Source organism: Drosophila simulans, chromosome 2L (genome assembly GCF_016746395.2).
Source record: "Drosophila simulans strain w501 chromosome 2L, Prin_Dsim_3.1, whole genome shotgun sequence".
In the NCBI taxonomy this organism is placed as follows: Eukaryota; Metazoa; Arthropoda; class Insecta; order Diptera; family Drosophilidae; genus Drosophila; species Drosophila simulans.
The window spans coordinates 7,794,200-8,279,057 of record NC_052520.2 but is presented as its reverse complement, the minus strand read 5'-3'; the positions used below and the strand labels follow the sequence as shown (position 1 = coordinate 8,279,057).

The 484,858-nt window shown below is 42.6% G+C and overlaps 76 protein-coding genes, 3 long non-coding RNA genes, 2 other non-coding genes and 1 pseudogene across 182 annotated transcripts; 46 read left to right on the top strand and 36 right to left on the bottom strand.

The window, feature by feature from the left end:
* Nucleotides 1-2,021: 2,021 nt before the first annotated feature.
* On the bottom strand, nt 2,022-5,800 carry LOC6731481. Of its 2 annotated transcripts, none has more exons than XM_039291991.2 (3): nt 5,663-5,800; nt 5,046-5,157; nt 2,022-2,640 (listed from the first exon to the last, which is right to left on the bottom strand). In XM_039291991.2, exons 2-3 carry the CDS (start codon nt 5,104-5,106, stop codon nt 2,255-2,257), a joined length of 447 nt encoding a protein of 148 aa, XP_039147925.1. In that variant the 5' UTR covers nt 5,107-5,157; nt 5,663-5,800; the 3' UTR covers nt 2,022-2,254. The 2 variants fall into 2 exon arrangements, with proteins under 2 accessions (XP_039147925.1, XP_016024162.1); XM_016179780.3 differs by having other exon boundaries at nt 5,046-5,163; nt 5,663-5,799.
* Nucleotides 5,801-9,514: 3,714 nt separating this feature from the next.
* On the top strand, nt 9,515-12,831 carry LOC6731480. The gene is made up of 4 exons (XM_016178639.3): nt 9,515-9,816; nt 11,778-11,951; nt 12,010-12,401; nt 12,464-12,831. The coding sequence occupies exons 1-3, from the start codon at nt 9,762-9,764 to the stop codon at nt 12,222-12,224; spliced, it is 444 nt and encodes a 147-aa protein (XP_016024161.1). The 5' UTR covers nt 9,515-9,761; the 3' UTR covers nt 12,225-12,401; nt 12,464-12,831.
* Nucleotides 12,832-13,533: 702 nt separating this feature from the next.
* Nucleotides 13,534-14,374, bottom strand: LOC6731479 (guanine nucleotide exchange factor MSS4 homolog). The gene is made up of 2 exons (XM_002078592.4): nt 14,159-14,374; nt 13,534-14,101 (listed from the first exon to the last, which is right to left on the bottom strand). Exons 1-2 carry the CDS (start codon nt 14,279-14,281, stop codon nt 13,856-13,858), a joined length of 369 nt encoding a protein of 122 aa, XP_002078628.1. The 5' UTR covers nt 14,282-14,374; the 3' UTR covers nt 13,534-13,855.
* A 367-nt stretch (nt 14,375-14,741) lies between these two features.
* On the top strand, nt 14,742-17,889 carry LOC6731478 (protein mitoshell). 2 transcript variants are annotated; one of them, XM_016178640.3, is made up of 7 exons: nt 14,742-14,894; nt 14,996-15,328; nt 15,393-15,627; nt 15,729-16,836; nt 16,894-17,040; nt 17,124-17,150; nt 17,316-17,449. In XM_016178640.3, exons 2-6 carry the CDS (start codon nt 15,040-15,042, stop codon nt 17,133-17,135), a joined length of 1,791 nt encoding a protein of 596 aa, XP_016024159.1. In that variant the 5' UTR covers nt 14,742-14,894; nt 14,996-15,039; the 3' UTR covers nt 17,136-17,150; nt 17,316-17,449. The 2 variants fall into 2 exon arrangements, with proteins under 2 accessions (XP_016024159.1, XP_016024160.1); XM_016178641.3 differs by lacking the exon at nt 17,124-17,150 and having other exon boundaries at nt 14,743-14,894; nt 17,316-17,889.
* LOC6731477 (ATP-binding cassette sub-family C member 10) lies at nt 17,676-23,203 on the bottom strand. Its single transcript, XM_016179779.3, has 5 exons — nt 22,654-23,203; nt 20,362-22,311; nt 19,598-20,298; nt 18,568-19,537; nt 17,676-18,498 (listed from the first exon to the last, which is right to left on the bottom strand). Exons 1-5 carry the CDS (start codon nt 23,015-23,017, stop codon nt 18,020-18,022), a joined length of 4,464 nt encoding a protein of 1,487 aa, XP_016024158.1. The 5' UTR covers nt 23,018-23,203; the 3' UTR covers nt 17,676-18,019.
* A 110-nt stretch (nt 23,204-23,313) lies between these two features.
* Nucleotides 23,314-24,724, top strand: LOC6731476 (coiled-coil domain-containing protein 97). The gene has a single exon (XM_002078589.3). The coding sequence runs from the start codon at nt 23,474-23,476 to the stop codon at nt 24,566-24,568; it is 1,095 nt and encodes a 364-aa protein (XP_002078625.1). The 5' UTR covers nt 23,314-23,473; the 3' UTR covers nt 24,569-24,724.
* On the bottom strand, nt 24,632-26,178 carry LOC6731475 (N6-adenosine-methyltransferase non-catalytic subunit). The gene is made up of 3 exons (XM_002078588.4): nt 25,987-26,178; nt 25,398-25,914; nt 24,632-25,340 (listed from the first exon to the last, which is right to left on the bottom strand). Exons 1-3 carry the CDS (start codon nt 26,050-26,052, stop codon nt 24,730-24,732), a joined length of 1,194 nt encoding a protein of 397 aa, XP_002078624.1. The 5' UTR covers nt 26,053-26,178; the 3' UTR covers nt 24,632-24,729.
* Nucleotides 26,179-26,374: 196 nt separating this feature from the next.
* Nucleotides 26,375-27,898, top strand: LOC6731474 (tumor suppressor candidate 3). The gene is made up of 4 exons (XM_002078587.4): nt 26,375-26,617; nt 26,727-27,453; nt 27,534-27,696; nt 27,762-27,898. The coding sequence occupies exons 1-4, from the start codon at nt 26,531-26,533 to the stop codon at nt 27,775-27,777; spliced, it is 993 nt and encodes a 330-aa protein (XP_002078623.1). The 5' UTR covers nt 26,375-26,530; the 3' UTR covers nt 27,778-27,898.
* On the bottom strand, nt 27,852-28,999 carry LOC6731473 (polyprenol reductase). Its single transcript, XM_002078586.4, has one exon. It carries the CDS (start codon nt 28,914-28,916, stop codon nt 27,936-27,938), a length of 981 nt encoding a protein of 326 aa, XP_002078622.1. The 5' UTR covers nt 28,917-28,999; the 3' UTR covers nt 27,852-27,935.
* Nucleotides 29,000-29,223: 224 nt separating this feature from the next.
* Nucleotides 29,224-31,213, bottom strand: LOC6731472 (epsilon-sarcoglycan). Of its 2 annotated transcripts, XM_016179777.2 has the most exons (5): nt 30,528-31,213; nt 30,063-30,467; nt 29,861-29,971; nt 29,633-29,776; nt 29,224-29,568 (listed from the first exon to the last, which is right to left on the bottom strand). In XM_016179777.2, exons 1-5 carry the CDS (start codon nt 31,085-31,087, stop codon nt 29,457-29,459), a joined length of 1,332 nt encoding a protein of 443 aa, XP_016024155.1. In that variant the 5' UTR covers nt 31,088-31,213; the 3' UTR covers nt 29,224-29,456. The 2 variants fall into 2 exon arrangements, with proteins under 2 accessions (XP_016024155.1, XP_016024156.1); XM_016179778.2 differs by lacking the exon at nt 29,861-29,971 and having other exon boundaries at nt 30,528-31,212.
* Nucleotides 31,214-31,595: 382 nt separating this feature from the next.
* Nucleotides 31,596-33,253, top strand: LOC6731471 (dolichyl-phosphate beta-glucosyltransferase). Its single transcript, XM_002078584.4, has 4 exons — nt 31,596-31,842; nt 31,902-32,076; nt 32,261-32,657; nt 32,714-33,253. The coding sequence occupies exons 1-4, from the start codon at nt 31,777-31,779 to the stop codon at nt 33,054-33,056; spliced, it is 981 nt and encodes a 326-aa protein (XP_002078620.1). The 5' UTR covers nt 31,596-31,776; the 3' UTR covers nt 33,057-33,253.
* Nucleotides 33,254-33,478: 225 nt separating this feature from the next.
* LOC6731469 (tyrosine-protein kinase Btk29A) lies at nt 33,479-74,794 on the top strand. Of its 5 annotated transcripts, none has more exons than XM_016178645.3 (13): nt 33,479-33,755; nt 36,146-36,415; nt 50,112-50,207; nt 50,268-50,460; nt 50,775-50,921; nt 71,753-71,958; nt 72,024-72,140; nt 72,200-72,280; nt 72,346-72,476; nt 72,551-72,679; nt 72,738-73,510; nt 73,588-73,721; nt 73,783-74,794. In XM_016178645.3, exons 2-13 carry the CDS (start codon nt 36,164-36,166, stop codon nt 73,879-73,881), a joined length of 2,358 nt encoding a protein of 785 aa, XP_016024151.1. In that variant the 5' UTR covers nt 33,479-33,755; nt 36,146-36,163; the 3' UTR covers nt 73,882-74,794. The 5 variants fall into 5 exon arrangements, with proteins under 5 accessions (XP_016024151.1, XP_016024152.1, XP_016024154.1 ...); XM_016178646.3 differs by having other exon boundaries at nt 33,479-34,070; XM_016178648.3 differs by lacking the exons at nt 33,479-33,755; nt 36,146-36,415; nt 50,112-50,207; nt 50,268-50,460; nt 50,775-50,921 and adding exons at nt 56,569-56,929; nt 62,173-62,410.
* On the bottom strand, nt 42,809-43,603 carry LOC120284410. Its single transcript, XR_005543649.1, has 3 exons — nt 43,423-43,603; nt 43,050-43,344; nt 42,809-42,992 (listed from the first exon to the last, which is right to left on the bottom strand). It is a non-coding gene; the product is annotated as an uncharacterized LOC120284410 (long non-coding RNA).
* On the bottom strand, nt 43,675-43,747 carry Trnak-uuu. Its single transcript has one exon. It is a non-coding gene; the product is annotated as a tRNA-Lys (tRNA).
* Nucleotides 74,795-76,831: 2,037 nt separating the features above from the next.
* LOC6731467 (extensin) lies at nt 76,832-90,236 on the top strand. 21 transcript variants are annotated; one of them, XM_039291715.2, is made up of 15 exons: nt 81,291-81,510; nt 81,577-81,757; nt 81,817-82,122; nt 83,087-83,188; nt 83,436-83,540; nt 83,735-83,833; nt 83,914-84,012; nt 84,083-84,181; nt 84,281-84,541; nt 87,215-87,349; nt 87,465-87,563; nt 87,658-87,750; nt 87,936-88,001; nt 88,212-88,692; nt 89,164-89,371. In XM_039291715.2, the coding sequence occupies exons 1-15, from the start codon at nt 81,502-81,504 to the stop codon at nt 89,168-89,170; spliced, it is 2,142 nt and encodes a 713-aa protein (XP_039147649.1). In that variant the 5' UTR covers nt 81,291-81,501; the 3' UTR covers nt 89,171-89,371. The 21 variants fall into 21 exon arrangements, with proteins under 21 accessions (XP_016024146.1, XP_016024138.1, XP_016024139.1 ...); XM_016178664.3 differs by lacking the exon at nt 81,291-81,510 and adding an exon at nt 76,832-76,954 and having other exon boundaries at nt 84,281-87,349; XM_016178656.3 differs by lacking the exon at nt 81,291-81,510 and adding an exon at nt 76,832-77,315 and having other exon boundaries at nt 84,281-87,349.
* A 115-nt stretch (nt 90,237-90,351) lies between these two features.
* On the top strand, nt 90,352-90,964 carry LOC27208784. The gene is made up of 3 exons (XM_016184342.3): nt 90,352-90,464; nt 90,527-90,636; nt 90,691-90,964. The coding sequence occupies exons 1-3, from the start codon at nt 90,395-90,397 to the stop codon at nt 90,886-90,888; spliced, it is 378 nt and encodes a 125-aa protein (XP_016024130.1). The 5' UTR covers nt 90,352-90,394; the 3' UTR covers nt 90,889-90,964.
* Nucleotides 90,959-92,265, bottom strand: LOC6731466. Its single transcript, XM_002078581.4, has 3 exons — nt 91,658-92,265; nt 91,203-91,604; nt 90,959-91,139 (listed from the first exon to the last, which is right to left on the bottom strand). Exons 1-3 carry the CDS (start codon nt 91,718-91,720, stop codon nt 91,095-91,097), a joined length of 510 nt encoding a protein of 169 aa, XP_002078617.1. The 5' UTR covers nt 91,721-92,265; the 3' UTR covers nt 90,959-91,094.
* Nucleotides 92,266-92,579: 314 nt separating this feature from the next.
* On the top strand, nt 92,580-93,965 carry LOC6731465 (serine protease inhibitor 42Dd). Its single transcript, XM_002078580.3, has 4 exons — nt 92,580-92,633; nt 92,694-93,532; nt 93,591-93,729; nt 93,786-93,965. Exons 1-4 carry the CDS (start codon nt 92,621-92,623, stop codon nt 93,917-93,919), a joined length of 1,125 nt encoding a protein of 374 aa, XP_002078616.1. The 5' UTR covers nt 92,580-92,620; the 3' UTR covers nt 93,920-93,965.
* Nucleotides 93,966-94,478: 513 nt separating this feature from the next.
* Nucleotides 94,479-113,058, top strand: LOC6731463 (vascular endothelial growth factor receptor 1). Of its 17 annotated transcripts, none has more exons than XM_016178678.3 (19): nt 94,479-94,686; nt 103,900-104,105; nt 105,244-105,761; nt 106,392-106,548; nt 107,080-107,301; nt 107,623-107,771; nt 107,835-108,018; nt 108,084-108,553; nt 108,687-108,713; nt 108,784-109,093; nt 109,157-109,606; nt 109,668-110,147; nt 110,221-110,380; nt 110,749-110,975; nt 111,037-111,306; nt 111,368-111,617; nt 111,680-111,752; nt 111,811-111,961; nt 112,220-113,058. In XM_016178678.3, exons 2-19 carry the CDS (start codon nt 104,036-104,038, stop codon nt 112,636-112,638), a joined length of 4,587 nt encoding a protein of 1,528 aa, XP_016024126.1. In that variant the 5' UTR covers nt 94,479-94,686; nt 103,900-104,035; the 3' UTR covers nt 112,639-113,058. The 17 variants fall into 17 exon arrangements, with proteins under 17 accessions (XP_016024126.1, XP_016024119.1, XP_044779233.1 ...); XM_016178671.3 differs by having other exon boundaries at nt 112,073-113,058; XM_044923298.1 differs by having other exon boundaries at nt 107,548-107,771; nt 112,073-113,058.
* Nucleotides 113,059-113,432: 374 nt separating this feature from the next.
* On the top strand, nt 113,433-116,122 carry LOC6731462 (sorting nexin-32). Of its 2 annotated transcripts, XM_016178683.3 has the most exons (8): nt 113,433-113,580; nt 113,756-114,145; nt 114,199-114,320; nt 114,381-114,825; nt 114,889-115,071; nt 115,321-115,338; nt 115,512-115,621; nt 115,687-116,122. In XM_016178683.3, exons 1-8 carry the CDS (start codon nt 113,575-113,577, stop codon nt 115,778-115,780), a joined length of 1,368 nt encoding a protein of 455 aa, XP_016024114.1. In that variant the 5' UTR covers nt 113,433-113,574; the 3' UTR covers nt 115,781-116,122. The 2 variants fall into 2 exon arrangements, with proteins under 2 accessions (XP_016024114.1, XP_016024113.1); XM_016178682.3 differs by lacking the exon at nt 115,321-115,338 and having other exon boundaries at nt 113,434-113,580.
* Nucleotides 116,123-116,273: 151 nt separating this feature from the next.
* Nucleotides 116,274-117,205, top strand: LOC6731461. The gene is made up of 2 exons (XM_002078576.4): nt 116,274-116,494; nt 116,555-117,205. Exons 1-2 carry the CDS (start codon nt 116,282-116,284, stop codon nt 117,203-117,205), a joined length of 864 nt encoding a protein of 287 aa, XP_002078612.1. The 5' UTR covers nt 116,274-116,281.
* A 69-nt stretch (nt 117,206-117,274) lies between these two features.
* On the bottom strand, nt 117,275-118,282 carry LOC6731460 (cytidine deaminase). Its single transcript, XM_002078575.4, has 2 exons — nt 117,830-118,282; nt 117,275-117,771 (listed from the first exon to the last, which is right to left on the bottom strand). Exons 1-2 carry the CDS (start codon nt 118,185-118,187, stop codon nt 117,335-117,337), a joined length of 795 nt encoding a protein of 264 aa, XP_002078611.1. The 5' UTR covers nt 118,188-118,282; the 3' UTR covers nt 117,275-117,334.
* Nucleotides 118,283-118,915: 633 nt separating this feature from the next.
* LOC6731459 (cytidine deaminase) lies at nt 118,916-119,888 on the bottom strand. Its single transcript, XM_002078574.4, has 2 exons — nt 119,672-119,888; nt 118,916-119,500 (listed from the first exon to the last, which is right to left on the bottom strand). Exons 1-2 carry the CDS (start codon nt 119,739-119,741, stop codon nt 119,058-119,060), a joined length of 513 nt encoding a protein of 170 aa, XP_002078610.1. The 5' UTR covers nt 119,742-119,888; the 3' UTR covers nt 118,916-119,057.
* Nucleotides 119,889-120,026: 138 nt separating this feature from the next.
* Nucleotides 120,027-121,142, bottom strand: LOC6731458 (cytidine deaminase). 2 transcript variants are annotated; one of them, XM_044923656.1, is made up of 4 exons: nt 121,126-121,142; nt 120,870-121,041; nt 120,623-120,815; nt 120,027-120,387 (listed from the first exon to the last, which is right to left on the bottom strand). In XM_044923656.1, the coding sequence occupies exons 2-4, from the start codon at nt 120,931-120,933 to the stop codon at nt 120,168-120,170; spliced, it is 477 nt and encodes a 158-aa protein (XP_044779591.1). In that variant the 5' UTR covers nt 120,934-121,041; nt 121,126-121,142; the 3' UTR covers nt 120,027-120,167. The 2 variants fall into 2 exon arrangements, with proteins under 2 accessions (XP_044779591.1, XP_002078609.1); XM_002078573.3 differs by lacking the exon at nt 121,126-121,142 and having other exon boundaries at nt 120,870-121,060.
* Nucleotides 121,143-121,152: 10 nt separating this feature from the next.
* LOC6731457 (transmembrane protein 222) lies at nt 121,153-122,107 on the top strand. Of its 2 annotated transcripts, XM_016178684.3 has the most exons (3): nt 121,162-121,277; nt 121,344-121,378; nt 121,453-122,107. In XM_016178684.3, exon 3 carries the CDS (start codon nt 121,490-121,492, stop codon nt 122,024-122,026), a length of 537 nt encoding a protein of 178 aa, XP_016024110.1. In that variant the 5' UTR covers nt 121,162-121,277; nt 121,344-121,378; nt 121,453-121,489; the 3' UTR covers nt 122,027-122,107. The 2 variants fall into 2 exon arrangements, with proteins under 2 accessions (XP_016024111.1, XP_016024110.1); XM_016178685.3 differs by having other exon boundaries at nt 121,153-121,277; nt 121,344-122,107.
* A 104-nt stretch (nt 122,108-122,211) lies between these two features.
* LOC6731456 (RNA polymerase II transcriptional coactivator) lies at nt 122,212-122,818 on the bottom strand. The gene is made up of 2 exons (XM_002078571.3): nt 122,643-122,818; nt 122,212-122,586 (listed from the first exon to the last, which is right to left on the bottom strand). Exons 1-2 carry the CDS (start codon nt 122,697-122,699, stop codon nt 122,311-122,313), a joined length of 333 nt encoding a protein of 110 aa, XP_002078607.1. The 5' UTR covers nt 122,700-122,818; the 3' UTR covers nt 122,212-122,310.
* A 168-nt stretch (nt 122,819-122,986) lies between these two features.
* LOC6731455 (heterochromatin protein 1) lies at nt 122,987-124,536 on the top strand. Its single transcript, XM_016178686.3, has 5 exons — nt 122,987-123,154; nt 123,257-123,388; nt 123,452-123,568; nt 123,645-123,765; nt 124,057-124,536. Exons 2-5 carry the CDS (start codon nt 123,275-123,277, stop codon nt 124,323-124,325), a joined length of 621 nt encoding a protein of 206 aa, XP_016024109.1. The 5' UTR covers nt 122,987-123,154; nt 123,257-123,274; the 3' UTR covers nt 124,326-124,536.
* Nucleotides 124,249-128,943, bottom strand: LOC6731454 (tripartite motif-containing protein 45). Of its 2 annotated transcripts, none has more exons than XM_002078569.4 (5): nt 126,670-128,943; nt 126,364-126,612; nt 125,743-126,301; nt 125,541-125,689; nt 124,249-125,488 (listed from the first exon to the last, which is right to left on the bottom strand). In XM_002078569.4, the coding sequence occupies exons 1-5, from the start codon at nt 127,852-127,854 to the stop codon at nt 124,871-124,873; spliced, it is 2,760 nt and encodes a 919-aa protein (XP_002078605.1). In that variant the 5' UTR covers nt 127,855-128,943; the 3' UTR covers nt 124,249-124,870. The 2 variants fall into 2 exon arrangements, with proteins under 2 accessions (XP_002078605.1, XP_039147748.1); XM_039291814.2 differs by having other exon boundaries at nt 124,249-125,437.
* Nucleotides 128,944-129,389: 446 nt separating this feature from the next.
* On the top strand, nt 129,390-133,817 carry LOC6731453 (sodium-coupled monocarboxylate transporter 1). Its single transcript, XM_016178687.2, has 10 exons — nt 129,390-129,527; nt 130,617-130,726; nt 130,784-130,939; nt 131,007-131,166; nt 131,719-131,784; nt 131,843-131,894; nt 131,953-132,020; nt 132,079-132,492; nt 132,546-133,237; nt 133,294-133,817. Exons 1-10 carry the CDS (start codon nt 129,519-129,521, stop codon nt 133,367-133,369), a joined length of 1,803 nt encoding a protein of 600 aa, XP_016024107.1. The 5' UTR covers nt 129,390-129,518; the 3' UTR covers nt 133,370-133,817.
* LOC6731452 (metallophosphoesterase 1 homolog) lies at nt 133,629-135,329 on the bottom strand. 3 transcript variants are annotated; one of them, XM_016179774.3, is made up of 4 exons: nt 134,820-135,329; nt 134,248-134,752; nt 134,001-134,179; nt 133,629-133,935 (listed from the first exon to the last, which is right to left on the bottom strand). In XM_016179774.3, exons 1-4 carry the CDS (start codon nt 135,236-135,238, stop codon nt 133,926-133,928), a joined length of 1,113 nt encoding a protein of 370 aa, XP_016024106.1. In that variant the 5' UTR covers nt 135,239-135,329; the 3' UTR covers nt 133,629-133,925. The 3 variants fall into 3 exon arrangements, with proteins under 3 accessions (XP_016024106.1, XP_016024105.1, XP_002078603.1); XM_016179773.3 differs by having other exon boundaries at nt 133,629-133,930; XM_002078567.4 differs by having other exon boundaries at nt 133,629-134,179.
* Nucleotides 135,330-135,619: 290 nt separating this feature from the next.
* LOC6731451 (chitinase domain-containing protein 1) lies at nt 135,620-137,239 on the bottom strand. Its single transcript, XM_002078566.4, has 5 exons — nt 136,868-137,239; nt 136,615-136,804; nt 136,354-136,557; nt 135,883-136,282; nt 135,620-135,822 (listed from the first exon to the last, which is right to left on the bottom strand). Exons 1-5 carry the CDS (start codon nt 137,138-137,140, stop codon nt 135,681-135,683), a joined length of 1,209 nt encoding a protein of 402 aa, XP_002078602.1. The 5' UTR covers nt 137,141-137,239; the 3' UTR covers nt 135,620-135,680.
* Nucleotides 137,240-137,472: 233 nt separating this feature from the next.
* Nucleotides 137,473-143,518, top strand: LOC6731450 (probable phosphorylase b kinase regulatory subunit beta). 5 transcript variants are annotated; one of them, XM_039291793.2, is made up of 12 exons: nt 137,473-137,629; nt 137,690-137,841; nt 138,036-138,388; nt 138,449-138,796; nt 138,853-139,401; nt 139,894-139,920; nt 140,711-140,746; nt 141,221-141,325; nt 141,386-141,958; nt 142,021-142,637; nt 142,692-142,964; nt 143,040-143,518. In XM_039291793.2, the coding sequence occupies exons 1-12, from the start codon at nt 137,610-137,612 to the stop codon at nt 143,329-143,331; spliced, it is 3,345 nt and encodes a 1,114-aa protein (XP_039147727.1). In that variant the 5' UTR covers nt 137,473-137,609; the 3' UTR covers nt 143,332-143,518. The 5 variants fall into 5 exon arrangements, with proteins under 5 accessions (XP_039147727.1, XP_039147729.1, XP_016024104.1 ...); XM_039291795.2 differs by lacking the exon at nt 139,894-139,920; XM_016178688.3 differs by lacking the exons at nt 139,894-139,920; nt 140,711-140,746 and adding an exon at nt 140,362-140,376.
* A 145-nt stretch (nt 143,519-143,663) lies between these two features.
* Nucleotides 143,664-144,181, top strand: LOC6731449. Its single transcript, XM_002078564.4, has one exon. It carries the CDS (start codon nt 143,730-143,732, stop codon nt 144,087-144,089), a length of 360 nt encoding a protein of 119 aa, XP_002078600.2. The 5' UTR covers nt 143,664-143,729; the 3' UTR covers nt 144,090-144,181.
* An 83-nt stretch (nt 144,182-144,264) lies between these two features.
* Nucleotides 144,265-171,275, bottom strand: LOC6731448 (piezo-type mechanosensitive ion channel component). 22 transcript variants are annotated; one of them, XM_039291620.2, is made up of 31 exons: nt 170,812-171,275; nt 161,151-161,344; nt 160,807-161,071; nt 160,438-160,745; nt 160,089-160,215; nt 159,888-160,007; nt 159,658-159,820; nt 158,931-159,161; nt 158,295-158,351; nt 157,545-157,778; nt 157,282-157,479; nt 156,669-157,237; nt 155,975-156,593; nt 155,420-155,912; nt 154,556-155,360; nt 154,342-154,499; nt 152,314-152,379; nt 151,914-152,059; nt 150,810-151,232; nt 150,667-150,743; nt 149,999-150,247; nt 149,533-149,568; nt 149,120-149,272; nt 148,161-148,299; nt 147,738-148,099; nt 147,531-147,677; nt 147,327-147,471; nt 146,328-147,261; nt 145,755-146,262; nt 145,553-145,694; nt 144,265-145,498 (listed from the first exon to the last, which is right to left on the bottom strand). In XM_039291620.2, exons 2-31 carry the CDS (start codon nt 161,212-161,214, stop codon nt 145,301-145,303), a joined length of 8,136 nt encoding a protein of 2,711 aa, XP_039147554.1. In that variant the 5' UTR covers nt 161,215-161,344; nt 170,812-171,275; the 3' UTR covers nt 144,265-145,300. The 22 variants fall into 22 exon arrangements, with proteins under 22 accessions (XP_039147554.1, XP_039147556.1, XP_016024103.1 ...); XM_039291622.2 differs by having other exon boundaries at nt 150,810-151,184; XM_016179772.3 differs by having other exon boundaries at nt 156,669-157,228.
* A 556-nt stretch (nt 171,276-171,831) lies between these two features.
* Nucleotides 171,832-172,501, top strand: LOC6731447 (acyl-CoA-binding protein). Its single transcript, XM_002078562.4, has 3 exons — nt 171,832-171,982; nt 172,058-172,172; nt 172,232-172,501. Exons 1-3 carry the CDS (start codon nt 171,968-171,970, stop codon nt 172,372-172,374), a joined length of 273 nt encoding a protein of 90 aa, XP_002078598.1. The 5' UTR covers nt 171,832-171,967; the 3' UTR covers nt 172,375-172,501.
* On the bottom strand, nt 172,493-174,498 carry LOC6731446 (rabenosyn-5). The gene is made up of 3 exons (XM_002078561.4): nt 173,537-174,498; nt 172,868-173,478; nt 172,493-172,802 (listed from the first exon to the last, which is right to left on the bottom strand). The coding sequence occupies exons 1-3, from the start codon at nt 174,201-174,203 to the stop codon at nt 172,563-172,565; spliced, it is 1,518 nt and encodes a 505-aa protein (XP_002078597.1). The 5' UTR covers nt 174,204-174,498; the 3' UTR covers nt 172,493-172,562.
* A 131-nt stretch (nt 174,499-174,629) lies between these two features.
* LOC6731441 (nascent polypeptide-associated complex subunit alpha, muscle-specific form) lies at nt 174,630-200,393 on the top strand. 6 transcript variants are annotated; one of them, XM_044923251.1, is made up of 9 exons: nt 174,632-175,069; nt 193,864-195,246; nt 195,292-197,765; nt 197,826-197,940; nt 198,014-198,490; nt 198,553-198,971; nt 199,028-199,803; nt 199,872-200,012; nt 200,127-200,393. In XM_044923251.1, the coding sequence occupies exons 1-9, from the start codon at nt 174,856-174,858 to the stop codon at nt 200,215-200,217; spliced, it is 6,090 nt and encodes a 2,029-aa protein (XP_044779186.1). In that variant the 5' UTR covers nt 174,632-174,855; the 3' UTR covers nt 200,218-200,393. The 6 variants fall into 6 exon arrangements, with proteins under 6 accessions (XP_044779180.1, XP_039147580.1, XP_044779186.1 ...); XM_044923245.1 differs by having other exon boundaries at nt 174,630-175,069; nt 193,864-197,765; nt 199,031-199,803; XM_044923238.1 differs by having other exon boundaries at nt 193,864-197,765.
* On the bottom strand, nt 175,664-188,957 carry LOC6731445. 2 transcript variants are annotated; one of them, XM_016179754.3, is made up of 9 exons: nt 188,721-188,957; nt 180,690-181,842; nt 180,368-180,585; nt 180,127-180,279; nt 179,325-179,454; nt 177,193-177,387; nt 176,502-176,913; nt 176,271-176,433; nt 175,664-176,206 (listed from the first exon to the last, which is right to left on the bottom strand). In XM_016179754.3, exons 2-9 carry the CDS (start codon nt 181,792-181,794, stop codon nt 175,739-175,741), a joined length of 2,844 nt encoding a protein of 947 aa, XP_016024084.1. In that variant the 5' UTR covers nt 181,795-181,842; nt 188,721-188,957; the 3' UTR covers nt 175,664-175,738. The 2 variants fall into 2 exon arrangements, with proteins under 2 accessions (XP_016024084.1, XP_016024083.1); XM_016179753.3 differs by lacking the exon at nt 188,721-188,957 and adding an exon at nt 184,948-185,494.
* LOC27206545 lies at nt 186,048-186,802 on the bottom strand. The gene is made up of 2 exons (XM_016179752.3): nt 186,706-186,802; nt 186,048-186,649 (listed from the first exon to the last, which is right to left on the bottom strand). The coding sequence occupies exons 1-2, from the start codon at nt 186,742-186,744 to the stop codon at nt 186,095-186,097; spliced, it is 594 nt and encodes a 197-aa protein (XP_016024086.1). The 5' UTR covers nt 186,745-186,802; the 3' UTR covers nt 186,048-186,094.
* On the top strand, nt 189,541-190,310 carry LOC27209056. The gene is made up of 2 exons (XM_016184570.2): nt 189,541-189,658; nt 189,716-190,310. Exons 1-2 carry the CDS (start codon nt 189,608-189,610, stop codon nt 190,238-190,240), a joined length of 576 nt encoding a protein of 191 aa, XP_016024082.1. The 5' UTR covers nt 189,541-189,607; the 3' UTR covers nt 190,241-190,310.
* On the top strand, nt 190,595-191,313 carry LOC27207329. Its single transcript, XM_016183037.3, has 2 exons — nt 190,595-190,705; nt 190,760-191,313. The coding sequence occupies exons 1-2, from the start codon at nt 190,667-190,669 to the stop codon at nt 191,204-191,206; spliced, it is 486 nt and encodes a 161-aa protein (XP_016024081.1). The 5' UTR covers nt 190,595-190,666; the 3' UTR covers nt 191,207-191,313.
* A 316-nt stretch (nt 200,394-200,709) lies between the features above and the next one.
* On the bottom strand, nt 200,710-207,763 carry LOC6731440 (beta-1,3-galactosyltransferase 2). The gene is made up of 4 exons (XM_016179751.3): nt 207,084-207,763; nt 202,805-203,430; nt 202,525-202,746; nt 200,710-202,110 (listed from the first exon to the last, which is right to left on the bottom strand). Exons 2-4 carry the CDS (start codon nt 203,289-203,291, stop codon nt 201,056-201,058), a joined length of 1,764 nt encoding a protein of 587 aa, XP_016024071.1. The 5' UTR covers nt 203,292-203,430; nt 207,084-207,763; the 3' UTR covers nt 200,710-201,055.
* Nucleotides 207,764-207,816: 53 nt separating this feature from the next.
* On the top strand, nt 207,817-209,074 carry LOC6731439 (beta-lactamase-like protein 2 homolog). Its single transcript, XM_016178698.2, has 2 exons — nt 207,817-207,973; nt 208,041-209,074. Exon 2 carries the CDS (start codon nt 208,058-208,060, stop codon nt 208,934-208,936), a length of 879 nt encoding a protein of 292 aa, XP_016024070.1. The 5' UTR covers nt 207,817-207,973; nt 208,041-208,057; the 3' UTR covers nt 208,937-209,074.
* LOC6731438 (beta-1,3-galactosyltransferase 5) lies at nt 209,018-210,569 on the bottom strand. The gene is made up of 2 exons (XM_002078553.4): nt 210,002-210,569; nt 209,018-209,934 (listed from the first exon to the last, which is right to left on the bottom strand). Exons 1-2 carry the CDS (start codon nt 210,345-210,347, stop codon nt 209,018-209,020), a joined length of 1,263 nt encoding a protein of 420 aa, XP_002078589.2. The 5' UTR covers nt 210,348-210,569.
* A 154-nt stretch (nt 210,570-210,723) lies between these two features.
* LOC6731437 (protein MON2 homolog) lies at nt 210,724-217,819 on the top strand. The gene is made up of 13 exons (XM_016178699.3): nt 210,724-211,061; nt 211,316-211,447; nt 211,510-212,046; nt 212,254-212,825; nt 212,883-213,313; nt 213,376-214,091; nt 214,202-214,540; nt 214,620-215,273; nt 215,375-215,562; nt 215,728-215,890; nt 215,945-216,867; nt 216,933-217,015; nt 217,075-217,819. The coding sequence occupies exons 1-13, from the start codon at nt 210,939-210,941 to the stop codon at nt 217,266-217,268; spliced, it is 5,055 nt and encodes a 1,684-aa protein (XP_016024069.1). The 5' UTR covers nt 210,724-210,938; the 3' UTR covers nt 217,269-217,819.
* An 846-nt stretch (nt 217,820-218,665) lies between these two features.
* Nucleotides 218,666-251,327, bottom strand: LOC6731436 (neuroplastin). 13 transcript variants are annotated; one of them, XM_039291851.2, is made up of 10 exons: nt 251,260-251,327; nt 245,019-245,574; nt 232,173-232,391; nt 231,185-232,093; nt 228,895-229,012; nt 227,719-227,879; nt 227,547-227,654; nt 227,282-227,482; nt 226,857-226,989; nt 218,666-224,274 (listed from the first exon to the last, which is right to left on the bottom strand). In XM_039291851.2, the coding sequence occupies exons 2-10, from the start codon at nt 245,089-245,091 to the stop codon at nt 224,247-224,249; spliced, it is 1,950 nt and encodes a 649-aa protein (XP_039147785.1). In that variant the 5' UTR covers nt 245,092-245,574; nt 251,260-251,327; the 3' UTR covers nt 218,666-224,246. The 13 variants fall into 13 exon arrangements, with proteins under 13 accessions (XP_039147785.1, XP_016024064.1, XP_039147779.1 ...); XM_016179746.3 differs by having other exon boundaries at nt 251,196-251,317; XM_039291845.2 differs by having other exon boundaries at nt 251,081-251,316.
* Nucleotides 232,343-233,249, top strand: LOC27209459 (annotated as a pseudogene).
* Nucleotides 251,328-251,672: 345 nt separating the features above from the next.
* On the top strand, nt 251,673-260,499 carry LOC6731435 (CD109 antigen). Its single transcript, XM_016178700.3, has 7 exons — nt 251,673-251,880; nt 254,018-254,873; nt 254,960-258,707; nt 258,771-258,964; nt 259,025-259,199; nt 259,268-259,373; nt 259,447-260,499. The coding sequence occupies exons 2-7, from the start codon at nt 254,020-254,022 to the stop codon at nt 259,656-259,658; spliced, it is 5,289 nt and encodes a 1,762-aa protein (XP_016024056.1). The 5' UTR covers nt 251,673-251,880; nt 254,018-254,019; the 3' UTR covers nt 259,659-260,499.
* LOC6731434 (TBP-related factor) lies at nt 259,757-261,713 on the bottom strand. Its single transcript, XM_002078549.4, has 2 exons — nt 261,477-261,713; nt 259,757-261,405 (listed from the first exon to the last, which is right to left on the bottom strand). The coding sequence occupies exons 1-2, from the start codon at nt 261,629-261,631 to the stop codon at nt 260,886-260,888; spliced, it is 675 nt and encodes a 224-aa protein (XP_002078585.1). The 5' UTR covers nt 261,632-261,713; the 3' UTR covers nt 259,757-260,885.
* A 16-nt stretch (nt 261,714-261,729) lies between these two features.
* Nucleotides 261,730-262,728, top strand: LOC6731433 (mediator of RNA polymerase II transcription subunit 20). Its single transcript, XM_002078548.4, has one exon. The coding sequence runs from the start codon at nt 261,850-261,852 to the stop codon at nt 262,606-262,608; it is 759 nt and encodes a 252-aa protein (XP_002078584.1). The 5' UTR covers nt 261,730-261,849; the 3' UTR covers nt 262,609-262,728.
* Nucleotides 262,729-262,951: 223 nt separating this feature from the next.
* On the top strand, nt 262,952-280,249 carry LOC6731432 (protein purity of essence). Its single transcript, XM_016178701.2, has 13 exons — nt 262,952-263,159; nt 263,340-263,434; nt 263,557-263,969; nt 264,217-266,383; nt 266,449-266,976; nt 267,046-273,019; nt 273,077-273,281; nt 273,351-274,043; nt 274,105-275,768; nt 275,824-276,306; nt 276,364-278,308; nt 278,365-279,961; nt 280,025-280,249. The coding sequence occupies exons 1-13, from the start codon at nt 263,041-263,043 to the stop codon at nt 280,105-280,107; spliced, it is 15,966 nt and encodes a 5,321-aa protein (XP_016024055.1). The 5' UTR covers nt 262,952-263,040; the 3' UTR covers nt 280,108-280,249.
* Nucleotides 280,250-280,289: 40 nt separating this feature from the next.
* LOC6731431 (multiple epidermal growth factor-like domains protein 8) lies at nt 280,290-291,210 on the bottom strand. Its single transcript, XM_016179738.3, has 6 exons — nt 290,543-291,210; nt 289,840-290,256; nt 287,845-289,767; nt 285,384-287,777; nt 282,902-285,320; nt 280,290-282,753 (listed from the first exon to the last, which is right to left on the bottom strand). The coding sequence occupies exons 1-6, from the start codon at nt 290,906-290,908 to the stop codon at nt 281,585-281,587; spliced, it is 8,688 nt and encodes a 2,895-aa protein (XP_016024054.1). The 5' UTR covers nt 290,909-291,210; the 3' UTR covers nt 280,290-281,584.
* Nucleotides 291,211-291,639: 429 nt separating this feature from the next.
* Nucleotides 291,640-292,715, top strand: LOC27209178 (60S ribosomal protein L44). The gene is made up of 3 exons (XM_016184661.3): nt 291,640-291,770; nt 291,980-292,153; nt 292,469-292,715. The coding sequence occupies exons 1-3, from the start codon at nt 291,768-291,770 to the stop codon at nt 292,604-292,606; spliced, it is 315 nt and encodes a 104-aa protein (XP_016024053.1). The 5' UTR covers nt 291,640-291,767; the 3' UTR covers nt 292,607-292,715.
* Nucleotides 292,713-293,547, bottom strand: LOC6731429 (WASH complex subunit 3). Its single transcript, XM_002078545.4, has 3 exons — nt 293,389-293,547; nt 292,887-293,332; nt 292,713-292,832 (listed from the first exon to the last, which is right to left on the bottom strand). Exons 1-3 carry the CDS (start codon nt 293,431-293,433, stop codon nt 292,793-292,795), a joined length of 531 nt encoding a protein of 176 aa, XP_002078581.1. The 5' UTR covers nt 293,434-293,547; the 3' UTR covers nt 292,713-292,792.
* Nucleotides 293,548-293,720: 173 nt separating this feature from the next.
* LOC6731428 (striatin-3) lies at nt 293,721-303,683 on the bottom strand. Of its 6 annotated transcripts, none has more exons than XM_016179736.3 (6): nt 303,540-303,683; nt 301,737-302,317; nt 298,170-298,647; nt 297,894-298,112; nt 297,585-297,641; nt 293,721-297,378 (listed from the first exon to the last, which is right to left on the bottom strand). In XM_016179736.3, exons 2-6 carry the CDS (start codon nt 302,118-302,120, stop codon nt 296,267-296,269), a joined length of 2,250 nt encoding a protein of 749 aa, XP_016024051.1. In that variant the 5' UTR covers nt 302,121-302,317; nt 303,540-303,683; the 3' UTR covers nt 293,721-296,266. The 6 variants fall into 6 exon arrangements, with proteins under 6 accessions (XP_016024051.1, XP_016024048.1, XP_016024050.1 ...); XM_016179733.3 differs by having other exon boundaries at nt 297,894-298,088; XM_016179735.3 differs by lacking the exon at nt 303,540-303,683 and adding an exon at nt 303,071-303,506.
* On the top strand, nt 300,462-301,685 carry LOC120284409. The gene is made up of 3 exons (XR_006542104.1): nt 300,462-300,827; nt 300,922-301,090; nt 301,168-301,685. It is a non-coding gene; the product is annotated as an uncharacterized LOC120284409 (long non-coding RNA).
* Nucleotides 303,684-304,230: 547 nt separating the features above from the next.
* Nucleotides 304,231-304,885, bottom strand: LOC6731427 (barrier-to-autointegration factor). Its single transcript, XM_002078543.4, has 2 exons — nt 304,640-304,885; nt 304,231-304,557 (listed from the first exon to the last, which is right to left on the bottom strand). The coding sequence occupies exons 1-2, from the start codon at nt 304,763-304,765 to the stop codon at nt 304,411-304,413; spliced, it is 273 nt and encodes a 90-aa protein (XP_002078579.1). The 5' UTR covers nt 304,766-304,885; the 3' UTR covers nt 304,231-304,410.
* A 573-nt stretch (nt 304,886-305,458) lies between these two features.
* LOC6731426 (inactive pancreatic lipase-related protein 1) lies at nt 305,459-307,335 on the top strand. 2 transcript variants are annotated; one of them, XM_016178702.3, is made up of 4 exons: nt 305,459-305,627; nt 306,093-306,255; nt 306,321-306,952; nt 307,019-307,335. In XM_016178702.3, exons 1-4 carry the CDS (start codon nt 305,579-305,581, stop codon nt 307,249-307,251), a joined length of 1,077 nt encoding a protein of 358 aa, XP_016024043.1. In that variant the 5' UTR covers nt 305,459-305,578; the 3' UTR covers nt 307,252-307,335. The 2 variants fall into 2 exon arrangements, with proteins under 2 accessions (XP_016024043.1, XP_016024044.1); XM_016178703.3 differs by lacking the exon at nt 305,459-305,627 and adding an exon at nt 305,853-306,031.
* Nucleotides 307,336-307,343: 8 nt separating this feature from the next.
* LOC6731425 (annulin) lies at nt 307,344-313,000 on the bottom strand. 2 transcript variants are annotated; one of them, XM_002078541.4, is made up of 3 exons: nt 312,506-313,000; nt 307,779-309,745; nt 307,344-307,714 (listed from the first exon to the last, which is right to left on the bottom strand). In XM_002078541.4, the coding sequence occupies exons 1-3, from the start codon at nt 312,636-312,638 to the stop codon at nt 307,490-307,492; spliced, it is 2,325 nt and encodes a 774-aa protein (XP_002078577.2). In that variant the 5' UTR covers nt 312,639-313,000; the 3' UTR covers nt 307,344-307,489. The 2 variants fall into 2 exon arrangements, with proteins under 2 accessions (XP_002078577.2, XP_016024042.1); XM_016179729.3 differs by lacking the exon at nt 312,506-313,000 and adding an exon at nt 311,309-311,660.
* Nucleotides 313,001-313,729: 729 nt separating this feature from the next.
* On the top strand, nt 313,730-314,932 carry LOC6731424. The gene is made up of 4 exons (XM_016178704.3): nt 313,730-314,075; nt 314,139-314,383; nt 314,440-314,613; nt 314,676-314,932. The coding sequence occupies exons 1-4, from the start codon at nt 313,878-313,880 to the stop codon at nt 314,899-314,901; spliced, it is 843 nt and encodes a 280-aa protein (XP_016024041.1). The 5' UTR covers nt 313,730-313,877; the 3' UTR covers nt 314,902-314,932.
* A 77-nt stretch (nt 314,933-315,009) lies between these two features.
* On the top strand, nt 315,010-316,198 carry LOC6731423. The gene is made up of 4 exons (XM_002078539.4): nt 315,010-315,260; nt 315,318-315,565; nt 315,624-315,797; nt 315,865-316,198. The coding sequence occupies exons 1-4, from the start codon at nt 315,057-315,059 to the stop codon at nt 316,073-316,075; spliced, it is 837 nt and encodes a 278-aa protein (XP_002078575.1). The 5' UTR covers nt 315,010-315,056; the 3' UTR covers nt 316,076-316,198.
* A 1,331-nt stretch (nt 316,199-317,529) lies between these two features.
* LOC6731422 (serine protease inhibitor 28Dc) lies at nt 317,530-320,310 on the top strand. The gene is made up of 2 exons (XM_016178705.3): nt 317,530-318,375; nt 319,286-320,310. Exons 1-2 carry the CDS (start codon nt 317,678-317,680, stop codon nt 320,193-320,195), a joined length of 1,608 nt encoding a protein of 535 aa, XP_016024040.1. The 5' UTR covers nt 317,530-317,677; the 3' UTR covers nt 320,196-320,310.
* Nucleotides 320,311-320,530: 220 nt separating this feature from the next.
* On the top strand, nt 320,531-324,977 carry LOC6731420 (WW domain-containing oxidoreductase). Its single transcript, XM_002078536.4, has 6 exons — nt 320,531-320,747; nt 320,810-321,319; nt 321,381-321,560; nt 324,293-324,422; nt 324,494-324,622; nt 324,698-324,977. Exons 1-6 carry the CDS (start codon nt 320,656-320,658, stop codon nt 324,884-324,886), a joined length of 1,230 nt encoding a protein of 409 aa, XP_002078572.1. The 5' UTR covers nt 320,531-320,655; the 3' UTR covers nt 324,887-324,977.
* Nucleotides 324,978-324,989: 12 nt separating this feature from the next.
* On the bottom strand, nt 324,990-325,758 carry LOC6731419 (succinate dehydrogenase assembly factor 4, mitochondrial). The gene is made up of 2 exons (XM_002078535.4): nt 325,506-325,758; nt 324,990-325,408 (listed from the first exon to the last, which is right to left on the bottom strand). The coding sequence occupies exons 1-2, from the start codon at nt 325,558-325,560 to the stop codon at nt 325,107-325,109; spliced, it is 357 nt and encodes a 118-aa protein (XP_002078571.1). The 5' UTR covers nt 325,561-325,758; the 3' UTR covers nt 324,990-325,106.
* Nucleotides 325,759-327,892: 2,134 nt separating this feature from the next.
* LOC6731418 (protein peste) lies at nt 327,893-329,740 on the top strand. Its single transcript, XM_016178707.3, has 4 exons — nt 327,893-328,531; nt 328,592-328,889; nt 328,953-329,232; nt 329,298-329,740. Exons 1-4 carry the CDS (start codon nt 327,893-327,895, stop codon nt 329,635-329,637), a joined length of 1,557 nt encoding a protein of 518 aa, XP_016024039.1. The 3' UTR covers nt 329,638-329,740.
* A 679-nt stretch (nt 329,741-330,419) lies between these two features.
* LOC6739225 (protein peste) lies at nt 330,420-337,937 on the top strand. The gene is made up of 5 exons (XM_016168998.3): nt 330,420-330,794; nt 333,059-333,320; nt 335,167-335,475; nt 335,539-336,323; nt 336,389-337,937. Exons 2-5 carry the CDS (start codon nt 333,198-333,200, stop codon nt 336,837-336,839), a joined length of 1,668 nt encoding a protein of 555 aa, XP_016024035.1. The 5' UTR covers nt 330,420-330,794; nt 333,059-333,197; the 3' UTR covers nt 336,840-337,937.
* On the bottom strand, nt 337,927-339,979 carry LOC6731416 (protein FAM151B). 2 transcript variants are annotated; one of them, XM_002078532.4, is made up of 4 exons: nt 339,874-339,979; nt 338,944-339,159; nt 338,637-338,878; nt 337,927-338,574 (listed from the first exon to the last, which is right to left on the bottom strand). In XM_002078532.4, exons 1-4 carry the CDS (start codon nt 339,914-339,916, stop codon nt 338,008-338,010), a joined length of 1,068 nt encoding a protein of 355 aa, XP_002078568.1. In that variant the 5' UTR covers nt 339,917-339,979; the 3' UTR covers nt 337,927-338,007. The 2 variants fall into 2 exon arrangements, with proteins under 2 accessions (XP_002078568.1, XP_016024033.1); XM_016179728.2 differs by lacking the exon at nt 339,874-339,979 and adding an exon at nt 339,278-339,473.
* A 513-nt stretch (nt 339,980-340,492) lies between these two features.
* Nucleotides 340,493-430,651, top strand: LOC27206518 (protein split ends). The gene is made up of 2 exons (XM_016178708.3): nt 340,493-342,603; nt 426,171-430,651. The coding sequence occupies exons 1-2, from the start codon at nt 341,602-341,604 to the stop codon at nt 428,835-428,837; spliced, it is 3,669 nt and encodes a 1,222-aa protein (XP_016024032.1). The 5' UTR covers nt 340,493-341,601; the 3' UTR covers nt 428,838-430,651.
* Nucleotides 430,652-432,134: 1,483 nt separating this feature from the next.
* LOC6731412 (serine protease inhibitor 42Dd) lies at nt 432,135-433,660 on the top strand. 2 transcript variants are annotated; one of them, XM_016178710.2, is made up of 4 exons: nt 432,135-432,258; nt 432,328-433,145; nt 433,199-433,345; nt 433,427-433,660. In XM_016178710.2, the coding sequence occupies exons 1-4, from the start codon at nt 432,228-432,230 to the stop codon at nt 433,478-433,480; spliced, it is 1,050 nt and encodes a 349-aa protein (XP_016024031.1). In that variant the 5' UTR covers nt 432,135-432,227; the 3' UTR covers nt 433,481-433,660. The 2 variants fall into 2 exon arrangements, with proteins under 2 accessions (XP_016024031.1, XP_016024030.1); XM_016178709.2 differs by having other exon boundaries at nt 433,199-433,361.
* Nucleotides 433,661-433,764: 104 nt separating this feature from the next.
* Nucleotides 433,765-435,181, top strand: LOC6731411 (serine protease inhibitor 42Dd). The gene is made up of 4 exons (XM_016178711.3): nt 433,765-433,838; nt 433,895-434,733; nt 434,788-434,950; nt 435,008-435,181. The coding sequence occupies exons 1-4, from the start codon at nt 433,802-433,804 to the stop codon at nt 435,142-435,144; spliced, it is 1,176 nt and encodes a 391-aa protein (XP_016024029.1). The 5' UTR covers nt 433,765-433,801; the 3' UTR covers nt 435,145-435,181.
* A 151-nt stretch (nt 435,182-435,332) lies between these two features.
* LOC6731410 (BTB/POZ domain-containing protein 9) lies at nt 435,333-439,379 on the top strand. The gene is made up of 6 exons (XM_002078526.4): nt 435,333-435,934; nt 436,164-436,326; nt 436,391-436,553; nt 438,059-438,192; nt 438,266-438,936; nt 439,019-439,379. Exons 1-6 carry the CDS (start codon nt 435,810-435,812, stop codon nt 439,308-439,310), a joined length of 1,548 nt encoding a protein of 515 aa, XP_002078562.1. The 5' UTR covers nt 435,333-435,809; the 3' UTR covers nt 439,311-439,379.
* Nucleotides 436,747-437,324, bottom strand: LOC27208552 (mitochondrial import inner membrane translocase subunit Tim13). Its single transcript, XM_016184133.3, has 2 exons — nt 437,049-437,324; nt 436,747-436,981 (listed from the first exon to the last, which is right to left on the bottom strand). The coding sequence occupies exons 1-2, from the start codon at nt 437,202-437,204 to the stop codon at nt 436,883-436,885; spliced, it is 255 nt and encodes an 84-aa protein (XP_016024028.1). The 5' UTR covers nt 437,205-437,324; the 3' UTR covers nt 436,747-436,882.
* On the top strand, nt 437,401-437,918 carry LOC27208875 (probable small nuclear ribonucleoprotein E). Its single transcript, XM_016184426.3, has one exon. It carries the CDS (start codon nt 437,517-437,519, stop codon nt 437,799-437,801), a length of 285 nt encoding a protein of 94 aa, XP_016024027.1. The 5' UTR covers nt 437,401-437,516; the 3' UTR covers nt 437,802-437,918.
* Nucleotides 439,380-443,164: 3,785 nt separating the features above from the next.
* LOC6731409 (protein spaetzle 3) lies at nt 443,165-449,378 on the top strand. Its single transcript, XM_002078525.4, has 5 exons — nt 443,165-444,633; nt 446,714-446,847; nt 447,534-447,658; nt 448,361-448,840; nt 448,909-449,378. The coding sequence occupies exons 1-5, from the start codon at nt 443,694-443,696 to the stop codon at nt 449,063-449,065; spliced, it is 1,836 nt and encodes a 611-aa protein (XP_002078561.1). The 5' UTR covers nt 443,165-443,693; the 3' UTR covers nt 449,066-449,378.
* Nucleotides 449,379-450,012: 634 nt separating this feature from the next.
* Trnag-gcc lies at nt 450,013-450,083 on the bottom strand. The gene has a single exon. It is a non-coding gene; the product is annotated as a tRNA-Gly (tRNA).
* A 1,401-nt stretch (nt 450,084-451,484) lies between these two features.
* On the top strand, nt 451,485-458,246 carry LOC6731407. Its single transcript, XM_016178714.3, has 3 exons — nt 451,485-451,746; nt 452,455-452,662; nt 456,733-458,246. The coding sequence occupies exons 2-3, from the start codon at nt 452,486-452,488 to the stop codon at nt 456,970-456,972; spliced, it is 417 nt and encodes a 138-aa protein (XP_016024025.1). The 5' UTR covers nt 451,485-451,746; nt 452,455-452,485; the 3' UTR covers nt 456,973-458,246.
* On the bottom strand, nt 457,564-459,127 carry LOC27207887. Its single transcript, XR_001600617.3, has 2 exons — nt 458,869-459,127; nt 457,564-458,763 (listed from the first exon to the last, which is right to left on the bottom strand). It is a non-coding gene; the product is annotated as an uncharacterized LOC27207887 (long non-coding RNA).
* Nucleotides 459,128-461,891: 2,764 nt separating this feature from the next.
* LOC6731406 (extensin) lies at nt 461,892-464,735 on the top strand. The gene is made up of 3 exons (XM_002078523.4): nt 461,892-462,057; nt 462,129-462,349; nt 463,769-464,735. Exons 1-3 carry the CDS (start codon nt 462,040-462,042, stop codon nt 464,121-464,123), a joined length of 594 nt encoding a protein of 197 aa, XP_002078559.1. The 5' UTR covers nt 461,892-462,039; the 3' UTR covers nt 464,124-464,735.
* LOC6731405 (accessory gland protein Acp29AB) lies at nt 464,213-465,685 on the bottom strand. Its single transcript, XM_002078522.4, has one exon. The coding sequence runs from the start codon at nt 465,621-465,623 to the stop codon at nt 464,796-464,798; it is 828 nt and encodes a 275-aa protein (XP_002078558.1). The 5' UTR covers nt 465,624-465,685; the 3' UTR covers nt 464,213-464,795.
* Nucleotides 465,686-467,340: 1,655 nt separating this feature from the next.
* LOC6731404 (kinesin-like protein CG14535) lies at nt 467,341-477,768 on the top strand. The gene is made up of 7 exons (XM_016178716.2): nt 467,341-467,614; nt 469,278-469,687; nt 470,927-471,260; nt 472,118-472,342; nt 473,081-473,671; nt 473,818-474,862; nt 474,969-477,768. The coding sequence occupies exons 2-7, from the start codon at nt 469,343-469,345 to the stop codon at nt 475,813-475,815; spliced, it is 3,387 nt and encodes a 1,128-aa protein (XP_016024022.1). The 5' UTR covers nt 467,341-467,614; nt 469,278-469,342; the 3' UTR covers nt 475,816-477,768.
* Nucleotides 477,769-481,451: 3,683 nt separating this feature from the next.
* Nucleotides 481,452-482,258, bottom strand: LOC6731403. The gene has a single exon (XM_002078520.4). It carries the CDS (start codon nt 482,178-482,180, stop codon nt 481,569-481,571), a length of 612 nt encoding a protein of 203 aa, XP_002078556.1. The 5' UTR covers nt 482,181-482,258; the 3' UTR covers nt 481,452-481,568.
* Nucleotides 482,259-482,442: 184 nt separating this feature from the next.
* On the top strand, nt 482,443-483,035 carry LOC6731402. Its single transcript, XM_039296949.2, has one exon. The coding sequence runs from the start codon at nt 482,542-482,544 to the stop codon at nt 482,941-482,943; it is 402 nt and encodes a 133-aa protein (XP_039152883.1). The 5' UTR covers nt 482,443-482,541; the 3' UTR covers nt 482,944-483,035.
* The last annotated feature ends 1,823 nt before the right edge of the window (nt 483,036-484,858 follow it).

Here is a 484,858-nt window from a genome sequence, read left to right as displayed (position 1 = left end):
TCGTCACCATTACCATCATCCACAGCAATCAGCTTTTGAGAGGGCGTGACAAATACTAAATATCGTTGCATACTTCTATGTGGCTAGTGAAAATATTTACTCCGCATTGCGTATACGCCACGATGGCTGCGAAACGTGACTCAATGTGCGCTTTGAATAATAAAAACATATTTATGTGCCTTTGGCAAGAACAAATCCAAGTATAAATCATGCAGCTGATTAACATGCGGAATCTGCGAGTCGCTCTAAAATGCTAACAAATGGCAAAGACAAGGAAAACTTTGTTGAGATTTACCACTGGCAAAACAAACAAAGCTGGTTTAGTTCAAATAACCAGCATAATCAGCTTAAATGTGCACATAAAAGCAAGGAGAGCATTCAACTAGATTTTGTGACACCATCCACCGCAGAATAAAGAATTGCATTTTTAAAAACTTGAGCTTCCATTAATTATAAACCACATTTACCACTGCTATGTGAATGGAAATTCCAACCATAAAACAATGGACATTGCATTGCACACATATTTGCGCGATGGCTTGGAAAGAAAACAAAATGCCAGATTCCCCCAGACAATGACAACTTTATACCCTTGTGGGGTTTTTTGTTATTTTCCGAGCTGTGCCAACCCTGCGTATGCGCAATTTGGCGCGTAATGACATTTATTCCAGCTCGCTTTTATGATGCATAATGTAAAGTGGCTTTCAAGTGTGAAAAATTTATGAAAAATATTTGTAAGGTAAAATTCTAACTATGCTTATAAATTTAAGAAAATGTATAATATATATGTAGATATGAGTAAAATCAATCAAAACCTTTGAATTCGATGAATTCAAAGTTAAAGCGGAACTAACTTAGGGTTGTACTACTTTAATATATGTTTAACCAACACTGTCTACACATCAAACAATTAAAGATATTGGGAAACCGTGAAAAAGTCAGTAACAAGCAGAAATAACAGTAATGAATGATTTGGGGAACGTTTTTGGCGAGGGCGCTCATTGAATTCAAAATCAATGTTTTTTATGTTGGCGCCACGCTGTCCACGAAAATAAAAGGAAGCCAACGACTGAGCAGACAGGAAGAAAGGCTGCCGATGAGCCTGGGCAGGACGGCAGGCGGAGGGGGGCGTGGCCGAACCAGTGAGCTGATGGCTGGATGGGCGGTGGGGGCGGGGCGGATGCTGTTGCTGTGGCAGTGGCAACAAGGCGCCACTCGGGCGGCAGAACGCACCCATAGACAAAAGCTGCAGAGCCATTTGAGCAGTTGAGCATTTGAGTTGGCGACGACAGAACACAAATGCTAACGCATGTAGGTCGACCAGAAGTTGTATTTGTATTTGTATGTGTATCTCCTTGCGCGTATCTGTGTGAGCGTGTTTTCACATCTATGTGTGTGTGTCTGCGAAGAACAAACAACAACGCTCTGCGGCGCATTAAAGTCAAATAAATGGGCGACACACCAAGAAATCAATTTATATGAAATTTAAGTTCAATCATATAAATTTAAAAAATATTTTAAAATTTTTAAAATATTTTTCAACTAAAAAGATTTGAAAATGACTTTTATGAAAGCAAAAAATCCTTCCCTTAACTAAAATTAACTACATATTTTCTTAATATTTACATAGGTATTATCTCAATAGTTGTTTTATACATTTGGAAGAACGTCCTCGTTTTTCGTTTTCAGTGTAATCCTGTGTTTGACTTAATGGGCCAACATGTCAGGGTTTCATGCTCATCCTCAACAATAAAACTAACAAAGTTGCCCTATTATTTTTGGCCTGCGTAGACAGTGACTTTGACTCTGGGCCACAAAACAATTTCTGCAGACATTTTGGCAGCAAGTAACAGGACGAGAGACAGAGATGGAGCACATGAAGTGGGAGCGAGACGGAGTGCGTGGGCGGGTCCTTGGTCAATTTAAGCGTTCGTCCTCCTCATTTGCCATGAAAAATTCGATTTTATACGATTGGCGACAAGTTCAGAATAAAAGAATGCAAATAAATTAAACTCCATAGATTTCTTTTAAATACGATGCTTATATTTTTATAGTAATTAAATACAAATACAGAATACAAGACTAAACGCGAAATAGCTGCCACGTATACATATCTAAATATGGCAAACAGCAAAGAACTTAGTGCAAAATATTTAAGACTTAGCTTAACCAGTTAGGATAAGGTACGTTTTGGATGCAGGAAACAGGATGCAGGATGCAGAATGCAGGAGCTGAAGGTGAGCTAATCGATGACCTAATGCCTGAGCATACTAGCCAATACCAGACTGACCACAGATCCAACCAGACTGTAGCCCAACTGGCGGACACCCAGCAGGGAGCTGGCTCCATTGCATCCCTCGTCGGGACAGGTGCAGATGATCTGCTTATAGCCCTCGTTGTCGGCGGTGAAGCACGCGTTTTGGATCTTCTCTGGAATGAAGCCACAGCTCCGCTCGATCCTGCGCTCGTCGTTCTGCTCGAAATTGATCACCGTCTTGCGGCAGAAGGCCACCTCGCCGCTGGGCGGGACGCAGTCCGTCAGGTACTGGTTGTCCCGCTGGGCACGAGGAGTGTTCACCACCAGGCCACCGCAATCCTCGTTGTCGTGCGAGTTGCACTGATGGCACCGAATGGCATTCACTGCAAGGACAAACCAAACAGATACGTTGATTAATTGTTTTTAGTTCGTAATGGTGTAGTATATTTAAAAACAGTTCCATGAATTAGTATACAAATTAATTTACTAATTAACTACTTTAGAAACTTCCAAATGGATGCATTTTGTATTCCGATTAGGTAGACCTCCGCTTTAATTAAACTACTTTTACCCTCGTCGACAGTAATTGGATACGTGCAGCCACTAATGGCATTCAAATGCCTCGCGATTCGCCCTTTTCAAAGTCCTCGTCACACTGACAGAAATTGTTTTATTAGCTCCACCCACTGCCACCCCAAAAAATAATAGGAAAAAAACACTCTGACTGACAAAGCGAGTCCTTTTCAACTGCAGTAACCTGAATAATTGCATGTCAACTGCTTGGGGCCAACAAATAAATGCCGAAACATCCAGACTTTGGCACGCAAACCGTCAAGAACTCAACAAAAACTGGGCCTAAATTGATGCGAAGTGCAGTAACCCTAACTAAGGCATATGGAAAATGCATTAAGAGCAATAGAAATGTATTACACAATAAATAAAATAAACAAATTTATGATTGAGCTAATAATAAATCTTTTGTTTCAAGCGTTTCTTACAAGTTTGTAATATCAGAAATTTCATAACCCTTCTTTAATTTTATATAGATTAATATAAATATAACTTGGATAGATATTAGGCCAACTTGCCGTATTAAATAAATAATTAGTTCATTTAAAATCTAGTCAAATTAGAAAATTATCCTTTCCTTCTCCTTGGTACGATTGCTCCTATTACCATATCAATTTTCCTTTCAGCTGATTTGACAGTCTCCATCCACTTTGGTTTGGAATACGATGGGTAAACTTGAAGCCGTCACTCAGAGGAGAATTTTCCCATTGAAACCGATGAAAAGAAAAACTACATTTGCCAAAGGGCAAGGACATGCTAAGTTGAAGGAACAGTAACCTGAAACTCGTTCTTGTAAACTCGAAATATGTCTGAGCTTTTGTCAGGATTACTAATGTATAACGTGGCGTATGAGTAATATTATAACACTTTGGTTACTACTAACTAACTGGCGCAATCAAACAAATCCAGGGCAGTGCAAACAAAAATTCAGTAATAAAAAGTCACCTGCCATAAAAATCTGTAGTTGGAGTAGTAGTAGTGAAAACTGAACTGAATTTGCATTTCTAGCATTTGCCATTTGCATTTTACATTTGTTGCATATTCATGCGGTTTAACAGTGAACTTGTGGGAAATGCGGAAAATCGGAAAAGCGGGAGGAAATCTCAACTGTTGCAACTTTTCGCCTGACAATTGTTCGCTAATGAAACGCGCTCTTCAGTTTGCCATGGAAAAGGTCGAGTGCTATTCACTCGCCGCTGGAATGCCCATAAACGTGCATATTTGCCCAACCGATTAATGGATCGAGGGTATATATATATATTCAATATAAACACACATATGTTCGCGTGCAAATACATTCAATATTATTTAACGCCATTTAATGTTCCCTTAACGAGTGAGTGCGAGTCGCCGAATTGCTTGGACAATCAATTTACTCCAAGCGGTGGATTACAAACGGATTCGGGCAATTGTGTGTGCGTGTGCGCATCGCGCGGATAATTAGTTTAAACTCTCGGATTTTTTAAAACAATTAATAGTTAGCCAGAAGTGATACGTAGAATGATGAGGTAATTGTCGCAAACACTGTGGGCATCGCTTAATTATTGAACGTACAAGGAAAATCAAAAAAGTTATAGCAAATACAATTTAACAAATAATAAATAAAGAAATAAAACATTTTATGATTTAACATTAACATTCAGTTAAGCAAATATTATTTTTAAAAATATTTAATATTAATTCATCATATCTTAGTACGATAAATCCGAATATCTAGTGCTATTCATTTAAGAAATCAATAAGTGTGGCCATTTATCATCATTTTTGAAATTCCCCTCATTTATGAACTTAGTATAGTTTTCTTTGCTTTAGAAAATAAAAACTGATCGATTTTTTGACGCTCAATTCGGTTAAACACTATTAAAATTGGCGCATGAATGGGCAGCATCAATTTTCTTGACAAGTTTTGGTGAGTCACGAATCAGTTTCCACCCCGCTGATTATATGGCTTCATGTTTTGTGGTTGGTTTGAATGATTTCAACTAGGGAAAAATCAATCAATTGGCGAAAAACCAATTTTGACAATCTCTAAAGTGTTGGCCAAACCAATTGGCCTTTTGTACGAAAATACATTGAAAGTGATTTTCAATTGATTAGCAAAACAAAAGCTAGCTGATTACTTTGAAACATAGAACACCACTTACACTGCAAATAATTCTAGCTTAGTGGTTATTATTATATTCCCATATCCATTTAACTGATAGATATAAAAACTTACCTGATAACAAATTGGCGGCCAAAACAAGGCACATGGCATAGACGTAGGTTGTGATTGCCATTTTGTGGTTTTTGGTTGCAGCTACTAGATTTCCAATAGAATTTTTCCAACGCTAATGCTGTAAGTAGTATTAGATTTTTCCTTTTAATTTATCAGATTTTTCTCTGTTTTTTTTTGCATTGAGGTTTGTTTGTAATTTGATTAGCGCTAAAAGCGGCGCATTGTTTAATTAGCATTGCTCTGGTAATATTAATAATCTATAATTCTTTGTATACTACTCTTATTTACACTCGTAAACCGGTATCAGAACGTGGCTATTAAACGTGACAAGTGCAAGTACTGTGCTGATGCAACTTTTGGATCTTTTAAAGATTTGAATATTCAACGAGGCGGATTGCAACAAGTAGCTGCGAATATGCAAATTTAATTTAACTGTTTTGAATAAATTTTGTGTGCACTAAGTGAGTTGTGCACAGTTCAGGGGATTCTCGATTAAATTACAAATAAATTCAAATTTGCTTTCTACTCATTACGAATTACAATGAGTTATCGAAGTCATTGAAAACACTGGTTTTTCACAAAAAATTTAAATCCTTTCAAAATGTAATTTCAATCACCTTTGTTATTTTCAATTAAATGCCAAACAACTCTTTATGATCTTTAGAAGTTACAGCACACAATTAAATTATTGTTGATTAATGCGAACGGACAACTGGACGCGAGCACCGTCGAGATGAATCTGAAAACTCGTATTTGACTTTTCGAAAAACGTTGATTTTTCAAAAAGCCAGCTCAGTGCGAACTGAGAGCCGAGCGGAGTGGCTTCGGGAGAGCGAAGAGAGCGAGATCGGCCCTAAAGCCAGCAAATGGAAAATATGTGAAAACTTCCGTCAGTCGATCGTCGTATTATATCAACATATGTACTCACATACATAAGTTATATACATATAAGTGCGTCTATATAGGGGGATGCTACACAAGGTAGTTTCCACGCCGCATTGATAAGCTCCAGCTTCGGTTGGTTTCAGCTTGGTTCTTAACCCGAATGCAAAACACAGTCCAAATGGAATCCACCGGCTTGAACCAGTTAGGTCCGAATTGTGACGTCACTCGCAAACAGCTCCAAAAAAAAAAGTAAATAAACAATGTATGTACTTTACTAGACATTGACCTGGCTTTTGAATACCCAGTTATTATGCCTATTAACAAAAGATATCCCTTGTTTAAGTAAAATTCCAATATGCAGCATAATATTGGTAGTATAAGCCAATAAAATGCCATAATGGCTAAATTTTATGACTTTACTTTATAATGTGAATTGTATAAAAACTGAAGAACAAATTACTTGGTATTTTCATAAAAAATAATAGCTAATTCATTTGCTAGGCTGAATTTTAAGCTCGGAAGTTCCTAATGAAATCTCGAATTCGGGCCAAGATGTCATTGGCTCTGCAATGTTTTCCTATCGAGTGATCGTTTTGGTTCCGGTGAGCTGGGTTTTTGCGATAGGAGCACGTTCTGACCGCCATAACATGGACTGTACGAGCTCCCTAGAACGGCAGTTCCTTATCAACGACGCTGATTAGTTAAAACTGGTTCGCACCTCCAAAAACTCAGCTGTGGTGGTTCGGTCTAGTCCGCATCGGTGACGAAGTCAGACTTTCGGACTCATCTTAATTGGGAAAATCAGTGGATTCGTCTTATCTCTCTTCTAGTTCAAGGCGGTACCAATTTCTTGACTCATCATTATAAGTTATAAATGTTGCCTGATGTTCGTAGCTGTGTAGTGCATTCATTAGGTGTCCGATTCTGCAAACAATGCAACTAATTTTTAATTTCCACGCTGCATTGTGTGGAGCGCCAAGCTAAACTGAATATACAAATTCCGCGCTCAGTTGCCGGTTTTAGCCAGTTTGAAGTGGTTCGTGGTCGAAAACAGCTCTCCATGAAAAGTGGAAAATTTCCTTAACTTATAGTGATTGTGTGGAAAATTTGGGAAATTCATTTTCCTATGTTATGGTAAACTCTACTGCTCATAAATTATGAAAGAGAATTTCTTTTTGCTTTGAAAAGTAGCAGCTAACAAACAAACTATACAAACTGATCTAAAAAATTTCAATTCTTCCTATTAATTTTTATTATTTATATATTATTTATACCTTCTTTCTTTTAAAATTTTGTTGTTTGTTTTATTGCACTTCTATTGCTAGTTATTGTTTGTTTAACTTCAAGTGTTTATATTCCCACCGATTGTAGAACCAATCTACTGCAAATTCAACGTGTAACTGAGGTCTGTGAATATGAGATCTTTGTCTTCAGCCAAATGGCATTGGGTTCGTATCGAAGTCAGAAATCGGAAATCAGCTGATCTGCTAGCATTATTGGGAGGTCAGCCTGGGATTCGTTTGAAACCCAAAAACAAACTGAGGCAAATGAGCCGATTCTTGTTTGCTGGAACCGGTTTGTCGATTTCTTTTTCTAACAAGTGATTTCTGGAAATGTATCTCTCCTGCTCGCGATTTCAATCGCCAGACTTCTTGATTAATTGCGCATAAAACACGAAATTAATGCGAAGTCACAAAACAGAAAAAAGTAAATAAATTAAACCTATTTTTTGGGGCTAATGCTCTAATTGAAACAAGGGGAAATTCTCAGGTTAAATAACCCATATTTTGTTAGAAGAGCTTTTAGTCGGTTCTTCAACTTATTAGACGCTACAGCTTAAAAGCTTAAGATTTCAAAGCTTCGCGTTTTAGTCGGGCTCAATGTTATTTAAATTTAAACAATTTGTTGCTTAATATGTTAGTCAACATTTTGATTATTCGTACTTTAACCCCAATCCAAAGCCAAAACTCTTTTCTTACTATCGCTATTTATAGTCGCAAGCATTATTTAATGCAATCAATTGAGGGACATCACACAGAGAAATATTTCATTTAAATATAATTTATTCATAAATTTTAAAAATGAGTAAAATACATAAAAAATTATATAGATAATTAAAAATATCTACTATAGTAATAAGGATTTTAAGTCAATTTAACTGTGCCAAAATATTTGAAAAGAAATTATGCAATTAAGTAAAACATAGAAAAAAGGGTAAACTTCGAATTGTAAAGAATGTTATACAATTTTTTTCAAGTGTAAGTACAAACGAGACTGGGAGCCAGGGTAACACAAATCTCCCAAAGGGCAATCTGCCCCCACGGATTCCTCAATTTCGCGCACTGATTGGGGCACAAAAGCCAGGCAAACCGATCTGCAAAAATATATGTACATATATAGTGCATATAGTGAGTGAAAGAGAGACTTAATTCAATTGACCAGCGTCTTGGGGCAGCAATTTGTGCGACTTTGTGATAAGCAACGTGGCTGGAGCTCCAAGAGGAAGCCTGCGATTAAGCTTAATTAATCCACCGGGCTGATTTCTGCTTCTACTGTGCGACTTCTCCGGCTGTTCGTTCACGTGCTCACGTCCTCCTGATCTCCGGCTGCGGATTGAGTGTCTGGACGCCTAGTTGAAATGGCGCTCAGGGTTATGAGTGGATGAGGCGGATAGTCCAGTGCACTGCCATCGGCTAATTGCAGGTTGTAATTGCGGCTACTTAAAAATACATAAATAAAATGTGAGCTGCCCAAATTAGAAGAAACAGAAGAGTAAGTGATTAAGTGCACATTATTTTAATACAATATGTAAAAATGTATATATTTCAAAACATTTCAAATGAAAATACATTATCTGCCATTTTAGTGACCTGTCCAGGGAGCACGATTAGCTTTTTAATATATTTGTTGTAACAAACATTTTAATAAGCTTAGCTTAGCTCATTTTCGAACTGACCTTTAACAGGCAAACAATTGATAGGCAATGTGCTGATTATTTGAGTTCCTCTTTTAATTTTAATTTTAAATTAGTTATTAGATAAGTAAATCAACGAAAATTGCTTAATAAAAAAAATCGATTTAATATAAAAACTGTTAATAAGTTTGTATTTCCCCTATATTATACATATAAAGAATTATTATTAAAGAATTATTATAATAACAATCGAAATAATTTATATTTTAATTATATCTTTGCTTTATATGTTTTGTAAAAAAGTACCAAAATATAATACAAATCTTTTGAAACCCCATCCCTGCAGACCAGTGTTGTTTGAGATACTTTTGCGGCCACACATTCGCATCTCCTGACTGCAAAAACACACGCACACACACACACACACACACACTATGAAAATCGCAAAGAGGACGCACACTCGAAAGCTTGGCGGCCAAAAGCTCTCTGGCTGCAAGCTAAAAACTGAAACCGAGTTTCAGGCTGGGATTGGGTCTTCCTCCCAGCGACCACTAACCACCAACCACCGACCGCATCCCACCACCCACCGCCAGCCGATGCGATCCGATTCGACTCATCCGCCCCGTGGGCTGGCCGTCCGCAATTCGTGTTCCGTGGTACATTTGTCGAGTGCGGCTGCTGCTTCGCCCAGTCGTTTGCCGTTTGTCAACCGTTAGCCAGCGTTTGCCGTGAGCGCTAGTTTCTTGCAAGGAATTTATATATATATATTAATATATATATCAAGTAGAAGCAAGTGATAGCAACTGAAGCTGAATCCGCAAAATCGGTGTATAAAGTCGTCGCCAGAAACCCAAAATAGTTCAACTAATATTATTTAGTGTTCAGCTAAAAAGTGTTTCAAGCATATTTCAACAAAAATGCAGTACATCTATGTGATTAGTGCGCTGATTTTGGCCATCGCCGTGCAGCAAGGTAAAAGGATTTAAGTCAACGGACTTCCGACGCGACGCGCTTACACCGATTACATAACGGAAGATATGATATGGATGGGCGAAACGAGGAAGGGGAGGGGCTGTTTCCTGGGGGCGTTGGGCAAATTGGGAGAGCTCGTGGCGTCAGGACGGCGCCACAGTCAAAAGGCCAGAGTATCTGGAGTATCCAGAGTAGCCGGTCGTCGTGGCGCCTTTTTGTCCAACCCGCTGAGTAATATTTGCATTCAATAGATATGTGTGTATGTATGTATGTACATATACTTTGGGTGTTGTGAGCTCTCTCTCTTTTCGAGGAGCAAACTTTTTTCTCTACTTCAGTTGTTGGCTCTCTGCCACAGCTTTTTTCCTGAGCTGGGGAAAAAACGGAAATATGAGAAGGATGTGGAGGGGGAGCAGGAGGAGATTTCACTGGGTTCCTGGCACGTTGACATCTCTCAATTAAAACAGATAATAATTAGCACACAGTGTACTATGCTTTCGCAAAGGATAATTGCGAGAAACTGGATGTAGCTCCAAGTTTTTCCTTCCTCCTTTTAAGTTTTCCCACATATGTATGTGTGTGTGTGTGTATGTGCAAGGATTATGTAGGACATGCGCACTCTATTTGGTTAAAGGTCCTGGGGGCCAATTGCAGTTACCCGATATACCCAAAACCAAAATCCGCTCAGCGACTTATATAAAAATAAATTTAATTACTGTTTCATAAGGAAACTTAAAACTTTTAAGGAAAATTTTAACTTTCTGTCTGGAAATTCCTGTATATAAGTATGCATAACCATATTTTTCGCGTTCTATGCAATTCAATCAATGCAATTGACGACTATTTATAGACTTTAATAAACCTTAATTGGTCAAGACTAAGTGTAAACAGTGGAAAGCGTATGTATTTCTATGAAAACTTGTTGGAAAAAGGGTTGCAAGAGCATATGTCTCATATTTAATAAACACATCCAAAATATTAGTTAGTTTTGAAACTTTATAATTATATGTGATAACACTCCATATGTCTATGAATCATCTTCGTTACTTTCCTATAGAATATTGCAATCCTTTGTCGCCATGAGCTTCCAGCTCTTAGAGTATCTAGACCAGCCCCGTGGAGTGTTTCATCTTACAGAGGACCTTTTCCCATTGTTCTCAAGCATCTTCGCCCCGAAGTAGGCAGCACATTCTTTTCCGCCCTGCTTATGTAACCCAAATGGACGCAGAATAATAGACAGTAGTAGTGGGCGGTGGCGGCGAGGTGAGGCAAAGTTATTCGAGTCCATTAGCAATGTCGATGGCTCAATTAGCAAGGCACTCCTAAGAGCCTCGCAGTCTGGCACTAATGGAGGCGTCGATGGAACCGCTGGCATCACTAGCATCTCCATGATATTGTGCCACTTTTGGCACAGCGTGAGGCAAAAGCGCATCGCAGGTTGCACACATGTGTTTCCACGGCGGAGCAGGTGGCATACCCATTCTGGCGGACATTTCCAGTTCGTACATACATATGTACATATATTCGGAAAATTAAATAATGCGAATCTCGTGTCGCGCACGACCTTAAATTCAATTTAGCTGAACGGTACACAAGTAATCACTAGCCGCAGCGATCTCTTTATATCGCATTTGTTTACACGCTTGTTTCTTTCAGATTCGCTTGTTTTGTGAAACTATTAAGGTTAAGCATATGCTGCTGCCAATGGAAATTTTCTAATTGGCATTAACTATGGCTTTGTGTCCATTAGGCGAAAGATTGCAAGTGGGGTAAAAAAAAAAAGGAAGAAAAAGGAAACTAATGGAATGGAAATATGCACTCAAGATGCACAAATGCAATTACAATTAAGGAAACGCTTTGCAGGGACACTAAATAAGAACTAACTGGGGAAAATCTTAGATACTGAGATAGTTTTCTTGATACATTATTTAAATTTATCCTAAATAACTTCATCGTTTCAGGATATGCCATCAAGTGCTTTGTCTGCAACAGCCACAAAGACGCCAACTGTGCGCTGGACATACCGCCGGACAATCTGCTGAAGGACTGCGATGAGCAGTACTCGTCCCGCGGCAAGGGGATTCCCACGTACTGCCGCAAGATTACGCAGATCATCGAGTTCTCGGTGAACAGCCGTGAGTAGAACAATGTGATTGGATGATAGTCTAGATAATGACAACAATCGCATTGCAGTGCCTCCGGATAGCCGTGTGATTAGGACCTGTGCCTATCAGAACCAGACCTCCACCAACTATTGCTATCAGCGTGCCGGTTTTGGTGGTCGGCAGGTGGTCTGCTCCTGCGATACGGATAACTGCAACGGAGCCGGAGCGATGGGCGCATCGGCGGTGGGCGTGGCAGCCATGGTGGGCCTCCTGCTGAGCGCCCGTCAGTATCTGCAGCGTTAAGGACGAGAATCGAGGGTGTCCCTCAGTTGTTTTTGTTTGTTTTATCGATGCATCCACCCAGTTTTTCTTTCGTATTGCTGCTGCTGACTCTTTGACTTCTGTGACACTTTCACCGCTTTCTCCCGCCCCCCTTCACATCATTAACAAGGTCCACTCGCAGAGCTGCTCCAGAGCCAGGTAATACATGGAATCCAACGTAATCTAAATGAAATCTTATAGTTAATATTATATATTTTCAGCTCTGGCCCAGCCTGATTTTGTAACATTTTTTGAATGGAGAACCGTAAAAGCTTTATACAAAGTATTAAATAATAACATAATTCCCTAACTAGAAGTGTATATAAAAAACCAAAGAGAGCATGTAAACAATTGGCCAATATAATCGTTCAAATCTTTTTACATTAACAGGCATTTTGCAACTAACGTATTAAACGAAATCAAGGAAAATAACGAATAAATAAAACTAAACCCTACCGCAGTTGAAAGTATTAAACAAATCGAAAATAACGAATAAGTCAAAGATGGCCACAAAGCTAACGATGTTAAAATTTAAGGCTACCCACAAAATAAAAGTAGTACATAATAAATGTTAACACTCTTCGCCTAAGTTTGTCTATTTTTATTTAACACAAGACTCGAACTAAATTTCGGCAATAGCTAACATTAAAAAATTTAAACAATTTTAACCTAATGCTCAACGAGGCGAACACTTCATAGAATAATTAGCAAGCAATTGGGTTGAAGGTCGTCCCTGGATAACCCAAAATGATAGTTGTGACACGCTTAGGGGCGACGACCACGCCCAGCCCACATCTCCGCACTCCCGAGGGGAAAACACTCGTTGTTGTAACCAACTGCCAAAAAGGATAACTTTGAAGTCGTTTCATCTACCGCATAGGCACCACCACCCAGCAATGAGAAAATGAATACCAAACTATTGGGATTTCCAGTAGGGGAAACACCAATGAAACCTTTTGTCCAAAGTAGCAAATAATTGCAGATTGCAGTATCAATGAAATACATTAAAACGTTACACAAACCGAAGCAACAAATACATTGTTTTTAGTTCTTTTAGCAAAATAACAGTTTATAGTAAAAATTTTTTTAGTTAAGAATCTCCTCTTAAATGCAATATTTGTAATGCAATAAAATTGTAAAATGTTTAAAGTGAAAAACAATAAATATGAATACAAAAGAGCGATGTTTTTAATGACCAGGGGTCAGTGTGAAGAGGGTAAAGTTTTTTGGGATTTAAAAACGAAAGTTTTAACGATTAATTAAATAATTACTAATTTAAAATGCTTGCACAATCATTTGCTAACCAGGCACGCTAAAACGTTTTATTTCGCTTAAATCTAAACTCGACAAACTAGGCCTCCAATTTCACGGATTTTCAGCGAATTCGCTTGCCAAACTTTACTAAAAGCATAGATACTTGAGGTAACTAGAGGATGCTAGTGTACAAATAGTACATGTTCAAGGAAATACTCAATTACTTCACCCTAACTAAATACAAAAAAAATCGCTTCTATTCCGTAGCCAGGAAAACTGATTCATTAAAGATAAGCGGACAAGTGGCATGATAAAATGGATTGCAAGAGACTGGACACACGTTTTTAGCATCGCTGCAGCTAGTTGTCCTTGTGCACCACCCTCTTGAGGGCCAGGTAGCAGTGGCGGGTGCTCAGATCATGGTAGCCCACGGGTCCTCGCTCGCAGTCCGCGCAAACCAGGAACTTTCTGCCGTCCACCGTATTGGAGAAGCCGATGTTCTCGAACGTCATCATGTCCTTGACCAGCCAGAAGTCCTTCAGTGGCTCGCTGTTAAGGCTGTCCGCCGTTCGATCCTGCTTCTGCATCATCAGCGGCACATCCACCTGGCCGCAAAGAAACGTAAACAATTGGATTGCTTGCACAGTCAGAAGGGCACTTACCTCCTCCTGATTGTAGGTGCCCTCTTGGGCTTTCAGCATCAAGCTGTTGCAAAACTGGCAGCGCACATTTGATTTGTTTTTCCCATCGGTGATTTGCTCGCTAAAATCAGCTTCCTCTGTCATTTTTTGTGGAACTATCTTAAATTGGCACCAAATGCATAAAATGTAATCAGTTGATCCCCAAGCAGGCGCTTTACAACACTGTCTCGTTTAGTGGTCACATTGTCTCGTTATCGATAGACAATACTTATCGCCGCCGTTAAGACACAAAATTCAAAAAAGGGGTTTCCGTTCTTACCAACAATAGTGGGTAATATAAGTAAAAACACCAAAATGAGGAATATCTACTGTGTTAAACAGAATTTTACTTCATTAAAACGCTTTTAAACTTTAAAATTATCTTTATCTTCTCATTATTTTATCACAATCATCACAATGATTCGCCCAAATATAATAATAGAGCCTATAATCTATGTCAAACTATGAGATGGCTATCTTAATACCCTGTAAAAATATTGTCACTCAACTCCATCCCAGAGCTTTGGTCCTACTAAAAGCATGCGATAATAGAATTGAAAGGCGATAGCCTTTTCGATTGATTGGCAACTCTGATGAACGTTTTGAAAAGAATTTCCTTTTCTGTCCTGAATCCCTAGAGAGCAGACGTCTCTTACTTTTAGTGAAATATTCGGCACCTGCCACTGTGTAGTTAGGGAATACCAACACTTCAGACCGTGTAAGTTGCCACAGTGACTCGACAAAATCCACACGTGATTCGGATAGGATAACCTAAAAATCGAGAAACAAATTCTGAGCATTTTTGTTTGCTTTCGCCAGTTTTTTTTTTATTCAGATTTAGAACCCAACATCCAGGAAGGATCATGAACATACCCATTTACCAAGTGCCCTCGGTGACCATGCAGTCGCTGCACCAGCAATCTTTGTACCAGCAAACCTATTTGGATCGCAATCGCATGGTCACCGATGTATTTGTGCAGGAACACGTTTCGCAGAGCTCTTGGTCAATGGCCGGTTCATCGGCTGTTTTTATACCAGGCCCCATTATGACCGGTAGTACCCATGGACACTGCCATCATAGCGCGACTGTATGTCCTCCATTTGCGGCCTATATGCCCTTTCCGGGCATGCAGTACTATGCGGCAAGCTCAGGTGAGTACTGTTTACCACTATTGTTTTTGTCCGCTATTCATTGCGTACCACCACCTCCCTCCAGCCACGATGAACGCCTATGGCCATAATCAGGTGTATTCTTCTCGTGCTTCGGCCTCCGTCGGTTTCTATTTGCCACAGTACAATGCAAGCTGCAATCATGTACAGCCGAAAAAGACATTCTGTGCGGCTCAAACGCAGACCCAGGAGCCGGTTAGGACCAGTTGCGATGTGGGCACCCAGGTGGATTTGGATGCTGAAGAATTACGTTTGGAGGCTAGGAAGCCAAAACCAGAAAGGTAAGTCTAAATCCTCTTAAAAAACTATAATATACTAGCATTGTTTGCATTAATAGAGTAATTTTGTATTAAGACTTAAAAATAATAATAAAACGTTTCAGTGTTGTTCCTGAAGAATCGAGCATTAGTTCATTGGAAAGCGGCGCAGGCGATGGTTTGGGAGTCCAAAGAACGCTGCGCAACTCGGAGATAAAGCTGCTGGAGCAGCGCCTCCATGATATTACCAGAGTTTCACTGCATGGCAGTGAGATAGCCGAACGCCTGGCCAATGCCCATCACCATCGTCCGTGCTTCAAGAAGATCGATACACTGTGTGCCCGCCTGAAGCAGGATCTCCTGCGTCCGGATGGCGTGCTGCCAAATATAAACTCACAGGGCATTGCTTGGGCCGTTAAGGATTTCATATTCGTCTTCACCCGCATTGTAAATGCCTGGGTCATACTGAAGGGCTACGTGTATAACACTCCCGATGCTTTGAACAAGATTAAAGATGAGCTACCGATGGGCTTTATGGCTTCCTTTGATTCTTGGCAGGTCGCGACCCTGTCCATCGTTAAGATGATTATAAAATCCTTTGTAAATCTGGATGAGCTGCTGCAGAAGCAGAAAAACAGCTTTACCGGAAAGGATGGGGCTCCAATTAACCAAAGCAATAGCATCTCTCTAAGAAGTTTTATAGATAGCAACGATAGCAGCGGCTTGGGACAGAAGTGCCTGGGCACAACTACTGGACACGGCCCCAGTGCCTTTAGTACACCGCATACTCAAATACCGAATGCAGTTTCAAAAGGCCAAGAGCCCCCTTCATCTGCACTTTACAAACCGAAATGTGCATTAAATCTGAACTATCTGTACACCATGATTGAGGATTCGGAGGAAACTCAACGCCATGTAGATGCCAATGGTACTTATCTGAAGACCGGAACGTATCAACCACTGCAAAAGGAGTCGAAGCCACTGGAGATGCCGCCAGCAAAGCCAATGGAGCGGAATGCTACCCAAAAGGCTTTGCCATCTCAAGAGATTCCTAACGCTTCAACTCCGAAATCATCTCCACAGTCGGAGCGTCCGCAAGATGTGAGGGCGTACACGAATCCATTTAGCGCTATCGGAAAAGAGATTACCCGGCAGCTGTACGAGTTCAGTGACCGTGTCATGCAGCTGAAAAACTTGGAGCGCTTCTTTAAGAAGCAGTTCACTCGCAACTATGTCAGTTATCTTTGTTAAGTTCCCCACAGCTGCCCATTAATTGAACTACCATTTTAGTACCCAAATTTCTATCAGCATTGCCAGGATGATTTTATAGACGTGCGTGCCATTATTATGCGGTGCGAGAATTCCACGTACCATCACATTTATCAGGCTATCCATGATCTGCGCCGGATCATCTTTACGGTGCGCTGTTACCTTCAGGTATTGGCTTGATTCCATGCAACCGTCTGTTACACTCTATACAACTTTTTATTTTTGAATGCCATCCGCTGCTGCATTTATAGGTCAAGGAGTAAGGTATCCAATCCAAGGTATCAGTATGAGTGGGCCATTTAATGAACTAATGCACTAATCACTGGTCTCATTCGGGCACTAATCTCATATATAACCTATTAACCATATCACCAATTAACTATTCACCACTTGTGCACAACCAGCAAAGCGCATTACTAATAATGATTTTATGATTATCCCAGATGTACTCGGACGAGAACCTACTCTACTACATCGATCTCTACGAGCGCTCTGTGAACGACATGCTGTCCAAGCCGCCACACTATCCCAACCAGTATGATCACATCATGGGCAGGCCAGGCGAAAAGCTCTTCAACTTTGAAATCTAAGTGAAACAGTATTGACATTGTGATCATCAACTGAGATTTAAGCGAATTATCCCGCTTATTTAGCATTTACACGCGTGGGTGGGTTAAGTAGATTCATTTAATTTCGAAATCAATTAGACAGACCACAAAGAACTAAGCCAAATTTTGAAAAATCCATAATTTAATGTTAATTGACTGAAAATAGTTTTAAATCCGATTCATCAATACCATAACTCCCGTTCTTTGGTCGCAACATTTATTCAGCATGTAATTCATACAGGTCTTATATTTTATAATGTAGTATTTATAACATCTTTTTTTGTACACATTGTACGGATCTAACTGCATTTTGTTAAATTCACTACAAAAATGGCATGTCAATCAAATTTAAATTTGTACAATTAAATAAAAATCGCGAAGTGATGCTAGATCTCATCAAATTTCATAATTTCGAATGTAACTCAAAATGGAATCCTTAGTTAGGAACACAAGTATAATATAAATTAAACAGAACAATAAATAAAATTGCATAACAATTGACTTATATACAATTGGTAGTTAATAATCGTTACTTAGTGCTAATTCGATCTGATAAATTCCCCTGGATTGATGTCCTGCGCCAATAGCATGCCATAAAAAATAGTTGAGCTATCGGATGCCAGGCTTTGGGGATTGCCTTCCTCACAAATCCGTCCATCATCCAGCACTATTATGCGATCCATGGCGTGCAGTCCTCGCAGGCGGTGTGCGATGAAGAGGAGCGTGCAACTCTTGAAGGCATTTCTTAAAGCCTGCTGAATGCTCAGATCAGATTCGTCGTCTAAGTTCGAGGTGCCCTCGTCGATGGCCACCACCTTGGCGTTTTTCAGCAGGGCCCTGGCCAAACAAAGAAGTTGCCTTTGACCGGCGGATAGGTTGTTGCCACATGTCTCAACTTTTCCATCCAATCCGCCCAGCTGCTGAACGAGCAGTGTGGCCGCTGCAGAGTTCTTAATGGCATGCCAGATCTCCGAGTCGTAGAAACCATGACGCGGATCCAGATTTTCCCGCACGGTGCCTGAGGAATGGTGTAAATATGTTTTTTAGTTTCTACTACGAGTTCATATTCAAAAATCGTTATACTGACCTTCAAAGAGGAAGGGCTCCTGAGTGATAACTCCTATTCGTTCCCTGAGCACACTCAAAGGCAATGTTTTTAGATTCACCTGATCCAATCGAATCTCTCCGTGCGACAATGGTGCCACCCGCAGTAGTGCAGCCAAGACAGACGTTTTACCAGCTCCAGTGCGTCCAACGATGCCAATCCGCTCGAAGGCTTCGGTTTGAAAGGTTATACCTCTCAAAGCCGGCGCCAAGTGCTCTCTGTAGCTTAGTTGGACTTCCCGAAAACTTAGAACTCCTTGGGTAGGCCATCCAAAAGGAGGCTCAGCACTTCCGGATGCATTCTGCTCTTCCTCCAGCTGCAGATACTGATCTATACGCTCAACTGCGACCAATTCCTGCTCTGTTTCAGCCACAGCATGAAGTAGATCTCCCAATTGACCAGTTATGGACAGAGCATAGGAGATGCATAGACCCACCAAGCCAGGATTCGTTGTGTGAGAGGCTGTAATGGCAGCCAGAAGACCGGCTCCTCCGACAAGTAGCGTTCCCAGCAACTGAAGTCGCAGAGCTAGCCATTGTTGTGCAGCCGACTGTGTCAACTGGGCCTTTATGCTCTCCTCGAGTTTCACTTGGAAATCCCGTTGAAATCTCGGACTAGCTCGCATACTCCTTATTGTCGTCAAGCCCTGCAGAGTCTCCGTAAAATGAGTGTAAAGCGGTGACATTGCATTGCTCGATAATCGTTTGATGTCCCTGGAGGCGTGCCGATATCGCTGCTGTAAGCTTAGGTAAATGGGCACCATGGGTATAATCACCAATCCCAGCCAAGGCATCGCATATAGGCTGACACAGAGAGCTCCTACTAAGCCAGCAAGTTGCGCCAATAGAATATTCAAAATGAATGGCAGCGAATCGTCCACAGTGTTGGTGTCGGATGAGAAACGGTTCAGTATGCGTCCCACTGAGGTGATGTCAAAGAAGTTGAATTTGGCCTAAAATATGGGTTTGTATTAAACGTTTTCTTTAGATAATTAAGCTCAGTAGCTACTTACAAACATGACTTTCTTTAATAGCTTTTCGTGCATAAAGATGGCCGCTTTTATTCCAGCGTAGGCAAACAGAAACGCCCTGGCCAAAGTCACCAAGGAATTGCTCACAGCAATGGCGGTGAAAATGCTCAAATAGAACTTTGTTGTGTGTCCAGACTCTGTTTCATTGCCCACTGACGGTCGCATAAGAATGTGATCTAGGGATGTGTCGTTCTTGTGGGGATCCAAGGTTGTTTCGGTGACCCAATAAGCCAGCCAGGCATCACTTAAGTTCCGTGTCAATTGCATGAGGACTACTGATAGCAAAACAGTAAATGCCAGTGGGGAAGTCACTGCCTTCCAGTAGCATGTAAAAACGTTTCCAGAAAGATGCCCGAACTCCCTTGATTCTTCCAAAAGCAGACTATCCACACTCTTTTTGTCGTCCTGGTTGGATAACTCCACCGAACGTCGCCTGGCTGTTGGTTCCTGCTCATCGTCCGCATCTTCATCCAGGCTCAAGTCGATGCTCTGGGTCATGTATTCACTCGGAAGGAGTTGACCATCCTTCACCTGAAGAATCTGATTGGCGTGGAAAAACAATTGAATATTTCGTGTGACCACAATGCGCGTTTTGTGCTTAAGAAGTCGCAGGATACAGTGCTTAATGATATGCCTGGCCACATGGGCATCCAAGGAGGAGAGCACGTCGTCCAGGAGGTAAACTATGAATAGAATATGATATTAAATTAGTTGGAAACTAGAAAACATATCCAAGAAATACTAACCCTTTTTATCTTGATAAACCGCTCTTGCCAGTGCAACTCTGGCTCTCTGGCCTCCCGAAAGTGTTCTTCCATTCTCACCGACACCGACAAGATCACCTCCAAGGATTTGGAGATCCTCCTCCAAAGCGCAGGCATGCAAAACAGTTTTATACCACTGTTCGTCAAACTGGGCGCCCCAAACGATGTTATCCCTGATAGTGCCCCTTTGGAGCCATGGTGACTGGGGCACGTAACCAAATCCAGTGGTCAGTTCCTGGACGCACACCTCGCCATCGGTGCACTGCAGATTGGCCACAATGGCAGAAAGAAAGCTACTCTTACCACCACCCACAGGTCCTTCGATGCACACAAGCTGTCCCGCCTTTATGTCCACATTTATATCCTTCATGCGGAAAGGAGTTGGAGATGTCTGTTCTTCGCTATCATGACAGAAACTGGCGCACTTCATCTGCAGCACACTGGCTTTTGGAGCATCCAAAGGCGCATCATCTCCTGCTCCAGATCCCCCGCTTCCTCTCATTATGGGATTATAGTACGATGAATAATCCAAATTGGGCACATCCATCAATTGTTGAACTCTCTTAATGGAAACCCAGGCTTCAATTAAACCATTGAGCACCCATGGAAAGGCATTCAATGGTCCAATGAGCATATAGAGCAAGGCAACGCTGGTATACGTGGTAGAAGCTATCAACTGATTTCCCATTAGTACGGATACGCCAAAGGTGAGCAGGCACATAAGCACGGGAGTGGTGGCCCAAAAGTAAACGCACATGGCATCCAGATATTTCCTCTTCGATAAAAATCGCAGCTCCTCCTGGCGGAGTCCTCGTATCTTTGTTATGAATATGTCCTCCCAGGCATTGATCTTGATTTGCTTGGCTCCTTGCATTGTTTCCGTCGTGGCAGATAACCTTGCATCCTTGGCCGTCATCAGACCACTTGAAAATATGCCAATCCTCTTGGCCAGCCATCTATTAATTGGAATCAGAAGAGCAGCGAATATTACTCCCGCCAGAAAGGCTGCTCCTAGTTGAAGATACAGCAAGTACAATGTGGTAAACAGCTTGAAGGGAATGCTCCAGAAGAAGTGAAAACTTATGCAGGAGTTCACAATCCTATCCGTATCCGTTGACATAAGATTTAGCAAATCTGGCTTGGATTCCTTCAAGCCTCTCGCCTCCAGTGCTTTCCTGTATATGGAGTTGACCACTCCCACTCGCATTTTCATCGAAACCATGGCCATGCGCCAGTCGAAGTGTGTGGCACACACAGCCGACAGCAATGTGCTGCCGAATAGACCCAAGGCATAATAATAAACTTGATTGGGATCTGTGTGATCCTGTCGGAGTAGTCCTCCGAGCAGTAGAGGTCCAGCAAATCCACTCAAGTCGGCGATCAATCGAAGGATTCCAATAAGGTAAAACTCCACACCGAAGCATCTATGCAGTGCTCTCCATAAACTTTGCGATTGCGAAAGAGCCAAGTGCAATTTCTCGCTTAGTCGTGTAATGTTTAGGGCGTCTGGAAGATCAAATAGATCCTCAATCTTTCTCAGCTTTCCAGCCACTCCTTTCAAGATTAGGGGTTGAACCCAGTGGAAGAGGAAACGCGATCCCAAATTGGCTTCGTCCTGGGCATGACCCAAGTGGCTCTCATTCAGATCGAATTGAAAATAGGTATATCGCTGGGATAGCAGGGCCTCATCCTCTCTGGCAGAAGCTCCTGATCTGGGCAAATTGGAGTAAACAGCACTTCCTTTTGGTATTAAAGTGGCTCCAAACAGGAGATCGCAGACCAACGTGGCCAAGCTCCAGGGCCACCAGTTAAAGTGCCGACTTGTCCGCAGCCAGACTGCATCCAAAACCACTACTGTGAGCCAAACGACATTGATTAGCAGCGATCCCCGATGACTAAGCTCTCCATATTGACGGGCTGTCAGTAGGAAACCTGTGGGTGGGGGAGGAACAGGAAAACTGATTAGCGAAGGGGTCATAAATTATTGTTTGTAGACTTATCATTTTATTGCAGAATACTACTTTTCTGTAGTTTTCTACTTTTTTTCTCCTATTTAACAGACAACAGAAAACGCCTTTTGTGCAAATAAACGTGCCATAAAGTTAAAAAGTTTTAAGCATTAAACTGATAAGGAATTACATATTTGTATTTGATAAAAAGAAAGTCGGATATACAATCGCAGCCCCTAAAAGGGAAACCCGGAACGTGCCCGCATATGCACCTAAGATATTGAATCGATGTAAACCCCCGGAGAGAGGAAAACCGCACACTCACCGCTGTGAACCACCCACATAATGCATTCGGCACTGACAACCAGCAGATCCGCCGCAAACAGTTCAATGCCCTGCTGGTGGAAGGCGAACACCTTGGCTACCGGTAGCAGGGCCAGTACTATGGCCAGGAAGGTACGGATCCAAAGCATACGCAGTTGCAATCCATTGCGGACGACGGGTCGTGACTGATTGCCGAAATTGTAGGCGGATATGGCGGCGAAGACCGTGTACACGGGTAGCTGGAGCAGGATCTCCTGGAAACAGGGCAGCAGATCGTTGGTCTCGTTGGCGAACGGCTTCAGTCCCGTGGGACAGAACTGCGTCCAGTTCCAGGCAAAATCGCCCCAGTCCACCACCGACGACATCTCGATCGAAATCTTTGATGGATTCTTCGGTCTTCCGCTAGACTTGCTCAGTTAGTCATCGCTGCCTGCACATTTGCACCACTGAACCACCGAATGGCGTTAAACAAAGCGATAAACACAACAATTGGACCTCAGATAAAGTTCGTAATGAAAATACAGCCGCTATGTGTAGCCGCAGGGTTGCCAACTATCAAAAGGGTGATAAAATTCGTCGAACGGTTTTCTTTTTCGTCTTTTGTTTTGAATGGATTATTTTCATCGAATTATACATTATAAATTTTTTCAAGTATCGTAGTTTTCTTTTGCAACAGAGAAATTGTTTTATTTTCACAACCGCCAATTTGTTATCGAAAAATTTAATGACCTGGCAGCTCTATGTGAACGACATTGGCCAAGAAAGAAGAAGCATTTGTTTACGTTTTTATTTCACACTTTGTGCAATTTGTGTAAACAATTATGACAACTGGAAGTGAAGCTGACGGGGATGGCGAGCACCAGGGCAACAATGACATCGTCCCAAATCCAGAACATCCGCCGGAGATAATAGACATCTTTAAATCCCTGGCCGAAAACAATCAAATCGTCTTTAAGTCGCAGCAAATTGATGATCCGGAAATTCCGGTCGAAGAGAAGCAACAAATAGCACGAGATGCCTTCGATAAGAACCGTGAGAACTTTCTCATTCGATTTGGAGGCTTTCTGAATGTGAGACAACTGGGATCCTTCCAGGAGCTGGCTGTTAAGGAACCCATTAAGTCAGATGAAAGTCTAGAGGAGATGTGTCTGCTGCTGGAGGATTTTAGGAGGAAACTCAGCACTCGTGCGGTATCCATTAAAAACCGAAGATACCATGCCATGCAGCAGCTTCTTGACAAGGGAGAATACTTTAGCGAGCACGAGATGATGCAAAGGGCGCCGGATCTCTACCAGGAGCTAGTGGGTCAGTACCTATCGGAAGCGGAAAAGAAGGCTCGGGATAGTTACGATGTTCGGAATACGAGCTTCTCAGGAATACTAATGCATACGTTGGAAAAAAAGCAAAGAGATGAATTGCTAGAGGAAACTCAGCAGGAAGGAGAGCAGAGCGTGCAGGTCATAAGTGAATCCAATCCTCCTGCAGACTGTGAGGTTCCTGTCGCTTGTCGAAAGCAGTGGGGTGGATTTGAAGACGATGAACCAGTGGCCTGTTCAACGAGTCGAAATGCGGAAGTCCGAGCTCCAACGAATATAACTAAGATCTCCACACCGGAGTTTTATAATCCTGGAGAGCGGGAACTGCTACGCAATGAGTTCTTAAGTATGATGAAGGAACGCTTTCTTGGTGGGGAGGACAAGGATTTTGATTATACGGCCGTAGATGATAACACTTTGCTCGATGATCTGAAGCAAATCGAGCAGGACGAAGAAGATGCCTACTTCGAGGACAGCGAGGATGAGGAGGAAATGGAGGAGCATGCTGCGGATGAGAATGCTGTATCTAGCGAAGATGACTTGGATATCTACATGAGGCATCTAAGCAATCACCATAGTCTCCAGAATAGTCACGGATAATAAGAGAGCTGCTGGTCGCTCGGCATCCAAAGAAACCCCTGTAAATCGACAGGATACTCAGCATTCTGCAGCAATAGACTTTAATGTTAATCTTATTCTTAGCCTTAAAAACTTTTGATCTTAGACACTAGAATACACGCAGTTGTTGAGTATAAATGTTGTTATCTGGGCCTTCCACGACCACGTGGAAAGCCGCGTCCTCTTCCTCTTAAGACTTTGCTATTAGGCGGCGGACTCTTGGGCCTCAGTAGTTCAATCCTACTAGTGCAACCGGTGGCTGGAGCCTCAGCAAAGTAGGTCTGGTACAGCTCGGAGTTGAAGTTCGAGTTGGTCAGTTCCGGACCAACAGTTAGCCAACCTGGTCGGATACTCGAATCCCTGCCGAACAGATGCAAACGCCGACGACCCAAGCAGAAGTGTTCGATGATGTGAAAGATCTCGATGGGCTTCTCGAAGCTGCCAAACTCCTCTTCCTCTGAGATGATTAAATCAATGTCCACGTTGGCATGGATAAAATCGCCATCAGTGGAGCGGCGAACAGTTCCCTTGATTCCCATGAGGCAGTGTTCCTTTGTGCGTTGAAAGACCGCTTTCGGTTCGAGCTGCTTGGAGTGTCCGGGCTTGTTGATGTTGGTCCGTATCCAACAGATGTCTTCGCACCTCCGGAATCCCCACTTCTTTAGGCAGTTGCGGCCCATGTCCAACCCTTCCGAGGAGCCGCACCAAAGGAATACAAACGAACGATGAGCAGCGATCTCGCCCACATCCAAATCTGGCAGAGAATCAAAGTTATTTGGTTATATTAATGGATGCTTGACTGGGAACTTACTAAGTATATCATCCCAGTTCCAGAAGACCCGCGGTGCTCCACCTACAGTGGCTACCGAAGGTGCGGCCCTGGCATATTCCTCTAGCGGCGGTTCAATCAATATAACATCAAACTTGGCGCCGAGCGTCTTAACATCAAGCGATTTCAGATCCGCCTTTAAGTACATAGGTGCGGATGCGGTGTCTTGGATGAGTTTGTCCTTTAGTTTTATCAGTTCCCTCAACTTGGGATACTCCTCGAAGCGGTCAGCTAGTCCGACATCGCGAATGAAGTTCTGGGGACGCTGACCGGTGTCCACAAAGTGCTGGCAGTAGTCATTGTGCGGATTGGAAGACTGGGTTCCCTTCAGGAAGGTGGAGGAGTCCCTATAGATGATTTCATTGGGGGTTTTCTTGGAGGAAGAGGCGCCACCATCCTCCTCCTCGCGTTGCCCACCGGAATTCAGCTGACGACTGCTGTTAATGTCCTCGGCATTACCCAAAGCCTTTTTCAGATCGTCGACGCTCGACAAGCCCAACTGAGTTAGGAAATACATAAATTATGAGTTAAACTAGACGCCGACTGCTTTTCACATAGTATGAATACTTACACTTTGCGCTAAAAGCAAACGACGCTTGCGGGATCGCTCCTGGGAGCTCTTTAGCACATCGCTCATACTAATAAATGCAATAAAAACGTGCTAAACTATACTTTAAATCGCAATTCTAAGAAAACTTATAATAAAAGACAACAAAATTTGCCGTCTAGTGGCGGCATACTGATTATTGCGATATCGATAACATTACACCGGCGCAATAATATAACACTTATTAAACTAAATAAGAGGATAACTTATTTATATGAAAATACATTTTAAATAATACAATTAAAACGATTTACATATTGTTTTACGGACTGGCGCTCATAAGGTCAAATTTTAAATATATAAATACGTTTACTTTTTTATATCGATATTAGTATTTTTTCTTTCCTAGAGGAGGAACCAACCAAAGTTGCCATTCACAGTAAACGCGCACAGGTGTCGCTTGCCGTTCACAATCAGCTGCATGCGCCGGAAAAAATATTTTTGATTAAACGTTTTTTCTGTGATTTTGCGTTAAAGTAGTGAGGTTGTTAATTAAATCGCCTGCAGGATGAGACTGCTGCACAAGACGCTGCTCAGCGGTCTGCTGGTGGTGGCGATATTCGCTATTTACGCAGCCGCGCAATCAAAATCAAAGGTTTGTTTGTGGCCACGTCACTTTTCGGTGGACATTCTAGCTCCACATCCCAGAATGCCGGCTGATGGAAAATGCAGCATGTTATTAATGGGTATCTTATGCCTTTCAGACGGGACTCTCGCTGTCGGAAAAAGTACAAAACCTGGTGGACATGAACGCCAAGAAGCCGCTGCTCCGCTTCAATGGACCCAAGTTCCGGGAGTATGTGAAGAGTGCACCACGGAACTACTCGATGATTGTAATGCTCACCGCATTGGCTCCATCGAGACAATGCCAGATCTGTAGGCACGCCCACGACGAGTTCGCCATCGTGGCCAACTCGTACCGCTTCTCCTCGACTTACTCCAACAAACTCTTCTTTGCTATGGTGGATTTCGATGACGGCTCCGAAGTTTTCCAACTTCTGCGCCTGAACACCGCCCCCGTGTTCATGCATTTCCCGGCCAAGGGCAAGCCAAAGGGAGCTGATACCATGGATATCCATCGTGTCGGCTTCGCCGCCGATTCTATTGCGAAATTCGTGGCCGAGCGAACGGACATCACTATCCGCATTTTCCGTCCACCAAACTATTCTGGCACCGTGGCTATGATCACGTTGGTGGCCCTGGTTGGCAGTTTTCTCTACATTCGGCGAAATAACTTGGAGTTCTTATACAACAAGAATCTGTGGGGTGCCATCGCAGTATTCTTCTGCTTCGCCATGATCTCGGGTCAAATGTGGAACCATATCCGTGGACCGCCGCTGGTCCACAAGTCCCAAAATGGTGGCGTGGCCTACATCCATGGCTCCTCGCAGGGCCAGCTGGTGGTGGAGACCTATATCGTCATGTTCCTGAGTAAGTAGGGTGTTGCTTTAGTCTTCACCCTAGTTCAGTTGACCCCATTTGGAACATTTAACTAATAACTTTGATTACAGATGCCATGATTGTGCTGGGCATGATTCTGCTGATTGAATCGGGAACACCAAAGGCTCACAACAAGAACAGGATAATGGCGATGACTGGTTTGGTGCTCCTCACCGTGTTCTTCTCCTTCCTGTTGTCCGTTTTTCGTTCGAAGGCGCAGGGCTATCCCTATAGGTCAGTCATTACTACCCTGCAAGCAATTTATAACATATTTAAATTGGCTTCTCTTTTCCCCACAGTTTCTTGTTCAAATAGAATCGACTGCAGTCCTGTTCCAGTTCAAGTTCACCCTATATCGTTTTGTAGTTAAAATCACCAGCGAGCACACATTTTTCGTGCGTGTAAAACGACTTTAATAAATTCCACTACTAAATTATTTGTACAAAAATGCGAAATGTTTCCAGTCTTCGGACTCAGAGCAGGAACGGAATGATAGCACGTCGGTTCTTTGGATATTCTTTGAATGTTTCCCGGTACCACTTGTGGGTTAGCAGAGCATTGATCGTTTGATTGCTGGCCACCCAGAGGAAGATCAGTCGCCAAATCTTAACTGGCATGTAGAGATCGGCGATGCAGAAGTACATGACCACCTCGAGGAACATGTGCGGCGACGAAAGCAGATTGAAAAGCCCACCCTTGGGCAGAAGGTGCTTTTCCGTTTTGACATTTCCCGTCCGCGGATCCTTCCTCAGGTTGACCAATATCATGTTACTGGCGTACTGCTGCTGCCAGGCGAGAAAGAAGACGCCGAGGTAGAGTATTTGCTGGCCTGTCAGCTTGTCGAGGCTGAACTCCATGGGCTTCGAGCCGCGCACAAAGCCGGAGGTATTGGATAGTAAAGCTATAATGGCTCCAAAGTAGTGCACATAGCCCACGGCATAGTGCGACAGATTGATTTTGCTCTTCTTGGAGAAGATCTGCACAAAGTTGGTCTCGTAAAAACGCCGGGTGCACTGCAACGTGAGCATGAGTGCGCCCACACAGGCAGTCGTCGAGTCGATCTCCACTTTCCGGTGACTCCGTCCGCCGCCCATGATGTCCAGGAATCGGAGTACATATTCCGGCGCCTCCTTTTGCTCCCGAACGGTTGAAACGAGCACATAAAATGCAAGCCAGCTCCAGAATAGAGCAAAGACGTAGAAGTGCTTGAACCAGGACTTCGGAACTTCCAGCCAGGCCACCAAGGGATCCGTTTCACCTTTGAAACTGTGCTTGCCATACCGAAAGGACTGGCGTATGCTATTGGGCAGGTACTTCTCCACGAAAGTCATCAGTCCGCCAAAGAACACGATCGTGGCGATGAAGGTGCCGAACATCATTTGCAGCAGGTTGATTTTGTACCGGTCGAGTAGGTTTTCGAGGACCTCAAGGATCCCATTTTCGGGTGCCGCCATTGCGAAATGATTCGGCACGATGCAGCCCGCAAAAACTGTAAAAACTTTCTCCGAAAAACGAAAACTTGCGGAACATTCATTCTAGAGCTGGAAACAAGAACGATTTTACCACCGATACATCGATACATTGGCTCAAACTGAAATATCGATTTTATGCGTAAAAACCGGCTTAAATTGAATTTCAAATTAGGCGCGTTCATTTAGTACTTCCTTTTTATAAAAGAAAATTGTTTGAATTAGACATTAGCAGAGATGCGTAGACATGTTTTTATGACCCACTGGTCACAAAATAGTTAAAACGAAAGACTTCTAAAATATTATGCTTTATTTGATTGCCTTTATTCATAAATGGCAAACTAATTGGCTAGTTTCATGCTTGCATATCTATATAAAATGATAATTACGATATGGTTTGTCTAGTTCGGCAGGTGTGAGTATTTATGCAATTGATATAACGCTCCTCGATATTGCTTATTGAAATGTTATGCGCTCGAATCCAATCCGCTCCCTTCAGCAGTAGAGCACTCGGGGAGATGTTTGTCAAATGTCCACTCCATTTCGACCCAAAGTGCCGCCCTTGTATGGTGGTGGCTTGGGTCGAGCATAAATGCTGGAGTTTCCGCAGTCCAACTGGTAAAAGCTGTTGTTGGGACTGCAATAGATAAATAGATATTTAAATAAGAGAGTTCTGAATAGGCATATTTATACAGCACAACCTCTGAGATCTCATGCTAGTGTTGTCCAGTAGAAAATTGGGATCCTTGAGGCTTTTCAATGTGGTTATGGGCTGATTGGACTTGCTATCCGAACACTGAACCATCTGCACAGTGGATGCCATGGGATAGTCCGAGTTGGAAGAGCTGTAAGCGATACCAATCATATATTACCTTGCTTTCTATGAGTAATAAGAAAATAAGAAGAGCATATGTTCATTGGGAAATCACCTCTCAGAACCATCATCCGCCCCAGAATCGCTTGAACCGCTTGGCGGCGCACAGGACTCTTCGCAGATGTGGAAAATGTTGGCAAAGAAAAACTCAGAATGCGGATCGTAACTGAAGAGCAAGTAAACGAAAGATAACAACAACAATAAACAAAATATGAAATAAAGAAATTAATTTCGCAATTTCCCAGTTGGGAACTCACAACTTCTCGTGCTGGAAACACAAAACAGCGGATAGCATTCCGATTAAAATGGCAAAAATCATGCCCGGAATGGCGAAGGCAAAGGCGAATTCATCGATGTAATTGCGCTCGGGCACATCCTCCCTGGCGATTCCCATCCAGCGATCCTCTTGCCTCTGATTCAGATCCTCCGGCACCTGCTGCTCGTTCTGCTTGCCACTGTGGAAGAGAATTTCCGTGGGCGATTCCATGCCCACCATTCGAAAGGCGCACCAGTCCAGCTTGAAGCCCACATTCTCAAAGATTTTCTGCACGGATGTGCGCTTGTAGGTGCAAGAGGGCAGCTTGTACAGTGGTCTCACTTCCTCCTGGAGTTCCTGCAGCCGTGGCGAGAACTGGGCAAAGCTGCCCACATGGACAATGACTCTGTAATGGGTTGCAAATGAATATAATCAGATTAGAAATTGTTATGGATAACCAGATTACCCCTCGCGCTGCTGCGGTCGCAGTGGAAGTCGTCCGCCCATATTCACAGCCGACTCCATGAAGACCACACTCAAGTCCTCCTTGCTATTCGGCCACAGATCGTTGCGGAATATATTTCGTAGGTTCTCCCTTCTGCCGGGATCCATTAGGTGCACCCAATTCAGGTTGTTTATTTTCATCTGCACGACATTGGGTGTGGGAAACTTGTGGGCCACAAACATTGTGACAACAACGCGACGCGTTTCGTAATTCTGGCGATTAAGGGCGACCACATCCAGACTTAGATCCTTGCCAGCCGCCGATGCCGGAGGAGTTCCGTAGAGGAAGCCGGCATGGTATTCGTGGCTATACATATATCGCATCCAACTGGGCAAATCGGGGTAATTCTTCAGCGAGGGTCTGTAGCGAAACTGCTGGCTGATCACCTGGTGTGTCCAGTTAAAGAGTTGCGGCTCGATTTTGTATGTGAAGAGTTCCCCAACATTTGCCTGCAACTTTAGTCCCTTCACTTCGCTGCAGATTAAAGCTAATACGACCACTATCAAGTTTAAAAACTTCATTTTGTATTTTATGTAGTTTTTTTTACGATTCACAAGCACATTTTAATTGACTATAAACAAATTGTTGTTCCGCCCAGCGCAGAGGCGTTGAAAAATTCCAATGGTGTGTATCTGAATGGGAGAGGACTACGTATATTCTCAGAACTTGTTGTTTTTGAATTTCAAAGAGCGCGCATGCGCATTTCGATCCTAAAACAGAGAAATTTGTGACTTAGGTCAGTTTTGAATAGTATTTGAAAGTTACAATTAACTAAAAAATAAAGAGTAACTTATAAAGTAAGAAAACTCAATCCGATTTAAAGTTTTAGGAAAATATGTCATATAAAGTCATAGTATTGATTTATTATAATCATAATCATAGTATTAAATTGCATGCAAAGGAAAGTTTAGAACCATTAAAAAGGCAATTTACTTTTATAATATTTAAAAAAAAAATTCAAAAACAAAAAATTCTTACTGCGATAGACCATTAATCGATATAAGCAGTGACTGTGAATGAGTCACTGGTTAGTGGATAAGTGTCATCCCTAAATTGAGTGACAACCCTAATCAGCTGCGGCATTTCGGGCTAAAATTCTTGGAATTAAATACGTGGCTCTGTTTATCTCGCACAAATTGGAGAAGTAATGTCTGCTGACAGGTAGCAGGCGCACCTGTTCACACAAACCAGTAGCTTGAAAAGCCCTAAGATGTGGACCTGCCTGTGCCAGCTCTGTTTCTATCTACTCTCGGCACTTGTAGTCGCTGCGCTGTCGGTCAGATCTTGAATACATTCGCCTATCTATATTATTTTTACTGATAATCCATCGTTTAGATTGTGGCTCTGGTGCTATACAAGACGAAGCCCTATCCCAACATCAAGCGGCACAAGGATGAGGAGACCTTCCTGGACCCGCACACCATCAAAACAGTGACCTTCCCCAGTCTCGAGGACTCGCCAAGTTTGGAGCTCAGTGTCATCGTGCCAGCTTACAATGAGGAGCAGCGCTGTATGTTGGCTTTTTTGTTTTTGTTTTGGTGAATCACAATTTTATCTATGCCCATTTGTGATTGACTGACTGCACCCCAATTTATGTACTCCACTAACATTTTCCTTAAAGTTACTTTCCCCAGAAGCTTTTAGATTTATATTTCTTTGATTGATCTTATTTGTGTGTGTTTATACACTTTTAGTGCCTTCTATGCTGGACGAGTGCTTGGCTTTTCTGGAGCAGAAGTCTGCAGGCAGTCCCAATTTCACATACGAGGTCATCGTGGTGAGTGACGGCAGTCAGGATGCCACCGTATCCGTCGCTTTGGGTTACTCGAAAAAGCACGGAGCAGAGAAGGTACGCGTGCTGGAACTCATTGAAAATCGGGGGAAAGGAGGTGCCGTTCGCATGGGTATGCTAAGTGCACGGGGTCGTAATCTGCTCTTCGCTGATGCGGATGGAGCCACCAAGTTTCCCGACTACGATAAACTGGAGGTGGCCCTCAAGCAACTAGCTCCCGAGTGGCGAGACGATGGCATTGCCATTGGATCAAGAGCACATCTCGAGAACGATGCGATTGCAACAAGGAGTTTCTTCAGGTAAGATGGCATCCTACATTTATTAGCTGACCAAATACTGATCTTCGTTGCCACAGAACCATTTTGATGCACGGCTTTCATTTCCTCGTCTGGCTGTTTGCCGTGCGCTCCATTCGCGATACCCAGTGTGGCTTCAAGCTATTCACCCGAACGACGGCCAGGAAACTCTTCACCAGTCTGCATGTGGAGCGCTGGGCCTTCGATGTTGAGCTGCTGTACCTCGCCGAGAATTTGAAGCTACCAATGTCCGAGGTTGCCGTTCGATGGACGGAGATCGATGGCTCGAAACTGACACCATTTTGGTCGTGGCTGCAAATGGGCAGGGATTTGTTCATGATCTGGCTGCGATATTTGGTGGGCGCCTGGCGGATTGCCTCCATACAGAAGAAGGAGAAGTGATGTGGACTTGGAGGGCATCTCATTCCCAATATTAACTAGCATTTTGTGTCGAACTTACTCCGCTGTCGTGCATTACCAAAACTCGTTTAACTCTAAACTCTATTTTTGTAGGCCTGATAAAGTGTAACGAATTCTAGCTAGTTAAGTACTTAAGTACAGTATTTTTCAAATAAAAAAAATAATTGATTTGAATAAAATTGCGCGGCAATTGTTCTAAAATGTTAGTAATTTAAACAAAAGTAACTATATCAAGTCGTCTTCCTTTTATATAGTGCGCTTTAAATATATAAAGTTTCGTCAAATTGCTCTTAATGCTTGTTTAATTTTAGAACGAGAAAAATAATTAAAATTACTAGTTATAAATGAAAGGCAGTATGTGTGGTATTTTGTATACTCTTGGTATTTTAAGAGTAGTTATTTTCAAATCGGTATATCTCCCTACTCGAAGTGCGGTCACACTGCAAAGAAGTTGCGGCGGCGCGTTTAGTTTCGTATTAAATCGTTACTATTTAATTACAGTTAATTAGTGTAAACAAACCGATCAAACGTAGATACAGCTGCCACGTAAATAAACGGAAAAGATTCTAATTAAAGCGTAGGATCGCGAGTGCAACTGCCATGGGCGGCGCTAAGTAAGGAATTCCAGGAATCCTACGTTGCGCCTGTTGCTCCTCTCCCGCTCTCCAAAATTGCGTGCAGGTGTGTGCGGGTGTCCGCTCGTCTGTGTGAGCGTCTCAGCTGTGCCTGCTCCTATATTGTTTATAAAGTTTTTTTTCGCAGTATGCAAATGCTGAACAAGCCGGTCGGTTGATATTTCGTATTTACTCTCGTCGCCGCGCAAACGAAAGTGTTTTGTTATTGTTGCGTTACCCGTTGCGTCTGTCCCCTCCAATTGGAGAATTGTGATTTGTTAGTGGTGTGCTCTGCTGGTGTTGTTGTTCTTGTAGTGGCTGTTATTGTTGTTGCTATGCGGTCGGGTCATTGCTTCAAATTGCTCAATCAACGGCACTTGTGGTAAGCTGGTGAACTGGCACAGTTATCAATTTTATTCCTCCTTTCTGTCCCCTTTTTATCGCTATCGAATTACATACATACTTCTTTTGTTCTTTGTCTTATCAGCATTTATTCAATTGCCCAGCAAGCTGCGCTTGAAACTATTGGATTCTCGTTAGGTCTGATAAGAAAGGGGAACTCTGTGCTTAATGCATTCTAATCAGACGCCCTTGTGTTCGCATTCTCTGAATGCATTTCCTATGTCGCATTTTCAATTTTAAGGCATTATAATAATAAATCAATGTTCATTTAAATAATTTTTGTGCTCCACTGATTTTATTAATCAGCGTATGGCGACTGTAGCTTAAATTAGCAACAGAAACATCTTATTGAGATATAAAGTAACTCAAAAATGGATTTCAAAATAGACTGAAATTCTTGCTAAGGTCGCAGATTCTCCAGTCTTCTTCTTCCACTAGAAAAAGCGCGACAATAAACAAAAATTAAATGCAAAGTAGAATACAAACTAAGCGCGACCATTTGCGTGGCGAAATTCAAAGTCAAAAACGAGTTGCCAGGCCACGCCCGCTATATGTATATATATGTACATATATATACTATATGTATGCATACAGCCAAGGTCTTTGGGCCTCTCGCTCCACCAAAAAGATTTATGTACACATTGCGCCTTCTGCCTTTTTACCATCCTTTTTTCCTTTCTGTGCCTCGGTCCGTGTTTATTTTATTACTTATGGCCATGCGCGTTGCGCTCAAGATTCTGATTCTCTTGGCCCCTCTTTCTACGCTACGTTCCCCCGCACTCCGCTCCTGTTTTTGTAGCGGCTCTGCTTGATTAAAGCGCGAGGGGGGTGTGGCAGGGAGAAGGAAGAGTGGATCAGAAGATCCAGCCAGTTGTTGTTGTCGCACGAGCATTTGTCGCTTTGTTTCGCTCTTTTGCAGACGCGTCCGTTCATGTTCCTTGGAGATCAGGAGCGGATTTCTGAATCAGAGGAATAAAATAATATCTTCATAGGAAGATAACATAGATTATAGTTTAAAAAACAACTATTTTTTATTAAATAAAGATGTTGTAAAATCATCATTAGTAAGCTCTTTAAATATTCCCATTCCCGAATTTTAAGCACTTCGCTCCTGGAGCCTTTCCTGCCTCTTGTTAGCTTTTGTTGAAGTGTGATAATGCCAGAGATCGTATGGTGGCTGCTCCTCCGCTTGGAGCCTCCTTTTCAACGGCCCGTTTGTTTGCGTACACGCTTCTCGCTTTGCAACACGAAATGGAAGTTGTGGGGACATGGTGGCAAAGGGAAGCGGCCAGAGTTGTGGGGAATATGCCGCTCTGGGGGCTAATCCTTTAATCCGCTGTGCGCGACTTCAAGGTCAGCAAGTGATCTTAACTAGTGTATACATACGTATATGCATGTATGTATGTAGTATATATCTCCTGTCTGCTTGGGGGCTAATTAATTGTCCGTTTAATCGTTCGATTTGCTGCCTGCCCGACTCGTCTGTCCACTGGGCTTCCCCTTCCTTGGCTCCACACTTCTCCATTAATAGGATGTATATAGTATCTGTAAATGTATAACTATATTTTCCTCCACTTTTCGCCAGCCCATACTGATTGATGCCAAGCGGAACGCCCACGGCAATTAGTCAACCAGGTAACTCCCAGTGCTCCAATGTTTCGGTGGCCCCATGTTCCACGGTCAATGCCTCGAGGGGCGCTGCAAAAAAGATTCGCACGCCCACGCCCCCCAAAAATAGATTTATGGCCTTGCCTCTGCAGAGTGTGTTGTAACCAATCTTTTTCGGCGAGCGCTTCTAATTTTAACCCTCTGTTTGCCAATGCGACATCCATTCTGACGTCCCACTAAATGGGCAATAAACTATTTAAAAATTTTTATTTTGCCCATGGAATGATTAAATTTATCATTAAATATTGTCTGTATATGTTTATACGTATAAACACTTCTATGGGTTAATATAAATATGTCTTATATCGAAGGGTTAAAATCGCTTTGGCTTGCGTGTAAATATTAACATTAATTTTTGGTTCGCTAATATGTTTCTTTGCTTTTCAGACACTTTTTCTTGTCAAGATGATGGGCACAAAGCATCGAAACTCACATGTCAATGGCAGCATTAAGTCATCATCATCGCTGCGATCGAGCAGCAAATCCTTTCAGGCCAAAATGGATCTGATGTCCGAAAGGCTGTACGATGTCGTGAAAAGCGGATCGATGGTGAAAAGGGCTCAAAACAAGAAGCGTTTCACCCCCGTGAATTACAAACATCGATGGTTTGAGTTGACCAAGCGAACTTTCAGCTACTTCGATGTGGAAAATGTGGAGGTGAGTCATGCAAATGCGTACAGCATTTCGGCCAACAGGTTTTATTTGGCCAATATTAATTCAGACAAAATAATGAATCAACATAATTTAAGCTAAATTAGCGTACACAAAATGAGAATGTAGATAAGAGCGAAAAAACAAAAATATTATGAGAAGCTGCTACGTATTTTTATTTCAGTCTGATCGGTAGAATCAATAAACTAATAGAGCTTATGTATAAGTAGATAATATGATAATAATTCATGAATAATCTGCAAATGGTGTTAAACACCTCATACAAGTAATGGAACGGTGGATAAGTGCTATAGTATGTTAACTAATACTTCAAAAGATTCTTATCTGTATGCTACAACGTATTTTGATTATCTTGTAAAAATAATAGATGTATATAGATAGATATATAGATAATAATTTCCCTTCATTTTATGAATAAGCTTTCCAAAATGCACATCGGAGTTACCCAGTTGTGCCTCCGGGCTGACAATGACAGATCTCAGGATTCGAAGGACCGGGAACTGAGCCCGCTTTGAATTGGCCGAAATGGGTCCTTTCATTATGCATGTTCAAGTGGGCGTCTCATCTTCATCGTCGTGGCTTCGTCATTTATTGCGTCGCTATTACGGCACCTAGCGGCTCGCAAATTTCCACCATACGGCGCCCGGGAAACTCAGCTTACTCTGCTCCGGCGACCGGCAGCATTCGTTTCAAAACAAAGGTGGTTTTCAGTAGAAAAAAGTCTCCAATGCGCTCGGCTTGGAACGTACATATATGTACCATCGTTCAGTCCAGTCTCCGGCTGGAAAGTTAGCACTGTGGGGGTTGGAAAATACACACACAAAAGCAGCTGTTAGCCGGCACAATGTGTGTGAAACCCACCCTCGAAAGTCCTTGGGTGTAGACTACGGTGTCGTCCTATCCCGTTATGCCGTTCCAATTGGAAGCGGAGTTTCCCTTGAGTTTCCCACTGAATATCCTGGATGAAGTTCAGTAACCGTGGCAGGAGTTTCTATCCTGGCCTCGTCGCGTGTGGACGTGCGTTAGATTTTCGCATTTAATATTTAATCAAGCCCAAAGAATGTGTTTAAGTTGTTTTAAGAAAATATCTTACTGATTTGCATGACATTTACGAATAAATACAAGAGTGTGTTAAAGTCTCCCGTAACGTGTTTATTTGCATTACTTTTCAAATTACAAACATTTTTCTAATGCGCCGGCCGCTACCTTTGAAAATTCGGTTGGTTTTCAGCGGCTAAGTGAAACCACCCTTATTTACCCTGTTAATAACTGTATTTAAACAAACTTCTATCTCTACTAAATCACAAAAAAGATTCGAAAAGTGCAGTGCATCCTATATAGATAGCCGAAAACAGGAAAACAACCAAATAAAACATTTAAATCGCAAATCCTTTCCATGGCGTCGTTGGAAAATTTTTTGCGAATCTAACCGAAAGCCAACGAAAAAAAAGAGAGAAGAAAACGCCCCACCCAAGGCAAAAGTTTTTCAAGTGTATCCAAGCTGCCTTTGTGTGCGTGCGTGGTGCGTTTGTGTGTGTGCGTGAGTCCCCGTGTTGTTGTCGTTGTTGTTGTTGCTTTTGCTACTTTTGCCGCACCCCGAATTTCGAATTTCGTGTGCCTGTGCCTAAATTAAAAGGATTATCCTGACGCCCAAAAGGACGCATTGTTAGTCGTAGGTAAGCATTGAACTGGAAGGGAGAAATCCCCACGGGAGTTACTAGTTTTATGTGCCAAGTTTGAATATCGTAATTGAATTAGATGGGGTTTTTCCTTGTGGGGAATACGCCTAAAATTATGCAATAAATATATACATTTTATGCCGGATTGAAATTTATGGAAATTGAAAAGAAGTTGATTACATTATAGCAAATACTTCTCTTTATTCTTCTAATATCTTATATAAGATATCACTCCTTCATTAAAATCGAATAATAGATATATCATTTTAAGTATTTTCCATCTACTTGAACCTCAAAGGAACCTTCCTTTCCTTTCAAATTTCAGGAGACAACCGACAGTCGAGTGTCAATCACTCCTGTCACACGATCCCATCATTTTCCTATACATTTATTCATTTCGCTGGTTTTCCTTTGGCACTTTTCTTTTGTCCCTATTTTAAGGGCTGCTGCGGAGTTCGGGGGTTCGATGAACTCGTGTAGAAAATGTGCAATTAATTGATTGATTCGCGGTAGCTTCTTTGTGTGAGCTCCCACCCACCCCGATTTCAACTGAAGTTGATGAGTATGAATCCAGCTGCCTGGCACTCTTCAGTCTGCCCGTCTTCCTGCCTGCTTGTAATCCAATGTCCGAGCCTGTCATGTTTATTGGGGTCAAACCCTTGGACGCAGGGCGAGCTGATTAATGGCTAGCCAGCAACAAGCGCTCAGCCGGCCAACTCATCCGAGTAGCCACCCAGTCATTGCACCTATACACTAGCAAAAAATGAGCAAGTAAGTTATTTGCTTTAAAAGGGATCAATATCTAAGTCAAAAGGCAACGCTATAAAAGAACCAACTTTAAATAATATTAAGTGCATCACTTATGAATCAGCAACATCTTTTTCAACTTTGTTTTCCTTCTAAGCTTAAGTTTCCGATGACTTTCTTGCTACTTTCCTTGTTTGTTTAATGTTCTATTCATTGCTTAATTAAAAAGTAATGTACTAGAATTTTTTTTTTATTTTTCCTGATTGCACTCCCGCCTGGTCCTCATCATCATCATCAGCGGCAGCACCTTCATTGTCGTAGTTGTGTCATTAACCTGTCATAAAAATCGCAGCTTGGGCCAGGTCCCAGTTACAGTCGCAGTCCCACGAGTGCCAAAGGGGTGAAGTGAACTGAGGTGAAGAGATGGGGGGCTGGGGTCTGGGATCTGGGGGCTGTAGAGCCTAACCATCCTCTATGGCTCACCGCCGTGGTATGCTAATTGAAGCTGGACTTTTTGTTTGCCAACACTTTGCAGTTCTCTACGCTAGCCGCTCCATGGCAATGCGTTCGTTCTGCTCTCAAATACATTTCGCACAGATTAAGGCTGTAAATAACAATTTTCCAAAAGGAGGCGGGTCGCCACGCAATCCGCGTTAAATGGGGAAATGTGCTGGGGGCGAAGTGTGAATAACGAATGTGGGAATGCACTTTCCATCGGAGATGTAAAGAAAATTAGAAGCAAGCTAAGCATATTAGAACAATTTGCATAACAAACTAGCAGATGAATACGGAATTATTATAATATATATTATTAAATATTTTCAAGTGAACCCAAAGACATTTTCCCTGACTACCCAGGGATTGATGTATTTATAGCTTCGAGAGATGACTATATAATGTGCATATAATAATAATAATACCCTTTCCCCATATCTATTTTAGAGCCCATGGCCACTGCCCTTTGGCTAATGGAGGTGCCATGTGGCATATGGTTGGGCTGGAGTTCCTTGCCACCTTGGCTCGTAAATGGAAATGCCGTAAATGTAAATGCTTTCACCATTATTGATGTTCGCCTGTGAGAGTGTGCGAGGACTAATCCTGTCCGGTAGCCACAACGCAGCGAAAAACATTTTTTTTACGACTTTTCGGGCAGTTTTTATCTTTTTTTACGGCCTGCACTCAAAAGTATCTTTTGCAGGATGAGAACGCGGCCTAGAGCTGCTGATCAATCTACCCCACAATTGTGAGCCATGCCCAATTAGACATTCAAATTTATCACTTTTTTTTTTCATATTCTACCCCGTTTTTTAAGCCGCTTCGGTGAAAGAAAAATAAGTGCCTCTGTCGTTGGGGATTATTACTCATCGCATGCATTTTAAAATTCTTCACGAATTGACACCTTTGGGAGGCCTGCGCCGAATGGCTTAAAGCTGATTTCGTAGAATTACAAAACCCGCATCGCTCGTCTTCCCCATCCAACTCCTCCTCCTTCTCCTCCAATGCTGACAAATTAGCGAGCGAAGCTGAATATTTTTGAATATGTTGGGTGGTCCCGTTTCCAATCGCCGTCTTTATGCCTTTATAAATCTTCGCGTTGCATTTTATTTAACATGAAATTGGCGCCAAAGCCAAAATGTTTCTGATAAGCCACGTCTTCCGTTGGGGGGGCAACTTGACTCTGACATATGTTAGCCTTCATTTTAGATCCGAAAATGATCGGATGGCATGACTCTGTTCCTCCTGGACCTTGGAGCACAACCTGACTTCTCTTGCGGTTGCCAGTTGCAGTGGCACATGACCGCAGGCTAAATGACCGAGAAGTTTAAGCCTGATTACAGTTACTTGTTTAAGGATGCTACCGCTTGTTGTGCAGGGCATATAAGGATAACAACTCTTTTTGTAACCTTGAACGTAATATGATATGTGTAGACTCAAAAGCAAGCAATCAATTTTGGGGGGTATTAAAAATTCTTGGAAACAATAATCCCAAATTTGATTCCCCTTTCCAAGTGACAGCCCGACATATGCTGACTAATTACAAGCACTTTTGGAGCCATTTACATGTGCCCATATGCTCAATACATTTCAATTGTGCAGAGACCAAGCCCTTTTCGTAAGCACTTGTAACAATTATGAATCACAATCGAAAAGGTAACACTCCAGCTACGACGGACTCCGACTCGGATTCGAACTGGAACTCGAACCGAGCATGATGGTAATAAAATTATAAGGAAAACCTGTTGGACAATTGGTGCTCGGTTGGTACATGATTTGCCTATTAACGGATTTAAGACCGCGAGATGATGATTCATTCGATGAATGGTGGAGTTTTTTTTGGTGTTATCCCTCGTGTCTTGAATGCCAAATGAAGGTTTTGCAGCGTCTAATGAGTTGTAAATCCCAGAAGGAAGAGCCAGCAGCGGGCCTAGGAATATACACCTTTTGTGCCTGGACTCCAGACGTCGCATTGTCTGTTGAAGCTTAAGCTTTTCATGCTTCATTATGCTGCCTTGAATGAATCTCTCCTATTCGTCCTCCGGTGGCTCCCTTTGTTTTCCTTCGCCCACGAGCTGACATTGAGTTATTACATCCAGACAGGGCAGGCCGACCGACCGACGACCGACCCTCAAGTTGGCCGTAAACATAAAGCCCAGTTTCAAATCAGTTTGCTCCCACAGCAAGTGGGCCTAAGCCTAAACACCTTTTACGCCTTATTATCGGCGGCCAGAGACAATAAACCATCGTTTAATTGGAATTAAGTTCGAAAATAAACGCCTTTCTGTGGAAAAACTAAAAGTCTTAAGCGTTTTTATTGGCATTATCGCTTCAGCTATTTCCGCTGTTAATTTAAAGCTCACGAGCCATCGAATCAAATATCAAAAATAAGAAAAAACACAGCAGACCCCGAAAAAACAAACCGAACCCCAATAATTAGAAATCAAAGCCGGTTTCATCCAAATGTGTGAGCATGTGTGGTACAGTGCGGTTCGTTATCATAAATACTAAATAAGCAGGGTAATAATATCATAAATAAGTTAAGCTTAAACTTCACAGTTGTTTCAATGAATTAAGTCAGGATATTAATTATGTAGTTTTTTATTCCAAACCAAGTTCCATACTTTTTCGAAACGCACTGTATCTGAAAACGATTCCGAAAACTTGTCTACTTTCGTATTCAATAGTGTTATCATGAGAGATGGTCTGAATGGCCAGACGCAGACCGCAAACGCGACTTTGGTCGCCGAGTTCCAGATTGTCGAGAGCGAGCTCGTAGCTTCCCCCTTTCCACCTTTGTGGTTGTTGATGATTGATCTTATCGCGGCCCGCTCGCCCCGTGAGTCATCATAAAAAACACATATTTCTCTTCTTCAGCAGCCGCAGCAGCCTCAGCAGCGATCGCCATAAGTTGTTAGCTGTTTTGTACTTTATGGCCTTTTGGCGGCGAAATAGGGGCGGTGGATCGCATAAGGAGTGAGGGAGGGAGGGGTGGTGAGGGGGGCAGGGATGGGTTAGCTTCATAACTCAATGTGGGTTGTCGTTTCGGTTCTGTTTAAGCTGCGTGCGATACTTACTTTCCTCCGGTTATTTTTTTTTTATTTTGGCCCACACAAAGGCCGTTGCTAGAGTACTATGGAACGAAACGTAAACTCGGACAGTAAAAAAAAAAGTTTTCGACATGTGGGAAAAAATGTAATTACAGCGAATGTTCAAAATTACTTTTTCAACGCGATGAACATTTACGACTTGGCATAAATCATTAACACAAGGAGCTTACGTTTTCAATAGCTTTGTGCCATTTTGGCAAAGTAGGAAAGCTATTAAATGTACTTATTAACTTACAAAAATCGATTGCTATCTTAGGCAACCAGGATTGTAACAAAACAAAAAAAAAATATGCACAAATTTGTTTTCTGAGTTTTGTTGCATTTAAAATGAGCCATTTTTACCACTGTTCATCAAGCCATTCTTATTAAATGCGTAACTGTAAAATCATGCGAGCAATTGTCCAAGCAAAATATTCACACACCGCTTGAAAAATGTCCAAAATGATAAATGACTTTCGCCGTTTTGCCGCTTTTGACTCCGACTAATTTCCGCTTCCAGTGCAATTTCGCCAAATCAAAATTCCCTCGAATCTGTCGTGTAAAAGATCCCGATATGAAAATGCAGCCGACTCCACACTTTTTTTTTACCGACTGCAGCATAGGATCACATGCAGGCATGTCCAGTGATTCAATCTGCTTGGCATCCACCCCATTTCCGGTTTCCATTACAGTTTCCCAGGCAGCTCTTTCACCCGCCATGGCGGAGTGGTCACCGTCGTGGCTCTTTCTTTTTCCATTTTTAGTTTTGGGGGGCGTTTCGCAGTCATCGGTCAGGAATTGGCGCAGACACTGCGTTTCTGTCAGAAGGAGGAGGATTCCAGAGTTTCGACCCAGACAAATTGCCCCGGCGGCCGTTGCTTGTGTTCACTGCTCCAGCTACAGTCTTAACCAGATAAAATGAATTTTATGGCAAAACGTAACGAAAACGTAGTCTAACAACTTCGGTCTTGCTTAAACTTACTCAATTCCTTGATTATTGCAGTTCTCTCTTGCTCACTATTGTTATCCTTAGTGATTCGTTTTATCGAAGCTTCACTTTAAATCAAAGCTTAACGCCCTCTTCCTGGCCTAATTATGTTGTTGCACATGCACATTTTTATGAATGAATCACAGCCTCCAGCTCTTTCCCACACGAATGAAAAATATTTATAAAAATGAATTAGTCTGCGCTGAAAAAAGTTATGGAAGTTAAAAAGTGAACAAAAAGATTTTTCGCCCGAGCAGGGACTTGAACCCTGGACCCTTGGATTAAAAGTCCAATGCTCTACCGACTGAGCTACCCGGGCACATGGCAACAGGCTCGCGACAAGTGCAATAATAGCAAAGCTCGCCAAAATCAAGAGAACAATTCTGGCGCTCTGCCATTCCTGTACTCTCTTTTTAAGTTGGTTGTTGTTCCCCAGTCTATCATAAATTTTAATAAATATTACTTTTCTCTATATGTATTAAATATTGAATTTATTTAAATACTTTAGTATGTCCTTCATTAAGCTGGAATATTAAATGTATTAAATATTAAACTTATTTCCTCATATTCCTATTTAGCTGAAATATTATCAATACTTTATTTCGTTTCTATTTAAGAAATTGATGTTTTTACACTTGTATGCATATGCATAAATTGCACTGCTTTATTTTTAGATATATTCAACCAAGCGAATATTATAACCGAATAAAAATCTTATTACCTGCATCGAAACTCCGGTGTTCCTAATCAGTTAATATTATTCTAGGATTTTATGAAAAACCTAGACCATGAAATTTATAAATGCGCTACCGCTCAAAATCGAATTCGAAAATTAATCCGATTTGGTATTGATATCCCAATTAGAGTTCCCATTCAGGACAGATGGAAAAGCAGATGAAATGCAGTGAACGACCTCCTCAGCGATTCGCCGATGTCTGTGAATGGAAGGCGGCTGGAGAAATGCATTTATCAAAACATAAAAATAAACACGAATTGCTTCGGAAATAGACAAAGGGCGCAGCGACCAAATGTTGCCCACAAAATAACGAAAAGAAGGAATTTGTATGTGCATATATATGTACATATGTACATATATATTTAAACAGCTAACCAAGCAGAGGAAAATGCTTAAGAATGTCCGTGCGTAGGGGTACATATATGTATGTACATATGTACATGTGTACACTTTCGACTATGGCTTTTCCTTCGTTTTCCACAGCTGTCAGAGAAATACCCTTTTCTTTCCTTCTGCGTGTTGTAATTGCTTGATATTTGGTTAGATTTCGAGGGATAGGAATTTTTGGGATTGGGGGTTTTCTTTCGGATCCACTCGCCGCTGACCTTATGACTGACAATTTCCTCAGCACATTTATCTCTTTGGGTCCCCTGCTATCGCACTTTTTGTTCCCCACTCACTTTTCAATTATTCCTCTTTTCCTTTGTCTCAGCGGCAGACAAGTTTTCCATATGTGTGTGTTTGCTTAATACGTTTTAAGCGCTTTTTAAGCGTTCAAGTCACGATTTTCATATTTATAGAGTTTGTCGAGGAAAAGCGGCGGGGAGTGGGTTGGATCGCTGATTGATCAGCTGTATATATGTTTATGTGGATGTGCAAGCTCTTCTTGATGCCTATCTGGATTCGATTTTTCTTCTCCACTCTGTCGTTGTCTTTTCTTTTCTATAAATTTAATTATTAGGGTTGCCCGAAGGCAACTTTGAACTTTGTCTTATCCTTAATTACATCGCCAACGCTTTTTCGGTTTTTCCCAAGATTTCCATGGGTATTTCTCTCATTCTGCGACCCAATGATGGATCACTCCCATCTGCTGGGGAATTCCAGCGAAATGGCACTTCATGCTTTGGTGACTTTTCTCAGGACGAATATAACTCACTAAAGTATAACAAAACATATCAAAAATAAAAGTAATAAATATAATAATTTATTAGTGAAATTGTTCAAAGATAGGATATTAATACCTGTTTTTCAAAATATATAGAATATGATATGTAACACATATAATTATGAAAATTGCATATTAAACGAAATGTTTTTGTAACTCCTTATAACACTCTTTTAAATACCATATTTTCCACAATACTTAATCTGCATACAATTTTCTGATATCTGATATAATTCTCAATGTGATGTACGGCGTGGAGTTTAATGCAAATTTAGCGATAAAACCACGCAGAGGAAGTGAAGTTTTTCTGTTGACAGGAAGAGGCGAAGACAGCCGACATAGATGAACATGGAATGATTTAGCACAAATTACCCACACTAAAATTAATTACTTCGTCTTGACCAGAACAGAACAGAACAGAACAGAACATCCCGAGTCAACCAACCGTGTCCTTTTGATGGCTGGGAACGAGCACCGAAAGAGCAGCGAAACCAACTGAAACTATGGCATAGGAAAATTTTCGTTTTCATTGGAAAAATGCATAAATTTTCCACGAAACTGGGGAATGAGATGCAAGGCAAGGAAACAACTTGGCTGTCTTTGTTTACATACTTCTTTTAACTGAAATTTATCGCCCGTCGCCGCTCCTACGCGTGAAATTGTAATAATTAAGGAAAAAAAAACCGGGGAGGTTGGGGAAATTGAAAAACCATTACGCCGAAGCATTTTGTATGCCCGGTTTTCTCTTTATTACAGTTATAATTTATTTGAGGCGATTTTTCAATCGCACTCCACATGCGGTCAGTTTAAGAAGCGCTCCCTCGCAGTTGCAATCAATCATAGGAATTGTCAGGGGGTTCCCCCACTCTATAAACATATATATATCTGTATATACATGTAGTTTCCCTCGATCAATCGAAGGGAACATGTGTGTACACAGTACATATCTTGCCCGATTCGTTACGCGGCTCAAAGTCGAAACGAAATGGCATTTGAACATGCCACATGAGGCAGTTGGGTTTTCATTAATCAACATTGTAAAGTTACCACTTTTGAACCTCGAGGATGCACTTGAGTGGGCGATTTAGATACAGAGTGGGAGGGCATACACTTCACTCTGTCCAAATGTCCAGTGGAGTGCATCTAGCATTATAATCGGGGTTATATCATTCTAAACTTAAGAGCACTTCTAGTCGGCATCGTGGGAATATCAATTTTGGGGAGTGTTTCTAGCATAAAAATATATTAAAATCAGCAGTAAAATTCGAATTGATGTATATTAGCTTCTTATTTTAATTACATTTTCCACTTATACTCACCTCACCTCATTCTTCAATTATCGTTTCAGTTTCCACGCTCTCTCTTTCTGCTAACCCACTCCACTTTGACCCCCGGCAATGGCAATTTTCACTTAATCGTTTTTCTTTATGCTGCTGGTACTCAATTTTCCGGGACTTTGTTGCGTTTTCCTTCGCCGACTCCCCTATTTTTCATTATATTTCGTATTTTCTCCTAGTTTCTTTTTTTTCCATTTTTGTTTTTTTTTTGCCTACCTGAGGTGCATTTTGCTTTGACAGCTCTCTCAATTATGCACAGGTGATTGCCGTGCCATTAGGACGCTCTTTTCCCAACCCTCGCTGTTTTTCCCTTTAACAATAGAATTAAATAAGGATGCACACTGGTGCCTTTACAGGTGCGTTTCGTGTTTCAACCTGTTGTCCCTTTTGGCATATTGTGTTACATTTGGTGGTCCCTCGGCGACATTTTATTCACTTGCTTCCGGAAATTCCTTTGCCATTTTGAGAGTGTAGTAAATTATGCAAGAAAAACGCGTTTTTAACAAGCGGAGAATAATTAAATAAAATATTCCCATTTCTTAAAGAATAAGCCCGAAGGAAGTTGGTTTCTATCCCTCACTCTGTTTGTTTAACCAACTTTCGACGACGTAAACCAGGTTCAGACATAAACCATTTCCATTTCCATATTCATTCTGTGTTTTTACGACTTTATTTCTTGGCCTGAGGCAATTTCTGAAATGTTCAAGAGCCAAACTGCATTTTGTTAATCAATTTGATTAATGTTGCCCTAATTGACTTTCACTTGGCGGAGTTTCATTTTGTCTGGGCCTTTCCATTTCGTTAAAAGAGGGTATATATATTTTTCTTCTTTTTACCAGAATTTTGGCCAACCTGTTTTACAGGGTATTCCGCTTTATTTTTCGTTTTTAGCTAAAGGAAATTTCCATACGGGTTTGAAAGATCTCAATTTAATTGCCGGCAATTTTTAGCTCGTTTTCACTCGGAATCAGTAGCAGCTGCATCTCCATTTCGCTTATTGATGCCACATGTCGGAACACATGCTCAACATTTGCGCAACCTTTGGCAACAGCTCCAGATACAGATACAGATACATTTGTATTTGCCAGTGCATTGACCTTTTCACCAAAGGGAAATATCTCCAAGTCGCAACTTTGTTCGCTGATATCAAAGCAGAAAGCATAACTAGCAGTTATGTAGTAGTTCTACTTTTCATTTCTACATCCATTTCGGTTCAGTTCAGCGCAGCTCAGTTCAGTTAGTTGGCTATTCACGAGAAAGTGGCACGACATGCTCCTCCTTCTGCTCCAACTGCTACTCCTCTTACTCCTCCTTCATTTCCAACCAAGCTAACTTGGCGTGTTCAGGAAGCATCGTCTGGCCAACTATACTGAAACTGGGTTGAATTGGGCTGACAGACGCCGGATGTCATCTAGCTGTCGGACTATTTTCCTATTTTCCCCCCACCTCATCATTTCTGCTTCTTGCTCCTATTGATGATGTTACTTCGCCTCGCCCACTCCATTGACGTAGGATTTTTCAATTCACGGAAAGTTCTTTTTGGTTTCTAAGGGAAAAGGGGCACGAACTGCGTTAGCTAATAAGGCATTCTTGGTTGCATTATTACATATATAGATTGCATATATACATATATGTACATATATTACAGAATCTTGATTATATCATGATTTCAATATTACTTAACTACTAACTGCAATATACCATTTTTTTTTTTTTAAATTCCCTACTATCCATATCATTTCCGTGCGCTGACAGGCCCAATAAACCAAGTTAACTGGATGCCGAAAAATGTGCGCCATTTAAGCTCGTTTCGCTCCTTTTTTCGGCATCGTCTTGGCATTCCACTTGACGGCACTTGAGCAACGTCGTCAACGTCCTTTTTTTTTGCGCAAGGGGGAATTTTTGCACGTGTGCCGCCACTTGACGGCAACTTTGGAGGGGGGCGCGGAGGGGGGGGGGGAGTCCCGGCCAAGACGGTGCAACAATTGGGGAAGACCTTAAAGCGCTGCCAGCTCAATTAAGTCAACGTAATTGGCCTAATTGACTCCGACGGCCAACAAAGGCTGCCTTCTAAGACGCTCATAACTTTTGGGGCATCGTAAGGTGGAACACACAGGCAGTTTGGAGAGTGAAGATTTTGAGGACCGGCTGATAAGCACGTTGTTGGCTGTCGGGTTAGCTTTTGGCCCCTACTTATCGCAGCAACCCAGAAAAAAAATCTATCCAAACACAAAGTGAGGCAAGCAACAACGGCAGACGCAACATAAAAACCTCATCAACAACAGCGTTGACACAAAGACCTCAAATAAACAAGCAGCAATTTCAAAATAAGAAAAAAAATAAAAATAAAAACAAAAGCTATACAGAAAAAAAAAAACACAAACAAAGGGAGGGGGAGGGTAGTAAAAAACAAAATCTGAAATTCAACAAAGAAATTGAACTTCCTTCTTGGCTTTTTAAAACTTCAAGTTGTTAAGGAAGTGCAGAGCAAAAAAAAGAGTTTAAATTGTTTTTATATTTTGGCCAAGGTTGAGATATTGAAGCATACCTTATAAAATTACAATCCCTTAATACAACACTGAAAAAAAGTGATTATAAAAACCAGTTTAACGTTGATCCATTCGGTGGATATTTTAATCAATTTTTCTTTGTGTACATAAAACTTGTGCATAAAAAGTCAAAACCTATTTGGGTTAAGCCAAAAGCTAAAAGGTTGGAGGGGAAAAGAGGAGCGAGTGGGGAAGACGCAAACATGAGCCAGCAGAAAATCAAATTCAACTTCAAATTTGTAATGAAATTGAAAATGCGTATATGTGTGTATGTGTGTGTGTGGGGGGAGGGGGTCAGGAAAAGCCAACTTGGCGGGCAATTGAGAATTGAAATTGAAACTCGCACTCCACTCGAAAATGAGCAGGAAAATGCACAAGGCGATCCGTTAAATTGGCGCTGCTAATGTGTGAGTTTTGTGCGATGAGTGGCAAAGATGATAATGCCAATGAACATGGGGCTGCTAATGGGTCCGATGATGATGATTGAAGAAGCCAATTTATCGAGGGTATGCTGTAATGGAATGAAAGTCTGTTGCTCGAAGTGTTTCTTGTTTCTCGTTTGTTGAAAACGAAAACGAACTTCCGTGTTCGTGGTGGAATTTAATTAGAATGAATTGGAGCAGAACTATATTTTTAATCGATTCGTATAGTTCACAGCGAACTATTTATTAGGGAATTTGATACACTTGGAAGTAATTAAAGTTAATTTACTTTTAATTGGAAGAAAGTTTAATTCGGAATAGAATCTTAGAAGGGGTGGGTTTCTTCTATAGTACCTAAATAGGTTGAATTAGATATCACTATAATTTGTTTTACTAAGATATAAATGCTTATCTAGTTTATTTCAATAACTACAAATAATAACTACTTTTGCCATTCATTTGATTCACTTTCAGCGGAGACGCGAACGTGGTCGCATTCATTTGAAGGGCGTTCGCCTGGTGGAGGAGGCGACGGTCAGCGGCGAGGGCGGCGATCCCTTTGCACCGGATGTGAGTAGCCAGAAATGATTTGGGAAAATATGTTTCATTAACAAACGATGAAATCCCCAGGGTTATCCGTTCCAAGTGGGCTACTGTGAGATCTCTGCGTCGGCCAATTCGCATCAGCTGGAGAACGGCAGCGGCGGAGGCGTTGGTGGAATCGAGGGTCAGCAGAGTGGACGAGCGGTGCCACAGTACACACTCTACGTGATCGCCAACAGCGAAAAGGAGCGCAGCGAGTGGATCCGCGCCATCCGCCAAGGTGAGAGCCCCCAATTGACTCGATTGATGATGACCCAGTAATAAAGACAAAGGCAAGGGAGCCAGCCAAACTGCAGCTGTTTTTGGCCAGATCAATCGAAATCGATAAGAAGTAGTCGTGTTCAGTTCAAGAAGCGCCTGTAAATTAGGGAAAAAGTAACGTAAAGCAATCAAAAGGGTTTAAGTGGTTAAAGGCAGATGGGTTCATCAGTTTAGAAGACATGAAAATAAAATCATGGAAAATTATTGCGTATGCTTAAAAATTGGCAATATTTAATATTATAATCTTTATTACTTATATTGTCTTATTTTCAGTTTGTGAGGATAGTAATACTCCAAAATCGTACCGCTATCATCCGGGTTTGTGGTCTGGAAAGAAGTGGAGCTGCTGCAAGGGATTATCTCGAAGCACCTTTGGTTGCAGAGCAGCTGCCCATTGGCGTGAGGCAAACAATAATCCAAGTAAGTAAATATTATGTTATAATGCTTAATATGTTGTTAAAAAATATAGAAAAGAAATAGTAATACAGTTTAAGATCACATCAACCTTTTCGCGTAATTAACTTCTTTTCATTGTATTGTTAGGTTTCATTATTGAATATTATCTAAGTTTATAATAGCTATATTCTCTTAAAGAATATGCAAAGTTTTCCAAACGAGTTGTGATTTCTGAACTAGAATAATGTATATCTTCAATGCGAAGAGGAGCCCGACTCTCTGGCGCAGTTGAAGAACCTCTTGAGGCTAGCCTTGACTGGCGACTTCCTTTGCCGTGTCAGGCAAATGTCATTGTCAACTGTGGGAGTTCCCCCCACTGCCAGCCACTTTCCCTGACCCCCTCCCCAAATAGCCGCTGATATGCCCCGGGGGGGAAGTGTCTCGCCCCATTCGAAAATGCTCCTTTGTATCTGCACATTTTTTTCTCACTTATCGCCCCTCGTTTTTCACACACATGTTCTGCATTCGCAACGCTTTTCCTTTTTCCTGTCGTCAGGCCTTATTTGACACATTGTCTGCGGTGCCAACTGGCTCCCCATTTGGATTTTTCTCCATTGCATATTGTGTGTGCGTGTCTCAAGTGCAGCTCTTCTACTTTTCTAAGCCGTTAATGAGCAGGCTCGAAAGGAGTCTGGGTTTGGAGCGAAGTATCTGAGAGTTACGCAGATACTTGCACACACTTGCAGATACTTCTGTGTGGCCGGAACAAATACCTCAACAAAATGGTCATATTGCTGGGTATACAACTCTAATGCAAGTTGGCACCTGTCGGTAAGTTTTTTCTTTTTTATTGACTGGGTGTTAATTCCCTATAACGTGCCTGTGGTCAGCAAATAGTTGCTATTTGCCTGTGGATTGCAGGTAACTTTTACATTTGCTGCAGAAAAAAGCCACAAGTTTGAAAACAATAGCTAAAATGAAATGTAAATTATATTGGTTCTACTGCTTTCGTCACTAAAGTCTTGAGAAGATATCTTAACTCACGAGACTTACTGTTTGATCTCATAAGATTGTGTCACAGGTTTTGAGTCATCAAAACAAATCTTTGGGTTGGCATTAGATAAAAGAACATACAGGAAATTAACAAATAACAAGATGGTTAAAAAAGAGACACCTTTCTTCGTTATCTTCAATAAACCAAAGACAAAATGCCCAAAAGAAATGCTTCACAATAGATTTCTTCTTTTTGTTCACAATCTAATGTAAACACCATTTTGCCTGTCACTATATCCCAAATCCTTTGCTCTCATTATCGGCTGTCATAAATATTTTGATGTAGATTACCAATTGTGCCGGCACCTTCTGCCACCTTAACCCCTGACCGCCGGAGGCAGCTGAAATTATGGTCGAGAACTTTTCCCATTCGCCGACAGCCCGCAGATGTCAAGCTGATGTTCTGATTGCTCATTTGTGTCATCAGATTAGATTTGGAAATGGAAACGAAACTGGGAACTGGGAAGATCCCTTAAATGACATGTGTGGCCACATTGTGTCCCACTGTTTGACAGTTCCACCGCATTTTAGGGCACAACAAACTTCAGCTGCCCCATGGTGGCGATATCTTCATGAGGATTCTTCCCATCTTCCTTTTTTTTTTTTTTAAATTTTTGTACTTTAGGGGGACATCAATTAGAGGCGTCACTTTAAATTGCCGTTAAGTCTGCCAATTTCGGCGAGTCATTGGCTGGAATGAGCATCTCGAAGGGATGGAGGCAAGGCAAGGAGCCAAGCGGAAATAACAATAAAAATCAGGTCGCCTTCATCTTCATTTATCAGGCGAAGACAATGAAAGTGGAATGACTGGGCCCGCGATTGCGGCAGCGTGTCAGTTGCCGTTACAATAAATTAGCCTGTCAATTTTCTCCTTCGGTTATCGTTCACCCCAACCCACCCCTCCTCATGGCCCTACGCCCCCGCAAACCGCGAGGTCTTTGGAAATTAATTACACTACCCGAAATCCTTTTCCCTCCACATTTTGACTTTCGCCGCGTGCCATCGTTTGGTTTGGTATGATTGCATTTAAGATCCACTTCGCATGACTCTCGAAATGGCCAGCAAAATCGAGGGTGAGATGATTAAGAGGAAAAGTGTTGAGCTCCTGACAACGATAAAGATATATTGCCATAAATTTGTTGACTCGGAATGAAGTGCAAGCTAAAAACCCTTTTGAAAATGACAACTAACTAGCAAATTGTATAAAATGTTTAATGGAATCATCATTACCATTATGGTAATAAAAGTGTTAAATTTATAACTCTCAGTGGCGACAGAGAAAAGAATGTTGGAATCTTCCACGATTCATGCTAAAGATGAAAATAAATGAAGTAATAAACCCAACTAAGCTGAATAATAATCAGGCGATACGCAGAAAGTAGGGTCCGCTAGCTGCAATTTAACGATGTCGTTGCTCTTTCTCCAGATTTTTCTGTTGTGTCTCGGATTTTCGAGTTCTGTTCCACTATTCCCGAAAAAACAAAGATTTATGGGTCTCGTTTTAAGTGCTTCAAAAATAGTTTCATGTTGTGATTATTATCTGGGTTGCCCGTGAAAAGGAAGGAAGGGGGTACAATATCTAAGCCATAAAAAAGTGAACTCGAAAACAAAGAAGCGCGGGTTTGAAAGAAGTTTTTCTATTAAGTTTTAAACCTGACTTTTGTGGGTTGCACTTTTTTCGTATCTCCTTTTTTGTCTTCTTATTTTTATTATTTTGACAAACCGAAGCAGCGACGAACACCCCCACCAAGAGCAGGGAGGTTTCCTTTTGGCCAGTGGCCACATCTCCAAAACTGGTTTGGGTTTCTTTAGCCACCACGGATGTATCCGAAAAGGCAGCCAGTTGCCAGTTCGATATTTAAGAGCACAGGCCAAGAGAACAGCGGCAGCCAAACAAAGTCAGACCGACGAAAAGTAAAAAAAAAAGCTGAAACCCGAAGTACAAACTGGTTTTTATTTTGGCTCTGGCCTGGGCCAATTGTTTAAGCCTCGAATGGGAAAAGTAAACAACAACAAGAACAACAACTGGCCAGTATCTTGGTATCACCATTGTTGCGATTGTGTGTGTGTGTGAGTGTGCCTAGGCACGTGCATTGAACTTGGCTCGAAAAACTAGGATGTGTAAGCCAATAGACTTATGGAGGCGATGGATGCTGCTTCCTTTCTTTGAACGCCGCAGGCTATGAATTCTGCGGCTGGGGAGGATGGACTGGCTTGTCCATCTGTCAGTGTGTCGGCGGTGCGCCTGTCCCCCTGATGATTTGATTAATTTTGCTATTAACCGATCTTGGCCAGACTTGGTCCGCCTCCCGCCATTTGATTGTAATTAGGTGCCCCTTGTTGTCTCTCCTGCAGCTCGGAAAAGAACAACCAAAATGCGTCGGGTGAGTGACCATGAAAACGGACCTAAACTCCGCGTACGATAAAAGTCAAAGTACACTTCAATACATTTTAAAACATCTTACAAACATTTAAATAAACTTAACATATCATGTAATCATTCATGTACTTTTAATTTCATTTGTGACTTTATTGATGGCATAGAAACGTTTATCCTTGATTTTTCCTGGCTGTCTTTAGGTTGATTGTGAAGTTGCTTGTATTTTTTCTGAGTGCATGCAGTCTGAATCGCGTTGCTGTTCCCGTTCTTGAAAACCAATCCGCCAGACGAGAAACGCGCCTTTGCGCCTTGTGTTTGTTGTTGCTGCTGCTTTTTGTTCATGCATCTTCAGTGGCTGCTGGCTGCGATGCCTTCGACCTGCCCAATGTGCCTCGCATTTGGCTCCATTCGGTTGGATTCTGCTCTGCTCCGTTCTGGTTGGGTCGGATCTTTCAAAAAGTTTTAGGCCGGAGTGCGGCATCCCCGCCATCCCCCCGCCGCATACCCTGGCCATCCTGCCATGATTAATGATGCGTTCTGTTGTGATTCGTTCTAAACGTGGGAAATCGGCAGCAGAAGCCGAGCTTTCGAATGGTTTGAACCCTTCGTTTTTATTTATTTCGCTTTGGACCGTTCTCCTTTGTTAACTCACTCAGATCTCTTAACCTTTCCATCTCGCAAAAGACCACGCAATAATTATTTTTGGCCATACATAATATCTTGGCAAATTTCTCAACCAATTAATTTCTTTTCACGACCAACTGTGGCGTGTGACAAGTGTTTGATTTCCCATTATCATTTGGTTGGTATTATGTAAACGCTTAAAGCCTGGTCTTCGGACAGGATTTGTTATGCTAAGCCCGGTAATTACCTCATGTCTGCAAAAAGCCAGGAAAATTAAGAAAGAATTTCTATCATTCTTCAAGCAGGTTTGCGAGTTAATCAGAATCATTTAATCATGTGATATTGAGAGGTTTAAGTCGAATTCATTTGATGGATGGTATGATAATGATTTCTTTATACTTATGTTAATGCTTAAGCGGAATTTTTTATCCATTTCTCGAATACAAGCTAAAGAAAGTTGACAATTGCAAGTGAATTCTTAGGAAATTTAAAAAAAAATACCAGTACGTGCTTTTCGCGATTAAATCATTAATTTAATGGAAATATTTTGGCTAATGCTGCATTAGCGTAATTACAAAAAGTTGTTTTTCTCTTTTCTTAGATAAGAAATCAAGTAATTTTCTATTTCTATTCCATCGGAAACTTCCTTGTTTCGCTTTATTAAGAAAACAAAAATATTTCCCAAAATATTCTTTTGAAGTTGTTTCCCAAACTTTTCCTGTCGCCTTGTTTTTGTTTTCTTGCTTTGCTCCGAAAATGTTTTTCCTAATTGCGTCTTATAATTGATATTAGCCATGTCTGTTCTCTTTCTCTTTCTTTCTCTCCACTCCATTTTGGACATCAGCCGAAAGATGCAGCCACCTCACCCTCCCTTTCTCCATCTCTCACTCGCTCTCTTTTTCGTGTGTGTGTTGCATTACAAGTTGCCTTGCCCAAAAACAAAAATAAACAAAATCTTGCTCTTAAGCATTTTTGCCTCATTTCCTTAGGACTATAGAACTTTATTATAATTATTGGTTAGTGCTATACCCCCAACTCTCGTGCCGTCTCACTTCCACTTGCATTTACGCGTGTAACTAATATTTCACCGATTCTAACTGTAATTTTGACTGGCAAAGTGCACAAGTGCTCATTGATTTGCCTATGCTTCAAAAGCAGCAACAACGTTTGCGGTTAAATTCGCACTTCTCTTTGGCTCCGTTGCATTTTGCTGCTCCACTCTGCTCTCTTCTGATGCTTTATTATTCTCTATACCAGCTGTGCTCCACTCTGCTGGCTCCAGTGTTGTTATTTTACCCCCTACTTGGCAGCTCTCTTAAGATCTGCTGTCCCTCTTTCTCTGTATAGAGGATCGCTCCCCCACAATTGCTTTGCTGCTTACTCCATTTCCACTTGAAAAAAAATATATAAGCAAATTAATTATTATAAACTTTTTCTGAAATTGTGCAACCTTTATTTAAAAAATAGCTGTTTCGTTTTCTTGCTATAAAACCTCGTCACAAAATCAGTTATTTAAATATCAAATTTTTTATTTAAAATCAAATTGTCTTTCTTTGAGTGTAATGTTGACTGTGCTCTCCCATTCTTGCGCTCACTTCTTGAGCTGCTGAGAAGCGCTCGACGCCTGCGCGATCCGAATCCGATTGAGTTTCTTTTGAACCGTCGTCGAGTGCACAACGCAGAGCGGAAAGCGTAAATCGAAAAGCGGTTGCGGTTTCGAATTTAGCTGTTGTTTCGATTGTCGCGTGTGCCATTGAAAAACACAGTAGTTTGTTTTTAGTACCAACTGAATACCACGACGATAACCAAATTGCTAGATCACTCACTGGCTGCGTTAAGCCGCAAAAGTGCAATAAATTAGAAAATTTGTTTACGGCCAAAACGTGCGGCGCCGACAAAATGTAAATGCTCAGGCAAAAGTGAAGTTTGCTCAAAAGGCCAAAAAGTGTTCTCAGCCCCAAAAATAAAACCAAATGTAAATATCTACAAATTGAAAAATAAAAAAATAACTGAGAGGCAAAAGTGTTTGCAGCCAGGCGAAGCGAAGATATTGTGCCTTTCTTGACTTATTACCGCTGGAGATCTCACTCATCTCCAAAACTCATTTCTAACAGTAAAAGTTGCTTATGTCACGGCACACACACAAGTACAAACATCTGCGTTCAAACCCTATTTAGTGGACCAATCTGGCAACTCTGGGGAGCCGAGTAAAGTTGTTTAACTTGTTTCTTTTTGGCGTGCCACAGCAGTTTTTCTGCTTTTTGCTTTCGTGCTTATCTTTTGCGCATTTTCTAACAGTCCCCCCTGTCACCTGCCGCCCCCTCTCAGAAATTCATTATTTCTTCTGTCCATTTGCTTAATTAACTTGTCGAAAAAAACACACTTAATACAAAAAACTTACATGAGAAAGAACTTCTCAAAGGTTTATTTTTGGTTTATGGTCTTCTATTGTGTTCTTTTAGTTAGTATCTTCAACCAGTGGATCTAAATTCTTGATTTAGGCACGTGTAAAGATTTTGATTTTCGACGGGTAACTTTTCAGCATTATAGCTAGTTATTTTTATCAGGAAGTTACGAAAATAAATATTTCACAACGTCTAAAATAGTTCTTTAATTTTAGACCCAAGTAATTAACTTCTTATCATATTGATTGTTAATTTTTAAACGAATTCTTAAAAATATGACAAGTACCTTCTTTAAACAGTTTTTATTTTGGTTCTCTACCTGTCTCCCTTTATTTTGTTGCTCCCTTTCACACCAAACCAATTAGCAAAGTGAGGGGCGCCTCCGATCCTAACGAACTTCAATTTCAAAGTCGTTTACGGCTCTCAAAACCTGAGAAGTGTCCTAAGCAGGTAGCCCAAATAGCCGAAATATTCCACTGTTGTGTAATTCAATATTATTCTTGTGGATATTTGTATATTTCCCAAACAGGATCTTCAAACAGCTCTCTTTTCGTTTCTTTCCTCGTTTGCCTTTCGATTGAGTCTTGAGTTTTGAGTTTTAGGTCACTTTGCTTTAACGAGAATTTGTTAGCCGCTCGTCGTTTGTTTCATGTTTATTTTTCGTTGTTTTGTTGTCTCTTGTGAGGCCAGCACGTTCAGGCAAATGCTTAAATACTTAAGCCTGCTTATCACGTAACCCAGCTCAAAAGCAATCCGTGGAAAGCCATGGAATAACACACTACCGACTTAAAACCGAGTGTCCGAAGGCACTCAGTCTACAATAAAAGATGTATTGCCTGGGAGTGGTCGAAAAGGAAGTATCAATCTTCATCGAGTCTTATGTTTATATCATCAGCTGCATGTCTTTTATTATGATCCTGTAAAATGTTTTATCTGAAATATGGAATAAAATTGCCTCTTAAAAATGGAATTAATTTATTCACAATCCATTATGGTGTAGGTAACTCTCAAGGAATCGAAATATTAAAACTCCAAACCGCTTACTCATAGTATGCTCTAGAATCTTGAAAGACTGACTTCTGTAATGAAACCATCTCAAGTGGAATTTCGCAATGCTGCCCAGTAATCCCATTTCCTAAGTACACTATGCATTTCTCAACTTACACTGTGGTTGTGCCCCTACACATTTCTCTCAACTCTCGATTGGCTTATCAGTTTGGCCCTTATCGCATTGCATTCTGTTGATCCAGACAGGGCCATTAAAAAATTACAAAGGCAGCACTAAAAGTGCCGTTTCGAATTTCAATAGAAATCAATTCAAGTCTACTCGTGTTTTCTCAGCTTTCGTGAAGCTTTTGTTTATAGAAAATATTTTCTCCTCATCTCCGCTTCCATGGTGTTCTTTTCATGGAAAGAGGGTCCATAAAAAATAATAAAAATAACAAACCAAAATGCCATTAAAAGGTAGCTTGAAATTGTCATTAAAAACTGAGTAAAAAGCCGAACAAAGGGCCTGAAATGAGTGGGGAAAACAACGGGTGGAGTGAGTGAAAGATATAAAATCCCATACACACATGGCGAAGCATTAAATTTGTAACTCCAAAATGTAACTACCGAGTCATAAATGTTTGGATTACAAATATTTTGATGGCAGCGCCGATTAAACAAGGCGGGAGGTTTACTTTTAACTTCCTCTTGAGTGGTGTGGATAATTCCTGGTAAATGCGATTGGCATCTCTAACCTCTCCATAAACGTAAATAAAACAAACGAGGCGAAATGTTCTTAACAAATGAGCAAACAGTAAAAATCCTCCTGACCAAAGTACCGTCATACAGTTGCGTTCAAAATAATAGTGCAAACTAGAAGTGAAGGAATTAAAATAATTTTATTGTATTTTTATTTCATCAACTATGGGGAATACAAACATCTTATTAAATTGTTAAATCCATAATTTTGTGGACCTCCTTGAACTATTTTGTTGACCGCAGCTGTGCGGTATGTGCTTATGTGTGGCAGGTACCTAAGAGAGTTATTCATTGTCCATGTTAATTATCGGTAGGAAAAATGTATGTTTTCCACTCGCAAACAGGCCAAACCACTTGTGTGGCTGCTTGGCTCAATTTATAATGCAAACCAGGTTTAAAATCGAAGGATCCTCCGCCTAACGGTTATGCGGCACTTCACACACACACACATACACACGAGCTGGTTCAGATAGTCAGGCGCACACAGATACGAAAAGGTAGTTTTCGGATGCCTCTTCGAAGGTTGCAAATAAAAATCGGAAACAAGTTTTTCGCCCCATCTCTTTTTCTCTGCCTTTTTCCTTAGGCAGCTCTCTTTGGAACTGGTTAAAAACTCTTTTTTCGCGAATTGCGAAAGCCTGCACTTAGGATTTTTTTTTTTGCCCATTTTCCTTTGCGGTACCGTTAGCAATTTGCCAAAAGTAAATTGGCCCAAAGATTCAATTGCAATTTGCTGTTTTGCCTGTTGCGGCTGCTGCCAGCCTGTTCATAAAGATTGCATTTTATGGGAGCCCCAAAAGCAACGGGTCAAGGTCAGCTACGTGCCATTTAATTTGTGGAGCTTTTTAGCACCAACTCCGTCGAAAAGTCGAAAAACCCCAAAACAGATTAGGGGAGGGAAAGAAGACGAAGTAGGGACCACAACAGAGGAGGGAATAAAAATGTACAAAAAACATGACAAGCGAAAGCTATAGCCTCTTTCACTCCCTTTTTACCGCTGCCGCTTCTTGACCGCTTTAAATTATTTGGCGGATTTGCTTTGTTCACGCTCCTCAAGTTGCTGGATGTTTTTCGGCTTTAGCATTTACCTTTCGGAATCAGGTCAAAGCGGTTGCTTTCTTTCGCAGTGCCACGCCCCAAACGGTTTATTTTGTATTCGGTTTTTTAACTTGGCAGCGCTTTCCTTTCGCCCGCGGGCAGCATCTTAGCTCTTTTCGGGGATTTTTGCAGGGTCAGGCAAGGTCAATGAGAAGTTCATATATCACCGCTTTACATATTCATTTATTCATTTGTCTGGTTTTTTTTTTTCGTAGTTTACGACAAGTAAAAGTTGAACTGTTTTTTGGTCGTTTTTGTGTCAACACTCACATGTCATTAAAGTCGAAACTTTAATGCCAATTGTGTAAGGCGTGAAAATTTCACTTTTCCAATTCGACACGAGTTTCAAGCTGCAATCTGTAGCACTAATAACTGGCAAATCAACAACAAAGAGCCGTGGCTCAAAGCTGTGATTCAATCAAGTATAAATACTTCTATTGTTTTCGGATTTCCCACGACTTTTCATCAGGCTTTTAACTTTGAATTTTCTCAAATAAACTATTCTGCGCCCTTGGTATTTGAACTTAAGCGTGGAGCATTATAACTTAATGACATAGAGTAAGCATTTATAAGGGTAACCAACTAAACAACAAGTTCGATTTATTTCTTATACAATTTAAATCATGTTTTTTTAACCTTTATGTACTGCTACATGATTTATAAGATACAGCTGTGCACATTTCCAATTTAATTCCATCCACACCTGATCATTTCGATATCGATTTAACTGTTTACCAAGCTTCTACCAATCAGTTTGTAAATAGACCTTAATTTTGATACCGCACCTCGCCCATTTTGCGTAAACCGCACGCCGAGCATCGTTAATCATTTTGAAAGTTCATTAGATTTCGTTGGCTTGTTCCACTGAATTAAGGAACCAACTGGGTAGAAACGACTTGAAATTGATGTTAATTATGTTGCCAACAGTTGCTACTAAAATGAAAAAAAAAAACAAAAAATAATCGTATAAAGAAGAGACACCCAAGCGAGTGTGTGCGTTACAGTGGAGCTCAATGAACTGCGCCTAGGTCTCCTCTGCCCACGGCTATAGATTGTTGTCTCAGATGGCTATTGATGGCGTTTTTTCACTTGACTGGGTGCGTTTTGTTTGGTTCAAGGTTTTCACTTGCCTAATCTGTAGGGTAAATGAAAATTGTTCTACTTACTCCAAAGCCTCATAAATCAATTTTGGTTTTTAAGTTTGGGATACGTCATTAGCTTCTACCGCATGAAAATCGTTATTAATCTTCAGTTGCTGCTGCGACGATTGATTCACTCGAACAATTACAATGCGAAAATCAATGAAGCTGATGATGATTGTCGATAATGATGGGGGCAACCTCAACCGACTTTGGCTGCAGCATCATTAGCATTTGCAGCAGGCTAACCCCGATTCTTTGGCAGCATTGCTCATCTGCATTTTTAAGGAAATTCTCGAGTAATTCGCTATAAAAAACGAGACACGTTTGATGTTCTGCAAACAACAAAGCATAAATCAAATGCAGAATGTGTGTTTGATTTATGGGGGTTTCGTGTGTACATACGTGTGTGTAGTTAAAAGCATGCCTCCAATATTTATATTCAATTGCCAAAACAGGAATTGAAATTTCGTCGGCTTCCTCTGTGGGGTATTTTGTTGTTTTGATTGATTGTTTCAATGGTCAGGCATTTTTTTTTTTTTTTGTTATTTCGCCTTTTTGGCAATTAAAGCATCCATGAATTTGATGGACTTTAAGTAGTGTTGTAGTTTGCTTCCGCAAACGCGTCGTACTTGAGCAGAAGCTCGTTAAGTTGCCGCTGAACCTAATGTATTTATGTGTGACTTTAAGAAATCGCAATTACAAATCGCTGCAAAATAAGCACAAATCGCTTCGAATGGCCAAAAAAATAAAACCGCTTGCCCAACTCAACTTTAATGACCCACAATGCGTCAATGCTCAAACAAATCTATTTCTTCCCCTGTCAGCAGTAAAATTTCAATTAAAATAGTGGCAAAAAATAAGTCGAGTTTAAAAACGCGTGTGCAACGCCAGCGTTTTTGGTTAGCCATCTCAGCCGTGCCCAAATGATTCCCTGCGTGAGTTTGGCCGAAACGAGCGTCATTGGCAACATGAAGGAGCGGGTCAAGGAAATGAAGGTGTTCGGCTGCCGACTCAACTTCTGGAACCACATTGGTCACAGCCTGACCAGTTCCAAAACCAAAGAAGGTAAATATCAAGTCGTTCAATGGAGTTTACCAGTGTTTCACTTCGCGGTTCCTATATTATAAATGTAAATTATTTTGTGTTAAATCTAGCAAACATCAGAACAGAAAAATTTATAGTACTAATACCATTTATTTTGGGTGTGAACACATAACTCAGACAACAAATATACAGGTTCTGTCGCTTTGATTGTGAACTAAAATTAATGAATATAACCGGCTTAAAATTAATAGAATTGGCTTAAATACGATGTGCAAGTGAATTTCTTGTGATGCCTAAAATATTAAATATTTGGTAAATGTATCTGCAGTGTAATCTGGACATGAATGTAAGAAACGTAGAAAGTTCTCTCATTTTCTGTACACCCAAGTGCTGTACAAGCAAACAAATACAATATCTTAGTTTATATATCTTTTTTCTGATAAGAAGCCCCTTTATGGTTCGTTGTTTGTTTATATAAACCGGAAATTTTCGCAACGAAAGCAAATGATTTTAATCTTATGCAGACAATCCCCGCAAAGAGTGCATCAATTACGTAAATATATTGCAGCGTAAACATCTGTAGAGGCTTTGCCATGCCAATTGTAAACACGAATCCATCTGCAGTTGGGTATCGGGATCCATAAGCCAATTCTGAGATGTATTGCCGCATGGCATGCAAAGCGAAAGCTCAACAACTTCCATGGCAGATGAGGCCAAGTCATCCCGCAGAGGCGTCGCTGGCGATGATTGCCTACCAATGCAGCAGTCAGTCGAATCCTGCACTGAGCGAAATACTTTGTCGTTAGTTTAACTTTAAACGGGGAACTGCAAGTTGTTAAAACACTTAATGATATTACATTTATTACTTAAGTACATAGTTACAATGAATTGAATATGTTTCATTATATGAGTAACTATAGTTTTAGAGCCAGTATTTTTTTTGGAGTGCTTGAGCCAAGCCAGCATTTAGCGACAGTCTGTGGATGCGATCGGAGCTGGCCGCTCTTGGATCTCCGCTCCCTGACAATTATCATGATTATATGGCCATGGCTCGGATGGCAGGCGGTTATTAGATGATCGTCAGCAGTGCAGCCGGCGGAGGAGGAGGAGCATGCATCAGAACATATGACAGCAGCTGGGCGAGACGATGCCGGGCACACGATAAAGAAAGGCAGCGAGACAAAGGAGTAGACATGGCAATTGCATAATTGAAATCAATTAGCAGTCCGACCAAGCCCAGAAGAAAAACCTGAAGAGCAGATTCCAGCTATCTAGCTATCCAACCAGTCGTAATAAAACCGAAAGTGCCACGATGGGGAGGGTTAAATGATAGATTCTACGATTCTCTCCAGGCAGATGCATCAATGCCAATCGAAAAGTCGGTTTTTGCATAGTAATTTCATATGAGATACGACGAAGATTGAAAGCTGCTACATCATGCCTCCCCCCTCACCTGACCCCCCTTTTTTCATCCATTTTTTATAGCACGCCCCACTTGGAGCGTTTTGTGTGTAGCTAGACTTTCGGTTTTACTGTGTGCTCATTTCGCTTTGTTTTCTTTTCTTTCGGGCTGATTGGCATGCCAAAGTTGACAATAAAATTATTGCATTGTTGCTGTTTGTGTGTGTGTGTCTATTTATGGCCTTTACTTTACTTAACAATGACCACAAAAATTTGCAATTTGCATTTGCAATTTGAGCCAAAAGCACAAGCCATTGGCAGCCACTTGTTGAATGTCGGTGCTTTAAAGTTGACCGAATCAATTGACCAGAAACATTCAATTTATTTAGCAGTTGTACGGATTTTATGTGCATGTCAAGCTGCGTTTTCTGCTTGTAATATTGTGGATAATGCATAGAATTTGTATTCTATTAGGTGGTAATTTTAGGCTTAATGCAAAAATTAAATCAGAATATTGTTGCAGTGTAGCGCTAACTTTGTAATAATTAACTCACACTATTTTTTAACAACAGTAAAAAACGTGTGACTGCCATGACGTCACAGAGCTAAGTTCGTGTCGCAATGCGAAATCACCGCAAACTTGACGCAGATGCTAATTGTTGAGGCGGCACACCTGTCAAAAACTATACTCCAAATGTATATTACTATATTACTCGTGTTTAACTAGAATTTGTGCACCATATCGATGCGAGGAAACGCAATTGTAGCCCAGTGGCAAGTGATTTCCGATACCATTTCCAATTAACCACAAATAGCCTTCGCGGGATTTGCATTCGTTTAAATTTGTCTGAAACGAAACCGAAAACAGAAACTGAAACACAAACTGAAACGCCAGAAACGCAAATCTTTCGAACCGGCAATGGCACGTTCGACTCAACTCGAGCTAAACTTAACTCAATCCAAGTCGGGTTAAGTTAAGTTAAGTTAACTTGGGCAGTCGCCAAACCAGTTGGCGACTCAAAGCAGTTGCAAAAAGCGTATTTAAATATTATTGTAAATTGTCTTTTTGGCCCGACAAAGAGCAATCGTTGCGACTCTTCAGACCATGGGGCTTCATTTTGCTTCTGGGCACGAAGCTTCCATACGTGCAATTCTCTGCACCTGGGCAACTCACCCATCCGCGATTGCCATTCTTGGCTTTGGTAGTTTGGTTCTGTTGCCATGTCGTAGAAGCCAAGATCTTACCATCCGGTTGGCCACTTTTATTTATTGTAAATTCAATTTGCATCGTGATGCGAAACATTAAGTTATTGACAAGTCTGACAAGACTGTCTGAAAATGGAAAAATGTCTTTCAGGTTGGAACGATAATAATAAAAAAAAACCCGAAAAAAAAACAAACCATAAAACATCAAGGTCAGAGCGCAGCTCAAAAGTTGCTTATCAACTTTATGATTTTGAATTTTAAGGCAGATATGCGAAGGGATTTCCATCTGTTGCCGCTGGTCTCCTAAATGGTTTCATTAAAAATGCATAAAAATAAAACAAAAACCATAGTGCAAGCTGCGGGCAGAAATTAACAAAAAAAAAAACCAAAAAATATTTCACATTCAAAAACAAATCAAGCAGCAACGCCCGCTTCATTTTTGACGTCATTTTTCATATGCAAATTGCTTCGATTGATTTCGCTTTGTCCCCGACTATTTCTTTCTTTGTTCGGAGTTTGTTTTATATTGTGTTAATTGGGGACATAAAACCCCACGGGGGGCGTGGCAATCGCTTTGGGGCGGGTCTCTATTCCCAAAAGATTTGTTTGCAGTTTTCAAGTGATTTAAGGCTAGGGATATAGTTTTTCGGGGGAATTCACACTTGGGATTTACATATATGAGTTTGAAAGTTGCATAATGTGACTCCAAACACGATCAGATGGCCAAGAGACATTAATAAAAGTTGTGGAAATGTATACTCATTTTTAATATATCTTAAATACGCTACTAAATCCTCTTACTGCAGTTAAAACACAAAAATTATCATCAAAAGTATAGTATTTAATGAGTTTTCTATTTTGATAGAATCCCTGCAACTGCTAATTAAAGATTAATTTCATAATAAAATCTACAAGTTACATAAAGGTCATGCAATGCGACGTAACTTATTGAAGTATTTAATTCCAGTAGCTTCGCTGTCAGATTCTGTAACTATCTTCCTAAAGAAATTGACGGATTGTTTGTTGCAAACTTATTTACTGCCCACTCAAATGTCACTTCCGTCTGGCATTAATTGAATGCAATGCCATAATGCAAAACCAAATCGAATGCATAATTTGTTGCATTCTCTGGCCGTAAATTGGCTAAACAAATTACGGTTGTGGCAATTAATCAAGTCGTGTGTAAAGTTATTGGAGAAAGGAACACCCAGCAGCAATCCATGAGATACTCTCGCGAGAAACATTTCAATCAACTTGACAAACTATGTTCTGACAGCTGAATAAAAATTGCCGCAAAATGATTAGAATTCCATGGAGTTGCTTGCTTGCCGCACAGCTTTGCATTCATGGCGCATGCGTTAAAATGTTATTAACCCACATTTGCATAACAAATAACAAAACAAAAAACGGAGACGCGGCCACGATTTACAATTTGTTGTTTGTCTTTTTGCCGTTTCCTGTTTGATTGCCATTACTGCATTGTTGTTGTTGTTGTTGTTGTTTTTGTTATTGTTAATGTTTGTTGTCGCTGGTGTCGCTGACTGCACAATTTTTCAAACAATTTGCGTGTAATTATTTGTTTTCTTTGCCGCATGCAACTTGCCAATTAGTTAACAATTTTTCACACGCTTTTTTATGAGCCTCGGATGTAAACATTTAACCTTAATTTTTTCATGTGGTATTTTGTTTGTTTGTTTTTTTTTGTGCAGTGCGTTTCATGGCTGCAAGATGATTGAAATTTTTCAGTTACTTTGAACAAGAAAATAGTTAATTTTTACAAGTGCTAAGATTCTAGGCATTTTGTCATGCATATTTTCCTACATATTCCCAGCTCGTTTGTTGAAGGCGTTAAATGGTCTTTGAATAACTAATGTTAGGCATGTGGCAACTGCCTTTCTTCTTCTTTTTCTTTTTCTTTGTTGCCTTTATTACTATTTTTACTGTTTACCACACAACCGCATTGTTGCCACAATTGATAAAAGTCAAATACAACATTGTTGCCTACTTTCAGGCAGAGTGAAGCAGCGCAATAAAATGGGGGCAAAATAAATTATGTTTTGAATGCTAAATTTACTAGCCTATTATTGTTGTTGCTTAAAATAAACAGCTTTATTAATTTCTGCATTTAAATTCTGCATTTGCCCCAAGCAAGTTTATTATAAAGTAACGAAATAATTGGCTATGTGAAAAAATACTTTTTTAAAATTGTTGTCAAACAAAGTATAAATACTTTAAAAAAATGCTAAATTAATTAATAAAAAATATTTAAATTAACTAATTCATGCCTTATTATGTTAGCAACATGTTGCTGACACATTAGCAACTTGTGTTGCTACTGCCAACCGATTCATATTCATTAGCTACCGGTAAAACACACACACACACACAACTGCAAACACCTGTGCAGGTGTGCAGACATCACCTGTCTCGCTTTCGCTCGCTGAATTTCCCGCCTGTTGCTTCATCTTCGCAAAGCAGAAGAAGAAGAAGTAACAAAAGAAACTGCCTTTTTATTTCGTCTTGTCTTTTGCGGCTTTTTTCGTTTTTCCACACACTTTGCTATTATACAAGTGAGTTTTTCGTGCTTTTTGTTCTCCGAAAACTTTGGCGTACAGGCAAAGTTCAAAAGTTTTGTTTCGTTACATTGATGTAATTGTTGTAATCGCTTTTTGTTGTTGTTTTTTCCGGCGTATGAGCATAATGGTAACTTTACCGTTCAAAGAAAATTCATTTTACAGTTGAAGGCGCATCGCTTGGTGAATTCAACAAAAACTAATGGAAAATTTTGAAAATCATAGTTGCAGCTTCACAAGCCAAAAATCAGAAGCGCTGGATCTCAACTCTGCACCTTGATCGGTGATATATGTACATATACGCATGTGTTTCCCTAGTTACACAGAAAAAAATATCACATAATTAACATGATGTTCTAAAAAAGTATCTTAAATTTGTTCATATGTTTTTAGATCATAAATCTCTAGAAATTTAAAGATTTTTTGTTATATTTATTATTTATAATAGAGGTATAGTAGTTATCTGCCTCTTTGGCAGATTACTTTATATTAGCTTAGCTTCAAAGCTTAGATGTTTCAAAAGAAACAAATTACCAATATTATATAGATTAATCGAAGTGACACACAGTTATTCGCAGTGTTTGTTTATGTTGCTCAAGTTGTCGTCGTTTCGCTTGGCGGCTTCTGCTTTGTGGAGCCTGCTGCTTTGCTCTCCATTCTCTCCACTCTCCGCTCTCCACTGCTACAATTAAGTTTTACTTTATGTTTATGGCCTCCGTGTGTTGGAAGTTGTTTCTCTTGTTGTTGTTGTTTTTCTCCGAGCCAACTTGCTGCTGTCTGGCTAAAAAAAAATTTCAGTTGCCATTTCAGTCAGTTGGCTTTTAAACATTAACTGAAACAGTTCGCGTCGCGCATTAAAAATTGATTTTTTTTATAAAGCAGAAAGAAATTTGTCAGAGATAATAAATATATTCCAACTACTTGTTGTGATTCGATTTGCGTTGAAAATGAAATGAAATAACAAAGTTAATAACACATAACAAATGACAACGAATGGAAAAATAGTTACGGCCTATGGAAAATGTTTTCAAGATGGCGACGCCTTTGGCCATCGTGTGAAAGCAGACTTCAGATATTGCAAAAATAAATAATTATAAATGTGTAGCGCAAGTCGAGATCACAGGGAATAAAATCTTGAGCACAGGAAGCTCGGAGTTTTTTTTAAATTTTATTCGAGGGCCGCCGCCTTAACGGTAAAAGCCGCTCAGCATCGCTGAATGGGAAACGCTTAAAGGTCAACAGCAAAACAGCAAAGCAGCAAAAGCAACATCAACTACTATAATAACAAATAACAACTGCAGATTGCAAAAAGGAAGCAACTGAGAAACCAGTTTGCCAACAACCTGAAACTGTAGTTCAAAGAATTGCAAATCGAATCAAAAGAAGAAACGTAAAAAAACCGAACAAGCGATTTATGTGAAAGTGAATTGACACAATTACTGCAACATATCGCCGAGCAAACAGTGGAATTTTTTACCGAGTGGAGCCACCGAAGTCTTCACCGCAGATTTTCCCTGAAGCTGAACTATGATGCTATTATCGGCACTCAAGCTGGGTAAGCTGCGATCAGCGGGGTCTTTAAGCATATTGTAACTCCGATTATGGCTCCATTTTTTATTGAGAAGTTCGTCTACTTAGCGAGTACTAAGATAGTTAATTAGTCCGTTTTAGTGGTTAATATGTTGCAAGAAGCTCATACAGTATTATTTCAGTCTTTTCTAACTTATTAAATTTATAGAACTGCCATTTCTATATTACAACTAAACATATATATTTGCACAGATTATGGAGTTTTGTTTCATATAATTATCATAATTTTTTTCAGTGCCCTCCCTAAATATTTTGTAGACCCTGATCTTGTTTGTAACTTTTGTGGGCGTTTTCTTGCGCTGCTAGCTGTCTTTTGAGTCATCGCACAAGCATTTTGATTAGTTTCACCTGCTTGGAATAACTAATAGAGAACAGAGAGAACAAAGCAGCAAACAAACACGTGTTTGAAAGTCTTGCAGCCTTTGATTTCTACAAACACTCGGTTCGAGGCTGAGCACCACCAGGTGCAACAACAACACTACCTGCATTAGTAGCAATAACAAGAATAGCAATTTGCATAACAAATTGTTGGCAGAGGAGGGTTAAAAGGGGGCGGGGGCGGTAAAAGCGGGGCAAAGACAAAGCACAATTACACAATTAGCTATAAATACCCGTACAACGGTAATGACAAATGTTGCAAGTGGGCTTGGAAATGCAACGCACCTGTTGATGTGGCACTCAGTAAAATCGAAAATGTATGCTTAACTCTAGTATCTACGCTCTCCACTTATAGAAAATTCATAAAAGACCTGCTGCTTATGCGCATGCATAAAATATGTACTTCCGTTTGGCAATTTTCAAGTGTTTTGAAAATGATTTAAATACCCAAGTGGCTGGGCAACGGGAAAATCCAGTTGTGAACTTATGAATTTTAATACTCTGTCATTCAAAAAGTGGTTTACAATTTAAGCATTTCTTCCTACTCTTGCTAAAAGTAATATGAAATATATTTTTGAATATAATTAAAATACAAATCAATATATTTTCCCAACCCAGCAAAGCACAAAATACTTCAGCCTTTCGCAAGAAGTCCGACATCAAAGATAGCAATTTTCTTATTATAAGTATATGTAAGCAGAGAAAATGCTTGGAGCGCTTTTCATTTGCATGGAAAATGGCCAAACAAAAGCTTTAACAACCGGCAAGTGTGCGATTGTGTGCATTTGGCTGGGAAAGAAAGAAAACTTTCTATTTTCGGTTTCAATCTTGCATCAATGCAGGGGCACGAGTACGAGTACGAGTATCCAACTGGCGTATTGTGTACGTACTACGTAGTTTGGAGTGGTGGTGCCTTCGAGGCTTTTGTCATCTTTTGCCGGCACGTTTTCCTCGTAACGCTGTTGTTTGGCTTGTTTGTGAGAACGGGTGGAAACTGAAGGAGGGGCGGGCGGTGGGCGGTCCAGACGCAACAAGTTTTCACATGAAAAATGCGCGCACCGCTGCTTTGTTTGTGCTTCTGTGTGATATTGAGAAAATTGGCTTATCAATTGAAAGTCACTGGCTGCAGCCGGTTGCAAACTGCAGGGCAATTTTTCTCCAACCATACTTTGTATCAATTTATAGCAATACGTGTTGATTGCTGGTTGGGAAATCGCCAAAGCCGCTGGCAGTCACTTTCGCTTCGCGATTAACCTTCACTTTTGTTTTTAGCCGCTCGGCGCTCGCGATTCTCGAGCAGGCGCCTACCTGAAGCACTTCTCCATTTGCTCATCCGATGCAAAGTGGATTCCGAGTGGTGGCAGCGCACCGAAAATCCAAAAAAAAAAATCAAAATTAAGGCAGACAACAAAATGTGTATCATGAGCCGAAAAGTTGACTCATTTGCTGAGGGCGATTGCATAAGAGACGCCCACTCAAATGCCGAAACTCGACTGCTCTCGACTGGCATTTAAGTTTCATTTATTTATCTTTATTTATTTTCGCTTTAATTGGGGTTACACTTGGAGTTCACTTCGAGCCAACGTTAGTATTATTGACGGGCACTCGAGAAACCCCAGTTGGCAAACACTGAAATCGTATTAAGCCGAGCAAAGTCCGTGCAGCTCATCAAAAAAGCTTTCCAATGCCCGATGTCTTTGATTTATCTGCGAATTGTGGGCGACCGAGCGGGCGCCTTGAACCGTTGAAAATCTTGTCAATGTTCAGTGTCAGCGCTTGGCCAGCGTCTAATTAATTATCACCTTGACAAGAATCGCAAGCCACAAAAAAGAAAAAAAATCAGCCAGACAGCATAAGGCGATTTTGCGATATTTGTCGATGGCTAATTAATCGGACAGCCCTGGGGTCTGAAAATGTTTAAATTTAGATTTGTGTGTAGTACATGGCAGCACGCAAATGCAAAATACTCGTGTTATGTTTCAGATAAACTGCATAGTTTTTTAAGAGGGTCATGATTTTATTATTTATATATGTAAATAATATATAGGCCACCTAAGTTTTATTTGCTTTATTTAACGGCTACTGTAAAACGAAGACGAAAATCGTCTGGCAGCAAACGAATGACTTAAGCAACGAACTCGAGCAAACGAAAGACTTAAGCTACGAACTTGCAAAAGATATCTAATCAGTTTGGTTTTCTTTTTGCATTTTGCAGGCAACGGCAGTTCTCCAGCCCAGAATTCAACGCGCAGCATCAGTCCCAACAGCTCCACGACCAACAGTCAGTTCAGCTTGCAGCACAACAGCTCGGGGAGTCTCGGCGGAGGAGTGGGCGGCGGATTGGGAGGCGGAGGCAGCCTTGGCCTAGGCGGCGGAGGAGGAGGTGGCGGCAGTTGCACGCCCACATCGCTGCAGCCTCAGGTTAGTTTCGCGCATACATAACCCCGCAATTAAAGCCGCATCTAACCAACTTTCGATTCGAACAGTCCTCGCTGACAACTTTCAAGCAGTCCCCAACTCTATTGAACGGCAACGGAACACTATTGGATGCCAATATGCCTGGCGGTATACCCACTCCTGGAACACCAAATTCCAAAGCCAAGGTAGCAAAATGCTGAGTAAATTTATTTGCAATAGTTATTAATTTTTGTTTCTGCCACAGGACAATTCCCACTTTGTCAAGCTGGTGGTGGCTCTCTATCCATTCAAGGCCATCGAAGGTGGCGATTTATCGCTCGAAAAGGTAAAGCTTACGCAAACTTATTATCTCTGTAAACGAAAAACTAATACTACTAAATTAATTAACAGAATGCCGAATACGAAGTGATAGATGACTCACAAGAGCACTGGTGGAAGGTCAAAGATGCCTTGGGGAATGTCGGCTATATACCCAGCAACTATGTCAAGCCGAAGGCTCTTCTGGGCCTGGAGCGCTATGAGTGAGTAAAACTCATTTTTCAAATGATAAATAGTGTAAGATTACTAATGATTGTCCACCTGCTTACTTTTCTAGATGGTATGTGGGCGACATGTCACGACAGAGAGCCGAATCCCTGCTGAAGCAAGGTGACAAGGAGGGCTGCTTTGTGGTCAGGAAGTCATCGACCAAGGGTCTCTACACACTATCGCTGCATACCAAAGTGTAAGTTTGAGCAAAGCTAACAAAATAAATATGAATATTAATGTAATTTTATGCACAGTCCACAGTCGCATGTGAAGCACTACCACATCAAGCAAAATGCTCGCTGCGAGTATTATTTGAGTGAGAAGCACTGCTGTGAAACAATTCCGGATCTGATCAACTACCATCGCCACAACTCTGGGGGCTTGGCTTGCCGACTCAAATCCTCGCCCTGCGATCGCCCAGTTCCACCGACGGCGGGATTGTCCCACGACAAATGGGAGATCCATCCGATGGAGCTGATGCTGATGGAGGAGCTTGGATCGGGACAGTTTGGTGTTGTGCGGCGCGGCAAGTGGCGTGGGTCTATCGACACAGCGGTCAAGATGATGAAGGAGGGAACCATGTCCGAGGACGATTTCATTGAGGAGGCCAAGGTGATGACCAAGCTGCAGCATCCGAATCTTGTGCAGCTATATGGCGTCTGCTCCAAGCACCGGCCCATCTACATTGTGACCGAGTACATGAAGCACGGATCCTTGTTGAATTACTTGCGACGGCATGAGAAGACCCTGATTGGTAATATGGGTCTGCTCCTTGACATGTGCATACAGGTGAGCAAGGGCATGACCTATCTGGAGCGCCATAACTACATTCACCGGGATCTGGCTGCCCGCAACTGTCTCGTGGGCTCCGAGAATGTCGTTAAAGTGGCCGACTTTGGATTGGCCCGATACGTTCTCGACGATCAGTACACCAGCTCTGGCGGAACCAAGTTCCCCATCAAGTGGGCCCCGCCCGAAGTGCTCAACTACACGCGCTTCTCCTCTAAGAGCGATGTGTGGGCATACGGTGAGTATTTGTCCCGCACAACGGAAGCACTAACTCAATTGATTCTTCAATTAATATCTATTATATTGCCGTTTTAGGTGTGCTGATGTGGGAGATCTTCACTTGCGGCAAGATGCCATACGGTCGCCTAAAGAATACCGAGGTTGTGGAGCGTGTGCAGCGCGGAATTATCCTAGAGAAACCAAAGTCGTGTGCCAAGGAGATTTATGATGTGAGTGCATGGTTCATATAGATCCTTAAAGAGATTTCTTATTGTTCATCTTTGTCCTTAGGTCATGAAGTTGTGCTGGTCACATGGACCCGAGGAGCGTCCCGCGTTCCGTGTGCTCATGGATCAGCTGGCTCTTGTCGCCCAGACGCTAACCGACTAAGGAGCGGACCAGATTGCGGCACCCATCGCCTGAAATTAACACGCACTGAACACACTGAAGCATCTTAAGATATTGAAGAACGTTAAAGGCATTACATTTAAGGTTACAAAAGCGGCGAAAGAAAGATATATTTAGATTTATACATACATGTATATGAAGCATAAGATTTAGTTAAGCGCGAGCCAGTTTACATTACGGCACAAGCCCCATATGATTATGGTATATTTGGATTATATGATAGAGCTAGAGCTGAGCGAATGATATCATTATGTTTATGAACGCGTTAACTGTTAGTCGATGAGATACGAAGCGCAACAACTGACAGTCACATATAGTAACTATATTAAATGAGAAAACGGAAATGCATTAAAGTATAGAGAACTGTAGTTAATAGTCAAATTTTTGATACATTTCACATACCGAAAGCGATATAAAAAAATTATAACGATACATGCATATGATACGATATTTAAATGTGCTTTTTTAAATAGCGAGCCACTGTGCTAAGTAAAATATGATTATCTCTAAAGAATGATAGAAACAAACAAACAAGAAAACTGATTATGCATTAAATATTAAATGTAAGCCTCAAGTCGAAAGCGAAATGTTTGCACAACTGATAAAGGATGAAGGAACCGATGGATGATAAGAAAAGTTCGCCAAGAAACATAAACGATTTTTAGACTAGATTTGTACGTTGCGTAGTTTAAGTTTTGTGATTTATTGTTTAATTCTTGCAGACGATTTTTATTTTTATTTAATTTTGATCTTGCGATGGCTTCACCCACGCTCAAAGTATGAATCAAGTACGGTATAATTACGAGAAATTTATACGATATGCTTTATATTTTAACTGAATTCTTTCGTTTTTTTCAATGTCTATGCGATATAAATCTATATATCTATACACATATTTTACCGTATTTTTATGAACGTTTTACTTAATTAATTTTATCATTTGATTAAGCAACCAGAAATACAAAAGAGAAAAGAAAAACAGAAAATCAAATAAAATGTACGATAAACATTAATTATCATTTACCCTCTTATTTTGGTATTCATTTGCGAAATTTGGAGACTGCAAGCACAGAACTCGGTTTCACACCAAAATGTTTGCGAGCCAAGTTCAGCCGAGAAGAATTCGAAGCAATGAGAACAGAACCAAAATAGAAGCAACTCACATAGACTTATAGCCAGAGACTAAACAAGATACAAGCCAACACCAAACCGAATGCAAACCAAGCAGCAAAACAAGCCGAAACACCAACACCAAACGCAAACCAAAAGCGTATTTTGTAAAACTTTTGATACAGCATTTTGATACGAGATACGAACTATACACAGAAACCGCAAAGGTTTGTCTATGTTTATATATGAATGTGGTAGATAGTAAGCGTCCTTCGTACGACTATACATATGTGTAGCATTAGTCGCTCCACAAAACTGGTCATGTCATGTCCGTGATGATGATTCCTTTTGCTGAGCGGAGGGGCAGATCGGAGATAGAGTATCCGCAACATCCTTGCAGTAGCCACTATCCAGACTGCGGTCAACATATGCAATCTACAAACAAATTACACTACTAACTTATAATACGCGGCTTAGTTGATTTCTTGCGCCTATGCATATAGAGCTATATATAAATACATACGATAAACATACATATAAATACGAAATACGTCTATTGCCATGAAACCCACTCCCAGAAATATAAAAACAAAACCAAAAATCATCAACGTGATATTGCTAATAAAAGAACCGAAAATACTGCTGCTGTTTTATGCATAGTTGGGGCGTTTCGTGCAAATCAAAAGAACTGAAAACTTCAACTGTCTTCAAAGTGGCGGTGACATGTTGTCAACAATATTCATATCACAGCCAGCTTTGAGGAGCGTTGCGGTTTTTCACGCCCGACGACTTAAAAAAAACTTTCATTTATTTATGACATTTTATACGGAATTTAAAAAAAAGAAATCTCAAACAAGTTTCACGCTTAAATACATTTTTTATGACTTGCTTATAACATTGCTATTTAGCCTGAAAATATGCCACATAATTATGGAGGTTTGAAAAATAAACTTATCTTTCTACTGCATTTTGTTTTTTAAATAGTGGCTTATATGGCTTTATGGCCTACTATTAGGATATAAATGAATAAACAAACAAAAATTGGTTAAATCTAGATGTGTTGCTGTTCTTATGTAAATCCGATACCTGTATTTCATAAATATGAAAGTTAAGTATTAATAATTTTTCCACCAAAACTACTACTATTTCAATTTTGCAGTAAACGATTTTCCAATACAATTTAATCGTGGTTTCCCTGCCAATAATTTGTCATGCTCCATTAGGCACGTGTGTGGGTGAAGGCTGTCTGTGTGCCACCGCAGCAGTGGTCCATAGATTTTGGTGGGTCGGCGGGGCGGATTGATTTGCCGGGGGCAAGATCGACGTCTCGCATTACATAACCACAATCGAGCGGCATTATTTGCTGTGAGCACGGCCATAAATAGGCCTCTCGATGAGCGCAAACCCAGTCGAATTACAGATAGTCAATGAGCCATTAAGATACGATTGAACCGTGGGCAGGAGACCGGGGGCAATGTCTATCTAAGGCGACCTTCCCCTAGATACGACTTTCTTAAAATGCAAATGAGCCAATTAAATGGAAATCGATTTTAGGAAAGATGTTTTGGGCGGGGAAATTCTAGCCGACACCACTCCCAGAAAGTTAATTTGAATATTTTCTTAAAAGTATAAGTTCGCAATTGAAAATATTACGTACATAACAATAATAACAATATAGAGTTTGAAGTTTTCTATGAATGATTTCCCTATCAAAATCCTTTGCCAATTAACAGAGGAGACTTATGTTAACTCTTACGTAGACTGTTAACGCCAACGCGGTGGCTTACGTGACGTCTTGCATTCGTTACGTCGAAAATTTGAAACGAAAAGCGAGCGTTAGCGACTTGGTGCCGCAGTTTCTGTTCGACAGCTCTCGAGTGCGGTTCTAGCTAGCTCTCTTCTCTTTGCCTGAAACAAACTCAGCTCACAGCGGCCAATCCAATCGGTATAAATAAATCAGCGAAGTGTGTTTTGTTTTGGAAACCTCTAATAGACTTCAAACGCCAGTCGGAGACCGACACTCGAAAGCGGCTGTCACTTGAACCCAATCAACGAACGAATCAACGAAATAATAAATCAGCCACGAAACCAACTACAATAACAACGAATATAGCAATCACTTTCGGGTGAACAGATGTTTTGAATATCGCCCAAAAAACGCGACTAATCCTGGCAAGGACTGTATGCACTAAGCGCAATTAGCAACGCGATTAAGTGAAGTTTTTTACTGTGTAAAAGAAAGTTACGGAAATCAAACGATACAGCGGAAACAGGACGAGATACCCCAAATCGTAAAGTAGCCTGCGGTAAGGGTAAACTGGAGTAGGCGTTAACCAAGTCAGGTGGAGCCCGCCCGAAGCAGCCAGTGGATTGCGTGCTGACCCGAACCCAAAGTTCATTGACTGTCTGTCTGTCTAACTATTGGCATTTCCTGGTGGCATAGGGCTAGGTTCTAGGTTTCCCCACAGCCAGTCAGCTGTTCTGCTCCGCCCCCAAAAAACCACCCAGCTCCTCCCATTGTTTTGTCAATGACACTCGCGTTCCCGTATTGATGTCACTTGTTGGCATAGATGTAACCCTTCCGCGGTTCTTGATACCTTTACTTCACTTGCTCCACGAAGCCCATGACATCAGCTCTAATAACCGGTCGACCCGAGTCAGCTCATTTTTCAAAGTCACTGATTATGGCAGGCACAACACAAAAGCGCGTTGGCCAAAATAAAAAAAAAAATAATAACAAAGTAACGAATGGTAAAAGGTTAAATAGGAAAAAAAAAAAACTGCTAAGGGGAAATGCAATAATCGCTAAATAAATATTTATAAAATGACCCAATCGGGTATTCATGTATCCAAACATGCAAATTGTGTCAGCAGCAGCCAGTGATCTCAGGCTCTAGAATTTGGAAACGGATGTGATGGTACCATTCAATTTAGTAATTATCAACATTGGCCTTATGCCTTGAAAACGGAGTTTCAGAGAAGTTGTTGCCAATTTTTCCCGCCTCATTTCCCAGCTTTCTCTGGGTTTTCAAAGCCAAAACACGTTCGCTGCAAAGCACCGAGAATGTTGAGAAACTTAATTAGATTTGGACGATCGCAAACTAGTTCACACAGCTGACGTCAGTCGGTCTTGTCGTTTTTATCACAATCGAGAGTTCAGTTTGGCTTCTTGGCTCTCATGTTTTCATTTACCAGCTCTTTTCGGCCTTTTTGGCCTTTTACCGGCTGCTCTGCTCACTTGTTGTCGTTTTCTGTTTTTGGAAAGGAATCGCTCAACTTGTTCGTTGTTAATTAAACTTTTATACACAAAGTTACAAAAAACAGTCAATAGTTAATAGAGACAGCACACGAATTATGGCTATTTGGCTATATGTCTATATATCGCGGAGTCATGGAGTTTCTGCGTGGGTCGATCTGCCGTCTGGAAACCCAATTCCGAACTGGCTTTTTCGGACAACTCAATGTGGGCTAAAGGAAACGTCGGCCGCCGTATTTGGGCGTAAAAGCCGCCGAGTTGGCCGCCTGGAAATTGTCTAAATTTTGGGAATGAGCTCATATTTAATTCGCAGTTTTGGAGAGCGTGAAATGAAGTCGAAAGAACATAAAAACGTTTTCACTGAGTAATGATTGTTGATCATGTCAGAGATACAGATACCTCACAATCAGTACAAACGGGGGTATATCGATTCACAATGTAAATGAATAAAAACATGATTAAAAAATGATTTTTACATTCGGAATATTATTTCCATGTTAAGGAATCAATACAAGTAATTTTTTCACTTATTTCTAACCTACTTTATTATATTCAATCAAAGTGAATTAGTAAACACAACTTCACTTAACAGGGTATTTTAGTTTTATGACTGCAGTTTTTATTTATATTTTTAGAGTGAAAATCACAAATTAAAGCTGACGCGTTGTTTTCGTCACGGGTGCAGAGTCGTCGGGTCAACTGTGAGAATATCAATTTAAATCAAACAGAAACACATCATCATAAACAAATCACCGAAGGTCACAAAGATAATGCTGAAATATTTGCTGAAACACTCTGTAACTAATCATGAATGCCACTTTTTGTTACTCACAAAATGCATGCAAAATTTTATAGCTAGAAAGAGGGATCGAAAGTCGAGTGTGTGTGGGCGATTTTATTAAACTATATAGTTTAGCCGGTTTCTTTTCTCACTGACCCCCGTGCATAGATTATCGAGCATCACCATCTATAATTTGATTACTGAAATCTGATCGCCACATGCAAATTTATTGCATGAGCCAACGCTCTATTAACGTGATTAAATGCGACCTCCTGAACGGGCGAACCAAACATTATTCAATTGAAGTTGCACTCGGAAAAATAGCAAACACTATTTGGTGGTAATAACTTGGCTTATAAATTAAAGACATACATACATATTTTAAACATATATGATTTTGTATTTCAAATATCCTCTTTTAAAAAGCTGCAGTCCCTTATTATGTTTCAAAATTTCATTTGAAAGTCGAGCCATAAGCAACTTTACTATATTCTTGACAGTTTTGTTTTTATATATTAGATGACTATTATTCATTCACAATTTTCTTTCACGATTAAGCTTATTGTTTTTTAAAGATTTTTAATTGATCTCTTATCGATGCCATATGTGCATATTTAGACAGATTTCCTTCAATGCGAACAATGTGGGTGGTTGGCCAAGACTCTTTGTCTGACAGATGTCTGAGTTTGTTGGCTCAGCTGCCGGCTCTGATTCATCATAGATTTTCAGTTTTCTTCGCTGATCTTGGCCTCGAACAACAATTGAACAGGCAGTACGGTGTGTGGGCTTTCCAACCTCATGATGGTGATGTAAGAGTCGCCTTATAAGACTTATAAGCTGATGACTGACTGCCTTGCGAAGAGAACATTGTTTTTTGTACATATGTGAATTGCATGCGAGGTCAGGAGACGTATGTGGCAAGTAACAAGTGCGGCGGCTGGCGGGGAAAGTGAAGCCTTTCTTGGCAGGAGAACGACGGCTTTATTGGCCCTGTTAACAGCCAGGCCACGCCCCCTAACATTGTTGTAATTATTTACACAGGCTGGCGAATTTTCACGGCCAAAAGAAGTGGCACGCTTCGCATTTCCTTTGGGGTCTGGGTTTGTTTTTGTTTCGGTTTTAGTTTTAGTTCTAGCTTTTGCCTTCCTTGTCCGTCATGCAATTGTCGGCCATAAGTCATTAAAAGTAATCGTTTTGTTGGCTTACATGCCCCACAAAATGGGCAGCATTAGCACTTAGCATACACCCCTTCGTTTCGCTTCGATTCGGGGCACAACCTTGTTGACCAGGCCCCAAATCTCGGCGCCCGTCAAATCCGAATCCGTATCCAAATCCAGCCCCATATCGATTACACGCCCAGATGCCTGGTTCCTGGCGCTAAAAAGGTGGAAAGTTGGTAAGTTGGCAAGGTGGAGCGTGGATGGAACTCCTGATACCAGCCGGTACCGTCTGTTTTCCGATGTCTGCCCGCCTGTCGATGGGCAACACTTGGTGTCCCGTGTGCTGAGCTGTGAAAAGAAGGTCGTCACCCAGGGCAGCAGCAGGTTTTGGGGAATACGAATGTTGTTGAGGGGGGCTCTCATTAAAATATTTACTACATATATTCCTAACTAGCTGGAAACACTTTTATTGTGCACTTCTTTTGTTACGACTTAGTGGTAATCATATGTATAATAAACTTGTCTACCGTGGTAACTGCATTAAAATTCATTTGGTTTTCTCTTCGTATTTTATTGTTCCCTTTTTATAGGGAAATTTAATTTAAAGGTTGCAGCTTAAAATATGCTAGGCATCTTTGTAAACTTAAATTTATATTACTTATATAAATTAAGAGAACTTGAAGTTTATTGCCCTCTATTCAAAATCAAATACAACTGAAAGGCAAAGACCTAATAAGACTGTAATTTAAGTTCCTTAACTTTTTTTTGGTTGCACTGCAATCCCTGCAACTTGTGTCCCTGCCACTGACGCCCAAGAATTACGTGCCTACCGCAAAGTTATTGCCATTGTTTGTCTTTCGCGCGGCGCAACAAATTCGCGGCTCGAACAGAAATAACCTGCAACAAATGCCGAGCAACAGCAGAAGAAAAAGAGTGACAGCCGCCACACGACGCGCCCCCATCCACTGAATCCAAACGCCCATGGTATGGTATGGATATGTGGAGCCACACGCCCGGTTATTAGCCGCCCCATCGGAATTGGCCCAGAAAGTTCGAAACAACAGCCAGACGATTGATTTTTGTGTCATCGACTTGGCTGTTGGAGTAGGGCGGAATTTGGATTATTAGGTTACCCAAATTTAGGGGTCGAAGTATAGATTTCAGTAGTCAGCCCATCACCCACTCACAAGTGGAAATGTCATCGAAGGGAGTTCAGTAAATTTGGTCCTTAACTTTTTTTTTTACATTGGGGCACAGTTTTCAGACTTCGATACTACTAAGCCTAAGCCAACAAGATGAACAAGGTGGTTACTTGCAGATCTAAATAGCTAATGGCTTTCTTGATTTTGTTGTTTGGTTTCCTTCTCCAGGTCGAGTTCAAAAACAAGAACAAAGATCAGGGACCCTGCGCCCGCGTGCGTAAGATTCGTCCAATCAACATGGGCGGCAACGTGGAGCAGCGTCCTTGGACTCCAACCGTTAGGATCGGCAGGATCGCCGCCGAGACCACCAATCCGGGTCCAGCCACGGTTCAACTTCCAACCTTGATAGGTAAGCTTTTGGATTGGTTTAATGTTGCTGGATATATAACTTATTGAAAATCCCTTTAGGCAGCAAAGTTCCCGACTCCAAGAAGAAGGCCGCTCCCTCGTACTCCTTTGGCCACAAGTTGGGCGGAAAGTACGACACCTCCGGACCGGGTCCGGCGCAATACAATGTTACTGGTATGCGGGCCAAGGGTCGGGATTATCCTCGAGCTGCCACTCTGCAGAGCAGACCCAAGGAACTGACGCGCTTCTCGAATCCCGGACCTGGAGAGTACGATGTGGTGCCGGCGGCCAAGGCGGTGATCGATGCCACGCCCAAGTACACCTTTGGCCAACGGCCAGTCGCGTTGAAAACCTTCCAGATACCAGGTGAGTCTCGGGCTTCTTCCACTGGTGTTTGAATGGTGTTTTGGACTTGATGTTGGATTTTGGAGTTGGATCTGAAAATTGAATTTGAATTTGGCGTTGAATTCGGTGTTTGTTGCGGGCTGGTGCTGTTTTTTGTTGCATGCGCGGACTGAGGAGATCATCAATCAATTTCAATCATGGATCATCATTGTACATAGAAGCGAACTCATTAACTAATCCGAATCCATGCCAGTTGCATCCTCCTGCAAGCAGCGCGTAAGTTGCTACCGCCCCTTTCTTCCACTTTCTCCCACTTTCTATCTCTATCTCAGTAGCTAGTGTAGTGCGTAGCCGCATTTCGTAGATTATTCTGCTGTATCTTTGGGTATCCTTGCGATTGAATCGTAGTTATGTCACCCCGTAAAGTGCGTGAATGTTTTGCTTTTTCTATTCTATTCTATTATTTTTGGTGCAAATACCTTTATTAAAAAATACTTCATTATAATTTAAATCTTCAGTAAATGTCTGTCGTTGAGCATTTCTGTGAGCTTTTATAACAGATTTATTGGATTTCTTCATATCTCATTCTCTAAACTTTCTTTGTTTACCTAAAAAATATACAAATTAACGTAGGAGGAATTGCCAATGTCTTTATAAGGTCATCCATTTTGTGAAAGATTATCTGCAACTTGACTCAAAGTGATTCAGACAAATTAGTTATTTTTATTTATGAGTCAAACGGAAACGGAGATCAGATGTCTTAATTTCTCATAAATATTTCTATTTAAGCTTACACGTATTCTAATTCTCATTTATTATTTCCCATATTCTTAGATTTTTCTAGCTACACAGTGTTTTATGTATATGTGTTACTTTAGTGGTTCAGTAATTTGTGTGAATTTGTTTTTTGTGTTGCCTGATTTGATTTTAATTTGAAACGTTTTTCTCTTTCAATGAATGATTGCCGTGGCAAATCGAGACTCAGGTCCCAACCATTATCAAGTGGTGCCACTTGATGTCGTCAAGCGGCGAGCCCCACGATACTCCTTTCGCATTAAGGTTAACGTGTATTTGGTTAACAATCCAGGTAACCCAACTAACTGCCCATACTTCGTCCACGTTGCGTTTTAGTGTTGGTGTTGGTCTAGCTCCGCTCTCTAACTTCTAACCCGATCAATCAATCCCCACCTCATCACTAATTCCCGAAATAATGTATCTTTCTATGCGTATATCTGTATCTGTATTTCACCCACTCTTAGTCGTAGTTCACCTAGTGTAGACCTCTAGTTTTGATTCGAGTAGACTAAAATCGAATGTTTTATTAACACTAACAGCTCCGAATAGCTATTGCCCTGAAAAGGTCACGCAATCAAAAAAGAATGCGCCACGCTACACTTTCGGTAGACGAACTAAAATCGAACACGATCAGGGCACACCAGGTAATAAATCCCAGCTCCCCCAGTAACTGTATCTGTATCTGTAACTGCAACTGTAACTGTAACTGTATCCGTATCTACCCCAATCGAGGCACCACTTGCTCAAGCGAACCCAATTGGACAGTATCTATAGCGCTTTCCTTTTCAATTCCCGCAACTTCTGGCCAACTTAATACTGATATCCATCCCATTCGCAGCTCCTGGCGCATATTGTCCAGAGAAGGTGAAGCTCAACAAGACGCCAGAGTTCAGTTTCGGCATCAAGCACCATGAACAGCGACCAGATTACACTCCAGGTTTGTGAATAGTATGCCTCTTAGGTTTGAGCCACGTTAATAGCTGCTTCATGGTTTCACCACGACGACACTTTCATTAGCGCCAGGCACCTACAAGCCCGAGCAGGTTGTCCTCGAACACATTCCCGCCTACAGCTTCGGCTTGAAAACCAAACACATCCAGGTCAGCGACACTCCAGGTAAGGCTTCCCGCTCAGCTGCGAGTAGTAACTTGGCTTACAGCGCACACCTTTTTGTCCTTATGACCAGCACCCGGTGCCTACAGCCCCGAAAAGTCACGGTTGCACTCCACACCCGCTTACTCAATCGCCGGAAAGGCCTCGCAAGATGTGGTCGATTGCACACCTGGTGAGTTAAAGAATCGCACTTCAATGGATCTTAGTCTTAGCGTGCGACCCACACAACAAACCAAACTTTCACACCATATCTTCACCCAATCTCTTGCAGCACCCGGAGCATACGAACCCGAGAAGTGCGTCCTTAGCAGGACGCCTGCCTTCAGCTTTGGCCACCGCGCCGAGCTGACCAAGTCCAGTGACACACCGGCGCCGGGCACCTACAATCCGGAGAAGGTGCGGATGGACCACACGCCCGCATTCACCCTGTCCGGACGACCCGAGACGAGGTCCGTGAGCGAGACTCCGGCGCCCGGTTCGTATGCCCCGGAAAAGTATCGCAACGATCGAACGCCGGCCTTCACCTTCGGCGGTAAGCACGAGCAGCGACTCGAGAGCTTCACTCCGGCACCGGGCGACTACTGTCCCGAAAAAGTTCGGCACGATCACAATCCCGCTTTCTCATTCGCCGGTCGCCACGATCTGCACAAGCCAAGCGACACACCAGCACCCGGAGCCTACGACACTGAGAAAGTCCGGCAAGATCACAATCCGGCCTTCTCCTTTGCCGGTCGCCACGATCTGCACAAGCCCAGTGAAACGCCCGCTCCGGGCGCCTACTCAACGCAGAAGGTGCGACAAGATAACAATCCTGCCTTCTCGATGGCCGGGAAGTACAGTCAGAAGGTGGCCAGCGACAGTCCGGCTCCTGGAACCTACTGTCCCGAGAAGGTCCGCTTGGACCACACTCCCGCCTACAGCTTTGGCGTAAAGAGTGATCCCAAAGTAGAGAATAACACTCCAGCCCCGGGTGATTATCATCCCGAAAAGGTTAGGCAGGATCATAATCCCGCATTTTCGTTCGCCGGTCGTCACGACCTTCAGAAACCAGACCACACTCCCGCTCCTGGAGCCTACTTCCCGGAGAAAGTCAGACTGGATCACAATCCAGCATTCTCAATGGCCGGCAAGTATGATGCCAAGGTTACCAATGATACACCTGCTCCTGGTGATTACAGCCCCGAGAAAGTTAGGCAGGATACTAACCTAGCGTACTCCTTTGCTGGCCGCCATGATCTTCACAAGCCCAGCGAGACTCCCGCTCCAGGTGCTTACTCGCCGGAGAAGGTGAGGCTAGATCACAATCCAGCTTTCACGATGGCTGGCAAGCACGACCAGAAGATTTTAAATGGCACTCCGGCCCCAGGAGACTACAGTCCCGAAAAGTGTAGATTAGACCACACACCTGCTTACAGTTTTGGGGGAAAGAATGATCCTAAAATTGAAAACAACACCCCGGCTCCAGGAGATTACCATCCGGAGAAGGTGAGGCTGGACCACAATCCAGCTTACTCCTTTGCCGGTCGTCACGATCTTCATAAGCCAAGTGATACTCCTGCTCCAGGAGCATACTCGCCCGAGAAGGTACGTCAAGATCATAACCCAGCATTTTCAATGGCAGGCAAGCCAGTTGAAAAGCTAACTAATGGTACTCCGGCTCCCGGAGACTACAGCCCGGAGAAAGTACGTTTAGACCATACTCCGGCCTATACTTTCGGTGGCAAAAACGATCCGAAAGTAGAGAACAATACTCCCGCTCCAGGGGATTATCATCCCGAAAAGGTCAGGCAAGATCATAACCCAGCTTTCTCCTTTGCTGGTCGCCACGATCTTCACAAACCGAATGATACTCCCGCCCCTGGTGCCTACTGTCCGGAGAAGGTCCGTCAGGATCATAATCCCGCCTTCTCAATGGCGGGTAAGCATACCCAAAAGGTCGCCAGCGACACTCCAGCTCCGGGCGATTACAGTCCGGAAAAGGTGCGTCTAGATCACACACCTGCCTACACTTTTGGGGGAAAGAACGATCCCAAAGTTGAAAGCAACACCCCAGCTCCAGGTGACTATCATCCCGAGAAAGTTAGGCAAGATCATAACCCAGCATTCTCTTTCGCTGGCCGTCATGATCTTCAAAAACCTAGCGACACTCCCGCTCCTGGAGCCTATTTCCCTGAAAAAGTCAGACAGGATCATAATCCTGCTTTCACAATGGCCGGAAAGCATGATCCTAAAGTTTCTAACGACACTCCTGCCCCTGGCGACTACAGTCCCGAAAAGGTCCGTCTAGATTACACACCTTCCTTTACCTTTGCTGGTAAAAATAATCCCAAAGTTGAAAACAATACCCCAGCTCCAGGTGACTATCATCCCGAGAAAGTTAGACAAGATCACAATCCCGCCTTTTCCTTTGCCGGTCGACACGATCTTCATAAGCCCAGTGACACCCCTGCTCCAGGAGCATACTCGCCGGAGAAGGTAAGGCAAGATCACAATCCTGCATTCTCTATGGCTGGTAAATACATTGAGAAGATTACCAATGGCACCCCAGCTCCAGGTGACTACTGTCCCGAGAAGGTCCGCTTGGATCACACTCCAGCTTTCACATTCGGGGGCAAGAATGATCCCAAGGTTGAGAACAACACACCGGCACCAGGAGATTATCACCCTGAAAAGGTTAGGCAAGATCATGTCCCCGCATTTTCCTTCGCCGGCCGTCATGATCTCCATAAGCCCAGTGAGACTCCTGCCCCCGGAGCTTACTCCCCCGAGAAAGTTAGGCAGGACCACAATCCTGCCTTTTCAATGGCCGGCAAGCATGACCCAAAGGTGACCAATGACACTCCAGCTCCCGGGGACTACCACCCCGAGAAAGTTAGGCTAGATCACAATCCCGCCTTCTCCTTCGCCGGTCGCCATGACCTGCAGAAGCCCAGCGAAACGCCCGCACCCGGAGACTACTTCCCGGAGAAGGTCAGGCAGGACTTCAATCCGGCGTTCACCTTCGCCGGCAAACACGATCCGAGATCACTGAGTGAATCCCCCGCTCCCGGCGACTACAGCCCCGAGAAGGTGCGACTGGACCATGCACCCGCTTACAGCTTTGGCGGCAAGCACGACATCAAGACGGAGCACCTTCATCCCGCGCCATGCGACTACGCCCCCGAGAAAGTTCGTCTCGACCATACACCCGCCTACACCATTGCAGGTCGTCCAGCCGCCGATCACGTGAGCCAGACGCCGGCTCCCTGCGACTACCATCCGGAGCAGTGCCAGGTGGACAGCACACCAGCGTTCACCTTCGGCATGCGACTGGGAAGGGAACGCATCTCCGATACACCAGGCAAGTAACTTCCAAAGGAAGCCATTAAGCTAAAAAGCCGCATTAGGATGCGTTCCTTAAAGGATGTGTAGGGTTAGATCCTTAATTATCCTAACGAGCATCAGTACCATTGCAGCACCCTCCGCCTATGAGCCGGAGAAGCACTCACTGCACTCCACACCCGCCTACAGCTTTGGCACCAAGTCGGATATCCGCGTGACCACCGATGCTCCAGGTAAATAGTGGCCTCGATCGGTGTTGCATGTTTCTTTTGTGTGTATTGCATGTTTCCCGCTTCTTTGTTTGTTCTCCCACGTCCACCCATTTAGCCCCTGGTCACTATCATCCCGAGCAGTGCAAGCTGGACAGCTCGCCAGCCTATAGCTTTGGCCTGAAGACAGTGCCCACTGCATCGCTGCCAGGTAGGTGATACACGATTCCGCTTTTCTTGGTGCCGGATTCCGCAGACTCCGTCCGGATCCCTACGATCTTGTTTTGTTTTTGTGCTTATTTGTTTCTTGTTCCATGTTTGTTCGCACACATTTTTTGGTATTCTGGCCATGCTATCATCCGTTTCGAATCCCTGTAAATACACACAAATCACCAGAACCCAAAGGCGCGTACATAGAAGATCGCATTGTCCAGAGACGCGAACGCCGTCTGGCTAGTCCCGGTAAGAGTCCATTCAATCATTAAACTGCCAGCGTTTCAAGTGATGACCTTGATTTGATATAGATATAAAAACTGTTTCAAAATCTGATCTACTTGAATCGCTTTCTTCATGTAGAATAAAATGTGCTTTTTATATTCACAACCCCGCACCATCTCATTGTTGGAATTCTTTCTTGTCAATTTATGATTTTACACAAATACCAAAACTTAGTGCGCAACAATGCGGAATGCACCACCACAACCACCAACCACACCAACAACAATGCTGGTAGCAGCACCACCACAACAACCACCACCACCACGACAAAGACCTTCATAAACGGAGTGGAGCAGCCGCAGCTGCAGAAGAAGGAGACTACCAAGCAGGTGAATGGCACCCACAAGGAGCTTAAGTCCGCACCACAAACACAAGCACCGCTAAGCAATGGCAATATCGTTTCCAATGGCAACCACTCGAAGATGGTCAGCACCACCACCAGGATTCAGGAAGTTGCCCATGGCCAAAAGGAGATTGGCAACCTGAAGGTGGTGGCCAGCGGTAAGTCGGATGCCAGTGCCACCAAGGCGGCGGCTGTGAGCCACCAGACCGTGGTGCAGGCGGATGGCGCCATCGTGACCAGTGGCCAATCTTCGAGGATGCAGACGGTCAAGTACGCTGTGGAGGCGAGCAGCGTGCAGGAGAAGATTATCAGGTAACAGGAGTAAATTCACTCATACGCAACGTTGCATTTACTCATAAATCTTCAGCGTAAATATTCCTGATTTGTATTCATGAAAATAACAACAGAATTATTGACATAACATATATAAAAGTAGCTTTTTTCACAAGAAAACGATGTTTACCTTTTACGAAACACATGTCGTATGAGTAATATTTCAATATTTGACTTTTTTATTATGTTTTCTTAAGAACTACGATTTTATTGAACTCTTCCGAATGTTAACTGATATTAGTACTCCCAATTGTTTGGTGTCCGTTTCCGTTTCGTGTGTTTATTTGCAGGCACGTCATGTCAAGACCACGATCACCCAATCCAACCCGAAACTAACCCGAACCATTCAAACACCAGCCCAAGAGACAAGCCATTGAATTAACCCCCCGACCAGCAAATTAATTTACTATCCCAACTAACTAATTACACACATTTTGCCATCATTGACAGCTCCTAATGTCTACAAAATACCGACCGTCATGGGCAGCAGCAAGGAGGGCAAGATTCGCTCGGCTCCGGCTTACACGATTACGGGTCGCGAGAAGCCTCCGCTGATTCCGGTGATGATCTTCCCCGGACCCGGTTACTACGACGGCGAGTACACGGTGGTCAAGCCAAAGCCGCCAGTCTTCTCCATGCGCGGCAAGTACAAGATGGGCAGCGAGGACTCGAAGCCCGGACCCGGAGCGCACTGTCCGGAGAAGGTGAGTCAGATCTCGTCCTTAAGTCCTAGAAGAGTTCGTAAGATTATTGAGATTCAGAAACAAATTTTCCCTGAATTATTTTTTGTGGGTAAGGGTAATGTGCCGTTGGTGGTACATTGGAAAGGTCAGATGTAAATTATGTGAGTTCTTTGGAAACCCATGACCTTTGATAATTACCATAACCTGTGGGGGCAATCACTGCATGCAAATAGATTTCACCTCATCCTGATCCCTCCCACAGTACTGGGAGAAACGATCGCCTCCTGCCATATCCTTTGGCATCCTGCACTCCCCCTATATCAAGAAACCAATGCCAGTCAACGTTCCGCAGCGTTGTGTCCGCTCTTTGTTGGAGAATCGGGCGGACAAGCCCTACGACAATATTTGAGAATGTGCACACATGTATTTTGTCATTAAATTCCTTTGGTCAACACAGTATAATCAATGTGTTCTTTCTGCCTTCCAAATACTTTTCCTGATAGGTAAACCTCTCCCATGTGCCCGCCTACAGCTTTGGGATCAAGCACTCGCAGTATTTGGGTCGCCTGAACGAGAAGAACACCGAGTTTGACTACAGCTTTTCCGGGATCTGCTAGATGAAGCTGAAGCTGAAGCTGGAGCGCTTCCACTTACCAAATCCTCACTCTGCCCAAGACGGTCTTCGATGAACAGCTTCCTTACCTTAACTACACTACCTTCGCTACTCGTATCGGACTAACCATAAGTTTTAATTGTTTCTCAAACGTATTTGTAAGCCGAAAGTTTTGTGGAATGTTACAATTGTATACACTGATATATAAAGAGATATTACTAATATAATTAGCCAAGATGTTTTCTTGAGCCTTCATTTGGTGATCCACGCAAATATACCATTTACTTTTATGGCAAATTGCAAATTTCATGCTTGATGCGGTGTTAAGTATTAATGCTCTGCCAGTTGGATGACCACTTAGTCTCCAACCATCTGATGATCCGTCATGAAGCTATTGCTGTTGGCGGCGATTGTTGCCCTCGGTTGGCTTCTTATAGAGGCTGCCAAGAGCAGGAGTAAGATTGAACTTGATACTCAATGTGTAGGTCAGCCATTCACTCAGTTACCAATCTTCCAGCGAAGAACAGCTCCTGCCTGGTAAAAAACAAGTATCCCCCCGAATCCTCTTGTAGATCAACGCGTCGGGAATTCTTTGTCTTCCACCGGGTTCTATTCGACTGCATAAAGGTAGAACCGAGAAACGATCATAAGCATATCCTTAAAATCCTTCGACTATTCAAGGTGACCACAAATTGTCGCAGGATCTACAGGAGGAATGAGTTCGATAGTTTGGAATCTTGCAGAAATGCTTGTCACTACCACATGGCTGAACCAAGTCCGCCACCAGCCCGCAATGGTACGACTGCTGCACCTGGAGATGCCTCCGGAGCGCCAGGAGACGCTGCACCAGCAGATCCAGCTGCACCGCCAGCTGCATAGTGATCTTCAGGCTCAGACCCAAAAAAGAGAATTTAATTAAATTCTCTCAGATATTTGAAGTTTCTGATAATTTCAATTCGGTATTTTCTGTATATTTAATCACTGTGTGTGCACCGCATTACCAGTTTTGATTGCCCTCGTATTTACAACTACATGATTTGCAAGACTCATAACACAAACATAAGACCACCGATCGGATTCCGCCACTAGTTCTTGGTGATCTCGATTTCGGCATGCATGCAGGACTTGCCCTGAAGGAAAATACAACAAGTTGTCACCGAAATATCCGTCATATATATTGCAAACAAACTCACCGTGTCATGCTTGACCTCCGAATCGATGATGAGGTGACCGCGAGCCATGCCCAACATGGCCTTGTACTTGCTCAGATCCACGGAGTGATCGTTGGCGCACACCTTCTCCTCGGCCACTGGACAGGAGGATGGTGCTCCGAAGAGCTTCAGCATATCCTTGCCTTCGGTGGTGGCCTGGTCAATGGCGGCGCACAGATCGATCTTGCCCTCCTTCATCACGATGCCATCCTTCTGGACCTTGAACTTGGCCACGGCGGTGCCGAAGGGCTTGTTGATGATACAGCCCGAGGGTATCAGCTCACACTTCTTGTTCAGCTTCAGGCTGAAGTCACTGCCCACCGTCATAATGGCATCCTCGCCGGCACAGTTCTCCATCTTGACCAGCTTGGCTTTGTAGCCATTCTGGACATAAGATAGCTTATAGATCTGGTCTACTGGACACCTGCCATACTTACACAAGCCAAGGCTGCCTGGAAGCCCACGCAGCTGAGCAGGAACACGCAGATCAGACGCAACATTCTGTTCACTCCACGTTTTGGATGAGTTTGAAAACTCCTGGACGGCCTAACCCCTATTTATATGGAACTTTCGCTGGCCTCGTTTCCCCCGAAATCCACAATTATTTGCGCATTAAGCGGTATTTGGCTGCAGCGATCAGTGATCGTTCGGCTCAATTGATTGCTGAAACTCCACTGGCCAGACGGTCATCCATTAGACCGCTCTAAATGTCGGAAATATTATGGAACTTTATGGCCGTCCAATTTTAATTACACCCACGACATGGTATTGTTTGTGTTCCTAGCGTGTCACTGGAGTTTGATCTCTTGATCTCCCGGAATGTGAATGGGTTTGCATTCGAAACTATATGGACTCATCAGAAGTCCGTTGAAATCAGTTTTCTGTAATTGATAAGTGGCCATCACTCTTGTTACTTGTATGCCATGTCACTGCTTTGTTAGTCGCAGATATGATTGAATGCGAAGTTGGGGCTCAAAGCCACCCAGTGGGGCTTTAAATGGCATGCAACAGATTGAAATGTAGCAACACGGATGTTCGACAAATAATCAAGACCATTTTCGTGGCAAAAATGTAATGGGCTACGATCAGATGGTTTGTTTTTTAAAACAACCTTATTATTTATTAAGTTCATTATTACTGATCTTCAAATCGAAGTAGATTATTTATACTTAGTGTACTAATCACATTAGATCCGACAATTTACATATGTTGTTGTTGGAATTTATACATTTAAGTTTAATTGTGTAATGCCATCCATTTATATTCTTTAATAATGCTTTAATGAAATCCAACCGAAGCGCATAAATTTCATATTGCGATAGCGAGTCGAATTTGATTATCATGAGGACTATATATAATCCGTACTTTCTAATTTGTTCTTACTCTCTATCGACGTTAAAATGAAGTATTTGTGTAAGTAAACTAATAAAATACAAATTAATCACAGAGGAATAGGTAACAAATGCACCGCAGGTCTGCTGCTTTTGGCCACGTCGGTATCTTGTCGCTTTACCGACGATTTCTACCAAATTTTGGCCAAGGAAAATGTGGCCAATAATCTCATATCCTCTCCCCTTTCGGTGGAAATCGCACTGAGCATGGCCTACATGGGAGCCAGGGAAAAGACAGCCGAAGAAATGAGGAATGTTTTGAAACTGCCCGACGACAAAAAGGAAGTGGCAGCCAAATACAAGGACCTTCTGAGTAAAATCGAAGGACGCGAGAAGGTAGCCACTCTCAGTCTGGCTAATCGCATATACGTGAACGATAAGTTCAAGCTAGTACCGAAGTACAATCAGATGGTCAAGGATTCATTTAAGGCTGAAGCGGAGACAATCAGCGTTGTCGATCCCAATAGGGCTGCTTCAATTATCAATAATTGGGTAGATAATCAGACGCGTGGTAAAATCAGAGACCTAGTTTCAGCCAATGCCTTGTCGGATATGGTAGTGGTCGTCTTAAATGCCATATTCTTTAAAGGCCAGTGGGAGTACAAATTTAATCCCAAGCTCACAAAGAAGATGATTTTCCATGTTTCGGATCAAAAGAGTGTTCCGGTCGAGATGATGTCACAAATTGAATTATTTAGCGCCGCACATGATAGAGAACTGGGTGCCAAAATTATCGAGCTGCCCTACAGAAATTCGAGCCTGTCCATGCTCATTTTCCTACCGGACAAGGTCGATGGGCTACCAGAGTTGGAGAAAAAGATCGTAGGATTCACCCCGAAACTTTCCAAAATGGATGTAACTTTAAGGCTTCCCAAGTTCAAAATCGAATTCTCCACTCAACTAAACAGAGTTCTTAAGGCGGTGCGTATTCATAGATTATTCTTGGTACACCCATACAATTTATAAACTTCACCTATAGATGGGCATACAAGATGCGTTCAAAAAATTAGCTGACTTCAGTGATCTGGTCGAAGATAGTAAAGTTTATGTGAGTAAAGTCATTCATAAGGCGTTCATAGAGGTTAATGAAGAAGGTGCTGAGGCAGCGGCTGCAACAGGTATTTCATCGATTTTTCGCCTCTACTACAATGCTAATATGTTTTATTTTTGCCAGCTTTACTTACTGTGCGCTATAGTAAGCCTCGTCCGTCCTCACAAATGGTTTTTAATGCCGATCATCCATTTGCCTATGTCATTCGCGATGGGGAAACCATTTATTTTCAGGGCCACTATGTGAGCCCTAATTAATGAAATGTACTTTTTCTTATCAATAATAAATGGAAATTGTATTATATTTTATTGTAGAATAAAAGGGTTTCCTGAAAATATTTCATAGATGGAAATTAGTGAGAATGCTCTAGTCGAGCTCCTTTTAAATCAAAAACCCGTTACTCAGCTGACAAATCATTAGAAATTCATCATAAATACTAAATATTATTTAAAAATAAAGCAATTTTTATTTTAAACACTTTGATCTAAAACTAAAACCGTTAGGAAATTTAGTACGCCATGGCATCACTGGCCGCCTCTGACTCACGCCGTCTGGCCAACTGGAACTGTTTTCAAGCGGTCTGGCATCACCACAAACAGCGGTGATTTAGTACATTTATTTAGTACACTTCACCTTTCGAAATAGTAATGAAATAATAATAAAAAGAAACTAAATAGGAGATCAACTCTCTAACGAAGCAAGAAAATTAACATCAAGTTGACTAAGAATATAACAAAAATATTATTCCATCCATTCTATTCTAGATGATGCTCATCGATAGCACAAATTATTAATCGAATCCGATACCTCGATAGTACCGTCGATAGTGCCCCAGCTCTAGTTAACGTTAACTTTTCGAGCTGTTCGGACGTCAAAGCGGAAGAAAATTCGCGGGCTTTTCACTTTTGTTCGTTGCAAACTGTTCAAACTTTGCCGACGACGCAGTATTTATTGTCTTTCAAAAGCAAACGATACTGCTGAATACCGCCCCACGCAGAAAGTGTTAAGCACCGAAATCCACAACGTAAGCGTTAATTTTTGAAAGGCTCGAAGATACGTTCGATAATATAGATATAGAATCGTGTGCGATATGGAAACGAAACCAAATCGTGTCGTATATAAGTATAAGTGAAGCATCAAAGGTGCTAAGCAAATGAATCCGTACTCAAAAGTTTAGATATCGATGTGAGCGAACCCCCACACCTTCGCAAAAGTAAATAACAAACACAGATACGAATCGGAATTCGAATACAAATGCAAACTCAGCCACAGGTGGTTGACAAGAGTTCTAAGTGATTGTCAATCGTAAGCCCGAAAATCGAAATCGAATTCGGCGCTCGTGATGTTGCTCAATTCAATGCAATTACAAAAAACACCCAAAATAGTCATGGTCACTACGCTCCTATAGATGGTGTACATAATGATCTATTATCAGTGACCTTTTTCGAAGTGCGTGTGTGTGCGTGCGTGTGTGAGTGCTATTATCACTGGCTGGTATTATTCATTGATAAGTACATATAAGTGTTGGGTGTACGAAAAGTGTGCGTGTGTCTATGGTGAATACGTCAGCGGCATTCCAAGTAATCGAGACTGCAAACATCCACCGGTGCCAGGTATTCAAAATCGTGAATCATCGCCGATCGTGACTGTTGTACATTCAAGAGTTGTTGTTGTATCTTCAGTAGTTGTTATTGTTGTTGTTGCCAAGCTGCTGCGATCAAACGGTAGACTGCGTAAGACTATGAATATGAATAACACTACGATGGATTTCGAACTTACTCATACTCCTTTTCCAGAAACACCAAAATAAAGTTCGTTTATACATATATGTATGTATGAAGAAGAAAGGGTTCACCTTTCTTTTGTTTGCCTGGTCAACTAACTGAATGTGTCTATAGCGACTTTCTTAAACCGGTTCCACGCCATCCGTTTCTTGACCAAACGAACTGTTGATACATTTTCCCCCAATACGTGACTCAGGATCGAGAAGTTCTGATCGAATCAGATGCCCATAATTCATTGCCTCCAATTGCACACTGTGCCCAATTTGTTTATTGAATACAGATCTCCTTCAATTCGCCGACTGCTCCATTTATCTCTGGCCACTTCAAAAGGCCTCCCAGTCCAGGCTGTTGTTAATTGCCATCGTTCTCAATCACTTTTCCGGACTGCAGTCCGGAAAATGTGGTGGAAAACTGCTACGAATCGTTGGAGTTTCGAGTCATAAAAGAAGGTGTGGATGAAATATTTACTGGAATTAACCTGGCATCGAGCATTGAACAACTGTTGTGATAAGCCAGAATAATCAATGGATACTAGTAGTTCCTGGAAAATGTGCTTGCTCCCTCCAAATTGCCACTGGCCACTTGCACCTCTTTTTCACACCTACCCATTATGCACATGGCACATTAATCAGGTGGGGCTTATGGCCAAGTATCCACCAGATACGCACACCTGCCCCGCCCCCCGCAGTAGGTGTCAAATTAGAGATACTTTACTGTAGTTGATTGTGCTGAAGTAGAGAGCTCCATTACGAATAAATTACTTTGTATGCACTGGAGAAAATGGTTATAGTAGTTCTTTCACCTTAATAGAAACTAATTAAAAATACACACAACATATTTAAGCAAAACTCGCCGAAAATAGACTTCAAAATAATCAAAGAATGTGCGTGACAACGAATTTGTGTATTTCAAGCGATTGTAAAATCTCTAGAGATACAGATAGACGTATTTGGAATGCTGATATGTATTATTGCACAAGACATCTTTTAATCTCAAGAGGATTGGGTATGCACAGAAGATTGACTTCATCTTGTGGATAAGAGCACTAGAATGGAGTTTAGGCACATTTTGTAGAACCGCAGAGTAACATGGCTTGAAAGCGGAAAAACCATTTTCCGTTTCTCTATGGCAGTTCGGATAAGCTGTAGCATTTTTGAGAAACCCCTTAACTCTTTGGGCAATTGGCTCATAAATTTCCATTTAAGATAATATCTGTTTAATTGAATTTGCCGGTTACCAATAAGCCATAAATAAAACCGATTCGGTGGACAATCTCCATCTGTAGTCGCGGCCAACATTGAACACGTTTTCACATACTTTGTTGGTTTGGTTGTTTTGGCATTCTATGAATGGACACCTTCGCCTCTTTACATCCGCTGTGGTCTGAGTCAGAACATAAATAATAAATAACAAATAATAAATGGACAGCGGACAACAAATGTTTTGGCCAGGCCATTGGAGCTGTCTGCATGGAGAGGTGGAAATAACCTGGCCATAAATCTGCGAAAAAGGCTAAGCAGGCAATTGGCTTTCACCTGGGCCCTAGACTAAAACCCATTCATAAGCGTTGGAAAGTCGTTGGGAAACTTTATCTGCCCCATAAACTGCACGTAATCAAGTGCACTTCGGAGAATCAGGGAAATAAGTAAATATATATATACAAGAGCAATCTTATTTCCGACGGGAATAAAATGAAATGAAGGCAGCCAGCCAGTCAAAACAAAAAATGCATTGAGTAAACAAATCGCATAAAATTGAGCCATGTTTTGAGGTCACGGCGAGCCACGAAATGGGCTATATACGTTGGCCATATTTATTTGTTAATCGGGCGAAACCCAAAACAAACAAATTAAACACTTGTCGGCTATTAAGTGAACGCATATAACATTTCTATTTATTCGCCAGCAGCTGGCCAACAACTTGTTGTCGCCACGCGTTGTAGTTGTATAATATCTGGGCAGAATGCCAGCGATTCAGTTTCACTATAATTTTTTATTAAGTTCCCAGCTTATGGAAAACAAAAGAAATAACCTTTCCAAATCTCTCGAGCGACTTTTGGAGTGTTACACAACCGAAAGAAACCGTTTCCCAAATGACTCATCTGAAAGATACATTACCTGCTCCGGTAATTTCACTTTTATGTCATTTCACTTTCTTTGCGCGTTATGCAAAGGTTGTCCAAAAAAAAAGACATTAAATTATTTTCGCCGCTTCTGCTTGGTCATTACTTAAACTAACCAAAACCCGTATCTCTTTCCTGGCCTTATCGCAGCCCCATTGGTAGTAAAGATAGGCCGTTGCGAAATGCTGTTAAGAACTATTTGCCAGATAGTTTATCTTGCAGTGCGCCCGCAGTTTAGCTACAGTTCCTTAATCTTGCAGCTTCTCGGGTATCTGAGGCTGCGGCTGATTTCTGTAACCCATTATTCTGCGCTTCCAGTTGCCAATCCATCAAGGCGTCACTTTTCCTTTTTCTCGCAGCTCCTGTTGTTTGGGCATTTGTCTTGCAGCTATCGCTTCAAAATGCATTAGATCTGCGCACAGAAGCCCGTATTTCTATTCTCAGCTGGGAATTTGGCATGTGGAATGCCAAATGGGCGGGGACGTGGGCGTGGGCTCCAGTGGAGCTGAAATTGCAAAACTTGCTCTTGTTTGTGGGCGGAATTCACAGCGGGCGCTGTGCACTTGCCCAAAAAAAAAAAAAGAACAAAACTGTCAATTGAAACGGAACCATATATCAATTAATTAGAGTCGGACAAGTGACATTAAACCAGATGTTCCCGCTGATAGCAGCTCACCCACAAGTCAAGTGACCTCAATCGAAGGGTGCTAAAACGTCTGCTCAATTAATCAAGTCCAAGATCTATTAATTCTGCAGACTTTGGTATTGTCATTAGCTTTAGCTCGCCCAAAATTAATAGTCAGCTTTTATTAAAGCGATTTATGTGCCGAAAAATATTATTTTATATAGCACACTTGGATGTTAATGGAAACATATATGGCCAGTTTGAAGATTCTGTTTTTGTTGACAATTTAAATCAATAATTGCTGCTACAAGTCGCAAACAATTCAATTTTTTTTAATTAGGCGAGAAAAAACAACTTGACTCAGTGATAAATTTTGTGTGACACCAAAAACTTTGTTGAAACTTTCTTGGTGAAATAATTTGGGTGGCAAAAGCAATTCCATTATCTTTTGGCATTTAAGCGAACTAAATGCTTATCCCTATGACATCCTTGCGTTCATTAGCGTTTTTGGTTGGCTAACGCCCACTTGCGGACATTCGTTGTCCTGACGAAAGCCTATTGGTTAATGGAATTAGCTGGCATTCCATTACCATGTCACCATCCATCCACATACCCTTCATCATTAAGAGGCACGCGAACTGGGCCAAAAGTAGCGTCATTATGCAGAACGTTGGTTGAACGGTTTGCTTTGGGCCAACGAAACGAGAGTTGGCCAAAAGGCCCACACGCGCTTTTCTGGCCTGGGTGGGCGGGCAGATTGGGCCCAGATCTCTCGATACCGCTGTTAACCGATTGACAAATAGTTTGATTTACGAGCCAGCAAATCTCAGCTTGGCCCAAATTGCAAATTTCAATTTGGCTGCCTGGCGATTTTCTGAATTTTTAATGAAGCAAATGCTAGTCCACACCCCTTTTGTCCGCTTCCAGGCAATGCAGATGGATAAAAATATTTCCCGGTACAAGTATTTCTTTCGTATTTCTCCGTGGCGACTGCTCATTATTTTGGCCAGAAGCCAGCGGCATGTTTGCAATTGCAATCACAGAATTCGTGAACGATTCAACTTTCCATTAAGATGTGGTGCGCGAAATTTCAATTGTAATGGAAAAAACAAAGGAAAACACTTGACTTTCGCACAAACACAGAAACAACGCAACGCCAAAGGTCAGCGGGAAAATCAAATAAAAGCACGGAAAAACTCGGTCGAAAGAGTCGTAAATTTTCGTTGGCCCAAACAAAAGGTAGTCGGAACAATGAGACACACTTCTTTTACTCGACTCCGGATAATTGCAAAAATAAACACGAAGCTTGTGGCCCATATATATTCAATTTGTACAAGGGAGTTGCAAATTAAAATGGACAGAGGTGGAAAAGAGCTGCAGGAAAATTCGCCCGTGACGAGGGTCAACCGTTGAAGTCCAGGCACGTAGGCGGCGAAATTTTCGGAGTAAAAACCATTTTTCAGAAACACGTGAGGGAAAGCCACAAAAACCGCACTCAAACCTCGAAATGAATCTGTTGCACATGCAGCAAGTTTTCCGTTCATTGGCCATAAAGAATCAAATAACGTTGAAAGATTTTCCCGGCAAAGCGTTAAACTGTCAAAAGTTTCGGCGTAAAGAAAAGTGCTGGAATGGAATGCTATTTCTTTTTTTTTCTTTATTTTTTGTTGAAAAAACATGGAACTAATAAGAATGTTGGCCACTGATGTAGCCGAAACATGAAATGACCATCCTTTTTTTTTATGGCAAAAACGCATGAAAGAGTTCTCTTGTCTGCACATAAATACACATTGTATCATTGCATAAATTTGCTTCAAAAGTTTGCCTAAGTTTATAGCTTGGTTCTGGGTAAAAAGTGCTTATTAGATACTCGCATAAATATAGCTTGGGAAATTCACAAAAAATCAAGTGAATAACAAGCTTATCAACAATTTGGTTGTGTGTTTTTTAAGCTCTTGTGCTTGGTAAATATACAATTGTACCTGAATTGTGATTGTTATATTATATTATAAGTTCCTTAAACGATTTTCAATGACTGTTTATACATTATACATTCTGCTGCAAGATCACTCTTTGAAACAAAAGATTTCGCAATATGTGTTCAATCAATGCAATACAATCCAATGATGATGATGATGATATATGCAAGGAGACACTTGCTCTCAAGGAAAGTTCTCCCATTCGGTCAACCGGTTTGCGTGCTATACAGTTTTATTATAATAATATATACGTAAAAAACATATAAATGTGAGTGCTAGGCAGTTTAATTAGTACGCAAATATCGTCACTTATATAAACAGATTTACATGAAACGCAAACGTGAGTGCAAACGTCACACATGAATAAACCAAAAAGGTGGAAAGGGGAATCATTAAATGTGGGGGACATTGGTGAATGAATGAACGAATTAAGGCGGCGCCACTCGACCGTGGAATGACGTCATTCTTTATTATTTATACGACTCGATGGTGGTAAACAATTGTGTGTTAAACATATGTTGTATATCGATGTGGATTCTGATAGTCGCGAATTGATATGAAAGTTTCGGGGAGCACTTGATTAATCATATACATTTCGTATCTCACAGAAACACTCAAAACTTTTAGAAATCTAATAGATTACGCAGAAGAATGCAACCGCAAAAAGCGTAGAAGAGTGACTTTGGGAAATTGTATTTTCTTTCTTTGCACAAAAACAAGACAGCTGAAAAATGCCGAGCAAATTATTCATCTGGCTGTGTTTTGCTTCTTTCAACAAGATACATTTAAGCATTCACAGTTGAAAGTCATTATTCTGTTCGGATTAAAAAATATTTTAAACGAAATGATCATAACAATTCATAAATTCTTATTTCTGTGTATTTCCTTCTTAAAAGATAATCGATTGGCATTATTTTGCGATGACATTGTAAACAAGATTATAAACCAATATTAAGGATTGATAAGCAACTGGCTATAATTGCATTGCTGCCAATGAAAAAGCTCGAATTGGAGCAGATATTTTGAGCGTTCTGTTTGCCCACGACTGAAACTGACTAAGTGCAGAATTGTGTACTCCGCGATAGGGCGGATGAGGCAGAGATCCCCACCTCTTACCAACCAAACTGGCCTCATTATGCCCATGGCTAATTGCGATCCGAGGACTGTGTAAGAAGACAATCAGAGAGAAATATCAGAGCTGGGAAGAAAAGGGATTCGCCTGCAGCTGGGACTGCAATTAGGGCGCACCGTAATTTGCGTCACGGGCACGTGAGGCACTTAAAAGAGCAGCAAGAAAAACTGTTGCCCAGATATAAATAGACGCAATGGGGGCTAAAGGAAAATGCCACAGCACGGAGTCGCCCTTGAAAATGGCCAAAGTGGGCGTGTCGTCATGACAACTTGCATTCCAGCGACAACACAAACCAATGCACCGAAAAAAATCAGCTATACTTTAAATCGTAGTTTAAATATAAAAATAACTTCAAAACCATTTTGAACATTTTTTTAAAAACTTTTCTTGCTCATAGTATTGAAATGCTATCTATTTATGAGTTGGCTGCCTGCCAAAGTTTTTTTCTCACTGTGTGGCGAGTGACTGGCAGAAAACGGAGTTGCAAGTCTTAAGTTCTCCTTGTCAAAGTCCAAGATTTGCTTGGCGGCCAGCAACTTGCAACTTGCCACAAGCAGCCAGACACATTTGATGGCCTGTCTGCTACTGGTTATGGGCTTTACTCTCCTACATTCCTGATGCGATATTGGATTTGGAACATAGTGCCAGTTGCGGAAATAATACATACTCGAAGATTTGCATTTAATTTTGCATTCGCGCGGAAGTGGTCTACTATCGACTGATGAAAAACCCGGCATGATTCAAATGACCAACAAATTCGCCGATAAATATGAATTCTGTCGAATTTTTATTGAGCGAAACAATCTGAGGATTTGCTGAGTAAAATATTTAATACCGATTCAAAGCGTTTATCTATGTACATTGTATCATTTTCGAAATACTAAAATAGTTTTATTTTTGAAATAATAAAAAAAGAAAGAGTATTCAGCGGAGTTAAACTTCATGCCCCTTAGTTTTCCGCCTTTTTATCGTTCCATTAGCTGCTCCTCCTCTCAGGTGATTAGCGACCGAGTCAATATTTGCCAGCTGATTGCGTTTAATCCGCAATGCTACCTACCGGTGCGGATACGTGGGGCAGGTGAAACCAGAGCAAATTCAATTGGCCAACAAACGCTGCAAACGGACTGAGCACTGACCCCCGAGTTGTCCTGGGAGTGACAAAGATGAATGGCTCTGTGTTGGCTGACCACCTGGCAATTAGCCAGAGGGAGTCGCATAGGCCAAAATGTCATCACGAAGGCGCTGGAGGAGTGCCCTCAAAGTTGGCCAGCAAATTAAATGGCAGTTTATTGGTGTGTCCAGCGAGCAGCCGGGACACTTGTTGTCTGTGGCTCGGAGGGATTACATTTATACGACATGGCCACGGAAGTGGCCCATCAGCAGCCAGCTCGTTTGCTCTAATTGCCGGCAAACGGAGGCGCCGCTTGCACACACTGGAAAAGAAAGTCAATTCAATTCAACATCGTATTTAACAAAATATGTCATACTGAAACTAAAAGCAGCGGCTTATCCACACATGCTGTTTTTTTTTCGAAGCAAACTGACATGATAAGCAACTTTTGATAGTGAGCACAAAAAACATAAAAAAACCAAGCTCGCCACTGAAAGCATAAGTTTAAATCTACAAAAAACATAAAAAGCTCTCAAGTAAAGGCATAAGTTTAAATTTAAATTTAACGTACTGCTGGTGTGTGATAATATATACAATATGTATATAGGAACATCGTTATCTTATTCCTGTTTTGCAGAACATTTAATTAAAGCTATAAAAGCCTAAAAAAAATATGCCATGCTGACATCAAAATGCTGCTTCATTTAATTTCATATATGTATCTTTACAAATTTATCTTTTTGTGGCCGTGTGGGCAATAGTTAATCCGCTTGTTTAATTGTGCATGTCCCGTTGTCATTTAGAGACTTAGACTAGCTCAGTTCAGCTCAGCTTGTGTGACAGTGAGTTATGGCCACGTGGGTGACCTGTTGCCTCATCCGTCGGTGGGTGTGGCACACCGCCCTCCGCCCCAAAAAATATGTATATGTATATCGCCCGGAAACTTGCATTTCAAAATGCGGATATGACACCAAAAAAAACTGTGGAGCCCATTGTGTTGTTCTTGTTGTTTATGCGTGAGCACAATATCTGGAGAAGACTTACAAGATTTATTTTCTTGTATTTCCGCTTTATCGAATTTATCGGGCCTGAATGAAGTGTAGAAAACATATACAATTCCCTTATCGCATGGTTCCTCCGACCATCCAGCGAAAGCTTTATTCCTCCTCGGATGGCTATGCTGTTCACTTGTGCTCGAAAAGCGGAGTATAACCAAGTATATACCGAAATTCTATAAAAGAAATGTGTTTAACTAAAGTAAAGTTTGTGAAAAAAACTAAAAATGGAACACAACGTGCATAATATATGAACATATTTACTGATTAGCAAAATGTGCTGCATATGAAAAGAGACAAATAACAAATAGCAAATGCGAATTAAAAACTAATTATCTTAATATAAAAGAGACAAACAAACAATATCTATAATCGGTTTAATTCACAACTTCAACTCTAATCAACGAAAAATCCTTCGATTTTTTTCAGTGCAACGCTAAGTGAGCAAAGTGTCTTCCAGCGTGACCATGGCATTAAAGGGCCAAATGTGTTAAAATTGTGAATATTTATGAGTGTAAAATTAGCACAATATATAATCGCAGAGGAAACAAACTAACCAAGCCAAATGGCGATGCTTCCGCGGTGGATTCTGCTGCCCCTGCTCCTGATTTTGCGGATCTCGTGGAGCGATGCTGGTAAGTAGCCCTGCACAAATCTCATTCAAAAAAAAAAAAAAAAACAACAAAACATACTTTCCTACCATTTACTTAATTCCAAAGAATTTTATGGAACTGATAAGAGAAAGCCCTGAAAATACACGACGGCTAAGGCTTTCAATTTGCACAATTAAAAAAAAAAACAATACATATCTGCGAATATGCATTGATATTTATGTATGGCTTGCTTCCTGTCAACAATCGCACATTCTTTATTATTAAATGCACTGAGACAAAAAACAGAGTAATCCATGTCAGCGTTTAAATACAATCAAGGTTGATTCTTATTTATATATTTACAATTCCATTTTTAAGATGCGATATGATTGTGTTGAAGAGATTTCATTCAACTATTAGTTTTCGTTCACTTGCATTGAATTTTTCTCTGTGTAATGCCATAATCTATCCATCTCTACGCTTGAGCCACTCCAGACAGATCCGACAGCCACAGTTTATAGACACCGCTCTGAACTTTGAACTCTGGTTGATATATGCCCGAATTTCGGACTAGTGTCGTCGATTCAAGTGTCGTTTGTATTAGTTACGAGTTTGATATTGTTGTGCATTTATAAAGACTTTCCTTACTTACACTTATGTATGTACATATGTATGAGCGGAGAGCATATTATAATAGCTATCAACTCTATTGTTATCGCAGTAAACAAACAATTGATTCCGAGCCTAGAAGGCAAAACAAACTAGTTGAGCGGCCATCGCAGAGGCGTAGCTACGCGCAGCCTTTTGGGATACCATGATCAATTAAATATGAAGCATGGGATTGGGTAAAGGATTGTGCATCTGCGCCCATGACGCCCTCGACCGCAAATCACTGGAAGTCATTATTATTGTAGCGCCACCCAGTGGATGGTGATATTGTTGACCGTAGGGGAGGAGGCCTAAGGCAATAGATAAAGCGGCATGTGGAGTGCTCCGTTGTAGGGCATTCCAGCGATCAATGAACAACAATATAGGAGTGCAGATGACCTTCTATTTACCATGCACCGATGAAAGATGTGTACTGCTTATACGGACAGAAATACGGACAAATGGACAGATGCACTAATAAATATATTGTTTATTATAATACTTATATGTATGTTCTCTTCTACGATCTCAGTGCCTTTGCAGCAGTTCTCGCCGGATCCCGATGACAGCATCGAGAACTGCGGCGGCGAGAATGGAGCTCCCCTGATGACGCCCTGCAAGAGCGCCATAATCCTGGATGCCCAGACGAGCACCACGCTAAAGTGCGAGGGCGACGAGCCTATGAGCTGGTGGACCAGTCAATCGCAGTACGTGCATGTAAAGTCCTTCAATAATACGGAGGATCCGGCTCGACCATTCGGTACCAGCGTGGATCTCATCGAGGTGACGGCTGACTATGTGGCAGCCTACTATTGCGTGAAGAACTCAAAGTTTAGTCAAATCGCCAAGGAGGAGCAGTCGGATGAGGTGATGATCGAACTGGTTAATCAGGGATACGCCAGCTCCATCTACGTGTACGTGAATGATCCGGACACTAAGCTGGTCGATAGTCACAACGTGGTGACGGCACGCCAGTACACTGACGTAGTCATACCCTGCAAGCCAGCCATGCCGGACACAGAGGTGCTGCTGGAGACCAGTAATGGAGAAGTAAGTGGGCAGGATCTACAGCTTGAAAACACTTTCAAAAATATTCTTTCTAATGGGCCAAAAAAGGGCCTGCATGAAGAGATTTTACTATATATAATTAAATTAATTAATTTAAGAAATTAAGACCAGTCCAAGTTCTCTAATTTTATGAGATTCATGCAGGTCCTAAGTATGTACTTTTGGTGTTACCCCCGAACTTATGATCTTCTTTTCTCGGCGCGCAGAGCACGTGGAAAATCAGCTCGAAAGGTCAGATTCAGGGTAACCCCAAGTTCTTCGATAGTGTGAGGTACCATCCCAGATGGGGCTTTACCTTTCAAGTCATTGACTGTGTATCCGGTTACTTGTATTGCAAAACGTTGGACTATGAATTTATCATTGACGTTACCTATCCAGAAAGTATGTCTGTCTTTAATTGATTTCGTAGTTAGACCCCTATGCTCCATATATGTATATATACTCGAACTCTACTGTACAGACATAATAATATATTATTATAGCGTAGTATTAACCAATCAGCTCCAAGTTCGCAATAGTGTTGATAGGCAGCAGATAGCCAGTCCAAATGTAGGCTACCATTTCAATTGAATACCCACTTGATTGATATCTGACCAATATGCCTATGTGCAGATGCATTCCAGCAAATCTGTCGGTCGATACGATCCGCAACGGGGATTCACCATCGAAATTCGCAGCATCGTGGATGGCGGCGACTACTACTGCCGCCCCAATCCGCCATTCCCGCATAACGAAGAGGAGATGACCAGCATAGAAGTGCGCTTTATTGGTAACGGTCACATTGATAGTGAGTTTTTGCACCCCAAAGTTTGTGATTTGTGATTTCCGTCTATACATGTCGTAAATATTGCTTTCCACTATTCAATTATATTTGGAATCGATCATCGGAAGCGGTTTCGGGATCGGTTATGGTTATGGTCTATCCTGATGCCAAGGATCTAATCTATGCAAACTACATTCTCTTCCAAATTTATTGGCCTTAATCACACTCTACAGCCAATACACGAAACTACACTGCACGCATTTAGTTGTAGACTTTCGCACAAAGTTAAAAAAACTGACTTCAAATCAAATATGTTTTTTTTTACTCAGTTTTCGGTTTAAACTTCCATTAATTTCTTAAAATTGTACTTAAAAAATGAACTTAAAAACTGGCACACTACTCAAAATCACGGCTTGCTAGTAACATATTTAGGTGTGCTAACCAATGGTATTTTTGCCTTCCTTTGTCTTCCCGCCCTCAAAAAATATTGATTGACCTGCCGTACCCAATGTCATGTTAATCTGCTAACTCCTCCAGCAACCGGATTGGAAATCCCTCGTACCCAACCGACTAACATGGTGTACACAAATGCACCAGGTGTCACCGATGGCGATGACGAGGTCCTCACTGTTACTAACCAATCGACGGGTAATGTGGCACTAATCCGTGGTGGTGATGGAACTTTATCCAGGGAGCGGGCACGGCGAAGTCCAGCCCGCCTGGCTCCGATGAATGCGTCGCCCTCACCCAGACCAGGGCGTAAGTGTTGTCCTGGCTGTTGTTGATCTGTTCGTGTGTCCATTCTGTTAATGATTTTTTGTCCTGGTTGTGCGTTATAATTTCTTGCATCCTTTTGTGTTCGATTTATGTTGGTTATGGACTGATTTAACTGCTTTAGCAACCTTATTCGCTACTAATCAATGCTAACACCTACCGCCTAAGTACTGTAGAAACGTTAACCCATCTGTGTCCACGTCTATGTCTAACCCAACCATCTGCATGAAGCTGTAGCATTGCTGGCCAGTCCCAGTCCATTGCGAAGGGTATCTAATAAAGCTAAACTTTCTACCAACGCCACAGAAGACGGCAAGCCGCTGCCAAAGCCGGTGATCAGGTCCTCCGTGGAGCATCATGTCTTTACGGACACCAACTTCACCCTGGATTGCGAGCAGTCCGCCTACGTTGAATCAGTATACGGAATGGAATGGTTCACTCCATCCCGGGATGAGGTCAGTAAACCTCAATCTGCATGTGTTTTAAAAGAGCAGTACTAAGATAATGATTTCCCGCAGAATCGCATCTTTGCCTCCCAATCGAGAACCGATCCCAAGACCAGGAACAGCACCCACCAGACGGGCAGGAGCACCTTGACAGTGCTGAATGCACAACCCTCGGACACTGGTCTATACAAGTGTGTGACCACAGACAATTCCAACCAGAACGTACAACGTGCCACCTACAGGATTAAGGTCCTAAGTGAGTGTTAAATATATTGAGTATTATGAAGATATTTATCTATTTGTTTACCAAAACCAAAACAGAGCAAAACGAAAGTTACCTGAACGTGGGCGAACCATCGGGTCATTACAACGTGCAGGAATATGCCAATCGCACCATCCAGATGACCGCGAACTTTGAGGGATTTCCGACGCCCTCCTTCAGCTGGTTCAAGCCCGATGGCACCGAGGTGCGGCAGTCGGAGAATAACTTCAAGATTCTCTCCACGGAATTGAGCACAATGCTCCAGGTGCTGAACGCCCAATTGCAGGACAGCGGCACGTATGTCCTCCGAGGATCCAATTCCTTCGGCATCGTCCAGCGGGAGTACAATGTCAGTGTGATGGACGCTCCGGCGCTAAAGATGTCCGATGCCTATGTCCAGGTGGGATCTGTGGCGCGACTGGAGTGCACCGTACGCTCCTATCCGCCGGCTATCGTCACCTTCTTCTTCCGCCCCTGCAGCCTGGAACCACGGTGGCCCACTTGCTCCGTACTCAATCAGAACTTTAGCGTAAGTAGTACGATGTAAGGGTATATCTGATGGGTTCTTTAGTTAATGTTATGGATTATTTTGTAATCGTTTCGTCCTTATATTTGTATTGCTTTCTTGTGTCGTCCCATGCTTTGGTGTTGTCGTTCTGCAGTTGCCGAGTGAACAGGAGAAATACCAGGTATTTGTTTAAAACCATCTCCCCCTTACGTTTTGGGCACAATTACCAACACTTTGTATACCATCTCCAGTTCCAGACCCGACCGAGACCCGGAAAGCTGAGTGTGGAACGCATATACGAGGTATCGTTCCTGCCCACGGAGCCGGGAATCCTCACGTGCATTGCCCAAAATATCATTGATGGAAAGGAACGGAGGTCCCTGACGAAGGCGCACGTTCTGCTGGGCAACATTTCCGAGAACATGACCATATATGACTTCGATAAGGATCACAAAATCGCCAAGGAGGATAATGTGAACTTCACCTGCGAGGCGCTGGCCTATCACTTTGATGGAAATCTTAAATGGTTCATCAATGGAGAAAATTTGAAGGAGTCAGATTGTAAGAGTCTCTAAGTGCTTTCCGTGCGTGCTGTTATATAATTTAAAACAATTTTCCACACAGTGGTTCGCATTGAGACCAGCCATACCAAGTACTCCTACAAGAGCACTGTACACATCTCCACGATATCCGACAGGGATCGTGGAACCTACGAGTGCCGGGCCTACCACAACGACAACGACGCCGTTTACAGCAGCCGGGAGATAGACTTGTACGTCCACGATCCCTCTGCTCCTCAGTGGACAAACGCCGACCAGGCGGGACACTCGAAAATAAAGCGCAAACTTAGCCAAACGCTGGAGCTGGAGTGTGCCTCCACAGCGGTTCCCGTGGCCATTGTGCGTTGGTTTAAGGACGACAAGGAGGTGACCGAATCAAAGCTCAGGCACATTATTGAAAAGGAATCCAAGCTGCTGATCACTCACCTCTATCCCGGAGATGAAGGCGTCTACAAGTGTGTGGTCGAGAACCGACTGGACAGAATCGAACGCTCCTTCACGGTGGTGATATCAGGTGAGTTTCGAATTGTTATTGCTATTGAAAAGTATAGTTTCACATTGGATATACATTTTAGATCTGCCCGGCATTAGCATGGCCTGGGTGTGGTTCGGTGTGATACTATTCCTCATCCTGATCGGTCTGTGCCTCTTCCTGGCCGTGCGCTACCAGAAGGAGCACAAGCGGCATCTGGCCCTTAAGGCAGCCGGATTGGCCAACTTCGAGGAGGGCGCCGTGGGACACATTAATCCCGATCTGACCCTGGACGAGCAGGCGGAACTGCTGCCCTACAATCGGGAATTCGAGTTCCCGCGGGACAACCTGAAGCTGGGCAAGCAACTGGGAGCCGGAGCATTTGGCGTAGTGCTCAAGGGCGAGGCCAAGGGCATTCGGCGAGAGGAGCCCACCACCACGGTGGCCGTCAAAATGGTCAAGGCGACGGCTGACAACGAGGTGGTGCGGGCACTGGTCTCCGAGCTCAAGATCATGGTACATCTGGGACAGCACTTGAATGTGGTCAATCTCCTGGGTGCAGTTACAAAAAATATAGCAAAGCGTAAGTTTCGTTATTTACGGGAAAGACTTTGAGTATTCAGTGTTTTTAATATATTAATCTGTGAATCATTTAGGCGAACTCATGGTCATTGTGGAATACTGTCGCTTTGGCAACATTCAGAACTTCCTTCTGAGGAACAGGAAGTGCTTTATCAATCAAATCAATCCAGATACCGATCACATTGACCCCAGCATCATGACCCAGCGCATGTCCGACAACTATGAACTAAACCGGTAAGTAATCGGGGTCTTTTAAACTGTCTAACAAATTATTATGATTTATTAAATATATGTACGTAACTAACAATCTCAAAGCTGACTGACTTCAACTTAAGATAACCTTTGTGTTAACTAACTCTTCTAACGTTTTGTTTCATGGTTTTGGTACTACCACTATTATTTATCCACCACCAACTACTTGTACCTAACAACCAAACACGATACAATTAACTAAACTACACACACTCTAAACAAAAAACCCTGAATGTTCTTGCACTGGTGCTTGTGATCCTGCTCCTGGTTGTGGTCTCTTCTCCTGTGTGCTCCCCGCTCTGTGTGTCTATACTGTGTCCTTGTGGTGGCGACCTAACTCCAACTAACAGCGATACGAATGGTGGTGGCTTGAAGTACGCCAATGTCGGTTTCCCGATCCACTCTTACATTAATGAGCCGCACAACAATAACACGCAACCGCCAACTCATCGCAGAAACTCGGACAATGATCCCCGATCGGGCACCCGAGCCGGACGAACCGGATCCGGATCAGCCACCTACAGCTACGACCGTCAGATGGATACCTGTGCCACCGTGATGACCACCGTCCCAGAAGGTAGGTTCACGCCTAGGAGATTTTCACAATATGTTTGTGCTTATTATATCTTAATCAACAGACGATCAAATAATGTCCAATAACTCCGTACAACCCGCCTGGCGTTCCAATTACAAAACCGACTCCACGGAGGCGATGACAGTGACCACTGTGGATTTGATCAGTTGGGCATTCCAAGTGGCAAGGGGCATGGATTACTTGTCCTCCAAGAAGGTGTTGCACGGCGATCTGGCCGCCAGAAATATTCTCCTCTGCGAGGACAATGTGGTAAAGATTTGTGACTTTGGTCTGGCTCGATCCATGTATCGAGGGGATAACTACAAGAAGTCAGGTAATTCTAAATCTATTTGTTACTTAACTTTTTATTAACATAAATAAAACGAATTGAATAGAGAGTGGAAAGCTGCCCATCAAGTGGCTGGCGCTGGAATCGCTGAGCGATCATGTGTTCAGCACATATAGCGATGTTTGGTCCTATGGAATTGTTCTATGGGAGATGTTCTCGCTGGCCAAGGTGCCGTATCCGGGCATCGATCCCAACCAGGAGCTTTTTAACAAACTGAACGACGGCTACCGCATGGAGAAGCCGAAATTTGCCAACCAGGAGCTCTACGAGATTATGCTAGAGTGCTGGCGAAAGAAGTAAGTATCTAGATTCAACGTTTAATCCGAATCCATCGTCATATTAATCTCTATTCTTTCAGTCCCGAGAGCAGACCTTTGTTTGCTGAGCTGGAGAAGCGATTTGCAAACATGCTGGGCGAGGATGTAGCCAGCGTAAGTGGGAAAACATTTTTGAATATGAAACAGAATAATAAATTAGGAACAATTACAGCACTACTTGGACCTAAACAATCCGTACATGCAGAGCAACATTGAGTACATGAAGAAGCAGTCCACGGATTACCTGGCACTGATGGGCTCACCCGACGAGATGGCGCCTGCAGCTCCGCGCTACGTGAACGGGCACATAGTTCCCGATATACGTGAGTATTACTTCAGCCACGGCCATGTATCAGGTTACTAACTGCGCACAATCACCCACACACCCATCTGGCCATCCTAATGCACCCACTCTCGCTGGCACACTAACTCAGGCATCGAGGAGCTGCCGGATGACTACATGGAGATGAGCCGGGACTCTGATCCCGATGCCAGCACCGCCATATTCTCACCCAAACGCCTCGAGGGCGAGACCTCAGACTTTCCGGATTTCTCTAGCGAAACCACTTTCAATTTCCCAGGGGCGCGACAGTCGCCTACGCTGAGTAACAATCTCAACAGCGGATCGAGTAAGCCGCTCCGCAAGAAGAACGGCATGCCAACTGTCGATGTGGCGGATCAGGCGCCGGAGGAGATACCTATGCTGCATCGCCGCTCCACCGGATCGGATGGGAGTCCGGAGCAGGGAAGGCGCTTCAATCAGGCCATCATGCAGCAGTATGCCACGCCCACACCGTCCCCTCGCCATCATGTGGAAACCAAACTCAATGGGCAGTCCTCCGAAAACTATGTGAATATGAAGCCACCCAGGAAGAATATACCCGGCAAAACCACAACAGGTGGCGGGGGCGCTGGTGCTGGAGCCTCCACGGAGGCCTTCTCGAATCCCAGCTATCAGCCACTGTCCACCGTCAACGAGAAGGAGCAACGAAGGTATTAGGACGTCCCGGAGCCATTAGCTTAAGTTTAGGACCTCTTTGCAGCTCAGTTGGAGTTTTAAGTGAAATTTTAAATAGAAAATTTTAAATATAATCAACTTATGTAATGACTATTGTTGATCTTAGGAAAACAAATTGTTAACAGAAAGTAATCGTACGCGATAGAACCTTTTAAAAAATGTTAAAATTTCAACTTAATTGTTTAGGGGCCTTTAAGAAACAATACTACTTAGTGGCATTGTCAAGATTCTGATATAGCTTTAGGACCACACACTCACTCCATGTTATATACTATTAATGCCATTTCATGTTTTACATTTAGTGTAGCCTAAGTTTATTAAACTTATATATGTAAATGATTGTCTTAAAATGTGTATGCATGTACCTACGACTACTCAAATACAATGGGTATGATAACAATATCAATTGGCTTTTATTCAACTCCCTTTATTCTATTATAACTTGAGTTCCGAGGTTCTTTTCGTCTTCTCTAAATTTAGCATACACAAATACACGCTTAATAAATTTTATATTTGGTTCTTTATGGGCGAAAAAGGGGACTAAGAATTGGGAATATATTTGAAAAATTAACAAGTTTTAAAGATGACTGACTGACACACAGCTTTAGCAATCAAATATGTATATGAATTCTTGTGACAATTAATTGTGGTATTAATAGAATATTAGAAACAGAAAACCCATATTGTATTGGTAGAAATAAAACAACTTAATTTCGTTGGAGCTGTGAACCAATGAACCGACATTGGTTTTCGCATTTCAAATTCGATAGCAAGCTTTTTCGATATCGATGTCAGAGCTGCGTGTTATCGATTATTCGGTAGTCCGCCTGATGCCACCTCTAGTGGAAATTCGCTCTCTGTAATTTGTAATAAAAACTTGTTTTTAGCCCAATCATTTGTTATTTACTTGGCCGCAAGATGATGGTAAGTAGAAACGAAAAGACAAATAAATCGTTTTATATTGGAATTATTGGAAAAGTAGTACTTGATTTTCGTTGCTTCTAAAATGACGCCTCGCCCGCACACAAAGAAAGTCTTATCATTAAAAATGGGCGTAATTATAGTGTACTTAGGCTAATGGTTATTTTGACCCCCATAGGACGGCACGGATGACTCAAATCTGCTTAACAGCCCCTCCACCAACAATGGAGCCACAATGGAAATCGCCTCGCCCACAAATCCACTTGCCACTCCACCAGCAACAGGCGGTGCACCCGCACCAAGTGGAGCCACAAATGGCAGTGGATCCGCCACATCGCCGGATAGCTCCTCCTCAGCCCCGGCCACGCCGGCAGTTCTAGGCGAGAACGCCCTGCACGTTGAGATCTCCGATGCGCTCAGCGAAAAGGAGAAGGTCAAGTTCACAGTGCACACCCGCACCACACTGCCGGGATTCTCAAAAAAGGACAATAACGTAGTGCGTCAGCACGAGGAGTTCGTCTGGCTACATGACCGTATTGAGGAGAACGACGACTATGCTGGCTACATTGTAAGTGTTTGGTAAAAGCATTTCCAAACTGCTTACTAAAATATCTTTCTTAGATTCCGCCCTGTCCACCTCGTCCGGACTTCGATGCCTCCCGAGAGAAGCTGCAGCGCCTTGGCGAGGGCGAAGGCAACATGACCAAAGAGGAGTTCAAAAAAATGAAGTCAGAGCTGGAGGCGTAAGTATCAATTAGTCCAAATAGTCATTTTATATGCAAATGTACATCTTTACTTGCCAGTGAGTACCTAGCTACCTTCAAGAAGACTGTGGCCATGCACGAGGTTTTCCTGCGCCGCCTTGCTAGTCATCCCGTCTTTCGCGTCGATCAGCACTTGAAGGTTTTCCTGGAATACGACCAAGATCTGTGCGCTAAGCCACGCAAGAAGATGGCCATCTTTGGCGGCTTTGTCAAGTCCCTGGGCAAGACCACAGACGAGATCTTGTTGAGCGCCACTGTTCGAGATGTAAATGACTTCTTTGAGAACGAGCTGCAGTTCCTTACCGAGTACCACGGCCACTTGCGAGAGGCAGCACTCAGGACGGAGAAAATGACGCAACGCCACAAGGATGTAGGCGACTCGCACCAGAAGATTTCAAATGCGTTGACGCAGCTCTCGACTACGGAAAAGGGAAATGTGGAGACGTTTGTGGCCAAGACAGCGGAGATATTTGAAAGGATCAAGGTGCGGTAGGCTGCGTTTTCGCTATAATTATATTTTATAAATTTTTCTCCTGATATTTTAAAGAATCTGGAAACCCGAGTGGCCAGCGATCAAGATCTCAAGCTGGGCGACACTTTGCGCTACTATCAGCGGGATAGTGACGCTGCCAAAGCTCTACTAATCCGGCGACTGCGGTGCCTGGCTGCTTATGAGGCCGCCAATCGAAACCTGGAGAAGGCTCGCTCCAAAAACAAGGATGTTCATGCGGTAAGATTGAGGGATGATCACAAATAGTTCTTGCAGAACTATGTTTCATATCGTTTAAAGAGCAATTGTTTTCCCTACAACAAGTTTCCAGCGGGTCAATTAATTCTCACGCTTCACTAATTACAAATAACAAATTATTTGCGTTCTTGTATTTTATTTCTACCGTTCACAACCTCACAACTCTGCTCTCTGATCTGCCTGTCCCTCCCTCTTCACTTTTTGTGCGTGTTTGTGGTTCTGTTTCTGCAGCCGTTGGAGGTGCAAGAGGTATTTGGTATTTAACGTTTTAACCGTCGGTTCAGTAGATGTGTCGCCACCCCACGTAACTGCTGCATGCGCTCCACCGTTGCTCAACTGTTGTATTCACTTTAGCATGCCCTTGCTGTGGCCCACTTGTTGTGTTCCCTGTATATAATCGTTTTTGTTTATCCTCCAATTAGGCCGAGACTGCCCAAGCGGAGGCCTGCGAAAAGTTCGAATCTATGTCTGCATGTGGAAAGGAGGAGCTGATCGGTTTCCGCAACCGACGGGTAGCTGCTTTCAAGAAGAGGTGAGTCAGCAGCTGCTAAACCTTTTGCTATACTCTGCATTTTATTATCGCTTTTCTAAACACAGCCTCGTCGAGCTCTCAGAGCTGGAGATCAAGCATGCCAAGACGCAGTATGAATATCTGCGCCAATCGCTGCTAGCGCTCAAAGAGATTGCCTGAGACGGGGAGCTGGACGTGGACAAGGAATAGAAGGATGAGTCACCCGCACATTGTTTACACACCCCATTGAAACGCAAGCCTCATCGATTACACACATCCGGGAGACGAAGTAAATCAATTGTTTAATTGCTAAGCAAACAGTTTATTATTGCACAGGCCAAATCGAGTGCAACATTATTATCTTAGCCCACGTATTATATTAACGAATATTCATTTGTTTTGTGAACAGAGCGCTTTTATATTTGTCAAACAAGCATTCCTCTCTAAAGCATAAACTACAACTACATATATTGTAAACACTTGCATTTGAAGCTGAATATAAACAAGAAATATTGTACAGAAGGCTGGCTGTTTGTAAGCAGTCAATATACTAGCATTGTTTGGAGTCGATTCGGTAACTGGGCAACATCAAGGGTTTCCAAATTAAGCGTCCCAAGGGGTGCACTTTTCCATAGTCGCTGAAAATTGTGTTTGTTGTCAGAGTTAGATCATCCATACGCCATGGATGAGTTCGGCGTCTTCGATTACAAGCGCCCTGTCAGCGCTACAGATCCCGATTGGAGGACCTCGTACTATCGAGGGCATCGCCACATTACAGACTTGAGAATGGGTAACAAGCTGAACGCTAAGTTTGCCGATAAGGGTATTTATGTGAAAGATCCGCTGCTGTCTGAGAAACCGACTTCTGAGTGCATGGCCAATTATGTGTGGAAGGTGGGTTAATTGGTATTCTGATATGTTGCACCAAACTGAAACGAGACCACAATTTTCCAGTATAACGATCCCAACGCACTCAGGAATCCCTCGCTCAACATGAAAACGCAGTATATGAAACCATTTGAGGAGGGTTTCCTTCGCTTTGTCAAGCGAAAGATGAAGCCCATTTCTAGTGTCAGTCATGAGTCGTATGTGCTTAAGGAGCTGCCGGAGGAACAGGAAATATTGCCTGTAACAATGCCCACTCCGGTGGCAGCCACCAAGCTAGTCATCGACCGTTCGGAGGCGTCCTACAGCAAGTACCTTGATCCCTCCTCCACCACATACAATCTGTCGTACGTGCGCTGGGGTCCCGAGGACTTGTGTGGCGGAGTAGCTGCCCACGACAATATTACATACTGGAATTGGTCGGAGAAGATGCCGCCCATCCAGAAAGTATCCCGTGAAGAGGATCCTACAATGTGTGACGAGGGTAACACGCATAACTGCCCTAAGCGGCGCTGTGAGTTTCAAAACCTCACCAAACGAGTGCCGCATTCGGGAATGGTCACCGAGGTGCGCGCTAATTTCACGGATCCACAGTTCCGAAGGGTTGAATTCGATCCTGAAGTTAAGCCCATACTGGTGCACGAGGAAGTCACTCCGTTTGCGGAGAAAAGCGAATACGGCATCTACGGATCGGGGGAACCAGTTATCAAATACGTTTAGTTCTCTACACATCGTTTTGACTTTTTGTCAAGTTAATCAGCTGCTAACTTAAATTAATTGCAAAACTTATTGAAATTACCACGAATAATTTTATTGCATTAAATAAATTCTGGATATTAGAAGGAAATTTCATTCAAATGAGGTAAAGCTGTGGGGAAGCAAGTGGAAGGCGGACGTGACCAGCACTTCAGCTTCGTCCGGAATGGAAGGAATGCAGTTCTCTTGCTCCGGCGGCGGAGCCTTGGCAATGTAGATGGGAATGTCATTTTGGACGAACTCCAAAATGAACTGCCGGCAGACTCCACAAGGTGTGGTAAACCCATCTGGGTGGTAGGCTACCACAGCACCCGCCGTATACTTCTTCTCGCCTTCGCTGATACCTTTGGCTAGGGCACAACGTTCCGCACAATTGCCTGGAGTAAAAGCTACGTTCTCGATGTTGCAGCCCGCGTAGATCCTGCCGCACTTAGCACGGAAGGCTGCTCCCACTTTGAAGTTGCTGTACGGCGCATAGGCACATCGACGGGCACGAAGAGCCGCCTCTAGCAGTTCCCGTCCGTCCTCACCTGGAGATTACGGTTTAATGAACAATGCGGAGGATTCACCGTGATACCGAATCCTTACCAACAGCACAGAACGCGACTGTGTACTCCTCCAGCATCCGTGGATGTGGCAGGTTTTCGGATTCACTAGCTCGACCCCTGTCGCCATTTAGACGCGCCTCCCTGCGGGCCAGCTCGCATAGAAATCCCTCCAGGGTCATCATATACTTTCCCAGTACCTTTCGAAGTTTCTTTTGGCGCAAGTTCTTGATCTTACCGCCAGCGCATTTGGTGCCAGATTGCTCCTGGCGGCGAGCTAGCTTCGCCTGCAACATTTCCAGTTCCTTCATCTTCTTCTCCAGCTCTTTCCGCTTCAGCTCATCCTGTAGATTGTTCAGGTTCCGCATGTACTGCTGAAGGAGCTTTCGCTTTTCGGACATTTTGCAGAACTTCAAATTTTTAAAACGAAAACAATTTTTGAAAGCCAGAAACAAATGCCGAATCTGTTGGCAATTTGTAAAACACTAATGTCAACTCTACGATAAGGAAAAACAAATTATTTTCTTTTTGTGTTTTTTTTTTATAATAATGGTTCTATTATATTATTTATCGGCCATTTGAATTTGTATTATCTTTATTAGAGTTCATTAGGGCAAATTAAGAATGTCAGAAAAGCTTGCTTGTTTTCGACGTGGTTTGGGCGCGTTTTGAACGCGGTTTTTGTCGCGAGATCGGTCTTCGTAGTATGTCTTATTGTTTGTATGAACGTCAATATGTCAAAAACTAGAAGCCATTGAAATTGGAAACAAACCTTATAGGTTTGTTTTAAAATATTCCCACTACCACAACGATCTTTCTTGTTTTCACAACTGGCGAAATTTAATCTCACAATAATTTTGTGTTTATGAATCAATTGCAAGTTGAGTGCATATGCACGTCATCACAAATTGGGGCTTTCCCTACAATGAATTCAACACCATAACTTAGCGTTACCAGTTGTCAATCCAAAATTGATATCTCTAATTTATAACCTAAAATTAATTTGATATAATGCATTTAATCAAAAGCGGTTAATCACCGTTTTCTAGAATATTTCACTGTCTTAATCATTCCGTCATTTATATCCCCATTTCCTATTCGTTGATCGAAAAAAAACATTAAACGCTGCTAAGTAGTGTAATTTTCTTTATTGCAAGTGATTAGATTAAAATTATATTGATTAGATGATTCACCCGAGGCAGTAAGGGGTCGAGGAACAACCCTGAACTAGCTCCCTTCTGCCTCTTTTCGGTTCTTGCCTGCAATGGGCGTTACTTTCGATAGGTGCGAAAACTGCTCGGCAACAGATTAAAGATTGAGGTGCACAGGACGGGATCGTCACTCTGCAAAAGTTCCTGCTTTTCAGCAATCCTCGCATCGATCGCCTGGGCCACATAGATGGGTATATCCGCGTTGGCAAACTCGCGTATAAACTGACGACAAACGCCGCAAGGAGTGGTGAATACATCAGGTTCGTAGGCCAAAACAGCACCTGCGGAAAATTCGGTGGCTCCTTCGCTCACGGCCTTAGCAATCGCCGTTCTCTCGGCACAAGAGCACGGCGTAAAGGCGGCGTTTTCCACATTGCAGCCAGCGAAGATCTGTCCATCGACCTTGGCCCGAAAAGCTGCCCCCACTTTGAAGCCACTATATGGAACGTATGCCCGCTGACGCACTTGGAAGGCCGCAGTCAGAAGTTCTTGAATCGACGGATCTGGAAGTCGAAACAATGCACGCCACGCACAAGAATTAAACTTAGATTTTGTCAATGAGAGTATTAATTTTTAACATAATTATTTTTTATATCATAAAAAGAACTTTGAAAAATTGACAGTCGTAAATATTTAAGGATTGCTCTATGATCAATCCCCAGCAGGAATCTTACCCAGACTGCCGAAGGTCACAACCTCCTCATTCTTTTCCGGACGTGCGAAATTTTTTGTCAGATGTGTCATTATAGTTCAATTCTTTTGGTCAATGGAGGCACGCCTATTTTCTTAAATTTTGAATTATTTTTAGCAAGTTGAGTGCGTGGCTCTTTCTCCTTTGAAAGTCCGCTGGCAAATGGACGGTTTGTGGTGACGGCGACGCGCGAAGTTGGCTATGCTGATAGCCCTCTCCGCCGTGTGGTGGTGACAAAAATAAACATTTGGCCAACTCGGAGAGCGCGAGAGAGAACCAGGTATCAGCCTGATAAGCAACGATCGCGATCGCGGAGAGCAGTGAAAAACACAAACAGATGCGGTAGCTTGTATAAGCTATTCAATCAACAAATAACGAGGGGTGGGTTTACAGAACATTACAAACGGGATGTCACATAAACTATTGCACATGGATTGCACCCTGTCCGACTGGGTTGGGCTGGGTTGGGCTCTTCTTTCCTATTTTCCGTTGGCGAAGCTGAAGCCGTTGGGCAGCAGTTGGAGAACGCTGGTGCAGAGCACCCTCAATGGAAGATTGGTTGGCTTAGCGGCGTACAGGGGGATGTCCTTGCCGTTGACGAACTCCGAGAGGAACTGCCGGCAGACGCCACAGGGCGTGGTGAAGCCATTATCCTGCTGGGCCACCACTGCACAAGCCACAAAGTCGCGTTTGCCTTCACTGTAAAAATGTTTTATTTTAGTATGTTATTGGAGAGGATATTAAGGTATGTAAGAATTTAAATAAGAGGGTTCTCAGCGACTACGAAGCTTGGAAATAACAAAGCATTACAGATTTGCTGTCAAGGGTTATCCAATATAAGCTTTACTGTGACTAATGCTTTACTTTCAGTATTTCATATATACATAGATCTCAAGCCATGCGTATGTGACCCAGAGAATATTGACCCACTGACCTGATGGCCTTGACGGCTGCAGTGCGCTCTGCACAAATGCAGGTGGCATACGCCCCGTTTTCGATGTTGCAACCAGAGTATATGGTGCCATCGCTGGTCCTCAAGGCGGCTCCTACGGCAAAGTTACTGTACGGACAATAAGCCTGTTTCCTGGCTTCCGTGGCTGCTAGGATGAGCTCCTGAATCGAAGGATCTGCAGAAAGGACCACAAATTAGAGTGTCGTGGCAGTGTTTCACGACTTCGTACCCAGGCTCTGGAACTCCCGTACATTGAGATCGTCTCTGGCACCATTGATAAACACCTGTGTCATGGCCAAGCGATTGTTAATGAATATTTCGCAATAGAAGTAGCAGCTCAGCCAATAAACAGCACCAGTTCTCACTTCCAACGCAATGGCAACTACTGCAACAGCTGTTCGCTGCAGGGGCGTACACAGAAGTAAAGTTTATGGGGCCCTAACATTGCTGTTCCACAAATGCAGAAACGATTTCGAAATACATACCTAAATAAAATAAGCATTTGTCAGTTTTCGGAGTTAAAAATTTCGTGTGACTATGTATCTACGGTTTCTGGATCCCCTTTTCAGACGCCACTGCCATACAGCATTGCTTTCCAACACTGCCACTCTCTATGTGAATAAATGCTCAGGTAGATGTAAGTGTACTGCGACTGCTTTATTTTCTCCTTATCGTACAATTAAAGCCCAATTCGAATTATTAGCGACTGGTTTCGTTTGCATTACGACCGGAAATACCGTGAGTGACTGTTCTTGTGGCTTCCCCGCACAAATATCAACCTAATACAGTGTAATAATGTCGACAAAACCAAGTCCGCAGCGGCAACAGTCCGAGGACGTTCAGATCTCGATGGCCAGTTCCGGAGGAGGAGTCGGCAGTGACGTTCCGGACAGACTGCCTCCGATCAGCGTTAAGGACCAGCGCTTCCCCTACTGCATCGTTTGGACTCCAATTCCGGTTCTCACCTGGCTGTTGCCCATGATCGGACATATGGGTATTTGCACTTCGTCCGGTGTGATTCGTGACTTCGCCGGCCCCTACTTCGTATCAGAGGACAACATGGCGTTTGGAAGACCCACTCGGTACTTAAGGTTGCACCCCAAGCACATGGTGGGCGGCAATTACGCCTGGGACGAGGCGGTCTCCAAAGCATCTGTGCTCTACGGCACCCGCATGCACAATATCTTCTGTGACAACTGCCACTCGCATGTGGCCACGGCACTCATCTACATGCGCTACTACGACAGCACCGCATGGAACATGATTATCCTCAGCATGTGGCTCTTTGTCTGCGGCCGATACGTCGGAATAGGGGGTTTTATTAAGACCTGGCTGCCATTTGCCATTCTCCTGTCCATCTTCACCATTCTGGGCATCTATTTTTAATATCTATATCTATATCAAATGCTATCAATGTACAAATCTATGTATGTATGATGTCCAATAAAGGATTCATTAATTTATGTATATGTGTGCTTTTTGTAGTCCCACCACATAGGAGATAAGGAAAATACCTATCAGGCAATTAAGTTGGTCATTCATTAATGCTTCAACAACTGTGAAAATACAGATTTTCAATTTCTAGTGTTTAAGATAACGTTTATTCAGTGGATATGTCTATAGTTAGTACATATGGCTACGACTTAGTTTGGCATGTAGATGAACTTTAATTAATTCTCGATCGCGCGGGTGACTTCTTCAGCCACTTCAAGGAGTTTCTTCCATTGAATTAAAGATAGGGAAATGCCCTTCTTGCCGGGAAGAATTTTGCCGCCCTTATCGTAGAACTCTCGAATGTCCACCGATTTGCGTCCGCGGAACTCGTTAATTCGCACCTGGCGAAGACCTTCCAGGGTCCAAGTGGTAGCACCATTTTCGCCCGAATCATTGGGATCTGACTTTGGAGCATCCGATTCCTTCGCCTTCTTGCTTGCCGGCTTGATTCGCTGAAAGAGGTTTTAACTTGTTATACCTAGCTTTGGGGTATTTCTACTGAACTTACATCATCTGGACCGCTATCACTATCTGAAGACGAATCCTTCTTCTTTGTTTTGGGCATTTTTATAGAATTTCCGTAAAACAGAAGGAACAAAACGCAAATTGTCAAAAAATTCGTGAATATTCGCGCAAAATATGCAGTGCTGTGAAACGCGTCGATAATAGTTGTGGTACAACGGATTCCTTCATCGATACATCGACTTATTACAAAATCTTTAAAATCAGTTATTGGCGATCAGTTAGCTTAAAATTATAGTTACGTTGTAAAATTAACTTATTTTTTAGTGGCCAATGTTTTTCTAAACTTAAGATAAAATTAATAGGATGTGCAAATCTATCGATAAATTACAACTAGCAGCCCACGCGTACTTTCGTACACTGTTCGACCGGCGTCACTTTAGAACGCGCATTTTTTTGCAGATTTTTCATTTTGTGAAAAGTCTCCTGGCGACAACACACAGGCTTATGAAAACCAATTTCGCTGTGTTCATAAAGTGTAGATCTTATTTATTCTAGGTGAGCCATGAAAATAGAGTCAACTAAAAATCGTACTTGAAATTGTGTGTGTGTGTGCGGTTGTGCTAATTCTCTCCCTATTTTTTTTTTTGCCGTGTGCAGTATTATAATAAAAAGAAAATGGGCAAAAAGATCGACAACCCTGAGAGCTCGGCAAAGGCTTCCGATGCCGAGGAGGAGGAGGAGGAGTACGCCGTGGAGAAGATCATCGACAGGCGTGTGCGCAAGGGAAAGGTGAGTTTTCCGAACCAGACGTCCCATAATTTTTGGTCCTAAAACGCCATTTTCCACCTGCAGGTGGAGTACTATCTAAAATGGAAGGGCTATCCCGAAACTGAGAACACGTGGGAGCCGGAGAACAATCTCGACTGCCAGGATCTTATCCAGCAGTACGAGGCGAGCCGCAAGGACGAGGTGAGTTCAGTACAGTGCGATGCCAAGTACAGTTGTGATTGCTGGGATTCCGTTACATTCTCGTTTCGGTCCGTAGGAGAAGTCAGCGGCCTCAAAGAAGGATCGACCCAGCAGCAGCGCCAAGACCAAGGAAACTCCAGGACGCTCCAGCACTTCGGCGTCCACAGCAAGCAAGCGAAAGTCCGAAGAACCAACAGGTAAGAACGAAACCTATTCGGGAAAACATTCCTAGTTTACGGAGTAAGCTAGGGAATTGAGTGTACCTACAAATATTTTCTGTACACTAACTTTTCATTTTGCCGCGCAAATTAGTATAACAATAAGCATCGCCTACAGTATCCATTGGCATTTAATTGCCCTTGTCGATTAAACTGTAGTCACTTATCTCAAATTTCGTCCTGCGCAAGGAAAAGAGGGTCTAACTTTTGACAATCAAAAATACCAAAACGCACTGTATTAATTACTTTTTTGTTATTTTATTTATTTAGCGCCCGCTGCCAATAAATCAAAACGTACCACAGATGCGGAACAGGACACTATTCCCGTTTCAGGATCTACCGGATTCGATCGCGGCCTGGAAGCCGAAAAGATCTTGGGTGCCTCCGATAATAATGGCCGCCTGACATTCCTCATTCAGTTCAAAGGCGTGGACCAAGCAGAAATGGTGCCCTCCTCTGTGGCCAATGAAAAAATCCCACGAATGGTAATCCACTTCTACGAAGAACGCCTATCCTGGTACTCTGATAATGAGGATTAAACAGTTGGAGCATCGAGAGAGCGAATAAGAACGCTTATACATTTAACGAAAAATTACCTACTTAGAATTATAGCTCCTTGCAGGCGCTTTCAAAACCACTCAACAATTCTTGAAGCATCGGACTTATTTCCATTAATGTCCATCGTCAGTGTGTGTATTTATAATAATTATTTTCAATAAATAAACAAAACCCTTGTTCTGCCGGAGCCTATAGAAGTAACTTTTATTAGCCACTTTTTGGTCAACGGTCAGGATCTGACGCGCGCGCATATGGTAACCATATGGGAGAATTTAATTGGTAATTCTAGAGGAAGAAACACAGTAAAGGATGGATGTTGTAACCATAGCAATCTGGGATTATTGTGTCCACATTGTGAACGTTGGCTCGTTCTATTATATTAGCTGGAATGTATGTATTTTGCAGGTAGAAAAGCGATTATTTTGAAGTATCTTTGTTGTTTGAAATTTCACAAGATGAACAAACCAAATGACGAAACCATATGTTCATTTATTCGTTTTAAAGCTGTACATCTTAATCAATTAAATTATGAATTAAGCAGTTTGTTGGCCACATTGCATTCCGAGTTCTCAAGGACATTACCGCAGCAGGACCAGTGACGTCTCCCTGGATGTCCAGCATGCCCATGACCGCAGCCACTATATCCAGGCATGCGACCCTCACACGAGCACATCACGTTCCGGTTGCCCTTTCCGGAACAGAAGGAGCAGCAGTGGTAGATGCCCGTATGCGGACGAACTTGTCGCGCCTGAAAAGTGAAAGGACCTCCCTTGATGGGCCGGTCGTTAATGGTGATCGTGAGAATCAACGTGCCCTGGGCATCCGGGGTGAAGGAGATGTTGTAGGTGCCATCACGATTGTCCGACACCTCCACGGGTAGAAACTTGGAACTGGAGTCCTTATACTTCAGCATGCAGTTGATCTCCAGGCCACCGTGGCAGAGGGAAACCCCGTCGGCATCTCTAGAGTGAAGCAGAAGATCCGCTTTTTTGTGGAGGCGAAGCTGGGAAAATCCCTCCCACTCCAGGGTGCATAGACCAGGCTCCACTACCTGCATGGTGATGATGCCATATAGAGGGATATCGCGCTGGTCCTTTGTCGACGGAGCACGGATTTTTGGAAGGAAGTGAAGCGAGTCGGATATCTGGGTAAAATGGTTTACTTTATACAATAAAACAAAAAATGCGGTAAACTACCTTGGGATCCACCGGCGGCTTAAATTGCTGACAGTACTCCAAACGCCTTAGAAGTATAGTCACATAACTCAGAATCTCCACATCAGCACCAATCTCGCACAGCTCTTGGCTAAATCTAACCGCATCCATGGCCTGCTGAGTGCGTTTCTCTACGGGACTACGTCAGATAACTAGAGCTTTAACCAAATGGAAAATGTCTTACCCAAATCAAGTTGCTGCTTGAGCACGACCTCCACTTTGGACTCCCTGGCTCTGCTGATTTGCTGGAGCAGAGTCTTGCGATGTGCTGCCAGGGCCTCCATGTACTGCTGCATGTACCGCTCCACTTGAGTCTGGATGTCGTCACACCTGTCGTTGATTCCACGTGCTATGGCATTCAACCTTTCGATGGAGTGCTCCGCATATTGACAAAGGGGACGAGTTTGCTCCGTAGCTTCTTTGAGTAGCTTACCCTGATGTCCAATTGCCCGGGATATGGTCTCATGTCGATGGCCTTTATGAAGGAGCACCAAACAGTCGGTGCAGGCCAGCTGACGGCAGTTGGTGCAGAATGCCTTCAGCTCAAAGTTGGTATGGATTCCGCATCGTAGCACTAGTTTGCTACTATCTCCCAATCCCATCTGCTGTTGCTTTTGCTTCCTGGCGCGTCTAAGCTCCAGGATGCTTCTCATTCGATGGCTAGCGGTGCTCCTTTGCCTTTCGTGTGCCTCCTTGCACAAGGTGCAGAGGTTTAAAGTGCAGCTTATGCAGTGGTAGGTGGCCTGGAAAAGATTATACGCTTTTAGACAGCCTTCAAATCACTTAATGACTTCGTCCCCCTTACGCTGATCTCCTCTGTGCAAAGAGAACACCAGACCCTGGAGATTACATCCTCCCCAGCCTGTAGTCGCAAGACCTCTATGCGTCTCACTAGCAAGTAGTTCTGTGGAAGCTGACGTACTCCACCTAACGGAAGATCCGTGGGATAGTTACAGGTATGACACCGGATGCAGCGGGTGGATACCTCGCTCGCAAAGCTTCCGGTGAATCGGGTGCCGATGGAACTGGTCGATCGCTTTCCTTCACTCTTGGACTATTCGAATAAATCGGGTTTTATTGGATATAATCTCTTTGTGTCTTGCTATCTTACCCTGATCACTAGGCGATCCATGGACTTCTTTCTTCTCAAAGTAAAACTGGAACCTCGCTGCCTGGCGGATGATACTGTCGCAGTAAGTTCCGCACTAGATCCACCCATCTCCGATCTTAGGCTGTAGTTCGAGGGCTCCTCACTGCGAGCTTGATCCTGTTCCCACAAAGATTCGTCCTTAAAGTTCTCACTGACCAGACATTGGAGACAAAAGGAATGCAAGCAGTGCAGTGTCCTGGGATCAGTGTAAACATCCAGACAGATGCCGCACTTGAGATCATCTGTGAAGATTACGGTGCTCTCGGGAGGGGTACTCGGCCTCAAAGTAATGCTGGGTGATGGTGACACGGGGGGAGAGATTGCGGGAGATCGTGAGGGACTCCTGGTCAGTGGTGAGGGTGCATCGAAGATCTCTGGTCTTGGAGTCAGTGCAAGCAAAAGTTGAGGTGGCATCTGCACCTGGGGTAGAATAGTGTCTGGAGTTGGAGGAGATACTCTCAGCTCCGGAGAAGCCTTCAAGCTGAGTAGCCTCTTGGGATGCAGTTGCTCCTTTGCTTTTATGGGCTGTGCCACCGTAGCATTACTGGCCTGGCTGCTGCTACTACTTTGTACGGAAACGGAGGAGGCACCGCTAAGTATGTTATCCAACAGGGATTCAGGGGAAGTAGAGCTACCTCCTCCAGCCAAGCTGCTAGTAGGCTCACTGCCACTGTCCCTATCCTGCACACCGAGTTCGACATTTGATAGCCCTGATGACCCTGCAACCTGGGCAATATTCGACAAGCCCAAAGTCCTTGACCTTCGGATGGAGCTCTTTGGTGTCAAGCCCGGTAGCTTTGGCACTGAGGGGAGATGTATTTTCGAAGTCACTTCGCTCTTTGGGGCAATGGCGAAGCTAAAAAGCTGTGGTGCTGATTTGCGACGCACTGCGTCTGGTAAGGGAGCAGTCTGTAGATTATTTTGCGAAGTCTGCGAGTTTTTTCGTAGGGAAATTTTGGCAGAACTCAACTTTATCTTGAGTTTCCCTAAGGATGCACTGGGTGGCACAACTGGAGGAGGAGGTGGGCTCGGGACAACCACTTCCAGATCCCCTCGGATGCGTTCGTAATCCATTAATTGGCCACTCTTGTTTCCGTTACTCGTTTTTCGCTTGAAAGCGATTTTCGAGCGATTTTCCTTGCTCATGCTTCCAGATTATGCAATCCTGCAGCTCGGACTACGGATTCGAGGCAATCTGGAGCACTACCGCGTGTTCCCGTTGCAATTGGGACTGAAACTGAGACTGGGTCTCGGACTTGGTTGCTGCCTAATCCAATTACATTCCTCATTGGAAACCCACGGCGCAGTGCGAGTGCGAATGGTGGCAAAAGTCTGACACTGACAATTGTGCAATTATCTGTTGTGGTTGCTCATTCTAAATAGTTCTTTCATGACAACCTGTCACTTGCTATTGATTGAATTTCTGATTTTCTGAATCCAAAGAGGATTTCGTGGAGTGATGGGTGGGAGAAGATAAGGAACGTTTCAACTTCCCAGTAGCTCCTAAACCCATGAAGTGAAACTCTAGATGGACCCGATGTCGGTAGTGAATCAATTATTTGTTGGTAAATAAAAGTCTTTTTAATTTACCACCAAAAGGGAGTGTTCAAATTACTTTTATTTCTAAATGGGGCAATGGAAAACTTAGGTGTGTAGTTTACTACACTTTACTCGAGCAACTGATATGAAATCAATTAGAAATACTCTGGCATATAAAATAACAGAATGCATAATAATTTCAATATCACAGATACTAAAGTCTCTGCTTTGCTTGAAAACCATAATTTAATATTAACCTAACTATGTGATCTTAAAAGTATTCGTATAATAGTGGTTTAAAAACAGCGGATAACAACACTTGTGTATTTTTTCATCCGAATGCAACTCCCTGCTCCAAACATCCGTTAATAGCTCCATTAGCTGATCGAATGGTCAAGTAACCGCTTACATTGACATAACACATTGAGGTTTACAAAAGCAACAGAAGCTTTCTCTCCCATCTACTCTCGCCAAAACCCCCACACATTTACAACACTCGCTCTTTTACTCTCTCTATACGCAATGGGAAGATAAATGGGTGGGAGAGGGAGCTTTTCGAGCGCAGTATTAAGGGGTATATTATGTTCAAGTTACAGATAATACCTTTTATCCAGAAAATATCAGGTGTATTCCCAATACCTGAGAGTCATTTATACATCTATTATATATATACTATATATTTATTGGCTTCTTGTTCCGTTGTATCTATCTTAAATATCAAGTAATGGGTATACTTTGGTCGGTACTCTCCCTTCTAGCTGTCCCACTTGTTTTTGTCGAGCAGCTGGCCCAGTGGCTTTTATTTTCGACTCGCTCGCAGACATCAGTTGCAGTTCGGAAGCGGAATCGGTTGATGTTGTTGCTCCGATTCGGACGTGGAATATTTCGCTTTTGTACACTCGTATTTTCGACTTCAAAGAATCGGGCAAATCGGGCGCACAGAACAAACCTGAAAAACTTTCCCTTGCGTTTCTGAGTTTTGATTTAATGTGTTGTGCTCGGTTCCATGTGATTAACTTTGTACGTTTATAGAACCCTTTTTCAAAAACCAATGGAAAAACACGGAATCCGTTGAACCTTTGTGCCACAAGAAAATTTTCATTACGTTTCGCGAAATTTGTTGGTAGTTTGCTCTTTCTGGCCGTTTATCGTGCGTTGCTTTGCTGTTGATTTCCGTGAGGGACGCGCACTTTTCCATTCACCTCCGCTGCTCCAGTTCTGGAAACCACCCCCACCATTGTAAAGCCTAGCGTTTGCCGGTCCCCAACAATATGGAAGCGGTACGTATTTCGCACCTTTCGCCGGTTCCAAACATTCAGAGCTATTTAGGAACTTTCGAGCGGGGATGAGCGGGGGACCCGTCATCTGGGTTACAAAGTCCAAGTCCAGGGCGATAATGCTGCTGCTGCTCGAGATATTGCGTAAAAGGTTGAAGTCTCTTCTCTGAGATTCGATCGGCTCCAATTGATCATCCAGTCAATGAACCTAAATCGCAGACGAAAAATTACTAATTTATGCTAAACACCGTCTGCATCATTAGCTATGAACTTAGAAAGTAAAAGTAAGAAAGAAGAAGTTAGAAAAAAAAAAACATATTTTGCTAATAACAAAAGATTCATAATCTAGAAAACCAAAGCTGGATAATGTCAAAGTCTCTAGAACGAGTTATTTTGCCAAATATGCCTTTGATAATAATGCGAATACATATGTATTAATAAAATGTTTTGTAATTTTAAAGAGATTGCTAAACATGTTGAATAAATAATACATGGGGAAATGGGTTAAAGTCTGTGGCCCATCGAGATTGGCCAGACCGCTTTGATTTGATATTTGATGAATAATAAGCAGGCACCTGCTGATAAGACCTGGTTCCCATAACTCCACATGGAGAATTGTAGTTGTAGGGACTAAAGTCCCACTTTTAATAATATGATTAAGCTATGGCATTTTGGAAGAGCGAAACAAACTGTTTAAAAGCAGATAAAAATGTACTGTGGGGTAATACATAAATAAACAAAGCGAGATAATTGTTATTTGCATGGATTTGCTAACTTTTTATACCTAGCTTTTGAGAAAATCTCTTACCGTACACAGTTGGTACTTTAATAGCTAGAGTCTCATTTTCATTTTATGACCCATTTAAGACCAACTATAGCAATTACAAGTATATGACCAAAATCCCAGACGTGCGATGATTATACGAATTCTGAGTTCATTTCGCACACTTGTTCTTACAAAAGAAACAAATTAAGTTTCTGAACTTCAAAAACCACCTGATAGAGATTGTCACTGCCAAGGAGAATCACAACAAACTTAAACTAAATCATATAAAGATCATAAACTGACCCGAAATGCACTCTTCTCTTCAGGTGGCAAAGAAGGGCATGGAGGACTACAGATTTGGCAGTGTGGACTATGCCGTTTTCCTGGGCATGATCGTATTATCCACCAGCACGGGCATCTATTTCGGGTGCATCAAGTGAGTGACCTTTAAACAAATCCTCGGAATATTGCCAAACAATTGTTGTAATTACAGGAAGAGCAAGGTGAAGCTCGAGGAGGCGGAACCCACTCTGCCGGCGACCACGCCAGAAAGGCGGAAACACGATTTCGGATCGGAGAAGATGAGCGAGTATCTGCTCGGGTCACGCAATCTGAAAGTTTTCCCCGTTGCCATGAGCCTGATAGCCAGGTAGAGTTGGCGATGCGATACCATCCCCCCAAACATGCTTGTATAATCTGTTCCCTTTTATTTCCAGCTATATATCGGGCGTTACCATACTGGGCACTACCTCTGAAATCTACAATTATGGCACGCAATATTGGTTTATAGCCATCGCAATAGTGCTCCAAGGCATCGCCGTCTCCTACGTCTATATACCAGTGTTCTCGGCTCTTCAAGTAGGCTCTTCCTATGAGGTACGATACTCGTAAATTCTATAAACTGATTTATACATTTACAATGGGTCAATAAGCTTATGGTAACAGTATATATAGCTTAAACTTTTAATTGGGTTTAAACTGAAATATTCATTTAGATATAACTAGCTCCTCAACAGCAAAATACTCACCATTTCTTTCAATGACGAGTTGATTAAAATAAAAGATAGACAAGTTCGTCTGTAGTGGTTGTTGATAAGAATGACAAACTTTCTAAGATGTTTCCGTCTTCCCCCTTTCACTCCGTCACTTCTGTCCAATCAATGAACGGCGGACGTAGTGAACACTTTAATTAACTGGGAATCGGAGACCACCCTCCTCCTCAAGTGGAATTTCTTGGACTTTGCGCTCGCCCACTTGTTGCGACTTTTTTCTGGGTTCCAGCGGTTCGATATGATTAATTGCAATGTGGTTTTGCTGCCACTTGACAATTGTGTCGAGCAATTAGTTTTCGTTTTCGGTTTTTATGACGTTGGTTTTCGAATCCTAAACGCAAGTCATTTGAATTATGAAATATAATATTGCTTTCAGTACTTGGAGATGCGCTTTCACTCGGTTGTACGGAGTATTGCATCCTTTATGTTTATTCTGGATGAGGTAAGTCAAAGCTCAAGATTGAACTACAATGTTATATTAATTGCCGATCCAATTCTAGATTCTGTTTCTGCCTTTCATTGTGTATGTACCAGCTATAGCTCTGAATCAGGGTAAGCTGCATTTGTTAATTGTTTGAAACACACCTTTAATCTTTCGGTAATCTTGCAGTATCGGGCATTAATCTCCATGTGATTGCAGTGGTGATTGTGGTCGTGTGTGTTTTCTACACCTTTGTCGTATGTTTTAGAGAGTTTCATACCTATGTTTTTTTTTACTAATGGCGCCTTTTTCCAGGGTGGAATCAAAGCAGTGGTCCACACAGATGCTTGGCAGGTGCTGGTCATGTTCCTTTCCGTTCTGGCTGTCGCTATTTTGGCCACTGTCTATGCAAATGGCTTGAATGTCCTTTTCGATGATGCTGCCAAAGGTGGCCGATTGATCTTTAACAATACAAACCCATCGCCCTATGTACGGCACACTGTTTGGAGCGTTCTGATCGGGGGATTCTCCTACTGGACCTCATTCAATGCCGTCAACCAGACCATGGTCCAGCGATACATGTCCCTTCCATCGCTCAAGAAGGCTCGCGCTTCTATGGCCATTTTTACAATTGGCGTTGCTGCCTTCGTCTCTGTTTGTTGTTATGTGGGACTGCTAATCTATGAGATGTACAAAGATTGTGATCCTCTGAGTGCGGGACTAATTACGGTCAGTAAATAGTGAATTGTTTTTGAACTTTACTCACTTCTATATCTTTGCAGCACGACGATCAGCTACTGCCGCTCTTTGTCGTCCAGAGTGTGGGTCACATTTATGGTATGTCTGGTTTGTTTATAGCTGGAATATTTGGAGCTGCCTTGAGCTCCCTGTCTGTGGTTCTGAACTCAACGTCCTTGGTAATTCTGGAGGATATAGTTCGCGGCTGCTTCAAGATGCAACCAAGTGAAAGAGCCTCTACCATTCTGGTCAAGTCCACTGTTATAGTTCTTGGCTTGGTGGCCCTCTCACTGGTGTTTGTCCTGGAACAACTGAGTGGAATCCTCAGCATTTGCACTTCAATGACGGCCATCGCAGCTGGAACCACTTTTGGCCTATTTACGTTGGGAATGCTCGTTCCCTGGGCCAATACTGTAGGCACTGCTGTGGGCGGAATTGCAAGTGCTCTGCTCGCCGGGTGGATATCTTTTGGAACGCAGTTTACCATCGCAGCTGGCGAATTGAATTCCCAAAAGCTTCCCGTATCCGTGGACGGATGCGTGGGCAATGTAACGCTTCGGGAAAATATATGGGTAGATGAGGAGCAAGTTTTCCCACTGTACCGACTGTCCTACCACTGGATAAATCCCATTGGTGTGGCCACAGTCATAGTGGTAGGTGCACTAGTCTCCCTTGTGACCAAACCCACAAATATGAAAACACTAGATCCGGATCTAATATCACCAGTGATTCACAGGTAGTTTTTGTTACAATATGTTTAACCTCTGTTATTAAACCCATACTTTTTTCTAGATTCCTTCCAAAAGAATGCTTCAGTGGTCGCAATCTCCATGCGCAGGCGCACAAAAACCTCTTAAACGTATCCTAAAATAGACGAACCAGAACTTCCCGTGCCAAACTAAATGGAATTGATCGAGAAATCGTGGTCCTATACCTGTGGCATTGAATTCCACACCCTGTTTTGTTAGCATAGTTTGTAGTAGTAGTTGCTTTGTGGTAGTTACCTTATAGATAGCCTAGTCTAGTACAATGTGATCCAGATATTGGGAGACACAAATCGAAGTACAGGAACCTATGAATCTGCATCTCAGAATACAGAGTGCACAATCATTAACGTAATATAGTAATTGTATTATAATATAGCTTTATTTAATTGTTCTGTTTGTATCCGTTCTTTACTTTCCAGCCTTTGTTCAAGCATTATTTTTTTTGGCATTTTCGATTTGTAGTCAGCAGACTGTGTCTCATTATGTATTCCGTTTGACTTTACAAGCATAATGTCTGTGATAAATTCAATAAATAGATCATACATACTATCCGAATTTTGTACACCTAGAATATAGTTAAGCGATTGCAAAGCAGCAGGAATGATATGACCTCTGTCTGGATCTGGATCTGGGATCTGAGTCTGGAATCTGGCGTATCTAGTCTAAACTAAGCCCCAATCAGGCGTAAATCACAAAAGAGGATGTGCCTTGTATAGGCATGCTTATACATACTAATTAACCTTTCGATGATCTACAGCCGATGACTGTCTTCTTCTTTGGATGCACTTTCGTAGCTGGAATCCGATGACAATTAGGCAAAGGATGCCAGCACTCAGATAGCTATTGTAGACAAACTGCTGTGGTAGCATTTTACATTTGGAAACCACATAGTCATCGGGGGTTATAGTGGCCTAAAAGTTATAGCATTTTAGTACACGTTCGAAGGGCTAACAATCGTAAGAGCAAATATAATACCCACCAGCATAAAGCTGGGATTAACTTTGTTTCGCCAGCTGAACGAGGCCACCGTGTACTCATCGATGCCCAGCCGATTTACACTGTGACAGAAATGATGTGAATGGCCGGCGAATGCCAGCCTTGGCTTAAGCAGCTCTCCCAGCATATCCGTGGCATCCTTGGAGAGCACATGAAACCGCTCTCGGAACGCCTCGATGTACGGAGCATCGTGCTCCTCGCACATGGTATCCGAAATGCGGTAGGTGGGAAAGTGCTGCAATAGAATCGGCTGGCTGTACGGGTGCCGCCTGGTGCGGGCGCACTCCGCCTCTAGCGGATACTTCATGCAGTGCAAAGTCCGCGAAATGTTCTTCAACTGATCTTCGGCCTGGGTGCAAAACATGCAACCATCACCTTCCATAGCCATCGAATTTATCACCACAAAATGGATTTGCTTAATGGTGTACAAATTGACCGATGAGTTGTTCAGATAGCTCTCAAAACGTGACATAAAGAAGGGATGCATTCTGGAAAGCACACAAGAGCCCGGTTTAATAAATATCAGGGAGTATACATAGTCTCTTATTGACTTACTTGTAATGGAAGCCCACGTCATGATTTCCCGCGACACTGATGAGCGGAATTCCCGGTGGTAGGTGGAACATCTTCAGGTAGCGCCACACATATTCCTGGAACTGCTTGTCGCTGACCATGTCGCCCTCATCGAACAAATCGCCCAGGACGAAGACCACGTCGGGCTGGAACAGACGCGATGCCGCCTGAAAGGCCCGCGTCATGTGCCACTCCCGGTAGAGCTTGTCCAGCCAGTGTCCACGATGCGGTCCTAGCAGATGCGGATCCGCTAGAATCATTGCCCTAAGCGGATCGTCCACATACTTCTTTCGCTTTATCTCCGGCCACTTGCACTTTTGCAGCACCACAAAGTCCGCCACATACTCGCAGAAGATCAGGGCGCACAGCACGATCACAAAGCAGGCGTAAAGAAAGCGCATTTCAGGATTTCCCACCGGCTAAAAAAATAATAACAAATTTATTCTAGAGCTAAAAAACCATTAGCGATAGTATCGTTTTAAATATTCGATAAGTTAAACAGTGTTGTCAAGCGGCTGTCGGTTGACAAACAAATTGGCGCCTATTTCAAAGTGGGCTACTAAAATTGTACAGTGGAAAAATTTAATTTATTTTATATATGTATATAATTAATTTGTTGCTAAGCAAGCAACCACATTTCGAAAAATAATTATTTTGAGTTGCTACATGTTGAGCAGTAACACGTTTGAAGCTAAGTTTGCAGAATGACACATAGGTGGCGGTCAAACATTTTCCTTTTTTGTAATAAGTTACACAGTTTCATTGGTAAGAAGCATTATGGCTAATATATAATATCCTTTATTTGGAATAGGTATTGTGCATTGCATGCTGCTTACAGGCTAACTAAAAGAGATCGTAAAAATAGTTTAGGCCTTGGCCTAGTTCCCAGATTGAAATGCCAGTGCCCAGCTCCTGGGCGAGCTTTATTCGCTCGTTTATGGAATAGAGTGTGGGATAGAAGACAATGTGACGACCGTCATCGTTTCTGAAAGTAATGACAATCATCAATTTAAACACTTTGCACACGCTGCAGTAGAAAACTCACTTGATTTCAAAGAAATTTTCCACATCCCGCTCATCGAAAGTTAGGTGCTTCTTCACATGCCGGACCAGATCCAAGTACTGGGAGAAGGTGATGGGTCCGCCTCCATCGGGCGTGTAATCATTTCCGTACATATTCAGTCCCAACAGAATTTTAGCCCGCTTAGCCGTCATATCAGCGCAACCTTCTGGAGCTATTGTCTCCACAGCCTTACGTACGAAATATAATGGTGCATTTGCTCCAGGACGCTGCACGCTAGAGAAGTCGTAAGTCATCAGAGAGAAGGCGTATATGTGCTTGAACAGCTTGTCCATGTGCTTTTCTCCGAAAAGGTGGCCCGTCTCTTTGCGGAAGGGAGGAATGACCAAAATGAGACGCAGCTGTTGCTTTTGTAGTTCTTTGGCTAAGGGAAGTAAAATAAATTTAAATAACAAATAAATCTAATAAACAAAGGTTTTAAACTATTAGGCTCACCCATTTGCAGAACCAGAGTGTACAGAATTTTATCATCTATGCGTCCAGCTAGCTGGGACCACACCTCCAGGACGAGTCCATCGAAGCCATTATCCTTGCAGCACTTGATCAGCACGTCGTTGACTTTCGTCCTCTCCTGGGCGTCGCTAAGCAAAAGCTTAATGTCCCGATCAGTGAAGTGATCGAATATAAAACGGGGAAAAACTGAAATCCAAAGAACTTAAGTTTAGACTAACGCCAGCGGGAATCATTCCCCAATACCTTTAACCGTTCGCTGATTGTGCACCTGTTTACCCTTTCTCCGGACATCGGTCAGCCAACCCGCATCGATGTCATGGGTTCCGGCTACGGCATAACGATCTCCCTGCTTCACAATCTGCAGCCAAACCGGCGAGATAATGTCGAACTTCTTGGCAAAGATCTTGGCCACATCATAGCCATGCGAGTTCCACTACAAGCAAAGTAAGCAATAGATTACACATGCACAAAATGTGAGAGTATGTCCTCCGCTTACTGGAGTCACATAGCCCAAGGTGGTGCCATTGAAGCGTCGCAGTCCCGTCTCCTTGAAGTACCCGCGATGATTGCTCACGATATCCTTGGCCAGGGGCTCGGGACTAACCAATCCCAGATCGAAAACATCTTGGTCTTGCGGACCGCCACGCAGAGCACTCTCCTTGGTCTTGCTCTTCGATTTGTGGCTGTCCGGGGCGAGGGTTCCGCGTACAGAGGTCAGCAGGAGAAGCAGGAGAGCGAGGCGGAGCAGGAGCGCATCAGGCGCACGCATTTCGACAGAAGGACAATCAGGACCACAGCATAAATCGCACAAAAACAAATCGCATACAAAAAAAAAGCCGGCAGCAAAGTGACCATAGCGTACACTAAGCGGCAAACGGCATCAGAGAGTCTAAATGGTCACCCTAAATTGGTAATTAACAGTGCGCTTCTAAAATTATATCTATAACATGATTTAACATTAGATTTGATATATTTATATATAAGCTTAAAATTATATCACCGAATTATTTCAACTTCAAACCGAAAACAGAACATAATTTGTTTTTTAATTATACCCATCCGTTTTAAATCACCCGCTCTGATTTTAACGATTGGTCCACAACAATCGATTTTAGCTTACAGCATTGCCAGATCGCAATGAAAAGCTGCTCAGCTGTTAGAAGCGTTTGACTTTTTTTTGACTTTGATACATTTTCTTAAGCGCAATTGCAATATAATTTGCAATTGCTGAAGAAACAATGCGCGATGTGCCGAAATCGTAAGTAATGAAGCATCGAAATTAATCCCAGATTAATGGAGAGGATATTTCAACTTCCAGTCTCGGTCTCTCGGTCACAACTCCAGGCGGCAGTTCGGGTGCTCCGGACAGTGGACGCCACAACAGCTTGGAGGAAATCAATCTGGACCAGTTCCTGAAGACGTCTAACTACGAGGACACGGTGAAGCAGCTGGACATCTACTATGGCATCGGTGAGGATTTATATAACCTTGGAGTCGTCTTTGGGGCGGCCAATTAAGCACCAATTGACGGCGTCTATTAATAAGCATCGCACATCGCGAAATGTCGACGCCCCACACTTGATTGTAAACAGAATCGTTTGTTTATTTGCATAGCCAATTAAGAGGCGATAGCCGGGTGAATCTAATACTTTCTCTTCCCTTAGTCAAGCGTCAACTGCTGCGCTACCAGAGTCCCATCACCGGTTTGTTTCCGGTGATGAGCACCGACCAGTTGGTGGGATCCGTGCGAGACAGTGTGTATTGCGCATCCGCCGTGTGGAGCTTGTACCAGGCGTACAGAAGAATCGACGATGACCGCGGAAAGTCCTACGAACTGGGTCAGAGCACTGTGAAGTGCATGCGAGGCATTCTGGAGTGCTGGGTCAAGCAGGCATCGCGGGTGGAGCTCTTTAAGCAGCGCCAGTCCAATCAGCACGCACTGCACAGCAAGTTCCAGCTGCACACCGGAGAGAAGATCTATCCGGATGAGTTTTACAATCACCTGCAGATCGATTGCGTGAGTTCTAGGGGATTTCTTATCGAAGAGTTTTAAAATACATTAAATCTCGTTCCCTAGGTTTCTCTCTATCTGTTGTTCCTCGTCCAGATGATAACCTCTGGCCTGCAGATCATTTACACCCACGACGAGGTGGCCTTTGTCCAGAATCTAGTGTACTATGTGGAGCGCGCTTATCGTACACCCGACTTTGGCATGTGGGAGCGGGGCTCTAAATATAACAATGGCACCCCGGAGATCCATGCCTCCTCCATTGGCATGGCCAAGTCCGCCTTGGAGGCCATTAACGGATGCAATCTGTTCGGCGAGAAAGGAGCTTCATGGAGTGTTGTCTATGTGGACATTGATGCCCACAACCGGAATCGCAGTATTTTCGAAACCATGCTGCCCAGGGAATCAAGTTCAAAGGTTGTGGATAATTTTATTTGTAATTTGCATCATTTAATTTAAGTTTGTACTTTTAGGGAGTTGATGCGTCACTGCTGCTCACACTTTCCTTCCCAGCCTTTGCCTCGCATGAAGATCGCCTGGTGGAGCAGACCAAACAAAATGTTGTAAATCGTTTGCGCTGCAAAATGGGTTTCAAGCGCTTCACCCGTGATGGATTCCTTAGCAAAAACGAGGACAAATCACGACGCTATTATCACTCTGGCGAGCTAAAGGAATTCGAAGGCCTGGAATGTGAATGGCCGCTCTTTTTCATAGCCATGATTATCGATGGCGTGTTCAAGAATAACAATGAACAAATTGAAGAGTTCCAAAACGATCTGAGGCGCTGTTTGCGTACTGATGTCAATGGAGATCCCGTGGTGACAATGTACTATGCGCCGGATGGAGATGGCTCCTACATGCGTGCTCCATCGCAATCGCTGTTCCTGTGGGGACAGTCCTTCTTTATCATAGCCCAGCTGCTGACCGCAGGACTCCTACACATCAATGAATTGGATCCAATCCGCCGCTACTTGCCAAGCTATAATCGGCCCAGAAGGGCTGGTCGTTATTCGGCTTTCCAGGTGAGTTGGGATCGGGATTCTTGCAGGGCACTAAGCGCTATGAAGTGTTTTCTTAAATTGTGAACCAATGGCAAAGCATTTTGGATCCGAAAAGGTTAAACATCGTTTTATCTGAAAGATTACAGAAGTAACGAAACTATGATTTCTCCTTTTGCCATTGGAAAGACATTTCATAGCGTCGGTTTAAAAGGGTTCCTACTTGCCTATCTGGGAGTTTCCGCTTCTGCCGCCGCTGCCGCTGATGAGTTTTGTGTGTCTGCCGTGTGTGTCTGCGTTCGATCTCAATTGGAATACTTTACACATAAGTTGTTTTTTGCCTAAGTACATTAGATGGGTTTAGTTTATAATTGGCTCTTGATACTTAATTCTATCTACATCTATTCATTCTCTACTACCAACCACTACCAAATACTACTGCTACCACACGTCTATATATCCAAAATGATCAAAATCAAATCCCAAATTGTATTATAATTGGTTTCGTAAAAACAGGGCAAAGCTATTGACGAAAAACACAAAGTAAGTAGATGCCCTGCTGTACCAGCATATTTTATTGATTTCAAAATTCAAAATTATCTAAAACCTAAATTATGCGTATGTGTACAAACTAAATTTTGCTTTTTAGACCACAGACACATTAGCACAAAAGATCACCACCTAGCTTACATTGTGGCTATTCATGTTCGGCAAGACACACTGATCGAAAATATATAACTATGACACACTTTACGATCAAATCAAATCACACACACCTACACTATAGAAATGATTATTTGCCTATTTTCAGTATGAATTATTATTTCTGTATTACCGTTTTATTTGTATATAGTGAACAAATTCTTTTTGGTATCTAAATCAAAAGTTTTCTCTCTACTCTTTTCGGTTTCTTTTCCTCCTTATATACCTATCAATATACTGCATATTTTGTTTAAAAAATGAACATAAACACACGCTCTATAGGCTAAACCGGGCACTGTAAGTAATTGTCACCAGACGTTGGGTTTATTTACGTAGTTTGCAGTTCCTAATTTATGTAATTAACTCAATGACAGCATAAGCTTGATTTGGCTTGATGTTTCAAAAAGGTGCTAACACTGGGAATTCGCATTAAAATGTTCTAAACAACGATCACGCCTTCCAAAGTGCAATGCATTCTTAATTTCAAATGTTTTTCGGGGCAGCGATTACAAATAAAATGCCAAGAGACAGCAGCTTTGCTTGAGCCCATAGAAAATGTTAACAACTAATTAACTGCAATTGCTAAATATCCATATGCTCCTCTACTAAAAATTCCGCATTGTGCATAAAGAAACCACGCATACCTATAATATTGGATGACAAAAAGGTAATTTTTGGGTCGAAATTTTTGGTTTTTTGAGAGAGGCTCTTAATTTTGATTAGGAACTCTAATCGGCAAAGATATATCAATTGGAAATATCCTAAGCAACCACGATTATCTATTCAAATTAGTACTTGATCATGTATGATAAATTTTTCCAAATTCAATACCAAATTTACTAATTGGGGTTTCAAAGTGTAAGATATTATAAAATTCTAATACTAGTTTGGCATGTTAATATCCTCAAACTGTTACTTAAACTCTCCCAAATCCCGCACTTTTACCCCTCTGCTAGTATTCCCCTGATCCTTTACTCAATTTATGTTTACCTTTGTGTGTTTTTGCATTTTGGCATCTGGCTAGTCCAAATTTTCTTGTCATGTGATTAAAACCCAAGAATATTGAATTGGCCTCATGCATCCTAACATATGATATTGTTAGAAAATGCATCTTCTAATAATACCTTGGTAATCCTTACAGGGCACAGCCACTGATCTTGTGGTGCAGATTGTCCTGATTGCCGAGTCCATGCGACTGCAGGCTATGATGGCCACCTATGGCATTCAAACACAAACCCCACACGAGGTAAGTCGAGTCATAAATTGCTTATTTTCAAAGTACTAATTAAACCTTTTTTTTAATTAGGTGGAACCTGTCCAAATCTGGAGCTCTACAGAGCTCATTAAAGTATATCAACATCTCGGAGTTAACAACAAGGTTGGCCTGTCCGGTCGTCCATCCAGACCGGTGGGTTCTTTGGGCACCAGCAAGGTGTATCGCATCTGCGGCATGACCGTCCTTTGCTACCCACTAATCTTTGAGGTCTCCGACTTTTATCTCTACCGGGACATGGCTCTACTAATTGATGACATCAAGACAGAGCTACAGTTTGTGGGCAAATACTGGCGGCTGTCGGGCAGACCGACAGTTTGTCTGCTTATTCGGGAGGAGCACATGCGTGATCCGCAATTCAAGGAGATGCTTGACCTGCTGGCCATGCTAAAAAAGGGCTACTGCGATGGCATGAAAGTTCGCATTGGTCGTCTACAGAATCTGATTAGCAGCTCGTGCATCGAGCATCTTGACTTTATGAACCAAAGTGATCTGACCGACAACGAGAATGCGTTCTCGCAGATCAACCATGAGTACATTGGCTACCAATCGCTAACAGATGTTCCCAAAGCTCTGACATATGTGGAGGAAAAGATTTCGGTTGCGGTAAGTATGCTAGTTGAAACAATATTTAAGATCAATAATTTACATATTTATAAATTTTTCAGCACTTCGATACCAAACCCACGCCGGATATCATCAACGCACTACGCAGTACGGATTCCATTTACTGTTTGTGCCAATTGTGGGGTATTATTCTCAACCGCGAGGGTCCTCATTTCGAGGTAAACGGTCTGAATGTAAACACGGCCTTGACGCAGCTATACCACCGCGCTGGTTCCTTGCGCTACTGGCGTGCCGTGCGCTACTGCTCTTCTCTTCTTCACCACATTGTGGACTCCATTAGTCCATTTATCACCACTGTGTTAGTGAATGGCAAGGAGCTCACAGTGGGCATCATTGGCCAGAAGGAGACGGTTTTCGACAAGCCCATGACGCCGGCGGAAATTCAAAATGTCATGTACACGAGTGTCCAACCCTACGACGTCATCCAGGCGGTGTTGCAGCAGGAAGTGGTTCTGTATTGTGGCCGTTTAATAGCCACCAATCCATCCATGTTCCGTGGCATATTAAAAATTCGCATTGGCTGGGTGCTGGAGGCCATGCGAATCTATTTACAAATCTCAGGACAACAGAGCATTGATGTGGACAATCTTTCGCCCTTCCAAGTCCGCATACTTCTTCAGAAAGTTTTAACCGTCAGCGAATGGGCTGTAGAAGAAAAGTAAGTAATACAATTATATGTTCTTAGAGCAACATTTAAATATATTTTTATTAGGCTTACTACCCTACAACGTCGTCAACTGGAGGGATGCTTGTGCCGTGTGCCAAAACATTTCTATAACAAAATCTGGGAAATCCTTCAGCGAACCCCACAAGGCATTCTGACCCAGGGTCATCATTTGCCAGCCACGCCCACACTAACCAACATGAGCCGCGGCGAGTTGACCTTTAATCTGCTGGTCGAGGAAACTCTGATTTGCATTGACCGCCCGGAAAGGCGTCAGATAACCGTGGAGCTTTTGTGCATTGTGGCCACCATTCTTAATCGGTAAAAAATACACAATTAGTCAGGATGTTTGAGTTTGATTTGATCCATCAAATGATTATCTTTTGTTTCTTTCAGTAACCCCGAGCTGCACTTTAAGCAAGCTCTAGACTTGGACGGCATCTTGGCGGAAGCGTTCGCAATGTACTGCAAGGACAATAACATACAGCATCAACCAAAAGCAGAGCATGAGCAGACCAAAAATGAGGATCTCAAGGCTTTCTATTCGTTGCCATATTCCGAGACTACGGGCTATTTGGCTCGCGCCGCGGTCAACAAGGTTTTGCAGGGTGGCATCTTCTCCACCACTGAAGAGGATGTTCAGCTCGATGGCGATCGTTTGCACGACGACAACTGTAAGGTATCCTAAGCCGAGGAAATCCGGATCTAGATTATGTATATAGCACAGTTTGACATATCTTCGTTGCACTGACCCACCATTAGCTCGAATGTTGTAGCTATTTTATTCTGTTATTCTTATTTAACTTGTCTCTCTGTGTGTCCCTCGCCGTTCGCCTAGTTCTAAATTAAATGTTATGTATATTTTGTTGCAATAATCGAAGGTGTTACATGGCCGAGTGTTTGATTAGTTAATAGGTCAATAACACTGGGGGTGGAAACCCGAGCAACTGAGCCCTAACCTCGCTTAAGGCAAGCCGTATTGATTTTCGCCTCGACTTATGTCACTTGTCCACGGCTATAAAAGCTCTTCGCCGATTCCTCACTCGGTTTACTTGACCAGCAGTCGTCGCACTTGAATACCACACCATGCGCGCTCCAGAGTGGATGAGCAATGAAGTGGCGCGCCTCACATCAAGGCTCGAGCGCTACAAGCCAACGGGCAGTGGATACAACCGCATCCAGTCGATTCGACTGTCCAAAAGCGTCACCCAAATGCTGAACAATCCAATGCCTTCGGCACCAGCCGCTGCCACCGCCAGATCGCAGCCAGAAAGCACCTTCACAACGCCGCGACGGCGCGGTGTCCTCAGTCGCACTCAATCGGAGTGGGAGGAGGTGTATCCTGTCGTCAAGTTCAATCGCCAAGGGAGCAGCGAGAGCGACATGAGTGAGGATAACGAGCTGCGGTTCACCCACTATAGAAACTGTGCCACGCGTATTCCCTGAGTGGATATACCATCTTTAATCTTTTTTGATAATCTCTAAATTTGTATAAGAATTAAGTGAAAACAATAAAACGACAAATACTCCAAAATCAATATACTTAGTTTTTGATTGGTATAGTTTTATGGAATAATTTCACGATTCACGATTAAACTCAAATGTGATAAGACTGAAACAATTAATTTTTATTACAATCAATTTGAATTCTTTATTTTATTTCGCAAGTATTCCACGCAGTTAATAAGCTAGTTTTGGAAATGAATCGCTAAAAAAATAGATACATTTTATATTTACGTTTTAAGTTGTTCGATTCTTAGTATAAAAATTCATTATTTTTACAATTATCATTTTAGTTTCGTTTTGCTATATAAAAAAAGAACATACCGAGCTAGTTGGCGTTTACTAATTTTAAGAGATTGCAAAAGGGAGAAATTTCCATTCGAAGCCAACGCACTGTATATTATTTAATTTTTTCATTTTGATATGAATTTGCCTAGAAAGGAGTCGTTTAAGCAAATGATATTTGCATTCAATACAAAAATATGTCAAGTGATATGCCTAAAACTAAAGTCAACGCTCTATATATGCAATATGTATCGATTTAGTTATATAGTAAACAGTATAACATAGACGTAATATCTTTAATCAGTTGTAAAGGGCACAATTAGGCAAACAGCATAGAAACGTATGCGAATCGAAGCAATGGCTAATTTTACATGATATTGTTTTTGTTGTATAAATATAAAACATTTATTATTTAATCGCTATTTTTACCTAATAACTCGGATGCTTTAGGTTAGTTATTATATTTACGGTTTCTGTAAAATGCTAAATTCCCTGAATATGAGTTTTCATCATTATTATTAGTATTTTCGCACTTAATCTTCAATTTTTACACTTATTTAGAAGTAACTTAAATAAATTATTTCCTTGATTAGGCAATTACAATTCACTATTATTTGCAATTATTCGTATTAACAAACATCAACACTTTTCGCTTAGTTACTAAATACACAGTTTTACACATGGGCAGTACTTTTGACAAAAAATCGAAGGACTGTATAAATGGGTGATGCGTACTTTTGTGTTTCGATTTGTGTTCTCTTTCTCCTTATAAAAACTTTTAAAAAAGACTATGAAACCTACGATAACGCAATACGTACTAAATACGTAAACAAACTCTACTTTAGTAAAGCGATTGGATTAGGCCTATGTTATTGCGGTTGCTGTGGCTGCAGTTGCTCCGGCCGGCGCACGCTCATTCGACTGGGAATCGAGTCGGTGTCGCCATCATCGTCCACGTACTCCTCCTTGGGACGGGTCCACTTAATTAGCGTTTCGGGCGATCGGTATAGGAAGAGTAATTTGGCAAACAGGTCCTCTTCCAAAGCGAATTCCAATGCCTCCCGTACCTGGAAAACGCAAAGAGGTCATCGAGGGCTCAAAACAAATATTGTTTGATTTACCAGATAAATGTCCAGACAAAGTTGCAGCACTCTATCAACATAGGGCAGATCCTCAAACATAATCTTTCTGTTTTGTCCGCCAATGAAGGACTTCATAAAGCGCGAGGCCAATAACACAAAGGTGGTGTACAGACCAATGATGCTACAGGAGTAAATGGAATAATTTATATATGAATTTTTAAGGATTTATTTGCCCACTTACCCTCCCGCTGTGAGGAAGCTGAACGTGGATGGGAACTTTTTATCGTTGAACGTGTACATCACAATTCCCGAAGTGCAGTTGCTGTATGCAAACTTCGATAGAGTTTCGTTGTAGAAGGTGTCGTTGCAATAGTCCCGAATCTCCCACCATAACCCATTGGTCTCGTTATCTCGATGCATTTTGATAACCAACGGTCGGTAGTCGTAGTGTTTTGGGCTCAAAACACTTACCACCGCAGCGTCGCCCGAATTGAGAACCTTGATAAACTTGGGTATCATACCGGGTATCACCACCACTTCTTCAACTTCCGGAGTGGTACCATTTGTGGTGCCATTGCTGTGAATTGGCTCCACATCGTGGGTTTCGCTAAGCATATGAATGAGTGCTGCTCGTCCCTCAAAAGACTCGTCCAGCGATATGGCATGCTCGTCGCCCACATTTTCCTTTAGCCCCTTCGCAGGAGCCTTTCGGGTGAGGGAATAGGAAAACCGGGCCTTCAGTGTGTGATCTGAAATTAAAAGGAGGCTCATCAATGATACTTGAATATTAGGTAATCGAATAACAATATCATACTGTTTCTCAAATCATTTAGTAGTCGCTGCCTATCCGGCGGTGCTATGTTCCACAGAGAAGGCGAGTTGCCAGCTAGTCTAACCGCCGCTACATCCGTTGCATCATAGCCAGCAATAAACGTCAAAGCCTGTTTCTCCTTTATGTATGCGTTAGTCATCTGAGAGTACATCTCAGGATTGATCTCGAAGATACTGTCGTAGTTGTTCGTTGTGTAGATGGGATCATAGGGTCCAATTCGTATTGATAGCGACACATGGAAGGGCACATTCGAGGTGCCCACCGCGTTGCCAAGAGCAAACAGACACAGTGGTCCCCAAATGCAAATCACTATCAGCAGGACGACGGTGCCACCCATTATCAGCTTGGAAAGTGAGGCCTTCTTCTGAGCTCTCATGGCCGGAAAATCAGTCTCTGACTGCCGGGTGCAGCGGATAAGATATATATTCGAGAAAATGTCCTCCATCTTCAGCCAGTCGAAAATGGTCATGGTGCTGTCAATGCACACCCAATCTAATATGGTTCGCAGCTCGTACAGGAATGGAATCTGCATGTACACCTTGAAGGCAATCATATTGACCATCGAGAATCCCTTGGTGAAGAAGTTTCCCAGAATGCGCTTGGGGTAACCAGATTTGATTTGATAAGAGCTGAGCAGCATGTAAAAGCACTTGATAACGTAGAATATTATTGGAGGTGCGAGGGAGTTGAATGTGCGCTCTGTAACTGCAGGCACAACGAAGAACATCCAGATGTGTATACCGATAACCGAGAAGAAGTGGAAGATGATCTTGTTCACCAGAGCTTTGCGCAGATACAAAGCGCGATCAATGACGATGAGCAGGAACTGAACCAGTAGCATAATCAGGAATGGTATGGGCACTTTGTTCTCCGCAAGATATGTCTGAACACCTTCATCACTTTCCGTTTGCTGAGTCTAAAAGCAGAAAATATAATGATTATAATCTCTGGAAGTTTATAAATTATATAAATTTAACTCACTCCAAATGCAGTGAAGCCAAAAAGAAGCACAAAGAAGTTCACAAAATCGCAGAGGAACATCAGAGCATAAACATCTGTGGCTAGACGGGATTTGTGGACCAAACTGAAGAAGAATTTGTACAGCGATGAAGTGTACTTGGTGCGCCTGAAATAAAAACGATTATTTTTATTAAGAATTTTTTTGTTCGTCACTCCTCTACTTACTCTAGCTGATTAATGCCCGTCTTGCTGAAGTCTGGCGATCCTGGCAAGGAAGCCTGGCTCACTTGAAGACTCAGCTTCTGAGCAGCGTCATCGTTTAGCTGGCGGGAGTCCGGTTGGGACAGGTTGTCGCTATCGTCGCGTTCATCACTAAAATAAGAGCAAAGGTTAAATAAAGTGGTCTGTTTTTGAAGATATTCTACAACTTACATGCTAGCGGTGGGCTTGGTAAACTGGTTATCCGTGTCCTTGTAGCCCGATTTCCACAGGCCTTGTGATTTAAGCAGATAGCGATGCAGGAATAGAACCAGCAATAGGATCAGGTCGTAAATCGCATAGTGGGCCTTGTTCTCAACGCCGAATATTTTGGCAGGTGTCAGCGGCTGATTGGGCAGTTGGTGGTAATTGGACCAGATCAGCTTAAACTGGAAGATGCACTTGATCAGGACGATGGCCTGGGTGTAGGCAATCAGCGTGACCCAGAAGGTTTTAGTGGGACGCGGCAGAGACAGTGTACCCCACAAAAAGACCATAATGGGCAACGGCAGCGAAATGAGACTGGCATTGACGACCTAGAAATGAAAATGATTAATATGAAATAAATTCGCAGGGCATATGAATTCAATTTCTTACCTGATTGATGAACACCACAATGTAGCAGATGAGATCCGTGTTGGCCAACAGGGCATACCACGAGGAGATCAGCACCTCTACAATGATATGATGATCTCTCTGGGCGAAGTTCTCCTCCTCCAGATTGAATTCGCCCGCGCTGGAAGATCGTCGGAACAATATTAGTTAATGGATGATAATCCCTATGCACATTCGTGGAATCTATCAACTTCACATGCTGGGTGCCGTTTTTCTTTATTGAAATGTGTGCGCTGCATGCTCCACAGTCTACATGCGAGTGCATCGTGTGGAACTCGGGTGGAACACAAAAATTGTTTTAAACTAGGATAAATCGAAGCCAGACAACGGTACATACTAGCAAAGAACGCATAGAGATAGATTTAAATCATAGCAGCGAATACAACTTAGTGGAGAGGCAGAGATACAGATACAAATACAGAAATAGATGCAGTTACAGTTACCAAAAGATACAGAGGGAAGAGACAGAGTCGTGATAGATTTTAAAGTAGTCATGGGTCTGGGCGATGATCATGGTCATGAGGATGGGCATGAGCTTAAAAGATAGATATGAAGATATAGAGTTGGGTGGGTCGATTTATACTGCACTGGAATGTTAGACTTCATTTGTAGTTTTACCTTTAATTGTAAAATAGATTTCTATTTGTAAAATATTGATATATATTTAAATTTATATTTTATTGCACGCTGAGCATATTCTAATTCATATATCTTTTTAACTTTACTTTAATCAAAAATTAGTAAGAACTGGTTACTTTTTATCAAAAGCTTTGTTAGCTTGTAAACCCTGGTTTTAAGTTCTCGTAAAATCGACCCGCCTGTGAAGAGAGAGTTATAGAGCGTTACGAGCACAAACCGAAAGACACCAACACATGAATAGGCACATCAATAGGCTAGGGGGTAAGTGGGCTATACGCATAGTTAGTGGGCGGGACCAGTACCTGTCCACCTGCTCGTAGGACCAGTGTTTGCTCAAGGATCCTGAGCCACCGCCGCTGTGGTGATTATGGTAATAGTGTGCACCGCGCTCGACAGATGGCGCTTTAATACGGATCTCAGGCAGGCCACAATCCGATTTTCGACTGAGCATCGTGCTATATATACGATTTATACATATTTGATACAGCGCATGGATGGGGGCAACAGAAATGGAGAATGGAGTGAAATGGAAAATAGGTGTCACAATGCAGTTTAGATGACGATCACATATATGTATATAGATATAGAGAAAATTGCTCAAGTATTCGGAGATCTTGGTAGAGTCTTAGAGAGCAGACACTTTGATGTGTGGTTAGTTGAGTTTTTACTGATCTCGATTTAGATATAGATTGGTAGTATGGTTCGATCTACTTACCCCTTGGCTGGCGGCGATGAATTGATTGATTGTTTTCTAACAAAACAAAAATTGATTCGGATGATCGAAATGCGCGCAGAAAAATGTAAAATGTAAGAAAAATAAATTAGTAAGGATCTGTTTTTGTTCATTCTGGAAATTTCGTCTTTGACATATACATAATCACATGGAATTAATCTCTACTCTAATGAAATGAGGTACAATTCATTATTTTCTAATTTCGAAAAGAACATGTAAGTGCGGGTGAAACAAAATGTGCGGATTGGATTCAGAAAAACTGAAGATTGATTAAGTATATTTGCTAATTTCATTTTGATTGTGTTTGAGTCGTATTATTAAGCTAAGTATTTGCATTTTACTTGAAAAATCGAATTTTGCAACTGGTCTAGTAGAATAGAAGATATGATCATAACGCTTTTGGAATCCCCGCATTTAAAACAACGATTTTCGTGAGGTTTTGTGTTACCTATGGGCGACTCCATCCACGGTATCTACAGGCAGTTCGATGATTTCTTCGGCAGCGCGAATATGCTGATGCTGTTGCTGTGGTGTACTGGTTGTAGTTGGTTGCAGTGGTTCTGGTGGTGATAGCGGTGTGGTTGTCGTGTTCGTGTTCAGTGTGGTGCTGGTGGGGTCTGAGTGCTCGGTGGCATTCGGTGGTGCGATCACCACCCGCCGCGGGGTGGATGAGGAGGCGGGCGGGTCACTTTCATCGCTTCATCGCAACAGCAGCAACAGCAACATCAATCGATCGATCGGGTATCAACAACAACATGGTGGCACAAATGATGGAGGTGAGGTGGTGAAACATTTTGGCAGGTGTGTCGTTGGTTTCGAGAGTAGTAGTATGTTGTGGAAGCAGGTACAGAGTTTCAAACACACGGAACACAAAAGTAAAACGGATATGCAAATAAAATAAGAAGAAAAAGAATACGAAATAAATAATTGAATAAAAACCGAACATAACTATTAACAAACTTAAGTACAAAGAAATTGAACGGTTCGTAACGCGACCAGAACACGCTACTCTACGACGTTCGGGGGTTTCCAGTTTCCAAAAATCAAAACTTAATTCAAAATTTTAACGCAAGCGGCGCACACTGGAGCTGGATTCCAGAATCGCTTTCTAAATACCTCTCGAGATTGGACTTGAGGAAGTGGAACATGGCAGCGGCACTGGACAGCCCCAGGCGGTTCAACGAACTGGACTCCTGTAAAGGGAAGCAAAATCGGAATTTTAGTCACCATACTGGACAGATAGGATAGACTTAACCCACCTTCAGGGTCTTCTTTTCGCCGGCCAGGATGCGATTCACAAAGCGATAGTTGCGCGAGAAGCGGTTCAGTCTTATGGTCAGCGTGACCAAGAAGCCCTCGAGCAGTCTGATAATGGGATTGGTATCAAAGTCCTCATCCGAATCCTTGGCCGTCACCTCTCCGCTGTCCACTTCCATTTTCGACTTGCTATCGGAGGTCTCCTTGGAGGTTTGCTCACGTCCCAGGCCAGTCGAGGGTGGGGGAATCACGGGCAGATCACCCACATCCCTAGTGGGCGCTGGACTAGCCGAACTGGAAGCCGTCGCCGCATCGCGCTCCTTGGAAATACCCTTGCTGGTGGAAGGAAACTCGCCTGGTGGGGCATCCTTCGACTTCTGTGGGTTCAAATAAATATAGCGTGTTAGACCACTGGCTGGTAATAGCTGTAAGAAAGACATTTACACGATATTAACGAAAAACCAAGCTTATACAATATGCAGATACAAGAAATCGTTTGTAGTTTTTATATGTTTTTGTTTTTTTGTACAGTATTTTAAGGTGAGTGCGCCCAACTGCTGGTCGGCAGCTTGATATTGCGGGCGCAGTTGAAAAACTTGAGCTCGTGAGCAAAATATGTGAAATCAACGGGAGGTGCGCCAATTAAAGACAAGATATGCAGTTAGCTCTGCTCCATAGACTCACAACCTCGAGCAGCGTCTGGCTGCGACGACCAAAGTCGAGCGGTTCGGACAGCGTCGAGGTGCGCATGCCCAGGTCGCACTCAATGGTATCGTCGTCCTCATCGTGGTCGCTGGTCAGGCCAAGATCGGGCCCAATCTTCTCCTTCTCGTCGTCCAACTTCAGGAGAATGCGAGAGCCGGGCTCTGAGGCGTAGGAACGCTCGCGCATATAGAAGTGGCGACGATACTCGGCATCATTCAGATCCTTCCACACCTTCGATCACAAGTCGGGGCAATATTTGATTTTGATTTTTGTTTTTTTTTTTTGGGGGGGGTTGGAATTTACAAGAATTTAAGTACGGTTCGAAAGTCATGCGGGCAAGTATGGCATGCAGCATGGCCTAAACTCAAAGGAATCCCAACTAGAAATATGCGGAAACTCACATCGTAGAGGGTCTTGCGTCGCTGCATCTTCATCTCGCTCTCGGTGATGTTCTCCTCCTCGAGGAAGTCGATCTCGTCGTGTATCAAGTCGAGCTCAAACTTATCGTCCATCTCCTCGAACATGTAGTAGTCACCAGCACGGGTAGCTGCAGGGAACATCGAAAACAACATTATTACACACGGCTCCAACGAAGTGTTGCAGTTATTATGGTGTTTAACAACATTCAGATAGGTATTAGTAAATAGTTGCTAGGAGTAGTAGTAGGCTTTTCTTTATGCATTCAATTTACAGAGCAGCGCACACAGAATTTCATGCAGTTAATCGGGTAGAGATTATATATACATGGCATGGGGCAGCTTAGATAGCGAACAAATGAGGCACAACAAACAAAAACTTTACCATGTGGATGTAATTTAATTTCCTTCCTTCTGCGTACTGTTGGTGCAGGAAGTGGATAACCATGTTCTAAAAAATAATCAAGTAAAAAATAATCAAAAATAAAACGTTGAAAAACGAACAGAATTTAGACATTTGGCTGTAATTGAAATCAAGATGGAACATAATCTAACAACGGCTAGCCGATGCTTCAAATGTTGTAAATTGTATATTTCTGAACCGATATCCAAGGCATTCAATATGCTTATAGACAGTGGAAATATATAACCAGATTCCATATCCGTTTCAAAGGAAATAAAATAAATATTTAGAAAAAGTATTATATTATAAAAAGCATTGAGAAAAATTTGGAAGAGTTTCATCCATGCAGATCAAAAATCTTAATTTACAACACAAGTGAACCCCCTGAAGCTTAAGAAACTGATTCTAGCAATCACATTTAGATCGATAAAGAGATTTATAATACACTTGTAGCAGCGCTCAGGAGTTCTGATTGCGCACTTAACCATTAACCCAAATGGAAGTAGTTGGGAGCTAAGTAATCTAGTTTAGTGTTATTTACAGGCCAGACTCATGGAGGCAGTTTCTTGGGGTCTGCTACACAGGACCCCAATCGGTTTTATTGAAGATTAAAGATCACGCACATTGAACAAATGGTTTTTTTTGTACAGAGTTTCGTTAAAATTGAGCAAAATTATCATTAGAATTTGAGAGTAATGATTCATCCAATACATGGTCCATGCAGCAGAGCAGGCTCGTAGAAGGCGCACATCAGCGACTCCATATAGGAGCTCGTACCCACGGGTCCCCAGCTATGTGGTCTCTGTGCGGATCGCAGAGCGGCCTCGTCCCGAGCTCCGGATAAGTTGCTGGACAACCGCTTGCGCTGCGACTGGCTGGCTTCATCCAAGGAGTAACTGGCATTTCCCATGCTCTGGTGTCGGCGGTGGAGCGACTTGTGCCGCATGGTTACCACCTCCTCCTTATCCGCCGACTGTTTGGCAAGTGGGATAAAAGTGTTTTATATATTGTTTTCTCCTGGGATGCAAACCGAACACACTTTTCAACCTTACCACTTATAAGTATTATAACATAATTCTGTTAGTTTTTCAATTTCTAAATTAATTAATTAATTAATCAAATCAACACTTTAATCTAAATAACACAATATGAACGGTTTGCATCCCGCACTTTCCACTTTTTACCATTTGCTTTTTCATGGGCGACCGTTTGATGGATACAGTTTCGTTCCAGGAAACAGCGGCATTGGTTGACGACTGGCGGCGATGTTCTCGTCGAAGATTTGGAGTCAGATTGGAGGACAGCACAGAGCTGGCTGCACTAGAAGCCATGGCTGTGGCATAAGCAGCCAACGGAGGAGCCAGGCACTGCATACCAACAGGGGGACTTAGCTCAGGAGGAGCTAATCCCAAAGAGATCCTTTTCGGTTCCAAAAATCCCTCGGTCAGGAGAGTAGACAACGCATCCGTACTCGGCGTGGTTGGCTTCGAGGGCTCTGGGCTTTTGAAAACACATTCCTTCGATTGAGAGCTCAGATGCTTCTTGGGCATTGCCACAGTTGTCTCCTCCTCGCTGACCGACTGCACATCCACATAGTCCGTAATCTCCTCACATGGCATCACATTGATTTCCGGTTCAATAATCACGGCAGCGTCTGCGCTGTCCACGCTTTCCACGCTGCCTCCACTGCTGGAGAGGATCGAAGCTCTGGCTGGCGATGAAGTGCCAGAGCTGGCGGAGCTATGCTCATCTGGGGTCAGATAGCCAGATCCTTGACAAGAGGTGAAGCTGCTATTGTGGGCCAAAGGCGCCACATCGGACATGGCGTGCTCTGAGGGCGTGCGTCGCCCTTCACGAAGCCAAAGATTAATGTAAGACACACACGCGACAATTTCCAACGATCAAAATACAAAAGGGGAAATTGCAAAAAACGCGACGAGAAGTTCGAGCTCCAAAAAATTACAGAAAGGGGAGGAAAAAACCCCTGGAAGTGATGGTGCAAGCACTTACCGTCGAAGTGGGTTTGTTTGTCCAAGGGCCGAAGCATCTTCTGCTGCGTGGCACGGATGCGCTCCATCTTTCGCTTGATCTTATGCAGCACCTGCTTTTCATGGTCGTGACGATGGGCAATCTGCTTATGTCGTAGACTCTCAATGATGTCGGCTCCTCTGTGATAAAAATTGTTCAATCAATTTATAGAATGACCAGAGATTTAAAAACCCACCTTGAGGCCAGGATGTTATTTGCTTTGGTGTCCGTTATGATGTGACAGAAGTAATGCGACTTGAATATGCGCAGCTGGAAGATGATGAAGGCGAAGCAAATCGTGTCCCACAGGAGAACCACCTGGTGGGTGATCTTGGGACATTCGCCTGGCTTAAGCGCCAGTTCAGCCTCCTCTGGCAGCATTATTTGCTCTGTAAGCACATTGCTCGTACAGGTGATGCCGAGCATGTGCACCAGCCAGCAGCAGTCTTTCGTCAGTTGGGTCATGAACAAACAGCCGGCCATTTGGAAGGACGTCTTGATGAGTATGTTGGCCACATTGAATGCCAGCAGCCACTTCCAGCGAAAGATGATGGTGTGTATGGGACGCAGATAGAAATCCGATCCCTGCCACAGGAAGATAAACGCTCCGATCAGATAACCCAGTGCCAGCAGATCCGCAATATTGGTGCCGGCCAAGAAAACAACTGCCAGAGTAAACCAGTAGAAGCCGCACAGCACTCCGTTCTTGAGGATGTCCGAGTAGTTCCGTATGTACGAGCAAAAGTCGTGGGTGGGATTGTCGAAGGGAACGCGACCTAGCTGAGCAATATCCGCGATCACACTGCGATTGCTGCCACCCGGATAGTCGTCGTTACTGGCATAACGCTGTTCGATGCAGAAGATACTCTTCTGTCGGTTCAGAATGACCAAGACAATGAAGTCGAAGATCAGCTTGGGTACGTGGTTGAAGTGCAGGGCTCCTGGCAGCATCGTCCAGCGTTGTATGCCCTCGCCGAAGGGACCTTCATCCCAGGGAAACACTGCAAGGCACACAAAAAAGTTATAAAACTGCATTTATATTGATTGATTCATATCATACCCAGGCAAGAGCTCGGCGGCAGTCCTACCAGCACTATGTACTGTGTCAGTATGGAGATGGCAAAGAATGCCTGAAAAACGCCCCATATTTTGGCGCACTGCGATCTCCGTAGAAGCAATAGCACCACAAGCCACAGAGCATAGACTACGGCCACAATATCCTGACGATATGTGATGGTGGAGACCAGCGCGATTAGCGATATCTCAATGCCGAATTTGTAGAAGCCAAAGTTGAGGAGATACTTGACCAGTCCCACCAGATCCTTCTCAGCATCAGCTCGAATAATATTGGGGAACAGCAGCTTGGTGGGTGGAGCATTCAGTGCTCCGATCTTGACGCGCATTTGAAGCTGCCGCAAACTGATCACTGCGTGCATGGTCACAATAACCATGTAGATGATGTAGGTGCGCAACAGGCTCATCAGTCCGCCAGTTACCTTGTCAGCCTTGGTGAGGCCAATCCACTCGGCATTGTTGGCAGTCCGGTTGTCAGACTGCGAAATATGATTAAGATTAAAATATAATGAGCTTTCTCAATGGGATAACATTAACTTACACAAACCACGTTGTGCTGCGAGTGACTCAAGTACTCGATCTGGTAGATCATCTTGGACAGAACTATGACGGTGACAATGAACGAGATGAGGCGGCTGATCACCACCTGGACGGCCTTCCGCGAGGTGGCGCCCAGCACACAGAAACCCACAAAGATAATGTGCAGTACGCAGACTTCACTGACACTGCACACGAAGGCTGCGATATACACAGCCTTCATGATGTGCAGCTCCAGGAAGCGCCAGAAGACATCCTTGAAGTTCTTGAAGATGTACTCCGACTTGTTCTTGATCTTGCGGAACGATATGCGCACCAAGTCTCGCACAGATGTCTCGAAATCGGTGGTGGCTCCTGGAGCAGCCTCCGCCGATGGACCCTGGGATCTACGCAGTGAACCGGCGCTGCCACGTCGCTTCGATGGCGCCGGTTCCAAGGCAGTTGTCTCCGTGGGTTTCTGCTGTGCCGATCCGCCAGCCAACGGCTGCTGTTGCAATGATGCGATGAAGCGCTTGTGGAAGTAGTGCACTTGGATGACGGTCAGGATCACAATTATCGTTGGTGAGACCAAATGGAGGAACAGATCCTTGGTCTGATACCGCTTAAGGCCGATGTCCTTTTGCCTAAAAAACAAACATATTGATTTTATTGAACATGGTCTACTTAAAGATATTAGTTTAGAAAACAAGCCAACTTACAAAGTCGCGGACACATTGAGATAGTCGCTCCAGTACTTGTCGAACTTGTCGAATTGATATGTGTAGATCAATATAAGTATGGACATGGCATAGAAGATCAGAAACAGCCAGAAGCCGTACATGATCTTAACCCACGCCTTGGACGACGATTGAAAGACTAGCAAGAAGAATAGGAACAGGGCCATGTAGCAGATGCGGAAGCCGGTCATGTTCTCGCCAGTGATGGCGCAAAGGAAGATAACCAGCACGAGTAGCCAGATCCACAGGCGCACCAGTAGATTCTTGATCACATCGCCGGCCTTCTTTAGGAACTTTGAGGTCTTCTTGCCATCGTTGATGAGGTAGCTGGAGCCAGCCGATCCCACTGTGATCTGCAGTGGGGCAATGATGTCCGCCAGAGTGCTGTCCCTTCGCCGATCGCGCTTCTCCTTGAAGAACTGTCGTGATGTCACCCAAAACATTAGCACAAACGCTGTCTTCACGATCAGCGGCACACATGGACGCATTTGGTTCTCGATGGGTCGTTCGAAGCCGATTTGTTGCAGGTTAATGCCCGCAGTCTGCAAATACTTCAGTTAATTAAATTTAATTCGTAATTTAAGTGTCATCTTACGGGAACGCTCGTGGGCAGCTCTTCGTTGTTGAGATCCATGCCGTATATGTATTGGGCAATCAACAGGGCCTCAGCATACAAGACTATAAAGGGACTGGACCGCATCATGGCCTTCCTCTGGTTCGGAATCATCCACAGCACGTTGGCCCACAGCAACAGGACAAAAGTCAGCCAACTGTGATACACTATGGACCAGGCCTATCAAGAGATTGAATATTTGAAAAACTATACCATAACTTAAAGATATATGTACACTGACTTACCATCATAAGAATGTTGGTGAATATATAGCTGTTCTGATATATGAATCCTCCCACGCTGACGAATCCATACGATATTTGATCCAGTATGGATGTGGTGGTGTTCTCCTGTTCCGATCGCTGCTCCATCGAGTCCAGCTGAATGTCATTGCCCCGCTGGGTGACACTGGGTGCCACCGAGGATCCACTTTCCAGCGGTTGGGGTGTGCGTGCCTTTCGCGTGCTTTGCCGCACCAACTATAGATTCAGATATGTTTTTATTAGCTCAGAGATTGGGTTTAACAGGACAGACATTAAGAAGAGAGATCAGCTTACTAAACAAGATATGTACAGACAAAGAGTTCTAAAGTTCTAGGGCACTACGGGTGTTGATGGCGATGGTTAACTATCCGGGTGAGAGTTGCAAACTATTTTGTATCGCTTTGGCGGTGCTCTATGACCCAGAACACATACATACAGACACACTGGCGCAGTTAGTACAATGTTTAGTTTATAGTATGGGTTAGAATATCCCTTGATATCGGGGGAAATACTACAGCGATTAGTACTACAGATCGCTAGAGATGTTAGATTTAGACGAGTACAGTTTAACATAGACAAATGGCAGACGTTAGGAAAGCTTAATCCAAATGATACATAGAGAGACAGAGGCAGAGATAGAGATAGGCTAGAACTAGTCTAATGATTAGGCTTTGGGGTTAGGCTGGGAGAAAGATACACGCTATTGGCGCAAAGTGGAGTTAGTTTACGTACAGGCGTCGTCTCAGTCGGTTCATTCAACGTTGCACGCTGATCTCGGCGCAAAGAAACCTAAAGCGGAAGTAATAAAAGAGAGAGCATAAACAAAAATCAAAAGAAAAACAAACATACAAAAAGGAAAATGGCAGGAAAATCGCAAAGAAAAAGAAAATTGTGGTCAGACTTCAGCAAAAGCGCACACAAATCGGATAAATTTCGGCGCAGTTTTGGGGTTAAACATTAAGGCACAGACGAACATTTAGTTGGGTTTTAGTTGCGGCCACTAATTGTGTTTAGTGTTTGTCCTAGTTCTAAACCTGATACTAATTTCATTATCCTCGCATTATTAATTTAAATTTAAAGACTGTAATTGTATTTAGAACAAAAAAAAATAAACCTATTAGTGCATTTGAAAAGTAAGTATGCAAATAAAAACATTCAAGCCAAGATAAGTTTTCCATCAAGTTTTCGTAATGGATTATACTTTTCAGGTCATCTAGGTAAGCCGGATTATTGGGAATTTTCTGTGTCCCCATTCTAGTACACCCATTCCAATTCATTGTGCCCCCAAAATCCCCAGAAATATTCAACATTCACACACTGAATGGAGATCAAAACAGAAACCCTGGCCCAATCCACTCGCTCGCTTACACTCAAGCGCTGATTGCGGATTGCAGTGGAGGAGGTGGCGTTGGTGGTGGTCGTGGTGGTGGTAATGGTGGTTCCACCTCCGCCAGGATTCGACCCATCCCGACGACCCCGCGATGTCTGCGAGGTGAGCAGCGATAGCTGGCGGTTGACCTTGTTGCCGGTGGTGTTGTTGATGCTGCTGCTATTGCAATCTAGTTGCTGCCCAAATGCGGTGGCGGGTTTGGGCTCCAGCTAAGGAGTTCGGTGTTCCGGTGTTCGTGGATTTGGATGTTTAGGTGTTTAGGTGTTCAGGTGTTCGGTGTGGTGTGTTAGTGACAATTGGTTGTTTGTTAGGTGTTAGGAGTGTTTATCATGTTTTTGTTTAGGCGTGCAGAGATTTTTGTGTTAGAAGATTTGAAAGATTTGATTGAAGTGGTTTTTCCGGATGCGTATGGCAGCATAGGAAGAGCAGAAATTAAGAGCAGATAAAACTATATCCCAGTGTTGGCCAGATTTTTAAGAAGAATGAAAGCGATTTAGTTCCATTCAGAACGTTTATCTTTTTTAAAATTTAGTCAAAAGAAGTAGTAAATATTTCTAATTAAACCCGCTTTCAGTCTTGTTAAATCAAGTCTGTTGTTTAATATCATAATCTGTGTTAGTTGCTCTAAATCAGTCTAAACCAGAGTAAGAGCTGTTCCGTCACTGAAAGACTTTTGGATTTAATTTTCCCACAATTGAAACTTACCCGTGGCTTAATGAGATGCTTGGTGGTCAGGGCCAGTGCGAAGTAGGCAAAGAACAACGCAAAGGGATTGAGGTACGAGTCCAGGGATAGCTTATTATTGTACAGAAAGACTCGTATATCCGGCGAGCAGTAGGATTCAATAAGCGGTTCCAGTCCAATCAACCTGATGGGCAGAGAAAGATGATAGTCTGATGATTTCCCGGCACTTCTTCCACCCCTCCTCTACTTACCGGGCTGTCAGGGTGGTATGATTGAGGTGGCTCTGCATCCATGGCGTCTGGTAGGACACAATGGACAGGGAGTGCAGCACGAGGACGACCATCACGCAGCGCAGCAACAAAGCGAAGCCCCTGCAACAAAAAATGGTGCGAGAATACAAAGGGAAAAGTGAGTAGGATGTCCGGAATTGATGGCGTTGATGGGACACGCACCGTTGCAGCGTCTGGCATGTTGCCCAGTAGGTGCCGGCCAGCAGGAAAATGAGAAAGTAAAATCCGCCAGGCACCGACGGACGCAGCACGGCCGCAAAGAACAGCGTGGCCAGGCAGAACAGAGGAGCTGTCGATGGAAGCGATTCATTAAATTTGATTGAAAAACATTCGTGTGCGGGGAGCCCATGAATTCCACGGAGATGTTGTCTGAACAACTTCTGGAAAATGTGGTAGGCAAACTAAAGTTTGGGTATTTTCAGACTAATGCTTGATACAACAAGATTTGTATGCTAATTATCCCTATAATGTTACGTTTCAAGTGGCTTCACCATAAGTAGTTCCTACTTACAGATCTTGACCAAGCCCTCAAAGTGAATATGCTGGCTGATCATGGACACTCGTTTCCTCAGCTGCTGCTGCTGTTGCTGCAGTGGCGTGGTGACCGTGGCCTGTTGCACATCTCCTCCATTGGCATCTGCGCCAGATGGCTGAGAAGATGTCTGGGCGTTTTCCGCCTGGCCATCGACCACTTCGCCGTTCTCCAGCTGCTCGGCGCCGACGGGCTGAGAGGCCACTCGCTTCACCGTGAGATACGAACCCAGGGAGGTGGCGAAAACCAACACCTCAGGCACCAGCCATTCGATGATGGCAAATGGCCTACAAAATATATAGTATTAATAAACCGGCAAAGGCACCACGTGATCGACAAAACACCCACTGTAGATCAATAAAGCTCACGAAGCCAATGTGACGCAGCAGACGCTCACTGAACGAGCAGTTGTAGATGGGCAGCGTGAGGCTGACCGCCAGAATCTGGAGCGTTATGTGACCCAAGAGGACCAGCGTGCTCAACGTCAGCAGGATGATGAAGAAGGCAGTCACAGATCCTTTGAAGTTGCGTCGCGTGGCCAGCGGGACAAAGGGCGACACAAAGAACATCAGAAGGTACACAAAGGATATGCCCACTGGTCGCATCAGGGCAGCTAAAGATACAAGAAAATCGGTAATGTATTAATTGGATGTAACAATTTGAATTCTTATACTAAAAATCGAACTACTCACCGAGTACCAGGACCGCTGGCACCACGATGCGCTGGAGCACCATGCACGCATAGCTGAAGACCATTTTGATGGATGCCTCCGGCGCCGTTCTCCTCCAGATGCGTATCCGGACTCAGACTCCGACTCCAACGCAGTAGCATTCATAAAAGCCTCAGCTTCGAGTGCAATTTGTTGTCACAAGCGGCGCAGAGCAGCTGAAAGATGAAGAAAAGAACAAATTGCAATTGAGTTTCAGTCCAAGGAATCCCGCAATGCCTGTTGCTACTGGCACTTTAAGGCTTAAAGATTAATCGTTCTTAATTAAGCGGACCCTAAAAAACCCGAAATATTTCACGGATATAAACTTTGACACAATTTTAATTAACACTGCGAGGAAAGCAAATAAAATCCAGCCAAAGCTGAGGAGAAGGCGTGGCAGTCGGTAGTCGCACGCTATCCTGAATTGGGTGGGGTTAGTTTCAATTTTCCGCTTCCGCTTTTTACATTTTCCAGTTGCGAAAGTAGCAAGAGGAGTGGCCACGCAGCTCAAGCTTTAGGGAGTCGAGTCTAGGATCCATATATAGGTTGTGTAATTGACATTCAATGGCACATAATGTGGCATTTATTCGAATACGGTTTAAACTAATGGTGCAGAAACTGTCGAGTCCAAGAATGAAAGAAAGAAAGCCATTCGGAATGCCAAGGATAATGGCGAAGGAGCATATCCAAACGTTTGAATTAGCTAATAAATTCTAAGAATTTAGTTCGGTAAAGTTGATACCTTTATTTATTGAATTAATAAGCTTGATTTTTTAGAACATTATAAAGCTACAGAATTTCAATAGAATTATATTTGTTTATCATTTATAAGTTCGAAAGCTTTTCATAATTTGAATCAATATTTTGTTTTGCTTATCTTAAATATTTTTAAAAAATCCTTTATAAACAGCAATCTTTCCTAATATTTTTTTCTATTTTATTTGTACAAAAGATAAACAGTTCGGAATTTATTTAAAGTGTTTCTTTATCAGTAAAAATGTTGTTGTTTCATTGAACTCGTTTCTTTGGCTAATTTACAGATCCACTCAAGTCACATATAACATATAATAGAGAAAAAACATGATGAATTCCTGACCTAATGCCTCACATGCACAGTGAAACAAACTACAAATGCAAATAAAAAATAAGCAAAAAAGAGCAACAAAACTGCTAATTTCAGTGAATGGCGAAAAAAGATCAACAGCCATGACGTAATTTGGCATGTTCAAAACTTTTAATTCCTCACTTTTTTGGCTGGTTTAATAAGAACAACAAGGCGGCAAACAAAGAAGGCAACAAAGAGTGCGAAATCGTGGGGAAAAGAGACGCCACCCACGCCTCCAACGCAAATATATCCGACATAATAATGTCAGCTAATAAGAGAGAGGCAGGCAGAAAATTCGAAAAGCGAGGTTCTGGGGTAGCTGAGCCACCGAGCCGACAAACCTCAAGTGGTGCCACACCTAACCCCACAATCACCCACAACCACCCACGACCACCCACTTTCCCCACCATCCCGCCGCCCTTGGGCAAACAAACAGATTCAGCTAGACGGGAAAAAAACGAATGATAGAACGAACCACAACAACGAGCCGGTTTGCCCCCAAATGGCGATAAAAAGCAGTGGTAGGCATATGAAAACAAAAAAAGGCACTCAACTGTTTTAACAAAATAAATGCGGGCTCTTGGGGCTAGGGGGGGTAAAGGGGGGTAAAGGGGGAGGCGGCGGCAGACCGGGGGATATTCTCTGTCTGAGCAGATGTCTAATGGCACAATAATGCTGATGGAAATGCGACTGTCTATATGGATGTTTAATACACAGACTAGGCAATGAAAATGGCTATTTCAGATACAAGCAAGATTGTTTTAAAGAATAGTGTGCTATTAAAATTCAAAATAAATATAATTAAATGCTTAAAATACAGCTTATAAAGTACTTCCATGATAAATGCTAAAGAATTCGCGTTTATCATCGCTACAGCCTTATTTTCAGACTATTTTAACCATTTTTTAAAACCCATATGGTATGCATGATGTTGGTTTTATAATTCGATCATTACATAAAGACGAAGTAATCCTATAATCGGAGCTCTTTTCCACTTCCAACGGCGGAAAGGGAGCGACACGTCTCATGGTTCCATCAAAATCGAATGGCACACGTGTTGCTTCTATGCTCTTGGGGCTTGATTATGGGCCTGCACAGGCATTCCAAGGCACACACCCCCCTTTTTGGGGAACCCTAACCCAACCCTTTCCTTCCCCCGCAATGACAATGAATATGAAATGTTTAACCCGCGTGCTATTCGCAACTAATTCATTTGCCATGCACGCATCGCTGATTGCTGAGCTGCTGCTGCTGTTTGTGATTATATTATAAGCATTATAATGTATATGAATACGCAGATACTCAGATACTCAGCTACTCAGATACTTAGATACTCAGATACCCAGATATCTATATGCCAATCGAGGTGCCAGCTGCTGTTGCCTGTCCGCAATCATGGTGTTAGCCAGCCTTTTCCATTGGCCCAATTCGATTATTTCGATTTCTGCTACTGTTTCGATTTGATTTCCATTTCCATTCCGATCGAAATGTTTATTGTCTTTCGATTTCGAACATAAGTAGCATTCTCATGTGGTGTGTGCTTTCATTGGGTTAACTTGGCACATCAATGTCGCTATTGAGATTCCCAATGTTGCCCTTGTTTGATATGTTCAATGCAGATGAAATGCATGTTTTGGCACTTGAAAACAAACATTAACATTTGTTTTGAACGAAACGCAGGCAGCTGCTGGCAAAATGTCCCAGAGGTCGGGCCATGTGGCGTATACGTGATTTTAAAATTATATTTCCAAATAAATCATTGTTAAATGTACAAATTGCCAATAAATTTGAAAGCATGTGTACTTTTAGTTTGTTGTCCAAAGAATTATCTCGCTTGCATTCATAATTATTTGTGTTATGAGTAATAGCATAGAATATTATTGTGCTTATCGTTGAAATGTTTGAGAATCACATATTTTGCGGTTTCACTATCTGGTCTTGACAGAAATTGGAGCTTTAAGTCCCTGGCACAATACCCATTTCAACTCTCTCGAAGTTTCGGAATAACCAAGATGAAGCGCTTTATCTTAAGCCGCTTACATGAATAACGAAATTGAGCTGCAAGGGACGAGCTCAATTGCCAGACTGCCATCATCTCGCACTCAGATCGACCTTCATCCTCGTCTTGGTGCCCCCGGAAACCCCCTGGCATTCATTAGAGCAGCTTCATTGCCAAGTCCCCCAGTCACTTGAACTTTGTCTGGGCGGCAACTCTTGCAATAATATTTGCAATTCTATTTACCCAAGTGCACTGGCGAAACGGAAAAGTCGGAAAAGCGTTGACAAAGTCAACTAATCTCTGTCCAGTTAGTCTGTATTCCTTGTCTCCCTTGCCGCGTGTCTGTGGCCCATTAATTTACCATTAATTAGGAATGTCCAGCGAGTGGCATGGGCTTTTCTTTTTTTTCTTTTTTATTTTTGTTACCCACTTTCAACTTGCTCTATTTTTAGTGGAGGTTTAGTTCTTTTCTAGAACCTCGTAATCCAAGAATTATTGCAATGGCTTGGATACCTCTGCCAGCTGCAATTGTCGCTGGGAACCCATTGATGTCACACTACTTTTGATTCTGGTTCCTGTTTTAGAACGACGATGACGTCATCTTGTGTGAAAATTGACAATGTCGCTACTACTCCGCAAATTGTTAACCCCTTGTTGCCACGTGGGTTCGGTTGCTTTAAAAGAAGTAACTATCCGCGAATCAAAGCATAATTACTTAATAGCACGCAATGTTCATTCGGAAAAGTGGGAGTAGCGAAAATAATGAACAAACTTCAGTTGACATTCTTGGTGTGCGTTTGAAAAGCAAGCTTGCCCATAAAAACAGAGAACTTCGCATGCCATTTTATTTTACAATAAGTTGAAAAGTAAGAAAGGTTCTGTATTTAGTTGTTAAGCTCTTCTAAAGCGAAAAGTCGTTGGGTAATGTGGTTTTAATTACATAATGAATGTAAGAACTCATTTAATAGGTATAGGAAATAAATGTTTTAATCGATATCGTAATATAAATTACTATCAAAAAATGGAATGCTCTGAAATTTAACATAATTTTATTTGACCAACAGCAATATATATTTCATTAAAAGCCACAAACCAAATAAATTATCATTCGAATATCAGTTCAGCCCGCATTAATCAACAACAAGGGTTAATTGAATCACACAATTTACGGTTAATGTGTGATAAATCCGAATGGAATCGTAAACTTCACATGCAACGGCAGCCATGTCATTGCATCTGGAGAAGATTTGGGTCACTTGCAGCACTTTTCTCGCTCTTTTATGCAGCGGTTAAGGGTTTGGGGCAGCTCCTACAATTACGTGTACGTAAATTTCACAAGGGAAATTAATTTCAAAGTGGTTGCGACCCCACACACACACAAGCGCACACACATTTAACTTGTTTTTGTGTGTGCGGCGCTGGGCAGAAAGAGTGAGCTAATGGGCCGACAAGCTGTGGCCAACGCCTTCGTTTCACTCAAAGTGACAGCAGCTGGCCAGGGAGGAGCGGGAGAAGCAGGAGGCGCAGTAGGAGACATGGGGGCGGTCTAACCAAAATGCATATTCGTCTCTGGTCTTGGCCTACATTTATCTTGGCGAACTAGCCCCCTCCGCCGCTTCCACCGTGGAATAAACTCTGGGCATGTCTATAAATACAAGTGCATTTAATTTTTAAACAGGCGCATCTATTTCTATTTTTAATGTGAATGTCTTTATTAGCACAGCTAGGAAGTTTGTTGAATAAATATAGGACTTAATAAGAACTTTTAGTTTATGAATTACATTCTTACTGAATGATAACTACCAGTTAACCAGCATAATAGTTAATATTTAGGCTAATCAGTAAAAGTGCTACTATAATCCCTACATTTTGCGACTTTGTCCCACTGTAAACTGCACCAGCTGTGCACAAGAGCATCGGCGACAAAGTGGCAGTGGCATGTGGGCGATGCGGCCTGTGGATTCTCCATAGTGTGCAAATATCATAAAATGTGCAGCGCGCACATCTCTCTGTTTGACCTGTCAGAGCATATTCCACATCCGCCATGTGTGCCGTGTGTTTGAAGCAAGGGCAAGAAGCAAAATGGCATAGCTCCTGCCTTGTTGTCCATTAACAAACAATTTGGCTGATGCATTCGAGCAAAGGAGCAGGCAGGAGCAGCTAGTTTCGCCTCCCGTTTTTTATGATTCACTTTGTTTTTTATACCTTTGCCCTTTTTTTTAATCTATTTGAAAGGCCAAAGCCCGCTGAGCACGTACATGTGTGCAATTGCTCCGCCCAGAAAATTGTCGCGTTCCGCTAACGCGACATTAATAGTGACAAATGTGGCAAAATGGTAATGGACTGGACATCCTTCTTACCACACTTTCCATTTCATTTGGTCCGCCATAAAAGTATTTTTTGGTCGTTTTATGACAGCCACTTTTGCCTTTCTCTCGCTAATTTCGTTGCCATTTGACCCCTGCTTAAAATATGAACAGGAGGATTCTCAGTGCTAAATGCCATGCTCTCCTCATTCATCATCATATATCAACGAAATAGTTGCTACGACCTTCGTTCCATCGCCCAATCCCTCAGAGAAGACACGCAACAGTTTTTTCCAGACACATTTCTTTTGCAAATTGGAAACGGGAGTGCGGGCTAGGCTGTCAAATGAGTGTCGTCCTGACGGGCGGTCCTTCGGATTACGACCTGACATTAACATGCTTCCAAATAGTTGACTCAACTCGACCCGAGGGATATACATACATAGTTGAGTCAACAGGTTTTGGCCCTGAAACGGGGCACAATTTATTCAAATGAAGGTGGGGCTTGTCAAATGACGTACAAAGTTATCTAACAACTCGATTAAAAAGTTTTGTTAGTCGAAGTTTATTTAAGGCTAAGGGTTGCCTAAAATTTATACTAAAAATACTATTAAATTAAATATAAAATAATGTGCTTTTCAGGCATAAGTTTATTTAGTTTACAATCTTATTTCAATGAAAGTAAAAACTTTTTTTGTTTGGAGCTATCAATGCGCAAAGATTCCTTGTGATAGTTAGCATCGAACTAATTTTCTTAAACTATTTAAATGATTTGCTTACACTCTAAACAAGATGCCGTAGAAGGAGAAAAATATTCTTTATAAATAAATTCCCGAGTGGCAGTGAAGCATGTCCACAACCATCCACGCGCATCATTGCACACTTTGTAAAGGGGGAATTCAAGATCGAAAGCCAAGACAACAAATTGTTGGGAACCATAATTGAGAAGAAAACTCAATGAAAATTGTAAACCCAGACTCAGTTGGTTTCTCACGGCCATCGAAACAGTGCGAAAAATCGGCAACAATAACATTCACGCATGAGAAGTCAACCAGCTAGGATTATCTACATATATATACTCGATATGCTCAGAACTATCTGAATAAGTATTTTCGCCCGTGCAAACTTATATTTATTTTATTTTCCAATTGCTGGCCGCACACCCACAATGCCACGATAAGATACATAGATGTATATTATTTCTGATAGAAACTGACTGCGATAAAACTAAAATTTAATTAACGCATTTAGAAGCGCTGACAGCTTAGCAAATGTGGAATCGAAGGAAATTCTCACATGAAATTTGAAATATGTTCTTGGTATGCGTTGAAAGCGCTGAAATAAAGCTAAATCTAGAAACGAGTTCTATGTGCGAGACCGGCAGATGACTAAATTTCAAACCAGACTCACAGACAGAATGAGACTTTTGTTTTATTGTATCTAGATATGCGCTTATGTATAGGTTGTGTTTGGGGGTATGTATAAAGATATATACCACTGTGGTTCCGTGTGCGATGACGCAACAACGCATAAAATGTTAAGGAATTCATTTTCTTTATTTTAGTTTTCTTGCTCGCCTCTGGCGGCAGCATTTTGTTGAAGTATTTCGGTTGAAAAAAGGCCACAACAAGGCAAAGGCCAAGAGCAGGTAGGAAAATACAGAGGAAACCATAACAGCTGCTGCCCTTCGCCTCCTTTAAATGCATCCTATTTACCTGAAGGTGTTTTGGCCAGAAAACCGAAAAGGTGGGCCAGTCACTGGGAATAAGACAGCAAATAGCCCAAGTCATGTCTTTGGTGTGGTTTACCAAAACTACACCTATTAGTTTAAGAGAGGCAATGACAAATATTTAGCTAGTTCAATAAGCAAATCCTAATTGTAAAGGAGCTAACGATTACAACTATCTAATTTAAAAATTGTATCTATTCAAGCCTTGTTTTTTAAAGATATCGATTCGGATGTAAATTCATTTAACCCATATGTTTATTCTTAATTTTCCAAATGGGTTTTTTACACATGCAGGTTGCATAGATGCAAAAATCGAACAAATATGTTAAAGGCGGGAAACGGGGCGTATGAAATAAAGGGTTTGAGTGAGCACAAAAGAAAAATCGCAGTGGCATCATCGAGAGACAAACAAAACAAGCTGCAAAAATAACTGCAGCTGTTGCAGTTTTATAAATGTGGATACCCAAAAACATACTCCTTCGGCTCATCCACCGCCAACCAAAAGGGCTGGCTACCTATCCAATCTGCACACATATAGTATAGGATATACTATATAATATATAGCTGGGGTTAGATGTGAACGGTCTGTTGTCGCTCGGTTGGTTGGTTTGGGTTGGCTTTCCACAATAAAAGTGAAATTTTCTCGTGCCAAATTCTGTTTGATGGTGGGTGGGTGTTCGGTGGTAACGACTTTTAGCCACTGACACTGAAACATTTCGTGGAGAACTTTCCCAGGTTGCACAGGGCAACATAAACTAATTGCAACAACATTTTCGTTCGTCTAACAACGAAGAAGCAATCAAAAAAAGCTACTTTGATAAATGAAATGAGAACTAATGATGGAGATTATTTTCCATCCCTTTTTTGGTAATTAATCAATGTGGCTGTAGGCCTGCCTACTGCATTGCAGTTTAATGACTTGATTTGTTTACATCTCAGAGTTCTCCTCATTAAATTATACCCCAAACATTTTTCGGCAACCAACTCAAAGGCGATTGGCCGCAAATCAAAACATTATATTGTTTAAAGATCTATAAATTGTAATTTTGCTAAGAAAAACAAAAGAACAAACGCCGAAATCAAAGTTCAAAATCATTGATCTGATCAGAAATCAAACATAAAGAGGCAATTATGACATGAAAGCAATTGAGTAAATAGGTAATTTTTAAAAATATTCATGAAGTCATCAGCCGCTTCTGGAATTAGTGTTTCATTGAGAAAGCAAACAACAAATACAGTCAGATTCCCAAGCCGATGATAATGCCAATGGTCTAGACGGGCGATAGTCGTGTTAGTCATTTATTGATTGCAAATAAATATCTGGGAACGCAACAAGCGACAACAAAGCCAAAACCGCATCGGATGCAATGCCTCATTCAAAAATGAGTCAAAACGAAATATTTAAATGTTTTTCAAAGCATGAGGTAACATTTCCGTTTGTCAAATACAAATAAGAACAACAAAGATAATAATATGTGGCAAAGATATCAAAATCATTACTATCAACTCAAACATGCATTTAATGTGTATGCATTTGTTTGATTTTAACGATTATTTTTAACGCAGTCATGTGCTGCCGGCTTCAAATTGAAGTGTGTAAATAATAAACAAACACCTTGATTTACATACATATGTATGTACATTGCCCCAAACAACAAACAGCAGTGCCATGTGCTCTAAACCCAAGACTGATAACACTGAAGCCCAGTTTTTAAACACCAATCAAAAACACAACTGCGATCAAAATATTAGAAACATTAAAAGTTTTAAAAACATTAAATTTTATTCGAAATTAAACTTATGCTTGGATGAGCAAAGGGACATCCGTTCGGCAAAAACCTTCAGTATATATATATTTTTGTAATAATATTTTGTTCTCCACTCCCCTCTCATTTCGCTTTTTAAGCGTTCATCCATGACCATGAGTAATCTGACCGTTAAGCTAATGGGTCAACTTCTAGTGGCGTTATCGCCGCACTTCAAAAGGAAATACTTGTTAAATGAAAGGGGTTCACTACCGAAACGCTTATCGCGGCAGAGAAATGTAAATAAATGAAAGTTATTTGCGCTGATTTGACGCTTTTCCGTGCCTGCGCTAATTCCTCAAACTAATTGACACAGAAACGGATTTAAATAACTTGCAGTACACGATAATGAAATTAAAAATAGAACAACAGCTGAAAATACACGGTGTGCGAGCGAGATGGCGCGATCGAGCGATGGCCAGGAAAGTCAAACAAAAGCCAGCGGGGCAGAAAGAGATGGAGAGGGGGAAGTGAGAAGAACACAAAGAACTAGAACACGGGAAATCAGAATGGGAAATCAAATGCGTTTGGTTTTCTTGTTTGCCTGCTCTTCACACTTGTTATTTGTGAATCTCGAATTTGTTTGGCGAGTCGAGAGACCTTCAGCTTCAGCTTTTTAGCGCCCTTTTTTATCGAGTTGCTAGGCATTCGGAGTCGAGCAAAACAGAGAAAATATGGCCAAGTTCCACGGTGTCTTACCACATTTGCATAAGCTCTGCGAACGGCGACCACAACAAAAACGAAAGCGAACGATTTTTACCGATTTATCACCAGGAACACACTTTTAACCATACACTTTCTCTATTTGAACAAACTTTTTAGATCTTTTCGATCACTTTTGCCCACTTTTCACCACTCTTTTTCTGTCGGTGCAAATTATTTGGTAAGAACTTCAGCGCATTTGTTATTGTTTCGTTTCGGCTTCGATTTTTACAGGCGCTGCGTTGTGTTTGCGCGAATCCGCGTATTGCACCGATTTTGGTTGCGAACTGCGTATATGGCGTAGTATCCGTATCCGTGTGCTTAGCATTAACCGAAAATATCGTTAATGTAACATTTTCTCCCGGCAATTTGTGCACTTTTTGTTACTTTTAGCGGAGCACCGGACGCACAACCAGCGCGGATGAAAACATTTCGAACTGAATGAGTGGTTAGCGCTTCCTTCTCCTTAAATACCAACGCTCTCCCGCTCTCTCGATGCGTTTATGCGGGGCTAGTATCATAAAAAGAGTTCAATTCATGTATTGACGATCTCTAACATGGGCAGATATGATAGGAATCAATTTTTTTTTATTGGTTGGTGTACTTAAGAAGAAGTCATACATTAAATTACCTCTTAATGTTGATATATTTTAAATAGAATGTACAACTGTTTAAAACGTTGACATACAGAACATCATCACTCCATATGTTAGTTATATAAATCATGTTTCTCGCGTGCCATAAACCTCTCATTTTTGTTGCCACATTTCGAGAGAGCAGGACAGTGGGCTGAAAGATGTTCAATTGAGACAATCAACATTTAAATGTAAAAGGTTTTAAAAATATTTCCTTTTTCCAATCCATAGGTTTTTCAAAACAAGATACTGTCTACCAACCATTACGCATGTTCCTAACTATCATAGTAATTATGCAGTTCTAAGTTCGCAATATAAAATTAAACTTAGAATCGTTTAAGTGTATAGGCTGCCAGACCCGCGAAATAAAACGCAACAGCTTGACGTTTTTAAATTGCAAAACCTTTGGTCACACAAAAACATAGACCAGATATCGATAGGCGCCGATACACTCGGTCAAATAAAGTCGTGCAATTTTTTTTCCAAAGACTTCCACTAGTTAAAAAATTGATACAAACATGTCTGAATTGCAGGTGAACTAGCAATCTGCGTCAAATACGCATTCGTATCTTAAAATCTGATTATCTCTTCAAACTTAACCTAAATAGGAATTCAACCAGGCGGCCGAAGATGTGAAGAACCTGAACACCACACCCGGGGACAATGACCTTTTGGAGCTCTACAGCTTGTACAAACAGGCCACAGTGGGGGATTGCAATACAGGTGGGTCTCGGAAATAATCGCTACTCCGCTGCATTATCGATAATTCAAATCCAATGCAGATAAGCCCGGCTTTCTGGACTTCAAGGGCAAGGCCAAGTGGGAGGCGTGGAACAACCGCAAGGGAATGAGCAATACCGACGCCCAGGGCGCCTACATTACCAAGGTCAAGGCACTGATCGCTGCCGTTGGCCTGAAGTCCTAGACTCAATCAAAATTGGATATTGCATTTTATAGTCTCAGTTGTCGTCAAACGCACAAACTGTGATTAACAGAAACTTCGCACAAACTTCGATTTTTCGCACAATATACACCACAAATTTGTAACGTAACGTAAGCCATGTAATTTGTCATAGAGGGAATGGATATACATTTAACTATGTAGGATACTGCTTAGGCATCTGTGGGTGAGGCGGCGGTGCTGCCCTGGGACTGGCGCTGTCGCTCGTACACCTCTCGCTGTAGCTCGCGAAGATTTAGCTCCAGCGTCTCTACCACCTCAAAGTTCATGTCCTGACGAGCCTGTTTGATGTAGCCCTTGATGATGTTTATCTGCTCGATCAGCGGATCGTCCAGACTGGACTTGCTAGCCGCCTGCGGTGCCGACCAGTTGTTCAGGGATTGAAGATCAGACTGTGGAGCAAATGGAATCACAGAGGTTACAGATAGAGCTTTGCCGAGAGTCGTCTTCTACATACCCCTTGGGCAAAGGATCCGCTTTCCGGACCCGGAACTCCAACGTTGGATTGGTTGGCTGCCATGTTATTTCGCTCGTAGGCCTCCATGGCCATGCGCTGCTCGGTGAGGATACGCTGCTCCGTTTCCATACGTCTACGTTCCTGCATCTGGCGTATGTGCGCCTCCTCTGGCAGTGGTGGCAGCGATAGCATTCGCTCCTTGATAGCTTGGATGCAGCTCAACCGAATGGCCTTCTTTAATGCCTCCTCACGGCTGCCTGGTTCACAAAATATGGCTAGAATACGCTTGCTCCTCATGTCCATGGCCTCTGCCACTTGTCCAATCTTGCCGCGCAGAGCACCTGCATCCGCCAACGTGAAGATAGTGTCCCCTTCGTTCAAGCTATTGATGATCTTTATATACATGTCCAGATCCGGGGTAACTTCCTTTTGTAGCTGACGAATTTGTTCGTAGACCTGGACGAGAAGTGGGCGACAAGTGCGACTTTCGTGCATATCTTTTCGAGTGTCCAGCAGCCAAAGGCAGTGTTCGCACAGCCGGATGGCGTTCTCATTTTGATGCAGCTGCTGGAGGGGCTCGCTTCTTGTGGTGGAAAGACTGGCTAGTTGCACTGCGGGATTAGAATCAAATTAGTTACATTATTTCCCTTAATTATCGGATATACAAACTGGCATCTTCCAGGGGCAGGAACTTGGAGCAATCATTGCACATTATGCCTCCGCACAAACGGCAGTGGTGCTGTCTTCGGGCGATGTGGAAACTCTTGGCACAACTGGGGCACAACTTGACGGAACTACCATCCAGCCAGGCAACCGTTTGCTGTTCGTGCTGACGCCGCTGCACTGAATCCGCTGGCAGATCCTTAAGCAAGCGGTGCAAGCGAATGATTAACTTGTTCGTTTCGCTAGCATATCGCTCCAGGCGAGGATTGCGAATGGACTGAAAGTACTCAAAGTGGGAGCACTCAGCACCTGGCTGCTGCCTGGCCATATAGTTAAATACATTTAGACGGGAGCGGGCATTACTGGGTCCATTGCGATCTCCGTTGCCATTGGAATTCTTGGCAGCCGCTGAAGAGGAGGAACCAGCTGGCGATGAAGCAGATGCACCTTTTTCATCCTCAAAGGGGTTTAGGATTTTCTTTTTCGCCTTGGTAAAGATGTCCTTAAAGGATTTTAGGGCAGCCTCCTCTTCCGCGTGCTGGCGGGCAAAATGATCAGTGAGCACATCGATGGACTTGAGATCCGCCCGGCAAATGGGACATAGGAAGCCCTCCAGTATCTCTCCACTGGCCGAGCTTTGATCTTCGTCGCTGTCGAAAGGATTTCCAGACATTCCGGCGATGAGTAATCGTAGTTAATTCGGTGGGTGTGATTTGTTGTGGTCTCCTCCCCAAAAAAAATGGACCTTAAGGTTTTTTTACTTGTCCTAAAGCAGTGGCATGACGTGACTAATGCCACTTGTAGTCCTAAACTCGATTAACACGGTTAGTGTTTCCACAAATCCATTAATTTTATTTAAAAACTAATATTTGCACAAATCATCAAGATCTGCCTACTCCGCTCTTCTTCTTGCCCAATTGCCATTCACAGTTATATCCTAGTTTAGGGCTGCAGTATGTGCAATATTTTGGCTATTTTTGCAGTTGTTTTGTGTTTTTAAAAATTAGTTAATGTAGTCAAGGAGATTTCAAACTAGCTCGGTATAGGGGAAATAAATATTTTTTAAGCATATTTTGATTACCAGCTTTCGCCTGTCCATTTCTAGATCCGCTGCAGCCCTGGTCGAAAGCTTTCCATGGTGAATGGCCAAAGCGCGAAAAGAAGCAGAAAGTTGCCTGCCTGGAAGTTTTCTTGGCTTTAACGCTTTAAATCCGTCGTGAGTGTCAATATCCTGTGATTAAAAATAATTCCTAAGGCAACTGTGCACTTGGCACACATCTTCATATCGAGTAAGCCCAATTTAAAGCTCCGGATTCGCCGCTAACATGTCGGAAAGATCGAAAGGTGACGTGTCCGCTCGCGTAAACAACAACGCAAACCCGACGCGTGTCGTTAAAAATCCGCTTCTGAGCGCCTCCGTGACCGGCCTGAGTTTCGACGACTTCCCCAACAAACCGCAGCTCCTGCCAGCCGCCCCGCCCGTGGTCCATGCCACGCCTCCAGCGGCGCCCGTCCTCATCGCTGGCATCTTGAATCGCGGTAAGTGGGTCACCCGTACGTTCGGGAATCTAACGCGGAGTGGGGGTCACCTGTTGCTCGGCTACTATAATGATAAGCTGATAAGCCAGGCACTTGACCTTCTAACCCTCTTCCTATATTGTGATTGACATTACTACAGATCAAGATACTATAAACTACTTTCAGTGTAAAGAGAAATAGGTCAGGTCAGCTCACTTGCTTAGGCTTAAACAAATATGTATACCTACTACTGCTGAACAAATATATTTGTAGATATATTATAATAGTATTCTTAAATTAGAAGTTTCTACTTGAGTCAATGTGGAAACAAGTTGGGATAGTTATTATTAGGCATTATTGGTTCACCCAAAACATAAGACATTAGTTAAGTGAAATCTAAATGTGAATGTTTTTTGATAATGTTTCTTCTGATAAGCTGAAGATTAGGAACCTTTTTTGCAAGTTTGGCCGTCCATTTAATCGTTTGAAATCACCGACATTGTTTACACTACTTTTTATAAGTTGCACTTCGTTTCAGTAGTTTACGCAGGGACAAACAATTGTATCCTAAATATGTGGATACATTTAGCAAAACATTGGCATATTGCATATCTGATACTTCCATGGCATTTTATTAGACTCCTCCGAGTCCCAATAGGTTCTAACTTGGCACAGTAACATAACAACAATCTACTCCATGCTCCTAGTGGAGTGGGATCTATATGTGGGCAGCTCCAGCGTTGTCTTCCTCCGCCTGCAACACCATACAATGCTCCATATAAGGGCTGCAATAAGCAGGATCAGGAGAATGACTCCAAGGCAAATGGCTGCAATGGCGGCCTCGTTCAAATACACATCTCTGACATCGATGGTAAGGCTCCTTTGGTTTCCGGCCGCATCGAAAGCCATGAGTGATACCTTTGGTTCGCAGCAAGAGGCCATGTAGGTTGCCTTCAGGGGCTCTGTGCTACCAGCAGTATAATAGTTCCTATAGAAAAGACCCTCTGGCGGCGTGGCCTGCAAACGCATCATGCCCGACTGCCAGTCCTGAGCGGTTACATCCACAGTCCAAAAACGTTCACCACAATTCTGGGATTCGGGCGTCAGATAATCACAGCGGCTGCCAAACTCCCAGGATAGTGTAGGTCCAGTTGAGTCCTGCAAATTACATTTAAGCATTTCAATTATGCTTTAATAATCAGCTTATCAGCAGTTCATATACCTGAGCATCTATGCTGGTCACCACTTTAAGATTTACCGCCAAAGTAGATGTTTCGCGACCATAATTGGTGAAGGTAATCCGATCTGTCGTGCCCTGAGCAGTGCCAGTGGGCACCAGAACAGTCAGACGCACTGTGGCCGTTCCCTGGGCGCGCAGACTTAATCTACAAAGACAGAAGTACGTAAAATGTATAATGTGTAATCCGAAGACCTTGCTTTTAAGCGCTCGAACCTGGTAGGATTCAGTTGAACCAGGAAGCGCCGCTCGTCGGTGACTTGAATAGTGGAGTAAACCGTTTCCGTTTTCATATTGGTGACCTCAAAGAGCAGCGTAGCTGTCTGACCAGCCATCACCAGCAGTTTCGATTCAATGCCCAACTCAATTTTTGTGCCACATCGCTGGAGGAGCATGGCATTTAGGGTGCTCCTCGGTTGTCCAGTGCTGGGAGCCAAAAGTGTTTGATTCAGATTCGGAGAACTTTGGATTTCCTGCTCTGAAAAGGTTTCGATTTCGTTCTTCGGGGAGTCCACATCTTCCTCTAGCTTTTCCGTATCCTTTTCCTTGTCGGGAAACTGGATTTTGGCCGACTTGGCCTTTGTTTGTCCGGTTTTGTAGTAGCTGTCGATGCGTTTGATGATGTCGCCTGTGAGGGAAATAGAAAATAAATTCAAAATCAATTACGCACACGTGTTTTTCTTGCTCTATGGAAATGTATCGATGATGGCGTCAACGCTGACGATTCCATCCAAGGTTGAAGCGCGGTTATCAGTCGAGATTCGTATTCATTGGGGCAAACGAAACAGATCACGGGCCCTTATCAGTCGAAACCCAGTCCCAGAGCATTTAATTAGCTAACGGGGACTCAGTTCTGTGTGGCAATCAATACCGCCAGGTTGTTTGTTATTTTGTTACTAAAACTTACCCAGAAACACATCCGCTTTTCTTTCGGCGCGCACAAACACATTGTACTTCTCTTGCAGCTCGGGCTGTAACTTCAGTTTGAAAATCGACGCGCGTCGCAGCTTATTTAGCGGTACGTAGGCATCAAGTTCTTGGTTATTTAACGTTTCCGTGACATTAACTCCGCTGAATTTCGCTAGTTTCTTCAAATTGATCTCTAAAAAGTAGAAAAGCACAAAAATAAACAAAAGTCTAACAGCTGTTGGCCATTCACAACGCAACGCGGACAGCTGTTACAGGTGTTTGCGCAGCGTTGCCAGACCACAACATTGCGTACAACTTTTAATTAAAACATCATAGTTGTGCAATAAACATTCAATCTGTAAGCCATCAAACGTGTTTTTTATAGCCAAAATAATTATAATTAATGGACAAACATTAAATAAAGACATTTTGCGGTAATCTTTATCCATCTGCGGGACCTTGGCAACCCTAACCCCGCAGCTGCGCCGTAGTTGTTGTGAAAGAAAAACACGTCTACAAAAATCCGCGAAAAAATAATTGTTTTTCCTTGTAAAATTAGCAAATAACGTACGATTTTCGGCCGCTAAAGTGTTGACAACGAGTCTTATTAATTGCTTGTCTAGATCAGTGCTGACGACATAGCCAGCCAGTGCAATAAATCACCAAAAACTGGTCGCATTCTAAATTTGCCCTTGACAGTGATGTGATTTGCCTAATTTTGTTGTTTAAAAACGTATGTATGTATGTTATTTTAAGAAAAGACCACATTCACAAAAGCTGAGAAAGATATTTAACCATAAGAGGAAAAAACAGCTGCCTCAAATATTCAAAATGTTGACATCTTTCATATACCTCAAAGTATGATAATGTTTATAAATTTACTGTGCAAAAGGGTTATTTTTGTTTGAGTTTTGAAGTACTCTTTTGAAAAGGTCACAATTCATTAGGAGTTGAGGCAGGCAGTGCAAAAAAACCTCCCCAAAAAATTGATTTTAATTTTTTTTGTTCAGGGTGTACATGTGCAGTGCGTGCTTGTGTTGGTAACTTCCGGGTGATAACTTTGTTTATAATCGGCGGTTCCATAAGTTATAAAAAGATTGCAATACTTTCACTGGTTATTTTCAGTTTTGTGCGATAAGTCGCTGTTTTGACTACAAATGTTATGATCCGTCGTTTTTGAGTCATAATTATTTTCTGTCTGACCCCGTGCAATCTTCATTTTATTAGCTATACAATACCAAATCGGACTTTGTCCACTCGTTCGACGTGGCGTATGATTAATCTGGGGGAACGCTTGTTATAATTGATCCATTCTTCCAACCATTCTACGTTTTAAGTTAGTTAACAATAACATTTTGTGCCGGACAGTTGCAAGTGCTCCATGATTAAATCGAATTAGATATATATTAAAAATACTCACCTTAAAGGACGAAACACAGAAGGGACTAGAACACAAAGTGCTGATACAAAGTTAAGGTGAAGTTCGAAAAAACATAATTTAGCTGCACACGCAAAATATTCGATTTTAAATGGCTGAGTTGCATTAAATTGTTTTGAAATCAGCTTGGCTAATTAGCTTATGACCATTAACAGTCACCATTTAAAATCGTTATCATTTGTGTGGTTTAGTGTTAAATAGGTTTGATTTTCATCGTTTTCGTTTTATTTGTGGACCCTTAAAAAGCTAAAACATTTATTACTTTATAACTGTAAAACAGTAAACATATATATTGAAATTTCCTTTGTACTACAGTTTAGTGTCAAGTGTGGTTTTGTTGAGCATTATTATTATACTAGCGTTTTGGTTAAGGAAAGCGTTGGGACATCGGCTATATACAAGGATCAGCATAGCTGACTTGGGATTAGAGAGCAGCGATTGGTCGGGTGTTAGTCAATGATCTTACGAGCTAAGGACATAAATTACACAGTAGTACAGTTGTCAATACATCTGGGAAGTTATTGGAAGCTTGTGCCATTATCAAGAGGATTAGACTTAGGATCTACGTAGGTTTGGCACACAGACTCCTACACATTTAAGTCGCTAAACACTAAAATACAACCCTGCGTTAGTAAGTGCGATAGAGCAAACGGAGTCGGTGCTTGGTAACTCGCTTTACGAGAATCACTAACCACCATTCGGCGTCTCCATCGTGGCCCGTCTCATATTCGCATCGATTCGCACATGGAGACTGGACAGCGTCGTGTCAACCGGCAGATCCAACTCTTGACTGCCTTGATACGCGTCCGCTACTAGGGTGAGCTGAAAAGAACAATAAATGTCAAATGTGTTGGCCACATTAATACGACTCGATGGACCATTATATAAGTTTGAATAAATACCAGGCTTGAAGGCCCATTCTCAATTAAAACCCAGTAGATAATCTTATTAAAAGGTAGTTTAGTTAATAGAATTAAAACACTATAAAAAAGTACCCTTGCTTCTGGGTTTCCCAAAACCTTAAGCACAGGAAATTGAAATTATGCTAATTTCTAATTCCGCATTCCGCAGAATTTGAGTACAAAATACTCAAATTGCCATTTTCGCTGTGTGGGTTAGTTTCGGCATTATTGTCTAGGCTTCCTTTCTACCAACAGATTTGCCCTTCACTTTTCTTTCCATAACCTAGTTTTGCAGTGGCCGCACAGCCACAAAAGATGCACCATCATCGACAACAAGTCGCGGGGTCTTGAGCACCACCTGTCGTTGTGCTGGCGCTGTCGCTGCCGCCTGGCCACTGGAGAGGTAATCCAAGTGGCTCCGTCTCAGTTGGCTGCTTGGGCAACAGTCGGCTGGATCTGGTTGCCACTTTCAGTTTCTCAACACTTAGGCCTTACCCGCCGAATCTGGCTCTGGCCCGCACACTTTAATTACCCCAATTGCGGGTCGGGTTTGCTCGTTGCTATCGTTGCTATCATCGCGCTCATATCTCACCGTATTGCCAGCTATATGCTGTCCGTGCTCGGTGCTCACAATGTGGATGATCTCGCCACCGGATCGGATGGCCACCTCACCCAGAATGCCGCCTACTGCGTCCTCAGTTTCGTTTTCGCTGCCCGATCGCTCTCCGTACCACAAAAGGAATAACTACAAGAGAATCCGACAGATTACAATGAGCATTTTAGATCGTTCATTGTGGTTGCTTAGAGCTTCTTCGCACTGTTGATCAACTCACCCTAATCCTCTTCTTTAGCAGAGTGATGGCCGCATCTTGGACCAGTTCCGTATGTGGTGGGATGACTGCGGTCGAGATGAAAACAGCACTGTCGTAGGGAACCAGCTCGGCGGCATGCAAAACGCCCACAAACGAGTTGCCGCCCTCGTGCTCCTTGGTGCTATTCAAGCCAGCGATGAACTCCCGGGTGTTGTTGAAGCTGAAGGCAGAAGGAGCACCTAAATGGAAGGGAAATTGGTTTAAGTTTTTTCTTATTGAAATTCATATTCACGCAAGAAAGATTGTTTGAAAGAGTGAGAAATTCGTATAATTATAAACTTACCGGCTGCATTAAGTGTTACCAAAACGATCTTGATATCGATGTTCTTGTCCTGCAAGGCATCGATATAGAGACGCTTTGCCTGCTCCAAGGATGCGGACGAAGGATCGACAATCACAGCCAGGGGCATGCGAATGTACACATCCTTGATGTAGTTGCGCAGCTGATCCGCGGGCAACAATTCCGGCTTTAAGCCACCGGTCACTTGGATGTGCTTCGGCTGTTTTCTAGGACTGGGCGTTGTTGTGGTTGATGTGCTGGTCGTTGTTGTGGTCGAAGTAGTTGTCGTTGATGTTGTTGAACTGGTGGCTGGAGGACTGGGTGCTTGGGTGGTGGCCCAGGGGAAGCCGCCGAAACGAGCCCTTAGAATGGGCAAAGGTGCTTGTGTAGTGGAAGTGGTTGTTGTGGTCGTCTTAGCTTCTGCATGCTCGTCGTAGTAATCATCCTCGGAGGAGTACTCAAACGGTTTGGGTTTGTCCCGACTGGGCAGCTGTTGGACTTGAGCCTGGGGAATGGGTTCGTGTTGCTCGACTCGGTAGAACTGATCAGCTGGAGGCTGCTCATCCACCGACTTGGTGGCCTCCTCCTCGATGTAGTCCGTTGGAGTTTGCTCCTGATCTCGCTGGGGGAATCTCTCTGCCTTGGCCTGACGCACATATTCCGGTATCATGGTGGTGGCCACTTTTGCTGTGGTGCTGGCCACCATCTCATCCTCGGGCGCATCCTCGTAATAATAATCCCGCGCGGGTTTGTCCACCTTTGATACACGTTTCTGGGTTGAAGCATCGTCCATCATTTCGGCGGATGAGTTTTCCCCGGAATACGGAGCCATGGTGTTCATCCTGCTCTCCATGGGTCTCATGGTGCTCACTTCCAGCTCCATGACTTGGGAACTTTCGGTTTGGTCCTCCTCCAAGCTATTGCGATGCTGCTCCATCTCTTTTTCTACCTCGGCGTCCAGTTGAGCAGGGTCATAGATCTCATCGTTGCCTCCCAGGCTAGAGCCAATCATTTCGCCGCCATAGTCCTCATCCTCGGCAGAAACTACGGGATTTAGTAGCAACGCCGCCAGGAGCACTCCCAGCCAGAGGTGCGTTCTTAAAATCATTTCGATTGATGTATGATCTTAGCTATCCTCAGTTGTCAGCATAAAAGTCTGCAAAAAAATGATGGAGCAAAGAAATATGTCAAAATACGATTTTGGAAAGCTTTTCGGAGTTCAATGATTGATTGATTGATTGATCGACTGACTTCTTTCGCTTACTTAATTGACGCAATTATTCATTATTATTTCGAGTTCACTTTTGCTGAGCCGTTATTTTTAGTTTTTCTATAGATTTTGTCCGTTTTTTCGACTATTTGTCTTCTTTTCAACACTTTCGCAATGTGAAAAAGTGAAATGTTATGACTGCTCATTGTGATAATCATCTGGTTTGTTATTAAAATCATTTTAAATAATTATGGCTGACAAATCGAACATTTATAGCAAATTAGCGGTGCAGAGATTTGAGGAAATTTCCATTTAACTACGAAATTCTGGGGAATTTGTTGTTTTAAAATGTTTTTATAATTTGAAAGCGTTTGAATACGCAATGAACTGAGAGAAATGATATAGCCATGGCAATGCTGCGATCTCATAGCTAGAACAATCAGGAAATACTTTTCTAAAAATATTTTATAATTGTACTAAATCCGATTTTAATTTAATCTGCTGCTAACCTTGATTAAATGTGATTTTATACTAGTTGAAATGGCTGTAATTGGTAGCTTAACTTTGATACTTTTGATCCTAACCAAAGCAAAAAAAGTTATCCAATGTAACTTGGCTTAAATAAACATAAAAAAGATTTTGTGTAGCCAAAAATACTTTGCCAAAGTCATGTTCATGAGCATGCAATAAAATAAAAATAAGCCTTGATGCACGGAGTTATTCAAACCACTTAAGGGCTGGTAAAACAGTAGTATGTGATGAAAAGTTTGGCCAAAATCAACTAAAAGCCCAAGTAGCTCGTCGGAAAAAAACCGGGTAGGGTATTTAAAACATATATATACAGAGATATGGTCAAGGTTTTGTTAAACCTGCTGCAGGTGAGGAAAATAGAAACACAGAAAGCGAAGACGACGTTGACAATAAAACAAATTTGCCATAAAAAAAATAAAACAAACGACTTCTCGTGGTTGTGTAAACTCACACATGTGAATCAAAAAAAAAAAAAATTAAATAAATGTTTAAACTTGATTAAAGCCGGAGGAACACGCTAACTTTGTGGCTTCAATTTGATCAATTTATAATATTTAATTAAGCAAATGCAATTAACACATTGGTTAAGGCAACATGCAAAACGTTTTTATGATATACGCTATTTTCCTTTGCACTCGCCGTTTATTGTTTATACTTTTTGTTGCATTTTTGCAGCCGTTTCTTCTGCGACTTGTTTGAATAACAAATTGCCCACAAATCAATTTGAGTGATTGATTTCTTGGCTCTCGCCCCGTGATTTGCAGTGTAAAAACTGAGAAACGAGCAGTTGCCATTAATTAACAATATGCAAAGCCGCAAAAAAAAAGATTGAAACGAAAATACAAATAAATAAAACAAAATGAAACGAAATGAAATATACATTCAAGTTGAAATCCAAAAGTATCGCATTGATGCGTAAAATGGAAATAAATTAAGTTAAAATATTCTGCGTTCGTTTTTCTTGTTTGGCAGGCCGCCCGAATCAACTCCAAATCGATTTGTACATTTTCGTGCGTTGCAAGGTCACCGAATTGGGGGTCAGCGGGGGATCATGGATCATGCAATTTAATAGCCAGAGCTTAGGCCTCTCTTGGGGTCTCGCGTTTTCTCTTTTATTTATTTATTTTTTGAAAACTTTGTCATGATAAATTCGTGAAAGACACGTTCGTCTGTCGTCTTCATGCTTGTTTATTATCGTTTTAAAATTTTAAAATCCATTGCACAATTCCCATTCATAAGACATCTTTGGCCAAATGCTGTATGACTTCTATTCATTTAAGATTCTCAGCCTCAGCAGGTCACGTAATTCTTTGATAGATTGCCCTTTGGTTCAGGGGAACTCCTCAGTTCCGAGAAGTTAAAAGTTTTTGAGAAAAGAAAGTTGTCTTTGGGTATACAAAGTTCTAATTTACATTTCGGCAAATAACCTTTTGATTATAAAACCAAATTATTGCAAGTTGATAAGATAAACGTCTGGAAATTCGATATAGAACCCTACTAGGAAGCACTTATCTTCAGATAAGCTTTGGTTAATTGCATAATTTAAAAATTTAAAACGAAACCAAATGCTTCTAACGTAAATATGATTACAACCGAAAAGCGATTAGAGTGGCCCAAAAACAACATTTCAATGAGATTCTTCGTGATCTATAGCCACTCTATTTCGTGATCGGGAAAAAGTGCTCGGATAAAGACCGAAAAACCGAAACCCGCTGAGGCAGTTCATCAATCAGGCACAACAGCCGTCAGCAGCTGATTTGCTGCGGCTCATAAATGAAAAAAAAAAAAAACAACCAGATCCAACCAAATGGTTCTATAAACAAATTAGAGAGGCGAGCACGTTGTCGGTTTTTATTTATTTACATATTTCTTTTCATTGTTGTATTTTTGCTTTTGCAATTACGTGGAGTCAGTCGCCGAGATGTGATTAACAGACGCGTAAGCATTTATTTTCGCCATGATTTTTATATCACTCGGACGTTATTCTGCCGTTTTTATGGCTCCAACAAATTAATGAAAAATAATTGCGAAAATTATAAATTCAAATTGCGTTCCTAGTTACCCCTTCCTACCCTTCTTTCCCTCTGATCAGCCCCTTCGTGTCAGCTGAATCGACTTGAAATGCACTCTAATTGTGGCAGCTTTGCTCGGCGATCATCAGCGATGAATACTTGTGGTTGAGGATTGGAGGGGGTGGAGCATTGGGGGGATCAAACCCTTCAGCGAGCCCACGCGCATTTATATTGTTTACTTTCCTGACATTGAAAAGCCAATTGATTTGTTGATTTTCAGAGCTTTGAAGGGTTCTGTTGGGCCTAGGAATAACAAAACTAATGGCATTCTGTTTGTAGAACTAAACGGCGGCGTGGGCGCAGAGTAAACTATGATTCGGAAATATTTTTTTTAATTGTTTCGCATTTTTTTCTGTGCTTTTTATTTCGCTACTTTGCATTTAGGTATTTCCTATGTGCTTCAATTTGCCTAAAATGTTTTAATTAAACCTGCTTTTCATTCACTTGCCTTTTGTGAAACTTCTTGTCGACGTGGTCTGCACTCAATTTAGCTTTCTAGCTTGTTTTTTTCTTTTTTAATATTTATTATTAAATGTTTTGTGAATTTTCGAAATTCAAAACAAATAACTTAGGCAACAAACTTGTTTTCTCCTTGCTGTGCGCACGAAACAATCTCAATGAATTTTAATTACACCTTAAGCGGTACACTTTATTTATGAGTTTTGCCCACTTCTTTGCATTGTTTATTAACTTGCAGATTATGCAAATCACGACAACAACAAAATGCACGAGCGCACAGATATTTCAGAAATATTCACTTGCTGCAGTATTTCACGCGCTCAGCAAATTGCAAGCGACCGAAACAAAAAATGTACAAAATTAAGAGCGTTCGATTTGCGGCCGTGTATTGGATTAACCCGTTTAAATATATTTCTCATGCGCGACTTGTAGTTGTAGCTTGTAGCTGAGTGCGATTTTGGCAGCTGCCTTTGCTTTTTGCTGGCGATCGCGTCAACGTCTCAAATGAAACTGAAAGCAGAAACACAAGCTGCGACCAGCGGAGCAGTTCGCTGCTCATATTCACTCCAATCCACTCCACTCCAAACCGATCCGATCAGATCAGCTCGGCTCGGCTTGGTTGGCTTGGCTTGGCTCTCTTTACTCGGCCGAGGCAGCAGGTATATAGATAGGGGTATGGGTATAGGTATACCCGATGCTATAGCTGGCTGTATGGCCACAGAGGTTGGAATCTAGAAGAGCGTGCCACTGATAAACCGAGGCAACGTGCTGGAGCAGCTGAGCTGATGCCACAATTGGATATGTTCATGACACGAATGTTTGGTGGCAGCGCCATGGAAATATCTTCGCTCGGATGGCAATTCTGTTCCCATGGTATCATCAACCTGTTATGCAATCACTGCGCTATATCATTCTCAACACTCGACATGCTGATAGCGCAGCTGAAATGCTTAGATCTTATCGTTGTAATATGTCACAAGTAGTGGCTTGAATAAGTTGTCATACAAATAAACTAAGATTCTATAATACAAGTTTTGCTTAATTAATCAGCAACAAAGAGATAACACTTCTAACAAACACGCATGTTAATTAAAAATGAACTTCCAAACATAATCAATTTATTATAGAGAAATTATTTAGGCACATTGGTATTTATCCTTGAGCGCCAGGATACGAGAAGCTATCTCTTCAGTCATACTTCCCATACCACTGGCCCGATATTGCTCGAGAAGCCTAAACAGTTCCCCTCTAGCAGAGTTATCCGGGAATCGTACTACTCGCTCCATGTCGTCAGCAGCTTTGATCAGCTTTTTATGGAACTCAGTGAAAACTTTGGAAATCATGTTCGATTGGAAATGATTTAGAGGTCTGGTGAGCGCCTGCCTCTTGGAGGGTGATCCGACTAGAATTGGCTGTTCACCGTGTTCATTGAATCCTTGAACAAATGCCATCTTGTCTTCCAAACGACTGGACGTAACTATGGTCTTTCCGTGCTCGAGATAGTCCAGCATGGATTTCCTGTAATCTGCATATTCGGGATAGGGCACTAGGGCAGTGACCATTTCCTCCAACATTCTCTTCATCAGAATAACTGAGTCCTCCCACCAGTCTGCTTGAAACGCTCGAACGTGTTGGAAAAACTGGCATATGGCTACTGTATTCCGTTCCACAGGATCACTGCTGGCAAATGCCTGAGAAACAACAAGGATTACATACTAAAAGTGAGCTTCCTCTTGGCCAAACTCACCAGAAACAAAAGGAAAAAAATGATCCGAGGAAATGACATTTTGCAAATCTGAGCAAGTGACTGCAATTCTTTTAATGCACTCTTCGGGTTTTATAGTAGTTTCCTTATCAGTTTTTAATTATAATTATACTTCTTATCTATTGAATACTTTGCACCAGTTTTATATTGACTTTAAAATAGAAAAAATAAGTATTTGCAATTCTTGGAACTGAAAGAATCATTTGCTTAAGATGTTCTTCATGCAGCCGATTGAAGTTTTTTGACAAACAAACGTAATTTTAGCAACTCATATGCCATATTTTGATGTTTGTGGTTAATAAGATATTAACTTTAGGCTGCACTGCGAAAGTTTGTTAATCTTACCAGTTAAGTAAATAAAAATACAATGCAAAGAAAGTATATAACACAATAGGCGCTAACTTGATAGGAGTGCTTGCCTTCTTTGTTCACTAAAGATTATTACAATCAACTTTAAGTATATCTATGCTTAATGAGTCGCTGGAATGATTTAAAATATTTCTCTAGGAATCACAATGCCCTCGAACCAATCAAAGCAGAAACAAAGCGAATAACACTTTTTCAAGTTCAGAGTAATAAAACTTTGCAACTTTCTGGCAGAGTTCTTTGCATGTTGACCTTTTTTTTTTGCTTTGCAATCATTATGGCAAATAATAACCGCATTGGTGGCATGCAAAGTGAATATGTAATCGGCTTGGTGGTCGTCAAAAATTCATCCAAAACAGACCGACGCTGAACTTGTGTAGGAAGTTCGACTACCCGGCTGGCCGGCGCATTAAAATGGAGCGTGAAATGAATTTAATATGACAACTCCGACTGGCAGTCGCTGATAGCATCAATAAAATCATAATAAATACAAGCGCGTACATATATAGTGGGCCATCGAATACGTATATTGTTGTTCATTTAAATATTGTATGCGGAAACGTTGAGGCTTCCTCAATTTCTTAAGGTATTAACAAAGGGTTTAGCCGGCTTTCTTTACCTGTGCCTTAGAAATTCAATAGAAATTAGTTTAGTGTGGGTTTGTCACTTAAGTAGTACCTGTAAGACTCCAGAATAAAATAATTCTTTTGGCTATGTGTAATGTGTGTGACACAAACAAGAATGGCTCTGTTGTAAAAACACATTTTATTGTTATTCCGACAGAACCTTAGATTGTTCAGGAAAAAATATGTAAACACAACCACGACGTTTAAGCACAATGATTCCGCAGCTTTTTAGCTTGTATGACAAATTGTTGAGCATCTTGAGCTTGACATGACTTATTTTCCATGCGAAATCGTGCCCATCTTGACCTACGTGCCTATCTTGAAAAACTCCCAATACTAAGGTCTTTGGCAGAAACCATTGAACCACTTTGTATTGCGGTTTGAATAGCAACACTTGGTTGAAATATTAAGTACTAATTGTGTGGTTCCAGCGAGGAGACATGGGCATGTGGTCAAAGCTCTCAATTGGTAAGAGTTTGATTTAAAATATAAATATACCATATACTACAGTTGACTTATTTGTAAGCCTACTATATTTTCATTAGCTAAAGATCGGGATAATCGCAGCCAGGGTATAAAAGAGTCGTTGGCAAGGAGATAACTTCGCACATTTCGAAAGCAAATTTATTGCATCCAGAATTTATGCAGCTCACGCAATTTTCACTTTGCGAATATTACGCTGTTGTCGTGCTTTCGTTAATAATTATGCAATCAATTTTTGTTGCTCGCCTTCTGCGGCGGCAGTTGCTCCTGCTTTCGGACATTGCTTCAATTAACAACTTTGCGGCAACGAACGCAAAAGAAAAACCCTTTCAATAAAACAAATTAAATATTTGGCAATCGTTTTGTGTCGATTTTTTTGATTATCGTTCCATTTGCCGCTTGCTCCGCTCGATCGGCCTGTGATTTTGTTTGTGGCTCTCATATGGATGCCGAGGCTGGTTTAATTTTATGATGAATATATAAACACGTACGCATGTCCCAAGAGTGTTAATCAAAAATTACCAACTTGTTTTCGCGGTGGCAGCCAAACGAGCCCCTCGAGAAGAACGAGAAGAACTGGTGCAAGGCGGTGTCAGCGTTTTGTTAATAATTAGCTAACACAGTGCCTGATGTCACAGTGTCTTATTGAATACACTAATATCCTTAATCCTTTCGGTGTTATTTCACTTTCACAATATTCACTCGATTCACTTTTGGCACCTGTGGAGCACTGCACGACTGTCGATCGACTAAAACAAACTCCTCTAATTACTGACCTTTTTGTACTTGTCGCACACGTATATTTTGTATGCTTTTGTGGCTCATAAATTGTTTAAATATTGAACAATTGGCTGCAAATGGATGTATGTAGCTAAGCGGGGAAACGGATTGGCACACCCCGTCGATAAGATATATAGAGTCATAGGAATCCGCTATCGGAATAACCCGGAGGAAGCGAGATTGTGGCAGATGCGTCACGGGTCAGTGGGTGTGGCGGCAATGGGTGGCTGACACAATTAGCATACCCCTACTACGAAGGGTTTACTCATGTGCTCGGGGGAAAAAACCCCGAAAATACCTTCGAAAATATGCGAGTCCCATATCACCTTTTTCACCTGAACTTGCTGCTACCTGAGTTTGTTGCCTAAGTCTTTCGTTAGTCCGTCCTGAAATAATGCACTTTCCGTGAAACGGGTATCACGATTTTATTGAATGTTTGGGGTATATTCCTGTGCTGATTTTCCATTGTAGAAATTAAAAAATAAACAGATCGAACTATATATAAACGTTTCTTTGTTTGCTAGACGTCGAGATTATCTGAGCTATTTTATAAAAGTCAGCAGCAACGATAATCGCAACAGAATTCTATAAATCTGCGTGTTTGCGTCGGAAAAGTGCAGTTCTATAAAATGATTAAGGAAATGTACTTCCATCTCGTCATTGCTTGGCTGGCTGTACTGGTACGATACTTAGGAAAAAATTCGAAAATAAATGATTAAACTTTCTATTGACCGCAGTTACCACCGAATAGTTATCCACTGGAGCCAAATGCGGAAAATGCATGCGAATTTATCAGAAATGTTGCCCGATTTCCAGACGATGAGAATGCTTGGTGGGAAAAGAGTAAAAGTTTGGCCAACTCTATATTGGATAATAAAATCTATTATAAAAGATCATATCGTTCCTGTAACCAATATGTTGCTTCCCTGCAAAATCTGAAAAATCGTGGAAATGAATTAAGTGCATCCAGTCCTTGGGCACAAATAGTTGAATATCTTAACTCATCCGCGCAGGAATATGAAGGTGGTCCGTGTACTGATGAGGAACCCTACAGTTATACATATTCAAGTAACATTAAAACCATGAAAAACGATATACGCGAATTGAGTCAACGAGTGAAAGATCAGATCGAATATCATAATTTGGTGGCACAAATTGATACGAATGCTGATACGGTTATAAATACATTATCTGGTTTCTCTATTCCGATGCTAAAGTATTTAACACGATTTCCGTTGGCAAAGTGTACTCTGCCCAATTGAAGAAAACCCATTCTTGAAAGTTGTGTAATATAAATCCGAGAGAATAAATTGACATATAATATTGATTACAAATGGTATTTTGTATTAAATGTCTTTAGGATTGTAATGCATAATATAGCAAGGGATCTAGGCAGTGGGTTATTGACACCAAATTTGTAAGCATAAATGGGAATGCCTTATGGAATTCCTTTGAAAAAATGGGAGTCCCCATATCTCATTTGATGCTACCTGAGTTTGTCTGTTCTTTGAACCTCCATTACACACTTCCACTAAAGGGTAACGTAAATTTGTCGAGAGCTGAGCCTAATGCTCAGAAAAATCAGCAGGTAGTTAAGGATAGGTTTTTAAAGAAACAATTCCTTTAAAGTGCTATAAAAGGAGCTCTGTTTTTTCAAGAACAATCAGTCTTTTTAAAGCAAGCGTAATATGCGTTTCTCTGTAATAATTCTATCACTCAACTTATTGGTAAGAATTTGGCAGTAAAAGTAACCATTAGGCTTATTACATGTGCTATCTTAGAGTTTCTGCCGTGGATTTCCCATGGAACAGGGCAATGGTTGCGAACTTTTGGAGCATGTTGATACCGACGATTCGTGGTCAAATATATTTGATAATGTAAGAAGATCTCTGGAGGATGCCATCAAACGGGCATCGAATTTGGAAAAGTGTAACTCGCAAGTCGAATTTCTTCAAAGCTGTTTGGATCGCGCCAATAGGGTTACTTCCCCAAAAGAACAAATGCAGTATGTTGTTGAATTCATCGGCTACCAGGAAATGCATTCCAAAAATGAACCTACACGCACAAATACTTATTTTGGAAAAAACATGATACATTTATTCAAGAAAACAGTCGACAAACTTACGCAGCTGAGCAGAAAACTAATTAAAGTGTCGGAAAAAATTGATGAGCGACTGGGAAAAACAATTGACAAAAGCAGGAAATTACTTTTTGGCCAAGAAACATGAAGGTTTTATAAAACTGAGCAATGCTTTTCTTTATAACAATTAATAAATGTGCTGATAGTGCTTGCTTCATATACAAAACAATAAATTATTTATTTGTTTACTAGAAATTACATTTTCTTGGAGTATTAATAGAAATCAGTGATAATGAAACAGACTGAAACGACAGAAGAATTCTGTGATTCTTCTTTAGCAATATTACCGAGCGACAAGACGTTTCGAATATTTGGTGGAAAACTTTTTGGAATAGAGTATTGAAAGTCGTGCCCGGTTTATTTATACCATTTAGCCGCTGGCAGCCGCAGACTGGCCGACGTCTCGAGGAGCTTCTTCAGCATCATTTCCAAAGAGCACGCATTTTATTGAGATTTATTTTGATTTCTTTTTTTTCGTGTGTGTGCTGTTTTTTTGTTTATTTATTTATTTGGCCCGGGGGTTCAATGCCAAACATTTTTGCCATCCTTTGTTTTCTCAGTTGTTTTTTCGGATCGCGTTTTTGGCATGCGACCTGCACGAGCCTTTTGGCCAGCGTTTAAATTCCCAAATTGATGGCAATCTTTTTTTGGGGGCATTGTTGTGGCCCGAATACATATTATGTGCTGCTCGGGTATCCTGCAAATGATTTCATCGTGCTTGACGTGCTCATGTGGGCCTTAATTGTTTTATTTGAGTGCCATTATGTGCAGGCAGCACTTGGGACAGCCAGACGGAGCTGGAGCTGGAGCTGAAGATCTTTCAGATGCTGCTTCTTTCGAGTGGCCGAAAGTGACCGAAATCTGGTTATGATGTCATGCTCCTAAGTAAGGTATAAAATTCTTCCACATTTTGGTGTGTGCGTGTTTCTTTGTTTTTTGTGTAGGGTCACAATTTGAATGAATTATGCTGTTCTACTTTTTTTTTCCACCTTTGCGGTTAGACGAACGCGAGCGTCTTTATTTATTTTAACACATTTGTCGTAATGCGTCATTGTCATTGCGGGCATTTGTAAATATTAAAACAAAAACCACCTCAAGCTAAAACTGAAAACTGGAAATTTTTCGTTGTTATTTAATATTTTCCGAGCCCCACCTCGGCCAGTTGCTATAGCTAATCTTTGCCTAGCCGTTACAAATGACGACCCTAAAAGTGACAACCCAAAGTCGACAATGTCAAGTGCCTCAAAGTGGCGAAAATATACGGCAAAAAATAGTTTTGCGCGTGATTTAAGCGGTTTTACTTGACATTTATTGGAAAAATGGCAAAATAAATCATATTTTTCCAACCAAAGTATACATTAATTATTTGCTATCAGTCAAATTATTTAGCTCTCAAAAAGACTGCATATTTATAATATGCAAACAAATATATGTATCTTATATAATAAACAATAAATTAAATTAAACTCTTACCATATTTCCGTCGAAATATTAGGTACCTTTATCAATTACAATATTAGCATATTTATGGGCAGCAATTTACTGCCTTAATAACTTATCCCTGAAAGTGATTAATAGACTGGATTGCACACTATCTCGTAGTGAATAAAAAGTACTCACACTGATATGCATATGAAACCTGACCATTACGGACGCGCATCTGTACGTGGACTTCAGACCAGGTAGAAGCAAGCTTAGAAGCAAGCCCGTTTGATCCAAAGATCGCATTTAGAATCCCATAATTTGCCATAATCATAATTCTAAATCATTGGCCTGGCTTTGGAATCTGGTTATGCAGCTGCGACAAGAATTCCAAACTCGCTTTCGAGCATGTGAACAATGCAGTTCTTAAAATAGTCTCCACTCCGCTCGAGGTGTGAAAACCTTTTGGCCAGCGAATGCGCCTCGGATCCAATCACGTTTCAAGATCGAGGTGAATTCTTTGACGTATTCGCTGGCCAAATGACACGTTCGCCATGTTTTGCGGCCAAGTGCTTTCATTTCGCATTTCACATTCATCGGGAACTTCGCGGCGCTTCTTCTACAAATGCCATGGCATTTATACTGCGGCTAATGTCAAGATTTGGCTTTTTATGACACCCCCCACTATGCAGCGCAGCAAAAAAACCCGATTCGGATTTAGAGTGTGGATTAAGTTCGCTAAAAAAAAACGTTAACTGACCTGTTTGTTTGCCAGTTCCCCACATGGCTGCTGTCGTTTATTATGGGTTAATCAAACGGTGGAACCATTAAAACTATAGCTAGCCAAATTGAAGGCGGAAAACATTTGAGAGCAATCAGTCGGTGCAATTACAATTTATAAGTCATGGCTTACCTTCTCCAGTAGTTTCTTAAATAGCACTGGTTTTTTTTTTAACTAACAGTGATTTAATGAAAGGACATTTGTGGCTACTCACGTAGCAAAAACATCTTTTTTATCATTAACAATTAATAATGCTGTTGCATGTTTGATTGCGGCAATTGCTTGTTTAGTTCAACCACTCAATCTACTTCTCCAAGTCCAGTTCCACCTTCGATCCAAGTGCGAATTTATTAAACCCGTTTATGGCGGTTCCGTTTTGAATTCTGCCGATATTAATTAGCATTCATTACAACCCATAACTTCTTGACGAGCATACGTTTCTTATTTGTGGGGGCCACTTCCAAATAATAACTTCCTATGATCTCCAACTACAAACAATAAGGCATCATTCTGACCAATGTGTTTTTTTGTCTTCATTTCAGAACCGAAATCATTGGTCACCGTTGGTCAGCCAACGGGCATTGACGATAGCGAAGCGCTCGACGAGATTAACTTGAATACCAGCAGCGAGGATTCCGTTGGCGCAGGTGGATCGAGTCCATATCAAGGCGCAGGCGATCCAAACGCCAATCCTCTGTTGGAACCACCAACGGAAGCTGGAAGCGATTCGTTGCTGAGTCAGGCAGCCTCCTCCTTTACTGCCCTGCCTGCGGTGGCCTCCAATGTGTTTTCCACCTTCTCGAAGCGGATCTACGCCGGCAGCAGGGAGACCTCGGAGGAGCCCAAACTAGACATACAGCCCTCTTATATTCAGCAGGCCAGCTACGTTCAGCCAGTTGCTCCGGTGCCAGCTCCATTTTATGCAGCTCCACCAGCGGCCGCAAATGAAGTGGTCGCCCCCGAACCACCCAAGTTCTACGCACCTACTGAGGTTCCGCCACCGAACGTAGGAGTCCCTGCACCGCCGCCTACATCGGGAAATCCAAACACATACCGATTCACCGCCAGGAAGAAGCTATACGCTCCCATTCCTGGATTCTCCGAGCAGTCCGGACAACCTGCACAGGCACAGGTTCCTCAGGCTCCCCAAGCGGCTCCATCATTCCAGACGCCACCATATCCACCACAACCAACATACGCAGCCAATCCTGCTCCCTTTGACATATCAGCGCAGCCAGTTCCAATTCCCGCAGAGGAACGCAAATCCGGTGGAGGACTCTTCTCTTTGACCAGTCTCGTGCCCACAGGAGTGCTTCAAAATATCACAGGACTTGTTCAATCAGCCACTGGGCGAAGCAGTGAACCAGAAAACACAAATGTCCAGCAAACAGGAGGTTACCTAGACATTACTACAGCAACAGCACCAGCTCCATCGACGAACTTATTTGGTGGACCAAATTCAACCCTTCCGCCGGGAGGTAATTATTTCGTACCGGGAGCACCTGCATCTTTACCCTCAACAGAGGTAGTAGTTCCACCTTCGGTCGGAAACTTTTTCGCGCCGCCAGCTCCATTGCCTGTAGCACAAGCAGCTGCTCCACCAGCTGTAGGAGCCTTCTTCACATCTGCTGTTCCAAGTGTTACGCCTTCATTTTTTACTCCAGGATCAGTTCCACCTGTTGCACCGCAGCCTGTTCAGTCAACAACTGTTAACCAATCTGCATTGCCACCAAGCCATCCTCCGGCCGCATCTGCAGTAGGAGAACTCTTTGTTCCTGCACCAACGACAATCGCCCAAGGAATTCCACCGGCAGTTCCATTTGTTGACACACAAGCTGTTCCAACAATACCTTTAACAGTACCACCAGGCAATCCTCCTCCAACATCGGCACTAGGAGGATTCTTTACCACAGGTGAAGTTGCACCTGTTGTTGGGCCATTTGCAACACAAGCGACACCAGCAACACAATCTGCAGGATTCTTTAATCCAGGAGAAGTTCGTCCTAATGTCCCATTAACCGAACCGGTTCCAACCATACCGATTACATCATCAGGTGGGCCACCTACAGGAGTATTTCCACCAGCAGCCGCTCAGCCTGGTGTCCCAACTTCTTCAAATCCGAATCCCTTGCCAGGAGCAGCTGCACCACCGCCAGCCGCTGGGCAAGCTTCATATCGTCTCCAGAAGGGAACTCGTCTTTACAAGAGTCCATTGACGCCTCAGGAAACCGCAACATCTTCGGGATTCGCCGCTCCTCTGCCCCCCACATCTGTAACTCCAGCCATTTTTAATCCATTCGGAGCATCTGCACCAGGATCATTAGGGCATCTAGAGGGTCAATCCAGCCAAGGAGTTCCTTTCTTTACGCCGTCAGTGCACAATCCACCAGGACAAGGAGCACCTCCAACTGTTCCACAAGCAGCACCTATTGCCCCTCCACCAGCGACATCGAATACAAGTGTTGCTCCTCCGCCAACAGCATCTGTAGCCAATCCTCCTCCAACAGCTGGCTTTGCCAGTGTACCCCTCTTCGCTGCACCAACAATATCGTCAACGGCTATTCCTTTCTTCAATCCTCAACCAACAGGAGCAGAAGTAACAACTGGTTTGAGCCAACAAGAAAACGCAGCTGAACCATCGACAACTTTGGAAGGTCTAGTGCAAGGACCTACTCCAACACCCTCAGCAAGTCAATTCTTTGATACGCCTTTACCAACAGGAACCCAGCCGGAGAACCCAGTAGCAAGTGTTTCCTCGGGAAGAGAAAATCTTGTACAGGCGCCAACATCGAACCAAGGAATTCCATTCTTTGCGCCACCGCCTCCAGTGACTTCGGGAACGAATATTTTCACACCGCAACTTCAGCAGGAGTTGATAGCACCAGCAGAGGACTCCAAACGATCCGAGATTCAAGAAGAGTTCTTATCAGCACCACCACACGAATCAAATCTATCAACCGAACTTGGAGAAGATACACGCACTGGTCCTCCTGTAATCGAACCCGTTCTGGAAGAAACCCCAGCAAGTAGCTCGGAATCGAGTGTTCCACTATTTCCGCCCGCAAGTAAGGTAGATCAAGGAGATATAGTCTACCCAGAACCATCTGCGCCGGTGGAACAAGAGATTCCATTGTTCGTGCCAGTGCCAGCTTTGCCGGGACAAAGTCAGGGCATACCACTGTATCCACCACCATCAACTGGTTCCACCAGTGCCAGCTCGATTTTTGCTGCGCCACCAGTGGCTTCAAGTGCTCCACTTTTTGTTCCTGTTCCTGGTCCTCCGTCGGTTTCATCGTTATTTTCCCCCGCTCAAGTGGATTCTACTTCTTCGTTATTTGCTCCGCCACCAACATCTGCAAATACAACAATACTAACACCGGCTCCGGATACGACTTCTACGTTGTTTGCTTCCACACCAACAACAACAGCATCAATACCAGATATAGTTCCAACTACATCGGCTGAACTGGTTGACGCACCTCCTGGTTTCCAGGGATCATCAGAGGACACCGCAACCAATCTATTTCAGGGAAACTCCGGAACTCAAACAGTTTTTAGTCCATTTGCACAAACTAAGGCTACACCTTTGATTCAGGAAACAAAACCCGAATTGGTTCCACCTCCAATTGGATTCTTTGCGACGAAAAGCGAATCCGAAGTTCTTAGCCAGCCACCACTTGCTCCCTCGCCGCTGCAAAGTTTCTTCAGCACAGCACCAGAAACCGCAACATCCACCGACTTCAATTTCTTCGGAAGTCCAGCACCCGGCAGCGTGTTTCCTGATTTGCCAGTGCAGCAGGGAATCGCACCGCCACCATTGGCACTTGAGTCACCGCCACAGAATAGTGTGTCCAATATAGCCACATCTGCTATAGGATTCGATTTGTTAAACCAGACCCAGCAAGCTTCAAAATTAGTCGAAAACCCAAATCAAAATTCAAGTGTCAACTCTTTCGACGGCTATTTTGGTGGTCCTAGTGCCTCTGCGCCACCAACATTCGCACCCGAGACAACTACTGAACCTGTTGCTCCAGCTATAAACTGCGATCCCGTCAATTTCTTCGATCAGGTTCCTCAAACCCAGTCGCAAATCCAGCAAGCTAACGAGGATCAGCGCATTCAGAACTTCTTCAACAATCCACCGTTGCAGGATCAACCCGCTGTACCAGGTGAACTCAAATACGACATTGTCCACAGCGGAGTGGCTGTAAAGCAGCTGCAAGAGCGTTCACAGACACCCATTTCAAATCTTGTCGAGCCGCCTTCGTCCGCCTGTTCGGAGTTCTCGACCCTTGCTCCAGCACCAACACAAACCGATCGCCCATCGGGCGACGATCTATTCCAGCAGCATCTGGGCGAATTGCCCGAGGAGATCCTCAAAGAGCTAAGAATGGCAAGTGCCAGCAGCGAGAAGGGCCAGGTGGCGACGCCTCCCGTGGCTATAGTACGTTAAAAAGAACATGAATATGGTTTTTATTAAACTAATTAATAATTTATCGTTTAGCCTTACTCACCAGTGGTGGCGCACTGGTTCTACAAGCGCAGCGTAGGCACAAAGTTCATCTGGACACCATTCAGCCACTATGATTCGGCCTTGTTGGAAACCAGCCTAAACCTTGGTGAGCACATTCTTTTAGTTAGCTACTGAAACTTTTCAAGCAAAATCATCTTATGACCAAATCTCAATTGCAGACGATTCCACATTGATTATTCCCGTTGAGGGTGGCCGCTACGATGTAAACATCAAGGAACGTACCAAGACTCCCGTTTACTGGGAGGGAAAGGCCATCGAAGTGCGACGCTGCTCCTGGTTCTACAAGGGAGTTGACTCCAAGTACGTTCCCTACACCGAGGACACGGCAGCACTACTTGAAGCGGAATACAAGCGATCTGCGGAGACTGGTGAATGGCATCAGAAGATCATGCTGGCCAATGGCGAACAGGTGGTCTTCCACGGACCTACAGTTATCGTCCACTTCCTGCCGCAACAGAATGCAGACACTTGGGGAGCTAGCACACAGGGTTCCATGCGTCCGAGAGTTGTCAAGAGGGACCTGGATGATTTCACCATCGAGCAAGGCGAATCGCAGCGAGTTGATCACCTGCTTTTCATGGTGCACGGTATTGGCTCAGCCTGCGATTTGAAAATGCGCTCAGTGGAGGAAGTGGGTGAGTTATATACATGAGTCTATTAGCTTTCTGGCAAATAACCAATTTATAATCATTCTTAGTGGATGACTTCCGGGTTATTGCCCAGCAACTAGTTCAGTCGCACTACAAAAACTCAACAGATATGGGCCTGGTGGGTCGCGTTGAAGTTTTGCCCATCTCGTGGCACGGACACCTGCACTCCGAGGAGTTAGGCATCGACGAAAAGCTGAAGTCCATCACTTTGGAGTCTATTCCTCGCCTGCGAAACTTTACCAATGACACGCTGCTCGACGTGCTGTTCTACACCAGTCCCAAATACTGTCAAAAGATCATGAACACGGTGGCAGATGCGCTTAACGATGTCTACCTGAAGTACCGAATGCGACACCCTGAATTCAATGGCGGAGTGTCGTTGGCAGGTCACAGTCTCGGCTCCCTAATCCTATTCGATTTACTGTGCCATCAGGAACCGCTCAAGGAAAGCGAGGAAGAGAATAAAGTGAGTAAAACTTTAGCGATCAATAAAACAATTATCAAAGCATTTTATATATTAAGGAGAATCCCGACCAACTTCCCCAAAAGCAATCGAGTCAAAAGGTACAGCTTCCAACCAGCGATCTTTTGCCGAAACAAGTCAGCTATGCGATGGGTCCGGAGGGCACGGGACAGCCTGTGATTACATATACACAGCTGATATTCCACCCCAAGAAATTCTTCGCTTTGGGCTCACCCATCGGAATGTTTGTAACTATCAGGGGGATCGATAAGCTTGGCCTCGACTTCCACCTGCCGACGTGTCCGGGTTTCTACAACATATTCCATCCCTTCGATCCGGTAGCCTATCGGATCGAGGCGCTTGTAAATCCGGACATGAACGGCATTCGACCGGTGTTGATTCCCCATCACAAGGGACGAAAACGGATGCATCTGGAGCTGAAGGAGACGATGACACGTGTGGGTGCGGACATCAAGCAGCGATTTATGGACACCTTCAAGACCACGCTGGACAGCGTAAACTTTTTGACCACGGTGACGAAGGTTAAAAAGGAAGCAGAGGAATCGCTGGAGAAGGAGACAAGCCAGACTTCATCGCAAGCTTTTCAAAAGCAAAACGAGGATCTGGACGAGAGTTCAATTGCCAGCTCGTCTTGCAAACTACGAAATCGCACCGATTCCAATTCGACGACGGCTTCCGACCCTGAGTTTATAGAACTTGATTTCCCACTGGGTAAGCTGAACGATTCAAAACGTGTGGACTACGTGCTTCAGGAAGCTCCACTAGAATTCATCAACGAATATATTTTCGCCTTGAGCAGCCATGTGTGCTACTGGTAAGTTATCTCCTAGATTTACTCAGTAAATATAGATTTACTTACCAATTATTGCTTCTAAAACGCAGGGGCTCCGAAGATACGATCCTTTTCGTGATGAAGGAGATTTACGCCAGCCTGGGAATCAGCACAGACAGCCAGGTGCCGCAGTCCTCAATGACCATCGAACGACCCGTCTCGCATGAGAGCAGCCACTCGCTGTTGCCGATGTGAGTCCACAAAACCACACGAGAGCTCTGTTGGATCCAACGATCCCACGTACCGTATACACCATAACTATATATACATTTAGTACCAATTTATTTAGATATGTTATTTGTTAGCCGAATCATACAAAGAATTTTCCATATGTGCAACTCTAACATGGTTAAAGGTATTATCAAAATAAGAAGTCTTTATCGTTTGAGTGACTAATCCGTAGCAAGTTCTCGAGCTTTACAAAATTACCTATGTATTGATCGGATTGGAACCGAGGAGACCTATTTGTTATTTTTGTAATATCGCCTGTGTAACAATTAACTTTGTAACATTATGTTAAACAAAGTGTATGTCTAACAAATTTTAAAATAAATAACTACCATTGTTTTCAAGTTTGGCGGGTTTTCATATATCGAACTACTGTTTCAGCTTATCGATTAGTCGATAGCTGCTCTGTTGCGGTATTTTTTGTTGCTGTCTAGGGCCTGGAAAATACCAACATTCAGAAAGCAACAATATGGAACGATGAAAAAAAGAACAATTATTTATTTTTTGAATATTACGGCAATTTTGTCAAAGACTTCAAATATCCAAAACGATTAAGCTTCCGGGAAGATGTATTATTTGTTATTATTTAATTGTAGCTTAAGAATAAAAAGCTACAATTCCCACATGAGAAGCGGTTTGAAATGAAAAGGCACTTTATGATTCGTTCGATATACATTAATGTATTTAGAGTTAATATATAACCACAGTTATCGCTCAGTAATTATCATTTAAATAATGGCATTCAGAATGCTAAAATTAAACTACAGATGTTTTAAAATGTACTCGAATCGTTGTTGGATCGCATGCATATAGGCGGATGCAGAGATCGACAACAGAATTTGTGATATTTCTAGGACTTAGAGACTAGTCTAATTTTATAATCCTATATAGCTGCCTTTGCTAATCATTCTCTACTCCTACCATATTACATATATGTTCGCCCTTTTTCTCGAAAGACCACACTGTGTTCTTCATACCGGAAAAACTACACCCTAAACTTAAAATACTATTTACACTTGGTGGTCTGATCCAGCAGCTTTTTCCACAAATCGAATTGTTCGTTCGACTTGATCATGTGCACGCTGATTGCGTTGCGGATGTTGCACGGGTTGAACGAGATGCGTCGGTTGACGAACTCGTTCGCCTGCACCCGCTTAACATTAAGGCTCTTGGCTACTATGCCCGTGGTGAACACGTCCTCCAGCTTCAGATAAACGGTCTTCAGCGATCGCACGTAGAGTTCGTGCACAATGTCGCCGGTGAGTACGTAGGCGGGTCCAGTGGTGAAGGACGGGAACACTCCCGCCGCGAACTGGTCGACGGACACATAGTATTTGGATTTCTTATTGCGAATCGGTTTCCATTTCTTGGCCAAGCGGCCGTATATGGTACGCTTGTCCTTGTGCTTGTCCAGGAAGGTCAGCAGCTTGGGCACATTGATGAACATGTCGTCGTCCGTCTTGAGAATGTACTTTGCCTTCGGGCAATGCACATCTGCCCATTCCAGAGTCGATATTGTCTTGAGGGTGAGGTTGTTGTACGAGTCGATGAAGTTTCCTCGTATCAGATCACCATAGATGAAGTTCTCCTGGGTAAGCGCTTTGTTTATGGTGTCATTGGTGCCACGTCCTAGGACAAATGCCATGCCCACGTCCCTTCTCGTTCCGTAATGCATCCAAGTCTGCCGAATGGACATGCGGGCTGCATCATGAGACATTGCTGAGCTAATAAGAACCAGGAGCTTAATAAACTCTCCGCCTTTCGGACATATGCGCTCCGCATCGATCTCCTCATCCACGTGGCCTGGCTCGTAGAGTGTCTCGGTGGCCACTCCCTTGGAAGGATCCACAGGAGCACTTGGCACCACGCTCTTGGCTTTCGTTGTTTTCACAGGTGGCACTGGTGGTTTTGCTGATTTTGGCAGCGGGACTGCCGCCTCTTTCTTGGCTTCCTTAATTTCCTGTATCACCTTGGATTCCGGTTCTTGCTTTTCGGACTCAACGCCCGACACTTCCAGTTTACCGTCCACTGCGTTGAGTTGTGCCATATCCGATGGATTGCCTTTATTTAGAAAGAGAAACCACACCATTAATTGAAATGCAAACAAACACTCAAGCGAATTCTAGTCCGTCCCATAAACATCTGTTCGACAGTAATCCAATAGTATGAAACAATATGTCATGTTTACAGCGCTTTCATAATGAAACGCGAAACCTGGCCAAATAAGCGGACTGCACATTTCATTCTCCATTGCCGTGGAGTTATACAAATGGGTGCGCCGCCAACGCGTCTTTGTCTAAGCAAATGTTTTTCTTCGGAGTGGTTTTACATCAATAAAACAAAACAACTAAGGCAAATTGATACGCAAGTTGAAATAGGGTAAACAAAAAGAGGATCAATTTGAAGGAGAAACAAAACTAAACTGTTCATCGATCTAGTTGCGAATGTTGTACCTGTGTATAGTGTAATAATTACCTGTGCTACTGTTCGACGTGATGTTCTTCAGTATCCTATCGGCGTTCTCAATAAACTTTTGCAAATTGGAAGTGGGTATGAGGAGGTCGGCATCGGAAAGGCCTGGCTGCACCTGCGACTGTGACTGGGGCAGTTGTTGAGGTGGTGACTGGGCGGGAATCGATTGTTTAACAGCCAACGTGTCTGCAGAGCTGTTGTTGTTGGTGCTACTGTTGATGTTGCCTGTGGAATAAACATTATTAGCTTAATTAGCGCACACGCCTTAAGCGCACCCACTCACCTGTGATGCCATCAACACTCTGGCCATACTGCTGCTCCTCCAGCAGCTCATCCGCCATGACATTGGGCGTTTGGTCAGGCCCACCAACCTGGGGACTGGCGCCTGCGGAGCCACCGTCGAGCAGAGCATCCTCGTCGATGGTGGGCAGCCGATGCTGCGGATGCTTTTTGTGTATCTCCGCCTGTTGCGGCGGTGATTGTTGCGAGTGTCTGCTGGATACGCTTTGCTGCTTAGACGAACTTTCACCGGGCGGCGAATTGTATTCCTTATCCGTGCTATTGACTGGCGGCACTTGGTCCATCGGCAGTCGCCCCGGATGACCGCCAATCAGCTGCTGCGGCGGAGATGCCGCGGGGTGCACATGGTTCGCTGTGAGGGTGCTCGTCGTTGAGTACGAGGCGTAGATGAAAATGGTGAGGATCACCACGATTAGGACTAAAAAGAAGCGTAGCATGCGCGTGTTGTGAAGATTGGCCACAGCCGCCATGGTGGCACTTGCTAAATCTCTCAAATCTCAGTCAGTCTAGGTCTCAGTTTCAGTCTGGACTCCGCTTCTCGTCTTCAATTTGTGAGTATTTTGATAACGATCCCTCACGCTTGCAATTCCAACGACGAATGCGATGAAACTGCAATGAGAACACAACGGAAATAAAGGTAAACAACTGATTCAGCTGATTCAACTATAAAAATATGAACGTATATTAAGATATAGAAGGAGAGAGGTGCTTCTGTCCAGCGATTAGATCATTATTTCCGCAATAATAAAACAACAATAATAAAGGCAGTAACATTCGTTCAAAGCATTTAAGTGTATAATTAAATCGTAAATATTTTCTTATCCAATATAGAATGGTATTTCAAAGTCGAGCATGGCCAAATCGGTTTTGTTGCTTTTCTTACCATTGGCGAGGAATAATGCAAATATTTGTGTAGAGAGTGAACTAGTTGGAGTTCACTACCCAGAAAGATAGCGCTCTTGTGTACTTTAAGAATCGTTTACAAAAGAACACTAAAACGTAATTAATTGTTTCAGTTTTTTGCACAATAATTTTGAAAACTATAGTAAAGTCGATGCCTGGTTTTGAACTGAAAATCAGAAGAGGCAGTTGAGTGAATATGCGATTATATTTCAGAAAACACAAGCGAAGGGCTTGGCTGTTTTGTATGGTAATGGGAGTGACGAACTGAAAAGCATTTGGGAAGTTTCCGTGGGCTAATGAATTGCCAGAAAGAGGAGAACACACGCACAGCATCCAGAATCGTCACGACATCGCCATCGGCTGTGTCTCTACTTTGCATGCGCTCGAACAAGTCAACAACAGTCTTGACCCTATTCCGTGAATGAAGAGAACCCCAACGGAGGCAGAACAGAGCTCCAAGCACCGGACAGACCCATGCTCCATGCTCCAGGTGGCAGGGAACAAACCACTTGAGTCGCGTTCCATGGCCGGCTGGTCGATAAGATTTCGTATCGTTCGATCCCATCTGGGTATTTCAGGGCTTTCTCAGAAATCCAGTAGTCTTTATATGTATATCTATAGATTTATTGGGCATTTGCTCTGGGGCGCCATAAAAATAGTTGAAGTAGTTTGCGACAGCTCGATATAAAAATCAATACAACAGCAGGACTCAGAACCTCGTAACTCTTCTAACAACTTTCGATTTGGCCCCGAACCGTCTTGAATAGTCAATGAAAATCCCCATGCGTCACTGTGGGTAAGTGTGCTACCTTAATTGTTTGTCGATAAGCCAGTTCCTATCAATCTTATAACACAAATCTTATCTACTTGTCTAGCGGAGAATGGTAAGTCATATATGTATCTGACTCAAATACCTCATGTTTATTTATTTGCACACAATGTTTGTTGGATAATTAATTCTTTACTTAAAGCCAAAAATAAAATAGAACGACAGATAAAAGTTAACGATTAAACATCTCAAAAGATCAAAACATGCAAATATGCTATTAAACTTGATTTGATTTTAATGCTGTTGCCATTATAGTTTTAGCCTTCATAAGTGTAATGAAGATAGTCGTCTTCTTTTTATTATTATTATTATTTGTTTACACGTGTCTAGCTATCAAATAACTGCCATGAAATGACGATAGAAACATTTTTGCCAAAACACCACTTATCTTACTTGCTACCTTTTACCTATGATTAAAAATCGTTTTGATTTCAAACAATTAAAAAGTTTTTGAAATTTATCTTATCTTTGCGGAGGTGAAGGAACACCTTAAGTCGCAATTCGGCAAGGTAAAACCCAATCGAATTTATGTGTTGTCTGTTTTTCCTTCTATAGAATGCGAACTTCTTAAAAGATGCATTTAATAAAAGATATAAATTGCAAGAGATGCATTTTCGTTATCGCCTGACCAAGTTAAATGCAAAGCTGATAAGGCAATGGCTAACTTCTAAGAATTTTGGCTTATCAATTAATTATTATCACTACAAATTTACTGTCCCACAACATTTATTATTTCTTTATTGCGATAATGCTATACTGAACGGCGTACACTGACATTTAATTAAAATAGTTTCGCCAAATATTTGGTCAACTAATGCACGTTTATCAGTCAAATGGGCTGATCAACTTCATCGATGTGGTCTGGCTTGGTCAACAGTCAGCCGGGAACCGGAAAGAATAGCCACGAGTACGAGCACAATGGAATTTTTTTTGGGGGGCTAAATCCGACAATGTCGTATCGTGTTTATGGCTTATCGTGAAGCTGAACGAACAGACACACACATAGTACAGCAAAATTCTATTTCCATTTGGATCCGCAGCGTGACGTGCAGCGCATTGATAAGAGATAACCCTTTGTTTTTCCATCAAGAGTGAAAGTGTGGCTTATCTTGCGCGATGAGATGAATCACTCACTATGAATTGGTTAATTACAGTTTGTAAATCGCTGAATATGTATGCATCTTACTTTGAATTTCTGCAATAATCGCAACTCGTTTCTTATCAGACTTTCATTTCCCTTGCGGGATATAAACTTAAAAACATATGTTAAATATGCTATGAACTAAAGGTTCCCTTCTAGCAACTTTTTATCAGCACAAACTTTGTATTCTCTTCATAATTAAATCTATAAACAGTAAGAAATTTAATGTTCTCCATGGATTTCTAACCAGTTCCCATAACTCACTAGGCATATAATTGTTCAATTTAAAGAACTTTGACTGTAATTGTTCCACATGTTTCAGCAGTTGCTTTTAGTGCCTTGTAATTGTGTGCGAAATTACCAAAGAGCCGTGAAATTTGACGAGAGCGCGTAATTTGATGAAGTGTAACTCGGATTCAGCGGAAAAAGTTGGAGGCTTCGCGAGGCGAGTGGTGAGCGGAAGTGGATCCAAGCTTCCAATCCGGCTGGCGGTCGGTTATATATTTTTTTTTTTCGTGGCCCCACTCCGACTCTGCTAATAAGTACAATGAACCGCAGATAATCGCCGGTTGGACGGCAAACGGGTTTTCGGGCGTCTCGAAACTATCTTCATCTCCAACGGCCCACTATCAATCACAGTTTGGACCAGGAAGATTCAGCTGGACTCCGGATCGTGCTAATGAAAGTCTTCAAAATAAATGGCAACGAAGTGCCTGCAGAGTCGTATAAATTTCAACTAAAATCTGCATTCCCACTTGTTGGAAGTTAAGAGCCCTGTTTTATTTGTTTTTAAAACACCGACTTCACTTAATCACATAGATGTGGTTCTTAAGTTGCATAGTGCTTAAACTTTTCCTCAAATCATTTTAAATGCAAATTGAAGTAGAGAAATAAAAATGGTTCTTCAAATGCATTTTTTGTGCTCTTAACAAGCAGAACTTACTAAGGAATTAATGAGAAAGCGGAAACCTTCTATTCGTTGATAAGAAAGTTTTTGGAACGCATTTCTGGGACTCTACAGAATATTGTAGAACTTCGAGAAATTAACGATAATGAAGGGATAATAATTTGATTTCTTAGAAATTGAGCATTATTGGAGTCCAAGCCAGTGATACGAGTAAGACCTCATCGACGTGGAGGTTAGGTGGCGTTAATGAAACCTCCACTTGACTTGGGCTCGCTGGTGGTGCAATGTCCGGCCGTGGAGTTTGGAAATGTGCGCTCGTCGGTTGCTTAAGCAGACGTAAATGTGTGTTAATAAAATAACAGAAAAAACCAACGAAACAAAAACCCTAGGCAACGCATCGTCATCGTTGCGTCGCCGAGTCTCGTTGCCCATCCGAAATCTTGGAATCTCCGGGCAGCCAGACTCACTCATTATAAACTTACCTCCCAGTGCGGTTTTAGCTGCGTCTCTCTTCCTCGTTCGCTGGAATCTGAGATGGTGCTATTGTTGGACCAGGGTCAAGCATAATTACTTGCTTGCCTGCTTATTTTTAGTGCTTATTTAACGTTAATAAATATGCCTTTTGTTGACAATTAGCGATGATGAATTGCTATCGTTGTTGTTGTGGTTACTCTTCTGTTATCCTAATGCTTGTTGTTGTTGCTGTTGTTGGGCCCCAGGCGCCACCACGGAAATCGTGTGCCTTGGGGAATTTTTTTCTATCTGGTTATAGTTTTGCGCGTATTTCGGCATTAATCGATTTTAATAACGCCAGCCCGTTTCATTAGTCATGCGGGGCATGTTTTATAAATAAATAAGCATTAACACCTTGGCAAACGAAGCGATTTGTTGTTGTTGCTGCGAAGCACAGATTTTGATTTAATTTCGCGTTGCCCTCGATTTTTTCGGGAGTTTTTCGCTTGCAATCTGCTGATGAAACGCGGCTTTTTAACACTTTTAGGGCTTTGCACAATTCGCTGCGTTACAGCGGCCGCAAATATTCCAATTTTTTCCTCCTTTTTTGTGGGAACACCATTACTCCCACTTCCGAAAACCAAACCGATTTTGTTCGCGATTAGCTCAACATTAGTGATGTACAACAACATCGATAAGTTAAAAATCTATGTTTTACTTTCGATAAGTCGATAACTGTGCCAACATGCATATGTTATGGTCACCCTATGACGGTTAACAGCACTGTAGACCAACAGCTGTTTAATTTGCAGCAGTATAATAGCGCCTTTCTTGATAAGACCAAAGTTCACTAAAACCCTGAATAAATTGGACCCTATTATTGTCTTCCTTAAGTGTTTCATATTCCTTATTAATTTATGTAAGTAAATAAATAAGATAGCTACGTTCATTGTGCAGAGTAATCGGCATACTTATCGCTTTCTTAGATTTAGTGAACGAAGAGATGGCGCTGATTCCGGCTGTTACCAGACTCACCTCCTCCGTAATTCGGATACTGGGCTGCAATCCCAGTCCGATGACGCTCCAGGGCACCAATACGTACCTCCTCGGCAGTGGCAGTAGGAGAATCTTGATCGACACTGGCGACGAAGACGTGCCGCAGTACATCGCTCACCTGGGAGATGTGCTGCAGCAGGAAAAGGCCTCCATCGACACCATTCTGCTGACCCACTGGCACCACGACCATGTCGGCGGCGTCAAGAGCATTGTGGGTACTAAATTGGCCGACAAGGATTGCCGGGTATTCAAGTTTGGGCGTACAGATGCCCCAGATGTGTGTCCCGAGATACCGACGGATATCAAGCTCCATCCGCTAGCACACAACCAAGAGTTCACCACGGAGGGGGCGAATGTGCGGGTGGTTCACACACCCGGTCACACCACCGATCATGTGGTGCTGGCCATGAACGAGGGCACACTCTTCAGCGGCGATTGCATCCTGGGCGAGGGCACCGCCGTCTTCGAGGACCTATTTGAGTACATGAAAAGCCTGGAGAAGATATTAAACATCAAGCCGCAGCGTATCTTTCCAGGCCACGGCAATGTCATTGAGGAGCCGATCGGCAAGATTGAGTACTACATTAACCATCGCAACCAGCGCGAGCAGCAAATCCTGCAGTTCTTCGTTCAGCGGCCCAACGAAAGTTTGCAGGCTATGGACGTCGTGAAGGTGGTCTACAAGGAGACACCAGAAAATCTTTGGCCCGCCGCCGCCTACAACGTGAACCACCATCTAAGCAAGCTGGCGAAGGAGGGAAAGCTGCGGCTCAGCAAGTCGGCGGATGAAGAGTTCTATGTGTACCAGCCAACCAGCGCGCTCTAAATGCTTGATTTTCTTATTTTATTTTGTTGAGCGTATATAAATATTTGTTTGTATAAAATTGTTAAATAATTTCCATTTTCTTTATACCTTGTTATCACACTTTATGGTGTCATCTAATAGCATATTCCACAAGGTAAACTGTTCGTTATTCCTTACCATATGGATGGTAATTTTGTCGCGGATATGGCACGCCTCGAATTTCGTCCGGGAGTTGGCCATCTCGCGCACATTTACCCGCCGGATGTCCAGACTTTCAGCCACAATGCCCGTGGTGAAGACATCTTCCAGCTTTAAGAATGCGGTATTCAGCGATTGGACATACAGATCATGAACAATGTCACCAGTGAGCAGGTAGGCGGGTCCGGTGGTGAAGTGGGGAAACGTAGGCTTTCCATACTGAGCGTTGGATATGTGATATTTAGACCACCTGTTTCGAATGGGTTTCCAATTTTGGGCCAGTCGTCCGTAAATCGTTCTATTGGCTTTGAGCGTGCTGATGAGGGTCAACAACTTCGGCACATTGATGAACATGTCGTCGTCCGTCTTGAGAACGTACTTAGCCTTCGGACAGTGAAGATCAGCCCATTCCAGCAGAGAGATGGTCTTTAGAGTGAGATTGTTGTACGAGTCTATGAAGTGCCCTCTTATCAGATCCTGGTACATAAAATCCTCCTGATCGATGGCCTTCTTCACCGACTTGTTTTTGTCTTTTCCCAGGACGAATGCCATGCCCACGTCCCGTCTGCTGCCGTAGTGCATCCAAGTCTGCCGTATGGACATTCTGGCTGCCGAATGCCGAAGGGATGAGGTTATTAAAACTAACAACTGCGTGGATAACCCCTTTTGCGGACATATTCTTTCCATATCAATCTCACTGTCCAGGTGACCAGGTTTGTAGATAGCTTTCACAAGCGGCATTCGGACGGGAACGTCGGTATCTATTGAGAACAACACCACTGGTTTCCTTGCTAAAATATCTTTTGAGTCTAGCAGGTCATCTGTGGAAGAAAAACAAAGTAACAACTTCAAAATAGGTCGACAAATGAATAATTAAATACTTCTCACCCTGGAGCTTATCCTTATCAATTCTTCTGCTTCTAATTGACGCAATAGAATCTGCAACATTTATATTTTCATCAATAGTTGTATAGATATCCTTGTTGCCTCCACTGCTGTTTTCTGAAATTTGGACGGCGAATCCACCGTCGAAATCTTTTATAGGCTCCTTAAAGGATCTTAGCCGTATAGATTGGCCCACTAACTGCATTCCGGGATTCTTGGACACTACATCAGGTTTCGCTGACGTAAAATAGTCGACTTTTTCTATTACCCCTACTTTGGAAACGTACGTGAAGACAGTAAAGCTGACAAGGATTAGAATCAGGATGCAGCGCAGCAGTCGGCCAGCCATGGCTATAAGTTAGTTCTAGTTTTCCGGGAATGTAACCGCTCTACAAGGTGGATTTGAACCAAGCACCCAAAAGTCATGTTTATAAAGTTCGCTTAAATAGGCAAAACATGAAAAGCATACTTGACTTGACACTTTATTTTTTAGTCTTATCATAGTTGTGAAATCCTTTTTGGATGCTGTATTTATGGTATTGAATGTATATGGGTTTTTTGATTAGGGCCTCATCCTGGCAAAGATACTTCTTCCTTGCCATTATCTATATTTTCCGTTTCCGGCGACCCACAAAATTTCACCGAAACTCCTGCTCTGTTAAGGGCGCTTTTCAGGCCACTGTTGATGATGGTTCTGCTTATGTTAGTTAACATGACCAGCTCGCGTTGCCAACCACTAGCAACTCTGCACTGTGTACGTCAGCTGTCAAAACGAATCACAATTTTTTCACGGCTTTTATTGTGCGCTGCATTATTATTGCATTTTCCAGAGTCCAAAGTGGTTGCGTAGCATATGCGTGGATCGGTCGCGCTACTTAAATGTCGCACGCATCCGGTGCAGTGAGTGTCAAGTGACCAGGAGCGAGTACAACCAGTGACCATGTCGTTTGTGGGCGGGGGCGGGTGCGGTGGCCAGGACGTGCACAAGTTTGTGGAGGCCCTGCAGGCGGATTTCAAGACCCTCTCGCTGGAGACCAAGAAGAAGTATCCTCAGATCAAGGAGGTGAGTCCTGCTGACGTGTGATTCACGGCCGTGGTTGTCTAATTGCGGCACTTATCCGCCGACACACGAGTGTGTGTCACCCAACAACCCAGTTGGGTGGTGGTGGTAGGACGTCGGTGGGCGGGGGGTGGTTTGCTCTGGTTCCACCTGTGCTTGCTCTACGCAATTATGAAATTGATAGCCAGCGCATATGAAATTGTTTTTATGACATTTCCACCTGCCCATTAACTCTAACGTTTCCAATTCCCAATCAGGCGTGCGAGGAGGCCATTTCCAAGCTCTGCACAGCTGGCAGCAGCCAGCAAAACTCGGTGTACTACACCGTCAACCAGATACTCTATCCGCTGGTGCAGGGATGCGAGACCAAGGACCTCAAGATCATCAAGGTAGGAGCAGTCATTTTACTATATAGTAATTATATCTAATTGCTTTGCCATTTCTTTTCCAGTTTTGCTTGGGCATGATGCAACGGCTTATCACCCAGCAGGTGGTGGACCAGAAGGGCGCCCTATACATCACCAACGCACTGTGGACCCTGATGGAGAACAACATCGAGGAAGTCAAAGTGCTGCAAACAGTAACTCTTTTGCTGACCACCAATACGGTGGTGCACGGCGACACATTGGCCAAGGCCCTAGTTCTGTGCTTTCGCCTGCACTACGCCAAAAATCCCACAATTGTGAATACGGCCGGTGCCACCATCCGTCAGCTGGTGTCCCTGGTGTTTGAGCGAGTGTACCTGGAGAAAGACTCGGTTTCCAGTCTCCAGCAGCAACAGTCCAGTGGTGCGCCAGCTGAGGGAGAGGGCGGAAATCAGGATGTGCAAACCTTTGCTTCGGATGCATTCCTGCTATTTCAGGATCTAGTTCAGCTGGTTAACGCGGATCAGCCCTACTGGCTGTTGGGCATGACCGAAATGACGCGCACCTTTGGTCTGGAGTTACTTGAGGCCGTGCTGACCAACTTCAGTGCCGTGTTTCACGAGGTATGTTTGCAAATCGGGCTAGACGACTTTCAAGTCTTTCAATTTCCATTACTTAAACAATTGTGCCACTTCTGTGGGCGTTTAGATCAGAAAATAAGCAAAAGCAAGTCTGAAATTTCAGAGTTTCAAAGGTTCACTTTTTGATTTCATATATTAGGCACACATTTAATATAACTATATACATTAATTAATTCCTTTTTTCAATAGAGTAACGACTTCCGACTGCTACTTAAGGAACGAGTCTGTGCCTTGGTCATAAAGCTCTTCTCGCCAAACGTCAAGCATCGCCAGCTGCCTGCACCAAGCAATGGAAACGCTCCTGTGCCGGCCGAGAAACCCTATTTCCCAATCAGCATGCGATTGCTGCGCCTTGTGGCTATACTTATACAAAAATACCACACCATACTGGTAACAGAGTGTGAGATCTTTCTGTCGCTGATTATCAAGTTCTTGGATCCGGATAAGCCAGCTTGGCAGCGTGCCCTGGCCCTTGAGGTTATCCACAAGCTGGTGACGCGCTCTTCACTGATTGCATTCTTCTGCAAGTCGTACGACTTAAAAAATCATGCCACCAACATTGTGCACGACATGATTGCTGCCATGGGCAGCTATATAAGATATTCCCTGATTAATGCATCGGCCATGCTGAATGGCCAGCAGAATGGAGTCGCCAATTCGCTGACTGCCATGTCGGGAAGCAATCAATGTGGCTTCATGTTCCGAGGTGCTTACCTTCCCTTGGTAGCCACTTATGCGCCAGGCGTCTCAAAGGCGGTTTAGTAAGTTGAAATATCAGCTTATTTGCTTAAAATCTTATTAACAATTTTATTTTTCAGCTTGGAAATGTTGGATAAGATAGATGCATCGAATATTCCCGACAGTTATGGTATCTCGGTTGGGCATGCTATTCTACTGGATATGACCCGATCGATTGGAGGTGTCATTCAGCGAACCCCAGAGCTTCATCCCAGCCACAATACGGCAGTGATCACTGAGGAGGAGCACAAGCCTCTGTGCCTCCAACTGGTGAATTCCAGCTGGTCTGCCCTTCTCAGCGCTTTTATTCCGTTGGTGGAGACGTCGATTGACGAGGCCACCACGGAGAATATCCTCAAGGCTATGCAAAATTATGCAGCTCTGTGCGGAATGCTGGAGCAACTGCAGCCCCGAGACGCCTTTATTATGGCCATGTGCCGCGCCTCCTTTCCGCCCCACTATGCCATGTCCATATTTGCCAATACCACACAGTCGGATGGTGACCTAAGATGTGAGTACCGAATTGTATATACTTATTGCAAAGCAAAGCTTAACGAAACCTTTCATTTACAGGTCACACGCGCAGTGGTAGTCAAGATCTAAGCAGCCAGTTCATCAATAGCTGTAGTGGCGATGCAGGAGACTTCCGACCCCAGATCGTGGCTGTGGGCACACCACTGCCATCGGCATCGCTGCCCCACAGCGTGATGCAGGCGCCCGTGATGCTGACTAACAAGAATCTACAGTGTATGCGAGCTATTCTTTTCCTGGCGCACAACAATGGTGGTATTTTGGGTACCTCCTGGCACATTGTGCTGCAGACGCTGCAGCACCTAGTGTGGATCTTGGGGCTGAAGCCTTCTACCGGAGGCAGTCTTCAGGCCATGCCAAAGCCAGCTGTGGAGGCCAATGTGGGAATTCAAACGGCAGTGATGGCTGATCTTCCGGTGCTGTCACAAATGCTTAGCCAGCTGTTCGAGTCCAGTCAATATCTGGACGACGTAGCGCTGCATCATTTGATCGATGCGTTGTGCAAACTCTCCCACGAGGCCATGGAACTGGCGTATGCCAATCGGGAACCATCGCTTTTTGCAGTAGCCAAACTGCTAGAGACTGGCCTAGTGAATATGCCCCGCATAAAGGTATTGTGGCGACCACTTACAAATCACCTGCTGGAGGTGTGCCAACATCGACACATTCGAATGCGGGAGTGGGGCGTGGAAGCCATTACCTACCTGGTTAAGTCTGCCCTACAGTTCAAGCACAAAACGCCGCTCAAGGAGAACATGGTAAGATTACCCTTCTGTATTTCTTTAACAATTTATGTAGAACGTCACTGAAAAGTGTTTTAAAGAAATAGTACCACAACAAAATGCAAATGTACCCCTTTCTCGTTTAGGAACTACAAACAATGCTGCTGAGTCCTCTCTCTGAGTTGTCCACTGTCCTGCACGCAGATGTACGTCAGCGACAGCTGGATTGCGTCCTTCAGATCCTAAACACTGCTGGGGAAATCCTCTCCTTTGGCTGGCCAGCCATTATTGAGATCATTGGTGCTGTAAACGAGCACCATGGCGAGCCGTTAATTCGCACAGCATTCCAATGCCTGCAGCTGGTTATCACAGATTTCCTGACCGTGATGCCATGGCGGTGTCTGCCCCTGTGCATCAGCACTGCTGCTAAGTTCGGCTCCCAGACCCAGGAATTGAATATTTCTCTAACGGCTATCGGTCTCATGGTAAGATATGTTATACATCTTAGATAAACTATTGCATACATAGTATTATTGAGTTGTTAATTGTGTACTTTGATTGCAGTGGAATATTTCAGACTTCTTTAATCAAAACCAAGACAAGCTAATGTCCACTCAGCTGCAGGATGTGTCCATTCTGCCCGACTTCCCAGGCACAGTGAAGATGCCGCAGTTCGATAAGTTGTGGATGTGCTTGTACGCCAAGCTGGGCGAGCTGTGTGTGGATCTGCGTCCGGCGGTGCGTAAATCGGCCGGCCAGACGCTCTTCTCCACCATCTCCGCCCACGGCAGCCTGCTTAATCCGCCCACGTGGCAGGCGCTGGTCTGGCAAGTTCTCTTCCCGCTGCTGGACAACGTGCGTGCTCTAAGCAGCTCGGCCAGCAACGAGAAGGTGGACGCCAGTGGCAACATTCTTATCCATCACTCGCGCAACACCGCCCAGAAGCAGTGGGCAGAAACGCAGGTGCTGACTCTATCGGGCGTCTGCAGGGTGTTCAATACAAAACGGGAGCTGCTTCAGATGCTGGGTGATTTTGAGCGAGCCTGGTCCCTAATCCTAGAGTTCATCCAGAATGCTGCGCTGAGCAAAAATGGTGAAGTTTCACTTGCTGCCCTAAAGTCTCTACAGGAGATCATGTACCACAATACAGCAGAGCGAACGGAGAGGGCATTGAAGGATCCTCAGACGGCCCAGGAGCAGGACGAGGAAATTTGGACCGTGAGTAGTCTAGAGATTAAGATGCGATAGTTGTCACCCAAAGTGGTTGTCTTTTGTACATTTGTACTAAATGGACTTTTGTCTTCGCTATTTTTGAGCAGATTGCTTGGAACATTTGGCTTAGCATTGGCATGGAGAGCACCAAAATGTCCACATCGACCTCAACGAAGTTGCAGCAGCAAAATAGCAATGGCGCCGAAACTCAGGAGGACTTTTACATTCCCAGTCAGGCCTTCCTCACCGCCCTGATCCAAATCTTTCCCGCCATTTTTCAGCACATTCAAGTCAAGTTAGTAGACAGACCTACATAGGAAGAACGCATTGTCATAAATTCCCCAATAATATCTATCAGATCTTTTCATTTTAAATTTGGTGATTTATACATTTGCTATGCTTAATATCTTTTTGGTTTTTTTGCTTCAACAAAATTAATTTATATTTGAAATGCTTTCAGATTTAGTGCAGCAGACTTTGACAAGTTCTGCACGGTACTGACGAACGCTGTGTGCATTCCCGTCCAGACTGATGCGGTTCCTTACATCATGTCCACTGTGTCGGACACCCTGTTGACGCCGCTACACGATGGCATTCTCGATTGCATGGAACTTATACAGAAGGCAAGCATTTACAAGACAATCCATTATAATAAATAATTAATAATCTTTAAATAGGAGGCGACAAAAACCGATTCCCACATCAGCCAGCTTATCCCTGCCATTTTCCGGCAGTTGCTGATCTTCAGTAAATTCGCTTGCGCACCGCCCACATTCCAGCAGAGTGTGGAGCACAAGTATGCCAAGACCTCGGGCCACTATGCCAACAATGCCTCCGTTGAGGTGGTCAGCATGAACTACATACCTTTCGGGGAGAAGTCAATCAGTATTTGCGTGAAGCTTTACCAGACCACGGCCACCGAGGATCCGGTTGTGCAGGAGCAGATTCTGCATGACATCGTCAAGGCTCTGCGCACGCCGCTGGCAATGAAGTACAAATGTCTGTCCTCTAGCACATGGAAGCTGGCCATTTCCAGTCTGATTAGCGTGTTGCATACTGGCCTCAAGGTGGCGCGAGCTAAGCCGCAGCATTTCGCAAGCTTGTGGGACGATTTGGCCGACACCCTGGACAAGTTCCTGTTTCCGGCGAGTGTGTGCACCATCGAGGATCGCGGACTCGAGGAGATCGTGCTGGATGAAACGATCGATTGCCAGGTTATTGAGCTGCTGAGGGACGAGGTGTTGCCGCACTCCCACGAAATGCCACACCAGTTTATCATGCAGATCGTAGTGCTGCTGAACAAGGGTTCTATACACTCCGCCTCAGACACGAACATTTGCTACGAATCCGACTGGAAGCTGCGCGAGATATTTGCCAAAACGTGTTTCGAGACCCTTCTGCAGTTCTCGCTGCTAGAGGACCATGCCAACACCAACAACAATCGTCTCAACGCCAATGTGTTGGCTGCTGGGGCCGCGGGAGCAGGTGGCAAGGACTTTGCCGGCAGGCTAGCAGTCACCGCCCTGTTGCATCGATTCCAAGAGGTGCTCAAACGGTTTAACGACGATGAGAGACAAAGCGGAAAGTGCCCGCTTCCAAGGTAAGATTAGACTAAAAATAGTCCTCGAATACTTATATGACTCATGTAAATTACTTTGTTGTCAGGTTCCGGCTATCAGAGATATCGTTTGTGCTAAAAGCCATTGCAACACTTGTGGTATCCATGAAAAAAGCGCCAGCATCAAAGGGTAAAATATACACGACTTACCTAAGATTCAATGCAACTTACATGTTTCATTTCTCGCAGTCAACAAGCCGGCTTGGGATCAGTTGATTGGCCTGTATCCATACCTGGTGGACTGCACCACAACAACGTCGCCGGAAGTGTCGAGATCGCTGCGCGAAGCACTGCTCCAGTACACGGACTTGCTGCAGGCGCCACGATCCTGCGCAGCGGCCACATCAAACGACAATGTAATACAATCGAATGGACAAGAGTGAAAGTATGCCTAGACACAGACAGAGACCAAGTCCACATCCAGACTGGTGACAGCTGTGCGATGTTTTTCTTAGTTGTTTAAGCGCGAACCGTTTGAATATATATTTATTTTGTGCATAAATTATGAATGTTAATCTTAGCCCTCCCTCGCATAGATGTAACGACTAAGCATCTATGTACTTACATACATACCTAAACATATATATATATATTTATATTTGTAAAAGTATTTTGTAGTTGAGCTATGAAGTATACAATAGGTCTATCCGGCGTTGCCCCGAAGCCGAATAACCATGATAAAACCCTACGAACCGCTTGGCACAGGAACGAAACGCAGTCAGCTGATTCCTTTAGTACCTTTTCGAGACGCAAAGACAAAGAACTATATAAGCTATGGCTAATACCTATACAAATCTAACTACGATCTATTTGTGTAGCGCATTTTAAAGTACAGACTTGCGTGTTATCTGAATCAAATATTAACCATTAACCATGATGCAACCAACCAACTTTGTAGTGACGTTTTTAAATAAAGCAAAAATTATTATTACCACCTGTTAAGCGTTGTTAATTTATGACGTCAGATTGGTCTTATCGCCAACCTCCAGTTGGATGGACGGCTGCCTCGACGACAAGTTTGCCTCGTCGGTTACCTGAGCACACACATCTTCTGTTGCCCCATCCTCATCGCATCCGCAGTGTGGAGCCACCTTGAGCTGCCCCGACATGGAATTCTTTCGACTTGGCAACTGGTTTGTATTTGCGAAATGGGGTTACTGATTACTCTTGTTATGTTTGGCAAAATAAACTGTATGCGACTACATAATAAATATTTATCTCACTGAAAGTCCTCTTGTTAGCAGTTATGTCAAAATTGGTAGCAAATTCGTATTACCAATTTGGACATGTATGTACCTACCTTTTGGATTCCGCTTGTGCGTTTAGATCAGCGAAAGTGCAAGGTTTTAATCTAAATAAAATTTTTATTTTAATTTGTTTTGTTTCATTTTTTTTGTCGGTTTTCTGTTTTTGTTTTCATTTTAATCGGTATAATAAGTATAATAACATTTTTTGTTGTTCTTGTTTTCATTATTATTATTACTGTTAATGTTAATGTTTTTATAGTTTTTTGTTTTCTTTTGGTTTTAATATTAGAATTAGGCAATCGAGTTTAATACTACCTTCGTTTTAAATATTATGCAACGAATTTTTGGGTTTCTTTTCCATCTCATGATTTTTGTTTATGAATTTTTAAATGTATATATTTAATAAACTCATTTCCGTTCTGGCTAGGCAACTTCATGTGTGTCCGGGCAGCAGCCGCACACTCCGTTGCTGTCTCGTATATTTTTTTGGATTTTATATTTTTATGTTCTTGCTTTTGTTTTATGTGCTTGTCAACTCTTTTGGTTTTTATTTTTTTTTTTTTTGTTTTTATTTTTTACTTAATGCCGTGGGCGCTTAATGTACAGTTGCCTTGTAAAAATGTACAATTCAAGCGCTTGCTTTAAAATATTTGTTTTTTTTTTTTGTGGTTTTTCGGTCTTTATTTGTTATTAATCTATATTAGCTGAAAGTTGCTTTTCAACTCTGCCCTATAAATCACTTTTAATAATAAATAGCCGCCACGCCGCCTTGGTTGCTCCTTCTGTTTGGTTTGGGTTAGCTATTTACTTGTTTAGCGCTTGTAATTAACATTTTTGTCGTGTTCTCATTATGTTTAACCTTTGTTTTAATTTCATGGGCTTAGATATAATACAATTTGTTGTTTATTATACTGCACTAACGGTCTCGTTCGGCTCACTTTCACTTAATTTACTAACTGCCTCTTTTCGGGGATTTTTCAAGTTCTAACTGCCAGCGGCTGCAAATTCTCAATTTCTCCATATCTCCACTTCATTTCTCCACTTTGATTTCGCTTAAACTGGCTTAAACTTTTAACTTGGTTGTTGTCCGCCATGTAATATTTAGTTAATGACTTGTGTGTTCGTGTATGTATGCGTGTGTTTAATGGTTTAACAATAGTTTAGTTTTAGTTTAGTTTAGTTACTAATTTAGTGTAGCACATCCGTGAGATGAGACGAGATTTGCGTGTTTAGTTTCCGGGACTTTTGGTTTTGGGGATAGGGGTTTGTTTCTTTCGTCGGGCGTTCGATCTAAAAAACTCTATTTATATATATATGTAATGTATGTATATATAGTATGTATGTTTATAGTATGTTTTGTATGTATATTAATTTATCTGGTTTAATTAGTATTTGTTAAACAAAAGTAACGCAAGAGATTTCATTTAGTGCTAAAAACAAGTGTATGCTTATGTAAGTATTCGGCCTCGGTCCCGGTTTCCCCGGACCTAATCCTCCATTATAATTATATTTATATCATATAATGTCTATGTAAAGAGATGTTCGGTAGATAGGCGTAAAGAGCGCAGTTTTCTTCTTATTGGAAATTCGTAAAGTTCGTTAGAAATCTGATGAAAGTTTCATTAAAGTTTTCTTTTGTTTTTTGTTTTTTGGTTTGTCTCTCAATTTATTCGATAAACTCTTTACATTAAATTACTTAGCTAAATTGTTGGGTTCTTTTCACCATCTTCTGCTTATTTCGTTTTTTTTTTTTTGTATTTTGTTCGGTTTTTTTTCGGATTTGTTTTTGCCATAGCCATACAAAATGTTGTGTTTCTTTAATGTATAACTTTAAGTACATATACATGCTCGTACATACACATATGTATTCCTTTGGTTTTAGTTTAATGAACACTTTGTTGGGTTCAATTTCAATATTAGTTTAAAAAGTTAGTTATAGTTTAAGATTAGCGTTGGTTTTACATTTTCTTGGTTTGGTTTTGGTTTTGTTTTAGGTTTAGGTTTAGAAAAAGTTCTGCTTGTCGAAATTAATATAGTTAAGAAGCGCTGTGCCCTGTTGACTTGTTTGTGATTTCTCTTCGGTCTAGATTTAGGATTAGGTCTAGTTTTAGCTTCGGTTTCCATAATTCATTATCTATGTATTTGTATGTATATATGTAATTTATATAAATTGCTAAAAATCATAGTTTTATCGATTAGTATTCTGAAACGGTTTCGAGTTCGCTCTAGTTGAAGACATTTCGCATAGGGTTGCGCCGGAATCATTTGGAATCCTTTCCCGGGACCTGGTATCGAGTTCTATTTTGGTTATCATACGGCGAAGTCTGGCTAGGAGAGGGGCGGGGGTCTGGCACTTAATTGATTTGATCTGCTTGTCATTTTAACTCCCCTAAAGGCTTATGCGGTTAGCTATCCTATATATCTAGCTCATCCCGGAAGGATTCCATCTGCCTCCGGCGGCCCATGTGTGTGTTTTGTGTGACATTCGGTTACTAGCGTGGATTACAGAATATTTAACTGCACTCGGCTCTTCGGTTTCGGTTTTGGTATCGGTTTTTATGGCGAACCGTGTTTACCCGTAGTTCTAACTGGTTTCTAGAGTGCTGATGTCACACCCGCTTTAAGGCCAAGTCACACGTTTTGCTCAAAGACGCCGATAAGGGAAATGATTTAAAAGGTAAATTATACGTTAATGTTTGGTTTTTATTTCTACTGAAACCCTAAGGCAATTATTTGTTTTCCTACAGTGTCTCTCCTACAGATTTCATTAGCACTACTCTGGGCGCCTGCGGAAAACAAAGTTCGGTTTTTCTGGGTTCGGTTCGCAGGAATCTCAGCCTGGCCGGCTGATGGCTCCTCCACCATATACTCATTTCCATATCTATCGGAAGCTAGCTCCTTCCCAGAGCCGGAATTCATACAAAATGTGTGACTTGCCAGTGAGTCCGTCCGCCAAAAAGAATATTTTTGAATAAACATACATTTGGCTCTGATTTCGCGTACAATGTGTTTTGGAGCTGCAAGTGAATTCAATGCCATAACAAGTGTTGAAATTGTAGGTTTCATTGCATAATGATAGTATAACTTTGGGGGCATTTGTCATTTTTGCTGTTTTTGGGTTTTACAGCTCCGAAACGCACTGTACGGGAAGTCGAAGAGAGACAGTTGTGATTTAATTTTCAAATATACAAGCTCTAAGTTGCATACTCGCTGCTGCGGAAATACATATGTATATAAAACCGAGGACCTTCCTGAATTTCGAACCTAACCTGTCAATTGTATCTATCAATCGTGGGAATACCGATGCGAACCGCTTTTCTGGCTTAGGTTTAGTCTTAGCTTTCGTTTCGGCTTGTGATTTAACTCCCCTCGACATTTGGCTTATGCGTCTAATTAAAAGTACATGTAATTGTTAATATTATTTATTTATATGTTATATATATAATATATATAAGGTTCCTTCTTGTGTAACTCAACTAGAGCTCCGTCCGATGTTCACATCTAGCTGCTCTACTCATGAAGCGACTACCGCGTGAGATTCAAAAGTGTGTGCCAAGAAATTCTGCATTTGTTGATTATACTGTTCGATAGTTAGCAACAATTGATGGGTAAACAATGGATCGTTGTCGGTCGGTGATCGGTAAATGATAGGGGAGACCTGACCATAAGATAAAAATGGGTATGGATGTGCAGTTCCACGGGTTGGTGAGTGAGTTGTGGTGCAGTGGAGGCGTCATATGTTCTATCTGAGGATTTGTAGTTAGGATACACGATTTGTTTGTTGTCAGGCTTAGTAGTTTGTCGTTTGTTTTCTGTACAAAAAGACATACAATACTGCGTATGTGGTTGTTTGTATATAGGTGTATATTTTATAAGTATGTATAGTTTCCGTTTGGTTTTTGCATCCTTTCGTTAGTATGTTGTTGTATATATATATATTTAAGTACATATATATAGCATAGTTGACGAGTGTTCCGAAGTTGATTTTGGTTTGGTTTGCTTTAAAGTTAGTTACGTGTGTATGGTTAGTTGTTCATGTTGTTGCTGTTGTTGTGGGTAACATTACGTCATACAATATAGCAGTAAATAGGTATCGTAGCTGTTGTTGTTCGTGTTGTTGGGTTCGCTTTTCAGTTCAAAGAGGTTCAAGGACGTCTGGGATGTTTTCTAGGGGAGTCGGTTGGTCGGATGGATCCAAGCCCAGAAGTAAAAAAAAAAATGAAGGGGGTTCAGAGGCGAAGTAAGGGGTAGGGGCTCACTTTAATGTACAGTTATGCATAATATATCAATTGTAATACAAGTAGTAGTTGTTGTTGTCATTAATAGTTGTTATACACAAATAAGCCACAAAAACTGTACAACAATTGTACATGAATAAAAAACTTATGCACGAGAATTTATCGACGGTTTCCAAAAAGTCTCCTCTCTAGGCTATTATTTACCTTTCCCCACTTCATCTATTTTTGTAATTCATCGCATATGTATATAACTATGTAATCGAACATGCACACACACACACGTGATCTATATATATATGTATGTATATATATAGTAATTATATATATATATATTCTTTATTTATATATATAACAAGAACATTTCTTTGTTGGTTTTATCAAGGGTTCTGTTTATTATGCTCATTTAGTTTACTATACAAATCGTCTCGTCTTCTATCATTTAACATAATTTCATTTCATTAACTTGATCGTTTTGCTGAGAACACAGTTTACTATGTAAATATTTAAAGCTTTGGTGGCGGCGAAAAAATCAACAACGAAAGGTTCACGAAAATGAAAACGTACATATTTAACCAAAATTAAAGTCATACAAATTTATAATTTATGATTACGAGTTAGGGTGTGAATTGAAGACCGCTTAAGTTCTTTCGCAATTCGATTTTTATACACATACATTATACATACATAAACAACCGAACTTAACAACAACAGAAATGAATTAACAGAGCTTATGATTTCTTTTTGTATTTGTTTTTAGTTCTTAGTGTGTTTTGATTTTGGTTTTTTAGTTTTTTTTGTTTACCAAAAATGAGGCTAAGCAAATAGTACTGAACTTTACAAGTTTTGGCAGTACGCATCTGATTTACGTCCATCCTCTTCTCCTAAAATTATGCAATATACAATGTTCTCGCTTCCAACGCTTCGTCTACCTTTCCATCATCAGCTACTAGTTGTGGTATTAATCCTTTAAAAATATACTCATAACGCGCTACTTAATTGTTTAAAAAGTTCATCTTCAGTTTTTCTCAATACACCGTATTAACTAAGTTAAATAAACAAAGTTCTTTCAACGTCGTTTGCAAACGGTCTCCCATTTAATCGAGTTCCATCCTGTTCTCCTCCGCCATCTTGCTCTCAGATGTGGCTGCTGTTACTTCCGCTTCCGCTTTGCTTCTTCTGCGTTCTTTGCTAAGTTCCGTCTCGAACTGAAAACTAACCTCAAAATATCGCTACCTAAAAAATCATAGTCGTATAAAGAGTCCTCCTGCTAGGAAAGAGAGAGACAGAGCCTCGCTTCTACGGTGAGTCGGGCAGAGACAGAAGAAAGTGCCCTTTCTTCAGCTTTTATCAACTTTTTAGGTTATGTACAATATTATTCTGTTGTTCGGGTGGAGGGTGCGTGGGAAAAGGGGTGGCATGTGCGACATTTTTGCTTGGAGTTAACGATTCACTTTAAGGTTAATTGCTAAAGTTCCTTTATTCTGCCATCGTCTATTCATATTCTCTTATTAGTGTTCGTTTAACTGCTATCACTTTCCATTTTAATATTATTTTAGATTTACTTCGGTTTCCTCTTGTTTAATATTAATTGTTTGCTTTTCCTTTATATTTCATTAATAAAATACAATTTTGCTAAACAAATTTTGCTGTTTTGCTGGGGCTGGGAAATTGGGACAGGGACATGGATACACAACTTTCTCTCTTGTGACTGTTTTCCTTATTTCGGTATCATTACCATGCTCGATCTCGCTAGTTTTATGTAGTTTATGTAATGTTTTTAATGCATTTTACTTTCAGTTAGTGGGTTTTTGCTCATATTTATATTGTTTAATTTGTTATTTTTTATACGGTGTGTTCTTTCTTTTACTTAGGAATTTTAATCATAATTTCTCCTTTTCTTTTTCCTGCAATAAAGAATAAATTGCAAAAATCACTTGAATTAGTTTGGAGGTCTTGAGTGATGGTTTGCTCATGTTGTTGTGATTGGATTGGGGTTTTATCAACGAATTTGAATAAAGTCAACGTAAAATGTCAAGGTCACAGATAGATTTTATAATAGAGGGGATCGCATTCAAATACTCAATGAACTTGTCTATGCTCCAATGCAAAATAAGTTAATAATAAACAAATAGTTAAAATGGTTTGTTAGTACAAAAATTAGACTACTTTGGTTGTTGCTGTTGCAGATGCCGTAGATGTTGCTATTGCTATTCCGATTGTTAGTAGGTTTTTTTTACTATTTTTGGTAAATTATTGCAGTGATTGTTGTTTTTGGAGTTGTAGTTGTTGATGTTAGTTGACGCTGGGCACATTTTGGATCAGATTTATTTAGTCAAGGCGGGTTCATGGAGAATTGATCGAGGGCGAGGTTTTTATTTTGGGGTTGTTTTCGTTTTTGGTGGTGGCATTCGGTTTTTGGTTTTTTAGATTTGAATTTTCAGTTTTTTTGATGATGATTGCAGAAAACAGTCAACCAATCAATCGATCGAATCAAGCAGCAGGTTCTCCCACATGTTTTCAGTTTTTGTTTTAGGATTTCTCATTCAAATTAGTTTTAACTAGAGAGCGAACTTGATCAACTACTCAAAAGAAATGTTGGTTTATTCGACAATTCATATGGATAGTTATGGGAAAATAAGAAAAGAATGAAAGATACATTTGATTAGCTTTCCATGATTATCAGCTAGGACGAATCACTCAGAGATACCGAAAATCGTCAAGAACAGCAAAACATAAGTCAATCAGCAACTGAAACCAAATCAGAAGTAAAACAAAGATTCACTGGGGATATTTGACCCCATTTATAAGGCAGGCGCAGGCAAGCAGAAATCAGGATCTAAGAAATAAAAGAGAGTTCATTTACAGGGTAGCACTACGTAAAATGTGGAAGAAATAATAAAAATGCAAATTGGTTGGTTTTGTTCTTTTTTTGTTTATTTTTTATATATTTTTTTTGTTTTCATTTGTTTAATTTACAATTGTATTTTTTGTTGTTGTTTGTTTTATATTTCGGTAGAAATCAATCTCAAAACTCACAAAATCATAATGGATAGTTGTAATCGGTAGAGAATAGCACAAGTGTTTAGATACTAGATACAAAGAATAGAAATGATAAAGTTATCGAGTTTATACACAGCAAAATCAACAGAGGCGACAAGAAAAACAGAAAGTGCGCAACTAGAGGGGCAGGGTTGAGGGGCATTGGGTGGCGGGGAAAATACTCTTTTGTGTACAATATACAAATAATTCTAATTATAATTCCAAATCAATGCAAACGTGTTGAGCTACGACTTCTGTGTTTTCGTGTGTATGTTTTATTCACTGCCAAGAAATTAATAAGCTTATATAATGATTTATAATATACATAAGTAACGATTAATTCTGTTTTTTGTATCTCTCAAAGCAAAATGACAACTTTTGCTTTGACTACTGTGTTTTTTGTTTTTAATGTGGGTTTCTTTTAAATGTATATAATTAAACAATAAGTACTTAAAAACAAAGTTGATAACATTTTGTTGTCCTATTCCTTTACATGATAGTAATAATATTATGGACTGGACTTTGACATAAAAAGAAAGGATTTGTGTACGTGTAATTATTTCTCAATAAGTTTCGTTTGTAGTTTTTTAAGCAACAGAAACAAGCTCAGCGAAAAATGAATTTTCGATTTGAATAAAGCAAGAAATTATAGGGCATATTTACGATGAATTAAGTTTATAGTATCTATATCTAGAGAACTACATATTTTGTTTTAACTCTCGGATGTGTTGGTGTGAGTGAGTGCTGTCTGTGTGCGTTCGTTTTGTGTTTCCGTTTCCGTTTTGTGTTTGTCAGAGTTTTGGGCGAAACAAATATACGGATCACGAATATATTTGCATTCGCTTAGCACACATCGAAAAAAGTAGAAACCACAACGATTAGTGGATCACTCTCTATTTCACTACTCTGGGTCTCGTTATTTTATTAATTTCTTTGCGACGCTCCAGGCACAGTGGACTTCATTATAATACAAAATTAGCAAAATCTATATAATTTCTTAACATTTAACTTTTCAATTTATCGCATATCCGTTTGCGTCAAACACAAAATTCATTCATATTTATTTTTCGTTTCCCATTGTGGTAACTATTAGAAATTGTTAACTAAGAAAATTTCACTAATTGTTGTAGCTGCCGCACCTCCGTCCGTTTGTCTGTCCGTCCGTAAGTACCTTGCTTCTCCGAATCCGTATCTGTATCTGGTTCCGTATGGTTATGTTGGTGTCTGGTCTGCATTCGCCTGCAGCTTCAACGTCTTTAATTTGCAGTATAAAACTAAAATTTCAACTTTTTCCTTCTGTTGCGTTTTGTTTCTTGTTTGTTTGTTTGCCGATCTTTAATATTATTTGGTGTTGACAGTTTATGTTGTTGGTATTTTGTTTGTTGTGGTGTGGTGTTGATTGGTTGGTAGGTTGGTTGGTGTGTGGGTTGGAGAGTAGCACACTTACTGTTCTTGGGGATCAGTATCACTCTCCTCCAGTTCGCTCTTGTTGCGTCGCTTCTCATAAATGAGAATGATGATGCACAGAATCAGCACCTCAGCACAGATGCCCAGGAAAGGCCACAAGGCGGCAAATTTGCCTATATTAAATATAAAAAAATTATATATTAATTTCAATTACAACTACTAGTTAATCAGGGTCACAATTTATTTTCAGTTACATTAGCCAAAATAATGTTTACACTAAATCCAAAGATTTTGTCTCCAAAATGATACATACAAATTCAATTTAGATTTATCAATTTGGTGACGGAGAGCACGTTTTGGAGATAAATGTAATATCTAATAAATCTCGATTGCGAATGGCGACCATGACTTTTCCGCGGATATTAAATAAAGCTCGGGCGACACACCCATCCGATGCAAACTTACCCTTAACACGCACAGTTGTGACGTCGCTGGCAGGAGCGGTGGTGTTCCCACCGTAGACATTGGCCGCATTTCGTCCAATGCATTTGTATTCGCCTCTGTCTTCCAATGTCACATTTTCCAGTGTCAGAATGGCGTTAGGAACACCATTATCGTCTGGTTTGAGGATGAAGCGATCTGTGGCGTTTGTCAGCGTTACATTGGCTGTCGGTAGAAAAGCACCCAAGTTAAAAACCAATTGCGAACCAAGGTAGGAATGGATACTCACCAAAGGTCCATGTCAACTCTGGATTGGTACCCACAACGCTGCAGGTCACCGACATCTTTTCACCCTCCACAACGGCTGTATTTGAAGGCACTCGTACAACAACGCGGGCTGCGGTCATATAAACGATCAGTTAGTGGAAAGTTCTTGGTTTCAAAGGAATGCCAGTACGTACCAATCACTTCGATTTCCTTGGACTCTCCGTCGAACTCGCAACTGTATTTGCCATCGTCGTTCGTATCCGTCTTATCGATGATGAACTTGTTCTCGTCTGCGATTAACTTAAAGCGACCTCTTAGAGAAGGTACCTCCGTCACAGCGGTGCCGTTCTTTTTCCTATTCACGTGAGAAATACACGATACGGAATTAGTTTTTTAATAGGAAATATGATAAACACACAAGGTTTCCAACTTATAATAGAACCCAAAGAATTCCTTACTTCACGGCTTATTTTCTGTTTTTTTTTTTCCACTGTAGATATATGCTTATAGAAAATACTCATTTATCTAAATGAATTCCACAGTTATCGCCGAGTATCCGTGCTGCACCTACTCGAGGGCCAAACTTTCTCTAAGCCCTCCGCCGTTTTCTACGCCTTTTGCCAATTATTCAAAGACTAATTCCACACCGAGGCACACGCAAAGTTTGGCCCTGGCCCCAGAACAAGAACAAGAACGAGAACGAGAACCAGAGACCCGGACAGGTCCCGGAATGAACAGAAGTGTCATTACCATTACCAGACCCTGCCACAGAGCTCCGAGCTTTGGCCACCAACAGTTACTGGTCCCAGACAGGAAGGCACTTTTCAGTAACCGCCTTCCCTAGAAGTGCCACCCATCAGACCCACTCAACTGTGCACACTCGCAGAAATGGCACCTTATTGTACCCTTGCAGGAGGGTATGCTAATTATTCACATAATTTGTGCAAGGGTTGGGATAGAGTAGAGCATCTGAAGATGAATGTGCAGCTACAAAACTATGCATTTAATAAATAATATAAAAATACTATAGAATTTACTACAGTACTTTTTCTTTGACTTGATTTGTACCACAATGCAGCTCACGTCCGATGTAAGTATAGTATATTTCCAAGTGCAGTGTGTTTCTCGGTTCGTTCATGTTTCGTTTGCCAGCTTACGTCAGTCAGGCAGTCAGTTAGGCAGTCAGGCCAACATAATTAAGCAAAAGTGCTTAGCTGTGCCGTATTAAAATGATTGCTCTTATAACTACTAACTATGTGGGACACGGACACAGACACAAACACAGGGACCCATCCTCTTCTGGCTTAGAACAACTCCCGGATATTTTATGACACCGTATCCCCAAATGGGGGAACGTCGGAATGACTTACCATATGAGCACGCCGCCCGGCGTACCGTCTTTCACGTTGCAGCTGAGAACGAGCGGCGATCTGATGTCGTAAAATTTCATTTGATGCTTGGCATTATCATAGTTTGGCACCAACTTATCTGGAGATGGTATAGATAGGTAAAGCCGATTAGTTAAATGTGAGGCGGGGAGGAGGGTGGTTGTTCTAATGTTGGGATACGAGAAAACGTTTACATAAAGAACTGCTTAAACGAAGTTTATTCTAATAACTTGTATGTAAAGATAGATATATTTGCTTATAGGAATAAATTGAGAACGAGCTTAAAGTATGAGAGGTTTGGTGGAGATTTTTGGAGAGATTTCTGAGGTTTTTGATTTGAAGCTTTTTTTTTTGGCTGAGAGATGAGCGCTTGAGATTCGGTATTGAATACTGACTAAATTGCTTAGGAGAGTAATGATGAATTAGCAACACACAAATCACTAATACCAAATCAAAGGTGGAGCGAAAAAAAATATAAGGATATTCGTAAAACTAAAACTATAACTAAAGAATACGTATAAATAAAACCAAAGAGCATACAATTTGGTCAATCGAATTTTATTCATCCTGTCTGGTATAAAACACATTTGTACTATTTCGAAACTTGGACTGAAATCAAATAAACTTTAGTTTACGCTGCGTATGAACTGAAATTACTTTGATTATTTACGCTTATGTTTGATTAGTTTGATATGTGTATAGTATAGTTGATTAATTATCGGTTAAGTTAGCTGTAATGTAAGAAAGAGCAAAAGTAGGTAAATTTATGTTTATCGATATACAAAATGCGATACATACAACATTTAGATCGATTCTCGATTTATCGTCGATAATCAAACGACAAGAAGCGCAAGCAAAAAGCAATAGAGCGACAGAAAGAGAATCAGCAACTCGTCACGTGTTGTTTTTCCGCCTTATCTGGCAGTCTGATTGATTATAATCAGCTCGTAAGCCAAACGCTGCCAATTGTAAACTTATGCGTCATTGCAAACTGGCTGCCAATCAAATTCGAATTCGATCGAATAGAATCGAAACGAATTGAAATGGAATCGGAATTAAAATTGAAATCGGAATCGATGCACCTGCCATCTGTGTGTTCAACAATCAGAGTAAACAACCAAAGCGTTCAAAAAAATGAAGAACCAAAGAGACAAAAGGAACGAACAAACGGCGGAAGGGAGAGCAAAGAAAGTCAAAGAAATGTAAAGGAAAACAAAACCAGAGATAGCTACACGGTTCACAGAGGACCCGGGACATGGCAACAAATGAAATCAAGAGAAAGTAAAGCACAATAGACAAAGAAAGAGCGGCAATGATGAAAAAGTTCAGGCAAACAACTTAAGCTCAACTTAAAGGTGTGACCATATGAGGATGTGTGTGTGTGTGTATGTGAATGTGTATGTAAGCTGTATGGTGTGTATGGACGGCAGCGAGAGAGCAAACTTGCCAAATTCACAGTGAGGGGAGCGAGCGAGAGGGAGCGATTAGCTAGGCGAGCGATTAACGTTTAATTAAAAACCAACAACACGAAAATTAGACTAGCGAGGTTAATGCGATGGAAAGAGACGGCGATGGAAAGAACAAGCGAGAGGGGCTAATGAGGAGAGAACGCCAGTGAGAGCGCGGGGGAAGGGTGTGGTGTGGTGCCAGAGCTGAGATCAGATGCAGTTCGAAAGAGACAGAGCGAATGGGTAGGGTGGGGTGGTTTGGGTTGGGCCCACATTTGCAGCGATGACACTTGACCTTGTTCCCATTTTTAAATTCACAAATCGACTGTTTTAAAATCTTCTGGTTTTCAAGAATCTCTGAATTTTTTAAAGATATCTATCATCTGCATTTATCTATTTATTTAAATATTTATTTAAATTTAAAAATATATTGTAGCATACTTCAGAAGTGATGTCAACCATGTGTAATTTTAAAGTAAGCTTTAACAAAATTTGGAAATCGGTATAATACCGAATTTCGGGGTTTATGCGTACAAATATGAAGGTGTAAACTACATTTAAAAATGTTTTCTAAAGCAAAAAGTTCAAAAATTAGTAAGGTAACTTTTACTTTATCAAAAACATTGATATCAAAAATGGGAGCAAAGCTGTAGTTTTGATACGATAACAATTACAATGGCAGTTTCGATCGGCGCGAGCGAGTTAAAAGCCAAAAACGAACAACAACAACAACAAGGTGGGCAAATACAAGTTGAATTAGAAGCTTAGTGGGTGTGTGTGTGTGTGTGTAGCGTGTGAGTGTTGCGTGTATGCGTGTGGCTCACCCATCTTGACGGGCAAGAGCGTCTGGTGCTGCAGATGCACCTGATGCCCCTGGCCACCCATCAGCATGTGACCGCCAGCACCCAGCATTGGGCCACTGGCGCCCGCGGAAAAGCCCGAACCAGCAACACCACCACCGCCACCCATCATGGCCCTTGTGCTAGTGGCTGCTGAAATGGTGGTCTGCTCTCCTGATGCTCCTGCTCCCGGTTCCGCGCCTGCGCCCGCTCCCGATACCACCACTGGTGGCACATAGTGCGGTGCATAGGTCTGGTATCGCTCATTCTGGCCGGGATTGGGTCGCGGCGGCAGTGGCAGCTGGAAGGCGTTCAGCGTGTGCTGCGACTGCTGCTGCAGCTGCTGCTGATGGTGGACATGGTGGTGCGCCGTCGTCAGGAGCACGCTGGTCTCCGTGGCAGTGGCGCTGGCAGTGGGATGCGTCGGATTGGGATTGTACAGTATGGTCGGTGGCTCTGGCGGCGCCACCGTCTGCTCCAGCAGATTAAGGCGCGGAGGTGGAAAATCGGGCGGTGTGGCCGAGTAAACGCGGTGGATACCGCCGCCACCGCCGGCCGACGGATGCCAGGGCTGAGACCCGGACAGACTGGCATTTCCGTAGCCCAAATGCGACTTGTGCAGCTTGTGCGACTGGTGGGGCAACTGTTGTTGTTGCTGCTGCTGCTGCTGCTCCAGCCACGCTCGTGTGAAGAAATCATCCGCTGAGTTGGGCGTCAGTTCGTCAATGGTTTGATAGCCGGACTCGGTGGGTTCGCCCGCTCCCGCTCCAACTCCCTTGGGATCCCGCACGTGCAGAATGTAGCTGCCGCGTCGCCGGTTGCACTGGTAGCGACCCTCGTGCACCTTGAGCGCATGCCGCACACTCAGGTGCGCCTCGATCTTGTGCTTCTCACCTTTAGCGGGAGCAACAGATGACCAGATGAGTGGTGGAATCAACGCCTCCGGAATCAAGTCCTCCGCCACAATACTCACCCTCGATTGCACTCTCGGACAGAACGTAGGCATGATCATCCCGCCCGTGCCGCAGATTGTGCCGCGTGATCGGCTCCCCGTTCTTGAGCCAATGAATCTGATCGGTGATCGGGATTATGCAGGTGATCGAGAAGGGCTGGCCCAGGTTCACCACGGGGTCGCCGTAGTAGATGGTCGGCGACTCCTCGAACTCTGTGGACTCCTTGCTTAGGTCGTTGGCTGCTCCCACAACAAAAAGCGAACGTTGGTATAGGGTTTAAGGGTCTCACAATGAGCATATAACTAGACTAGGAACAGTGCTGGTCAACAGAAAACGGATAGAACCGAGTGCCACAGAAAAAAAACGCATTTCTCGACTTTTTATGAGCACTAGAGATTTCCGTGGCAACCTAATTGATTTCCACAAGACCAGTGCATGCAATGTAATTTTTTTAAATTAACAAGTCAGATTGTTTGAGTCATGAAATAAAAGCAAAGACCTTTACTTCAGACCATAAAATTTATGGAAAATACAGTTGCAATCACCAGTTTCTATGGAAATTCCGATCAAATTTCGTTGACCAGTGAAAACGATTCGAAATCAAAAAATATAAGTGAAACTCAACGCAAAAAGAGGAGAAACAAAAATCGATCAGCAGTAGTTCCTAATAATATAATTGTATATGTGATGACTTATATTATGTGTGTTTTTCCCGTTTATGGTATTTATCGAAAAGGTTGCTTTCGATTATTTGATTTCAGCGCCAAGTTGCAAAAATATATATCAATGTTGGAATTAATCTAGTCGAAATGCTCATATGCTTTGGGTTGTTTTATTTGGTTTTTTGGGGGGAAAGAGAAGAAGGCTAATTAAACACATTTACACACAAAACAAAGAAAAAACACAACGGATGAAAAATAAACTAACATAAACAGAAAATGTTTTTACGTAATGGGGGAAATTAACATTAACTTATGTATCGATATAATTGGTTTTTCTTACTCCACTGAAAGAATTATGTTAACTTAATCGATACAAGGCAACTAAGAGACATGGGGCAAAAGTTGGGTAAACAGACCGTTTTTAACGTTGAAATAACTTTAAGACTACATTGGGTATCCTAAAAACTCTTTAATTTTATATAATATAGGTTATTTATGGCAAAAGATAATCGTATATATCATGGACTTAGTCAAATCATTATCAACATGTTTATTGTGATATAAAAATATAAATGTTTAGACATCAATAACAATTTCCTATAATTTTACCCGAAAACAAGAAAATATTTCTTGCCATTTTTAATTTCGCATATTTTTATCTCAAATTTAGTTTAGTTTCATTGTTCTGCTCAAAACTTGATAATTGGATTTTAGCTTGACCTTCGGGTTATTCTCATCAGGAATGATAGTCGCAAACAATGACGTCAATGGTTGGTCTGGTTTAAACTGCATCAGTGACGTCAATTTCGGCCAGTTTTAACTGCATATAGCCACATATGTATATGTACCTGCTGCGAAGGCTATCATAACTTGTTGAGCTGTTATCGGTAAGTGCCCAAGTGATAACACAGAAGCAGGGCCCCATAAATATTAGTGTAATTGTATTTGCTCGCACACTCGACTCTATACCCTGCGGATGTATTACAAAATGGACTGTCGTCGAGTGTGATAAAAAATAAACCGAACCGAACCGAACCGAACCGAACGGAACATACTACAGCACAGCATAAGCGCACAATCTTATCAGCTGATTAAAGCAGTTAGCGAGCGGTCGGACAATGTCTTTATCTTTATCCTTGTCCTTATCGTTGTCATGTCAACACACTCGCACGTTTGCACATAACTGATGTTAAATTATGTTTACGTCTCGTTTGCCAGCTGCTGGCATTTTCCTTCTTTTATTCTGTCACTCGCATCAGAATTAACCCCTATTTGCCCGAAAAAGCCATTTTGACATAAGGTAAACTGGATGGGGTATATGAAAAGTCCAAAAAAAATAGTAGCATGATAACCAAAAATTGTGTTGTAAACATTTTTCAACGCTTAAATTATTCTTTAATAAATAATATCTTATTATGGTTCATATTCAGCCTACGGGTACATAGAGGGTTAAGCGTAGGGATATGTAGATTTTCCACACACACATATGCACGCAACGAGAGAGAGGGAAAAATTTGGGCCAAAAAGATGGAGAGAGCGAGAAGAGCAGCTACAACAATTTATTTTACAAACATGTTACATGCACGAGTCGCGATACCGCTAAAGCCTAATACGCCGCCCCACCGCCACCCAACACCCACCGCCCCATTTTCCCCATCCAACGCCCCCCGAAAATGCTTTTGTCACTTTGGACAGTCCAACCACACGGCCAAAAGGGGCTAGAGGGAGACGGGGCTACACAACACAAACGAGCATATTGCAGCCGGCAGAGGCAGATAGAGAGGGACAGGGCGAAAGGAGACAGCAGACAGCTGAACAATAATTTAAATTTATACAACACTGTCGCACACACTCTCGTTTAAAGGAATTTATGTGTACCTTACAGGTGCCAGGGCTGTCACCTCTTTAAAAATTCGTTTATGCTAACAATATAAAAAATTCAATGGTCATAGAAAGTACTCAAGTCGCATTGTTACATTTAAAAAAATAGAAGCTTGTGGAAAATGATATAACACAAAAGCTACACATCATGACAAATATGGGCAAGACGAGAACAGATAACTTAATGCATTCGTAGAAATACTTCAGTTGGTTGTTACGATTCCCGTGATGAATGCTTACTTTTTTTGCGTATACGTAATATTTGTATTGCTCATACGCAACGTTGGCAGTTTCACAATGTTAATTGTCTTTAAGTTGAATAAGTTGTTCACTCCTTAGTTTATGTTTCTAATTAATTATGTATTACTGCTACTGTTGTTATGATGCAATAATTATGAAAACTAAATATAAGTTCTTCGGCACTTGAATCAGTAAATCCATATACCAAAGCTATGAAGCCCGCAGCGAAAATTCCCTCAAAACAACAAAAACCACATTATTAAGCAAAAGTTTATACTATAAAGCCAAATATGTTGAATGGCTTGCAGCCCTGGTGTACAACAGCACACCTTATCCCAACCCTTTCCCTTAACCCACTAAATATCTACATATATGCACCACATTTCTCTGCCCGACAAGCCCTAAACGCTTAACCGCTAGTTGCCTTAGTTTTTGTTGCTGTCTGAGAACAAGAAATTCATGGTTTATTGCTTGTTCATCTAGCATAGTTTTTGTCGCATTCCTGCCTGCTCCAAATAGAAGTGAGCTGAAAACAAATGAATGCGACGGCGGCGGGGAGGGGAGGGCATCGTCTAAAAAGCGCAAAACTGAAAGTTTATTTAATCAAATTTATGGGACTGCCTGTAGACCGACCGTGCAACGCCCCCCACTCCGAAAATCGAACGCCCCCCTGCAACGCAAACTTGTGACATATTGTTAAAGGCATTTGTCTGTGTGTTTATATGTGCGTACAAATTGGCAGGCGTAAATATGTATGTATTTATAAACTGTATACAAAAAACTTATCTATGGGCATATTCGGTTTTTAGTACTTTTTAAAAGTTTCCACGAACGAAATGAGATCTAATATTAGAGCATTATATTTTGCAAATCGACAAAGTTTCTTATCTAACAAATTGTTTCAATAAATAATTAGCATTTAATGAAATCATTTTTGTTTTCTAAAGCAAAAACAAGTGATCATCTTGTTATGGTGTTTGCTGTAGTGTCTACATTGCCTATATATATTTGCCCCGAGTTGTTTTTCAAATTGTTGTTGCCGAGAGCAATTAAAATAAAATTTACAGAGAAAATTTGCAAAACCCCGCGAAAACGAATGCAAAGTGCACGAGAATTACACTAAATTAACACGACAAAAAAAAACCGAGTACGAGTATAATGAAAATTAATTAACACCAAGCTAAAAGTGTTAGATGTGTGTGAGTGTGTTGCTTTGAAGGTGTATATGTGATTTTGTGTTATTTTTAGCAGGCGCTGCGCACGTGAAAGCACAGTTTTGAATGCACTGGGATAGCCACATCGTGCGCAAACTAATTTCAAACAGTTTGAGGGTCACCAGCAGAACACCCAACAATTTCGAAAACTTTATGAAAATCTGATTTAAAACTTTTGCCGTCGGAAAAAGTTAAAGCTCATTTGTATACAATTAGGGGAAATGAAAATCCACGAACGAAGAAGTTGGATATCATCCACAAAAACCGCTTGTTAAAAGCTCTGTTGTCCTTAAAAAACTCGTACATTTATTTAAAAGTTTATTGGCATAGTCCACCATAAGGGATAACAAATCGATAACATTTGTAAATGCTAATTATTTTGGTCGGAAAACTCGCATGACCTCCGCTGCTCTGCTTGATTCCCCAATTATATAATTGATTTCGCCCGAAATGTTCAATACTTCAAGTGCCTGACTGATTGATTCAATTGCCGTATTGACGATCGATTGAGAGCGTAAGACCCAACAGACCGGATTCACCGATCGATCCGGTCTGCGGATGATGATGGGTCACTGAACGCCAGGCGACGTCGAATTGTTCGTATCGAAAGTTCATTAAGTAAATTGCATGAGAAATGCCAATTAAATGCAGAGAACTCAGCCGCACACTTGACAAACAAAAACACACACAGATACAGATACTCAGGCGCAGTCAGTTACAGATACAGCTACTGCTACAGATACAGATACTCGCACCGAAATCCCAACAAAGCCAAGTAATTTAAATGACAGCAACCGAACGATAGATAATGAAGGTATTCTAGCGGGTGGAAGTGTCACTCTTTAAATGCGCCAACTAACCATTATGGTTATGGTGATTATTATTATCTTGCTTATCATAATCAGCCAGAGATTTATAAATAAATATTTAAATACGCAGCCGGGTTACGCGAGGCAGAGCAAACACAATGCTTGTGGAAGCATCATAGGGGGTGGGGGTGGTTGTTTGCCAGGCGGTTGGCGGTACAGCAGTCATGTGTCTAGTTTGTGTTGGTATGTACGAGTATGTATTTATATGACATTATACAGAGCGTGTAGTGTGTTTGCTCTGCTCTAAAAGTGTGTGCGTGCTCTGGCAGGCTGACTAGCTGCTGCTGTAAATTGAAATAAAAAATTGTTTGTCTATTTTAAAATTAGCAAAACGAAACCAAAACGAAAATGATGAGGCGCGCTACCGCACCCGCACCTTCCCAGCCAATCTGCCTCCCCCTCCTCCTCCGACAAACCGACTGATGGTACTAAGCTACATAGTATCTGTATTTGTATCTGTATCTCGCTGCACTGGTGCATGCGAAAAACTTGTGTGCCGCCTAACCCCAGCGCACAACAAAAGCAACAGCCGCGAGAAACAAAAACAAACCAAAGACAACAGCAACAGTTGCATTTACATTTGCATTTGCAATTGCAGTTTGCACTTTTAGCGCTAATAAATTGGCAGGACCTACGGGAAAACTAAGGGAAAATGTTCATTATTTCCAGTTAGAATGTCTTCTAAATAATGAAACTTTCCTAACATGACTATTCTATCAATTTAATTTGGTAACTAGAACGAACCTAAGATAACGTGGATGAAAATGGAACTTTATTCTTACTATTTTGGAAATGTAAACTTTTTAATCATGTGGTTCAGTTTGTAGTTTATTCCAGAATATCATACTATCTAGATACATTTTTTAAAGCATTAAAATATTTACGTTGCGGATGTCCTGTTTATCTCGTTATTATTATAATTCTAATTTGAAAATGCAGCACATAGAAATATTCGAGCTTTGTTAAAGCTAAAAACGTATTCTTAATTCCAAATACAATCTGTTTTGGCACATGTGGATCTGAAAAGAACTTGAAAAATGTTCTTCATTCATTTAGCTGTTGGCTTTTGGCCTCTGGGATTTCTTTTTCTGTTTTCGGACAAATGCACATTAGACGTCTTTAAAGCAAACAAACATTAACAAAACACTTGTTTAACGTTTTCAAGTATGTAGAAATAACAGGGGAATAGGAATATCTTTGGATGGTGCTGAGAGTTTGCGTCTGCCTTCTGCCTTCTGCCTTGTGGCTGTACATAAATATTTTATTTGCTTGCAGTTGCTGTGTCTAATTAAACGAAATAAACATAGGCTAAATTTAATTTTAGCCTCTCCTGTGGCGGTTTCTTTTGGCCATGGAAAAGCCATACAAGTCGTGGCGAACCCGGAACACAGAAGTGGGTATCTTGATATCGTTCAGATACATTTAAACGTTTTATGGGCCACATAATGTTTAGATAATATGAGGTGTGTGGTGTGGTGTTTCGCTTCGGTTTCCTAAACTTCAAGAACGACTAACTAGCTAATAAATAAGCAAACAGTGTGACCCTGAATTTAGCAAATCGAAAGTTTTTACAATGTTATCGGTTACTCAAAAACGTTCTATGCAAGTGATTTGAATGAAATCATAGCTTTATGCCTTCTGACTGAAATTCTAAACGAATTCATCACCAGCAAATCGATATTTATTGTTTATGCCTGTGTAATATATTTCGTTTTCTACTGTTTGACGGGCACTGTCAGTAGTGCGATCATATATTGTTGGGTAAAAGAATCAATGAGCTCGGTATACGTCACGGGCCATCAGAATTGATCAATAAATTGTTTGGTCCGCATAAACGAACGTATGTATGTACATATGCCTTCCAGTTGAATATTTCATTTGAATATGCCCTGCTTTCGTAGGCATCCCCCTATGCTATTCGTTATCCCCGTGCCCCTGGATGCGCCATTTATGTCAATTATTATTGGCTTTGGCACAATTGGGAACGAAACGCAAATTGATGCGAGGAAAAGCAAACTAAATCGAGCAACTCGCAGGGAAACTTGCAGATACAAGTGTATCTGTATGCGCACGTGTGTGCCGCCGAGCAGTTGCCAATTTATTTATTTCCTTTATGTATTTATGGTACTTGTAAAAAAATATTACTGCTCGCACAGTAAAAGTCCGATGTGGTGAGGCTTTTTAATTGATCATCGTTGGGGCAATTGTTCTAGAATATGACGCATTTACTGCCAGCCATCATTTAATGGCGAGAAATGTCCCCAAGTTCCATATATTGTATCATCAATGTTTTATTTTCGTTTAACGCTCGTTCTGTACTTTTGAACTTTAAGACAAAGGCGCCAGAAAAGGGAGGGAGAGTCAATGCCATTGGCGATAAAGCTGTTTTTTCAACATTCTTATCAATATTGTCGCTTAGTACATGTATACTAAACTCCGGGCTGCGATATGATGGCGAATAACACAACGGCACTCTAATCAAAATCCGGACTCAAATGAAAGAACAAAATTGTTTCATATTCAGAAGGTCTATCAAGTCCTTTGGGTCATATAACCATATAAAATAATGCACTTTATGGTATTATAGAAATAAAGTTGGCACTCCATTTTGCTAAGTTCGTCGCATCTTGACTTTATAAAATGTTTTCCAACACTTTTATGGTTAATATTGAAAAAATGAGAACTTTCTACAGTTAAATCTGTTGTGGTTGCATTACTATTATATGTATTTTTGCCCGCTGTTTCAGCTATCATCACAATGGAAAAATTTCTCTCTTTCGTGGAAATAGCGACAACAATTTCCCAGACAGTCACTCAAAAAAAAAAAGAAAATATTTGAGCAAAACAGAATTAAAAAAGGAGGGGAAATATATGTATGTGCATATATGTATGTGATTTCCACTCTGGCTGGTCAAATGCCCCACACGCGGGGGGTGGCTGATTGATTGGGCGGGAAAAGGGCTGGTAAATGGGGTGCTGGCATTTTCTTTGGTGACGTTGTTGGCGACTCTTCGGTTTGGTTTGGCATTGCTTTTTTTTTTTTGCCTTTTGCTTTTCGTTGCCGCCGATGAAAAGTCAAACACACAGCAACAACAAGAAACAGCACTTCTGCCAGACAGTCAGACATTCAAAATACACACATTCATATAATCTATAGGAGGCTATACACAAGTGTATAGATATATACATATATATCTATATATACGTATATATGCGGCCCGGCACAGTGGGCCATACGCAATTGTCTTTAAGTGCGAAAAAAAAAGAGAACAAAAGATGAAAATCGAATGAAAAACTTGACATTTCGAACGTAGAATATTTTAAGAGCAAAACAGTGAGAGAATCTCAGCAGTGCGGCATATATATTTTTATTGTTCTCACGCAGGAAAAAAAGAAGCACTATATTTATTTTTAAATATAATACTTAGCCTATAACAAAGGCAAATATTGGAGCGTGCACACAGACAAATAGCACGGATATAGCCGTATGAAAGGTCTGCCAAATGTGTGAACTTTAAGCTTTTATCGGGTACCTGCTAATAAAAGAGCAACAACCACAAAACAACTACAATAAGTGCGAAATGGAGGGGGTGGGGGTGGTGATGGTGATGGTGATGGTGGCGCTTTGCTACGATAAATAGATAAGGGCGTTAAAATACAACTTTGTTTTTGTGCTCGGCATCTCACCTCCGTGCTCGCCATGAACCACCGTCCTCAATTAGCAGGAAAATGCATCACACGCATATGAATATGCATACACTGCGCGAAATGCGAAAGTCAAGGTGGCGAAATTTGATTTACGGCCATTTTACCCAGCTTATTGTGCGTCATAAAATCACAATTTTATTCTCATCTTGCGTCACAAGACCTTAATTAATTTGGCAAACGTTCTCTCGACACAATGATATCGTAGAATTCTTCAGAATATCATCGTGTATTTTCAAGCATACTTAATCTGCCTGCTTGAGCAGTTTATAATTGAAACAATATACAATTCATTGCAACGATGGATTATGTAAATGTTGGTTGGCAATCAACCTTTTGAACACCACTTCAATTTGGAGTTGTGCACCTTGAGTTTTGATTTTGATTTCTGTGCACCATCCGCACATGCACATATATATATGTATATATATATATATTTATGGACGTGCCCTGTTTAAGCAACCATTATCTGGCACGGGCCGGAAACACAAGGCAACCTCTATATTGAAGAACAACAAGAACCAGAGTCAGAAGAAAGAAGAGGAAAGAAAAGGAACGAGCGGACAGTGGCACAACCGGGCTGTGGAGAGGGGAAAGCGGAGGCAGGGAGTTTTCCACTGCAATCGCTGAATTCCAGACAATGTGCAATCAGAAATGCGGGGGAAATGTGCAGTGCAAGCCAATGCCACGCCCACACTGAAGCACTGGTGGCATCATGGCAACACTATAGAAACCAGAAACTGCCAGCCAAGCCTTTCTTTCTTTCACCATGACGCCTTTTTCTCTGTGTGTGTGTGTGTGTGTGTAGTCATGTAAAACCACCCATAGAACTCAAGTTCCAAACACAAACTCAAACCGAGCCCAGCCAGACGCAACCCAATCCAATATGAGACCAAACTAAACTGAAGCCAACGCCAGGCGACGATGACATTGAAAGGGAAATTACATTTCATGTTTATTGTCTTAATAAAAATAATGTTTGCGCAAAAGAGGCAAAACAGCCAGGTTTTGCCCGCCGCCGCCTCGTATCGCACAAATCATCTCGGATTCAATGCAGAATGCAGATACCCAAGACAATCTGTGCCTTTCGTAATGTATTTTTATAGCAAATGCAGCAAAAGCAAGGGAAAACCAGAACAACATTGAATTATTGCTAGCTGTTCAAGGAGTTAAATTCACTTCAGCTTAATCCGCTTGAGATTCTCGATCAATACGTATGATTTATGTGCAATAAGAGACATCCAGCGATAAAGTAATTGAAAAAGGGCACACAGTTAAGTTAATTAAACATTTAATGTAAATAGGGGAATAAAAGTTTCTTTGTTAGATGATATTTCGCCTATGGTAATATTTTAAATATAAGTTTTGACATTCATAAAAATAACATGTTTAACTTGGTCATACTATTCCTACCGTTTATAGTAAACTATTAATTTATTCTAATTTTTAAACCATCTTAATTAAAAGAAATTCATACTGTTTTGGAGCACTTTTAGCCTTTTTTTTAACCCACTGTACATCGGTTTCGTTTTACGCTACTTGTTTGCTTTGGCTTCCTTTTGCTGGGTGAGCCGAAATTTAAATATTTGACATTTATTAATGTAATGAAAATGTCATTAAATAAACATGGCAAAATGAAACTGGTTAGCCAAATGTGCGCAGTCAACAGCCGAAATGAAAGCACTTGCCAAGACATTCCACCTGCTCGGATATTCCGCAAAACAAAAGAGAAATAAGGAGGAGTACATGGTACAGTGTACATACATATGTATGTATGTACACATATATGTGACAAGACCTATGGATGGGTGGTGTGACCAGACCAGCATTATATTTTGGCTCTTCGCACATTCGTCCGCAGCATAAACACCTGGACAACACGTGGTTTTTTCGCCACTAGCTGAAAATGGCTTTGAAGTGGTGTGGGGCAAATTCAGCGGGGAGACAAAGGAATGCTTCTTCAAATTGGCTTTCTGGTTTTCGAATTGCCTCCCCCCTCCGCCTCCATCCTTCCCGCGTGATTCAAAGTGATTCATGTAGTGCCAACATATGTATGTACACCCATTTATGTACAAGTGTTTGCCCCGCCACCGACATTATCTCCCTGGAGGGATCGCTTTTCTTGTTTTTCCAGGCCGGTTTTCCCTCGATGCGTGCCCGGTAATTTCTTTCTTTTATTTCGGCTGCTTATTTACGTAAACAATTTGAAAAATCATTGAATATTTAGTACGCTAACGAAATTGTGCAAAAAATACCAAATGGGCTAATAAAAACTAAGAGCAAGGTACAACAATTAACGATATGGGTTTATTCTAAAATAGGCAATAGTTTTGCGTTTCGTTTTTAAACCATAATTAAGTCGAAACTTTGAGCATCTATGAATAATTGAATAAATCAATCACAGAACCTAATAAAGACACGAATAAAACCTTAAATTATTTACACACTGCCTTTTGAACGGAACGAATACCCCCAATCAACTATGAATAAATGCCAGCATATGAACAGCACGAAAAAAAACTCAATTAATACACCTTGAATGTGAAAATAGCTGCATGGGGCTAAATAATGTACGAAACAAAACAAAACCAGCCAAACGTTCAGTTCAGCGAGAAAAAAATCAAAATTCATGAACATACGTAGGTTTTGGTAGTGAGCCAGAGCCAGACGGACATTCAGACATTCAGACGGACGGACGGATAGATATGTAGATAGATGGATGTATGGAATAAAGTAGAATAGGTAAATGGATAGTATGCATAGAATAATAAATAGATGGAACCGCCCGCGCGGGCATCATAGACAAATCCCCAAGGAAGGTGCGAGGTGCGAGGCGGGCTGCCCAGTTCCATATGTAAACAAAATGCAGGCCACCGTTGCCGGTTCGTATCGGGTACGTATCGGGCACGTATCGGTTAATCGGTAAATCGATTCGTTTTGGTCCGCTTCGCTTTGGGTCGGCTAAAGTTAATATAAACAAGCGGGGAAAACCAGAGACAGGCCGTAATTATTGGACCGCATGTAAAATAGTCTTCTTAAGGCTAAACAAAAATTCTTAAAGATAGCCCTCACTAGAACCGAAATGAACTTGATACTTTGCGTCTGCTTCTGCTTCTACTTCTGCTCCTCTGCTTTTTCCCGACATTCGCCGCTGTTCTCTTTCAGCAATTGTGTGGAAAATTGAAAATCAAATGAAATGCGGTCGCGCGAACAGTGGAAAAGCGACGGAAAACCTACGACGAAAGCGGCAGGGGAAAAATAAAACATAAGCAACAATGTCAATATGGCAGCACTGCAATCCAATCCCAAGTCCATCCAACCGACCCAACAATATGAACTATAAAAGCAACACGAAAATATCGAAGTCCGCTTAACTAGAGGGCAAAACAGTAGAATGCAGCAGAGAGACCTTGTCCAAAGTTGGAAAATGGCTGGGTGGCTCGTGGGTGGCTGGTGAGTGGATGGTGTCCCGTGCAATATGAAAAGAGAATACATAAAGCCGGGCAAAGAAGAAATGTGATTGTCCATTTTGTGGTTCTCTTCAAAGTCGAGAACGTGAACGAAATAAAAGTTTCATTTTTAAAAGCGCGGTTCTCAAATATATTAATATTTTCGAATATTGCTGGTAAAAACCATTTACGCCTTGTGGCTAAAAAACCTGCAAAGTGCACCTCTTTGAGATCCCCGAAAAAATTTAAGGAATATTCGATAAATTTCTTCGATAACTTTACCATCGATTTAAGTCGCCTCTTATTAATACTGTTTGTTTCCATTATTGCAGCTAGAGTCTGGCTTTAGGGTGAACTTGGAAGGGGTAAAAGTCAGGCGGTGGGTGGGAGGCGAACACCCTCACCCTTTGGTGGGTGCACTTTTGTTTTGGGTGGCGGGGCAATTAGGGGGCGTGGGATAAGGTTAGCGGGTGTTACAGTAAGCCACAAACAATCTGCTGTTTTTTATTTATTCCCTCCCTCCTCTTGCTCCACCTCTTTGTTTTGCTTTGTTCGGTTCGGTTGTGTTCTGTTTTGCAATTTCTGCTATCACAGCTGCAGTTTAACCATACTTTCCCCCATATATGTATGTATATTTTTTGTATTCCTTTATACTGGGCTGCTACGTACATAGGTGTGTAGATATTTTATGTGTGTATGGGTGGGTCGGTGTGCGGTTGGGGCAGGGTGATTTTAGGGGCGGGGTACAACTTATAGGTTAAAAGGGCCTTCTTTGTTTATCATTATGCTTATTGTAGGGGGTTCATTCTTTTAGTTTTATAGGGATTTTCGGGGGGCTGTACTCACCAAGTGATTGAGCATAAATCGCTAAAAATATCGAGAGGAATGAAAGAGCGCTAGCCAAGAATTTTGCCTCCATCTTTGGTATTGATCCGTTGTTGTTGTTGGTTGTTGTTAATTATGCTGCCGATGTGTGGTTGTTGTTGTTGGCGGTGATTTGTTGTTGTTGTCGTTTTCGTTATTTCCTTGTCATTTGCATTTATTACAGATTTGTGAATTTACTCCGTTAAATGATTGATTAATTATTTGTGGCTGTTGGTTGGTTGGTTGTTGATGTTGTTGTTGGTTGTGGTGTTTCTTTTTCTTTGCTTTTCTTATTTTTTTTTTTTGTACTTTAAGCTTAACTTACTAAATCATTATGGTAAATATTAATTTATAAATAGATCTTTAAATGTATACGTTATTAGGCTTAGTTATTTAATTTGATATTAGTTGATGCTGTTGATGTTGTTGGTTGGTTGGTTGTTTGCTTTGGATCTTCCGTTTGGTGTTTTTGCTTGAGTGCGAATTTTTCTATTTTTTGGCTCTTCCAGCTTTCCTATTTTGTTCTTAATTCATGAAGCTATATTCGCAAATAAAAATATTTAGGAAAATTTCTCATTTTGCATTTATTTTCGTTTGAAGGCAAACTTTTCGTGCGCTTCCTCGTATTCTTTTTGTTGTGTTTTTCGTTCGGTTTTAATTGTATGCTTTTTTCCAACAACAAAAGCATAAGGAAAAGCGAGTGAGAGAAAACTTTTTAAAATTATACATCAATTTTCAAATTAAGAAGAGAATGGGGAGAGGAGCGGAATCAAGGATCCAAAAACAAATCGAAAAGATCAAAATCAAAACGAAAGCCGAACGAACAACATTCAACATTCAGCTAAATGTATAATTTTTCAAATGTCACATTTATTTATTTTTCTTTGATTTTCACTGCAGCTAAGCACGTGCTGTTCACATAAGGGGGCGGCGGGTGGTTTGGTTTTTCTTTTAGCCCGCTAATTTAACGTTAACTTTTGCAGTTCTTTTTTCACACGCATTCACACAAACGCGCATCTAACTTTTCCCAGTCCAAAAGTTCTATTTTTTTGCTGGCTAAGCAGAAAAAAGAAATTATGGCACGTTGACGACGAAAATACTATTTTTCTGGCTAGCCAGCGAGCAAAAGAGAGGCAGATAGAGTGAAAGCAAGAGAAAGAGAATGAGGGATTCTTGAGACTGAGAGCAAATAATTATGTTTTACACAAGGAGCGCAACAATTTCTAGCTGCTTTTTAGCCAATGGCCATTGTTGTTGCTGCACGTACTTGTACTAGTTGTTGTTGTTGTTGCTGTTTGGCTGTTATTGCACAACGGGAACACAAAAAGCGAACGAAATTTGGCAAACGGACGGGCCAAAACGAGGCAAACAGAACAGAGCGAACGGAGCGAACGCGGCGAATTCAGCGAGCAGACTGAACCGCACACATGACCAACGGACGAGAGTAGCCGCCTTCGCTGCCATCGCCGCGGCAGCGACGTCGACGCACAGTGATTTGGGTTCAGTTTGACATACACTTGTCAGCTTATCTAAATAGTTCGGCCGTTATCTTGACCAGACCGATTACGAGTACTGTACAAAATGGCGAAAAATAAATCGAGTTTAAACGACATTTTTTCATTATACTGAAATCACTAGGGATTTAAAATCACCGGTTTTATTTGAAACAAAATGCACAAGCTTTAAGCTACCAGTTTGCTATACAATTTTAAAGTACGAAAGTTTTTGATACCGCAAATTTAGTTACCCTATTAAAATTCTCTCTTGAAACCTTATCTTATAGTTCGATAGGAATTTCCAATATTGACGAAATTACAATGTACTTATGAGCATGAAAGTACGCTACTGGTATTCACTTTTCTCTCACCCTATAGAAAGCACTAAAGGAACAGTATCAAATAAATTGCAATCGAGCAATGATTCAACAAAAATCAGCAAGTGACACTGTCTGCGAGTAATTACGACCAATTATTTGACGATCGAAGAAAAATAGCATTCCATTTGCCTCACCTCATGTCGTCCGCATAAAGGCTGATAAGAATTGGCCCGAGATCTATTATTACTTCTAGAATTTCGTATTGCGGATGCGTCGAGAAAACAACTATTCCCGCTCTTATCAATGCGGGAGGACAGTCACCGAGTAAGCAGAATAGATAAGAAACAAAAAGGTAGAAGTTATCACCAGTGCTGACCGATTTCATGATCATCACCCTTAAGAGAATACCCGAACATCAGCTAGAAAATTCCTCAACTGGCGAAAGGCATCAATGTTTGAAAAACACCTAAAATAATAAACCTTACATAACAATTCATCCCCAAAAGAAATGCCATAAAACACGTAAACATTTTTGAAAGCAATTGTGTTATACAGGGGAAACAGCTCGAAAAAAAACTAGTCAAAATAAATTCTCAAAGTTTTGGCAATAAAACCGTCGAACGGACAACGCTAAATCATAGTGCGCTGGATTTTTGTTTACCGCCAGACGACGTGCGGCCCTCAGCAGCGCAGATAGAACGCCAGTTGAAATGTTTCCGTAACGTGTCACGAATCCGACTCTCATTCTATCGCATTATGATAAAGCCCCAATGCAGTACTTTGAACAAATACGGGACTCTGTCCGTCCGTATCACAATCACCAACACCAACACAATCACACCAACGTCTTGGCCACATGATATAATACCGTAGCCGGAGCATGGTCGACAACGACGTCAGATGTCCGCGGCCCAGTCGCCGAGTCCCAAAGACCCAGACCCCCAGACCGTCCGAACTGACCGCCGCTGGTCCATTGCCGTCCCGCTCGCACTGCCGCTCTGGTTTCGGGCGGTTCTGTGCGGTTCGCACACGAATGTACATCTCTATATTATATCCATCTTTTCGGAAGGCAGGGAACTTTGCTAATTCGGCATGGGTGTTGGAAAGGTGGGGGTTTTTTGCGGGCTAGCGGCACCGAGGGGGGTCGTCTCGTCGCATTTATTATTGGTCAGCCGTATTTATTTTTACAAATTTGCGAGAGCAAATATGAAATCAGCTGTTCGCATTTTGCCCGCTGAGATTAAAGCGATCAGTGGGTATATAGTATTTGATGAGGTGTTTCCAACAACCATAGAGAACATTTTGCAATGCTTGCAATGAGTTCATAAATAATAATGAAGCAAGAAGAGTCATAGTACTTGTAGTTGACAGTAGAAGTACTAATAATTGACAAATTTTCCAATGCTCTTGAAAGTTGATAAAAGCAAAAACTCTATTACTCATTATTGACGTGTTCGCACAAAATAAAACTGTCGTCAGATAATGTGATTGATGAAATATTTAAAATACCCTATGTACTGCATTGGCCACTTAATAATCTTGAAATTTAGAGATTATAATGAAATTTATCAAAAAGCGAGCAAAGTGTTCATGGCGTTCTAATTTAGTCATTATTATTATTTCAATAAATATAAGTACCAAAACCACTTAATTTATTCTCACTGATAATAATTTTCCATTAGGTTAAACTAAAATCAAATTAATGGCAAAATATATAGCAATTTAGCTTTCCAATGTGATAGCTAGTGCACGCAAACGAGTTCATCTTCATCAATATCGTATCGTTTCAAATTAATTAGAACTCAAATCAGATTTATGACGGAGTGAGAGCATCCTACACAAACTAGTTTTCAAAGCCGCATTTTGGTGGACAAAGGGGGAGGGTTGGCGATGGGGGCGTTGGTGTTGTGCGGCATGTTATCGATTTGGAGGAGAAACAAAAAACATTGCTATCGATTTGCTGCTGGCCTCGAGGTCAATCGAATGCTAAATGCCATGGTAGTTGTGTGTTGTGTTCGGGCATTTGTGCCAAACTTTTGTTCCTTCTTTCGCGTTTTATTGGCAAACTTTGAGCATAAACACTTTGGAGACAAATTGCCCTAGCCGCAAGTTAGGCAGCGGACTATAATAGAGCAGAAAAGAGCAGCAGCATAACGTCATCGTCAGCCATGACTCAGTTTATTTGCTCTCTCGTACGCTCGCTCAAGACCCCCACACACCAACGCACACTCTGACATTCAAGCGGCACACACACACACACAAACGATGCTGTTCTAAGCCGAGGCCAAAAATCGAACCTCGGATGACCGATAAAAAATTAAATAATAAGCGGGCATTGGGAGAGGGGTGCCAATTTAATTGCCTTAATTAAAAGGCTTAGAAAAACACGACTGAGTTCCATCATCATCGCAATCGAATTCACGCGCTCGTCTTTATTTCGCCAATAGGGCTTACTTAGATGTGTGTATCTCGGTGTTGTCATCAATGGTGAGTACAGTGAAGCCGTCTTGAAACCGAAATCGATAGCAAGCTGTTACAATCCGGGTTGTGATTTTAATCATCTAAACAAACTTCTTGAGTAAATATTTCTGAATTTCTCGAAGGAAAAGTTTTCAACACAGAACCATTAACTTTAAAAGCAAACAAACTCTCAAAGATGACCAATGCAATATGTAATTTCTAGCTTTGTCTGCTTATTGTGTAGCCCAAAAACCAACATTAGTAAAAATCACAATTTGGTTTCCAATAAGGACAAAGTGCCTGTAATCCGCAAAGTATGCTATAAAAACGAACGTTTAAGATGTCCCAATAAGACTAGTGTTTGAAATCCAGCATTAAAGAAAAGTATCCTGTCATCGACGGATTGCAACCCACTGTGCCCGCGATCGCCGAAGTATGCAATGGAATTTGACTTGGCCAACAGCTCTGGGGTAACCAAAATAAAGAGCGAGTTTATCTATTTTGAGCCGCTGTTCATTAGCCGAGAGCCCTCACTGTATCGATGTTGATGTTGGTGTGTCATGGCAGGCTGGATGACGTGATTGTCTCCTCTCCTCTGCTCTGCTCTGCTCTTCTCTTCCCCTTCCACGCTCTCCCACTCTCTTGCTCGGTGGCTTTTCTCCTTTCTCTGCGCCCGCATATGATTAAAACGGCAAAACAAGATAAAACTCGTTGGAGCAAAGGAGCTGCTGCCGCCTGCTTGTTGGCTTTGTTGTTTTTGCTGTTGGATAGGCCCTGCCAGTGGGTCAGTGTTGGAAAAGGGTGTGAGGTTGCGGGTGGGGGTGCTGGGTAAGTAGGGGGTTGTGGGAGGTAGAATATACGCATGACACTCCTTGCCGCCGCACACACACACACTTGCAAAGATACACCAACACCAGCGGAGCACGCGACACACGCACACGAGGTCACTCACACAGGCGCAGGGCCGTATTCCCCAACACTCACACAATCGCACGCGTTAAATGTTATTAGTTTATTTACGGTATTAACAAAATGTTATTGGCATGAATAGTGTTGTACATCATACATCATGCATCACACTGGAGTATGTACATCAGAGCAGGGAAAACACCCACACACACACGGATATGGTTTTTAAGCACTTTTCGGCATTGTAACAGTAACGCGTTGGGGATTAGTTACTGGGTTTCCATTTTCATTTCATTTCTTTTCTTTTGTGGCAAAGGAAGGGGGTGTCTTTATCTTTCTCTTTTTCGCTTTCTTCTTGCTTTTTTAGCAGCGATGACGACAGCGTGCGCGGCTCTTTTTCCCAACGCTGCTCCGCTTTTTTGCCTTCAATAACATTTACACTTTGCACTATTTATGTAATAGTTTTTCAATCGGTGCGCGGTGTTTCATCTCAGCACGATTTTCGGGCACTGGCTGGCGAGCACTAGCCGCAGACTGGGTTACGAATTATGTACATTTTTCACATTTTTCCCCGATGATTTTTCTTTTGTGTTTTACTACCAAAGAAGAGAACAAACTACCAATACACACGCACGCACTCTCGCACACACACTCACTGAGCACGCACTGACACACACACATGCCACCGCTCAATGACGAAATTCCTCGCAAAGCGTTGACAACTCTAGGTTCTAGCTCTCCCAGCTCCTCTGCTTTTGCTTCTGCTGCGTGTGCGAGTGTGTGTGTGAGAGAGAGAGAGAGATGGGTACTTGTGCTGGTGTGCTTTTCGTCATAATTTTTGCGTTGGGCAACCCAGCACCTTTGACTTCTTGGCGACTTTTCACACGTAAATGACCGAGCGGGCTCACACTTTCACCGCTGGCACACGGACTGGGCCTTAAACCGATCGACTTTGCACAATTTTTCGCATTTACCTAGCACACAAAACACAAAAATTCGATTTTTTCCTCGCTGATATTTTCACGCGAATGACCTTACATCACATGCATACAATACACACACACACAGACAACTGAAGCGGTGGTATGACCAAAGCTTATAGCCAAATAGTAGTAAAAATACTGAACGATATATACTGAAAAGGCAATAGAACGCCATTAACCAACACTGACGCTGAGCGGATAAAGTCTTGCCATCTCTGTCTCACTCCCAGGCTAAGAACTAAATTCCCTCATATATTTCGGCAATATGTTATTTAATAATAATATCTGGTTGGCAAGTTTAGGTTTAACTTCGTTACTAAATAAAAATACGCGTTTCTGATAGGTTTTTGGAACGTTATGATCACTAAAATCATCATCATTAAATTACATTAAAATCATCGAGATTTATAAAATTTTTACATCAGCAGATTGAACTCTCAGTGCGACCGTTAAATTCTCAGCGTCCTGGCCACACCTGAAATCTGGTATTGCGCCACGCTCTGCAAACGGTCACACTGCATCAGTCATCAAAGCGGGTGTGGATCGCTGTTGGTTTTGTGTTGTTTCATTTTTTCGAATCTTTGAGTTCCCGAGTTAGTTTTATTTACCTTTCTGTTGATTAATAAAATGTGCGTGGCCTGCTGAGCGGCCAGATTAGATCGATTTCAGTACCGAGGTGAGTAGAAATGGATTTTCGGAGCTCTTCCACTTGGCGACCCGCCCAAAAATCGTGTGTTTGGCCGTCTCCAAAATGCCTAAGCCAGTGTTATTGTGTTGTTGCTGTTGTTGTTGGCACATGGGCGTTGACCGAAAACCGAAGAAGTGCCTCAAATATTGGTTACAACTTTTCACTATGTGCTCGTTGTTTATCGTTTAAATGGAATTAGTAAGTGCAGAGGATGTTTTTAGTTGTGAGCACTTTGCCACTAAAAGGAAATGTGAAGCTGGCGTTTTGGCCACCTGCTGGCCAATTGGATTGCGGCGTCTTCTTTCGTTTTTCTGCCTTCAAGCTCTCGAATTTCGCCAACAGTTGCTCCTTTGGCCGCCCAAAATGTCCTGCCTGCTGTTTCAATTGCACTTTTGCCCTCTCAATTCATTTCGAATGGGTCTTCTCGGCTAATTAATGCCCACTTTACTTGTGTGTTACGCTTGTGCTGGTGCGCCCTCATGCACTGAAAAAAAAATGATGGAAAGTATAATTGTTATATAGAAATGTTATTCCGAAATGCCATTTTTAAACAAAAGCAAACTCATTGAAAAGATTTTTTTTTAAATAACATATTTTAATATAAAAATTATTTATATTTCCAAATTTCATATAAAAAAAAAAACCCCTTGCAAGATGTTATTTATTTCAAAAGGTTGCAAATGTGTTTTCACATCTGGTAAACCGTTTTCTCTCTGTGTAGCTGTGCGCAAAGGGTGGATTACAAGTCGCGTTGTTGAAATTATTACGAGTTCGGTATTTGTTTTCACCGCCGAGAGTAGAGACCCCTATAGGCCAGTAACTTCTGCTGCTTCAGTGCACAGAGTATCTCGCCCAGGCCCATATAGACACCCATATCTATGGTCAGGTAGCCGGTTGTTTCATTTGCGTGTTTCGCTCAGTTCCAGTGACTTTACCTTCATTGGCTCGCCAGTGAATGCATTTCAAATGCAGCCACACACACACACACGCACTCCCTCCATCCTTCAGTTTCATTTCACCTCACTTGTCTAGAAGTCGGTGCCGGTGCCTCATTGTTCTCCTGGCGTGGACCCTTTTTGTATGGTTGCCATTAAGCGTTGACTTCTTACCCTACCTGAGTAGGGAGGATTTCGAGGTCCTTGCTCGAATGATGTATTCCCTGTGTGCCGGCTGATTGTGTGCTGATAAGCTGGAATACTTAAATATGCGCATTTTGTAATGTAGCAGACATTCCACCACCGGCAATTTGCAAAAAAAAAAGGAAATAATTTTTAAAAATAAATTTTATAAAAAAACGAAAAACTGTTTTCATTGAGGTTAAATGCCAATTACAATTTGTCATACTTTTCATATTTTGTGATACCTTGTAATTAGAATCCACAATTAAAAGTTCACATTAATAATTATATGAAAAATTGTCTTAGTATAGTATTTCTATATTAATAATTCTCCCTTGAAGATCAAAGTGGTTTGTGAAGCTGAGATTTCATAATCTCTTATAAATCAACCATAAATAACGATGGCATTAAAAACCCATTCAGAAGAAGACTCGAACGCCACAAATCCCAGCGTGGCATACATCTCTGCTGTCTAATTGCGCCGCCCACTTGAATGACATTTTACTTAATGTTTGACATAGTTTCCATAGTGCCGCTTGCCCCTTAAAAAGATCTCCCTGAAGATACGTTCATTGCTCCTGCCGGATCGCGTCTATAGTCTATTAATACCGATGTCGGCGCCCTCATTAACGACTTGTTCGCAGCACGCGGAAATCAACCAACAAACAACAATCCTCGAACATGAGATGCGGTCCATGACTTAGGGATTAGGGTGTTTTGAAAGTATATGTATGCCAAAAGTTTTCAAAAATTCTTAAATACTTAACTACGGGATATATTTAAAACAACATATTGGAAGGAGGTTATACAAAGCTTACTATTTTTGTGATAAATGTTTGTATTAACTCGAAAATTGGTTTTTTGGATTTGAAAAACCTTGATACACCCTATTCAACAGGCATTAAAGAACAGGCCGATCACCCAAATCAGAGCCCTCTATTTATAGTTTTCGGGAGATGCAGTTATACTCAGCGATTCTAATTCATTCACTTCTGACTTCTCCTCAGCAATGATGTGGCACTTGCTGCGCGCCCTGCTCGTGGTAGCCGCCGTCTTGGATGCACTGCAACCGGCGGTCGGACAAAGCGACACCTACTACAACCCCAACCAGAACCAGCAGAATCCCCAGCAGCCGCTACTGCCCAACCAGCAGTGGGGTAACAATCCACAAACGAATCAGTATAGCAACAACAACCTAAACTTTGGACAAACAAATCCCAGCGATCGCCCGCCGTACAGGACAGATTCGGGAAGCTACAACGATCTTGCTGGGCAAGATGACTATAATAAACGATTGGGAGGAGGAGGAGGCTATCAGGACAACGAGGAGCCGAGTCTGACTCGTGGAAAGTCGTCATATAACATCAAGGCCACCTTCTTGGAATCGCTGCATTCAAGGGAGCCCACTTACTTCATTGTGGCCTCTCGAATGGTCAGACCTGGTCTAATCTATCAGGTGTCCGTGTCCATTCTCCAAGCCCAGTACCCGATAACCGTTCATGCCAGCATCGCGTGCGATGGTGTCCAAATCAGCGGTGACTCTAAGGATGTCAAGGAGGGCATACCGGAGACGTTGCTCATGAGAATCCCACCAACTAGTGTGACTGGAAGCTATAAGCTTCGAGTGGAAGGCTTCTACCAGAATGTTTTCGGTGGCCTCGCCTTCCTGAACGAAACAAGACTAGACTTCTCCCAGCGCTCCATGACGATATTTGTGCAGACCGATAAGCCTCTTTATATGCAAGGGGAAACTGTGCGATTCAGGACCATTCCGATCACCACCGAACTGAAGGGATTTGACAATCCCGTCGATGTGTACATGCTGGATCCAAACAGGCATATTCTTAAACGTTGGCTGTCGCGGTAAGTGAAATTTGTATATACAAACAATTTTAAATCCAGTCTATTAAAAAATGTAAATAAACAACCTATTTCTGTTTAACTTTCAGTCAATCAAACTTGGGTTCCGTTTCGCTGGAGTACAAACTATCGGATCAGCCCACTTTTGGAGAATGGACCATCCGTGTAATTGCTCAGGGACAGCAAGAGGAGAGTCACTTCACCGTGGAGGAATACTATCAGACCCGATTCGAAGTGAATGTTACCATGCCTGCCTACTTCTTCACCACGGATCCGTTCATCTACGGAAGGGTGATGGCTAACTTCACCAGTGGCCTACCAGTTAGAGGAAATCTCACAATAAAGGCTACGATCCGGCCAATTGGATACTTCAGCAACCAAGTTCTAAATGAAAAGTATCGCCTGGGTCGATCACCTTTGGAGCAAACTAACCTCTACAATGAGCGATGGCGCTACAATAATCCCAACCAGAATCCGCAAGTGCAGTATAATGTGCCTGGACAACTGCCCCAGGATGGAACAGATCTTTCACAGGATATTTTGTACAGGAATCAATATGTGGTCGAGCGACACTATCAGTTCGACGAGGAGTGGCCATTCTGGGTTAGGAAACCCGAGTATCAGGACAGCAGCTACGAGGCGTGGAGTGGAACTTATCGAAAGACCCTGCCCTACCTGCGCTACTTCAATGGAACCTTTGACTTCAAGTGGCCATTGAGGGAGCTAGAGCTCCTGGTGCCCAATCTGGCCAACTCGGAGGTGTTGATCACGGCCACTGTTGGTGAGAAGTTCTACGATGAGATCATCAGTGGTTACTCCGTGGCCAGGGTGTACAATTCCAGTCTGAAGGTGGTATTCCTTGGCGATTCGCCGCAGGTCTTCAAGCCCGCCATGCCATTTACCACATATCTGGCAGTTGAGTACCATGATGGTTCACCAATCGATCCAAACCTATTGCGCCAGGGTTTAATGGAAGTCTCTGGTTTCGTGGAGAGCCGCAATGGTGGCAGGAGGGACTGGCCCGCCCAGCGATTGCCCATGTCGCAGCAGAGCGATGGCATTTGGGAGGTGAAGATTGACATCAGGAATGACCTGAACCTGGACGACCGCCCACAAGCAAGAGATTTCTTAAACGGCATTCAGAACATGCGCTTGCATGCGAACTTTGTGGATCCGCGTGGTGAACGCATTCAAACGGAGCTCCTTTTGGTGTCTCACTATTCGCCCAGAAATCAGCACATCAAGGTCACCACCAGCACAGAGAAACCAGTGGTTGGAGAGTATATCATCTTCCACATCCGTACGAACTTCTACCTCGAAGAATTCAACTATCTCATTATGTCAAAGGGTGTTATCCTGGTGAATGACCGCGAAACCATCACAGAGGGCATCAAAACCATTGCTGTAGTTCTGAGTTCCGAAATGGCACCGGTGGCTACGATTGTAGTGTGGAAGATTAACCAGCAGGGACAGGTTGTGGCCGATTCCCTCACGTTCCCAGTTAATGGCATCTCCCGGAATAACTTTACCGTATATATCAACAATCGCAAAGCGAGAACCGGAGAAAAAGTGGAGGTGGCCATCTTTGGAGAGCCTGGCTCGTATGTTGGTCTCTCTGGCATCGACAGTGCCTTCTACACAATGCAGGCCGGCAACGAGCTCACTTACGCCAAGATCATCACTAAGATGTCCAACTTCGACGAGCAGACCAACGGAACGTACAAGCACATTTGGTACTCTCACGAAGGCAATCCCGATGAGCTGGTGTACTTCCCCGCCTCGTCCTTTGGCGTCGATGCAAATCGCACTTTTGAGTACAGTGGACTGATCGTATTTACGGATGGTTATGTACCCAGAAGACAGGACACCTGCAATCGTACATTGGGTTTCGGAGAGTGTTTGAGTGGACGTTGCTATCGCCTGGAGAAGCAGTGCGATGGTTTGTTTGATTGTGATGATGGAACAGATGAGATCAATTGCCATGTGCGTAATGACACAGAGCTGTTGAACTACAGAAAGTACCGATTCAATCGCGTGCTCCGGCATTATGAGAATGTGTGGCTCTGGAAGGATGTGAACATTGGACCACATGGTCGATACATCTTTAATGTGGAGGTTCCTGATCGCCCCGCCTACTGGATGGTCAGTGCGTTTAGTGTGAGTCCATCCAAAGGCTTTGGAATGATGAACAAGGCCTTGGAGTACGTTGGTGTCCAACCTTTCTTCATAAACGTGGAAATGCCGGAGGCTTGCCGACAAGGCGAGCAGGTGGGCATCCGTGTCACTGTTTTCAACTACATGATAACCCCCATCGAGGCCATTGTCGTACTGCACGACAGTCCGGACTACAAGTTTGTGCACGTGGAGGAGGATGGCATCGTCAGATCGTATAACCCCAGAACCAGCTTTGGTGAACATCAATTCTTCATCTACTTGGAGGCCCAAGGAACGACGGTGGTTTACGTGCCCGTTGTGCCTCAGCGTCTGGGCAATGTGGATGTGACCCTACATGTGGCTACTTTGCTTGGAACAGATACCATAACGCGAACACTGCATGTAGAATCGGATGGTCTGCCACAGTATCGTCATCAATCCTTGCTACTGGATCTCTCTAACCGCGCCTACGTCCTGGAATACATGCATGTTAATGTAACCCAAACGCCAGAAATTCCATATCAAGTGGATCGTTACTTTGTGTACGGCTCAAACAAGGCTAGGATATCAGTAGTGGGTGATGTCGTGGGTCCCATTTTTCCCACCATGCCCGTAAATGCTAGCTCCCTGCTTTACTTGCCCATGGAGTCGGGCGAACAGAATGCTTTCAGTTTCGCCGCCAATCTCTACACGATTATGTACATGCGCTTAATTAATCAGCGCAACAAAACGCTGGAGAAGAATGCATTCTACCACATGAACATTGGCTATCAGCGGCAGTTGAGTTTTATGCGGCCCGATGGCAGCTTCTCACTGTTCCGTTCCGATTGGAACAACTCCGATTCGTCCGTCTGGTTGACCAGCTACTGCCTGAGGGTGTTCCAAGAGGCCAGCTTCTACGAATGGGAGAACTTCATCTGGATCGATGCCACAATCATTGAAAAGAACATGAGATGGCTTCTGCAACACCAGACGCCACAGGGATCCTTCTTCGAGGTCACATGGCTGCCGGATAGGAAGATGAATCGCACCAACTTTGACAAGAACATCACGCTAACGTCCCACGTACTCATAACCTTGGCCACCGTAAAGGATATCTCTGGCACTCTGGGCTCTCGAGTTGCTTTGGCCACGCAGCGTGCCTTGGCGTATATAGAACGAAATATGGACTTCCTGAGACACCAGGCGCAACCTTTTGATGTGGCCATTACAGCGTACGCCCTGCAGCTCTGTAACTCTCCGATTGCCGAGGAAGTATTTGCCATCCTGCGACGTCAGGCCAGGACTATAGGCGATTTTATGTACTGGGGTAACCAGGAAATACCACAACCGCCGCGCAAGCTGGAGAATCAAAAGTGGTTCTCGCTGCCCCGTCTGCCATACGAATATGATTCGCTGAATATAGAGACAACCGCCTACGCTCTATTGGTTTATGTGGCGCGCCGTGAGTTCTTCGTGGATCCCATTGTGCGGTGGCTGAACTCGCAGCGCTTAAACGACGGCGGATGGGCCTCCACCCAGGATACCAGTGCTGCACTCAAGGCTCTTGTGGAGTACACAGTGCGATCTAGGCTGCGCGAGGTTTCCTCGTTGACCGTGGAGATCGAGGCCTCTTCGCAGGGCGGCAAAACACAAACGCTTTACATTGATGACACGAATCTGGCGAAATTGCAGAGTATCGAGGTAAGAGGCATTACAAAAACTATTTCTAATAGATTATTAACAAACTTATATTATCTCTCTCAGATTCCAGATGCCTGGGGCACCATCAAGGTTCAGGCCAAGGGTGCTGGCTATGCCATCCTGCAGATGCACGTGCAGTACAATGTGGACATTGAGAAGTTCCAGACCAAGCCGCCAGTGCCAGCCTTCGGACTGCACACCAAGGCAATCTTCCACGGCAGGAATCAGTCGCATATCTCCTATGTTGCTTGTCAAAAGTGAGTTTCTATTGACATTAAATGTGTAAGACCATTGTAATAACTTTACAAATTTCTTAGTTGGATAAACCAAAACGAGTCGGAGCGCTCAGGCATGGCGGTCTTGGATGTGGCCATACCGACTGGCTATTGGATACAGCAGCAGAAACTGGACACTTATGTGCTCAGCAACCGTGTGAGGAATTTGAGAAGGGCTCGTTATCTAGAACGCAAGATTGTCTTTTACTTCGATTATGTAAGATACGATTGGAATTTTATTATTGCACATTATAATCAATATTTAATCTTGTCAATTTTGAACAGCTTGATCATGAGGACATCTGTGTAAACTTTACCATTGAGCGTTGGTATCCAGTGGCCAATATGTCTCGTTATCTGCCGGTGCGCATTTACGACTACTATGCACCTGGTAAGTAACATCTATAAACCACCATTTATCCTATAAACCAAATAAATCTAATATTCTTCTATGTTAATTGCAGAACGATTCAACGAATCAATATTCGATGCCCTGCCCACATATCTGCTGAACATTTGCGAGGTGTGCGGCAGCTCTCAGTGTCCGTACTGCTCCATCTACAACATGGGCTGGCGCGCCTCCATGTCCATGTCCCTGCTCTTCTTCAGCGTATTCATATACCTACTGCGAAGTCGCACGCACCTGGTCCTAAACATGATGCAACTGCTCACATAGAAAGAAAACGAATGCTATTCACAAAGTCACCCTCGAAACACCTTGCTAAGATTCGTAGTGTTTTTGTTCATTTATTGAATGTGTTTACTTTGTAGTTATTTGTTTTGATTTTTAGTTTTTTGTTTGCCAACGAAATTGCATTCCGTCCAAAAATGCTGGTCAACATTTTGGTTTTATTTTTAGTTCTTTTCAGTTGTACTCCACTGACCCGCTGTAGAATCGAATGTACAAAACAGCAGTTAAACGTAAATTAGATTTTATTTTTATTGCTGAACAAAGAATCTTCTGCCACACGTAGCAGACCACATGTAGCCACCTAATGTATCTTGTAAGTCGTAACGAACCGTACTATGCCTTATCATAGAGCGGGCTCCAAGTGCGGAATGAAAATATCAATCAATGTGTCTTTCACAAAATGCCTTTAATAGATTTTAGAAATCATTAGCAAATGTATCTTGACAAAAGTTTGCATGCATATCGAATGGAAATTTATCTTATTTGTATTATCTAACTCTTGAATACTTTTTGAAACGAAATGAAGAGAAACTCGTTGAAGAAACCGTCCAATTAATTTATGCAAATAATGAATCTGCATAGTTTGTAAGTTTGATACGTATATATACGCCTTCATATGAACCACAATTAGTTTATTAATTCCCAACACAAATCTCACATAGCCATGTACATGAAGCTAACTAAGCGAGGAACAAGGAAATTTTTATACACAACCTAAGATTGTAGCTCCTTTCCGTACCATAAGAATCGAATCGAATCTCTATGAAGTGTCTTGTGTTTTCTTTTGTAATAAACGAAACCTGAAAATAAATAAAATTAATGTTTATCCAAATGTGTTTTCTTTTCTTGGATTGTTGGTCCACTTCAGAATTAGTGCATTTGAATATTTTTGCCCAAATACTAGGAAAGGGTACAAAAATGTGTAATTATTCCATAGATTTACAAATATCTTATCAAGAATAGAATGAAATGGATTACAAGACATTAAAATATACAAATTTATTTTAAATAACAGTTTCTTTAAAAATAGAAATGAATTTGCTTAGTAAGGGCAAAATAAAATTTTACAATTTCTATGAATTTAACATGGAAATAAGCAAGTAAATTATTGCATTTCACATTTTTTACTAAAAAAGTTAAGGTAAATATATTAAAAATATACTTATGGAATATAACTAAGCTAAACAAAAACATTTGGATGTGTAGAGACAACTACGTCTTGCGAAAACTTAGTAAAATAGGTGATATCGCCTCCAGGCAGTCCATGATGTCCTTGCGCGACTTGGCGCCCGTGAATACAACCTTTCCGTTGACGAAGATCAGGAGAACGATGCGCGGCTTGACCATGCGATAGATGAGGCCTGGAAACATCTCCGGCTCGTAGGAACTGAACTGGCCGTGCACCTGGTTGAGGTTTTCCAGGCGGATGGGGAAGCGCAGATCAACGGTGGCCACAATGTTCTGCAGCTTGTATTCCATGAACTTTACGGGGAATCCCAGCTTCTGCAGGATGCGTGCGAACTTTCGCGATCCAATGTCCGCCTCAATCTCGTTTCGCGCACCCGTGCAGATGACCTTGCCCGTTCGGAAGATCAGCGCTGTGCACCTGGGCGAGTGCATCCGCATGATGACGCCCCGAAAGCGCTTGGGCGAGTACTCCGAGTTCCTTGTGCGCGAGTTAATAGCCTTGAGATCCAGTTCACAGTTCACGGAGAAGGTGGCCACGATATTCCTGCAAGTGATGGATGCATCAATGGTTTTCTATTTATTTCATGAAGTGCCTCTGAAAAGTCGTCAACCAACTGCAATCGTATCTCATGTTGTGCATCCTTGGGCTCCACCAGGGCAACGGGCTGCTGCGGCTGCAGGGCTGCGTGCGGATTTGCGCCGGCGTTGCTGGTCGCAGCCACATTGTCCCTGTCCCTTTCAGCGTCCGCGACTTTAAAGTGAAACTGCATTGCCGAAAATTATAAACAAATCCGCACGCGACGTGGCCAGTGTTGTCCTATTTTATTGCTGACGAAAATTGTATGCCGGTTTGGTATTTTTATTTGGCTAACTTTTCTCATGACTAAAAAGTCTGCACTGGTCACACTGGTCACTCTGGACGCTTTTAACTTGCAAGATTTGTAAACAAAATTAATAAAACTAAAAAACTTAAATTATTGCATAAAGTATGGGAGTAACTATACTTCAGCCATATCCCTTGCCCGAGGGCAAATCGGGTGCGCACATAATTGATCAGCTGAGCAAGCGTCTGCTCGCCCTGGGCGCCACACATGCCGGCCAATTTCTGGTGGACTGCGAAACGTTCATCTCGACGCCACAGCCGCACAATGGAGCACCTGGACGCGCCGTCCACGTCCTGCACAACTCCGAGTATCCCGCCTCCACGTTCTCGATCATCGACAACGGCACCGGCAAACAAGTGGCCATTGTCGCCGACAACATCTTCGATCTCCTCATGCTCAAGATGACCAACACCTTTACCTCCAAAAAGCAGACCAAAATCGAGTCTCGTGGCGCTCGTTTCGAGTATGGTGACTTTGTTATCAAACTCGGTTCTGTCACCATGATGGACCACTTCAAGGGCATCCTCATCGAAATCGAGTACAAGTCGTGCGTGATTCTGGCCTACTGCTGGGAGATGATACGCGAGATGCTGCAGGGATTCCTCGGCATTGCTGTGAACAAGGACTTCCCCTCCTATTTCGCTCCACAGACAATAATGACGGCAATGGGGCAACAGCAGCTTCATGCCAAGCACAACGACATCTTCGAGCCAATGGACACCGTGAAGCAATACCTGGAGCAGTTCACCAACTATAGGAAGCATGTGACTCTTATGGGCGGCATGGGCAGTGGACCGGGTGGCCAACAAGTTGGTCCGAACGTGCATATGTCGCCGGCGGTGGCGGGTCTGCATCGACCCTGATCCGCCGACGTCAAGCTGGAGCCACCGGATGAGCCTGCAGCCGATTGAGATGATTAAGAGAAGATAATTTAAACAAAAAAATATGTCATTAATAATTAAATAATCCACACTTTAACGCTAGCATCACTAGTTTGCTTTACAAATTTTGGACTAATAATATAAAAAATAATAAAATATATATTAATATAAAATTAAACAAAGAGCTTATACATTTTGTGTACAATTTTGTTCATATTATATGGGTTATTCACTACATATTTATGTTTTTTCAAAACATCTGATTCACAGCTGATTGGAATATGGCATTAAACAGTGATTAAAGCTGTGTGGTATCCCTGGTCTCACAGCATTTTACCGTCCATCAAATCTGGCCACACAGTAGGCCGAGTACCCAATACTGTCGGGCAAATTGACGAGAATATTTAAACAATAATGTCGGCCCACAGCGGCGGAACGGATTGGAATTCCGTTGTTAAAGCCCTGCTACTTAACCGTACAGGAGCCCTAAACAAGAACGAAGTTGTTAATTTGCTCAAAGCGATCACGCGATGGTAAGTAACGACCCCATCTAGAACTTTTCGCCTGCCGAATGGCGTAGTGAAAAATTTTCTGCTAGTGCAAAAAGTGACTTGCAAAATTAAATATGGCCGCTCCGGTGACGAAATAGCAAAAAGCTTTGAAAATTCTTTAATATCGAGAACTAACAACGCTCTATTCCGATATTTGCATAGCGAACATGACTTTTTCGAGGAGGAAAGCAATTTCACGCAGTTTTACACGGCCTTTGCGGCCCTGGCGGCGGACAAACTTATGCAAATCAAGACAAGTGAGTGCACCCTAATGATTTTTCGCCAAATGAAAACAAAACAAAGAAATGTTTGGCCAAGAATCGAGTGATTCACTTGCGCCATTCGCGTTCGCTACATTTATCATCTTGGGGCTTTTCAGTTTGCCAGACGCAGATTTGTCAGCTGCACGATGCCACCGCCGTGCTTATCCGGTTTATTATCTATAGACTGCCCAGGGTGTCCGTATACGAGACCAAGTGGCTCCTGGGCGCCCTCAAGATGCTCTGCGAGGGCCGGGAGTGCCCAACATCGGCGTCGACATCCATGTTCGACTACAATGCGGTTGCCAATGTTTTAAAAAGCTGCAAACATCCCGAGTCGACCACCAAAAGCATTATGCCCAGCAGCAGTTCCTCCGGAAGTGGGGCCAGCAACGACAAGGAGTCGCCCAAGTCGGAGATTAAGCGTTCCCGATCGGACCTGTCTTCGGTTATTCTGCAGCAACTGATTGCTCCCCTAGAGCCCGGCAAGATGACTTGGGTTCCACTCAGCGAGGAGGTTACCGACTGCACTGTGAGCAAAAACCTTTTACTCCTGTTTTAGTAGCTTCCTAAAGATCGGGCTTATTTGTCTATTATTATTATACATCACTTTTGTATAGAGTAGAGGTAGTATGGTAATATCACCATTAACGTATCAATACAATATACGTTAAACAATAGTTTGATGAATATCAGAAACGATCAATTTATGTCGCTATGAGCAAATTAATATTTTCTTAAAAATATGAAACGCAATATTAAAAGCTTACTTCTTTCAGGAACAAGTCCTGGCGGCCAATGTGGAGTACTTCCAGGAGCAAAACGGAGTGGATACCCTGCTGGATGTGTGTGTGAGCCTCCCCATACTCAATCGATACAGATCGAAATATATGGAGACCATCTACGGCGGTAAATCGCTTTATTTGCCTCTGACCCAAGTGGAGGCCACAGCAGTGAAATCAAGCATGAATCACATGCTTACTGATCTCACCATTTTGAGTCAGGCCCAAGCCCTGATCGAGATGCAGCCACTGACTCCAAGTAGAATTGAACGACTCTCAATGTGTGGTATTGCTGCGCTATACAATGCTGTGTTGACCTCAATAGCCACCAGTGTTCTCGGTATGAGCCAGGCCAGCAGCTCCCAGAAACAGACTGCATCCACTAGTCAAGGAAGCGGAGGAGGAGGTTCTAGTGGTGGGCAATCCAACAAAGACCATGACGACTTTGAGGATCAGGCCTGTTGCATTGTGAACAAGGCTTTAGAGATCTACTCCAATATTGGTCACATGTTCAAGACTTCGGCCAGGATTCATGTATATCAGAACCATCTCTGCTATGGCAGCTGGCTGCTAATAAGCGGTATACAAGGAGCAATGGGCGCCTCTGGAAGCGGTGGATCTAGCTCGGAGGCGGCATCAAAGTCGGCGGCAAAAGCGACCAAGTCTGGTAGTGAGGCTGGAACCGCTCCTACTACACCTATTGCCAGAGTCAACCTTTTCAAGGTACAGCAAGGATTTGGAGAACTCAATGCAGCTATTGCTAACCACAGCATTAAATTGCTCTCAGAGCTAATAGAAGATCTAAAGGTTGAAGCCGCATGCGGAGAGAGTCTCGAGTCCACAGAGCTCCCGGAGCCCGCACAGTTCGATATTTTGCAGAACTACAGTTCGCTAGAGAGGATTGTCCGCGTGCTGAATACAGCCACTCTGCACCAACTTTTCACTTTTCTAGCCACTGTGGCTTATCGCAAGGCATGCACCTTAAAGCGCGCTTCCGCCAAGGATCGCACGGAATGCGAACCCATAAGCTACTCAGATTCTACCACTTATTTCAACGATTCTCTCTCATGTTCGGACAACTCCGAGGAGGACGACAGTGAGAGCTACCTGGGCCACTGGTTTAAGGAAACTCTTTCTCCAGAAACCCATGATGATAATGCAAACACATCCACACAAGAGCGTGGAGAACAGAAGAGCGCCCTTGTCCCCAAGCTAGATGAGCCTCATGAGTATTTAGACTTGGCCGCAGACATATTCTGTTTCTTGGATCAATTTTTGGCCAATCGACATGCCTATATGCAGCGCTATGTAAAGGCAGGCGTTAGTGATCAGCAAATGCTGTTAATGGCAAATATAATCAAAGATTTCGATCGAGACGTGATGCGAAATGAGAGCGATCAGGGGTCGGGAAATGCCCCAGCTGCCAGTGCAGGAGCAGGAACCTCTGCAGGAGCTTCTACCAAGTGGCAGACCTCGATGATTCGATTTTCGGGAGCTGCAGGCCGCTATATTCACAATTTGATTTCCACTTCATTGCTGTCCGAGCAATTGCAGTCAAATCTGCTGCAGCACTTGTCCATTTCGCCATGGTCTACTGATACTAATACCTGGCCTCTGCAAGTTTATCCGAGTACTCTGTCTGTACTGGTGCAAATTCTTCTGCTGAAGCCAACACAAGAGAAGGAAGCCGCCTGCCTGTCCGTGTGGCACCGCCTTATCAACACTTTGGTGGAAGGGGTTTGTTCTTCGAATACCGCCAGTGATTCGGACTATGAAGACCTTAACATTGAGCACGCCCAACTGCTGCTTTTCCTATTTCACTCGCTCAATCTGATGCAAAAGAAATCCATTCTGCTTTTGACGGCTGGCGGTGTTATCCGTTGCGCAGAAGTTTGTCGTGGAATCAGCGAGGATAGACCCGTAAAAAACAGCCAAATTATGCTGCTGTCCCGCTTGCTGCTCTTTTTGGAGTATCTTATGAAGCACTTGTACAATGCGCCTCCGGAATTGCTAGACCAGGTGCGCTGGAATCTTTTTAGTGTAAGCAGCATGCCGGACACCCAAAAGATCACGGATTTGCTCAATAGCCGAACCAAACTGAATTCCTATTGCCGCCAAGATATAGAGGAAAATTTCCGCAAGTCGGCCGGCGAATATGGCTCATGTAAGTGGAGATTTTAATATTGAATTCCAGCGATACTCAAATATCTTGAACATCTTGTTTTTCAGCAATTCGCCCAACTTTTTACTCTCTGGTAATGGGTGATCCCGAGACATCCTACTGGGCTCAGGAATTTAAGCTGGATGGTTTGGCCTGGAACTTCATTCTCTGCACACCGGATAAGCTTAAATATCCGCTACTAGTGGATGCTTTAACTGACATACTATCCATCACCGACATGTCAATGTATTCCAAGGAAAAGGATAAGGAAGCGAGCATGCACAATCTGTGCGCTATACAGTATTGCTTTACGATTGCTTGGAAGCTGAATTTGGGTTTGCCGCCGTCTACTTCTCACGTGGAGTCGCTGAAGGCAGAGCAATCACCCAATCTGCACTCACTTATCTGGAGTATACGGCTACCCCTGGCCAGTTCTCACTACCTAGTAGTTAGCAGCCTAATCAAGCAGGGAATGTATACCCAGTACGCTGAGACGTTGTGGACTCATGTGGGCGATATAGGTGCCGATATAAAATATAGTCTCAAGCAAACGATTCTTGGTGTGGAGGCGTTCAATAGTCAAATGAATGGAAACGGTAAGTACTAAAAATAACTTATAATCTCATTAAAAAAACCGCAATCTATTAAAAATATTCAATTTGCAGGAACTCCCCGCCTCTCCGATCTCATCCTTTTCGATTCTTTGGTGGCCCACATGCAGGCGGTAGCTTGGGCAAACAAGGAGGGCCTCAAGTGGCCGCGAAAAGAGAGCGAAGATGCCGCTGGCGAGCAGTCCGCTGGTACATCTTTAACTTCATCGTCAAACGAACCGGAACTCTATTCTTCCAACGAGTCAATTGATGATCAAAAATTAAAACAAGACGACGAGGGTAAGATGCCAAGCGATTTGCAAAAGTATAATCAACTTGTAAACGAGCTATTGGTAAAGCTCATGAATTCCTACCAATTGCTTTCGGGGATCGTGCGTGGCCAAATGCTGAAGCAGTTGTCAAGCTCAATTTCGGAGAAGGCACTGAATCTGATTGTGCCCATTGTGAGCGATAAGCCAGCCATTATGTTAGAACTCCATGCAGCTTTTCTAAAACTTCTACCCAACGAGGACAAACAACTAATATCAAACGAGTGGCCAAAGTGCCTAATGGTCAATGATTTCGCATTCAATGGAAAGCAACATCCGGTGGAACCATATATTTTGAACGTCATAGATGCTCACATTATTGAGCTGACACGGGGATCCAATTACTCTACCCTGCACACTCTGAAGCACTGCTTAAAGTCTATCCTGCAATTGTTTGAGTTGCTGCTACCACATCGCAGCGGGAACACAGAAGTAGAGACTCAGCTAAAGCAATTGCTTATCTCCTCAATGCTGGACATGCGAACTGATTACTTGCAAGGACACAGCGAGCATTGTCTGCGGGAGATCCTCAGTGGTCTGACCCAAGAGGCTCAAAAGCTGCTGCTTTACGAGCACATGGTTGGATATTGCTATCGCATGCTCAAAGAGTTTGCTGCCGATCTTCGTCAGCCCCATGCTGGCGGAGCTCCTCTTGATCAGGATCGTGCTATGTTTAACGAGTCCATGCTGTTCGCCGTGCTTAAAACTATGTTTAAAATGCTGGAAAAGCCTGTGGCGGTTCAGGCCATGCGCCAGTTTTTCAAGGATCAGCGCTCTGGGAGTCTTACCACACTTTTGCTCTCGTTCACTGGCACCAGTCTGCCTGTTAGCTATGCGCGCAAGATGCTGCAGTTTGTTAACCGGCTTTTCCAGCTATCCTTACAAGCGGATTCACAATTCCAGCATGAGGATCTGGTTGAATGCTTCTCGGAACTGGCCACAGTTGACGTAGGTCGTCTAAAGCAATGGTTGGGCCACATTATCTACGGTCCTAATGTGAGTACCGATGTAAGCACATCCGAGGCATTAGACACCACCTGCCGGATGCTCACCAGCATTCTGCAGCCGTCGAGTAGCTCAAGCAGCAATGCTCAGACTCCAACAAATATGGCCACCGTTTCGGCTATGCCAAGTATCTCAGACCAGTTGGATCCCATGGAAATTGAATACGATTGCGGACCTGCAGCGGGAGTCGGAGAAAGTAACCCAGGAACCGGGGGAGCTGCAGCCAATACATCGCAGATTCTGAGTTTGTGGCAGGCCGCGCAGCCAAATCCGTCGGAAGAATCTTCACAAGCTTGCGATCATAGTGATAGCGAACGAAATGGCGCGTTGCTCTTAAGCTTCGTGAAGTCATTGGTGAAAGATCAAAGCAAAGCATCGCAGATAGCTCCACCACTGTTCCAAGCTTTGCTTCAGCTCGGACAAACATTAATTTCACCGCCCCAAGAAGGCTGCGATTTTGCAGATGTACTACAAATAATGATTACTCTAGCTGACGCCAGTCCAGCACGCGGCCATGTCGCCTTGTTCAATACCACCCTCCTTTGGCTGGAACTGGCCAAATTGCAATTACCGGACAAACACTTGAAACATGCAGAGAACGTAAGTGCCCAGTTGCGCTATTTAAGCGAACTTCTTCAGAGCATTGGCTTCCGAGGCAGTAGGCAACATATTCCGCCGTGGGATGATGAACTACAGACCGATATTGATGAGCTATACGACGAGTTAGCCGAGGAAGGCGAGCAAGACTCGTTGCTTGACGATTCCGACGAGGACACGCTGAACAATAAGCTGTGTACCTTCTCGCAGACCCAAAAGGAGTTCATGAACCAACATTGGTATCACTGTCATACCTGCAACATGATTAACACAGTTGGCGTCTGTTCCGTGTGCGCAAGGGTTTGCCATAAGGGACATGATGTGAGTTACGCCAAATATGGAAATTTCTTCTGTGACTGCGGAGCCAAGGAGGACGGATCCTGTCAGGCGTTGAGTAGGCGTATCGGCAGCAGTGAGGTCAGAGATTCAGCTGGAATTGGCAGCTATCTACCGTCCCACATGAGCTTACTCGCTGGAAAGAAGAGGAGCAGCCTACCAGTTAGCCAGCCAGTACTTACGCGAAAGGATTCATTGACTAACGAACGGATCGCAGTGCTTACCAAGCTGTTGGAACCTTACAGAGAGACCCTTCAGCACCAGGATCAGTGGCTGCTGGTCGTAAGATGCATCCTAGAGTATTTTGACCTGCTGCTTCCATCAATAAACGAAAACTGTATGCTATACTCCATTGTCGGCTGCCACAAGAGAGCAACTGCGGCCTTGGAGAGACTCCACCTGCTTGAACAGAGCTTCCAGGTGACCGATCAACTGATGTTTGCAACTTTGGGCTCACAAGAGGGAGCTTTTGAGAATGTTCGAATGAACTATGCTGGCGACCAAGGTCAGACTATAAAGCACTTACTATCATCCGGAGTTGTCCGCCGTGTTGCATTCTGCTGCTTGTCCTCGCCACATGGACGTCGTCAACAGTTGGCTGTATCCCACGAGAAGGGAAAGGTGACCATCCTTCAGCTTTCGGCACTGTTGAAGCAGGCAGATGCTTCCAAGAGAAAGTTAACTCTGACGCAATTGAGTTCTGCACCCATTACCTGCACGGTTATCTCCCTAGCTGCTAATCCGTGTAATGAGGATTGCCTTGCAGTTTGTGGCCTAAAAGAGTGTCACGTTCTTACTTTCTCAAGCAGTGGCAGTACTAACGAACACATAGTAGTGAACCCCCAACTAGATAACGGAAACTACATCAAGAAAGCTGTGTGGTTGCCTGGCTCACAGACCCTTCTTGCCGTTGTAACTTCAGATTATGTAAAGATTTACGATTTGGCTGTGGATACATATAGCCCAAAGTACTATTACCTAGTGGCCGTTGGCAAAATTAGAGATTGCACGTTCATGTACCACGATGGGAACTACAACATGCTGACCTTTGCAAGCAGCGGATACATCTATACTCAGCAGTTGGATCAACAGAGTCTAGCGGTCCACGGAGATTTCTATGTAACCAACACTTTGGAGCTGAGCCACCAACATATTAAGGATATTGCCGGTCATATCGGAGGCGGTGGAGTATCCATCTACTATTCTCATACTCTACAGCTGCTCTTCTATAGTTATTCTTGCGGAAGAAGCTTCTTTTCACCACTCACCAATGTAAATGAAGGCGTAAAGGGGATATACCACCTGGACACCAATTCGGCTAGTAAGTCAGCTTCGAAAGGACCACTGCAGCCTCTGGTGCAGTGGACAGAGGTTGCAGGGCATCCAGGATTGGTTTACGCCAGCATGCAGACATCGAATAACCCGATTATATTGATGATAACCCCTGAACGGATTTACCTCCAAGAGATCAAGGCACAATCGGCCAAGTCACGAATCATGGACGTTGTTGGCATTCGTCATGCGGTGGCCGGAGTGGAAAAAACTACCCTTTTGCTACTCTGCGAGGATGGAAGCTTGAGGATCTTTTCCGCTCAACCAGAATACACTAGCTTCTGGCTATCGCCACAAGTTCAGCCATTTGGTAATCAGTTGTACTCGTCCACCTTGATGGCTAAGGGAGGAGGATCTTGTTCGGCTTCAAAGTCCAAATCGAATACAGCATCTGGAAAGTTGACCAGCAGAAAGGCAAGCCAACAGCAGAAGCAACCCACTGCTGGAGGTCAGCCCGTTTTCCCAATTGACTTTTTCGAGCACTGCAACATGCTAGCCGATGTGGAATTCGGAGGCAACGATCTTCTCCAGATTTACAACAAAGAAAAACTAAAGACGCGCCTGTTCTCAACGGGAATGTTTGTGGCCAGCACCCGATCGAATGGGTTTACTCTAGAGGTGATCAATAATGATCCCAATGTTGTAATCGTGGGAATAAGAGTGTTAGTTGGAACTCAGGACGTACAGCGTGCCCCCCAATCTGTGACCATTCTGGGACGTACTATACCCACACCGGTCAGGAGAGCACGTTGGTTCGATATCCCCCTGACCCGGGAAGAAATGCTCCAGTCCGACAAGCTATTGAAAGTAATGTTTGCTAAAGCTCCGGATCCGGAGCATGTGACATTACTGGATTGCATTGAAGTATATGGAAAATCGAAAGAGCTGGTGGGCTGGCCCGACGAAAGCGAGGATATTACTGTCCCAGGATCCAGTGCGCCAGCAGTATCTTCCTCCCAGGCAAGTAGTGCCAACTTTGGAGAAGGATTCAATTGCATTACTCAGCTGGATCGAATGGCTAATCACCTTTTGGAAGTGATGGATTGTGCACTGCATTTGTTGGGATCTGGAGTACCTGCTTCTATGCGTCAAAAGGCAGTTAAAACAGCGAGTGCCCTATTGCTACTGCCAACGCCCAATCCTGTTCAGACCCAGGCTCGCTACGTGCTGGCCACTCTATATGGAACCAGGGCATTGTACCACAACTACAAGGATGGAGTGCTTCTTCAGTTTGTAAATAGAGAACTACAGTCAATGCAGCCGAAGCTTGAAAAACTTGAATCTCTGCGGGAGATCGACCCTGAGGCTTTCTACCGCCTAGTTCTCATGGTCCGTGGCATTGCCAACGCACGGCCCCAATCACTAGCGAAGATCTGCGTGGAAAACAACTATGATATTGTTCCAACCCTCATGGGAATTGTCTTGGAGTTGCATAAGGTTACACCGGCGCTAGACGAACCCGTGAATATTGTGAAGCGAGGCTTGTGCCAGCCGGAGACCATTGTCCACTGTCTGGTAGAGATAATGTTCGGCTTTGCCTTGGCCGATCCCGGACAGGTTGGTCGCATGACCAAGTACTTCATTGATTTGCTGAAGCATGATGCTAGCGTGATTAGCCACAGCGCCAAAGAGGCCCTGATCCTTTTGCTTAGTCCAAGAATGAAGCGCAGAAAGGTGGCCATAGTTACACCCCCAGCATGTTCAACACCAACTCCGTCAACGTCTGCCATGCAAGCACTGCAAGCAGCGGCTGCCTCTGCTGCAAGTGATATCATCGAGGAAGCAGCTGGCGTTGTTGTTGATGGGTCAGTCGGAGGAGGTGGATTACCCGAACCGAATGCGGACGCGGAGGGTGCTGCAGTGGGAGTAGGAGGAGTCGGTCAGCAGCAAATGCTCAATCTGGAGGCATTCATGGGTGGCGGTTTCCCTCGCTTACTCGGCCTACCCGAAGATGCCGACGATGAGGCCATCATGGATATTGCCATCGCATTGAGCCTCCAACAGCACGGTGGGGATGCAAACGCCTTGCAGTCTCTTCAGCAAGGATTGGCCAATCTTCAGGGCATCCGTCAAGCTACTTCCATGGCAGCAGCGGTGAACGCAGCTGCCAATGTCTCCCTAGGAGGATCTGATGATGATGAAGGTTCCAATGTGGCAACCGACGGATCGACATTGCGTACTTCTCCAGCAGAGCCTGCTGGCAGCGGTGGATCAGAGAGTGGAGGCAGCGGAGTAGAGAGTATTGGTGGAACGTCCGCCAGAAGCAGCAACTTTGGCGACCACGCGAATGCCTCGCCGCCGCGTCAGGGATCCACCAAGGACGATCAAGAGCAGCCAGGTCCCAGTGGCGTTGCTGGCTCCGGTGGTGTTGCTGTTTTGAGTGCCATGAGCAGCAGTGAGGATAATGAAGCAAACGAGGACGATAAGCTCAGCAAGCTACATGACCTTAGGTAAGTGCAAAAATAAATCATATGATGTTAGGGTATTTCAGTTATTTTCCATTATAGAATTGCTGTGCTGGAGAGCATTATCCAACATCTAGGAACATTCGACTTGTGCAATGGCCTGCAGGCAATCCCACTGATCCAGGTTATACTCATGTTGACTACCGATCTCAATGGAAACAATGAAAGGGATCAGCAAGTGCTCCACGAACTGCTTACTGCTCTAGTGGACTATGTGGAAATTGGAAAACGAGGAGCTGCCGCAAGGGTAAATAAAAGATTATTCTTATAAATCTTTTATTTATATAAAAATTATACCTAAACATCTAAATTGCAGATGGAGACAAAGTGTCCTGGCAATGAGGTGCGTCTGGCTTTGCTTTCCCTGTTCGGAGTTCTGATGGGCAAAACAAAGTCAAAGCAAACTGGAACAACATCGCCGCCGCATCAATTTAAGGACAATAGCTCCTTTGTAGCCAGTACCACAGCAAATGTCCTCAGTAAGAGTGGAGCATTCGTTTACGCCCTAGAAGCACTAAACACACTTCTGGTGCACTGGAAGAATGTGCTGGGAGATCCTTATGCAGCCGGTGGCGGATTAGCCTCACAGTCGGCACAAGCCAGCAGCGGAGCTTCAGGTCCCGGAGTTCAGCTACTGAAGCCCATTAAACATGGTCCCAAACCTGACATATCCATACTTATACCGCACAACTATTTGAAAAATTACCCGGATATTTTCGAGTCCTACGATGGACTTCTTACTGAAATTATTGTGCGATTGCCCTATCAGATTCTGCGCTTAAGTAGCGCCCATCCGGATAACTACGATAGTGGATTCTGCGAAGCCATGACCTTTACACTATGTGAGTACATGATGCTAAATCTGAACACACTGCTTCGCCGGCAAGTGCGAAAGCTCCTGATGTACATTTGCGGCAGCAAGGAAAAGTTCCGCATGTATCGCGACGGTCACTCCCTCGACGCTCATTTCCGGGTGGTCAAGCGGGTGTGCAACATTGTCAGCAGCAAGGTGAGATGCTATATTGTAACTATTTTCTTATATATTAATATTCTATTATTTTTGCATTCAGACTGGTGCTCCTTACAACGCCAATCCTCCTATGCTTTCGTACGATGCACTGGTAGAGTTGACGGAACACCTACGTACTTGCCAGGAGATAAGCCAAATGCGCACGGGCAACTGGCAGAAGTTCTGCGTAGTCCATGAAGATGCGTTGGCCATGCTGATGGAAATCGCTTGTTACCAGTTGGATGATGGCGTGTCGCCTATTATTATACAATTGCTACAGGCGGCCGTTTGCAACTTACCCGCTCCTAGTGGATCTAAGCAGGCACAGCCGCAGCCATCGACCTCGTCTGCCTCCGGAAAACTTCGAACCGATCGTGAGAAGAGCGAGGATACAGACGCCTACTACTCCAAGTTCGATCCAGCCCAGTGTGGTACTTTTGTGCACCAGATCTTTAGATACGCATGCGATGCGCTGATAATCAGATTTGTGCGAATATTCCTGTTGGAGAACAACATTAGTCAGCTGAGATGGCAGGCCCACTCATTTATGACCGGACTCTTTGAGCATGCCAATGAACGGCAGCGGGAGAAACTTATCAACATATTTTGGAACCTGTGGCCGTTGGTGCCCACCTACGGTCGTAGGACAGCGCAATTTGTCGACCTATTGGGGTATCTAACCCTTAGTACCAAAAGTATAACAGAGCGACTGCCAGAGTTCGTTTCCCGCGCTGTGGATGTTCTCAGGCAGCAGAACGAACTGCTTTGCAAGCATCCAAATGCCCCAATATACACCACCTTGGAGTCCATACTTCAAGTAAATGGTTACTACCTAGAATCGGAGCCTTGTTTAGTGTGCAACAATCCAGAGGTGCCGATGGCTAATATAAAGTTGCCATCAGTTAAATCGGACTCGAAGTACACCACAACCACAATGATTTACAAGCTAGTCCAATGCCATACTATTTCCAAGTTGATCGTGCGGATTGCCGACTTAAAGCGGACAAAGATGGTGCGAACCATTAATGTTTACTACAACAACCGCAGTGTCCAGGCTGTAGTGGAGCTAAAGAATCGCCCAGCTCTGTGGCACAAAGCTCGCACAGTATTCCTGCAATCGGCACAGACCGAATTGAAGATCGATTTTCCACTACCGATCACCGCATGCAATTTGATGATCGAGTTTGCTGATTTCTTTGAAACTGTAAGTGGATCCAGTGAGAATTTACAATGTCCACGATGTAGTGCAGCAGTGCCGGCATATCCGGGAGTCTGTGGAAATTGCGGTGAGAACGTGTTCCAGTGCCACAAATGCCGGGCCATTAACTACGATGAGAAGGACCCGTTCCTGTGCCACTCCTGTGGCTTTTGCAAATATGCCAAATTTGATTTCAGCATGTACGCCCGCGTTTGCTGCGCTGTTGATCCTATAGAATCAGCAGAGGATCGGGTCAAGACCGTTTCTCTGATTCACAGCTCCCTAGAACGAGCCGATAGAATTTACCGCCAGCTCCTGACCAACAAGCAAATGCTGGAGCTTCTTATTCAAAAGGTGGCCGAACACCGTACCAGTGATCGAATGGTCGAGGACAACATGGCCAGCGTGCACAGCACTTCTCAAGTAAACAAGATTGTACAGCTGCTCGCCCAGAAATATTGTGTGGAATCGCGCACCAGTTTCGAGGACCTAAGCAAGATCGTTCAGAAGGTCAAGGCATGTCGAAGGTACTATCAGTGATTTAGAAATTATAAATTTTGCTTATAATAATTTAAATTTTAGCGAACTAGTGGCCTACGATCGTCAACAGCAGGACCAGCCGCCGGTTAATCCCGGCTCGACGAACGGTGCCGAAAATCCCACCACAAATCGCTGCTATGGCTGTGCACTGGCATCTACCGAGCAGTGTCTGACGCTTCTCCGTGCCATGGCTTACAATTACGATTGTCGCCTGTGCTTGTATAGTCAGGGACTCGTCAGTGAACTGGCTGAGCACAACCTGCGACGAGGCACTCCCCTAATTCAGGAGGAAGTGCGCAACCTGCTGGTCGTACTGACTAAGGATAATGCCGAGGCATGCATGCATCTGTTGCAGTTGGTGACCACAAGGGTGAAGAATGCTCTCATGGGATCGATTCCTCTGATAAGTTTAGAGGCAGCTGTGCACCAAGAAATGACACTTCTGGAGGTGCTCTTGGGCCAGGACGACATCTGCTGGGAATACAAGCTGAAGGTCATCTTTGAGCTGTTCATTAGCAACTGCCGGTAAGATTTTTATTAGAATAAAATATAAATGTGATATAATTTCAAATCTTTCTACAGTTTGCCTCGAGGTCCGGTAACAGCAGTACTGCACCCCTGCCTGCGCATCATGCAGAATCTCATCTGCCCGGTTCTGCCCGGCAGCAAGCCCAATCAGAAGGTGGCCACTACAGATTTGTGTAGCATGAAGATGTTTGAGGGCAACACGGTGGACTATAGGGCCTGGCTGAACTCAGACCGTAATCATGAATACGCAGCGTGGAGCAAGCGGATGCCGTCAAACAGCCAGGCTAAGCTAAAGAATGGCAAGGATCAGAACGTGGCGGCATCAGGTGGATCAGCTGCATCAGATGCACCGCCAAAGAGCAGGCGGGAGGTGCGAGCCGCATTCCTCAGCGAAAAATACGGAAAACGCTGGCGGGAACGTGTGCTGGACAAGCACCGAGTGATCAAACCTCTTGTATTCAACGCCAAGTGGATACAACCGCTGCTATTTAATGCAAACTCCAGATTCGGTCGCCAGCTGGCCTGCTCCTTGCTGAGCAGCTTGAGCCGGACTAACGAACGGCGGCAACAGGCTCTGAATATGCTGACATCGTTCTTGAAACATGTAGGCGAAGCAGGCGAGGCTAGTGCAGAGTACTTAATGCTGTACAAGAACATGGCCACAGAGCAACCCTGGCTGCAGTATTTGGTCCTGAAAGGAGTATTAAGTCAAATCTCACAGCTTCTGGCTATTGAAATCAGCAAGGTGCACCGCATGGAGGAATACTCGCTTTCTTCAGATTTATCGTTGGGATATGCACTACGCCAGTATGTGGAATTGTTGTGGCTACTCCTAGAGTGTCCAAATATCCGCAGAACCTACAAGACTCGCATGCTAGGGCCAGTCCTGGAAAGCTATCTTGCCCTAAGAAGCTTAGTGGTGCAGCGTACGCGACTCATCGACGACGCGCAGGAGAAGCTGTTAGAGATGCTAGAGGATATGACCAGCGGAACCGAGGAGGAGACACGTGCCTTTATGGAAATCCTTATTGACACCGTAGAGAAGACCCGCATGAATGACATCAAAACACCGGTGTTTGTCTTCGAGCGCTTATATTCCATTATCCATCCCGAGGAGCACGATGAAAGCGAGTTCTATATGACATTAGAGAAAGATCCCCAGCAGGAGGACTTTCTGCAAGGTCGCATGCTGGGCAATCCTTATCCCTCGAGTGAAATGGGATTGGGCCCACTGATGCGGGATGTGAAAAATAAGATTTGTACGGATTGTGAACTGATCGCCCTGTTGGAAGATGATAATGGCATGGAATTGTTGGTCAACAACAAGATAATAAGCTTGGACCTGCCCGTTAAGGATGTTTACAAGAAGGTTTGGTTAGCTGAAGGAGGCGACCGAGATGCCATGAGAATTGTATATCGCATGCGCGGTCTCCTGGGAGACGCCACAGAGGAATTTGTGGAAACGCTGAACAACAAAAGCCAGGAGCAGGTGGACACCGAGCAGCTGTATCGCATGGCAAATGTACTGGCTGATTGCAACGGCCTACGCGTAATGTTGGAGAGGATTGGCAGCCTGCAGCGCATATCGCGCAACCGAGAACTTATCCAGGTACTGCTGAAGCTATTCCTAATTTGTGTGAAAGTGCGCCGTTGCCAAGAGGTGCTTTGCCAACCCGAGATCGGAGCCATCAACACGCTGCTTAAGGTGCTACAAATGTGTCTCCAGTCGGAGAACGATTCGATTCAATCGGCGGTTACCGAGCAGTTATTGGAGATCATGGAAACAATACTATCGAAGGCGGCCAGCGATACGTTGGACTCGTTCCTGCAGTTCTCCTTGACATTCGGTGGACCGGAGTATGTGAGCGCACTAATATCGTGCACAGACTGTCCCAATGTTAGGAACAATCCTTCGGTGCTCCGCCATCTCATTCGAGTCCTAGCCGCTTTGGTCTATGGCAACGAGGTGAAGATGGCTCTACTCTGCGAGCATTTTAAGGTAAGGTGTTACTTCTAGGTTATACGATCAATAATTAATATGGTTCCCATTTTCAGGACACTTTGAACTTTAAACGCTTTGACAACGAGCGCACACCTGAAGAAGAGTTCAAGCTGGAACTGTTCTGCGTGCTGACTAACCAAATTGAGCACAACTGCATTGGCGGCACTCTCAAGGACTACATAGTAAGTCTAGGCATCGTTGAGCGATCGCTAGCCTACATCACCGAGCATGCGCCTTGTGTCAAGCCCACTCTTCTGCGAACCGACTCCGATGAGCTGAAAGAATTTATTTCGCGCCCAAGCTTGAAGTATATTCTTCGTTTCCTCACCGGCCTCTCAAATCATCATGAGGCAACTCAGGTGGCTATTAGCAAGGACATTATACCCATTATTCATCGCCTGGAACAAGTATCCAGCGATGAGCATGTGGGCAGTCTGGCCGAGAACCTTCTGGAAGCTCTCTCCACCGATTCGGCAACAGCAGCAAGGGTGCAGCAAGTGCGCGACTTCACCAGGGCAGAGAAGAAGCGGCTGGCCATGGCCACGCGCGAAAAACAGCTGGATGCATTGGGAATGCGCACGAATGAAAAGGGCCAGGTGACGGCCAAGGGCTCCATCCTGCAGAAGATCGAAAAACTGCGCGACGAAACAGGACTGACTTGCTTCATTTGTCGCGAAGGCTACGCCTGCCAGCCAGATAAGGTGCTTGGTATCTACACCTTCACCAAGCGCTGCAATGTCGAGGAGTTTGAGCTGAAGTCGAGGAAAACCATTGGGTATACCACCGTCACTCACTTCAATGTGGTCCATGTGGACTGCCACACATCAGCCATAAGATTGACCCGTGGCAGGGATGAATGGGAGCGTGCTAGTTTGCAAAATGCCAACACCAGATGTAATGGACTGCTGCCCCTTTGGGGACCCGCCGTTGGAGAGGCGGCCTTCTCCGCTTGCATGACCCGCCACAGCAGTTATATGCAGGAGAGTACCCAGCGCTGTGACATCTCCTACACCAGCAGTGTGCATGACTTGAAGCTGCTTTTGGTACGATTTGCTTGGGAACGCAGCTTCCACGACGATGCCGGCGGAGGTGGTCCGCAATCGAACATGCACTTCGTACCCTATCTGCTCTTCTACTCCGTCTATCTGTTGCTTTCCTCGCGATCAGCGGCTAGGGACAGCAAGACTCTGCTGACATATTTGCAGGCGCCGCCCAGCGAGAAGTGGTTGGAATGCGGGTACGAGGTGGATGGTCCGCTGTTCATGGCAACCATTTCGCTCTCACTGCACAGCCGAGAGCTATGGAATAAGCATAAGCTAGCGCATCTGAAGAGGATGATTGCAGTGGCCCAGGGTCGCCACGTCTCACCCGCCGTGCTGTGCAAAGCGTTGTTGGCTCCGGCAGACCGCCAGATCAAGGAGTACAGTGTGTACAAGCCCTTCCTTATGATGTGGGCACTGGTGGACTTGATCTACGATAACCTGTTCAAGACGGTAAGCACGCCCAAGGAGGAGGATTGGCCGATTTCCCTGTTCGACTATCTTCGTAAGAACGATGAGGCTTTGCTCAAGTCCACGGACAGCATCCTGCAGACCCTAACGGAGGAGTTCCTGCCGTGCACTTCCTTTGCCGAATTCTGTGATGTTGCAGGTGAGTGTCCCTGGCAGCTCCATTTGAACTTCGTCATTTAATTGAATTTGTTCAACATCTTAGGTCTCCTGCATCTCATCGAGCAGCCGGACAACTTCATCGAAGAAATCCTCGCTGCCCTGCCTTCAACATCGAGCTCTAATTAAAATGCAATCGCTGTTTCTAACCAAATAAATTTTAGAACTGTAAGCGATTGCTGCCTATATATAAACATACAGCATAAATTTATATTTAACACATCCTAAACATTTAATCAATAAAAATTAATCGTTTGCACAATGAGGTAAAGTGCTTGTATTTATTGAGCTTGGAATTAAAGACAAAGTCATTCGTTTATATATCATATCTTCTTTATTGCAAAAAAACAAATACAAATTATAAAATAGGGTATAAATATATTGCAAAACGGGACGAATTGATTAATTTCTAATATACATCAGTTCTAAAAATTTCTCTAATTTTGTAAACTCAAATATACAAAAATAGTACCACATTATAGGGAGGGAATTGTAAACTAAATCGATATAGTGAGAATTTCTTACAACCATTTGGTTACAGAGATTAGGAAAGATTCTGTAGGATTTTGTTCGTTTGTGATGTGCAGCTGGGAAATATTTGAAATATTTCCAAATTGGATATCATCCCAATTTAACCAGCCATTTTTGTGTCAGTGAGCCTTTGTGTAAACATAACAAGTGTGTAAAAAACTGGAGTGATCATAAAAATAGTTTCTCGTTCTTAAAATAGTAGGTACACCGGTGCGTAAGAGTGCGCAGTAGAGAGCTAAAGAACTAATTGAGCAAATGCTAGCCACCACAACTGGGAAGGAATATCATAATTAATACTTTATACAATACAAATATATACTAGGTAAGATGCAAATAATATCGTACATATCTAAAAAGAAACCTATTTGAGCGACAGACATGCACTTATATGTGTTTGGAATCACCAACGTCTAATTGCTATGACACTTTCAGTATACTATATTAATACGTATATCTTGATTTCTTTGTTCTTCATATGGCTTCTAAATGTTATTGTACGACATTCGGTTGCGCGATAAAATTGACATTCCTATAAGTACTTTTTTACTGAATCAAATTTAATCAGCTGCTTCTTCACATTTCACTAGGTCATTGCTTTGATGGTTATGATTCGAGTTATGTTAAATTATCTTTTCGTTTACATATTTAGCCAAATCAAAATTCATATAAATCAGTCCGAAAATTTGTTCTGTTTTTAAACTACGTGAATGCATTGCTGTATCCTGTTGCAGATTCGAGACCCAATTCCATTATATTATGCTTATTATCTAATATTTTATCCATTTCCTGTATGTTAATCTTCTTGATAAGTATAAACATTATATAGACGATTTGTGCGTGCACAAGCTGCCGTTTATAACACACCTTTGTTGCATATTATGTACACATAGTATTTTAGTTATTTGCGTTATCTAAACATTATGTACAAAAATTACCTACACTATTCATATACACCGATATCTAAACGTATGTCTTTATGCTCTTCTTAAATACGTTCTTGCATAGATATTGAACTCGGTTCCGCTCTTAGACATTGACTAACATATAGTTTGTTCGTGCTGATGGAGATTCCAGTTTAGGCCGGGTGATTCGCAACATTCTGGCCCCTTTGGGCGCGCATAAAGTGTCGGGTATTCAGGGGATATTGCCGCGAATAGGAAATGAGAGTGGACCCCAAAGCAATGCTCAATGGAGCTCGCGACCGGCCTGGCAAGCTAATAAACACCGTGCCCACAGCCGCCAAATTGTCAAATGTGGGCTCTATGGCTACCATCATAATGCGCGAGCTTTGGCGGCGTGTGGAGTGGTGCATCACCGATTGCGAGTCACCAGCAGATTGCTCCTGGAGAAGAAGCGCCTGGCGGGCGCGCTGTCGCATGGCACGGGCCGAGGAGGAGGAGGAGGTCGGCTGCGGACTGTCCATATCAAGGCCGCTCGAGGCCAAGAAGATCTGGGCGAATGGACGCTTGGCCAGGTGCAACATCTCGACCACATGCTGTCTTCTAGCTCGTCTCAGATCCGCTGCCTGCTTCACCTTCCACACGATCACGCAGACGGCGAGGAAGAGGAAAAAGCAGGAGAAGAACACTGAGAAGAACACAAACAGATCAATGTGCAGCTGATCCTGGCGGAAGACGACGGAGCCGTAACTGGGTTCTGGTCCAGAGCTCGCTCGTAGAGCAATAAAAAAGCGTGTTGCGCTCAGATTGTGGGCGTGCTGGGGCAGGGTCAGCACCAAGCGATTCTTTAGCCCAAAGAGGCGCAACAATGTGTTACAATGATTAAGCGTTACATGTGTACTCAAATCCTTGGCGTGCTGATCCTTCACTATAAAGTTGTGACCACCATGGCTCTTGCAGTCCTGCAACTGGGGCACGTAATAGGTATTGGCTCCGATCCTCTCTCCTCCGCCTCCTCCTAGGCCCCCGCCACCAATGCGACGCTCGGGTGAAAACAATTTCTGTATAGTTACATTATCGTGCCTCGGCAAAGCCACATTCAATGGATGCTCCCGTTTTATCTTCGGTCCCCAATTGTATCGGTTGTCGAGGAATATCTCGTGGTAGCCGGTTGTCTCATTCGTCTCAACTATGAATGAGTCGTCCTGTGGTGACATAAAAACATCCAACTCGCCTTGGGTCACATCGATAATGATGCGTATATCAACGTTCATAAAACGAGGCTGGATCACAAAGAACACGGTTTGTCCGGGCTTAAGGGCAGCTGGCTTCGATTTGCATTCCTCTGTGGTAGAATGTACATAGAAAACAAGAGAGAATGCTATAAAATTTACAAGACTGATAAAATGATGACAGTGGTCAGCACAGATCGACTCTGCTATTGATCCTGATCAAGAATATATATACTTTATATAGTCGGAAACTCTACTTACCAATTGGTTTGGCGTCGAAGCACATTCGCGACTCAACAGTTATCTGCTTGTAGCACTGATGGCCATCTGTGGGATTGCCAGCGTAGGAATCTCGACACTTGGAGCACTGAACCATCCAGCAGAGCTGCGCCGAATTCTTGCCCCCACCCGCAGTGCAGGTAGCATCGCTTTCCGTGTTGTTCGCGCAGTTGCACTTCTCCCCGGTGACGGGATCGCATATGTTTCCATGTCCATGACACTGGCAGGGCCGGCACTCCTTGTGCAAATCCTCACTGCCACGGAAGTATCCAGTTAAACAGCTATCGCAGCGATCACCAGCGGTATGATTGCCACACCTCAGGCAGGTGGCATTGTATGCTGGACCCTCTTGTAATATCCTTTCCAGCTCAGAGCGTGTCATATTAAACACTGCCGGATCCGCATCGTAGGCAACACACACATCACTATGGCCGTGACAATAATCCAAGCAAGGTTGGCAGGCATGACCTTCGCGAGGATTGCCCACAAACAGCGGCTGACACTTTTCGCACTGCTCTCCCATCGTGTTGTTGTGGCACTTGAGGCAAATATCCAGCCGACTGCTGGACTCGCAGTTGGAATGACCGTTGCACAAACACTGAATGCTACAATTGGCGCCCACGTAGCCAAAGTCGCACTGGCATTGATCCGGACTCACGCAATTTCCACGGACACATCCTTGGCTGCACACCGGCAAGCAGGCACCCTGCTCCTCGCGGTATCCCTGGGCACAGACGCACTTGTATCCCACTGCTGTGTCCAGGTCGATGCACTGTTCCGACACAGTGTCACAGTTGTGATGGCCATTGATGCACTCATTCTCCGCCGGACACTGCACATAGTGCCAGGACACAACATCAGCATGGGTTAGCTGTGAATCGTTTCGCCAGCTGGCATATATAAGATCGCAAGTGGATCCCGATGGATGTTCTTGCTTGTGCTCCAATGCTCCCTCCGTGCAAATGCCATCGCCATTAAATCCCTCGCGGGCGCACCAACCACAATGGGCGTGCTCCAGGCAGCTGGAGCACTGTGTGTATACATGACATGGTTCTGGACAGCGTTGCAGCTCGCTAGCTTCCAATACCAATCCACAAACGCCACCAGCACAAAGTAGTGGCTGCGAACTGGGAGTCAAGCACAAGTTCAGCATAGTGGACCATTTGCACTCCTGGTGATCTTGAGTTGGCGTTTGACTCAAACACAAGCTGCAGTTCTCGTAGGTGTGGCATGGCGGGGGACAGCTTTCAACCACCCTGTATTGATTCTTTTCCACCAATTCCTTGGCTATGCATTCAACAGTGCCCAGTTCGTTCCTGGCCCAGTTGCATTGTGGCTGGAGCATACAGCTCTCACAGCTCAATTGATAACATTGTGGCAGGGGACACAGACCCAAAACTCCAACACTCAGTTCCTTGTTGCACCAGGCACTCCTCCTTCCGCAGTCAACTCCAGCTGGCACGCATCTGCCTCGAATGCCACAGTCGTCACACCAGTGGCATACAGGAGCCACTTCTTGATGTGTTGGCCAGGCCGCCAAACAGGCTCCACAAGTTGCAAAGCTCGAGCAGTTCCTACTCGCCATCCAGTCATCATCGCAGGCAGCTCCATTGTTGACCACCAGGGTGCCATTGTGATTGGCACACGGTGTTCGTCCATGACTAAAGCAATGGCTACTGTAGCTATAAGTGTTCTGAATAGTACAGTAGCTGCAGCCCATGTAGTGCCGGCATTGGTATTTTCCGTTGCTCCACAGCTGGCAAATATCATCGGGCAAGGTTATCTTGGTGACGTGACTGTGCGTGGAGCTGCCATCCCATCCACCGATGACGTAAATCGCACCCGTATCCGGATCAATTGCCATGTCCTCAGCATAACTCGAGGCTGGCACACGACCTATGAGCTCTACATCCTCTGTCAGTCGCACCCATTGATTGCATGCGTAAACATAGGCAATGAGAACATCTGTTCCATTGAAGGGCAGCGTCCGTCCACCATAAAGTATCATGTAGTGTTCGGTGGTGACGGCCGAGTGGAAATAGCGAGCTCTTGGCAGCAGCGAGGCAGGTGAATTCAGTTCCCTGAAACTGGGAAGTTCCGTCCAGCTCAGTTTCTGCAAGTCCAACGCATATAGATTGCTCTGTGGCTCCGTGGAATATCCTCCAAACAAATAAACACTGTTTGTCTCCGGGTGGTACACGGAAGTGTGGCCATAAAGAACAGGCATTCTAGCACCCACAGCCGCGAGCTGTTGCCATCGCCCGGTGTCCAGGTTAAACTCCCACAACTCGAGTGGTCGGGATTTGTTTAGAGATAGTCCGCCCAGTAGAATCAACGACTCGTGCTCTTGATAGCGTAGATGGGTAAGCGTATGACCGGCTAGAGGTGGCGGTACATCGATCTAAAAGGAATTGACATTATTCATCAGCCTTTACCTTTTCTAGACTTTTTCCAATGCACTCACCTGGTAGTCCGCTTCAGTTGGTTCTACCTCCACCTTTATCTGACTCCATCTTTGATTCTGTATCGAGAACATCCAAAAATCATTTAGAAGCTGCGAGTTAGCACCAATTCCTCCGTAAATGTAGATAATCTGTTTTTTAACGTAAATTTCGGACGCATGGAAATAGCGACCGAGAGGCATTCGATCCTCTGGAGTGGACGATTCCACTGTGACCTGCAGCCACGTGCTATTCTTTGTGTCGAATTGTCGGAAATCGTTGAGAGGTCCATGATTTGGTGAGTATCCACCGAACATCCAAAGGGATCCCCTGCGATCTGCATTCACCGAGTGTCCAAATCGCGGAATCGTCTTCCTCAGGTGCTCCAGACTTTCACTTAGCAGTTGTGTATTAAAGAGCTCCGTCATTACCAGGTGGTTCCGCTGAACTAGGGTACCGCAATCGGCACCTGCATAATTGGCATTACTGCAGATGCACCTGCCGTACTCTGTATCGCAGAACCCCTGCATCCTCTTGGCGTTGCAGTTGCTTGGACAAATTTCAATCTCACAGCTGGCACCCACATATCCGGCCGGACAAACACAACGTTGTTGGGCATCGCAGATGTGCGGAGAGATACAACTTCCGGCCACGCAATTCATTACGGAGTACAATGCATTAAATCCAAAGTGTCGTCTCTCACTTCCCTGCTTATAGTGGACCGTAACATGACTGGAGCGTGCCTCGATAATCCTGGCCGAGCTGTAGGGAGCACAGACCACGGCTAGGAGTTGGTTCTGCTGAGTGGCACCTGTCAGGTCCGGCAGACTGTCATATATGTACACAGCATTCTCATCACAATCCATGGCCAGACTCTGCCACTGGAACTCCAGCTGTAGAAGCGATTTCTCTGCGTGCAGTGTCTTTGGTTGCAATATCCACAAGCACTCTTTTACCTCCAGGCTGGCGCCCCATGGTGACCGATAAGATTGATATGAGCCAATAGCACTCTTGCCAATATTAGTTAGTATTCCGCGGGATTCACATTGGTAATAGCATTTACCGCCGCCTCGAGGATCTCCGTAGTAGCCGGGAGCACACAGTTCACAATTGAGTCCCTGGGTATTGTCCTTGCAATAGCACTCACCGTTGCTGACATTACAGACACCCAGATCTTGGTTCCCATGACCGTTGCACTCGCAGGGAAGACATCCGTGTGGAGCGGTAGCGTTTCCATAGCTCCCCTGTCGACATCGCTCGCACTTTTCACCTTCCGACCAATCCTGACACTGATCACATTTCCCCAATCGTTCATTGCAAGTCGAGTGATTATTGCAGCCACAACTTAGTCCACAATCCGCTCCAGTCCAACCCAAAGCACAGCGGCAGGTGTAATCCGGCGGTCCTGAGCAATTTCCGTTTTGGCATAACTCATAGCAGGTCCTCACACAACTGAACTTGCCATCGCCTATGTAACCTCTTCGGCAATGGCAATTGTAGCTGCCCTGGGTATTGGTACACTTCGCCTCCTTATGGCAATCGTGCAGACCCAGTCCACACTCGTCAACATCTGGACACTGGGCGTACGCCCACTCCGCATCGTGATGCGAGGAACTATTTAAAGCCAGAGAGCAATTCCCAGCACTGTAGCTGAAATCACCCTGCATGCAGATGCCCTCGATGGGATTGTCGCGATCGAAGCACCAGCCACAGCTCAGTGTTCGTAGACAGGATGAACAGTTTCGATGCTGTTCGCAGGATTTGCACTGCTGCTGCAGAAAATGCGGTGTCTGCTGGGGTTTGTGATCGGCAATTTCTTGCGTCTGACGACTGACTACCTGATCCACCCATTCTCGGCACATTCCGAACTGATATTCGCTTGTGTAAACGGAAAAACTGAAGCACTGCGCGCTGGCCTCACACCAAACGCATCGTCCACGCTCGCCAAGGCATTCCTGACAGCCTTGCCGTTCCCTGCAGGATCGTGGGCATTGCTCAACCGCACGCACACTGCTATTGGTCTTGCCGATCCTACCGCAACGGGCGTCCTCGGTCCACCATTCGCACTCACCACTCCGGGCGCAGGCCTCGCAGCTAACGTAGTTAGTGCAGTTCGAACACTGACTGGGCTGGCTGATCAGGTAGGACCAGTGAAAGGTATCCAGAGTCTCCATCTTGCACACTTCAGTCTCGTTGACGGATCGCAAATGGCAGATGTTGGTGAGAGGACACCAGGCACAGGAGGCGTCAGTGAGGCAGTGCAGGCAGTTGGAGTACTGGGTACACTTGCCAGAGTAGTATGGTTCCAAATACTCGAATGTGAAGGCGTTAAGCTGGCCGTTATGCAGATGCTGCAGTTCCATCTTGGTCTTTTGATAGGCGTTGTAAATACCGTTTCCTCCAATTCTTCGTCGAGTCTGTAGTAAATGTGAAAAGTTTAATATTTTTAAGTTAGAAGTAGAGAAAATTCTGTAAAGCACTCACCTGAAAATCAATAGTGAAAGGCTGCTCAGTGGTGGGCAGCTGGACATTGCTGCAGTAGCTCTGGTTTGAGCTCTGCGTAGTGACGTTGACGAGCTCATCGAGATTAAGGCCCAGCCCAGCGCGCAACACAGCCGAGGAGTAACTGGTGCACACCTGGATGGCTGAGTTGTTCCATTGATGTTGCGGACGTACGAATCCCACCAAACGGGCAAGCATTTCTCCCTCGAGTTTGTGCTCGAAATATGTGGTAAACGGCGGCGAGGCAAAATCCACCATAGTAGCATTCACAATACCCACGTAATCCGGCATGGTGTAGTTGATCGGAAAGTGGTACTTGATGTATGTAAGTCCCGGGCGTCGATCAGTACTGGTGCACAACGATGGTCGCCGAATCTCTGTGCCCTTGTCACCCCACCAGCCTGAACTATCTCCACATATTCCGTAGTTGTCATCGCGATGATGGCATTTTGCATTCTGTACACACCATGTGCACTCGTTTAATCCCAGTTTGCTGGCCACCGAAAATGCTGCCTTATTTCCGGATGACTTTCCCCATTGCGAACCATGTACCAAACACGAGTGGCAATCGCCGAGTGAGGGGCATATCCCTGGACATCTGGTGGTTTGCAAATTAGTTGTGCAGTTAGCACCGATGGTGCGACCGTAGCAGCTGCTATCTGCCGAGCACCAGCCACATTCCGGATTTGAAAGGCAGGCGGTATGCGAGGAATGCAATCTGCAGGAGATCTCCGGATTGTACAATGTATTCTCCACCCTCAGCACCTGGGGAAGTTCGTAGGCAAAGAGATCCGCATTCACATTTCCATGGTAACCGCCCACAATCAGGAGTGTGTGATTCCGGCGCAGAGCAGCCGCATGTGCAAATACACCCTGCGGCTTGGGGTAAAGACTATCATCAGCGGAGACCACTTGATTAATCCAAATGTGACAGCTAAGATGGTACCAGTACATTTGGTTGTCGTAGCAAATCTCATCTTTGTTGTGCCGGTGAGTATAGCCACCGAAGACAACCATGTAGTTGCCCGAAATGGTGGCCGTGTGGAATGCTCTCTCCCTTGGTATATTGGTGTCCCTGAGCGCCGTTCGGGGGTATAAAATCTCCGTCCAGTGCATTTGATCCAGTTGAAAAGCGTAAATGCGATCCGAGAGCTTAGAGAAGCGGGCCAAGCTCGTCATGATTCCACCAAACACAATTAACGAATTGGTGGCTTTGTAATAGACCGTCGAATGAGCTGCCAGGCGAACGTCCAAGGTCTTGCCGCCTCTCGGTTGCACCAGCTCCCATTGCGAGTCCTCAGAGAGTGGAAGTGGAATACGATATACGCTGGATGAGAACTCACCCGTCTCCAGACTACCACCGAATATATAGAGATAAGATCCAGCGGCATTAAGCGTATGCCTGGCCAAAGCAGGCGGCTTCACTGCTGACCTGATGGCCATTTGCTTCCATTTGCCACCACTTTCCGTGTTATTGTACTGCCAGAGATCACTGTAGAAACTACCATTGGCATGCTTTCCGCCATATATGACAAAGCCGCCGGGCACTCGATCCGCCGCATGACCATATCGTCCGTGCGGCTTGTGATCCGTAACCTCCTCCAATATATCTTCCAGATACTCGTTCAACTCTTCATCCGTCGAATTTGCATTCACAATCGTAAGAGGCAGGGAAGAGCGCGTGCGGCGCTGGTGCAGATTGGATTCCGCCAAGGTGTACAGAATGTTGCGGAAAAAGCTTACGTCGCTATTCAGACCCCATAGCTTGGCCTCGTCCTCGTTTTTGTGCTGGAGAACGGCCTTAAGCAAGGTATGGTCAATTTTTTGAGGATGGTAGAAGTGACGGCGACTCTGGAGCGCAATTCCCCATTCATCCTCCCACTGGCTGGTGCTGAAGCGATAAATCTGAAAGAAAACCAACCAAATTAGTACGTTCTCTTGTATCGTGAATACAATAGAATAGTGTATAAAACTTACCTGAAGCGTGCTTATCACGTTATTCAGATCGTATCCGCCGAAGACGTAAAGTGCGTCTTCGTCCTCCATGTAGACGGCGCTGTGGGCGGCACGTGCCGTCATGCCCTCGGCGTCGGTGGCCAGCCAGCGCCAGCTGCTGCCCGCTGGATGATCACTCAGATCACAGAGCCGGCCGCTGAAACCGCGCGAGCAATGGCATATGCTTTTCTGGCAACGACCTCGTCCCTGGCTCTCACCACATCGCTGGGGACAGGCCTCATCCTCGCAATCGGGGCCCACCCACTCGCCGTGACAAACGCACTGATGGCCCACACACTTCCCATGATTATGGCAGTTGTTTAGACAGTTTGATATGTAGTAGGAGGCGCGAAAGCCGTCCAGCACGTAATTCGTGTCGCTGTACATCAGGATGAGCATCTGCAGAGAGAAGATAAGCTATGAGAAGGGCATAAAGTCTATGAATGGTGAACAGTGTCCCTTAATGACTGCCACCATATTATAAATATATTAGTACAAGATCAAGCTTAGCTGATGTAAGCTTGACCCTCATGCGTAAAGACAATATTCAACAGATTATTTTGGAGCTTGTCTCATTGAAGGTCATGTAAGGTGCACATATTCCGGGTTTCTAATTGTGCAAGTTTTTGAAAACCTTTATTCCACAAATAGGTCCTATATAGTTAACAGGCAGAACACAACTTACACTCCCGCTGCGTGCCACCAGTCGCTGGGGCTGGGTGCGTCCACTGAAGCTCCCCAGGAGGGTCGAGTTAAAGGAGTCGCCATCGTAGACGTAGATGTAGTCGTAGGAGCACTCGGTGCCCATGCTATGGAAGGTTAGCGTGATGTACTGGCTATCATTGCGCGCCTTGATGAGCCACTCGCAATGCGAGTCCTGCGTGTAGTTAAAGCCGGAGGGTCCATCGGAGATTTCGCCGTAGGGCTCCGTGAACACCTTCCGGCTGCGATCGCACGGCGCCGACGGCGATGTGGACGGGTGGGCCTGCTCTGTTTGCAGCACCAGCGTCCAGAATGTCAAGGTTGCCAGCAACGCGTACATTTTCTGCATTTTAATCGCTCACTTTTTATGCAAATTTTTGGCTATCTCACTGGTTGCCGTTTTGGCCGTTTAGATTTGCTCTAGCCAGCGCCCGCTGGCTGCTGCCATTGCTCACGACTTGCCGCTGGGCCCGGGCCACCAGCGCATTCGGTTTGGGCTGCTGGATATTCGCTATATTTCCAATTATTTTCCACGGAAAATTGTTGAAAATATTTCGATTTATTTTTTTTGTATCGGGCCCTATCGGTCTTCGATAACGACGTTGTTTGTCGCCGCCTATCGCTGCAAGTCGCGAGCAAAACAAAACATATGTTTCGTGTTGGATGGCAATGCCACTTTCACTTTTTGGTATTTTCTTTAAATCTGATCTGGCAGCGCTCTGCATAAAGTGACCATTAAGAAATATATCGAAATATTATATATGAAATATATTATTTTCTGTCATTAATTAGCATATTAGATTCCTTGAACATTAAAAATTACTTGACAAAAATTAATGTGGGACGAAAATGTATTCTTTTATATGTTACGTAGGTTCGCAGATAAGGTTTTCGTGATACTAACAATTCATAAAACAAACAAAGATAATATAACTAGTTGATAAGGCGTTTACAAACTTTACTCACTAATAATAATAGTATTCTTCTGTGCAAAGTTTTAATATATGCACATTCAAAACAAATGTAAAAACTGTCGAATTTACTTCAAAAGGTAAAAAACAGTTTAAACAGTGCTTAAGAACAATCCAAGCATCGATATGCATATCTAGTCACAACAGTGAAACGATAACCTATCGATAGCTCATGGCTTGACAGCACGCTGCCATCGCTATGTGATTTCCTTCTTTTTTCGCCTTCACGAAATCAAGATGGTAAGCGTTTCCCAAAATCGTAGAACATCCGCAATTGTTATGCCCGAAATTAAGTGATTCCGCCACCAGAGCGGGAATACCGAAATGACTGACTTAAGGAGCGGTGTATCGCGGATCGCGACGGCCAACAAGTGCGTTGCTGTTCGCCTTAAAAATTCGGTGTCGCTGCCCAAGGAATTTTGTACTAATGGGATTTGTGTGTTTTCCAGGTGAACGTACCGAAACAACGCCGCACCTTCTGCAAGAAGTGCAAGGTCCACAAGCTGCACAAGGTGACGCAGTACAAGAAGTCCAAGGAGCGCAAGGGAGCTCAGGGCAGGCGTCGTTACGACAGGAAGCAGCAGGGTTTCGGAGGTCAGACCAAGCCCATCTTCAGGAAGAAGGTAAGTGCCCTCATCCGTCCACTGCTACCGGGATCGCTTGCCGCCGGATTGCCATCGACAATTATGGCGGCAAGATTGGAATCCCTGGAATGGCGCTTCGTAGAACTAAATCGCTGCGCTCGTTGAGCATTATGCTTTTTGGTGGGAAAAAACTGTGCCAGATCAAAACTGTTGTTGCACTGGTGCGGCCGTGCAGGCAGCGTTGTGTGGCATCCACGCCCACAACGCCCCACCGGCAACTTCAGACATTCCAATGAATTCATGACCCTCATTTGTGTGCCGCTTGCTAACTGGAGTTCTCTTATTCCGTTTTAGGCCAAGACCACCAAGAAGATTGTGCTGCGTATGGAGTGCACCGAGTGCAAATACCGCAAGCAGACTCCCCTGAAGCGTTGCAAGCACTTCGAGCTGGGCGGTGACAAGAAGCGCAAGGGACAGATGATCCAGTTCTAGGCACCTTCTTTACACCATCATAATCCTTTTTTCGCTAACGAAGTGGTTTTATGTTGTTTTCGCGCCGCTGCACGGCGGCAAATAAAACAAAATAAACTTGTAGACGTAAGCTTTAAAAAATGTTTAATTGCAAAATGTAGCAACATGTGCTATATCACAAGATGGTCACGCTCTGCGCCAGGCAGCTCACTCTCGCTGGCCATCCGCCAGGATCAGATCGGGTGTGCTGCAATGAAAATCGTGAGCTTTCAATTTGACGAATCCTCTTCCAGGAACTTACTCTAAAATTCGCGGCTCCAGACCTTCGGATTGCATTTTCTGCTTGACCGCCGGTGCGGGCACACCCACTTGCACCATTTTGAAGAACTTTCTGTACCGTAGATCTTCGCAGGCGCGCACACCAAGCTGTTCGGGCGGGAATTCCGGCTCCGCTGGAGTCTCGGTGGGCGGTGGTACCGTGGTGTCCAGCATGGATGCTTCTTCGTTGGGTTGCTGATTTGATAACGCTGGCGCTTCGGAGGCCCCCGCCGCTACATGGTGCTCGGTGGGTATGGACGCCAGCTTGGCCTCCAGGATGATGAGGGAGGCCTCCGTCTTCTGCAGCTGCCGCTCCATCTCCACGAACTTCGTCTCGCAGCCCAGGGCAAATTCATTTAGAAAGGTGCAGGTGCTGACCAGGAAATGGTTGACAAAGGCCAGGATGCGTTTCTGGTTGAGCGGCGGTATCTGGAGGAACAGATTCAGCTGGAGGTGCAGTTCATCCTTGGGTATAACTCCCATACCTGGGTCTTGTCCACATTGCTGGTGATTGCTGCAGTTGCATCCATTATTTTGTTGTTTTTACCAGCCGTCTTTTATTTTAGTACTTTTCTGGGTTGCCAGGCTACTGACGATACTAAAATATTGTTCGCTGAACTAAAAATTCGGTATTTCGCACTTAACTTAACACTGTTAACTTGGCGCCTAATTTGAAAAGGATAAAGTACTTAAGTTTCTAAATGTTTTGAAACTTCCAACATAAATTAGGTAGTATTTTCAAATCGAAAAAAAAAACAATATTTAAAAATTACATGCATACATAGTTATGGAAACCCATTCAACAACAAACCCAGCATTTTGTTTTAAATATTTTATTTATTCACTTTATTGTATCTTAACATGAAATGTGTGAATGGTATTTCTCCGAGTATTATGCACTTCTTCGTCAATTTATTATAAAAGTATCGTTCAGTTAATATGCATTTCCTTTGACTTTATTCATATATGTATGTATAAACTTATGTGCTGGGTGTTCCATTAGGACCTGGGACCTTTCCACTATGCTCAAATCTACAATGAACTTTTATTTTGACTTAGTTAAATAATGCTTATCGTGCCCATCTCGGCGTCGCTTTCTGCGGCTTAAGTATTAGTTGGAATGCCAAATCGGATCCTCGTTTTATTTTTTATGTTTGTATTACATTACTTTTTGTTTAGCATATTTTATGGGAATTTCATTGTGGATCCCCGAATTTTCGGTCTTTGTTGAAACAAAACGCATGCGTGCAGCTTGTGTTTGTCGGCAGTGGATTTGTAATGGTTTGTAGAAACGAAAATGCAAACTGAGTCAAAAAATCAAAAATGCTGCCAGCAGCGAGAACTGTTCGAAAATGAAAATGCCAAGTGAATGTTATTAACTTTTGCCACCGTTGCAAACGAGAACCAGCTGGTCTACAACGTTCTCATCACTGAATCTGAATAGTGGGTGTGCTGTTCGAAAATTGTGAGAAATCAAAAGGCAGACGCAAGTCACAGGGCTTCTTTTTGTAAAACTTTATTTAAAATAAAAATACACGGTAATAAAAAATCAAGAATTTACAATTAAAATTAGAAATCAATAGATTTATGTATATATATATATGTAAATGTATAAATCTGCTATATAACTGTGAGTGGCTGGTCATCCACAACTATTTCAATTATTACCATTATCATTCATCATCGGCTCATCAGAGTTTTGGATTACCTCGGTGATCCAAAAGGCGATTCGGATTCTCGATTGTAACAACTAAGGCGTAAATTAAAATACGTAATTAAAATAATAGAGGATTTGCTTGGTGTACACAGATCGCAATCGTTTTTGATTCTGATTTGTCGTTTTCGAATATCAAGTTTTTGGGTGTTAGGTGTTAAGGTTTGTGGAGAGTGCCGGTCGGTGAAAGGCTCACGTAATTGTAATAATAATATAATAATAATTGGTAATACTAAAACTAATATTGAGTTGCTCGGCGTTCACGTTCAAGTCACATATCTAAATCTGATCATTCATCGTGTAATTAATTTACTTGATTAAAATTACGAGTACGCATCCATGGTAAGCGAATCTATTTATATTCAACTACGAAATCCATTGGATCAGCGATTGGCGCCAACATTTTGTTTGTTTGTTTGTTACTTTCTTTCATTCGTTAATACTAGGCATAAATTAAATAAATAGCTTAGCATACGTTTATAGCTTGCCTGCAATTATTATTTATATCTCATATCTCATCCTCACATGGTAGTGGTTCATCCATCAAGCATTGCGTACTCCCCCGGTAATGACAGTTGAAATTATATAAGCCTTCTGCATGTACCAATTGTTCAATTCAATTTTCGTGTGTGTGTTTTGACTTGCTACCTGCATATATAAACCCGGCCGCCTTCATCAAAGTCTCACCTCGACTGTCCTCTAATTAGTGTTAATTTACAATTTTTTCTCGCTCTTTCGCTAATATGGGGTCGGGTTATATGGTTTGGTTATATGTATGTATATGCCCTTGCTTAGTCTACAGAATTTGATCGTCTACATCGTTTTTTAATCGTTACGTAAATGTTTCAACACACTTGCTTTCGCCAGCAGCGAAGGATGCGTGCGTATCCTGGCACTTGCACAGCGAGAGTGCCTATGAAGGTGTCCGGCCAGACGCTCCACTTTCAAGATTTGCCATGGGCATAGAATAGGTTTCAATTTATATATATAGATGCGTGTGGTTTGTGTATGTATATAAAATGTACAGGAAGTCTGACTGATTTATATAGGCAAACTTGGTTAAGAACAATCGCTGTGCAAGTGCTTTTTAAAACTAGAACCGAAAAGAGGATCGATCTTGGGTTGATCCCGCCAACTGGCGATCCACGACAAGATCAAACTTTTTCATTGCTACGGTGTTATTTTGAACAAATACATAATGTTCGTGTGTTGCACATATTTGTGGTTATTTGCCGTATTATTATGCATTGCTTTAGAATTACGTTACTAGATTACGCGACTCTCGTCTGTTACATTTACTTGACTCTGTTTGCTCTGCTCGAAATGCCGTTTCTCATTTTGAATTTATTTAATTTTTTGTTTTAGCAATTATTTGTATGTTTATGTTCTCTCTTTCCTTTCTTATTGTTGTATGCATATAATTGGTTGTTGTTCTCGGTTGAAGTATAATTAGATTTATATGTATAGTATATTTATAATGTATGTATAATTATTTAACTCGAACTCGCAATCGCTTAGCTGTGAGTTGCTGGCTGTGGATTCTGCATCTGCACGCTGCATTTGCACTCTGGATTCCGAATTCTGAATTCGTTCGATCCGACGCCGCCAGGGAGATGTGGGTCTGTCTGTCTCGTCTCGCCTCGTCCCTCTTAGACAAAGACCTTGGCGAGGCCATCGGCCCCGGCACTAGCAATGTACGGCTTTGTGGCATGGAAGGCCACATCGAATATGCTCTCGTCAAACTTCTTGCGATGCGCTGTGATCTCCTGCACGCACGTCTTATTGTCCAGGTTCCACAGCCGTATCGAGCAGTCGTGCGAGCCGGATAGCAAATACAGGCCGTGTGCATCGACGGCCAGCGAGGTGACCGGCTCTAAATGCGCCACCATGGAGTGTACCAGCGTGCCGGATGTGTTGTCCCAGAAGCGGATGTGGCGATCCTCGTGCGCGGTTATCGTAATGGGGAGCGTTGGGTGTGACACCACCTTGTTGATGAACTTCCCCGTGTTGCCAGACATCTCCTGCGCCGCCTCCAGGCGCACCACCTGCTTGCCCGTCTCCGTATCGTACACGATGCAGTGGGCACTGTTGTAGGCCACCACGATGTGGTCCACCTCATTGCGAACAAAGTCAACGGATGAGGGTGCACCCTCTGCCTCGGAGGCTGTGTATGTGCGCAGCAGCGGTTCCTTATTGTACGGCGACCACAGCTTAACCGTTCCGTCCGCTGAGCACGACACAATGTTGCTTTGCATGGTGGTAAGGCCCCACACGGCATCCGTATGCCCCTCGAGCGTGCCGGAATGCACGTTCGGATCATAGCAATCGTACGGATCGATGTTCGGCGACGGCAATTGCCAGCATTCAATGTTGCCGTCGAGGCCGCCCGAATAGCATGTCTCGCCGCTGGACGACATGCCCAGGCACAGAACTGGACCCGTATGGGCCCTGAACGTATACAGCGGTTCCACGTCCAAGCTGGCCGACTTTTTGGCCTGCACCGTTTTCTGAAGATTCCACAGTTTAAGCGTATGATCCTCGGAAGCCGTGATCAGCACCGGCTCCTCTGGGTGAAAGATAAGTGATCGTACTCCGTCAAAGTGCGAGCGAAGCGTGTACTTGGCGTTCCAGGTTTTGCGGTAACCAGCACCGCCGGCACTGCCGCCAGTTCCATCCTTGGAGTTCGCATCGTAGGCGCCATCAGATTCGTTATTCACCGTCAGCTGGGCAAGCTCACCCAGTCCCAGCGAGCCGTCCACCTCTGTGGGAAGATTGGGAAATACAGTAAGTATTAATCATAACGTATGGCAGGTTCCGAGAGACTCGAGGAGCACCAGACTGGGTTATCACAGGCACATTATAATGACATATCTCATTAAGGAATCTAACGTATCTGTGATAATCAGTATCTGTAGTCCAGAGTTATGTTTCAGGCAAAAGCATGTTAGTAGATCAGTTGAAAAGCACCTTCAGTCATGAGATTCATATCGTTCAATAGCTGCTCTCCCACATCGGCCTCAAGATCTACGAACGTAGAAGACGTAGCATAGTTGCCAAAGAAACAGAAGCAGAAACAAAAAGCGTAAGACAAGAAGCCAACCATAAACTAGGTTACATTGCTACGTGGGATCAACAGGAGTTGGGATCTAAACCGAATCGAATTCGTTATTTGCTATGATTTGGCGAACAAAAATGCTTCAATGCGAGGCGGGCCCATGCGGGAAGAGGGCTGGGCTGCGAGCAAAGTGTGGATACTATCATCAGGACATGACTTACCCTCGGTGAGCATATCCTTGCCAGACTTGGCGCGCTTGGCCAGCTTTACGTCCGTGTCGTCATTGTCGGTGGCCACCATCTCCAGATCGTCAGATATCTCGTCGTCGTCGGACATCTCGGTGGCGCCCAGGAACTCAAAGTTCGCCATCACAGCCGCCTCGGTGTCCACGATTATTTCATCGATCGATTGTTGCACTTTTTTAGCGGGAGTATGACGGCCTGATGTGAGCAAATTATTCAAATCTCCCAACAGGGGGTCGTAACACAATCACCTACCTTCCGTCTCCGATGCCCGTTTGTTGCTCTCGTTTCCATTGATGTTTGGGCTAAGGTTCTCGCCGCCGGTGCCGCCGCCAAGTCCACCACCCAGTCCTCCGCCGCTGCCGTCGTGCTCGGCATTGTTGTTCAGGCCAAGGATCGAACGCACCCGATTTGAACGCACATCGATGATGTTGTCTGTGTAGCCAATCTCGGCCAGATACTGTCGCAGCATCTGACGCCCCTGCCGCCACGTAGTGTTCGAGACACTGCTGTAGGGCACCTCCGAATCAGTGGCCACCTCACCGGCCAGTCCGGCGTCCTCGTTCGACGGCTTGAACTCATTCAGCTGCGGCGGATCGGTTCCGTATTTTAAACGATAGAACTTCGCACGCTCCTGGCGCAGCGCGTACTCCAGCATCTTGATGCGACGCGTCAAATCCGATTTGAGGCTTTCCAAGCACTTGCGCTCTCCAAGCAGCATTGCGATGCGAGCCTGCGAGGATGGAAAGACATTCGATTAATTTCAATTTGTAGCGCAAAAAGATAGAATCTGTTTAAGCAAGATTATTTATAGATATTATTTTCGAAAGAGAAAGTACAACCAATGTGCGCAATAAATCCCCAGATACACATACAAACTATGAGTTATAGAAAATTAATTAATACTGCTGCTTTAATGGTTTTCCCATACGGCTGGCTTTGTCCCCATTTTGCCTGCCGTTGCAATCCAATTGCGTTTGTTTGTTTGTTGGTTGCGGAGCATAATTGACGCTCCGCTGCGTCGGGCCAACGAAAAACAATTAAATTCAATTAATAGAAAAACTACAAGTGGCACAATTAGCTGGGGAAGGGGGTATATGTATCTAATAAGCTAGTTGTCGGTTCAACTAATCGAAATGCGTAAAAACTGCAATGTACCCAGCACTTTTCCGTTCCGCCCCCTTCGTTCCACCCATTTCGTGTTCATTCAGCAAGCGTAGCAACAGCGTGCAGTTATGACTGCGCATTTCCCCGAGCATTTTGCGGAGGGGGAGGGAATGAAAATTCAGGAGGGAAAATCCCAGGCATCCGTGGGGCAAACACTGCACCTGACATCGATGCAGATGCGGTGGGCAAGGAAAGGAAACTTTTGCTTTTGCTGATTTTTCACTATTCTATATTCTAACTGGCTAACTTTTTGCCAGAAGTATAACTATGACGCCCCAGCAAAAATAATAAAAAAAATAACATAAAACCAACAATGGAGGGGAAGTGGTCAGCACCCACGCTCCAACGTTGCAGGTCAGTTGAATAGCTGTGTGCTTAGTTATTGATATGAAATTCTATTGCAACAGATTTCCTTTCATTTGGAAATAGTCAAGACCAGAAGCTCTGTTGTTTAACTAGTCATTGCTGCATTAACTTTTCTAACAACTAATATGTAACTACATACATATATGAATGTAGCAGTCTCTATAGTTTTGGCCGCGACTGTGGCAAGCGAACGCATGTCTGTATGGAATGAGGCGAGCGCAGAACCAGAACTAGCAACAATAACAATTTGCCCATGCTAATAGTAACGAAAAGGGCGGCAGTGCGAGCGGATGGAGGAGGAGGAGGAGGAGGAGGAGCAGGAGGATGGGGGGCACTCTTTGTGCTGTTGCTGTTAATGGAAACATGTTGTGCATTTAAATTACCGCCCAATGGCATTTCATTTGGCTCCTTAAGCTGGCTAATTAAAAGCAGCGCGCTAATATTCCGGATATTCGAAATGGATGGGCGCTGGAGGCAAAAGGGCCAAGAAGGTAACAACGCACACACGCCAACGCCTTTTGGAGCTGTTACACAAATCGCTCCGCGACATGCAACTACTTTTTTTTTTGTTTCATCCGCCGTGTATTCGCAATTAGAAATTACGAATGCCATGACAAATGCGCATTTGTAACTTAATGAGCCCGAGAGAGAAGCTCCAAGATTTTTCGCTTTACACTTTTTGAAAAATGCTCTAGCTAACCATTATGTCCATTGCATAATGCTGTTGGGGAAGTGACCATATTGTGCACAAGGGCATATAAATAGAATTATTAATATGGTTTCTCTAATCTGTAAATGCATTTGCAAACAAATGCATTTGCAATGGCGAAATGATTGAAAATATATTAGCAGTTGCCGCGTCATTCCTGCTTACAGTGCTTTCGAAGCACAAATAATCATTTCTCAAGAATTTGTTAATCATTTCAAGGTAAATATTACATTAAATAGTAAAGAGTTATAAATGATAGTATTAGATGAACATAAAATATCTTAGTTGGTATTAGTTAGTCTGTTTGAAATTCAAACTAGAAACATAAATGTTCTTTAAATAAAGAGTTTCCGACCACAGTGCAAGTTAATTGCCTGACAAACGTGACAGCAGGAAAAGCCGACCGAGTAGGAAGTGGAAGTGGATGCATTCATGGGGAGACCGGGAAAACTGAGATTCGTTGCGACAAGGACGTTGCTGCATTCACAGCAGTCGGTACTGACACACAAAGAGATTTGCGATGTGCATATGGAAGTATATAAATAGATCCAGGCGGCCGGCCAGGGAACGGATGCCACGACTGCTGAAACAGAGCCATCTCGAATGGCGTCGCCTCTGCTGCCCACCCGAACCAGATTCGTTTTGGCCAAAACGCCAAACAAGGAGAACAGGTTCATAAATCGCGGCGACAAATTTGCGTTGTCAACTTGGTTATTTTTTTGGTTTTTTTTGGCCACTTTTCCACATCATGATGATGCAAAGCAGGAGAGGAGACGGATTTGAATGTCACGTTGCATTCGGAGCGTAACGGACTGTGCCTCGTTATCGATACCGCTCGTTATCTGGCCACTTGGCAGGTGAAAGCGATAGGGCGTGGGTCGACATTGACATTGACGATGGCCATGGCGGCGCAGGGTGGCAGGCTGGAAGTGGAGTAAGCTTCTCCGATATTACGATAATGTTATCCAACCCGCGGTTACACTCATTTTACATTTTTTGGGGGGCTTTCAGGCATTTTGGGCATTCGTTTGCCGTCTGCGACAAACAGAGCATAAACACTCGATGACGGCAATTGCTCAACTCGATTCGCTTGCATGCAGACAAGGCGGAGGCGAGGCGGGGTGGTGGCTCCTCCTGGCCGTTTTCCTTGCATGTTCATGCATTAGCGCCTCGGAAAATCATTGAAATGGAAAGTGAGCCACCGCTGTCGATAAGCAAGGACCTTTTAAACCAACTGTGTGCCTCGAAATAACGTGCTTTGCCAAGTTGCCTTGGTTTTGGTTGTATAGTATTATTTTGTTCTTTTTAGGACAAACAATTTGCAGTTTCATTGGTTCTTTTATACTAAGCACTATACTGTCACTATCTGCCCAAAGTTTACTTTCTAAAGTTTACTGTAGTCCGTGAGTCCAGTACCTATTAAATCAATAGTGGAAAAACTAGTGCAGGATGAGAAGTAAATCAATATTCAAACTAAAAACTTCAAACCCTTATTAATATTTTAAGCTGATATCTGGTTCACAGATTAATCTAATTTTATATACGAGTTATTAGCAATACAGTATTTAAGGGTCACTCACCTGCAATTCGGCCCTGTCCACGTCCCACTGTGATCGCTCCAGCTCGAAGCGCGACCACTCGTGCTGGATGAAGTGCAAGATGCCCGGTATTGTGTATTGGGGCGTGGTGGCCTGCTGGTTATTTACACCGCCGCCCACCATCCCGTTGCCGCCGTCGTCGCCGCCAACGTTGCCCATTCCGCCCACATTGGCGTTCTGTCCACCAGCGTTGAGCCCGCTGATGCTCAGACCGCCGCTGCCGCCACCGCCCAAGCTGTTCGACAGGACACCGCCGATCGAGGAGTTGGCACCGCCCACACCGCCGCCTACAAGGACGCCGGCTCCTGTTGCACCGCCAACCGGCTTGTTGTTAATGCCAGCGGTGGCTCCCGAATTGGTGCCCATTGGTTCACGTCGCTCTCAGTGGCTGTGCTGTGTGCCGGGTATTTCCTTTGCCTGCTCCGGTGATCCTGTGCCCGCTAATCCTGCTCTCCTGATCCTCTCCTGATTCGTTGCCAGCTGTCTGCCTTCAGGTGCCCAGTGCACGGTCTTTTGTTTGTCGCTCTCTCGAACTTGTTTGCTCACTGGTCCTACGCTATATCCTGTTTGGTGTTACGTTTTTTTTTTTTTTTTGCGTTTTTAGGTTGGGAAAGAAAAGCAGAGTTCGGCACATGAAACAAATGAGGTCATTGAATTTTCCGAATAGAAGGGCGATGAGGGAAAAGGGGGGAGCAGTCGCAGGACACTCGCTGGCTGACTCCCTCTCGCTCGCACTCTCTTTATGTACTACTACTACGTTTTCTCGCACCGGAACCGCCCCCACATTCCCCGCTCTCTCTCACGCTCACACTCTCTATCTCTCTCTCTTCCTCTTTACGGTACTCGCGATTCTTTATGCTCTTTTACGTTCTAGTGTTGCCAACGACTTTCGGGAAAAGCGTAAATTATAGCACAAAAAGCCGTAAAACAGCTGATGTAACGCAAGAGTTAGAACATTTATCAATTTAAGCGGTGGTTCGGTTGGAATTCACATCTCGACGATTATTGGTAGGAAAATTAAGCTGACACACACACGCACGCACACTCACCCAGTTGCAGGGAAATTTGAATGGCACACACACACACAAGCGCACGGCGGGGTTTTTGGTGGGGTTCTTGTTTCTCTTCTTTTTTTTGTGCTTCAATTCTTAAACTCTTCCAAGTGTCCAGCTGAATCTTGAACTGCGTCTTTGCTTTTCTTTGCTGCCTGGGCAGTCGATGCCAATGTACTCGAACCTTATTTAATATCTTCGGTTCGCTAACTTGACAATTTTGTTTACTATTTACAGCTTTTTCCAAGGAAACGTTGTTGCTACCTTTCGCAGGGTTCACAGTATTGTGTGCGAAGAGCAAACGACTATTTGGAAGGGAGATGGAGAGAGCGCGAAGCGGGCAGTTGTATTAGTCCGTAATTTTGTGCATAATTGCAACCGCTTGCAATCACTAATTAATTAAGGCAAACGCTGGGACGATGCACACAAAAAGTCGATTTGATTCGGCCGCACATCAGAATGTTTGGCCTGGAACTCTGAAATAACACACAGAGTAGCAGTGCCCGCATAGCCTTTCTCTCGCTCGCACTCGCGCACCTGCACCGTCCCGTCTGCCGTCGTGTATGGCCGTCTCGCTCTGCGAGTCTATATACAAAGAAAAACACACACACACTTGCACACTGGTGTACGCATATGCCAAAGCCGAGTTAATTTCACTTTGTTTAATCTATCGTTTGGTGTTTTTGCATTTTTTAACCGCGCAAACGGTATTTGCGCATTTTGCGCCTCTTACTTTGCGATTTATTGCACCGCTTGGCTGTGTTTTGCAATTTCTCTCTTGATTTTCATTGGTATTCACGCGTAATGTAATTCTTAGCAGCGTGACCGCGCCGATAACGATAAAAAATACCACGGGACCAAAAACAAATACCATATAATACCACTTCAGGCTAGAGAAATCCTATTTAATACCACTTACTTTAAAAATTAATTAAAAAAAATATATATATTTTTATTTAAAAAAAAATGTATTTATAATTTATTAAGAAAATACTCGGTACTAATTAATTACTCGAGGACCATTAATTTTGATAAAACGGGGTTTTATTATAAAATATATATTTGACCGTTTACACATATTCCCAAAACAAACAGCGATTAGGATTTAAAAGGTTCTAAGTCCATCATCATAAAAAATCATTTCCAAAAAAAAAAATAGATTTTAAAATTAGGCGACATCCGCCCGCTGATTAAGAACCATCAAAAATGCAGAAGCTTATTTCAGCGAGTCAGAAACTCCTACTCGCCAACTATCGAGAATATATAGTCGCCAACCAATCTACGCCAGATGCACTGCTTTCTCCAGTGTTGCTTATTGTTGTCCCCGAATTAAATTAATAACAATACGCATTAGGCTGCTTCGCCGGCCAGCAGCAAATGTTTTACACCTACTGTACTTTTTGCGAGATCCAAATGCAGGATCGTTTCCATGACTGTACATTTATTTAAATTACACCTTACAGCTATACATACTAACAGTGAACACGGCAAATGCTTAGCTAGCATTGCGGCCACTTTCGTTGACTGCGAATAAAAATGTTTGGCCGATGCCTTTAGCAGATTCCTTTTGATCGAATTACTCGGATGGCTTGTGTGTCCACCTCTTACAAGAACTCCTCGCACCAATCGTTGAGGCAGTTGTAGCAATCGGATGCCTGCTTGGAGCTGGCGTGGCACACCTCCTTCATCCAGTCCTTGAAGAGCTCCTCGTCCTTTTTCAGCACCAGATACTGTCCCAACACGGTGTAGGCCTAACACAGACGGAAATGATCGTTAGCACTTGGAGGGCATTGTTTATTTGCGCACATGGCGTCATCGTAGTTACACACGCACCATATCGAATCCAGCGTCTTTCAAGCGTCCACCGAGCGTTTCCCCAATTCCGGCCAGTTCCGTCACCGACTTGTTGCCCATCGGCTCCGCAACGAAGTTCCTGTGTTTCTGCGTTGTGCCCGACATGTTTGTTGTTTGCTTTGCTGCTGCGCGTTGCGAAATTCCAGTGCTTAACTAGATTTCAATGGCAAAATATTCGCGGCGTTTCTGAAAATGACGCACATCCAGTGTGGCAGCAAGTGATATTTTCGAAAATGTCACAACACATCTAGATATACTAAATAATATTTGGCAATATAGCAGGCCATTTGTGTAATCTACTTAGGTCAAATACCAGCAATATTTTACATGTAAAATGAATGCTTACATGGCTTGATGTATGGTAGTTTACATGACCGTTAAAGATTTTGAATATTTATAGATTTCTGTGAATTTGAAATTTGTTATCATGTTACGGCTTTAAAGTGTTTCATTTTTATATGATTATTTTTTATGTAAAAATTACATAGAAATCGCTAAAAATCAAAATAATATTTAATCTATGTTAATGTGTAAAATGTAGAATTTTTCACAAAAACACGTATAAACATTTATTGTAATTGTTAACTAAATTACCAGAGGTATTTATCTAGCTTCTGCTGTTTCGAACATAATTTCAAATATATTAATTGTTCCACTTTTCAATACCGGGGCAATGCACCATGGATTAGTATGCACCGCTGAACTGGGCTTAACCCAATTTAACAGCGCCACGCTTGGGACGCCCAACTGAGTTGGAATGATAACGCCAAGAGCCTTCCGACCGAGGCTTTAACCTGGCCAGCAGTCCGTCCAAAACTCCAGTCTTGATTGACACCTGGCCCTCGTCTAGCTTATCGTACGCTATAAAATCCACACCCTCGAGTACCGTGGCACAGTGACGTCGACTTTGGTGCAGAGATGTTGGCGCTTTGCTGGCTTTGTGGCCTGGCCCTTAGTTGTTGGATGGGTGAGTTGGGAGTTACGGGGCAACGGATATACATATGTGGCTTTGTCTCACCTGACCGAGATTCGCGCGCACACTGATGCTGAGTAATTAAAGCGCTCCAGGCCACAAATTAATTGCTGGGCTGGAACCGGTTTCGAGGATTACTAATGCGTCAGCCGCCTTAATGAGCTTGGATCTGGGAAGCTGGAAGCTTGGAGCTGGGAGCTCCGATCTTTGGAATCCGGCGTCTGCTCAGTTCAAGATCGACGTTTAGCTGGTCAAGATGTCCTCGAATGCGCTGGCCTGCATCTGCAATGTGATCAATCCGTGTCGCAACGAGGTGTCCACCACATTTGTGGTGGTGCAGTGGCTCATCACCGGATTCGCTGCCCTCGCCCAAGTGGTGCGACCAGTGCTGGTGCTCTGTAAAATGGTTTCAATTCGGTTTAGCCATCCTTCTAAGCATAAGTTTCTGCTCTTTTCTAGTTGGCATTCGTGGTGAGGTGGCTCTTAATCAGGAGGATTACAACAAGACGTGGATTTACATGCCCAATGGACAGGGTAAGCCCGAGGTGGCCTATCTGGTGGAACCTCCGCCCGAAAACCGCATAAATCTGCCACAGCTCATCAAGTTCGAGCTATACGGAAGGTCAGTGGTTTTTTATTTGATTTAAACTCAAATGTTATCCATTTGTCTAAATCCTCTTATTCCAGCGACTCCAGTTCCAGCGCCGACTTCTGGATAGATGATAATAACTTTGAGTTTCCGCAGCGCCACAAGCGAGACACCTGGCAGGAGATGGCGGAGAAATTCAATCCGGAACTGGACACCAAGATACTCGTTCACGGCTGGAAGTCCAGCACCATGAGCAATTCGATTCAATCGATTCGTGGTGCCTATATCGAACGTGGCCAGGTGAACGTGTTCGCCATCAACTGGAAGGATCAGGCGGATAATATATACTACTTAACACCGGCGCGATATACGGTGCAGGTGGGCAGGGCGGTGGCCAAGCTAATTGATCTGCTGGTGGAGGAGAAGGATGCGGATCCGAATAGGATCCATCTGATTGGCCATAGTCTGGGCGCGCACATCATGGGCTATGCTGGTTCGTACACGAAGTACAGGGTGAACCGCATCACCGGCTTGGATCCAGCTCGTCCCGCTTTCGAGGATTGCATCGGTCCGGAGAATCACTTAGACGATACGGACGCCAACTTTGTGGATGTCATACACAGCTGTGCCGGATACCTGGGCTTCCGCAAGCCCATCGGCATGGTGGATTTCTATCCCAATGGCGGAGGACCACCGCAACCAGGCTGCAAGGAGCTGTCACAGATTTTCAGTGAGTTTTGGAAATTGGTTTTAATTTTTTCGAAGCAGAACTGGGATATTTCTTTATAATTTTCAGCTGGTTGCAGTCATGGACGTTCATATGAATATTACGCGGAGTCTATTAACTCGCCCAAAGGATTTTACGGTGTTCCTTGCTCTGGACTGGATGAACTGAAGGGAAAGAATTGCACTGGCGGCAAGATCCTCATGGGTGATCCAGTTCCTCGAGAAGCTCGTGGTATATTCTTTGTGAAGACGGCCAACAAACCGAGCTACGCCTTGGGTATCGATGATGTATGGAGTAATTGAGCATACTAATAGTTTATGTTTATTATAAACATTTTTAAAATATATCCCATTAAATATAAACCGTGCATTGCACATGCTATAAAATCAGTGAGTTTGTTTAGAAGCCGTGCAAAAATGTGACACCAATTCTTTGAATTTTTTATATAAAAATTGTTTACGTATTAATAGTATTATTTACAACAAATAACTTAAGAAACTAAGAAATACAAAAGGGAAACCCATTTTAACTGAGAAAAGCTTAGGCTATTACATCGGTGCGCCTGCGTATGATGTTGCTGCTGCGGTGGCTTCCATTCGGCTGCAGCAGATCCTCCGGTCGTGGCTCAATCTCGTAGTGCCTATAGCCATCCACATCGTCCAGTTCCCTGGACGTGAACTTCGCCAGCATGGTGCCACGCCCCGCATAGGGCGGAGTGTACTTGAAGGTGGCAGCCGCAGTGCCACCCACTGGAATTTCAGCGATCTGTAAAAATTGCAATGGTATGTTAGTTAGTCGGAGATCCTTGAAAGAGTCAATCTGAACTCACCTTGAACTTGAGAGGCTGCTCGATGCCAGGACCCTCCACTGTGAACACACCCTTGTGCAGCGGAATGGGCAGCGGGTTCTCCAGTCGCAGAATAACGTCCAGCTCCTTCTGGGCCACAATGGCAGCCTCACCCAGCTGGAACTTAATGTCCGGCTTGCGCACCCGGAAATCATCCTGGGCATAGTAATCGTAGTCGGTGTCCTTGACTTTGGCGGCCGCGGAGATCTGGAAGGACGCCTGCGAGGACAACTTGTCGTAGTACTCCTCGAAGATCACCTCCATGCGAACGTAGTCGCTGCTCTTGGGCTCCAATTCCAGTTCGAAGCCCAGGGTCTTGACCTCCACGGCACCCACGCCCGTGTAGAGCACGGCATCGCAACTGATCTGGCCCGTGGCCATGTGGGTGCGACTCTCGCTCTTGTTGCTCACCTTCAGGACCACACTGAAGCTCTGCCCAATCTTGATGTCGTCCTTCAGCTCCATATCAAACTCAATTTCATTGAAATTGTCATTCAGATAGTATCTACTGAACGCATGTCGGGATTGCTTGAGGGCCTTGAGCATGGTGCTCCTCTCCTCCTCGGACCGCTCGGCATGCTTGTACGTATCGGTGATGTCCTCCCTTTCCCATTTGAGTACCGCTTTCGTGCTGATGAGGTGTCCTATGGCCAGCGTATCCTTCCGGAGCAGCTTAAGCGGCTGACTGGGTCCATTGTAGCGCCAATAAAGCTTATCCGCATTCACCTCCGCGAAGACGAAGCCACCATCGAAGGGTCGCAGGATGTCACCATTTTTCACCGCCGCAACGGAAGCGGGACCCACTCGATACATATTATCGGAGGCCTCCTGCGGTGTGGCGTCCACCACCTGCCAGCCATCGAAGGTCCCGTGCTCACCCACGCCCAGGTCAGGTCGCTGCATCCAGAGCTCGTTCCACACGTGGTAGTTCCAGATCGAATCCGTGGTCTCCGCATCCAACTTCTTGTTGTTCGAGTCGATGAACACGTCCACGGTGAGTGAGGCCTGTGTATCGTGGGCGGAGGAGTAGCAAGTGATGATCCTAGACGGTATTCCCAGACTCCTGGCAATGGTGGTCAGGACACCGCTGAAATTCCAGCACTGTGCAAACTTCACCGACTTCTGAGTCTTGTGGAATTGCTGAAGAATCTCCACGGAGCCTGTCCACTTGGTGGGCGCCACGCCGCCGGAGAAGTCCTCCGACCAGTTGCCCAGCAGAACACCGTCATCATCCACCGAGTTCACCAGTGCGGACAGGGCGCGAGCAACTCTCACGGGATCGCCTCTGTAGGCCGGCGGAATCCTGCCCACCGTACCCAGTACCTTCAGGCTGCACTCGAGCACATGCCGTTCAAATTGACCGATTTTCCAAACCGATGGACGCAATCTGTTGTACGATCCCCTCCAGATGAGTGTGGTATCGTGCATCACGTACTCCTTGCGCTGGTCGCGATCCTCCAGATACACCTGATCATCCGGACACCAGGGATTGAAGAGTACATATATGGGCAGCGGCAGGGGATAGCTTCGCGATCCATCTCCCAGCAGCTTCGTGTCGATGTCCAGTTTCCATTCCGTTACGGGACAGGTGGATGGAGGCTTGATCAGCACGGTGAGCGTTTGACCCTCATGCGATTCGATGCCGGCTCCCCATTCCAAAGTGTCGCCCAGATAATCGATGCCATCGTGCGGCACCAGGGCATTGAGTGTTCCATGACCGGGACTTGGTTTGGTGTCATCCGCCACGGTGAAAATGAAGCTAATGGCATCTTTGCTGGGACTGTAGTCCCGATTGAAGTGGATCTTGAGCCGGAAGGGTTCTCCTCGCCGCACGACCAACGCTTCCTTGGCGGCTGCCGCGTAGAAGTGACTCGTGTGGTGCTCCTCGTGGTTGTCCTCCAGGCACAGATCGACCTTCAACACGCCCAATACTGCTGAGCTGGCGCCATCTGTTGGTTAAATTAACAAAACTTGAGTTAGTCTTGACTGATTTCCGAGTATTTTCTTTGTGAGTAATACAAGTAATAAGTATTTTCGGCAGGGACTGAATAAAATCTGTCATCAATTAGTTCCCGATTTCAAAAGATATTTTTGCGTTAATTTTTTCCCTGTGGCAGCCGATGATCTCATACAGCAAATGTGCTGCTAGTTGTATTCCCCAAAGCTGCAGCATCAAATTGACTAATCGCCTTTGGCCATAAACATAACAAACTTGTGCCACAATGGCAAAAAGATCAATGCCAAGCCAATTAATTTTCGTAGTGGACAATAAAAAGCGACACCAACGCACCACCAGAACCAACAGAAAATTTAAATAATATATGAAAACTAAATAAAGAAAAAATACTTTCATCGCAGGGTACCAAACAAAAAATAAAAATAGTAAAAATAAAAAGTTATGTATGAAAGTGAAAAGAGGGGCTCGCTGGTTAATTAGATCAGATTGGAAAACAATACTTTTTATAAAAATGACTTTTAGTTTTCTTTTTTGTAACAGATTGCTTTTTCAAAAGGGAGAATAAAGTATTTAATGAATGAAATTCAATTTACTGAGGTCACTGAGGGTCGCATTGCTGGAAATAAAAATAGATTTCTTCGATTTCTTCCTCATGAGCATCTACGAATTTTTTTTTGAACAATAAATAAAAGCATTTTTAGTGTAAGCTCTTTAAGTGATAAAGCATCGAACTAAAATCGATTTTACTTGCAATTATGATTTATGGGGGCATTTTTTCCACATGGCTGATTTGATCACCTTGTTCGGCACTTTTCATCTTCAATCAAACGTAAAAATAGAAAATCTTCTCAAAGATCACATTTCCAATTGCAATATGCATATATGCAAATAAAATGATCAATTCAAATATTTGCTTGCCTATTGAGTGTATTTAGTTTTGTTTAAGCGCATATTTGTTTGGGTATGTGTGAATTTTGCAAAATATTAAATAGTCGAACCGCCCAAACGTGTCAAATCGCCGAAAATGCAAATTGAAAACGGAAATAGAAATAGAAATACGCAAAACAAAAGCAAACCAAATGAAGTCATAGATCAACAATAAAATCTATTAGGTAATATTATTTAAAATTTCAATGATAAGGGCAAATAGATTGGTTCAAACAACATGAGTAATACAGTAATACATGCAGATTGTTATAAATGATTTAAGCCTTGCTTTAATTATATGTTTTGTTCAATAAATTTACAAATGAAATCTAGTTAAATGAAGTCATCTTCAATTGAAGTCAAATAATATATTATATAAAATAATAAATGGTATTAATTCTCTTGATTATGATATATTTTCTATGGGGAACCCTTTTGAACTTGTTAAACAACCTAAACAAGAATTTCAAACAAATAACATAACCGGAAAAAATGAAGTCACAAACCGAAAAAAAACCACTACCAACTCAATTAAAATTCCATTTTAATGATTCACAAATATTTCTAGATTTTGACACACTTTAAGGATTATTAAAATACATATAATTTTATGTAATTTTCGATGTACCTTCAAGATCTGCCGATGGTCGTGTGTTGCGAAAAGGATTCACTCTTCGTGGCTGAGAATTTGGCCACCATCGCTGCAGCCAACTGGGCGTATAATTCCGATACCAATAACTCATCTGGCTTATTTTGGCTTTCTGGCCAATACGATGGTTTTTTAATGAAAGAAAACCGCTCTAAGCCGCAATTTATGTGTTACGGTTAACAAGAGGTGGGGCTACACCGGTAATAGCCACTAAAGAAGAATCAAACTAACGGAAATTGCGCTCTATAAGATAGTGTATCTATCGGATGCGCCCGAAAGATCTTTCGATGTGAACAGCGCGACGCTTTGAACTTAACTGATCGCAAATTGGCTGGGCCATAAGTTTCAGTTTCGTGTGTGGCTCTCAACAATAACAATTCTCTAGGTATTTCTCTGTCTCTCTGGCTCTCTGAGTTCTCGTGGCTTATTATTAATTATAGACGGGAAGCTGAGCTTCGGGCCAACTGCGATGGACCCGTTGTGGCCAAGAGACTGTGCGCTGTTTTGACCAGCAACTACGTCATCGTTCATTGGCAACATCTTGATCGACATGGTCATTAAGTGAGCATAGAGTGCTCTCCAGCAAAAGCAAACATCAATTTGCATTTGCGATTAATAATTATTCATCATTTCGTTGGCTGTTTACCATCAGTTATTGTTTAAATATCACATTTTTGGCGCTACTAACTGCTGTGTAAGCTATCTGCCAATCAACAGGTGCGCTGCTTCATGCTTTGTTTATTTTAATTTAATTTTCGAAATTGCAGGTATGAAATGAGCAATTCGGGGAAGAAAAAACTACTCCGTGGGCAACGCGTCTATGAGTGTCTAACACCCACGGCTATAAAATTTGCATTCATAAAAGGCAAATGACTATAGAACAAATGCATAATTGTTTGGATCGGTGCCATACGCTACAAAGTAAATCAATTTTCGACGGAAAGCAAAGATAATATCGAATTTAACGGCCTTAAAACATGTAGTAAAACAATTTGAGAATCAATCAATTTCTCTGATCAAACTCAAACTTAGACTTAGAAAATAAAGCTTCCTTCTTATGTAAAATGTAAATGTCAATTTGTTTATTTGAAGTATACAAATTGTTCGTATGCTATGTAGTATATTGTCGAATTAGTTATATGTAATGTTTTTATCAATTTGGTGATTGAAACCAACCTGTTTTGTCGCCTTGTGGAGCGCCCGTAAAATAGTTGGCATTGCGTATACGCAGCGTTGGCTCCTCGTTGTCCTTAGATGTACACCACTTCCAATCGCTGCACTTTTTCGAAAACGATAGTTTTTGACCCATGTTTCAAGTCGAACTACACACCCAGTTATTTTTCAAGTGCGGGCGTATTCTGGCTTTATCTATTGGGCAAACCGGTTCGCCGTGGCAATGATAAGCCTTACTTTGTTGATTCTCCGATGGTTGAATTTGTAGGAGTGGTTTTTGAACTTCGGAATATTGGTGCTTCTCTAGAACCCAACAATTGCGCTGTCCGCAATTAACTGGCGTGTCATTTTTGGTTAAACTGCCCGCGCGGAATGCAAAATCGAGGCAGTTTAAACTGTAACAGCTGCGATCACGTCATCGCCGTCGATGGAGGTGATTCGAGGCGGTCTATTAAGCTCCAACATTCGAATGATACTGAATACCGAATCGATCGGTCGTCTTCTCCCGACTATTCACATTTTACATACCCATATGCCATGTGCCTCCGGTGGGTCAACGGTGTCACTTAGTTGATGGCCTCGGGTGTCCAAAAAGCAGAGATGCGTGTGTAAATTGATCAGCTTTACAGAATGAGTTGTAGTTGAATCATGTTCGACTTTGATTGCTACTAGTTAAGAACTATTTTAGTTAACTAATTAGTTTGGGTCACCATGAGTGTGCTAAGGAGGCGTGGTTGGGCTTAAATCTTTGTCAATTCTGTCAACGCAAACTTTAACTGCAGTGTTTTGCGTAATGGTTATTTCCTGGGAAGATACACTCAGAGAAATAAGCAGTTCATGTTCTTTCGTTGTGAGCTTTGCAAGGTTATACAAAATTTATTGCATTTCTGATAGAGAGTATTTAGGCCAACTAAATTTAAATAAATATATATTTGAGACATTTTCCTATGAAATAAGCCGTAAATATTTTCGTTAAACTTTTCCATGTTTCACGCATGTTTTCTTTTTATTGAAATACAACCTGAATAAAGGAATAAGCTTTACAATGACCTCAAATTAATAATACAAAAAATACAACAAAATGATAAGCAATAATTTTTAAAAATTTTGAATATCGATAAAAATTTAAACAAAATTTCTACACTTGGCGATCAGTCAATCAGAACGCAAAAATGAGTATAAAAGCTGTCAAAACACGTTTATATGAGAAGGTGTCTACAAAAGAGCACAAGAACATTTGTGACGTCAGCGGATGAACTGAGAGAACGCAAGAGAAAGAGATTGTTATAAATACAATAAGAACTCAGTAAAATTTGTTGTGACTGTGAAAAGAAAAACATCAGTATCATTTTTCTCCGCCTCAGCAACAATTGTAATGGAAATGCAACCTAAACTAATAGAAAAATCTCGGTGGCCAGAGCTTAGAGATTTGTACGCGAATGATAGAACTAATCTCACGGGATTCGACTTAATCGAGTACTTTTTAAATTACATACCCTTATCCACAACCGAGTCCATAAAGATATATACAACCGATAAGGATTGGACAACACATGGCAGTTATATATTAATTGTAAGCACATATATAGTTAACTACATTTAGTATGTAAAATGTAACTTTATATCTGCATTTCAGCATTATTTGGAGAACAAGGCCTATATTTATCTCAATACCATTAAAGGATTCCTAGAAGATCTTGGAAACTTGTTGCTCTCTCTAAATCTGAAAGTGTTTCATTTGATTTGTGGCTATGAAGAAAGATTCAAACCACTAGTTGAAGCATATTGGCTGAATTTGGGCCAAAATTTGCTTAATCTTGAACACCAGGGCGCTATTGTTTACCACCTGCCAAGCTACGAAATTCCCAGTTGGAAACCAAGGTGAAGTAAAATAAAAATATTAAGTAAAATCTTTTTACCAATTTCTAACCCTTTAGTGTAAGTACCTCCTGCAAAGTTGCTTATCTCACATCGAATCATGCCGATTTGGTCGACAAACATTGGGCTTATCGATCAGCTGATTCTATGACTTTGATAAGGGGATTTATGGAGAACAATCTAGCTGCTGGTGTTTTTGATATCCAAGGACAACCCTTAGCCTGGTGCCTAAGGTGAGAAAAGAAGATCTGATATCTGCATTTTTGTATCTGTATATTGAATCTGTATTTGCTAGATCTCCCCATGGTAGTTTGAGCAACCTACACGTTTTATCCTCACACCGTCGAATGGGATTGGGTTCCTTGGCAGTGCGCTTTATGGCTCATGAAATCAAGTTAAAGGGCTCAGAAGTTCTGGCCACAGTTGTTCCCGAAAACGAGGGTTCGCAAAAAATGTTCGAGAAACTGGGGTTCAAGCCCATCAACAAACTCTACTGGGCAGTGATACCCTGCACTTTATAAATAAACAATAAATAGAGACTTCAAACGTCTACTTTTTTTATGAGCTTCAATTTACTTTTTTGCTCTCTTTGTAGTGCAAAACTTTTCTCTTATCTCATTTGGTGTTTTTTTTAAGTTTAGTCTGCGTTCAGCTTTTGTTGCGAAAGGTTGTCGTCATGTCGACGGAGGATTCGTTGGTTGAAATTCCACGCGGCGATTGGACTAAACTGCGAGATTTGTATGTGGCCAGAGATACGGATCCCCAAGGCTATCCGTGCATAAATAATTACATCAAGTGGGTGGAGATAGACCCGCAACTGAAGGTCACTTTCCTCTCGTTGAATGGCGACTGGCAGAGCGATGGAACCTTTGTGCTAACCGTAAGACATGCGATGTGAAATGCAAAAGTGCGGTGAATGAATGTTGTCTAATCTCAGTTAGGTTCGGATACTCATTTGAACCACATTTACTTCAACACACTGAGCGAAAATTTGGATCGAGTGACGAAAGCGTTAGAATGCCTCAAGTCCTTTGAGAATGAATACGTTTTCTTCGGCTTTTGTTCGCGATTGAAGCCTGTGGTGGAGTATATTGGCAACAAGTATTATGCCAACAAGAAGCTGCACATTGTGGAGACCGTTTGGTACGCGGCCAGCAAAGAACTCGTAGATACATTTACCATTGAGTGAGTTTGTACTTTATATACTCTTTAACCCTCAATGAAATAAATAATTCCAATTCAGGCTTCCTACGGGCATAACTCTACAGCACTTGAGCCTCGAAGATGCCGAAACCATCAACGAAATCTGGCCACATAATGGACCCGGCTCCATTGACTTTGTGAGAAGTTTAATTAAATATAATATTAACGTGGGTGCTTATAATAACAAAGGAAATTTGGTTGCCTGGTGTCTGCGGTAAGCCATCGAAATGTATATAAATATATATATAAAAACTAATTAATTAATTAACTTTACCGTTTAGATTGCCGATTGGATCCTTGGGTCTGCTGCAGGTTCTGGAGTCACATAAACGCCTGGGTCTCGGCAGCTTGCTAGTGAAGTCGATGGCTAAGAAGATTTCCACAGCTGGAGATCAGGTTTTGGCGCCAGTAGTAACGAAGAACACCCCCTCTAGAAGCATGTTCGAGAAACTGGGTTTCCGTGCCATAGACACTACATATTGGGCTGACTAGCAACTTCAAATCAAGACCATCAAAAAAGAAACCAAAAAAAAAGAAAACAAATATTATTATTAAAATAAATATAGTTGAACAAAGAATTGGTTTTTTTAATAATAAAGAAAAGTGAATAATCAACATAATTTGAAGTCATTATAGGGAGCTATAGCTTACTACCATATTTTATGGTGTAAGTATAAAAGATTTTAAAGTCTATATATATTATAATTTTTTTTTTAAATTTGCCTTTTTCGTGTGTACTATTAATAATTACTAATTTATAACGAAAGTGACGCCCACAATCGCGTGACATTCATTACTCATTTCTTACTTTGTAAGTTGATCAGCTCATTTAATAATAGCTGACCACCCATGAAGCTTGAATTAAATTGAAATGAGTTTTAATGTAAATAAAATATAATATATTGGATAAAATCATATTTAACTTAGAATTTGTACCGGAAGTTGGAGTAATTAAATTGGGCTTTTGAATATAAAACGATATAATCTTGAAATGTTAATGATTTCAAAGGAAGTTATTTACCTTTCCTTTGCATCTCAAAAACATAGTCACGTTTCATTTTTAATATTTTTCATAACGAAACGTTCGATAAAATCTATATTTGTTTTTAAGTTGTCAATTTAAATTTACTGATGATATTTACTTTAATGATCGAAGGTTTTTATTGTAATCAGTTTACCATAAACTGAAGCTAAAACTAACTAACTTAAAGTTAATAACTTAAATGCTAGATAAAAAACTTACACAACTACCTTTAACTATTTTTGGTAACTGGCATTACAGAAGCAAAATTAGTCATCGGATCTAAAATCCCTCATAAAGCAAGTAACGCTTACATATAATTTACGACTTGCTCGTACGACGGCATTATCTATTGCCAATAAAACCCATCTCATATCTGTTCAGTTCTTATGGCCCACCATCGTGCTCATCTTATCCTAGTGCTGGGAAATCCCACGACTCCATCACCGTGTCAATGTGCCGCGAACTTTCCAATGACAAGACCGAGAATACGCACCTAACATAATGGCTATAGTATATAGCTAATAAATATTTAAACTATTTACTCACCGCTGGCGAGAGAATATCAGTATGCACGTCACGGGTTTGAGATACATACGTACCTACATAGATACAAATGGACGGAGAGAGGGCTGCCATGGATTTCCGCAACAAAGTTCGCAGAATGCTGATATGGATGGGGGGCAGTACATGAGTACGTGAGAAAGTACCGATCGATGAAGATCAATAACAAGTGCAGACATGGGTCAGGCATGTAAACAAAGCCGGGGTATAACCAGTGACTCGTCGACGAAAGCTCGCCAAGATCCAAGCTCCAAGATCCGAGATCAGCTGGGGATGCAGAGCGCGAGAGACCGGGACTTGAAGGAGCGTTTTCGCTTGATAACGAGTTTCCGATTCCAGTTTTATAAAGATGCGCGCTCAGCGCCAACCATTCAGTCTGGCTTTAACAACTCGCACAGCCACATCGCGTTTGCCTCTAAAAAATACTAAATATATATATGCATATATACATATATATATAAAGTTCGTTCTGTGTTCGAGATTAACAAAAAAAAAAAAAAACTTACAAAATGTGGCGCTCGCTTTTGGCACTTTTGCTCGTGAGTGCGGTGTGCTGTGAATCGGATCTCTTTCGTGATGACCTGAGGACCCCGGAAACGATGGCCTACATCAAGGAACTGATGCAGCAGCGGCAGCAGATGCAACAGAAGGCGCAGCAGCACATTCAGGCGATACCGCCTGTGGCGCCCCTCCAATCGCCCGGCCTTGTGAACGGCCTTGGCAGCCAGAATGACCCCGCGTTAAATCGCATATCAGGCGCTACGGTGAAACAACCGCTTCCGGCTGCCTACTCCACCGGCTATGTGGATCTGGCCACCTCCGATCGGATTGCGAGAAGTGTACTGAATTTTGCCAACATTCTGGGCCAGCACTTGGTCAACGGGAAAACCCAGATATACTCCCCCCTGAGCATTGTACACTCGCTGGCTCTGCTGCTCCTGGGCGCCAAGGGTCGCAGTTACGAGGAGTTGTCCTCGGTCTTCGACATTTCGGACACGTCCAGGCTGCACGAACAGTTCGGCCTGATGCTGCAGGATCTGCAACAGCCCACCAGAGAGGCAGTCTCCGCAGGACGACCGCTGACCAACTGGCGGGCGAGCAGCGCGATGAGATCCAATCGACGGGCCCAGCGACCCGGTGCTCATGAGGTGCACCTGGCCAATGGACTGTTCACACAGACCGGCTACTCACTCAACCCCGACTACAGGTGAGCCGAGCTGCGGATAATTATACGGCTGCAAACTGGAACTATAGCGATATCTGGTTGGGAATGGGTTGGGAATGGCTGGGAAATGCCAGGCGATTAGAGATCGCCTTGAGGCTTTACACCGTGAAAAACTGAAGGCCATACGGGCAGAAGTGGGCTCCTTTTCTGAATGACAAGTGAGGGAAACAGGTTCATTGTACCAGCAGAATGATCTCACCCATTATCATCAAGCATTTAGAGTCTCTTGAAGGTGGTGCTCCAAAAGGAAATATTTATATTATATATTTGAAGAACATGTACAAATCGAAATGTTAAGAATATGAGAAAGTTAAATGTAGCTACAACATGGCAAATATATTTTTCTGTGTAGAAATGAGCGTATGATTCTTTAAAGCCCAAGCTTTCATTGAGAAATATATATGTATGTACATACGTATAAAGTTTAGAATATAAATGGGAACCATTGACAAACAAATTTAGTAAGAACTTTTTAGTGGGATTGTTTTTATGTGAAGAACTTGAATAAAAATCACTTGACTTTTTATCAGCTAATCAAATATTAAATTAGGAACCTTAGGTCAAAATAAATGTTCAAATAGAAGATTCAATGAAATGCCAAAATTATTGCAATAAAAAGCACTGATAAGAATGGATTAACTTAAAATCGTTTTAGCATCTAAAAAAATCAACCAAGACATTTATTTATTCTTGAATTAGAGCTTAACAAACATTGCAAAAAAGCGGAAAAAATCTACTTTCCCTAGTTTTTATTTAGCTCACCAGATATTGCAATTCCAACCCATCCCCAGTCCCCAATAATATCGCTCCACTTTGCACAACGTTGTTGGCATACTAATAGCTGCGCCTTGTTGATTTATTACTCATGAGCTCCACTTTTGCGCAATTCCAGACGGGTGATCGCCGAGGTCTACGCCTCGGAGCTGGAGGTTCAGGATTTCGAGGGCAGTCCGGCCACAGCACGATACAACATAAATGCCTGGGTGGCGAAGCACACAAAGAATCACATCGAAAACATCATCGCCAGCGATATTCCGCAGAGCACCAGGATGATTCTGGCCAACGCATTGTACTTCAAGGCATTCTGGGAAACGGACTTCATAGAATCTGCCACGCGACTTGATAACTTCTATCCGAATGGCGAGGGTACGGAGCCGGTGATCAGGGTGCAGATGATGGCCACCGGAGGTGCGTATCCGTATCACGAGGATCACGAGCTGGGCTGCAAGATCATTGGACTGCCGTACAGGGGAAATCTGAGCACCATGTACATCATCCAGCCGTTTAAGTCCTCGGTGAGGGAGCTTATGGCACTGCAGAAACTTTTGACGGCGGATAAGATCGAGGACATGATCAGCAGAATGTACAGACGGGCCGCCTTGGTGGCATTCCCAAAGATGCATCTCACGGAGTCGGTGAACTTGAAGACAGTCATGCAGCGAATGGGCCTGGGCGGCATCTTTAGCACGGTGCAGAATGATCTCTCGCTGATCGCCACCAACGAGGTCACGAGAACGAATGCGCTGGGCGGCAACAGTCTGCAGAATCTGGAGGCACAGCGCAGAGCCGGAACGGGTGGAGCACGCTCCGATCTGGTGGTGGATGACATTGTCCACAAAGTGGACTTCACCGTCAACGAGCAGGGCACGGAGGCGGCGGCGTCTTCGGTCACATACCTTAAGAAATCCGGTCCCGATGTCCTCTTCCGCGGAGACACTCCATTCATGGTAATTGTGCGCCACGATCCCACGAAACTGGTGCTCTTCTATGGCCTTATAAATGAGCCCCCAGCGGCTGCTTAGTTTCTAGGATCATAAGTTATTTAGCTTTAGCACCTAAGTTCGTTGACTTTATAGTTAGGAAACTAATTAATCATTCACGATTATGATAAATAAATTAAAACGTAGATTATGAAAATATTTATTGGTTTTTGTTACTGTTGAATCTTTTTACATTATCCTATATACCGTACAGCAGGCAGATTAAACAATGCCCACAAATGTTAATACCGCAAAGTTTCTATATATCATTTAAATTTTAAAAACAACCGCCAATCAACCGGGTGCGGTTAAAAGCTCTGTTAAATGGAGAAGCTGTTTATTAACGGGTAACATGCTTCGTTTAACGGAACAGCTGTTCATTTAGACGGCAGTTATCGGTTAAGCCGCATGCTATCGATATCTTCAATTATTTTGTATTCTTTTCGTAAAAAAAGTGTATACTTTACAAACAAAGCTTTAAATAAGTTTTACTTGATCCGGAATGATATCCCTACCCGACACAGATAGCGAGGATGAGCTGCCACCCGGCTGGGAGGAGCGCGCCACCGATGACGGCACCGTTTGCTATGTGAAGTAAGTCAAAAGTCAAGTGGAGTCGTAAACAATGGCTGATTACATTTAATTGCACCATTTAGCCAGCAGGGAAAAACATCACAGTGGACACACCCACGTACGGGTCGCTCCAAACGGATCACGGGCGAATTACCCTTGGGCTGGGAGAAGTACTACGATGAGCAGGGAAAGCGTTTTATGTTCCTCAACAAGGAGACGCAGCAACGAACGAATGTGGATCCCCGTTTGGCATTCGCCGTAGAGGAGCCCACGCAGAATGTGGCCCAGGTGCGCCAGCGATTTGACTCCTGTTCGACGGCACTGCAGGTGCTGCACGGCAAGGATTTGCATGGACGCACCGCGCTGATTACGGGCGCCAATTGTGGCATTGGCTACGAGACCGCTCGTTCGCTGGCCCATCACGGCTGTGAGATCATCTTCGCCTGCCGGAACAGATCCTCCACTGAGGCTGCCATCGAAAGGATTGCCCAGGAACGCCCGGCAGCCCGTTCCCGCTGTCGATTCGCCGCTCTTGACTTGAGCTCCTTGCGTTCAGTTCAGCGATTTGTGGAAGAAATCAAGCAGAGCGTTAGGTCAGTAGCATAGCTTCCCAATTCCAATATTGTTTAATTAATGATTATATTTACATTGCAGCCACATTGATTATCTCATCCTTAATGCCGGAGTATTCGCACTGCCCTACACGAAGACCGTGGATGGTCTGGAAACCACATTCCAGGTCTCGCACCTGTCGCATTTCTACCTCACATTGCAACTGGAGACACTGTTTGACTACAAAACACGGATCATTGTGCTGTCATCCGAGTCGCACAGGTAAGTGGGAATTTGAGCACTTTAGCACGTAATTAGGGAGGGGGGAATAGTCTATGCCAGTTGCGAAATCACTAATATATATTCTTATGGTGTAGATAAATGGTGACAAACTAACCGCTGGACTTAAGTTTATTATTTCGTATGAAATATCAATAGATCCATCTTAAAAATGAACTATTTAAAAGATAGATTACACGTAAACTTTACACGAAAAATACAAAAAAAAACTGGTTATATTTCGTACTATTAAAAAGGGAATTAAAAAGTTATTTACAATTCGATCTTATTGTTTCTTGTATTGAATTTACTATCAGTCACTGTCTTAATAGAAAATTGTCTCTACTTAAAGTTTAATAAAATACATAAAAGCTTCAAAATATATATAATAATGTAGATAATCTAATTTTAAGCCTCTTTTCTTGAATCCTAATTACAATTCTCAATGCCAGCACTGTTAATCTTGTTTTAATAATTATTATTTTTTTGTTTTCTTTTTTGGCCGGCAAGCAGTTGTCATTATTGCAACCTGTTTGTGTGCCAAATGATTATTATCAAAATCACACGGGGATTTTAATTGAAACTGATTTTGGTGCATGTCACATTCTAAAAATATATATTTTCAAATCCATATCAATACATATGTAATTCTTTTTATTTATACTAAATGTTCAAACTATCTTAATTACTTTATATTATTATATATAATGTAGTTAATTACAGTAGCTATTTCGTATTCTACACCATCAGTTTTAAATGTGTGTCTGGCATTTCGAGTTGCCTTCTTTTATTTTTGCAAGTTGATTGCACTTTTATGATTCCGCATAGTGGACTTTGCACCCGGCGGTTTCTTTTTTTCGCACTTTGGGGCCAAGCTATTCATAGACCAGACCAGAAATAAATGCATTTCGCCTCAACCATGCCGTCTAGTGTAATGTTTTCCAAAATGTTTGCCTATTTGCCTCAGATTTGTTTGCGTAAGATGTTTTCAGTTTGCTCCGATTTCAAGGCGAAACGTAATTGAACTCAGCTTGGAATATATGAGTATATATTATTCTTAGGCTTCGTTTACATATTGTGCTGCGCACTCATAGGCAAACAAAGGGGCACATAAATATAAACAAATACGACGCAGCTGGTTTTTTGTATTATCAAAACCATAAACAGTGCGTACAATTGAGCAATATGATCGAACTCACGTGCAGCTGTAAGCACAGTGGATTAGAGCGATCTAAAATTATGATTGTGATCTTTCTTTAAAAAGATCTATGAAATATATGAAGCAGTTTAAAAGAAATGAAAAAAGTATCTTTGCTTTTCTTCTAAAACTAAAACACATTCACTCTACCTACGCATATAAATCCAAGCAGAGTACTTTCATTGTTAGATGAACTTTGAATGTTCAAAACTAGCATGCATTTAATAGATAATATACATAATTTCCCTAATCCGCGCTAACTCGCTTAATTAGATTGATTCACTTGTGCCCGCTCGAATGACCCACTGTGCATGCTGTCAAAGACCAAATAAATCACTGGGTGAGCGAATCTCGTGAAGAAGCACAACACCAAATCCAACTGAACTGGATGTTTGTACATATGTACATGGAGGTGGTTTTGTATCTGCTGCGTTCGTTGCTGTGCTCACGTACAACATTTTTTGGCTTCGCGGAGCATACATGACTATCTGCGAGTACTCCAAAGTGGCGCACGAGACTTTTGTTGCACGTTCACCCGGGCGAGAAAAAGATATGAATGGTGGTATGGAAGTTCGACTGGTTATCAAACATTAAAGATTACTTACAATAAGTTTTTCTTACATCAGCGCACAAAAATTGGGTTATTCATTAATGCACAGAGATAAAATATCTTTGTGGTGGAAACTAAAGAATAATATACCTATTTAAGATTTCTCTTTTTACAATAATGATCTTTTTGCGTGGGAAAAGTTGTCCAGACATTGAACAATTATTAACAATTAAAGCAACAAGTTATTGTTTTAAAATTAAATGCCATTCAGCTGCAATTTATCTGTCTGTAGAACTTAATTAATTTACTTTTTAGCTTACCTACCACAACAAGATATATAAAAAAAAAAGAAAAAATGGAACGCCAACGGGTTTCATTTGTCATGGTTGCCATGGATACCCACACTTATAAATAACACTGAATTTGCATACATTTTGCGACGTTATATTTACATCGCCCCCAAGCCGAGCGCAGAGATATTCCATAAAATGAAAACAAATCCAAAGTCCAAAATGTGCGCGCAGATATGTATTTGCGTATAGAAATGTTTTCATGTTGCGGCATTCGTGGATTCGCAGGAAGTGTGCGACTTGCGCATGCGCTACTCCCGAAGATTCCAGGGGCTTCCCCCGAAAACTAGAGATACATAGATACATAGATAGATATCAGTTCGCCAGAGAGTTCACTATGTCCTTGTTCGATTGTGGGGCTTTGTTCCGCCGGCGGCCCCACTTGTTGACTCACGCCATTGTTCGTGGGGAGCCTTTGTGCGCCCTGCACTGCGCTGATTCTGCATCTCATTAATAAAGAGCGCTTAAAGCCGGCTATGCCAGCCGGCAATGGCAATCAAGACTCGTTTCGCGATTGTCGGCCGGCGGGGCCAAAGTCCAGTGGGTTCAGTCGGACGAGGAATGTTCATGTGGGTCTCATGTACCGACAAAGAAATGCGTCGCAAATAACCTTAGTTACTTACTTGCTAACTTGCAGATTTGCCAACCTGCCCGTGGAGAATCTGGCAGTGCATCATCTTTCGCCGGCGCCGGAGAAATACTGGAGCATGATGGCCTACAACAATGCCAAGCTGTGCAATGTCTTGTTCGCCCAGGAGCTCGCCCAGGTGAGTCCTCATCAAATTCGACTCAAATTGGGTCAATTAAATTCCACTTGCCAATCCTTTTCTTGTTGCAGCGTTGGAAGCAGCGAGGCATTTCTGTTTTCAGTCTGCATCCGGGCAATATGGTGTCCACCGATCTGTCACGAAACTATTGGTTCTACCGCCTGCTCTTTGCCATAGTGCGTCCCTTTACCAAGTCGCTGGTGAGTTTGTCGAAGAGGAGAACTCTGTGTTTTCCCTAAACTTTCACTAATTGCTTTCTGTGCCCCATATGGCAGCAACAAGCGGCTGCCACGAGTATCTACTGTGCGACGGCCAACGAGCTGACCGGGTTGTCCGGACTGTACTTCAACAATTGCTTCTTCTGCGAGCCCAGCAAGTTGTCCAAAAGTGCTGCACTGCAGCAGCAACTGTGGAAGCTGAGCGAGAACCTGATTGCCGAGCTTGTGGAGCAGGAACAACACTAGTCATTTGGCTACTTTTTTTAAAATATTTATGCATTATGCTACCAATGATTCCATTAGGTAAAAATATATAGTGTTTCTTAAGTTTCAATAAGTGCAAAGCAAATACGTTAAGAATATCATGTATGTATTTTCTTTTTACACTAAACAAGTATACATTTGTCTTAATAGTTAGCATTTAAATAACAGTCTAAGTACTAGTTAAGGAACTCTTCTTTGGGCACTAGAAGTCGGAGACGCGTCCCTTGCGCTCCCAGTCGCCGTAGCGCGTGGGCTCCGGCCCGGCGGGTCCGCCAATCTCGCCCGTATACGGATTGGTCTGGTTGGGCCAGGGCTTGAGGGGCTCCTTCTCCTGATAGGGATGGCGCGAGAACTCGTCCAGCTTGCCCAGCGGCGTCTTGGCGCGCAGCTTCTTCTGGAAGGCCATTAGCTTCTCGGTGCGCGTCTTTGGCTCCTTGATCTCGACCACCATGTCGCCACCGCCGGCGGATGCCCGCCAAGCGCTGCTCGTCGATAGGTAGCTCACTGTTAATGGAAAATGAAAGGATCGTTAGCATCGCCACTCCAGCACAGTGGGCACTCGCTAGGGCGCACAAGCACACACACACACACACACACACACCTTGCTTGCCCATTTGGGGCAGGACTCGCGCCGTTTGTCTGGTCACGGATTGCATTTTGTTTTTATTTCCTTTATCGGTTATGCAAGATGCCGGCAAATCTTCGTTTTGCTCGCTTCTTAGTCGCAATTACAATGTGTTTACTCAAGAGTTTCACTTCCGGTTGGGAGCTAATGTCACTTGCTTGGTTTGTGCGTGTCTGAATTGCAATCTGAAGCTGCGATTTGCTTTTATAGCCCGCGTTGCGTTTCAGTTTCTTTATTTATTGTGCCATATGTTGGGTGGCACTGAAAATGTACTAAATATGGCCATAACGCATAGCGGAGACACACACCCAGGGTGTGTGACTCTGCTAACTATAGCTGCATGCAATCTGGCAACGCTGGCTTTCAAATTCAAATTCAAAACTGTTATATTAAAAAAGGAAATCCGAAAAATATTGTAACTAAAACGTATTTAAAATTCATCCCACCATTTACTCAAGATATTTAACAGTTAGTTACATTTATTTTTTACTGCGCTTTAATAAGTAGTAATATCAAACTTCTTAAGGACCATTGAAAGTTTGTTCATCAGTTAGTTACGCATAATAAACAAATTCAAAAAGGTTCAAGCCATTTCCTAATATATTTTCTCAGCATTTTCTCAGTTTTTTTTTTTTGTATATGGAAGCAACGTATAATTCATCGCTGGAGTTTGTAATGTTCTGTAAGCTTTTCATCGTGTTGTCATATTAAAGGCGTGTAAATCTGATTAGAGCCATCGATCGGTGGAATCAAACGAGCTCACCCTTTTCGTATTTATATCAAAGGTTAGTTGCACGGCTATAAGGTCGCCCAGTCGCCCTCTTCTTATCGCAAAGTGCCATCGGCAATTGAGAGCAGGCGATTAGGAATTGGGTTCCGAACATTATCTTGGCTTATCAGCCAAATAAGGTAAGAAGCCGAAATCGTAAAGGGCTACTGAAAATATTATTACTTGTAATGCGAGTGCGTTCGGTTCAGAAATCCCTACTATTTTACTCACTCCCAGTATCGTTAAATGGGTAACCCCAGTTTCAGAAGCCGATGAACCCAGGCATTATATTAAAACATTGAGCGATTTAAGCAGTTTAAACTCGAGGCATACTGAGAAAAATACTTTGAGCATATGGAACATCAATGTAACAATTAAATAAACATCATATAACAGCATAAGATTAACTATTATCATGTCTAAGTGTTTGCAAAACATTTTTTTTTTTTTTTTGCAAAAGTATCAGTTTCAGTGATCACTTTCTTTCAGTGTCATAATTAACATTTTCCGAAGTTCTGTATCATTTTATTCCGACATTTATGTTTATTTTTCAGGCCGTTCTATATAGCCGTCTTGTCGGATTGAAAACATTTTCCTACCGACAGTTCAGTTCAGTTGTTATCAAGTCGCCACTCGAAGTGGTTGGATCGCATAGCCCCAAGAATTACAGATACTGGAGTAGTCAGTCAATCCAATCCGTCCATTCAACTAGTCAGGTCGCGTGGAGTATTGAGTTGTACATAAATAGTGCCACACTTTCCTTAGACTCGATTCCAACCGGAATGTTTGCAACTTGAGTTGCATTATCAGAGGTGCCAGAGATAACCTCCACCCTGCTGCGTGGACTTGGACTCGGATCAGATCAGATCAGATCGGATTGGATCAGACATCATAAGGAAGTGGGAGGAATCAGACAGTCTGCACATTTAGCAGCCAGACGTAACAACTCGAGCAAAGACCCCATCATTCAAGGGAGTTTTAAAAGCGAAAAGAATTAAAAAACTTCATTAGATCATTTATAAGGTAGCAAATATATAATCGTTATTAATGTTAAGAGCGTGAAATAAGTAAAACATTTATTTAAGTTAGTCCTATGATTCATAGATAAAGCATCAAAACTTAACCGTTTTAAAAGTTTTTTAAATACGCATTAAAAGGAGTGAATAATTTATTAAGGGTGAATAACTTAGGTGGGAAGTTCCCACTGGGAAATAAAGTACTATAATCTACAAATCATAAGCAATTGAGATAAAACTCAGTTATTTTCTTAACAATTTACCCATGTCGCATTCATTCATTATTATATTCATTCATTCATTATTATATGTAATTAGTTTCATAACAAATATTCATGAGTTTTAAATGCGAGTACATCGTAAATCTAATAATTATCCCTACTCCTAAAAGAAGAAAGGCAACAAAGTTATATGTAAATTAGTCTAACGGTTGACTTACCATTATGGCGAGTAATTTTAGTTAATTGAAAACGAGTTGAACATGATCAATTAGTATGTTAACTAAGCTATACAACCGTTTCCCCATTCCAGACCGCTTCCCATCAAGACATAATACATTCATAGAAAGATAAAATATCATGATCGGAAAACAGCGCATATGGCAGACCAGTGTGTTGGGTCTACTCTTGGCCAGCTTCAGTCTGTTCTCGGTGCTCTATATGGAGCAGATCGAACGCCGGATTTTCGAGTGGTTCATGGTGCTGCGGCCAGGAACAATGATCAGCAGCCTGTGGCAGTCACCGGCCATGGACATAAACGTGGATCTGTACATATTCAACTGGACGAACTCGGAGAAGTTCAGTGATCCCAGAGTGAAGCCCCGGTTCGAGGAGCTCGGTCCCTATCGCTTCACCGAGCGGATGCAGAAGGTCAATGTGGAGTGGCACGATGAGAACTCCACGGTGTCCTATCGGCGTCGCAGTCGCTTCGATTTCGATCCGAAACTCAGTGCCGGACGTCCCTCAGATCCCATTGTGGCGCCCAACCTGCTCATTGTGGGCCTGTACCAGAAGATGGTCATGTGGAGTCCCATGCTGCGTTCCCTCATGCTCTTGGCCCTGAATATCTACGGCAAGGAGCAGGCCATGATTCGGCCAGCCAGCGATTGGATGTTCGACGGCTTCGACACGCCGATGATCAAGATGAGCAAAATGGTGCCACCAAGTCTCGTGCCGGAGATGATGTTTCCCTATGAGAAGATCGGCTATGCGTATCCAGTGAGTTAGGAGGGAATATGTTCTTAATAATTCCACAATTAAAATACTTAATCCTTGCAGCGCAATGGCAGCATGGAAATCTACGGCCATCACAATGTCTACACGGGACGGGATGAGTTCCAAAAACTGGGTCAAATTGCCAGGTGGCGATACAACAATGTCACCGAGGCCAGTCCCAGGTGCAAGTTGAAGGGCAGTGCCGGGGAGTTCCACCCCATACCGCTGGTGAAGGGCAGACCCATCTCCTACTTCCTGCCGGATCTGTGCCGCGAGCTGCAGGTGGACTACTCCGGCACCACAATCTTCGAGGGCATCGAAGCTTTCGTTTACAGAGGCAGTGCGCGCAACATGGCAAATGGTAAGTACTGGATAGTCTACAGAAAAATTGCTAGCTTATCTATTAACCCCTTTTCCCTTTCAGGTACTGATAACCCGGATAACAGTTGCTATTGCCAGGATAACTGCCAGGAGGTGAGATCCGGTCTTCTCAACATATCCTCCTGTTGGTATGGAGCGCCTGTCTTTGCTTCCTATCCGCACTTCTATAAGGCCGATCCCTACTACGGAGAGCAGGTGGAGGGCATGAAGCCCGACAAGGATCGACACGAGATGGTCATTATGTTGGAGCCCAAGACCGGAATGGTGCTGGAGATCAAGGCGCGTATTATGGCCAACTTGCTGGTGGAGCCCAAAACTCATTTGTAAGTATGGGGCCTATTGAAATCTGATTTAGCATGGGAAATAAATAAAATTTTAATATTTGCAGAATTTACCGCACGGCGAGAAGAACATTCTTCCCGTTGATCTGGGCGGATTACAATGTCCGCATCACGGATGATCTTCTGGGCTACGTGAAGCTAATGTCGATCCTTGAGTTTGTGGGCAAGATCTGTGGCATCCTGGGCGTGGTCTTGGGTGTGCTGATGGTATTCTGGTATCCCCACCAAATGATCTGGCAGAAGAGCCTGATGCACAAGATCGAGATTAGTTCCATCGAGACGAATAGGTCGTTGGAGCCCGTGAAGAATAATGATGTGGAGGACTCGCCGCTGCTGAAAGGATTGAAATATACAGGGGCCAAAGATGGGGCGGGAAATGGAAATTAAGAATTTAAGCTTACTAAGTGCCATATGTTTAAGTTTGCAAGGTTTGTCTTGCCTAGTCTACAGTTTAAGCCAATAAATGGTAAATGGTGTTCAAATGCTGAAATGAATCGAATTTAAAGATTGCACACATATGTACATATGTACATACATACGCTTGAACGGTTTTTTTTACCGCTGACTGGGATTGTCCGTTGACTTTTCTTATCACTCTGAATCATCCAGTTAAATAAGTTCCCAAGCAAAAAGAAACCCACTGATTACTGAATAGACGCATACGCATGTTGTTTGAAAACTGTACAAATCGCATAATATTAACACTAAACTGAAAACAACCGATGCACTTGTAAATACTTAACCGATTCAGACCCGTTTCAAGAAAATGCTTACACCACAAAAACAAAAAAGAACCGGTTTGGCGGGCCATGAATAAGAGACTTAAAGAGAGCCAAAAGAGCTGTGTATGTACACACATGTGTATGTGTATGTTTGCTCATTTGCGACGCTGTCTGATTATACCGTACAATTGGCGAAGTCCATGGGCTTGGGGTTGGTTAAACACATTATTCTTGTGCATAAACTTTAATATTTATTATATATATAATTAATAAAAAAAAAAAACAGTTCTAACTGTATATAATTTTAATTTATATTTTTCGACGACGTCAGCGGAGTTTTTCGGCTGTCGAGCAATGGTAACACTGGCAACGCTGGTAAAAAGGGCATTCCACAGTCACTGTAGGCGAGAGACCGCTTTTCGCCTTAACGAAGAATAGATAATTGTTGCTGGTGGCTCTTTGGAAAATACTTATTCAGTCGCAGGCGCAGCGCCGCTCTGACACGTTCGCTCTTGATCGCGCGCGTTAGTTCGAGATCAACTATTAACGGTGCGTCGCCGCCTCCTGAAACCCTGCGAGTGGAAGCGAGACGGCCAATGGCAAGAAATAGACGCGTGCTGTGGAAGCAAAAACAACACAAAAGCAGTGTAGAAACGATCACTGCCTTTTATTTAAACAATATTTATACTGTCGCGTCGCTGCAATTGAAATTGATTTCAATTTAAAAGTATTTGAAGAAAAATTAGACACGTGCCGTGAGCACTTCACAAGTGGAAAAAGAAAAGCAAATAAATTAGTAAACAACGTCAACTGCACGAAAATGTAAGAAAAAATATGAAAAACAAGGAATGTCAGTGGAGAAAGAGAGAGGGAGCGCGCGAGAGAGTTTAACTTTTTTTGATTTCTTCCGTAGATAATTTTTTTTTTAAGCAAACACAAAAAGAGCCACATAATAGTTATTAACTTCCTATGGATAAGAAGTTAACATGCCGAAATTGTGACGCATTGCGATGAATTCGCAAAACGAGTGAATAAAATCGTATGAAAAGTGTAGCCGCGCAACGAATTATGTTCATACATATGTACATACATACATATGTATATTTTGTTGGCACATTGCACTGTGTTGCTGGTTATTTTTAGGCTAAAAGAGCAAATAAGGCAAGCATGATGAGCAAACACATAGAAAACATTGTCAACAGGTTGCGGAAGTGACGCTCAAGGTTCAAGGATAAACCGAGTGTTAATATTTCATGTTCGCTAGTGTGGAAAATCGCAATTGTGCGAAATTCGCGTGATTGATGTATGAACAAATGATTAGGCGGTATGTGAGCTTCATAATCTGGTGTAGTAAACCACAAAACAATCAGAGCGCAAGAGCGGGCGTTGGTGGGGGGTGGGCGTGGCATGTGGGGTGGCTTTGTTGTAGATAAAGAAGCAAAAAAGCACACAACAAAAACGGGTTTTACTCCTAACCTCGCTACGTGTGCATTAGTAAAAAGAAATAAGTCATCGGCCGCAGTACGTGTGTGCCACAATATATATAAAAATACCTATATGAATGTATATTTAAAAATCGTTGAATTATCAACAGTTATGGCCGTAGCTAAGGCCAAAAGCGCCTCAGCCAGCGGTTGCTAGCCAGCCCCAAGAAGTGTAAACAATATTGACTATAGCGCCCCCACATCCCGCCCTTGCGCACTGCGATTTTGATGGTTGTGTCAGGGTATGGAATACGGAGTATGAAACGTGTTTTCGATCCAGTCCCACACTCGCGAATCAAAACAAATAATACTCGCTGAAATGTGCCGATACAGTGAATCACGGACTTTCCAACCTTTAAACATTGCTAAAAAATATTAAAGTTCCGAGTCAGCAAACGGAAAATAATACTCGGAGTCTTTGGTGCTAAAAAGTTTCGGAGTCAGCAAACCGAAAATAACTCAATTCAATGGGAGTAGTACAGTGATATATGTATGTATGTGTCATATCTTTTTTAGAGTCAGAAATCGCTATTAGAAATACAAAACAAATTTTCTCAGTGAAATCTTATCAGCTACGTAGGATTTAGTGGGTGTAAATTTCTTTTTTTAGCTAAAATCACTAGGGAAATTGATGTTTTAGTACTGACCTAAGTATACTAACCACACCGTTTGCCTAACAGGGTCATGCTAGACTTAACATTTCAACGGTTCTATGCTAACGGTAGCAAGTGTGCCAAAAAAGACATATTAGTGACTAAGCGTTGATAATCAGTGTTCTATATATGTATGTATGGTACAAAAACAGTACTGTCTGAGTATAGATTCCGTGGAGTGATAACTCAAACTTCATGGTCTGCTGGCACCTGACGTAATTCCTGTATTGAGAAGAGTATTATATTTATTAAAGCCAGCCCTTCGGACCGGTTTACTTAAAACAACCCTCAAAAAACCACAATTGATACATATGTGAACATGTAAGCAATTATTTCGTTAATTTACAAATGTACAGTCTTTCGTCTGTAATTTAAATGTAATTTTTATTAGTAAACTGTAACTGTATCAAAAAAAAAAGTAGCCTTAAAAAGAATTTGCTTAACAAAAATTGTTAATTTGTGCTTAGTTTCATATTGCAAATGTTACACTGTAGCTTGCAGTTAGTTATGCATGTACATACATATGTACATAAGTTATGCATGTACATACATATGTACATACAAATGCTTGTACTTGTAGGTATTCATTTTAGTACATATGTCATACATACGTAAGTATGTACATATTAAGTTTGCGGTTTGGCCAGTGCCAAGTAAAAACTTTATTACAATTAGACACAAAATGTGTATAATTACGCCGCAGTTAAACTATGTGATCGCCACTTATGCGTCGCCACTCTCGGCTCTCTCTCTCTCTCTCTGGTTCTCTTCACAATTCTCTTTCTCTGCCGGATTTCCCGTTCCTCAGGAAATCCAATTCGGCTAGCTAGCCTGCTGGGCCCCCCGAAAGTTTGCGTGCGATAAGACGGACTGTACAGTGGTCTCTCCGCCAGCGATAAGCCCGCATTTCTATTTCTCGCTCATTTACTCTCTGCCTCTCTCTCCGTAGACGCCAATAACGGGAACTGAGTCGATGCGAGGGTTCCACGCTCAGTGCGCAACAAGAGATCGATCGAGGAAGACGCCCTGCAAGCAAAGAACATCAATTTACAGCACCGCCAGCAAGACCCAGGCGCAGCTCCACCAAGATGACATCACGGACGCGCCACTGTGCCCGACTGGGCATCGTTCTCCTTGGGATCTGTTGCATCGCCAGCGGGGTTTACCTCTTCCGCAACTGGATCGATATGTTTACGCGCATGCGCGGCCAGGTTGGTACTCCACTAGATGTACATACCTATGTATTTATTAGTAGCAATACTTGCAATCGATTCGATCCTATCTTATCGACATTGATTGCCTTGGATTCTCAGACCTTTGGGTTAAGTTTCGCAAGCCGGCAAATTGGCAAACTGTGCAGAGGTCAACTGGGAGACTCATTTGCATATCACTTGGATTGGGAGGCAACAATTTTTTCCATTGATTTAAAGCAAACGAACACAAAGACAGACACTGAAAATTGAGTGTGTGCAGGTGTTCGAGTAATTCCAAATCACCCCAAGCCAATAGATAAGATAAGGACTAACAACAGGCGAAATGATCCCTTATAGAGTACGTTTTGTAAAGTTATTGTTGGGTGGGTAAAAAGAACTCGTATATGTAAGATCCTAAACATTTGCATGTGCCTTTAATTAGCATGTTAATGCTATAGTTGGTGTGTTTTTTTTTTTCTGTATGTAGAGTGCTTAGTCATGGCAGTTAAAATCTCATTGCGAATCGTTCTCCTTAATCGTTGTGATCGTTAAATGGCAATGAACGCAGAGCGAGGAACCTTGTTGAAATGAGCATTTAATCTTGCACAAATTTTTTAGAATGATACTCCTCATGTTAGGTTTTAAATTAAGGCGAATTTTGTTTTTTTTTTTTTTTTAATTTTCCAAATAATCATCAATCAAATTGATAATATTTTGGTTAGCCAGGTGTTTTTTTGACTCATGAAAGTTTCTGTTGGCAGTGGCTACTAAAAATAGTAAGTGATTAATTGGCTTTATCAAAAAGGAAAAGGGCACACCTGTCAATGTGAATCACGGGTTTCAATGCGGGGTCAATAATCCAACATCGAAATGTGTTCCCCTTTAATGTTTTTTTGGCTCTGGGTCGGCGGAAATACCATCCGAAGTGTTGGAGTTGCGGCCGCGAAATTGCAATGGGTTTCTCGCTATCTTATCTTGGACGAAACCTGAAAAATAACCCATTTTGCGATAGCCATGTTCGATTAGACAACGCTCTTCAGTTCCATACCTACATACATATATGGCATATATGGCAAAAAAACGCTCATAAACGGCCATAACCATCTAGAATCGGCATGTGCATGTAACCGCACTTTTGCACGTCCGATGACCCTGACCGAACACCTGTGCTCCACTTCGATACGCAATCCGGCAGACATGTGTAATCCATTAGGATTTTACAGGGCTTATGGCGAACATGGTCGAAACTGCTTAGAAGCTAATTCAAACCTTTGCCATTTTATCAGTTTAGTCATTTCCTGTAGCTCAGTCGCAGTTTCAATTATAAAGATTATATGGCCCTGGGCCATACAAAATGGTGGCCAGTGGTCTGCGATCTAGACGATCGTTATTATGTCTATCGTTCTGGCTTACAATGATTGATGGCTGATAAGAGCAATCCACCAAACCCATGTAATCGCACCATAGCACCTGCGATTTCGCGGAGATAGAGCCCTACAATGTAGCGAGAAAGTGCATTTCAAGCGTCACTCTATCACTATTAGTTTTATGCAAAATAGTGCCTATGTACATGGCACTTTCAATATGCACAATACTATGAGTACATTGTGCACATTGCGAGTCAATTATGGAAGCTCCAATGGGTACCAATTGCACAGATCATTCGTGAACTTTGATCGGTTCACCCATATGCACATTGGTCGCATACTCGATGCGCAATTTTTCATCAACGAATTCGATGTTTAATTGCTGCGCCAATTTAGCAACCAGTTATCCTCAATTATAGCCAGCTTATTATGTAAATCGATTATCATTGTATTTATTGATCATTGTATATTTCAATAACCACTTTTCATTATAATAGGAAATGGCCCTGAGCCCCAATTCACGATCATTCGAGGGCTGGAAGGTGTCGCCGTTGCCTTTGGACTTCGATATCTATCTATTTAACTGGACGAATCCAGAGGACTTCTATGAGGGCTCGAGTAAGAAGCCCCATTTTGAGCAACTGGGACCCTATCGGTTTCGAGAGAAACCCGACAAGGTGGACATCGAATGGCACAATCATAACGCCTCCGTATCATTTCGCAAAAAGTCCTGGTTCTACTTTGATGCTGCCGGCAGCAATGGAAGTTTATGGGATAAAGTGACTACGGTCAACAGCGTAGCGCACGTAAGTTCCCAGAATCTCTCAATCTCACTGAAATCTATTTACATCTAAATTATTTTTAAACAGTCTGCTGCTAGACGTGCGGCCGACAGTTACCTTGCCAGAGGGGCCCTTAACTTTGCCAATAAATTGTATGGACAGAGAGTGACCACTACGAGAACCGTTGATGAAATGCTTTTCACGGGCTACGAGCATCCATTCATAAACGTGGGCAAGCTGTTCAGACCTCAGGATGTTCCCTATAAACGTGTAGGCTACCATTACCCACGAAATGGCAGTACCGAGTTCGATGGTGGTATCAACATGTTCACAGGAGCCGATGACATCGCGAAAATGGGTCAGATTCATACGTGGAATAATTTGACGCATACTGGAGCCTTTGAGGGCACCTGCGGGCAGGTGCACGGCTCGATGGGCGAATTCTTTCCGCCCAACCTTGGCACCAAAGACACCGTCTACATGTACATGCCCAAGATGTGCCGTGCTATACCACTGGACTACGTGGAAACTGTGACCGTGCACGGCGTGACCGCCTACAAATTCAGTGGCACCCGGCACGCTGTGGACAATGGCACTCTGTATCCGGATACCAGTTGCTATTGCGTCAATGGAAAGTGTATGCCCAGCGGGGTGATCAATATCGGACCCTGCTCCATGAACGCATCCGTCTACACGTCCTTCCCACACTTCTACTTGGCGGATCCAAGCTATCTGGAGGCCATCGAGGGTTTGCGACCAGAACGCGAGAAGCACGAGTTCTTCATGACCCTGGAACCCAATGCGGGCGTGCCAATGGACGTGGGTGGTGGCTTTCAGGCCAACTACTACATGGAGCCAATTCCGGGTATTTCGTAAGTATCTTGACCTTAACATAAGCCCTTTCTTTACATGAACTACAATTTTCATTTTCTTTCAGCTTGTATGAGAATGTCCCGACGGTCATGATACCCATGATGTGGTGCGAGGAGCGCGTACGCGTGTCAGAGGAAATCGCCGCAGACATTGCGCTTGTTCCGCTAATTGTCCTGCTGGGACAGATCGTAACCGGCATACTCTTGGCGGGCGGTCTCATATGCACCTGCTGGTACCCGACGCGACAAGTGACGCACTTCTGTCACAGCGATCCAAAGGCGAAGGCCAGTGTCCTGCGTCCACTGAACGCATTTGGTGTAAATTCGACGGCAGCCACAGCGCCGGTGGCCCAACTATTCCGGAACAACATTAGTTCATCGGGCAACGAGCGTGTGGGAGTGCGCCTGCTGGACTATAATCGCGATTCTGGCATAAGACAGGAGAATGGTACCATGGAAAGCATGCACAGAGAGCGTCTGATCAGCGAGCACTCGCCCGATGTTGTAGTTAGATAATACATGCGTTGGCATCAAGCCATTCTGACGGTGCCGCCAACGATCATCTGCCTAAGACTCATTTACGTCGCCGTAGCTTAGAATAGCTTAGAACAACGTGATGAAACCATTCTGCCTTAGCCAGGCTCTAAGAGGCTGGACCCAGTTGCTCATCGAGGATGTCGTTCCAATTCACGTCACATACCACCACATTACCAACCACGCACGCGCCAGTCGCATAAGGAGTTCCCTCAACACATCTGCACGCTTTGCGGACAGCGAGAGAGATTTATAAGATTATTTATTTTAGTGCCAAATAACAGCAGAAAACGCAAGCAAAAAGTCATTAACTATTGTAGTAGGATAAACTAAATTGTATATAGAGCGACTCGCGTAGAGCGCCCCATTACTCATTTTCCTTAATTCTTGAAGTTAAAACTGCGCATGCCCAAAGTATTTATATTTATATTATAATTCATAACTTTTGTATAGCGATATTTAAGGTTTTCATCCAGATTGATCTGAAGTTATAAAGAAATAATATTGAACAGAGAACATAGGTAGCGAGAATTGTTGCTCATTTACATAGGTAGGCCGAAAAATTAAAAATTTAAAGTTGTTGTTTTAAGTCTTGTACAAATAACGCTAGCACTGCAAAGATAACGCATATCCTATGTACAAATGTCGATCAGTGTAAGATCTAAATATCTAGATTATAAAGCACAGCTGTGAACCCCGGAAATATTTCCAAAAATTCCTTAAGATAAATGAATAGAAAAAATGATTAAAATCAAGTGATCAAAGAGGGACTTTCTGAAAATGGCAGTAGTTACTAAAATTACGTATGGAGACCCTGAAAACGAAATTTCCAAACATATCTTCATATAATTTTGAATCGAAAATCCAATCCATTTATACATTTGTAACTATTAAACTTTTCATTTGTCTTTGCCTTGAAAAACATATTCCCCTAAATAAGTTTTAAATCCACACAATACACTTGAATAATTAAATGTGTTTTAAAATTCATCTTTTTTATATAAGATGACGCGTCATCCAAGGCGATTTTCCATAATTCCACCTAAACGAAAATAAAACTGTCAACACATAAAAGTATAAGTTTTAATGGTGTTTTCTGGAAGTTGTATAAAAATTGCTCTGATTACCGTACTTATATTAATTACGTATATTATAACTGCTGCATCCAGCTAGACAGCGCCCAAAAACAAAGGCTCACGAAACTGAAGCCGAACAGGGATTTGAAGGTGCTGGCTCCGTTGCCGGGATTGTCCAGGTTCAATTGTGAGGCCAGCTCCTCCGGCACATCCAGATAGACTCTGTCCAACCCGAAGCTGAAGATCAGCTTTCGCAACTTATCCACATCCACATAGTCACCGGCAGACGACCAGATGGTCAGGGTGCTCTCGTTTGTAGCGTTTACCGCGGCCACCAGTCGATGCAGTTGCTCCTCGCTGTTGGCGGCAATGCCAGCACGCACGGGAAAGGTGATGGCCTGGCCAGTGGATAGGACATTGTTCCCGCTCAGCGTTTCCAGCATGTCATCACACTGCTGCTGCGTGTACTCGCCATCCCGGAAGTCGGCTCCCCAGTTAGTTGTCCAGCCGATGGAGAGCACTGCCTGTTTGTAGCGCATACAGCCGGCGAAGAATCGGTCCGCATCAACGGGCACGGTCCTATTCTGTTCCACGGGACCACTTAGAATATCGGCGTTTATCCACACAGGATAGGTGGTAGGCTGCAACACAGAGGTATTATTATTGTTGGCTCCGATATCCTGGATTCGATGACCAAACTTACGTTCGGAATATTCACGTCCAGAATGTCCAGGGAACCCTCGAACACCTCGATCGACTTGAAGTCGAGTTTAACGCCCTTTTTTTGGTCCTCATGATCCCGGTTGAAATTAATGATCTGGTAGAGAAAATCCGCCAGCGTAAGATCAGAGACATTGGCCGGCGGATGGGCCATTATGGGCATGTCCTCGCCATCGCCATTCAGTTTGCCCAGCACAATGTCCGCTTCGATGAAGTCAATGCCACCTTCGGCATGGAAATGATACCATTGATAAGTTGATTACACACGCATATTTGGCCAATGATCTTACTGGTTTCGGTTAGGACATCGTCCAGCAATTGCTGGCTGTTGACGGCATGGGCCCAGGTGATGGCAGTGAGATTTGTGCCCCATACCTTCATCATATCCGACTGTTGGAGGAATATATACTCGATCTGGGAATCGTCTGGCGCTCTCTGCTCGGCCACCACTTGGTACTGATAATTGCTGGCGTTCAGAGCAGACCCATTGATTTTGGCCACGAGCACTGCGAGTGGACGAGAAATAGACGGCATTAATATTCCATAATTGGACAATGGGACGCACAGAGGGCATAATAAGGCAGATACGCGTAGATAAGCCCATTTGCCTCCTAACCACCCTACCAGCGAGAATTGATACGCAAACACAGGCGATCCAATCCAATGTGAATGTGAATTTGTTTACTTCGCAATGGGCATGTATGTGTGCGCGAATGGACTTTAATTAACTCCCTTTGTTATGCGATTTTTATGGAATGCGAAGCGAGTTGTGCCCTTCTTCCACTTTCGCCGAATGCTGCAATGCAACTGCACATCAATAATTCTCTTCAATCTGTCAGCGGTGCAATGGCGCAAGCGCAGAGAGCAGAAGTGAATGGAGAACGGCGAGAAATGTGGTTAACTTCAAGAGACCGACGTTCATATACCCTCGCTCTCAGAGTTTATATCACAACTTATTGTCAAAAAACAACAAAGTTTGCTATTTTACGTTTTACCCCCTTTTTTACGATTGTGTAAATATCAAGTAATATTACCCAACACACTCGTCAGATTAAATGTTTTAATTGAGTACTAGAGCATCGACTATCACATACCTGTTAGTTTTTTAAAAAGTATGTCAAAACTAAACTAGATAATGTTTACAAGCGACCCAGGGGTAACGTATATTTAAAAATTAAAAAAATTATGATGATTTTGAAAAATACAAAAATCCGAATTACCAAATAGTAGCGTTGTAAGCAGAAAGGTAAGCCTTGAGTCCATTTTTCTATAGGTTTAAGTGCACTTGATCAAGAACTTGGGACCGCCACGGTTAGAAACGAACTAAATGGCAATTTTTAAGTTTTACTTATCGATAGCATTTGCTGATTTGATTAAACTTTGATTAAGCATTGTAAATTGGTCGTGACAATCTATCCGCATATCCCAAAATCTAATCTTTTAAGTGGTCACGTTATTCGCTGAACTCGCAAGAAACCTTTTCTAAAATATGCTAAATAAACTACTTGCTACATTAATAAGAATAAAAAAGTTTTTGTTGGGAAATTATTACCATTATCATCATCTGATTGGTGTCTTAAGATTGGTGTCTTAAGAATTTGATTTACATTGATTTGCTTATAAAAAGATAAAATGTTATTTAAATATGTTTAGACCGCGGCCTCTGTAAGAAAAGCGTTGCATTTTAACATTTCTGTTAAAGGAGCAGCAGCAACAGAAGAGAAAACTTAAGAGAGCGGCGCAAAGAGCGGCAGTAGAGTGACCATGCGGCGGTACCCAAGAAATGCGGCCAATAAGCGAGAGCACAAACTTCAACGTAACGGGCGCCAGCAAAACTGGCCACACTACACCACCGACACTCAGTTTTTGTTCGAAAATTTAACGGCTCTCGAACCGTTCGGACGTGTCGCTCTCGGTGCGCGTGTGTGTGAGTGGCGAATATAAATATCGGGGAAAAAGCTCGCACGTGCGACGCTTGCGAAAAAAAAAATTGGAAATATATGTATATATATATTGCGAAGAGAGGGGCCCAGCCAGGCTGAATGCAAATAAATATTCAATAACGAGTGCAAAAATAATTTGCAAGCGCAAAAAAGATTTATAAATAGTGCAACAACAACGGCGGCAGCAACAGCAACGATAATAGCAACAACAACAGCGACACAATAAAAGAATTTGTCAGGCGGCGTTTGTTTTTGTTCACCCTCTCTCTTTCTCTCTCGCCCATCGTCTGTGTCGTGCTTTCCGCTCCGTCTCTGTCTGCCGGCCTTCGTCGCGTGTGTGCGTGTGTCCCCGTGTGCGTGCGTGCTTGTGTGTGTGTGTGTGCGTCCGTCGTCTGTGCAGCGCAAAGATAAAAAAGTTCAGAAATTGAGATATACGAAATGAAATACAAAAATTCAACTTAAGAAATTGCGCCGAAGAGGAATTAATTTATGGCGAAAATTTAATAAGTGCAGGGCAGAGGAATTGGAATAGTAGGAAAAGTGCGCACAAGTTTTACACGGCCGACAAAAGCCGGCCCGATTATATATATTTCCTTCTAAAAATACGACTGAAACAATATCGAAATATTCGAAACACGCGACAAAATTGTGAAAGTACGAGAAATTGGAATCCTGTGTGGCGGTGCGAGTGTGCGAGCTGATTTTGCCGTCGGCAAAATGCAAATGCAACAAAATTAGTTAAACTAGCTGACAAAAACAAACAGAAACCAATCAACGAATGTGCCAAATTGTTAAGTGAAGTGCAAGTAAACAAATCGAAACTTTAAAGTAATCAATATTATGGATCCCAATCGTCGTAATCCTATCACTAAATAAAGAGTTGTAAAGAATATAGATAAACAGCGCAATTATTGTTTAAAAGTCGAAAAGGGTCACAATCGGGAATATGGTGAAAATGGATTACTAGTAGTATCCACATCTGGTTATTTGAAGTATTGCCCAAAAATGACCGAATACGTGACGCCCATGATTAGCACCGTCTTGAAGAAATACCAGACGAGTGCCACCAAATCGCTCCAGGGACCAGGACACGCCCTCACCACCGCCGGTGTCCTCGACATAGTCACCAATGGCAGGAGCGAGAGTCCTGGCCTCAATGGCAAGTGCCAAGCATCTCCGCCAGTTGTGGCGCTGATCAAAAAGGAAATACTCAGTTCGCCGGAGCCGCAGGATCTGCATCATCACGAATGCTCGACGAGGGGCACGCCGCCACAGATATATTCGCCAGCCACGCCCCCCCGGGAACTATCTCAGCCGATTTTATCGGTAGCGGATGCGGGATGCGGGGAGTTGTACGAGACGAAACTGGAGGGCAAGACCATTGGATGCTTCTCCGTGGGCGGCGAGATGAGACTGTGCCTGCCACAGTTCCTCAACAACGTTCTCAACGACTTCTCGCTGGAGCAGATCAACAGGATCTTCGATGAGCTGGGCATCTACTGCTCGCAGTGCACGCACGATCAGCTGGTGGAGTTCAAGGCCGCCAAGATCCTGCCATCCGATGTCAAGGCCAGTGGCCTGATCACCCGTACCGATGCGGAGCGACTCTGTGCCGCCCTGCTCCATCGCTCCGACCGGAATAGCTACGTGCCGATCGAGAGTTTGGCCAAGGGTGCACTCAGCTTCCACGTGTATCACAAGTGCTTTGGCAAATGCGAGGGCATCTGCACGCCGGACATGTACTCCTACCAGAAACCGACCTGCATCAAGTGCCTGGAGTGCGACGGCTGGTTCTCGCCACAGAAATTCGTGGGTCATGTGCATCGCAAGTTCGAGAATCACACCTGCCACTGGGGCTTCGATTCGCGCAACTGGCACGACTATCTTCATGTGGCGCTCGATGTGGAAAATCGCGAGAAGTACCAGATCATCCTGGATCAATTGAAGGAGGTGGAGCTCAAGGAGATGCACAAGGCGCAGCGCGAATTGGAGCACAAGAAAAGAAAGGTGCGTTGGGTTTAATATAAGAGTAAATAGTTACTATTCTCTATATTATTAGTTAGTGTTTCTTATCTCCCTATTTTCATGCTAAGCGTATAAAATTAGCTTCATTGGACAAGTGTTATTATTGGATACATAATGTGCACCTTCTTGGGCAGGTCAACAATTTCCCAGAACCCATGCGATTATTATTAACTCGATAATCAGCCCGCCCTTCGTTCGCTCAATTATTATTGCTCCCCCGCCCCACCTTTTCCATGAGCTCCAATTGTATCCAACAGCCCTGATCTTAATATTAATTATGCATAAGAACGAACGCCCCACGCGGCAGCCACAAATGCGATACAAATATCACAAAAATTTCAGCGGCGGCTACTGCGGTTCCATATTTGGTGGACTTCCATTCACATTTCACATTCGATTCGATCTTCTTTAACGACACTTTGTGTTTGCTGCCGCTAAAAAAAGACATAAAAAGCGCAAAATGCACAGAGTAGTGGAAAAAAAGAATTTTTGTATATATATAAATATAAAAACAAATTTCACCGCTGGCCATTTATAATGAATTCATAATAATTATAATTTCAATGCAGCTGCAATTTATGGCGCTGCTTTCGTGGCCGGGGTGTAAAACATTTTTTTATTCGGCTAGGCCATTTTTTGTGATTATTTATTTAAACTACTTAATTTTATGCTTAAACAGCGCTCGCAAAATATTTCCCCGCAAAAAAAACACAATAAATAATACATTTTTCCGCTGCTGAATTTTTGTCTCTTATTTTTTCTCATTTTTTTTTGTTTTTTTTTTTTATATGTTTGTTGTTGTTTAAATGGTTTTGTTGTAGCTGCCGCTGCATTTTGCGGTTGCCAAAGCGTCTGCCGCATTTCTGAATGTTTGCCGCCGCGGCAGCGCTGCCAGCGAATCGGAATGGAGCTTATTTTTAGCTTTCCACTCAATTTATTTGCGCCCCGTCTCGTCTGCGCCTTTTTTTTTGAAGCCTGCGGACAAAAGGCTTTCGATTTTCCAGTCGCAGTGCGAAAGATACCCTGTAGGGTATTCCAGAATCAGTGGAAGCCTGGAATCCAACTGTAAAAGAACCCTAACCAAAAGCAATCCCATGAATTGATCAACAGTTGTGTATAATTTTGTGACTTATGCAAAAATATCCATCTAAATTCCCTTAAATTTGGGCTAAGAAGTATCTCTACCCTAACAAAATGTATCATATAGTTTCCAGTCCCATCTTTTTAGTCCTTTCTCGCACTCAAGAGTATCTCCGACTTCTAAACCTTCTGTTCTGTTATTTTTGTATATATGTTTTTTTTTCTGCGCTCAAACTGATGTGTGTGTGTGTGCCATGAAAATCCGCTTTGACCAGCTTCAATGTTAAATATTCAGCAAATAATAATAATGAGCCAGTGCGAGCGGGATGGCCTGATAAGAGAGGGTGGTTGGGTAGAGAGGGGAGGGGTGCTGGGCGAAGGGGGGTAGCAACAAAAATAAATCGCAAACCGGTTGCCAACATTGTCTGCTGCGAAGTCTCTGTACTTTGCTCGGGGTATTCGTTTTGGTCTCGGTTTTGGTTTTTGATCGGGCTTTTTAGTATTGGTCTGGGCCCTCGTCTCGTTATGGGATGTGGATGTGTTTTCCGTCTGGCAGAGTCGGGAATCCAATCGGATCGTATTGGATCGCCATGGATTCCCTGCAGCGGGAACGAGAGCGAGCGGTTTGGAGTTTGTTAGGTGGAAACTGAAGTCAAAGTCGCAGAAATAACAAAACAAACGGCTTGCGGCATATATTTTGTGGCGCACCAAAATGAGGAACTCAGTGTGGGGATTATATAAAAAAACAGCACAGAATGTTTGCTTTTGAAAAAAAAAATAATAAATATAACCTTACAATGTGATTACTTTTTGCTATCAAGACGTGAAACACACGCACTTTTAAGGTTCCAAAAAAGGAATGTATATTCATATTTATCTTTGAATATATATTTCTATGTTTTTCTCACCTTTTTAGGCGTCAATAATCTATCTATCTACTTTCGCTGCTCTCCCATTTTGGACTTTGTCATGGGAGTCCAAGAATTTAAATTGCGACTCGCAAATTTTTTGGAATATTAACTTTTGAAATCAAGCTTTGTTTGTTGATGCGGCGCCAACAGGTTTATGTTATTTGTTTGTATATTCGTAACTGTTTTGTTATTTTTGTGCTTTGATTTTTGGGTTTCGTGTCGCGCTCGCTTATCGCTCATAAAATTTTCAAATTTATGCTAATCTTTCGTATTCAACTTTTTCCATTGGCCGTTGTCATTCATCGTGTTTTTCTGGTTGTCAAACGAAATCCATTGCACAGCACGTTTCTGCAGCGACCAGAAAAAAAATTACAAAATTTGGGAGAAAAAGCTCCTAGTCATTTTTTTTTTTAAGTGGGCTTATCAATGTTTTTTTTTTGTCCCAGTGGTGATAAGGTTTGTGCTCTGTTGGCCACGTTTTTGCAAAAACCAAATCGAGTCAGGGTTTTCGTTTATTTTTCCATCATCTAGCCTAAGATTATTTTGAGTTGGCTATTGATAAGAAGAGGTCTAAGTTAATGTGTACATGTCGCTGGCTCAGTTTTACGAGGCGTATAAATATTTTATGATCGCGCATACGCCATGTGGGGCCATCATTGGAATTGGAATAAAATTCACCTAATTTGTAGCCGTTTGGAAATTGGAATGCCAAGCGGATTTGTCTCTTATGTCATTCGCTAATTGACAAATCGTGGAGAATGCGCGATGAAAAATGGAAAAATCTGGATTGAATTGATTATGCAAGATTAGATAGGTGTCGTTTATATAATTAATCATGAGATCATTGGATTATTGTAATCCAAAAAAATGTAAGCGCACCATTTGATCTCGAATTGTCAGAGTTGAGTCTTTTTTAATATTTATTTCATAAAATTAATCCGAAGCATGTAAGTCCCTGCTAATCAGATGATCTCAACTAATTGCATCTTAAATAAAATCCAGCATGGAGCAGCGACTTAGCCAGATGGATCTGTCCTATCTTACTCGCTAAACAATATATTACCCCGCAGGCTTTTCACATTTTCCACTCCTCTGCGTCTCAGCCTTCCTTGCCCTCTTTGCTCTTTTCCTCTCTTTCCCTGCCAGCTGTCAGTTGGCGATTTGATAAGCGCGATAAGCAAAGAGCGATCTCTTTCAATGCCCCCCAGCCGGACAGCCCTCTGTCCCCCCTCTCCCCTGCTGCGAACAGATTGCACTGTGGGCAGATCTCCAGACCGAACTTTTCCCAACCCACCCAACTTGTCATGTGATGTTCGCTTGTTCTTTCGCTCTGTTGATCTCTTGTGCTCTTCTTGCTGTTTTTCTTTCGTTATATGTGTTGTTTTCTTTTTTTTTCTATATTATTATTAGCAAAAACTTAAGACACACGACAAGGCGAGCGCAGAAAAACAATACAGTGGTTGTTGCGGCAGGCATATTGTTCAAAAAGGACTCTTCGAAATTAGAAAAAATCAAATAAAAAATAGTAAAAATATTTTCTGTTGGATATTTTCATATCAGATTGTAGTTGCTAATTTTCAAACATTTAAATAAATATTTTTTTTTTAGATTTGATTTGCCAATCACCACTGTAGAATTGTTACCATATTGCAGGAGGTGCAGCCTTCTAGTTGCGATTTTAAAACGGGGTGGATGTTCGCCGGGGGGAGGGGGCTGTTGGGGGTACAGTGTAGATTCGTTAGTGGGGAAGGTGTATTCTCTGTTCCGTACATCGTTTTACTTTTTTGCATACACTTATCGGCGCCGTTCTCCAGCTCCTTGGTGTTGTTGTTGCTGCTAAAGTTGTTGCCTTGGTTGTTTAACGTGCAGTTGTTGTCGTTTTGGGTGCCTGGAACAGGTGTCTGCCCGCTCTAAAGTCTTCTTTCTTATAGCCAACCGTCGCCTGTGCGTCGTCTATCGCTGATCTTACATCTAAATGGGCTGACGTCGTCGTTGCTTGTTATTGCAGTGCCGTTGGTGGGCTAAGAACGTCCCCTTCCGCCGGCTTCCCTTAACCCATGCCACCCAACAACCTGATTTCTAGACCCGTCTCGAGATCGCTGCCCGCCTCGCCCCTCTTTTCCCCCACCCCGCTCTTTCAGTATCTCTATTCACTTAGCAAATGTTTAAAAATCATTCTCGTGTTTATTTTAATTAAAGCTCACACATTAAAATTGATCGTTCGATTTTGTTACTGTTTTGGTGGCTTTGCGTGTTTATTTGCTCCCGGGCTAAGGAGCAAAAATGAGTGAAAATATTTAAATAGCTCAAACGTGTTTAAACAATTTATATTTACTGGGCATACAACAAAAAATTAGGTGAGAAATTGGGAATAAATGCGAGTTGAATAGGTGTAAATTGTTATGTAAATATTTTTCAGTGTTTTAAATTATGAGCACTATTAAAATATATTTTTAGTACTAATGAAATATGTTTATATATTTTACAAGTGATAATTGATAAAAAGTTAAAAATAGTGTCTCATTACCTTACATATAGTCTTAGTCTTTCAGTTAATAAATGATTGCATTTTTTGTATTATTATTTTTTCTTTATGAATTATTTTTTTTTATGAATCCTACGCATTTTTCCAAGCAGCCATTGACCTCGCACTGATCTCGTTCCCATTGTTAATTGTTGTTGTGCATTTGCTAATTCCTAGGCAAATGTTTTTGTTGTAATATTCACTTATACTATATTAGAAACATATCATTTGCAATTTGAATCGTCAATCGTAGCTGATAATTTCGAACAAAAACGAGGTCGCCTTGACTGGCCGGGTTTTCTTATCAGGTGGTTCTTGCCTCCGGATCCAGAATATATACCAATATCAGTTGCCATATTCGTAATCTACCCACTCTGCCTCTTGGAGTTCCCCATACCCTGGTGCAGTTCCCTCTGCTCTGCTCCATTATCCAGTTATCTAGACCGGGGGTCAGCATTAACCCACGTCTAAGCGTCTTATTCTCCGGCAGACGTGACAAAATTTGCATGGCGATTAAATCGGTAACCCGCCGTCTTTTTTTCTCCCAGTCTCTGGCTTTAACTTATCTGATATCTTGGGGCTTTCGGGGGCAGCATTTTGTTGTTGTGGCGCATTGTTTACCCGCGATTTCCTAGTGTCATTTCCCATCTTTCCTCGGCCGCTTGTCCAGCATTTCCGTCGTGGAAAACGAAGCGGGGTATGATGCACCTAAAGAAAGATCATTGTGATTTCAACTGAAAACTTACAAAAATTACAACTTCCAACAAATTTACTCTATTTCAAATACATAACATGCTGCATACAGAACGTTGTTTTATAGTCTGTTGAACTAAATATATGTTTGTTCTAATATATGATACTATTTTGCTGTGCTGTGAAAATGAGGGGCTATGGCTATATAGTTTACACCTGGCACCGGTGACTGGCAATGACGACTTGCTTCACTGGTTCGGCTTGCAAAAAAAAAAAAAAAGAAAAGAAAAAATAGGAAAGGTAAAGTGGTGGGGGTATCTGGTAGTCTGGTCTGTCTTGGTTCTGGGTCTTGAACTTGTTTGCTTCCTTCCTATTTGCTTAACGGTCTTCAAACCCCCTTCACTCCACTCCACTTCCCCACCACTTCCATATCTATTTTATTCGTCTCCCCTCGCCGAGTGTTTTTCTTTTCTCTACCAACAATCAACGCTAATTGAGCAGCCCAGGCCAATTCACATTTTCTTAATAATAGCCGCTTGGATCGTTATTATTTTGACAATTTTTGCAAATTGCAAAAATGTCACACTATAGAAAAAAAAGAGAGAAATAAATTTGCTTGCCATGTTTTCAATACAAATGCGATGTGGGCGATAATATGCCAACTTTCTACAGATGTATTCAAAAAAATGTTCTAAGAGAACTGCAAATAAATATATATATTTTTTTTAATTTTTGAATTGTTTTTTCACTGTTTATCCTTTTTGTAATCGAGCTTGTTAAACTATTTGATGATTTGAAATATCTTAAAATAATCCATAAAAGAACGCTCTATTTAAATAGGCTTCTAATTCCCACGCTATGATAATTCCCCTTCAAAAAATCCAATTGTTCGCCAAGTTTTTCATAATCATGACGAAAAATGAGAACGAAATCAGTGAATGATTGGCCAAATAATTAATTTGATATCTTTTGCCCTCCAATTGGTTTATGCCAATCCACACATGGAAACTTAATCGCCGCAATTGTAATTTTTTGATTGACGGCTGTGGTAATTCAAAACTTGACATTCGTTTTATGGGGCAGTCTGATAATGATGATGCATGATCTAGCCTCTTGATTTCCCAGCCCCATTTTCCACCCCCCATTTCCACCCCTCACCTGTCTCGTTTTCAGCCGGCTTACATCTTAATCTTTATCCCCGCTTTTCCGCTGCCTCAAAACTTTCACACGCGATGTGCGATGACGACAGAATCAACGAAAAGTTCTATAACAATTGTCGAGCTGTTTTTTTTTAATTTTTCTTTTTTTTTTATGGTTTGGCTGTTTTGAATTTCAACGGCTACTCGTGTTGAGCGCTCCGCGAAATTCTAGACGTTTAAATGTCATTGTTGTTGTAGTTGTTGCTGCGGGGTCTCGTGTGTTGTTGTGATTGTTGCAGATGTTGCCGTTGTTTTTGTGTTGTTGTTGCTGTCACTGTTGCAGGCGGCTTGTAAGTGCGCATGAGTGAACATTGGGCAGCAGCAAAAATAATAGAAGCAACGCCAGCCGGCAATAACCACAGTGCACTGAAAACAAAGTCTATTAACTAAAAATCAAATGAAGTCGAAAAGAGATAAGCAGTATACTCTTTCGCACCAAACAAAAAATCCTTTAAATATATTAAATCAAATGCCATATTCTAAAGAAAAATCAATTTAAAAAGTTAAAATAATGCCCTTAAAAATGAAAATATTATTAGAATATAACACACATTTTTTTAAGGTAATATTTTTAACTAGTTTCTATGTTTGTTTTAAAATAATTCTTATAAAAAGTTGTAAGATTTGGAGTAGATCTATTTTTTTCCAGTATAGTCAACGTCAATCGCAAATTTCGCGCGACATGGCGGCAGAAAGCAACAACAACAACAACAAGCTGTAGACGAACGGACCCCAAGCGCAATTTTCCTTACCTGCCGAACACCCACCCACCCATTCACCACCCCATGATTTTCCAGCGAGCACCTCGACTTGTTGTAAATGATATTGTTGTCACACCAATGCAAATATATACGTACGCTGGCAGAAGCATTTGCATAGTGAGTGCCGCAATGTTGTTGCTGCCACCCCCTATCCCCTTCCCCCCTCCGGTTTTCCTTCCAATTCGATTCACCACAAAATGCAACAAACCGCAATAGCAACAACAACCCCACCAGGAGTAACTACAATAACAACAGCGATGACGTCGCTCATACACTTTATAAACACAAAGTTTGATTCGGGCAGTTTGATATTGACATTGAAAACGTTCGATAAAACGATCATTAATGAAAAAGGGACTGTAATCAATTTGTGTAATCAGCTTGTTAGGAAAATATTACCTTAATTTGCAGGCAAAGCTCATTTAGCTGCATTTTTTACTGGCACATGTTACATTAATATTGTGATAGCAGAGTAAATACTAAGATATTTAGTAAACACTTTTTTTATCTTTAGATACTTAAATCTTAATACCTAATTTACATGAGTATTTCTTGATGAGCTATTAATTGAGATACATGATGCATTCTCTGTGGATTGCACTGCAACTTTTACGCTTCTTGTAGCGAACCATTATCATTTTAATTAAACTTTCCAGGGCATTGTATCTTCGTTAATTGCGGTCGAATTAGTCTAGTCAGCTGTCTGTGAGCCCCTCTTTTAGGCCTCCATTCCCCATCCTCCCCCTTTTTCCCTCCTTCTCCACCTGCAACATTTGTTGTTGCAGTCAGCGAACTATAAAAATCGTACATTGTTGCGCCTCCCACTCGAAATGCCGCCCCCTTTCCCCATTGTTGTTGTCGTGCATATTTTTCCTGTTTTAATTGGCGCACGCAAATTGTGCACATAACCTCAAAGTGGCTATGAGCCCGAACCCTCAAAGCCCCACCGCTTTTCACCTACCCCACCCCCCCACTTCCTTCAACCGAAGCCCAAGTTTGTGGTAAAGATGATGATGATGATGGGAATGACGTAGGCTCTGTCTCTGTTGCCGCATGTGCCTCCGTCTCTCTCTCATATCATAACCCATCTCTTTCGAATAGGTTGCAGGGAGGTCTTTTCTTTTGGAACGGGCACGCGACTGGCGACTTGTGATGTCGAGACACTCTTTTCGCCGCTTAATGAAATATTAGAAGCTGACGCGGCGACGAAGACGACACCCAAAGTGGGCAGCGAAAATGCAGGCGGAAAGGGTTGGGAAGGGGACTTCCAGGGGGAGGGTATCCAGATTCATGGCTGCCTCACGTAATTATATAACGTAACGTGCACAAGAGACAACATTGTGTTGCCGGTGAGTTTGTTGCTTCTGCTGGTGATGAGCGCAGGGGTTGTGTTTTTTTTCTTTTTTTTTTTTCTAGCTGTAATTAATGAAACGTTTGCTACACTCACTCCCATCGCCCTTTCTTTCACTCTTTCTCGAGCTTTTTTATTAGCTCTTCGGGCCACTCTAAAAAAATATTCAATAAATTTGCATATAATACTTATTTTTACGGTAACACGTCAGGTGATTGCAATTAGTATCTTAATAAATTACTACAAAACTTAAATATAGCATCTGTCAAGGAACTGTCAGCTTACTTTGTAATATAATTTGTTTATACATTGTCAGCTTTAATTGCAACATATAAAAGTAGTGGGAATGCAAGGTAATAAAGTCCATTTAATAGTATTACACACTTTTTTAAGATGTGCCTATATATTTTTTGTGTATTTTTAGAGCAAATTTCTTGTTGTTTTCCAGGTGAGTTCTTTTTTTCGAGTGCATCGCTGTTTACGGAAATGTTGAGACAGCGCAAGCCAAGCAAGCGACCTCTTTATTGAGCCCTCACCCTACACTTTCCGCTGCCCCCTTCCCCCAACGTCTCACCCACTTCCTCCCGCCTTCCACCCTTCCCCCTTCTTCCCAACAAATGCACAGCCCCCTCTGTCGCCTACTGTCGGATTCTTCCTCTTCTTTGCGCACTTGACGCCGCATTGTGCAATGTATTGACTTTTTACACGTGACAGGCAATTGACGAGTTGCCATTGTTGTTGTAGCTGTTGCCGTGCTTGAAACGCTACTATTGTTGTTGCAATTGTTGCTGTCATTGTTGCTGTTGTTGTTGCCGGCTTGTGTCTGGGGCATCGCACGTCTAATTGCTTTAGCTGTTGTAGTTGCTGTTGCAGTTGTCTGACCCTTCTGCCGGCACATGTATAAATTAATAATTATGAGACGACTCAAGAATCAATCGTTCGGCTTTTCGCATGTGCTTGCTTTGCTTTTCCGTCTGTTCCGTGCCGGCCGACCTTTGACCCCTTCGCCAGCAGTCACGCCAATCGCAGGTGTGAACTCACAACGGATGTTGGCTACTGTTCCTGCTAAACTTCCTACTTGATAACTATTTACATATCTGGATTTTAATACGCAACTTGAAAGTTAGCAAAAGATATTATGGCGATAGGCGGCAATTGAAGCTGTGTTGCGCGTTAAGTTGCCGCTACTCAAATTTGATTGCTGCCACTGATGGCCGCCATTTGAGCATATCCCCTATACTTTGGCTAATATTCACATTTCGCCCAACAACATCTGCTGCTCATCAGTTCAAAGTGTTGTTGCCTTTATTTTTTTTTTGCTTTTGCTGCTTAAACTTCGGCAGTTGGCAGTTGCAAGTTGCAAGTCGCTAGTTGCAACTTGTTGGCATTGCCCGTTTTAGTGCCGCCAATTGCCGCTGGCCACGCCCCGACAATCGCCTACTTTGCGCCTCAATTATGCCAATTGCCGCTGCAGCAGAGCCATGACCTTAAAAAGGCAGCATGGAAATTGTCTGAGTCGCTGGCTCGTTTCAGTTGCCGCCTTCGCAGCCCCCAACCCCCTTGTTGCCCCTTGCACCCCCTCCGCTTTGAAAATACTGCAGCTGTTTGATGTGCGTTGCTGTCGTCGCAGTCTGGCAATGTCTTCGCCGTCTGCCGCCGAGCCATTTGTGCCTGCACTCAGAGAAATCGGAAGTGGCAAACCACTGAAATATTATATACATACAAAATGGTCTAAGCGAAATTGCTTTCCTTCGGGATATTGAAAATTGATCCTGAAAACATTATTCATTAATGCTCTAACATTAATTCTTAATTACAAAACAATAGTTCACTCCTTTTTCTCTGAGTGCCCAGCTCGAGTTATGCAATTTCTGCCCAAACATTTGTCCGGCCAAACAGAAGAAAGAGCGGAGGAGGGGGCGGGGCAGCAGAAGGGAATGGCTGGCGAATTTTGGTTAAATATTTTAAGTGGTTCTTGCCATGCACTCTAAGGTTGACTCGAAACTTAACGCATTTGACCCACTAACAACGAGCCAAGCGTCGGCTGATGGTTTGTGGAAAAATGTTGGCCAAGGAGAGGGTGAAACGAACGAGTTCGGGGGAAAAACGGACGACGGCAGACCACACCAGACCATGGCCAAGCGATTTTCCATCGGTTTTGGTTTCTTCGCTCGCTGGCCATTCGCATTTTCAAGTTAATTATGCCTCGCATTGTTGTCATTCATAAGAGTTCTCGCTGGGACGGCTGAGGACGGATGAGTCAGTCACCTTGCCACCGAAAAACATACATACAAATATGTACCACCGGACTCTTAGATGGGGGAACCAATTGAAATCAGTTCACAACTCATGCGAATTTCTCGAGAAATTCGTTCAAAAGAATTCTTCATTCAGACGGTGGAAATGCGGTGGGCGTGGCCGTCGTCGTCGGCGACAAGAGACAAACAAATTTGACTGCCAACACAGCGGGGAAATTTCGAAAAATTAGTTTTAGCTTTTTTCCGAAATTCATAAAAAAAAGAAAATATTCGCCCGCAAAGTGCAAACAACTTGAATATTTCGTAATTTATGGCAATTTTTATTTGTTGCTGCCGGTCCAGGAAACTGCTTTTGAGGACCATATTAGTTTTATCAATCAGAATGATTCACAATAAAATTAAATTTAGATGTTGACAATTGCATATTACTAAGAAATGGGTTGTTATTTTTTTGTATATTTTTAAACTCTTATTTGTTCTTAGTTATTAATTTGAATCTAGGGCATCTTTGGGTCAAAAGTACTCAAATTTCGATGTGTATACATCCTGTCCCCTTTGGTGTTTTGCTTGTCTTGTCAGCGACAATTAGCCGATGTTGCCGATGTTTTTGTCTTTGTGGCCGTTTAAAAATACACAAGGGAAAATAAATCAAATTTATGCCGTGAAAATATTTCTTCTATTTGCTGCTGATGTGTATATATGTATATATATATATATATATTGTAAAATCCCAAATAAAAAGACTTTACTCGTTGAGTTTTTGTAAGAAACTGGTTTTATTTGGAAATATCTTCGGTTTAAATAGGTGACATGAGAATCGCATCTTAAAGTAAATGGCCTACGCAGAGGCCTAAGTAAATAGTCCCCGCCTTATCGAGGTCCCACGCTCGGGCACATCTGCCTATCTTGAGCGGCGAGGACCTTATCTGTGGTCTCCCACTAAGGGACTATTTTAGGAGGCGGGGAACGATCTCAAGTGACTGACTCATGTAGTGTGCACTTAAATTACATGTTTTTGAGCAATGCACCCATGTCGCCTTAGATAACAAAATCCTAAATATAATTTATCGCTCTCGATTCATTTACATAAGATATGAACGGAGCCCAAAATTGTAAGTCTTTAAATATATTCGTGTTCATGTGTGAACATTCTGCCAAAGGGCCAGCAAAGCTGAGATGTACATTAGTATATTAGTTGCATTTATAACAGTAGTGGACTGTATTTATTTGATATATGTTCATTTATTTTGCAACTAAGATTTCAATGGGCCTAGTTTTTCTGGCTTTTAATTTTATTGGATTACAATTATGGTTTATATTATTTTTAATTCAACAATTTGTACTCAATTAACTTATTTTAAACATTTTGCTTTTTCTATGTAGAAGTACATTTTCTATTAAACAACGATATAGTGGACTGTATATTTTTATTTGTTATATTATTTTATTGTTTATTTACTATTGATATTTATAGTACTGGCAACGGACCTGCAAAGGTTATTGCTTGCATTCTTTGTTGCACAGCACATTTCCGTATGAAATATATTATTAATACTATCATTAGTATTAAAGCAATAATTAATCCAGCATGTCCGGAAATATGATGGAAATGTAAATCTTTCAATTTTTGATGGTTCTCTTTCATAAATTTAATTTCATTATTCAATCGTTCAAATTCCTCAGTATGATTTAATATTGATAGTTTCAGCGGATCCCAAATAATCTTCGGCACTTCACTAACTTCTCCTATATAAGGTGTTGATAATAATTCTTCACTTTCGGACTGAATGTTATGGTGGGCAACTAGAATTTTATCGTCGGTTCTTGCCGTACAATATGGCGCAATGCTTAAAACTCCTTGCTGAGGCAAATCAAACAATTCAATTTGAGAGCCAGTACATTGCAGACGGACTTTTGAATTCGCAGGAACCTTAAACAACCAACTACTTTTCTTTTCTAACTCTACCCAGAAATCTTTCTTCATTTTTTGGATAAGTCTCCACCTATCCAAATTTCCGATTTTTTCATCTTCCATTGGTTCGACTATTTCTAAAGGTGGTCTTCCAATTAAAAAATGACCTGGTGTTAAAACTTCTTGTTGGTCCTTCTCACTAACTATAGTGTATAATGGCCTTGAATTTAAGCATGCTTCTATTTGACATAAAAGAGTTGACATTTCTTCGTAAGTCAAAATAGTGTCGCCGATTATACGCTTTAAATGGTATTTCATTGACTTAACTCCAGCTTCCCAAATACCTCCGAAGTGAGGTCCTGCCGGGGGAATAAAATGCCAATCAATCCTGTCCTTTTCAAGCTGCGCTGCAATCGTTATATTTTCTTGTATTGCATTAAATAACTCTTGATCTAATTTTCTTGCAGCTCCTACAAAATTTGTTCCGTTGTCTGAATAGATATTGGAACATTTTCCCCGTCTAGCAATAAATCTTCTGAGTGCTGCTAAAAATGCGTCTGAAGTTAGATCGCTTACCATTTCTAAGTGTATGGCTTTGGTGGCCATGCAAACGAATACAGCAACGTATCCTTTAAATGTTTTTTGGCCACGATTTCTTGAACATTTAACATAATAAGGACCTGCGTAATCTATTCCAGTATTAAGAAACGGGAATGTCATCGTCACTCTATATTTTGGCAAGTTACCCATTATTTGCTGAGCTGTATTTTGTTTATACCTTGCACACGTTACACATTCTCTTAAATACTTTTTCAACGAATTTTTCAACCCGAAAATCCAATACTTTCTTTGGATATAGTTTCGCATTAGGTTTATCCCTCCATGCAATGTTTCCTTATGAGCATTTTTTATTAATAAGCTTGTTAGGTGGCATTTTTCTAAAATGATTGGATGTTTAACATTAAATTCTGCATTGGAATTTTGCAATCTTCCTCCAACTCTTAGAACCCCATCCTTGTCCAAAAATGGATTCAATGACAATATTTTATTATTTGTCTTGATTTCCTTTTTGATTTTAAGGCACTTTATCTCTTGCCTAAACTGGTATTCTTGTTGTTTCTTAATAACAACTGTTTCCGCTATTCTTATCTCCTTTACTGAAATAATTGATGAATAGGCTTTATTTCTTGTTTTCATCTGCACGAATCTATTTATGTATGCTATTATACGTATAAGTTTTTCTATACTGGAATACCTTTCTATTAATTCGTAAATAGGATCATCTATTTTGTCATTTAATACCGTATTTATTAAGACAGGTTCTTCTACAGACTGCTGCCGAGGCCAAAGTTCTTTTGGGTCTGCTAGCCATTTCGGACCTTTCCACCAAAAATCACAGTTGATCAACTGGTTAGAATCCACTCCCCTGGATGCTAAATCTGCTGGATTATCCTCTGACTTAACATGATTCCATTCAGTATTTTTTAATTTCCGAATGTCATCCGTTCTTCTTTTTATAAATTTGATCTTACTTTGACCACTGTTAATCCATGCTAAGGTAATCGTGGAATCACTCCAAGCATAGATCTCCATTATATTGTCAATTGATCCTTTTAGTCTTTGGATTAATTCACTAAGCAGGTGAGCTGCACACAGCTCGAGTTTGGGAATTGTCTTCCTATTTTTTATAGGGTTGACTCTACTTTTGCTAGCTATTATATTAACATGAGGTCCTACTTTAGCATAGACTACTGCAGCATATGCTTTTTCGGAGGCGTCCGCAAATCCGTGAATCTGAATGACTGAAGAACTGTTTGAATTAATCCACCTTGGGATTCGAATATTCTCTAACAATAATAAATTTTCTTTATATTTTTCCCAATAATTTTTATCTTCTATGGATAATTCCTGATCCCATTCACTTTTATTTATCCAAAGTTTTTGAATAAAAAGTTTTCCTGAAACCGTGACTGGTGCCAACCATCCTAACGGATCAAATATTTTTGCTAGCGTTGATAACACCACGCGCTTATTTATATTTTTTGATTCATCATTACAATTTACGCTGAACTTAAATAAATCATTTTGAGGTTCCCATTTTAGTCCTAAAGTTTTAACACATTCATTTTCGATAATATTGAGAACCTTATTGTCCCCTGTGTCCTCCACAGTGGTTAATATTTTGGAATTGTTGGAAATCCATTTCCTTAAGTTGAATCCAACTTTCTGCAATTCATGGGGAATTAATGTTATTAATTTATTAGCTTCTTCTACCGAATCAGCTCCAGTCATTAGGTCATCCATATAGAAATCATTCCTAATTATTGCACTAATAACTTGGTTTTTACATTTATCTGCAATATCTACCAGAACCCTGGTAGCCAAATATGGTGCAGATGCAGTTCCGTAAGTGACTGTGGTTAATTTATATGTTTTAATTTTTTCTTTTGGAGAATTTCTCCATAAAATATATTGATATTTTTGATCATTATTATCTATTTTAATTTGTCGGTACATCTTTTCAATGTCTGCCGAAACAACAAATTCCCATTTTCTCCATTTAATAATAATGTCAAAAATATCTTTTTGAACTCGTGGCCCAACCCACATTATGTCGTTCAAACTTTTGTTATTCGTAGTTTTTGCTGAAGCATCAAAAACTACTCTCAATTTGGTCGTAAGGCTTGAATCTCTAATCACTGCCTGGTGCGGTAAAAAATATTTGCCTTCATCACTCACTTCAACCATGTGTCCTAAATCCATGTATTCATTCATGAATTTAGTGTAGTCAACCTTAAGTTTTTCATTTCTTTTTAGTTTTTTCTCCAGATTCATGTAACGAGCTATCGCTTGTTTCTTTGAATCTCCTAAGGTGACATCCTCCTTGAATGGAATTGACACAATGTATCGCCCATCTGAATCTTTTTTTGTCGTTTTGATAAATTTATTTTCACAGATTTCAGACTCGATATCATCTTTTTCTTCTTCTTCCACTTCCCAGTAGCGATCTAACTCTTTTATTTCTATTGTTGTGGCTACAATGGTTTCTTTTCCTTTGGATTTTTTACATCCAGAAACTATCCACCCGAAATCAGTTTTTTGCCCAAGGAGACCGTCTATTTTTATAACTCCATTTTGCAGAATGTGAGTATATACGTCTGCTCCAATGATTAGATCAATGCGACCCGGTTTATTAAAATCGGGGTCGGCTAATTTAAAGTTCTTCCATTTTTTCTGATCAACATTAATCGTGTTGACTGGAAGTGCCTTCATAAGTTTTGGGAGAATAATTGCTTCAATTTCTAAATTTTTCGGAGAATTTCTTATCGAAATAACCGCTTTGTGCTTGGAGATGCACGTTCCTGTGGAAGATACTCCACTTATTTCAGTATGAGACCGAAATTTTTTCAATTTTAGAATCTGTGCAGACTCTTCTGAAATAATTGTGCTTTGAGAGCCACTATCAATCAATGCTCTTAATTGTTCAAAGCCTCCATACCTCGACTTTACTTGAATCAAGGCCGTGGCCAACAAGGCTTGACCTGTTGTTCTACACGTATTCACTTTTTCTGGATTATGACCTGCAAAGTGAAGTAACGTGTGGTGAGGTTTACGACAAGTCGAACAAAGCTGCTCGCTTATACATTTTTTACCAAACGGATGCCTCAGACATCTTAGGCAAATCCCATTTTTTCTTACCCAGTCAGACCGTTCTGCTGGATTCATTATTTTAAATTTATGGCATTGAATTAAATAATGCCCTGGTAGTTTGCAATATGCACAATTGTCACTATAATTTTTATTCTTGTTATTATTAATCATTTTCTTTACAGGTTTTACTTCCTGTGAGAATGATGATATAGAATTGAGCCTTTGCTCTAAAAAGTCCATGACATCAGAAAGTGCCTGTATTTCTTTTGTCTTTTTAACATGGCTTTCATATAAATTGAGTGATTCTTTATTGAATTTCCGAAGAATTATGTGAGCGAAAATTGCATCCACATCTTCTGGTAATTGTGCCTTTAATTTTATAATATAAATTGACTCGTTAATCGTGTCAATAAATGTCTTTATTTGCTTATTGGATTCTAAATTTAAATTTGGCATATCCATAAGCCTATTCATATGATCTGAGAATATGTTTCTTTTATTCTCATATCGCTTGGTCAAAAACTCCCAAGTGGCTTCATAATTTTCTCCAGAGCCGAGCAGTAAATGAGTAACCACATTTCTGGCTTCTCCTTTTAATGCTGACTTTAGATAATTAAATTTGAGAGAAGGACTGAGATCCTCTCTCACATGTATGAGCTCTGTAAAGAGTTCATTAAAAAGATCCCATTCTTTGGAATCACCAAAGAAAGTGGGAATCTGTATTTTAGGCAGGGTTGGTAACTCCTCCGCCTTAACAACCGTCGACATTTCAGCTTTATTTATTGTGCCACTGAGTCGACTATTAATGGCTGTAAGAATATTTTGTTTGTCAAATTCAAGTTCGCTAATTTCTTCTTCGAATAGCGAACTCTCAAAATGACTATTCACCTGTTCAATCAGGTTATCTATTTTATGCCATAAAAATTCAATTTTATTTTTCCTTATTTTAAGGAAATCTGGACTACTGTCTATTAGTTTAGACGTATCTTCTAGATATACTCGAAATTGGCCAACATTATTTCGAAATGCCTGCTCTACTTTTAAAGCGTTGTTTTGTGCTATACCCTCTTTTTCAGGGTGACCACACATTTCAAGGTTTAATGTAGGGGGAGGGTTTGATTTAGGGACAGTGTTTGATTTAGGGAAAGTGTTTTCTACCGACTCGCCCTTAATTTTTTCATTTTTATTTTTAATTTTTTCTAACACCATCATTATTAAATCATACTGCTTCGTGTTAAAATATTCATGATCGACAACGCCGATCTTTAACAAATTGCTATGATTAGCAATGAAACATTTTTGAAGCTCATTTAATTTTAGAATTTCTTCATCTGTTAATGTTGGTTTTACTTCCAACTTTCTAATTTCCAAAATAATTTCGGACTGCTTCTTAAGGAATTGAATAGTCTTTTCTGACATCATTTTGAAAATTTTTTGTAATTTCTTAATATATATAGTACGTGTATATGTATTTTATATGTATTTATATATATATGTGTGTTTGGATAAACAGAAAATTCTTGTTTTGACTTAGCTGATGTCGTTGTTGTTGCTGCTGCTGTTGCTGCTGTTGTTGCTGCTGTTGCTACTGCTGTTGCTGCTTCTGCTGCTGCTGTTGTTGCTGCTTCTGCTGCTGGTAGAGGCTCCTTTGAATTTGACTTCCTTCTCTTCTTTAAGGCTCCGTCGATGTTTAAAGATGATTTTTTTTTTTTTTTTTATTTGGCACGTTTTATTATTTTTGTAGTCCAGTCAGATTTTTTGTTTTTTAGCCATTTATTTCGGCATTTATGCTCTTTTGGCATATACACTGCACTCTATTTATGAGCTGATTTAATGCTATTAGAGCATTTATAAGGCACTGTTTTCAGGCACTTTTTAATTTCACAATTGCTGATGTATGGCCTCAAGCACGCCTTACCACAATTTATAATGGTACACAAAGCAACCTTTAGCTATAGACTATAAGGTGCTTGTTTTAAAACATAAAAGATTCTTTTGTATCTTTTTGCTTTTTATATTTATACTCTGTTCCTTACCTTTGGTAGGGGGAAACAAGAGTCACTTATTTTTGCTACCTTTAGCTGTAAGATGCTTAAAGGAGCTGGCCTTTCTCTGAGTTCCTTACCTTTGGTAGGGGGAAACTGCAGAGTCGATTAAAGGCTCGAAGGACCAAATGTAAAATCCCAAATAAAAAGACTTTACTCGTTGAGTTTTTGTAAGAAACTGGTTTTATTTGGAAATATCTTCGGTTTAAATAGGTGACATGAGAATCGCATCTTAAAGTAAATGGCCTACGCAGAGGCCTAAGTAAATAGTCCCCGCCTTATCGAGGTCCCACGCTCGGGCACATCTGCCTATCTTGAGCGGCGAGGACCTTATCTGTGGTCTCCCACTAAGGGACTATTTTAGGAGGCGGGGAACGATCTCAAGTGACTGACTCATGTAGTGTGCACTTAAATTACATGTTTTTGAGCAATGCACCCATGTCGCCTTAGATAACAAAATCCTAAATATAATTTATCGCTCTCGATTCATTTACATAAGATATGAACGGAGCCCAAAATTGTAAGTCTTTAAATATATTCGTGTTCATGTGTGAACATATATATTAATGTGCAGAACATTAGTTCCACGTCCTTATACCTTCTTATGCCACATTGCGTATACGCGATGTTATCCCATGCTTAATCGCCTCTGTAAAAGATCTGAAAGATCAAAAGCTAATACTGTAATGCTGCTGATGTCTGGTAGTTTGCAGATGAATTGAAAAGATTCTCCATCGCAGATAGGAGCGCAAAACAACCCTAAGTCTGTTTTCAACCACAAAAGCCAACCCCAAGGAAAACAAAGTGCGTAAGGGCCGTAAGACAAAGCAACACCTTGGGTCATATGGTGTTCTATATGGCACAGATGGGAATATATTGCGGAGGGGTTGTTATGGAAAAGTTCTAAGTGCGCGTTTGTGTACTTAAGCTGCCATTATATCATTTTCTAATAGACCAAAGCACTGCGAAGGGGAGAAAACTTTACAGTGCAACTTTTGTAAGCTGAACATTAGTGCACTGCGTCCTTCGATTTTGATAGGAAATTGGAAATAGTTAATAACTTAAGTTTTAATGGCTTACAATTCGTTGTCAATCGAAGGTTTGGAACTCAAGGAACAATATATCATTTGCTCGTATATGTATAGGGTTTTATTTTCTAGGATCTACTGTACTTTTAGGAACTAGAAAAATGCGTAGCCCCCAACAGTATTGCCACCCCAACCCTATATGTGTTTTCTCCCTCTGCCTTCAGAGTTCATCAACTTTTCTTGTCCGACCCCCTATCTCTTCTAATTTATTAGATTTTCCCTACGGCTGGTGGCTGCTATCGTCATAAGATCTGTAAATAGCTACTGCTTTAGCCGCCCCTGCCCCTGCCCCTTTTTGGGTGCCAGGGGTTCCCCAGTTGGGTTATTTAAGCCAATCTGGTTCGATATCTAAGTATAGAAGAAAACGGTTAGGGGGCACTGGCTGAAATATCCTTGAAAGGTTAAAGACATTACCAATGCAGGACATCGTCACCATTGTCATTGTTCAGTTCGGTTCCGTCTCGCTCTGCTCCGTCCCTCGTCCTCAGCTCCTCCCCTTTCCTTCGACTCCTCCTCTTTCCTCCTCCCTCCTCCTTACCCCTTCGCTCCTTTTCCTGGCTCGCTGTTGAACTCGTTTTCCAAGCCATGCGGTCGCTGCCCCTGGCCTTTTGTTGCTGCTCCTTCGCATTGTTGTTCTCAAGTTCCTTTCAATGACAATGCGTTTGGATGCCCCCCCCCCCACTACCTTTCCACACCCCTCTGCGCCCATTGCCAGCGTCCCTCAGCTTTTTTGTCGTCATCAGTACAACGCACTCTGAAAATCCCTTTTAATGCTTGAGGTTATGTGATGCCGGGTCCAACCAAGTCAAAGGAGACACAAAAATCAAAGTAAATTCACTTTTATGGAATGCAGTTTTCAGCTTTTTCTTTGACTACTGTAAAACTCGATATATTAGTTGTCTTAAAAAATGGCAATAAATTTATTAGTTATCCAAAAAGCAAGCAGTGCAGTGCTTAGAATCATTACACAACACCATCTGACACCTAATAAAAATCCCAACTCATAAATTCCAAATTTATATGTTTTCTATTTCAATAATCTTTTATGTTTTCAAATTATATTTACTCATGTGCTCCGCTTAAAAAAAAAAACGAAACAGAGAATCAACACAAATGCAAAAACATTTGCGGCGCAGATAAACGCGTATCTGTATCCCAGAATGTGTCTGGGTTTGTATCTGCGAGATACTTGGGCCAAACTCTGAATAGTCTAGATATAGCGTCGAGACTTCGGCGACGACGCCTGCGAATTAATGCCGCCGACATAAATTATAAATTAAGACAATTTTAATTAAAACATTGCGTTGCGCTTCTCATTCCAGCCTTTTCAATTTTATCCCTCAGTTTTAATACATTTGTTTGCATCAGCTTTTTGTCTGTTTTTTAACTGAGTACTTTTGTAATCATAAATAAATAGTCTCTAATCGTTCAATATTTGCACATACATATGTTTATAACAATTTTGTCTCGCCCACTCTTTAAAGGTAATTGCTATTTTGTATTTGCTTTAAACTTTTCGCTTTTTGCTTCGTTTCCCATTCAATTCTTAACGACTGCTCGTCGACTTTGTTGTTTTTATTGCTGTTGACAATTGGCCAAGCGCCAATAATTTTCATACATTTTATTATACATTTTTATACTGTCATTGCTTTAGCTTTATTTGATTAGCACTTGCTATCCGTCCCTGTCTCTCACTCTCTCCCTCTCTCTCTCTCTGTCTACTCCATTGCCTTAGTTACGTTTCGTAGCTGTTGATTCTTGATTAAAACGAATATTTAAATAAGTATATGACTACATATATATAGAGATATATGTATGTATGTATTTAGTACACATGTGTACCGCTTTAATTATTTGCCCCAGGTCTGGGCTCTCTTTTTAGTTTATTTGTTGTTTTATTTGCTTGGCAATAATTTCTTTGCTTTTGTGTTTTTTGCTTTTGCATTGCATTTGCTGCTTATCAGCTAAGTTCTTACTTTTCTTTGTTTTTTTTATTTATATTTTGATTTGCTTTTGGTTTTATTTTTTTCTATTATTTTTTTTTGCTGTTTTTAGTAAGTTTTGTCTGGACTTCGTCTTCTGTCCGCCAGCTGAGAATTTACAATTCGTTTTCAGCGTGATAACAAATTCTACTGCCATATCTGCTAGTCGGACTCGTATTTGCTTTTTTTTCTATGATAAGAATAATTTGTGCTCTTTTTTCCGCGTCGGCTACTTCAACAGCTAATATACGCTTCTTTTTTTTTTGGGTTGTTTTTGCGTTATAGGGAACCACTTTAATCCATATTTTATGGGCCAGCTTATTGGGAAATGCCGACTGTTCGTTGAGGTCAACGCCAAAAGTCAACTCCTCCCCCTCAACAAATTTCGGTTTTCAAGAGGCTATATGGGGATTTCCAAGGGATCGGGGGATTGGAACTTAAATGGGGCGAATTATGATGGTTGGCGACAGCGAAAGCATTAAAAACTAATTATGCGTGTCTCTACTTTCGGGTGCGTGTAATTCCGCTGAGAAGTGGGTGGGATGTAGCTCATTGGAGTGTGCTACAGAGGTCAAAGATCAACTAGTTCACTCAAGTCAAGTTGTAGGAGGCAGAAGTGGAGATGAAAATGCTGTAAGATAGCAAGTTGCTAAAAAAATGCACTAAAAAGAAATGCACCTAGTTTCTGTACGACCTTTCTTCTGCTTTTTTAAGATTCTCCAACAGAAATTATTACACTTATCCCCGTTAGGTTGCCATTTCAAAAAAAAAAAAACCATAAACTAAGTTCGCTAGTGCAAAACACACTGTGCAACAAAAGTCCGGCAACAGCAGACATTATAATGTTAATTGTTATTCACTTGTTACTCCGCACACATAGCCCAGAATAGAACATTACACTAAATCACCTGTATAATTCTTACCTCTTCTTCTTTATTCTCATTGCAGGTACGTACAAACATACATACATACATAGCTACAAATGGTGGAGCAACAGGAGTCATTCATCTATGCCACATCGTGTGCGAATTTATATGCCCCTTCTGCGGAGAAACGGGCATGGAGATAGTCGTTCTATTGGGGGCCTTTGGCTGTCGTCTTTTGTGTGTGATTTGCACAAAATGACACTCGGCTGGTACATTTCCGGTTCTAAATGCGTAAGTCTAGTCAAATTAAGGCGACCACGGCCAGTGGAAGATAGCAGCTAGATTGCTAGCAGTAAGAAGAAGCAGTCGAAGTAGTCGAGAGCTAAAGGAGACTTCACCTGCCACAAACACCTGTTTGCCGCCGGATCCCTGGCAAAATGTTGCAATTAGATAAGCAGAAATTGTTATGTTGACATTGCCGGGGACAAGATAAATGCCTTGGATTAGGCCTAACATTTCCCACTCCCCATGGATGGTTGCATTTGAATATTTTAATTCAATGTGGCAACATCTTGACCAGATTGATGTTGCCAGTTGGTGGTGCATGGCAAGAAATTAGTTCGGGATCGAACAACAGTATTTACTTTTCAAATAAAAAAACATATTTCAAAATATTGTATGCATATTAAATATTCTATCAGTCAAACGATTATAATTGGTATCTATTTATCATAATGAGCTGACAGCTAACAAAAATTCCAAATAATGATAGCTGTCAGATGTACGCAGTTAGCAAAATTCTATGGTAGTACTACTATTTTGAATACTCTTATATTTATTTCTGGTGTAGCTCCGATCCCAATCATCCCCCCCCAATTTCTCTGTCGTGTGCCATTATCTGCGCTCAAGTGCATCTCTCGGATGTCAGGCTGCAAGAGCGTTTTCCATGTCCATTCGAGGCGCGTTCGCAATTAGTTTGCAATTGGGCCGTGAGACAAGCTCGGAAAAAGAGCTGCCGCCAGCTCATTAAGTATCGCAGCTCGCAACTCGCAGCAACAACAACAGCAACAAGTGCGGCAGCAACACACTAAAAGCGACCGGAGCAACACCTCGCTAAACGTGAAATACACGAAATGAAATTACAAGTTCCGCTTTTTGGCTATTTCGTTTTGGTCACTTTTCAGTGTTTTAGTAACCCAAATGTTTGTGCCGTTGTGTGTGCCCGCGTATCTGTGTGCCGTATGCTGCTGCTGCTGCTGCCCCATCCATGTGTGCGTATTTTGACCGCCGGCTAGGCACATGTGTCTCAAAGTGCCCCAAAGTGTTGATGATGATGACGCCGTGAATGATGATGATTCGTGTGCTGCCACCACACTGGGCGCAGACTGAAAAAGTAGGCGCAGAAAACACATTTTAAATAAAGTTGCTTACTTTTCTAACTTAAGCCACTATACACATACATTTAGTTCAAGTTGCAAACTTATTATTTATAAAATTTACTTTGAAAAGCGATATTTTTTTTAATCTTACTCCACACTTTTGAAATTATTGGAATTTTACAAGCTTAGAAACTATTAATCATATTTTATAATGAATACAGCTAGCGTTCCTTTAGAATGTTCATCCAAAACTGTGGTAAACTAATTATTATGCTATATATGAAGTGAATGTGTTTAACATTTTGGCAACACCTTTAACCACTGTGCATTGCTGGGGGGCATGTGATATTTGGTCAAGCGGGTGTTTGACGGTCTGGGTCTCACTACCGACCCACCGAACCCATCTACCACCCACCCCACTCCCCCCGCAGACTAGCGTAGCTTGTGGTCGGTCGCCAAAGCTGCGCTTAAATGTTAATAATTTTTATTGCCGCTTGTCGCCGTCTGCCGCCGTCGTCGTTTGTCGTTTGTCGTCGAAGTCGTCGTCTGTGCTCGGCTTGAATATATAGATATGGATATGGGAGTGGGCATTGGAACGAGCAGGGGCTCTGCCGTGGTGTTTGGGTCTGGGCTTGAGACTCGAGTCCGACTCGGAGAGCCGGAGCCGGAGCCTGAACGATGATAATGCTAATGGTGTTCGCTGCTGGGTCATTGTCTGGTCATTGGCCGCGGCGAAGCGTTGAAGTTTTGCACACATCAACAGAAGAAGGTGACGCGGAGTTTGGAGTCAGTCAGCGGATTGCGAACTGGTACACTGAGCGAAATAAATTTAAAACATAAAGAGTAGTTCTAGGGCTTATCAACACCTGGTTAAAACAATTTCTTATCCTTTGGGAATTTCAATCTAGCTGGCATTATAGTGACTTATTGTTTCTCGCAGTGCAACATTTTCTATTTTCATTATGCTTGTCATGCTTAAATTCTTGAATGGCGACACAACTTGCCAAATCGATCGCACAAACGTATCCAAACTATATCCCAATGTTTGAACATTGTCCGACACTGGTTTGGATTTCCGGAAAATGCACATTGAGTTAATTAAAATATTTTGCATTTGAAAATTGCGAATTACAATTGAAAGTGTCAATCACGGGCAAGAACAAATGCAATTAACAAATCAAAGCCGCGACAAGGCGATACAGAATAGAGATACAAAGATACAGATACGAAATTAGCGTTACATTTCCAAGTAGACTGGCGGCAGCTGCCAAGACGTATAGACAAAGTCCGAGTCATTCATTCGTTCAGTCAGTCAGCTAGTCTGTTAGTCAGTTAGTCAGTTAGTCAGCTCCTCAGACCATTTGAAATGGCCTTCAAGTCGCACAATCACAATCACATCCATCTAATCTACAGTTCCATTCGCGATTTCTTTCGATTCAGTTCAGTTTAATCCGATCCGATGCGATGCGATGCGATTCGACTTGACTCGTTGTCTGATTGTCTCATTGATTTTCCGCAACAACAACAAGTAACAACAGTTTCAAGTTCAGTTCTTCATCAATCAAGTTCTGACAACTAAGCAGGCCCATAGTATTATAGTATTCAAGAAAACTCATTCTGTGTATATGCTCTTTATAATCAATTTTCGATTGATTCTGTGCAGATCAAATTGGTGGAATGTGAGGGAATTGGGTTTTATCAGGAGAGTATACCAACTATTAACTAGTAGTTCATTTAAAGAAGTGTTGTAAAATACATTGATAAACCCCGTTTATAACCTATTTCAATTAATGCATTTTATGTCAGTTAGGAGTGGCTTAAATTAAAAATTAGTCAAGCCCATTTTTATTGAAGCTAACCATACACTCAAATTTGCTATTAATAGTTAGAAAGGTATTCGATTTGATCAATTTATTGCTTTAAAGGCATTTCAAATTAATTTTCTTTTTTTTTAAATCCTAAAAGTCTTTCATCGCAAACTTGTTCACAATAAGTTACACACAAAAATTCGACACGGGCAATTGATCATTACTTCTCTATACTGTAGACACTAGATTATCAATCATTCTTCAAGTCCGTGGTATGCAAATCACGTATTGCCCATAAATTGTGTATTTCTTCTAAAGAGAACCGCGTGCCAGACGTTGGAAAATGTTTGCTAAACTTTCGTAATGCCCACATGGAGAGCGGCAGACTCAACAAAGCGATATTCGGACATATAAACATTGGGAAGCATCTGCTGAATTGGCCAACTTGTCTGCCCGCCAGCCAAAATGTCTGATCGGAAATGTTTGATTTCGGCCCCAAGCCCTGTTGGCCATCACCTTTTTGGGATTTCTGTTTTTTTTTTTTTTTTGAATCAAAGTGCAAAAATAAACAACAGATTTGGTGCTGTGATGTTGGTTTTTATCATTCGAAGAGAGGAACTGCGACTACAGGAATACAGATAGAAAGAGTCAGAGACAACGAGAATGGCTGAATAAATAAAATGCGCACTGACTTTTGGCTTGTTTGCTTTGCTAATTTATTTTCGAATATGATGTAGAGCTTTTAAAATAAACAGCACACAAAAAAAAGGGAGGAAAGCGCTGAAAAAAAAACTTGGAACACTCTGCGGCGAAGAGAAATAAACTGGCGTCGAAATGTGCAGTACAGTACGTTTCGCGAGTGTAAGATAAGTACTAAAAGTTGGATAAAGATGTATAAAGTGTCAAGCTTCTTTAGACCCGAAGAATATGTTTATATTACCTAAAATTTAAGTAAGCTTTAAACTATGAAGGAAAAATCACAAGAGGCTTTGTTACTTATGAAACACACCACACTTTCATTGCTCTCCCACTTTCTCTGCATTCGCCTTAAACTGATTAGATGTGATCAAAAAAAGAAATAGACGACTATACAATAAATATCACTCATACGTACCGTTGACCGATAACTGGACAAACCGCAGAGCCCAAGGTCGGTAAATAGTTGCGGCCCGTCTTTCGTTGGGTACTTTTCCGATATTAACACCATTGGACCAAAAAGCGTCTCCCAGGCGCTAACGAAGGCGCTAATGAAAGACACGTTTCCCCTTGGCCAAAAAAAAAAAAAAGAAAAATGCAAGCAAAAAGCCAGGCTAAGCGCAAAAACAAAACCCGTAGCCGACTTGCCAGCCATGAGGCATCCGGCGTGATCAGCTCGTGGGCAGATGTGAGCTGTCTGTCAGCAAGCGATCCGATCACAGCGAGAAGGGGTTTGGCAGGTGATTGGGTTGCGAGAAGTGGGGTAAAGGAGGAGCAGGAGGATCAGTTGGGGTTCGATGGGGCGGGTGTGGTGCGCAAACCCAAACTAGAGGCGCTCGCAGAGAAATGTATAGACAGACTGATTGTCACACGCAGCGGCGTTTCGGTTCGAAAACAGTGGGTTGCATGGTGTGAATTGAACTGAGCTTAAGGGTGGGAACTTCTTTCATTAATATAGTAGTTATATTATAAAATACTTTATAGATTCTACTTTAGAATCTGTAGAAGTTGTAGAAATATATATGATTCTATATGTGCTAGCACTTGGAACCACTGTACGCAACACTGGGGAGGTCCTAACGAAGTGCGACAATCAATCAGCAAGTAGTGAAGGCAGCCACAACAACAATAGCAACAACAATAACAGCAACAACAACAATAACGACAACGACAGCAGCAAAGACGTCGGTCAGCAGGTCAAGCCCGGTAGGTGGCGCTATTGGTGTTGCTGCCGTATTTGCCGCACATCATGTTTGTTGTTGCTGCTGCTTCCGTCGCTGCTGTTTGTCTAGACTTTGTTTTGAGCTTATGCTATATATGCTAATTGATGTCAGCAACTTGTTTTGCCATTGCAAATTCCCATTGTGATTGCGTCGCCTGTTTTTGGCTTGTCTAATTTGAAAATTGCATTGGCCTCCACAGGCTTCCATTCAGCCCCTTTAAATTGTTGTTTCACGATTTCAACATTTTCGGTATAATATTTTCCAACTGCTCTAACTGTAAACACGAGACGCGTCACAATGTCTGCGGCTGCGGTGGAAAATGTGGGCAACCTGGTGAGCGGCGGGCGGTGAAAATGTGCTGGAAGGGGGCGTGGCCACGAGAGCACCAACAACAAATTGCTCCTCGACATGAATATGAAACGTATGCAAAACGAAGGGAAACTCATTGCAATTTGCAAAGCGCTGCAGAAAAGTATTATAAAAATTTATAAAGTTTAAACAAATATCTTTTGTAAAAATATTATTTGCTTTTAAGGATTGCAAAACAGAGCAATTTTATTGCACACTAATGGTATTATCAGAAAATATGAGTTTATATTATCTGCAATTTTATCAGCACGTTTATTGATTACTGGCTTCTTAGCGTTTATTGTATAATTTTAGAAAAATGCTACTTATTTAAGTTTAAGTGCATTATTTGATACATTTTTTAGCAATCTTCGCGTAATTTGGCTGAGTGTCATTGGGGCTACTGCTCATTTTGGGGGCTTGAAAACGAGGGTCTGTCACTGCAGCGCCTTGTCAAGTATTTCCCCCCAGTTTTATTTATTTGCCCAGAGCCTGCCTCACCCCCCCTGTCATTCCGTTCAAAAACCCCCCATTTAGTCAGCGTTAAAACTTCGGAGGGGGAAATTAATTGGCAATGTTGCTGCAGATGCAGCAGCGGCAGCAGCAGCAGCAACATTGCTGCATCAGCAACATCTCATTGTCATTAGGGTGTTAAAAGGCGTCTGCATTATCATTAGTTGTAGCACAGCTGCTGGTGGGCGTGGCGTAGGAATTTTCCAACATTTTTCATTATTTAATGTTGCTTTTCTTCTATTTTTTTTTTTTTTTTTGAGGGCAACACTCTTGCTATCCCTTGCTCCCTTTCGCGCAATCGCTCTGTCTCTATCTGTGCGCAAATTCCCTGGGGCGCTTTTCTTATTTATTTGCGTTATTTATTTCTTGGCGCTGCTTTCGCTTTTGGCAGCGCCAGACGTTGCTTTAGCTGCTGTTGTTTGCATTTGTGACAAAAATAAATGCGCTTGCATTAATTTGCCGTCTGCAAATTGCCAACGGCCATGCAGTTTTCCCCGCCCCGCCCCCTCCCTCTACACTTCAGTTTAGCTCGCGCAGCGCAGCTAGCCTGCAATTGCACAAATTCAAGCGAAATGTAAATGTTTGACAACGAACTTTTACCCCACGATGTTTGCTCTGGTTCTGTATTCTGCATTCTGCATTTTGTACTCCGAGTCTGAGTCAGCTATATAGGTATATAGCGTTGGCTCGGGGCGGGGAAAATTCGAATTGAGTAATAGTCAAAGGGAGAGAATAAAGAAAACCACTTACTTTGTCCCTTTTGGCAGGGAAAAGTGCAGACCAAAGGCTCAAAGGTGTCAGCCAAGCAAACAAATCCCAGCATTAAGGCACAAAGACGAAAAGTCAGCGGTTGCAAGTGCAACTGCTGCTGCTGCTGCTGCTGCTGCTGATGATGATGATGGTGTGCAAACATGTGTTAAGCCAAAGCAACAAACCGACAAACCGACAAAGCAATCAAACAAACATTTCCCAGCCAACCGAACACAACAATAGATAAAGGCAGATCATAGAGGGTCATTAGAGTCATCACCTAACCATAATTATTGGCATAATTACGTATGGCAGAAGAAGTGCGTGAGAGAGCACGCGGAAAAAGTCCATAATAACATTGTCGTTAGGTTAGTTGGGGGTAATCAGTGTGTGCTTATCGTCCATATATAGGTTCTACATATGCAACCTAAACTATCTGCAATCCCAGCGCCCATTGGCTGGGGACAGTGATCACGATGACTAGACATGAAATGGATTTCTAATGAGACTGAATGGGGCACCGACTGCTGCTACCTACCTGTGTGTTCTGCCAATCCGAAGGGGGAAGATAAGAATAGGAACGCTAAACCTTGAGACCCCATATGGATAAGGAAGTGGTAATGCAAAGAAGGAACTTCTGGGCGGGCAGAGGGGAGACGTCCATAAAGTTCAACGCTTTATGATTGTTAAACAAACACCAATGTGTGTTGGAAATGGGCATGCAAGGTGTATGCATGACGTTAACTAATACTAGATCATAAATCGAAAGATACTGTACTAAATATGACATTTTAGACCAGATTCTAACTAGTTAGATCAATAGAATGATATTCTGCGAGTCTGTGAATATTTTTTGTGACTTTAGGCAACATTTTTGGTCCTTCGTTTTCTTGCGATTTTTGCTCCGATTGATTGTGGTGAATCTGCTGAATTTCTGAATTATTGATGACTCCGATTTCCAATGCAGTTACTCAGACTGATTTCCATTCAATACTACTGAGCTATTTCCTTTATGTTTACGAGACTCTGTTTCGGCTTGTTGAATTTAAATGTATTTTATTTATTTATTTTCCATTTTTTTTTTGTTTTTTTGCGTACCGGGATTTGTTGCAGTTTTTTTTTATTGCGTATACGCCGTGAGTGTCACAGAAAATTTATGACATTTTCAAGAGCTGTATGCAAAATTGTGGAAATTGTTTCGTGGGCACGGGAGATAGAGAAAAGGTAGCAAAAAAAAAAGTAGATATAAGAGAGAAAAATATATTTCGCCTGCGAGGCAGAAATTCCGATGCCATCAACGAGAGCCGTCAACACCTGCAGTGTTTTCAGTGTTTTGTAGCCTATAGCCATGACGACCACGCCCACAATCCAGGCAGCCGGCAGCCGCCCCCTTTTTCCGCTGTGCCGCTGATCCAATTTGTTGTGCGCTTGACAAAATGCATGGCCAAACAGCCGGCGAAGCAGCAACTTGCAACTGCAGCAGCAGCAGCAGCAGCAGCAGCAACAGCAGCAGCGGTCCAATGCATGCGTTTGAAATTAAAACTGAAGTTTTGCACGCTACATTTAAAGCAGCAAACGGAAAATGCAACAGCAACAGCAACTAGAAGCCAACTGCAACAATGTGAAAATGCAAACTGCGATCATAAAAATTGTGGCCCAACTGCAACCGCAGCCAAAACGGGACGTGAACGTGGACTTGGACATGCTCGTTGCTGTGGATTTGGCTGGAGGAATGCAGCCCAGTGCACAGTGGGAAAAACCTTGAAGGAATTAGAAATTAGATTTATTCAAAGGTTAAGTTTGTACTTATGCAACATAGAACAGCAAATGGAATATCAATAAAAACCTCTTTTGATATAAAACCTAAGCTGCAGAAGAAGAATCAAGACTTTCTAAGTAATTTCAATAGCTCTACCCCTAATCTAGTCAACCAATTTTCTCTCAGTGTTTAGGAAAGGGAGGGGCTGAGGAGCAGCTCGCAACTCATGTGGAATTGATGTGTGGCATGACTCGTCTGTCTGTCTATCTGTCTGTCTGTCAGTCAGTCGGTTGGTTGGTGGAGGGGGAAGTGGGGGCAACGGCGTGCAAAAGCGGGAAAAGAGGTGCACATTGCTTTTTTTTGTTGCCGTTTTGTTTGAACTTTGTTTTCAATGTTGCACAGTGCAGCGCGCAACGATTTCGCTGCCTCACCCCTCGCTCTATTAGTTAATTTGCAATTAAAAGCTAAACACGTTTTGGTGGCATCCAAATGTCTTTTGGGGCCCACCCACGTTGCCCGGAGGCGTTTTCAAAATCGTCGCTTCGTTGCCCGTGCATCTGTGTGTGCCCGTCCTCTCGATGCGAGAGTTTTGGCCAAGTCGAAGATACGGCCAACGGCCAAGGCCAGCAACACGTGCTGCTCGAATATGCCATTCCAAGGGAAGCTTGGCGATGGAATCGTGAAAAAACAATATACTAAATTAAATTTGTAGGAAAGTTTAAGTTTGCAAATTAAAGATATTAAAGAACATTCACAAGATAGATAGATTGTTTAAGAATGGTTTTAGATATGTTTCTTTAACGTATTATCTTATAAATTAAGATCTCCAAATGTTACATTTTAATAAAACTAAAAAACACTTCAGTGTCTTTCTGTTCCATGTTTTTTATTATTATTTTTAGTATATATTCTTCGATATTTTTCACGACTCACGCAACCAGCTCTGAGGACTGCTCCTCCACCTTCCAAGCAATCTCTTCTATTTTGCTTTTTTTTTTTTGCTGCATGTGTGCATTGGCAATTGCATTGCTCGCGTGGAGTTTGCCCGTCGCCAAAGTCACCGAAGTCGCCGAAGTCATAGTCGCAGTCGCAGTCGTCTGCAGTTGGTATTGCTATATCGCTGATTATCCGGCTCCCAATGCCATTACCCATTACCCATTGTTGCATTTGTTGCTGCTATTGAACTGAGCGATTTGTCTTCTATTTGAAAATAGGCGGGTATCGGAGTGAAGGGGTGCAAATGTCATGCGACAGAATGGAAAATCGATGCATTCGAGCCGAAACGTGAGCTGGCAATTAAGCAAGCCGATCCGAGCCAGCGTATTGCGGGCCAAACTTAGATTTGCCATAGCAAAAATGCCAAACGAAGACAGTTGGTCTTGGATCACCCGGCCATATCCATCTGGCCATATTCCACGTCCTGCTGACGGATCAGCCAGAGTCTGGTGCACATGTCAACTTTGGACTCAGCACTGCATTTAAATGGCCAAGGAATATGGCCATATTGGTTCAGAGCACTGAGAAAAATGGTATAAAAGAGGTAACTGAAGCATGGATATTGTTTCCCAATAATCAAAAAGATGTAGCATTCAAATGAAAGTGCTAAATAAAAATATATATATGAAATTTCATATTCTTTTCTGTTCCTATAAGTTGGTCAATATTTTCCAGTGAGGGAATTTCCAATAAATTTCCAGCGTCTGATTAGTTTTCTCCATATGCGCAGCTTGGCAATTGTGTGACGAATGCGGCATCAATTGAGTGAGCGGCTGCTGCTGTTTTCCATCTAACCATTTTTCCCAGCGGTTTACCATTTCCGGGACAATAGGGGAGACATACATACATATAAGCTGGGCTGCGGAAAATGCGCGCGAAAATTGTGTGAGAAATTTCCAAGAACCTGGCATAAATGAATGAGTGAATGACTGATGATGGCCAAATGAATGAATGAACGAATGATGGTCATCATCTTGTGGTTTGTTATGTCTGCGGCTTTGCTGCCATCTCGCTCTTATGCCGATTTTAATCATTTAATTAAAAAGTCTGATTTTTAATTAGTTCAGCAGAAAATTGTCGATGGGCGGGGCTAGGAAATAGTTTCCACTGCTCACGCAATTTGTAAATTTCGCCTTATTATGGGGATAAAATATCATTCGAGTTTGAAGAAGCAGAAGTCCAGACATAAATATCATTTACACGCAATGAAAGCGATGTTCAGCTGAAAGATACCGATTTCATATAGAGATATATGTACATTTGTGTGCATATATGTATTAATGCACATATAAAGATGCAGATATGCATCTCTCTATGCAATTACAACTCGTTTTATTGTGCGAATTGTGTGCGGTCAAATTGCATCAATAAACAATTGCAGTTTAAATTGCCGCCGTGCAGCGAAGCGCACTAACCCGCCCTCCACTAAATCAGCAAGATTAACAATTGCCTTTTCATTTTCAAGCTAGTTAAAGGTTTAAGTTAATGATTGGCATTGGTGCAGAATGTTTTTAGCCGGAATCGTTACCATTTTGGAATTCGGTTGCCTTGGCATTTTAATCAAAAGATCAATTTAGCATATTAGTTTAGGTTTTAGGTTTGCTTGGTCTAGAGAAACCTCTCTGTTTCCACAGCCAACGTATTTGGCCCGCATGTCCATGAATTCCAACCTGGTCGGGGTGCATTTTTCATGTTCGCTAGCCAGGATGATTTGCATTCCTCTCCTGCTGTCTTGCTTTGTCTCCTCCTCCGCCTGTCTGCCATGTCAACGTATCCTCCTGTGCCGCTCTGTCTCTCTCTCTCTGTTGCTCTGGGTTTTCCCTTTTCATTTTCCGGCCAGCACCTCTGTGCCATTTGCATGATAACGTGTTTATAATTTTGACCCAGTTTGCAGAGCAGCGCCATCCTGCAGCCTCCTTCGCTCCCCGGCCTCAATTGTTGGAAAAGTGTGTGTTTGTGTGTCGGTGTGTGGGTGAAACACGAATTGTGGGTGGCGGCAGCTCCACCCAGTTTGCAGCTCCCCTTGCTGCCACTTTCAGTAGTTGCATTTATCTTTTTTGGGCTCTGTGGCAGGCGCATCCCTGATGCTGATGTCCTTAATTGCTGCGGGCTTCAGTTGCTGCGGCTGACACAAATACACTGAATTTCTAAGTTGAACTTTGCGTTGCTTAATATTAAGCAACTAATAGAAAATAGTTAGGAAATTATATTAAGCATTAAATTGTACAAGTGAATTTATAAATATCACATAACACTTTTTGATAACATTTACTGCTCTAAGATTAATTCTTCATAATTTATTTATATTTGCAAATATTTGCAGTGGGAAAATGATTGATCTGGTCAACCAGCTGACCTTTGGATTTTCCCTCTGTTTATTTATATTTTTAGTGCCCCTACTGCAATTTTCATTTCGTTCAGTTCACTAATTAATATTTCATTTGCCGCACTATGCACTGCTTCTTAAACAAATAAACTCAAGATGCTAGAAATTTTCCTTTGCCCCGCTTTTCCTTGCCGCTTCTGCACAATTCTGCCACATTAATTGAAAGAAGCAGTTTTGTTGTTCTTTTCCGTTTGCTTTTGCAGCTATTTTTCACAAATTTTTCATTAGACGCTTGTTTGTTGTTGCTGCTGCCCCCTATTTTTTTTAGTTTTTGTTTTTGTTTTTTTCGGGGTTTTTCACAATTTGCATTGCGCCAGTTGATGTGGACCGAACCTTGGGCCATGATTTGTGGAAAAGGCAAACAAGGGACAATGAATAGCCAAGCTAACGATGATTACGTTGATGAAAATTATAATGATCAAGAAAATAATGGCAGAACACTGTGCATTCATTTAAATAAATGACCCAGGGAAATGGGATTTTGGGTCGAGATTCTAAGACGAAGTATGTCTAGAAATTAAGAAGGCTGAACTAATTTTTTACTTAAATGTTTTAAGGTACTACTGTACTACTGGCACAGAAATCATTTGATTCGTATTGATTGATTACAGATACATATTTATTTTGTAGTTACAGCGCATTTGATGTCTTCTTAGATATTTTGCAGTAATGTTTTTTATTGGTCAATTATGGGGACACTTGGAAATTTATTGCACTTTCGTAGCTTAAAGCCTTTCGCTCGTGTTCCTTTTCCATATCCCTCCCCCCACTTTCAGCGGGACTCACCCCACAAATGCCTGGAGAACACCGCAACATCCCGCGGTCTCATTACAATAAATTATGCAAACAAGCGACAGCGACTCCGACTCCATCGCCATCTCCGTATCCATCTCCGTATCCGTCTCTGTCTTCATCTCCATCTCCGTCTCCAGGCGAAGACCAAGCAAGCAAAGACCACGAGGCGAAGACGACGACAATGTCTACCCCCGACATCGGCGACCTCTTGCACGACGAGGCTGTAATTAAAAGCCGTTCCGAGGAGCAGACTTGTCTTTGATGTAGCCTGAGTGGGTTCCCATCCCGATCCCCTCGGCGGCCCACATCAGGCACCTTTGCATTTCTCCAGACCGCAACCGCAACCCCCTGACACCGAACCCCAACTGTCCCGCTCCCCAAAACCGCTGGCCTGTGGGAGCAAATGTTGTCCATAATTAGCGCAGTTTTGCATTAGGCAGAGGAAAGCAGAGCAAGGCGACAAACTTACACCTGCCTCAGATGCACTGGAAGAAAGTTTTACATTTTCTAAATTTAAGTTTAAATAATGCTTGTTTCTTTCTATGTTTTATTTCAGTGTTATTATGATATGACCATTTACTTAAAACATCATTAATATTATTAATATAAAGTTTTGAGGTCCTATTATTTTCTTTTTGTGACAAATTTCCGTACGCTCCACTTTGCCCGGACTTTCTTTTGCGGTTTATCCTTTCTTTTTTCCCCTCAGTCCGTGTGATTTATTGTTAGAACCCCTTTCAGGTGCAACCCGAGAGTCGCTTTCTTCCTTGTCGCGTTTGCTTGTTTTGCTTGGATGGAAAAATTGTGTTGCCACCTTTCTGGCCATACACAATCCTGACCCTGGCTGATAGTAAATCAAAACTGTATTTTAATGGCGATTAAGATGTCCTGGTTTGGATTTTATTTACCCGTTGTTGTGCGGCAATTAGCTGCGGCCACCAACCAAGAGTGACTAATGCCACCAGAAGAGTCCGATCGCCTTTTTCCACTTTTCTTTCCCCCCCTTCTCTCCATTTTTGCTGGCGGCCTCAGGCGACACGCAATAAATTAGCGTAAATTTACAACATTTGCTAAATTAAAAATGGCAACCCGATGGAGACAGAGTCGCAGAGCTTGCGGGGAAGTGGAGACGGGGCGGGCGACAAATGATAATGATGATGGTAGTATAAATAAAGCAGCATTAGAGGGATGGGATGGTTGGCCAAAGGGATGAGGTATATATATATATATGCTCCCTCAAGATCTGGCGACTTTTGCAACTGTTTGCTCGTTTATCGTTCGCTGTCACTCAGCTCAAAGGGGGCAATTAACGCTCCGCACAACAACAAGAGCCATAGCTATAGTCAAAGCTATAGCTTCAGCTATAGGGGGGAATTGCTGGGAAAATCGGGCGACGGAATAGGGGAGTATATAGACAACAAGCGGGGATATTTCCAACGCCCGGCGACATATTGGCGACGCCATTTTGACGCCGTCTGTCCGTCCGTCGCTTTTCGCACGCAAAAGGACAACGCCTGTCTGTCTCGCTCTGACCCCCCATTCGCCGTCCTTGTCTGGCGACAAACGGAACACACAGAACTGACGACGCGTCTAAAAACCCCCCTTTACATAGCCCCACATGTCTATTGTTTGCCGCCATTCTGCTGAAGTACCCTAGTTTAAAGGGTATTTCCCAGATTTATTCATTCAATATTGAAAGAAGTTCAATGAGACACATTTAAAAAAAAATTTAAATTAATATAAAAATGTTCAAATTACATACACATATTTCATAAAAATTAAATAATGATTAAATATTGATTGAAAAAATAGCTTGCCTGAGAGTATTTCCTATTCGTCATCCTTTATGTTTGATAGAGAATTGTATTTTTTTTTGCATTTTTTCCCCAGAATTTATTGTGTTAATTTATTGGGTGCCGTGGCCCAAAGCCTCTGATGGGTGCGATTTGCATATTATTGCAACCATTTGGAACAATTTATGCGATGCCCCCGACCTCTATATATCCATAAACCCCTGCTTTTCTGCAAAAGCACCTTACCACAGTGTAGCCCATATAATTCATAGTTCGAATGAGGTTCAAAACAAGAATACACGATATAATGAGTCACGCAAATATACTATATAATTTTGTTGCTTCTTCAGTTAAGAGAATTCAGCATTCGATCATTTATAATTGGATTGTTGTCGGTTTGGCAGCTACAGCCAAATTTCATTTTTCAATTATTTTTAATATTGCATTATGCACTCGGTGGAAAAGTGAAAAGAGTGTGGCCCGTAAAATAGCATAGGGCTAAATAGTATTGGCCTGCTTAGAAGCCAAAAGCACTTTTAGAAAAATCAACGCCAACGGCAAAGAGCCGAAAAACAAAAACAGCGAAAAGCGCCAGCGAAAATAAAGGGAAAAATTGCAATGAAATTGAAAATAATTGCCACGAGTCTGGCAAAGAATTTTTCGGGGGGCTTGGGAAAAAGGGGGAGGGCTGGCTGTTTTGGCTGCTGACTGTGGCATGCAGTGCAACATAAATCTTTGGCAAAAAGGCAAAAAGATCAAGAAATAGAACGCTGCAAAGTGCAAATCCTCAGCAGGAGAGTTGAAATCGGGCAATAGTTGGTGGGCCAAAGGGGCGGCGTCTCTTGCACTAAAAGCCAAAATGTGTTTTATTGACAAATTAATTGCAGGCATTGCAGCAATTAAAATTGTTGCTTTTACCTCCTCACTCGCGGCAACAATAACAAATTCATTTTGGCAAGCTGAATGCAAAAATTTGCAAAAAAAAAAAAAAAAATTTGCAAAAAATACTGTGAAAAGGGGAAACAGAAATAATGCCAAAAACTATTTCATTGATACATCAACGTTTGTCTTGTTTACTGATTTTCTTCCCTCTTTTTTGCAGGTGAGTTCCATTTACCTTTATTGCCGAGATTTTCGTTAGAGCGGCTTAACTGTCACATGTAAGTAGATTGCGGTTTCTTTCGCACAATATCACAATCACCAATTTTATGGGCATGACAAATTGGAACAAGCTTCAATTCAGTTAGGTGAAGCTGCAATGCTCTTTACTAAGAGCTTAAAAAAACTGGGTACCTTTAAATGCCCATGTTCTTGTCAAATCAAATTTCAAATTCATTAAAAGCTTGTGTTTGCAAACGAGTCTTAAGTTATCAATACAAAATTGTGTACATGTTTGTTTTTTAACACTGTAATATTTATCACTATGCCAGCTATAATACTTATTATTCTTATAGAGCTCATGCAACGCGTCGTCACACCCACAGAACTTCAAACATGTTTTTTTCGAGGGATTACACTCAATTAGAGCAGCTTTTTGCGTAGTTAAAATTTTTCAACATCAATTGGCGTCTCAAATGATTTACATTTATTTATTTAGTATTTTTCCATCACTTTTTATCGCATTATATATCGTCTTTGCTCACGAGTCGCACATGACCAATTCCTTGTTAGATCTGGTTTATTGCCACAGAGGCAGTTGCTGTTTTTGCTTTTGACTTACACATTATTGCTATTCATTTTTTGACACCTGTTTACGCACCTTATTTGAAAGTGGCAACAAAAAAAATGTATAAATTGAGCGATTGACACAGCACAACACGTGTACACAAGTGTTTCAGTCTGAGATTGAGAGACTGGAAACAGCTTTTGCTATCTCTGTATTGCATAAGCTAATGGTATTAAAATTAACCTGAATAAAAGTTCAAATATCCTTTTCCAAATATTTGTACTATTACTTCTGATATTTTTATTCAAACAAAGATACAACTTGTATGTAGTTTGCTTATTTCGCAAAATGGAGTATGATTTTAACATCTGCAATAGATTGTTAATTTGAAATGGAAAATAGAACTCTGAATTGGGTCACTTGATCCTGCAGCAAATGAAATTCCACTCAACTTTGAAATCAATAAAACAAAGAAAAAGTAAGAAAAAGCGAAACAGCGCACAGTGAGCAGGGTAACAAGAAGAATGAGATGTCATAAACCACCCTCGAGACATTCAAATATAAAAAAAAAAAGCGGAAAAAGTTCCAGAAAAAGTAGAGCCATGGGGCGAAATACCCATGCAGATGGAGACAACTTGCTCCTGGTTGATGCGATGCTGCGTTTCTGGGGCGACCATTCGATGTCGTAAGACAAAAGGGCGTCAAAGTGGCCACCAACCACCCCCCAACCCTCGGGAGGGGCAGGAACAGGGGCCGTCGGACAGGGAAAGTTGGCAAGAAGTATGAAGCAGCACAAGAAACTAACAAATAAAACGGAAAAACACTTTGCCCCATTCACACACACACACAGAAGTAGGAGAACTTTTGGCTCAGAGCGAGCAAGTGAGATGGTCAGATGGTGTGACAGAGAAGTCCCAAGTCGAATGACGCCCTCAGACAAATTTTGTTGCTGTAGGTTGTGGTGGCAACAGCTTTTCAGGGAGGCGATGCTGGTGGGTGGTGTTGGGTGTTCGGTGTTCGCTGGGTCGTCTTATGGCTTAATTGGGTGGCTGGGCAGCGTCTGCCGAGACGACAGCAACAACAACAAACGTTGGCCATATATGGGGAAATTGCTTTTTGGGACGACCCGACAAAAAACACTTTTCCCGGCATCTCTCTCCATCGCTGTGTGTGTGTAAGTTACATAGGCGGCGCCTTATCTTTCTCTGTCACACACACACACACACAGCGCTCTTACTGCCCCGCCTTTCCTTTTTCCACTTTATATGTACATTTGTGCTGTCTGCCAGCGTTACTAGACGCCAGCTGCCTCGCCCAGAGCTTCCGTTTCCGCCCCACCACCCACTTCCTCTGTGCCCCAAGCTGCTCTTCTTCTACCTCCCCACTTCCGCTCTTGCTCTCTCCAGCCGATTCTTCTTCTTCTTCATCGTCTGTGAGTGCGACACAGTTTTGTGTGCTGTGCGTGTGTTGGTAGATGTTGGTGTGCCGGTATGCGTGTGCTTGTGCGCTTTTCTGTGCCAAATGTATGGCTCGTTATGTCTGCCAACGTATACGTATATACTGACCTATGTATTGGAGTGTGCTTAAGAATTTCTTGGTATTGGTGTGCGTGTTCCTTGCGCGTCTGCCTGTGTGTGTGTGTGTGTTTGGACGAGTGTGTCTGAAACTGTGGCGCGTGTTTGGCATTAGTGACAGTCATGTCAGCAAAACTTTGAGGCACATTCAACATTCCAAGTTTATGTCGTCCTGCCCCTAACCGCCACCTCACCGCCCCGCCCCTATTTCCCCACTGCTCTCTTTCCCTCTTCGGCGCTACCCATCTCCTTCTTTCTTTGGGCTTGGGCGTGGCTGGTCTGGGTATTCGGAAAACGCATTAAAGCTTCTGCTTAAAGCGAATACTTTCAGGACTTTAATAGGTTGTATATCATGCTTAATGGATCTCCACTTGAACACGTTAGTTTTAGTATAAAAATTGTTTTTTAACATTATTCTTTTTTATTAAGAGCTACTTTCAAAGGAGTAATGCGGTTTTTAACCTTTGACTTTAAAAATGCATGGTATATTTTTAAAACTTTTAAACATTTATTTCACAAACAATTTGTTGGCATTTGTCTGCATAGAAAGTGTGTGCCATTCACTGTATATTGTTGAGAAATTAATTTTTCGTAATTTAGAAAAAAACAACCAGCTGAAGGATTCGTACTACAAGCACTATTAACATTTCCAGTTTTTAAGTCAGTGGAGTGCTGAGCAAAAGGGCGTAAACTTGCCGCCAGTAACAATGGAATTGCAGTTAGCAGAATAGTACAAATAATAATAGAACTTTTCATCATAATATTTTAATTTGCGATGCTAACGGCTTCAAAAACTGCTAATGACTGAATAGAACTTACAAAATGTTACTATATATATTTGTGAGTGAGTAGTCTAATCATGCCCTTTGATAAGGTTCTAAAAAGGCAATTTGTCATTATATTTCTAAGATTTTAGTATAAAACAAGCTAAGGTACTTTTCCATAATTAGACATTTTAAAAATAAACTAAAATGGTTATCACAATCTGTGATTCATATAAACTCATGCATAATGCATTCTGTGCTCTCGTATTTTCGTATTTTTTTTCTACGCCCTTTTACTGAATACAATCGGTGTGATTTTTCTCACATTTTGAGAGTGCTTCCAACGCATTTTCAACGCCTTTTCTGTATTCTATCAGACCACAAGAATGCTTTTTTAACCTTCCGAAAAGGGTGCATTTTATATGCTCTTTTCAGGGAACTTCATTCGCGTTTTTGCACGCACTTTCAGATTGATTTCTCACTTATTTGCAGATACCTTTTTGGACCAGTTTTTTGTCCAATTTGGTTCGCTTCCTTACCAGAAGCGTTTTGAGCCCGTTTGTCGGACGCCTTTCTGCAATTACCCAATAAAGTTGCAACCTTCATTACCCTACTATGCCTTCCAAATTGGCCACTTCGAAAGCTGCCTATCAATTTGTTGGAATCATTTCCGCAATTTTATTTGCCTCGTGCCAGAAACGTGGGCGTCTCGAAAAGAAGAGAAATTATACATCGTATCTATGCCCCTCTTTATTATTTTTTAGGCCATTATTCTTTTTTAAGCAGCTGGTGCTGCTGCTGCTGTTGCTGCTGCAAGTTGGGGTATACATCTAAATCCGTTCCACGGCCAGGTCAAGTTTGGCCTTTAACTGGGTTGAACACGAGGCTAGTGCAGTCGAGTCGCGGGTCTCTGTGTTGTTTCTTTTGCGGTAATAACTTGTTTCTCCTTCTCGCCACCCGTTGCCAAATGGTTTTTTGCATTACAATGTCAGATTAATCAAAACGAGCCAGCGAACAACAACGAGCAGGCAGTAACAACAAAACGATAGAGAAAACCCGCCAATTGTTTGATACACTGCGCGAGTTAAAGGTTATGTACAAAAAAATGAGTTACAAACTAAAAATATTTTATATTGTAAAATTATTTTTCTTTATCAAATAACAATCAAGAAATAATTGATTTATGTTGTTAGAGATTAAGAGGATTTTTTTATAGGACGGCAAAATGGCACATAAATATTTATTCAATTGTTGATTTTTAAATCAAATTTGAATTTTTTCCTTGTGATGCTTTGGGGCGTATGGCTGGCTGGCGCGCTTCACAAGAAATACGAATCCATAAAATTTTATGTTTTTCTGCTACCACACTTGATGACGACGGTGGTTGCTGGTTGGTCGCCAGTTGCCAGTTGGTAGTTGGCAGTTGGTAGTTCGTAGTTGGTAGTTGGTGGTGGCAACAAGTGGGCCAACCAACCAACCAAGCAACCAAGCTAGCGAGCCACCAACAAAACTGCAACCATGGCCGCAACATCTGATGATTATCGGCTACAAGCAACAGCAGCCACATCAACAACTGACGCTGCCTGCCTGTGCATTAGTTTTTATTGAGGCACTGCTGCGCTGTGGCTCTCCACTTTGCCGCGACTGGCAGACAAAGCGGCGCAGTTCTGCCACCAACAGAAGTGCAGCAGCAACAGCAACAACCATAGCGACTGCGGCAAATGCAACTGCAACTGACAGAGCAACATTTTCATTACCATTCATCACCTGACGACGACGACGCCGAGTGAAAACCTTGTGCCGACGACTGAAAACTACTGAAGACCTGCAGCAATGGCCAAAAGACCTCGACTTCCTTTGGGTCGATGTAACTGTTGCTGCTTGCTATTGGTTCTGCCCCCCACCTCTTTTAGCCCTCCTTTTGCCCCTGGCACTTTATGGCCATCTATTGTGTGTGGCCCATGGCCATGGAAGTTGCCTGTCCAACTTATGGCTTTCCATTCTGATCAATGATCAATGTTGGGGTGCTTCAGTGACTGGAAGTTGTAAAGAAAAAGACGGAAACTGGAGGAGCGGCAAGTGGGGAGATTTAGAAAATAAAAGTTAGAACGAGCTTAGTAACTATGTACTTGTACTTGTGCATTGCTTTAAGCCTTTTTTTCATGATTTCCTCTTTTAATGAATCTGTTTATCTCGACTAAATGCGGTCAGCCTTCTCAAGATCCTAATTTCTAATTTGAATCCAGTGCACGTTTGGAACGAAATGTTTTTCCATTTAACACTTCCACTCGAATCGGATTTTATCGACTAGTCAGTCATTAATTTTGTATGATTGCGTCCTCAATTATAATCGCATTTAGCGACTTAATGTTAATTTACTGGCGAAGTATTTTGTAGCACAAATATTAAGAAAAAACTTGTCTAGATTCGTTGTATATATTTAGCTATATATGTTATTTATTTATAAAAAGAATAATAATGGACTTGAGAATCATCAGCCTTGAAATATGTCCACTTAATTCCCAAAAAAGTAGGCAATGAAAAACGCAAAGGTTCGTCATATTGAATGAATGTATAAGCAGTTACAGTGAGCGCAGGACATTAGAATTCTGTACAGAAAACAAAAATATTTAGAAAAAATGCAATAAATATACTTAAAGGACTTTTAGGCATCAAAGGTAACGGAAAATTTTCCATTCCCAGACCACAGACTTTTGATCCAACTTGAGTCATTAATGTGCGGCATTGTGTTGTTGCTGCCACACGCTTTTTATGACATGAAGTGAAGGACAGACGGGCAATGTTATGGTGATGGGAGAGAGGGGTAGGGTACCGCGCAGGGGGAAAAGCGAGCCTTCATTGGGTAAAAAGGGAGAGAGTTCATAACTGTGACATCGTCCCTTTTTCCGTAGTCATCGTTGAGCAGTTTTCATCGATAAGCACGCAAAAAACAGGACAATGGGCTTCTCCATCTATGTTCCATTTTCAACTCCCAATCCCCATTGCTTTTAGCCCCCCTCACCATCCCCCCTCTAACGTTCTGGCGACATCCTTTTTCCTGTCTGCGCCTCTGCTGCTCTGTTTTTCTTTTTGTTTTCCCACCCATTTTTTTGTAGCTCCTCCATCGTCTGCCGCCCCATTTTCCTCCCCTTTCCCCAGTGCCTCCGCTTTTGCAGCCTGTCTGTGTGCGCTCGTTTGACTTTCGCAGTATTGGTGCGCGTGTCTGCCGCGTCCTTTTGCCCCACCCTCCCCGCGGGCGCCTGTCGAAAATGTTTTCCATTTCAGTTAGCAAATTATGTCGGCCAAACAAGCGAGATGGCTGCTCCAAACAGAGCGAGAGCGAGCGAGTGAGCATAAAAAATAAATGAAAATTTCAGACGCGACGCAGTTGGTAATAAATGGAATGGGAAAGGCTGGGAAAAGGAAAAGCCAACGGAGGGAGGTTCGGTTAGCTGTGCGGCGGGAACTGGGGGGAATTTGGGGGTCGGGTGTGGCAGACATTGTTGGTTACACAATAGGACGAAGGACACATTGGGAAAAATAGGTTCTGCTGCTTCTTCCTTCTCTACGTGTTGTGTCGCACTCCTCGGTCCATTCTGTTTTCATTTTCTTCCTTTTCCCACTTGGCTTTTATGGCGGCGCTTTCCGCTTGAATTACGCGTCCAGCGAGCCATGCAAACAGCAGGGGGGCTTGGCAAAAAGCACGGCGAGTGAAAATGGGAAATGCCGGACAACAACATAAAGTTGCTAAAATGTTGCTGGAATACGAGAGGGAAAGAGAATCCAGCACAACTGGAGCTGCGGAAAATGGGAAAGAGTGTAAAGTAGGACCCATTTGCCATTCTGAAAAAAGGAAAAAAGAAAAATGAGGGGAAAACGGAAAATGGCTGCCAGCAATCGTTGTGTCATCGATAATAAAGATTAAAAGTGATATGGAAATGCCAGAAAAAGGAGAAGAAACCCCAGAAGGATGGGGGACTTCGGATTGTTGTGCGGTTTTTGCCAGCTTGCAAGTGGTTGACTAACAAAAGAAAATGCAATTCCATTGTAAATAGTCGAGGGACACTCACACATACATCAACACGAACGCAAACACACAAGTAGATTCTTTTATACACACTTTTAGTTGCTCCTGCTGTACAGTAAATACCATTTTTTATATGGCAAAAAACCATATTTATACTATGATATGGTATGTGATATAATTTAAATGCTTTCAATATTTGCTAATGTTATTGTGATGTATAAATATTTTTAAACTTTCTGCCTAAAATTTGTAATGAATGGACTTTTACAATATCTCACGTTCTGAATAAGATTATTTTCAAACTACAAATATTGTATGATCTGTATACTAATGGGTTTCTTGTTTCTCGAACTGTTTATATATATATATTCTCTAGTGAGCGTTGCCTGTATTAGTATTCCCCCATTTCGCATTGCTCCATTATGCCAGAGACTCGTCAAGAGTCTCCATTTGTATGAAATGTAGGCGAATGTGTGCGAATGCGAATGTAGGTGAATGTGTGTGTGGTTAGCCAAAGTGGTGCACAAAGTGCTGGCGGCGACCAACAGAGAATGTGTGAGAAATGGAGAATAGCAGTGGGGAAGTAGGTGGGGATCGGAGAAAAGGACTCTGTTAGTTTCAGTTGCTGGTTGGTGGATGTTGGTTGCGGGTTTCTCATTTCCCATTTCAAACAAAACGACCTTCAACTCTTGCTCTGGCAAAAGAAAAGGAGGGATGTCGGCCAAGAGGAGCAGGAATGGGCCAAAACCAGGAATCAGGTCACCGCCATGAAGAAGGGACTGTGCAACATAACCAAAATTGCAACCAGCAAAATGCACTCGCACACTCGTTTGCTTTGAATTCCAGCAAGGGTCGAGAGTTCAGTTTCAGTTTGATTTTCGCTTCACAATACTGTGGCAAATGCATTATGCATACATCAACAAAAGGAACCACAGAAGGAAGGAAGAAAGATACCCAAGGATCCTGGTAAATAAGGTTCCTTTGCGGTTTCTTCTGCTGCAAGACAAAAACTGTTGCCATTTGTTTAAATGAACTGAGCTTAGGCATCGCATCTTTAGGTAATTAATTTGATATAAGGAAAATTGGTAGGGGTATACTTAACGTCAACATTGCCAGTGTCGTTCCCAAAGCTAACACTGGATTAAAATGTTGCGCATATGAAAATCAACATTCAATGGCTTAAATCAAAATGCCAGAAATCATATCGCATGACCCAGTGACACAGCCATCCAACTGGCAACTAAGCAGCTCTAGTTGGTCGGAACTCAAATCCCCTCACCCACTGAATCCACTGCACTCCTCAACCCATCCCCGACTTGCCGCAAATCATATTTCCGCCGATATCTGTCAGTGGATGAGGAATCTCTCGGTATAAGTCCTGCATCACATTCATCATCATCGGACCGGTCATAATCGTCAACTGTCGGACGCGTTTTGCGGTCGCTCGCAAATTGAATGTAGGTCGACCAGCGATGAAGCGACGGTCGCGTGACCACAGAGAGCCATCGATCAGGGGCTCCTGGAGGGGGTTTTGCGGGTTAACCTGGTTAGGGAGGAACGTACTGAGGTGCGGAGTCGTAATGAATTGGCCGCCTGGATGTCTGACATGTCTGCTCTGAACGGCGGGTAGCTGGTGGAAGGGTATTGCGGTCAGTCAGTGTCATGAGCTCTTGACATGCATCCCCCAACTTTGACCTCATGTAACTCCGCCCATTTCGCCCACTTTTCAGCGGCTTTTACTGGGTTGCTCCACTTTTTTCGTTGCTTGCGCTTGTGTCACTTTTATTGGTTAAGGAAATTTTGCTGGAAAAAAACTGGACCGAAAATAGTAAAATTAGTATTTGTAAATTTTGTGAAAATTTTTAGTGTTCTACTTAAATCAGACATTTTTTGTTGGTTTTTTAATGGTTCCTAAAACTTAAATAAATTAAAATTCAGCAAAGCTAAGATACCAAAAGTTGGTTCACGGAAATGTGTGAATATTTCTATTTTGCAGCTTCCCCAGTTTTCCACTTAATGGCCCCAAAAAGGCGAAACGCTTATTTATTGCATCTGTTCCAGAAACTTTTCGCCGCGTCTGGTCTGCTGAATTTTAAAGTTACCTTTAACATTGCCATTTACCGACCGGGCGGGTCTCTATATACCCCATTTGTGTACATAAGCTAAAGAATTCCATCGGAATATTCCTTTCAACCGCGCTATATAATGCCTGCCCCAAAATGTATGCTACACATTTTTTGCTTTGTTTGGCGCAGCTGCTGCTGCTGCTGTCGTCGTTACTTTCAGACACTCCTTTTTGCAGTTGTTCACACAGACACACCACACCCAAAGAGCGCACACACTTATACACAGCAGCACACCAATGCCCATGGGGCGAACACACAGACTGGCGTACCATACACACACTCACAAGCACACATTGCCGCACACAGACAGTGGGCTAACTGATTTTTAGGTCGATGGCGAAAACGACAGAACGACGAACGATGTCGGCTGAACGATGTCGGGTGGTTGGGCGACCGGGTGATTTTCGGGTGGTTTATGGTCTGGTCTGCCGGGTCTGGCTCTCATCGTTAGCACACAGACAAATATATACGTTTATATATGTATTTGTATGCGCACATATATATAGGTATGTGTGTATGTGCGGGGCAAATTCAGGCAGACGCAACAACGTCATCGCGAACATCATCATGGTGTTCCGTGCTCGTTAGCCGTGGGGATAACTCCCGTTTGCCACCACCTAAAACCAACTGTAGTGAACCCCGGAGCAAACCAAACTGAAAACCGAAACCGAATCCCACACCCAAACCCAACTCAGACCCAGACTTTTTCCCCCCACATTTCGGTTAGACATGAAACAATTTTTATTTTTATTTTTGCGCAAATGCATAGCGCTCTCTTTCGCACACTCTAGCCCCGTCTCCCTCACGTTCGCAGCCAGATGGCGCTGCTGGTTTCATTTTTGCCATTTTTTGGCGCGCACTTTTCTGGCTTACATAGGTTTTCATCTTTGATTGTATGTGTGTGTGTGTGGTGTGTGCATGGGCTGGTACATAAAATTGTATATAATCAGAGCAGTTTTTCATTCATTTCGTTACTGTCCGGCACAGCAACAGCAGTGCACTGAAAGAAAAAAACAGGATCCTTTATAATTGAAAATGATATTTTAATACCATTACAATTTGCATAGATGCTTTGTATTCTAATGAGCTTACTTTTTACAAACATATTATTATTAAATATTATTTATTATTTGTTTGATTAGGCATTAAAGGATGTTACCATTATTTTTCTCTGTGTAAAACTGGCAGACAGCAGCCGCATTTGGGTTTGCCCCGCGTGGATTTTTGGTTCGTTGGGTTTTTGCTATTTTTCCCTGGAGGCGTTGGGGGTGGCTCTGTACCAGTCGTCCTCAATGTGGCCCGCATTGTGCGCTAAGGTTTTCCTTTTCTTTTTTTTTCATTTTTATTCGTCCTTTTTGCCTCCGAGTCCCACTCCCCGTGTTCTTGTCCGTGTCCCAGCTGTTGTTTGGCTCGTGCTGGCTTTTATTTTTTTCCTCTTGCCAACGTTTGGGTTGCCTTTGTCTGCCTCTTCTTAGTTTTTCTTGGTTATTTTTATTTTCTTTTTTTGGTTGGGTATTTATTTTTTCTTTTCTTGTGCTGTTCTTTGCTTCCGTCGTTGTCTAAGCTTGGGAATTTATATGCCATGTGCGCCTTTATAATTTTTTTTCCGACGTTGCTATGCGGGCAGATTTCTTTGTGTACTTGTGATTTCCACATCGATGTGGGTGTTGCAAAATATTGTCTTCCATTTTATTATGTATTAAATATTATTTACTGCATCCTTGGGCTGCAGATGAGACAACAATCGCTTGAAAAGAAAGAAGTAAAAAATGTGAAATCGCGCTTTTCATCATAATTAAAGCACATCATAAATTAAAGCACACTTATGGGCGTTAGCTCCCTACGAACTCACACACACTCCTTGAACAAGTCCCTCCTCTTTTGCGGCTGTTCTGCGGTTTCCGCAGTTTCTAGGACTTTGTCACGTCCCCCCTACCCGCTAGTTTTTCCCCACCCCACCAAAAACCCACTCACTTTCGCAGCGAAAAACTCCACCCGGGAAACTCAGCCAAGCAAACTAAGACAGCGGCTGACAACTACTGGAGAAGAAGGAAAAAGTGTCAAAAGTTTGGCTCAGCTTTCGCACGAGCGGAGCTCAAGTGTAGGGCATATGCACTCAAAGAATGGAACTTGTTCTAAAGTTGAGATTTAAAGAATCTTTAAATATATTATCCGAATTTTTAAATATTTTTAAGCTATATAGCAAGATATACAAGAAGAGAATTCATATTTGAATCTCTTAAAGTTAAACACTTTAACACCTTTTTCTTTCTCTCCGTGTAAGCTCACGCATTTAGTTCTCTGCGGTTTTTGCCTCGATTATGTCAAACATTAGCATTATTCCTTTGGCTTCTGATTCCTGTCCTGTCTGTCGCTCGTCGTCTGGGGCTCGTCTCCTCCCTGGCTTCCTGCATCCTTTTAGCCAACCCTTATAAACCCGAATAACCCACATCTAATCAGGAATGTCGCTCTTCTGTCTTGTCTGACATCTGTCTGTCTAGCTCTGTCGCTCAGTACTCGGTACAACCTCAATTCCCCATCCCTCTCTTTCTGGCTGTCTCAGGCAGATTCCAGTGCTCTTATTGTTCTCGGGAATTTTTGGATATAATTTGCATATTCAATGAGCTTTCCATGTTTCTGTTACTGTTACAAACACACAAATACATGCAAGAGCTACTGGCACGTGTTACATAACTCGGCTACGTGTCTGGCAAACGACGCGACTTGTTTCTGTGTTCATTATTATGCTTTTCTCTTTCTAGCACCATGTAGCCCTCTCTATCGCCGCCGAAAGTCTTTACACGTGGCAAAATTGTTTTGCCGGCAGTAAATTTAATTTGTTTGCCTTTTGGCCGAAAAGTTAGGTGGTATGTGGTGGGAAATGTTGGCTGCGCTGACTTTTGGTATCCCCATATCCTGCTGTTGTGCACCCATTGCCTTTCCTTCAATAGTGCCCCTACAATTTCGGCACGTTTTAGCGCTTCTCGTCTCCAACCCCGTATTCTCTTTAGAATTTATTGATTAACCTTCTATAGCTATCTATAAAGATGGCATTTGAAACACTCTCTGTCACTCGCCCGCTTATAATTGTTTGCACAAGTTTAAGACTTTAAGGTGTGCCTACAAAAGGTGATGGATATAGACCAAAGTTCATGGGGACAGGGGCTGGAGGTTTTGGCTGCCAGGTGACGTGTGCCCAAGGCCATTTATTTTTGGGGTGCAGCCGGGGGCTTCGTGCTTGCGTTTAATATTTACGCGTTGTGCCACGTGGCGTATGCGTAATATTATCAAGTATTCCCTTTCGTAGAAATTCAAATTTGGTGTGGGAAACTTTAAGTCTGCTTCTTGGTGGCAGGTGAAAAGGGATTGAGGAGCTACCGCTCTTGTCAAGCACTTTACAACAAAATCCGGCCATTACTTGAGTTGTTAGGCGATAGAAACTTTTGCCACGAAGTCAGTTTTGCAAGCCAGCAAATTAGTATGTAAGGGGGAATGGAAAAGGGAAAATCCTGCCATTCTGCGTCACGTTTTTCACATTTCATTTCATTCCGTTGCGCTTCGCCGAGACCCGTGGAATCTCTGGTTCTGAATGGACTATGCTCCTCTTCCCCCAGAAACTCTGGTCTCAAGTCGGGTTCTGATTTTGAGTGGCAGACCAAGTGGCAGTAGCTAGGCAAAGCCAGCTACTCCGCTTGTTTGCTTGCTATGACAATGACACGGACGCGACTCTGAGCCCGACATGTGACTGCATTAATCATCAGGAGACCCCAGCTCATAAGTCGAGGATAACAATCCCGGGCCTCCACTCATTAGGGACCGAGCCAAAGCATACCCGATGGCATAGCAAATCCTTCAAAAGTCTCACTGTGTCTGCCCTCTTTTGCTCGGAGAAACCTTCACTTCATTTTCACTGTTCTGTATGAGAAACCAAAGGCCTTCATATTGTCCTCCTGCACTGTTTTTTTGCGCTTTTGTTTATCCTTAAAGTGCGAGGAGCAAAAGAGATAGCTGCTGGGTGGAAGGGAGATGGAGCAGTTGGTGCATTCATTTTTTCACTGCATTTTTCGTGGGGGAACCACAGTTTCTTAAGGTTTTTTGGACTCTATTTGTTTTTACAGAGTAAAAATAATAATAATATAGTTTTTAATTTAATAATAATATTTTTAAAGAAAATGTTACCATCAGTTTTAACTTCTGATACCAATGTAAACTTATATATTTAATTACTTGTTGTCATATTTTTTCTTACAGTGCACATGTAGTTTTACACCTTGCCCCCGCCTCATGTCCCTTCGCTCCGCAAATTCTCCCTCGCAGTTTCGCCACTCGGCAAAACAAATACCGTCCACGTCTATACACAAAATCAGACGCTCAAGGACTCTTGAGTTACTGCGCCCGCTCCGCTCTCCATCCCTCGACCCCTTTCACACACACACACACACCCATCCGTTCACCCACACACCAACACACACACACATATATATACTGCACATGAATACCCAAGCACACATACCCACTTGAAAATGCAGTGCAATGAAAGTAATTTCACCAAATAGACTCTGCTCGCTGGCTGCTGAGTTTGCACGGCTCGCTGGCTATTTTTTTTCCAGCTCCTCATTTTCCGCATTTCCCCCGCATTTTCCCTGCAGAACCCGAGACTCTGAGCCATTAGAAAAATAAATGGGTGGAAACGGCAGACGGACTAAAAGGATACAGATTAATGAGTAAGCTGATGAGGGCAGACGAAGTGATCTGAATACTAAGCTTAGAAACCGGGAAATCTATAAATACGTTCTTTTTCTCATTTTGGAGATTGTTTTCTGGAAATATCTTAAGGTACCATTTATATCAAATGACTTAAAACTTTTCGCGTCAAAGTCCCAGATTTTCCCAACAAATGAAACCTTGGACTTGTTCCCAAATGGTTTTACCAAAAAATAAAAGAACTGAACCAAATATTCAAATGCGAAAAAGCCCTTGACAATTTAGCTTCCTAATTGCTTTTCATTGCGAATGTCGCAACAATAAAAGCCGCTCAAGAATGGAAAGAGACTGGGGAACCATTCTTAGAAAACTGGCAGCCATATTTGAACATTTGCTCAGTTAAAGTTTTCCTTTACTTCTGCGGAAAACTTTACCCCAAAGACAGACAAAAAAAAAAAAGAGAAGCGAAGAAAACTTTTTCCACCATGCGGCTTCGTTTTGTTTTTTCCGTAGCCTCTTCATCATCCATTTTTTCCAGCTTCCTCTGGGTTGTTTTGGTTTCGTTTCGGTTGCCTTTGAGCTCCATTCAAATCAATGGCAAAGTAAGAAGCAGAGATCTGTTGCTGGGCATCCCCACCCCCAATTTTCCTGCTTTCTGTTGTCAGTCAGGCTTTTGGGGTTTCTCTTTGCTAAGTTTTACAACCCCGAGTTGCCCCCCTCGCCGGTTCATGGTGCTCTGGCAATATATCCACGTCTGCCACAGCGTCTGCCATGTGCCACTGCTGGTGATTCTCCTCCTGCCACAGAATCTTCTGCAGATTCCTCCTCCGCCGGCCACTTCAGTCTGTCTTTCAGCTTGGTTTGCCTTCGGTTTTGCTGCCTGCTCTACTTATTGCTATTGGCGTTGATTTTTACCCTTTCAAATGGCATTTAAACTTTGTCGTGTCGTTAAATTATTATAATTGTAAATCATTTAAATGGAATCATATCATATATGGCATTTGAAACTCAACACTTTGAATCTAGTCTGTCTCTATTTGTTTTCCAACTAGATTCTGTATTATTGCGCCTAAGAAACTTGACTTTACATTTGCATGCTTCTCATTTTCCAGTTCTCGTTCTTCTACTGCTGCTGTTCGTACTCTCATTTCCATTCCATTTGTGGAAAAACAGTTTTCCGCGCTTCCTTGGCCGCCCACTTCCGCTCCACATTCATCTCGGCTTGGATTTTCATTTGTCCGCCTCTGGTTACTCTTTCCTTGTCATCTCTCACTCTTTTAGAGTCCCCAGCCTCGTATTACCTTTGGGTAATCATCATTCTGTTGTGTCACACTCTTTTTGTCTATCCTTTGTTGCTTTTCACTCTGGGGACTGTTTGTCCTTCGCAGGGAATCCTTTGCCTTCCTCCGCATTTTCCTCTGCATTTCTCTTAATCTTTTGGCAAATTTTAATTTGTACCTCTGGGGCGTAGGGGGGGTTGGGTGGTGTGTGGATAAGGGTTTGGGGGGTGATATCCCCAAGCGCTTCTCTTCATCATCAAAAAGTAAGGAAACGTTTCTTTATTTCAACCTCGCACTTCTCGCGGGAATTTGCAATAAAACTTTTCCCCTGTCATCAATTTGGTACAGAGCACTTTTGGCTTTTCCCTTAAAATTTATTCGCAGGGTGTTATAAAATAATAAATAAATATAATAAAATTCTACTTGATATGAATAGTATAGAAATGATCATATGTGTTTGTCTGAAGATAATAGAATTACCCCTTCTATAGCTAAGTTTATGTTTTCCACCATCCGATTTCTATCTCGCAGCCATCTGAAGTTCTCCGATCTTGTGCTCTGCCATGTCAGCGGCTACTTCAGTAGCTTTGGCCACTGGTCACGCCCTCCCCAAAGACCACTCTCCATACCCCCGTTGTATCCCAACCAATCTCTGGCGATTTATCTTAAGTGGCCTCTCAGTGAATTACAACAAATTTCTATAATAAAGCAGACAAAAATCTTCAAATGGCCGATGGCAAAAGGAAGAGGCCGCCAGTAGAACGAGGAGTAAGATTTCGGGGTAGTGGGCAAGAAACCGCTACTTAAAACGGTCAATCAAAGATAACAATGTGCGTTGTTGTTCTTGGCCAATAGATTTCACAATGGTGATGGGAATTAGCGGCAGAGGGGGTGCCTGGAATCGAAGCCAGGCAATAGATTTCATGTTACCGCTTATATATATTCCACTCGAGTACTCGAGCCCAGTGGACCTTATCAGCACCTCAGCTAATTGCGTGGGGCTGTAAACAAAAACAATCATTCCATAAGCTTGATAAGCTTGGCGCTACAAAAAGTAAAAAGCTGAAATACAAAAATGAGAAAAACAAGCGCGACATCGACCTTTGAGTTGTGGGAAGAGAGAGAGAGAGAGCTAGAGAGATGGCCCACACCGAAAAAAAAAAACAAATTAAAATCCGATTAGAAGCCTTTTGAAATGAGAAGAACCTATAGCTGCTCTAGGATCAGTAAAGCAGAATCGCTGCGTAATTCTAATTTATAACTTAAACATTTAGATACTAGTTAATATTTTTTGGAATCATCTGTTATTACTGCGTTCGTGGTGTACCCCACCTTATCGACTGTACTGACCAGACACAAGTGGCAGGCATGATGCCAGAGCGTGTTTTTGTTCCGGCCGTAAGCCCCCCATTTTCGATCAGCGGCCAATATGCGGGGGGTAAAAGCAATAAATGTATCGATTGCAGGCCCCAGTCTGCGGCACCAAAGCACCTGTTCACTTCGTGGCTAGTTGCAGGCAAAACAAAACAAAAACAAAAAAAAAAAAAGCAAACAGGAAAAATAGAAAAGCACCACTGCTAGTTGGGGGAAAAAAAAAGAAGCAGAGAACCGGCCAAGTTATCAGCATCTGCCCAATACTAATACGACCGGTGTGTGCGAGTGCCCCTTGTTGTTGAAGTTGCTACCCTGCCACATGCCACATGCCCCATGCCGCAGTTTCTGGTAGCAACGATGTGTCGTTCACTTGCAAACGAGCCACCAGCAGCGGGAAAAGCAGCCGAGGAATAGGACGGAGCACCAGCCAGCCACCCAATCTGCCCCACGCCATAGCAAAAGCAAAGGCAACAACCCCTTCATCCTTCTCATCATCTGCAGCCACCGCCTCTTGGTTTTTATGAACTCATTTCGATGGCAACGGGCCAGTAACCTACAGTGGGGCAAAACCAAATGAAATTGATCATGAGGTTTTCAAATAAACGTTTTATTTGTGCTGTAGTTTACAAACCTATCTTACGCAAATTTTAGTATTGCTTTTAGATTTTTTCTAATATTTTCCTAAACCGTTTTGAAAGCTTTCGCTTCACTGTACCATCAATGTTTTAAGAGCTCGTGCGTGGCAGAAGCAGAAGTGGCCACCCCATGCTCTCCTTCTGGTGCTCCTCCTTCGCTTTCCTCTGCTTTCCTTTCCCTTGGAGAAGCTACCCCTTTCTTCGTCCCGAACACGAGTCCCGGCCACGCTTGTTCATAATCAAAATTAATGATTGAAATTATCTAGCCAGCTAAAGTAGGCAGCAGGAGAACGGCACCAGGCAGTTTGCCAGTTGCAAGTTGGTAGTTGCAGGTCGGTAGTTGGAGTTGCAGTTGCACTAACAGTTGCACTTGCAGTGGCCAGACCATCGTCAACAACATCATCGAAGACCAAAAGCAGCAGAAGCAGCAGCAGCAGGAGCAACTGCAGCTACAGGAGGCAGAACCTCCGCTGATGGCAGCACTTAGACAAGGCTATCAGCACCCGAAAGAAGAGAGTTTCGGCCCGAGAGTTGAGTTGGCCAACAATTTCATATTAAATTGCCAAGTACGAGTATTAAATGGGCGCGCACAAGCTGGGGAAAAGCGAGCCATCCGCACTCGATCGAGTGCAGTGTGTTTTCCACTTCCTTGTTCGGCAAGGTGCGGATTAGCGGACGCTTTTCCCTGGACTTTTCAATTTTTTCCTGCCCGCAAGGGCTAATTTGTTGCCGAACGACGCGATCTGGTTCGGGCTGCTTAGGCTTCGTTATATTTGCCATGAAAACTAATTACCAACCCGGCTCGATAATCATCTCTGGCCAGTAATGATAAAATGGTGGGTAGAACAAAGAAAAAGGCAGGAAATATCTATTCCAAGAAGGCGAAAAACTGGACACAAGATCATGTAGCAAATCGATTATTTTAATGAGGATTGAAAACAAAACTAAACAAATCCGTAATGATTTTACATGGTTACAATACCGCTGCCGTATGAAACCATTTTAATTAAAGATCTTAACAACTTTCCCAAGTTATACAATGGACATATTCTTAAATTAAGCCTTAACTCAACTCAAGAACCAGTAGTATGTTAATTAAGTTAGAGGAAAATCTCTTGGAGGATCTTAAATATTATTCAAATCGGGTGAAAACATCGATTTTAATTAGTAAAAGAGGAAGTTGTCGAGGATTTTCACACGCTGCGAGGCCCAACAAAACGTGTCAACTTGGCATTTCCAATCGGATCAGCAGATCAAGAAACCCAATTCGCGTTTCCTGCCACCATCCTCAAGCCGCTAAGAAGCAGAAGTTACCAACCTGATCTTAAGAGCCACGACAATTCCTGTACAGACCAAATTGACAGGCGATTTCCGCTGAAAGACTGAAGCTCAGCAGCAGCAGCAGGGGGAGGAGCAGGCGAAGCTCCGTTAAGGCCAGCAAAATTGTCCGTCTACTTAGAGATTGGCGCCAGTCATTCCCCTCCCCCCCTCCTCCACCGCTCAGCAAGAAGGAAAGAGCGCCACGCGCCGCCGCCAGCTCTTCTGGGCGCCAAGGCGGCATTCAAATTTGAGCTACCTCTCCACCCCATCGAGAGTATTCCACTATATCAGCCCCGATCCAGCCCATTCTAGACCACGCCTACAGCTGTAATGGCCACAATCAGCACTGAGAGAAAAAGCGACTGATATGATTAGAACAGAAAATAAAATATAGAAAATAGCTACCAAATGAGAATAAAAATGTACTTCTGAGCTGAATAACTGAAATAGTTTCAGATACATTATTAAACAGCAAATGTAGATGGTTTTTGTTTGAGTTAGATAAGAAAATTTTAAAAATTGTTTAATATTTTCAAGACATTTAAAGTATCAAGGATGTGTCGCAGTGTAAATAGCTCTCTGGCTAGCTTCTTTTAGAGTTCAACACGACAATAGCAGTTCATTACAGCGCAGGGCAACGCATAAGCGATCCCGGGAAGAGAGTCGAAAATGCCGCAGGCTCAAGGACACGCCCCACCTAATGATGAGCAGGTGAATGGTCCGCCATGAGCTGCAGGTTCAAGCGCAGCTCCACCATCATCGTCATCGTCGTCGTCGTCGTCGCCAGGAAAATTACTGTTCTCTGGGCGGCTAATCACAGACGCCGCCACCGCTGTCGCCTCCCTGAGGGGTGGGGGTAGGGGGTTTGGCCCCCCCCGCGGACCAGCACTCACTCCCCCGGTGCCCATTAAACGGACACTGCAATTGCAACTGCAATTCCTTGACCAGAGTCGACTTTATTATTTACTTTAATTAGCATTTCCGCACTGCGCCTGCTGATTTACCGCTGAATGGGGTGCGCTTGGAGTTCTGGTTCTTGTCGAAGTCAGATATTCCGCATCGATAAATAACATTAATTAAGTTGTTCGTTGGGGCGGCACTCCCAGCTCCTCGGAACTCCGCCGAACTCCCTCGATTTGAGCTCAATTTTAATTAACCATTCATGGCTTATATTCCAATCACTGGATTCTGTTGGCCATTTTCTAAAACTAACTATTGTCCGGCACTCCACTTGACTCTAAGCCGCTTAGCAGCGCTCTTTTGTCTTTCGTGCAGCAGCTGTCAAGTGCCAGCAATTGAAACAATGCAATTAATCGAAGGCTCTAATCAGTGGGCGGGGCTTAGTGCGGGGATGCCGCAGGAGGGAGGAACCAAGCCATCGAAGACTTAAATCTCCATTGTTACTTACTCAAATTCATTGTTTCGGATTATAAATCAGTCTGTAGACCAATACAGGCGAGACTATGACACTCACTTGTAGCATAATCTTAGTATTCTGAAAATTAGTTACGGTGTTATAATTGAGTTATGATCTTATCCCACTGGATATACACCCTTTGTTGCATTCATTGCAATTTCCGCTTGTTCATATCTTTGCCACATCTGGATAAACCTCGATAACCCTTTTCAAGCCTTTCATTTTAGCCAGCTTTCCCCACCCTTTTGTTCTCTCTTCGTTTTTCGCACAGTTGCGCGCTGCTGAAATTAAATGCTAATTTCTTGCCATTTCTTTTGATCTTGATGCGATGCGCCCTACGCAATTCCCCCACAGTATGTATTTCTAACTGTGCCGCAGCGATGATGAGGAAGTGCATCCCACCTCACTGATGGGTTTTCCCGGGCTGTGCCTGGACATTTTGACAGCTGCTCATATGCAGGGGGAAAATGCAGCAGCAGGTCAAGAAGCGCTTGGCTGAACCGGAGGTGAGGAAACAAGTAAACTTGCCTCTGCTGCGCATTTGGGCCCAGTTAAGCCGAGCGTTTTGGTTGAGCGCCTGCCTTTCGTACCGCTCGGCATTAGGGAAAGAAAAATCCACAGATCGCAAGATCCGAAGATCCAGAGTTCCAAAGATCTGCGATCGATAAGTGGGTGAAGTGAACTGAAAGCGGGGGCGCTGGCGATCGGATCGTAAATAAGCGTTGAAAACTTTATAAATGCCCAGTCGCATAAACTTGGCCACGTTGCGGGCCTTGTCTTGTGTTTTTTATACGTGTTTACGAGGCGGCAACCACAATGGTGGTCACGATCAAAAGCGGTCAACGGGCAACAGCAACAGCAAATGCAACAGCAACTGCAACGACAACGGCCAACTTATTGTATTTTACTCGAAGTTAAGTCGCAGTCTTCGTGTGACAATCGCCACTGCTCAAACTCAAACTCAAATAGCACAGCCCGACTCAGATTCAGATTGCAGACATGAAATGCACTCTGCGAAAATTAAAGCGGAACCAAGATTATTATAAACGCCAAATCAGAGGAGAAAGTGATGAAATAATCGCCAGAGAATGACTGGAATTGAAGATTGGAATCAGGTTTATGTGATGCTCTATGGCTTCAGATGTAACTATGAGGAAATGGGCAAAGAATCTTGAATCAAGTGATTGCAGTAAACTGATCTTAAATATCATACAATTAATTAATTGAAATTAAAATAGACTGCACATGTAGTTCTTTCTCATTATTGATTATTCAAAATTATTAAATATATTAAATCAATTATTATTAAATATATTTCTCTTATAAATAAATCCTTATATGTGCATTATTCCAAAAGATGTCTTGAATTTTTCTCAGTGATTGAGCAGGGCCAAGTGATTTCGATCGTGGGCAGCCGTCGCCATTGTGGCTATTGCTATTTTCTCGTCGCCACCGCAGTGACATTCCTGAGAAAAGCTGTCGATGGCATTGTCATAATTATTAATAAGCCCGAAGTTCGATTTGAATGTGGTCAAGTGATTTTGCGGTGGTGGTGGACTCCGCCAGCACATTTCGCGTTATTTTGCGGCAATTGAGACCGCGGCTTGAGTTCCACCGGTGTGTTTGACATATCTCCTGACCAAGACAAGTGGCGGCCCCTTTGATGTCGGGCATTCTGTTCGAGAGATTTGTCATTTTCTTGACCAAGGTTATGGCAGGTGGGCGTGGCAGTGAGTGCAACAGCAGCCAGAAGCAGCAGCAGCCGCCTTCTAATGACGCTGTCCAATTGAAATGTACGTCACGCATCTGAGCGTCGAAAAAAAAAGAGTCGAAAAAGGAAAAGCGCTCAGGAAAAGTTGCAAGTTGATGGAGATGTGTGGCAAGGAAAAACTTTTGCCTCACAGGCGTCTCAAGCTAAACTGATTGCAGTTTGCAGCTAATTGCAACACTCGGAGGCAAGTGCAGCACCAAAGGCTAAAGCTACCGACTTGATTTCTCCACGATTCTCAGCACTGGAAAAAGAAGTAAAGAATCGAATTCAATTAACAATTAATATAAAGTTGTTCAGTCGTTAAAGTATTCGTTGCACTTTTTTATTATAAATTAAAAGGCTGCTAAAAGCATGTTTCTGCTTCAAAAGTAAGGCTGATGAGTTTTTGTTTCTACAGAATAATAACCTATAGATCTCACATTTTCTAAGATCTTCTGTTATTCTTAAAACTAAGAAATTCATTCAATTGATTTTTCTCAGTGCCGTTCTCCTTCTGCCATGACACATGGCAGCTGTAGGCTGAATCTAAATCTGAGGTTGGCTCCTGCTCCTCATTTAAATCGCACATTTGTACGCGTCATCTTCAAGTCTGTGTCTCTAGTTTTTCTCCCTCCCATTGCTGGCAGCTTATTTCCCTGGCGGGAAATCGCAAAAAAAAAAAAAAAGGAAAAGAAAAAGCAAATGATTCAAGCAAAGAAGCGGGGCGCAAAAATTAACTCTTTGGTATAATTTTTCATTTCTCGGAATGAGTTTGGAGCAGCGGCAAGTAACACGACTTGTGTCAGTATTTCCCCGCCACTTTTTGCTTGAGGAATTGTAGCACAAACATTAGAAAATTGTGTGCCCGTTGTTCTTCGCTCTCTTTCCCCCAATCGCTGGCCATCTCTTTCTGCGAGTGTCTCTGTATATGTAAATATTGGCTGAGGTTCTATCATTCGCAAAGATCTGTGGGCCAGCCAAGCAAACATATGGAAATGGTGGAGTTGGAAAAGGAAGCTGCGGATAATGCTAGAGGATATACTCGTAGAAGGAACCGAAGGAGGCCATCGCCTTCTTGAATGAGCGCGCCCCCAAAATGCGGAAGTTTATACAAAAACAGAACAAAATACACATACAAGCACATATGCTAGTATCTGTGTGAGTGTAGATGTTCCAGGGGAGGCTGCCAAAAGGGGGGCGGCAGTGCAGCATTTGCAACTGTCAACGCGACAGCCCGATTTGGACGTGGAGTTTATTACCGGGTTGGACTAAGGCCAATAATGATGCTGCCTCGCAAAGAACAGCGAAAAATACAAAATGCATAATTGCCAATGGGATTTTGTCTGTCTATTATTAAAACTGGAAAAAGGAAGAAGACCCCAAAAAATTAAAAAGCCAGAAAAATATTAAACGAATCGAATAGATTTTGATGATCGGAAGATCTCTAATGATTTATTTCAACTTAATATTCTCCATGGCTATATATGCTGTTTAATTTAATCACTTACATTTCAGAAATTCCTTTAAAAGGTATGGCTGCATAGAAATGATATTCGAAAACATTGTATTACCTCACTTCTGAAACATGCTGCTCCCACACACTGCGGCTAAATAAAAAATAAAAAAATGCTACGTTTCTCTGCCAGAACCTTGAAACATAATTCTGTACTCAGCGTGTGGCGACCACGAAAAAAGCGACAGAGTTAAGCAAACAAATAGTTAAGCACTCGCAGATATTTCAAAGCGAATCGCTTTTCAAATGCATTCGACTGGCCGAGCTGTCAATGACATGGATTTGCAGCCACCAAAGAGACGGCAGAAACAATCGAACCGAAAGAAAAACAATGCAAAAACCTCTGGCCACATGTGCAGTGCCAAATCAAAACGTCAAATTATAATTGTCTACGAGCTCTCGTTTTTGTTTTCTGTTTTTTTTTTTTTCTGTGGCTTGTGTTTGTTTTTTGTTCATTTGGTTTGGCACGAGCAGCGCAAAAACAGTTAGAGAGCACGACCAGTGGGGCCAAACCCAAGAAACGACACCCACGCAGGAAACTCAAAGAAAAACGGAAAACCAAAAGCTAAGAAAAGCGCCCAAGCGAAACCAACTGGCATTGACTTCGTAGTTTACACGGGCCGAAAATTCAAGGACTTAAATGTACCAGTTTTGGAAAATCTTATGTTCATTTTTAAGATAATTCACTTTGGACACACACTTTTAATACTATTACGGTAACAGTAAAAAGTAAGATAAAAGCTTATGAGGTGAAAATACTTCATGCCTTTTTTTCTTTTGTGCATAGACCGCGTTGCAGTATTTGAATTTGAATCAGAGTTGAAGTTGCAATGCGGCGAGGTCAGGCCTGAAGTCCGAACTCGAACTCAACGCCGCACATAAATTAGTCAGCGTTGCATGCAGAATGAGCAGCCCACTTGGCCCCCAATCCCCTGGAGCCCCCAACCCCGAACCCCGCCGGCTGCGTCGTCAAAATGTCTGGGTTAACATTCTGTCGATTGGCAATTAGCTCGGATCTCCCAACTCCAGCCCCCAATCGTTATTCGTTCGCTCATTGCTCATTGCTCGATTGTTCAATTTCGGTTAATTGGTTCTGATTGTTTTCGAGGCGTGTATTTGATTTTCCCTGTTTTTTTTTCTCTTTGACGTGGAAGTGGGAGTGGGAGGAGTTCCAGCTTTGAATCAATGTGGAATTATGCACTAGAAAATTACAGTGGTTTATCTTGGTAAAGGGCGTTCTCAATCATCAGTGCTGTTTGCTTTTCCAATTTTACTACTATGAACTAAACTTTAAACTTCTAAAAAAATATAGAGTTGATTGCATTAACTCCAACTTGCTGATTAATCTCTAATTATCTAAGATTTATATTTTATCGTTTGCCAATGAGTATTTTAAATGTTACCACACCTCATATACCCTTTCTCAACACTAATTGCGCTGCTAACAACTAATTACAAGTGATTCAGTGTCAGAATTTCGATTTCTATTTTAAGTATGCAAATGCCATGCCGATTGCTTGTGACTAGTGTATCTGTATCTCTTGCATTTATCTTTGCAGGTAAGCTGAGTGTGGCTCTCTGAAGCGAAGGTCACCGCGAAGTGGCATCACCTGTATGTAAGGCCGTGCCTAATTATCACCTAGGTTGCCTGCCATTTTCCTTGGGTGTGGGTGTGACCCACGCGTCACCTGGAAGTCTGTCTATGTCTGGGCCACTGCAATTGAAATCGAAACTGAATATGAAACTGATTCCCCGCAAGCAGTCTGCTCGTCAAACGACTTGCGGCATCGTGCCGCGAGCAATTATATTCCATGTTGCCTTTTGCTATAAATTAATTAAATGGAAAATAATCGTGTGCAGCCAGTCAGGCAACAAACAGCGTTCTTCAGAGACACCGATGCCGACAAACGAAGCCGAGTTCTAAATGCTTTTGTAATTTTAATTGCTCCGCGCCAAATGTTGTGCTGCCAAATATGGCAGCGGTAACTGAAACTAGCAAGTGCGGCACATCCACATCCACATCCAGATACAGGTGCAACTGTAGAAGTGGCAGCTTTTGTTGCTAATGTCTCTGTTTAGGCAACTTCCTTCTCGTGTTCGGGCCAAAAGCGAATAATTCATCACGAAAGGCTTTTACCCACAGCACGGAATTCATTGCCACCCCCTCTGGGTATCTGCATCTTTGGCTGTCGCCGAAGTTGTATCTGTATCTTTATCTGATGAAACTGAATCTGCATCTGGCTGTTGGCGGCTCAGCGTCTAATCGCTGGCTTTGAATTATTTATGTGACTGGGGCTGCCTCAAGTGCGATGTGCGATCTTGACGATGAATGCTAATCGATTCGGTAATGTCCCTGTTTGAGAAGTCATGGAATTGGAAAACACCTTTAAATTGGAGACAAATATTTCTTGATTTATATAACTGAGAGGCATTTGGCAGACTTACTAATTAAATAGATTAATTTCGTTTGAGACAACTATCAATTTTCACCTGAATGCTTTTGTTACTCTTTCTTCAAATCCTAATCCGACAGAATAATGTATATATTGATTTTCAATTTGGCTAAAAATAATCGTTGATTCTGCACACAAAATTGGAATGCTCTTTTCCAAAAGTTACCGAACTCTGTCGCTTTTAATTCAGTTAAGGTAAATTATTTAACTGAGTTTGCACTCTCCTCGAGTTCTTTTGAACGAAAACGGATTTTTAAATGCATTCATTAACCTGTGGCGACCGCTGCAAAAAGGGCTCAAAGGCCTTCTGCCGTTGGTCAGAGTTGGCCCTTTGTTTTGGCCACAGCAGCAGAGCAGGGCAGCGTGTGGGAGCGTCGCTCATATTGAATTACCAAAGTACAGTGAACACTCCACTCCGGAGCGCCTTTGTTTGCCTTTTGCGCTTTGTGCATGCCAAAATAAAAAGGCGTAGTCACTTTGTCGGCCAGGGGAATTGAGGGGGGCTGCAAATGTGGGGGCGGGGGCGTTCGCAGAGCGGTGGGCGTGGGCCCGCTCAATAGGCACTGGCCGCTCCAAGCGAGCGAACGAATGTTGAGTGAGTGACGGACTGGTCGAGACTGACATGCACTGAGCAAAATTTGATGCACTCAAATCTGTAACTGCCAGAAAAAAGTATGAGTTATAAAAAGATAACAAGTAGGTGTGTGATCATCTGAATAAATACCAATTATTAAATTACAGTATTTGAGCACAGCATAATTGATTTTTCTCAGTGTGTTCTGTCTGTAGTCTGAGTGACTGACTGACTGACATGCCCATTTCGCATGCCTTTGTGTTTTTGGCCTGTTTACCTCGCCCACAATCCCCCAGGACCCCACTGCCCCCCGAAATCTACCGTATAGGCTCTCTTGTATTCCTTTCTTTTTGGCGCAACTTTTTCGGCTCTTAATTTTTTTTTGTTGCGAGGGGGGTTGCTTTTTGCATTTTGTTTATATTACGTGTCGCTCGCGCTTCAAGGCGGCACCACCGACTGACTGACAACTTCAATCAGCATCAAAGACACAGAGCCGACTCTCGACTCTGGACACTGAGGCCCGATGCCCCCGTGCCCCTTTCATGTGGCATGTGCCACGCCCTGTTCGCCGCTCGGGTAATTGGAGCAGCATTGAAGTTGCGGGCTTTATTCCGTTTCAAAGCCGATTCTTTTCTGTGGGTGTTGACAAAAGTTGTCGCTGTCTGCCCGCCGATGGGGGGTTAATTGCGGAATAGGCCTACATGGGGTTAAGTGTGTGATACGCAAGGAATACAGTGGAGACTAAAAGGCGATACCATATTTTTTTCCCAAACACTGAGTAAACCTGTGTATCATTGATCACGACTCAAACGGGAATTTAATTTAAATTGAATTTCTTGATATATTTCCTTTATCGCCTGGGGGCAACTTCGATCGATGTGAAATCGCGGTGATTTGCAGCCATGTTTATTCAGTGGTCGTTTTCACTGTACCAGCTCTTTATGCATGCCGCAGGCGTGACTTCATCTTGACCTCGCGCATACGCAGCATAGTCAGCATACGAATACGTACGGGTATCCGAACAACCAACCAACCAACCATCCATCCATCCATCTGTCCAAGTGTCCAGCCCATTCCATACCATTCCGAAGTGATTCTGTAGCGATTCCCCGATTCCAGCCCACACAAAAATGCCGCCAGCTTCCAAACGAGACACACTGTCTGCTGGTCTCCTTTCTTCGCTACTCCACTTGAATGGCGCTGGGGGGAGGGGGATCCCCTTTCTTCTTTCCCTCTATTCTGCGGCGCTTTGCAAGTTATTTTTATTGATGAAGCGTACAAATTGAGTCAGGACAGCGGCAACATTGTTGCTCTGGCCACTGGCAACATTTCATGCGAGGAAACATTGCCTTCATTAGCGGCGATATTGAATTTATGTTGCTGGCAACAATGTTGCTTCCACATCCAACTCTACTACAGTGATGACAATGACAAACGGCCGCCAGATTGATTCGTTGCAGTCGTCCATGTGTGTGGTCCGATCTTCATCCACTTCCTCAGGGCATTTTTCTCGATTTCTTAACCCCCTTCTCGCTTTTTTTTTGTCCGTTCGTTATCAGCTCGCCATTTAAGCTTTGAGTGCCTTTTCTAATTCACACTTTTTTTTCAACCGATTCTTCCCTCTGCGTGGCATTTCTTCTCTTTTATTCTTCACTATTCAGTTCCCAGCATGTGACGACGTTCGCGTTTTTACGCGTTCAGCAAATGGCAAGCGACAATGAAGAATTGAGGCGGAAGAAGAGTTACGTTTCGGACACCAACGATTTGTATACCCTTTAAAATCTTAAGAACCCTTGTTCTTCAGATGAATCCATTCTAACTAAGCCTTTTTAAGACAGCGATTATTGCAGAAATAACTATATGTAAAAATAATAATATTGCATAAAGTTCTGGTTAATGGATAGCAATATGTGATAGGTTTTATAGGCTTTCTGAAATCCATGGAGTTCCTAATGAAAGAGTATAAAGTAGCAAACTGAAGTGAGAACGGATCGGGGACCACACACGATGCAAAAGCCAGCGAGCGGCATTCGTCTAGGCCTCTTCTTCTGCGACATTGCGACGTGATGAATGGGCAGCGACAACATCAGACGCAAATGCAGGCGGTTGGGGAAATTAGCGGGGGAAATGGAATGAGAAGGAGCATGGGGAGGGGGAAAAGCCGGGGGCTGGGGTAAAGGCGGCTGGTCAATCTGAGCCGCTGTCAGCTTTGTGCGACTCTGTCAACGCCGTCGCTTTTGGCGAACCGCTTTTCACAGCCCCGCACCGACCATCATAATTTGACGGCGGCGGCTTTTCAAATGGCGCGCGTTTAACTTGCAAATGAGCTTAGATCCCTTTGGAAATCTTTGAGGAAAACTGACAGTTGACCTCATGGCACTTATGAGGTTATGGTCTCTAGAATACGTGTAGATTCCCTGCTGCTGATTAATTCAGCTACGGGAAGAATATAAAAAGAACAAGATTTGTTTAAAAAAAGTAAATACTTATACACAAACTTTACCTACGTTAGAAATTAGAAAATGGGCTTTTCCGAAGTCTAGTTCATTAAAGCCAACTCTTGCGATGTCGCCAGTGTCTTGGCCCATTGCTTAATTATTCCCCCCCACCTATCGAAATTAAACGAAAAGAATTAAATTCATTTGGCTGTCTCCACTTCGGAATTTGTTGTTTTCGCTGGCTCAGCATTCCGCTGACAGACAGCAAAAAACAGCCAAAGGAAAAAAGGCTATGCGGGGCGGGAGGGGGCGTGGCATCCGAAGTCTATGTCTGGGACTGGGTTTTAAGTTGTGGCGCTGTGCCATTCCCGGAATTGTTTGTCTTGTCTTTTGTGTTCGCCAAGCGTCTGCGGCGAATCTCTGGGATCGCAACTGGCGAGTTGGGCTCTCCGGTTCTGGGTTGAGATGATTGTTTTGATGCTGGCACAGCATTATAGTATTTTATATATAACGGCCACGCACCGATTTGTGGAGACTTCCAGGAACGGGATGATAAAGTGAGAGAAACACCCATTCATAGGCCATTGATTGAATTACAGCGTGGAATGAACTTGTTTTGAATGCGATTCAATTTCGCTGGGTTCGCGGAACGGCAGGATCGTTAGGCAACAACATCATGATGAGCTATCCCCCATTCGCTGGAAATATGTAGGTCGTTTTGATGGGTTCGCAGGGCCAAGAAGTTTGACCCATTTCGGGGGAAGCCGCATGAGGGCCTTTTCATATCACCATCGCATCGCACCAGCAAACCGCCTACCCAAACAAAAACTCACATCCCATAAATTATAAAACAACACAGAGGAAATGTCAGCTACGTCGTGTGGGTCAGGCCAACAAATATAGAAAATAATACAATCGAAAAGTAAGGCAACGAAGTTCATATGCCCTGGATCAAGTTTAGTTGAGGCTTTTAGTTTTCCAGTAGGCTATCCTAAAACGATTTGGATTGAAGTAAACTGAGTGGCTCTTAATGCTCAAGGACCTTCAAATCTCCAGAAGTGGAAGTCTGATCTTAATTACATCCAACATTTACTCTTCCCTCTAAAAGAGTGGGTAAACCCAAATCTGAAGTCGAATGAAACATAAAATCTGTCTTGCGACAATCGTAAAACTCAAAATTATGTCAGCAATGCAACCCGAAACACCACCCACCTACAAGACATTTGTGATTTGTGTCTCTCGTTTTTATTTCCAATCGAAACGAGGAAAAGTCAGAGGCAATCTATGCTAATCAGTCTCCCACATGGCCAGACAGAAATCGAAACAGAAACTGGGGAAAAAAAAACTCGTCTGCCCAAAAATAAATATGTCTCTATTTTTTGTGGTCTTTTGGAGTTTTCTGTATTTGGTGGTGTCTTCATTGGCAGCAAATGAATTTATTATTTATTAATAGACTGGCGCAATTTAATGTGACAGTTTGGCATATCATTAAAAGCGTATTAGCCACGGCTGTCTACTCGCTCAGTGAGCGGATCTAACCATCGACTTTAAAGGGTTAACAGCGGGCAGTAAACACCAGTCGAGTCATAAAACTATTTACGGACACCCTACTGTAGTAGCTTAATGTGAGAATTTGTCGGTTGGTACAGCGAGAAATGCAAATCAGTCGCTTTATTACATCAATTACAAACAAGTGGCTTCAAATCAGCCATTTAATTATTTACAAAAGACGGAACTGGAAAAAGTCTATAATTTTGGTAACTAGAATCCCAGTACATAATTTCTATTTAAATCTTAAAAATTATATTGAAATTTTCAAATAGATTCCCCCAACTTCTCCGGTCAGAAGATAGGGCCTTTCACCCATTCATTTTGAACACTTCACTGAAAAGGCGCCCGTCTGAAAGGAAAGGAAAGTTTTCCTGGCCAACTGCAAATATCCCTAATTAACGCCTTCTGCCGACCGCCAAACCTTTTTGCCCACTTGATGACAGTTAGCTTCACTTTACAGTGGGCCCCAACCCCGTCGTAATTATGTGCTCCCTCCTTCCGCGTTCTAGCCCACGATTATCCCGCCATTTTGCCGCTGCTGCTGCGCCTAAAGATCAGGTGCTAGATGCTAGATTAGCCGTAAAGCGGACGAGCCGGTAATGTGAAACGATAACAGAAGGCGGCGGCAGCGGCAACGTTAAAGTTAAAGGGCAGCGGCGAGACGCCAACGCAGACGGTTCCAACTGGCGGTTTTTCAGTTAAAGGTGGAGCCTTGGGGGGAGAGGGTTGGGATGAGGTGGATGAGCTCCTCGAGGAGAGATAGAACGAGGACGGCGCTGCAATGCAACATAAATAAGCAGAAAGCAAAAATTGTCTTTTATGATAGCTGTTAACTGGTGGGGGGACTACAGTGAGCTCTGGCTAGGTAAAACATCTATTTACTAGAATATTATTATAATTGTTCATAATCTTTACTCTATGCCATATTCTACTAAATTATTAGATTTCTATTTGCCGTGGGGCATCATAAAAACTAACTATTCTTTTACAATTGCGGAATGGCTGCCTTATAAATGCTATTCAGTTCTGTTCGTACTGTTATCCCCGTTTGCCTGTACCATTTGCCGTGGCATTGGGACCCTTTCCTGACCCCTTTCGCCGCCCCTGACGCCGAGGGCACTTAAAGGTGCAGCGCGTGTGCCAACGCATGAGCGGGAGAGCGAAAGAGAGGGCGCGATGCTGCAGAAAGGGACGGAACAGGAGGCGGTACGGTGGACGGGGTGGGGAGCGGGTGATGGGGCGCAAAATAAGCGGAAAGCACAAAACACAATGTTGCGCAAAGAACGTTGAACTCTCTGCCTCTTGCCACTTTGCAGCGATGCCGATGCACGTGTCTGTGTGTGCAACGCTCTATATGTATGTAAGAAAAAAATATATATATAAGTATATATGTATATATATTTTTTCATAATTTTTCATTTTCACGCACTGCTGGGACATTTGAAAAAATATACCCAGTGAGATTTGCAGCTAACCCCGGTTGCCTACACCCCGCGCCCAACTTTCCACCCCCGCAGCTGCATTCTGCACTCAGCTTAATTGGGGAGACGCCAGCGAAGATGGGGCCATGAAGGCTGCAAGGGGGGGCAAAAGTCCTGGGAGAAATTTAAAATGCATTTAAAAACATGGAAATTGCAAAACTCTGTCGTAGAACATGGGGAATGCTGGTTAAAGAGTTCTATTCAATATTTATCTTTAAAAATGTTTAGAGACACTAATTTTGAGTGCCTTAAGGCCATTAAACTTAATACAAAGACAAGTTGGAAAGCATAGCTATTAGATTTAAAATATTAATTTATTTTATTTTTCGTCGAAGTCTTATGTAAACATCTGGGAAGCACTGCTACCCACGTAGACATAAACTTCAGCAATAGTTGGGAAATATCAATCGTCGAGCTTAGCAACTTGAGTTTCTCTAATCCACTGACAGCCTAAGCTGCAATTTCTTCCCAAGAGATTTCTGGCCTTTTCGCATCGGAGTGTTGTTGTTTCTTCGTCTGTCATAATGTTTGAGGATAATGCGGCCTGAAACCATTTTGTTTGTAATTGGCATAAGAGTCTCTAATTCCAAATGCATTTATTATTTCGACATGGCCAAAGACAAGTTCTTGGCACGCAATTGCAACTGCTGCGGCAGCAACGATGGCAGAGGCGTCGTTGATGGAGGGGACTTACAGCCCGGCTAAGCCAACTTAAGCTGGAAGCCGCGACCAAGAGCCCGGCCAGAATTCTGAAACAGATCAGCAACGCACAGAACTCGTTTCGCTGTCTGTCTCCTCTTTTTATTTTTTTTTTGTGTTTTTGCCTTTGCGGAATATTTTTTATACGAGATTTTTACATTCGTGCGCGTTTTGGTTTTGGATGCGGATATGCGGATGGCGCACGGGGTTGGGGACATGGAGGAGGATGTGCTGGCGAGGACCTTGCTCGTTCAAACCTGATTTGGATGGATGACGAGCGAATGAAACGAGGAAAAAAGCGAACCCAATCTGGTTTGCCTTGCGAACGGTGCGGTGCTGGCGGGGTAGGCCTACCTTTCTCAGACATCTGCGGCATTTCAAGGTCTGACTCAGCAAATCGAGGAAAAGGAAACGCAGACCAAGTCGAAACGGAGACCATGCAGCTTCGTTTTGTCTGTCGCCGGCTGCGCCCTTTTCTACCAGCCACGCCCCTCCGATCCAGCCGTCCAGCCAGCCCATCCAGCCATCCCAACATCTAACCATCCGACCATCCAGTCATCCAGCCATCCGCCACATTCCAGTTATGGCGATTCCCCTCCAGACACACCTAGTTTCTGTCTCTTTTCCGTTGCTGTTCCTTTTTCTTTTTTGGGCTTTTTGGCTCGGTTTTTGGGATGAGGTCGGTTTGGGCCGAGAGATCTTCGTTTTGGTCTTTTGTCTGCGGTTGCGGTTCCTTGGCCAAATTATTGAACTCTTTTTCCGTGGCTTTAAAGTAGGGATGCCAAGTTGGAGGGATGTATTTGTTTTGCTAACAAAACAAATGAAAATAAATAAGGAAATAAGTTATTCGATATATATATTTTTAAATATTACATTTTGAGTAGCTAAAATCTATAAAGTTATTAGTTATTTACTATACCAGTAGTTTTATCGGCATCTCTGCCACTCGGGTTACTTTTCCTCCTTTTGGCTCAATTGTTTACCTGTAGTTTAATCACACATGGTTTGACTTAAGGAGTACCGTGTAGTAAGGGTAAGGGATGGGAAGGGAAGCGGGGAGTGCCAGTGTCCGAGGCATATCAAATAACATTTGATGCTTCAAAGAAGCCGGCCAGAATGTGACAACAGCAACAACGGCAACAATGGGGCAAGCAGAGCAGAGCAACAATAATTTAGTTTTGTATGCTACGAGTATTTAAATTATAAACTGACCTAAGGCGGGGGGGTTCAGGGGGGTTTTGTTTTTTAGACGCAAGCGAAGTCACATCAAAGCGTTGACTCTTCAGTTCAGCTGCTGTCAATGACCCCACGAAAGGGTTTGAATTACCTGAGCTCCCCCCCCTTCGCTTCTAGTTGGCGGCAAAAGAAAAAAAAAAGAAAAAAAGGGTTAAGCGGGGGTCCCCATGATCCTTTGTAGTTTCACCGAAAAAATGGGGTGGGCCGAAGAAGAAATGAGTGCAACAAGAGCGGTTTCAATTACGCAAACGGAGTGCCGACAAAAATTGGGGAAAGAGCTGGGCTCTTAACGTCAGAATGTGCAGAAAGCAACAAAGAAAGCAATTACAAATAGTTAAGACTTATTTAGCCATGTCAGGCGGCTGCCGTTGGCGCCACTGGGCCATTAAAATTTGATTGTAATTATGACCATACAGTCTTTCGCCACTAAACCGACCAAAAAGGTGCCACACCAATTCCACCCACTTTGCATATAAGCGCACCTTCCCCCACCATCTCCCTGATTTTCTCGGTTTTATGGGACCAAAGTCCAGAGGCGAAAAATGCTGAAATTGCCATTGAATGCAAATGGAAAATGCGAAAACGTATACGAATGCCAAATGCAATCCAAATGCGAATGCGAACAATATTTTCTATGCCATGCGCCATTTGACACATGAAATGCAGTAGCGGGCGGGAAAAGCAGGAAGAAAATGCATAACTCATACGCAGTGTGTGACGGCCAGAAGAATTTCTCCCCAAGTGTGCTGGGAGACTATTAAAAATGATAAAGAAACAATTATCGAAGGAAAAAAGAAACACAAGTTCACCTAAATAGTTAATTCGGAAAATTAGTTAGTTTATAGAAACACCTTTTTGGGAAAACTATAAAATATAATTGTATTAGCCAGCAAAATGACTAATTAATACTCGGAAGTATATGTTTGACCTTTCTGTTTTCAAATTACAAATTAAATTAATCTGAATCTTAACTTATACATATATCGAATAGCCCAAACAAACGGACATAATTATTGGAGAAACCTCAATATTTCATCCACTGCTTCGAGTTTCCACTAATGAACCAAACTTCATTCATGGATGATGCCTCGAATTCGCACAGATTGAGTATCGGATTCTATTGACATGTCAGTTTCTCGATGGTTTCCGTTTGGCCGGTCACGTGCCCAGTTAAATCTTCATCTGCATCCATCCACTAACTCAATCTTCATTTACAGCCCCATCCTCATCTTTAGACCAGACCCCATCATCAGAACACTGAACGCTTAACAATTCGCTAAACTTGGCAGCTTTTTTTCGGGCTCATTTTTCAGTTGTCTGCCCGGCGGGCCCAAACTCTGTGGATTGGTAGCCGCTTTAACTACCGTTTGCGGACGCAGGAGAGCGCCGAGTTTCTTTTGCCTTTTGGCCATTTGGCTACTGCAGCAGCGACTGCGGCCACAACTGCAGCAACAATCGCCAGTTGGCGGCAATGTGGCAATTAACTCTTTGATGGATTTACTGCCCGCTGCTGATGTTGACGTCGCTGGCGGCCCAACAGCCTGTAAACTCTCCGAATCTCTCTTTATTTAACCCCTTCGATGTAATAGCCGCGGTTCCACTAGTAAAAGTTCTTAAAAAGCTGAGTTTAATATTCAAAAACTAGTACTACATTTTAATAATACTATAGAAGTTTTACGGGTTATTTTAAAATAAATAAATGAAAACAGTTAGTATTGAAAAAGTTTTCTCAATACAAGTTCTGAATCGTTTTTTACATTCTAGCGTATTTGTTTACTATTTTTTTAACCACCGCTGTCTATTGTCTATCCATCTCCATCGCTCTCTGTTTGACTATTAAAAATGGCCACGAAATGCGTTTTTCGACTGCAACGGATGCAGTGGCCGAAGAAGCGAGCCAAACTGAACTGAACTGAAGTGAACACTCCACAATTATAAAATAACCATCATTTATAATGGTCGTCATCGCAATCCCCTCGCTAGCGTCTAGAAAAATTGCCAGGGGCGAAATTCTCAATGCGAGCGGAAACGCGGCAGCAAACTGCAACTTAGAGCTGCAACTGCAGGGAAAAACTGCGTGTGGATTTGAAATATTCTGCAGACATTTAGCGGCGCTTTTGGCCAGCAAAGCTGAAATTAAATCCAGCAAACGGCAGCAGCAAATGTGGCTGCAGTTTTTCCGAGTCAGAGAAGCGTTTCAAATTACAGACACCAAATAAGAAGACGCCGCCGACGCCACAGCCTACAGTGACTGCCCCAAACTTGACGATCCCCCCTCGGGGAAAAACCCCTTCGTCGCGGTTGCCGCCTTCGAAAACGGAAAACTCACAGCCGTTGGGGCCGACAATAAAATGCGTGGCAAAATGCAATTGAGAAATTAATTTCTTTCATTCACTCGGGCTCCTCTTCTCCCATTTTGCTCTATAATTATAACTAATTTGTGTATGCGGGGAGATCTGCCCGCAACAATAGCAAAAACAGCAAGTGCAATAATGCAACATTGCCACAAACGCCCCAAACAAACACTTCACAAAGAGGTGGTTGAAATCCAAACGTATCTACAGATAGTGCTATTCAGTTTAGATTGTACAATTAACTGCACAACGTACCTTATAAAGATATATTTCTTTATGGAGAAAAGTTTTAAAAGCAATTTAACTGGCCATTTAAAAGATATACATATTATTGGCATTTAATGCAGACACATTTGACTTTTTCAACGAAAACTGTTTGAATACATTTATTATAACTGAAACAAGCGGATTTTATATATATATTTTCCCCTTTGTTTTAACTCACCTTAAGCAAATAGGAAATAATTAATTTTAAATGACCTGTTAATTTACGCTCAGAGCCTCATCAAATACGAGAACTCATTGAAACTTATCTGCACAGAAACTAATAAAATCAGAACCCCAGTTGACCCAACACCAGGGAGCAACCTCGATAAGATCAAAAAGTTGAAGGGGCAAATCTTTTGTGCATAAATAATTAGAAACTATCCGAACAACTCTGGCATCAAATTAAAATAACAAACCAGCAGATTTGCAAGTGGAGACAGAGTTTGCAGCACTTGCATATATATACATATAGTTTTTTTTTCAGGTCGATCTACTTCATCCAGGCGTGCTAATGAGCTACAGCCCAGGATGGATGGATGGATGGATAGATGGATGGTTGGTTAGTTGGATGCTGGGATGCTGGGTTGCTTCTGCCTCCCGGAGAGGCCCATTCGTGTCTGATGAAAGGAGGAGGCTGTGGCCATAGTTGAAGCACTGGAGGCATGCAACCAAATGAAGTGCCAGAAATGCGAAGCGAAATTGCATAAACCTCTCGACCAAGCCAAACGTTCAAGTGGCAAGGGGCGAAGGGAGAGTGAGAAATACGAAATATTTTTTACAGTCCTCCGATGACTGAGTTCATTAACATTCCAAACTTAAAAAATAAAATGAGGGCGCACAAAAACGGCGACTTCTCCGTACTTATCCGCAATTCAGGTGCTCCCGCTGCTGCGGCTGCTGCCCAATTCCTGTCAAACTCTCGGTGTATGTGTGTGTGTGTGCTTGTATCTGTGTGTGAGTTTTTCTGGGGTGGACCACGAGCGCATATCCCTGCAGGACCTGCTGCCATATCTACCCCAAGCTTTGCAAATCTAAATGACTTTATTACTTTTTTCCCCATTTTTCCACCCGACCCTAGATTTTTACTTTTTTTTTTTTTGCTCCTCTCGACATTTTGCTCCCTCCGCTCGGCTTGGCTCCTTCATCCACTTCCACTCCACTGCTACTTTCATTTGAAATTCCCGCAAGGATACAACGAAATGCGGCAGAAAATCAGCAGAGCTAGCAATGGCAAAAAAAACCAACAGCTAGGACTGCAGCAATGCAAATAAAGGAGGCTGCAGGGACTGCAGGGGATTTCTGCTTCCATTTTTTTTGTACCAGCCCCCCTTCAAGTGCTCCACGGATTGTTGCCCGGGGTTACCCTAACCCCCATGATTTCGCTCGAGTTGCTGTTTAAATGCTGTGCGCAAGTTGCACTGGCTTGCATACCCCAGCAGAAATTTAATTAGACAACAAAAGTCCCAAGGAGCGGGGTGAAAACTTTGGATATGTACTGCCCCATGCAGGATATATTTTTTCTCCGTTCAGTGCGAATATTGTGTGGGCCGTGTTTCAAGGGTAACTCCGAGGGGGGAGTTGGGGTTTTGGGGGCTTTAAAAAAAGGGGTTACAGAAGCGAATACCCCAGAGAGCCTGCCGTATTCCAGAAAATCACTTCCCTACACTTGGGTTGCACAATGAGAAGAATGAGCAAGCGGGAAATTCCAAGGAGTTCCCCGTCCGCTTTTCCTATTGTTGTGATTCATATACTGTGATGTCTCTCGCTTGGGGGCATCGCATTAATTGCATTGCATACTTTTGGGCGTTGGGCCAACGCAACGCTATCCCCATTGTTGCTGCCAGTGTGTGTGTGCTTTTTAGCCCTTTTTTCATTGTTTTTATACACACATATATATATATATATATTAATAATGAATTAAACTTGACTTTCGCTCGGCTTGGCAGCCACAAAAGAAATGGTTTTTACGCCCAAGTGAGTAACGAATGTTGAATGCTCTACGAAGTGGTTATGAATGTAATGCACATTAAACGTTTTTCAGTTGGCTGTTTTTTAAGAAAATTCACCTTTATATTAACTTTTTTATCTGCAATCTGTATCTTTTGTCTCCTATTTAGATATAATAGCTTAGTATTTGAAGGATACTTATAGCGCAAGCTTTTGCGGTTTCTCTCTCGTACTTATGCATTCTTTAATGTTTTTGACATTTGCCTTTGCGCTGGGACTCCTCATTTGCCCACCCATTTTTCTCCGCCTTATTTTCAGCTTCTGAAGCGTTTGTTTTTGCTTTTCGCCTGGCTTGAGGGTTTCATTTTGCGACCAACTTCGGTTCAATGACATTTCCTGCTCACTGCCCGAGAACTGCCATAAAATGAAATGCCAGTTGCGGTGACAAACGAAAAATTACACCCAGAGCCAAAAGCCCCAAACGCAATTCCGATGGCCCGCAGCTCTAACGGAGCCGGTAGAATTTACGGATGAGATGGGATCTCCGCTTGGATCCGATCCTCTTCAGCTGCTCCTAATTAAAGTCACAAAATCCCGCATGATTTGGCCTGGAAAATTCTGCGAATGAGCCGGTGACTGTGGCTCATAGAACCGCAGAGATCAGCTGGCGGTCATAAAGTTTTACTGGCCCTCGTCTGCTGCTCCCTGGTGACCATCTTTGGTCAGATGGAAATGCTGGCAATAAATAAATCGAAGCACTGCGAATTGAATCGAAACGTAGCCGTTGGAAAACACTAAACAAGGATAGCCAAACGAACATTTTCATAAATCGGCCGGCGATCAAACCTCTCTCTTTCTTTATGGCATTTTTGTGCAAAGTTTTTTGGCCATTTCAACTGTAAAAGAAAGGCGGCAGGAGGAGGTCAAATGGTCAACAATGAGCACTAAATGCCAAACACCTTCATGATTCGCGAAAATCTCTCCACTAGCCGTGTCTCCTGCACAGACAGTTTGACAAACATTTCCAGTTGCGCCCGGCTACCTCACTCCCGAATACCCTACTCCGCTCAACCCTTTCTCCCTGCCTGTCAGTCATTCGTTATTCGAGTGCAAACCAACTGGAGCTTAACTTTGTCAAAAGTCTGGCATACTGTTGGATTTTTCCTTCTTCAACTTTGCCTGGGAAATCTATAGCGAAATATTCAAAAATGGTTGCACGGAGAAAAGTGCATGCATGTTATAGTTTAGTACCATCGATTAAATGCAAACCCAAAGGGAATCCAAACTTGAATCTAATCTCAAGAACTCAGATGGCTTTTATTAAAAACTTTCGTGGAGTTCGACTGAAGAAGCTATTCGATATTATATTCTTGATGTGTAGCCCAAATACTATCCGAGACTTGGACTAAACCACTATATTCTATGCAAAGTTTGACTGACGCTTCGACCTGGCTGGAGGGGGCGTGGCTGGGAAGTTTTTCGCCCCCCTGGGGCTGGCAAAAGTTGCCGAGAAGTTTTCTCTAATTTGCTGTGGTTAAACTTTTTAATTTAAATGACATGGACCGTACAGGGCGGGAAATGGGTAGATTGGTGGGGATGAGCTGGTTAAGAAGAGACGCCCACGACAAGCGACAGTTGATGGGCATGGGGGCGTGGCTGGGACATGTTCATGTTGATTTTGGTGCCATGCCCCAAAAGATTTTCATTAGCCCAAGAACAACAACGGTAGACGGAAAAGATTGGAGTATAGTGAAGTGGAGTGGGGTGGAGCGACGTGGAGGTGGGTCAATCATTTACCGTTTTCTCACAGTGTCCAGAGAAAAGGCCAAAACAAATCATAAATTTTGTGGGCCAATTGCTCTGGCCAATTATGCAGCAAACAAATGACCCATAATGAAGCGGAGAGCTCTATCTTCTGCTGCTGCTCGTGTTGCAGTTGCTGCTGTGGTAGTTGCAGTGGCTGTTGCAGCTATTGGGGCAACCTGACAAAGTCAACATTTATCTTGCCATATACGAAGCGGAGGGAAGTTTCGATTTTTCGGGTGCGGCTATTGCGGAGAAAGAAATACTCTTAAATTGGGGAGAAAATTTCAACAGTTCTTAATTACATATATTTTATACCTAATACTACATATTGAAATATAATATTTTAACGTAAAATTATAGAATCGTTTTTATAGTGTAAAGCAAATAAAAAACTCTACATCCCTTTCTTGTTTTTTTCATGCCTTCCAAAGGTTCTCACATTCTACACCATTCAAATGGTTCTCATATGATAGCTACCCCGTTTCAGGGACCATTCGCCATTCATTTCCGTGGCACAGACAATAAAGCCTTGGCGGGCAACAAATAAATTTTAGCCCCATGATGGCCAAGGCGGCTGCCAACTAACTTTGTATTCTGCGGCCCGAACCCAGCCTTAATTGCCATGTTGCGGCAACATGTTGCTGATCAATAAGAAACCCCACTCGACTCCACTCGACTCGGGACAGATGATAATGGCTATGCAGCAGTTGCAACGGCGGCGTGGAGCAAATTGTCCATGTCCACGTCCACGTCCAAGTTTAAGTCCAAGTCCAAGACCGAAGTCAAAGCCGAAAACCCGATGCGGAGAGTCGTCCCCATGATTAATGACAATAAATTTGAGTCTTTCAAGGGGAGGGATCTGCGCGCTTTTGGTGGATCATCAGCAGCACAATGGAAGGCTTGATTAGAGCGGCCGAGAGCAAAATCAGAAGCTGGGCCTCGTAAATTTTGAAAATATGGCAAGGCAGCTGTCATAAAAATGCAATGCAATGTTGCAATTTGTTACTCTTTTTTACAGCGCTGCATAAAATTAAGTGTGACCATTGCACAGCAAAAAATGTAATTCAATGTGAATTAAGTTAATTGAAAGTAATATTAATTATTTGCTTCAAGTGACTTCAATACATATTTTAAATTTGCTTTATAAGAGAAAATTTTTCAATGTTTCTAGAGATCCGCAGTGTACATTTGAATAATTATATTTTCATTCTAAAAAATCGTATAAATTAGTCAACTTATGACTTATGTTTGGCGGCTTTTTTTCGCTGTGTGACTTGGTTGCAGTTGCGCTTGCGCATTGTCTGACTTTGTGCCATCACTCAAAACGTCGCACGCTAATTGGACAGGGAAATTGCTGGGTGCAGAGCAGGGAAAAGCACTCGAGGTACAAAAGAAAAGTGCAGGGAATCGCTCCCAGAACTGCCTTGCGACCCCGACATGATTTAGTAGACAACACATTAGCTTTTTATTTATCTTACGCGCAGATTCGGTTTCATTAGCCGGCTATTGGAATTTACCTCGCTCATCACGGACTCGACTCAGCAATCAGCCAGGCTGAACCTGAGTTGGAATTTGTTTTCGACTTCATTAAAAATGGATTTAAATATTTCTCTAAACGCAACTTTTTTTTCCCCTTTGCAATTTATTTTCATACTTATTTTAATTTCCTTCGCTTGAGCTTTCTTCATTTGTTTCGCGCCTTTTACAGTTTTTGAGTTCTTGGCGTTGCGCTCGAAATGCTGATGAATATAATGATCTTTAATTAAATTAGCCATTATTATAATGGAGCTGCATGGAGTTATAAAGTTGTTGGTTAGTTAATAGAGGGAAAAATCTAGTAATATACGAATGTAATGAGCTGAATGGTTTTGTTTTGGAAACATAGATAAAATGTTATTGAACAAAAAAGTGGTATAAGTTCAAAGAATATGTCTAAAAATGCATTCTATTGATATTGATTAAAGTTAAAAACTTAGTTCGGTAACACCTTGGAATCATATATGTTTAGAGCTCTGGAGCTGGTTGTGTCTATGTCATGGTCATGCTCCGAATCTCTTGACGACAGTTGACTCTGTTTCTGTAACTTACTTTTTTCAGTTACTTGGCTGATTTTTATTTCCTTGCTGTTTTTGGCGCTACCATCGCTCTCTTTTCAACTCGAATGCAGACAACAACACGAATGGAAAATTGTAAAATGTCGCCGTCGAAAAAAGAGGAAAGAGAAATGGGATAGTAGCGAGTGTAATGTCGATACGAATTTGGCGGGGTAAACAAGTTTACGGGCAGCGCCAGACGCGAACAAAAACAGCAACAGAAAACCAGGAGTACACAGAAAAAAAATATTTCCATATTAGCCAGACAGTTTAAAATAGATCGATACAATATTTACAACTGTATTAGCTTCGAAATGTCTAAAAGCAATTGAAAGTTTCCTGTTACCAAATTATCTTTAGTTATAAGCTGTTTTTTATATTTAAATATACATTTTTTCAAGTGCATTGCAACACAAGCAGCGCCAACAAGATGACGCCAAGAAATGCAGATGAAGCTGACAGCAGCCAAACGACGAAGATGTCGGTGCAATGTTCAATGCATATGGGTCGCTGCTCCATTTCCACATGGACGCCACTGCATGCAGTATCCACTATCCACTATCCACTATCCAGTGTCCCGAACCCCAAGCCCCAAAACCAGCCTCATCAATTGAGGAACATGCAAGAAAGCTGCAGCAGCCGCAGCAGCAGGACGACTCCGATCTTTGGCTGCATAATTGCCAGTCTAAATCAATGGGGCGCAAGTTGTTGCCGCTGTGCTGTGCTGTGCATGTTGCTGTTGTTGTTGGCGTTGCACCCATACATGACTCGGTCGGACTTCATTGTCAACGCCGTTTGCCATTGCCGTTTGCCGTCTCCATCGGCATCTCTGCATCCACATTCACATCCAACTCCATCGGCATCGCCATCGCCACCGCCATCTCCATGTCCCATGTCCCAAGTCTTATGTCCATGTCCGTCGCGGTCGTCGTCAATATTTGCCATGATCTTATCGTCAAGCGAAGTCATGTCGCTGCCATGGCTCTGCTGCCGTGCCCACGGTTACCCCCTCTTTGGAAACCTCCCGTGCCACACCCCTGTGCCACAACAGCAGTCACTTGGGTGCAATTATTTTTCTAGATACACTAACCAAAAGAGACCCACATCCTCAATGGATTAAGACTTTGGGTTTAACATTAAATGGTTAGGAATTAATACGGTTTCTTAAAGACTTAAGATTTTGTACATATGGAATGGGATATCAAATCATTTCTAGCGAGAGTAGAGTATTATCCAGACGCTTTAATATATACTGATCTGTTGCGACCTCTCTTGGCACCGCTGCACATCATCCATGGTGCTGAGTTATGGCAAAAGACCTTGGACTTAAGCACCAGCAACGTCGATACTGCGTCTCGCTCCGTGTCTGCTGAAAATAAACCAAACGGTGCCATCTTTGCACCCGCACTCGCAACCGAGATGACGCTACCCATGGCCACCCCTCCAGCTCCTCCGCCTCTGCCAATGGTGCAATTTGTCATTGCACCGTCAACGAAGACGCGTGCGCCAGCATGGAGACTCGAGTCACTGAGCTGCCGACTGCTACTCAGCCACACTGCTCCAAGGCACTGGGAAAAATCGGAGTGTCAAACACCTCTTTCGATTTTACTGTATCCAAAGAAGTCTCTCAGTTAGCTCAACCTTTAGTTAGTACCATAAACCATTGGACAAACCAAATCTATTTGTTACAAATCGAAATTACAGTATAAAGTAGGTGGGATGCACCACAGAGTTCGTCATTTTGTCGCTATGTGCACGTTTGAGCTCCTTGGCAGCTCCGGAGCCTCATCATCTATCGCTGGCTGCCATCTGCTTACAGTTAAAGCGACTGTCGGTCGCCGCGCTTCAAGATTCGAGCTTCGAGCGGCGGGCATCTCCTGCTGCGTTTCGGTTTCGCTGGTGCTGCTCCGCCAGTTGGTGGTGCGGATTGGGCTGGAGATGGCGCTCCTTTGCGACGACTTCTTTATGGTTCTTGATTTTTATGATTTTGCTGTTTAATGGTTCATTTGTGGGCCCTCACTACGAGCACGAGTATGTGTCTGGCTTCCAGTTTTCATATCGCTGCGTCTATATCTCTCTTAGCCTCACCAATGTGTGTCTTATTTTATTTTATTTTATTTTATATATTTTTTTTAGTTTGCCATGGTCGCCAGTTTTGGGGGCATGTCGCCCAGCTTAATCTCTCCACTTGGAGTGCTGTTCTTTTCAATTTATCCATCTGGTGGTTGTATTTTTTTTCGGGGCCAACTCGGTAACCCAATGGCACGCCAAGTCCGAAATTATGGCCGAATAGGTCTAGTTAGTCGTTAACCTATGTTGCATACTTTGCGGGCCCCCAAAAGGGAAGGAGTTAACAAAAACTGGTCGTTTGAGCTGAACATTTAATGGTGGCTCCCCTAAGAGCTGAAACCCAATGCCATGATTATGCTAATGAGCCGTTGTTGACACGCTCGCTGATCTGCGGCTCTGGGATCTACAGATCTCCATCATCATTAGCCCACCTTTCGGTTAACCATTTACCAACTCAGCGGCAAATCTCCAAGAGGCGACTTCCTACAGACTCGTTTCGATCATCGCCATCGTTTGCTTTGGCCATTTGTTTAACTGCCGCTGTGACACCTCCTCTGCGTTGGAAATGAGGATGGGTATGGGTATGGGTATGGATATGGGTATGGGCAAGGGGCGTGAGGACGCAGTTGGCCATGAAGCTGGCGATGGCGATGGCGATGGCAATGGGTAATGGATAATGGCGCCGCCTCCATTCAAAAATCACTTTATGGCTGCTGCGAATGCAGCCGAGGTTGCCTTGTCCATAATTGGACGCAGTGCCAATCATTTTAACAGCTACACAAACACGCAAACCGCGGAACCGGCTGGGAATGCTCCTCTTCATTTTTCCCTGCTCAATTCGCTTCTTCCTTTAACCGTGCTGATAATGCAAATATGTGTGAGACTTTTGGTTTCAACTTTTAAATGCCTCGTATTTTTCAAATGGTTTTTAAATTTACCACTCCAAAGTGGGCGTTCAAAGAAGTTGAAAAGTACTACTACTAATTACTTCTACTCCGTAGATAATATAGATTTCGTATTCGGTTGAACGTGAAACAATAGAAAAATATACCTCTGTTTAGCCAAGTACAGGGTATAATGAGTGGTAGTATGTAGAATGAGACAACTGCTGGCAGCCACTTCAAAGCGGTATGCAGTTACAGGACCAGGATGAAGCCGCCGCCAGTGGAGTTCCAACGTTCCAACACTCCATCCTCTTCCTCCACCTCCTACTCCTCCGCCGGATTCTGGTTTGGTCTCAATGACAGTTGGCGCCATAGCCGCGGGGTGCGTTTGGGGCTTGGTGTCTGGCTTTCGAGGATCGCTCCCTGGGTAGTTCGGTTGTTTGTTTATAATTAGCCCACTCGCTCGCCGCCGACTGCAATTCAAATTGATGATGGCTACTGGTTTTGCCAGGCTTCCACTGCTATTTTTATAGTCGATCAATTTTCTAACAACCTTAAAGCTTCCACTGGGGAAAACTTCAACCGAAATTGATCAACAGTTAGTTTATTTAAATGTGAGAACTGTAAGCAACATTATGAAGCAAATAATTTTGGACTGTCGATTTAAATAGTAATATATTTAAATATATAATGTCGTAATATAAGATGTACACTTCTTCTTCCTGTGTACTTGTAAAGTGATTGATCAATTTTCTAATGACTCAAACATTTATTTGCAGGCGGAAATGCTCATGGATGACGGTCTGCTTGGCTCGGGTCCTGTTCTCGGATTGGCGGGACATCCACATGGGCTGGTGGGCGCCTTGGCTCCGCCGCCGCCACCGCCAATGAAGCAGCCGCAGATGGACATTCCCAGTGGCAAGAAGCAGCTGCAGCAGCTGAAGGGGGCGACGGTGGCCGCTTCCGCGCTGGAGTATCAGTACCAGGTCATGTATGCGCACTGTGTGCAGAAGGAGCGGGAGAGGGAGCGAGAGCACCTGCCCCACTCGCATCCCCTGCCCCGCCAGCATCGAGCCGTTTTGGTGGCCACCGCACCCTATCCACATTTGCCGCAATATCCGACACCACCCACGCTGAACTCCTCGTCGGCCTTCCGACCTTGGGGTCCTGATACCACCAAAGCTTTTCTGCACGCCTATGGCGCCACGTTGTCATCACTACCCTATGCCTGCCAGGAACCACCAGAGCTACAGAATCCGGAGCGGGTGGTGCGGAGTACGGACAAGCGGTATGCGGAGAGGACTTACCAACCCAATGTGGCCTTGGCACCCAGAAAGAGTATTCTCTCCAAGGAGAGGGACAAGGATAGGGAGCGAATGGAAAGGGAGGTGATGGAACGCCAGAGGTTGAGGGAGAAGGAGACGGATCATCAGGTGGTGCACATCAAGCAGGAGCGATCGCAGACACCCACACCACCCACAGCATCGCCGCCCGAAGGTGTGGCAGCACCACTGGATGTCGTCGAACCGCCACACCCCTCCTCGAGTGGCAGCAACTCACCACTACCCGCCCACCTGCCCGCAGCACCAGCCACTGCACCACCCAATGCAGGTGGTGCACCGCCCACACCAACTAACCTTCGGAACATGCGCAGCCCCGAGGAGTTTTCAGCGGGTGGCAGCAATGAGATTACCTCCTCCACCTCACCCCACCACCAGCAGTCGTCGCACCACCAGGTGGTGCAGCCAACGGCAGGTGCTCCACCACCGTCGCAGCACATTATAGCCACCGTTAATCAGCATGCCAAACTTTTGCCCAGCTCCAGTTCCCTGCCAAACGGTAATGGCAGCTCGTCGTTAGCCGCCACAAACAACGAACCGAGTCGGATAAGGATCAACAAGAACCTGATGAGTCAACAGCCGGTGGTCGCGGTGAGCGGCATGACCCCACATCACCACCAGCATCACCCCACGCACATGCATCACTTTAGCCATGGGTACTACAAAAGCCAGGCCTCATCACCTACTCAATCCTCCAGTGCTGGCCTGAACCTGAGTACCCACTCATCGAACGTGGTCAGCTCGCCGCATCATGCGACTCAACACAAGACCCATCACAGCTCGGGAGGATCTGGGAACCATGGCTTGCAAAATGGTAAGCCCCATTTGGGCAGTGAATTCGAGTTATCCACGGACACGGATGATACGGATAGTCTGAACGGAGAGCCCGACTCGAGTGCCATGTTACCACCCTGGGAGCAGGCTGTGGAGTCCCTCAGAGAAACTCGACCCAAGGACCGCGAGAGAGTCCTCCTGATACTCCAGAGACTACTGCAGGAGAACGATCAATATCGCTATAACAACATTCAATTGAGTGAACTGCTACACAAACAGGATGCCCACATAGCCGATCTTACGGAGCAACTCCAACGCTATCGCAGACAATTCGAAGACCAGGTCTGTAAAGTAGATCTTCGGAAGATGCCATTCAAGCACCAAACCCGACTGGAAAACGTGGTCGAAGCGGGTCGAGGAGAGGCGGAAGAGGACGAAGAGCTGGAGGAAGAGGAAATGGAGGATAGGGCTAATAACAATAATCAACAGGAGCTATCTCCCCTCATAAAGGCTCCAAACAATGGTCTGCGGCGGAGTGTGACGCCCACAAATTGTTCTGGAAGTGAAGGGGGGGATTGCGAGAAGCCAGATGAGCCTGAAAGCAAGAGAATAAAGCTGCAGGTTGGAGAGAAAACTGAGGACAAGCAGGTAGAGAATGAGGAAAGTCCTTCCAATGGCACGGAGTCGCATGATCTGGAAAAACTTGAAAAAAATGCCGATAAAGCAGACCCAACTAATAATCCCAAAAGTCCCCAGCCCAGTCAAATTTCCAGCGACGATGAAATGGAGGAGGATGAAGACGAAGACGAGGAGGATGAGGACGAAGAGGTTCAAGTGGAGGCTCCCCACAGTAGTGCGCTAGCCACGCCCCCCACGGCCACAACGCCCCTCTCGCCGGACTCGGCGGCAACTGCCGGACAGTTGTTCGATAGTAGTAATAGCAGCGACGAGTCCTCGATGAAGAAGGCCCAGATGTCCGCCTGCCATGCACTGGAAAAAATGAGTAGCAATGTTGGCAGCGACGAGACCAATCAAAGGCTCGCCGAGGAAAGTCAGGAGGAGGAGGCGGATGAGGATCCGGAAGAGGAGGACTCCGATGACGACGAAATGCCATTGCAGCAGCGACAGCAGCAGCAGCGCCAGCGGGTGGCACCCCAGAGTGTGCTCAGTGGATCATCCGTCGCTGGACACCATCCAGCGCCACCACATCCCCCGATGGCCACCAAGGCTAGCAAGAAGCAGACACCACCAGCACCACCCACTGCAGCCGCAACCACCACTGCATCAGCAACAACGAACTGCGAGTTACAAATCAAAAAGGAAATAGCCTAGAGATAGAAGCCCCGAAAACCTCTCAAAGAAAAGCTCTTTCACACACACAGAACAGAACAGTTAGAACTTAGTTAAAATCCCATTTCTTTTGTAGGAGAAAGTGCAGCCGATATTCAAGCACAAAGCCTGAACGCACATATTTTTCATTGTAGGGGTATTTTAGTGAAAGTAGAATGCTTCACAGCCGGAAAGGAATGAAATCTAGGTGGCAAAAGTTGCTTTTAAATTGTTCAATTATTAGTTCAATGTAAAGGAGCGGCACTGTAAACTTCAAAGCATATGTATATTAATAATTTGCTTATTTAAATATGAGCATTCAAAGCAAACTGTTTTAAAAGCTAAATATCAATTGACAATTTTTTTATTAAATTATTTTTATAAGATTCATAATCCTCCTTATATATTCCGTGAGTCTTAATGCTTTTGTGAAAAACAATTTAAAAGCCTATTTTATACAAATTTAATTTTTGTAAAATCGACACCTAATAACCAAGGAATTTTACAATTTTCTTTGGAAAACGTTTTACCCTTATGCAAAATCTATTCAAAATTTTAAGAAACATTTCAAAACGCTTTTAAACAGCTTGAATTGATCTCACTTTTAAAAACAAAAAGGACAAATACTAATTTATATAGGCTTCTCCATTTCGAAAAAAACTTTAAACGTTGCTTGCAGAAATTATAAATGAAACCAAAGCTTTAAAAAAAATTAAATTTTTGTATATTATTCAACGACAAATTTGTGCGTGTTTTTTACCACTTACTGCTTAACCTAATTAAGTTATTATTTTTATCTCGTAAGCTCTGCAAGACATTTAAACCCAAAACAATATTCAAAGCGAGGCTTTCGAAACAAAATTTAGGAAAGGTTTTTCTTTGGTCACACAGGCAGCTGGTTCTTATGACAGTGGGCATCGCCCTCTGGAAACCATTGTAATTACATTAAGTTTAATCCTACTTTTAAGTTAAACAAACAAGTTGATGGAGCAAAGAGAGAGAAAACACACAAAATGAACCCACCACAGACAACAAGAAAAAACAAATGATAAACAATTCTAAGATAATTCATCATAATGAAAGTATAACACATTTTTACAAATAAGAAGTTGCCGCGTTAAAATTATACCATACAAAAATGAGTAATATATTATATATATCGCAGAATATGATATATGATGAGCAGCAAGTGCGGATTATTCATTAATGCTAAGCCTTAGCGAGAAGCATAAACATATACATAAAGATTAATATTTATTGTAGCCGCTAGATCTAACTCGAGCAATTCTCTTAATTGTATAATTATAGTCTTCTGTTCTTCTTCACTTTGTAAGCTTTGCTCTGTAGGCATTTAGTTTCATAGATCGTAACCATACAACAATCACGTTTGCTAGCTAGTTCTTAAGACTTCTCTTCGGCGAAGTTCTTTCCCTATTGTGAATGGCATCGAGTGGTCCCCTTTTTTGTATATATCATTTTTCCTTCGACGAGATTAGAGTACTATTGATTTTAGTTGCCAACACTTTGTGAAAAACATGTATATGCTATATAACTTCTGGATGATAACCAACTGGAAATAAACCCAAGCCAAGAGCCAAGCGAAAAGAACGCAGAGATTTCTAAAATCTATAAACTTTTGTTATAAAAACATATTTCATAAATTATTTATGCCTGTGTGTGTTTGTACTTTCTAAAAGAAAACATTTCGTTCTGTATTTAAGAATACATTTTCTAAGCTAAAACAAAAAAAAAAGAAAAGGCATCAAAAACATAAAAACAAATTCAAACCAAAATTTGTCTATATCTTAAGCTAAAACTGTGTAAAGTTGTATAAATTTAAAAAGCGATAAACGAAACCTTTATAAATTATATAAAATAATTATAATTGAGACATCTAGCATGCAAAATTTCATTGTTATACATATTTAAAAGCGTTATAAAATGCAACAAAAATATTGAAAAAAAAAAAACAAATTACAATTGCTATGCAAAATAAATACAAAAATATACTTATTATTGTAAATGAATTCTCTCAAATTTTGTGTTTCATTTGCCAGACCAGAACCAGTACGATACTAAACGAAATTTATAGATAAATTATAGAACCCATCAAAACAGAACAGTACCGAATAAAAAGGGACAAATAATGGTTAATCAAAAGCGTCAAAACGGTTTTCAGCAATTTCGTATATTTATGGCCAAATTTTACAAGCGATGGAAATAGTTGAAGGCGAAAAAACCCAAACATTTTTTGTATCATTTTTGCTAACAACCCAAAGAGATAAACAACAAAACAAACAATCATTTTTATAATTAAATAATTACAAAATATTGACAAATTTTACATAACCCGAGTGTTTATATATGACAACTTATATTTAAATTTAAATACGATATAGAATGATGCTTACCAAAATACGAGCATTTTTGCCCCGCTTAATGAATCGACTTCAAATTGTTAAAACATTAACGCGCAAAGGCTAAGCAACCAGATGAACAAGAAATCACAAAATAATTGCATAAGTTATATATTTTAATTATTTAAGCATGCAGCAACAAATCCGCGTCTTGTCAAACTACAACATATATATTATTATATGTCTGACGATTCAGAATGCAGAAATAAAATGTACAAATTGTGGAGCAAATAAACCATAGAAAATGTAGTGAGAATTCGGGAGGTAAAGGAGCATGAGCGAAAATATAAAATGAAATGCACCACAAGCAAATAAAGTTTAATCAAATTAAACAGTTAATGAAAAAACAAATTTGAATTCAACGTTTCATATTTAAGTAGTGCAGAAACAAATAAACACAAAGGAAAACAAAAAATAAATTATTACTTATGTAATGAAAACAAAAACAACAAATAAAAAAGCGATAAATATTATGCAAAATATATCAATGGGAATTTTCTTTACGATTGAAAAGCTGTTGGAAGTAATAAAATTAAAGTAAGTATTGAGGGGTAATTCTTCGTAGAAGAGTATATATTAATATATTTTTTTTATAAGTTAAACAAATTTAAAAAGAAACTGTAATTTCCTCTTAAATTTAGTTTCTAAAGTAGGAACAAAAAATGTAAGTCTGGAATGTAACAACGAATGTATTTTTACATGATGAGTAGAAAAGTGTGTACATGTCAAATTTTCATGTTCTGTGAATGAACACTAGGTGTCGCACAACAAGCCGTGAAGAATTTCAACGTAAAATGAAGAAAGAGGTGTTTTCAATACACACAAAATCATTTAGGCCCTATCCCTTAAGTTAACAGCTGAATGTATTTTAGATCCGTGAATAATGGATTCTTAAATGCAGTCTATGATGAATCGAAATTCACTTTTGCAGGTATATAAATAGCGGCTGTCAGATTTATTGCAGTTTTTAGCAATCATGCAGGGAAATAGTAATATACAATTTTTAGGTAAGTTCAAATATAAATAAAAGCACTCTTCTAACTCGAAACCTAATGGATTCAATGCTCCTGTCAAAGTTCTGCTTTTAATTGCCACTTCAGTGTTGGGTAAATTCAAGCTAAACCTACTCGAAATGGTAATGGATAAGGCAGAAGGTAATTTTATTGCCTCGCCCCTTTGCATTGAAATTGGAATGAGCATGATCTTAATGGGAGCTAAAGGAACAACCGCCGAGGAGCTAAGAAGCATCCTTGACCTACCAGTGGATATGACGGAATTGGTTAAGAAATACGAAAGGATTATGTCCAATCTCCAACAACATAATGGTCTTCATTTTGCAAATCGGCTTTATGTCAGTGAGACATATGAAGTAAGGCAGGATTACAACGCGTTATTGACGAGCACATTCATGAAAGTTGCTAACGACAACTTAGGTCAAAGGAAGGCAAGCAATAGTATCAGCTTTGCGGTCCAACGGAAGAGTCACAGGGCCATGCGCACTATTTCTAATGATCATGACCTGCAAATTAATGAAAGTGCAGTGTTAGTGAACACCGTCTACTATAGGGGTGCTTGGAAAACTATGTTTAGTAAAAAGGGCACCAAACTAAATATATTTTATGGAGATCATAATAGAAAAGCTTATGTCAGGATGATGTCCCATGTGGGCAGGTTTAGGATTGCTGATCACTCTTATGGACAAATTATTGAGCTGCCGTTTCATAACTCAAACCTGTCAATGATAATCGGTCTGCCATTGCATAACACATATCTAAGCTCTATAGAAAAAATACTAAGAACACTCTCAGAGAGTCTAGTAGAAAAAGATGTTCATGTGGAGCTGCCAAAGTTTAAAATCAAATATCAAACGGAACTAGTTGAGCCCCTAAGAAAAGTGCGTAGGACCTGTTGAAAATGCTATAAATTCTACAATGTTTTAAGTTCCAGTTGGGCATACACCTTATCTTCAGTAATAGCTCGGATCTCAGCGGCCTTCTGACCAACGGTAAAGGTGCCAAAATTAACAATGTGCTACACAAATCCTTTATTGAGATTGACGAAAGGGGAGCATCGACAGGAGAAGCGGCAGAACACGTAGAGTATATCCAAAGTACATTATGATTCATTTCATTGTAGATTACCTCATCCAATCAATTTTTCTTTTTTCTTTTCTAGAAAAAACAGGAGCGTCGGCGTCTTTTAAAGTCAATCGTCCTTTTGCCTTCTTGATTCGCGACAAGCATACCGTCTTCTTCCGCGGACGCGTCGTTCGACTGCCAAACGAATTACATCTTTAAGACAATGTTGTGTTTTCTAGTCACTTGAAAAAACGAAGTTAAAAAATAAATAAAGACATTATTCTCTTACTGAACATATCTCAAAAATTGTAATAAAAATTTCCTTTTTGTAGCGAAATTGTTTTTTGTCGGTGTTTCTATATATACAAGCTTGAAAACTCTGTTTAAAAGCGTAGATAATAGAATTAATGTTCTATAACAAATCAATGCTATCGAAAACCTTAAAGCATGGGGCTTTTACTTTTAGTTTCCAATGACCTTACTTACAGAGTATAGCATGAAGTGCATGTGTGAGTAGCGCCATATTTTCTAATCGCTTACCTTTGACTCTTTTCCTTTTCCAAAGATTGGATCTTCCTGACCACGTCAGTGCTAGGTGAATTCACCAAACAACTTTACCGAAGCTTTTTGCAGGATAATAAACAATATAACATCATTGCCTCGCCTCTATGCGTCGAGATTGGAATGAGCATGATCCTCATGGGAGCAGATGGAGTTACAGCCAATGAACTAAGGACGGCTCTAAATCTGCCAGAGGATAAAAAGAATGTAGCTACTATATATGATGAGCTGTTGACTAAACTCGAAAGGCGCAAGAAGGTAGCGATTCTCCAATTGGCGAATCGGTTGTTTGTCAACGAAACAATTGGTGTTAACAAGCGGTACAATAAACTAGTCAATAAGCACTTTAGGGCCGAGGCAGAGGCCATTAATCTGGCCGATAGATCGAAGGCAGCCTGGGCTATAAACGATTGGGTGCTCGACCAGACACTGGATAATGTGAAATACATTCTAACACCCAGTGACTTGACGCCCGATGAAAGTGCGGTCATGATCAACGCAGCTTTCTTCAAGGGCTACTGGAAGACGAGATTCGAAAAAAAGTACACCATGCCCAAGGTATTCTACGTATCCAAAAGTTACCAAGTAAATGTCAATATGATGTCGCAAGTGGGTCGATTTAAGATGCGTACTTCGCCCATAGACCAAATTATTGAGCTGCCTTTTGCGTACTCAAACCTTTCAATGGTAATCGTTCTGCCCAAGGACAATGGGTCCCTAAATCAGGCAGAAGACACAATCGAAAGTTACCCTCAGATAGTCCTCACTGAAATGGATGTACACGTGCAGCTTCCTAAATTTAAAATCGATTTCCGCATGGAGCTCGTCGAAACTCTCAAAAGCGTTGGTGGATTCTGTCCACATTAAATAATTAACTACATGGTTCTCAATTTACAGATGGGAATACAGGATCTCTTCAACAGTTCGTCGGATATCAGCGTCCTACTGAACCAGTCTGGCACCAAAATCAGCCAAGTCGTACACAAAGCCTTTATAGAGATCGACGAAGAGGGCGGGTCCGCAGGATCCGCTTCTGCGAACCCCATTCGAGGATTATCTGGTAAATTACCGCTAATTTTTATCATGTTCCTACTTGACTCCCTGTTATATTTTTCAGATTATGCGGCTAGTCTGGTTACTTTTACAGTCAATAGTCCCTTTGTCTTCATGATTCGCGATGATGACAACATATATTTCCGCGGCCGAGTAGTTAATCCTTTGAAGAAGAGCAATTCCATTAATTGCGCAAAGTGAATTCTTGCGAATACAATAAAGAAAAATTTGTATCGTCCTTAACTAGTTTCATTCATAAATGAAAATTTCTATAGCATCCCTATTAAACGTCTCTCAGAAAAGATCACACTGGGAGAGCGGAATGGAGAAAAGCAAAACAATAACTAATCTCGTTTACCTGCTTTGGAGAAAAACTGAGAAAGATCCAAAAGAGCAACCTGTCCCAGGTCTCTTCTTCAGTCTTTAGCAAATCGTGATCGCGAGAAGAACGACCAGCGGTCAAACAAAATCAGATTCAGCGGATGAAAGGTCGAAATTGTTTGAAAAAACGCTTAGTTCCAACTGTGTAAAATAAATAGTGCAATATTACTAAGACTTTTGTGGAAAAGTTATACCATTTAATCTTGCTGCAATTGTTTCCCAAGCCATATTGTTCGCCAAATCGATTGTGGCTTGGTGTCGGCCAAGAATTTTCAGCCAGGAACCGGTTTCTGCGCTCCCACAAATCCAACGATTAAAAGAGAGAAATAAAGAGAGTTTTCAAGCTGAAAACATAAACAAACCCAATCGCAAAATAATAACAATACCCAGTGCTTGCTGAGGGACAAGGCAACACGTGCACTTCTGCACGAATGATTGCAATTTTTTGAGCCCAAGAATACCGCACTTAATAATAAAAATCAATCATGAGTCTGCCCCAGTTGATAGAGGATCTGCAGCGCCTTTCTGAGGATCAGGATAGTGCAGATGTGGTATTCATTTGTGGCAGAGATGAGCGCATATATGCCCACAGATTAATGCTAATGGCTCGGTAAGTTAAATCATTTTTTCCATAAGAAAACAAATTTGATACCTTCGCCTAACATATATTAAAATCTGAAAAATGCCAATAACTGTATAATTTTTCTCTGTGGAATAAGATAATTGCCTACGGTTGCCTTTTTTGGAATCTTACAATGTTGCGTGCTGGAATCCCGGGTATTCCAGTTGGTCACTTAATTAATTTGTCTTGCCTTTCCATTCACTCAAATCGATTTCAGGTGCAAGAGCTTCAAGACAGCGAAGAGAGGTGAAGTGTGTCGAATTCCCGGATGCACAGTATCGCCAGCAGCCCCAGGAGCTTCAACTCCGACCACCATACGATTACCACACGTGAATCCGGAACTATTTAGGCAGTTCATCTTATACGTTTACACCGCAAAGGTAAGAAATCTACCTACTAGTAAGATCTAACACAATAAAATTATAAACAAAATTCATTTTTCAGTTAGTTCTGCAGGACTCGCAAGTATTTCAAATGATGATATTGGCACAGGATATCGGTGTGGTTGAGCTACGAACCGCCTGCGAGGATCACGTTATATCCACTTTGTCGGTGGATAATGCCTGCACATTTTTAACAGCCGTCATGGATATACACGAAAAAGCAGGTTAGTAATCTTGAGTAGCTCTTTTCCTTAAAAGTAAGAAATTATATATAGTTTCATATTCGCGCCAAAAAACATTATACTTTCGACATAATATGCTATGTCAAATGTATTGAGTCAAAACCATTCTGAAAGTAACAGTTTTGGTATTTTTGGTACCACAGCACATATCGATAAAAAAAAAAACATATGCACGTTGTGTTATCAGAATCACGTAACACGCAATGCATGTTTTTATTGCATTATCAAACTTTAGATATAACAACTAATCAATAGCTGGCAGATATAGTTAGTCCCAAGCTGCTCCAAAATGCAGAAGCCGATTTGTGTCTTTAGAACTTGGATTGTTCACGTTGTATTCTTTGGCCGTACGCCCGAGAAATGAGGTTCCACGAGTCCATAAACCGGTCCATGCACATGGAAATGCATTTCTAAATTGGATTATAGATGAGTTACTATTTAAATACATATTCTATTGTGCAAAATAAGACAGCTTGCCTGTTCCGACGAATCGAGGGAAGTTCCCGGCTTATTGACACACTTTTTGAAGCACTTTTCGGTCATTTGCGTGAGCAATTCCTGGGCATTCGCAACAGCAATCTGTTGCTTAACCTGGTCCATAAGTTCACCTTTGTCCACATTAGCCATTGCCATTTGTTTGGTTTATTTTTTTTATAAACTATAGTTTAATTCAGCTATGAATAATGGCAATAACTTCTGCCCAACCACAAAAACTTAACAGTGCGATTGTGATAGTATTTCTATCGATATGGTTCTGCTACCAGATGTTTTACCATTTTGGTATATTTTACATGGCTAATCGATAGTTCGGGAAACCGCGAATATGTGTGACCATCTATGCTGTCTTATCGATATTTCTGCCTATCGCCTGGACGAAAAGAAGACGCCGGCAAAAAGAAGCGAAAATTTGTTTAACTGAAGTAAAGTCGTCGGAAATCAGCAAAAATGTCGTTCAAAGGAAATCCCAAGGTGCAGAAGGTGATGGTGCAGCCCATCAACCTGATCTTCCGTTACCTGCAGAACCGGTCCCGCGTGCAAGTGTGGTTATACGAGAACATATCGCTGCGCATCGAGGGCCACATTGTGGGATTCGATGAGTACATGAATCTGGTGCTGGACGACGCCGAGGAAGTCTATGTGAAGACCCGGCAGCGCCGCAACCTCGGGAGGATCATGCTCAAGGGCGACAACATCACGCTCATACAGAACGTCAGTCCCACGAAGGACTAGGCGACTCAGATCCTGCGAATTCCACCTGCAAGCGCTGAACGCCCTTAATATAAGTAAAATAAATGTAAAGCCGATATCTGAAGACGAATGTTGAAATAAATGGTAGACTTTCTGTAATCAAGTGTTTCTAATGGGTAAGGTAGCTAATACGAACCGATTTCAGGAGATTGTGGAATAGGATTCGTTCCAAAGGTAAAAGCCGTTAAGTGCCTTTACAAAACAAGGTATTAATTTAAACTTTCTCAATTCAATTTCAGGTGCCAAATGCGCTGCCTCGTTTATGGAACGCTGCATCATCTACATAGGGGAAAATGCAAATGAGTGCGTTAAGACTAATGCCTTCCTTACATTAACAAAGGATGCCATCATCAAGATTATTTCGTCAGACTATGTAAGAGTTTAAAAAGGATAACCACTCAATTTACTTAATTTCATTAATTACCAAAACTGTTCACTACCAATAGTTCTGCTTGGAGGAGGAGGAAGTGTGGCGCTGCGTTTTATCATGGGCCAAATACCAGGCAGGAGTCACCCAACCCACTGCACATTGGACTGAGGAGGAGCGTGCTCGTGTCTGCCAACACTTAAGCGGTGTAATGGGTCACGTGCGTCTGCTCCTCATCGATAGCCAAGTTTTTGCGGAGGAAGTGGAACCTACAGGAGCTGTACCTATGGAACTATCCCTAGAACGATATCGCTATGCCGCTTTGCATGCCAATAAGATGATGGATAACGATAAGAGACTTCAGCCCCGCCTAGCTGTAGCGGTCAACATGTTTCCCGGATCCCAAATCCTGAAGAATGACAATCTGCCACTACAGACTGTTCTCAATAATTGGGTTGGAGTGGCCAAGCAATCCTGGAGATTAGTTTTCCGAGCGTCCACTCATGGCTACGATTCTGGAGCCTTTCATCGTTATTGCGACGGCGTGGCTCCTTGCATGGTTATTGGCTTGGGATCGCATGGAGAGATCAGTGGTGGTTATACGGATGTGGCGTGGGCCAAAACAAGCCGTAAGGGGGGATATGTTCAGTCCGAGCGAGCCTTCCTCTTTGCCTTGAATCCTGCCAATGGGGAACAGCCGGTCAAGTTTGACATTGTAAAGAAACCCTATGCCATTTGCTATCATCCTGAGTAAGTGATACTTAAAGCAATCTTATATATTACATTATGTTTAAGAATTCGTAATTATTACCATGTCTGCTTTCCCCTTTAGTTGCGGTCCCATTTTTGGTGCTGGAGCCGATCTGCTCATATCCAGCAACTGCAATGCAAACATGGACTCTTACTCGAATCTTCCGCACTCCTACGACGGAACCAACGCTGCTCACCTGACACTTTTCGGGGACTACAACTTTACCATCACCGACTATGAGGTCTATACCCTTTCATCGCCGGCAGGAAGTAGTAATAGTGGAGCAAGTCACAGCAACAATCAGAACCAGAACCACTCAACAAACGGACAAGCTCCTGGGGTGCCCACAAAGGCAAAATACGATAGATACTAGAATTGGGGAAACAACTTGTAGTTGCATCAGCTATGCTGGCAATAAAACTATTTCCTTGAACGATCCAAACACTCGAATATTGTAATCCCAGATCCGCAACGGCTGGGCTAATGGCATTAGGTGTCGGGTTCATGACTCCGCCCAAGGTAAAAACCAGAAATCGAAAGGTAATTAATGAATTGTTATATAAAGAAAACTTTTTTGGCGGCTGTCTTGAATTCCATCTTGATGCCAAGAATCGAACCAAATTAATTAACTGGTTTCCCACTTGTATGTAAAGCTGAAAGTGTTAGCAAAAATAAAAAACAAGAGGGCAGCTCCAATAGTTGGTAGTTTTCGCTGAATAAATACTTCAGCATGGTGCCTGGCACGAATGCTGTCACTTCAGCATTTTTCTTTGAACTATGGATTGTACAGCTTGGAAGTAGAGTTTTAATTACAACAAATTCTTAAAACATGATAGTCTTGACATTCCAAGGTTTCATTGCCCTTTTTTTTATTTCGAATATTTACCATTATTTACAAATATTTATTTAGAGGAACCCAAATGACACCCTAAAATTTTCAAAACTATTTCGGACATTTCTTTTATTTGCGAAACAATATATTTCCCTTCGGCACGTTCATTAACCCATGACTTAAATCTCGCAGTCACTACTCCATATTGTTACATATATAAATAGTTATAAAGAGTTATGAATGTGCACTTGAACCTGGTCCACACCTCTCGAATAGTGGAACAATTGACAAAGAAAAACAAATGCGTAAATGGCAATTTCAGTTTGCTGTTTCAGTTCACTTCAGTTGGGCTTATAAGCCATAACAATAATATGTCGGCTAATGTTGAGCTATAATGAAATGTGCGGCAACACCTCCCTAACACCCGCCGTCGGAAATGCTGAAGTTGCTCTCGACTGGTTTTCAACTACTTTTCAAAATGCTTCTGATAAATTGGTCCACGCTCTAAATTGGTTCTAATTAAAGCTTTTTTATGCTGATCGAATCGATCAACATCGGTGGCTTGGGCCCCCACATTTTTGTCATTCGTTTCGATCCGGGGATTGGACATCCGAAACCCCGAGAAAAAAACCTAAACAGAACCCTCGACAATGGCAGCCAGCAACAAACACTTGATGTTTGTGGCGTTTTATTTTATTGTGGCTGCACAACGGATTGGCAGTCAAAATTTGTTAACGACTTAAGGCCACAGCTCGAGAGCCACCTTTCGATAAGGTCTACAAATTGTTGCCGGCGCTGTTTCACTTCTCTTTGACAGACGACCAAAATCCCCGGGGGCGATTTAATGTCCAGGTCCAGGCGCTAGAAGGAATGTCATTTATAGATCTCGATTCAGTTCGATTTCGCGTCAAATTATTTGATTGTCGAGTGGTTTCGGATTGGATTTTGGAGCCATGGATTCGTTATGCGCCATGTGCCAGCCAACAGCAAAATCCGACCAAGAAGTTTCAATGTCTGTCGCATGAAAAGGGAAAGGCAAAAAAATATAACTAACGCTTAAGTAATTTTTTCGTTTGAACTGATCTATGCGCAAACTTGTTCTGGCCTTATGAAATCGGTTCGGTTCAAATTGCATCTGGGCTTGCAGCATTTGAAGTGAGAGACTAGGGACGGGCAGGAAGTGCCAGTGTTTTGGATGAATCATTAGCTTCCTCATATGGTAAAAGCTACAAAGAGTTTAAATGGGTCTTCTGGGGAAACGGAAGACAGCCAGGGGTGCCGTGCAGGATAGGAAGTTCTTATTTTTGAAATAGAACACGTTTTCGATTTAGATAATTAAAACCCATTTTCTACACTTGGTATAGATTTGGTGATGTATACACACAGTTTGGATTTAAAGTTTTCTTCAACATAATATAAAATATAAATATTTAAACATTAAGCTAATTTTTTTTATAGTTCACTTTCCGTCCCTGGCTTTTATGAAAATATGCGATATTTGTTGGGCTTGGTCAGCAGCAACTCCAATAGAACAAAGGCCTGGCCATTAGCCATGGCCATGGTTATGGTTATGACTTGGTCAGTACACAACATTACATTGAGAAAAATAAATAAATTCAAATCATAAGAAACTTGTTCGTGGAAAGCACATATTCCTTTTAAAGAAGTACTCCTTAATCGAAATCGTAAATTTAAATAAGTAAAGGTTTTCCCCACATTTTTCAAAATTCTTTTTATATTCTTTTCAATTTTGCAGTTTTTATGTAATTTTTCCAAGTGATCAAGCAGACAGCAGCTGGCCAAACCCAAGTGTTACAGTTTAAGTGACTTATTTGCATGTAAGAATGCGAAAAAGGAAAAGTGGCTCAAGACACCGCTTGTGACCCTGAAAAGGGGACCAGGGCGAAAGAATCACCCACAGGCCAAGTATATTACCGTATATCCTACATCAGAAAAATTCCCCACTCGGAACTGATTCATCCATCAAACAGGAGACACCATTAAAGGGCGTTTTTCCCAGAAAAAATCATGCCCAAGATAAGATCATAGCACGCTGAGGCTGTTTTATCCATTAGCTGCATCCGTTTCCGGCTGTCTAGAGACTGGGAGCTCCAATTCGCGAGGTGCTAATATGCAAAGTGGACGCATTGATCCGAGATCTATGACGTTGACATGACCACACCTCCACCGCTTAGAAGAAATATACACCGAGTCATTCATTCATAGCATCATCGCCGCCATCCATTTGCTCATCGCCCGATGCACTCGACACACTTCAAATTACCGCCGGATAACCCCGTTGCCCCTGCTCTCTGGCCACTGGCCACTGTTTCACCTGGCTAAGAGAGCGTAAGATAACTGCAGAGACATTATCATGGAGATGGGGAGAACCCTACGGAGGGTCTCCTTCCAGCCACTCTCTTTGGATGGCAGTCATGTGTGTAACAACTCGACCCGCGATGCTCTTCACAACCAGTTTTGAAAGCCCACTTTAAATATACTTTTGCTTTTCATTGCCTTCGATGTGAAATAAAACAACGTCGTTTTCGGTTTGGTTACTGTGATTAATATGCGTTTCTCGGCAAAAGCCACTAAAATGTATATCAGCCCATGACGACGCATCCAGGCATTGACCTAGGTCACTAACGCCAGCTAAACGGGGTTCTCATTAACATCAACCTAATCCCACTTTGAGGGATGCCGTCGGCACCTGTCGAAGAAGATTCCCCCGGTGAAGGTATTGGAAAGGTATACTCAAATTTTTATTTGGCTTTCTGGATTGAATTGATTTCAGAAGTGCACGTAACTTAATTAGTATGCGATTTCCTTTAATTAACTAACTTCAAAGGAAATTCAGCGCATTAAGTTAAGCGATTTAAGAATCCAAACCAGCTTTTAACTATGCCAGAAGATAAACCCCTTTTCTTAATCAAAACATTAAGCCAAATATAATAAAACAACTTAATGCTGATATGCGGTAACTGTCAACAACTTTAGGTTTACTTTTAAAACCCCTCAGATGATTAAAATGAATTATTTAAATTTATTGAGTTAGTCATCAACAAAACTTTAATACTATGTGATCTATATTATAACTATTCTGCTAATAGATTGCAATAATCACTTTAATCAAAAAATTCTTTTACACATATTTCAAATAGTGATTCACTAAAGTTTATTAGAAACCATAATTAATGGAGAACTTTTCTGTCTAACTTGAAAATATGTCATTTCTTAATATTTTTGTTTATTTATCTCAACCTCTAAGAGCATTTGCTCTTCGATTGACTCAGTATCGAATATTTTCCGGTTTTGTTTTATTTTTCGATTTGCCATTCAGCAGAAACCGAAAAACGAAAGATAAAAACACAACTCAGTTCGCCGAGCGTTCGCTCTTAGCCAGATTCCGAGATTGAGGGAGCTGAGCGCAATGTTTCAAGTCGGAGATTTTGAGATTTCGAGAGTTGAAACATTTTCCACCCATTAAGTTTGTTTTTAAGGCGCACGGCGAGAACGGCTCAGTCTCGATTGTCAGCTTGTCGTGAATGGTTTTTTAGCACACACGCGGACCGGGGGCCGAAGCAAAAAGTTCGCGCTTAAGTTATTTAATAACAACAACATCGTTTGCACATACCTTAATATCGCCATATATATATATAAACGACATAGCCCGCCGATCGACGCGTGTGTGTGTGTGTTAATATTCTGTGTTTGCCAGTGTGTGTTTGCCATTGTTGCCAGGGGTGGGAAGCGGGAGCTGATCTGACTGATTTGTTATTTTTGCATAAATCAATTTTGAGAGCGCGCGCCATCGATTTCCGTGCGCTGATCTGTTCTAGATGATGTCGCATGCGCGGCCGGATCGAGTTTGTCGCTTAAGTCTTTCGTTTGCCAACTGAGAGCGCTAGCATATTTCGCACGCCCATGGCTCTGACCAATTTCTCGCTGCCCTTCGGTGCCCTGGGCCAGCCCTGGGGAGTCACCATAGCCCCCCTGCATCCAATCCACCAGTTGGCCAGCAACACAAATAATCTGCTCTACTCGCCGGCTGACCATCAGCAGCAGACTCCCGCGGAGGCAGCCGCCGATCCGGAGTACTTCAAGAACAATCCCTATGCGCCGCCGCAATCGGGTGGTTATCAATATCAAAATACCGCTGGACGACGCAAGCAGAGCAACGCCTACTTGCCACCGACAGCGCCGAATGCTGTCCGGAACTCCGTTTACCACATCCAGCAGGTACAGCAGACGCAGCAGCAGCAAACCCAGCAACAGCACCAGCAGCAGGATCAGCTTGAAAACAGCGTGTCCTTCCAAAGCACCAGTTCCAGGTCAAGTTCGAGCAGCACCACGGGCCAAAGTTCCATCCAGCTGACACAGACTCATGCGAGTGGCCGGGGTCCGGCGGAGGGTTCGTACTCCCGATATCCCGGACAGCAAGCACAGCCGCCGCAGCAGCAGCAACCGCAACAGAAGCAATATTTCAATGCACATGGCAGTGCCAGTGCCACATTTACTAAGAACAGCGGCAGCTTTAGTATTACCAGCTTTGGCAGCAGGCAACAGCAGCAGCAGCCACCGCAGCCGCAACAACCACCGCCATCGCAACAGCAGCAACCACCACCTGCACCACCGCCCCAAAGGTCCAGGCAGGCCAAGCCGGAGGCTCAACCAGCCCAGACATATGGAGTTGCCCCGCCGGAGAATTATCCGGAACGAGCACCAGGATTCACACGGGTTCAGGCTGGTCAGGGATCCAGGACTCAGGTACACGCCGTTCTAGACTACGACGTGGAGGAGGGCGAGGAGGATGAGGAGGAGGACGGGGAGGAGGAAGGGCAGTTTTACGAAGGACAAGAGAATGGTGAGTACTCAACAGGACGTTTTACTATAAAGCATACAGCAAAACAAATTAAGAAATTAGAATTTAGAAGAATGAAGTTAGATTTATAATTCGTTATTTATTTATTTTGCTTTATTAAATTTAAGATTAATATCATTACACGCAAGCTAAGGACCATTTCATGATTTCACAGCACAGGAACTGAGTTATTTTAAAAATTCTATATGCCAACTTGTTAACCAAGAAAATGTTTTAAATGGAATACCATGGGGGAACTACCCCACGAATAAGTGACTCAAGCAGACGTTAATTAAATGTATTTAATTGCATAATAAATGCAGCAACAAGTGTGACAGTATGATCTATGTAGAACTTTGGTTGAAGAGTCAGAGAATCACTTCCTTATTCATCCAAAAGAAATTCCCGAGATTTACTCGTATCACTCTACTAAGTACATTCCAGTTCGAGTGTTTCCTGATTCACGGAGATGGCAATCTCAACAATTAACAATTAAAAACGAACCAAATGTTGGTGGCTTAAATTGTTTGCTTTTTTGTCAAGACATATGTATAGTGTGAATTTGGAGCATGTATGTAGATTCACAGAGATAAGCGGCATAGAGTCCCACGTTTGCACACGATTCGAAAGACGGGCGCTGAAAGTCATGTTAATTTCTGTGGTTTCGCCTGCTACTTGTTTTTGTGTATCTTTCCAATTGAGAGCAACTTCTGCACAAGATCGCCGATCAACTATAACAAATAACAAACCTGTGGGGTAAACAGCGCACAAGCAGCGAGCGGAGACAAGGTCAAAGGTCTACAAACCGATCGGCAAGGTCACTTTCAAGACAGTAATGGCCAGTGTTTGACTTTTATAGCAACTAACAGGCTGGCACGCATCACGATTTATGTTGTGCCGGGGTGTATCTGTATCTAAGACCGCCTATCCAACGGCTCAAGTATCTACGTATCTTCGTATCTGAATCTGCTGCCCTTGTTGTCCTCTTGGAAAACTGTCAGCGGCGCTTCACTTTTTCGGATGTTTCACTTTCGGTCTAGCTTGTGGCGCCTCTTTGTTTCTGCCTCTCCATCTCCATCTCAATCTGAATCTCAATCTGCGAGTTGTCGAGGCATTAGCCAGCCAGCAACCTGCCAGACTTGAGACCTCAAGTACTCAACTCGGTTACGGGGCTATTATGCAAGAAGTCGCGTTTCAATCTCCCGAAATGAGGGGCAAGGGGCCGAGCTCATGAACCAGCTCTCATATGAAGACGTGCGCACGCAAGACCAAAACTCAGATACTAGTTTGGGTCGCTCGATGTCTTGGTGCGGCAGTCAAGTACTCAACACTGGGTTTTCACCTTTGTGCAGGCAGAAAAATATCATAAAAGATGCGATCTCAACCAAAGATCAGTGCACAGAAACAAAGAATCTATTTCACAACCTGCCAAAGAATATCTCATTAGCTGAAAGTGACATGAGATCTGAACACTGCGAGAAAAAAGTAAAGAAAGCAAGATAAACGTCATAACATATTAAGTAGGATATTTCTTAAATATTAATTTAAATCTGTCAAATTTGTTTGGTAATACATTTTTCCGGTGAGAGCTATAAATTACCGAATTAATAGCAAAATTATGGCATAATAATAAGGTACCATAATGAAGAAACTACTGGTCTAGAACCCTTCATTTCCATCAGATTTGGTTTTAGTAACATTTTGAGGAAATAAGTTTTTGCACTGTATGCTCCCTTTTTCGCATTCTGCAACCCGTTTTGCATCCTGCAGTATGGCTATAAAAGGGAAAGTTTCTGTCTGCGCCCAGATCCGGATCTGGGCATTACAAATGCCAGGCAGACATGAAATTTATACATGCAAGTGTCAACTGCAGTGCGATTTGTATGCAGACACCGAGTGCACTTGCAGTTGCAATGGCAGCTCTTTTTGGGTTTAACCGGGCTGATTAATGCAGTGACAACGGCCACGGATACAGCAATTCCGCCGTCCTTGCCATGAATCACCACCGAAACAGCAGCCATTTAAAAGCACTCCAATTTCCATTTTCACTTAATTTTCGAATCCATTTACATTCCGTTCACAGATAAGTCGAATAACAATCAGATGCCCACAGTGACGCCCATCCAGGGACCGATTTACTTGAAGAACGGGACGGTGCCAGTGGTGCCGCTCTTCTCCTATCCGAAACTCAACAACGGATCGTTCCTACAGATTCCGGTAAGTATGAAGGAACGAATCGATAGGTTCGCCGGCACGAGGTTCTAAGCACGCGCGCACTTTAATTGACACACTGCGGAAAATATAGATCGATCAAAAAAAAGTAGGAGCTAAAAATCACTTATGAGTAAGGAGCAGGCATCACCAATTCTTCCCATTTCTATTTATATTAAAAATAAATAAAAATTTGAATTGATCTCCGAGTGAGTTCTAGTTTTCCTGATTTCCCACAGTGTACTCTCGATATCGATCGAGTTTGTTCATTTGCGGAAATAACTTTGACGATTTTGTGTTTCATTTCGGTTTTATTTTCCTTTTTTTTTTGTTTTTTGCGCACGAAGGTCGTGCGAGTTCGTTTCATTAAGAGGTGTGATGATGTTGATGACGACGAAAGAAGAGAGAGATTGATATTGAAAATCGGCGCATGGCGACCCGAGTAAGCTTAATCCCAAAATCCAACTCTAAACTGCACCGCCCGCCACGGCAACACCCTTCTTATCTTCTTATTTTCGAATATAAAACGAACTTTTATGTTTATGACTTACTTGAGTCATTTTCACACCCCGGCCATAATTTCTTATGGTCGCCATTCCAATTTGAGGCTCGGTACTCAATTGCCGTCTTCAATGCTAAATAGTTAATACTTATCGCCCGGACTGACCATAGTATATCTCTGGTTAATTTAGATCTGGTGGACGGCTTTGTCGGTGGCTTTGGGACTGGATGTGCGCGGCGATGTCATCAAGGGAGTGCCGTGCATCAAGCGATATCATCAACTGTTCTGCCCCACGGCCGGCAATAGTTATCCCATGTAAGTAACCATTGTTCTCTATATTTGGGCTACGGGAAATCCCCAGTGGAAATGGTATATTGGTATTTCCCTTGGAACAGTCGTATAACTTTGTTGCGACTACATTCTCTTGATTAAGTCAAGGATGTTTGCGTTTCTGTGGTTTTCTTCTACCAGTCTTTTTTCGCCAAGAAACTGATCTGAATCACATTTAATCCGGATGACTGTTCTAAAGTGACATAGTTAACGGTTCTCATTAGCATAGGCACGTAAAATTACCATGAATTTCATCACTAGGCTTAAAGCAAAGTTAAAAAGTGTGACATTCATTCCAAAGTTCATTAACATTGGATCCCAACATTTGGCGCTAAGAAGATATTAATTTATTTTAATTGATAATATCATTTTCTTAATTAAAGTTAAATTTTAATTACTATTTACCGTGGGTTTTGACCTCATTTCATCTGCTTTACGGACCCTCTCAAATCAATTAATTTTTTCCAAATGAGTATTTATGATCAATCGTTTTAGTGAATCACCTGATTTGGCAAAGTATTTTGTATTTTAATTTTATATACGGTGACTTCCTTTGTAATTATAAAAATAAATATAATTAAATAAGTAATTTTACGGCGTACACCTGGAAGAAATATATAAAATGAAGTTCTTTTGAATACATAATACATTATTTTGAACAAAGCTAAACTAGCTTCTTATTTTTAGTGACAAGATTGAACGTTTCATAGACGACAACAAGGCCCTGATGCGACGGATGTACGGCGACTTTGAGATGAACATGGAGGGTCCTGGCGGAGGAGGTGGCAGACAACAAGGCAAGGTGCGAAAGCGTCGCTTCATAGACGAGCCGGATATATTCATACCCCCGGGAGCATTTGCTGCCAATGCCGGGGAGACCGTCGAAGCCGGAGATAGTTACTTTGGCCAACTCCGGAAAAAGCGCCAAGCTGCCGCCGGAGGAAGTCGAAATAGAGGCGGATCTGCCGGAGGAAGTGGCAACGGGAACACGAATGCCAATAGGCAACCGGGAAATAAGAATGGTAGTTCGGGCACTGGAAGACTCGATGCCTGCGAGTCGAAGATTGAAATTGTCACACCGTACTGGGCATCGAACTCCGCGGGTAAGATCAGAGCCATCGTAAATACTCAGCATTTCGAGCAGGCGATTCACCAGGAGGTTTGCAGGTTAGTACACTGTTAACTAAATAGTTAACAAGACAAATACTGAAATGATTTTTTGTTTGCTTTTTTAGCAATACCCAAACTCCAAGATGTGAGGGCGAGTGTGGATGCGAGCAGAAATACAAATGGCATAGATTACTCGCCTACGATCCTGATAACGATTGCAAGGGCATTTTTATGGATTGGTTCCTGTTTCCTTCGTGCTGTGTCTGTAGATGTAATCCCTAGATTACCTGACTCTGAGCAATTAATAAATAAACAATTGATAAATGTAATTGAGACAAGTAATTGTAGGTAGAATGCCACTGAATGTATTTTAGTTGTTGTTAAGTAGACCTTACGTAAGCCCTAATCGGTAGCTCTAGTTAAGAACAATTCTACACATAGTTAAGATTTTATCCGAGCCATATGTATATCTCCACTATTCTCTATATCCCCTCCATCAACATGCGATATTACTCAGCCCCCATTTTTGTTGTACGGTAATTGTAAACGTAATTGTAAAACGATTCAAATGAATAAAGTCTATGCAAATATTAAATATGAAATTTGGGACTGGGAACAGTGTATTATAGCATTTCAATTAGCACATAGTCTAGAATATCACGCGTGCATCTAAGGTATTAGCTTGGGATAACTAATTTGGCAGCCCTGTTTGGCGATATACAAAATTGCTAAGATAAATCTTTGTTTTCTATTTCACTTTAAATTATTTAAAAATGCTCAAGGCAAAGTCCATTAGAATTACTTTTAAGAGAAGGAATTTTATCTATTAAAAACATCCACCCATATTCCTTATTCGAAAATCATGTTACTTAAATTTTAAGCAAGGTCAATATTCCTTGTGTTTCTTAAATAATGTTTCATAAAAGGACATAAAAACAACACAAAGTTACTTAAATTATAGACTTGCTTAATAAATGGTTGACAGAATGTAAAGCAATAAAGTCGGTAACAATTACCTTAATCTAGCTATGAAACAAAATGTGGTGGAAACAATGTCAGGTGGTCAGTTAAATAATGATTTATTATATTGCCATAAGACCGAAGGGGAAACCCCAAAACAATTATTGACTGTTTGATAAATTCCAACAATAGAGTTGCTAAAATTGGAATGCTTCAGTTAAGTCAGAGTGTATGCAAAAAGAAATAATTTTAAAAATAAAAAGTTATTTTGCATCGGCCGGGAATCGAACCCGGGCCGCCCGCGTGGCAGGCGAGCATTCTACCACTGAACCACCGATGCTTGTTGACTTCATATACTCAAAGCCCCACTATTTACGTCATATTTCGATGAGCTCAAAGTAGAGCTTTCGAGAGCTTTCAGCCTAGGGCAAGTCAAAGTAAATTTCATTTAATACGCTCAGTCGGAAGTCATGAGTTCAATTCCCGCATAGGGTGAATTGATTATTTCATATTTTGAGTAATTGTTTTTCCTTTTTTTTCGGATTTTATAACACACCCAAAACGCAATGGGCATCCACAATTTGCTCGCTTTCATAAAGCGTTTACATGCGAAGGCCCATAAATTAACCAGCAGCTGAGTGGTGGCGGAGGGTGGGTATGAATGAGCATATTGCTACTAGTATTCCTCATCCAGTCGGGGTCGTAAAAACCCTTGCCCTGCCCGCAACTGGCCCACTTCCCATGCCCGTCACGTATTCAATCACAGCAATGGCTACACAAAACTGCGCTATATCAAAAATTTCGGTCTATCGGTCGTGCGTGGTATACAAATGGTCCATTTCACCGACACCACACCACAGATAGCCATAGCCAGCCGCACATTTCCCAGCAGCGCGGAGGAAGACCATAACAATTGAGTGCTGGGCTCCAGTTAACGTTAACCAAAGTCGTAGCCCCGAGGACTGGGGCATTTATTGACGCCCGCAATGTCAACAATTGCAGCCATGACGACGGCAATCCCGAACAGCAACTACTAACAGCAACAGTGCGGTTATAAAGTTTTTGAACTTAGAGATACCCTGTAATCAAATATCAAAATACTGCAATATCTGAAATCTTAAACTGTATGTTTACATTCTGTATAATGATTATACCAGACAGATTTCTGGTATATAGAAAACCGATGCTTATCAATGAAAAATTGTTTTGTACGCATGGCAATTGTTATTTCGAATTTAAATATTATCTTGGACATTTCAATTTAATACCAGGCGAAGTATTTATTTCAGTTCCTCCTATATACCCACTGGCTGCATCAACACCCACTACCGCGATGACTAGAACAACCCACTAAAACCCGCAGCAGCTTAACCATGAAAGTTGGCCAAGCGAAACCATTTCGCCAGATGAAGCTGGCTGTTCGGGATGCTGGTATGGCGGGTTTTTTTGGGCGTGCTGGGCGTATACGTATTATGATGATGACGCCCGAGAACAGGACAATAGAAATGCGAGGCCACACAAACACGGTCGCGCACAGCCACAGCCACATGTAAACGAGTGTGTGGTGACAATGATATGGATAGGATGTTGTTGTTTGGTACTTTCGTTGGCTTTTCCCGACGCTGCGCGCGCACTAAAAGTGAAATGGGAAAAGAGCTCGGCTTCGGAGACAGGACAAACCAAAGGCTAATTCGAATTCCCCATAGGGGCGTAGCGCATTCGTAGGGCGGAATATCCGGGCCGTGGTCGAAGGCGACGGCGGCGTCCTGGCGTCATCTCCAAATCTCGGCCAGCGCCAGCAATTTTGGCTATAAATACAAATGTCGGCACGCAGCTTGGCTTAAACTTACATTGTTATCCTAGTTCACAACATCGCTCGGGGTCTCCTCAACTTCGCCGAACAAAACACATTCGCTACGTGACGTTGTTAGGACGGAATCCTCATCCACCCACTCGCGCCAGGACAACTCCGTAACTTGAAACTCCAACGAAAAACACAAACCGTGAGTCACAGCGGGCTGCAGGTGCAGATGTACCAGTTGCCTTCGCTTCTGGTTTCAGTGTCAGTGCCATAATCATAAATTTCGAGCATTGTGTAATCCTCTTTCGATTGGGTAAACAAACCAAGTGGCTCCGCTGCAGTTTTATTATTACTGCGCAGTCAAGAAAACGCGAATTACATTTAAATTGAATTTTTCGGAGGCGCCACTTGAAGAGAAATATACGCGAAAAGGGAAATACAAAGATGTTAAAGTTGTAGAACGAGACTCTAAAAGTTGCACCCAAATATTTATAAGTTTCATCGTTTCATTTGATTGTGAAATATAAAAAAGTTCCAGAATTTAAACAAATCTAGACTTATTCCCAACTAACAGTCTGCAAATTGATCCGAATAACACAAGACAAACTTATCAAATTAATAATAGATTCCCGAGAGATAAGCTTCAGATGCATGCTTTCAAGATTTATGAGTAAATTAATAGGAATCCCAGTGGATGACTCTCCTTCAGTCATCGGAAATAAATTATCTGTGACTCGATTCCCTGCAATCTGTGAGTCTGTGCGATGCATTTCTGGTTTGTTTTTATTCCCACTGCGACCCCACCTTAAAAGCCATCAGCATTGCCATGCCAATTACACATCCTGCAATTGTCTTCGTCTTTCTTGCACTGCTGCAAGGGGTTCACACACTTGCCTCTCTCTCCTTGCAGCCCGGTGCCACGCCCCCCAACCAGGACAACAATGGGAGTGCCACGGAGGCAGGGAACTGGAATTGGCTGTGGAAGTGGACACAGGTGGCTCTTGGTTTGGATGACGGTGCTGCTCCTGGTCGTCCCGCCGCATCTGGTCGACGGCCGTTACCTGCCGACAAGGTCGCATGGCGACGATTTGGACAAGTTGCGTGAACTGATGCTGCAGGTGAGCAAGTCTACACTGAGCGAAAGTTTTGGTGCATCTGTAAATAGTTTGGCGAGGAAATTAAGGAGTTTTGAGGTGCATTAAAATTAAAACAAGCCCTAGATATTTTACAAATATTAACACTAAATACTTTAGAAGATATCTATCATAATATTCAGGTAAACAAATGTATTCGTATACCAAGGACATACAAAATATACATTTATTTTCAATTAAAAGCAACTCGGAAATGTATTAAGTAATCAATTTTTAAGCACACATCTAATTGAATTAAGTTTGTAAATATGTTTTAGATAAATTGCATAGTGTTTCTCATAAATATTTGTGTACATAATTACTGCTAAATGGTCCATGCCTTAATTAATGGAGTGCTGAATTATGCTGTTATCATTTCACATTTATCATTGACGCTTTAATGGATCGCCAGCTGAAAATGATCCATTATTGACCATTTCTTCAGTGTATCTGAGTGAGTGTGCGATGGGTATCTTCACTTCAGCCGAGTTTTGTGCATTGGCATTTTTGGTGCGCTGTCAATATAATTAACTAAATGAAAAGAGAGCCAAAGCGTGGTATTAAGTTGCAATTATGTCGCCAATTATTGAGGTTTTATTTTCGACGTGTTTTTGTTTTCGTGCGTTTCTACCTTTTGGTTTTTTTTTTTTACTCTTTTGGATTTTGGTGTTTTGTTTTTGGTCACTTATGGCGTGGAGTAGAGTGGTATTAAATGGAATGGAATGGAGGTTACGTCATAGTCTCGGATATAAGGTTACACAGGTCCCTCGGCCACGGCCCCAATCATTCCACCGAAGATTCCTGCTAACCGCACCACCTCTCTTTTTCTCTTTCTTGTTCCAATCTCCTGGCGCTGCGGTTTCTTGTGCGTCTGCAAACCATTTCAGAAATATTTTTTACATATTTCGCAAGCGTTTCTTCTTTTTCCCCCTCCATCCACGGAGGAGCCTGCTCGGCTACAATCGCCAACTTGGCCAACACTTGCATGCCGGGCACCTCATCTTTTGCACAATTTTTGATTCGCCGCCACCGCGGCAGTTGTTGTTACTTTATGTGTGCGTCTGCAGTTTTTTTTTTCGGCACAGTTTCCTGTTCTTTTTCGCAACCAAGACACAAAAATGCGGCTCAGCTAGGAGGGTAGGAGAATCGAGGGACCAGGGAAACGGGGGTCACCAGGGGATTCGGCGAGGAAGCCCCACTTAGCTGCCTTTGGATGTGCACAAATCCAATGCAGCTGCAAGTCAGCGCGACTTTAGCCTACAAAATGCCTAAATGCAACTGTTTGTCTACCAACGAATTGAGTATCTGTAGCAGACAGCTTCGGCACTGAAAAAAAAAAAAAATATTAATACATAACCAATAAGCTATTATATATATTATGCTGTATTATTATCGAATATACATATTTGGTGCCAAAATGTGGGATGTTAGCCATACATTTAACACTCCCCATTAATAGACAGTCTATGACAGCGCAAATTTAATGTTTCAATGAAGATTGATCAAGAATTTCCGGTCCAGGCTTCTACGCAGAATTTTCCCTGAATGTATGGACATTCATGGCTCTCAACCCCTTTGCAGACTCTTTTCTGAGTCACGGTCCCTGCAAATCGATAAGTCGCTGACGTCGTCGCGCAGACAAAGACCAAAAACCAAAGACCAAGGAGACCAAGAGAAGACCATGTTTGGACAAAAAGCCGAGCAGAAAAATAAAGCATGGCAAAAAGTATGAGACCGAGCGAAAAGAAAAGGGAAATCAAATGTCAAATAGCAAATAATGACGGTGACGTGGTCGCATTGCCGCTGATGAAGGTTGACTTGACTACGTCACTCTGAAGACAGGCGGCAGTTGGGGGGTAAAAAACAAGCAGAATGCGAAATGAAAACACTTGACACACAATAATGCATTGAACCTGAGTAGCTGCTAGAAGCTAAAGAAGCTGAGAGCAACAGCAGCATTAGGGACATGAGACAACATAACTTGGCCTTTAGCTTATTGCCTTCCACAGGATGGATGTCAACAGGACGACACGACATCCATCCACATCCCCTCGAATCTCCCTGGGCTTTTGGACCGAGATGACAATGGAGATGGACGGAATTCCCAGAAGCAATTTGTGTTATAGAGAATGTGGAAAATGACAATTTCATAATGCTCTTGACTTATTAGAGATATATTGGATTATAATTGTGTCGACTCAGGGGTTGCAAAATGGTACGTGGGTAAACTTTATAATTGGTTAAGGGGCCTCAAACTAATTTGAGGATGAACTTGAGCTTTTGATTCAATGTTAATTTAATGAAGAGATGAGTGGGGTCTTAAACGTAATCCATTAGGCAGACAATTTAATGCGGTCAGAATAGATCTCAAAGTGGCTAAAATTCATTTACTTGGTTAAGCTTCTTAACGAAATTGGATTTAAATGTTATTTGCAGCATTTTGTGAATTCTATTGGTTGTATATTTTTAACAAATTAAACGTTCACATTATATTTCTACTTTCTTACCAATTCACCATTCTTTAACAACTATCCATAAACTTTATATGAAATATGTGCCATATTTTATAGAAGTTTTCGACCTCCCCCAATCACAACATTATGTCCAACTGATGGCAATTATTTCCAACATTCGTTTTCCACTTGCCACAAATGTCTTAGCCAACAAATCCCACAACTCATCAAGTGGCCCATTCCACAGAGCAGAAATTGCCGAACCCAAAACAAACCATCTTCAACACCCAGAGATTCCCCCTCGCATAAAATCCAGTCGAAACGCAGCTGTTTATTTATAAAGTATCTGCCAACTCCCTTTCCAATCGGCAAAATCCGAATCCTGGTCGCAAGAGGGAAAGAGATCGATTCATGGAAATAGACAAAGATAGCAGGAAAAAGGCAGAGGGATGCCAAATAAAATCACATAACTTTTCACTTAACGACAACTCTCAAATTAAACTGTCCAAAGAGGCCTTAATGAAAAGAAGGGACATGAACCCAGCTGACACCACCCCTCAACCCCTGGAAAACTCAACCTTCCCCCTGTTAGCCAGATGCAATGCGATAACAATCCCAGAGTCATCATCGCTTTCCTGTAGACCTCCAGACCATTAATGCCATTTAAGTCAAGGAAAGCGAAAGGAGGGAAATATTGCAAACTGTCCGAAAATATAAACAAAATACTGTCTTTTTTCTTCTCTTTCAAAATTAGCAATAAAATAATTACTTGGCGCGAAATTGTTTTAGGTTTTTCGCTTAATCTGCTGTTGTTAGTGTTTGTTCACACATCATCACCAGTCTTGGCCAAAAAAAGAAGACAAAAGCTCAGCTCCAAAGGGGCAAAAGCGACAGGGCTTACAGTGGTAGCCAGAAAAGAGGTTGGCGGCTGATAATTACACGACAATACCCCCCATTAACACATATTCAGCTCATCAGTGCTCACAGCAGCAGAGATGAGGAGCCAAAAGTTGGTAGCCAAGTTGAGCTGCTCCAAGACTGGTTAACCCATTTTGGCTGCAAGTGACGCGAACTCGATAGATTCTTCGAATTTTTTAGATATCTCAGTTGCCTTGAATGGGTGATGGTAACACATAGGATTTTAAATGTTTCCATTTTAAAGAAGCTATTAAAGTGGAGTTAATTGGTCAAGATAAGTGACTTTTGCACACTCCAAGTGGTAACACTTTAAACTAGTATTCAGCATATTTAATTTGTTTAAAACTTAAATAGTTAACTTTACGAAACCAGTGGGTTAATCCATGCAAACAACAGAAGCAGGCCGCCTGGTCGTTACAGATAAAGTTCATTCGATTTAATGATGCGCCAAAAAGAAAAATTAAAATTAACAAAAAAGACGAAGATAGCGAAAAATGTGTGACGAACTTCCCACGTTGGATAAATAAGATTTCAACAGATTTCTGAAATAACTGACTCCATCATCACAAGGCGGCGGGGGGTCGAGTCGTGTTAACAACAGCAACTATACGATAATTATAACAACCATAACAACAGCTCGGAGTTTAAATCTTTCTCTGCCCGTCTTGCGTTTTGTGTTTGCAGATTTTGGAGTTGAGCAATGAGGACCCACAACAGCAGCAGCAGCAGCAGCAGCAACACCCACAGCTGCGTCTCCGCAATGAGGCCACCGGTGGCAGCAGCAGCAGCAGCAACATCAACAATCCACGCGTGTCCAACGGCAACTCGAATGCCGCCTGGCTGCAGAAGCTGAGTGCCATGGGTGCCCTGGACGAGTTGGGCGGAGATGGAGCCCGGTTCAATCCCAACTATGGGCGTTATTAAGCCATCTGGGCCGGGAACACCTGACGACAACAGCCACCACGACTATGGACACGGAAACTAGGGGAAGGGGGGAAGCCATGTTGCGAGCGAAAATGTTCTGGGTCCGAAAAAGGGGATACTAGTGTCGGAAATGTTCACAGGATTAAAATCCAATTGAAACGAAAGCAAAGTGCGTGAAAATGGACAAATAAATGGAGCAAAGGATTGTCCTGGAAATCGCTTTGAAGTACTTTGAACGAGCTTGTGCCATTTTGGAATGTTGTGAAGGACACTTTGGAAAATCACTTTCAAATGCTTGAGACCTTTTATAAAATTATATTAGCGGACCCTTTTGATTCCTGCATATGCAAAACCTACTCACAAATGTTAATTTGATTATACTCCCTTTAAAGTAATTTATTAGTATTTATTGCAAAAAACTTGTCTATTTCTTTACGCAAGCTCCTTGCCAAAGAATGTGTTAATTTGGGTTCCTTAAAAATATACAAAGTCCAATAATATTTTTCATAACAAAAGAAATATTTGCAAAGTTTTTTGCCAAGCATTAGTATACCATTCCAAAAGTTTAAACATGGTTTTCCCTCTGCCCCGAACTGAATTACACTTACTGGTTTAAAACGATAAACAGAGGATAAATTCAGAATTGAAATGAAACTGGAAAACTTAAAAGGACAAAAACAGTTCCTATGCTAGAACAATAATTTTTAAAATCCTTTGGGTAAGCCCGAAGTGTAAAATGTACCTATATGTATGTACCTATGTGTTGTAGAGCAACCCCGTCCCTCTGAAAAAGAAAAACTCTGAAAAAAAAACCCTTAATGGTGTAGACTAAGTGCGGATTTTCAACTTCTTTTTGCGCGGTCAAACAAGAGATAAAAAAAAATTAAAAGTGCGATAAAATTGTAAATATTTTACCCCGAAAACTTCCACAACCGCCCCACGAACAATAATAACTGGAGTTTTAATGGGCCCCAAGGCTGGCCAGGCATATGAAGATATATTGTAAAACGTATTGTGTATTTATAAATTATACTACTCTCAACTAACCTCCACTAGATGGCCTCCGCTGGAAGATGGGCCCAAGTTTAATGCGATTTCGGTTGAGACTTTATGGCCAGCAACGTGTCGAGGGAGATACATATATATGTACTTATACACACTACTTAATTCGTACCCATATATAAATGTACATTTAATTGTTGTTAACTTACGTTATCTTTATTACTTATGACTCGCCGCAGAAGCAACAATAAAAGAAATCATTTTCAATGCAACATCCCTCCTCTCTCAACTAGATCTCTGGCCACCGATACAGTGAAGCCTGTTGCGTAACCCACGCACAGTGTAACGCAACCCTACAACGGTCTCAGATTTAGATTCAGATTCGGATTCGGATTCATCTCATCTTTTGGGCTGCTCAGATACTCGTGCATTTCACATCCAACTGCTTGAGGGCGCCGCCATCCGAAAGATTCCCATCTATCTCAATTTACTTTCACGTGCTTCAAGTGCAACTCTCGACAAATTAAACGGCGCAAAGTGGCACCCACCACCAGAAAGACACATCGCATCTCCCGAACCCAAAAACCCCAATCCAATACAATTAAATACAATCCAATACGCCATTCCGAACCCATTCCCAATGTCAGTTCGAAGCCGTTAAGTACTTTTTACCCGCCAAGTGCCGTTTCTCGTTTTGTAAACGAAATTATAATTGTTTTCCCGCTTGTTTTTTGTTTTTTTATGTTAATATAATATCATTTAAATGGTTCCGTCTGCCTTTGTTTTTGCCTGTTACATAAAGTCACAAGAGATACAATATAATAATTAGTATCTGTGCACGCCGAGGTGTAGATGGCAGCCAGTTGGTAGCTGACTCTTAAATGGTATACCTACATATGTATGTTTTGGGGGGGAGATTTGGGGAACTGTGTTACTCGGTTGAGGCCACGGAGAAAGCAGAAAGATGAATGGCTGAATGCGACGCTGATTATATGGCTCAGAATCGCTGTGGCATGGCGAATTCATTAAGATCTGGCAATGTGCCATGCATAATTCGCATAATGGCCCGGCCAGCAGAATGTATCCGCCCTATGGGAGGTTTTCCCAGAATGCATAATGTAACTGCGAATTTTCAGTTGGAAAATGACGTAAACAATATCAGCCAGTGCCCAGCCTGTTGTAGCTCATAAAGCGTTCCACAAAATTGATATCACCAAGTATGGTTTCAACAATACATATCCATGTACTTCAAATACTTAAGTAGGGAAAAGTGGGCAATGTATATGCAGGATATATATCTTACATAAAATTGGAATCTTAAATTGATATTATTCTATGTGTATCACATGCATCCCAACAACAGTAGTCATTAAATATTAATTTAACAAGTCACTTATGTCAAATCAAAAATTTATATTTAATATTTGAGATCCCAATTTTTGGTTAGTCTCACAGAAACATTTTTATGTAACTATTTAATTATTCGATTGGCCATACATCCGTGTTCGCCATTAAAACAACTTAATACTTATTTATTTTTCTTTAATTTCAGTTAATTATGAAGTTAATCTTTTACAATCCTTGGTTGAGTTACACAATACCAATAAAGTTGATGCATTAGTTTTAAGCACAATTAATGGTACCATAAATTACTTGAGCTATATTCCAGTTATATACTTTTACATTTCTTTAAAAAATATCTATATTATCTTCTGGCAAATATAATGGGTCAAGGGTGGCCCGAAGCATAAATTGCGCAGATATTTGCACCGGAAAAACTCCAAAAATTGCCCTAGGACGCGGAGTAACCACTGATGAACCTGCACCTGTTCCACCTTAGTGAATTCAGCATATTTTACCGCGACCAACGAATGATGATGATGACGATGGTTTTGAATGTGAAAGATGAGCGTGGAAAATTAAGGAAATGCAATCCGTGGACAGGGGAGCAAGTGCAGCCGCCGAAGATGAACAACAAAATCAACACAACGTGCCATTTGGCTAACGGCATTATAAATGATGCCATCGAGGAAAAGTGACAGTCTCTGTCTCTGTGACTCTCCACTTGAGTCTCTCAACTGTTGCAAGTTGCAGTTGCAATACTGCTGCTGGGTATCTTACTCGGTGCCTGGGTGCCTATGGTCTACGGTGTCGTCCTCCGTTTGGCGCCACTGGTCACTGATTATGCCATTTCAGGAGTGGCCCCAAAATGCGGCCAAGGATCGCTTGCAACCGATGCAAAAATGCTGATTGCCATTTATAGATTATGTGCATAAATCAGGGAAAAAGCTAGCTATTGCTTTGGGGGCTATGAGCCATGGAAAAGTTGCAAAACATTTTGCCAATCATAATTTTATCCATCACTCTTCTCTAACGCAAATTGTCATGGCCGGGGCGTAAATTATTAAATAAGAAAAACAACCCAAAAACAACACTAAAACTTGCCAGAGATAAAAAAAATAACAAATTGAAGAAATTCAAAATATTGCAAAAACAAAAAGACAAGAGGAGAAAAATTAAATAAAATGCCTGTACAGATGGGTCGACCCAACAAGAGCGTGAAGCTCATTATGAAGCTTCGTGGCCAAAACGCGGACAGCAATTACAAAAGCAACATAACCAGTAAAACAATAACAGTAACAATAATAATAACAACAAGCCAGGCCAAGCCAACTCGAGCCAACACACAACACAACCCCAAAGACCGAAAGAAGCTGGCTAACAAAAGGCCGAAAGAGCATGAAGAAATGAAATAAAACCAACACCAGATTCAGTCCCACTCCAGAGCACAAAACAAAGCTTACCCCCATCCCATCTGATCCCAAACCCATGCCATGCCATGCCATACCATACCATACTATACCAACCCATTCCCCAAAACGGCTGGCTAAATGAGAGTGAATCCACATCCATTGAAATTGAAAGTGAATCGTGCCACACGATCCGATCCAGAGTCCAGACTTGGTTACGAGTCCACTGCGATTGGATCCTCCAAATGACCAAAATAACAATTTACACACATTAGCTACATATATATAATAATGCACATATATACATATATTTATATATAAATAACAAAAATCAGAGATTTCAGGAAAAACCTTGTTTTTATTGGCAATCAGTTCGAAGGAGTTGTACTCTGTAGTAAATCTATATAAATGATTTAATTTATTCTTTTAATAGTTAAGCTATTTAAGCTAAGAATGCATTTCGTGAATTGAATTCCCTTTAATGATTGAAGAACAAAAGGCTTGATAAATTCTACAGATATTCTCAGATATTCTTAAATTAAGCAGGAAATCGTTAAAGCTGAGGTTACTGCAAAAAAGGCTCTTATTTCCTTTCCTTGAAAATAATTAACCCTTAAAATAAGCTGCATTCCAGCAGCTAAGTATCTTCAGAAATAACAACCATAAAAAACTATTTGATGGCCTTGCTGCCTCAAGCTTAATTGTACATACATACACTGCACCTTTCAGGTTCCTTATTTTCCCCTTGAAAATAATCCTAGTTGGCCAGAAAAAAAAAACGACCGACCACATGCTCAAAAAACCACGAAAAATAAGTAGTTAATCGAAGGAGGAAAACCAAAAGCCAAGAAATGGTCAGCAGACGTTGCAGTTTCGGTTGGCTTCGCGGTCGCCGTTTGCATCGCTGCCAGGAGCTGCAGCCTCAGTTTGCCCACCAGATCATGACTGGCCAAACTTTGGACTTGGCTTAAACATTTCAATTTCTTCATGGCTACATGCTGCTGCCGCTCTTTGCCAACTGCTCAGCCAACTTGGCCGACTGCTCGGTCGACTGCGGCAGCAGCTGAGGCAGCTGCGGCAGCTGAGGCGGCTGAAGCAGCAGCGGTCTTGATCGTCGTCTTGAATTTTACTTAATTTTTATTTCACGCGCTGCGCCGCTATAAAAGAAACTGCAACAATCGTTGTGGCATGCAGTAAGAGGTTCCGCGTCGAAGCAGCACCACATAGCCAGTAACCAGTAACAGCCAGTAGCACCTAGCCACCTGGAGCAGTGACAAAACCCGAAACGGATATAGCCGAAATAAGCCACCCGAAAATGCAGTCCAGTTGTGTGGTATGATCTTGTGTATCCAAACCGTGATGGACCTCGCTCAATGGTGTGTTCTCCTCCGATCTCGTTCGCAGTTAGTGGTCCTCGTGGCCCTGGCTGCCCTGGTGGCCGCTCGTCCAGAGCCGCCTCGTGACTCGTACAGTGCGCCCCCCTCCAGCAGCTACCAGCCAAGTGGACCCAGCGGAGGCTACGGCGCCCCTGCGCCACAGTACGGACCCCCGCAGCAGGCGCCGGTGATCCACAAGCACGTCTACGTCCATGTCCCTCCACCAGAGCCGGAATACCAGGCACCCAGGTAAGTGGCAGGATCAAGGATCCTTTAAGACATCATATGTGCCGAAGATCTCGAGTAGAATAGGGTTCACGTCCAACTCGAAAATTAAATTCCGATAAAGAATCTATGCATACTCGGTTAAAATTTTTATCATACCTAAAAATTGAAATATACTTAAAATGCTATTTTAGACACATTCAGTTAGATTACAAAACATGCGTATTTAAGAGTTTACGTTAAAGTAAAATGATTTATATTAGCATAGTTTTCACACAGAAAAGAAATCGCACTACACTCACTACACAGTGATCCGGAAAGAATGGAGAATTTTTTCTGATAACTCGTCCAATATGAACGTACATCCTGCGGTTTTTACATTTCATAACGTAATTAGTTATCCCTTAACCATCCCACATTTTTTCGACTTGCGTGATTGGAAGCGGTTACAAACGATCTCGCTTTATTTGTCTTGTTCCACTTAAGATTGGAAAAATATGGGGAAAAAACACATTGTTGTGTTATGAGTATATAATCCACGGCACTTATTCAGATTCTCTCACAATTCATCGGCGTAAACCAGGCAGTGCCGCCAACTCCCAAAGATAATAACTAGACAAATGTTGCAAGAGACAAGCCGGCAATCATCTAATCCAGCTCAGGGCCCTTTTCCACAGCTGTTGCCTCATTTCCAGGGTATTTAGAGGTTCGCTTAAACGGAGGAGGAACATTATTTAATACCCGCGAAAACGAAAGCCATCCAACTTTCCTCTCTTTTCGCTGATACAATGTTTTCTGTCGTCTTCTGTCTGTTTTCAATTGGAGTTGGAAGCGATGTTAATTACCTCGAGAGGGGAATGATATGGCTTTGCAGACCGCCAAACCGTGACTAAAACGTTACCTAAGCTCGCCGCAGCACTTGTACTCTTATATATCTCAGTACCATTTCCAAGCAAATTATCAGACGCAGAGGGACAGGAACTCGATTACCATAGGTAGCTTTATGTAAACCCTCGTCTCGAGGCGGTTGTTGTGACAATCGCTGTCATCGTCACAATAGTCATCGTCTTCATCTGATTAGCAAAACTGACAAGCAGCTGCACTGGGTCCACCATTGTCGGGAGGTCACCATTTTCGGGAGATCACCATTTATGGGCATGCCATTTGCATGCACCTCAAAGAGAAACTCCTTTCTCCCGCATCTCGGAATTTGTTCGTTCAACAAGGCAAGGTTATAGGAAGTGTGGAAAGTCATTCCAGCCTGGCCGTGCATAATTGAAATTTTTTTAATCGGTATGTAAATTTTTACAAGCCGGAAGCCAGAAAAGTTGCGTTATTTGAGGATGGTAACCATCTTACTTTACACATAGAATTCCTAAGGAATTACTTAAATACAGATATAGCAGAACCTTTATTTAAATACATTTTCAAATGTTTTCCCAGGAAACCCCTTTACGTGCCACCTCCGCAGAAGCACTACAAGATCGTGTTCATCAAGGCGCCATCCCCACCTGCACCGACCGCCCCTGTAATCCCGCAGTTCCCACAGAACGAGGAGAAGACTCTGGTGTACGTGCTAGTCAAGAAGCCGGAGGAGCAGCCGGAGATCATTATCCCAACGCCAGCTCCCACCCAACCCAGCAAGCCGGAGGTGTACTTCATCCGCTACAAGACCCAGAAGGAGGAGACCGGACCCTATCCCAACAGTGTGGCGCCTCCAGCGCCCGAGTACGGAGCTCCAGCTGCCCCGCCCGCACCCTCAGCTCCCAGCAGCTCGTATGGGGCACCATCCCACTAGGCGATCCAGTCCAACCCGAATACCGATTTGCTTATCTCAACCCAACTCATGGCAAACTGCATATCTTATGTGTATTGTATTATTTTCTGTTTCAAGGACCTTAACGCGTGACAAAGTTTACCAAGCAACGAATCTCCCCCATCCCCTCTCCATAACCCAGCTCATGGGGGTATTACTCCTATAGATGAGTAATTCTTACCTCTGATGTTGTTTCTACCTGATGTACGAGAAGTATGTTTTCCATCTAGGCTGTTTGTTTCAAATTGTTTGTTTAGTCTTAAGTCTAGGTCTTTAAGCGAACGATGCGTTATACACTCACACAAAACACTCGAAACACTCACTGCGAGCTAGCCTTAGTTATCGATAGAGATATCGATCTTGATACCGATTAACGATATATACGTGGTACACGATTTTCATCACAAACGCATTTTCAAGTAGGCAATTTATTCCAATTTCATATTGCACTTTTCGTACACGATTTGTCATGAAATAGATATGTGCGAAGCACTCGAAAGGCAACAAAAAAATGAAGATTAAAATACTCAAGTATATAATGTTAAAAAACACAAAACATCAATGGCTAAATAAAAGTTTAACGAATTATCTGTACAAGATTTCTTTTTGTATTTTTCACATTGCAAGTCTATATATATATATATATATATCTGTTTACAAAATATTTTGATTAGGCTCGCAAATGTAATTCATATCATTAGTACAAGAATCAACCCACATGGCACCGTTATGTACATTAATGCAATGCTGACCGTCATCATCGTATACTGGCTCCTTAGGCTTCCATTTCAGAAAAGGTGCTCTCTTTCCGGAGGACACAGATATGAATTCGCCCTTTTTAGCCAGATCACTAATGCCAAACCTATATTTGACGCCTTTGGTTAGTTGCGACACGATAGCACTAAAGTCTCCTTCATTTATAATTGAGGCTAGATTTCCTCCCATCTCCTGACATGCGCTCAAGGCACTAGTCCAACTTCGTTTGTCCGTTTCTTCGATGTGCAAATATCTCGATCCGATTCGCTTGAACCTTTTTAATATGCTTATTTGCGAAGTGATATTCTTCAGCGACGTCTTTATACTGGACAATTCTTTATGTAGGACAGATAGTTGACCTTCCATCTTAAGTTCTAGCCTATTGATCCTGTTCTCGATATCCTCCGCAATGATCTTCTTCCACGAATCCGATAGCGATGTGTTCTGGCTCTCAATTTGTTTTTGAATATCCCTCTGATGGCCCTGTATTTCTTGAAACTTTGCCTTGGTTAGGTTATGGTCAAGGTTGCAGGTTTTCCACTGTTCCTGGTGCTCGGCAATGTGATCGATCAGTGGCATCAGCGCTGAGAGGCAGAGTGCCCCGCATTGATTGGGAGGATCCTGCAATCGGCAATCCAAACCATTTATTTCGTCGCATCCTGGAGGTGTTGCTTTTATAACTATTGCGATAGTTCCGTAATATAGGAGAGTTTTCAGCTGGAACATGCTTAGTAAATTGAACCTCTTTAGACGAACGTTTATAATGCACTAAATGTGAATTTCCATGCTTCAGTCCGAACAGCAGCGTAATATTGTTAATAAGAATTTATAGGATATAATATATATTTTTACTGAAAAAAAACATGCTAAATATTTTCAGATTACGATAAAATTTAAAACATAATATAAGCTATAGTGATAACTATGACAATACTTGGATTGAAATTATATATAGAAGCATATCATGTACATATCGTAAACAGTAGTACAGATAAACACTTCTCATTGCATTAAACTTGTAGATTTTACAAACACTGTTGGGAACAGTTATGTTAAATATAGTTCAACCATTTCTTATTTCCATTGCACGTTAATCAACTTAAGATTTAAAATACAACGCCATTGGCGTTGCCACGTTTTGCTCGCCCGCCAGATGGCGCCGCAGCTAGCTTCCAAACTGTACGCAAATGCTTCCCAAACTGTTTATGTCCATTCACCGAACTTGAGCTTTGTTTCGTTTATTTGTTTGCTTTTTATTTCCTTTGGCGCTTGGATTGCATACATTTTGATTTGCTCGATGCGGAAAAACGCTTTAAGCGGAATTTCCCATAAGTTTTCAGATAATTAGTAGCGCAACACCTTAAAGCGGATTGGATTACAGCCGTTTTCCCGCAGCCCCCTTAATAACAATCAGCGGGGTCCACTTTAATTGACACGTTACCGTTGTCCACTTGGTAAAAAAAAACGAAAAATAAAGGTAGAGGTAAATCCGTGCAAACCCCATCCATTCCCTTGCACACATGCTTTTAAACCCGAACACACACTCAACAGCTCCTTCACGAGCCTGCCAAATGTAAGCGAACTTAAAAACACATCGTTTGCATTTGGCCCCCCTGCCCGCCACTCACCCACCCCCATCCACGAACAGCCCCATCATCACCTCACGCCCACTCCGCCCCCTGGAAAAGCCCCCTCTATCAGCAGAAACTCCAAGCGGCACTTAAGTGACGCTCCAGCAGCTCAACTATCACCATGTTCGTATTCCTTTTATTCCAGGTACTCACGCAGAAAAAAGGTATATTGTATTTGTACTATTGCATCTCAGAGGCGGTAAAAGCTATGGATTTTAATCTTTGAATGCCAGCGCCTGCCATTTTAACTCTATTTTTGGGTATAACCAACCAAGGCTTTTAAGTATTTATAAACAAGAATTTGTTATCTATTCATTAAGCTAAGTATAGTTTAGTAATAGTGTTTGAAAATATTTAACAATGAGACCATACTTTTGAGATTTTTTTGTTTTCAAAAAAACGTAAAAAATTTTTTTTTATAATACATAACATTATTGTTTTAAGGTTAAGACATAATGACAAATAGCGTTTGAAGATCGAGTGACCATGAACATATTTTAGTAAAGACGAGGTATCACTCTATTTTAATGTTCCTGGCCAGTGAGCATTTTGACGTCTACAATATAAACATCATTTACGCTGTTCCTTTTGTTTTAGCCTCGCTGATTTTGTTTACCTGTGCCTCAAAGCCGCTGTCGTTGGCCGAAAGCAAGAGATTTTCCGGAAGAGAGTGAAAGAGTGAAAGTCCGACCACCCTTGGGGTCAGCAATGTGGCGTTACCATACGCGATTCGCTCTTTCTTCTGGCACGCCTGCGCCAAAGAGAGGCGGAAAACTCTTGGGAAATTCAGGCCCAGACCGAAGACCAAAACCGAAACCAAAAACCCGACTTCAGTTGCCATTGTAATGCCAACGCAATCGGCACGCGTTTGGCTTTCGCGCCTGGCGGGTTCTTTATTTATTATTCGCTGAAGTGACAAGCCAACACAAAAGAAAAACAACAAAGCTCGCTGAGAATCGGGGAAAAACCCCGGTGTGTTGAATAAAGTATAAATCATGTGCGAGGAAATCAAGGCAATTTGGAAAGTCGAAGGAGTTGAGCCAAAGATGAAATCAACAGCGAGAAATTGCCAGTCATAAAAAAAGGGTTTGTGTTTGTTCCTGTTTCGTGTGTGTTTGCGTGCTAGTGTGTTTGTGTGTGTGTGTTGTGCCAAAAGGGAAATCCCTTAACCCCCGCCTACCCGCTACCCCGCAGGACCCTTAACCCCTGACTTCAGCTAGACTCCCCTATTGTGCGTCGTGTACAATTAGAAGGAGGCATTGCCAATCGATTTGTGTGAAAAGCCAAAGCTAAAACTCAAAAGGTGGACGTCGCCAGTCGTCCTCCAATAAAAAGCGAACTGAAACCGGGCAGGCAAAAAATAAGGGACAAACCCATATAAAAGAATGGAAAAGCTGCCGAAGAAGTTCCCTCCAGTTGGCAGGTGCGCGTAGCCTGAAAAATGAAGTTGAACCGACCCGAAGTTGTTGCCTGTCATTCAAGGGGAATGGCAATGGAATGGCAATACAGAAGAGGCCAGCGTCTGTGGGTTGGGGAAATGGGGCTGGGAATCGGGGGACAATATTAATGAAAGACGTTGCAAAAACGTCACGTTTCCCCAGTCAAATTGAAATAATAATAATGAAGGCATTGAAGAAATGTCACGGCCCGCGACTGACAAGTTAAAAGGAAGAAATTCAGTGGAATTTGCATGAATATCTCAAATATATGTAAAGTTCGGCACAACAAGTAAAGTTAATATTTTCAGTGATATAAAACATAACAAGCTCGATAAGAAGCATGCCCCAAAAGCATGCCACTCCGAGGGGAAACACATATCTAAGTTTGAGTGACACGCCTTAGAAAGCCCATACCGAAGGAAAATTTTAAAGACGTTCAGACGGTTTCTTATAGAACTGAAATAATAACTTAATTAAATTCAAGAATAAAATTAAAATAAAAATTTAAAATAAGTTAATAAAGCTTTGCAAAAGCATCGGAAACTTTTCCAGAAGCATTGTGTGAATATAACAAATTTAAATTTAAGGTATTTGAAATTAAACCACAATTAAATATATAACCAATTCTAACCGTAATCATAGAAAAGTTATTAATTAATTACAATGCAGTTACAAAAGTTCTAATATTCTGTGCAATAGAATGCAAAACCTCCAAAACACTTTATAGCTCCAACAAAGAAATGAAAATTGTTAAAAGTCTGGGCTTAAAACTTTTAATGGCCGAAAGGAACTTAAAAGCGTGTACATAAACTTTTCAAATAGAATTAAACTGATGTGAAATACGACTGTCCCAAAAGAACACTAGAATGACAACGAAGCGCATAATTTCCCACCATAAAAGCCCAAGCAAATTCAACATAAATTTGATTTTATGCACAAGATGCTACAAGTGAATAAAACACGAGCTTAGTGACAGTGACAGTGCGAGCGTGATAGTGATGATAGTACAGTGAAGCATATGCCCAATAAACAGATGGCCCATAACCATAAAGCGAAAGTGTTATGGCCATTACCGAAGGGCAAGGACCCTTCTCGGCGGCAGTACCAAATAACTTATGCCCATCGGCCCGAACCGAAATCGCAATTTATGACAGGCCCGGCAACTATTTAAAGAACCATAAAACCCCCGAAAACAAACAAAGTTTATGGGGAGTGACGATTGCATTTTAAGATCCCCGACATAAAACAAAAGCCAGGATTTGGGCCTCTTATTAACTCCCAATTTTATTCGTTACCCCTCCCCACAAAAGGAAACGCAAGTGCTTCCAGCAATAAACTTCCACCGCCAACTGTGGCGAACAATAGTCAAGGAACCATGGCCACCACCAGTACGTCAAACATGTCCCGCAACGGTGGCTTCTGTGGTGCACTGCAGCGGGCGCCGCCGCCGATGCCGCCGACCCTCATCCGACGCCTGAGTAGCCGGGAGTGCTACGGAGTGGGCAAGGTGAAAGTCATGCTGCGGGTGGCGGACCGGGACAGGAACTCCGGCGGAACAGAGCCGGACTTTATGGCCCTGGACAAGAAGAAGCGACAGGTCACGCTCACCGATCCGAGAACCGCGTGTCCGCCGCCCCAGGCTGCCCAGGAACGGGCGCCCATGGTGGCCGCCCCCAAAATGTTTGCATTCGATAACCTCTTCACCGGCGAGGATAAGCAGGTGAGTTTCATCCTCAGCGAAAATCTGAATAAAGTGCACGTTCACACATGGATGTTAAACCAATTTATTTAAACCATCTTTAGATTCAGAACAAGTTTAAAAAATTAGTATAAAAAACATTCAGTTTCAAAGATAGAAAGGAATTTCTGACAATATAATCACTGGATTTGAATCAAATTACGTAAAATCAATCAGATCATGTTTAAACATTCTAAAAATGGTTTAAAAAATTTATAATAGGAAATTTGTTTAAATAATAACTGCTAAGTCAAGCAAGAGTAACAGTTACCAAGTAAACTAATACTTGATTGTTTACTGTTTACTGTTGACACAAAGTATCATTTAGGTGGCAAATAAACCTTATTAACAGCTATTAATTCTTGATAAACAAACAGAAGGCCCACCTAATGTAAAGGTAATACAATATTGACAATAAAACCATTCATTATGTACATAAAACTACAAAACTTCCGGCAACTGAGAGTTAACACTTTGCCAGTGTACTTTCCTTTTAAAATCAACAAAACTTTCCAGACTTCTCGCGATGTTATTTGCCTGCAGAAAAATTTCCCTAACGTAAATATTGAGTTGCAATTACAAAAGTTAAATTGACCGTGGGAATCCTTTTTTGTGCAAAGGACACATCTGTGCATTATATGAATAATTTACGCAAACGATAAATGTCTCGGTTTTTTTTTTCTCGAAGCTATGCCATTTAACTTGTTAAGAGATTACAAAAGAGGTGTTAGTAATTCCACAGAATAACAAGTCACCACATAATACCACAATCAATCTTCATAATTCATAGCAAGCAAAGTTCCTTTCCAAGATTTATGACCCTCCTCCAAGTGCAATCACTCATAAGGCAATTCCTCAGACCGAACGAAAGAAATACCCCCAATAGAATTAACACATACGCGTATTGTCCTGCCCCATCGGATCTAATCAGCAATCGAATTAACCCCGCAATCGAACCCAATTCCAGCCATTAAAGAGAGCCCATTAGTATGCCTTGTTAGCCACCACCCACTGACCTCCACTCCACACCTATTCGTTTTCTATAAACACTAAGAAAAATGATTGCTGCTTGTAAGGAAGGAAATTGGAAAGTACCTTATATCTTTTAGATTTACTTACTGAAAATCATCACTATTATTATAGTTATTTATAGTTAGTTATTATAGTTAAGTTAACAAATAAACTGCTTAACATTTTCTCTCTGTGCATCGTATATTCCAGTCGGATGTGTGTGCATCGGCGCTGAGCGAAGTGATACCCGCCGTGCTCGAAGGCTCCGATGGCTGCCTGCTGGCCATGGGATATCCCGCCACCGGCCAGACCCAAACGGTGTTGGGGGAGCTGGGCGGTGGCAGTGGGAGTGGCAGTGCCAGTGGCAGCGTGGGGGCGTGTTCCCTGGGAGCAGCACCCTGCGCCATCGCCTGGCTGTACAAGGGCATCCAGGAGAGGCGGCAGAAGAGCGGAGCACGCTTCTCGGTGCGGGTCAGCGCCGTGGGCGTCAGTGCCACCAAGCCGGATGCCCTATCGCAGGATTTGCTCATCTCGCATGCAGCCGGTAAGCATATGGCAGACAGGCCAGGATCGGGGGTACATAGCTCAACGTTTCCAGGTCAACTACTAGATGTGCCACTATTCATTATAAGCTGAGGGCATTCCTTCCTTTGCAAGAAATATTTGTCTTTATTATTTGTTATTTAAGTTGCGTTTAAGCATTTATAGCTTTCCTGCACACTTCAAGATACTTTTATGGTTAGCTATAATAAACAATGATTTTTTATAGCTTCTTAAGCTTAAGAAAGATTTTTATCATCATCACATTTATAAATATAATTTTATATGCTTCTCTACATTTTTATTTAAAATAATTAACTTGTACAAAAAACATAATCAAGCCCTAAATACATATATATAATCGAGATAAAAAGTTGACTTAATTAACCAAGGCCAGCGAGTAAGCAGAAAAGCTAATATTGTTTGGGTGTGTTTGCTTCTAGTTACCCGCTTTAACTGATCTTTGTTTAACTTGGCCTTTTCCCTTAATTTCGGGTAGTTAGTGTTGCTGCCAACTGGTCCACCTGTTAGATGCCAGCGGGCAGAATCGCCGGCAGAATAAATGGCTCCGCTGTGGGCGGTTGCAGGGGGCGTGGCATAATGTTGCCCCTGGGCCAAACAATGATGATGATGACTGGGGCGGGTCGGGGTCGTAACTGGCCCAATTTGAATAAACTTAACCTGGGCAGCAGTTCCGACACCAACCCCACCTTCTTATCATCAACGGAACAGCACCCCCACCTTATCCCCGTAGAATACGGCGTTTATTCCCACATAAAACCTAATGCCCTTTTCATTCACTCCCCGCTACTTTTTTCGGTCCCAATACTGGAAACTCCGGCTCCGACTACGGCTACACAGAATCTGACGACTCCCCGGGGATTTATTTGCGTGACGACTTCCTTGGCGGTCCAACGGAACTACGTGCACCCACCGCCGAGCGTGCGGCCCTTTTCCTCGACTCTGCGCTCGCCGGACGCTTAAAAAGTTCCGGTTCCACGGCATCTGGATGTGCCGCCCCCTTGGAGTCCGCCCTCATCTTCACGCTGCACGTCTACCAGTACAGCCTGTCCCGCAAGGGAGGTGGTAAGTGTCCAACACATTGTTGTTGTCGTGCCCTGCAAAAGGGCGGTGTTGGTCTAAGTTCTGGAGCAGTAAAGCTTGTAAAAATCATAAAATATGGCAACTACAATGTATTGCATAGATACAGTGCAGCTACCAAAAATTTAATATGCATGTTTAGGGGGTAAATGCAAGAAATTGTACCTATATTATATTTATTTAAATATTTTTGAACAGGATTATCATACTCCGAAAACGAATTATAAGCCAGTATCTTTAAGATTAACTTCTACTCTTCTTCTTTAGTATATTTCTCTTTATGTTTTCATACGTGGAAGTCCAGAATGTTTTTTACGCCTTTTTCGAATGAACTAGAGTATTTAAGTCTTCGGCTTCCACAGGGTTCCCTTTTCCTTGTTATTGCTATTGTTGCTGCCACTTTTGTTGCTGCTGCCACTCAAGTGGCCCGCTAAATGCTTCACTACCACTAGACGGCAGCGCCATTAAAGTGTCGCATTTCCTCCACTCCAACACCCAGCGCCACCCCCATTTAAACCCACTCCCACCCACTTGCCCCTTATGCAAACACAGGGAGAAATGGAACTAAATATCAGTTATGCTTAAGCATTTTAAAAACAGATTTTTCAGAGCTATGCTATTAATCCAAATTGTTCTTTTTTCATTTACAAAATTGAAATTGATAAACAACTTTCAAAAATATTCTTAATAAGAACATATTTTCAATATTTTCTCTCTGTGCAGTTGCTGGCGGCCGGAGCCGTTTACATATCATCGACCTGGGCGGGTGTGCGAATCGCAGCGGGGGACTGCCGCTGTCGGGGATCGGGAACATACTGCTGGCGATACTATCCGGCCAGAGGCATCCCCCACACAAGGACCACCCGCTGACGCCGCTGCTCAAGGACTGCCTGGCCCCCATCACCTGCCATGTGGCCATCGTGGCACATGTGCGACCGGAGCAGAGCTATCAGGACGCACTCTCCACCATTCAAATCGCATCCAGAATTCATCGCCTGCGTCGCAGGAAACATCGTGTCCCCATGCCCTTGGCTGTGGGCTTGGCCCAAGGACTCGGCGGCAACGGCTCCTCGGCGGGATCGGGTGCGGATCCGTCGAGCTCGGAAATCTCAGCCGACACTGTCATCTATATGGGACCCAATGACGATGCCACGGATGGGGAGCATCCGCCCGTATATCTGCCATCGCTGACTGCGGGGGATAATCGCGGGGTGATGAGTAAAGCCCTCAAAGGGAGTGGGCTGGAGAAGCCCCCCTCGAAGTCAGCTTCCAACAGTCCCATGATGATGAAAAAAGCCATGGCAGCGGAAAAAGGTAAAACACTTAAATTGTTTAAAAGTTAATCTGACAGCTTCCATGCAATATAATTTATTTGGCCAAGATGTTGGTTGCTTTTGACCTATTGCTACCATTGCTACCTTATTTATACTTCACATATTTCTCTTTCTTTCCAATTTCAGCTAAAAAGCTTCCGGGAAGCCACACGGGCAGTCTGAAACGTCAGGCGGGAGCGGGAGCCTGCTCCTCGCCAATGATTCCCCATGAGCAGCCACAGATACAGGCGATGGGATCACCTATACCGATACCCCGGCACATGGTGTCCAAAGGGTCGATGGTGCCCTCGCCGAAGGGATCGCCCATGCGAAGAGCTCATCCGGGAGCAGCTCTCGAACAGCTGGAAGCGGGAATGAGAAAAATAACGGAAGAGCAGTGGATCGATGGACCTCGAGTGTCCAGGGCCAAGGTAGCGGAAGCTCGTCATCTAATGAGGGAGGTGAATCATGTGAAGCAATGCGAAACCTGGGTGGATGGTCCAAAGTCGCAGTCGTGCAGATCCTTGACAGCCGGCAATCTTCCAGCAGCCGGCGGAAGTCAGACTCAGGGCTATGGGTTTATGGATGCCCACAAGAAGACCATGATTCGACAGTGGGTGGAGAATCAGACAACGCAAGTCTTCCAAAGTACGGTGTCCGCCAGTAATTCCCCCACTGCTTTGCACTGGAAACTCTCGCAGTTGAAGCAGAAATCCCTGGATTTACCAGACAGACCTGCGTTCAATACGGAACCCTCCTTGGATCTAAATCAACCGTGCTTCGAGAGTTTACCTCTCCTGGATCCAGCTCCTCCGGATGGCGACGAGGACGAAGACAGCGGTCCCTCAGAGGTACCCCCTGCTCTACCATTACTGGATGATCCCCTCGGCTCCAGGGACATATCACAGGATAATCTACACAGAATGCTCTCGCGGCATGTGTCCAGGGAACAGCTTCATGAGGCTGAACTGGTGGCCAGTCGAGCGTCATCCTCGCATCATCCATCCCAACGAAGTATTGATTGTGGCCTGCAAGTTACGGAGGAAGAAATCGCCAGGACCATGTCCAGAGATCGAGATCACGATCCCAGTGCGCATCCTCTATCATCTCTGAGTCACTGCGATAACATATCCTTCGTGTCCAGCTTCAACATGGCCTGTGAATCCTTCAGCGAGTGTGGCGAAAGAGCGAGGTGAGTTCAAATATTTCCAGTCATTTAAGTTTTGGAATGTTGTGTAGAAGGTATAATACTTAATCCTACTCTTTTGGTGTCCTTTGTATATTTTATCGTTTCGTAGGCAACAATTTGATCAGCTGGCTCGCCTGCACGAGATCTTCACCTCCCAACTGGCCATGGCAGAGGTCACGCCCTCCGCCGCACTTTTCCGGACGGATATTGGAAGTGTGTTTAGTGAGCCGGTTTATCACTTCAACGTGGGCCAGAGTAGCGTTTGCAGTGAACCAGCCTACAGATTGACACCCAGTCCGCCAAAGCAACCGTCACACAGTCCAAGTCAAGGGTCACTGCCCAGTTTGAACGGCATCATGGAGATAGCAGGAATGGATGATTATGCTCTACTCCGCCAGCCAGACGGAGCCTCCGATCCCAATCTGCAGAAGGGAGAGAAGAGATTCACGCCACAGCACGATGATATTTGCGAATTGGATGAGAAATCCATGGCGGCGGCGGTGGGCAAAAGAAATTCTCTGGAGGATGCACAGCACAAGCTAAACGAGATCACGAACATCCTACCCCTGGCTGCCCAATCGCGACTTCCCCTGCTGCCCCTGAATACCAGCTCCGAGGCCTATGACAGTGGTCATGACTCCAACTCAACTCCGAGGACTTCCAAGCATTCGGGCATATCCCGGCGGGCGGAGAGTGGTTATCACAGTGTGGCCACCGTTAGGGATTCGGATGAGAGTAGCTTCGCGTCCGGCATGTCCAAGGGTCAGCGGCATCGCATCACCGTTTCAGGAACAGGAGCAGTCACATCGGCGGGCATTGGAAATTACCAGAGGCAGTGCCACAAGAAGCGATATCGACAGGATCAGGCTGGCAACAACAAAGGCCTCTGCAACTGGCTCTTGACACCATTTTCCTGCACTTATCCAGAGACTGAGGGTGAGATCAGCGATTTTTAAACAGCAACAAGACATCCGAGGCATCCAAGTCCAAAACGCCCACCAAAAACCACGCAAAGAACCGAGCTAGTCCAGCATTCGAAATGGCCAAACAGATACAAGTAAACGCAAACCAAAAAGGAAAAATATCATACAGTTTTAGGAAAAAACCACGACTAGGATGAGGTTTAAGGATAGAGGATCTTTGATAGCGACTGATTAACTTTTACTAGGCGACGGCTGCCACAACAAAAACCAAACACAAAAACCCAACAAATATACCACGCGAAGAAACCAACCGCTGGAAAAGAAATCATGCAATTTTAAAGTAATCTAATAACTAACTAATTACCTAAATAACTCATAATAAAATCAGTGGACTTTGTGGTTAGTGTAAGGCAGTTTAAAACTCGTTTTAAATGAAATTATGAAGAACGTTGGTAGAAAGTAATCAACGGTTTTGCGATAAAGTAAAGTGCACATATCTTTAGACCCATCTGTATTTAATATTGCCAAATAGGCAGTTAACGAAATCCTTCGCAGACTCTTAGCTAGCCCATATCTTTAAAATATCAGCCTTTTTACAATTTTTTTATTTTTGAGTTTCTACTGTCTTACACCAATCCGAACCACTGAATACGCTATAAATCAATCGAATCAATCACTCACTCACTCACTAAATACACGCATAAGTTCAAACGGGGCTTTAAATATCTTAAGTTGCCAGCTAGCATAATGATGGATAGTCGAGATATACATTTAAAATTTCGAGTCTAAGGATCACAGGATGGTGACCCAATGCTTGCGAAAAAGATATCTCGACTGTCGCTATTGTATCTATAAATATTGAACATAAATATATTATTAACATAATCAGGCTACAATCACTATGACTTTACAATGCAGAGATACATCTATATACATACACTATATATACACGCAAACGTATTTATATACACACTCAATATACATACATATATCATATATCATATATATAGCTATTTATTGTTTAGTTTGGGTTATCTGTTCGGGCAGTCGATTTAAGATCAAGTATGCTAAATGTTGAATGTTTGCTTATTCAAACAATTTATTGCCAATTATAAGTTACCAAATGTTTAAATTAATTGTTAGTTAGCTAAAGTTATACACATCTACTACTAATCATGAAAAAGAGCGACAAGAACCAATGACTATAAAGCGAAACGGTTTTTGCACAGTAGACAAATGTTAAACATACAATTTTGTTGCCATTTTTGCCTAAATAAACTATGTTACAAAACGAAAAACGAACAAAATGAAACCAAACGAAAACGAAAGCATATGAAAATTCAACAAAAAATAAATAAATTATATATTTATCAGAGATACATATACTATAAGGAGCGGCGAAACGATGGATGATTTTAAGGAAACCTATTGCATATTCTATATAAATAACGTAACAAACATATTATACAAAACATAATGAATGCAAGCAAAATGAAAGACGCCCGGGGGTATGCAACGAATTGTGTGCCACACGGGAATAGATACAATTTTGTGCCGCATTTTGTTCGTTTCGATTCGATCAGCAAACTATAATTATAATTATCGACATTCCTTCATTGCCTTTTTAGTCAGCGTCATCAGCATATAAACAAAGCGAAATGTCTAAGCCATGCAAACACACTAATTATATTGCATTATCCATACATATTTCGTACAATTATTATTCCACTTATCAAGCGTAGTTAATCACCCACGAAACCCGCTCTCGTATGCTTTAAATTAAAAACATAATCACCAAAAGCCCAAAAACACTCCCACTCACAACCGAAATTCTAACAACCCAACCCAAATTGCAATGTGCAACCTGGAAAATCCAACCTACGTACACACATACCATACGATACATTCAAACATACATACATCTATGATGGAGTCGTCGACTTCGGCGCTGAATACAGACTAATTATTTTTTATAATATAAACAAATTGACAGCTGGTTTTATTGCTAACTGGGTACTGGGTGGGGACACGTGAATGCGAAACGAGGGATGCTCCATGGAGTTCGGAGTCGGACTCGGTCTACATATGGAGGACTACATACTATGGTCCGTACTGTTCCTGCCATTTGGCTGGAACGTTGTTTGCCTCAGTTGTCGGGCAAATAAAGTTGACGTTTTATAGATAGAGACATGTGCGATACACCCATCCAATGTGTGTCGTAGATCTAAACGTGCCACCCCCGCGCTTTGCCCCAAAAACAGATGATGGAAACGTGCGGGGCGGCGAGTCGTCGAACAATAAAACACGAAAAGGAGAGCAGGACTTTGGCACTAGAGAAGTTTGTATACCCTGCTCTCGCAGGGGGAAAGGTTGAATAAAGCATCCTTTTGTGGGGTAAGTATGTGGAAAAGTCAGGCAAATGTGTTTGCACTCTCCTCAATAAATACTGGAATCTTTTGTAGTTGACTGAAGAACCCTCAATACAGATAAATAAAATTGAACCCACCCATGGCATGTCTAGAATTTCTTCAACATTGTTTGCATTTCAAATAGGAATCTTTTTCAAAATGAACAAACAAATTAAAAGAGCATATACTTTCAAACTAATTTTTGTTTTAAATTTGAATATTTTATTAAAATAAATAAAAAGTGAAATCATAGTTTCATGACGACTCAATTTGCTTTTGAACAAGAAAAATGGCTTGAAGATATATTTTAATAAAACTCCTATATAAAATAATGCGTTTTGTAATTCTATTAAACATAAACCTGCTTATAAAGAATGTTCTTTGGAATTATTGTTCCAAAACTTTCAAGATACCCTCATCGTTTAGGGTACAACAATAAAATGTGTTGGCACCTTCTGGCAAATGCCGCGCGTTCTACAATGCGAAAAAGTCGTATAAGTAAAGTTCTGCCCCACCCCCCATTTACATCCTTCACTTTTCCCATCACCCCCGCCCCCAGTCGAATTTCGCCCGCCCAAGGAGCCGGCAGCGATTTTTCTTGTTTGCTGCCTGCGTCTTCGTCCTTTGTCTGCCGCCCTTTTCATGTCGCCTTCCACGCAAACGTCGCCATTTTTTGCAGCAGCAACTCCGAAGGCTTCCCGCTTTTTGTACTTTTACAACCCTCTTATCGGGAAAACTTTAAATTTTCGCATTCGCAATTCGCAGTCACAAATGCAAATGATGCCCCGCCCACAAGCTACACTATTAAAAAAGGTAACAAACTTTAAGTCCCAGGCTAGTTGATGATTTCTTTGCTTTTTTCCTCATTTCTTACGCCAATAAAATACTTTATAAAATGAAAAGTTTGAAATAAGTTATAAGCTTAAAAACGTCTTCTTAGTCATGCAGTTATATGCAAGGATAATTATAAGTAAATTGATTTGGTTTTAAAAATTACAATAATATATTATTTTACATGAAATTATATTTTTTTAACATTATATTGCTTAATTATTATTTTTTCCCTATAATTGCAATTGCAGACTCGTTTTAAAAACTACTGTTTGGTTTTTCTTTTGGTGTGGCTACATTGCGAAAGGAAAATCATGGGAACGGGTAACTGCGGGATCCTTTGGCTGCTCGCAGGGAGTCTGTTCACCATATGTTGCCAATTGAGGCGAAAATCGAAAACTCGTCTATGCTGGAATTGTTTATGACCCCAGCGGATTGAGAGCATTGAGGGACTGACTTTCTTTTCACCCTCCCCAACACTGGCTCCGCCCCCCTATCGCATGCCCCAACCAACTAACCCACTATTCCATCACCTTTTTCTGCTTTTCTCTTCAACTTTTTCACCATATTTCCCCGAGTTTTTCTGCTGTCGCCTTTTAATTATGGCTCGCAAATTATTTTCGAATTTTTCCATCATACTGCGGAAATAAATGTTGACTGCAATTTCCCACCGTCTGCCGCCCCCGCACCCTCCCTCCAATTCCGAACAGGATGGAAAAGGATTCGAACCATTTCTTGTATTTTTCCTGTGTGTTTTCCTTTTTTTTGCATTTTCCCCCTTACTTTTTTTGTACCTCTCGGTTTATTTATTTCGCCAGGTAGCAAGAGTTTCCAGAGTCCAGGACTCGGAGTTTCCTGATGGAGTTCTGGTCCTGGTCCTGTTCTTGTTGCTGCTGTTGTTGTGACCTAAAAAAATATTCACACTCACTTCACTTGTCAAGTTGAATAAAGCAAAACGCTGCCCTGGAATCACGATGGGCGTTTTTGTGGGCGGAAAGCGGAAAATAGTCATAGCTGGGAAGTGGAAAAAATTTATAGAAATTCGTATATGCAAATACAGCGCATTTCAAATTCGTAGTTCTGCATGGCAAGATGCAATATTAACTCAAACAGACTTGGATAATAAGTCATTCTTTTTTCACTAGCAACGCTGCAGGATGTCAAAGGTAGAAACATTTCTTATTTATAAGAATGCATTTCGATTTTCTGCCATACTACTAGAAGTTTGATATTTATAATATATTTATTTTAGATATTTCAAGTTAATTAGTCAAGACTTGTTTTAGCAAACAACTTACAAACTTGTCACACTGTGTATTTTCATATATGTTTGTGCAAACACTCATTAAAATTCGTCCCACTTGCAATTAGAGTTTGTCATTTGACAGCAACGCGAAAATACATAAAATATATTGGTGACAAGCGAGCAACAAATAATAAAAGTGACAACATCGAAATCAAAGCGGTTTTTGAAAAAAAAAATTAACATACGCGGAAAACTATTGATAAATGTCAACACCGGTTTTCCATTCGGTGTTCATCATAAGTGGAAAATAGTTTTTATAATGTATCCACGTTTTTATATGAAATATGAAACACTTGTCTGTAAAATAAATTGACAGCGCAGAAAGTTCAGAGCCAATTTAAATAGATATGTATTTTAAAAAACATGACATAGCAAAATGAGTTTTCAATTACACAATTGGGATTTGGTAATTGTGCATTATAAATAAGTTAATAGTATTGTCCAAATCACGATATGATTGTATTATATCATAAGATCAATAAATATTTTATAAATCATTTATGAAAGAAGAAATAATAAAAAAAGTAAACGAGTAAAGCTGTCTAAAATGTCATTGTTAAATTAGCTTCCTTTATTCATTATTTGCAATTATTGTTGTTATCCACAAAAGCCCTTCATTCGGCTTCACTCAACCTTTTCAGCCGGCGAAAAGTACGAGTTAAGGTACCCGCCACAAGTACTTATCGAAAGATACTGTATCCGTATCCGACAAGTACGATTGCCCTGTTATCCAGACCAAATCAATTGATAAGCCCCCCGCTGAAAGGCAGAAACCATTGGGATAAGCATTTGAACGATTTCGGGCGATGAATCAGCAACTGCTTGGAGCGACTGACTGGAGGAGGCACTTATTGCGCATTGGTAATCGCCGATATATCATTATAATGTGTGGGTGACACACCAGGGAAGCCATAGAAGTCAACTCCCCATGTGCACTCGAAGAAATCGCAGTAATAGGATGATCAGGCTTGTGTTTATTTGTGTATGTACATTTTCAGGCAACTACATTGAGCTATATTTTCTTGAGAAAATACATTTACATTTCCCCCCAAAATATTTTTCAGTGTAAAAAGCACAAGGTGCTTGAGCAATTACAAAAACATGAGCAAACATGAACACGACAATTGAAAAGCGGGTGAATTGAAATTTAATACGGGTCAAAACTCGATTCATGGAAAATTAAGCGGTACAATGAAACCCTTGAAGCGGAGCGCGGTTAGGGGTTAACCCATAGGATTGGGTCACGTGGTCGAGGAGACCACGGCCTTGCCGAGCAGGTGCATAAAAAGCGCGGTGCCGCACACCTGCAGATCCTCTCCAGCGTCCTCCTTGATGCTGTCCACCAGAACCACACCATACTTGACCACAATCATGACCAGCACCATTCGCAGATAGAGAAAATTCCGTTCCACATAGGCCAGAAAGCCGAGGGACACAATATTGCCCAGAATCGTGAGATTCCGCAAGCTGTCGCTGAAGGCACAATCTCTCCGATCTTTAGCCAGGCTGCAACCCAAATCGCAAAACAGGGGAAGCACGAAGAAGGCATGTCCCAAGGCAATGGGACTCAACCCGGTGGACTGCATATAGAAATCCATATTGGCCAGGGGCAAAGGTGCCAGTTCCAGGAATCCACTGGTTATATCCCTCAGTTGTTGGCACTCCTCCGGCTGTCCGCTGGCGAAGATTACCCGGAGCAATCCAAACACCGCCGAGAATCCGACCACAACACAAGCTACCATGGCGAAGGGGTGCTGCTCCGGCTGCATTTTACGGCCGGTACAGACAGCCGAAGCCAACAACAGGCCATTGTAAACGAAACGCAGCCAGGGACCCGAGAGCGGTTCGCTCATTGCCAACTATCGAGTTTTGGCAACAATTTATGAATTTTCGTATGGAATTGAGTATCAGGGAAGGGCTTACTTTCTTTGGACTATGGTTTTCCCTTTCGAAAATACCAAAAGTAACTAAGTCAGCATGTTAAAAAATACCAAGTTTTTGATTAGATTTGATTTTATTAAAAACTTGATTTATTACCAGGGATACATGCTTAACGATAGTTTATACAAGTAGTATATAGTATAGTATAGTATAGTATATAGTATATAGTATATATAGTATATATAGTGATGCAGAGTAGCCCTTGCTAAACGAGCTGTCACAGTCCTTCATTGAAATTAGGCAGCAAATTAGTACTCCAGACGGTCAAAATTCATGGCAACTTCCAAACTACCAAAAGTTCTCGACTCTTCGGAGGATTCGGAGGCGGCGCGCAGGATGTTTTATGTTTTCCGAGAGATTAATGGTGATGGACGCGAGGATTTAAAGAAATCTACTTTTTTCGATCGCCACAACTACTTCAAGAATTTTGATCCACTCGTTAAGGAAGCTGCATTTAAGGTTATCCATTCTGACGATTACGAGAGCTACCAGCAAAAAGCTATGAGCCTGCTAAGCGCCTTGAATATAAAACCCACAATCACTACCTTGAATTCGATGTCCAAGGAACCCCTGATGTGCTTCGAGCTAAACTGCGAGATCGACGTCGTCCTTGTGGCCCAGGAATCCAAGATCTACCATGATGTAATCCACTACTTCACCACTATGTTGGCTTAAAAGAACGTTCTTTGATTTGATTTGATATCAATGTTACTATGTATAACAACGAACACATATAATACAATAACAAATAAAAAGTAACATTTAAATCAAAGCATTTATTTGTAAATATATTAAACGAATCAAATGCGGGCACAAGTTTAAAAAAATTTAGGTGTGGTTATTTACCAAGAGTCCTTTTATTTGGTGTACTTCTCATTTTTATATTTTATACATATGTACATTGTGAACATGCACGTGTAAATATTTACGTGTATGAAATTATGCATTCTCACAAAATTCGCTTACTCTTTACGGTAATAAACTTTTACGTACCGTACAAAAGGAAAAGCCTAAATGGCGAAAAATTAAGGAAAAGCCCACACAATTATCATCAAAAAAATAATTCGTGGCGAAGCAATAAGACCCACGGAAATTTAAGAACGAGAACAAACCAATTAAAATTAACTAAAATTTCGCACATAAACAACTTAAAGTTTGTACCATATATGCAAATCAATAATCTTAAAATGGGAAGTGCCACCTCACTGTTTCTGTGGGTATTTTTATTAAAGTTGCAGCATATAGTATTTAGCATATTTTGGACAACGCATGCCAGCGTTTTTTAAGTGGTAAAGATATTCAAGAATGTGCTAAAGAATTCGCCGTGTTAAATATCCAATACGGTATTTTAGTAATCCCCTTTTTAAAGCACATATCTTTCCGTATGGGTGTGTGTCTGTGTGTTTTGGTGTGTGTGTTGGTGTTAGCCCGATGGGATAACGAAGCGAATATGCAACTTGGCAACACTTGAGCATTCCAGGCACGCAGCACGCCCCCAACCACAGCCCCCGCCTCCTGGAAGCATAAAGAAAAATAATAATTCAACTTTATTTGTGCCACACACACACACTCACGCACACAGTCACACAAGCACGCACACACAACTACATGCCAAGGATACTCCGAGGCGGAAGCGGGACAGCAATAGCGAAGCGGAATGGCAGGATCTTCCAGCTGTTCCCTGTCAACACCAAACACAACAACAAATACATCGAGCATCCGTGGTAAATTTAATCGAAAGCGTGTAATTGACCTCAGTAAATGGCGAAGAATGGGCGTGGAAATGGGCGTGGCAATGGGAATGGAAATGAAAGTGGGCTGAGTTGAGGAACGGGCTTTGTTGGAAGCTTAGCCAACTGCCATCAAATCATTATCAGTTAAATAAACGACAGCCAGCAAGTTAAAAAGATAACGAAGCTGCGGAACAGAAGCTCCAGTTCCACGGCAGCAGCAACAGATGATATCTCTGCCGCAGGACCACCGTCCCCCATACCCATCCCCATTCCCATTCCCATCTCCTCACCATTTTTGGCTTTGATTCGGATACGGATTCACCCCCTTGCCACGCCCCCATCCCCCGCTCCAATAGACAGACGTAAGCCGCCTCGTTTTATGCTAATTCAAATGGAAATGGAGCTAGTCAGCAGCTGCTCGCTGGATTGCGAGTGGGCTGCACTGAGATAAAATAGGTTTCCCAAAGAGCAAAGTGAGTAATAAAAGAGTTCAATAGTAGCTTTAATAAGGAGTCTGTCTAAAAATATGTTGCCTACTTAAATGAGCGCGGAATCTTAAATTGGATAGCAAATAGTAATTTGATTGGAACATCTGGGTTTTTATTTTTCCCACAAAACTCTATTCTACAATCTATCTATTACTTTGCCTTATTTTCTTTATTGTGGTAGTGTATATATTATACATCCCAAATAGTTCTCAGTGTGCTGGAGCTTGGGCAGAGATGAGCCGCGGCTGAGGGGCACCACAAGTTGTCAACGGCGTCGCCAAAGTCGAAAGGAAACGCAAAAGCAAAAGCAAAAGCTCGTTTCATTATGCGACGGGCGCTGGGGCCAGTGGGCGTGGCTGGCGCCTTGAT

What these genes read in the sequence shown, in the direction of transcription:
- LOC6731481 (XM_039291991.2), bottom strand. Translation starts at nt 5,106, where the DNA reads ATGGCAATCACAACCTACGTCTATGCCATGTGCCTTGTTTTGGCCGCC. An exon ending in GGCCGCCAATTTGTTATCAG is followed by an intron (nt 2,641 to 5,045) that starts GTAAGTTTTTAT and finishes TTGTCCTTGCAG; the next exon opens with TGAATGCCATTCGGTGCCAT.
- LOC6731480 (XM_016178639.3), top strand. Translation starts at nt 9,762, where the DNA reads ATGCAGTACATCTATGTGATTAGTGCGCTGATTTTGGCCATCGCCGTG. An exon ending in GGCCATCGCCGTGCAGCAAG is followed by an intron (nt 9,817 to 11,777) that starts GTAAAAGGATTT and finishes TCATCGTTTCAG; the next exon opens with GATATGCCATCAAGTGCTTT. An exon ending in CGAGTTCTCGGTGAACAGCC is followed by an intron (nt 11,952 to 12,009) that starts GTGAGTAGAACA and finishes ATCGCATTGCAG; the next exon opens with TGCCTCCGGATAGCCGTGTG.
- LOC6731479 (XM_002078592.4), bottom strand. Translation starts at nt 14,281, where the DNA reads ATGACAGAGGAAGCTGATTTTAGCGAGCAAATCACCGATGGGAAAAAC. An exon ending in GCACCTACAATCAGGAGGAG is followed by an intron (nt 14,102 to 14,158) that starts GTAAGTGCCCTT and finishes CTTTGCGGCCAG; the next exon opens with GTGGATGTGCCGCTGATGAT.
- LOC6731478 (XM_016178641.3), top strand. Translation starts at nt 15,040, where the DNA reads ATGAACATACCCATTTACCAAGTGCCCTCGGTGACCATGCAGTCGCTG. An exon ending in AGGAAGCCAAAACCAGAAAG is followed by an intron (nt 15,628 to 15,728) that starts GTAAGTCTAAAT and finishes AAAACGTTTCAG; the next exon opens with TGTTGTTCCTGAAGAATCGA. An exon ending in AGCAGTTCACTCGCAACTAT is followed by an intron (nt 16,837 to 16,893) that starts GTCAGTTATCTT and finishes CTACCATTTTAG; the next exon opens with TACCCAAATTTCTATCAGCA.
- LOC6731477 (XM_016179779.3), bottom strand. Translation starts at nt 23,017, where the DNA reads ATGTCGTCGGTGGTGGACTGGGGCGATTTTGCCTGGAACTGGACGCAG. An exon ending in GGTTTATCAAGATAAAAAGG is followed by an intron (nt 20,299 to 20,361) that starts GTTAGTATTTCT and finishes TTCTATTCATAG; the next exon opens with TTTACCTCCTGGACGACGTG. An exon ending in GGAGCCCTTCCTCTTTGAAG is followed by an intron (nt 18,499 to 18,567) that starts GTCAGTATAACG and finishes ACCATTCCTCAG; the next exon opens with GCACCGTGCGGGAAAATCTG.
- LOC6731476 (XM_002078589.3), top strand. Translation starts at nt 23,474, where the DNA reads ATGACAACTGGAAGTGAAGCTGACGGGGATGGCGAGCACCAGGGCAAC.
- LOC6731475 (XM_002078588.4), bottom strand. Translation starts at nt 26,052, where the DNA reads ATGAGCGATGTGCTAAAGAGCTCCCAGGAGCGATCCCGCAAGCGTCGT. An exon ending in GTTTGCTTTTAGCGCAAAGT is followed by an intron (nt 25,915 to 25,986) that starts GTAAGTATTCAT and finishes TTCCTAACTCAG; the next exon opens with TTGGGCTTGTCGAGCGTCGA. An exon ending in GAACTGGGATGATATACTTA is followed by an intron (nt 25,341 to 25,397) that starts GTAAGTTCCCAG and finishes ATTCTCTGCCAG; the next exon opens with ATTTGGATGTGGGCGAGATC.
- LOC6731474 (XM_002078587.4), top strand. Translation starts at nt 26,531, where the DNA reads ATGAGACTGCTGCACAAGACGCTGCTCAGCGGTCTGCTGGTGGTGGCG. An exon ending in CCGCGCAATCAAAATCAAAG is followed by an intron (nt 26,618 to 26,726) that starts GTTTGTTTGTGG and finishes TATGCCTTTCAG; the next exon opens with ACGGGACTCTCGCTGTCGGA. An exon ending in CTATATCGTCATGTTCCTGA is followed by an intron (nt 27,454 to 27,533) that starts GTAAGTAGGGTG and finishes CTTTGATTACAG; the next exon opens with ATGCCATGATTGTGCTGGGC.
- LOC6731473 (XM_002078586.4), bottom strand. Translation starts at nt 28,916, where the DNA reads ATGGCGGCACCCGAAAATGGGATCCTTGAGGTCCTCGAAAACCTACTC.
- LOC6731472 (XM_016179777.2), bottom strand. Translation starts at nt 31,087, where the DNA reads ATGAAGTTTTTAAACTTGATAGTGGTCGTATTAGCTTTAATCTGCAGC. An exon ending in GCGGATGATGGTTCTGAGAG is followed by an intron (nt 29,777 to 29,860) that starts GTGATTTCCCAA and finishes TATCGCTTACAG; the next exon opens with CTCTTCCAACTCGGACTATC. An exon ending in ACTAGCATGAGATCTCAGAG is followed by an intron (nt 29,569 to 29,632) that starts GTTGTGCTGTAT and finishes TATCTATTGCAG; the next exon opens with TCCCAACAACAGCTTTTACC.
- LOC6731471 (XM_002078584.4), top strand. Translation starts at nt 31,777, where the DNA reads ATGTGGACCTGCCTGTGCCAGCTCTGTTTCTATCTACTCTCGGCACTT. An exon ending in TTACAATGAGGAGCAGCGCT is followed by an intron (nt 32,077 to 32,260) that starts GTATGTTGGCTT and finishes ATACACTTTTAG; the next exon opens with TGCCTTCTATGCTGGACGAG. An exon ending in GCAACAAGGAGTTTCTTCAG is followed by an intron (nt 32,658 to 32,713) that starts GTAAGATGGCAT and finishes TCGTTGCCACAG; the next exon opens with AACCATTTTGATGCACGGCT.
- LOC6731469 (XM_016178645.3), top strand. Translation starts at nt 36,164, where the DNA reads ATGATGGGCACAAAGCATCGAAACTCACATGTCAATGGCAGCATTAAG. An exon ending in GAGCGATGTGTGGGCATACG is followed by an intron (nt 73,511 to 73,587) that starts GTGAGTATTTGT and finishes TTGCCGTTTTAG; the next exon opens with GTGTGCTGATGTGGGAGATC. An exon ending in GTGCCAAGGAGATTTATGAT is followed by an intron (nt 73,722 to 73,782) that starts GTGAGTGCATGG and finishes CTTTGTCCTTAG; the next exon opens with GTCATGAAGTTGTGCTGGTC.
- LOC6731467 (XM_016178666.3), top strand. An exon ending in CCAGGTCAGCGACACTCCAG is followed by an intron (nt 84,013 to 84,082) that starts GTAAGGCTTCCC and finishes CCTTATGACCAG; the next exon opens with CACCCGGTGCCTACAGCCCC. An exon ending in CGTGACCACCGATGCTCCAG is followed by an intron (nt 87,564 to 87,657) that starts GTAAATAGTGGC and finishes CCACCCATTTAG; the next exon opens with CCCCTGGTCACTATCATCCC.
- LOC27208784 (XM_016184342.3), top strand. Translation starts at nt 90,395, where the DNA reads ATGAAGCTATTGCTGTTGGCGGCGATTGTTGCCCTCGGTTGGCTTCTT. An exon ending in AGAGGCTGCCAAGAGCAGGA is followed by an intron (nt 90,465 to 90,526) that starts GTAAGATTGAAC and finishes CCAATCTTCCAG; the next exon opens with CGAAGAACAGCTCCTGCCTG. An exon ending in TTCTATTCGACTGCATAAAG is followed by an intron (nt 90,637 to 90,690) that starts GTAGAACCGAGA and finishes CGACTATTCAAG; the next exon opens with GTGACCACAAATTGTCGCAG.
- LOC6731466 (XM_002078581.4), bottom strand. Translation starts at nt 91,720, where the DNA reads ATGTTGCGTCTGATCTGCGTGTTCCTGCTCAGCTGCGTGGGCTTCCAG. An exon ending in TCCAGGCAGCCTTGGCTTGT is followed by an intron (nt 91,605 to 91,657) that starts GTAAGTATGGCA and finishes TCTTATGTCCAG; the next exon opens with AATGGCTACAAAGCCAAGCT. An exon ending in CGGAGGTCAAGCATGACACG is followed by an intron (nt 91,140 to 91,202) that starts GTGAGTTTGTTT and finishes ATTTTCCTTCAG; the next exon opens with GGCAAGTCCTGCATGCATGC.
- LOC6731465 (XM_002078580.3), top strand. An exon ending in TAAACAGAGTTCTTAAGGCG is followed by an intron (nt 93,533 to 93,590) that starts GTGCGTATTCAT and finishes CTTCACCTATAG; the next exon opens with ATGGGCATACAAGATGCGTT. An exon ending in TGAGGCAGCGGCTGCAACAG is followed by an intron (nt 93,730 to 93,785) that starts GTATTTCATCGA and finishes TATTTTTGCCAG; the next exon opens with CTTTACTTACTGTGCGCTAT.
- LOC6731463 (XM_044923289.1), top strand. Translation starts at nt 104,036, where the DNA reads ATGGCGATGCTTCCGCGGTGGATTCTGCTGCCCCTGCTCCTGATTTTG. An exon ending in TACTCAATCAGAACTTTAGC is followed by an intron (nt 108,554 to 108,686) that starts GTAAGTAGTACG and finishes GTCGTTCTGCAG; the next exon opens with TTGCCGAGTGAACAGGAGAA. An exon ending in GTGAACAGGAGAAATACCAG is followed by an intron (nt 108,714 to 108,783) that starts GTATTTGTTTAA and finishes TACCATCTCCAG; the next exon opens with TTCCAGACCCGACCGAGACC.
- LOC6731462 (XM_016178683.3), top strand. An exon ending in AGATATTTGAAAGGATCAAG is followed by an intron (nt 114,826 to 114,888) that starts GTGCGGTAGGCT and finishes GATATTTTAAAG; the next exon opens with AATCTGGAAACCCGAGTGGC. An exon ending in GTAGCTGCTTTCAAGAAGAG is followed by an intron (nt 115,622 to 115,686) that starts GTGAGTCAGCAG and finishes TTCTAAACACAG; the next exon opens with CCTCGTCGAGCTCTCAGAGC.
- LOC6731461 (XM_002078576.4), top strand. Translation starts at nt 116,282, where the DNA reads ATGGATGAGTTCGGCGTCTTCGATTACAAGCGCCCTGTCAGCGCTACA. An exon ending in TGGCCAATTATGTGTGGAAG is followed by an intron (nt 116,495 to 116,554) that starts GTGGGTTAATTG and finishes ACAATTTTCCAG; the next exon opens with TATAACGATCCCAACGCACT.
- LOC6731460 (XM_002078575.4), bottom strand. Translation starts at nt 118,187, where the DNA reads ATGTCCGAAAAGCGAAAGCTCCTTCAGCAGTACATGCGGAACCTGAAC. An exon ending in AGTCGCGTTCTGTGCTGTTG is followed by an intron (nt 117,772 to 117,829) that starts GTAAGGATTCGG and finishes CGTAATCTCCAG; the next exon opens with GTGAGGACGGACGGGAACTG.
- LOC6731459 (XM_002078574.4), bottom strand. Translation starts at nt 119,741, where the DNA reads ATGACACATCTGACAAAAAATTTCGCACGTCCGGAAAAGAATGAGGAG. An exon ending in TGTGACCTTCGGCAGTCTGG is followed by an intron (nt 119,501 to 119,671) that starts GTAAGATTCCTG and finishes TTCGACTTCCAG; the next exon opens with ATCCGTCGATTCAAGAACTT.
- LOC6731458 (XM_044923656.1), bottom strand. Translation starts at nt 120,933, where the DNA reads ATGACACAGGTGTTTATCAATGGTGCCAGAGACGATCTCAATGTACGG. An exon ending in ACGGGAGTTCCAGAGCCTGG is followed by an intron (nt 120,816 to 120,869) that starts GTACGAAGTCGT and finishes TCCTTTCTGCAG; the next exon opens with ATCCTTCGATTCAGGAGCTC. An exon ending in GCAGCCGTCAAGGCCATCAG is followed by an intron (nt 120,388 to 120,622) that starts GTCAGTGGGTCA and finishes ACATTTTTACAG; the next exon opens with TGAAGGCAAACGCGACTTTG.
- LOC6731457 (XM_016178685.3), top strand. Translation starts at nt 121,436, where the DNA reads ATGTCGACAAAACCAAGTCCGCAGCGGCAACAGTCCGAGGACGTTCAG.
- LOC6731456 (XM_002078571.3), bottom strand. Translation starts at nt 122,699, where the DNA reads ATGCCCAAAACAAAGAAGAAGGATTCGTCTTCAGATAGTGATAGCGGT. An exon ending in GTGATAGCGGTCCAGATGAT is followed by an intron (nt 122,587 to 122,642) that starts GTAAGTTCAGTA and finishes AACCTCTTTCAG; the next exon opens with CGAATCAAGCCGGCAAGCAA.
- LOC6731455 (XM_016178686.3), top strand. Translation starts at nt 123,275, where the DNA reads ATGGGCAAAAAGATCGACAACCCTGAGAGCTCGGCAAAGGCTTCCGAT. An exon ending in AGGCGAGCCGCAAGGACGAG is followed by an intron (nt 123,569 to 123,644) that starts GTGAGTTCAGTA and finishes TTCGGTCCGTAG; the next exon opens with GAGAAGTCAGCGGCCTCAAA. An exon ending in AAAGTCCGAAGAACCAACAG is followed by an intron (nt 123,766 to 124,056) that starts GTAAGAACGAAA and finishes TTATTTATTTAG; the next exon opens with CGCCCGCTGCCAATAAATCA.
- LOC6731454 (XM_002078569.4), bottom strand. Translation starts at nt 127,854, where the DNA reads ATGAGCAAGGAAAATCGCTCGAAAATCGCTTTCAAGCGAAAAACGAGT. An exon ending in CAAGCAGCAACTTGATTTGG is followed by an intron (nt 125,690 to 125,742) that starts GTAAGACATTTT and finishes GTAGTCCCGTAG; the next exon opens with AGAAACGCACTCAGCAGGCC. An exon ending in AGCCGCCGGTGGATCCCAAG is followed by an intron (nt 125,489 to 125,540) that starts GTAGTTTACCGC and finishes CATTTTACCCAG; the next exon opens with ATATCCGACTCGCTTCACTT.
- LOC6731453 (XM_016178687.2), top strand. An exon ending in AAGTAGGCTCTTCCTATGAG is followed by an intron (nt 131,167 to 131,718) that starts GTACGATACTCG and finishes TATTGCTTTCAG; the next exon opens with TACTTGGAGATGCGCTTTCA. An exon ending in TGAGTGCGGGACTAATTACG is followed by an intron (nt 132,493 to 132,545) that starts GTCAGTAAATAG and finishes ATATCTTTGCAG; the next exon opens with CACGACGATCAGCTACTGCC.
- LOC6731452 (XM_016179774.3), bottom strand. Translation starts at nt 135,238, where the DNA reads ATGCGCTTTCTTTACGCCTGCTTTGTGATCGTGCTGTGCGCCCTGATC. An exon ending in GACGTGGGCTTCCATTACAA is followed by an intron (nt 134,753 to 134,819) that starts GTAAGTCAATAA and finishes TGTGCTTTCCAG; the next exon opens with AATGCATCCCTTCTTTATGT. An exon ending in TTAATCCCAGCTTTATGCTG is followed by an intron (nt 134,180 to 134,247) that starts GTGGGTATTATA and finishes TATAACTTTTAG; the next exon opens with GCCACTATAACCCCCGATGA.
- LOC6731451 (XM_002078566.4), bottom strand. Translation starts at nt 137,140, where the DNA reads ATGCGTGCGCCTGATGCGCTCCTGCTCCGCCTCGCTCTCCTGCTTCTC. An exon ending in CACTCTGGTTCTGCAAATGG is followed by an intron (nt 136,283 to 136,353) that starts GTGAGCCTAATA and finishes TACTTCCCTTAG; the next exon opens with CCAAAGAACTACAAAAGCAA. An exon ending in GAAAATTTCTTTGAAATCAA is followed by an intron (nt 135,823 to 135,882) that starts GTGAGTTTTCTA and finishes CATTACTTTCAG; the next exon opens with AAACGATGACGGTCGTCACA.
- LOC6731450 (XM_039291793.2), top strand. Translation starts at nt 137,610, where the DNA reads ATGCGCGATGTGCCGAAATC. An exon ending in TAATATTGGATGACAAAAAG is followed by an intron (nt 140,747 to 141,220) that starts GTAATTTTTGGG and finishes TAATCCTTACAG; the next exon opens with GGCACAGCCACTGATCTTGT. An exon ending in GAATGGGCTGTAGAAGAAAA is followed by an intron (nt 142,638 to 142,691) that starts GTAAGTAATACA and finishes TATTTTTATTAG; the next exon opens with GCTTACTACCCTACAACGTC.
- LOC6731449 (XM_002078564.4), top strand. Translation starts at nt 143,730, where the DNA reads ATGCGCGCTCCAGAGTGGATGAGCAATGAAGTGGCGCGCCTCACATCA.
- LOC6731448 (XM_044923213.1), bottom strand. Translation starts at nt 161,214, where the DNA reads ATGGTCTTCAGCTATGCGTGCATGGTGCTCCAGCGCATCGTGGTGCCA. An exon ending in TCACCAACATTCTTATGATG is followed by an intron (nt 157,480 to 157,544) that starts GTAAGTCAGTGT and finishes ATCTCTTGATAG; the next exon opens with GCCTGGTCCATAGTGTATCA. An exon ending in TTGGCTTCACTGCATTTGGA is followed by an intron (nt 147,262 to 147,326) that starts GTGAGTTAAATT and finishes TTCTGCTTTTAG; the next exon opens with ACTCAGCAAACGGAAAGTGA.
- LOC6731447 (XM_002078562.4), top strand. An exon ending in AGTGGGGGATTGCAATACAG is followed by an intron (nt 172,173 to 172,231) that starts GTGGGTCTCGGA and finishes AATCCAATGCAG; the next exon opens with ATAAGCCCGGCTTTCTGGAC.
- LOC6731446 (XM_002078561.4), bottom strand. Translation starts at nt 174,203, where the DNA reads ATGTCTGGAAATCCTTTCGACAGCGACGAAGATCAAAGCTCGGCCAGT. An exon ending in CCTGCCCCTGGAAGATGCCA is followed by an intron (nt 173,479 to 173,536) that starts GTTTGTATATCC and finishes CTAATCCCGCAG; the next exon opens with TGCAACTAGCCAGTCTTTCC. An exon ending in GCGGATCCTTTGCCCAAGGG is followed by an intron (nt 172,803 to 172,867) that starts GTATGTAGAAGA and finishes TTTGCTCCACAG; the next exon opens with TCTGATCTTCAATCCCTGAA.
- LOC6731441 (XM_044923238.1), top strand. Translation starts at nt 174,856, where the DNA reads ATGTCGGAAAGATCGAAAGGTGACGTGTCCGCTCGCGTAAACAACAAC. An exon ending in GGAAACCAGCCTAAACCTTG is followed by an intron (nt 197,941 to 198,013) that starts GTGAGCACATTC and finishes TCTCAATTGCAG; the next exon opens with ACGATTCCACATTGATTATT. An exon ending in GCGCTCAGTGGAGGAAGTGG is followed by an intron (nt 198,491 to 198,552) that starts GTGAGTTATATA and finishes AATCATTCTTAG; the next exon opens with TGGATGACTTCCGGGTTATT.
- LOC6731445 (XM_016179754.3), bottom strand. Translation starts at nt 181,794, where the DNA reads ATGATTTTAAGAACGCACCTCTGGCTGGGAGTGCTCCTGGCGGCGTTG. An exon ending in AGCATATAGCTGGCAATACG is followed by an intron (nt 179,455 to 180,126) that starts GTGAGATATGAG and finishes TGTTCTTTTCAG; the next exon opens with CTCACCCTAGTAGCGGACGC. An exon ending in GTTCAACTGAATCCTACCAG is followed by an intron (nt 176,434 to 176,501) that starts GTTCGAGCGCTT and finishes CTGTCTTTGTAG; the next exon opens with ATTAAGTCTGCGCGCCCAGG.
- LOC27206545 (XM_016179752.3), bottom strand. Translation starts at nt 186,744, where the DNA reads ATGTCATTTCCTCGGATCATTTTTTTCCTTTTGTTTCTG. An exon ending in TTTTTTTCCTTTTGTTTCTG is followed by an intron (nt 186,650 to 186,705) that starts GTGAGTTTGGCC and finishes GTTGTTTCTCAG; the next exon opens with GCATTTGCCAGCAGTGATCC.
- LOC27209056 (XM_016184570.2), top strand. Translation starts at nt 189,608, where the DNA reads ATGATTAAGGAAATGTACTTCCATCTCGTCATTGCTTGGCTGGCTGTA. An exon ending in TTGCTTGGCTGGCTGTACTG is followed by an intron (nt 189,659 to 189,715) that starts GTACGATACTTA and finishes TATTGACCGCAG; the next exon opens with TTACCACCGAATAGTTATCC.
- LOC27207329 (XM_016183037.3), top strand. Translation starts at nt 190,667, where the DNA reads ATGCGTTTCTCTGTAATAATTCTATCACTCAACTTATTG. An exon ending in TTCTATCACTCAACTTATTG is followed by an intron (nt 190,706 to 190,759) that starts GTAAGAATTTGG and finishes GTGCTATCTTAG; the next exon opens with AGTTTCTGCCGTGGATTTCC.
- LOC6731440 (XM_016179751.3), bottom strand. Translation starts at nt 203,291, where the DNA reads ATGGCGGCTGTGGCCAATCTTCACAACACGCGCATGCTACGCTTCTTT. An exon ending in GAGTGTTGATGGCATCACAG is followed by an intron (nt 202,747 to 202,804) that starts GTGAGTGGGTGC and finishes TTTATTCCACAG; the next exon opens with GCAACATCAACAGTAGCACC. An exon ending in CACGTCGAACAGTAGCACAG is followed by an intron (nt 202,111 to 202,524) that starts GTAATTATTACA and finishes TTCTAAATAAAG; the next exon opens with GCAATCCATCGGATATGGCA.
- LOC6731439 (XM_016178698.2), top strand. Translation starts at nt 208,058, where the DNA reads ATGGCGCTGATTCCGGCTGTTACCAGACTCACCTCCTCCGTAATTCGG.
- LOC6731438 (XM_002078553.4), bottom strand. Translation starts at nt 210,347, where the DNA reads ATGGCTGGCCGACTGCTGCGCTGCATCCTGATTCTAATCCTTGTCAGC. An exon ending in TGATAAGGATAAGCTCCAGG is followed by an intron (nt 209,935 to 210,001) that starts GTGAGAAGTATT and finishes TTTCTTCCACAG; the next exon opens with ATGACCTGCTAGACTCAAAA.
- LOC6731437 (XM_016178699.3), top strand. Translation starts at nt 210,939, where the DNA reads ATGTCGTTTGTGGGCGGGGGCGGGTGCGGTGGCCAGGACGTGCACAAG. An exon ending in AGGACCTCAAGATCATCAAG is followed by an intron (nt 211,448 to 211,509) that starts GTAGGAGCAGTC and finishes TTTCTTTTCCAG; the next exon opens with TTTTGCTTGGGCATGATGCA. An exon ending in AAAAGCGCCAGCATCAAAGG is followed by an intron (nt 217,016 to 217,074) that starts GTAAAATATACA and finishes CATTTCTCGCAG; the next exon opens with TCAACAAGCCGGCTTGGGAT.
- LOC6731436 (XM_039291851.2), bottom strand. Translation starts at nt 245,091, where the DNA reads ATGGAGGCAAAATTCTTGGCTAGCGCTCTTTCATTCCTCTCGATATTT. An exon ending in AGAGTTGACATGGACCTTTG is followed by an intron (nt 227,483 to 227,546) that starts GTGAGTATCCAT and finishes TTCTACCGACAG; the next exon opens with CCAATGTAACGCTGACAAAC. An exon ending in GATACTGATCCCCAAGAACA is followed by an intron (nt 224,275 to 226,856) that starts GTAAGTGTGCTA and finishes TCTTTATTGCAG; the next exon opens with GAAAAAGAAAAGGAGAAATT.
- LOC6731435 (XM_016178700.3), top strand. Translation starts at nt 254,020, where the DNA reads ATGATGTGGCACTTGCTGCGCGCCCTGCTCGTGGTAGCCGCCGTCTTG. An exon ending in CTTAAACGTTGGCTGTCGCG is followed by an intron (nt 254,874 to 254,959) that starts GTAAGTGAAATT and finishes TTTAACTTTCAG; the next exon opens with TCAATCAAACTTGGGTTCCG. An exon ending in CGAAATTGCAGAGTATCGAG is followed by an intron (nt 258,708 to 258,770) that starts GTAAGAGGCATT and finishes TATCTCTCTCAG; the next exon opens with ATTCCAGATGCCTGGGGCAC.
- LOC6731434 (XM_002078549.4), bottom strand. Translation starts at nt 261,631, where the DNA reads ATGCAGTTTCACTTTAAAGTCGCGGACGCTGAAAGGGACAGGGACAAT. An exon ending in CAACATGAGATACGATTGCA is followed by an intron (nt 261,406 to 261,476) that starts GTTGGTTGACGA and finishes CATCACTTGCAG; the next exon opens with GAATATCGTGGCCACCTTCT.
- LOC6731433 (XM_002078548.4), top strand. Translation starts at nt 261,850, where the DNA reads ATGGGAGTAACTATACTTCAGCCATATCCCTTGCCCGAGGGCAAATCG.
- LOC6731432 (XM_016178701.2), top strand. Translation starts at nt 263,041, where the DNA reads ATGTCGGCCCACAGCGGCGGAACGGATTGGAATTCCGTTGTTAAAGCC. An exon ending in ACTTATGCAAATCAAGACAA is followed by an intron (nt 263,435 to 263,556) that starts GTGAGTGCACCC and finishes GGGGCTTTTCAG; the next exon opens with TTTGCCAGACGCAGATTTGT. An exon ending in GGCCGGCGAATATGGCTCAT is followed by an intron (nt 266,384 to 266,448) that starts GTAAGTGGAGAT and finishes CTTGTTTTTCAG; the next exon opens with CAATTCGCCCAACTTTTTAC.
- LOC6731431 (XM_016179738.3), bottom strand. Translation starts at nt 290,908, where the DNA reads ATGCAGAAAATGTACGCGTTGCTGGCAACCTTGACATTCTGGACGCTG. An exon ending in TGGTGGCACGCAGCGGGAGT is followed by an intron (nt 290,257 to 290,542) that starts GTAAGTTGTGTT and finishes TTCTCTCTGCAG; the next exon opens with ATGCTCATCCTGATGTACAG. An exon ending in CAACTGAAGCGGACTACCAG is followed by an intron (nt 285,321 to 285,383) that starts GTGAGTGCATTG and finishes AATTCCTTTTAG; the next exon opens with ATCGATGTACCGCCACCTCT.
- LOC27209178 (XM_016184661.3), top strand. An exon ending in AGCCCATCTTCAGGAAGAAG is followed by an intron (nt 292,154 to 292,468) that starts GTAAGTGCCCTC and finishes ATTCCGTTTTAG; the next exon opens with GCCAAGACCACCAAGAAGAT.
- LOC6731429 (XM_002078545.4), bottom strand. Translation starts at nt 293,433, where the DNA reads ATGGATGCAACTGCAGCAATCACCAGCAATGTGGACAAGACCCAG. An exon ending in GCAATGTGGACAAGACCCAG is followed by an intron (nt 293,333 to 293,388) that starts GTATGGGAGTTA and finishes CTGTTCCTCCAG; the next exon opens with ATACCGCCGCTCAACCAGAA. An exon ending in CTGGAGCCGCGAATTTTAGA is followed by an intron (nt 292,833 to 292,886) that starts GTAAGTTCCTGG and finishes TTTTCATTGCAG; the next exon opens with CACACCCGATCTGATCCTGG.
- LOC6731428 (XM_016179736.3), bottom strand. Translation starts at nt 302,120, where the DNA reads ATGGGCACCAATTCGGGAGCCACCGCTGGCATTAACAACAAGCCGGTT. An exon ending in TGGACAGGGCCGAATTGCAG is followed by an intron (nt 298,648 to 301,736) that starts GTGAGTGACCCT and finishes CCATCCTCGCAG; the next exon opens with GCTCGCATCGCAATGCTGCT. An exon ending in CAAGGATATGCTCACCGAGG is followed by an intron (nt 297,642 to 297,893) that starts GTAAGTCATGTC and finishes CTACGTTCGTAG; the next exon opens with ATCTTGAGGCCGATGTGGGA.
- LOC6731427 (XM_002078543.4), bottom strand. Translation starts at nt 304,765, where the DNA reads ATGTCGGGCACAACGCAGAAACACAGGAACTTCGTTGCGGAGCCGATG. An exon ending in AAGACGCTGGATTCGATATG is followed by an intron (nt 304,558 to 304,639) that starts GTGCGTGTGTAA and finishes CGTCTGTGTTAG; the next exon opens with GCCTACACCGTGTTGGGACA.
- LOC6731426 (XM_016178703.3), top strand. Translation starts at nt 305,890, where the DNA reads ATGTCCTCGAATGCGCTGGCCTGCATCTGCAATGTGATCAATCCGTGT. An exon ending in GCGACCAGTGCTGGTGCTCT is followed by an intron (nt 306,032 to 306,092) that starts GTAAAATGGTTT and finishes GCTCTTTTCTAG; the next exon opens with TTGGCATTCGTGGTGAGGTG. An exon ending in AAGTTCGAGCTATACGGAAG is followed by an intron (nt 306,256 to 306,320) that starts GTCAGTGGTTTT and finishes CTCTTATTCCAG; the next exon opens with CGACTCCAGTTCCAGCGCCG.
- LOC6731425 (XM_002078541.4), bottom strand. Translation starts at nt 312,638, where the DNA reads ATGGGTCAAAAACTATCGTTTTCGAAAAAGTGCAGCGATTGGAAGTGG. An exon ending in TCCACAAGGCGACAAAACAG is followed by an intron (nt 309,746 to 312,505) that starts GTTGGTTTCAAT and finishes TTTAACCAACAG; the next exon opens with ATGGCGCCAGCTCAGCAGTA. An exon ending in AGCAGCCTCTCAAGTTCAAG is followed by an intron (nt 307,715 to 307,778) that starts GTGAGTTCAGAT and finishes CAATTTTTACAG; the next exon opens with ATCGCTGAAATTCCAGTGGG.
- LOC6731424 (XM_016178704.3), top strand. Translation starts at nt 313,878, where the DNA reads ATGGAAATGCAACCTAAACTAATAGAAAAATCTCGGTGGCCAGAGCTT. An exon ending in ATGGCAGTTATATATTAATT is followed by an intron (nt 314,076 to 314,138) that starts GTAAGCACATAT and finishes TCTGCATTTCAG; the next exon opens with CATTATTTGGAGAACAAGGC. An exon ending in CCCTTAGCCTGGTGCCTAAG is followed by an intron (nt 314,614 to 314,675) that starts GTGAGAAAAGAA and finishes TGTATTTGCTAG; the next exon opens with ATCTCCCCATGGTAGTTTGA.
- LOC6731423 (XM_002078539.4), top strand. Translation starts at nt 315,057, where the DNA reads ATGTCGACGGAGGATTCGTTGGTTGAAATTCCACGCGGCGATTGGACT. An exon ending in ATGGAACCTTTGTGCTAACC is followed by an intron (nt 315,261 to 315,317) that starts GTAAGACATGCG and finishes GTCTAATCTCAG; the next exon opens with TTAGGTTCGGATACTCATTT. An exon ending in TTGGTTGCCTGGTGTCTGCG is followed by an intron (nt 315,798 to 315,864) that starts GTAAGCCATCGA and finishes TTTACCGTTTAG; the next exon opens with ATTGCCGATTGGATCCTTGG.
- LOC6731422 (XM_016178705.3), top strand. Translation starts at nt 317,678, where the DNA reads ATGTGGCGCTCGCTTTTGGCACTTTTGCTCGTGAGTGCGGTGTGCTGT. An exon ending in TCACTCAACCCCGACTACAG is followed by an intron (nt 318,376 to 319,285) that starts GTGAGCCGAGCT and finishes GCGCAATTCCAG; the next exon opens with ACGGGTGATCGCCGAGGTCT.
- LOC6731420 (XM_002078536.4), top strand. Translation starts at nt 320,656, where the DNA reads ATGATATCCCTACCCGACACAGATAGCGAGGATGAGCTGCCACCCGGC. An exon ending in TCGCCCAGGAGCTCGCCCAG is followed by an intron (nt 324,423 to 324,493) that starts GTGAGTCCTCAT and finishes TTCTTGTTGCAG; the next exon opens with CGTTGGAAGCAGCGAGGCAT. An exon ending in GTCCCTTTACCAAGTCGCTG is followed by an intron (nt 324,623 to 324,697) that starts GTGAGTTTGTCG and finishes CCCATATGGCAG; the next exon opens with CAACAAGCGGCTGCCACGAG.
- LOC6731419 (XM_002078535.4), bottom strand. Translation starts at nt 325,560, where the DNA reads ATGCAATCCGTGACCAGACAAACGGCGCGAGTCCTGCCCCAAATGGGC. An exon ending in GCCCCAAATGGGCAAGCAAG is followed by an intron (nt 325,409 to 325,505) that starts GTGTGTGTGTGT and finishes TTCCATTAACAG; the next exon opens with TGAGCTACCTATCGACGAGC.
- LOC6731418 (XM_016178707.3), top strand. Translation starts at nt 327,893, where the DNA reads ATGATCGGAAAACAGCGCATATGGCAGACCAGTGTGTTGGGTCTACTC. An exon ending in AGATCGGCTATGCGTATCCA is followed by an intron (nt 328,532 to 328,591) that starts GTGAGTTAGGAG and finishes TAATCCTTGCAG; the next exon opens with CGCAATGGCAGCATGGAAAT. An exon ending in TGCGCGCAACATGGCAAATG is followed by an intron (nt 328,890 to 328,952) that starts GTAAGTACTGGA and finishes TTTCCCTTTCAG; the next exon opens with GTACTGATAACCCGGATAAC.
- LOC6739225 (XM_016168998.3), top strand. Translation starts at nt 333,198, where the DNA reads ATGACATCACGGACGCGCCACTGTGCCCGACTGGGCATCGTTCTCCTT. An exon ending in CGGTCAACAGCGTAGCGCAC is followed by an intron (nt 335,476 to 335,538) that starts GTAAGTTCCCAG and finishes ATTTTTAAACAG; the next exon opens with TCTGCTGCTAGACGTGCGGC. An exon ending in GAGCCAATTCCGGGTATTTC is followed by an intron (nt 336,324 to 336,388) that starts GTAAGTATCTTG and finishes ATTTTCTTTCAG; the next exon opens with CTTGTATGAGAATGTCCCGA.
- LOC6731416 (XM_002078532.4), bottom strand. Translation starts at nt 339,916, where the DNA reads ATGGACTCAAGGCTTACCTTTCTGCTTACAACGCTACTATTTG. An exon ending in GCTTACAACGCTACTATTTG is followed by an intron (nt 339,160 to 339,873) that starts GTAATTCGGATT and finishes GTCCACTCGCAG; the next exon opens with TGCTCGTGGCCAAAATCAAT. An exon ending in CGATGTCCTAACCGAAACCA is followed by an intron (nt 338,879 to 338,943) that starts GTAAGATCATTG and finishes TCCATGCCGAAG; the next exon opens with GTGGCATTGACTTCATCGAA.
- LOC27206518 (XM_016178708.3), top strand. Translation starts at nt 341,602, where the DNA reads ATGACCGAATACGTGACGCCCATGATTAGCACCGTCTTGAAGAAATAC. An exon ending in TGGAGCACAAGAAAAGAAAG is followed by an intron (nt 342,604 to 426,170) that starts GTGCGTTGGGTT and finishes ATTTATTTGCAG; the next exon opens with GCGGAAATGCTCATGGATGA.
- LOC6731412 (XM_016178709.2), top strand. Translation starts at nt 432,228, where the DNA reads ATGCAGGGAAATAGTAATATACAATTTTTAG. An exon ending in TAGTTGAGCCCCTAAGAAAA is followed by an intron (nt 433,146 to 433,198) that starts GTGCGTAGGACC and finishes TTTAAGTTCCAG; the next exon opens with TTGGGCATACACCTTATCTT. An exon ending in ACACGTAGAGTATATCCAAA is followed by an intron (nt 433,362 to 433,426) that starts GTACATTATGAT and finishes TTTCTTTTCTAG; the next exon opens with AAAAAACAGGAGCGTCGGCG.
- LOC6731411 (XM_016178711.3), top strand. Translation starts at nt 433,802, where the DNA reads ATGACCTTACTTACAGAGTATAGCATGAAGTGCATGT. An exon ending in TCGTCGAAACTCTCAAAAGC is followed by an intron (nt 434,734 to 434,787) that starts GTTGGTGGATTC and finishes CTCAATTTACAG; the next exon opens with ATGGGAATACAGGATCTCTT. An exon ending in CCCCATTCGAGGATTATCTG is followed by an intron (nt 434,951 to 435,007) that starts GTAAATTACCGC and finishes TATATTTTTCAG; the next exon opens with ATTATGCGGCTAGTCTGGTT.
- LOC6731410 (XM_002078526.4), top strand. Translation starts at nt 435,810, where the DNA reads ATGAGTCTGCCCCAGTTGATAGAGGATCTGCAGCGCCTTTCTGAGGAT. An exon ending in AGATTAATGCTAATGGCTCG is followed by an intron (nt 435,935 to 436,163) that starts GTAAGTTAAATC and finishes AATCGATTTCAG; the next exon opens with GTGCAAGAGCTTCAAGACAG. An exon ending in TATACGTTTACACCGCAAAG is followed by an intron (nt 436,327 to 436,390) that starts GTAAGAAATCTA and finishes TTCATTTTTCAG; the next exon opens with TTAGTTCTGCAGGACTCGCA.
- LOC27208552 (XM_016184133.3), bottom strand. Translation starts at nt 437,204, where the DNA reads ATGGCAATGGCTAATGTGGACAAAGGTGAACTTATGGACCAGGTTAAG. An exon ending in CCCTCGATTCGTCGGAACAG is followed by an intron (nt 436,982 to 437,048) that starts GCAAGCTGTCTT and finishes AATCCAATTTAG; the next exon opens with AAATGCATTTCCATGTGCAT.
- LOC27208875 (XM_016184426.3), top strand. Translation starts at nt 437,517, where the DNA reads ATGTCGTTCAAAGGAAATCCCAAGGTGCAGAAGGTGATGGTGCAGCCC.
- LOC6731409 (XM_002078525.4), top strand. Translation starts at nt 443,694, where the DNA reads ATGGCTCTGACCAATTTCTCGCTGCCCTTCGGTGCCCTGGGCCAGCCC. An exon ending in TTACGAAGGACAAGAGAATG is followed by an intron (nt 444,634 to 446,713) that starts GTGAGTACTCAA and finishes TTCCGTTCACAG; the next exon opens with ATAAGTCGAATAACAATCAG. An exon ending in ATTCACCAGGAGGTTTGCAG is followed by an intron (nt 448,841 to 448,908) that starts GTTAGTACACTG and finishes TTGCTTTTTTAG; the next exon opens with CAATACCCAAACTCCAAGAT.
- LOC6731407 (XM_016178714.3), top strand. Translation starts at nt 452,486, where the DNA reads ATGGGAGTGCCACGGAGGCAGGGAACTGGAATTGGCTGTGGAAGTGGA. An exon ending in TGCGTGAACTGATGCTGCAG is followed by an intron (nt 452,663 to 456,732) that starts GTGAGCAAGTCT and finishes TTGTGTTTGCAG; the next exon opens with ATTTTGGAGTTGAGCAATGA.
- LOC6731406 (XM_002078523.4), top strand. An exon ending in CCGGAATACCAGGCACCCAG is followed by an intron (nt 462,350 to 463,768) that starts GTAAGTGGCAGG and finishes ATGTTTTCCCAG; the next exon opens with GAAACCCCTTTACGTGCCAC.
- LOC6731405 (XM_002078522.4), bottom strand. Translation starts at nt 465,623, where the DNA reads ATGTTCCAGCTGAAAACTCTCCTATATTACGGAACTATCGCAATAGTT.
- LOC6731404 (XM_016178716.2), top strand. Translation starts at nt 469,343, where the DNA reads ATGGCCACCACCAGTACGTCAAACATGTCCCGCAACGGTGGCTTCTGT. An exon ending in CCTGTCCCGCAAGGGAGGTG is followed by an intron (nt 472,343 to 473,080) that starts GTAAGTGTCCAA and finishes CTCTCTGTGCAG; the next exon opens with TTGCTGGCGGCCGGAGCCGT. An exon ending in AGCCATGGCAGCGGAAAAAG is followed by an intron (nt 473,672 to 473,817) that starts GTAAAACACTTA and finishes TTCCAATTTCAG; the next exon opens with CTAAAAAGCTTCCGGGAAGC.
- LOC6731403 (XM_002078520.4), bottom strand. Translation starts at nt 482,180, where the DNA reads ATGAGCGAACCGCTCTCGGGTCCCTGGCTGCGTTTCGTTTACAATGGC.
- LOC6731402 (XM_039296949.2), top strand. Translation starts at nt 482,542, where the DNA reads ATGGCAACTTCCAAACTACCAAAAGTTCTCGACTCTTCGGAGGATTCG.